The sequence below is a fragment of the Crinia signifera genome, unplaced genomic scaffold, assembly GCF_055691185.1.
Source record: "Crinia signifera unplaced genomic scaffold, ASM5569118v1 HAP2_SCAFFOLD_97, whole genome shotgun sequence".
In the NCBI taxonomy this organism is placed as follows: domain Eukaryota; kingdom Metazoa; phylum Chordata; class Amphibia; order Anura; family Myobatrachidae; genus Crinia; species Crinia signifera.
The window spans coordinates 68,197-613,519 of record NW_028142851.1 but is presented as its reverse complement, the minus strand read 5'-3'; the positions used below and the strand labels follow the sequence as shown (position 1 = coordinate 613,519).

At 45.2% G+C, this 545,323-nt stretch overlaps 4 protein-coding genes, 3 long non-coding RNA genes and 1 pseudogene across 12 annotated transcripts; 4 read left to right on the top strand and 4 right to left on the bottom strand.

Moving 5' to 3' along the window:
- Positions 1–30,068: 30,068 nt before the first annotated feature.
- LOC146056837 (uncharacterized) lies at positions 30,069–47,106 on the bottom strand. Its single transcript, XR_014469443.1, has 3 exons — positions 46,981–47,106; positions 32,208–32,276; positions 30,069–31,675 (listed from the first exon to the last, which is right to left on the bottom strand). It is a non-coding gene; the product is annotated as an uncharacterized LOC146056837 (long non-coding RNA).
- Positions 47,107–47,605: 499 nt separating this feature from the next.
- Positions 47,606–62,573, top strand: LOC146056834 (calcineurin-binding protein cabin-1-like). Its single transcript, XM_083168457.1, has 9 exons — positions 47,606–47,763; positions 48,092–48,197; positions 50,522–50,568; positions 50,656–50,748; positions 54,322–54,456; positions 59,083–59,263; positions 60,236–60,365; positions 61,984–62,133; positions 62,224–62,573. Exons 2-9 carry the CDS (start codon positions 48,179–48,181, stop codon positions 62,438–62,440), a joined length of 972 nt encoding a protein of 323 aa, XP_083024583.1. The 5' UTR covers positions 47,606–47,763; positions 48,092–48,178; the 3' UTR covers positions 62,441–62,573.
- A 5,834-nt stretch (positions 62,574–68,407) lies between these two features.
- Positions 68,408–69,643, bottom strand: LOC146056842 (thiamine transporter 2-like). The gene has a single exon (XM_083168464.1). It carries the CDS (start codon positions 69,641–69,643, stop codon positions 68,408–68,410), a length of 1,236 nt encoding a protein of 411 aa, XP_083024590.1.
- Positions 69,644–152,395: 82,752 nt separating this feature from the next.
- Positions 152,396–197,446, bottom strand: LOC146056836 (uncharacterized). Its single transcript, XR_014469442.1, has 3 exons — positions 197,351–197,446; positions 153,969–154,037; positions 152,396–153,438 (listed from the first exon to the last, which is right to left on the bottom strand). It is a non-coding gene; the product is annotated as an uncharacterized LOC146056836 (long non-coding RNA).
- An 87-nt stretch (positions 197,447–197,533) lies between these two features.
- Positions 197,534–219,032, top strand: LOC146056841 (calcineurin-binding protein cabin-1-like). Its single transcript, XM_083168463.1, has 7 exons — positions 197,534–197,875; positions 200,616–200,662; positions 201,352–201,444; positions 215,079–215,213; positions 216,469–216,649; positions 217,622–217,810; positions 219,025–219,032. The coding sequence occupies exons 2-7, from the start codon at positions 200,660–200,662 to the stop codon at positions 219,030–219,032; spliced, it is 609 nt and encodes a 202-aa protein (XP_083024589.1). The 5' UTR covers positions 197,534–197,875; positions 200,616–200,659.
- Positions 219,033–219,136: 104 nt separating this feature from the next.
- On the top strand, positions 219,137–221,199 carry LOC146056835 (uncharacterized). Its single transcript, XR_014469441.1, has 2 exons — positions 219,137–220,748; positions 220,839–221,199. It is a non-coding gene; the product is annotated as an uncharacterized LOC146056835 (long non-coding RNA).
- Positions 221,200–228,328: 7,129 nt separating this feature from the next.
- Positions 228,329–230,299, bottom strand: LOC146056840 (thiamine transporter 2 pseudogene; annotated as a pseudogene).
- Positions 230,300–250,567: 20,268 nt separating this feature from the next.
- CABIN1 (calcineurin binding protein 1) lies at positions 250,568–496,564 on the top strand. Of its 6 annotated transcripts, none has more exons than XM_083168467.1 (37): positions 250,568–250,766; positions 253,721–253,767; positions 253,855–253,947; positions 254,041–254,154; positions 263,665–263,799; positions 265,693–265,873; positions 266,410–266,539; positions 269,719–269,868; positions 269,959–270,248; positions 270,535–270,703; positions 287,146–287,279; positions 289,925–290,142; positions 290,944–291,022; positions 291,163–291,350; positions 292,188–292,340; positions 294,709–294,903; positions 313,330–313,566; positions 332,526–332,670; positions 353,798–353,913; positions 357,190–357,351; positions 357,974–358,180; positions 358,369–358,514; positions 360,088–360,349; positions 362,793–363,053; positions 363,580–363,731; positions 364,207–364,385; positions 371,296–371,472; positions 373,101–373,429; positions 394,377–394,490; positions 450,740–450,903; positions 459,547–459,643; positions 460,471–461,079; positions 478,993–479,067; positions 489,400–489,628; positions 491,680–491,832; positions 493,085–493,299; positions 495,974–496,564. In XM_083168467.1, the coding sequence occupies exons 2-37, from the start codon at positions 253,765–253,767 to the stop codon at positions 496,115–496,117; spliced, it is 6,405 nt and encodes a 2,134-aa protein (XP_083024593.1). In that variant the 5' UTR covers positions 250,568–250,766; positions 253,721–253,764; the 3' UTR covers positions 496,118–496,564. The 6 variants fall into 6 exon arrangements, with proteins under 6 accessions (XP_083024593.1, XP_083024596.1, XP_083024592.1 ...); XM_083168470.1 differs by having other exon boundaries at positions 250,568–250,869; positions 364,207–364,298; XM_083168466.1 differs by having other exon boundaries at positions 250,568–250,869.
- Positions 496,565–545,323: the final 48,759 nt, after the last annotated feature.

Sequence of the window (545,323 nt, the reverse complement as noted above, 5' to 3'; positions counted from 1 at the left end):
CCGATTTTCAGATGAAAATCGCCAAGTGTGTATGGGCCACCGATGGGAGTCTGGCGATGATGCGCGCTTCCGCATCATTGCTAGCAAAGTCTCCCATCTGCTGGTTTTACAAGCATGCCAGAGATGATGGCTGGTTTATGAGCCATCATCGCTGTGTGTGTACACCCCGCCGGGCTGAAAGATTATACACTTTCAGCCCGCGCACCACCCCAAGGCCACACCTGACCGGCTGCCCGTCCTTCCCCGACCTCCCGACCGTCCATAGCCAGCCGCAGCTGGAATTCTAGGACACAGATCGCCCCCCCCCCCCCGCCCGCAGCAGCAAGCCCATCCTTCCCCGACCTCCCACCCCAGTCCGCCAGACTCACCCGCCGCAGCAGCAGTCAGCTCCCGGCCGAGGCTGTCATCCCGGTACGCGGATCGCCCGCAGCAGCAAAGTCACCTCCCTCCCATACGCAGCTGTCCGCCGTCTGTGGCTCGCCTGCCCTCGTCCGCAGAAGCAAGTGACATTTCTTCCTCCCGCATGTCCATACCCGCCCACTGCCACCAATGTAAAAATAAATGACAAAATAAATAAAACTCACTTTGTTAAGTGAGTAGCCACTGCCACCAATGTGTATAGTATAAAATGGTATCCTATACAGAATATACACAAAACTGCATATTATATGGCGGCAACACATACAATGTATGTGTTACCGCCGCCACTGCCCGCCAATGTATATTATGTTATGGATGCCTGCCAATGTATATTGTGTTATGGCGGTAACGCATACATTGCTGCCGTAGGCCTGCAATGTATGCGTTACAACTGCCACTGTTCGCCAATGTATATTATGGTGGTAATGCATACATTGTTGCTGGAGGCCAGCAATGTATGCGTTACCATCACCACTGCCCGCCAATATATATTATGTCATGGCGGTAATGCATACATTGCTGGCGCAGGCCAACAATGTATGCATTACTGCCGCCACTGCCAGCCAATGTAAATTATGGCGGTAACACATACATTGCTGGTGCAGGTGAATAGATTTCTCCTTACATGGGTGGGATTTTTGCCCGGACGGGTCAGCATGGGGTGGTGTTTACCTGATCGCTGGGCTCTGAATATATGCAGCACAGCGATCAGTTCTGAATCAGGACCCAAGCTCATAAATGCACTGAATAATATGGTCCCTGCTCCCACACCTTGGTATTTAAACACCACCCATTATGTAAATAGCCTTTTATAATAAAAGATTTTCGTCACCTGAAAATCTCTTGCTCTTTGGGGAAAATAGCTCAGTGTGTACAAACTACTTTGGTTTGGCAAAGTCTTTTGAAATGAAAATCTTCTGGTGTGTATGGGCCTACAGTGAAAGTCATTAGCAAGACTACAGGTCTGACCCTGAAATCAAAACTGAGATTGCAAATGCACTATATATGAATTGTATCTAAGATGAGACCGAGGAATACAAATTCAGCATTCAAATAGTAAGCAACAGCAATTCTAAAAATAAAGGGTTTGAACCTTTTGGAAACATATAGTATGTTGAGCTCTATATAATGTGATATGGCTCGCTTGATTGTGAGCAAACTCTGCATTGCACCTACTCTCAGAAACATGCCTAACACAAGGTAAAAGCGGCTTTCTGAAAACTAGGTGCGGTATATCAGGTTGACAAAATAAAATATGAAAAACTAAGAACCCCCCCCCTCCAAAAACAAACAAACAAACCAAAAAAAACTCATGTCGATCTTTCCATGTGTTGACTATAGTCATGTTAGCTTTTTTTGCTTTTGTCTACCTTTACACCATATTGTGTTGACAAACTGACCCTTAGGGGGAAATTTACTAAGAATACGAATACAAATAATTGTATTCGTATTCTAGCTACGAATGAATACGACTGCATACCTCGTATGCAAAGTCGTGTTCCGGAGGGGGATTTACCTACTCACCTGGTCCTATTTCGAAGATCTCTTCTCTTGATCCGCCGTAGTCCAGGTATTCTTCAGCATGTCGGCGCTCCCCACACTCTCCGCATCGGACTGAGGAGACACGCAGAGATGTTTCATCTTCCGCGCCTCTCCTCAGAATGATTTCTATTGGCTGCCTAGCGGCCAAACAGGAGCCGACTTTCTTGGGTCCTGATTGGCCGCTAGGCGGCCAATAGAAATCATTCTGAGAAGAGGCGCAGAAGATGAAACATCTCTGCGTGTCTCCTCAGTCCGATGCGGGGAGCGGCGACATGCTGAAGAATACCTGGACTACGGCGGATCAAGAGAAGAGATCTTCGCCATAGGACCAGGTGAGTAGGATTTCCTTCCACAGCTCCACCATGGATTACTTCGGACCCCGGACACCGACATGGACCTGGAGGACGACACGGACCACCGACAAGGACCTGGAGGACGACACGGATGCCGACACAGGACCAGGACACCAGGACCGAGGGCTACCTACAGGCTCAAGATAGGTAAGTATCAGTATGTATGGGCTTTGGGTGAATTAAAGTTTTATTTTCATTGTGTCAGTGTGTATTTAATTTACTATATTTATTACTGTGGAACTACAAGTGCCAGCGGGTCCTTTAATGCCCCGCAGGCTGGGACTTGTGGTTCTCCAAGTCCCAGCTTGCAGGGGAGGCTTGTTGGGACTCATAGTTCCACAGTTTTAAACAATAGTTTTTCATCTATTTTTTTACCCTGAAATCAGCCCGGTGGCCACCGCACAGGGCCACCGGGGACAGCATCAGGCTTCGGCCTGGTCAAGTAAGTCCTGGAGGGGGGGACCCCTTTATTGGGGGGGTCCCCGCTCCCCCTGGGCCCCTGGCCAGGCTGACTGGTCAGTAGGGATGAATGTTTTGGCCGCGGGACCTTATATAATAAGTGTCCCCCGGCTGTGACATTACCCTGCTGGCTGGTTTGGCCTGGGGCTGGTTGTTAAAAATTGGGGAACCCCTATTTGTCCGATTCCCTGATTTTTAATTACCGGCCCCGCCTCTGTCAGCCTGGTGCTGGCTACAGCCGTGGGGGGGACCCCACGCTGATTTTATTTTCATTTATTTATTTATGTTTATTTTTTTTTTACACTAAAGCCTGCACGATCTGACTGATCCGTGCAGGCTAAAGTCAAATATGACAGGAAAATAAGGTGTATTTTCCTGCCGTATATTCGTGGCTGTTTCACGGCAATTAGCAGCCGTATTTTCAATATGGCTGCTTAGTAAATCAAGAACCACCATTCTTTTGAATGGTGATTCCTGTTGTATTCTAACGATTGTGTAGACATTCGTATTTGTAAATATGTCCCATCAATATGAATACGAATATTTGTATTTTTGCCAAAAATACGAATACACCCAAAAAAATCGTATTTTCCTAGGAAGATACGATTTTTTCCCACAAATTCATATTAGTAAATTTCCCCATAACCTAGATACTGCCTAATAGCCAACCGGATACCATTTATTTTCTTGTTCCTATACTGCAGAATAATTCCCTTCAGCCTTTGCATGTTCGCCCAGGGATGCTCTTTGTGGAACTGCTAGACTGCAAAAGAAATATAGGTGCCAGCTTATTAGGTTATCTGTTCCCAAAATGAAATCCTACTATTACAGATGGCCTGAAAGAAGCACTGATTGCCAGCCTAGGAATGGAACCATTGGTATAAACAACAAACATGGACTGGAAGCTAAAAGGACTGATCTGCATTCCCAGCTTTCTGCTATTACCTTCCACCGTCGCCCATGCATGCAGGACGATGGCGGATATCACTGCAGAATGCAGCATGGCCCCCTCTCATGTACCTGCCATTAAGGGGAGGAACTACCGCCGGTGAAGACGGTGCAGTGCACCGGGGCCAAGGGGTTAAAAGGGCCCGGTGCTGCCGCCTGCCCGGCATGACAGAGTTCCATATTTTTTTTATATTGTGCATGGCCGCGCGCGGGTGGCGGGGGGTACATGGCAGGGCAGCAGGTGCGCGTATGTGTGGGGCAGACATGGATGCAGAAGCAAAGGCAGCAGCACCCTGCATCCATTCTGTCCGGCGGTGAACGTTCTCCTTCCAACAGGCAGCCAATCGCAAGGCTGCCTGTTGCTGCTCTCAGTATTGGAGCCTGACAGGAAGTGAATTCCTGTCTGCTCTGAGGCTGAGCACGGAGGGCTCCAGGAGGAGTGGCGGAGCGTCACACACAGCAGCAATGACCGCTGCCGTGCCAGGGGTAAGTTACTTGGAGGGGGGGGCATTATACATTGCTGAAACATTGGGAATTATAAGGGGGGGGGGGGGTGCTGCATAAAACTTGTTAAAATAAAATGGAAGCTGGAGGCAAAAAAAATATGTTATCATATTAAATGGGGGGGCGCAAATAAATTAACTAAAAATGTAATAGGGGCACAATCCCTAACCCTCCCACCCCAGGTTATACACACCCCAGTAACCTAGCCCTAACTATACATACCCCATAGACTTAACCCTATATATACACCCCCTCCACAGCCCAATCATTCACCACCCACATGCAGCCTAACCCCACCCATCCCGCTCCCCACAGCCTAAACCTACCCATACTTTCCCGCCCGTAGCAGTCTATAGCACTAACCACGCAGGCACACACCCTGCAGCCTATAACCCTAACCACACACCCTGCAGCCTATAACCCTAACCACACACCCTGCAGCCTATATCCCTAAGCATACACAAACACCCTGTAGCCTATAACCCTAACCATACACACACACACCCCACAGCCTATAACCCTAACCACACATACACACCACGCAGCCTATAACCCTAACCACACATACACAACCCACAGCCTATAACCCTAACCATACACACATACACACACACCCTGAAGCCTATAACCCTACCCATACACACTGCAGCCTATAACCCTAACCCATACTCTCCCACCCGTAGCAGTCTATAGCACTAACCATGCAGGCACACAACCTGCAGCCTATAACCCTAACCACACACCCTGCAGCCTATAACCCTAACCACACACCCTGCAGCCTATAACCCTAACCATACACACTGCAGGCTATAACCATAACCATACACACACACACACACACACACCCTGTAGCCTATAACCCTAACCATACACACACACCCCACAGCCTATAACCCTAACGACACATACACACCTGGCAGCCTATAACCCTAACCACACATACACACCCGGCAGCCTATAACCCTAACCACACATACACAACCCACAGCCTATAACCCTAACCATACACACATACACACACACACACACACACACACACTGCAGCCTATAACCCTAACCATACACACACACACACACACCTTGAAGCCTATAACCCTACCCATACACACTGCAGCCTATAACCCTAACCATACACACACCCCACAGCCTATAACCCTAACCACACACCCTGCAGCCTATAACCCTAACCATACACACTGCAGGCTATAACCATAACCATACACACACACACACACCCTGTAGCCTATAACCCTAACCATACACACACACACCCCACAGCCTATAACCCTAACCACACATACACACCACGCAGTCTATAACCCTAACCACACATACACACCCCGCAGCCTATAACCCTAACCACACATACACAACCCACAGCCTATAACCCTAACCATACACACACACACACACACACACACACACACTGCAGCCTATAACCCTAACCATACACACATCACACACCCTGAAGCCTATAACCCTACCCATACACACTGCAGCCTATAACCCTAACCATACACACACACACACACACACACACACACACTGCAGCCTATAACGCTAACCATACACACACACACCGCAGCCTATATCCCTAACCATACGCACTCACCCCACAGCCTATAACCCTAACCATACACACACACCCCACAGCCTATAACCCTAACCATACACACACACACCCCGCAGCCTATAACCCTAACCATACACACACACACACCTCACAGCCTATAACCCTAACCATACACACACACACACACACACACACACCTCACAGCCTATAACGCTAACCTTACACACACACACCGCAGCCTATAACCATAACCTTACACACACACCCCACAGCCTATAACCCTAACCATACACACACCCCACAGCCTATAACCCTAACCATACAAACACATCCCACAGCCTATAACCCTAACCATACACACACATCCCACAGCCAATAACCCTAACCATACACACACACACCCCACAGCCTATAACCCTAACCATACTCACACACACACACACACACACACACACACACACACACACACACACCCTGAAGCCTATAACCCTAACCACACATACACACCCTGTAGCCTATAACCCTAACCATACACCCTGCAGCCTATAACTCTAACCATAGACACACCCCACAGCCTATAACCCTAAACACACATAAACACACCCCACAGCCTATAACCCTAACCATACACACTGCAGCCTATAACACTAACCATACACACTGCAGCCTATAACCCTAACCATACACACTGCAGCCTATAACCATAACCATACACACACACACACACACACTGTAGCCTATAACCCTAACCATACACACACACACCCGACAGCCTATAACCCTAACCACACATACACACCACGCAGCCCATAACCCTAACCACAGATACACACCCGCACCCTATAACCCTAACCACACATACACAACCCACAGCCTATAACCCTAACCATACACACACACTCACACACACACACACACACACACACCCTGAAGCCTATAACCCTAACCACACATACACACCCCACAGCCTATAACCCTAACCATACACACTGCAGCCTATAACCCTAACCATACACACACACACACCCTGCAGCCTATAACCCTAACCATACACACTGCAGCCTATTACCCTAACCATACACACACCCCACAGCTTATAACCCTAACCATACACACCCCACAGCCTTTAACCCTAACCATACATAAACATTCCACAGCCTATAACCCTAACCATACATACACATCTTACAGCCTATAACGCTAACCATACACACCCACAGCCTATAACCCTAACCTTACACACACCCCACAGCCTAAAACCCTAACTATACACACACCCCACAGCCTATAACCCTAACCATACACACACGCCCCGCAGCCTATATCCCTAACCACACACACCCCACAGCCTATATCCCTAACCACAAACACCCCACAGCCTATAACCCTAACCATACACACACACCTCGCAGCCTATATCCCTAACCACACACACCCCACAGCCTATATCCCTAACCACACACACCCCACAGCCTATAACCCTAACCTTACACACACCCCACAGCCTATAACCCTAACCATACACACACACACCCCGCAGCCTATAACCCTAACCATACACACACACACCTCACAGCCTATAACCCTAACCTTACACACACACCCCACAGCCTATAACCCTAACCATACACACACCCCACAGCCTATAACCCTAACCATACACACACATTCCACAGCCTATAACCCTAACCATACACACACATCCCACAGCCAATAACCCTAACCATACACACACACCCCACAGCCTATAACCCTAACCATACACACACAAACACACACACACACACACACACACACACACCCTGCAGCCTATAACCCTAACCACACATACACACCCTGTAGCCTATAACCCTAACCATACACCCTGCAGCCTATAACTCTAACCATAGACACACCCCACAGCCTATAACCCTAACCACACATACACACACCCCACAGCCTATAACCCTAACCATACACACTGCAGCCTATAACACTAACCATACACACTGCAGCCTATAACCCTAACCATACACACTGCAGCCTATAACCATAACCATACACACACACACACACACACACACACACACTGTAGCCTATAACCCTAACCATACACCAGGCTCGGACTGGCCTGGCAGGGGACCGGGAGATTCCCCGGTGGGCCCCATTGGTTCAGAACTCCTCCCACTTTTAAAGGGGGGTGGAGCCTGCGCCTGCCGCCAGCCCGGGAAGTCGCCGTCAGCAGTGTTCCCCACCGCCGAACCCGCGCACAAACCATCAGCAGCCCGCCGCCTACTCGCCTGTCAGTGTCAGCGCTGCAGCTGGCTCCAGGCATGTGGCTGTGCACGGTCTCGCAGGGCGCCGCCATATTGGAGCCAGCCAGCGTGTGCTCTGTGCGGCGGCGGAGTGTGACGTCAGATGGAGACGTCCGCACCGCACAGCACACTGAGAGCTACTAGCTCGCCTGCCTAACTGCCTACCCAGCAGAGGCGTAGCGAGCCTGGAGCCGGCGGAGCACACACTCCAGGCGCAGGAACATAGCATGGCGCCGGAGCTGTGCCGCCAGCTCGCTCGCTCGCCTGCTCCCCTGCCCGCTGTGTGCGGGAGAGATGTCCGTGCTGCTATGTAAAATTCATTCATAGCTCCCGCTGCACCGCTAGCCAATAGGCGCTCGCGGTCCAGCAGCCACCAGTTGATTGGCTGCTGGACCGCAAGCGCCCATTGGCTAGCGGTCCAGCGGGAGATATGAATGAATTTACATAGAAGCAGCACGTCTCTCTCCCGGGGGGAGCGGGGGCACAGAAGGCATTACAGCAGCACAGGGGGGAGGGGGGTGGATGGAGCAGGACGCAGCACAGGCAGGGGGGTGAGTAAGGTCAGGTGTACTCCCACCCTGCTGCACCCCATCCTCGCACCCACCCTGCTGCACACTAGTGCAAATCCACCCTGCTGCACATTACTGCAACCCACCCTGCTACACCCACCCTGCTGCAAACTACTGCACCCACCCTGCCTGCTGCACACTACTGCACTTACCTTCCCACACCCACCCTACTGCACCCACCCACCCTGCTGCACCCTACTGCACCCACCCACCCTGCTGCACACTACTGCACCCACCCACCCTGCTGCACACCAACCCTCCCACCCTCCCTCCCTGCTGCACACCACCGCTCCCACCCTCCCTCCCTGCTGCACACCACCGGCGGTGCATTGAATTGAAAATAGCATCCGGGAGCAGGCCGCTGCACAGTTCTGTCCCCCTTGGCAACGAACAAATTCAGTCCCCCTTGGCATTGAGCATGAAGCCCCTTGACATCGAGCATGAAGCCCTTTGGCATCGAGCATGAAGCCCCTGGCATTGAGCATGTAGGTAAGTGGCACTTACAGTATGTGTCAAATGTGTAATGGGCATTATGGTGTGTTATATAGTATGCAATGGGCATTGCGGAGTGTTATATGGTATGTCATGGGCATTGCGGAGTGTTATATAGTATGTCGTGGGCATTGCGGAGTGTTATATAGTATGTCGTGGGCATTGCGGAGTGTTATATAGTATGTCGTGGGCATTGCGGAGTGTTATATAGTGTGTCGTGGGCATTGCGGAGTGTTATATAGTGTGTCGTCGGCATTGCGGAGTGTTATATAGTGTGTCGTGGGCATTGCGGAGTGTTATATAGTGTGTCGTGGGCATTGCTGAGTGTTATATAGTATGTCATGGGCATTGCGGAGTATTATATAGTATGTTGTGGGCATCATGTGTGAGCTTATGTGTAATTGGAATTACAAAGTTCACTAATGTGCAATGGGCATTACGGTGTGTGGTATAATGTTGGTCCGTGCCCACTTTTCACTGCGCAGGAGCCTCACCTACTACAAATTGGGGGGGGAGGGGGCGCGAAACATGCCCTTGCTCCGGGCGCCATGGCACCTAGCTACACCACTGCTACCCAGTGCACTGCCCACCTGCCTGGCCCACTTAAGGCACAGACAGAGCCCACGCGCCTTCAGACGGTATGTACATAAATAAACTCGGTCCCTGTCAGATAATGTTACTCACTGACCCTAACTTAGGGTCCCTAAAGGAATTTTGGTTCTGATCTGTTCCAACTGAGGTGCTCTGTTATACCCATAGTGCACTTTTAATTGAAGCATATCTGTGTGTGCATATATATATATATATATATATATATATATATATATATATATATACACATACACACACACACAGATATGCTTCAATTAAAAGTGCACTATGGGTATAACAGAGCACATTACTTATTAATGCAAGGAGTGCCAGGATCAAGCTGCATATACAGTATGTATGTGTATATATATATATATATATATATATATATATATATATATATATATATATATATATATATATATATAGGCATTATGTGTAATGGACATTACATTATGTTTAATGTGCATTATGGTGTGTGGCATTATGTGTAATGGGCATTACAGTATGTGGCATTATGTGTAATGTGCATTACGGTGTGTGGCATTATATTTAATGGGCATTATGGTGTGTGGCATTATGTTAAAGGGCATTACGGTGTGTGGAATTATGTGTAATGGGCATTACAGTGTGTGGCATTACGATGTGTGGCATTATGTGTAACGGGCATTACGGTGTGTGCCATTATGTGTAATGGGCATTATGGTGTGTGGAATTATGTGTAATGGGCATTACGGTATGTGGCATTATGTGTAATGGGCATTACGGTATGTGGCATTATGTGTAATGGGCATTACGGTGTGTGGCATTATGTTAAAGGACATTACATATTTGTAATTGGCATTATAGTGTAAATTTTTGCAGCGAGCAGGGTTCGCAAATACTCGCCATATTTGATATTTCCCCTGTCAGGAAATATTGGCACAGATCGAATACCCCCCTATATGAGACAGCTATGAAGTGGACAGTAAGGGAGATATGCGCGATGGGCTGGTAGAAAATCCATGGGCCACTTCGTATCATTTGTCCCCCAGACTGAAAGTTGCCAGCCAGCCCCTGCATAACCTCACGCACATAATTATTACAAGCAGTGGGTAGAGAAGCGAGCAGGGCTGGTAATAATTATGTTATATTATGCTCAGTCTCAGTCCTGAAGCCTGGCGCAGTGTAGCCCATGCAGTCTGTGCGGCAATCTGGCTGGTATGCAACCGCAGAAAGGGTAGCAGTGCACGGCCGGAGCCAACTGCTGCAGCCACAGTATGTGTGCAGCCAATTATCATAGCAGGGCCTGCAGTCACCCTCCTCTGTCAGCAGCATAATAGAAACATGGGAATACGAAACAAGGCTCAAGAGACTGTGCAGCCCGAAGAGGAAGAGGACCCTAGGATACAGGAAAGGCATGGGCAGGCGCACCTCTCAGGTCAGAAGGCCACACCCCTTCAGTCAGGAGGCCACACCCCTTAAAGCAAATGACCCCGCCCCTAGGTGGGCCCCTATGAGTGCATTTCCCTGGTGGGCCCTTTATACCCCAGTCCGACACTGCCATACACACACACACCCCACAGCCTATAACCCTAACCACACATACACACCACGCAGCCCATAACCCTAACCACAGATACACACCCCGCACCCTATAACCCTAACCACACATACACAACCCACAGCCTATAACCCTAACCATACACACACACACTGCAGCCTATAACCCTAACTATACACACACACACACACACCCTGAAGCCTATAACCCTAACCACACATACACACCCCACAGCCTATAACCCTAACCATACACACTGCAGCCTATAACCCTAACCATACACACACACCCTGCAGCCTATAACCCTAACCATACACACTGCAGCCTATTACCCTAACCATACACACACCCCACAGCTTATAACCCTAACCACACATACACAACCCACAGCCTATAACCCTAACCATACACACACACACACACTGCAGCCTATAACCCTAACTATACACACACACACACACACACACACACACACACACCCTGAAGCCTATAACCCTAACCACACATACACACCCCACAGCCTATAACCCTAACCATACACACTGCAGCCTATAACCCTAACCATACACACACACCCTGCAGCCTATAACCCTAACCATACACACTGCAGCCTATTACCCTAACCATACACACACCCAACAGCTTATAACCCTAACCATACACACCCCACAGCCTATAACCCTAACCATACATAAACATTCCACAGCCTATAACCCTAACCATACATACACATCCCACAGCCTATAACGCTAACCATACACACCCACAGCCTATAACCCTAACCTTACACACACCCCACAGCCTAAAACCCTAACTATACACACACCCCACAGCCTATAACCCTAACCATACACACACGCCCCGCAGCCTATATCCCTAACCACACACACCCCACAGCCTATATCCGTAACCACACACACCCCACAGCCTATAACCCTAACCATACACACACACCCCGCAGCCTATATCCCTAACCACACACACCCCACAGCCTATATCCCTAACCACACACACCCCACAGCCTATAACCCTAACCTTACACACACCCCACAGCCTATAACCCTAACCACACACACACACACCCTGCAGCCTATAACCCTAACCATACACACCCCACAGCCTATAACCCTAACCTTACACACACCCCACAGCCTATAACCCTAACCATACACACACACCCCACAGCCTATAACCCTAACCTTACACACACCCCACAGCCTATAACCCTAACCATACACACACCCCATAGCCTATAACCCTAACCATACACACACACCCCGCAGCCTATATCCCAAACCACACACACACCCCACAGCCTATATCCCTAACCTTACACACACCCCACAGCCTATAACCCTAACCACACACACACACCCCACAGCCTATAACCCTAACCACACATACACACCCCACAGCCTATAAACCTAACCATACACACACACACTCCACAGCCTATAACCCTAACCATACACACACCCCACAGCCTATAACCCTAACCATAAACACACCCCAAAGCCTATAACCCTAACCACACCCACACACACCACACAGCCTATATCCCTAACCACACACACCCCGCAGCCTATAACCATAGCCATACACACACACCCCGCAGCCTATATCCCTAACCACACACACAACGCAGCATATATCTCTAACCATACACACATACACACACACCGCAGCCTATAACCCTAACCATACACACACATCCCACAGCCTATAACCCTAACCATACACACACACACCCCACAGCCTATAACCCTAACCATACACACACACACACCCTGCAGCCTATAACCCTAACCACACATACACACCCTGTAGCCTATAACCCTAACCATACACCCTACCGCCTATAACTCTAACCATACACACACCCCACAGCCTATAACCCTAACCACACATACAAACACCCCACAGCCTATAACCCTAACCATACACACTGCAGCCTATAACACTATCCATACACACTGCAGCCTATAACACTAACGGTACTTGTTTCCTAGAACGGCCACAACGATTTAGATCGTTGTGGTCGTAAGATAAAAAATCGGATCGATCGCATCGCATGCGATTTGGTCGCATACGATGCGACCGATCCGATCGACCGATTTTTCACCCGATTTTTTTTTTTTTTCACCTGATTATTTTCAATTGCCCCCACAAATGTTACTAAGTGGGCTAGACCCCACGATAGACGTCAACCCGAAGCGTGGCGAGCGCAGCGAGCCCGCGAGGGGCGGCGGTGCGCGTCCTCCGACCTTTTCATTCCCCTACTATCCACTAGGGCGTGGAGTGAGAATAGAATAGTGTGGCGAGCGCAGCGAGCCACCGAGCCCGAAGCGTGGCGAGCGCAGCGAGCCCCGCGAGGGGACGCGTCTAACTTCACAGGTATACGCGTCCCCTCGCGGGGCTCGCTGCGCTCGCCACGCTTCGGGCTCGGTGGCTCGCTGCGCTCGCCACACTATTCTATTCTCACTCCACGCCCTAGTGGATAGTAGGGGAATGAAAAGGTCGGAGGACGCGCACCGCCGCCCCTCGCGGGCTCGCTGCGCTCGCCACGCTTCGGGTTGACGTCTATCGTGGGGTCATGGCGGGCACATAAAAAATGTGAAATGGGTCATATTGGCCCATTTCACCTTTTTTAACATTTTTCCCTATGTGAGATGGACTTAATCAAGTCCATCTCATCTTGTGCCATTATAATGGCACAAGACCGACAAGATCCTCCCGATTTCAATGTTAAAAGATTTTTTAACATTGAAGTCTATGGAAAAATCGGGTCAATCGGTCGGTCGCATCGCGGCCGATTTTAATTGGTCGCGACCGACCGATTGACCCGATTTCTGTCAATCAAAGTGAAAAAAGTGTAAAAAATCGGCCACGATCACTCACGATTGTGGCCGTTCTAGGAAACAAGTACCACACTAACCATACACACTGCAGCCTATAACCATACACACACACACACACACACACACACACACCCTGTAGCCTATAACCCTAACCATACACACACACACCCCACAGCCTATAACCCTAACCACACATACACACCACGCAGCCTATAACCCTAACCATACATACACATCCCACAGCCTATAACCCTAACCATACATACCCCACAGCCTATAACCCTAACCTTACACACACCCCACAGCCTATAACCCTAACCATACACATACATCCCACAGCCTATAACCCTAACCACACACACCCACAGCCTATAACCCTAACCTTACACACACCCCACAGCCTATAACCCTAACCATAAACACACCCCACAGCCTATAACCCTAACCATACACACACACCCCGCAGCCTATATCCCTAACCACACACACCCCACAGCCTATAACCCTAAACACACACACACACCGTGCAGCCCATAACCCTAACCATACACACCCCACAGCCTATAACCCTAACCTTACACACACCCCACAGCCTATAACCCTAACCCTACACACACCCCATAGCCTATAACCCTAACCATACACACACACCCCCCGCAGCCTTTATCCCTAACCAAACCATACACACACCTCACAGCCTATATCCCTAACCACACACACCCCACAGCCTATAACCCTAACCACACACACACACACACACACACACCCCACAGCCTATAACCCTAACCACATATACACACCCCACAGCCTATAAACCTAACCATACACACACCCCCCACAGCCTATAACCCTAACCATACACACACCCCACAGCCTATAACCCTAACCATACACACACCCATAGCCTATAACCCTAACCATACACACACACACCCCACAGCCTATATCCCTAACCACACACACACACACACACACCACACAGCCTATATCCCTAACCACACACACCCCGCAGCCTATAACCCTAACCATACACACACACACAACGCAGCCTATAACCCTAACCATACACACATACACACACACACCCCAGCCTATAACCCTAACCATACACACACATACACTGCAGCCTATAACCCTAACCATACACACCCCGCAGCCTATAACCCTAACTATACACACACCGCAGCCTATAACCCTAACCATACACACACCCCGCAACCTATAACCCTAACCATACACACCCCCCGCAGGCTATACCCCTACCCATACACACCCCACAGGCTATAACCCTAACCATACACACTGCAGCCTATAACCGTAACCATACACACACACTGCAGCCTATAACCCTAACCATACACACTGCAGCCTATAACCCTAACCATACACACACACCCCGCAGCCTATAACCCTAACCATACACACACACACCCCGCAGCCTATAACCCTAACCACACACACTGCAGCCTATAACCCTAACCATACACACACACACCCCGCGGCCTATAACCCTAACCATACACACACACCCCACAGCCTATAACCCTAACCACACACACTGCAGCCTATAACCCTAACCATACACACACACACACCCCACAGCCTATAACCCTAACCACACATACACACCCTGCAGCCTATAACCCTAACCAGACACACACCCTGCAGCCTATAACCCTAACCATACACACACACACCCCGCAGCCTATATTCCTAACCATACACACTGCAGCCTATAACCCTAACCATACACACACACACACACCCCACAGCCTATAACCCTAACCATACATACACACCACGCAGCCTATAACCCTAACCATACACACACCCCACAGCCAGTGGTGCAAGTACCCCGTACCGCCATAACAAATGCCCCCAAAAATGCTCAATGCGCATGCGCGCATATGGAAGTGGCGGGGGGCGTGGCCTGCGCCGCCCCGCCACATCTGATAGCGTTCGGAGGGGAGCGCATCGCGCGTATCTCCCTTTCCCTCCCTGTGTCACTGTGACACAGGCACCTGCTCTCCAATCAGAACTCGCGGGCTGGCAGCCAATCAGGAGCCAGCCCGCGAGAGAGACTGCAGGGCTGGAGAGTGGAGACACGGAAGATGCGCTCCCCTCCAGTCCCCAGGGAAGAAGCAGACAGCGGCCCCAGGGAAGATGCAGGCAGCGGCGGCGGAGAACTAGAGGAGGGGGAGAACACCTGACGGTGAGTTGCTGCTGAATACTGTGGGGGCATTCATGTGTGGCACTGTGGGGGCAGATCTGGCACTGGGGGCATATGTGTGGCCCTGTGGGGGCAGATCTGGCACTGGGGGCATATGTGTGGCACTGTGGGGCATATGATATCTGGCACTGGGGGCATGTGTGGCACTGTGGGGGCAGATCTGGCACTGGGGGCATATGTGTGGCACTGTGGGGGCATATCTGGCACTGCTGGGGCATAAGTGGCACTTTGCGGGCACATGTATGGCACTGTGGGGGTGTATGTGTGGCACTGGGGGCATACTTAGCACTGTGTGGGCATATCTAGCACTGTGGGGGCATATGTGTGGCACTGTGGGGAATATGATATTTGGCACTAGGGGCATATGTGTGACACTGTGGGGGCATTTATGTGCGGCACTGTGGGCATACCTAGCACTGTGAGGGCATATGTGTGGCACTGTGGGGGCATACTTAGCACTGTGGGGGCATATCTGGGACTAGCGGCATATGTGTGGCACTGTGGGGGCATGTGTGGTACTGGGGGCATACTAAGCACTGTGGGGGAATATCTGGCACTAGGGGCATATCTGGCACTGCTGGTTCATATCTGGCACTTTGGGGGCATATGTATGGCACTGTGGGGGCGTATGTGTGGCACTGGAGGGGCATATGTGTGGCACTGTGGGGGCATATGTGTGGCACTGGGGGCATACTTGGCACTGTGGGGGCATATATGTCTGGCACTGTGGGGGCATATATGTGCACAAGCCCAAACAGAAATGTCATTGTGTTTTAAAGTTTTGTCATGTAGCCACTCCCCCTCGTGTCATATGACCACGCCCATTTTTGGCGCGCGCCTAAGGCGCGCAACACAGTACCACTAAGAAGTTTTTTCTACTTGCACCACTGCCCACAGCCTATAACCCTAACCACACATACACACCCTACAGCCTATAACCCTAACCACACACACTGCAGCCCATAACCCTAACCATACACACACACACACACACACATACACACCCTGCAGCCTATAACCCTAACCACACATACACACCCTGCAGCCTATAACCCTAACCATACACACTGCAGCCTATAACCCTAACCATACACACACCCCACAGCCTATAACCCTAACCACACATACACACCACGCAGCCTATAACCCTAACCACAAATACACACCCCGCAGCCTATAACCCTAGCCACACATACACACCACGCAGCCTATAACCTTAACCACACATACACACCCCGCAGCCTATAACCCTAACCACACATACACACCCCACAGCCACTAGTACCATCTCTGGCTAAGCACCGCTCTCCCAGAAAAGTACCCATCACCAAGAAGCACAGTTCACATCAGCAGCCAGCAACACCCCCTCACCCATAGCAATCTTAATTTTGGTACCCTATGCCAGCAAGAGCAATGGTGCCCCCATATATTAAAAGGGACAGTGCACACTGAACTCTCATAGGCCAAAAAGGGGTGTGTCCTTGCTGGGAAGGCAGGTGGCCACACAATAGTACCCCCGATTTAAGATACACCACACACTACTGCAACATTATTCACATTCCCTCTATGAAAGTGTCTCCTATTCATGTTATGTCACACGTTGGTATCCCTTATTCACAATTCTTCTCATAGATAGTGCCCCTTATTTACGTTACACCACACCGCTCGCTTGTTGACATTACCTTCACTGTATCGCTCCTTGTCAGCAATACAAAACACTGGTATTGTTCCTTGATGACAGTACAAAACACTGTATTGATTATTATTCACAGTACACAATTCACAACTCAGTAGCAATCTTTATGCAAGCTACATAAGACAGTAATAGCACTTCTTATGCACATAATGCCACAATGTAATGTACAGATGGAGCCGGCGTTGTCTTTGCAGGGGATGGCGGCAGAATCGCCAGCCGCCATCCCCCGCCAGCCGCCATATGCTCTGCGAAAGGCGACGCGCGCACACGAGATGCGCGCGCGTCCACTTCCGATGGCGATTCCCCAGGGTCCCCGCTGGCTTGTCCCCAACGCCTCCCCGCACCCCCACACCGCCTCCCCTAACCCTGTCCGTCTCCCTGAAGCGGAGACGGACAGGGTTCCCGTCGCCCCGCCGCCCGGAAACTAAGACGCGCGTCAGATGGACGCCGGGCTGCTGGCGGATCGCCAGCGGAGACAGTCTGGCGATTCGCCAGCAAGAGGGAGCCCGTCTCCATCTGTATCTTACACATACAGGTATGCCCCACATTATTTGCTAGCAGTTGTTGTTATATACAGTGTATGTATATATAGTGATCTCCCTGAACCTGTGACTATGCTTTCACCGTTTTGTGAGGTGAGGGTGGGAGGTTGGGCAGAGGAGGAGCTGTTGCTGGTCATGCTCACTGTAAAATAAGCACACGCTTTGAAATACACACCCACCTCTATCACGTATTACGCACTCGCACCTCCATCACTTAATACACACACACCTCTATTACATAATACGCACACACACATCTATCACATTACACGCACTCACACGCACATCTATCACAATATACGCACACACACGCACATCTATCACATTATACGTACATACACATCTATCACATTATAGGCACACACACACCTCTATCACATTATACGCACACACGCACATCTATCACATTATACGCACACATACACACGCACATCTATCACATTACACGCACTCACACGCACATCTATCACAATATACGCACACACGCACATCTATCACATTATACGCACATAGACATCTATCACATTATAGGCACACACATCTATCACATTATACGCACATACACATCTATCACATTATATGCACACACACATCTATCACATTATACGCACATACACATCTATCACATTATACGCACACATACACACGCACATCTATCACATTATACGCACACATACACACGCACATCTATCATATTATACGCATACACAAATCTATCACATTATACGCACACATACACACATCTATCACATTATACGCACACACACACACATCTATCACATTACACGCACTCACACGAACATCTATCACAATATATGAACACACACGCACATCTATCACATTATACGCACATACACATCTATCACATTATACGCACACATACACACACACATCTATCACATTACACGCACTCACACGCACATCTATCACAATATATGCACACACACACACATCTATCACATTATACGCACATACACATCTATCACATTATAGGCACACACACCTCTATCACATTTTACGCACACATACACACGCACATCTATCACATTATACGCACACACACATCTATCACATTATACACACACACATCTATTACTTTATACACACACACACGCACATCTATCACATTATATGCACACACACATCTATCACATTATACGCACACACACATCTATCACATTATACGCAGACATACACACGCACATCTATCACATTATACGCACACATACACACGCACATCTATCATATTATACGCATACACACATCTATCACATTATACGCACACATACACACATCTATCACATTATACGCACACACACGCACATCTATCACATTATACGCACACACATACACACATCTATCACATTATACGCACATACCCATCTATCACATTATACGCACACACATACACACATCTATCATATTATACGCACACACACACACACACACACATCTATTACATTATACGCACATACACATCTATCACATTATACGCACACACATACACACATCTATCACATTATACGCACACATACACACGCACATCTATCACATTATACGCACTCACACGCACATCTATCACATTATACGCACATATACACACATCTATCACATTATACGCACACACATACACACATCTATCACATTATACGCACACACATACACACATCTATCACATTATACGCACACATACACACATCTATCACATTATACGCACATACACACATCTATCACATTATACGCACACACACGCACATCTATCACATTATACGCACATACGCACATCTATCACATTATACGCACATACACACATCTATCACATTATACGCACACACATACACACATCTATCACATTATACGCACACACATACGCACATCTATCACATTATACGCACACACACACATCTATCACATGATACGCACACACATACACACATCTATCACATTATACGCACACACATCTATCACATTATACGCACACATACACACATCTATCACATTATACGCACACACATACACACATCTATCACATTATACGCACACACATACACACATCTATCACATTATACGCACACATACACATGCACATCTATCACATTATACGCACACACACATCTATCACATACGCACACACATACACACATCTATCACATTATACGCACAAACATACGCACATCTATCATATTATACGCACACACATACACACATCTATCACATTATACGCACACACATACGCACATCTATCATATTATACGCACACACATCTATAACATACGCATTTGCACACACATCTATCACATTATACGCGCACATACACACACCTCTATCACATTATACGCACACATACACACGCACATCTATCACATTATACACATACAAATCTATCACATTATACGCACACACATCTATCACATTATACACACACACACACGCATATCTATCACATTATACGCACACACACACACCTATCATATTATACACACGCACACAGCTATCACTTAGCACTATATATGTGCACACACACTTCTTTCCCCTCAATCACATTAGCATAGTAGCAGCAGTCATAGGTGCCGATTTATGTTTTTGCTGGTGGGTGCTCATGCCAAAAATATAGAGGAGTGGCTTCATGGGGAAGGGGTGTGGCCACAAAATGGAGCACAGTTGTCTCCAATAGAGTTGGGCAAAACGGGTCACTAAGACGAGTCGGGTCCCAACGGATCACTCTGTGAAAAGATCCAGCTCTTTTAGACAGAACCTCTGCTCACTTTGAAAAAAGGGGTAATCTGATAATAATGAAGCATAATTTGTTTTACAATCATTTATTGCCATTTTTTTTTTTTGGCCATCCCTAGCAGCAGCAGCCTTGTTATTCTTTCATTAACTTGGTCGCAGCACTGTACTCAGTCTCCTGAGTTAGTACAGCTCAGCTGCCACAGGTTCACCTTTTTGGGATCGGCAGCCACTCACTCTCTTTTGTGATTCATCCAAAAGATTCGCTTCGTTCGCGAACGAGCCATCTCTAGTCTCCAATATTCAAATTACGGCAAGAGTTCCACATACATAAATGCCCCTACAATGCAGGTACTCCGCGGACAGAATACACTCTTCGTGGAATACTGTTTCCCAGGTGGCGGGTCCGGCAATGTGGGTGCTGCAGCCGCAAATTAGCAAGTTAATATGGCGGCCCAGCAGAGGGACTAGGGCCCGTGGGTGCTCATCAAGTTCCATGGGTGCTCGGGCCCTTGAACACCCACAGAATCGGCACCTATGGCAGCAGTGCAGCAATCCACATACCCAAGCCCTTAGGAGTACCTCACCTCACCTGCAGACAGTCCACAGCCTCGCCAGATGCTCCGTGAGTTCCTCCTCCCCTCGCTCCCACTGGGGAATTACAAAGGCGGCAGCTCTTCCTCTTTCTCTCCTCCGCCCCCCCTTTAATTAATGCGTTGCAGACTCGCAGCGGAGCGTATCTCCCGGCAAGCGGCAAAGTGCCCAGGGGACTGCTGCTTGTGGCCCTGCTAGCTGCCAGTGGTTCCTGGGTGTTTATGAGCAGACAGGCCAGCCGCCGACTCACTCCCCCCACACCGCTTCTGCCGGCTCCTGGGTGAGTTGCCTAATCCAACCTTGACAGCCAGCCCCAGCTACTAAACAGGCCCTAGGCATTTGCACACGGCACGCTGCCGAGGGAGGGGGAGGGGCGGAGGAGAAGGGACAGCCAGGGAGAAGCTGTCACTTCTCCCTGGTTGGCAGTGGCTGTCTGGTCACAGCCTGCCGCCCATGATAGGTGCCTTAGAAATCCGGCCCTGGCGGGGAGCGGGCAGGGGAGAGAGCAGGGAGCAGGCTGCACGGCTCTGGCCATTTGCAGTCTCCACCCTCCCTACGCCTTTGCAGTGGGGACAATGATAAGAAGATTGCTAAGAGTATAGGAAACAGCAAGGGTGAGTCAGAGAGAATGTGCAGTGATTAGCCTCAGACATGGGGTATATGACATTGGAGTGTATGGTATGTATAAAAACATAGAGGTACATTTACTAAAATGGGTCTATTGATAGGATGTTGCCCATAGCAACCAATCAGATTCCATATATTATCTTCTAGAAGGAGCTACATATAAAAGTAGAATCTGATTGGTTGCTATGGGCAACATCCCGGGGGAAATTTACCAATATGAAAAACCTAGTTTTTCGTATTGGTATTTTCCCTACGGTTGCATACGACTGAAACCATACTCACCTGTCCCAGCGCGACGTAGTCCAGGTAAGGGTCTTTGCAAAAAAACAAACCGACACCCGAATCCAGCCGGACAGAGAGCCGCACGGTGTTTACATCGTGCGGCTCCGCCTCCCGAATGCCGCTATTGGTCGCCTAGCGGCCAATCAGGAGCCGCTAGGCCGCAAGGCGGCCAATAGCGGCATTCGGGAGGCGGAGCCGCACGATGTAAACAAACACCGTGCGTCTCCGTGTCCGCTTAGTTTCGGGCTGTCGGTTTGTTTTTTTGCAAAGACCCTTACCTGGACTACGTCGCGCTGGGACAGGTGAGTATGGTTTCCTTCCACAGCTTCCTCCATGGATTTCGTCGGACCCGGACACCGGACGCCATCGCCGACAGGGACGTCGACTTCAAGAAGGACGTCGACATGAAGAGGAACGCCGACACAGGACCAGAGGACATGAGGACTAGGGCTACCTACGGGAAAAAGATAGGTAAGTATTAGTATGTGTGTAATGGGTGTATTAAAGTTTTATTTTAAAAGTGTGTCAGTGTGTTTTGTGCACTATTTTTTTAACTGTGGAACTACAAGTGCCAGCGGGCCCTTTAATGCCCAGCAGGCTGGGACTTGTGGTTCTCCAAGTCCCAGCTTGCTGGGGAGGCTTGCTGGCACTTGTAGTGCCACAGTAAAAAACAATAGTTTTATCTATTTTTTACACCATTTATCAGCTCGATGCCCACCGCCCAGGGGCATCGAGGACAGCACCAGGCTTCAGCCTGGTCAGGTAAGTCCTGGAGGGGGGGGAACCCTTCATTGGGGGGGTCCCCACTCCCCCAGGGCCCCTGGCCAGGCTGACTGGTCGGTAGGGTTAATGTTTTGGCCGCGGGACCTTATATTATAAGTGTCCCCCGGCTGTGACATTACCCTGCTGGCTGGTTTTGCCTGGGGCTGGTTCTTAAAATACGGGGGACCCCTAGTCATTTTGTCCCCCGTATTTTGGGAACCAGCCCCGGACCTGGGGCTGGTTGTTAAAAATCGGGGAACCCCTATTTGTCGGGTTCCCTGATTTTTAATTACCGGCCCCGGCTCCTTCAGCCTGGTGCTGGTTTCGGCTGTGGGGGGGACCCCACGCCGTTTTTTTTTTTAATATTTAATTTTTTTTCTATTTTTTTACACTGCAGCCTGCACGGATGTGACTGATCCGTGCAGGCTAAAACGCAAATAGAACAGGAAAATGGTGTTCTATTTTCCTGTCGTATTTGCGTGGGTGTTTTACACCACTAAGCAGCCGTATTATCAGTACGGCTGCTTAGTAAATCAGAAACCACCATTCTTTTGAATGGTGATTTCTGTCGTATCCTATCGATGGTGTAGGGCATTCGTATTTGTAACTACAAATACGAATGTTCCATCTTTAGGACTACGAATTGTTGTATTTTTGGGATTGTAAACAAACTAAAATGCAAATTCGTAAAAAAAAGGTGTATTTCTCCCTACGAATACACCTTTTTTCTACGAATCCATTTTGGTAAATGTCCCCCCCCCATGTCCAATAGAACTCCCATCTTAGTAAATTTACCCCATAGAATTTTCCATCTATTCTGCCCATTTTTCTTTTACCGTTTTGGTAACATCAGCCAGATTTGTTTCTGATATCTTGTAAGGATATTCCTAGCCCTATCCCAAGTGTGTTTTATTTGTTCTACTGTCTCTACTACAGGGCTGAGCAATAAGTGGCCCTCCAGCTGTTGATGAACTACACATCCCAGCATGCCTTTCATCAGTTTAAGTATGGCCAAAAAGCATGCTTAAATGTGTAGTTCATCAACAGCTGGAGGGCCGCTTATTGCCCAGCCCTGCTCTACTAGCTCTGATGGGAGGCTCAACCTCATTTGATCCCGAACGGAACCCACAGCTGGACGACTCCGCTATGGGAGACGATGCCCCTTTGACGGTGGGTCTGATGAAACAACTTCTTGCCTCCTTTAAGACAGATATCATGGCGGAATTTAAAACAGCTCTGCAAACGTGTCAGCAGTCAATTGATGAGATCGGGCAAAGAACGGATCATCTGGAAAATAAATGTAAGGAAATAGTCTCCTCTCATAATGCCCTCCTCACCTCACATGATGAGCTGCTTGCTGAGGTTGAACTCCTACGGAATAAAATAGGGGAACTTGAGGACCGATCAAGAAGGAACAATGTCAAAATCAGAGGGATACCGGAATCGGTGACCAATTCAGAATTAGAAGAATATGTTACGGAAATATTCAAGGGGTTACTACCAGATGCGAGTAGTCAAGACTTACTATTGGATCGTATCCATAGACTTCCTAAACCAAGAACAGCACCACAGGATGCAACTAGGGACACTATAATGGGATTCCACTTCTACCATATCAAAGAAAGAGTACTACAAGCTACGAGATCCAAAGACCGGGCAGCACCAATTCTAGGTCATCTCCAAATCTTTGGCGACCATTCGGCTGCCACCATAGCCTGATGACGTACCTTCTTGCCAGTAACTAGAGCACTCCAAAAAGCTGAAATCCAGTATAGGTGGGGTTTCCCCACCAAGTTAATCATTCTGCAAAATGGCTCTACAGATGTAGTGATGACGCCAGAGGATGGCATCAAATTCCTCGTCAAATGGAACCTGGACGGTATTTTAGCAGCTACTTCAAAACATCCCAAGCTGTCTAATGAATGGTCCATGGCGAATTGAACTGGGCTTCTCTTTACACAGAGTATATCCTTTTGAGTATTGCCATATATAAATGGTGGCTGTTTATAGTTTATGCTTTGGAGATCAGGCCCGCTCCTGGTATAGATGTGGGAGTATGCCTTTGCTACCCCACTTTGTGGCTCGGTCAGCTATGGGGAGGAGCGGGCCGGTGGGACGGATGCTGTTTTTCTTGTTACGTTTATAACTCATTATATTACCTAGAAATGTACACTGTAGTGTCATAGTTGTGATGTTATGCCAAAATTGTCTTAGTCTTAGCTATTGATAATATAAGCTTGAACTAATTCATTCAATATAACCTAACAGACCAAAAAATGACAGAAGCATATATTTCTTCCACGCCTCCTATATGTACCGCCTCCCATGGTGGTCTTATTTAGTAGTACCTACTGGGTACTCAAACCCCCTCTTTTTGCCCCTGTTCTTTTTCCCCGTCTAACCAAACGGTATGGCCTTTACTAATCTTTATTGAATGGCCCACCCCTCTGACTATATACAGTGACGACCCTGTTCCTGACCACATGCTAGGTTTGGTGTTGGGAACAGACCAACAAAGGAATAACAAGCTGGTTGACAGCAATCATTATCTCCAACTACATAATGGTTAATGTTTTATCATTAAATGTTAAAGGTCTTAATACACCGAATAAAAGGAGACTAGCATTGCACCATTTTGCTAAATTAAAAGCACATGTGGTGGCAGTCCAGGAGACTCATTTTATGGCCTCTTCTGCACCTAAATTCACTAACATTAAATTTTCATACGTCCTACACCTCCAACAGCCCCAAGAAAAAGGCAGGAGTAGCGCTCTTAATTTAATTTCGTCAACATGCAAATTCGTGTTGGAAAAACAAATAACGGACACAGAGAGTTGCTACTTGATTCTTAACGGCAAATTGGAGGATAAACAAGTCACGATAGCAAATGCTTATGTACCTAATTCTAAACAGATCCCCTTTATTCAAAAATTCTGTACGGTACTACAAGCTAACTGCTCGGGCTCTCTATTACTACTAGGTGACTTCAACCAGGTATTAGACTCCCATATGGACAAATCCTCCCCTCTTTGAACACTAACCAGACCCAATCCTAAAGATCAATCTCACCAATTTAGAAGGATACTTAATGAATTTGCCCTTTACGATGTTTGGAGGGCAAGGAATCCCTCGTGCAGAGATTATCCTTTCTACTCCCCGGTGCACAACTTGTTTTCCAGAATTGACTTAGCTCTCTCAGATAAATGGGTACTCCAACAGATTAAAAAGGCTAGTATAGTCCCCATATCTTGGTCCGACCATTCTGCTCTAACTCTAAGATGGGACTTGACCTATTATCATCCATTTTCGAGACAGTGGCGCCTCTGCGACTATCTTTTAGATGATCCAGACATAAGGGAATCTATACTAAAAAAGCCTGAAATTGTTTCTAGACACCAATGATCCAGCTGACCCATGCACTTTTAATTATTGGTGTACTTTAAAAGCGGTGATCAGAGGTTCAATTATACAAGCCGCAGCTAGGCGTCGTGTGAAACAAAATAAAGGATGTAGAGACCCGCCTGGTCGAATTAGAATCTAAACTTAAACTCTCCCCCACTGACAAATGAATATATAAAGATTTACTTAAAAATAGGGAGGAATGGAATGTGCTATCCCTTCAAGAGGTGCACAAGAACCTTTTCAAATTGAAGCAAAAATTTTACACTCAAGGTGATAAAGCCGGTAGACTCTTAGCACGAAAACTCAGGGGCAAAACAGCACAGGAAAGAGTAAAAGATATTGTAAATTTGAAAGGTGCGAAAGTGATGGACCCATCCAAAATAGCGAATGCATTCGCTGAGTATTACTCCTCACCATATAATTTAAAAGATGAGCCTGTGACACCCCAACCTACTATGGAAGGTATTGCAGCCTTTTTGGAAAAAAACTCTCTACCCTCCCTAGACACGGCCACCCTCACTTTACTAGAGATTCCCTGGACAATAGATGAGATTAGTAAGGTTATATTGGATCTTCTGTCAGAAAAAGCACCAGGCCCTGACGGTTACTCCAATAAATTTTACAAAGTGTTCAGAGATACACTAACCCAACCACTGCAACAAGTGTATGAGGAGGCAACCACGAAAGGGACCTTTCCAATAGAAATTTTGGAAGCGCGAATTGTTGCGTTCCCGAAACCCGGGAAAGAATCCCTCCATGTTAGCCAACTTTCATCCCATTGCGCTTCTAAACACAGATGTGAAAATATATGCAAAGCTTATTGCCAATAGACTTGCGCCGCTGATTCCGACCCTCATCTGTCATGACCAGGTGGGGTTTGTGAGTGGCCGCCAGGCATCGGATAATAGTAGAAGGGTGATTGATGTCCTAGATGCCTTCTCCGTGTGCCCCGAGCCGTTGCTGTTGCTTTCATTGGACGCGGAGAAGGCATTTGACCGACTGCACTGTGGCTATCTACAAGCAGTACTAACGAAGTTTGGCATCACAGATAGGGCCCTATCATCTATATTAGCCCTGTACTCAAACCCATCAGCTAGAGTTTTCATAAATGGAATGCTCTCAACTCCCTTTGCTATATCCAACGGCACGCGCCAGGGCTGCCCCCTATCCCCCCTGGTGTTTGCCTTGGCAATCGAACCATTGGCTGAAATCACCAGGGCCACACCTTCAATAACAGGCCCCTCCCTGTTTGGTCACTCGCATAAAATATACAAAGAGTGCCTATTATATGCCTATTAAAGAGTGTTCTACTGTCTCTCACGAACCGTCCCCCCCTTGTCGGGATTTCGGCGGTCGGGATTCTGAATGCCGGGATCCCGACTGCCGGGATTTAATACTGAATCCAGTTAAATACCCATATGCATAGAAGGAAACTAGCATTAAATATCTGGGCATACACGTCCCGGCAAGGGCTCAAGACATATTCTACTGTAACTACCTCCCTCTACTAACTAATTTCAAAAAATTAACACAGGAGTGGATGATGCAGCACGTTTCTTGGATGGGCCGAATAGCGGCTCTGAAAATGGATCTGCTCCCAAAATTGCTATATTTATTTAGAACAATACCCATATTGCTACCCGAACCCATACTTGCAAAATTGAATAGCTTATTCACTTCATACATATGGAAAGTAAAAAACCAAGGCTAGCACGTAAGGTCTTGGTTCAATCTAAATCTCATGGGGGTCTAGCGTACCCAGACCTTAAAACATCCCAACTGGCTTCTATACTCTCCTTATTAGAGGCATGGATGACAACCGATAAACCAAACCCTGGGTTATAGTAGAAAAAGGTCTGGTATCTCGGTTCCCTCTCATGGACCTATTGTGGTTGCCCCCATCAGAAGTACGTCACATCATTCAACCCTCCACAGTGGTCCAGGCGGTATGTAAATCATGGAATATGCTGAGATCCCGCTTGTTAGAAGGGTCACAACTAACGTTAGAATTGTCATTGAGGGGGACTGGCACGCCTGATCCCAAATTTTTCCCTTGATTTGTGGACATCTAACAACATTAAATCGTTGAAGGACATGATTGACTCAGGAACATTGCTCTCCTTCACCCAAATTCAAGAAAAATACTCTATACCTTGGAAAAAGTTCTACAAATACTTACAAGTGAGACACTGGCTGCGAACCACTTCTTCATCCCTTCAGGCCTTAAAGCCATTTCCCAATGCGATATGGGCGTTACTGCAAAAGACAAATAGCAGAGGCGCAATATCTAGGTGGTATGTATCCCTAGTCACACCCCAATACTTCTCAAAAACTTCCTCTCAAGTTAAATGGGAAGTAGATATGGGCCTGAATCTATCAGAGGAGGAATGGCAACTTGTGTTCCAGATGAGCATTAAATTATCTAAGTGTATTTCCCATGTTGAACAATATTTCCAACTCCTACACAGGTTGTATGTGACTCCCACCCTCCTTCATAAAATAAGCTACACAAACCCTTGTTCCTGTTTGCGTAAATGTGGAGGAGTGGGATCAATATACCACATATTCTGGTCTTGCCCTTTGCTGACTCATTTATGGAGTCAAATTTTCCGACTCATCTCCACTATATTACATGAGACTATCGCCCCACAATCGAAAATTGCATTGTTCCATATTCTCCCAGACACCACCCCATCTTCGGATAAATACGTAATTGGCCATATATTGTCCTCTACCAAACGCCTACTAGCTCGTAACTGGAGGACTGTTAATATTACTAGTCTTACAGAGATTGAGGCAGCGGTGCAATCTCACTTTGAATTCAAAACAGCTGGCTTGTCTTAGAGTACACCGCCATCACCTTCCGCATCTAAGATATTTCTATCTTGGGTGGAATTCAGCAACATAGGGTATGAATATTGTATTTATTCTCTGATTATGGTAATTATATTGCATTGTATTTTTGTATTGTATTACAGCATTGTCTCCGTACCCCCCCTTCCCCCTATCTTTATTCTGTATCCTTTCCCCCCAAAAAAAGAACAAACCAAACAGTCATAACAAATGCTTACATTTTTTATTGTGTGTTTTGATATGTGACAATAAATAAAAATCTAAATAAAAAAAATAAAAAAAATTAGGCTACAAACTGATTGTAGATCCCCAGATTGAGACCAGTTTTTAGGAGAGTCACAAGTTCATTCAGCAGAGTGGATATTAAGTTGTTCATCCCAAATATAAAAGCGTATCTGCTCCTAGTGACCGTCACAGCGATGTTCAGCATTATTATTGTGTTGCTGATCATATAGGATATCTTAAATACAATGTAGCCAGCAAAGGCCACCCAGATAGATGTTGTCATGGCCATGGCAAATGTGGCAAAACCGTCCACTGCGCATAGGACAGACACAGCCAGCTCTCCCCAGAAGCTCCAATCTGCTGTCATGCGATCCATTATGCAGAATCCAACTAGTCCTAGCACAGCTGCTACAAATTCCACTTCTCCGTTAAGCAGAAGTACACTGCCAGAGTTTTCCAAGAGATGTTCCCAGGGTGTCTGGGAAGCGTCTGTCACTTTGTGGGGGTCAACTGTCACAAGTAACCACCATATTGACCAGTATCTGGTGTTGGAAGTACAGCAGTCACAGATGTCCTAACATTGCTGCTTGATGAACCTGACCACCACCTTGCAGCAGCAGTGCACAGCCTTTGGGCTTCTTCTCGCCCCCCGCCAATCCCCTCTCTCCTGCTCCCTTGGGCTTACCTTCTTGCAGGTCCTCCTGGACCCTGGAAGGTAAGCCCTTTCTCCCCCTAGCAACGCAGCCGGACATCCTTCCGGCTGCAGGGGGGAGGAGGAGGAGCCGAAGGCAACAGGAGGCGGCAGAGAGGAGACCCCCCGCACACCACAGTACAGGTATCGCGGGGGGTCTCAGTTACCGCACCGCAATGCCAGCCATATATGTTAGTACATATGTGCTGACATCGCGGTGGGCAGGCGGCAATGTATTTGAATACATCCCAACTGCAAATGGTCTCAGTTTGGGCACTAATGCAGTAATATTGGGTCCTAAGGGCCCGAGTAATGTCTCCAGGGCGAGTGTCGATACTGCCTGCCATTCTTTTTTTAGCCACAAAACCCAATGTCAGATACGTAGAAAGAATTACAGTGAAAAGGAATATTATAGATAAATATACCAAGCGTACTCATCAACTGTAATTGCGATACCCGCCCCCCCTCTCCTCCTCCCTTGGGCTTACCTTCTTGCAGGTCCTCCTGGACCCTGGAAGGTAAGCCCTTTCTCCCCCTAGAAACGCAGCCGGACGTCCTTCCGGCTGCAGGGGGAGGAGGAGGCGCCAGGGACAGCCTGTTAGCTGTCCCCGGCGTGAAGGCAGCAGGAGGCGGCAGAGAGGAGACCCCCCCACACACCACAGTACAGACATCGCAAGGAATGCAAGGATCTGGCCAGCTCATCTGTAGTAGGGGTTGCAGGGCCTGTAGGGGCAGTAGAGTAAGGGCCTGGAAGTGGGGAATGGTGTACATGGTGGGTACTTCTTTGCCTTGCTGTGCTGGCTGGCTCAGTAGGGATATCCTCTGCCTCGTAACTCCAGCATTGGTGGGTCAGGATGTGTAACCTCTTCCTGATGTACCAGTTCTTGAGATGTTCCTGTGAATATTTGCAAATTGGTAAATGCTGCAATACTGCTGTGGAGTTTTATGGTGTAGTGAAATGTTGATCAATGTTTACCAATGTTCTTTGACAACACTCCTTGTGGGTTTTTTTTTTTTAAAAATGGTCCATATACTGTATGTGATGGATAGTTATAGTGATGTACTGTATGTACTTGATTAACAATTATTGTGTTGTTCTGGTGTGTGGTTTCTCCTATGAGTATTGCTCATCATGTTACCAAAAAATGTTTCATGCATCTGGCCCATCATGTATAATGTGCATGTTTACCCCTAAATTTTTTTTTTACTTCTACCATTTTTCAAGGGACATAATTAGTGGCCAATAGCAGGCCCGCAGCATGTATAGGGATTTTTCCTTCACCGTGTGTTTTGTATGGTGTACAGATTTAGATGATTGGTTTGTTATTCACAGGCGTCAGGTCTGCTGGATTTGGTTTTGTGTCTGGCAGACAAATGTTTTTATGGGTTAGAATAGTGCGTTTGTGTGTATTTGTAAATATGCTCACTAGCTCGCTCTGGTGGCACGTGTCCACGAGGGGGGTTGTTGCCAGCTGGATGACATCGTGTAGTTTGATCTGCAAATAAATTAGCAAACAGTGTTAAAATTGCATTGTATTTTGCTGTAAATTAATTGCGGCAATCAACTGGCATGACAAAAAAAAATTTCATGTTTTTTGTTTTACTATTTTGTTTGATCAATTTTTGGTGGATGCTTTTTGCATTTATTTTTATAACAAAAAAGGGATTCATCCAAAATAGTTGGACTGCACAAGATTCAGAATATTGTTGAACAACAATACATCAGCACAATACTATGTAATAATTATAAGCAGACCTGCAGTTCTGGATGCATACTGATCAGCAGTGAATCATAAGGTACACAATTGTTTGGGACTGATTTCATTAACATGTGCACACCTTGCTGGGATCTGTAGTTCCACAACAACACTTTTTTATTTATTTAATTCAATATTTCTTATTGAAGCTTGTAATGCTTACATAAACAAAAAAAACAATTAGAGTCAAGGACTAATAATGCATATAACAAATTTGCTTGTGTTTCAAACAATCATTTCCATTAGACAGAGGTATATATGTAAAAAAACATTGTGATTATAAACTTATGCATATATGGATTAAATAAGGGGATTTTTGTAAGAACTTACCGTTCAAACCCCTTTCTCTGAGTCCAGTCCGGTGACACAGCTAACCTTGGGATGTAGGAGGGTCCGCCAGGAGCCAGGCACCTATGCTTCTAATTCTTTGGGAGCAGGCTCCTCCCTACTGCATCCCAACAGCACACTAGGATACATAACTCAGTACAATGCCTGAACATCATATATGCAACTTATAAAAAATAACATGGCAACCATGAACGGTACAACTTACTGAGCGTTAGGGAGGGTCGCTGTGTCACCAGACTGGACTCAGAGAAAGGGGTTCAAATGGTAAGTTCTTACAAAAATCCCCTTTTCTCTTTCGTCCAGTCCGGTGACAAAGCTTACGATGGGACGTTCACGAGACGGTCCTTTGGGAGGGTACGCTCAGACTGCCAGTTCTCATCACTGCCCGTCCAAATGAAGCGTCCTCCGACGCAAACTCATGAAACCTGTAGAATTTTGTAAAGGTGTGAACAGAGGACCAGGTGGCTGCCCTGCACAGCTGCTCCGCTGTGGCCCCATGCCTCACCGCCCACGAAGAAGCCACTGACCTTGTAGTATGGGCGTTTATATGAGATGGCACAGGTCTACCTGCCTTACAGTAGGCAAATGCAATAGTTGATCTCAACCAGCGGGCTATAGTCTGCTTTGAAGCAGGCCACCCAAGCTTATGTACATCGTACAAAACCAACAGCAAATCTGATTTGCGAACATCCTTTACTGATATAGATTCGCAATGCGTGAACCACATCCAACTTTTTCAAACGGTCCCTATTCCTCGTTCCCTCAGGCGGGGAAAAAACTGGGAGCACAATGTCCTGATTCAAATGAAAAGAGGAAACCACTTTAGGTAAGAATTTTGGTACTTTCCTAAGTACAGCCCTGTCATCATGAAAAATCAAAAATGGTGACTTGCAAGACAAGGAACCCAATTCTGACACACGCCTAGCCGAGGCAATGGCCAATAAAAAAGTAAGCTTCCAGGTAAGGTACTTGAGATCAGCCGATCTCAGTGGCTCAAAAGGAGGTTTCTGCAGCATGGACAAAACAAGAGATAAGTCCCATGGTGCAACTGGCTGCCTGTAAGGAGGCTTAATCCTGGCCACACCCTGTAAAAAGGTTTGTACCTCCGGCAACAGAACCACTCTCTTTTGAAAGAAAATGGAAAGCGTTCCAGGGACTTCTTAGACTCACTATCAGCTTCCCAAGCTTTGAGCCAAAGAGCCCTTCTAGCAGACACTGAGATTTCAGACACTCCGGACGCCATTTTAGCTCCTTCCTCACCAGCCTCACAGACATACTCTGCGGCAGATCTCAATTTCTCTGCCAGAATAAAAGCCTCTGAGTTTTGGTGGAGCAGCCCAGCAAGCTCCTCCGCCCACTTGATCATGGCTTTTGTGACCCAGGCAGATGCAATAATGGGTCTCAAGGTATAACCCACGCCTTCAAAAATAGCCTTCAAACAGCCTTCCACTTTTTTGTTCACTGGGTCCTTAAAGGCAGCACCCCCTTGGACCTTTTTCCCATAATTTGGTATGCTCCTCTGGCACAGGGTACATATTAGCATACCTTTTTGCTATCAACAATTTCTTATCAGGAGTCTTTCCTGCCTCATTTAAAAGAGATGACATTCCCTCATCTGAGGGGAAACATACAGGGTCCCTGCGACTCTTTTTAAACACACAAGAGACAGGAGTATTTTCCTCCTGTAAGATTCAAAGTCTGCTTAACAGCCACAATCAAATCCTCAATACCTGAAGTTAACGCCTCAGCTTCCTCACTGATGTCCCAACTCCAGTTCTCATCACACCCATAATTGGTGGTGTAGACACAGGGTGCCTAAGCACACTCTCATCAGAGGATTTAGTAAACTGCTCCATCAGGGCAGTCATTTTATGAACCCCCTGGGAAGTATCCTGCATAGCCTGCAGCAAAATGGGGTCCCCCTGAGCCAGGGTAAGTGACCCCCCAGACACCTGAGACGATGTAAAATGGCCAGGAGACCCTATCAAAGAATCCTTCTGCCTATTCAAAGCCTCAGTAAGAGCATTCATAGACCTGCCCAGAGCCAATGCCCACGCAGGTTCAGCTATCTCTGGTCTGGGGGCGCGTGACCCACAGGGAACAGCCTCACAGGACGGGTATAAATCCCCCTGATCCTCATGTTCACATGTAAATTTAGCATCACACTTTTTACAGTAAATAAACATGTCCAGCGCTCCCTCCTCCACAGCAGCAGAAGTAAAACCCTCAGCCATGTATCTAAACACAATGCAAAATGAACAGGCACCGCACAGAGCAATGTATCAGAGTACTTATCTGAGCTGGTAATCCTGTCAGCGATCAGCAAGGGAAGCGCTTCTGAGAAGAGACTGTAGTCTGTGTAAAATCACCCTGTTAGCTCCGCAGCACGGTGAAAAAGGCGCCAAACACAGTGCAGGAAGAGACCAAGTCTCTGCCTCAGCAGGGAGACCAGCCCATCTGGTGCTTTTCTCCCCCCTCGGCCGCTCCCGCATTGTCTCTCTCTCACCTCCTTGTACCTCCCTCAATGGGACCACAATAGAGTTGTCCAGCAGCGCTGGACTCCTGTAAGGGACTTCACTTCCCTGGCGGGATTTCCGTCCCTAAACCCTTCAAGATGGCGGGCGCCATCGCGGGGGGTCCGTCCCCCACGATCCCCTTCTGCAAGGAGCCGGTTAGGACACCCCCGGGGCCCAGGAAAGCCTCTATCCTAAAGAGACTAAGCGCTGAGCAGAGGGAATAAAAAGGTGTCCCTCTGCACACAGAGAGCTGACAGGACGCGCTTCTGTCAGCCTCTGCTGCGCTCTCAGTGTGTATGCACTTCTGTGACAAGCGACACACTGGCAAACCTGCTCTAGCTAGTGCATTAATAAAATAATAAAAAGCCTAACTAATCTGAAAAAAAAAAATTAAAAACCAAAGAAAAAAACGCAGCTGCAGCGCAGCTGCAAAGCATAGCACCCACTCCTGTGGGCACCTAAAACTAACTGAAGCATTATGGGATGCAGTAGGGAGGAGCCTGCTCCCAAAGAATTAGAAGCATAGGTGCCTGGCTCCTGGCGGACCCTCCTACATCCCATCGTAAGCTGTGTCACCAGACTGGAGGAAAGAGAAAAACATGTTGTGATACATCGCATTAAGGTTGTTGTGTAGCTCTTTCGCAGCCCGATCAAGGCACTTCTCGCTTAATGAGTAGGCTCTGCACGAGGTGGGGAAACGGCAGGGATGCATACATGCCAACAGACATGCATTTATATAGGTTTAATATGGAAACCCAGAACTCTCTAACACAGCAAGGGCATGCATGCCCCAGGATAGCAATGAGGGGAGACCCAGGTTGTCCACCGGGGAGTTAACCCTGGTGCACGAAGGGGGAGTCTAGTCATTTGTTCCATATGGCATGATATTTTTTCTCAGAACCTCTAGAGAGATAGAGAATTTTTTAATTTAGTGCCACCTCATTGGACAATGATATCCATTCTCTCCATGTAGGGCCGCTTGAGGCCAACCATGACCTGGCAATGCAAACTTTTATCAAGGTACCATAACTGAGTAACATAACTTTGGGTGGGTTCTTCTAGTACAGGGGTAGCCAACCAGTCAGAGGTAAAGAGCCGAAAAATATCGGTAGTCAAGCTAAAGAGCCGACATCATGCGTGCGCCGAAGGCGCATGCGCCAAAAAAAGGGGCGTAGTCTATTTTGACCCCTTGGGTGGGTGTGATACAAATATGCCTCCAATAGTGCAGTGCCATATATACATATGCCCGCAATAGTGTCAGATACACATATGCCCCCCACGGTGCCAGGTATGCACCACACGGTGCCGTGTATGCCCCCACAGTGCCAAAAATCTGGTATGCCCCCACAGTGCCACAAACTGCTATGCCCCCACAGTGCCACAAACTGCTATGTCCCCACAGTGCCACAAACTGCTATGCCCCCACAGTGCCACAAACTGCTATGCCCCCACAGTGCAAATTTCCCAGCAGCAGCACTCACCATTGTTGTTGCTGCTGCCAGGCAGGGAGAGGACAGTCTGGTGTCCCCCTGCAGTCCTCCTGTCATGTCACTGATGGGAGGAGAGCACAGCACACCGCGCGTCTCCTTCCCCCTCACTTCCCTGTGACTGGGCCGCCCACCAATCAAAGCTCGCTGGCCCACGAGCTCTGATTGGCGGACGGCCCAGTCACAAGGATGCACAGTAAGGGGTAGGAGAGATACGCTATGTGCACTCTCCTCCCCTCAGAAGGAGAAGGGATTCAGGGAACCGGCGGCAGGGGGGACTGGGACAGACGGTGGGCAGCGGGCAGCAGGAGCCGCACTTTACAAGGGGGAGAGCCGCATGAGGCTCAAGAGCCACAGGTTGGCCACCACTGTTCTAGTATGTCTTCTGCCCATATTGACAAAGTACATAGCCTTGGAGTAAACACATCCCTTGGGATGACCGTGGCTACCATTGTGTCTATTGCTTCCTGCCAGAATGCCGAAATTACAGGACAATCCCACAGTAGGTGCAAAAAGGTGCCACTCGGTGCGCTGCACTTAGGACAATTTGAATCCACCCTACCTCCCATCTTAAAAAGCCTAACAGGGGTTAAGTATACTCTATGTAGTAGGTATAACTGTATCTGCTGGAATCTAGAGGTTGTAGTTGATAGAAGCGGGCTGCCCAAACCCATCTCCCAGTCCTCCTCAGAGAGGGGACCAACCCAGGGCCGTCTTAACGTATGGGCTTGAAGGACAGTTGCCCAGGGGCCCCAAAATGGTAGGGGCCCAAAGCACCTATAAAATGTCCGGAAATGTTCTAGCGCTGCCTTGCAGCCCCAACATCCGCCCACCCGGCCTGATTGACTGACACCCCTCCACAGCGCATGCTGGATGGAGGGATGTGTGCAATGGTCGCAGTGTGAGTGTCCCACTGACTCACTGAGACAGCGGCTGAGCTACAACGAGCGGTGAAGGGCTCATGGAGCTGGACTGCTGGGGTGACTGTCCCGCTGTGCAGGTCTGTGTTTTATTGTCAGGGCTGGGTGCTGGCAGGGTCATTGTCCTGCCGTGTAGGTATAGGGGTGTGTTGTATGTCGGTGGTGTAGGTGTGAGAGTGGGGTTGGGTCAGGGTCGTCAGAACAGGGGGCAGCTTGCAGCCCCCCCTCCGCATCCCCCAATTATTTGAGATCGACGCCAGACACAAGCATATTACAGACGCCGGGATAGTGCTTTGGGAAGTGGCACTGGCAGGCAGGGCCAGCATGATGAATTCATTAACGAATTGATGTTGCCTGATACACAGTACAGCCCAACTGGCTGCTCACTCCAAACTCACAAACTGACACCCGTTGAACTGCTGAGCAGTGATGGACTGTGGCTGCACTGGCAGTGGCTTCCAAGCGACGGATCAGCCGTCCAATCAGGCAGGGATGCAAATAGGGTGATCACTGCCGCAGACTGGTCAGCCCAGACTGCACCCTCCTCCTGTCACTGATTGCCGGCTTACGCGCAGTGCCAGTAGAGCCAGCCCGGGCAGAGCTCCAAGACACAGCATCTGCACGTCTGCCAGCAGCAGCACTTGTGCAGAGGGGGAGAGAGCTCTCACGAGTACTGACCAATCAGTACTGGCTTTCCCCACTGCTCCTTATTTCTTCTCTTACTGGCTTTGCCCCGCCCCCATTCTCCAGGCTGTGTGTGAGTAAAGGCGATATGGGAACGATTTCACCCGATTCGGATGAATCGGGCAGTGAAATCGGCCCAAATCGCACTTGTAGACATCCCCTCCGATCCGCGGTCCCGTGCGCATCGGATCGGGGAGTCGGACGGGCTGCACATAAGATTTGCCAAATCTTATGTGCAGCCCAGCCCCGGAGCCGTGCGAGGGACAGCAGCGGGCGGGGGATGCCGGCTATAGAGAGCCAAGCAGGGGGAGGCTGCATATGGCGCCGGGCTGGAGGAAGCTGTTGCGGTGGGATGACAGCAAGAGACAAGCAGGGAGAACTTGATGACATGACGCTGGCTGCCGGGCAGCGCCGCAGCAGCGGGAGCCGGGAGAAACAGATAACTTAAAAAAAAAACGCCCATAGAGATGACTAGCAAGCCATTGATTGGCTGAGACCTCTCTCAGCCAATCAGCGATTGGCTGAGAGAGGTCTCAGCCAATCAATGGCTTGCTAGTCATCTCTATGGGCGTTTTTTTCCCCCAAGTTATCTGCTCCTCCCGGCAAATGCCGCTGCGGCGCTGCCCGGCATGTCATCAAGTTCTCCCTGCTCGCCTCCCGCTGTCACCCCACCGCAACAGCTTCCTCCTGCCCGGGTCCCTATGTAGCCTCTCCCTGCTGGGCTCTCAATTAGCCGGCATCCCGCTGCCGTCCCCCGCACAACTCCCTCCTCCTGCAGCTCCCCGGGGACTGCATATGATAAATCCATGAGATTTATCATATGCAAACCTTGGCACATCAAGTGCCTAATCGTGCTTCCCCCTCCCGGGGAGCTGCAGGGGAAATCAGGTCCGACTTGTCCCTAGGACAAGTCGGACTAATGTATGGGGGCCTTTAGCCTCCTATGCAAAGCACTACTGGGAGTCTGTCTAACTCATGTATTGAATTGTTGTGTCACCTCAGCTTCAGGATTAGCATCCATAAATGAAGCAGTGGGGTAAGCAGGGCTTAAAGTGATACTGGAGAGGTGGTGGAACTCCTTTCCCATAACACCGAACCCTGCTCCTCATTAGGCAGAGCCTAGACCAGTGCCAGGGAATTTTGCCCCACCTCCAATAAAGGGATAATGGTCTCACAAGGAAGGAGTGTGGTCACACAATAGTAACTTCGGGGGAAATTTACCAATATGAAAAACCTAGTTTTTCGTATTGGTATTTCCCCTCCGACTGCATACGACTGTTTTAGTCGTATGCAAAGTCGTGTTCCGGAGGGGAAATTACAAAGCAGTCAGATACGACTGCTTTGTAACCCTCCGATGGTGTAACAATTCGTATTAGCGCCCGTATATACGGCTGCTAATACAAATTATTTCTAGCAGTCTGCACGGATCAGTCAGATCCGTGCAGACTGCAGAGTGTAAAAAAAAATAGAAAAATAAATAAATAAAAAAAAAAAACGGCGTGGGGTCCCCCCCACAGCCATAACCAGCACCAGGCTGACGGAGTCGGGGCCGGTAATTAAAAATCAGGGAACCCGACAAATAGGGGTTCCCCGATTTTTAACAACCAGCCCCAGGCTCCAGGGCTGGTTTCCAAAATACGGGGGACAAAATGACTAGGGGTCCCCCGTATTTCAAGAACCAGTCCCAGGCACAACCAGCCAGCAGGGTAATGTCACAGCCGGGGGGAGACTTTTTATACAAGTCCCCCCGGCCAAAACATTAACCCCCTGACCGGTCAGCCTGGCCAGGGGCCCTGGGGGAGTGGGGACCCCCCCAATGAAGGGGTCCCCCCCTCCAGGACTTACCTGACCAGGCTGAAGCCTGTTACTGTCCCCGATGCCCCTGGGCGGTGATTATGGTGTAAAAAAAAGAATAATCTATTGTTTTTTACTGTGGCACTACAAGTGCCAGCAAGCCTCCCCAGCAAGCTGGGACTTGGAGAACCACAAGTCCCAGCCTGCTGGGCATTAAAGGGCCCGCTGGCACTTGTAGTTCCACAGTTAAAAAAATAGTACACAAAACACACTGACACACTTTTAAAATAAAATTTTAATACATACAAAGCCCACACATACTAATACTTACCTATCTTCTTTCCGTAGGTAGCCCTGGTCCTGTGTCGTCTTCTGGTCCTCCTGTGTCGTCTTCTGGTCCTTGTCGTCCTCGCTGTCGGTGGTCCGGAGTCCGACGAAATCCATGGAGGAAGCTGTGGAAGGAAACCATACTCACCTGTCCCAGCGCGACGTAGTCCAGGTAAGTGTCTTGGCAAAAAAACAAACCGACACCCGAATCCAGCCGGAAAGCAGGGAGCCGCACGGTGTTTGTTTACATCGTGCGGCTCCGCCTCCCGAATGCCGCTATTGGCCGCCTTGAGATATCACGCAACCAGGGTTTGCAAATATGCGCTATAGCGCGTATTTTACCCTAAATCAAAGACCAGGGACTCACTTTTATAAAAGGGGTGGGTCCCCCAGGACGCGCTTTGTCTGGATTGACCGCCTGGTGCCGGAGATCAGCAGCAGCAGTGTGAGAGGCAGGGTCTGAGCAGTGGGTCTCAGCCACCCCGCCACTGCTGCAATTGGAGCCGAGGGGAGCGCATCGCGCATCTCTCCTTCCCCTCCCTGTGTCACTGGGCTCTCAGCCAATCATAGCTTGCGGGCTGGCAGCCAATCAGGAGCCAGCCCGCGAGGTATGATTGGCTGGCGGCCCGGACACAGTGAAGCTGGGGAAGGAGAGACGCGCGATGCGCTCCCCTGTCCCCGGAAGAAGCAGCAGCGGCGGGGAAGGAGAGGAGAGGAAACACCAGAAGGGTGAGTTACTTCTGCTGCTGCTGGCTTCTGGCACTGTGGGGGCATATGTGTGGCACTGTGGGGGCATGTGTGGCATTGTGGGGGTATATCTGGCACTGGGGGCTTAACTAGCACTGTGGGGGGGGCATATCTGGCACTGGGGGCATAAATAGTACTGTGGGAGGCATATCTGGCACTGGGGGCTTAACTAGCACTGTGGGGGCATATGTGTGGCATTGTGGGGCATATCTGGCACTGGGGGCATAACTAGCACTGTGGGGGGCATATGTGTGGCATTGTGGGGGCATATCTGGCACTGGGGGCATAACTGGCACTGGGGGGGGCATATCTGTCACTGGGGGCATAACTAGCACTCGGGGCATAACTAGCACTGGGGGGCATATATGTTTTGGCACTGGGGGCATACCTAGCACTGTGGCATAAAGTTTTTGTCATGTAGCCACTCCCCCTTGTCATATGACCACGCCCTTCGGCGCACAGCACAGTACCACTGAGCCTTTTTTTCTACTTGCACCACTGCCTCCAAGTGAGTGAAGAAGAGCCTGGAGTAATGACACAGAGGAGAACCGGCTGGCCAGACTGGATAAGTGAGTCTGCACACCTGTCTGCTGTAGTATATGCAGCACTAAGGGTCCCAGGGGAAGGCTGGGTGCCCACTTTCAGAGATGGTGCAATATATATTACAGAATGTATAAGAGTACTGGGGCATTATGGTGTGCGGCACAATATGTACTGGGCATTATGTTGTGTGGCATGTTTTGGAATGTGTATAATGGTGTGGCATAATGCGCAATGTGCATAACTTTGTAGCGTAATGGGCATAACAGTGTGTGGCATAATGCGTAATGGGCATAATGGTGTGTGGCATAATGGGCATAACGGGGGGAGGAGAGAGGAGGCTTTATTCCGCTGGGACCCAGAAAAGGTCAGGTAGGACCCCCGATTTTTGTAAGTGAGGGGTCCCAGGGACCCACATTTTTTTTTTCGCGATCACTGGCAACAATGCCTTTATAGTAAGCTACTTAAGAATCCAGCACCCACTGTGAGCGGCATATAGACTGCGGCATATTGCTGAGGTATCAGTCCGTTTAGGACTCAAATGTAAAACCCACTCACAGGGGGAAATTTACCAATATGAAAAACCTAGTTTTTCGTATTGGTATTTTCCCTACGGTTGCATACGACTGTTTAAGTCGTATGCAAACTCGTGTTCCGGAGGGTCAGTTACAAAGCAGTCAGATACGACTGCTTTGTAACCCTCCGATGGTGTAACAATTCGTATTAGCGGCCGTATATACGGCTGCTAATACGGATTATTTCTAGCAGTCTGCACGGATCAGTCAGATCCGTGCAGGCTGCATGGTGTAAAAAAAAATAGAAAAATAAATAAATAAAATAAAAGGCGTGGGGTCCCCCATACAGCTGTAACCAGCACCAGGCTGAAGGAGCCGGGCCGGTAATTAAAAATCAGGGAACCCGACAAATAGGGGCTCCCCGATTTTTGACAACCAGCCCCAGGCTCCAGGTCCGGGGCTGGTTCCCAAAATACGGGGGACAAAATGACTAGGGGTCCCCCGTATTTCAAGAACCAGTCCCAGGCACAACCAGCCAGCAGGGTAATGCCACAGCCGTGGGGAGACTTTTTATGCAAGTCCCCCCAGCCAAAGCATTAACCCTACCGACCAGTCAGCCTGGCCAGGGGCCCTGGGGGAGTGGGGACCCCCCCAATGAAGGGGTCCCCCCCCTCCAGGACTTACCTGACCAGGCTGAAGCCTTGTACTATCCCCGATGCCCCTGGGCGGTGGGCATCGGGCTGATAAATGGTGTAAAAATAAGGATAAACTATTGTTTTTTACTGTGGCACTACAAGTGCCAGCAAGCCTCCCCAGCAAGCTGGGACTTGGAGAACCACAAGTCCCAGCCTGCTGGGCATTTAAGGGCCCGCTGGCACTTGTAGTTCCACAGTTAAAAAAATAGGGCACAAAACACACTGACACACGTTTAAAATAAAACTTTAATACACACAAAGCCCTTACATACTGATACTTACCTATCTTCTTTCCGTAGGTAGCCCTGGTCCTGTGTCGTCGTCTTCTGGTCCTGTGTCGTCTTCTGCCTCCATGTCGACCGTCGCTGTCGCCGTCCGGATCCGACGAAATCCATTTGGGAAGCTGTGGAAGGAAACCATACTCACCTGTCCCAGCGCGACGTAGTCCAGGTAAGTGTCTTGGCAAAACAACAAACCGACAGCCCGAATCCAGCCGGACACGGAGACGCACGGTGTTTGTTTACATCGTGCGGCTCCGCCTCCCGAATGCCGCTATTGGCCGCCTTGCGGCCTAGCGCCCAATCAGGAGCCGCTAGGCCGCAGGCGGCCAATAGCGGCATTCGGGAGGCGGAGCCGCACGATGTACATACAGTACCGTGCGTCTCCGTGTCCGGCTGGTTTCGGGGTGTTCGGTTTGTTTTTTTGCCAAGACACTTACCTGGACTACGTCGCGCTGGGACAGGTGAGTATGGTTTCCTTCCACAGCTTCCCAAATGGATTTCATCGGATCCGGACGGCGACAGCGACGGTCGACATGGAGGCAGAAGACGACACAGGACCAGAAGACGACGACACAGGACCAGGGATACCTACGGAAGAAAAGGTAAGTATCAGTATGTAAGGGCTTTGTGTGTATTAAAGTTTTAATTACCGGCCCCGGCTCCTTCAGCCTGGTGCTGGTTACAGCTGTGGGGGGGACCCCACGCCGTTTTTTTTTTTTTTATTTATTTATTTTTCTATTTTTTTTTCACTGAAGCCTGCACGGATCTGACTGATCCGTGCAGGCTAAAACGCAAATAGAACAGGAAAATGGTGTTCTATTTTCCTGTCGTATTTGCGTGGGTGTTTCACACCACTTAGCAGCCGTATTGTCATTACGGCTGCTTAGTAAATCAGGAATCACCATTCTTTTGAATTGTGATTTCTGTCGTATCCTATCGATGGTGTAGGACATTCGTATTGTAATACGAATGTTCCATCTTTAGGACTACGAATTGTTGTATTTTTGGGATTGTAAATCCCGAAAATACAAATTCGTAAAAAAAAGGTGTATTTCTGCCTACGAATACACCTTTTTTCTACGAATCCATTTTGGTAAATGTCCCCCACAGCGTCTAAACAATAATTTGATTTGATACTGTTCTGCACTAACACACAACAGTGCAAGCACCATTAGCCCGAAGTGGTAATCCATAGAGATATTGAAGGGATATTGATCCCCCCACTCGGAGCAAAGTGTGTATACAGCTGCTTCAATTGCTAAATTGCACCAATTTTGTGTAGTGCCAATCTTGGATAGTGCACACACTGTGGCTCTATCACACTGTGACTCAAGAATTGCAGATGACTGAATTAGTATACTGAAAGAAACTGACTAAGAGCATTAGATGCACAGGCCCCCGCACCAATTCAAGTCTATATATAAACAAGTTGAATATGGTACTCACACATCTCTGCCTCCTGCTATAATATTGGCTGTACAACACCGGCCCTCCAGATGTTAATGAACTACACATCCCAGGATGCTTTGCATTAGTTTTGCTATGTGGCCATGCTGAAACTGATGCAAGGCATGCTGGGATGTGTAGTTCATCAACATCTGGAGGGCCGGGGTTGCCCAGCCCTGGGTCAGAGCCATCAATTTGGTAACTAATAGAGTGATTACATTGTGAGTAACAAAGGACCATCAGCATTATTTAGGAGTCAACGTACACAGGGAGACTCTGTATGTGTCCTTCTTTTAAAGCACATTCTTCACCTTTGTCTATGTCACATGTTTTATGTAGTATGTCCTATTTCGCAATTTTAATGTATCTCCAATAAAAGCTATATTTTATGTATCGTATCAATTCCTCTTAAGGTGCACCACACCGTGACAAACTTACCCCTTTCCCACCACAAATGTTCCCATGCACAGGCTGCCAATAGATGCTTAACAAACATCCATTCGCATGCTGCGGGGGAACACCCACATTATTCGATGGTCGGCGACCATCGAATGATGTGGAATGTGCACGCATATGTAAGGTTGCTCTGTGAAACCTTACATATGCGTGCACGCTGGGGAGGAAATGGGCGGGCAGCTGACATCCAGTGATGTCAGATGGCTGCCCCCCCCACCCCCAGCCTCTAACATAGGTCCCCGTGCGAACGAAGCGCCGCACCAAACAGCATGATCTGCTGCCACCAATATTTTACTCTCACTGCTTTCTGCAATCACATGCTAAATTTTGGTGTGCTAAAGCAACACAGCATACATGGGAATAAAGCAGCACATGTATATTTAAGCACAACATTTTTGTTCTTTTGGGATAAGCAGAACCAAAGGAATACTTTCACACATGAAAAGAACAATTATGGAAATGTTCATTAAAATGGTGACTGGTGACAATGACATTGTAAACAGTGAGTGGAGCAGACAACACTGCGATCTAATGAAGGACAAGTTGTCCCTCTCTACACCCAGTGATCATATACACTAGCTCAGTGGTTCCCAAACTGTGTGCCTAGGCACCCTGGGGTGCCTTGGGTTGGTGGACCAAGATCAATTCATTTTATTTATGGTCAATGTACCAGGCAAAACCAGTGCTTGTGGCTGCCAATCATAATATATGTGGACAAATAGAAGCAAATCCTGTCCCTCACAAGATAACTGTGACATACAGATGGAGCCATCCTCATCTAGCCATCTCTGGATAGCCATGGTTCACCAAGGCCTATTTGTTCTCAGCTGCAACACAATACATAGAACAATACAGTGCGGGATAAGCAGAGTAATCCCATTACTTACTTAATCCTATTAAAGGGCTAGATGAGGATGGCTACATCTGTATAAACACAATGCACTTCATTCCATTTTTTTTCTGAATTTCTCGATAAGAAGCATTTGGCCTAGGGGTGCCTTGAAAATATTTTGATGCTCTAGGGTGCCGTGATTCAAAAAAGTTTGGGAACCACTACAGTAGCTCCTTCCCCCCAAGTAACATACAGCACCAGCCCTAACCCCTCCACAGCGAAATACACTAACCCCTTGCTGTTGTGAAACTACAATTCCCATCATGGCTTGCCACAGTTTGCTAATAGGGAATGCTAAAACTATTGCAAGGCATGCTGGGATGTGTAGTTTCACAACAGCTGAAGGGCCATAGTTTGGACATGCCTAAGGTAGTGCATGTCACTGGGGTGGGGAAGCAGGGTGGGTGCTGTATGTCACTGGGGGAGGGGGGGGGGTTGTACATTTGATCATGGGGGGTAGAAAGGGCTATCCCTTCTACCCCAGTGATCATATCTACTCCCCCCCCCCCCCCCCCCCGTGAGACACAGCATGACCCACTCCTCAGCCCTCCCCCTGAGCGACCTACAGTCAGTAACCAACTTGGGCTACCCTGCCCCCCCCCTCCCCATCTATGTAATCCCACACCCAACCAGCATTAATAAACATATGACAAAGACAATTGGACAAATGGCCCATTTTAAACCAGTCCCCCAGGCACCAATGATACTACATTATACATACTGCTGCTCCCAGGCCCCACATCACTGAAATAACTTCTCTGTCCTCTGCAGCATACTACTAGGATACTAACTCACCAACAAAATAGATGCACCAGGCTGAGGCAGCAGTGTGCAGCACACAGCAGCAGGTTAGGTAGGTAATGGTCAGAGCCTGAAGCAGGAGATGGAGGAGCAGCAGTCTATTACTGCGTAGTGAGGAAACCCAACCGCGCAACCTCTCTCTCCCCTCCCCCCTCCTCCCCCCTACTCTGTCCCTCCGGAAGCAGTGAGTGAGTTGGTCAGTGAGTGACAGCCTACGCATAAACCCGGATCCCTCCTCCATCCCCTGGGTGACCAATCCTCATAGCAGGAGGGGGAGGCACTACAGTACTACCTGTCAGTCACACAGTGCTGCTGCGCTAGTGCGCTCCGTCCACCGCCGGGTCCACTCTTGGTCTCCAAGGCTCCCTCTATGGTACCTGGGAATATCCAGGCGCTTCGATAGTAGCTGTATTTCTAAAAAACGCAGCTGCTCAAATTCCTCTATGCTCCGCCTCCACCCATCAGCCAGGTCTCTCGGTAAAAAGGAATCCTGTGATTGGCAGCTGGAGGTGAGGTTAGCCTACGGGTGGCAATGATACTGCTGGGTGCAGGAGGTCCTGCACGGGGGGATGAGTGCGGGACCTGGAGGAGGCGGTTGCCTTGGTGACCATAGGTGAGTGCCACGGTCTCCTCCCGGTAATCGTCCATGCTGGTAGTGGGGTTGTACTCTGCATCCCCGGGTGACCCCACTGTGATGTGCTGCAGAGAGGATATGCGCCCAGGCTCAGCAGTGTGATCTTCACAGGCGGACAATCCCTTATGGAAGGACACTTATCTGTGAGGGCCAGCATCTCTAGCTATTTGCATCTGCAGTGTCTGCCTCATTCATTGTGTGTTACTGCACAACTTGCAATGTGGGCTGCAGACTAAGGTTTTACAACCACGTTTACAGAGTAACTTGCATCAGCATTGCATTTATTTATATTATTGTGACATTATATAGTGGCAGTATACCATGCAGCACTTTAACGTTCTTTATGTTTAAAGAGTATATATATGGTATATTAGTTGCTGTTACTTTCTGTATGTGGTTTTTCTCATTAGCCATTATTATTTTTATAATATTATTATTATTCATATTTTTGTTGTTGTTGCAAAGATACAGGTAGCAGTGTAATAACTAAGTATGATAATGAAGCAAGGGTCCCCTGAGAAAGACTAATTGCAAGAAACCTAGTGACACTGGTGGGGGATGGCAGCATTTGGCACAGGTTTTGCCGTCAAACAGATTCCCCCTTATTGTCTTTTATTGTTCATTAAACAATTGTTGGGCTGAATACTGTCAAAAGTGGTGATCAAAATATAATGAAGTATTGTGTAATTCTGATTAAACTGACATTGTTTATATAGCCTTGTTTAGATGATCCTACTACACATCTAAGGGAGGTATTCAGTTAACCTCAATAACAGGCACTTATCGGGGATTATGCTTCAGGTGCCTCAGGCATGCAAAGTATAATCCCTGATAGCAACAACCGCCGGGAAAACACACAGGTCTGGGAATTTATCCCTGATCTTATGTGCTAACACATGATAGTGAGTCCTTTTTCAGACGATACAAATGGTCTGTAAATGGATAAGCAGATAATGGCCATTGGTCAAAAATCTCGCTATCAGACGAAAAATGATCGGAGCTGATTGGATACACCTCAATAAATTTCCATTTAAAAATTCCCAATACATCTGCGCCAGTTTACCATGATTCCCAGTCTGTTTTGCTGGTGAAAAAAGATGATTGAGGCTCCAGTGTTAAATTGTGGATATTCTGAATGACAAAATTTGCTGATCCCAATAATTTTTTGGTCGGTATCGGTATATCAGGGAAATTCAAAAGGATATCAGAGGTAGTTTATAGTTATTATAACTAAAAGAGAATGCAGAAGAGTAAAAATACTTATTCAATCCTTGTACATAAAAAATCAGATATCTGATTATAATCTATTTTTAGACAACATTTTTATTTGAATTTATATAACAAATGTGAGCTATGCTGCCATTTTTAGCAGATATTTTGCATCTCTCACAGAGACGTTGCCACTTAAAGGTTTATCTCAATTATATATTGGTATACATTTTTTTTACTAGAAAAACTCATGTCAACCTTTTGACAATCGACCAATAGTTGTCATTCTTTTGACTGTTGTCCTAGACACTAGATCTAATTGGATAATGACCTTTTAGATTTCCTGTAGCTGTATCAATATTTATAATAATTTAAAAAGCAAAAAAGACAAACAATATAATTTGTTTGTGACAGGATGGACCTAGGGCCTGATTTACAGTCTGTTGTAGTTTAGCTGCGGGGAGGTGGGGTTTGCCCAGCACAAAGCCAGGCCAACCCGCTCGCCGTGTGCACATTGGAAAAGTGCGAGAACTTCGCTACATAGCGACATGCTTGCACATCACTGGTTGCCCCCTAGCTGCAAAGCCGATGAAGGCTGACCATGTTTTGGTCCGCATCGGCTGTGTATGATGTCACGCAGCTGCCGCGGCTCTCCATCCGAGCGGTCCGGACAATCTTGCATTGCCCGGATCACTCCCACAGAACGTCCTGCCACTGGCTATGAAACTGTTATGGGCCATGATCGCAGTTCCAGGTCCTCCACATGCGTGCTCCAGCTAGTGTCCATCGCAGAAATGCAGGAAATGCTAAATAGCGAGGCAAGTTTCAATCGGCCCTTAACGCAGTATCCAATTATCCCCAATGCTTTCTCTCCTGAAAAAATGGGTTGATAGCATGATGTATGGCCAATGGTCACTAACGTGTTGTCCAATTTGCCCCTTTTTTGGACAAAATAGGTCCCATTTTATGGTGATAGCACATGAGATCCAGTATAACTACCGGACCCATATGTTATTGCGGATCTGCTGGCTGGGATTATGCTTTGTAGCACCCAAAACATAATCCAGGATACATGCCTTGTTATCGGGATTAACTGATATCCCCAATCATATCCAATTACTGCCATAATTTAGCACAGCTAATTGGATATTGCACATAGGGGGTTAGGGGCAGATGTATTAAGCCGGGCGAAGAGATAAACTGGAGATAAAGTGGAAGGAGATAACGCACCAGCCAATCAACTCCCAACTGTCAGATTTTGAACACAGCTGATTGTCTGGTGGGTTACCTCCTTCCACTTTATCTCCAGTTTATCTCTTCGCCTGGCTTAATACATCTGCCCCTTATTCTTAATGATTCGCTTGGGGGAAGGGGGCGGGCAGCTGACATCCGGTGATTAAGGGCAAACACACTAAATTGTTCAATGACATCATCTGGCCCTCGCTGAACATGCAGTTGTTGGTGATATAGTCATAATTTGACTGCAGGTTCAGACTACCGGGGGTAGGGTCAATAGCAACCTGCAGGAGCTCGTAACAATAGGAGAACTAGGCTACAAAGCTGTTCTACTTTATGCAAAATATACAGTCACTTTAACAACATGTATGAAAAAATATATATAAGGTAGCATGAATATTTAGTTGCTTCCACATAATAACTAATAACATATCCTCTTCTCTTAATTCTTTTTAGAATGGATACCCTTCTGCTGCTGTATTAACACTAAATTACCCAGAATGGTAAACTTCTAAACATTTCAAATGTAACAATGCTTTTAAATAAATGTTTGTAGCTATAGATAACTTGCTGGTGTTCTTTTCCTCTAGATCCGCATAGCAGCCTTAAATGCAGCTTCTGCTGTAGAGGGAGACCATGAAGACACTTTCAAAAGTCACAAAACGCAGACAAAAGAGGCTCAGGTGAGATGAGCTTCATCATTAATTAATATGTTGAGATTGAAGTCTATGGCATGTTAATACGCATAAGACTGCAACATTTACCACAAGGCCTTGGACCTGCAGAAGCTTGACCACTACGATGAGTCCTCCCAGGCTTATCACCAGCTACTGGACACCCGTCTTCTGCAGGAGGTACAGTGATGCAAGTGTCTAAAGATCAGCTACTCTTGGAGTGTTTATATTTACCTCACATTTATTCGTTATTTATTCATGATAACACTGACTATTTTCATAGGACCAATAGTGTACAGTGGACATTGTATTTCATTTGATGAATCTTGGTTAATTGGCTCTCTGGTGTTTTCTAAGTTTAGGATAATTCTAACCAAAATTTTATAAAATAAGTAAAACCTGATCACCAAAGATTACTCTAATGGTCCCACTGATGTCCTCTGTGTACTTGTTACTGCTTAGCTCACTGACAACACAGCGCCTGTCTGAACAAAGGACAGGTAGCTAGTGGCATAGAAAGTGCTTAGACACCAAGGAACTCTCCTCACTCCTGATAAGCTGGATGTTTCCCAGGATTTATGGTTATCACAAAAACCCTACTGCTTGGAGTGAGCTGAGAAATAACAGTATTGTATCATTTCCTAACCTAACCCAGGTAAGTAAAGCTGGCCATACATTAGAACTACCTGCATGGGACCTGTTCGTATGCAGGTCGTACAAGCGATCGAGCGAGCGATCGGATGTGCTTTAAAAGCACATCCGATCTGCTTACGATCGCAAGCAAAAGCCAATGGCTCATAATTGCAGCAGGTATGGTCTGAGGATCGACCTCTCGAACTGTGGGACCGCACATTGTACTGATGTACCTCACAATGGCCCTTATTCTGATCGGTGCGGCCGGATCCGGATATGCGGCCAGGACCGTGCGTCCGAAACCCCGCCTTCCATACGGCTCGCCAACTCCGTCCGTACACGGTAAGAAGCTGTCCGAACGGACCGCACGTGTATTTCTCATGGGATATGCCTCCTCCATCTCAGGGAACTTCCCCCATCATTCGATGGTCGCAGACCATCGAATGCAGAACCGAGTGGTCCACCAGCTCCCGCAACCTCAGACCCCACGGGCATTTCTCCGTGCAAAAGCAGGGATCTGGGCGGGCAGCTGACATCCGGCGATGTCATATGTCCGCCCCCTACACGTGCGTCACGACTGCATTACCATACGTACGCCCAGCGTTTGCATGGGAACGCCCATGAAACGCGGGGCGTATGCATATGGTAATGAGCCCAAATAGCCCTTCACGCCCCTCTCCACCCCCTGTTCGGAGTGTTCACATTTCATGCGGAATTTGGCCGTACGCCCCGCTCGCACATGCGCAGAGACGCCTCAGACACAAAACATCGGCGGCACGAATGCACGCTGATATTACCACATCAACCAGAATAAGGGCCAATGTGCACACAATCTATTACACGACCAATCAAAATTGTTCGTTGGGGCCTGATATTGTTCTGATGTACTGTATGGCCTGTTATTACCTCAGATTCAAGTTTTAGCTATATTTTTCACTCATCCTCTGCTGAACACTACAATTAGTTATACAGTACAGTAGCACTAGCATACAAACGTTCCTACCGGCTGGGATCTTTAGTAGTGTTACATACCAGTAATGGCAGCCTTTATCTTGGCAATTTATTTTTTATTTTATTTGGTTTTAAAATGAAAAGCTATGTAGGATTTGGTTTGTATGATTTTTGCATGATATTCATTATGGCATATTGAGTATACATGAAAGGTAATTCTTTTATAAACCACTGGTGTTAAGCTATCACTTTCTGGGTCCTTCCTGGGTGATAAATAAGCCTAACATGAAAGCACTGATAGTGAATGGAAGAAAATAGTAATATATACATGATTCATCTTACACTTATTAGAGATGCTACAATGTCTCGTGGGTAGATATTGGTGTACTATGTGCTGCATTCTTGCTACAGCATTGAAAGCCTAAATGCACCTGCGTGTAGTGGGGATATTCTCCATAAGGGAGAATCGCACAGCATCCCTCATCTGTGATCTGTCCAATAGAAATGCTTATGTGTAAGCAGAGCAAGATTAAGGGCCTCATGGGCCTGGAGCTGGAAATGTCCAAGGGCCTATTTTTAAAAGTGGAGCAGGTGAGGCTAGTGGCATGTAGAACCCTAAATATATAAAAGTATAAAAATTGCATAACTTTGTGTGGAAATTAGAAATGTGATTTTAAGATACTTGTTTCCTAGCACGGCGCCCACGTTTTTGGTCGGATTGATCGGGGCTTGAAAAATCGGGTCGGTCGCGTCGCGTGCATACCAAATCACATGCGATGCGACCGACCCGATTTTTACATTGGATCCAATGTAAAATGGTCCCTGGGACCCGATTTTACATTGGATTCAATGTTAAATTGGCCCCAGACCCCAATTTCAGCCCCCCTGATGGGTCAAATGCCCCCCATTGTTAACGCCACCCCACGATTGAGATTAGTGCCTGAAGCGTGGCGAGTGCAGCGCATAACTTCACAGGTATATGCGTCCGCTCGCCACGCTTCGGGCTTGGTGGCTCGCTGCGCTCGCCACACTAATCTATTCTCAACTCCACGCCGACGTGGATAGTGGGGGTATGAAAAGGTCGGAGGACGCGTACTGCCGCCCCACGCGGGCTTGCTGCGCTCGCCACGCTTCGGGTTGACGTCAATAGCGTGGTGGCGTTAACAATGGGGGGGGCATTAATTAATACCCATGACAGGGGCATACACAATGAGAAATTGGCCATATTGGCCCATTTCCCATTGTTTCCTATGTAAAATCGGGTTAATCGCGTTAATCATTATAATGGCACACAACGGACGCAATGAACACAATTTTAACATTGAAAGCTCATTTAACATTGAGACCTATGGAAAAATCACGTTGGTCGCGTCGTGTGCCATGTTAACGGCACACGACGGACCCGATCAACGCGATTTAGCCTTTGCCGGCTAAATGGACCCGATTTCAAAGGAAATCGGGTACATTGCATTGGTCGTGTACCTTAACTTAAGGTACACGACCTCTAACGTCGGGCGCCGTGCTAGGAAACAAGTACCGATTTTAATACATATGATTTATGGCTAACCATGTGGCCAGCTGGTGATCATCATGCTGTCATGGTAATGGGCCTATTTTTATGTGGCGGCCTGCAGCTGCAGCTCCTTACACCCCATTGTTTAGCTGGCTCTGTGTGTATAGCTGGGTTGGTTATAAGATCCCAGCAGGCATAATCCTGACAGTCAGAAGACTTCCCATCGGATCCTGCTGTTGGTCTTCGACTGTTGGGAACACGGTATGTTTACCTCGTCACGTTTAGATGGTTTCTGTTGTAATGGTGCATTATATGTTGATGATTTGTTATTCATTAGTTCCAAAGCTCATGGAATGGAATAAATTGCTAGCTTATACTTTTTCCTGCTATTGTAAGGATACATTCAAACATAATTTCTCTATACCGGTATATATTTGTAGTGATTTGTGGAATATATTTCATAAAATATTCTTCTGGAATTTCAGGCTGTTCCTTTGAGTGATGAAAAGGAAGGCTTAAAGCACCCTGGGTTAATGCTGAAATATTCAACGTATAAGAACTTGGCACAACTTGCAGCCCAGCGAGATGATCTGGAGACTGCAATGGAATACAACCTTGAGGTAAGGTGGCCTTTACTGTTTTTGACATATTTATTGAAATTTAGCCTTTATTTTAATAAAAATAATTGACAATAGTGAAGCATTTACTTCCCACTCATTAGTTTCAGTCCCTACTTGGACAGTTCCAGAACACAACCATCATTTTGGGGGTGATTCTGAGTTTGAAGCAATGGGGGAAATTTACCAAAATGGATTCGTAGAAAAAAGGTGTATTCGTAGGGAGAAATACACCTTTTTTTTACGAATTTGTATTTTCGGGATTTACAATCCCAAAAATACAACAATTCGTAGTCCTAAAGATGGAACATTCGTATTTGTATTTACAAATACGAATGTCTACACCATCGATAGAATACGACAGAAATCACCATTCAAAAGAATGGTGGTTTCTGATTTACTAAGCAGCCGTACTGACAATACGGCTGCTTAGTGGTGTGAAACACCCACGCAAATACGACAGGAAAATAGAACACCATTTTCCTGTTCTATTTGCGTTTTAGCCTGCACGGATCAGTCAGATCCGTGCAGGCTACAGTGTAAAAAAAATAGAAAAATAAATAAATAAAAAAAAAAACGGCGTGGGGTCCCCCCCACAGCCGAAACCAGCACCAGGCTGCAGGAGCCGGGGCCGGTAATTAAAAATCAGGGAGCCCGACAAATAGGGGCTCCCCGATTTTTAACAACCAGCCCCAGGCTCCAGGTCCGGGGCTGGTTCCCAAAATACGGGGGACAAAATGACTAGGGGTCCCCCGTATTTCAAGAACCAGCCCCAGGCACAACCAGCCGGCAGGCTAATGCCACAGCCGGGGGGAGACTTTTTATGCAAGTCCCCCCGGCCAAAGCATTAACCCTACCGACCAGTCAGCCTGGCCAGGGGCCCTGGGGGAGTGGGGACCCCCCCAATAAAGGGGTCCCCCCCCTCCAGGACTTACCTGACCAGGCTGAAGCCTGGTGCTGTCCCCGATGCCCCTGGGCGGTGGGCATCGGGCTGATTATGTTGTAAAAAATAGATAAACCATTGTTTTTTACTGTGGCACTACAAGTGCCAGCAAGCCTCCCCAGCAAGCTGGGACTTGGAGAACCACAAGTCCCAGCCTGCTGGGCATTAAAGGGCCCGCTGGCACTTGTAGTTTCACAGTTAAAAAAATAGTGCACAAAACACACTGACACACTTTTAAAATAAAACTTTATTACACACAAAGCCCACACATACTAATACTTACCTATCTTCTCTCCGTAGGTAGCCCTGGTCCTGTGTCGTCTTCTGGATCCATGTCGACGTCCTTCTTCATGTCGACGTCGCTGTCGGCGATGGCGTCCCCGTCCGGATCCGACGAAATCCATGTGGAGCTGTGGAAGGAAACCATACTCACCTGTCCCAGCGCGACGTAGTCCAGGTAAGGGTCTTTGCAAAAAAACAAAACGAACACCCCGAAACCAGCCGGACAAGCAGGGAGCCGCACGGTGTTTACATCGTGCGGCTCCGCCTCCCGAATGCCGCTATTGGCCGCCTTGCGGCCTAGCGGCTCCTGATTGGCCGCTAGGCCGCAAGGCGGCCAATAGCGGCATTTGGGAGGCGGAGCCGCACGATGTAAACAAACACACGTGCGGCTCCCTGCTTGTCCGGCTGGATTCGGGGTGTTCGGTTTATTTTTTTGCAAAGACCCTTACCTGGACTACGTCGCGCTGGGACAGGTGAGTATGGTTTCCTTCCACAGCTTCCCAAATGGATTTCGTCGGATCCGGACGCCATCGCCGACAGGGACGTCGACTTGAAGAAGGACGTCGACATGGATCCAGAAGACGACACAGGACATCAGGGCTACCTACGGAGAGAAGATAGGTAAGTATTAGTATGTGTGGGCTTTGTGTGTAATAAAGTTTTATTTTAAAAGTGTATCAGTGTGTTTTGTGCACTATTTTTTTAACTGTGGAACTACAAGTGCCAGCGGGCCCTTTAATGCCCAGCAGGCTGGGACTTGTGGTTCTCCAAGTCCCAGCTTGCTGGGGAGGCTTGCTGGCACTTGTAGTGCCACAGTAAAAAACAATGGTTTACACCAGGCTTCAGCCTGGTCAGGTAAGTCCTGGAGGGGGGGGACCCCTTCATTAGGGGGGTCCCCACTCCCCCAGGGCCCCTGGCCAGGCTGACTGGTCGGTAGGGTTAATGTTTTGGCCGGGGGGACTTGCATAAAAAGTCTCCCCCCGGCTGTGGCATTAGCCTGCCGGCTGGTTGTGCCTGGGGCTGGTTCTTGAAATACGGGGGACCCCTAGTCATTTTGTCCCCCGTATTTTGGGAACCAGCCCCGGACCTGGAGCCTGGGGCTGGTTGTTAAAAATCGGGGAGCCCCTATTTGTCGGGCTCCCTGATTTTTAATTACCGGCCCCGGCTCCTTCAGCCTGGTGCTGGTTATGGCTGTGGGGGGGACCCCACGCCGTTTTTTTTTTTTTATTTATTTATTTTTCTATTTTTTTTACACACCGCAGCCTGCACGGATCTGACTTGATCCGTGCAGACTGCTAGAAATAATTCGTATTAGCAGCCGTATATACGGCCGCTAATACGAATTGTTACACCATCGGAGGGTTACAAAGCAGTCGTATATGACTGCTTTGTAAATCCCCCTCCGGAACACGACTTTGCATACGACTTAAACAGTCGTATGCAGTCGTAGGGAAACTACCAATACGAAAAACTAGGTTTTTCATATTGGTAAATTTCCCCCAATAAGTTGCATTTTGCAATGCAAGGAGTACAAAGGCATGTATGGCTATTTTTGAATGTAGGGCCCAATTCAAAGATGGACGCTATTTGCATCTGAGAACAAAAGATGCTCCCTGCCGACCTTGCAAATCCGAGTGCTGCATCTCTGCATTGGTGAGATAATGACTGCTTAGAATGGCCATCTCTGCTCCATAAGCTGGGCCAGTAAATCTACATTGGTAGACACAGACATTAGCCTTGCCACTTGCATTTTTGGGAATTCTAGTTATCGTTGAACATTCCATGTTCACAAAAGGATGTAGCCTGTTAATCATGCTGTGGCTTAGGGGTCACCTCCTGCAAGAATCAGCACCCGATTTGCACATGTGCGAACCAGTCTCCTGCATCCGGCATAGTAAACATTGGAGTATTACATAAACCATTAGTTTTCACACATCTCTGAATCAGACCCATAGCCCACAAATGCAGGACAGCTTTATTTTTTCAGTGCAATTTAGGTTTGAGTTTGGAGAATGTTTGGGACTTTTTAAAGCAACATGGTTTTTCCAAAATGTGTTTTTTTTGCAATACTCCCAACTCGCCATGCTCAGGATCTTTGGGAAATTAAGTTTTCCAGATAAGGGACTAATCATAGAGTTCTTTCAAGTGTGCACTCAGTGGCTGTCAGATCAAACTGAACCCCAGCATTCAATTGTTTGGTCTGAGTGCCAAGATACTGAATCCGTCCAGTTTGTTTGCCCACATATTTTGACAAATTGCTCATATATATTTATATGAAATTGAAATGAAATGGTTTGATATTTGTGTTTATTGGCACCATAAACTTCCTAACCAAATGCTATAACAGTCTAGTCTTTGATTCAAGGAGTTCAAATGGTACTCTTTACTTAGAAGGGCGCCCACGATTTTGATCGTGGGCATCGTTAGTAAAAAATCTCAGGCATCTCGGGCATTGAATGCACTAAAAAATCGGGTGCGATCAACCGACGAAATGCCCGAGATTTCCCATAGGGAACAATGTTAAATGTCTCAATTGACCCAATTTTCCTGTTCAATGCCTCAATTGACCCGATTTTTCCATAGGAAACAATGTTAAATGGGCCACAGAGGCCAAATAGGCACCCTGAAGTGTATAATGGCCACCCGAATTGTTAACGCCACCCCACGATCAACGTCAACCCGATGCGTGGCGAGCACAGCGAGCCCGCGAGGGGCGGCGGTACGCGTCCTACGACCTTTTCATACCCCCACTATCCACGTCGGCGTGGAGTTAAGAATAGAAAGTGTGGCGAGCGCAGCGAGACACCGAGCCCGAAGCGTGGCGAGCGCAGCGAGCCCCGCGAGGGTACGCGGACAGCTGTGAAGCCCGCGAGGGGACGCGGATACCTGTGAAGGTATCCGCGGCCCCTCGCGGGGCTCGCTGCGCTCGCCACGCTTCGGGCTCGGTGGCTCGCTGCGCTCGCCACACTTTATATTCTCAACTCCACACCGACGTGGATAGTGGGGGTATGAAAAGGTCGTAGGACGCGTATCGCCGCCCCTCGCGGGCTCGCTGCGCTCGCCACGCTTCAGGTTGACGTTGATCGTGGGGTGGCGTTAACAATTCGGGTGGCCATTATTCACTTCAGGGTGCCTATTTGGCCTCTGTGGACCATTTAACATTGTTTCCTATGGAAAAATTGGGTCAATTGAGGCATTGAACAGGAAAATCGGGTCAATTGAGACATTTAACATTGTTCCCTATGGGAAATCTCGGGCATCTCGTCTGTCGCATCGCACCTGATTTTTTAGTGCATTCAATGCCCGAGATGGGCGCCCTTCTAAGTAAAGAGTACCGTTCAAATAAATAAAGTGCACATTCACAAAAGGAATAATTCGTTGTTACTTTGCTTGTATCTGTACAGGCCGTCATGTTGGACTCTACTGATGTTAATCTATGGTACAAGATTGGTCGGCTGGCTCTTCGTCTAGTGCGCATTCCACTGGCACGGCATGCATTTGAAGAAGGACTACAATGTAACCCTGATCACTGGCCATGTCTGGATAACCTGATCACTGTCCTGTATACAATCAGTGATTATGGCAGTAAGTAATTACAACACATGGGGTCAATTATATTCAGAATGATGTGAATAGGGCCGGGATGGAGCTCCCGGAGCTATTAAAATCGGTGTTCTGCTAGGTCGTAGAGGGACAGTACTTGCAGGTGTTTATGCTAGTACCCGCATTTTCCAGCTTTCAGTGCGTTAAGTTCCCATGATGCTGTTTGTGCCATGCTAGGGCACAAAACAGCTTTGCCACGCTAGGTTTGTCAGACCCTCCTGGGGAGCGAGCAGATATCCACTAGTCTGCGTTAGTCGTTCTCTGATTAGAATAGCGTCGGCAGCTCCCTCCCAGCGCTATTCACATTGTTCTAAATAGAATTGACCCAATACAGGTTGAGTATCCCGTATCCGAATATCCGTTATCCGAATTATTCCAAAAACCATACATTCCAGAAAGTGAAGAAAAATTTTTTTTTGCTAAAATCTCACTAGGGACAATTGTAACAGCACTACTGAGGGAATGATATGTAACTGGCACTATATATGTACAAGAAAATGATTGCTTGGCATTCAAATTCAGTATCTGAGATAGTACACAAATTTTGTTTCATGTTTTGAAACCTTGTTTTTTTTTAACAAATAACATTTATTTGTGTGCATTTCATGTGTTTGATGTGTTTATACAGCATAAATGCAAGGTACTTCAAAATACATCATTGAAATATAAAAATATTCCGAAATACAGAATAATCCGTTATCCAAAATTCTCCTGATCCCGAGCATTTTGGATACGGGATAGTCAACCTGTAGTAAAATAGGGGAGTGTTTGAAGAGAGGGTAAGCAGTACATAGTAGTGCAGTTAACAAATTGTTTGGCAGTACATGTATCTGATGTTTATTTTATTCTAGCTAATGGTACAGTATACCAAGTAGCACTCTGGAGGAAAAAGAATAACAATGCATGAGAATAGATTTTGTATTCCAAGCAATAAAGTTTCTGCTTTGTTCCCAGACTGCCTGTACTTCATTTGCAAGGCTTTAGAAAGAGACTGTCGCTATAGCAAAGGTTTGATATTGAAAGAGAAGATCTTCGAAAAGCAGCCCTGCCTTAGGAAGGACTCTTTCCATATGTTCCTTAAATGGTGAGTTTAAACCTATATGTGTGTGTGTGTGTGTGTGTGTGTGTGTGTGTGTTTAGTGAATTGAACAACTCAATGGCACTAGTCAGAATGGGGTATATTGGGCAGCAAGTGAACAGTCAGTTCCTGAAGTTGCTGGCAGCCGGAATAATGAGCAAGCATAAGGATCTTAAGGGATTTGAAAAGGGCCAGTGAGCTCGCAGACCTCAATTCATGATAAACAAATAGCCTGTGTATACAATCTGCGTGATACCTGGTGGTAAGGGGTGCAGAGCAATACTCATGTGTTTGAGTCAGTGCAGAGACTGGAGTTGGCCAGTGTGATATATCATGGTAATAATTTGGAACATACATACCCTGTATTTAGAAGAAGTAGAGGTTGGAGTATAAGGGGTTATTCAGACCTGATCGCAGCTCTATGATTTTGCAAGATGGACGATTATCAACCGACTGCGCTAGGCCACCTAGCGAAAAAATCCAGGGTCTTTATGATCGATAGCTGTCAGCAAATTGATTGACAGGAAGCTGTTGTTTGTGGGTGTCACCCTGCAGTTTTTTGGGACTAGGTCCTGGGTTATGCACAGACTTGGAAACTTATCAGATAGTGAGTTGCGAGTGGATTTGCAGCTATTTGCTGTTCAGTGCGATATTTCCAGGCCATTCGCAGTCTGCACAGGGCGCGGCGGCGATTACCTGATCGCAGGGCTTTTTCATTCCGCAGAGCAGTGATCAGGTCTGAATAATAAGGTGAGTTTAGAACATGTATGAATAAATATAATAAGCTGTGTATTTTATTCATGTGAGTACCACTTCCTCAGGGTATTTGTGCAGAATCAGACTGCAGTAATGGGCTTAGTGCCTTGGAGTATTAAGGCTTCTTCCTGTTGATCTTTATTTTGCTGTATACACATTTATTGATATATATACTTGTCATGGCAGCACAGCGAAGGTTACATCAGACCAAATTACACTTTGTAAGCCCAATGTCACTAACACAGAGTCCATCAGTTTATTAAGAATGGTAACTGAATAAGTAACTGGTTGTTCTCTGTAATATGCCAGTGATCCACTTTGTAGCACCGTTTTCAAGAGACTTAAATAAGTTTGTAATGTTACTAATACTCCTTTTACACCGACCTGAATATCCAGAGAGCACGTCAAAAAAACCCCGGGTTTGCAGGTAGTGTAAATGCACCAATTTAAAAGATGCCAGGTCAAGAGACCGGACATTTCAACCTGGTAGGCGAGCAGGGTAGAACACGGGTTCAGTCCGGATCGTGGTGCAGTATAGACAGGTAACCAAGGTCGATGCGATCTGGGACCTGTTTACTGCAATGGAACAGCCAGCACTGGGAGATGCTCTCATCTATTACCTGTTAATAATACAGCGCACTCATTCTTTAAATCAACCTAAACCCTTATTACAGCTATTCTCCATGAGGTGTCCAGCTCTTTCCATATGTTTTGTAATTCTCCTCTACACAACAGATATACAAAGATATAAATACAGAACGTGCAAATAGACCATTCGTATAGGTCAGGGACAGTAATGTGGAATATGTTATTATCAGATCGTTTCTAATGGTCACAATCATTTTCCTTCTATTCCTGTGTTGCTCAGTGACATGTCCATTCATGAAGTACATGTAAGTGAGGAGGAGGCAAACAGAATTTTGGAGGAAGCATTAGATTTGCGGAAGAAGAGACAAGCTTTGACTGTAAAAAAGCAGGAGCCTGATTTAAAGCTGGTCCATCCCCTCCCATTTTTAACGTGAGAATGATGTTTTAATAAAGTGAATTATATAAGAACAATAATTGTTGTATGCAGTGTATTAGTATCTGGCCTATGTTTTGTTCCCAGATGGAAGTGTCTTGGGGAAAGTTTGCTGACTACTTACCGACACCTTACAACATGTGAACCGCCGCACCCTAGTTTGGGGAAAAGGATTGACCTCACAGAATACAAAGCTCCGGAGCATCTTCTTCATGTTTCCCAGACCTCCTCCTCTCCTACAAACAAAAGCTTCAGACACACCCAGCAGTTCAACCCCACCAACACCGTCTGTGTCTGTACCTGAGCCGTTCCCTACCCTCTCCTCTACTGGCAATGCTATATCTTCCCAAAACATTATAGATGCCGCAACTCTACAAGGTTAGAGCGAATGAAACACTGTGAACTATCTGGCAATAAATAGGGTGCAATGTAGAGTAGTATTTTGTATGTTTCTTGTGTAGAAAATAATAATAATAATACTTGATACAAGGAAAGACATGCATGGCAAACTTTCAATGTTTACTTATATCTTATTATTATTATTATTATTATTTTCTGTGCATTATGTGAATGTGTTTCTTGTTTCTCTGTAAATTCCTATGTCTTTTAATGTGTTTGTCCTCGTGGTCACCTTACTGGCCATTGCATTTTGGTTTACCAAGAAGGGTGTTAAGAGGAGGAGGATATGTGAGGATGCAGGGGAGACAGCCAAGAGACGCTCTGCCCGTGTACGCAACACCAAATGCAAGAAGGAGGAGAGAATTGATTTTCAAGAATTGCTGCTGAAATTCTTGCCATCCAGGTACAAATTGACTGTTTTTATGTGGTATTACCCTGCCTTGTACAAGGTTGCCACAGGTATACTTTGGTTGGTGCTTTACTGTCTTGTCTCCTAATAGAAACCTAGTCTGCCCATCTACAGTATTCCTGCAAACCATGGGCACCATTTGTGCTTTGGATTTGTTCAGATTTCTTTATAGCAGTATGTTTGTTCCCCTGCTGTGTTGGCTTTTGCTGTAACGCCACCCAGTCACTAAGTGACTGCGTTTCAGCTGCACAGGATCAGCATTCCCCTGATGTAGGAGAATAGTTCCTGCTACTACTAGGCTTATATACTGTCATGTACAAAGACCTGTTCTGAGGGGGACAAGTGGTATCGGCGCACTTTATGTGCACTGTGGGTGAAAACCTGGGATCCAGTGACCATCGAGCAGTATGGTTCAAAATAAAGACAGAGACCGACTCATCGCACACAAAAACAAAGGTGTTAGATTTTAGGAAGGCTGATTTTGTAGAGATGGGAAACTCTGTAAGGGATTCTTTGGCAGAGTGGAGGAATATGGAAGGAGTGCAGGAGAAGTGGGAAAAATTTAAAAGTGCAATACTGAAAGCAGCAGAATTTTGTGTCAAAAGAGTTAGGAAAAACACAAGGAAAAGGAAGCCATTGTGGTTTGTGAAAGAAGTATTGTGAAAGCAAAAGAGTTGGCTAAGAAGGTAATCAGATGTGCAAAAGCACAGGCTGAAGAGAAAATGGCACAGTTAGTGGGTAAAGGGGGGGAAACTTTTTTGGGGTATATAAGTGAAAGGAGAAAAACAAAAAGTGGAACAATAAGACTAAAGACAGAGGGCAGTATTCAATGACAATACTCGACATGTGCAGCGAATCCTGTTTAGGATTCGCTGCACAATCGCCGTGTTCCGGAGGGCTGGGGCCTTCGCTGCCAGCCCTCGCTGTCACAGTATTCAATGCCGCAGGGCTCGCTGCCCCTGACGGCGATTCCTAACCCTTGCGGCGAGCTGGGGGATGGCAGCAGGCAGGGAGATGGAAGTCTCCCTGCCTGACCCAGAATGTATGTGGGGGGAGGTGGGCTCCCCAGGACCCAGACAGCAAAAGCTGCCCCCCGGGAGAGCTAGCAGGGGACCGGGTAGAGAGCCGCTTGCACTGCTCCTAATCATGCATATGTAATGATCGGGAGCAGTGAATATATGAATATCTAATGAGCGGCTCTCGGCCCCCTGCTGGCTGTTATGTGTAAAAAAATATATATATTTTTTAATTAAATATATATTCATGTGCTGTAAGCACATGAATTAAAATAGCATGCTCCTTCACATAATAAAATTCCTGATTTTTTTTTACACCAAATTTAAAAAAATAAAAACCTTTATTTTAAAAGTTCACATTCCAGTTCACCATAAAAAGATGGCGATTGCTACATGGTGACACATGGCGAAAATCACTTAGGAAGCAATTCGCCATCTGATCATTGAATACACTCACGGTGAATCACATTGAAAAACCACAGCGAATTGTGGAGAGTATCAGCCGGTGAATTGTCCATCATTCACTGTTCGCTGTCGGCGAATATTGCACGTTGAATAGGGTTATTCACTTTTTCAGTAAATAGATTAACCTTAGAGCATGAAAATAGCACACATTTGCCATAGAACATGGCGAATCAGCCTCATTGAATACCCAGAGAGTGGAAGTCAATGTAATAGCAGATCATATTAATAATTATTTCTGCTCAGTATTCACTGCTGAAAGAGAGGGAAGGGACCACAGTTAAGTTACAAGTATAGTCAGAAAACTAAGGGAGAAACAAGTACATTTACAGAGGAGAAAGTCTTTACAGAACTCTCAAAACTAAAAGTGGATAAATCAATGGGGCCAGATGGGATACATCCAAGGATACTAAAAGAGACTAAAGGGGAGTAGGCAAAACCAATAATAGAATGATTCAACCAGTCAATAGCTACTGGAGTAATCCCAGAGGACTGGAAGAAGGCAAATGTAGTCCCACTGCAAAAAAGTGGAAGAGAGGAAGAGGTAAGCAACTATCGACCAGTGAGCCTTACATCCGTAGTAGGTAAATTGATGTAAACACTCTTAAAACAAAGAGAGGGATCTGTACTTGGACCACTGCTTTTTAATATCTTTATTGGTGATATTGCAAATGGTATTGAGGGTAAAATGTGCCTTTTTGCAGATGACACAAAGGTATGCAACAGGGTAGACACACCAGGAGGGGTAAAAAAAATGATTGATGATCTAGGTAGATTAGAGGAATGGTCAAGAGCATGGCAACTACAGTTTAATGCAAAATTATGCACTTGGGTCTCAAAAATCCAAAAACTAAATACTGTATAGTATAAATGGCACTATAATGGAAACTACTGAGGAAGAGAGGGATCTAGGTGTCACTAATTCAGGGGACTTAAAGGCAGGTAGGCAATGTAACAAAGCAATGAAGAAGGCAAGCCAGATGCCTGGTTGCATAGGGAGAGGTATCAGCAGTAGAAAGAAAGAAGTAATAATGCCACTGTATAGGTCATTGGTACGACCTCATCTAGAGCACTGTGTTCAGTTCTGGAGGCCATATCTCCAGAAGGATATAAATACATTAGAGATTGTACAAAGAAGGGCAACTAAAATGGTGCATGGCCTACATCACAAAACGTACCAGGAAAGACAAAAAGATCTTAATATGTATACTTTGGAGCAGAGAAGGGAAAGGGGGGACATGATAGAAACTTTCAAATATATCAAGGGTTTTAATAAGGTACAAGTGGGAGACATTTTTCACAGGAAGAGGAGCAGCAGAACAAGAGGACATGCACTGAAACTAGAGGGAGGAAGAATTACTTCACAGAAAGAGTAGTAGGTAAGTGGAATAGCCTCCCATTAGAGATGGTAGATGCAAATACAGTAGTACAATTTAAACATGCTTGGGAGAGGCTTATTGATATCCTTACAAAAAATAAGGATCAAATATGGTTTGAGGTAACATGTTTAAAAAAGGGGCAGACTGGTTCTTATCTGCCTTCAAATTCTATGTTTCTATGTTATAGACTGGCTGGTGGGAATCTACAGCTGAATAAAGTAACCAAATGAAAAATAAACCTATAATAAACATCTTCTTTGGCTTAATCTCTCAGTCTACTGCACATATACTGTACTTTATGGGCCTACACACGTAGCCATTTTGGCCTATTTTCTAAGCGATCTGAGTAGATCTGACTAGATCACTTAGACTTTAAGCACACATCGCTTTATGTGTAGCACCAATAGCAATACGCGGCCTCACACATCGCTATCGTCGGGAGATGTAGAGATTGCATGCAGTATAAATCTAGTCAGAGACTGCACATCGCCCGTGTTTCCTGAAACGAGCGATAGCATTCTAAGTTTTCCCCTTGCTTAACTCAAATCACCTATGCTTAAACATTTGTATTCATCATAATGACTGTAATGTTTACCTTTAAGCAGGTAACACATAAAGGATAAACTAACAATTGGCAACACTATATGAAGATACAGCTGTATCTAAATACAGCCACATATCATATGAATATTAGGCATTGTGGCAACATTCATGTTAATGTTTTACCAGTCGAAGACTTGAAGAACAATGTTATGATCTGTACAAACCCTGTATTATTTGCTGACTGAAATCCTCACAGCAATTACTTTAAAATATAACCTAATATTTACACCAGAGCATACATCATTTACATCCACCTAGATTACTGGGAGTTGGAGGTGTGGCCACGGCAGCGGGGACGTAGGAAGCAAACCTCATAGCTCCCTGGTCCTCTATCCTGAAATATATCCCTGCACTGCTGCCTGCCCGCAGAGCCCCCTCACCTGCTGCTGTCCTGCCACGCCGGGACCCCCGGGACCGCTGCTGTGAGATCTGCCTGTAGTGATCCTGCGCTGGGGAGCTGTTGGAAGCGGCGCGGCCTACATCCGGAGTATCCTGCTTAGACCCTGGCCTCCACTTCCACTCCCGTACATCCTCCCTCCACGTAGTGGAGTGGTGATCTCAGCCCAGATCCCCTGTGTGCAGCCTGTTGCTTGCTGCAGGCCTGCATATACTATATACCACACTCTCTGCCCATTTCCTCTGCTCCCCGGCGCATCATGGGGAAGGCACAGCAGGCTGCTGCCAAGCTGGAGAAGCTTGCTTGCGGCTCTACCACACAGACCACCACAACATCCCACTACCTCCGATGTTGCCCCAGGGGCTTCACCGTCTCCTCCTGTTTCATTACAACAAATACTGGAGGCCCTTGCTGGCACCGAAATGCGGCTTACAGACAGGATCGGCCAGGTGCAAAGTGATTTATCATTACTAAGACATGACTTACAGCGTATCTGGGAGAGAGTAGGGGAAGTCGAAACCCGTGATTACGAGGAGTTTATTACATTTAATATACACGTTAAATAAAAAGAACATATCTCTGCTGTGATATAGACAGAGAAATGTACATGCCAGATAGAAATGGGCATGAGTTAGGGTTGCTGTATATAACACACACCTTTGCAATATAAGGCATATAAATGTGATCGTACAGAGCAAATAAATTATGGGAAGTTTCACGTTACTGTCAGAAACCATGAGATTGAGATCACTTGAAATGATCTAATGGGCTGTCCAATCTACCCTGACATAGCAATATATTAATAAATGATTTAATTAAAATCATACATACAAATGTAACTAGTAGTGGAAGTACTTTATTATGAATTACAAATAATCACCTTGTAAAGAGGATACCTAGGACAGAGTGGAATTACACAGAACTCAAACATAGTGCACAAATTTTATATCTTTTCACTTGTTTTTTCTACACTTTATTCACTTTCGTATCTTTGTTAAATCAATGTTTATATCTCGCTAACTTCAAATTATTTTTATATTAGTATCAATAAAAGATACATTTTAACCGTGTCAGTCTGCAATTAATTCCTAAAGTCCATAAAGAATTTACAAGACGATTATTAGCCCTACGATTTTTCGTAGCCCAATAATTTTTCCCTTGTCTTGCTTTTTACCAGTATTTAATATTCCTGGGAACACCTCCAAGAATTTTGGTGAATGTCATTTTATTCACTATAACAGTTTAACAATAGGAAATGACTAATAACCAAATAAGAAATATAGTGGTCTATGCGGACATCCCAAAATCCAATTACTTATATAGCAAATATAATCTTTTTTTACACATCCTTTCTTATTTGAATTTATATAACAAATATGAGTGACGTTAGAATTTTTCTTATGTCAATTTGTGTTTATTTATCAATAACACATAAAGGATCTTGATCTAGTGCCTGACTGAGCACCTACACTTGTGTTGTTGGGGGACTGCTGCTTCTCCTCCTCGTACATCCTACACTTGTGTTGTTGGGGGACTGCTGCTTCTCCTCCTTGTACATCCTACACTTGTGTTGTTGGGGGACTGCTGCTTCTCCTCCTTGTACATCCTACACTTGTGTTATTGGGAGACTGCTGCTTCTCCTCAAATTGGCAATCAGTGACCAGACCTTGATGCTGATGAAAGTCACTGTCAGTATATTAAAATAGCAGTTGTAGGCGACAAACTGATCGTAGATCCCCAGATTGAGACCAGTTATTAGGAGAGTCACAAGTTCTTTCAGCAGAGTGGATGCTAAGTGGTTCATCCCAAATACAAAAGCGTATCTGCTCCTAGTGACCGTCACAGCGATGTTTATCGTTATTATTGTGTTGCTGATCATGTAGGATATCTTAATTGCAATATAGCCAGCATAGGCCACCCAGATAGATGATGTTGTCATGGCCATGGCTAATGTGGCCAAACCATCCACTGCGCATAGGACAGACACAGCCAGCTCTCCCCAGAAGCTCCAATCTGCTGTCATACGATCCATTATGTAGAATGCAACTAGTCCTAGCACAGCTGCTACAAATTCCACTTCTCCATTAAGCATAAGGGTGCTGTCGGTGTTTTCTAAGAGATGTTCCCAGAGTGTCTGGGAAGCCTCTGTTGCTTGGTGGGAGCCAACTGTCACAAGTAACCACCATAATGACCAGTATCTGGTGTTGGAAGTACAGCAGTCACAGATGTCCTGCCGTTGCTGCTTGAGGAACCTGACCACCGCCTTGCAGCAGCAGTGCACAGCATTCCTGGCTTTATGCTTGATCTGGTCATTTAAACATTCTGAACTTGGCTCATTCATGCTGGGCGTGGGCAAGAAAATGGAAATGATAAAAGCCACTGACGCACTTCCCAAGGAAATAATGTTCAGGTGGTAGTAGGAGAAGTGGCCATACGTCACCATGAGCTGACCACTCAGAGCTCCTATGGTGTATCCCAGCAAGTTATATGTTCTACAACAGATAAAGGCCTTGTCATACTGGTCAGCTGTCACCACACTATATACATAAGAAAAGATGGCAATGTCACATGCAGTGACCATAGCTGAGGTAACCTGAAGGCACTGCATGGCCTGGAAACTGGACGCAAAGCACAGTAGTCCGTAGGTGATGACTTGGCACAGGCCCTGATACATGATGACTGGTTTGTATCTGCAGAGGTCAATAAAGAGGAGAGCTGGCAGCTGGAAAAGCAGCAGGCTGTATGTCCATATTTGGGGGAGCTGATCCTTGACCTCTTTCATACTGAAGTTCTTGACAGGCCCAGTCATGTACTCTGTGTAGAATGGTTCTATGGGTCTCATGTAGAAAAAGAACCCATATATATATAATAAGAACACTGGGTGCTCTTGCAGGATGTTTTTTATGGTCTTCTGAACATCCATGGCTATTAGCCACAAAATTCGACGTCAAATACGTAGAAAGAATTACAGTGAAAAGGAACAGTATCCAGATAGATACCAAGCGTTCTCATGAACTGTAAGAAATGAGTGTCCCTATACCAAGCACTGACTTTTCTAGCAGGCATCTTTTGTGACATCACAAAGGTTGCGTGTCACAATCAGCTTCAGGTTGCCTGCATGTTGCAGGCATCCTTTGTGACATCACAGGCTGCGTGTACCAATCAGCTTCACATTGCCTGCAGGTTACTGTGTAATGGAACACTGCCTGCATGCTACCATGTAATCACAAACTTTCTAATATAGCATGTAAATCCTAATCTAAAAGAAGGATTTTTTTCGCTTCCTTTTCTTTTAGTTTTTATAAAATGTACGGTTAACGACAGTTGACAGATTAATATAATACTACAAACAACTGTTTTGTGGTTTTAAACTCTTATATTTCACTGTTTTTCGAATTTAAATTCCCACACTCTAATTAGGGAATTACTAATTATGGCTTTTAAAAAAAGTTAAGTTATATAATTAATATACACAGTGCGCATGACAGTCCCTTTTTCTTTTTTGCCGAATACTACAAATAATACAAGAAAAATACATCACAGGGGAAAAAAAACACACACCACATACAATAAAACCAATTATAGAGGACAGTGAGGCGCCCCTACCATAGATTTTGCAAACAATATAACTTAATAATTAATTAATTTTACTGCAAAAATTATAACATTGAAACAAAAGGAGTTAAAAATCTATATGGGTGACATTCGGGCACCCTATGTAATCATATGTATACACTGATTGTCCATCCTAGTCAGATTTTTTAAATAACAAGAGTTTGAACCTTGCTCCTAACAGAGGGATAATATTGCAACGCCACATAGTAAAATTATACTTATTACATCAGATCACTTGTCACATTGGGAAGGGTTATAAATCACCTTCAAATACTGGGCTAATACCCATTATTCATTATTCGTACTACATATTTCTTAGCCATTACCCCTGGAACATTGGCCCTTATTCAGATCTGATCACAGCACAAATTTGATCTCAAAATGGGAAAAACCATGTGCACTGTAGGTGGGGCAGATGTAACATGTGCAGAGAGAGTTAGATTTGTGTGAATTATTTTGTTTCTGTGCAGGGTAAATACTGGCTGCATTATTTTTACACTGCAATTTAGATTTCAGTTTCAACACACCCCACCCAAATGTAACTCTCTCAACATGTTACATCAGCCCCACCTGCAGTGCACATGGTTTTGCCCATTTTGAGAACAAATTTGTGCTGCGATCAGATCTGAATTAGGGCCCTTGTATGGAGTTATCCTCCTGATGATAGTCGCCAGTACTAACTGCTTGTTATCAGCTGACATAAGAACCTCAGGGGCAGATGTACAGTATAAAGCAATGATAAGGGAGGAGAAGTGATAAAGTGCCTAGTATTTTATCACTAGCCAATCAGCTCCTAGCTGCCCCTTTTTAAACTCAGCTTGTAACTTACCAGTCAGGAGCTGATTGGCCGGTGATAAAGTACCAGGCACTTTATCACTTCTACTTCCTTATCACTGTTTCATACATCTACCTCTTGTCTCTAGGCTTCCATATTCTGATTCCATATCAATACTATGCTGGTGGGCAAATATTCACTATTCACTCAGTAAAAATATATTTGACACACTAACATAACAAAATCGGGGAAATTTACTAATATGAAAAACCGAGTTTTTTGTATTAGTATTTTCCCTACGACTGCATACGACTGTTTCAGTCGTATGCAAAGTCGTGTTCCGGAGGGTCATTTACAAAGCAGTCAGATACGACTGCTTTGTAACCCACCGATGTCGTAGGAATTCGTATTAGCGGCCGTATATACGGCTGCTAATACGAATTATTTGTAGCAGTCTGCACGGATCAGTCAGATCCGTGCAGGCTGCAAGGTGTAAAAAAAATTTAAAAAAAACGGCGTGGGGTCCCCCCCACAGCCAAAACCAGCACCAGGCTGACGGAGCCTGGAGCCGGTAATTAAAAATCAGGGAACCCGAGAAATAGGGGTTCCCCGATTTTTAACAACCAGCCCCAGGCTCCAGGTCCGGGGCTGGTTCCCAAAATACGGGGGACAAAATGACTAGGGGTCCCCCGTATTTAAAGAACCAGTCCCAGGCACAACTAGCCAGCAGGGTAATGTCACAGCCGGGGACACTTATAATATAAGGTCCCGCGGCCAAAACATTAACCCCCTGACCGGTCAGCCTGGCCAGGGGCCCTGGGGGAGTGGGGACCCCCCCAATGAAGGGGTCCCCCCCCTCCAGGACTTACCTGACCAGGCTGAAGCCTGGTACTGTCCCCGATGCCCCTGGGCGGTGGGCATCGGGCTGATTATGGTGTAAAAAAAAGACTAATCTATTGTTTTTTACTGTGGCACTACAAGTGCCAGCAAGCCTCCCCAGCAAGCTGGGACTTGGAGAACCACAAGTCCCAGCCTGCTGGGCATTAAAGGGCCCGCTGGCACTTGTAGTTCCACAGTTAAAAAAATAGTACACAAAACACACTGACACACTTTTAAAATAAAACTTTAATACATACAAAGCCCACACATACTAATACTTACCTATCTTCTTTCCGTAGGTAGCCCTGGTCCTGTGTCGTCGTCTTCTGGTCCTGTGTCGTCTTCTGCCTCCATGTCGACCGTCGCTGTCGCCGTCCGGATCCGCTCATCCCACCCTGTTCATACCCCCACTATCCAAGTGGGCATGGAGTTGATTTCATATAGTGTGGCGAGCCACCGAGCCCGAATCGTGGCGAGGGGACGCGGAATACATGTTAAGTAATCCGCGTGCGCTCGCCACGCTTCGGGCTCGGTGGCTTGCTGCGCTCGTCACACTATATAAAATCAACTCCATGCCCACTTGGATAGTTGGGGTATGAACAGGGTCGGTATACAATAAAAAATGGGGTCTGGGGGGCATTTAACATTGGACCCAATGTAAAATCGGGTCTCAGGGTCCATTTAACATTGAATCCAAAGTAAAAATCGCGTCCATCGCATCGCATGCAATGCGATCGACCCAATTTTTCCGAAAAAAAATCGGGTCCATCGCAATCTGATTGTATGCCTTAAGTTAAGGCATACAATCAAAAAATTGGTCACCTAGATATTAAATAAGTACCGACATTTTAAATGATTTGTCGTTCCGATCTGTCTGAATAATGCAAATTGATCAAAATGTTGTCTAATGTGTACCCACAACAAGGGTTTGACAAATTTTGCCACTGGTGAGCCTAATATAACATAATTTTTTCCTTCCAGTATTAAGATATTTATAAAAAATAATTTTGTTCAGAGCATCTCTAATTTGGGATGTAACATGAATAAGGTTTTCAGAATTTATGCTGACTCACAAACATTTAAAAAAGGTATATTCCTCCAAAAAAGAATAACTTTAATGGTTTAAAATGATAAAAACTTTGGGTGAAATTTAATAGGATGAGAGATTCAAAAAGTGCAAGATTTTGGAAGAATCATTTACACTGCAAAACCAGTTTGATTTAGCAGTGTAAATGATTGCTGCTTTAAAAAAAAACTGGAGGTTTCTTCCCAAATCTGGCACTTTCTGAATCTCTCATTCTATTAAATTTCACCTCTTATGTTTATTCCTTGATGCGATATATAAATTAGTTGTTCACAAACTTTCTTAACTCACGGCGGCCTAGAGTATCAGTGGTTTTTTTTCACAGCAACCCTAAGTTAAAATTTGGTAAGTTTGCAAAAAAAATAAAAATAAGTAAATTTTACTTATATGTCACCCTCAGGGCCAGTTATGGGGTGATAGACAGTTATGCTTCAGATTGTCTACATATTACATGATTTGCAGCCACCAGCCCTAGTTTTGCCTACCACTTTGACTATAAGACCCTTGACTTGGTCCTGGACCACCAACCAAGGCACCCCTACAAAAGCCTGGCAGTTTGGGAACCACTGGGCTATGTGTTGTATTGGTAAAAAAATATATATATCCGTTTTAGAGGTGAGTTTGGGACCTGGGTTCCCCTGATTTGGTGTGGACAGGCCTCATTGGAATGACACATTACATAATTTATTTTTTTTACTAATACATCACTTTTAGTATTTTAACCCCTTCCCGACAATTGACGTACATTTACGTCATGGTCGGGAAGTACTTCCCGACACATGGCGTAAATGTACGTCATGGCTTGTAACTGTCACCGCGTCTATAGACGCGGTGACAGTTTCAACATGTCTGCTGTCCCTGACAGCAGACATGTCCGTGCATGCCCAGGGGGGGCTGCGATGCCGCCCCCCCGTCGGCGATCGCTGTGATTGGCTGTTCAGTGTGAACAGCCATTCACAGCGTTTTACGTGTCACCGGCGAATAACGTTCGCCGGTGACACGGGATCGGAGGTGATTGGTGCTGTAAAGTACAGCACCAATCACCGCGGGGTGTAAGGGTGACACTGGTGTCACCCCACCTCACCCCGCCCGCCCCCAAAGGCCGTGATTGGTTCGTCGGACCGACGGACCAATCACAGCCATGGAGGGGGGTTTAAACTAACGGTGACTGCACTGCAGACGCCATTCCGGTCTGGAATAGCGTGCAGTGCGGTCACCGTGCCCACCTGCCGCCATATACTGACCTGAACTGAGCAAAATACTTACCTGATCACTGCTTCATCACTGCTTCATCACTGCTTGTAGTGTGCTTGTAGTGTGCTGGATGCTTCCTGGATCCTGTTGCTACTTGTGACTTCCTGTGCTGAGAACTTGTGCTGCTGCAGTGTAATAGCGTTAGATAGAGAGAGAGAGATAGAGAGAGATAGTGTCAGAGAGTGCTATATTTTGTGCTGCTGCAGTGTGATATAGTTATAGATAGAGAGATAGAGAGAGAGAGATAGAGAGAGAGAGATAGAGAGAGATAGAGAGAGAGAGATAGATAGAGAGGCCTAGTGACAGAGTGCTATATTTTGTGCTGCTGCAGTGTGATAGTTATAGAGAGATAGAGAGAGAGAGATAGAGAGATAGTGACAGATTATATATTTTTTATATAACTGACTGCTGCCCCCCCTTTTGTGCTGATCAGTATAAATTAACTGATCAGCAACTTTTTGGGGGCGCAGGTTTTTTTTTATATATATATATATACCTGTCACTGCTGCTGCTGCAGTGTCATAGAGTGATAGATAGTGAGAGATAGAGAGATAGAGAGAGATAGTGACAGAGAGTGATAGAGAGTGCTAAATTTTGTGTCTGCTGCCCCCGCCTTTTGTGCTGATCACTATATCTGAGGTGATCTGCAATTTTTAGGGGGTACAGAGGTTTTTTTTTTTTATATATACCTGTCAGTTGCTGCCAGTTGCACTGTCAGTTGCACCAAAGGTTGTGCACCTGCTGCCCCTCACTGGTAATCAGTGTCGCATCACTGATCACCTTTTTTTATTTTTTGTGAGTGCTGTGGGGTCTTTTTTAAATTTTTTTTTTACACACACTGTGATTTTGTGGGTGTCCTGTGGCCACTGTGCGCTGATCAGTGACGTACATCACTGATCAGCTTTTTCGGCACAGGGTTGATCTATTTTTTTTTTTTTTGATCAAATTCCTGTTGCCTTTGAGCGCTGTTCAGTGACGGACGTTACTGACCAACATCTGTGCTCAATTTTTGGCGCAGGACCTTTTTTTTTTTTTTTTTTTTTAACCCCTTCCATTTTTTTTTTTTAAACCCCTTCAATTTTTTTTTTTAACCCCTTCAATTATTTTTTTTTAACCCCTTCAATTTTTTATTTTTTTTGTATAAAGTATTTTTTTTTTCTGCACTACATACACACTACACACTACATACCCCCCGGGTTGAAATAAAGTTTGTACCCCCCCCCTACACTATACACGTGTTGAAACATTTCACTACCAGTAACACAAAAATAAAAATGGCATCCCAAATGTCATCCCAAATGTCATCCCAGTCATCCAGGAGAATGTATTCAGCGGAGGAGGCATATGCCATGCTTGCCTCTGACTCTGACACAGCCAGTGAGGCAAGCGGGGAATTTGAAGGATTCATCTTAAGCTCCTCTTCCTCCTCTGATGATGAGGGACCCCCTCAAAGACGCCCCCGTAGAGCAGCTGAGACCCCCCCCCCAATAATTGATCTCGTATGGACCCCACCACCAGACAATTTTGAGCCCCAGGTTCCTGAGTTTTTGGCCATGCCAGGAATCCAATTTGATTCCGCAGGTCTCAGAGAAATTGACTTTTTCAAATTATTTTTCTCTGATGATTTTATAAATTTAATGGTGGACCAAACTAATTTATATGCCCAGCAGTTTAGTGCTCAAAACCCCACGTCATCATTTGCTAGGTGGACCCCTGTTGATGCAGTAGAGATGATGACGTTTTGGGGTCTGGTGTTTCATATGGGCATAGTAAAAAAGCCAGAAATTAGGCAATATTGGAGTACAGATGTTCTGTACAGCACCCCATTTTACCGTATGGCCATGCCCCGGGCTCGATTTGAGACGATCCTTAAATTTTTGCATTACACCGATAATGCACAGTGCCCACCCAGAGATGATCCCACCTTTGACCGGCTATTCAAAGTCAGGCCGGTCATTGATCATTTCAGTGCCAAATTTGAAGACATGTACATCCCAGATAAATTCATTTGCATAGACGAGTCCCTTATACATTTTAAAGGAAGGGTTAAATTCCGCCAGTACCTTCCCAGTAAGAGGGCAAGGTATGGCATAAAAATGTATAAGCTGTGTGAAAGCACCTCAGGGTACACCCACAGGTTTAGGGTATATGAAGGGAAGGATTCAAGAATTGAACCGCAAGAATGTCCCCCCTCCCTCGTAGGTGTTAGTGGGAAAATTGTCTGGGATTTAGTGCACCCCTTCCTGGATAAAGGTTATCACCTCTATGTGGATAACTTTTACACCAGCATCCCCCTGTTTAAGGCCCTTGGTTCAAGAGGTACAGCAGCTTGCGGTACTGTGCGCAAGAACCAAAGAGGCCTCCCAAAAACGCACATTGCCCAAGTAATGAGAAGGGGTGAAAGCAGGGGAATATGCTCCGAAAATATGTTGTTGGTCAAATATAAGGACAAGAGGGATGTCCTTATACTGACAACAATTCACGGAGACAGTACCACCTCCGTCCCTGTACGAGGTACCAGTACCCACACCTCCAAACCTAATTGTATCCTGGATTACAATAGGTACATGGGCGGAGTGGATCTTTCAGATCAGGTACTGAAGCCGTACAGTGCCCTGCGGAAAACAAAAATCTGGTACAAGAAGGTGGCCGTGTATATCATCCAGATGGCACTGTATAACGCTTACGTGCTATTCCGTTCTACCGGCCAGAGGGGGACATTTATGCACTTTCAAGAGGAAGTCATAAAGGGCCTAATATTTGGGAACCAGCAGGCAGAGGGCCCCAGTACTTCTACTACTGGCCCCCGTATTGTACCAGGGCAGCATTTTCCTGATGAAATCCCCTCCACTGGAAAAAAGGGCAGGACACAAAAAAGGTGCAAAGTTTGCTATAAAAAGGGAATAAGAAAGCAAACTATTTTCCAGTGTGACACTTGCCCCGACAAACCCGGCCTATGTATAAAGAGGAGTGTTTTAAAATATACCACACATCTATGGATTATTAGGTTCATAATTTCACCGTGCTTCGGGGGTCTTGCTAATGCCACATAGCACCCACCATTCATTCCACCAGAATCTGAGCCGCAAAATCCAAAAATCACTCCTTCCCTTCTGAGTCCTGCCATGCACCCAACTGGTATTTTTTGGTCACATGTGAGGCATTGCCGTACTCGGGAGAAATTGGGGCACAGATTTTGGGGTGCTTTTTCTCCTTCATTCCTTGTGAAAATGAAAAATTTTGAGCCAGAACTGCATTTTTGTGTAAAAAAATGTAATTTTTCATTTTCACTGCCCACTTGTATCAAAATTGGTGAAACCCCTGGGGGTTTGAAATGTACACTATACCCCTAGATGAATTCCCTGAGGGGTGTAGTTTGCAAAATGGGGTCACTTGTGGGGGGGGTTCCACTGTATTGGTGCTTTGGGGGTCTTGCTAATGCGACATAGCACCCACCATCATTCCACCAGAATTTGTGCTGCAAAATCCAAATATCACTCCTTCCCTTCTGAGTCCTGCCACTTTTTGGTCACACATGAGGCATTGCCGTACTCGGGAGAAATTGGGGCACAGATTTTGGGGTGCTTTGTCTCCTTCATTCCTTGTGAAAATGAAAAATTTTGAGCCAGAACTGCATTTTTGTGTAAAAAAATGTAATTTTTCATTTTCACTGCCCACTTGTATCAAAATTGGTGAAACCCCTGGGGGTTTGAAATGTACACTATACCCCTAGATGAATTCCCTGAGGGGTGTAGTTTGCAAAATGGGGTCACTTGTGGGGGGGTTCCACTGTATTGGTGCTTTGGGGGTCTTGCTAATGCGACATAGCACCCACCATCATTCCACCAGAATTTGTGCTGCAAAATCCAAATATCACTCCTTCCCTTCTGAGTCCTGCCACTTTTTGGTCACACATGAGGCATTGCCGTACTCGGGAGAAATTGGGGCACAGATTTTGGGGTGCTTTGTCTCCTTCATTCCTTGTGAAAATGAAAAATTTTGAGCCAGAACTGCATTTTTGTGTAAAAAAATGTAATTTTTCATTTTCACTGCCCACTTGTATCAAAATTGGTGAAACCCCTGGGGGTTTGAAATGTACACTATACCCCTAGATGAATTCCCTGAGGGGTGTAGTTTGCAAAATGGGGTCACTTGTGGGGGGGTTCCATTGTCTTGGTGCTTGGGGGGTCTTGCTAATGCGACATAGCACCCACCAAAATTCCACCAGAATCTGAGCTGCAAAATCCAAAAATCACTCCTTCCCTTCTGAGTCCTGCCATGCACCCAACTGGTATTTTTTGGTCACATGTGAGGCATTGCCGTACTCGGGAGAAATTGGGGCACAGATTTTGGGGTGCTTTTTCTCCTTCATTCCTTGTGAAAATGAAAAATTTTGAGCCAGAACTGCATTTTTGTGTAAAAAATTGTAATTTTTCATGTTCACTGCCCAATTGTATCAAAATTGGTGAAACCCCTGGGGGTTTGAAATGTACACTATACCCCTAGATGAATTCCCTGAGGGGTGTAGTTTGCAAAATGGGGTCACTTGTGGGGGGGTTCCTAACTTTTAGCATCTTATGGTGCCTAGAAACCTACATGGTGCCTAAAAAATAATCTCATAAAAAGGAGGCTCCAAAATCAAGTAGGTGCTCCTTCTATTATGAAGCCTGTGGTTTGGTCAACGTGCACACTAGGGCCACATATAGGATATTTATGAAAACAAAAGAATTGGGGGAATCAATTTTTAGTCACATTTCTCTAGTAAAATGTACTGTGTTCCTTAGAAAAATGTATTAAAATTGCAAATCTGCAAAAAAAATGAAATTTTGAAATTTCACCTACACTTTGTTTTAATTCCTGTGAAACACCTAAAGGGTTAACAAACTTCCAAAATGCTGTTTTGAATACTGTGAGGGGTGCAGTTTTTGAAATGGTATCATTTATGGGGGTGTCTCACATACAAGTCCCTCAAAGTCACATCAGAACTGAACTGGTCCCTAAAAAAATCAGTGTTTGAAATTTTCTTGAAAATTTGAGAATTTGCTATTCATATTGTAAGCCTCCTAGTGTCCAAAAAAATTAAAAGGAAGTTGAAATAATGATGGAAACATAAAGTAGACATATGGTCTATGTTAGTTATTAACTATTTTGAGTGGTATTATTATTTGTCTCACGAGCAGAAAATTTAACATTTTGCAAATTGCTAAATTTTCCATTTTTTTACGACATTTTGGTATTTTTCACAAAAAAACACAGACTGTATCGACCCAAATTTACCACTAATTTGAAGTACAATGTGTCACGAAAAAACAATCTCAAAATCACTGGGATAAGTAAAAGCAAAAAAAAGTTATCCCCACTTAAGTGAGACATGTCAGATTTGAAAAAAAGGGCTCTGTCAGGAACGCAAAAACTGGCTCTGTCAGGAAGGGGTTAATGAATTCCTTTCACCTACAGATTGTAACACTCATTAACAAATAGATTTTACTTCTTAACACTTACTAACACCCGAGCCTCTCATTAGTGTACTGGCTTGGTGTGTCCCACGCCCCTCACTTAAACATAGTGATCGCTGATTGCTAATCGGCTTGCCCAGGGCTATATAATTAGCGCTAATAATCTAATAAGCCAACTTGTCTTACGGCATACCTCTCAACATGACCCTCTCCAGGAGGAACAAAGAATTTTGTCCCTCCTAGAGTTTGTCATGTTGTTGGGTAACCTTGACTTCCCCTGAGCTCCCTGGGAAAGCTTACTAGATGTGGCACTTGATGTGCCATTATTTTACATGTGATAAATAACATGCAATTTATCACATGTAAGCCCTGGAAGCAGCAGAATTTAAAAATCCTATTCAAAAGACTGGGTGGCCGCTGATTGGCTGAGAGAGCTCTCTCAGCTAATCAGTGGCTGCCCAGTCTGAGAGCTCTCTCAGCTAATCAGTGGCTGCCCAGTCTTTTGAATAGGATTTTTGGTACTTATGTAATATCTGGGCTCCCGTTTTTCTTATGACACCGCGTCCCCTCGCGGGGCTCCCTGCGCTCGCCACACTATATAAAATCAACTCCATGCGTAGTTGGATAGTAGGGGTATGAAAAAATGGGGTGCATTTAACATGGGAGCCCAGATAATACATAAGTACTGGATTTTTCAATTCTCCCTCTGCTCGTTGCACCCAACCCGCTGCACCCCTCTCTGTATCAGATGCAATACATTGCGGGTGCTTAGCACCAACAATGTGCAGCAACTTCGAGCCTATTCGCACGGGACCGCACATTGGATCTGATGTCATACACTTGCAATTTGGCCCAATTTCTCGTCCCAATCTGCCAAAATTGGGTGAAATCTGGCCCAAATTGTGTAGTACAGGTTGAGTATCCCGAATCCGAATATCCGTTATCTGAATTATTCCAAAAACCATACATTCCAGAAATTGAAAATAATTTTTTTTTTCCGCTAAAAACTTATTTGGGACATCTGTAACAGCTACTGAGGACATGATATGTAACTGGCACTATATATGTGCAAGAAAATTATTGCTTAGCATTCAAATTCAGTGCCTGAGATACAACACAAATTTTGTTTCAGATTTTGAAACCTTGATTTTTAAACAAATAAAATATATTTGTGTGTAATTCATGTGGTTGATGTGTTTATACAGCATAAATGCAAGATACTTCAAAATACAAAATGTTTTTTTGCCCAGAAAGTATGCCAAGCACCCCCAAATGTAGTCTATGTTAGATTGCAGAGTTTATTAGAATTATTCTGATTGGCAGTGCTCAGTACAAAAGAGTTTGCATGGGCATTATGGGGGAAATTTACTAAAGGAAATTTGTAAAAAAAATAGGTGTATTTGTATCCAGAAATACACTTATTTTTGACATTTACTATCCCGAAAATACGGCAATTCGTATTCGTATTAATGTGCTATCAATATGAATACAAATTGCCGTATTTTCGGGATAGTAAATGTCAAAAATAAGTGTATTTCTTTCTGGATACAAATACACCTATTTTTTTTACAAATTTCCTTTAGTAAATTTCCCCCTATATGTTATCTTTCTTTGTGAAACTACAATTCTCAGAATGATAGCACCTCTATATAATATTTGTTAGGGTGTGCAGCCCAAGGTTCCACTCCACAAAATATTCAGTAGTTAAATTCATATTTGAGAATGCGGAGGCTGAGAAAGAGCAGTATTGTATGTACACCTGTATATATTAGTGGAAATCTGCGGTTCTGACACTGTTGTTGGACTTACTGTGATTCTTTGCAAATCAGTATCAATAAGGCTGGGTACACACCTGAATGTCATGTCTACGGAACCAATGTTGCAAGGTCCAAGTAGATGTTCAAGGTAAGTATATTAATAACGATCAGACTATCAACGAGTCAGGATCCCAAGCTTGGTGGGCATTTACCCGGCCAACTGTGATTTCAGCCACCTCCAAGTAAGTGTATGGGAGCTCAGCGGACCAATACTGTATATCAGCTATCAGCTGTGCCAAACAGTGGTGGTCCCATCCCATAATACGCCACCACCGTCGATATCCAGTGACTCTGTCATTCCTCTCTCATGTCCCTATCACATAACTTCACTGTATTAGAATTTTGAGATGTCACTTTTGATATTCCCTTTTTATATATACAAATGTGTCCACATACATATAAGCCCCCTGGCAAGTTAAACCAGTTTGCATGTGCATAGCAACGCAAATAAGATGCATTTTGCAGCATAAAAAGATGCCTGATGCCAGGGGCAGCTCCTATCATAGGAGAGAGGCTCCGGCTGTCCGTGGTGCCTGGTGATCTGGATAGGTGCTGCCACCGGGTCCCAGCAACTGCAGAATGGAGCGGAGAGGCACCGGGAGCAGCGCATATGCAGTCAAGCATTGGCTTCTATATAACTCTTGGCTTCTAGGGACTGCATCAGCTGCAGTCCCTAGAAGCCAGCTAGGGCTGACGATCAGGCAGGGGATGGTTGCCTATAGGAAGCCAGCGCTTTGCTAATCGTAGCATGGTCTAGCAGTACTGGAGTTAGGAAACACATCCCAATGGGATGCTTGTACTGCATGTGACTAGCAGGTATGACTTCTTATTGGAATATACCACTGTATCAAAAAAAAGAAGAAACACAGAAAAAGCAAAGAATGACTAATATACTGTAATATTGTTTTTCATAAAAATAAATGAGAAGCACAAACATAAATGAGTTTAGTTCTTTAGCTTGTTAGAATTAGACCCCCACTACTTGTCATGAGCTGGCTAAGGGTTTGATGTTGTAGCGGTGACTATATCCACGATTTTTTTTTACAGCCCCACGGGAATCAGTAGGACACCAGTATTTTAAGCAGTGTATCCAGTGTTTCATGTGTCCAGTCCGAACAGTGTTCATTTGTAAGAACATGCTGTATTTCTCCATAGTGACCAAGATCCCTATTCCACATGTGCTATATGGACCACCAGCTGGGTGGGTAGGTAGCCTATAGTTCTGAATGCTATACATGTAAGATACTTGAACTGAATACACATTAGTGGAAACCGCTTTCATAAATACTCATGGAAATGATAGTTTTATTTTTACAAAAATTGTGCAACATATATCGTCTTGGAATATTGTTTATCTCAAATGTTATTTTTCATTTACACTTGTGTTTATTTTACAAACATCACATTCTGTAGTTATATAAAAATTAAAATATATGGACCTCAAAAGACAGCTATAAAGCCTGTCAGTCTCAGCAAGTCCACCTAAGACAAAAGTTCTCATCAGCACCAACGGTGGAGAATAACAAGTTCTTCATAATCCAACTCTGCTCCCAAACCAGTAAAGTCGTGGGGAACTGCGTAGAGCACAGGTATACTGTTATACAATGGTTTGGCTACTGGCAGGTTCAAAAACAATCCACATGCCGGGAGCTGGAACATGCAAGCATGGTTTGCTGGGAATCAAATACAAACTTGTCTTTTGGCAGATGGTAAAAAGTAATCACTGTAGTGTCTTTAGATGTCCATGTAGTCATCATCCTCATCTGTGTCACTCTCCAGCGATGATTCTTGGCTGGAGGTGTCCAGTATCTCGAGCGCTGGCTGGCATAGATTCTCTTTCTTTACATTGGCAGCAGACTGAGAAGATAGGATGACAGACTGTGGGAAGTGAGAAGGGAAATAAGATGAGAGATCTGCGCTGAGAGAAGTTCTGTCAGACCACCTCCCCTGCTACACTCCACAAGAGATTTCTAAAGGTGAGTCCACACTACACCATGGATGGCCAACCAATCAGAGGCAAAGAGCTAAAAAATATCTTCTGGTAAGACAAAGAGCCGATACCCACGCCATATATCTCCGTTTCAGAGCTCCAGGCCGGATAGATGAAACTAGCTCCATCTATATAGTTGTATATAGTTATATCTACTGTATTAATCTATTATTAAAAAATAGTGTCAGCAAAAGTCAACAGATTGGCCTAATTTCCATAGGACCATAGAAGACTTACAAAGGATGGTGTGACTTCTGCGCCTTCAGTGTTCAATAAATAAAATTGTGACAATCCTTTTTAGTTTGTTAGAGATGCGTACCATTGTTAAATATTGGTACGCATTTCTATCAAACTAGAAATGATTGTCAACATTTTATTCATGCACTAGATCGTTAACGATGCACACTTCCGTGGGCCATTAACTATGTCCTCTGTCATCTGGATATTGCTAGCGACAGCCAAGCTGTGGAATGCAGCAAGGCCACTGCTCCCCCCCATTGTTTGTTGCACCCTGAAACGGCAAGTGTGTATGCATTTGCCAGCACTGACTACCCAGTCGGGTACTATCTCTTCTGATATCACGCTGCGTACACATTGTCTAATGTGCAGGGGCGTAGCGAGGGCGGAGCATGAGCTCCGGAAGAGCACAGGCCCCCAGAGCCGTGCCTGCATATCCAGCTCCCCGCTGTGTCAGGGTGGCGTGTTGTCCGCTACTATTTTCAGTTCACATCACCCGCTGGACCAATAGGCGCTTGTGGTCCAGCAGCCAATCAGAAGCAGCATTGGTGGCTGCTGGACTGTGAGTGCCTATTGGCTAGTGGTCCATCAGGAGACTTGAATTGAAAATAGTGTCGGGGAGCGGGCTGCTGCAGAATTCAGTCCCCCTTGGCAACGAGCAATTTAGTTCCCCTGGCAATGAGCAATTTAAGTCCCCCTTAGCAACGAGCAATTTCAATCCCACTTGGCAATGAGCAATTTTAGACCCCATTGGCAATGAGCAATTTTAGTCCCCCTTGGCAACGAGCAATTTTAGACCCCTATAGCAACGAGCATGAAGCCCCTGTCATCGAGCATGAAGTTCCTAGCAATGAGCATATAGGTAAGTGGCACTTATATGTCAAATGTGTAATGGGCATTACGGTTTGTTATATAGTATGTAATGGGCATCATGTGTGGCCTTATGTGTAATTGGCATTACGGCATGTGGCTTTATGTGTAATGGGTATTACAAAGTTCACAAAAATGTGTAATGGGCATTACTGTGTGGTATAATTTTAGGCCACGCCCCCTTTTCACTGCTACAAATCGGGGGTGCGAAACATGCCCTTGCTCCGGGCACCATGGCACCTAGCTACACCATTGCTAATGTGTACCTAATTTAAGTAATTGTGCATAAGCCACAGTTTATTTTGCATGTGGAGACTGCTCACCTTCAGCTTCTGTTTGGTTTCCTCAGAGATGCTGCCTTTGGGAGAAAGGAGGGTTGGGGTAGGGGGTGTGACTGTGATCGCTGGTGGAAATTTGGCAACACTGGATGTGGGAAGTAAGAGCTTTGGCACATGTGGGTGCAGGGACAAATGCAGGACTTGTAGAAGGGGGTTTCCAGAGGGGCGGAGCAAAGCACTTAGGTGACCCAGTATATGCCGGGTCAGTTAAAGTATTATAGATGGACCAAATGTATATAAATTATATATATATATATATATATATACATACACACACACACACACACACACATATATATATATGGATCAGTAATTTCCACTAGGGCCTGGATCAGTAATTTCCACTAATTACCCCTTTCTGCACAGATGGTGTGAGATGGGGTGGGAGAAGGGGGTATTGGGCTGAATGAAGGGGCCCTAATACATAACTTCCAGAGTGGTAGAGGAGGTTTAATATGCAGAGGAGGGGTGTATAGTGGAGTGGGCTTATTATTCATAATTTTCTGGTGGGAGGACAGCTTGCTTGACTGCAGATATCTCCAATTCCTGGAAATAGATTTCTTAATGGAATTAAAAACTAGAGAATTCCTCAGAAAAACTAAACTAAATTGGGAAAAGCAATTATAGGCTTGGATGGGGACCACTGCTTTGAAGTCAGATATCTCCGGTTCCCAAGGGCTGATTTTTAAAATTCTAAAATTCTATTTTCAGTTCACATCACCCGCTGGACCAATAGGCGCTTGTGGTCCAGCAGCCAATCAGAAGCAGCATTGGTGGCTGCTGGACTGTGAGTGCCTATTGGCTAGTGGTCCATCAGGAGACTTGAATTGAAAATAGTGTCGGGGAGCGGGCTGCTGCAGAATTCAGTCCCCCTTGGCAACGAGCAATTTAGTTCCCCTGGCAATGAGCAATTTAAGTCCCCCTTGGCAACGAGCAATTTCAATCCCACTTGGCAATGAGCAATTTTAGACCCCATTGGCAATGAGCAATTTTAGTCCCCCTTGGCAACGAGCAATTTTAGACCCCTATAGCAACGAGCATGAAGCCCCTGTCATCGAGCATGAAGTTCCTAGCAATGAGCATATAGGTAAGTGGCACTTATATGTCAAATGTGTAATGGGCATTACGGTTTGTTATATAGTATGTAATGGGCATCATGTGTGGCCTTATGTGTAATTGGCATTACGGCATGTGGCTTTATGTGTAATGGGTATTACAAAGTTCACAAAAATGTGTAATGGGCATTACTGTGTGGTATAATTTTAGGCCACGCCCCCTTTTCACTGCTACAAATCGGGGGTGCGAAACATGCCCTTGCTCCGGGCACCATGGCACCTAGCTACACCATTGCTAATGTGTACCTAATTTAAGTAATTGTGCATAAGCCACAGTTTATTTTGCATGTGGAGACTGCTCACCTTCAGCTTCTGTTTGGTTTCCTCAGAGATGCTGCCTTTGGGAGAAAGGAGGGTTGGGGTAGGGGGTGTGACTGTGATCGCTGGTGGAAATTTGGCAACACTGGATGTGGGAAGTAAGAGCTTTGGCACATGTGGGTGCAGGGACAAATGCAGGACTTGTAGAAGGGGGTTTCCAGAGGGGCGGAGCAAAGCACTTAGGTGACCCAGTATATGCGGGGTCAGTTAAAGTATTATAGATGGACCAAATGTATATAAATTATATATATATATATATATATATATATATATACATACACACACACACACACACACACACACATATATATATATGGATCAGTAATTTCCACTAGGGCCTGGATCAGTAATTTCCACTAATTACCCCTTTCTGCACAGATGGTGTGAGATGGGGTGGGAGAAGGGGGTATTGGGCTGAATGAAGGGGCCCTAATACATAACTTCCAGAGTGGTAGAGGAGGTTTAATATGCAGAGGAGGGGTGTATAGTGGAGTGGGCTTATTATTCATAATTTTCTGGTGGGAGGACAGCTTGCTTGACTGCAGATATCTCCAATTCCTGGAAATAGATTTCTTAATGGAATTAAAAACTAGAGAATTCCTCAGAAAAACTAAACTAAATTGGGAAAAGCAATTATAGGCTTGGATGGGGACCACTGCTTTGAAGTCAGATATCTCCGGTTCCCAAGGGCTGATTTTTAAAATTCTTGTACCCATGGAAAGAGGGGACTCTCAGCTTTCAGCCTAGGGCCCATAGACTCCTGGGGGGGGGGGTTTCTGGCTACTCAGAAACTCCCCCTGTGTGCGCCACTGCCTGGGGCTTGTTTCGAGCACTGCCCCTTTTACTGGGCTGGACACTTAGATCTGACAATGGTCTGGAGCTGCAGAAGACTAAAGGCCCGTACATACTAGACGATTTTCAGCTGTAAATTGGTAATTTTGGCCGATTTTCAGATGAAAATCGCCAAGTGTGTATGGGCCACCGATGGGAGTCTGGCGATGATGCGCGCTTCCGCATCATTGCTAGCAAAGTCTCCCATCTGCTGGTTTTACAAGCATGCCAGCGATGATGGCTGGTTTATGAGCCATCATCGCTGTGTGTGTACACCCCGCCGGGCTGAAAGATTATACACTTTCAGCCCGCGGACCACCCCAAGGCCACACCTGACCGGCTGCCCGTCCTTCCCCGACCTCCCGACCGTCCATAGCCAGCCGCTGCAGGAATTCTAGGACACAGATCGGCCCCCCCCACCCGCAGCAGCAAGCCCATCCTTCCCCGACCTCCCGCCCCAGTCCGCCAGACTCACCCGCCGCAGCAGCAGTCAGCTCCCAGCCAAGGCTGTCATCCCGGTACGCGGATCGCCCGCAGCAGCAAAGTCACCTCCCTCCCATCCACAGCTGTCCGCCGTCTGTGGCTCGCCTGCCCTCGTCCGCAGAAGCAAGTGACATTTCTTCCTCCCGCATGTCCATACCCGCCCACTGCCACCAATGTAAAAATAAATGACAAAATAAATAAAACTCACTTTGTTAAGTGAGTAGCCACTGCCACCAATGTGTATAGTATAAAATGGTATCCTATACAGAATATACACAAAACTGCATATTATATGGCGGCAACACATACAATGTATGTGTTACCGCCGCCACTGCCCGCCAATGTATATTATGTTATGGATGCCTGCCAATGTATATTGTGTTATGGCGGTAACGCATACATTGCTGCCGTAGGCCTGCAATGTATGCGCTACAACTGCCACTGCTCGCCAATGTATATTATGGTGGTAATGCATACATTGTTGCTGGAGGCCAGCAATGTATGCGTTACCATCACCACTGCCCGCCAATATATATTATGTCATGGCGGTAATGCATACATTGCTGGCGCAGGCCAACAATGTATGCATTACTGCCGCCACTGCCAGCCAATGTAAATTATGGCAGTAACTCATACATTGCTGGTGCAGGTGAATAGATTTCTCCTTACATGCACAGCTGCAAATGAAATCCTAGCCGAGCACATGGGTGGGATTTTTGCCCGGACGGGTCAGCATGTCAGGTGTTTACCTGATCGCTGGGCTCTGAATATATGCAGCACAGCGATCAGTTCTGAATCAGGACCCAAGCTCATAAATGCACTGAATAATATGGTCCCTGCTCCCACACCTTGGTATTTAAACACCACCCATTATGTAAATAGCCTTTTATAATAAAAGATTTTCGTCACCTGAAAATCTCTTGCTCTTTGGGGAAAATAGCTTAGTGTGTACAAACTATTTTGGTTTGGCAAAGTCTTTTGAAATGAAAATCTTCTGGTGTGTATGGGCCTACAGTGAAAGTCATTAGCAAGACTACAGGTCTGACCCTGAAATCAAAACTGAGATTGCAAATGCACTATATATGAATTGTATCTAAGATGAGACCAAGGAATACAAATTCAGCATTCAAATAGTAAGCAACAGCAATTCTAAAAATAAAGGGTTTGAACCTTTTGGAAACATATAGTATGTTGAGCTCTATATAATGTGATATGGCTCGCTTTATTGTGAGCAAACTCTGCATTGCACCTACTCTCAGAAACATGCCTAACACAAGGTAAAAGCGGCTTTCTGAAAACTAGGTGCGGTATATCAGGTTGACAAAATAAAATATGAAAAACTAAGAACCCCCCCCCCCTCCAACAACAAACAAACAAACCAAAAAAAACTCATGTCGATCTTTCCATGTGTTGACTATAGTCATGTTAGCTTTTTTTGCTTTTGTCTACCTTTACACCAAATTGTGTTGACAAACTGACCCTTAGGGGGAAATTTACTAAGAATACGAATACAAATAATTGTATTCGTATTCTAGCTACGAATGAATACGACTGCATACCTCGTATGCAAAGTCGTGTTCCGGAGGGGGATTTACCTACTCACCTGGTCCTATTTCGAAGATCTCTTCTCTTGATTCGCCGTAGTCCAGGTATTCTTCAGCATGTCGGCGCTCCCCACACTCTCCGCATCGGACTGAGGAGACACGCAGTGATGTTTCATCTTCCGCGCCTCTCCTCAGAATGATTTCTATTGGCTGCCTAGCGGCCAATCAGGAGCCGACTTTCTTGGGTCCTGATTGGCCGCTAGGCGGCCAATAGAAATCATTCTGAGAAGAGGCGCAGAAGATGAAACATCTCTGCGTGTCTCCTCAGTCCGATGCGGGGAGCGCCGACATGCTGAAGAATACCTGGACTACGGCGGATCAAGAGAAGAGATCTTCGCCATAGGACCAGGTGAGTAGGATTTCCTTCCACAGCTCCACCATGGATTACTTCGGACCCCGGACACCGACATGGACCTGGAGGACGACACGGACCACCGACAAGGACCTGGAGGACGACACGGATGCCGACACAGGACCAGGACACCAGGACCGAGGGCTACCTACAGGCTCAAGATAGGTAAGTATCAGTATGTATGGGCTTTGGGTGAATTAAAGTTTTATTTTCATTGTGTCAGTGTGTATTTATTTTACTATATTTATTACTGTGGAACTACAAGTGCCAGCGGGTCCTTTAATGCCCCGCAGGCTGGGACTTGTGGTTCTCCAAGTCCCAGCTTGCAGGGGAGGCTTGTTGGGACTCATAGTTCCACAGTTTTAAACAATAGTTTTTCATCTATATTTTTACCCTGAAATCAGCCCGGTGGCCACCGCACAGGGCCACCGGGGACAGCTTTAGGCTTCCCTGATTTTTAATTACCGGCCCCGCCTCTGTCAGCCTGGTGCTGACAGCCGTGGGGGGGACCCCACGCTGATTTTATTTTCATTTATTTATTTATGTTTATTTTTTTTTACACTAAAGCCTGCACGATCTGACTGATCCGTGCAGGCTAAAGTCAAATATGACAGGAAAATAAGGTGTATTTTCCTGCCGTATATTCGTGGCTGTTTCACGGCAATTAGCAGCCGTATTTTCAATATGGCTGCTTAGTAAATCAAGAACCACCAGTCTTTTGAATGGTGATTCCTGTTGTATTCTAACGATTGTGTAGACATTCGTATTTGTAAATACAAATACGAATGTCCCATCAATATGAATACGAATATTTGTATTTTTGGCATAGTAAATGCCAAAAATACGAATACACCCAAAAAAATCGTATTTTCCTAGGAAGATACGATTTTTTCCCACAAATTCATATTAGTAAATTTCCCCATAACCTAGATACTGCCTAATAGCCAACCGGATACCATTTATTTTCTTGTTCCTATACTGCAGAATAATTCCCTTCAGCCTTTGCATGTTCGCCCAGGGATGCTCTTTGTGGAACTGCTAGCCTGCAAAAGAAATATAGGTGCCAGCTTATTAGGTTATCTGTTCCCAAAATGAAATCTCACTATTGCAGATGGCCTGAAAGAAGCACTGATTGCCAGCCTAGGAATGGAACCATTAGTATAAACAACAAACATGGACTGGAAGCTAAAAGGACTGATCTGCATTCCCAGCTTTCTGCTATTACCTTCCACCGTCGCCCATGCATGCAGGACGATGGCGGATATCACTGCAGAATGCAGCATGGCCCCCTCTCATGTACCTGCCATTCAGGGGAGGAACTACCACCGGTGCAGACGGTGCAGTGCACCGGGGCCAAGGGGTTAAAAGGGCCCGGTGCTGCCGCCTGCCCGGCATGACAGAGTTCCATGTTTTTTTATATTGTGCATGGCCGCGCGCGGGTGGCGGGGGGTACATGGCAGGGCAGCAGGTGCGCGTATGTGTGGGGCAGACATGGATGCAGAAGCAAAGGCAGCAGCGCCCTGCATCCATTCTGTCCGGCGGTGAACGTTCTCCTTCCAACAGGCAGCCAATCGCAAGGCTGCCTGTTGCTGCTCTCAGTATTGGAGCCTGACAGGAAGTGAATTCCTGTCTGCTCTGAGGCTGAGCACGGAGGGCTCCAGGAGGAGTGGCGGAGCGTCACACACAGCAGCAATGACCGCTGCCGTGCCAGGGGTAAGTTACTTGGAGGGGGGGGGGGGCATTATACATTGCTGAAACATTGGGAATTATAAGGGGGGGGGGGGGGGCGCTGCATAAAACTTGTTAAAATAAAATGGAAGCTGGAGGCAAAAAAAATATGTTATATTAAATGGGGGGGGGGGGGGGCGCAAATAAATTAACTAAAAATGTAATAGGGGCACAATCCCTAACCCTCCCACCCCAGGTTATACACACCCCAGTAACCTAGCCCTAACTATACATCCCCCATAGACTTAACCCTATATATACACCCCCTCCACAGCCCAATCATTCACCACCCACCTGCAGCCTAACCCCACCCATCCCGCTCCCCACAGCCTAAACCTACCCATACTTTCCCGCCCGTAGCAGTCAATAGCACTAACCACGCAGGCACACACCCTGCAGCCTATAACCCTAACCACACACCCTGCAGCCTATAACCCTAACCACACACCCTGCAGCCTATATCCCTAAGCATACACAAACACCCTGTAGCCTATAACCCTAACCATACACACACACACCCCACAGCCTATAACCCTAACCACACATACACACCACGCAGCCTATAACCCTAACCATACATACACAACCCACAGCCTATAACCCTAACCACACACACACACACACCCTGAAGCCTATAACCCTACCCATACACACTGCAGCCTATAACCCTAACCCATACTCTCCCACCCGTAGCAGTCTATAGCACTAACCATGCAGGCACACACCCTGCAGCCTATAACCCTAACCACACACCCTGCAGCCTATAACCCTAACCATAGACACTGCAGGCTATAACCATAACCATACACACACACACACCCTGTAGCCTATAACCCTAACCATACACACACACACCCCACAGCCTATAACCCTAACCACACATACACACCACGCAGTCTATAACCCTAACCACACAAACACACCCCACAGCCTATAACCCTAACCACACATACACAACCCACAGCCTATAACCCTAACCATACACACATACACACACACACACACACACTGCAGCCTATAACCCTAACCATACACACACACACACCCTGAAGCCTATAACCCTACCCATACACACTGCAGCCTATAACCCTAACCATACAAACACACACACACACACACACACACACTGCAGCCTATAACCCTAACCATACACACACACCGCAGCCTATATCCCTAACCATACGCACTCACCCCACAGCCTATAAAACTAACCATACACACACACCCCACAGCCTATAACCCTAACCATACACACACACCCCGCAGCCTATAACCCTAATCATACACACACACACACACCTCACAGCCTATAACCCTAACCTTACACACACACCCCACAGCCTATAACCCTAACCATACACACACCCCACAGCCTATAACCCTAACCATACACACACATCCCACAGCCTATAACCCTAACCATACACACACATCCCACAGCCAATAACCCTAACCATACACACACACCCCACAGCAGCCTATAACCCTAACCACACATACACACCCTGTAGCCTATAACCCTAACCATACACCCTGCAGCCTATAACTCTAACCATAGACACACCCCACAGCCTATAACCCTAACCACACATACACACACACCACAGCCTATAACCCTAACCATACACACTGCAGCCTATAACACTAACCATACACACTGCAGCCTATAACCCTAACCATACACACACACACCCTGTAGCCTATAACCCTAACCATACACACACACACCCCCTATAACCCTAACCACACATACACACCACGCAGCCCATAACCCTAACCACAGATACACACCCCGCACCCTATAACCCTAACCACACATACACAACCCACAGCCTATAACCCTAACCATACACACACACACACACACTGCAGCCTATAACCCTAACCATACACACACACACTGCTGCTCACTCTCAAGGCCCCCAACTGCCATCGCTACACTGTGCTCATCAGGATCCAACCAGCCGTCTTCACCTCCACATTTGGAGTTATTGCATGTTCGGGACATTTCCACCTGCTTTCCACACCATCGTGATTCCTACACAGGAGAAATATACCATCCACCCTTTTCCCTTCAAACGGAGAACACAGCTTGAAACAGCAGTCCTACACGGATACAAGTCTCCTAAGGGACACTCAGCGGTAATTATACCCATCTCCTATTGTGTTTATTGAATCCAGTGGACAGCCATTTATACCCCCAGTTCAAAGAACTGCATCGTTCCATTTGGGACTTTTCCATCCAGACGGCAATAATAGGAACGGATCCCATCAAATATAGTGGCACATACAGTGGGACCTTGAGAGAGTTTTATTATCCCCCATTTTTTATTATTCATTTGTTTATGTACATGTAATTTTTTATTATTCTATGCATATTAAATGTTTTTTACATTGATTATCACTCATTGGTAAAGCGCTACTTTTCTTTTTATATTTCTCTTTTTTAAGGGACCCACTCAGTCCCTTCAAGTAGCAGCTTTCTTTTGACACACACCCCATTGACAGCGCCCTCGGACTACCTTAGGGCAGTCCCTTTCTTGTCACACACACACACACACCCTGAAGCCTATAACCCTAACCACACATACACACCCCACAGCCTATAACCCTAACCATACACACTGCAGCCTATAACCCTAACCATACACACACACACCCTGCAGCCTATAACCCTAACCATACACACTGCAGCCTATTACCCTAACCATACACACACCCCACAGCTTATAACCCTAACCATACACACCCCACAGCCTATAACCCTAACCATACATAAACATTCCACAGCATATAACCCTAACCATACATACACATCCCACAGCCTATAACGCTAACCATACACACCCACAGCCTATAACCCTAACCTTACACACACCCCACAGCCTAAAACCCTAACTATACACACACTCCACAGCCTATAACCCTAACCATACACACACGCCCGCAGCCTATATCCCTAACCACACACACCCCACAGCCTATAACCCTAACCATACACACACACCCCGCAGCCTATATCCCTAACCACACACACCCCACAGCCTATATCCCTAACCACACACACCCCACAGCCTATAACCCTAACCTTACACACACCCCACAGCCTATAACCCTAACCATACACACACACACACACACCCCGCAGCCTATAACCCTAACCATACACACACACACCTCACAGCCTATAACCCTAACCTTACACACACACCCCACAGCCTATAACCCTAACCATACACACACCCCACAGCCTATAACCCTAACCATACACACACATCCCACAGCCTATAACCCTAACCATACACACATATCCTACAACCAATAACCCTAACCATACACACACACCCCACAGCTTATATATAACCCTAACCATACACACACAAACACACACACCCTGCAGCCTATAACCCTAACCACACATACACACCCTGTAGCCTATAACCCTAACCATACACCCTGCAGCCTATAACTCTAACCATAGACACACCCCACAGCCTATAACCCTAACCACACATACACACACCCCACAGCCTATAACCCTAACCATACACACTGCAGCCTATAACACTAACCATACACACTGCAGCCTATAACCCTAACCATACACACTGCAGCCTATAACCATAACCATACACACACACACACACCCTGTAGCCTATAACCCTAACCATACACCAGGCTCGGACTGGCCTGGCAGGGGACCGGGAGATTCCCCGGTGGGCCCCATTGGTTCAGAACTCCTCCCACTTTTAAAGGGGGGTGGAGCCTGCGCCTGCCGCCAGCCCGGGAAGTCGCCGTCAGCAGTGTTCCCCCCCGCCGAACCCACGCACAAACCATCCGCAGCCCGCTGCCTACTCGCCTGTCAGTGTCAGCGCTGCAGCTGGCTCCAGGCATGTGGCTGTGCACGGTCGCGCAGGGCGCCGCCATATTGGAGCCAGCCAGCGTGTGCTCTGTGCGGCGCCGGCGTGTGACGTCAGATGGAGACGTCCGCACCGCACAGCACACTGAGAGCTACTCGCTCGCCTGCCTAACTGCCTACCCAGCAGAGGCGTATCGAGCCTGGAGCCGGCGGAGCACACACTCCAGGCGCAGGAACATAGCATGGCGCCGGAGCTGTGCCGCCAGCTCGCTCGCTCGCCTGCTCCCCTGCCCGCTGTGTGCGGGAGAGATGTCCGTGCTGCTATGTAAAATTCATTCATAGCTCCCGCTGCACCGCTAGCCAATAGGCGCTCGCGGTCCAGCAGCCACCAGTTGATTGGCTGCTGGACCGCAAGCGCCCATTGGCTAGCGGTCCAGCGGGAGATATGAATGAATTTACATAGCAGCAGCACGTCTCTCTCCCGGGGGGAGCGGGGGCACAGAAGGCATTACAGCAGCACAGGGGGGAGGGGGGTGGATGGAGCAGGACGCAGCACAGGCAGGGGGGTGAGTAAGGTCAGGTGTACTCCCACCCTGCTGCACCCCACCCTCGCACCCACCCTGCTGCACACTAGTGCAAATCCACCCTGCTGCACATTACTGCAACCCACCCTGCTACACCCATACTGCTGCAAACTACTGCACCCACCCTGCCTGCTGCACACTACTGCACTTACCCTCCCACACCCACCCTACTGCACCCACCCACCCTGCTGCACCCTACTGCACCCACCCACCCTGCTGCACACTACTGCACCCACCCACCCTGCTGCACACTACTGCACCCACCCACCCTGCTGCACACCAACCCTCCCACCCTCCCTCCCTGCTGCACACCACCGCTCCCACCCTCCCTCCCTGCTGCACACCACCGGCGGTGCATTGAATTGAAAATAGCGTCCGGGAGCAGGCCGCTGCACAGTTCTGTCCCCCTTGGCAATGAACAAATTCAGTCCCCCTTGGCATTGAGCATGAAGCCCTTTGGCATTGAGCATGAAGCCCCTGGCATTGAGCATGTAGGTAAGTGGCACTTATGTGTCAAATGTGTAATGGGCATTATGGTGTGTTATATAGTATGCAATGGGCATTGCGGAGTGTTATATGGTATGTCATGGGCATTGCGGAGTGTTATATAGTATGTCGTGGGCATTGCGGAGTGTTATATAGTATGTCGTGGGCATTGCGGAGTGTTATATAGTATGTCGTGGGCATTGCGGAGTGTTATATAGTGTGTCGTGGGCATTGCGGAGTGTTATATAGTGTGTCGTGGGCATTGCGGAGTGTTATATAGTGTGTCGTGGGCATTGCGGAGTGTTATATAGTATGTCATGGGCATTGCGGAGTGTTATATAGTATGTCGTGGGCATCATGTGTGAGCTTATGTGTAATTGGAATTACAAAGTTCACTAATGTGCAATGGGCATTACGGTGTGTGGTATAATGTTGGTCCGTGCCCACATTTCACTGCGCAGGAGCCTCACCTACTACAAATTGGGGGGGGAGGGGGCGCGAAACATGCCCTTGCTCCGGGCGCCATGGCACCTAGCTACACCACTGCTACCCAGTGCACTGCCCACCTGCCTGGCCCACTTAAGGCACAGACAGAGCCCACGCGCCTTCAGACGGTATGTTCATAAATAAACTCGGTCCCTGTCAGATAATGTTACTCACTGACCCTAACTTAGGGTCCCTAAAGGAATTTTGGTTCTGATCTGTTCCAACTGAGGTGCTCTGTTATACCCATAGTGCACTTTTAATTGAAGCATATCTGTGTGTGCATATATATATATATATATATATATATATATATACACATACACACACACACACACACAGATATGCTTCAATTAAAAGTGCACTATGGGTATAACAGAGCACCTTACTTATTAATGCAAGGAGTGCCAGGATCAAGCTACATATACAGTATGTATGTGTGTATATATATATATATATATATATATATATATATATATATATATATATCTATAGGCATTATGTGTAATGGGCATTACATTATGTTTAATGCGCATTATGGTGTGTGGCATTATGTGTAATGGGCATTACAGTATATGGCATTATGTGTAATGTGCATTACGGTGTGTGGCATTATATTTAATGGGCATTATGGTGTGTGGCATTATGTTAAAGGGCATTACGGTGTGTGGAATTATGTGTAATGGGCATTACAGTGTGTGGCATTACGATGTGTGGCATTATGTGTAACGGGCATTACGGTGTGTGCCATTATGTGTAATGGGCATTATGGTGTGTGGAATTATGTGTAATGGGCATTACGTGTGATGGGCATTACGGTATGTGGCATTATGTGTAATGGGCATTACGGTGTGTGGCATTATGTTAAAGGACATTACATATGTGTAATTGGCATTATAGTGTAAATTTTTGCAGCGAGCAGGGTTCGCAAATACTCGCCATATTTGATATTTCCCCTGTCAGGAAATATTGGCACAGATCGAATACCCCCCTATATGAGACAGCTATGGAGTGTGCAGTAAGGGAGATATGCGCGATGGGCTGGTAGAAAATCCATGGGCCACTTCGTATCATTTGTCCCCCAGACTGAAAGTTACCAGCCAGCCCCTGCATAACCTCACCCACATAATTATTACAAGCAGTGGGTAGAGAAGCGAGCAGGGCTGGTAATAATTATGTTATATTATGCTCAGTCTCAGTCCTGAAGCCTGGCGCAGTGTAGCCCATGCAGTCTGTGCGGCAATCTGGCTGGTATGCAACCGCAGAAAGGGTAGCAGTGCACGGCCGGAGCCAACTGCTGCAGCCACAGTATGTGTGCAGCCAATTATCATAGCAGGGCCTGCAGTCACCCTCCTCTGTCAGCAGCATAATGGAAACATGGGAATACGAAACAAGGCTCAAGAGACTGTGCAGCCCGAAGAGGAAGAGGACCCTAGGATACAGGAAAGGCATGGGCAGGCGCACCTCTCAGGTCAGAAGGCCACACCCCTTCAGTCAGGAGGCCACACCCCTTAAAGCAAATGACCCCGCCCCTAGGTGGGCCCCTATGAGTGCATTTCCCTGGTGGGCCCTTTATACCCCAGTCCGACACTGCCATACACACACACACCCCACAGCCTATAACCCTAACCACACATACACACCACGCAGCCCATAACCCTAACCACAGATACACACCCGCACCCTATAACCCTAACCACACATACACAACCCACAGCCTATAACCCTAACCATACACACACACACACACTGCAGCCTATAACCCTAACTATACACACACACACACACCCTGAAGCCTATAACCCTAACCACACATACACACCCCACAGCCTATAACCCTAACCATACACACTGCAGCCTATAACCCTAACCATACACACACACACCCACCCTGCAGCCTATAACCCTAACCATACACACTGCAGACTATTACCCTAACCATACACACACCCCACAGCTTATAACCCTAACCATACACACCCCACAGCCTATAACCCTAACCATACATAAACATTCCACAGCCTATAACCCTAACCATACATACACATCCCACAGCCTATAACGCTAACCATACACACCCACAGCCTATAACCCTAACCTTACACACACCCCACAGCCTAAAACCCTAACTATACACACACCCCACAGCCTATAACCCTAACCATACACACACGCCCCGCAGCCTATATCCCTAACCACACACACCCCACAGCCTTAATCCGTAACCACACACACCCCACAGCCTATAACCCTAACCATACACACACACCCCGCAGCCTATATCCCTAACCACACACAGCCCACAGCCTATATCCCTAACCACACACACCCCACAGCCTATAACCCTAACCTTACACACACCCCACAGCCTATAACCCTAACCACACACACACACCCTGCAGCCTATAACCCTAACTATACACACCCCACAGCCTATAACCCTAACCTTACACACACCCCACAGCCTATAACCCTAACCATACACACACACCCCACAGCCTATAACCCTAACCTTACACACACCCCACAGCCTATAACCCTAACCATACACACACCCCATAGCCTATAACTCTAACCATACACACACACCCCGCAGCCTATATCCCAAACCACACACACACCCCACAGCCTATATCCCTAACCACACACACCCCGCAGCCTATAACCCTAGCCATACACACACACTCCGCAGCCTATATCCCTAACCACACACACAACGCAGCCTATAACTCTAACCATACACACATACACACACACCACAGCCTATAACCCTAACCATACACACACATCCCACAGCCTATAACCCTAACCACACACACACACCCCACAGCCTATAACCCTAACCATACACACACACACACACCCTGCACCCTATAACCCTAACCACACATACACACCCTGTAGCCTATAACCCTAACCATACACCCTGCCGCCTATAACTCTAACCATACACACACCCCACAGCCTATAACCCTAACCACACATACACACACCCCACAGCCTATAACCCTAACCATACACACTGCAGCCTATAACACTATCCATACACACTGCAGCCTATAACCCTAACCATACACACTGCAGCCTATAACCATAACCATACACACACACACACACACACCCTGTAGCCTATAACCCTAACCATACACACACACACCCCACAGCCTATAACCCTAACCACACATACACACCACGCAGCCTATAACCCTAACCATACATACACATCCCACAGCCTATAACCCTAACCATACATACCCCACAGCCTATAACCCTAACCTTACACACACCCCACAGCCTATAACCCTAACCATACACATACATCCCACAGCCTATAACCCTAACCACACACACCCACAGCCTATAACCCTAACCTTACACACACCCCACAGCCTATAACCCTAACCATACACACACCCCACAGCCTATAACCCTAACCATACACACACACCCCGCAGCCTATATCCCTAACCACACACACCCCGCAGCCTATATCCCTAACCACACACCCCACAGCCTATATCCCTAACCACACACACCCCACAGCCTATAACCCTAACCACACACACACACACCCTGCAGCCTATAACCCTAACCATACACACCCCACAGCCTATAACCCTAACCTTACACACACCCCACAGCCTATAACCCTAACCATACACACACCCCATAGCCTATAACCCTAACCATACACACACACCCCGCAGCCTATATCCCTAACCAAACCATACACACACCTCACAGCCTATATCCCTAACCACACACACCCCACAGCCTATAACCCTAACCACACACACACACACACACACACCCCACAGCCTATAACCCTAACCATATATACACACCCCACAGCCTATAAACCTAACCATACACACACACCCCCCACAGCCTATAACCCTAACCATACACACACCCCACAGCCTATAACCCTAACCATACACACACCCATAGCCTATAACCCTAACCATACACACACACACCCCACAGCCTATATCCCTAACCACACACACACACACACCACACAGCCTATATCCCTAACCACACACACCCCGCAGCCTATAACCCTAACCATACACACACACACACAACGCAGCCTATAACCCTAACCATACACACACACCGCAGCCTATAACCCTAACCAAACACACACACACACTGCAGCCTATAACCCTAACCATACACACCCCGCAGCCTATAACCCTAACTATACACACACCGCAGCCTATAACCCTAACCATACACACACCCCGCAACCTATAATCCTAACCATACACATCCCCCGCAGGCTATACCCCTACCCATACACACCCCACAGGCTATAACCCTAACCATACACACTGCAGCCTATAACCGTAACCATACACACACACTGCAGCCTATAACCCTAACCATACACACTGCAGCCTATAACCCTAACCATACACACACACCCCGCAGCCTATAACCCTAACCATACACACACACACCCCGCAGCCTATAACCCTAACCACACACACTGCAGCCTATAACCCTAACCATACACACACATCCCGCGGCCTATAACCCTAACCATACACACACACCCCACAGCCTATAACCCTAACCACACACACTGCAGCCTATAACCCTAACCATACACACACACACACACACACCACAGCCTATAACCCTAACCACACATACACACCCTGCAGCCTATAACCCTAACCAGACACACACCCTGCAGCCTATAACCCTAACCATACACACATACACCCCGCAGCCTATATCCCTAACCATACACACTGCAGCCTATAACCCTAACCATACACACACACACACCCCACAGCCTATAACCCTAACCATACATACACACCACGCAGCCTATAACCCTAACCATACACACACCCCACAGCCTATAACCCTAACCACACATACACACCCTACAGCCTATAACCCTAACCACACACACTGCAGCCCATAACCCTAACCATACACACACACATACACACCCTGCAGCCTATAACCCTAACCACACATACACACCCTGCAGCCTATAACCCTAACCATACACACTGCAGCCTATAACCCTAACCAACATTTTTATTGGTAAGCTGCTCAATCAGAGGTCTGTCATTCAGGTGCCAACAGGGAGGGGTAAATCTGGTTAGGAAAGAAAAACAGTTTGTATCCCTATTGCACACTGAATGAGAAATATACATATAATAATCAGACAATACAGAGATCTTGGTTGCATACAGATAGCGCAGGGCTTGTCTTTGCTGGGGATGGCGGAGGACTCGCCACCCGCCATCCCCCGCCCCGCGCCATCTGTATGTCGGAAGGGGACGCGCGTGCACGAGGTGCACGCGCGTCCCGTTCCGACGGAGCTTTTGCCCGGGTCCCCGCCGGCTTCCCCGGGTCCCCGCCGGTCCACACCGCCCCCCCGCAGCCCCCCGCAGCCCTGCCCGTCTCCCTGAAGCTGGAGACGGGCAGGACTGCACCCGCCGCGCCGCCTCGCCGCCCGGCTATTGAGACGCTCGTGCGTGGGAGACGCACGAGCGTCTCATTCAGCCAGAGCGCCAGATTGCTGGCGGATCGCCAGGGACACGGTCCTGGCGCTCCGCCAGCAATAATAACCCCTGCTCCATCTGTATATCTGCAGATATAGGGTTAAGCCCCCAGGCCGTACGTCAAGGCGTCTCTGTCACTGGGGGTCCCTAACACTGGGTATGGGTCTGGGGTGTGGGCCCCCAACATGCCGACACAGGCTGACTACTCCAGGGCAGCACACAAATGAAAATTAGTAAGTGTTAAATAAGAAGCACATAAGTGCTATGTAGGGAGGTGAAGGTGTGATTAAAATAATACATACAATAGGGAAAAAACATAAATGTTAATAAAGTGTTAGGGTGTGCTACCCTGGAGCAGACCAGCCATACCAACAAAGGGGGAATCACACTCCCAAACCCATCCCATGCACAATAACAAATTTATGGGCCTAATAGCCCAGTGTAAGGCCACATGATAATGGCTTACAACATCTGAGAGCCAGCTTACCTGGAGATACCCCTGGCTTCTCCAATGGCACTCAGGTGTCAGCAATCCCTCCTATTGCTGACCCATCTATGCCTCTCAACTGCACAACATTTTTATTGGTAAGCTGCTCAATCAGAGGTCTGTCATTCAGGTGCCAACAGGGAGGGGTAAATCTGGTTAGGAAAGAAAAACAGTTTGTATCCCTATTGCACACTGAATGAGAAATATACATATAATAATCAGACAATACAGAGATCTTGGTTGCATATATCTGCAGATATAGGGTTAAGCCCCCAGGCCGTACGTCAAGGCGTCTCTGTCACTGGGGGTCCCTAACACTGGGTATGGGTCTGGGGTGTGGGCCCCCAACATGCCGACACAGGCTGACTACTCCAGGGCAGCACACAAATGAAAATTAGTAAGTGTTAAATAAGAAGCACATAAGTGCTATGTAGGGAGGTGAAGGTGTGATTAAAATAATACATACAATAGGGAAAAAACATAAATGTTAATAAAGTGTTAGGGTGTGCTACCCTGGAGCAGACCAGCCATACCAACAAAGGGGGAATCACACTCCCAAACCCATCCCATGCACAATAACAAATTTATGGGCCTAATAGCCCAGTGTAAGGCCACATGATAATGGCTTACAACATCTGAGAGCCAGCTTACCTGGAGATACCCCTGGCTTCTCCAATGGCACTCAGGTGTCAGCAATCCCTTCTATTGCTGACCCATCTATGCCTCTCAACTGCACAACATTTTTATTGGTAAGCTGCTCAATCAGAGGTCTGTCATTCAGGTGCCAACAGGGAGGGGTAAATCTGGTTAGGAAAGAAAAACAGTTTGTATCCCTATTGCACACTGAATGAGAAATATACATATAATAATCAGACAATACATAGATCTTGGTTGCATATATCTGCAGATATAGGGTTAAGCCCCCAGGCCGTACGTCAAGGCGTCTCTGTCACTGGGGGTCCCTAACACTGGGTATGGGTCTGGGGTGTGGGCCCCCAACATGCCGACACAGGCTGACTACTCCAGGGCAGCACACAAATGAAAATTAGTAAGTGTTAAATAAGAAGCACATAAGTGCTATGTAGGGAGGTGAAGGTGTGATTAAAATAATACATACAATAGGGAAAAAACATAAATGTTAATAAAGTGTTAGGGTGTGCTACCCTGGAGCAGACCAGCCATACCAACAAAGGGGGAATCACACTCCCAAACCCATCCCATGCACAATAACAAATTTATGGGCCTAATAGCCCAGTGTAAGGCCACATGATAATGGCTTACAACATCTGAGAGCCAGCTTACCTGGAGATACCCCTGGCTTCTCCAATGGCACTCAGGTGTCAGCAATCCCTCCTATTGCTGACCCATCTATGCCTCTCAACTGCACAACATTTTTATTGGTAAGCTGCTCAATCAGAGGTCTGTCATTCAGGTGCCAACAGGGAGGGGTAAATCTGGTTAGGAAAGAAAAACAGTTTGTATCCCTATTGCACACTGAATGAGAAATATACATATAATAATCAGACAATACAGAGATCTTGGTTGCATATATCTGCAGATATAGGGTTAAGCCCCCAGGCCGTACGTCAAGGCGTCTCTGTCACTGGGGGTCCCTAACACTGGGTATGGGTCTGGGGTGTGGGCCCCCAACATGCCGACACAGGCTGACTACTCCAGGGCAGCACACAAATGAAAATTAGTAAGTGTTAAATAAGAAGCACATAAGTGCTATGTAGGGAGGTGAAGGTGTGATTAAAATAATACATACAATAGGGAAAAAACATAAATGTTAATAAAGTGTTAGGGTGTGCTACCCTGGAGCAGACCAGCCATACCAACAAAGGGGGAATCACACTCCCAAACCCATCCCATGCACAATAACAAATTTATGGGCCTAATAGCCCAGTGTAAGGCCACATGATAATGGCTTACAACATCTGAGAGCCAGCTTACCTGGAGATACCCCTGGCTTCTCCAATGGCACTCAGGTGTCAGCAATCCCTCCTATTGCTGACCCATCTATGCCTCTCAACTGCACAACATTTTTATTGGTAAGCTGCTCAATCAGAGGTCTGTCATTCAGGTGCCAACAGGGAGGGGTAAATCTGGTTAGGAAAGAAAAACAGTTTGTATCCCTATTGCACACTGAATGAGAAATATACATATAATAATCAGACAATACAGAGATCTTGGTTGCATATATCTGCAGATATAGGGTTAAGCCCCCAGGCCGTACGTCAAGGCGTCTCTGTCACTAGGGGTCCCTAACACTGGGTATGGGTCTGGGGTGTGGGCCCCCAACATGCCGACACAGGCTGACTACTCCAGGGCAGCACACAAATGAAAATTAGTAAGTGTTAAATAAGAAGCACATAAGTGCTATGTAGGGAGGTGAAGGTGTGATTAAAATAATACATACAATAGGGAAAAAACATAAATGTTAATAAAGTGTTAGGGTGTGCTACCCTGGAGCAGACCAGCCATACCAACAAAGGGGGAATCACACTCCCAAACCCATCCCATGCACAATAACAAATTTATGGGCCTAATAGCCCAGTGTAAGGCCACATGATAATGGCTTACAACATCTGAGAGCCAGCTTACCTGGAGATACCCCTGGCTTCTCCAATGGCACTCAGGTGTCAGCAATCCCTCCTATTGCTGACCCATCTATGCCTCTCAACTGCACAACATTTTTATTGGTAAGCTGCTCAATCAGAGGTCTGTCATTCAGGTGCCAACAGGGAGGGGTAAATCTGGTTAGGAAAGAAAAACAGTTTGTATCCCTATTGCACACTGAATGAGAAATATACATATAATAATCAGACAATACAGAGATCTTGGTTGCATATATCTGCAGATATAGGGTTAAGCCCCCAGGCCGTACGTCAAGGCGTCTCTGTCACTGGGGGTCCCTAACACTGGGTATGGGTCTGGGGTGTGGGCCCCCAACATGCCGACACAGGCTGACTACTCCAGGGCAGCACACAAATGAAAATTAGTAAGTGTTAAATAAGAAGCACATAAGTGCTATGTAGGGAGGTGAAGGTGTGATTAAAATAATACATACAATAGGGAAAAAACATAAATGTTAATAAAGTGTTAGGGTGTGCTACCCTGGAGCAGACCAGCCATACCAACAAAGGGGGAATCACACTCCCAAACCCATCCCATGCACAATAACAAATTTATGGGCCTAATAGCCCAGTGTAAGGCCACATGATAATGGCTTACAACATCTGAGAGCCAGCTTACCTGGAGATACCCCTGGCTTCTCCAATGGCACCCCTGGCTTCTCCAATGGCACTCAGGTGTCAGCAATCCCTCCTATTGCTGACCCATCTATGCCTCTCAACTGCACAACATTTTTATTGGTAAGCTGCTCAATCAGAGGTCTGTCATTCAGGTGCCAACAGGGAGGGGTAAATCTGGTTAGGAAAGAAAAACAGTTTGTATCCCTATTGCACACTGAATGAGAAATATACATATAATAATCAGACAATACAGAGATCTTGGTTGCATATATCTGCAGATATAGGGTTAAGCCCCCAGGCCGTACGTCAAGGCGTCTCTGTCACTGGGGGTCCCTAACACTGGGTATGGGTCTGGGGTGTGGGCCCCCAACATGCCGACACAGGCTGACTACTCCAGGGCAGCACACAAATGAAAATTAGTAAGTGTTAAATAAGAAGCACATAAGTGCTATGTAGGGAGGTGAAGGTGTGATTAAAATAATACATACAATAGGGAAAAAACATAAATGTTAATAAAGTGTTAGGGTGTGCTACCCTGGAGCAGACCAGCCATACCAACAAAGGGGGAATCACACTCCCAAACCCATCCCATGCACAATAACAAATTTATGGGCCTAATAGCCCAGTGTAAGGCCACATGATAATGGCTTACAACATCTGAGAGCCAGCTTACCTGGAGATACCCCTGGCTTCTCCAATGGCACTCAGGTGTCAGCAATCCCTCCTATTGCTGACCCATCTATGCCTCTCAACTGCACAACATTTTTATTGGTAAGCTGCTCAATCAGAGGTCTGTCATTCAGGTGCCAACAGGGAGGGGTAAATCTGGTTAGGAAAGAAAAACAGTTTGTATCCCTATTGCACACTGAATGAGAAATATACATATAATAATCAGACAATACAGAGATCTTGGTTGCATATATCTGCAGATATAGGGTTAAGCCCCCAGGCCGTACGTCAAGGCGTCTCTGTCACTGGGGGTCCCTAACACTGGGTATGGGTCTGGGGTGTGGGCCCCCAACATGCCGACACAGGCTGACTACTCCAGGGCAGCACACAAATAAAAATTAGTAAGTGTTAAATAAGAAGCACATAAGTGCTATGTAGGGAGGTGAAGGTGTGATTAAAATAATACATACAATAGGGAAAAAACATAAATGTTAATAAAGTGTTAGGGTGTGCTACCCTGGAGCAGACCAGCCATACCAACAAAGGGGGAATCACACTCCCAAACCCATCCCATGCACAATAACAAATTTATGGGCCTAATAGCCCAGTGTAAGGCCACATGATAATGGCTTACAACATCTGAGAGCCAGCTTACCTGGAGATACCCCTGGCTTCTCCAATGGCACTCATGTGTCAGCAATCCCTCCTATTGCTGACCCATCTATGCCTCTCAACTGCACAACATTTTTATTGGTAAGCTGCTCAATCAGAGGTCTGTCATTCAGGTGCCAACAGGGAGGGGTAAATCTGGTTAGGAAAGAAAAACAGTTTGTATCCCTATTGCACACTGAATGAGAAATATACATATAATAATCAGACAATACAGAGATCTTGGTTGCATATATCTGCAGATATAGGGTTAAGCCCCCAGGCCGTACGTCAAGGCGTCTCTGTCACTGGGGGTCCCTAACACTGGGTATGGGTCTGGGGTGTGGGCCCCCAACATGCCGACACAGGCTGACTACTCCAGGGCAGCACACAAATGAAAATTAGTAAGTGTTAAATAAGAAGCACATAAGTGCTATGTAGGGAGGTGAAGGTGTGATTAAAATAATACATACAATAGGGAAAAAACATAAATGTTAATAAAGTTGCAGTTGAGAGGCATAGATGGGTCAGCAATAGGAGGGATTGCTGACACCTGAGTGCCATTGGAGAAGCCAGGGGTATCTCCAGGTAAGCTGGCTCTCAGATGTTGTAAGCCATTATCATGTGGCCTTACACTGGGCTATTAGGCCCATAAATTTGTTATTGTGCATGGGATGGGTTTGGGAGTGTGATTCCCCCTTTGTTGGTATGGCTGGTCTGCTCCAGGGTAGCACACCCTAACACTTTATTAACATTTATGTTTTTTCCCTATTGTATGTATTATTTTAATCACACCTTCACCTCCCTACATAGCACTTATGTGCTTCTTATTTAACACTTACTAATTTTCATTTGTGTGCTGCCCTGGAGTAGTCAGCCTGTGTCGGCATGTTGGGGGCCCACACCCCAGACCCATACCCAGTGTTAGGGACCCCCAGTGACAGAGACGCCTTGACGTACGGCCTGGGGGCTTAACCCTATATCTGCAGATATATGCAACCAAGATCTCTGTATTGTCTGATTATTATATGTATATTTCTCATTCAGTGTGCAATAGGGATACAAACTGTTTTTCTTTCCTAACCAGATTTACCCCTCCCTGTTGGCACCTGAATGACAGACCTCTGATTGAGCAGCTTACCAATAAAAATGTTGTGCAGTTGAGAGGCATAGATGGGTCAGCAATAGGAGGGATTGCTGACACCTGAGTGCCATTGGAGAAGCCAGGGGTATCTCCAGGTAAGCTGGCTCTCAGATGTTGTAAGCCATTATCATGTGGCCTTACACTGGGCTATTAGGCCCATAAATTTGTTATTGTGCATGGGATGGGTTTGGGAGTGTGATTCCCCCTTTGTTGGTATGGCTGGTCTGCTCCAGGGTAGCACACCCTAACACTTTATTAACATTTATGTTTTTTCCCTATTGTATGTATTATTTTAATCACACCTTCACCTCCCTACATAGCACTTATGTGCTTCTTATTTAACACTTACTAATTTTCATTTGTGTGCTGCCCTGGAGTAGTCAGCCTGTGTCGGCATGTTGGGGGCCCACACCCCAGACCCATACCCAGTGTTAGGGACCCCCAGTGACAGAGACGCCTTGACGTACGGCCTGGGGGCTTAACCCTATATCTGCAGATATATGCAACCAAGATCTCTGTATTGTCTGATTATTATATGTATATTTCTCATTCAGTGTGCAATAGGGATACAAACTGTTTTTCTTTCCTAACCAGATTTACCCCTCCCTGTTGGCACCTGAATGACAGACCTCTGATTGAGCAGCTTACCAATAAAAATGTTGTGCAGTTGAGAGGCATAGATGGGTCAGCAATAGGAGGGATTGCTGACACCTGAGTGCCATTGGAGAAGCCAGGGGTATCTCCAGGTAAGCTGGCTCTCAGATGTTGTAAGCCATTATCATGTGGCCTTACACTGGGCTATTAGGCCCATAAATTTGTTATTGTGCATGGGATGGGTTTGGGAGTGTGATTCCCCCTTTGTTGGTATGGCTGGTCTGCTCCAGGGTAGCACACCCTAACACTTTATTAACATTTATGTTTTTTCCCTATTGTATGTATTATTTTAATCACACCTTCACCTCCCTACATAGCACTTATGTGCTTCTTATTTAACACTTACTAATTTTCATTTGTGTGCTGCCCTGGAGTAGTCAGCCTGTGTCGGCATGTTGGGGGCCCACACCCCAGACCCATACCCAGTGTTAGGGACCCCCAGTGACAGAGACGCCTTGACGTACGGCCTGGGGGCTTAACCCTATATCTGCAGATATATGCAACCAAGATCTCTGTATTGTCTGATTATTATATGTATATTTCTCATTCAGTGTGCAATAGGGATACAAACTGTTTTTCTTTCCTAACCAGATTTACCCCTCCCTGTTGGCACCTGAATGACAGACCTCTGATTGAGCAGCTTACCAATAAAAATGTTGTGCAGTTGAGAGGCATAGATGGGTCAGCAATAGGAGGGATTGCTGACACCTGAGTGCCATTGGAGAAGCCAGGGGTATCTCCAGGTAAGCTGGCTCTCAGATGTTGTAAGCCATTATCATGTGGCCTTACACTGGGCTATTAGGCCCATAAATTTGTTATTGTGCATGGGATGGGTTTGGGAGTGTGATTCCCCCTTTGTTGGTATGGCTGGTCTGCTCCAGGGTAGCACACCCTAACACTTTATTAACATTTATGTTTTTTCCCTATTGTATGTATTATTTTAATCACACCTTCACCTCCCTACATAGCACTTATGTGCTTCTTATTTAACACTTACTAATTTTCATTTGTGTGCTGCCCTGGAGTAGTCAGCCTGTGTCGGCATGTTGGGGGCCCACACCCCAGACCCATACCCAGTGTTAGGGACCCCCAGTGACAGAGACGCCTTGACGTACGGCCTGGGGGCTTAACCCTATATCTGCAGATATATGCAACCAAGATCTCTGTATTGTCTGATTATTATATGTATATTTCTCATTCAGTGTGCAATAGGGATACAAACTGTTTTTCTTTCCTAACCAGATTTACCCCTCCCTGTTGGCACCTGAATGACAGACCTCTGATTGAGCAGCTTACCAATAAAAATGTTGTGCAGTTGAGAGGCATAGATGGGTCAGCAATAGGAGGGATTGCTGACACCTGAGTGCCATTGGAGAAGCCAGGGGTATCTCCAGGTAAGCTGGCTCTCAGATGTTGTAAGCCATTATCATGTGGCCTTACACTGGGCTATTAGGCCCATAAATTTGTTATTGTGCATGGGATGGGTTTGGGAGTGTGATTCCCCCTTTGTTGGTATGGCTGGTCTGCTCCAGGGTAGCACACCCTAACACTTTATTAACATTTATGTTTTTTCCCTATTGTATGTATTATTTTAATCACACCTTCACCTCCCTACATAGCACTTATGTGCTTCTTATTTAACACTTACTAATTTTCATTTGTGTGCTGCCCTGGAGTAGTCAGCCTGTGTCGGCATGTTGGGGGCCCACACCCCAGACCCATACCCAGTGTTAGGGACCCCCAGTGACAGAGACGCCTTGACGTACGGCCTGGGGGCTTAACCCTATATCTGCAGATATATGCAACCAAGATCTCTGTATTGTCTGATTATTATATGTATATTTCTCATTCAGTGTGCAATAGGGATACAAACTGTTTTTCTTTCCTAACCAGATTTACCCCTCCCTGTTGGCACCTGAATGACAGACCTCTGATTGAGCAGCTTACCAATAAAAATGTTGTGCAGTTGAGAGGCATAGATGGGTCAGCAATAGGAGGGATTGCTGACACCTGAGTGCCATTGGAGAAGCCAGGGGTATCTCCAGGTAAGCTGGCTCTCAGATGTTGTAAGCCATTATCATGTGGCCTTACACTGGGCTATTAGGCCCATAAATTTGTTATTGTGCATGGGATGGGTTTGGGAGTGTGATTCCCCCTTTGTTGGTATGGCTGGTCTGCTCCAGGGTAGCACACCCTAACACTTTATTAACATTTATGTTTTTTCCCTATTGTATGTATTATTTTAATCACACCTTCACCTCCCTACATAGCACTTATGTGCTTCTTATTTAACACTTACTAATTTTCATTTGTGTGCTGCCCTGGAGTAGTCAGCCTGTGTCGGCATGTTGGGGGCCCACACCCCAGACCCATACCCAGTGTTAGGGACCCCCAGTGACAGAGACGCCTTGACGTACGGCCTGGGGGCTTAACCCTATATCTGCAGATATATGCAACCAAGATCTCTGTATTGTCTGATTATTATATGTATATTTCTCATTCAGTGTGCAATAGGGATACAAACTGTTTTTCTTTCCTAACCAGATTTACCCCTCCCTGTTGGCACCTGAATGACAGACCTCTGATTGAGCAGCTTACCAATAAAAATGTTGTGCAGTTGAGAGGCATAGATGGGTCAGCAATAGGAGGGATTGCTGACACCTGAGTGCCATTGGAGAAGCCAGGGGTATCTCCAGGTAAGCTGGCTCTCAGATGTTGTAAGCCATTATCATGTGGCCTTACACTGGGCTATTAGGCCCATAAATTTGTTATTGTGCATGGGATGGGTTTGGGAGTGTGATTCCCCCTTTGTTGGTATGGCTGGTCTGCTCCAGGGTAGCACACCCTAACACTTTATTAACATTTATGTTTTTCCCTATTGTATGTATTATTTTAATCACACCTTCACCTCCCTACATAGCACTTATGTGCTTCTTATTTAACACTTACTAATTTTCATTTGTGTGCTGCCCTGGAGTAGTCAGCCTGTGTCGGCATGTTGGGGGCCCACACCCCAGACCCATACCCAGTGTTAGGGACCCCCAGTGACAGAGACGCCTTGACGTACGGCCTGGGGGCTTAACCCTATATCTGCAGATATATGCAACCAAGATCTCTGTATTGTCTGATTATTATATGTATATTTCTCATTCAGTGTGCAATAGGGATACAAACTGTTTTTCTTTCCTAACCAGATTTACCCCTCCCTGTTGGCACCTGAATGACAGACCTCTGATTGAGCAGCTTACCAATAAAAATGTTGTGCAGTTGAGAGGCATAGATGGGTCAGCAATAGGAGGGATTGCTGACACCTGAGTGCCATTGGAGAAGCCAGGGGTATCTCCAGGTAAGCTGGCTCTCAGATGTTGTAAGCCATTATCATGTGGCCTTACACTGGGCTATTAGGCCCATAAATTTGTTATTGTGCATGGGATGGGTTTGGGAGTGTGATTCCCCCTTTGTTGGTATGGCTGGTCTGCTCCAGGGTAGCACACCCTAACACTTTATTAACATTTATGTTTTTTCCCTATTGTATGTATTATTTTAATCACACCTTCACCTCCCTACATAGCACTTATGTGCTTCTTATTTAACACTTACTAATTTTCATTTGTGTGCTGCCCTGGAGTAGTCAGCCTGTGTCGGCATGTTGGGGGCCCACACCCCAGACCCATACCCAGTGTTAGGGACCCCCAGTGACAGAGACGCCTTGACGTACGGCCTGGGGGCTTAACCCTATATCTGCAGATATATGCAACCAAGATCTCTGTATTGTCTGATTATTATATGTATATTTCTCATTCAGTGTGCAATAGGGATACAAACTGTTTTTCTTTCCTAACCAGATTTACCCCTCCCTGTTGGCACCTGAATGACAGACCTCTGATTGAGCAGCTTACCAATAAAAATGTTGTGCAGTTGAGAGGCATAGATGGGTCAGCAATAGGAGGGATTGCTGACACCTGAGTGCCATTGGAGAAGCCAGGGGTATCTCCAGGTAAGCTGGCTCTCAGATGTTGTAAGCCATTATCATGTGGCCTTACACTGGGCTATTAGGCCCATAAATTTGTTATTGTGCATGGGATGGGTTTGGGAGTGTGATTCCCCCTTTGTTGGTATGGCTGGTCTGCTCCAGGGTAGCACACCCTAACACTTTATTAACATTTATGTTTTTTCCCTATTGTATGTATTATTTTAATCACACCTTCACCTCCCTACATAGCACTTATGTGCTTCTTATTTAACACTTACTAATTTTCATTTGTGTGCTGCCCTGGAGTAGTCAGCCTGTGTCGGCATGTTGGGGGCCCACACCCCAGACCCATACCCAGTGTTAGGGACCCCCAGTGACAGAGACGCCTTGACGTACGGCCTGGGGGCTTAACCCTATATCTGCAGATATATGCAACCAAGATCTCTGTATTGTCTGATTATTATATGTATATTTCTCATTCAGTGTGCAATAGGGATACAAACTGTTTTTCTTTCCTAACCAGATTTACCCCTCCCTGTTGGCACCTGAATGACAGACCTCTGATTGAGCAGCTTACCAATAAAAATGTTGTGCAGTTGAGAGGCATAGATGGGTCAGCAATAGGAGGGATTGCTGACACCTGAGTGCCATTGGAGAAGCCAGGGGTATCTCCAGGTAAGCTGGCTCTCAGATGTTGTAAGCCATTATCATGTGGCCTTACACTGGGCTATTAGGCCCATAAATTTGTTATTGTGCATGGGATGGGTTTGGGAGTGTGATTCCCCCTTTGTTGGTATGGCTGGTCTGCTCCAGGGTAGCACACCCTAACACTTTATTAACATTTATGTTTTTTCCCTATTGTATGTATTATTTTAATCACACCTTCACCTCCCTACATAGCACTTATGTGCTTCTTATTTAACACTTACTAATTTTCATTTGTGTGCTGCCCTGGAGTAGTCAGCCTGTGTCGGCATGTTGGGGGCCCACACCCCAGACCCATACCCAGTGTTAGGGACCCCCAGTGACAGAGACGCCTTGACGTACGGCCTGGGGGCTTAACCCTATATCTGCAGATATATGCAACCAAGATCTCTGTATTGTCTGATTATTATATGTATATTTCTCATTCAGTGTGCAATAGGGATACAAACTGTTTTTCTTTCCTAACCAGATTTACCCCTCCCTGTTGGCACCTGAATGACAGACCTCTGATTGAGCAGCTTACCAATAAAAATGTTGTGCAGTTGAGAGGCATAGATGGGTCAGCAATAGGAGGGATTGCTGACACCTGAGTGCCATTGGAGAAGCCAGGGGTATCTCCAGGTAAGCTGGCTCTCAGATGTTGTAAGCCATTATCATGTGGCCTTACACTGGGCTATTAGGCCCATAAATTTGTTATTGTGCATGGGATGGGTTTGGGAGTGTGATTCCCCCTTTGTTGGTATGGCTGGTCTGCTCCAGGGTAGCACACCCTAACACTTTATTAACATTTATGTTTTTTCCCTATTGTATGTATTATTTTAATCACACCTTCACCTCCCTACATAGCACTTATGTGCTTCTTATTTAACACTTACTAATTTTCATTTGTGTGCTGCCCTGGAGTAGTCAGCCTGTGTCGGCATGTTGGGGGCCCACACCCCAGACCCATACCCAGTGTTAGGGACCCCCAGTGACAGAGACGCCTTGACGTACGGCCTGGGGGCTTAACCCTATATCTGCAGATATATGCAACCAAGATCTCTGTATTGTCTGATTATTATATGTATATTTCTCATTCAGTGTGCAATAGGGATACAAACTGTTTTTCTTTCCTAACCAGATTTACCCCTCCCTGTTGGCACCTGAATGACAGACCTCTGATTGAGCAGCTTACCAATAAAAATGTTGTGCAGTTGAGAGGCATAGATGGGTCAGCAATAGGAGGGATTGCTGACACCTGAGTGCCATTGGAGAAGCCAGGGGTATCTCCAGGTAAGCTGGCTCTCAGATGTTGTAAGCCATTATCATGTGGCCGTACACTGGGCTATTAGGCCCATAAATTTGTTATTGTGCATGGGATGGGTTTGGGAGTGTGATTCCCCCTTTGTTGGTATGGCTGGTCTGCTCCAGGGTAGCACACCCTAACACTTTATTAACATTTATGTTTTTTCCCTATTGTATGTATTATTTTAATCACACCTTCACCTCCCTACATAGCACTTATGTGCTTCTTATTTAACACTTACTAATTTTCATTTGTGTGCTGCCCTGGAGTAGTCAGCCTGTGTCGGCATGTTGGGGGCCCACACCCCAGACCCATACCCAGTGTTAGGGACCCCCAGTGACAGAGACGCCTTGACGTACGGCCTGGGGGCTTAACCCTATATCTGCAGATATATGCAACCAAGATCTCTGTATTGTCTGATTATTATATGTATATTTCTCATTCAGTGTGCAATAGGGATACAAACTGTTTTTCTTTCCTAACCAGATTTACCCCTCCCTGTTGGCACCTGAATGACAGACCTCTGATTGAGCAGCTTACCAATAAAAATGTTGTGCAGTTGAGAGGCATAGATGGGTCAGCAATAGGAGGGATTGCTGACACCTGAGTGCCATTGGAGAAGCCAGGGGTATCTCCAGGTAAGCTGGCTCTCAGATGTTGTAAGCCATTATCATGTGGCCTTACACTGGGCTATTAGGCCCATAAATTTGTTATTGTGCATGGGATGGGTTTGGGAGTGTGATTCCCCCTTTGTTGGTATGGCTGGTCTGCTCCAGGGTAGCACACCCTAACACTTTATTAACATTTATGTTTTTTCCCTATTGTATGTATTATTTTAATCACACCTTCACCTCCCTACATAGCACTTATGTGCTTCTTATTTAACACTTACTAATTTTCATTTGTGTGCTGCCCTGGAGTAGTCAGCCTGTGTCGGCATGTTGGGGGCCCACACCCCAGACCCATACCCAGTGTTAGGGACCCCCAGTGACAGAGACGCCTTGACGTACGGCCTGGGGGCTTAACCCTATATCTGCAGATATATGCAACCAAGATCTCTGTATTGTCTGATTATTATATGTATATTTCTCATTCAGTGTGCAATAGGGATACAAACTGTTTTTCTTTCCTAACCAGATTTACCCCTCCCTGTTGGCACCTGAATGACAGACCTCTGATTGAGCAGCTTACCAATAAAAATGTTGTGCAGTTGAGAGGCATAGATGGGTCAGCAATAGGAGGGATTGCTGACACCTGAGTGCCATTGGAGAAGCCAGGGGTATCTCCAGGTAAGCTGGCTCTCAGATGTTGTAAGCCATTATCATGTGGCCTTACACTGGGCTATTAGGCCCATAAATTTGTTATTGTGCATGGGATGGGTTTGGGAGTGTGATTCCCCCTTTGTTGGTATGGCTGGTCTGCTCCAGGGTAGCACACCCTAACACTTTATTAACATTTATGTTTTTTCCCTATTGTATGTATTATTTTAATCACACCTTCACCTCCCTACATAGCACTTATGTGCTTCTTATTTAACACTTACTAATTTTCATTTGTGTGCTGCCCTGGAGTAGTCAGCCTGTGTCGGCATGTTGGGGGCCCACACCCCAGACCCATACCCAGTGTTAGGGACCCCCAGTGACAGAGACGCCTTGACGTACGGCCTGGGGGCTTAACCCTATATCTGCAGATATATGCAACCAAGATCTCTGTATTGTCTGATTATTATATGTATATTTCTCATTCAGTGTGCAATAGGGATACAAACTGTTTTTCTTTCCTAACCAGATTTACCCCTCCCTGTTGGCACCTGAATGACAGACCTCTGATTGAGCAGCTTACCAATAAAAATGTTGTGCAGTTGAGAGGCATAGATGGGTCAGCAATAGGAGGGATTGCTGACACCTGAGTGCCATTGGAGAAGCCAGGGGTATCTCCAGGTAAGCTGGCTCTCAGATGTTGTAAGCCATTATCATGTGGCCTTACACTGGGCTATTAGGCCCATAAATTTGTTATTGTGCATGGGATGGGTTTGGGAGTGTGATTCCCCCTTTGTTGGTATGGCTGGTCTGCTCCAGGGTAGCACACCCTAACACTTTATTAACATTTATGTTTTTTCCCTATTGTATGTATTATTTTAATCACACCTTCACCTCCCTACATAGCACTTATGTGCTTCTTATTTAACACTTACTAATTTTCATTTGTGTGCTGCCCTGGAGTAGTCAGCCTGTGTCGGCATGTTGGGGGCCCACACCCCAGACCCATACCCAGTGTTAGGGACCCCCAGTGACAGAGACGCCTTGACGTACGGCCTGGGGGCTTAACCCTATATCTGCAGATATATGCAACCAAGATCTCTGTATTGTCTGATTATTATATGTATATTTCTCATTCAGTGTGCAATAGGGATACAAACTGTTTTTCTTTCCTAACCAGATTTACCCCTCCCTGTTGGCACCTGAATGACAGACCTCTGATTGAGCAGCTTACCAATAAAAATGTTGTGCAGTTGAGAGGCATAGATGGGTCAGCAATAGGAGGGATTGCTGACACCTGAGTGCCATTGGAGAAGCCAGGGGTATCTCCAGGTAAGCTGGCTCTCAGATGTTGTAAGCCATTATCATGTGGCCTTACACTGGGCTATTAGGCCCATAAATTTGTTATTGTGCATGGGATGGGTTTGGGAGTGTGATTCCCCCTTTGTTGGTATGGCTGGTCTGCTCCAGGGTAGCACACCCTAACACTTTATTAACATTTATGTTTTTTCCCTATTGTATGTATTATTTTAATCACACCTTCACCTCCCTACATAGCACTTATGTGCTTCTTATTTAACACTTACTAATTTTCATTTGTGTGCTGCCCTGGAGTAGTCAGCCTGTGTCGGCATGTTGGGGGCCCACACCCCAGACCCATACCCAGTGTTAGGGACCCCCAGTGACAGAGACGCCTTGACGTACGGCCTGGGGGCTTAACCCTATATCTGCAGATATATGCAACCAAGATCTCTGTATTGTCTGATTATTATATGTATATTTCTCATTCAGTGTGCAATAGGGATACAAACTGTTTTTCTTTCCTAACCAGATTTACCCCTCCCTGTTGGCACCTGAATGACAGACCTCTGATTGAGCAGCTTACCAATAAAAATGTTGTGCAGTTGAGAGGCATAGATGGGTCAGCAATAGGAGGGATTGCTGACACCTGAGTGCCATTGGAGAAGCCAGGGGTATCTCCAGGTAAGCTGGCTCTCAGATGTTGTAAGCCATTATCATGTGGCCTTACACTGGGCTATTAGGCCCATAAATTTGTTATTGTGCATGGGATGGGTTTGGGAGTGTGATTCCCCCTTTGTTGGTATGGCTGGTCTGCTCCAGGGTAGCACACCCTAACACTTTATTAACATTTATGTTTTTTTCCCTATTGTATGTATTATTTTAATCACACCTTCACCTCCCTACATAGCACTTATGTGCTTCTTATTTAACACTTACTAATTTTCATTTGTGTGCTGCCCTGGAGTAGTCAGCCTGTGTCGGCATGTTGGGGGCCCACACCCCAGACCCATACCCAGTGTTAGGGACCCCCAGTGACAGAGACGCCTTGACGTACGGCCTGGGGGCTTAACCCTATATCTGCAGATATATGCAACCAAGATCTCTGTATTGTCTGATTATTATATGTATATTTCTCATTCAGTGTGCAATAGGGATACAAACTGTTTTTCTTTCCTAACCAGATTTACCCCTCCCTGTTGGCACCTGAATGACAGACCTCTGATTGAGCAGCTTACCAATAAAAATGTTGTGCAGTTGAGAGGCATAGATGGGTCAGCAATAGGAGGGATTGCTGACACCTGAGTGCCATTGGAGAAGCCAGGGGTATCTCCAGGTAAGCTGGCTCTCAGATGTTGTAAGCCATTATCATGTGGCCTTACACTGGGCTATTAGGCCCATAAATTTGTTATTGTGCATGGGATGGGTTTGGGAGTGTGATTCCCCCTTTGTTGGTATGGCTGGTCTGCTCCAGGGTAGCACACCCTAACACTTTATTAACATTTATGTTTTTTCCCTATTGTATGTATTATTTTAATCACACCTTCACCTCCCTACATAGCACTTATGTGCTTCTTATTTAACACTTACTAATTTTCATTTGTGTGCTGCCCTGGAGTAGTCAGCCTGTGTCGGCATGTTGGGGGCCCACACCCCAGACCCATACCCAGTGTTAGGGACCCCCAGTGACAGAGACGCCTTGACGTACGGCCTGGGGGCTTAACCCTATATCTGCAGATATATGCAACCAAGATCTCTGTATTGTCTGATTATTATATGTATATTTCTCATTCAGTGTGCAATAGGGATACAAACTGTTTTTCTTTCCTAACCAGATTTACCCCTCCCTGTTGGCACCTGAATGACAGACCTCTGATTGAGCAGCTTACCAATAAAAATGTTGTGCAGTTGAGAGGCATAGATGGGTCAGCAATAGGAGGGATTGCTGACACCTGAGTGCCATTGGAGAAGCCAGGGGTATCTCCAGGTAAGCTGGCTCTCAGATGTTGTAAGCCATTATCATGTGGCCTTACACTGGGCTATTAGGCCCATAAATTTGTTATTGTGCATGGGATGGGTTTGGGAGTGTGATTCCCCCTTTGTTGGTATGGCTGGTCTGCTCCAGGGTAGCACACCCTAACACTTTATTAACATTTATGTTTTTTCCCTATTGTATGTATTATTTTAATCACACCTTCACCTCCCTACATAGCACTTATGTGCTTCTTATTTAACACTTACTAATTTTCATTTGTGTGCTGCCCTGGAGTAGTCAGCCTGTGTCGGCATGTTGGGGGCCCACACCCCAGACCCATACCCAGTGTTAGGGACCCCCAGTGACAGAGACGCCTTGACGTACGGCCTGGGGGCTTAACCCTATATCTGCAGATATATGCAACCAAGATCTCTGTATTGTCTGATTATTATATGTATATTTCTCATTCAGTGTGCAATAGGGATACAAACTGTTTTTCTTTCCTAACCAGATTTACCCCTCCCTGTTGGCACCTGAATGACAGACCTCTGATTGAGCAGCTTACCAATAAAAATGTTGTGCAGTTGAGAGGCATAGATGGGTCAGCAATAGGAGGGATTGCTGACACCTGAGTGCCATTGGAGAAGCCAGGGGTATCTCCAGGTAAGCTGGCTCTCAGATGTTGTAAGCCATTATCATGTGGCCTTACACTGGGCTATTAGGCCCATAAATTTGTTATTGTGCATGGGATGGGTTTGGGAGTGTGATTCCCCCTTTGTTGGTATGGCTGGTCTGCTCCAGGGTAGCACACCCTAACACTTTATTAACATTTATGTTTTTTCCCTATTGTATGTATTATTTTAATCACACCTTCACCTCCCTACATAGCACTTATGTGCTTCTTATTTAACACTTACTAATTTTCATTTGTGTGCTGCCCTGGAGTAGTCAGCCTGTGTCGGCATGTTGGGGGCCCACACCCCAGACCCATACCCAGTGTTAGGGACCCCCAGTGACAGAGACGCCTTGACGTACGGCCTGGGGGCTTAACCCTATATCTGCAGATATATGCAACCAAGATCTCTGTATTGTCTGATTATTATATGTATATTTCTCATTCAGTGTGCAATAGGGATACAAACTGTTTTTCTTTCCTAACCAGATTTACCCCTCCCTGTTGGCACCTGAATGACAGACCTCTGATTGAGCAGCTTACCAATAAAAATGTTGTGCAGTTGAGAGGCATAGATGGGTCAGCAATAGGAGGGATTGCTGACACCTGAGTGCCATTGGAGAAGCCAGGGGTATCTCCAGGTAAGCTGGCTCTCAGATGTTGTAAGCCATTATCATGTGGCCTTACACTGGGCTATTAGGCCCATAAATTTGTTATTGTGCATGGGATGGGTTTGGGAGTGTGATTCCCCCTTTGTTGGTATGGCTGGTCTGCTCCAGGGTAGCACACCCTAACACTTTATTAACATTTATGTTTTTTCCCTATTGTATGTATTATTTTAATCACACCTTCACCTCCCTACATAGCACTTATGTGCTTCTTATTTAACACTTACTAATTTTCATTTGTGTGCTGCCCTGGAGTAGTCAGCCTGTGTCGGCATGTTGGGGGCCCACACCCCAGACCCATACCCAGTGTTAGGGACCCCCAGTGACAGAGACGCCTTGACGTACGGCCTGGGGGCTTAACCCTATATCTGCAGATATATGCAACCAAGATCTCTGTATTGTCTGATTATTATATGTATATTTCTCATTCAGTGTGCAATAGGGATACAAACTGTTTTTCTTTCCTAACCAGATTTACCCCTCCCTGTTGGCACCTGAATGACAGACCTCTGATTGAGCAGCTTACCAATAAAAATGTTGTGCAGTTGAGAGGCATAGATGGGTCAGCAATAGGAGGGATTGCTGACACCTGAGTGCCATTGGAGAAGCCAGGGGTATCTCCAGGTAAGCTGGCTCTCAGATGTTGTAAGCCATTATCATGTGGCCTTACACTGGGCTATTAGGCCCATAAATTTGTTATTGTGCATGGGATGGGTTTGGGAGTGTGATTCCCCCTTTGTTGGTATGGCTGGTCTGCTCCAGGGTAGCACACCCTAACACTTTATTAACATTTATGTTTTTTCCCTATTGTATGTATTATTTTAATCACACCTTCACCTCCCTACATAGCACTTATGTGCTTCTTATTTAACACTTACTAATTTTCATTTGTGTGCTGCCCTGGAGTAGTCAGCCTGTGTCGGCATGTTGGGGGCCCACACCCCAGACCCATACCCAGTGTTAGGGACCCCCAGTGACAGAGACGCCTTGACGTACGGCCTGGGGGCTTAACCCTATATCTGCAGATATATGCAACCAAGATCTCTGTATTGTCTGATTATTATATGTATATTTCTCATTCAGTGTGCAATAGGGATACAAACTGTTTTTCTTTCCTAACCAGATTTACCCCTCCCTGTTGGCACCTGAATGACAGACCTCTGATTGAGCAGCTTACCAATAAAAATGTTGTGCAGTTGAGAGGCATAGATGGGTCAGCAATAGGAGGGATTGCTGACACCTGAGTGCCATTGGAGAAGCCAGGGGTATCTCCAGGTAAGCTGGCTCTCAGATGTTGTAAGCCATTATCATGTGGCCTTACACTGGGCTATTAGGCCCATAAATTTGTTATTGTGCATGGGATGGGTTTGGGAGTGTGATTCCCCCTTTGTTGGTATGGCTGGTCTGCTCCAGGGTAGCACACCCTAACACTTTATTAACATTTATGTTTTTTCCCTATTGTATGTATTATTTTAATCACACCTTCACCTCCCTACATAGCACTTATGTGCTTCTTATTTAACACTTACTAATTTTCATTTGTGTGCTGCCCTGGAGTAGTCAGCCTGTGTCGGCATGTTGGGGGCCCACACCCCAGACCCATACCCAGTGTTAGGGACCCCCAGTGACAGAGACGCCTTGACGTACGGCCTGGGGGCTTAACCCTATATCTGCAGATATATGCAACCAAGATCTCTGTATTGTCTGATTATTATATGTATATTTCTCATTCAGTGTGCAATAGGGATACAAACTGTTTTTCTTTCCTAACCAGATTTACCCCTCCCTGTTGGCACCTGAATGACAGACCTCTGATTGAGCAGCTTACCAATAAAAATGTTGTGCAGTTGAGAGGCATAGATGGGTCAGCAATAGGAGGGATTGCTGACACCTGAGTGCCATTGGAGAAGCCAGGGGTATCTCCAGGTAAGCTGGCTCTCAGATGTTGTAAGCCATTATCATGTGGCCTTACACTGGGCTATTAGGCCCATAAATTTGTTATTGTGCATGGGATGGGTTTGGGAGTGTGATTCCCCCTTTGTTGGTATGGCTGGTCTGCTCCAGGGTAGCACACCCTAACACTTTATTAACATTTATGTTTTTTCCCTATTGTATGTATTATTTTAATCACACCTTCACCTCCCTACATAGCACTTATGTGCTTCTTATTTAACACTTACTAATTTTCATTTGTGTGCTGCCCTGGAGTAGTCAGCCTGTGTCGGCATGTTGGGGGCCCACACCCCAGACCCATACCCAGTGTTAGGGACCCCCAGTGACAGAGACGCCTTGACGTACGGCCTGGGGGCTTAACCCTATATCTGCAGATATATGCAACCAAGATCTCTGTATTGTCTGATTATTATATGTATATTTCTCATTCAGTGTGCAATAGGGATACAAACTGTTTTTCTTTCCTAACCAGATTTACCCCTCCCTGTTGGCACCTGAATGACAGACCTCTGATTGAGCAGCTTACCAATAAAAATGTTGTGCAGTTGAGAGGCATAGATGGGTCAGCAATAGGAGGGATTGCTGACACCTGAGTGCCATTGGAGAAGCCAGGGGTATCTCCAGGTAAGCTGGCTCTCAGATGTTGTAAGCCATTATCATGTGGCCTTACACTGGGCTATTAGGCCCATAAATTTGTTATTGTGCATGGGATGGGTTTGGGAGTGTGATTCCCCCTTTGTTGGTATGGCTGGTCTGCTCCAGGGTAGCACACCCTAACACTTTATTAACATTTATGTTTTTTCCCTATTGTATGTATTATTTTAATCACACCTTCACCTCCCTACATAGCACTTATGTGCTTCTTATTTAACACTTACTAATTTTCATTTGTGTGCTGCCCTGGAGTAGTCAGCCTGTGTCGGCATGTTGGGGGCCCACACCCCAGACCCATACCCAGTGTTAGGGACCCCCAGTGACAGAGACGCCTTGACGTACGGCCTGGGGGCTTAACCCTATATCTGCAGATATATGCAACCAAGATCTCTGTATTGTCTGATTATTATATGTATATTTCTCATTCAGTGTGCAATAGGGATACAAACTGTTTTTCTTTCCTAACCAGATTTACCCCTCCCTGTTGGCACCTGAATGACAGACCTCTGATTGAGCAGCTTACCAATAAAAATGTTGTGCAGTTGAGAGGCATAGATGGGTCAGCAATAGGAGGGATTGCTGACACCTGAGTGCCATTGGAGAAGCCAGGGGTATCTCCAGGTAAGCTGGCTCTCAGATGTTGTAAGCCATTATCATGTGGCCTTACACTGGGCTATTAGGCCCATACATTTGTTATTGTGCATGGGATGGGTTTGGGAGTGTGATTCCCCCTTTGTTGGTATGGCTGGTCTGCTCCAGGGTAGCACACCCTAACACTTTATTAACATTTATGTTTTTTCCCTATTGTATGTATTATTTTAATCACACCTTCACCTCCCTACATAGCACTTATGTGCTTCTTATTTAACACTTACTAATTTTCATTTGTGTGCTGCCCTGGAGTAGTCAGCCTGTGTCGGCATGTTGGGGGCCCACACCCCAGACCCATACCCAGTGTTAGGGACCCCCAGTGACAGAGACGCCTTGACGTACGGCCTGGGGGCTTAACCCTATATCTGCAGATATATGCAACCAAGATCTCTGTATTGTCTGATTATTATATGTATATTTCTCATTCAGTGTGCAATAGGGATACAAACTGTTTTTCTTTCCTAACCAGATTTACCCCTCCCTGTTGGCACCTGAATGACAGACCTCTGATTGAGCAGCTTACCAATAAAAATGTTGTGCAGTTGAGAGGCATAGATGGGTCAGCAATAGGAGGGATTGCTGACACCTGAGTGCCATTGGAGAAGCCAGGGGTATCTCCAGGTAAGCTGGCTCTCAGATGTTGTAAGCCATTATCATGTGGCCTTACACTGGGCTATTAGGCCCATACATTTGTTATTGTGCATGGGATGGGTTTGGGAGTGTGATTCCCCCTTTGTTGGTATGGCTGGTCTGCTCCAGGGTAGCACACCCTAACACTTTATTAACATTTATGTTTTTTCCCTATTGTATGTATTATTTTAATCACACCTTCACCTCCCTACATAGCACTTATGTGCTTCTTATTTAACACTTACTAATTTTCATTTGTGTGCTGCCCTGGAGTAGTCAGCCTGTGTCGGCATGTTGGGGGCCCACACCCCAGACCCATACCCAGTGTTAGGGACCCCCAGTGACAGAGACGCCTTGACGTACGGCCTGGGGGCTTAACCCTATATCTGCAGATATATGCAACCAAGATCTCTGTATTGTCTGATTATTATATGTATATTTCTCATTCAGTGTGCAATAGGGATACAAACTGTTTTTCTTTCCTAACCAGATTTACCCCTCCCTGTTGGCACCTGAATGACAGACCTCTGATTGAGCAGCTTACCAATAAAAATGTTGTGCAGTTGAGAGGCATAGATGGGTCAGCAATAGGAGGGATTGCTGACACCTGAGTGCCATTGGAGAAGCCAGGGGTATCTCCAGGTAAGCTGGCTCTCAGATGTTGTAAGCCATTATCATGTGGCCTTACACTGGGCTATTAGGCCCATAAATTTGTTATTGTGCATGGGATGGGTTTGGGAGTGTGATTCCCCCTTTGTTGGTATGGCTGGTCTGCTCCAGGGTAGCACACCCTAACACTTTATTAACATTTATGTTTTTTCCCTATTGTATGTATTATTTTAATCACACCTTCACCTCCCTACATAGCACTTATGTGCTTCTTATTTAACACTTACTAATTTTCATTTGTGTGCTGCCCTGGAGTAGTCAGCCTGTGTCGGCATGTTGGGGGCCCACACCCCAGACCCATACCCAGTGTTAGGGACCCCCAGTGACAGAGACGCCTTGACGTACGGCCTGGGGGCTTAACCCTATATCTGCAGATATATGCAACCAAGATCTCTGTATTGTCTGATTATTATATGTATATTTCTCATTCAGTGTGCAATAGGGATACAAACTGTTTTTCTTTCCTAACCAGATTTACCCCTCCCTGTTGGCACCTGAATGACAGACCTCTGATTGAGCAGCTTACCAATAAAAATGTTGTGCAGTTGAGAGGCATAGATGGGTCAGCAATAGGAGGGATTGCTGACACCTGAGTGCCATTGGAGAAGCCAGGGGTATCTCCAGGTAAGCTGGCTCTCAGATGTTGTAAGCCATTATCATGTGGCCTTACACTGGGCTATTAGGCCCATAAATTTGTTATTGTGCATGGGATGGGTTTGGGAGTGTGATTCCCCCTTTGTTGGTATGGCTGGTCTGCTCCAGGGTAGCACACCCTAACACTTTATTAACATTTATGTTTTTTCCCTATTGTATGTATTATTTTAATCACACCTTCACCTCCCTACATAGCACTTATGTGCTTCTTATTTAACACTTACTAATTTTCATTTGTGTGCTGCCCTGGAGTAGTCAGCCTGTGTCGGCATGTTGGGGGCCCACACCCCAGACCCATACCCAGTGTTAGGGACCCCCAGTGACAGAGACGCCTTGACGTACGGCCTGGGGGCTTAACCCTATATCTGCAGATATATGCAACCAAGATCTCTGTATTGTCTGATTATTATATGTATATTTCTCATTCAGTGTGCAATAGGGATACAAACTGTTTTTCTTTCCTAACCAGATTTACCCCTCCCTGTTGGCACCTGAATGACAGACCTCTGATTGAGCAGCTTACCAATAAAAATGTTGTGCAGTTGAGAGGCATAGATGGGTCAGCAATAGGAGGGATTGCTGACACCTGAGTGCCATTGGAGAAGCCAGGGGTATCTCCAGGTAAGCTGGCTCTCAGATGTTGTAAGCCATTATCATGTGGCCTTACACTGGGCTATTAGGCCCATAAATTTGTTATTGTGCATGGGATGGGTTTGGGAGTGTGATTCCCCCTTTGTTGGTATGGCTGGTCTGCTCCAGGGTAGCACACCCTAACACTTTATTAACATTTATGTTTTTTCCCTATTGTATGTATTATTTTAATCACACCTTCACCTCCCTACATAGCACTTATGTGCTTCTTATTTAACACTTACTAATTTTCATTTGTGTGCTGCCCTGGAGTAGTCAGCCTGTGTCGGCATGTTGGGGGCCCACACCCCAGACCCATACCCAGTGTTAGGGACCCCCAGTGACAGAGACGCCTTGACGTACGGCCTGGGGGCTTAACCCTATATCTGCAGATATATGCAACCAAGATCTCTGTATTGTCTGATTATTATATGTATATTTCTCATTCAGTGTGCAATAGGGATACAAACTGTTTTTCTTTCCTAACCAGATTTACCCCTCCCTGTTGGCACCTGAATGACAGACCTCTGATTGAGCAGCTTACCAATAAAAATGTTGTGCAGTTGAGAGGCATAGATGGGTCAGCAATAGGAGGGATTGCTGACACCTGAGTGCCATTGGAGAAGCCAGGGGTATCTCCAGGTAAGCTGGCTCTCAGATGTTGTAAGCCATTATCATGTGGCCTTACACTGGGCTATTAGGCCCATAAATTTGTTATTGTGCATGGGATGGGTTTGGGAGTGTGATTCCCCCTTTGTTGGTATGGCTGGTCTGCTCCAGGGTAGCACACCCTAACACTTTATTAACATTTATGTTTTTTCCCTATTGTATGTATTATTTTAATCACACCTTCACCTCCCTACATAGCACTTATGTGCTTCTTATTTAACACTTACTAATTTTCATTTGTGTGCTGCCCTGGAGTAGTCAGCCTGTGTCGGCATGTTGGGGGCCCACACCCCAGACCCATACCCAGTGTTAGGGACCCCCAGTGACAGAGACGCCTTGACGTACGGCCTGGGGGCTTAACCCTATATCTGCAGATATATGCAACCAAGATCTCTGTATTGTCTGATTATTATATGTATATTTCTCATTCAGTGTGCAATAGGGATACAAACTGTTTTTCTTTCCTAACCAGATTTACCCCTCCCTGTTGGCACCTGAATGACAGACCTCTGATTGAGCAGCTTACCAATAAAAATGTTGTGCAGTTGAGAGGCATAGATGGGTCAGCAATAGGAGGGATTGCTGACACCTGAGTGCCATTGGAGAAGCCAGGGGTATCTCCAGGTAAGCTGGCTCTCAGATGTTGTAAGCCATTATCATGTGGCCTTACACTGGGCTATTAGGCCCATAAATTTGTTATTGTGCATGGGATGGGTTTGGGAGTGTGATTCCCCCTTTGTTGGTATGGCTGGTCTGCTCCAGGGTAGCACACCCTAACACTTTATTAACATTTATGTTTTTTCCCTATTGTATGTATTATTTTAATCACACCTTCACCTCCCTACATAGCACTTATGTGCTTCTTATTTAACACTTACTAATTTTCATTTGTGTGCTGCCCTGGAGTAGTCAGCCTGTGTCGGCATGTTGGGGGCCCACACCCCAGACCCATACCCAGTGTTAGGGACCCCCAGTGACAGAGACGCCTTGACGTACGGCCTGGGGGCTTAACCCTATATCTGCAGATATATGCAACCAAGATCTCTGTATTGTCTGATTATTATATGTATATTTCTCATTCAGTGTGCAATAGGGATACAAACTGTTTTTCTTTCCTAACCAGATTTACCCCTCCCTGTTGGCACCTGAATGACAGACCTCTGATTGAGCAGCTTACCAATAAAAATGTTGTGCAGTTGAGAGGCATAGATGGGTCAGCAATAGGAGGGATTGCTGACACCTGAGTGCCATTGGAGAAGCCAGGGGTATCTCCAGGTAAGCTGGCTCTCAGATGTTGTAAGCCATTATCATGTGGCCTTACACTGGGCTATTAGGCCCATAAATTTGTTATTGTGCATGGGATGGGTTTGGGAGTGTGATTCCCCCTTTGTTGGTATGGCTGGTCTGCTCCAGGGTAGCACACCCTAACACTTTATTAACATTTATGTTTTTTCCCTATTGTATGTATTATTTTAATCACACCTTCACCTCCCTACATAGCACTTATGTGCTTCTTATTTAACACTTACTAATTTTCATTTGTGTGCTGCCCTGGAGTAGTCAGCCTGTGTCGGCATGTTGGGGGCCCACACCCCAGACCCATACCCAGTGTTAGGGACCCCCAGTGACAGAGACGCCTTGACGTACGGCCTGGGGGCTTAACCCTATATCTGCAGATATATGCAACCAAGATCTCTGTATTGTCTGATTATTATATGTATATTTCTCATTCAGTGTGCAATAGGGATACAAACTGTTTTTCTTTCCTAACCAGATTTACCCCTCCCTGTTGGCACCTGAATGACAGACCTCTGATTGAGCAGCTTACCAATAAAAATGTTGTGCAGTTGAGAGGCATAGATGGGTCAGCAATAGGAGGGATTGCTGACACCTGAGTGCCATTGGAGAAGCCAGGGGTATCTCCAGGTAAGCTGGCTCTCAGATGTTGTAAGCCATTATCATGTGGCCTTACACTGGGCTATTAGGCCCATAAATTTGTTATTGTGCATGGGATGGGTTTGGGAGTGTGATTCCCCCTTTGTTGGTATGGCTGGTCTGCTCCAGGGTAGCACACCCTAACACTTTATTAACATTTATGTTTTTTCCCTATTGTATGTATTATTTTAATCACACCTTCACCTCCCTACATAGCACTTATGTGCTTCTTATTTAACACTTACTAATTTTCATTTGTGTGCTGCCCTGGAGTAGTCAGCCTGTGTCGGCATGTTGGGGGCCCACACCCCAGACCCATACCCAGTGTTAGGGACCCCCAGTGACAGAGACGCCTTGACGTACGGCCTGGGGGCTTAACCCTATATCTGCAGATATATGCAACCAAGATCTCTGTATTGTCTGATTATTATATGTATATTTCTCATTCAGTGTGCAATAGGGATACAAACTGTTTTTCTTTCCTAACCAGATTTACCCCTCCCTGTTGGCACCTGAATGACAGACCTCTGATTGAGCAGCTTACCAATAAAAATGTTGTGCAGTTGAGAGGCATAGATGGGTCAGCAATAGGAGGGATTGCTGACACCTGAGTGCCATTGGAGAAGCCAGGGGTATCTCCAGGTAAGCTGGCTCTCAGATGTTGTAAGCCATTATCATGTGGCCTTACACTGGGCTATTAGGCCCATAAATTTGTTATTGTGCATGGGATGGGTTTGGGAGTGTGATTCCCCCTTTGTTGGTATGGCTGGTCTGCTCCAGGGTAGCACACCCTAACACTTTATTAACATTTATGTTTTTTCCCTATTGTATGTATTATTTTAATCACACCTTCACCTCCCTACATAGCACTTATGTGCTTCTTATTTAACACTTACTAATTTTCATTTGTGTGCTGCCCTGGAGTAGTCAGCCTGTGTCGGCATGTTGGGGGCCCACACCCCAGACCCATACCCAGTGTTAGGGACCCCCAGTGACAGAGACGCCTTGACGTACGGCCTGGGGGCTTAACCCTATATCTGCAGATATATGCAACCAAGATCTCTGTATTGTCTGATTATTATATGTATATTTCTCATTCAGTGTGCAATAGGGATACAAACTGTTTTTCTTTCCTAACCAGATTTACCCCTCCCTGTTGGCACCTGAATGACAGACCTCTGATTGAGCAGCTTACCAATAAAAATGTTGTGCAGTTGAGAGGCATAGATGGGTCAGCAATAGGAGGGATTGCTGACACCTGAGTGCCATTGGAGAAGCCAGGGGTATCTCCAGGTAAGCTGGCTCTCAGATGTTGTAAGCCATTATCATGTGGCCTTACACTGGGCTATTAGGCCCATAAATTTGTTATTGTGCATGGGATGGGTTTGGGAGTGTGATTCCCCCTTTGTTGGTATGGCTGGTCTGCTCCAGGGTAGCACACCCTAACACTTTATTAACATTTATGTTTTTTCCCTATTGTATGTATTATTTTAATCACACCTTCACCTCCCTACATAGCACTTATGTGCTTCTTATTTAACACTTACTAATTTTCATTTGTGTGCTGCCCTGGAGTAGTCAGCCTGTGTCGGCATGTTGGGGGCCCACACCCCAGACCCATACCCAGTGTTAGGGACCCCCAGTGACAGAGACGCCTTGACGTACGGCCTGGGGGCTTAACCCTATATCTGCAGATATATGCAACCAAGATCTCTGTATTGTCTGATTATTATATGTATATTTCTCATTCAGTGTGCAATAGGGATACAAACTGTTTTTCTTTCCTAACCAGATTTACCCCTCCCTGTTGGCACCTGAATGACAGACCTCTGATTGAGCAGCTTACCAATAAAAATGTTGTGCAGTTGAGAGGCATAGATGGGTCAGCAATAGGAGGGATTGCTGACACCTGAGTGCCATTGGAGAAGCCAGGGGTATCTCCAGGTAAGCTGGCTCTCAGATGTTGTAAGCCATTATCATGTGGCCTTACACTGGGCTATTAGGCCCATAAATTTGTTATTGTGCATGGGATGGGTTTGGGAGTGTGATTCCCCCTTTGTTGGTATGGCTGGTCTGCTCCAGGGTAGCACACCCTAACACTTTATTAACATTTATGTTTTTTCCCTATTGTATGTATTATTTTAATCACACCTTCACCTCCCTACATAGCACTTATGTGCTTCTTATTTAACACTTACTAATTTTCATTTGTGTGCTGCCCTGGAGTAGTCAGCCTGTGTCGGCATGTTGGGGGCCCACACCCCAGACCCATACCCAGTGTTAGGGACCCCCAGTGACAGAGACGCCTTGACGTACGGCCTGGGGGCTTAACCCTATATCTGCAGATATATGCAACCAAGATCTCTGTATTGTCTGATTATTATATGTATATTTCTCATTCAGTGTGCAATAGGGATACAAACTGTTTTTCTTTCCTAACCAGATTTACCCCTCCCTGTTGGCACCTGAATGACAGACCTCTGATTGAGCAGCTTACCAATAAAAATGTTGTGCAGTTGAGAGGCATAGATGGGTCAGCAATAGGAGGGATTGCTGACACCTGAGTGCCATTGGAGAAGCCAGGGGTATCTCCAGGTAAGCTGGCTCTCAGATGTTGTAAGCCATTATCATGTGGCCTTACACTGGGCTATTAGGCCCATAAATTTGTTATTGTGCATGGGATGGGTTTGGGAGTGTGATTCCCCCTTTGTTGGTATGGCTGGTCTGCTCCAGGGTAGCACACCCTAACACTTTATTAACATTTATGTTTTTTCCCTATTGTATGTATTATTTTAATCACACCTTCACCTCCCTACATAGCACTTATGTGCTTCTTATTTAACACTTACTAATTTTCATTTGTGTGCTGCCCTGGAGTAGTCAGCCTGTGTCGGCATGTTGGGGGCCCACACCCCAGACCCATACCCAGTGTTAGGGACCCCCAGTGACAGAGACGCCTTGACGTACGGCCTGGGGGCTTAACCCTATATCTGCAGATATATGCAACCAAGATCTCTGTATTGTCTGATTATTATATGTATATTTCTCATTCAGTGTGCAATAGGGATACAAACTGTTTTTCTTTCCTAACCAGATTTACCCCTCCCTGTTGGCACCTGAATGACAGACCTCTGATTGAGCAGCTTACCAATAAAAATGTTGTGCAGTTGAGAGGCATAGATGGGTCAGCAATAGGAGGGATTGCTGACACCTGAGTGCCATTGGAGAAGCCAGGGGTATCTCCAGGTAAGCTGGCTCTCAGATGTTGTAAGCCATTATCATGTGGCCTTACACTGGGCTATTAGGCCCATAAATTTGTTATTGTGCATGGGATGGGTTTGGGAGTGTGATTCCCCCTTTGTTGGTATGGCTGGTCTGCTCCAGGGTAGCACACCCTAACACTTTATTAACATTTATGTTTTTTCCCTATTGTATGTATTATTTTAATCACACCTTCACCTCCCTACATAGCACTTATGTGCTTCTTATTTAACACTTACTAATTTTCATTTGTGTGCTGCCCTGGAGTAGTCAGCCTGTGTCGGCATGTTGGGGGCCCACACCCCAGACCCATACCCAGTGTTAGGGACCCCCAGTGACAGAGACGCCTTGACGTACGGCCTGGGGGCTTAACCCTATATCTGCAGATATATGCAACCAAGATCTCTGTATTGTCTGATTATTATATGTATATTTCTCATTCAGTGTGCAATAGGGATACAAACTGTTTTTCTTTCCTAACCAGATTTACCCCTCCCTGTTGGCACCTGAATGACAGACCTCTGATTGAGCAGCTTACCAATAAAAATGTTGTGCAGTTGAGAGGCATAGATGGGTCAGCAATAGGAGGGATTGCTGACACCTGAGTGCCATTGGAGAAGCCAGGGGTATCTCCAGGTAAGCTGGCTCTCAGATGTTGTAAGCCATTATCATGTGGCCTTACACTGGGCTATTAGGCCCATACATTTGTTATTGTGCATGGGATGGGTTTGGGAGTGTGATTCCCCCTTTGTTGGTATGGCTGGTCTGCTCCAGGGTAGCACACCCTAACACTTTATTAACATTTATGTTTTTTCCCTATTGTATGTATTATTTTAATCACACCTTCACCTCCCTACATAGCACTTATGTGCTTCTTATTTAACACTTACTAATTTTCATTTGTGTGCTGCCCTGGAGTAGTCAGCCTGTGTCGGCATGTTGGGGGCCCACACCCCAGACCCATACCCAGTGTTAGGGACCCCCAGTGACAGAGACGCCTTGACGTACGGCCTGGGGGCTTAACCCTATATCTGCAGATATATGCAACCAAGATCTCTGTATTGTCTGATTATTATATGTATATTTCTCATTCAGTGTGCAATAGGGATACAAACTGTTTTTCTTTCCTAACCAGATTTACCCCTCCCTGTTGGCACCTGAATGACAGACCTCTGATTGAGCAGCTTACCAATAAAAATGTTGTGCAGTTGAGAGGCATAGATGGGTCAGCAATAGGAGGGATTGCTGACACCTGAGTGCCATTGGAGAAGCCAGGGGTATCTCCAGGTAAGCTGGCTCTCAGATGTTGTAAGCCATTATCATGTGGCCTTACACTGGGCTATTAGGCCCATAAATTTGTTATTGTGCATGGGATGGGTTTGGGAGTGTGATTCCCCCTTTGTTGGTATGGCTGGTCTGCTCCAGGGTAGCACACCCTAACACTTTATTAACATTTATGTTTTTTCCCTATTGTATGTATTATTTTAATCACACCTTCACCTCCCTACATAGCACTTATGTGCTTCTTATTTAACACTTACTAATTTTCATTTGTGTGCTGCCCTGGAGTAGTCAGCCTGTGTCGGCATGTTGGGGGCCCACACCCCAGACCCATACCCAGTGTTAGGGACCCCCAGTGACAGAGACGCCTTGACGTACGGCCTGGGGGCTTAACCCTATATCTGCAGATATATGCAACCAAGATCTCTGTATTGTCTGATTATTATATGTATATTTCTCATTCAGTGTGCAATAGGGATACAAACTGTTTTTCTTTCCTAACCAGATTTACCCCTCCCTGTTGGCACCTGAATGACAGACCTCTGATTGAGCAGCTTACCAATAAAAATGTTGTGCAGTTGAGAGGCATAGATGGGTCAGCAATAGGAGGGATTGCTGACACCTGAGTGCCATTGGAGAAGCCAGGGGTATCTCCAGGTAAGCTGGCTCTCAGATGTTGTAAGCCATTATCATGTGGCCTTACACTGGGCTATTAGGCCCATAAATTTGTTATTGTGCATGGGATGGGTTTGGGAGTGTGATTCCCCCTTTGTTGGTATGGCTGGTCTGCTCCAGGGTAGCACACCCTAACACTTTATTAACATTTATGTTTTTTCCCTATTGTATGTATTATTTTAATCACACCTTCACCTCCCTACATAGCACTTATGTGCTTCTTATTTAACACTTACTAATTTTCATTTGTGTGCTGCCCTGGAGTAGTCAGCCTGTGTCGGCATGTTGGGGGCCCACACCCCAGACCCATACCCAGTGTTAGGGACCCCCAGTGACAGAGACGCCTTGACGTACGGCCTGGGGGCTTAACCCTATATCTGCAGATATATGCAACCAAGATCTCTGTATTGTCTGATTATTATATGTATATTTCTCATTCAGTGTGCAATAGGGATACAAACTGTTTTTCTTTTATAACCCTAACCATACACACACCCCACAGCTTATAACCCTAACCACACATACACACCACGCAGCCTATAACCCTAACCACAAATACACACCCCGCAGCCTATAACCCTAGCCACACATACACACCACGCAGCCTATAACCTTAACCACACATACACACCCCGCAGCCTATAACCCTAACCACACATACACACCCCACAGCCACTAGTAGCATCTCTGGCTAAGCACCGCTCTCCCAGCAAAGTACCCATCACCAAGAAGCACAGTTCACATCAGCAGCCAGCAACACCCCCTCACCCATAGCAATCTTAATTTTGGTACCCTATGCCAGCAAGAGCAATGGTGCCCCCATATATTAAAAGGGACAGTGCACACTGAACTCTCATAGGCCAAAAAGGGGTGTGTCCTTGCTGGGAAGGCAGGTGGCCACACAATAGTACCCCCGATTTAAGATACACCACACACTACTGCAACATTATTCACATTCCCTCTATGAAAGTGTCTCCTATTCATGTTATGTCACACGTTGGTATCCCTTATTCACAATTCTTCTCATAGATAGTGCCCCTTATTTACGTTACACCACACCGCTCGCTTGTTGACATTACCTTCACCGTATCGCTCCTTATCAGCAATACAAAACACTGGTATTGTTCCTTGATGACAGTACAAAACACTGTATTGATTATTATTCACAGTACACAATTCACAACTCATTAGCAATCTTTATGCAAGCTACATAAGACAGTAATAGCACTTCTTATGCACATAATGCCACAATGTAATGTACAGATGGAGCCGGCGTTGTCTTTGCAGGGGATGGCGGCAGAATCGCCAGCCGCCATCCCCTGCCAGCCGCCATCCCCCGCCAGCCGCCATATGCTCTGCGAAAGGGGACGCGCGCACACGAGATGCGCGCGCGTCCACTTCTGATGGCGATTCCCCAGGGTCCCCGCTGGCTTGCCCCCGGGTCCTCGCTGGCTTGTCCCCAACGCCTCCCCGCACCCCCACACTGCCTCCCCTAACCCTGTCCGTCTCCCTGAAGCGGAGATGGACAGGGTTCCCGTCGCCCCGCCGCCCGGAAACTGAGACGCGCGTGCGCGTGAGACGCACGCGCGTCTCAGTCAGATGGACGCCGGGCTGCTGGCGGATCGCCAGCGGAGACAGTCTGGCGATTCGCCAGCAAGAGGGAGCCCGTCTCCATCTGTATCTTACACATACAGGTATGCCCCATGTGAGGTTATCAGACTCACTGTAAATCTGTAATTATTATATTTTATTAGGTGTAGTAATTAGTGTACTATTTTAGTCCGTCTGTACCCTCTTATTCTCCATAGATGTTTCTATCCCCCAAATCTGTGTGTATTTCCAGATCATATAGTATTAGGCTGTAGAACTCCACAGTAATTAATGTACATTTTAGGTCTCTTGTTCACTGCAGATGTTTATATCCCCCATATCTGTGTGTACCATAGTATTAGATGCTGTTAAGCAAATATGGTCGGACAGGAAATACCCAGGAAATAATTCACCAAAATGTTATGTCCAATTACCATACTTTTGTTCCTGCTATCACAGGAGGGTGGTAGCTGAGGGACAATCTTCACAGGGGGTGATCCAATTCCCCTGCTACCAACAGGAAATGTTCACAGGGGGTAATCAGGACATAATGTAATCAGACTGTGTTTTGTATCTTGTATTGATACTCCCTTGCATATCTCTGGTCACTAGCAGACTTACTGGAACCGACCCCAGCAGGGGGGGGGGGGGGGCAGCAGCAGTAGCTGGGAGGGGATGATACCTGACTCTTGAATCCACCAATCAAGATCCACTGCAAGCCCACTTTTGGTTTGTGAACCGTGGGAATTTGGAAGTTTTTAAAATTACTTGTACACCTGCCAGCTCAGTATGTTAGTCGCAATCCGGTCTCAGGGGTCCTACCCTTCACTGGATCTTGTGGAACACATCGTTTGCCCGGGAAGGGGGCATCCTACCAAGCTCTGGTGTGGAGCGTCTGTGTTGTGTGGATTTACACAGGTTTCGGCTATCACTGCTGTGTGGATTAAGTGATAGTTTTGCCATTTTGGAACTGCTGCTACAAGGTATCGTGTGGACTTATCTGCTATCACTTCTGTGTGGAGGAGTGATAGTTTTGTGCTTTGGAACGGCTGCTACAAGGACTGCCATTGGACTGCTACCCAATAACATTTATATGCTACATTTGCCTCTTGTTCCTGTCTTTAGCTACATGTGTGTGCTGTGATAAAAATAAACCATATTTTGGTTTCATCTGCTCGGTGTCTGAGTGATTGAAGAACCCGTATCTTCACATTTGGCGGCAGCGACAGTGGGATCATTCAGACACCAACCATCGAGCACAGAAAGCACAGAGAACAGAGGATCAGACCATATGTAAGGAAACGGAAAATGCAATAAGGTGATGTTCAGCAAGTGAGCAGGTGTCAGTCCTGTGAAAGGGAAAATGTTTCCAAGGAAAGAAAATCGATGCCTCAAGACCCCTGGAGCAGAGGAGCTCAAGGATGGAGGTTCTTCAGTGTATCGGCAGGCTGGGAAGCCGGATCTGTTATTTATTGTCAGAAAAATGCAGTATATCTGGGAGTACTGGGAAGAAGCTCAGCAGATGATCAGCGGGTGGAGAGTATCCAGCATTCAGGACAAGTTGTGTTACCTGGGGGATGCATTCCTGCACTGTAAAGGTGAGGCCACTTCTTGGAATCTGCTGGGGGAGCCAGAGTTTGTAGAATTTACAGAGGAAGTGATTGCTACAGTTACCCAGATGCTACAAAGAGGACAATATTCTGAGGCTGAAGGACAAGTCCAGAATAAATTGATGCCCCAGATAGAACCAGAGGAAAGGTCTAGAAGGGGGCTACTGCAATCTGGGCAGACAACCGAGGGGTCTGCCACAGAATTAATTGTTACCGCAAGAGAAGGGTCGTTGTCAGGGGGGCCCCTAACTGCCCTTGAAGAAATGAGTACGGAGGAGCTGATAGCAGAATGTCAGCTGCGAGGTATACCAGTTCAATCCTGCACGCGCAGGGAAATCCTTCAGCAGATCCTTCACGATCAGGGAGATCCTACAAAAGCATGTACCGATTATCGGGCATGTATCCTCCATTTCGGTGCACAGTTGAGTGTGTGGGAACAATTGCAGTGTCTGGAGGAGTGCTTCGTGGTGGCAGAGGAAGAGGCGATTGATCGGGGGCTCCTGGATACCCCAGCATGGCAAGATCAGTGTCACAGGGGGCGTGATGAAAGGCACCGTTTGCAACTGCTTCTCCCCCATCCGAGGGAGGAAGCTGCTCAGTGTTCTCTGCAGGGGGAGGTTATCCCCAAAGTGAAGGAAGTGAGGCCTCTGAGCCAGGCACCCCGGGAGGAGCTGCACTACAGCTTCCCTTTTGCTGAGGTGGGAGATGCAGAATTATTAACCTGCTGCCAGGGGATCTATGAGGACTGCGTCCAGGAGATCACCGTGGTTAGAGGAGTATCCGACAACATCCAGGCCACAAGCATACCAGTCGCAGATGACGTCTTGTTTCAGGCTGCCCAGCATATTCAGCTGGGGAAGGTGGTTATCCTGGAGACTGCGCAGAGGAAGCGGCAGGTGAGACCCAGGCTTTTGAGGGGGTAGGACTGGCCTTGGACCAGCCTGCCCTGCAGCCACCAGCGGAATTGTTCCTGATGGAGGGTCCCTTCTCAGCCCTGGGCATTGAGACCAAATGCTGTACTGAAATTTGCCATGCCCCTAGTTTGGGTTTGAGGGAGGAAGGACTTGACAGAGTGGCGGAAGTGCCAGGGCTCCGATATTGGGCTGCCGTTTGGCAGATGTTCCTTGGGCAAGAGGGGGAGGTGGAAACTGCTCCCTGCCCCATTGTGCCAGAGGCAAAAGTATTAGCACACCCTATAGGTGTGCCCGGTGTGAACGTTTACGATGTTGCAGAGGGGGGGTACCCAACATTTGAAGACGGGGGATTGCTAACTCACTTGTTAGTTAACATGCATAACTTATATTGTGATATTGCCCTTGCTGATTCTGCAAACCAGCCGCCTCTTCCAAGATGGGTTTGGTATGATGTCACTCTGTGGGACTCAGGTGGTGCGCCTCTAGCCCAGATTCTCTGCTCTGAATCACACTGCTCCAGGTTGCCGGAACAACTTGTACAGGAACTAAAATAGTAGGGGAAGGAATGTGAGGTTATCAGACTCACTGTAAATCTGTAATTATTATATTTTATTAGGTGTAGTAATTAGTGTACTATTTTAGTCCGTCTGTACCCTCTTATTCTCCATAGATGTTTCTATCCCCCAAATCTGTGTGTATTTCCAGATCATATAGTATTAGGCTGTAGAACTCCACAGTAATTAATGTACATTTTAGGTCTCTTGTTCACTTCAGATGTTTATATCCCCCATATCTGTGTGTACCATAGTATTAGATGCTGTTAAGCAAATATGGTCGGACAGGAAATACCCAGGAAATAATTCACCAAAATGTTATGTCCAATTACCATACTTTTGTTCCTGCTATCACAGGAGGGTGGTAGCTGAGGGACAATCTTCACAGGGGGTGATCCAATTCCCCTGCTACCAACAGGAAATGTTCACAGGGGGTAATCAGGACATAATGTAATCAGACTGTGTTTTGTATCTTGTATTGATACTCCCTTGCATATCTCTGGTCACTAGCAGACTTACTGGAACCGACCCCAGCAGGGGGGGGGGGGGGGGGGCAGCAGCAGTAGCTGGGAGGGGATGATACCTGACTCTTGAATCCACCAATCAAGATCCACTGCAAGCCCACTTTTGGTTTGTGAACCGTGGGAATTTGGAAGTTTTTAAAATGACTTGTACACCTGCCAGCTCAGTATGTTAGTCGCAATCTGGTCTCAGGGGTCCTACCCTTCACTGGATCTTGTGGAACACATCGTTTGCCCGGGAAGGGGGCATCCTACCAAGCTCTGGTGTGGAGCGTCTGTGTTGTGTGGATTTACACAGGTTTCGGCTATCACTGATGTGTGGATTAAGTGATAGTTTTGCCATTTTGGAACTGCTGCTACAAGGTATCGTGTGGACTTATCTGCTATCACTTCTGTGTGGAGGAGTGATAGTTTTGTGCTTTGGAACGGCTGCTACAAGGACTGCCATTGGACTGCTACCCGATAACATTTATATGCTACATTTGCCTCTTGTTCCTGTCTTTAGCTACATGTGTGTGCTGTGATAAAAATAAACCATATTTTGGTTTCATCTGCTCGGTGTCTGAGTGATTGAAGAACCCGTATCTTCACACCCCACATTATTTGCTAGCAGTTGTTGTTATATACAGTTTATGTATATATAGTGATCTCCCTGAACCTGTGACTATGCTTTCACCGTTTTGTGAGGTGAGGGTGGGAGGTTGGGCAGAGGAGGAGCTGTTGCTGGTCATGCTCACTGTAAAATAAGCACACGCTTTGAAATACACACCCACCTCTATTACATATTACGCACACACACATCTATCACATTACACGCACTCACACACACATCTATCACATTATACGCACATACACATCTATCACATTATATGCACACACACACATCTATCACATTATACGCACACACGCACATCTATCACATTATACGCACACATACACACGCACATCTATCACATTATACGCACACATACACACGCACATCTATCACATTATATGCACACACACATCTATCACATTATACGCACATAGACATCTATCACATTATAGGCACATACACGCACATCTATCACATTATACGCACACACACATCTATCACATTATACGCACATACACATCTATCACATTATATGCACACACACACATCTATCACATTATACGCACACACGCACATCTATCACATTATACGCACACATACACACGCACATCTATCACATTATACGCACACATACACACGCACATCTATCACATTATATGCACACACACATCTATCACATTATACGCACACACACACACATCTATCACATTATACGCACACATACACACGCACATCTATCATATTATACGCACATACACATCTATCACATTATACGCACACATACACACGCACATCTATCACATTATACGCACACATACACACGCACATCTATCATATTATACGCATACACCAATCTATCACATTATACGCACACATACACACATCTATCACATTATACGCACACACACGCACATCTATCACATTATACGCACATACACATCTATCACATTATACGCACACATACACACACACATCTATCACATTACACGCACATCTATCACAATATATGCACACACACACACATCTATCACATTATACGCACATACACATCTATCACATTATAGGCACACACACACACCTCTATCACATTATACGCACACACACATCTATCACATTATACACACACACATCTATTACATTATACACACACACACGCACATCTATCACATTATATGCACACACACATCTATCACATTATACGCACACACACATCTATCACATTATACGCAGACATACACACGCACATCTATCACATTATACGCATACATACACACGCACATCTATCATATTATACGCATACACACATCTATCACATTATACGCACACATACACACATCTATCACATTATACGCACACACATACACACATCTATCACTTTATACGCACATACACATCTATCACATTATACGCACACACATACACACATCTATCACATTATACGCACACACACGCACATCTATCACATTATACACACATCTATCACATTATACGCACACACATACACACATCTATCACATTATACGTACACACACACACACACACGCACATCTATCACATTATACGCACATATACACACATCTATCACATTATACGCACACACATACACACATCTATCACATTATACGCACACACATACACACATCTATCACATTATACGCACACATACACACATCTATCACATTATACGCACATACACACATCTATCACATTATACGCACACACATACACACATCTATCACATTATACGCACACACATACGCACATCTATCACATTATACGCACACACACATCTATCACATGATACGCACACACATACACACATCTATCACATGATACGCACACACATACACACATCTATCACATTATACGCACACATACACACATCTATCACATTATACGCACACACATACACACATCTATCACATTATACGCACACACATACACACATCTATCACATTATACGCACACATACACATGCACATCTATCATATTATACGCACACACACATCTATCACATTATACGCACACACATACACACATCTATCACATTATACGCACACACATACGCACATCTATCATATTATACGCACACACATACACACATCTATCACATTATACGCACACACATACACACATCTATCACATTATACGCACACATACACATGCACATATATCACATTATACGCACACACATCTGTCACATTATACGCACACACATACGCACATCTATCATATTATACACACACACATCTATAACATACGCATTTGCACACACATCTATCACATTATACGCGCACATACACACACCTCTATCACATTATACGCACACATACACACGCACATCTATCACATTATACACATACAAATCTATCACATTATGCGCACACACATCTATCACATTATATACACACACACACATGCATATCTATCACATTATACGCACACACACACACATCTATCATATTATACGCACACACACATCTATCACATGATACGCACACACATACACACATCTATCACATTATACGCACACACATACACACATCTATCACATTATACGCACACACACATCTATCACATTATACGCACACACATACACACATCTATCACATTATACGCACACATACACACATCTATCACATTATACGCACACATACACATCTATCATATTATACGCACACACACATCTATCACATTATACGCACACACATACACACATCTATCACATTATACGCACACACATACGCACATCTATCATATTATACGCACACACATACACACATCTATCACATTATACGCACACACATACACACATCTATCACATTATACGCACACATACACATGCACATATATCACATTATACGCACACACACATCTATCACATTATACGCACACACATACACACATCTGTCACATTATACGCACACACATACGCACATCTATCATATTATACGCACACACATCTATAACATACGCATTTGCACACACATCTATCACATTATACGCGCACATACACACACCTATATCACATTATACGCACACATACACACGCACATCTATTACATTATACACATACAAATCTATCACATTATACGCACACACATCTATCACATTATACACACACACACACGCATATCTATCACATTATACACACACACACACGCATATCTATCACATTATACGCACACACACACACATCTATCATATTATACACACGCACACAGCTATCACTTAGCACTATATATGTGCACACACACTTCTTTCCCCTCAATCACATTAGCATAGTAGCAGCAGTCATAGGTGCCGATTTATGTTTTTGCTGGTGGGTGCTCATGCCAAAAATATAGAGGAGTGGCTTCATGGGGAAGGGGTGTGACCACAAAATGGAGCACAGTTGTCTCCAATAGAGTTGGGCAAAACGGGTCACTAAGACGAGTCGGGCCCAACGGATCACTCTGTGAAAAGATCCAGCTCTTTTAGACAGAAACTCTGCTCACTTTGAAAAAAGGGGTAATCTGATAATAATGAAGCATAATTTGTTTTACAATCATTTATTGCCATTTTTTTTTTTACTTTTTAATTTTTTTAAAAGAGTGAGCTGAACAAATAGGAATATACATGACCGAGTAAAACACTGATCGATGGCTGGGTGCAGAATCGCCATCGATGGCATCTGCACCGATGGCCATCCCTAGCAGCAGCAGCCTTGTTATTCTTTCATTAACTTGGTCGCAGCACTGTACTCAGTCTCCTGAGTTAGTACAGCTCAGCTGCCACAGGTTCACCTTTTTGGGATCGGCAGCCATCTCTAGTCTCCAATATTCAAATTACGGCAAGAGTTCCACATACATAAATGCCCCTACAATGCAGGTACTCCGCGGACAGAATACACTCTTCGTGGCATACTGTTTCCCAGGTGGCGGGTCCGGCAATGTGGGTGCTGCAGCCACAAATTAGCAAGTTAATATGGCGGCCCAGCAGCGGGACTAGGGCCCGTGGGTGCTCATCAAGTTCCATGGGTGCTCGGGCCCTTGAACACCCACAGAATCGGCACCTATGGCAGCAGTGCAGCAATCCACATACCCAAGCCCTTAGGAGTACCTCACCTCACCTGCAGACAGTCCACAGCCTCGCCAGATGCTCCGTGAGTTCCTCCTCCCCTCGCTCCCACTGGGGAATTACAAAGGCGGCAGCTCTTCCTCTTTCTCTCCTCCGCCCCCCCTTTAATTAATGCGTTGCAGACTCGCAGCGGAGCGTATCTCCCGGCAAGCGGCAAAGTGCCCAGGGGACTGCTGCTTGTGGCCCTGCTAGCTGCCAGTGGTTCCTGGGTGTTTATGAGCAGACAGGCCAGCCGCCGACTCACTCCCCCCACACCGCTTCTGCCGGCTCCTGGGTGAGTTGCCTGATCCAACCTCGACAGCCAGCCCCAGCTACTGAACAGGCCCTAGGCATTTGCACGCGGCACGCTGCCGAGGGGGGGGGGGGGGGGGGCGGAGGAGAAGGGACAGCCAGGGAGAAGCTGTCACTTCTCCCTGGTTGGCAGCGGCTGTCTGGTCACAGCCTGCCGCCCATGATAGGTGCCTTAGAAATCCGGCCCTGGCGGGGAGCGGGCAGGGGAGAGAGCAGGGAGCAGGCTGCACGGCTCCGGTGCCATTTGCAGTCTCCACCCTCCCTACGCCTTTGCAGTGGGGACAATGATAAGAAGATTGCTAAGAGTATAGGAAACAGCAAGGGTGAGTCAGAGAGAATGTGCAGTGATTAGCCTCAGACATGGGGTATATGACATTGGAGTGTATGGTATGTATAAAAACATAGAGGTACATTTACTAAAATGGGTCTATTGATGGGATGTTGCCTATAGCAACCAATCAGATTCCATATATTATCTTCTAGAAGGAGCTACATATAAAAGTAGAATCTGATTGGTTGCTATGGGCAACATCCCATGTCCAATAGAACTCCCATCTTAGTAAATTTACCCCATAGAATTTTCCATCTATTCTGCCCATTTTTCTTTTACCGTTTTGGTAACATCAGCCAGATTTGCTTCTGATATCTTGTAAGGATATTCCTAGCCCTATCCCAAGTGTGTTTTATTTGTTCTACTGTCTCTACTACAGGGCTGAGCAATAAGTGGCCCTCCAGCTGTTGATGAACTACACATCCCAGCATGCCTTTCATCAGTTTAAGCATGGCCAAAAAGCATGCTTAAATGTGTAGTTCATCAACAGCTGGAGGGCCGCTTATTGCCCAGCCCTGCTCTACTAGCTCTGATGGGAGGCTCAACCTCATTTGATCCCAAACGGAACCCACAGCCGGACGACTCAGCTATGGGAGACGATGCCCCTTTGACGGTGGGTCTGATGAAACAACTTCTTGCCTCCTTTAAGACAGATATCATGGCGGAATTTAAAACAGCTCTGCAAACGTGTTAGCAGTCAATTGATGAGATCGGGCAAAGAACGGATCATCTGGAAAATAAATGTAAGGAAATAGTCTCCTCTCATAATGCCCTCCTCACCTCACATGAGCTGCTTGCTGAGGTTGAACTCCTACGGAATAAAATAGGGGAACTTGAGGACCGATCAAGAAGGAACAATGTCAAAATCAGAGGGATACCGGAATCGGTGACCAATTCAGAATTAGAAGAATATGTTACGGAAATATTCAAGGGGTTACTACCAGATGCGAGTAGTCAAGACTTACTATTGGATCGTATCCATAGACTTCCTAAACCAAGAACAGCACCACAAGATGCAACTAGGGACACTATAATGGGATTCCACTTCTACCATATCAAAGAAAGAGTACTACAAGCTACGAGATCCATAGACCGGGCAGCACCAATTCTAGGTCATCTCCAAATCTTTGGCGACCTTTCGGCTGCCACCATAGCCTGATGACGTACCTTCTTGCCAGTAACTAGAGCACTCCAAAAAGCCGAAATCAGTATAGGTGGGGTTTCCCCACCAAGTTAATCATTCTGCAAAATGGCTCTACAGATGTAGTGATGACGCCAGAGGATGGCATCAAACTCCTCGTCAAATGGAACCTGGACGGTATTTCAGCAGCTACTTCAAAACATCCCAAGCTGTCTAATGAATGGTCCATGGCGAATTGAACTGGGCTTCTCTTTACACAGAGTATATCCTTTTGAGTATTGCCATATATAAATGGTGGCTGTTTATAGTTTATGCTTTGGAGATCAGGCCCGCTCCTGGTATAGATGTGGGAGTATGCCTTTGCTACCCCACTTTGTGGCTCGGTCAGCTATGGGGAGGAGCGGGCCGGTAGGACGGATGCTGTTTTTCTTGTTACGTTTATAACTCATTATATTACCTAGAAATGTACACTGTAGTGTCATAGTTGTGATGTTATGCCAAAATTGTCTTAGTCTTAGCTATTGATAATATAAGCTTGAACTAATTCATTCAATATAACCTAACAGACCAAAAAATGACAGAAGCATATATTTCTTCCACGCCTCCTATATGTACCGCCTCCCATGGTGGTCTTATTTAGTAGTAGGTACTGGGTACTCAAACCCCCTCTTTTTGCCCCTGTTCTTTTTCCCCGTCTAACCAAACGGTATGGCCTTTACTAATCTTTATTGAATGGCCCACCCCTCTGACTATATACAGTGACGACCCTGTTCCTGACCACATGCTAGGTTTGGTGTTGGGAACAGACCAACAAAGGAATAACAAGCTGGTTGACAGCAATCATTATCTCCAACTACATAATGGTTAATGTTTTATCATTAAATGTTAAAGGTCTTAATACACCGAATAAAAGGAGACTAGCATTGCACCATTTTGCTAAATTAAAAGCACATGTGGTGGCAGTCCAGGAGACTCATTTTATGGCCTCTTCTGCACCTAAATTCACTAACATTAAATTTCCTACGTCCTACACCTCCAACAGCCCCAAGAAAAAGGCAGGAGTAGCGCTCTTAATTTCGTCAACATGCAAATTCGTGTTGGAAAAACAAATAACGGACACAGAGAGTCGCTACTTGGAGCAAATTGGAGGATAAACAAGTCACGATAGCAAATGCTTATGTACCTAATTCTAAACAGATCCCCTTTATTCAAAAATTCTGTAGGGTACTACAAGCTAACTGCTCGGGCTTTCTATTACTACTAGGTGACTTCAACCAGGTATTAGACTCCCATATGGACAAATCCTCCCCTCTTTGAACACTAACCAGACCCAATCCTAAAGATCAATCTCACCAATTTAGAAGGATACTTAATGAATTTGCCCTTTACGATGTTTGGAGGGCAAGGAATCCCTCGTGCAGAGATTATCCTTTCTACTCCCCGGTGCACAACTTGTTTTCCAGAATTGACTTAGCTCTCTCAGATAAATGGGTACTCCAACAGATTAAAAAGGCTAGTATAGTCCCCATATCTTGGTCCGACCATTCTGCTCTAACTCTAAGATGGGACTTGACCTATTATCATCCATTTTCGCCTCGGCGACTATCTTTTAGATGATCCAGACATAAGGGAATCTATACTAAAAAAGCCTGAAATTGTTTCTAGACACCAATGATCCAGCTGACCCATGCACTTTTAATTATTGGTGTACTTTAAAAGCGGTGATCAGAGGTTCAATTATACAAGCCGCAGCTAGGCGTCGTGTGAAACAGAATAAAGGATGTAGAGACCCGCCTGGTCGAATTAGAATCTAAACTTAAACTCTCCCCCACTGACAAATGAATATATAAAGATTTACTTAAAAATAGGGAGGAATGGAATGTGCTATCCCTTCAAGAGGTGCACAAGAACCTTTTCAAATTGAAGCAAAAATTTTACACTCAAGGTGATAAAGCCGGTAGACTCTTAGCAAGAAAACTCAGGGGCAAAACAGCACAGGAAAGAGTAAAAGATATTGTAAATTTGAAAGGTACGAAAGTGATGGACCCATCCAAAATAGCGAATGCATTCGCTGAGTATTACTCCTCACCATATAATTTAAAAGATGAGCCTGTGACACCCCAACCTACTATGGAAGGTATTGCAGCCTTTTTGGAAAAAAACTCTCTACCCTCCCTAGACACGGCCACCCTCACTTTACTAGAGAGTCCCTGGACAATAGATGAGATTAGTAAGGTTATATTGGATCTTCCGTCAGAAAAAGCACCAGGCCCTTACGGTTACTCCAATAAATTTTACAAAGTGTTCAGAGATACACTAACCCAACCACTGCAACAAGTGTATGAGGAGGCAACCACGAAAGGGACCTTTCCAATAGAAATTTTGGAAGCGCGAATTGTTGCGTTCCCGAAACCCGGGAAAGAATCCCTCCATGTTAGCCAACTTTCGTCCCATTGCGCTTCTAAACACAGATGTGAAAATATATGACAAGCTTATTGCCAATAGACTTGCGCCGCTGATTCCGACCCTCAACTGTCATGACCGGGTGGGGTTTGTGAGTGGCCGCCAGGCATCGGATAATAGTAGAAGGGTGATTGATGTCCTAGATGCCTTCTCCGTGTGCCCCGAGCCGTTGCTTTCATTGGACGCGGAGAAGGCATTTGACCGACTGCACTGTGGCTATCTACAAGCAGTACTAACGAAGTTTGGCATCACAGATAGGGCCCTATCATCTATATTAGCCCTGTACTCAAACCCATCAGCTAGAGTTTTCATAAATGGAATGCTCTCAACTCCCTTTGCTATATCCAACGGCACGCGCCAGGGCTGCCCCCTATCCCCCCTGGTGTTTGCCTTGGCAATCGAACCATTGGCTGAAACCACCAGGGCCACACCTTCAATAACAGGCCCCTCCCTGTTTGGTCACCCGCATAAAATATACAAAGAGTGCCTATTATATGCCTATTAAAGAGTGTTCTGCTGACTCTCACGAACCCAAGCACCTCTTTAAGAGACTTACACAAAGTCCTACAGGACTACTCATCAGTATCCTATTGCTCTAAAACTGAGGCACTTCCGATCCATTTCCCCACTTTCTTACTAAGCCAGCTAAAAGTTAAATGGGATGCAGTGTAAATCCCGGCGGTCGGGATCCCGGCGTTCAGAATCCCGACGCTGGAATCCCGACCGCCGAAATCCCGACACTTTCTCCCTCCGTGGGTGTCCACGACACCCCTGGAGGGAGAATAAATTAGTGTGCCGAGCGTAGCGAGGCACCGGGCCCGCTGCGTGGCAAGCGCAGCGAGCCCCCAAGGGGGGGCGTCCCCCCCTTGTCGGGATTTCGGCGGTCGGGATTCTGAATGCCGGGATCCCGACTGCCGGGATTTAATACTGAATCCAGTTAAATACCCATATGCATAGCAGGAAACTAGCATTAAATATCTGGGCATACACGTCCCGGCAAGGGCTCAAGACATATTCTACTGTAACTACCTCCCTCTACTAACTAATTTCAAAAAATTAACACAGGAGTGGATGATGCAGCACGTTTCTTGGATGGGCCGAATAGTGGCTCTGAAAATGGATCTGCTCCCAAATTGCTATTTTTATTTAGAACAATACCCATATTGCTACCCGAACCCATACTTGCAAAATTGAATAGCTTATTCACTTCATACATATGGAAAGTAAAAAACCAAGGCTAGCACGTAAGGTCTTGGTTCAACCTAAATCTCATGGGGGTCTAGCGTACCCAGACCTAAAACATACCAACTGGCTTCTATACTCTCCTCATTAGAGGCATGGATGACAACCGATAAACCAAACCCTGGGTTATAGTAGAAAAAGTCAATGGAGAAATGAAGTAGCGCTTACCAATGAGAAATAATCAAAGTAAAAAACATTGAGGGGGAAATTTACTAAAGGGAATTTGTAAAAAAATAGGTGTATTTGTATCCAGAAATACACTTATTTTTGACATTTACTATCCCGAAAATACGGCAATTTGTATTCGTATTGATGTGTTATCAATACGAATACAAATTGCCGTATTTTCGGGATAGTAAGGGGGGAATTTACTAAAGGAAATTTGTAAAAAATAGGTGTATTTGTATTCAGAAATACACTTATTTTTGACATTTACTATCCCGAAAATACGGCAATTCGTATTCGTATTTATAGCACATCAATACAAATACGAATTGCCGTATTTTCGGGATAGTAAATGTCAAAAATAAGTGTATTTCTGGATACAAATACACCTATTCTTTTACAAATTTCCTTTAGTAAATTTCCCCCTAAATGTCAGAAATAACGGTATTTCTGGATACAAATACACCTATTTTTTACAAATTTCCTTTAGTAAATTGCCCCCTTAATTGCATATATAATAAACATAATTCATATACACATTAGAACAATAAAATGGTACCATAAAATATGGTATTTTTTGAGAGGTTTTATTCCCCCCATATTTTATGGTACCATTTTATTGTTCTAATGTGTATATGAATTATGTTTATTATATATGCAATTAAATGTTTTTTACTTTGATTATTTCTCATTGGTAAGCGCTACTTCATTTCTCCATTGCCTCTCTTCTTTTTTAGGGACCTACTCAGTCCCTTTAAGTAGCAGCTTTTTTGACACTCACCCCATATACAGCGCCCTCGGACTACCCTAGGGCAGTCCTTTTTGTTTCTTCTTATAGTAGAAAAAAGGTCTGGTATCTCGGTTCCCTCTCATGGACCTATTGTGGTTGCCCCCATCAGAAGTACGTCACATCATTCAACCCTCCACAGTGGTCCAGGCGGTATGTAAATCATGGAATATGCTGAGATCCCGCTTGTTAGAAGGGTCACAACTAACGTTAGAATTGTCATTGAGGGGGACTGGCACGCCTGATCCCAAATTTGTCCCTTGATTTGTGGACATCTAATAACATTAAATCGTTGAAGGACATGATTGACTCAGGAACATTGCTCTCCTTCACCCAAATTCAAGAAAAATACTCTATACCTTGGAAAAAGTTCTACAAATACTTACAAGTGAGACACTGGCTGCGAACCACTTCTCCATCCCTTCAGGCCTTAAAGCCATTACCCAATGCGATATGGGCGTTACTGCAAAAGACAAATAGCAGAGGCGCAATATCTAGGTGGTATGTATCCCTAGTCACACCCCAATACTTCTCAAAAACTTCCTCTCAAGTTAAATGGGAAGTAGATATGGGCCTGAATCTATTAGAGGAGGAATGGCAAACTGTGTTCCAGATGAGCATTAAATTATCTAAGTGTATTTCCCATGTTGAACAATATTTCCAACTCCTACACAGGTTGTATGTGACTCCCACCCTCCTTCATAAAATAAGCTACACAAACACTTGTTCCTGTTGGCGTAAATGTGGAGGAGTGGGATCAATATACCACATATTCTGGTCTTGCCCTTTACTGACTAATTTATGGAGTCAAATTTTCCGACTCATCTCCACTATATTACATGAGACTATCGCCCCACAATCGAAAATTGCATTGTTCCATATTCTCCCAGACACCACCCCATCTTCGGATAAATACGTAATTGGCCATATATTGTCCTCTACCAAACGCCTACTAGCTCGTAACTGGAGGACTGTTAATATTCCTAGTCTTACAGAGATTGAGGCAGCGGTGCAATCTCACTTTGAATTCAAAACAGCTGGCTTGTCTTAGAGTACACCGCCATCACCTTCCGCATCTAAGATATGGCTATCTTGGGTGGAATTCAGCAACATAGGGTATGAATATTGTATTTATTCTCTGATTATGGTTATTATATTGCATTGTATTTTTGTATTGTATTACAGCATTGTCTCCGTACCCCCCCTTCCCCCTATCTTTATTCTGTATCCTTTTCCCCCCCAAAAAAAACAAACCATACAAACAGTCATAACAAATGCTTACAGCCTTTGGGCTTCTTTTCGCCCCCCGCCGCCCCCCTCTCTCCCCCTCCCTTGGGCTTACCTTCTTGCAGGTCCTCCTGGACCCTGGAAGGTAAGCCCTTCCTCCCCCTAGCAACGCAGCCGGACGTCCTTCCGGCTGCAGGGGGGAGGAGGAGGCGCCGAAGGCAACAGGAGGCGGCAGAGAGGAGACCCCCCGCACACCACAGTACAGGTATCGCGGGGGGTCTCAGTTACCGCACCGCAATGCCAGCCATATATGTTAGTACATATGTGCTGACATCGCGGTGGGCAGGCGGCAATGTATTTGAATACATCCCAACTGCAAATGGTCTCAGTTTGGGCCCTAATGCAGTAATATTGGGTCCTAAGGGCCCGAGTAATGTCTCCAGGGCGAGTGTCGATACTGCCTGCCATTCGTTTTTTTAGCCACAAAACCCAATGTCAGATACGTAGAAAGAATTAGTGAAAAGGAATATTATAGATAAATATACAAAGCGTACTCATCAACTGTAATTGCGATACCCGCCCCCCCCTCTCCTCCTCCCTTGGGCTTACCTTCTTGCAGGTCCTCCTGGACCCTGGAAGGTAAGCCCTTTCTCCCCCTAGAAACGCAGCCGGACGTCCTTCCGGCTGCAGGGGGGAGGAGGAGGCGCCGGGGACAGCCTGCTTAGCTGTCCCCGGCGTGAAGGCAGCAGGAGGCGGCAGAGAGGAGACCCCCCACACACCAAAGTACAGATATCGCAAGGAATGCAAGGATCTGGCCAGCTCATCTGTAGTAGGGGTTGCAGGGCCTGTAGGGTAAGGGTCTTGAAGTGGGGAGTGGTGTACATGGTGGGTACTTCTTTGCCTTGCTGTGCTGGCTGGCTCAGTAGGGATATCCTCTGCCTCGTAGGGGTCCACTGTGTGGAGCATTATTTCCCCATCAAACTCCAGCATTGGTGGGTCAGGATGTGGGTCCTCTTCCTGATGTACCAGTTCTTGAGATGTTCCTGTGAATATTTGCAAATTGGTAAATGCTGCAATACTGCTGTGGAGTTTTATGGTGTAGTGAAATGTTGCTCAATGTTTACAAATGTTCTTTGACAACACTCCTTGTGGGTTTTTTAAAAAAATGGTCCATATACTGTATGTGATGGATAGTTATAGTGATGTATGTACTTGATTAACAATTATTGTGTTGTTCTGTTCTGGTGTGTGGTTTCTCCTATGAGTATTGCTCATCATGTTACCAAAAAATGTTTCATGCATCTGGCCCATCATGTATAATGTGCATGTTTACCCCTAAAAATATTTTTTTACTTCTGCCATTTTTCAACGGACATAATTAGTGTCCAATAGCAGGCCCTCAGCATGTATAGGGATTTTCCTTCACCATGTGTTTTGTATGGTGTACAGATTTAGATGATTGGTTTGTTATTCACAGGCGTCAGGTCTGGTGGATTTGTTTTTGTGTCTAGCAGACAAATGTTTTTTTATGGGTTAGAATAGTGCGTTTGTGTGCATTTATAAATATACTCACTAGCTCGCTCTGGTGGCACGTGTCCACGAGGTGGGTTGTGGCCAGCTGGACGACATTGTGTAGTTTGATCTGCAAAAAAATTAGCAAACAGTGTTAAAATTGCATTGTATTGGGGGCGTGGCTTGGCAGCCATTCAGAGCGGCCGCACCTGTATCGAGCTCCCGCTCCTGTGCCAGCTTAGAGACCTCTCTCGCCGGACACTGCACCCCACAACCAGCCCCAGGCTCTCCCCTGATCCCCCCTAGTGCTCCGGTCGCCCGCTGCCCCGTCCGCGGAGCCGGGAAGCGCTTCTAAGCGCTTCTGCGGGTTGCGGCCTAGGCGCGAGGCCGGAGCCGGGGCCTCGATTTCGGCCCGGGCGCCGACGCGGACTCCCGAAGCGCCCGCAGCGACCAAAGAGACGCACCGGAACACAGAGGACCGCACGCCCCAGCCCACGGACAGCCCTGGGGAGACCCTGGGCCCCCGGTCGGACCCCCTTCCAGCCCACAACTAGCTGCAGCCTGTTCAAGGCCGGAGGCGCCGCCATCTTACCCGGCGCAGCACAGTAAAGTCCCTCAGCACCAGACCCAGCTGCATCCCCCACCGCAACCAAAGTGAGTACCCGCTGGGCACACCCCAGCAGCCCAGATCTCCCAGACATCCAGGGGTGGCCCCACAGTACAGCCACTCACTTCCCTTGGGGGAATCTGCTGCATCTTTCAGGCCAGGGTGAAACCTCCTCAACCTCTTGCTCTTAAGCTGTGCCTCCTCCCCAGCACCAACCTGATCTGCAACCCTCCAGAACCCCCTTTCTGCTGCATAAGCTTGCAGTCTCTCGGCTGGGAGACCCACCCTTTTGCAGCCCACACTACCTAGCACTCCTGATCCTAGACAAGCCTCTTGATTGTATCCCAACCCTCTAACTACAGGCCCAGATGTGAAACCACTATATACTGGCTGCCACTCACCAGCTACTCCGGCCATGAGGATACCATGACCCAGTAACCAGCTTTAGCTTCCCCCCCCTCCGGTACCAGAACCATCTCTCCAGAGCTAACTATTACCCCTACAAGTGCTCTCAGCCATCGCCATGCCCCCTAAAAGGATCAAACAAGTCGTCCTCTCCAAAATCCCACTTCCCCCCAAAAAAGCCTCCCCACCCTCCTCAGCCCAGGGAAACCCTCCCACTTTGTCCCCCCACACCAGGGGTGCACCAAAAGAGACAACCTCAACACCTGGGCTAGATGAAGTAGACTTTAACTCAGATGCTCCAGTGACAATGAAATCCCTCTGTCAAGTCTTCTCGGCATTTCAAGCAGAGCTGACCAAAGATCTGAAGTCCGCTATCCGAGAGGTTAAGACAGAGCTTGTAGCTATAGGGGAGAGAACCGACCAACTGGAACGCAGACTAGATGAGTTGGTTGAGTCACATAATGACCTGATCACCTCCTATGATTCTCAACAGAGGGACCTTGAACAATTCAAGTCCAAGCTGGCGGATTTGGAGGACAGGTCCCGCCGCAATAACATAAAAATCAGAGGCATTCCCGACTCAGTAGCCAACTCAGAACTCGAGGACTTCGCCACTACCCTGTTCCGCAAACTTCTCCCCTCTGCAGACCCTAAAGATCTGCTAATCGACCGTATACACCGCCTTCCACGCCCCAAAACGGTCCCCTCAGATCTCCCAAGAGACACACTCCTCCGAGTGCACTTCTTCACCATGAAAGAGCAAATCCTGAGGGCAGCCAGAGAGTCTAAGAACACAGACACCCTGGGCGGCCTGCAGATCTTCCAGGACCTCTCTCCCGCAACAATGGCCAACAGGAGAGCACTTGCCCCCATCACAACAGCACTTCGAAACCACGACATACGGTACCGGTGGGGATTCCCGGTCAAGCTGCTAGTCTACCACGAAGATACCACCTACTCGATCTCATCCCTAGACGCCGGGGTTAGACTCCTGATGGACTGGGATATTTCGGTCACCAGCCCCAAAGAACCAAGACGCCAGAAACCACCGCAACAAGACTGGACCACCACCTGAACCCCACTGATTTGTGTATCCAGCCTACTACGACGGTGAACCGGTTGCCTTCATTCCTGTGGTCCCCGCCACCGGGTCGGGACTTGACTGTTAAGTATCATATTATGTTGGTTCTTTCTTTTCTTCGTTCACAGGATGTATAACAACCCGGCTGCTCGGTTAGAATGCTAGAACTAGGTTCCTACTTGTTGGACACTCTGTTTATGTTTAAACCGTAGGTTTAGTTGGTTCATCAGGTTACATTGTTATATCACCTCTTTATTGTTCACACTTTGTTTGCATGTGAGTGGCGGCCATCCGCCATGTGACCCAAGCCACCACCCCGAAGTTACCCACACTACTGCAACTCCCCCTGTTCTCCCCCCTCTCCTCTGCAGTAGTCATGCAGGTCCAATATACCGGACCTTTTTCCCATTCCCTCTCCCCCGCTCCCCAAGCCCCTACCGCCTTTCCCCCACACATTCACATTTTTCAAACTCCTGCTCTCTCCCCCCGACCCCCAACGGACGGTCTAGACTTTCCCCTTAGGAGCGAACGCCCCCAACCGCCTACCAACAGTCCCCATCGTAAACCCCCTTAAGCTGATATGCCTAACTTTATGTCTCTGAATGTGAAGGGGTTGAATTCCCCTAATAAAAGACGTCTGGCCCTATCTTTTTTCCATAAACAAGAGGCAGATGTGGTTGCTGTCCAGGAAACCCACTTTAACTCCTCGAACCCCCCATTACTTAGAGACGCAAACTACCCCACAGCATATTACGCTAACGGCCCAACTAAGCGAAACGGAGTGGCCATCCTGTTCAGCAAACATATTTCTTTCACCCTACAGACCAAGGTACAAGACAAAAGTGGCAGATATATTATTCTAACCGGCCTACTGGAAGACAAGCAGGTCACCATTGTCTGCCTATACGCCCCCAATTCCAACCAAACTTCATTCCTGCGTAAACTTCTCCTCCTGACACAGAGAATCAGGAAAGGCCCTCTGATTCTGCTGGGCGACTTCAACCTAGCTCTCGACCCAAAACTAGACAAATCCCGCCCCCCCCCTCCTACTTCCACACGCGAATCTGGCCCATCTCTTGCTTTCCGTAATCTCCTCCTGGAGTTTGACCTATACGATACATGGAGATCCAAATACCCCTCTGGCCGCGAATATACTTTCTTCTCGCCAGTCCACAATTCATACTCTAGGTTAGATTATATAATTTGTGATAAGTGGACCCTACAGCACACAAAAGATGTAGACATTTTACCCATTACTTGGTCAGACCACGCACCGGTTACTTGGCAATGGAATGTCCGCTCCTCTAAAAACCCCCCGAGACCATGGAGACTCTTCCCCCATCTCCTCAAAGACCCCTCCTCCAAACTCTCTATACTAACCTCCATTAACAACTACCTCTCCACCAACTCCCCCCAGGACACCTCCACCATAAACCACTGGTGTGCCTTAAAAGCAGTCACCAGGGGAGCTGCAATCCAAGCGGGAGCTTCCCTGAAACGACGCTCAGTTAAGACCCAGCAGGAGCTGGAGACCAAACTGAAGGATCTGGAAGCTCAAAATAAAACATCCCCATCCAGAGATCTCAAAAAGGAGATCTCAAGCATCCGTAGCCAGATCCAAAAACTCCTCCTAGCCCGCACACAAATGGCATTGAACAGATTGCGACATAAATTCTACTTGTTTAGCAACAGATCAGGTAGAATGTTAGCCAGAAAGTTGAGGGCTCAACAAGCTAGGAACAAAATTAAACACCTTATCACTCCTGATAACACCAAAGTTATCAACCCTAAAGACATAGCGAATCAATTTGCCCAATACTATTCCAAGCTTTACAACCTGTCCTCTGATACCTCCACCCCCCAACCCTCTGCTGAATCGATCTCGACATTCCTAGACAGAATCCATATTCCCTCTATCACCCCTGAGCAGCTAGAAGCCCTTAACGCCCCCTGGTCACAAACGGAAATCCAAGCAGCTATAAAATCCCTCCCACGCAATAAAGCCCCCGGCCCAGACGGATTCATTACCGACTTCTACATAACATTCATGGACCTACTGACTCCAACATTAACAAATCTCTTTAACGAACTCTCTTTCCTTGGATCGGCCCCCCCAGAACTTCTAGAAGCACGCATAGTCACGATACCCAAAACTGGGAAAGACGCATCCCTCTGCCAGAACTATAGACCCATAGCCCTACTGAACTGTGACATTAAACTGTTCGCCAAGCTGATGGCCCTACGCATTAACCAAGTCCTGCCGCTCCTGATACACCCTGACCAAACCGGGTTTGTACCAGGAAGACAGGCCTCCGACAACACCAGGCGGGTATTCAACCTAATCGACTCTCTAGCCAACGAACAGGACCTCCTCTTACTATCCTTAGACGCGGAAAAAGCGTTCGATAGATTGAACTGGCACTACATGCAGGAGGTCCTGCGGCGATTTGGCTTTTCAGGCCACATCTTTAAGTCCATACTGACTCTATATAGCTCGCCCTCAGCCCGGGTGCTCAGCAACGGGTTCCTCTCTGACCCTTTCCAAATCACAAACGGTACCAGACAGGGCTGCCCCCTCTCCCCGCTCATATTTGTTCTTTCAATTGAACCCCTGGCCATCACCATACGAAACGACACTAGAATGGAAGGCCTACAGATGGGCTCCGACCGTCACAAATGCAGCCTCTTCGCAGATGACGTCCTGTTGTTCATAACCAACCCCATCTCTACACTACCTCACCTCCATGACATCTTAGATTCATACAGCAGGGCCTCGTACTACAAACTCAACACAACCAAGACTGACGCTCTCCCCATCAACCTTTTCCCTCACATCCACCAACTACAAGCGTCATATCAATATAACTGGCAAAGGGGCTCCATAAAATACCTAGGGATCCAAATCCCCTCCACCACATCCAAAGTCTTCGAAGTTAACCTTACCCCCCTATTAGACACCCTGTCCACCATCTCCAACTCCTGGTCCGCATTCGACATCTCTTGGATGGGTCGTATGGCGGCTTTCAAAATGTCTCTTCTGCCAAAATTAATGTATCTGTTCAGGACCATCCCCTACAATTTTCCAAAGAGGGCCCTCAAGACGTGCACAAACATTATGTCAAAATACATATGGGCGTCTAAGCCCCCAAAGATTGCTCGAGCCAGACTCCACCTCCCAAGGGCATTTGGTGGCCTGGACCTCCCAGATCTGCATCTCTATCAGATGGCGTCCCTCTTGGCCCCAATTAAACACTTCTCAGAACCTAGCACACCGACAAGCTGGGTCTCCATCGAGCAATCTTTCTCCCCCAACATCCCACTGGCTGACCTTTTCAGAATCCCCCGACAACTCAGGCCGCCCCTACCACTCCTCCTCCCGGCCACCAAGGCTTCCCTTTTTCGCCTGGGACCAGCTCCTCTCCACCTTAGACACCGTCACAAACAACCTCCCCTCCGTTCCCATCTCGACCGTAGCCAAATTAATCCCAAACCTTAACCTTAACTCTTGGAAAGCCCGCGGCGTTAACACTCTGGGGGACATACTCGACTCACACGCCCCCCTCTCGTTCGTCTCCCTACAAAACAGCTACCATCTACCCACATCAGAATATTTACATTATATCCAAGTAACACACTGGTGGAACTCCTCCATTGCGAAGCTACCCCGCCCACAACCTACTCTCCAACATATCTTCTCCAGACCTTTCAATCCTTACACCAAACGGGATATATCCTTCTGGTATAAGATTCTTATAACGCCTCACTCCTTCTCGAAAGCCCCAGCGCATAAGAAGTTGGAAGCCGACCTTGGAAGAACCTTCTCCCCAGATGAATGGCGTCTAATCTTCCTCACCTCTTTTGACATGTCCCGTTGCTTGAACCACACAGAAATGCATATTAAGCTTATAAACAGAACCTATATGACTCCAGTGCGCTTACACTCCTTCTGGCCGTCTTGTCCCAATAAATGCTGGAGACTGTGTGGTCAAACAGGGGACATATTTCATATATTCTGGTCTTGCCCCAATATCCTTAAATACTGGTCAGATGTATTTGAGTTAATATCCGCAGTAATCAACACCCCAGTTGTTCCAGATCCCTCCCTAGCCCTACTACACATCTACCCACAAGAGATACCTAAGGAGAAGAGGCTGGTGCTAGGACACATCCTTATAGCTGCGCGTGCCACTCTGGCACAACAATGGAAGCAACCAGACCCTCCATCCCTACTACAGGTGGTCTCGAAGACAAACTACCACTTTATGATGGAGACTGGCCCCTCCCTTAGCATGCCCCCTGCCTCTTCTGTTGCCCCACAGTGGCGATTTTGGCACACATATATAACAGAGGGTGAAGGATCCAGACTCTTCTCCCCCCCATCCGCCTCAGACCCCCGACAGTTCAGCCTCAACGAACCTGACGAGACGTGAAAGAGTCAGGAGGTCCACTTAGGTCCCCCCCTAGGATATATGCCTTCCATTATGGTTTTTCTTGTTCTCATGGCTTTCAATGTTTTCACTGCTGTTTATTGTTACTACTGCTCCTATGGTTACCACCGCTCTCATTGATAATTACCCTATTCTTATGATTGTTTGCTCTAATTAACTCGCTCTGCGTAGCGAGGTGTATGCTCGATCACTAGTCCGTTCCCCCCACCCCCCCCCACCCCCCCTGCTCTCCTAACCCCCCCCCTGACATTGTTTTCCCTCATATTTCATATGTCTATACACTGTAATGTGAAACTTTTTCCAATAAATACTTATTGAAGTTAAAAAAAAAAAAATTGCATTGTATTTTGTTGTAAATTAATTGTGGCAATAAACTGGCATGACAAAAAAAAATTTCATGTTTTTTTTTTACTATTTTGTTTGATCAATTGTTTAATAATGCATATAACAAATTGCTTGTGTTTCAAACAATCATTTCCATTAGACAGAGGTATATATGTAAAAAAACATTGTGATTATAAACTTATGCATATATGGATTAAATAAGGGGATTTTTGTAAGAACTTACCGTTCGAACCCCTTTCTCTGAGTCCAGTCCGGTGACACAGCTAACCTTGGGATGTAGGAGGGTCCGCCAGGAGCCAGGCACCTATGCTTCTAATTCTTTGGGAGCAGGCTCCTCCCTACTGCATCCCATAATGCTTCAGTTAAACTTCAACAGCACACTAGGATACATAACTCAGTACAATGCCTGAACATCATATATGCAACTTATAACACATAACATGGCAACCATGAACGGTACAACTTACTGAGCATTAGGGAGGGATCGCTGTGTCACCAGACTGGACTCAGAGAAAGGGGTTCAAATGGTAAGTTCTTACAAAAATCCCCTTTTCTCTTTCGTCCAGTCCGGTGACAAAGCTTACGATGGGACGTTCACGAGCTGGTCCTTTGGGAGGGTACGCTCAGACTGCCAGTTCTCATCACTGCCCGTCCAAATGAAGCGTCCTCCGACGCGAACTCATGAAACCTGTAGAATTTTGTAAAGGTGTGAACAAAGGACCAGGTGGCTTCCCTGCACAGCTGCTCCGCTGTGGCCCCATGACGCACTGCCCATGAAGACGCAACGGACCTTGTAGTATGGGCATTTATGCGAGATGGCACAGGCCTACCTGCCTTACAGTAGGCAAACGCAATAGTTGATCTCAACCAACAAGCAATCGTCTGCTTTGAAGCAGGCCACCCAAGCTTATGTACATCGTTCAAAACCAACAGCAAATCTGATTTGCGAACATCCTTTACTCTACTGATATAGATTCGCAATGCGTGAACCACATTCAACTTTTTCAAACGGTTCCTATTCCTCGTTCCCTCAGGCGGGGGAAAAACTGGAAGCACAATGTCCTGATTCAAATGAAAAGAGGAAACCACTTTAGGTAAGAATTTTGGTACTTTCCTAAGTACAGCCCTGTCATCATGAAAAATCAAAAATGGTGACTTGCAAGACAAGGAACCCAATTCTGACACACGCCTAGCCGAGGCAATGGCCAATAAAAAAGTAAGCTTCCAGGTAAGGTACTTTAGATCAGCCGATCTCAGTGGCTCAAAAGGAGGTTTCTGCAGCATGGACAAAACAAGAGATAAGTCCCATGGTGCAACTGGCTGCCTGTAAGGAGGCTTAATCCTGGCCACACCCTGTAAAAAGGTTTGTACCTCCGGCAACAGAACCACTCTCTTTTGAAAGAAAATGGAAAGCGCCGAAATTTGCACTTTCAGAGACTGCAAACTTAACCCTGACGACAGTCCATCCTGTAAGAACTCCAGAAGCCTCGCAACCTTAAACTTGGAGGTATGAACCACCTGATGTAGATTCTCCACACCCTGTGGTAATTGGCCGCAGACACCGGTTTTCTGGCCCTTAGCATGGTCTGTATGACCTCTTCTGAAAACCCCTTTTTTCTCAATAAGGAGGATTCATATGCCACGCCGTCAAATTTAGACAAGCTAGGTCCTGGTGCAGGAACGGCCCTTGGCTTAGCAAGTCCGGCTGAAGAGGAAGTCGCCACGATTCCGTCGATAATCTCAGTATGTCTGAGTACCATGACCTCCTGGGCCAATCTGGTGCAACCAGAATGGCCAGTACTCCCTGGTTCTTTATCCTCTTCAACACCCTCGAGATCATTGGGAACGGGGGGAAGATGTAGACCAGATTGAAAGACCAAGGAATTGTCATGGCATCCACTGCCCAAGCCAACGGATCCCTTGACCGAGAGCAAAATCTCGGTACTTGACAATTGGTCCTGGACGCCATAAGATCTATGTCTGGCAGTCCCCATCTGTCTACCATCTTCTGAAACACCTCCCGATAGAGTGACCATTCCCCCTCCATCAGGTCCGCCCTGCTGAGAAAGTCCGCCTCCACATTCCGGATCCCCGGAATGAAAACGGCTGACAGTGCCAGAACCTGAACCTCCGCCCAGGTGAAGATCTTCACAATCTCTGCCATCGCCATCTTGCTCCAAGTACCGCCCTGGTGATTTAAGTATGCCACTGTAGTGGCATTGTCGGATTGTACTCGTACTGGCAAACCCTTCAGGAATTCCTCTGCTTGACACAAGGCATTCCATACTGCTCTCAGTTCCAGTATATTTATGGGAAGACTGGATTCCTCCACTGACCAAAGGCCCTGCAATCTCAGGTGAAGCACCACTGCCCCCCAGCCCCTGAGACTGGCATCCGTCGTGATGACCAACCAGTCCCATGAGCAAAGGGACCACCCTATCTGCAGAGTCTCTTTATCCGTCCACCATTTCAGGGATATTCTTGCTTCCTGAGACAAGGCCAGCCGCTCCTGTTTCATGGTCTTGGCATTGCCGGACCAGCCTGCTAGTATGTTCCATTGGAAGGACCTTGAATGGAATCTGGCAAACTGCAGCGTCTCGAAGGTCGCTACCATTTTGCCCAGCAGCCTTACTCCCTGCCACACCGTCGGTGCAGGGGCCCGGAGAATTGTCAGCACCATCTGCCGAATCTCCACCGCTTTGGGGTGAGGTAAGAACACCCTGTGAAGGTGTGTGTCCAAAATAACCCCGAGGAACTGCAGACTCTGTGTAGGTGTTAGATGTGACTTGGGAAGGTTTAGCACCCAACCCTGTTTCTGCAAGAACTGCGTCGCAACACTCAGGTGTTCCTGAAGTTTTCCCGCCGACTCCGCCTTGAATAAAAGGTCGTCCAAATAAGGAATAATTACTATTCCCCTTAGACGGAGAGCTGCAGCCATGACCGCCATCACTTTCCTGAGGAAAGTGATGGCACTGCCAAACCAAACGGCAGTGCCTGAAACTGCCAATGGTCTTCTCCAATTGCAAACCTTAGGAGAGCCCAGAACGGGGTGTCCCCGCCCCATCATGCAGAGGACTTGTCATCCCCTTTAGCTACATGCTTTTTTGTAAAGGCACCAAAACGGCCTCTGGGAACCTTTCCTCTGCCGGCCTGAAATCTGCCACGGCCAGACTGGCCTCTGTTGGACGCCCCGCCCTGAAATGGCGGCCGAAAGGACGGCTTGAAAACTCCAAACTTGGAGCCTGAACTCTTGGAAGTAGTGGGAAGAAAAGTACTCTTGCCCCCAGTAGCCTGCTTGATAATGGCTTCCAGCTCCGAGCCAAACAATAACTCCCCTTTAAAAGGCAAGCTTTCCAGGGACTTCTTAGACTCACTATCAGCTTCCCAAGCTTTGAGCCAAAGAGCCCTTCTAGCAGACACTGAGATTACAGACACTCCGGATGCCATTTTAGCTCCTTCCTCACCAGCCTCACAGACATACTCTGCGGCAGATCTCAATTTCTCTGCCAGAATAAAAGCCTCTGAGTTTTGGTGGAGCAGCCCAGCAAGCTCCTCCGCCCACTTGATCATGGCTTTTGTGACCCAGGCAGATGCAATAATGGGTCTCAAGGTATAACCCACGCCTTCAAAAATAGCCTTCAAACAGCCTTCCACTTTTTTGTCCACTGGGTCCTTAAAGGCAGCACCCCCTTGGACCGGCAAGGCAGTGGCTTTTGACAGCCTAGCAACTGATGCATCCACTAATGGGGCTTTTTCCCATAATTTGGTATGCTCCTTTGGCATAGGGTACATATTAGCATACCTTTTTGCTATCAACAATTTCTTATCAGGAGTCTTTCCTGCCTCATTTAAAAGAGATGACATTCCCTCATCTGAGGGGAAACATACAGGGTCCCTGCGACTCTTTTTAAACACACAAGAGACAGGAGTCTTTTCCTCCTCTGTAAGATTCAAAGTCTGCTTAACAGCCACAATCAAATCCTCAATGCCTTAAGTTAACGCCTCAGCTTCCTCACTGATGTCCCAACTCCAGTTCTCATCACACCCATAATTGGTGGTGTAGACACAGGGTGCCTAAGCACACTCTCATCAGAGCATTTTGTAAACTGCTCCATCAGTGCAGTCATTTTATGAACCCCCTGGGCAGTATCCTGCATAGCTTGCAGCAAAATGGGGTCCCCCTGAGCCGGGGTAAGTGACCCCCGAGACACCTGAGACGATGTAAAATGGCCAGGAGACCCTATCAAAGAATCCTTCTGCCTATTCAAAGCCTCAGTAAGAGCATTCATAGACCTGCCCAGAGCCAAAGCCCACGCAGGTTCAGCTATCTCTGGTCTGGGGGCGCGTGATCCACAGGGAACAGCCTCACAGGACGGGCATAAATCCCCCTGATCCTCATGTTCACATGTAAATTTAGCATCACACTTTTTACAGTAAATAAACATGTCCAGCCTACAGCAGCATGTCTCCTCCACAGCAGCAGAAGTAAAACCCTCAGCCATGTATCTAAACACAATGCAAAATGAACAGGCACCGCACAGAGCAATGTATCAGAGTACTTATCTGAGCTGGTAATCCTGTCAGCGATCAGCGAGGGAAGCGCTTCTGAGAAGAGACTGTAGTCTGTATAAAATCACCCTGTTAGCTCCGCAGCGCGGTGAAAAAGGCGCCAAACACAGTGCAGGAAGAGACCAAGTCTCTGCCTCAGTAGGGAGACCAGCCCATCTGGTGCTTTTCTCCCCCCTCGGCCGCTCCCGCATTGTCTCTCTCTCACCTCCTTGTACCTCCCTCAATGGGACCACAATGGAGTCGTCCAGCAGCGCTGGACTCCTGTAAGGGACTTCACTTCCCTGGCGGGATTTCCGTCCCTAAACCCTTCAAGATGGCAGGCGCCATCGCGGGGGGTCCGTCCCCCACGATCCCCTTCTGCAAGGAGCCGGTTAGGACACCCCCGGGGCCCAGGAAAGCCTCTATCCTAAAGAGACTAAGCGCTGAGCAGAGGGAATAAAAAGGTGTCCCTCTGCACACAGAGAGCTGACAGGACGCACTTCTGTCAGCCTCTGCTGCGCTCTCAGTGTGTATGCACTTCTGTGACAAGCGACACACTGGCAAACCTGCTCTAGCTAGTGCATTAATAAAATAATAAAAAGCCTAACTAATCTAAAAAAAAAAAAAATACGAAGAAAAAAACGCAGCTGCAGCGCAGCTGCAAAGCATAGCACCCACTCCTGTGGGCACCTAAAACTAACTGAAGCATTATGGGATGCAGTAGGGAGGAGCCTGCTCCCAAAGAATTAGAAGCATAGGTGCCTGGCTCCTGGCGGACCCTCCTACATCCCATCGTAAGCTGTGTCACCAGACTGGACGAAAGAGAAAAACATGTTGTGATACATCGCATTAAGGTTGTTGTGTTGCTCTTTCGCAGCCCGATCAAGGCACTTCTCGCTTAATGAGTAGGCTCTGCACGAGGTGGGGAAACGGTAGGGGCTCACCGCAATTTTGATGGGATGTATGTTAACAGGGATGCATACATGCCAACAGACATGCATTTATATAGGTTTAATATGGAAACCCAGAACTCTCCAACACAGCAAGGGCATGCATGCCCCAGGATAGCAATGAGGGGAGACCCAGGTTGTCCACCGGGGAGTTAACCCTGGTGCATGAAGGGGGAGTCTAGTCATTTGTTCCATATGGCATGATATTTTTTCTCAGAACCTCTAGAGAGATAGAGAATTTTTTAATTTAGTGCCACCTCATTGGACAATGATATCCATTCTCTCCATGTAGGGCCGCTTGAGGCCAACCATGACCTGGCAATGCAAACTTTTATCAAGGTACATAACTGAGTAACATAACTTTGGGTGGGTTCTTCTAGTACAGGGGTAGCCAACCAGTCAGAGGTAAAGAGCCGAAAAATATCGGTAGTCAAGCTAAAGATCCGACATCATGCGTGCGCCGAAGGCACATGCGCCAAAAAAAGGGGCGTAGTCTATTTTGACCCCTTGGGTGGGTGTGATACAAATATGCCTCCAATAGTGCAGTGCCATATATACATATGCCCCCAATAGTGCCAGATACACATATAGAAATGGGTTTGTAATCAGCGCACTGAATCGTGTTCGGCTAGCAGCTGCACTTTAAGGGTGACTAATCCTTTGCTTGTACATAGATATTTGGGTTTTGTAGTGCTGCGCTCTGCCTAAGTATTAAAGTGTGTGTGTGGTCATAATAACAGTCCGTTATTGAAATTGAAAAAAAACACACTTTACTGGTAAATCAAGGTGCGAATTGACATGCACATGCAAAATTTAAAGATAAAATATAGATGAAAGTCAAATCATAAACTTAAATACATACATAGTCTGCAAGTATTGTTGCAGCACAAGTGGATAATAGTTTAAATAAGCAACAGTTGCCGATATGTGCACAAACTCCCAAGGAGTCAGATTGGTGATCTGTCCTGGTTGGGCAGTGTGTACACTCTTGCGGAGATGTTGCTTTGAAAAGTAGGTACTTGTTTCCTATCTGGGCGCCCGCTAAGTTAATTGCGCACCATGCTATTCTCCGTATAAAAATCGGATCTCATCGCATCGGATACCACAAATGCACATACACGATATTGAACGATGCGATGCGACCCGATTCGATTTCCCATAGGAAACAATGTTAAATGGATCAATTTACCCAAATCAGCATAGGGAAGAATGGTAAATGGGCCAGAAACCCCCCAAAAAAACACAGAGCAGTGGAATGTCCCCCCAAAAGTAGTTGACGCCACCCCGCCATCAACGTGAACCCGAAGCGTGGCGAGCGCAGCGAGCCCGCGAGGAGCGGCGGTACGCGTCTTCCGACCTTTTCATGCCCTACTATCCACTAGGGCGTGGAGTGAGAATAGAATAGTGTGGCGAGCGCAGCGAGCCACCGAGCCCGAAGCGTGGCGAGCGCAGCGAGCCCCGCGGATACCTTCACAGTTATACGCGTCCCCTCGCGGGCTTCCCAGGTGTCCATGGCGACGCGGACACCTGGGAAGCCCGCAAAGGGATGCGTTTACCTGTGAAGGTATCCGCGTCCCCTCGCGGGGCTCGCTGCGCTCGCCACGCTTCGGGCTCGGTGGCTCGCTGCGCTCGCCACACTATTCTATTCTCACTCCACGCCCTAGTGGATAGTAGGGCATGAAAAGGTCGGAGGACGCGTACCGCTGCGCTCGCCACGCTTCGGGTTCACGTTGATGGCGGGGTGGCGTCAACTACTTTTGGGGGGACATTCCACTGCTCTGTGGGTTTTTTTGGGGTTTCTGGCCCATTTACCATTCTTCCCTATGCTGATTTGGGTAAATTGATCCATTTAACATTGTTTCCTATGGGAAATCGAATCGGATCGCATCGTTCAATATCGTGTATGTGCATTTGTGGTATCCGATGCGATCCGATTTCATTGGGAAATCGAATCGGATCGCATCGTTCAATATCGTGTATGTGCATTTGTGGTATCCGATGCAATGCGATCCGATTTCATTACGGTGCCGTACGTAGAAATCCTGGGCGCCCAGATAGGAAACAAGTACCGAAAAGTAAATTTCACGTCAGAGATGAGACACAACCTTAGGTTGTTCCCCCGTTGCTATTAACAACCTAAGGTTGTGTCTCATCTCTGACGTGAAATTTACTTTTCAAAGCAACAGCACCGCAAGAGCGTACACACTGCCCAACCAGGACAGATCACCAATCTGACTCCTTGGGAGTTTGTGCACATATCGGCAACTGTTGCTTATTTAAACTATTATCCACTTGTGCTGCAACAATACTTGCAGACTATGTATGTATTTAAGTTTATGATTTGACTTTCATCTATATTTTATCTTTAAATTTTGCATGTGCATGTCAATTCGCACCTTGATTTACCAGTAAAGTGTGTTTTTTTTCAATTTCAATAACGGACTGTTATTATGACCACACACACACTTTAATACTTAGGCAGAGCGCAGCACTACAAAACCCAAATATCCAGATACACATATGCCCCCCACGGTGCCAGGTATGCACCACACGGTGCCGTGTATGCCCCACAGTGCCAAAAATCTGGTATGCCCCCACAGTGCCACAAACTGCTATGCCCCCACAGTGCCACAAACTATGCCCCCACAGTGCCACAAACTGCTATGCCCCCACAGTGTAAATTTCCCAGCAGCAGCACTCACCATTGTTGTTTCTGCTGCCAGGCAGGGAGAGGACAGTCTGGTGTCCCCCTGCAGTCCTCCTGTCATGTCACAGATGGGAGGAGAGCACAGCACACCGCACGTCTCCTTCCCCCTCACTTCCCTGTGACTGGGCCGCCCACCAATCAAAGCTCGCTGGCCCACGAGCTCTGATTGGCGGACGGCCCAGTCACAAGGATGCACAGTAAGGGGTAGGAGAGATACGCTATGTGCACTCTCCTCCCCTCAGAAGGAGAAGGGATTCAGGGAACCGGCGGCAGGGGGGACTGGGACAGACGGTGGGCAGCGGGCAGCAGGAGCCGCACTTTACAAGGGGGAGAGCCGCATGAGGCTCAAGAGCCACAGGTTGGCCACCAGTGTTCTAGTATGTCTTCTGCCCATATTGCCAAAGTACATAGCCTTGGAGTAAACACATCCCTTGGGATGACCGTGGCTACCATTGTGTGTATTGCTTCCTGCCAGAATGCCGAAATTACAGGGCAATTCCACAGTAGGTGCCAAAAGGTGCCACTCGGTGCGCTGCACTTAGGACAATTTGAATCCACCCTACCTCCCATCTTAAAAAGCCTAACAGGGGTTAAGTATACTCTATGTAGTAGGTATAACTGTATCTGCTGGAATCTAGAGGTTGTAGTTGATAGGAGCGGGCTGCCCAAACCCATCTCCCAGTCCTCCTCAGAGAGGGGACCAACCCAGGGCCATCTTAACGTATGGGCTTGAATGAAGGGCAGTTGCCCAGGGGCCCCAAAATGGTAGGGGCCCAAAGCACCTATAAAATGTCCGGAAATGTTCTAGCGCTGCCTTGCAGCCCCAACAACCGCCCACCCGGCCTGATTGACTGACACCCCTCCGCAGCGCATGCTGGATGGAGGGATGTGTGCAATGGTCGCAGTGTGAGTGTCCCACTGACTCACTGAGACAGCGGCTGAGCTACAACGAGCGGTGAAGGGCTCATGGAGCTGGACTGCTGGGGTGACTGTCCCGCTGTGCAGGTCTGTGTTTTATTGTCAGGGCTGGGTGCTGGCAGGGTCATTGTCCTGCCGTGTAGGTATAGGGGTGTGTTGTATGTCGGTGGTGTAGGTGTGAGAGTGGGGTTGGGTCAGGGGCGTCAGAACAGGGGGCAGCTTGCAGCCCCCCCTCCGCATCCCCCAATTATTTGAGATCGACGCCAGACACAAGCCGGGATAGTGCTTTGGGAAGTGGCGCTGGCAGGCAGGGCCAGCATGATGAATTCATTAACGAATTGATGTTGCCTGATCCACAGTACAGCCCAACTGGCTGCCCACTCCAAACTCACAAACTGACACCCGTGGAACTGCTGAGCAGTGATGGACTGTGGCTGCACTGGCAGTGGCTTCCAAGCGACGGATCAGCCGTCCAATCAGGCAGGGATGCAAATAGGGTGATCACTGCCGCAGACTGGTCAGTCCAGACTGCACCCTCCTCCTGTCACTGATTGCCGGCTTACGCGCAGTGCCAGTAGAGCCGGCCCGGGCAGAGCTCCAAGACACAGCATCTGCACGTCTGCCAGCAGCAGCACTTGTGCAGAGGGGGAGAGAGCTCTCACGAGTACTGACCAATCAGTACTGGCTTTCCCCACTGCTCCTCCTTTCTTCTCTTACTGGCTTTGCCCCGCCCCCATTCTCCAGGCTGTGTGTGAGTAAAGGCCCCCCATCTGTTCCGGGAGGAACAGATAACTTGGGGGGAAAAAACGCCCATAGAGATGACTAGCAAGCCATTGATTGGCTGAGACCTCTCTCAGCCAATCGCTGATTGGCTGAGAGAGGTCTCAGCCAATCAATGGCTTGCAAGTCATCTCTATGGGCGTTTTTTTTTTTTAAGTTATCTGTTTCTCCCGGCTCCCGCTGCTGCGGCGCTGCCCGGCAGCCAGCGTCATGTCATCAAGTTCTCCCTGCTCGCCTCCCGCTGTCACCCCACCGCAACAGCTTCCTCCAGCCCGGCGCCATATGCAGCCTCCCCCTGCTTGGCTCTCTATAGCCGGCATCCCCCGCAACAGCTTCCTCCTGCCCGGGTCCCTATGTAGCCTCTCCCTGCTCGGCTCTCAATTAGCCGGCATCCCGCTGCCATCCCCCGCACGACTCCCTCCTCCTGCAGCTCCCCGGGGACTGCATATGATAAATCCATGAGATTTATCATATGCAAACCTTGGCACATCAAGTGCCTAATCGTGCTTCCCCCTCCCGGGGAGCTGCAGGGGACTAAGTCGGACTAATGTATGGGGGCCTTTAGCCTCCTATGCAAAGCACTACTGGGAGTCTGTCTAACTCATGTACTGAATTGTTGAGTCACCTCAGCTTCAGGATTAGCATCCATAAATGAAGCAGTGGGGTAAGTACCATGGGGAAAGTGGTGCCGTGGTTGCTGGGGGTGGATTAGCCTTGTACAATTCTAAACCTTAGGGCTCATGGCTTGTGTCTACATACTGTAGCTGCCAGATCCATCCTTGCAGCAGAGAAAGCAGATCTCTCTCCTTCTGACCCGTGTTTATCTCTCCCTTGATTTCTATGTCTCTCCTCCCACTCCTTAGGAAAATCATAAATGCTATTTAAATATGCTGGAAAACCAAAGTGGATTTATATAAATACTGTATAAAAAGTAGCATGGAATAAAGTTTTAAACAATATTCCATTTTATGTGTGTCTTACACAGTACAGTAAGCCTGTACAGCCAGCTGGATTTAACATACAGTGACTCCTATGTATTATTTTAGGGACCCTAGTACTACTGACAACCGTCACACTGCCAAGCAGAACAATACCAGGTTGCCGGAGGACGCACAATGGGATGCACGACTGCTCCAGGTGTGGTGACTTGGATTTTGGGATGCATTCTGTGCTGAGGTGAGGAGGAGTGGCTTCCCCTCTCATCTCTCTCCACAGCTTCCATTCTGTGACCGCATAAAGATGGGGACATGCTGAGACTGTACTAGCCGTGGTTCCCAGTCAGTGCGGCTTATACTGCACACTAGGGCATAAGAGGGGTGCAGGTATCATAATCAGGAGGAGGCTGCTGTGACTGGTTACAGGATGTGTACAGAGTACACATGCAGGTACTATAGACACGCATTACATGCAGAGTGTAATGTCCGAGGAGGTGAGTACTGTCAGTGGGAATGACACGCCAGCGGGCAGCAGCAGAGGAACAGAGACGTTCTAGTGTTTATATTATATGTGTGTACTGTACAGTTTGAGGGGGTAGTATAGAACTCTGAATGTCCCCATTCTGTTACTGGTACTATGTGTGTGTATAATATATATATATATCGGCGGCACCTGGAGTTAGAAATAAAGAGTCTCAAGCAGTTTGGTGATCAAACGTTTTCGATGTTATTCAAACATCTTCATCAGGATATATATATATATATATATACACACACACACACACACACATACATACATACATACATACACACACAGTGCTCGAAGTGGAAATTTAAAAGTGGGGGTATAGAAAATTAAAGTAGTTATGCGCGATCTGGAAAATGGGGCGTGGTCACTCAAAAGGGTGTGTGTCTACGTGTAGTGTACCACACCACATCCCCCTTATAAGTAGGAGGATACCATATACTGTACTATCTAGTACTAGTGCCCCTTACACATTATAAAATAAGGCACGAGCTGGAGACAGGATGGGGCATAAATGGAGTACAGGATGAGGCACAGGATGGGGAACAAGCTGGTGGATAGGTAAGATGAGGGACAGGATGGAGTGCAGACTGGGGCACAGGTAGGGTGAGACACAGAATGGGTCACAGGTAGGAGGCACAGGATGGGTCACAGGTAGGAGGAGGCACAGAATTGGTCACAGGAAGTTACGTTAAGAGTCCCTTAACTGTTACCCAGCACATGCCATTATACAGAATATCTCTATGTCCCCAGCAACTGCACAGGCTTGCAGCAGAGCTGTCATCCACAGTCTGTTACTTACTACACACGTGGGAGACACTTAGCAGCAGTGAGCGTGCTGTGGTGTCCCAGCCCTGGCAGTCAGCCTCCCTCTGTCACTCTCAGCTCTCTGTCAGCAGCGTTCTTCTACCCATTGTCTGAGTCTGTGTCTTGTCTTGTCTGTCTGACACTTCCTCAATCCTGGAGGGGGACAGCACTGGTGCTCATGCTGCTGACACTCCCTATCCTGCCCCTGCTGCCGAATCTACACTTTCTCTTTATGGCCCCCCACAGTCCAGCGGTGGCCGGCATTTGGTTTGCGCATGCGCAGTCAGTTTTTTATTTATTTAAGGCAACGGCACAGAAAACGAGGAGGAACGGAGGGGCTTGCAGGGGAGCTGGAGGAAGGATTGAGAAAATGTGGGAAGGTAGGCAACACTGCCTCGTGTCCCATAGCAGCTGCTGGGTTCTATCCCCAGCCTCTTACCACCTCCTGCAGCCGTTGCCTTCCTCCCGGTCCCCACTCCCCTGCTGTGTGTGTGTGTGGCTGGGAGCGGCTGGGCTATAGCGCAGCAGCCTCCTCCAGCCCCAGACACCGAGTCCTGCTGCCTGCACAGGGAGGGGGCGATGCCAGGGGGTGGGCAGCGCTTTGAGACAGTGCGCTGCCGGGTGACCCATCGGCTACTGCTAGTAGGGGGGGGGGGGGCAGAGCTGAGTAGACAGCTGTGAGCAGGGGAGCCAGGTTCTGCGCGCTGAAGATTAAAAAAAAAATTCAGTGCTCGAAGAAAGTGCCGGTACCATACCGCTGTATACCAGCCCACTTCGAGCACTATATATATACCAATATTTTACCAAATTGGTGAGTGCCCTTTTCCTCCAATATATATATATATATATATATATATATATATATAGTCAGTGTGAGACCCAGCAGCACTCATGACAGATTCCACAGATATGGATCAAGCATTGGAACTAATCAGTCTGGATGCAAGCGACCGATTTAGCTACTCGGATGTTGAGGCACATAAGATCCTAATAACACAGAAAATGGATGATGATGCCGTTCAACCCACAAGTGACAGCCTATTCCGTCAGTGGTTAAAACTCAAACAGAAAGAATGTGATTATCTGTACCAAGGGATAAGTCTGTCAGACTATTACTGCAGCAACCAAATCCCCAGAGGATTCCGCATCCACAATATGCCCACCATCGGCAGGTATAATGTCAACTTCTGCCGACGGTGGGTAGCCATATTGAATAAATGTTCAATGGACTTGTTGTTATTGGTAATAGATGAATCTACAAGGGAGTTGAACAACACTAAAGAACAGCTGACGACCTTTGAAGTGGCCCACAAACATGATACCACTGAACCATGGTACAGAAATTAGAAACCCAGATGGCGAAATATAAAAGAGAGTTAGTGGCCTTCAAAAAAGAAAAACTTAAGAAGGTGCAGCAGGACTATGAACAGAGGCGAGTATACTCCTGGCTTACGAGCGGCCAACCCAGGCAAGAAAGGAGATACCCCCAAAAAAGCTACCGCCAAAGACAACAGCAGTCCCGCAAAGATGATTCCAGCACCTCCTATAGTGAGTCGGACAGCCAAGCATCTACCTCACGCCAAGGTATCCCCCCTTTAGGGGTGACCGCCCGCGCAGCAAACCCAATACTGCCAAGAGGACGCGGCGGGCGAAGCAGTGGCAGAGACAAGAGAGAAAGAATGTTGCCAAAATAAATACAGAGGAATTAGTATTTAACCTCTCAAATGCCAGCTTGACCAAAGAGGAATTACAAGTTTTATCTCATGGCTTATCGTTCGTACCAACGACTCCAGCTGATCCTTTCCAGCATAAAATTGAAGTATTCAAACTCAACAGAACATTAAGATTAAAGGAACACTTCGGCAAACAACAAAAAACGATTACCACAAGTGAAGAGGAAATTCCACCTCAATTAAAGAAAATATTGCCACGTTCAAAATTTGACCCAATCAGCACAAACCCTACCATCAGGTCATTCACTAGGCTTTTAGAAGATCAACCTGTGATAAATGCATCAGGAAACGTACCGAACCATCGATCCAACCTTTCGAAGGGTGAACATCAGGCCTTGGAAAAATTATCGAAAAGGACTGACATAGTCATTCGGGGAGCTGACAAGGGGGGGGGGTCAGTGGTGGTGCAGGACATCAAGGACTATGATCAGGAATGTAGGAGGCACCTATCAGACACCGCCACTTACTGCCCCTTAGCAAACGATCCCACTAAAGTGTACAAGCAAGAACTAGAAGCGACTATAACAAGAGCCTGCAAAGATGGAGACCTATCGATGGAACTAGGTAATGCACTCAGGGTGGACAACCCCAGGGTGCCATTATTTTATACGGTCCCTAAGGTTCACAAGACATTAATAGCGCCACCAAGGAGACCCATAGTGTCATCTGTGGGATCATTATACCAACCCACGTCCATATATTTGGACGCCATTTTGAATCCCTGTATTCAAAAAATTCCGTCCTATATTAAGGACACTACGGCCCTATTACAAACTCTTGACAACTTGGGACCATTACCTACAGGTTTATTAATGTGCAGTGCAGATGTGACCAGCCTCTACACCTGCATCCCTAATGGAGCAGGTGTAGAGGCAGTAAGGTGCCTCATAACCAACAACAATGACTATGAGGGTCCACCAATACATGTATTTTTTGGAATTGCTCATGTTGGTGTTGACACGTAATTATTTTACATATAATGGTCGGTTTTATTTGCAGGTGGCGGGGTGTGCAGTGGGGTCCTCAGTGGCCCCATCGTACGCCAACGCCTTCATGTATGCCACAGAGCAAGACATGTTGTACAATAGTGGTGTCATGATCTCGGAGGTATACCTCTTTAAGAGGTTTATTGATGACCTTATAATATTCTGGTCAGGAACAAAGGAACAGCTCACCACATTGTTGGAAACACACAATAATACAACTAGTGAGGTGAAACTCACCTTTGAAATAAGTGATACCAACATTCCTTTTTTAGATGTGGACATAATCATTAAAGAAGGGTCCATATCCACAGCCATTTACGTAAAACCCACGGATAGGAATACGTTATTAAAATCTAACAGTTTCCATCCTGAACCCCTTAAAAAGGGTCTGCCCCATTCCCAGCTTCTAAGAGTCCGCCGTATAACATCAGACTCTACACAGGTGGAAGAAGCCATGGACAAAATGGTTAATAAATTTGTACAAAGGGGATATAACAAAGCAGAGTTAAATACCATCAAACGTAACGTGCTATCTATTCCGAGATCTGAAACCATGGTGGCCCGTCCAAAAAAAGTTAACAAAGATGTGGTACCTTGGGTCAATAAGTACACCACACAAACCAACGCAGCAGTTAGGTGTGCTAAACTATGGTGGCCAATGGTCACCACCGATAAAGACCTACCATTACTTAAAAATAATAATGTCAGCACCGGGGTTCCTTGTGTTCCCGGCTGTGACCGTGGTGGACCAGTGGAGGGCGCTGGGTAGCAGGACGAAGGAGGTCAGAGGTAGCTGGAGCTCATGCACGGAGGAGAGAGGATGAACTGCCGGGGACACAGAGGATTGGCTGAGACCTAGAGCAGAGGCGCGGGGTCTAAGCCGACAGTGGTATTCACCAGGGACCCCCGCAAGGGGATATGGACTTCGCTGCAACTGCCGACCAGGTCGCGGCCCTCTGCCCAGGTTCCCCTGTGGCTTTGGCAGGGTTTGAAATACAAGAGTCTTTAGAGGGGTACTTAAACCATCGATGGTGATCGATGGCACTGAATGCTATACAGCAACACGGAGGGTACTTGAGAATAGTGAGATGCGGCCTGGAAGCCGGGGATGACACGAAGGTATCACAGGGAGACGCTGGAGACAATGAGAAACACTGGAGCGGCTAGGGAGCCAATACTTGAGATCACTGGGGATCGCTGGAGCGGCTAGGGAGCCGATACTGGAGATCACTGGGGATCGCTGGAGCGGCTTGGGAGCCGGTACTGGGGATCACTGGGGATCGCTGAAGCGGCTAGGGAGCCGATACTGGAGATCACTGGGGATCGCTGGAGCGGCTTGGGAGCCGGTACTGGGGATCACTGGGGATCGCTGAAGCGGCCTGAGAGCCGAGGGGAGACGGGCACGGAACCCACGGATAACCGGACACTGAGTAAGTAACCTGGGCTGCACGAGAAGACAGGATCACACGGCAGATGGAAACACGTGGAGACTTCTGGCAGGAGTGGAATGACCAGGATGCTGAGAGTAACACAGGTGACAGCGGACTCAGGAAACCGGACCTCTGGAGCACATGGGGAGTCTTGACAGGAGCTTAACGCTGGAGAACTCACAGGTAAACTGACGAGTTGTTCAAGACAAGGAGGAGACTGTGAGCTGGGCTTTTATCCTGCAGGTGATTGCTTGATTGTCTGCAGCTTGCAGCAGCAGACAGAACCAGGAAGTATGCCTTGAGTTACCTGGGATCATGTGACTGGTGCTGAACTCAGGGAGCTTCACAGGAGTTCTAATCACTGAAAATGCAGAGCAGCTGCAACAGCAGCAGCTAGGAAACAAACAGGCATAGAAACCTCAGGAAATAAATGTCAAATAAGTCAGGTTCATGACAGTACCTCCCCCTTTAGGGGTGGACTCCGAACACCCCAATGAACTTGGCAGGGACGGGAGGATCGGGCCCTTGAGGCTAGGACTCCACTATAGCTTAAGTTGCATCTAGTAAGATAGCCAGGGGCTTTTGGATAGCAACTTGTAGAATTCAATTTAATTTTTTCCTGAGGCAAAACATGGTTTTCATCTTCGGAACAGGTGGACCATCCATCATTGACAAAAACTGATTTTACTGGAATATCTTCCTGGAGAAAAACATGGTCGGGAGGGATAGAACCTCCCGGGAAGGGAGTTTCATCATGAACTGGGTCATAATCGGAATCTGAGTCCAATTCTAATGGACGTATATGATCCTTTCTCTTGGAAGTATCAGTTAGAAAGTCCTGTAAATAATGTAAAGCAGAAGAACCAATACAGATTGCAGACTCTGAATGATCAGTATACTTCTCTTTAGGGACAGAAGTGATGTTAGCTGGTACATCCATGGGACTAGAATTTCTTAAAGGACCTGCAGAAGGACAGAGTGAAATTACACCCATCTTTAAGTCAAGGGACCGGGGTTTAGAAATATCTTTATTTCTGGAGATATGTTGACTCTTAATATATGGATCCTGGAGAGCCTGGTCTTGTTCAAGTTTAGATACTCCAGAAAATTGAGAACGCTGATATACACTGGGACAGGCAGAGTCCGGGCTGGAACCGGAACGGACTGAATCCGGACATTCAGATGGTCCATCTTGGACCTGGACTTCACAGGGTGTAGACATAATGGCACAGGAAGAAGGCTGACCTGGAGTAAATGGCTTGGGTGCCATTTCTGGAACTGGAGAAACAGATACAGATGTTTTAGAAGTATTATGCATAAGAGCACTGCGGCATTGAGGCTTGTCACCCTTCCTGGATGTACAGAGGTTACAGTCTCTAATAAGGTGACTAGCACTACCACAATAGAAGCATAGGTGGAGCTGTCTGCGACGCTGGCGTTCAGCTTCCGAGCATTTGGAATGCGAGAATCTAATGACTTTGTCTTCACACTGCATGGAAGAGCATGGATTATTTCTAAGGGAGTTTATAACAGGAGATTGTTTCCTTGCAGTGGGTCGAGCAGAACTTCTTGCAGTAACTTGTGTACTCTGGAGGATTTCTGGTATTAGCAGAATAATAGTGGACAGAAGACTTTGCAGCTGTTCCAACAATCTATGAAAAACACTCAGAGGCTCAGAATCCCTTTGGCAAGGGAACTGGGAAATCCGTGGACAATTTATGGGTGACAGGGGACAGGAAACTGGAACAACCGGAGTTGAATTGGAACATGGACTAGAAGTACGCAGGAATTGCTGGAGATCGTCCAAACAGGAAGTGACAGCAGGTGATGCAAAAAATTTTTGGGCAGTCGACGCAGGAGGTGTCAACGACTGCTGTATAGTGTCCAATCGAGTGGATACTCCCTGGAGACTCTTCGTTATCCACTGCTGAGTGGCTTCTTGGATCTTCATACGAGCGGAGACATCTGGAAGAGCCGCTGGTCCCACACTTGGGTCGTGAGCCGAGTCCATCGGTCTTGAACAATCTGTCAGCACCGGGGTTCCTTGTGTTCCCGGCTGTGACCGTGGTGGACCAGTGGAGGGCGCTGAGTAGCAGGACGAAGGAGGTCAGAGGTAGCTGGAGCTCATGCACGGAGGAGAGAGGATGAACTGCCGGGGACACAGAGGATTGGCTGAGACCTAGAGCAGAGGCGCGGGGTCTAAGCCGACAGTGGTATTCACCAGGGACCCCCGCAAGGGGATATGGACTTCGCTGCAACTGCCGACCAGGTCGCGGCCCTCTGCCCAGGTTCCCCTGTGGCTTTGGCAGGGTTTGAAATACAAGAGTCTTTAGAGGGGTACTTAAACCATCGATGGTGATCGATGGCACTGAATGCTATACAGCAACACGGAGGGTACTTGAGAATAGTGAGATGCGGCCTGGAAGCCGGGGATGACACGAAGGTATCACAGGGAGACGCTGGAGACAATGAGAAACACTGGAGCGGCTAGGGAGCCAATACTTGAGATCACTGGGGATCGCTGGAGCGGCTAGGGAGCCGATACTGGAGATCACTGGGGATCGCTGGAGCGGCTTGGGAGCCGGTACTGGGGATCACTGGGGATCGCTGAAGCGGCTAGGGAGCCGATACTGGAGATCACTGGGGATCGCTGGAGCGGCTTGGGAGCCGGTACTGGGGATCACTGGGGATCGCTGAAGCGGCCTGAGAGCCGAGGGGAGACGGGCACGGAACCCACGGATAACCGGACACTGAGTAAGTAACCTGGGCTGCACGAGAAGACAGGATCACACGGCAGATGGAAACACGTGGAGACTTCTGGCAGGAGTGGAATGACCAGGATGCTGAGAGTAACACAGGTGACAGCGGACTCAGGAAACCGGACCTCTGGAGCACGTGGGGAGTCTTGACAGGAGCTTAACGCTGGAGAACTCACAGGTAAACTGACGAGTTGTTCAAGACAAGGAGGAGACTGTGAGCTGGGCTTTTATCCTGCAGGTGATTGCTTGATTGTCTGCAGCTTGCAGCAGCAGACAGAACCAGGAAGTATGCCTTGAGTTACCTGGGATCATGTGACTGGTGCTGAACTCAGGGAGCTTCACAGGAGTTCTAATCACTGAAAATGCAGAGCAGCTGCAACAGCAGCAGCTAGGAAACAAACAGGCATAGAAACCTCAGGAAATAAATGTCAAATAAGTCAGGTTCATGACAAATAAACTCTTACCCAGTTACACTAGAGGGCGAAATATAAGAGATAAAGTGGTAAAACTAGATATCACCCCTCTCATGAAGAAACAGCAGTCCCATTTCTTAACACAAAAATCGGGATGCTACAGGTGTCTGGGGTGCACCACCTGTAATTCACTGACCCCAGGCAAATCATTCAACCATCCCCATACAGGGAAACGTATCAACATCACCCAAGCAGTAACCTGCACTACCACCTACATAATATACATGTTGACCTGTCCATGCAGTTTATCCTATGTGGGTAAAACCCAAAGACAATTCCGGGAACGCATGGCCCAACATCGAAGTGCGATAAAACACGCACTGATCAGTGGTACTAGTGAACAGCCTGTTGCCCGGCATTGTGCTATCATGAAACATAATATTCCCAGCATAAGAGCAATAATCATAGACCATGTACCACCCTCATTGAGAGGGGGAGACAGAGGCAGAATCCTCCTGCAGAGGGAAAGCAGGTGGATTCATAACCTCAACACCTTGGCCCCCAAGGGCCTAAATGAATCGCTGGGTTTACAGTGTTTCTTATAAACATCAATAAATGTTAGTGGCAACCCCTTTTTAATCTTATATTATCTGTTTATTAATATGAAATTCATCAATCATTTTCTATCCATATTTACTCCATGACCTAAGTTAGATCATGTTATGCAGCAAAGTTAGTTATCTTGTCTATGTGTTAGGTCTGCTCGGGAAGCACAGACATCTGCTTTATTATTGATAATATGTTTGTAATCATCTTATAAATACTTATACCTGTATGATAGTTATGGCAGTATTTTGGACAGTAGGCTCCGCTTTTTGTAAATATGTTTTTATTGTATATATCCATGTTTTTTAATCAGCAACAGCCCTGCCGAGGTCCGCGTCAGTAATATCTTACTCTTGTTTACAGCGGTTACCTGGCAACTAACTGAGGGCATTGCGGTGATGTCACTGGCCGTGCCTCCGTCTCATGCAAAATACGTATGACACGTGGAATTCAGCGTGTGGAGATCCCAGCAGAGCGGCGGCGCCGGACAGGTGAGCACCACGTTATTTAAATTATTTTAATTACATGCATTGTTCCACCTGTATAAATGTTGTTTGTAGAATATGTCAGTTTGTATCCTGTGCGCATGAAAACGGGGGGAACTCTTCCCCGAAACGCCGTCGGGCGACAATAAAGGAATTTGACATTGAAGCAAGTCTGTGGAGTGCCTCTAATTCACGCATCTACATGGATCCCCTAACCAGGGAAATCGAGATGGCACCCCAGCAAGTTAAACTCTGGTAACGGAGTGCCGGACACCAACTGCTATATATATATATATATACATATATATATATATATATATTTATTAGGATGGAGATGGCAGCTCTCAGACTTTTGTAAAAATCATCAATTTTTATGAATAAAAGAGCATCAAAAACCGACATTTCAGGGTACCAACACCCCGTTTTCAAGGTGCATTCTGCACCTTGAAAATGGGGTGTTACCTCCAAAAACTTCAGTTTTTGACCTCAGTCCGGTTCTGTGACGTCACTCCTCAGCGACGCGCAGCCTCCGCCGCATTAGTCGCCGGGCGCGTTGTCAGGGCAACCAGTAAACAAAAAGTGCATCTTAAACCTATATACAAAAAAGTGCATCTTAAACCTATATACAATAACAGGACTTACAGGACAACTAGCGGTGAAGATATTTATATATAGCAGTTAAATAAGCAGCGCCATAAACCCAAGCATATACAGTTCAAAACAACCAATATCTTGCTATGCTTGGGTTTATAGCGCTGCTTATTTAACTGCTATATATGAATATCTTTACTGCTAGTTGTCCTGTAAGTCCTGTTATTGTATATAGGTCGCGTCGCTGAGGAGTGACGTCACAGCCCTTTATTGCCCCACATGCTGGGACTTGTGGTTCTCCAAGTCCCTGCATGTGGTGAAGGCTTGCTGGGACTCATAGTTCCACAGCAATACACAATAGGATTTTCTCTATTTTTTTACACAATTAATCAGCTCGATGCCCACAGCCCAGGGGCATCGAGGACAGCCCCGGGCTTCAGCATGGGCTGGTAAGTTCTGGAGGGGGGGGACCCCTTCTTTGGGGGGGTCCCCACTCCCCCAGGACCCCTGCCCATGCTGACCGGTCAGAGGGCTGAATGCTTTGGCCAATGGGAACTTGTATGAAAAGTCTCCCCCCGGCTGTGGCATTACCCTGCTGGCTGGTTGGGCCCGGTGCTGGTTCTTGAAATACGGGGGACCCCTAGTCCTTTTGTCACCCGTATTTTGGGAACCAGGACCGGCCCTTGAGCCTGGAGCTGGTTTTATAAAATGCACGGAACCCCAACTTGTTTGTTCCTGTGATTTTATGAAACCAGGACCGGCTCTTTCAGCCCGGGGCTGGTTATGCTCTGGAGGGGGGACCGCACGCCGTTTTTTTTTTTACTTTAACTTTTAGCCTTTTTTTGGACAGAACCATGCACAGATCACACAGATTTGTGCATGGTTCTGTAAAAATCGCCAGCAAGAAGCTGGTCTATTTTTTTTGCGTTTTTTGGTCAGGTCCCATATGCGACTTTAGAACTCGCATCCTATTACATATGCGAGTTCTATAGTTTACAATGGAAAAACATCTGGATGCGATTTTCAGTGTGACTGAAAATAGCATCTTTAAAATGTGCGATTTCGCAGTAAAATGTGCGATTTCGGCCGTTTTTGACCAAAAATCGCACATGTCCAAAAATCACACCCTATTACATTTCGCCCCAGGTGACAGAAAGTGACACCATCACCTCCTATCATCTCTCTCATCATACAAAAACATTATGTAATCATAATAGATCGTTTCATGGAGTACATATGTCATAAAGTGTAATAGGCTCCTTCTATGTGGCCCAAATAGCAGCACAGACGCTACCTGAAACTAGCACAAATGTGAACAGAAAGCAAGCGCAGCCGGACCGGAAGTCCAATTTGCATTCCAGCTCAAAAGCCGGAAGTGACGCTTGCGTTCCACCCGGCAATACACTGGGCTATAATACAATAGTACTATTCAGTCACATCACATGGTGTGTCACCTGGACAGTGGCCGCTGGGCATGGAAGTCCAGTGTGCGCTCCAACTACATAGAGCCTGCGTTCCACCTGGGATCCCGCCATCATTGTATTGTGCTGATGCCTAATATCACAGTATACAACAAAGTAAATGTCTAGAAAAGCAGAGTGCGGTCTCTGTGGAGAGATTATATATATATATCTATATACACTGGTGGCCAAAATTGCGGACACTTTTTGAAATATTAATGTTTTTCAACTTTGAATGCTTATAAAAACTGTTACACTTCACGCACAGCAATGCTTCATATATCAAATTAAAGAGGTCAAATATGTGCATTAGAAGAGAAGTTATGCTACTTTCAAGTCAGACAAAGAAGCACAGATTAGTGAGATTCAAGAAGCAGATTGTAGTAACAGCTACTACTAGCCAATCGGAATCGTCGTTCTGAGGACCAATGATCAGCTGTTGTATTTGAGCAGGTGCAAGGTCATGTTCAAAGGTGGGAAAGGTCAGTTTGGCTGTTTCATTTTGTAGAATAAAGTTGGTTACTGAAGTGCATTTATGGTTGGATGTTTGTGTGTATTGTTTAGTGCTATTAACAGTGTAAAAAATAAATAAAACAATGTCATCCAGGGAAAGTGGTGACGTGTCACCCAGGAAGAGATCTAGGATTTTTGTTTTATGTGAAGATACTCTTTCGTATGCAGCAATTGTGAGAGAGGTTGGTGGAATGTGACAACATCAGTACAATGTACGGATATACAAACAGTGGTTCACAGAGAATGACATAAACGTGCTGGGATAGCCAGGAAACAGCCCAGACCTGAACCCCATAGAACATTTGTGGTTCTGTTTGAAAAAAACTGGTACATCTGAGGCGTCCATCCAATAAAAGAGAATTGTGGTTATAATTGTGTCATGGCACCACATAATAAAGAAGGAAGAGCTCCAGACATTGGTTGGCTCAATGCCACGTTGCTGTGCTGCTGTCTTGAAAAATAAAAGATACCCAATGAAAGACTGATATGACAGTGACACCATAAGTACACAGGGATTTTCACCCTAAGGGTAGTTTTTACTGCATAACTACTCTTGTAATGGAAATATTTGACCTCTGTTTATTGTTTTGAATTTAGCATTAAATTCTCTTTCATTTGATATATGAATCACTGCACTGCATGAATTGTAACATTTTTTATAAGCATTCAAAGTTATAAAAACACCTCTCTTGGAGGAATGAGTATACCAAATTATTCTACCTTTGTATGTACAAGGAGCTATGGCTCAGATGGTAAGGCGCCGGCTTCTTGATTTCACAGGGCATTTGTCATGTCAAATACCCATAAGGGTGGGTATACAATGAAAAATCGGGTCCATTGGCCTATTTAACATTGTTCCCTATGTAAAATCGCATCGGTCGCATCGCATGCCTTAACTAAAGGCATGCGATGGACGAGATTATTTAATTGTCATAGAAAAGGCTAAAAATAGCCCTGAAATTGCGTCGGTCGCGTCCATCGCATACCTTAAGTTAAGGTATGCGATCACATTCGACGGGCGCCGTGCTAGGAAACAAGTACGGTAATTACTATGTCAGCGTCAACCCGAAGCGTGGCGAGCGCAGCGAGCCTGCGAGGGGTGGCGGTACACGTCCTCCGACCTTTTCATGCCCCCACTATGCACGTCGGCGTGGAGTTGATTTTATATAGTGTGGTGAGCGCAGCGAGCCACCAAGCCCGAAGCGTGACGTGCATTACTTCACATGTATTCCGTGTCCCCTCACGGGGCTTGCTGCGCTTGGCACGCTTCGGGCTTGGTGGCTCACTGCGCTCGCCACACTATATAGAATCAACTCCACGCCGACGTGAATAGTGGGGGTATGAAAAGGTCAGAGGACGCGTACCGCTGCGCTCGCCACGCTTTGGGTTGGTGTTGATCGTGGCGATAACAATGGGGGGGGCATGTCACATACAAATTACCCATCAGGGTGGGTATACAATCAAAAATCGGGTATTGGGGGGGCATTTAACATTGGGTACTATGCAAAATCGGATCCATCGCATCGGTCGCATCGCATGCCATTATAATGGCATGCGATGCAACCGATTTTAAAATTGTAAGGAAACCTCTTTAAAAGCCCAAAATCGGGTCGGTCGGGTCCCATCGCATACCTTAAGTTAGGGTATGCGATGGGACCCGACAGGCGCCGTGCAGGGAAACTAGTACCATACAAAATAATAACATGAATGGAACTATGGTATAAGGGACAACTTCAGCCAGTCACATGTTCAATCTGTCACTGAACCTTTCAATATGACGAGCAACAACAACTATGGAAACAACAGAGCCTCATGCATTAAGGAGGGGCACAAATACGGTAGTCATGCACTGTGAGAGGATAATGGAGCTTAGCTCTGTTTCTAGACTATTTGTTGTCCAGGGCGAAGTTCAAAATTGCGCCCCCACCGAAAGGGGTGTGGACTTTGGAAGGGGGTGTGGCTTTGCTGAAAAAGACTACTTTACACCCCAGCTTTGCCCAGATATTGGTCACCAAATGAAAAAAAATAAGTTCTGTTACAGCCGCATCCCATCCTGTCCCCCCCGCTCTCAGCAGCGGAATTAACTTACATGGCGGGGGGCGGCCGAAGGACGCACAGTGACTCTGACACGGTAACCTGCTCTCATGCAGGGCGCGCGGCTTAAGGGTGCGCAGCAGCAGCAACCCGCAAAACCTACAGTGATTGGCTGCCGGGCGGCCACTGTTCACTGGTCCCGGTGGCTGCTGCTGTGATTGGCTCACAGCGGCTCACAGGTTTAGTACAGCGCGTCCTCGGGGACCCCTTTAGTTTTAAAATCTGAGTCCCCGGGGACGGTTTTAGGGCAAAATACGCGATATAGCGCGTTTTTGCGAACCCTGATGTATAAGAGTACTGGGGCATTATGGTGTGCGGCACAATATGTACTGGGCATTCCATGTTTTGGAATGTGTATAATGGTGTGGCATAATGCGCAATGTGCATAACTTTGTGGCGTAATGGGCATAACAGTGTGTGGCATAATGCGTAATGGGCATAATGGTGTGTGGCATAATGGGCATAACAGGGGGAGGAGAGAGGAGGCTTTATTCCGCTGGGACCCAGAAAAGGTCAGGTAGGACCCCCGATTTTTGTAAGTGAGGGGTCCCAGGGACCCACATTTTTTTTTTCGCGATCACTGGCAACAATGCCTTTATAGTAAGCTACTTAAGAATCCAGCACCCACTGTGAGCGGCATATAGACTGCGGCATATTGCTGAGGTATCAGTCCGTTTAGGACTCAAATGTGAAACCCACTCACAGCGTCTAAACAATAATTGGTACTCTTTACCTAGAACGGCGCCCGCGATTTGAATCGCGGGCGTCGGGGGTAAAAAATCGCGGTCATCTCGGGTAAATCGCGGGTACATCAAAATCGGGTGCCCGCGATGACCGTGATTTTCCCATAGGGAACAATGTTAAAAAGGCAGATTGACCGCGATTTTAATGTAAAATGCCTCAATGCCCGCGATTTGGACATAGGAATCAATGTTAAATGGGCAAATAGGCACAATTAACCCTTAAATGTCCCCCCAAATTTTTAACGCCACCCCACGATCCACGCCAACCCGAAGCGTGGCGAGCGCAGCGAGCCCGCGAGGGGCGGCGGTACGCGTCCTCCGACCTTTTCATGCCCTACTATCCACGTCGGCGTGGAGTTGAGAATAGAATAGTGTGGCGAGCTGTCACGGCTAAAGGGCTGGATGGAGTCGTGTGGTGCACAGGAACTGGAGACGGACCAGGAGGAGTAGGATTGAAACGTGCCGGTTTAATAACGGATTTCATAAATGATAAACTTCACTCAAATACTTCTTTAAGTGACAGTTGGATAACTTAAATAGAGTCCAGCACAATACTAATAACGGGCAGGTAAATCTGGAAACGTATACTTGATGAGCCAGAGTACATAGAGGAAGATCCGGAAAGAGGTTGATTTGATGATAGAAGAAATGGATCCGGATGACTGAAAGATGATGGAATGAATGAGTTGAATGAAGAAGGACAGCGGAAAGCTGAGCAGGGTAATTCTGGGACACAAGCAGGAACAAGCACTAGGTAGGACTTGCAGCATTGGTGTCAGGAGAAAACTTCCTTGTAGAAAGATGCAGGGAGCAAGGCACCAGAGTCAGGAGAGAAAGAGCCAGGATCCAGGAAACAGCTAGGAGTTGTGAATGACTCCAAAGACTCATTGCACTGACACTGAACAGCCTAGGCAGATCCCCTATATCCCCAGGGGGTGGCTGCCATTGGCTGTCAGCGCAGGAAGAGGAGGGAACCTCCACTCTGGGCCAATCTGTCTCCTGCCCTCAACCAAGATGGCGACGCCGGCCTCCCCTGCTGCCATCCCTACCTGGAGCTGCCCCTACTCGCACGCCGCAGCCTGGGACCTGCACACGCTAGCCGGCGGCGGGCGCGGACGGGTGAGTACTGTACCCGCCGCGCTCCGTCGCGGCTACGTGTGACAGTACCCCCCCTTTTCAGGGTGACCCCAGGGCGCCTATGGGCCTTGTGAGGATTTCTCTGAAGAAATTGCTTTATCAGCTTCGGAGCGTGAAGATCAATGGAATCCACCCAAGAGTTCTCTTCGGGACCAAACCCAACCCATTCCACCAGATACTGGGTACGAGATTTGCGGCAGCGAGAGTCTATAATGCGTCTTACCTCGAATTCAGCCCCACTCTCGGAGTTAATCTTGGGCGGTTTGGGAATCCTATTTTGATAAGAGTTCAACCTTAAAGGCTTGAGGAGGGACACATGGAAGGAATTCGAAATCCTTAGGGAAGGAGGAAGTTGAAGTCTATAAGCGACCGGATTAATGACTTGGATGATAGGGTATGGCCCAATGAACCGAGGAGCCAGCTTCATAGAGGGCAGACGGAGGCGTATATGGCGGGTAGACAGCCATACCCGGTCTCCGACTTTCAATCGGGGCGCTGCCCTTCTTTTTCTGTCTGCCATCCTCTTGTATCGGGCGGAAGATTTAAGAAGAGCGGTGTGGACTTCTGACCAGATTTTAGCAAAGCGTTGTAATGAAGTGGTTGCTGCAGGAACTTCGGAAGAGGATAATTCTGAGAAATCCGGAGACCGTGGATGTTTGCCGAATACTGTAAAGAAGGGAGTGGTTCCGGAGGAAGAGTGATAGGAGTTGTTATGCATATATTCTGCCCACGGGAGAAGATCCACCCAGTCATCTTGGGAAGACGAGACAAACAGTCGGATAAAGGCCTCCAAGTCTTGATTCACCCGTTCTGTCTGGCCGTTGGTCTGGGGGTGAAAGGCAGTGGAAAACTTGAGTTTGACCTGTACCGCGGCACAGAGAGCTCTCCAGAACTTTGCAACGAACTGTACTCCGCGGTCGGATACAATCTCTTTGGGCAGTCCGTGGAGTTTAAAAATGGTTGAGATAAACAGCTGGGCCAGTACTGGAGCAGAGGGGAGACCTTTTAGTGGGAAAAAATGGACCATTTTAGAGAATCGGTCAACCACTACCCAGATTGCAGTATGACCTTTTGAGGGAGGTAGTTCACAAATGAAGTCCATTGACAGATGGGTCCATGGTTCTGTGGGAATGGTTAGAGGGCGGAGAGGACCAGCGGGAGTTGTTCTGGGCACCTTATGCTGAGCACATCTCACACAAGAGGCGACGAAGTTGGTTACGTCGTGGCGGATGGTTGGCCACCAATAAGAACGTGACAGGAACATCAAGGTCTTTTGTGCTCCTGCGTGCCCTGCAAAGCGGGAAGAATGTGCCCATGTCAATATTTTCTTGCGGAGTTCGGGGGGAACAAACGTTTTACCTGGAGGAGGAGATGGCTGTATGGTTACTTGGGCGAAGACCACCGGATCGAGGATTGGACGAGGAGGTGTCTCTAGGTCAGAAGTCGTCTCAAAGGAGCGGGATAGAGCGTCCGCCTTAGTATTCGTGGTTCCAGGTCGGAATTTAATTTGGAAATCAAAGCGTTCAAAAAACATCGCCCAACGGGCTTGGCGGGCAGTAAGGCACTGAGCCTGTTTAAGAAAGGACAGATTTTTGTGGTCTGAATACACGGTGATCTTATGCCGTGCCCCCTCCAGAAGGTATCGCCACTCCTCTAACGCAGCCTTGACTGCAAGCAACTCCTGTTCCCCGATGGGGTAATTCCTCTCTGCCGGAAGGAATTTTTTGGAGAGGAAGGCACAAGGGTGTAATTCTTGATCCTCACCTTTTTGTGACAAGATGGCCCCGATCCCTTCCGAGGATGCGTCCACCTCGAGAATGAAGGGCCTGTCGAGGTCTGGTTGGAGGAGGATTGGTGCCGTCACGAATGCTCTTTTTAACTGCTGGAAGGCAGAGGATGCTTCGGGCGACCATCGGCTTGGATCAGCTCCTTTGCAAGTGAGAGCAGTGAGGGGAGCAGCGATAGTAGAGAAGTTCCGGATAAATCGCCGGTAATAGTTTGAGAACCCTAGGAATCTCTGAATTCCTTTGAGCGTTGTGGGGGCTGCCCAGTCTTGGATGGCTCTCACCTTCTCTGGGTCCATCTCTATCCCAGTGGCGGAGAGAATGTGACCCAAGAATGGAATGGACGTGACCTCAAAAACGCACTTCTCCAACTTACAGAACAGTTGATTTTGGCGAAGACGTCGTAGGACTTCGGACACTGTCTGTCTGTGAAGTTGAAGATTTGGAGAGAAGATGAGTATATCGTCTAGATAGACTACGATGGAGTGGTACAGCAAGTCCCGAAAGATATCATTTACAAACTGTTGGAAGACGGCGGGGGCGTTGCAAAGGCCGAAGGGCATCACCAGGTATTCATAGTGACCGTCGCGCGTATTAAAAGCCGTCTTCCACTCGTCACCTGGACGGATCCGGATCAAATTGTAGGCCCCTCGCAGGTCCAATTTAGTAAAGATTGCCGCCCCTCTGATCTTGTCGAATAGTTCTGCGATAAGGGGTAAGGGATAGCGGTTTTTAATGGTGATGTCGTTCAGACCCCTATAGTCGATACATGGCCGAAGACCGCCATCCTTCTTTTTCACAAAGAAAAACCCGGCCCCGGCCGGAGAAGTAGATGGTCGAATGAAACCTTTGTTTAAGTTCTCTTGAATGTATGAGGACATGGCCTCAGTCTCGGGTAGCGACAGAGGATAGATGCGGCCACGAGGAGGGAATTTCCCGGCCACCAGTTCTATCGGGCAGTCCCAAGGACGGTGAGGAGGCAGGGTGTCTGCACCTCCTTTACTGAAGACATCTGTAAATGAACGGTATGGTGCGGGTATAGGCAAGGGTGGAGCTGAAGAGGATGAAGGACAGTTATCCTCATGTTGTGGATGGGTCTGGTAGACCGGAAGGATCTGAGGAATGCAGGTAGACTGGCAATCTGTTCCCCAGGCCTTGACCTCCATATTGGTCCAATCGATGTGTGGGTTATGTTTAGAGAGCCAGGGAAGGCCCAGGACCATTGGATGTGAGGACTGTGGAAGAATGAAGAATTCGAGGGTCTCTTGATGTAGAGCTCCTATGAGCAGTGTCACCGGGGTGGTCTGATGGGTGATTTGTCCACTACGAATTCGACTCCCATCCACTGCAGTGAGGACCAGCGAATGATCCAGGGGTTGCACCGGCAGGGCATGTTGGGTGACAAAAGAAGACGAAAGGAAATTTCCCGCTGCCCCAGAGTCCAATAGGGCCTGAACTCTTTTTCTCCCTTGGGGACACACAAGGGTAACCGGAATGGTGGAATCAGAAGAAGAGGGAGATGGAAGCAAGACTCCTAATCGGACCTCCCTCGTGGAGATTAGGAGCGGTCGTTTCCCGGCCGCAGCGGGCAGGAAGCCAACAGGTGAGCTGAGGAGCCACAGTACATGCACAGATTCTCTCGCCGTCTTCGGGACTTCTCTTCGAGAGAAAGACGAGAGCGGTTGATTTGCATGGGCTCATCTGTTGACACCGCAGGAGGCGGGGTTGGTCTGGAAGCGGGTGCGACATTGGAAGGGAATCGAGGGCGAAGGCGATCAGAGCGATTCCTCTCAAGTTGGCGTTCTTGGAGTCGCAGATCGACCTTGTTACATAATGAAATGAGTTCAGCCAGGGTGGAAGGAGAATCGCGAGTTGCTAACTCGTCCTTGATGCGGCCGGCTAGGCCGTTCCAGAAGGCAGAGACGAGAGCCTCTTCGTTCCATCTGAGTTCGGAAGCCAGGGTTTGAAATTGCACAACATATTGTCCCACTGGGCGACTGCCCTGACGAATTCTTAGGATCTCCGTGGCTGCGGAGGACACTCTGCCAGGCTCGTCGAATATGCGACGGAAGGAAGCCACAAATTCTTCATAGTTGTTGAGGATGGGATCCGCACGCTCCCAGAGGGGGGACACCCACTCCAGGGCTGGGCCCGCCAGTAGGGACACGATGTAAGCCACTCGAGTCTTGGGAGAGGGGAAATTGGAAGGCTGGAGGGTAAAATGGACGTCACATTGATTCAGGAATCCTCGACACCCCCTTGGGGACCCGTCATATTTACTGGGGGTTGACAGCTGCAGATGGTGAGGAGCAGCTGGCCCCGGAGAAGCAGCAGAGGCCGAAGCTCCGGATGTAGGTGCTGCCGAAACTGAGGGAGCCGCCTGAGGTGGTGACAAGGTCTGGAGGAATTGAGCCACTTGACGCTGGGTAGCCTCTACTTGTTCCAAGCGAGCCATGATGCCTTGAAGAACATCCGTCATGGAGGCCTGTGCTTCACCCGATTCCATCGGGTCAGTGCAAACTGTCACGGCTAAAGGGCTGGATGGAGTCGTGTGGTGCACAGGAACTGGAGACGGACCAGGAGGAGTAGGATTGAAACGTGCCGGTTTAATAACGGATTTCATAAATGATAAACTTCACTCAAATACTTCTTTAAGTGACAGTTGGATAACTTAAATAGAGTCCAGCACAATACTAATAACGGGCAGGTAAATCTGGAAACGTATACTTGATGAGCCAGAGTACATAGAGGAAGATCCGGAAAGAGGTTGATTTGATGATAGAAGAAATGGATCCGGATGACTGAAAGATGATGGAATGAATGAGTTGAATGAAGAAGGACAGCGGAAAGCTGAGCAGGGTAATTCTGGGACACAAGCAGGAACAAGCACTAGGTAGGACTTGCAGCATTGGTGTCAGGAGAAAACTTCCTTGTAGAAAGATGCAGGGAGCAAGGCACCAGAGTCAGGAGAGAAAGAGCCAGGATCCAGGAAACAGCTAGGAGTTGTGAATGACTCCAAAGACTCATTGCACTGACACTGAACAGCCTAGGCAGATCCCCTATATCCCCAGGGGGTGGCTGCCATTGGCTGTCAGCGCAGGAAGAGGAGGGAACCTCCACTCTGGGCCAATCTGTCTCCTGCCCTCAACCAAGATGGCGACGCCGGCCTCCCCTGCTGCCATCCCTACCTGGAGCTGCCCCTACTCGCACGCCGCAGCCTGGGACCTGCACACGCTAGCCGGCGGCGGGCGCGGACGGGTGAGTACTGTACCCGCCGCGCTCCGTCGCGGCTACGTGTGACACGAGCGCAGCGAGCCACCGAGACCCGAAGCGTGGCGAGCGCAGCGAGCCCCGCGAGGGGACGCGGATACCTTCACAGGTAAACGCATCCCTTCGCGGACTTCACAGGTGTCCGCGTCGCCACGGACACCTGTGAAGCCCGCGAGGGGACGCGTATAACTCTGAAGGTATCCGCGTCCGCTCGCCACGCTTCGGGCCTCGGTGGCTCGCTGCGCTCGCCACACTATTCTATTCTCCACGCCGACGTGGATAGTAGGGCATGAAAAGGTCGGAGGACGCGTACCGCCGCCCCTCGCGGGCTCGCTGCGCTCGCCACGCTTCGGGTTGGCGTGGATCGTGGGGTGGCGTTAAAAATTTGGGGGGACATTTAAGGGTTAATTGTGCCTATTTGGGCTCTGTAGCCCATTTAACTTTGATTCCTATGTCCAAATCGCGGGCATTGAAGCATTGAATGTAAAATCGCGATCACCAATAAATTTAACATTGAACCCTATGGGAAATCGCGGTGATCGCGGGTGCCGTTAATGTACTACCCGCGATGCCCGCGATCACCGCGATGGGCGCCCTTCTAGGTAAAGAGTACCCAATAATTTGATTTGATACTGTTCTGCACCAACACACAACAGTGCAAGCACCATTAGCCTGAAGTGGCAATCCATAGAGATATTGAAGGGATACTGATCCCCCCACTCGGAGCAAAGTGTGTATACAGCTGCTTCAATTGCTAAATTGCACCAATTTTGTGTAGTGCCAATCTTGGATAGTGCACACACTGTGGCTCTATCACACTGTGACTCAAGAATTGCAGATGACTGAATTAGTATACTGAAAGTAACTGACTGAGAGCATTAGATGCACAGGCCCCCGGGTGCCGGACGGGGTCCCGACAGTCATTAACCCGACGTCAGGATCCCGACTGTTAAAACAACGACAGGCGGCCGGCGGCTATTTTCCCTCGTGGGGGTCCACGACCCCCATAAAGGGAGAATAGAATAGGTGGCGAGCGTAGCTCGCCACCGTGCCCGCAGCGTGGCGAGCCCGCAAGGGGCTTTGTTGCACTGGCCACGCTGTCTGAGACCAGGCAGTCGGGATCCCGACGTCAGTATAATGACTGTCGGAATCCCGACTGTCGGTGTCATACCACACCCCAGGCCCCCGCACCAATTCAAGTCTATATATAAACAAGTTGAATATGGTACTCACACGTCTCTACCTCCTGCTATAATATTGGCTGTACAACACCGGCCCTCCAGATGTTAATGAACTACACATCCCAGGATGCTTTGCATTAGTTTTGCTATGTGGCCACGCTGAAACTGATGCAAGGCATGCTGGGATGTGTAGTTCATCAACATCTGGAGGGCCGGGGTTGCCCAGCCCTGGGTCAGAGCCATCAATTTGGTAACTAATAGAGTGATTACATTCTAGAAAGGGTGATGATCTTGTGTTTCCTGCGCACCCCCTTGCTGCCTGGGTCAAAGAACTTCCTGGTGTCTTCCCACAAGGCACCGAAAAACTGAAATAGGAGGGTAGATGGAAGTGACCTTTGGCGCACTGGGTATAGGGATTTCTTCCAATTAATGGTGGAGTAGGTTGGTTGGAATCCAAAATATGTTTTATTGAGACACAAATACTCACTATATTTGATGTTTACTCTGTGCCTAATACTACCCAGTTTAAAGCCTGTGGAGCCTACAGGGTGCACCCTTAGGAGCACTCTGTCTTTGCCATCCTTGGCTCCACCTCTCTAGCTGGGTGAGGAAGGATATTTTGATGTTATTGTTATTGTTTTTTATCAATTTTGTGTCTCAATAAAACATATTTTGGATTCCAACCAACCTACTCCACCATTAATTGGAAGAAATCCCTATACCCAGTGCGCCAAAGGTCACTTCCATCTACCCTCCTATTAGAGTGATTACATTGTGAGTAACAAAGGACCATCAGCATTATTTAGGAGTCAACGTACACAGGGAGACTCTGTATGTGTCCTTTTAAAGCACATTCTTCACCTTTGTCTATGTTACATGTTTTATGTAGTATGTCCTATTTCGCAATTTTAATGTATCTCCAATAAAAGCTATATTTTATGTATCGTATCAATTCCTCTTAAGGTGCACCACACCGTGACAAACTTACCCCTTTCCCACCACAAATGTTCCCATGCACAGGCTGCCAATAGATGCTTAACAAACATCCATTCGCATGCTGCGGGGGAACATCCACATTATTCGATGGTCGGCGACCATCGAATGATGTGGAATGTGCACGCATATGTAAGGTTGCTCTGTGAAACCTTACATATGCGTGCACGCTGGGGAGGAAATGGGCGGGCAGCTGACATCCAGTGATGTCAGATGGCTGCCCCCCCCTCCCCCAGCCTCTAACATAGGTCCCCGTGCGAACGAAGCGCCGCACCAAACAGCATGATCTGCTGCCACCAATATTTTACTCTCACTGCTTTCTGCAATCACATGCTAAATTTTGGTGTGCTAAAGCAACACAGCATACATGGGAATAAAGCAGCACATGTATATTTAAGCACAACATTTTTTGTTCTTTTGGGATAAGCAGAACCAAAGGAATACTTTCACACATGAAAAGAACAATTATGGAAATGTTCATTAAAATGGTGACTGGTGACAATGACATTGTAAACAGTGAGTGGAGCAGACAACACTGCAATCTAATGAAGGACAAGTTGTCCCTCTCTACACCCAGTGATCATATACACTAGCTCAGTGGTTCCCAAACTGTGTGCCTAGGCACCCTGGGGTGCCTTGGGTTGGTGGACCAAGATCAATTAATTGTATTTATGGTCAATGTACCAGGCAAAACCAGTGCTTGTGGCTGCCAATCATAATATATGTGGACAAATAGAAGCAAATCCTGTCCCTCACAAGATAACTGTGACATACAGATGGAGCCATCCTCATCTAGCCATCTCTGGATAGCCATGGTTCACCAAGGCCTATTTGTTCTCAGCTGCAACACAATACATAGAACAATACAGTGCGGGATAAGCAGAGTAATCCCATTACTTACTTAATCCTATTACAGGGCTAGATGAGGATGGCTACATCTGTATAAACACAATGCACTTCATTCAATTTTTTTTCTGAATTTCTCGATAAGAAGCATTTGGCCTAGGGGTGCCTTGAAAATACATAGGGGAAGGGGCCCTAAACTGCACACCCTGGACATATGAGGTGCTACCTGCTGAGACTTGTAGTGCAGCAAGCAGGAGGAGGAGTTTGCAGGTGCACACTAAATATATATGCTAGACCTTTTAATATCTTGCTATATTGCATTTGAGGTTATTAGCATAGTAATGGGCATTAGTATGGGCTTGTCCACCGCATCCAGGTTACCTCAATAGGGACTTGTCCTATTGAGGTACCCTGGATGCGGTGGACAAGCCCATACTAATGGCCATTACTATGCTAATAACCTCAAGTGCCTTGAAAATATTTTGATGCTCTAGGGTGCCGTGATTCAAAAAAGTTTGGGAACCACTACAGTAGCTCCTTCCCCCCAAGTAACATACCGCACCAGCCCTAACCCCTCCACAGCGAAATACACTAACCCCTTGCTGTTGTGAAACTACAATTCCCATCATGGCTTGCCACAGTTTGCTAATAGGGAATGCTAAAACTATTGCAAGGCATGCTGGGATGTGTAGTTTCACAACAGCTGAAGGGCCATAGTGTGGACATGCCTGAGGTAGTGCATGTCACTGGGGTGGGGTAGCAGGGTGGGTGCTGTATGTCACTGGGGGAGGGGGGGGGGGGTTGTACATATGATCATGGGGGGTAGAAAGGGCTACCCCTTCTACCCCAGTGATCATATCTACTCCCCCCCCCCCCACCCGTGAGACACAGCATGACCCACTCCTCAGCCCTCCCCCTGAGCGACCTACAGTCAGTAACCAACTTGGGCTACTCCGCCCCCCCCCCCCCCCCCTCCCCATCTATGTAATCCCACACCCAACCAGCATTAATAAACATATGACAAAGACAATTGGACAAATGACCCATTTTAAACCAGTCCCCCAGGCACCAATGATACTACATTATACATACTGCTGCTCCCAGGCCCCACATCACTGAAATAACTTCTCTGTTCTCTGCAGCATACTACTAGGATACTAACTCACCAACAAAATAGATCAGATGCACCAGGCTGAGGCAGTAGTGTGCAGCACACAGCAGCAGGTTAGGTAGGTAATGGTCAGAGCCTGAAGCAGGAGATGGAGGAGCAGCAGTCTATTACTGCGTAGTAAGGAAACCCAACCGCGCAAGAATATGTCCCCCCCCCCCCCCAGGCCGTTGAATCACACACACAGCACTCACATCACATAGTCCTGGCTGGGCTCCCGGCTACTAGAGTAAGCGACGGTCCTCTGCTCTAACCTACCTACTCTGTCCCTCCGGAAGCAGTGAGTGAGTTGGTCAGTGAGTGACAGCCTACGCATAAACCCGGATCCCTCCTCCAATCCCCTGGGTGACCAATCCTCATAGCAGGAGGGGGAGGCACTACAGTACTACCTGTCAGTCACACAGTGCTGCTGCGCTAGTGCGCTCCGTCCACCGCCGGGTCCACTCCTGGTCTCCAAGGCTCCCTCTATGGTCCCTGGGAATATCCAGGCGCTCCGATAGTAGCTGTATTTCTAAAAAACGCAGCTGCTCAAATTCCTCTATGCTCCGCCTCCACCCATCAGTCAGGTCTCTCTCTCGGTAAAAAGGAATCCTGTGATTGGCAGCTGGAGGTGAGGTTAGCCTACGGGTGGCACTGGCAATGATACTGCTGGGTGCAGGAGGTCCTGCACGGGGGATGAGTGCGGGACCTGGAGGAGGCGGTTGCCTTGGTGACCATAGGTGAGTGCCACGGTCTCCTCCCGGTAATCGTCCATGCTGGTAGTGGGGTTGTACTCTGCATACCCGGGTGACCCAACTGTGATGTGCTGCAGAGAGGATATGCGCCCAGGCTCAGCAGTGTGATCTTCACAGGCGGACAATCCCTTATGGAAGGACACTTATCTGTGAGGGCCAGCATCTCTAGCTACATCTGCAGTGTCTGCCTCATTCATTGTGTGTAACTGCACAACTTGCAATGTGGGCTGCAGACTAAGGTTTTACAACCACGTTTACAGAGTAACTTGCATCAGCATTGCATTTATTTATATTATTGTGACATTATATAGTGGCAGTATACCATGCAGCACTTTAACGTTCTTTATGTTTAAAGAGTATATATATGGTATATTAGTTGCTGTTACTTTCTGTATTTGGTTTTTCTCATTAGCCATTATTATTTTTATAATATTATTATTATTATTCATATTTTTGTTGTTGTTGCAAAGATACAGGTAGCAGTGTAATAACTAAGTATGATAATGAAGCAAGGGTCCCCTGAGAAAGACTAATTGCAAGAAACCTAGTGACACTGGTGGGGGATGGCAGCATTTGGCACAGGTTTTGCCGTCAAACAGATTCCCCCTTATTGTCTTTTATTGTTCATTAAACAATTGTTGGGCTGAATACTGTCAAAAGTGGTGATCAAAATATAATGAAGTATTGTGTAATTCTGATTAAACTGACATTGTTTATATAGCCTTGTTTAGATGGTCCTACTACACATCTAAGGGAGGTATTCAGTTAACCTCAATAACAGGCACTTATCGGGGATTATGCTTCAGGTGCCTCAGGCATGCAAAGTATAATCCCTGATAGCAACAACCGCCGGGAAAACACACAGGTCTGGGAATTTATCCCTGATCTTATGTGCTAACACATGATAGTGAGTCCTTTTTCAGACGATACAAATGGTCTGTAAATGGATAAGCAGATAATGGCCATTGGTCAAAAATCTCGCTATCAGACGAAAAATGATCGCAGCTGATTGGATACACCTCAATAAATTTCCATTTAAAAATTCCCGATACATCTGCGCCAGTTTACCATGATTCCCAGTCTGTTTTGCTGGTGAAAAAAGATGATTGGGGCTCCAGTGTTAAATTGTGGATATTCTGAATGACAAAATTTGCTGATCCCAATAATTTTTGGGTCGGTATCGGTATATCAGGGAAATTCAAAAGGATATCAGAGGTAGTTTATAGTTATTATAACTAAAAGAGAATGCAGAAGAGTAAAAAGATTTAGTCAATCCTTGTACATAAAAAATCAGATATCTGATTATAATCTATTTTTAGACAACATTTTTATTTGAATTATATAACAAATGTGAGCTATGCTGCCATTTTTAGCAGATATTTTGCATCTCTCACAGAGACGTTGCCACTTAAAGGTTTATCTCAATTATATATTGGTATACATTTTTTTTACTAGAAAAACTCATGTCAACCTTTTGACAATCGACCAATAGTTGTCATTCTTTTGACTGTTGTCCTAGACACTAGATCTAATTGGATAATGACCTTTTAGATTTCCTGTAGCTGTATCAATATTTATAATAATTTAAAAAGCAAAAAAGACAAACAATATAATTTGTTTGTGACAGGATGGACCTAGGGCCTGATTTACAGTCTGTTGTAGTTTAGCTGCGGGGAGGTGGGGTTTGCCCAGCACAAAGCCAGGCCAACCCGCTCGCCGTGTGCACATTGGAAAAGTGCGAGAACTTCGCTACATAGCGACATGCTTGCACATCACTGGTTGCCCCCTAGCTGCAAAATCGATGAAGGCTGACCATGTTTTGGTCCGCATCGGCTGTGTATGATGTCACGCAGCTGCCGCGGCTCTCCATCCGAGCGGTCCGGACAATCTTGCATTGCCCGGATCACTCCCACAGAAAGTCCTGCCACTGGCTATGAAACTGTTATGGGCCATGATCGCAGTTCCAGGTCCTCCACATGCGTGCTCCAGCTAGTGTCCATCGCAGAAATGCAGGAATTGCTAAATAGCGAGGCAAGTTTCAATCGGCCCTTAACGCAGTATCCAATTATCCCCAATGCTTTCTCTCCTGAAAAAATGGGTTGATAGCATGATGTATGGCCAATGGCCACTAACGTGTTGTCCAATTTGCCCCTTTTTTGGACAAAATAGGTCCCATTTTATGGTGATAGCACATGAGATCCAGTATAACTACCGGACCCATATGTTATTGCGGATCTGCTGGCTGGGATTATGCTTTGTAGCACCCAAAACATAATCCAGGATACATGCCTTGTTATCGGGATTAACTGATATCCCCAATCATATCCAATTACTGCCATAATTTAGCACAGCTAATTGGATATTGCACATGGGGGGTTATTCTTAATGATTCGCTTGGGGGAAGGGGGCGGGCAGCTGACATCCGGTGATGAAGGGCAAACACACTAAATTGTTCAATGACATCATCTGGCCCTCGCTGAACATGCAGTTGTTGGTGATATAGTCATAATTTGACTGCAGGTTCAGACTACCGGGGGTAGGGTCAATAGCAACCTGCAGGAGCTCGTAACAATAGGAGAACTAGGCTACAAAGCTGTTCTACTTTATGCAAAATATACAGTCACTTTCACAACATGTATGAAAAAATATATATAAGGTAGCATGAATATTTAGTTGCTTCCACATAATAACTAATAACATATCCTCTTCTCTTAATTCTTTTTAGAATAGATACCCTTCTGCTGCTGTATTAACACTAAATTATCCAGAATGGTAAACTTCTAGGTACATGTGAGTTATCCGGACGCCCGATTTCAAAATCGGGTCGGATCGGGCACATCGCATCGCATGCGACCATCGGATGCGATGCGATGCGATGCGATGACCCGATTTTTCCATAGGAATCAATGTTAAAATGGACTGAGTCCATTTTAACATGGAATTCAATGGGAAAAAGGGGTCCTTTTCATACCCCTACTATCCAAGTGGGCATGGAGTTGGATATAAACCTGTGGCGAGCGTAGCGAGCCACCGAGCCCGAAGCGTGGCGAGCGTAGCGAGCCCCGCGAGGGGACACGGAATACCGTCCCCTCGCGGGGCTCGCTTCGCTCGCCACGCTTCGGGCTCGGTGGCTCGCTACGCTCGCCACAGGTTTATATCCAACTCCATGCCCACTTGGATAGTAGGGGTATGAAAAGGACCCCTTTTTCCATAGGAATCATTTTAACATTGATTCCTATGGAAAAATCGGGTCATCGCATCCGATGGTCGCATGCGATGCGATGCGATGCGATATCGCATCGCATCGCATCTGATTGTATGCCTTAACTTAAGGCATACAATCAAAAAATCGGGCGTCCAGATAACTCACAAGTACCAACTTCTAAACATTTCAAATGTAACAATGCTTTTAAATAAATGTTTGTAGCTATAGATAACTTGCTGGTGTTCTTTTCCTCTAGATCCGCATAGCAGCCTTAAATGCAACTTCTGCTGTAGAGGGAGACCATGAAGACACTTTCAAAAGTCACAAAACGCAGACAAAAGAGGCTCAGGTGAGATGAGCTTCATCATTAATTAATATGTTGAGATTGAAGTCTATGGCATGTTAATACGCATAAGACTGCAACATTTACCACAAGGCCTTGGACCTGCAGAAGCTTGACCACTATGATGAGTCCTCCCAGGCTTATCACCAGCTACTGGACACCCGTCTTCTGCAGGAGGTACAGTGATGCAAGTGTCTAAAGATCAGCTACTCTTGGAGTGTTTATATTTACCTCACATTTATTCGTTAATTATTCATGATAACACTGACTATTTTCATAGGACCAATAGTGTACAGTGGACATTGTATTTCATTTGATGAATCTTGGTTAATTGGCTCTCTGGTGTTTTCTAAGTTTAGGATAATTCTAACCAAAATTTTATAAAATAAGTAAAACCTGATCACCAAAGATTACTCTAATGGTCCCACTGATGTCCTCTGTGTACTTGTTACTGCTTAGCTCACTGACAACACAGCGCCTGTCTGAACAAAGGACAGGTAGCTAGTGGCATAGAAAGTGCTTAGACACCAAGGAACTCTCCTCACTCCTGATAAGCTGGATGTTTCCCAGGATTTATGGTTATCACAAAAACCCTACTGCTTGGAGTGAGCTGAGAAATAACAGTATTGTATCATTTCCTAACCTAACCCAGGTAAGTAAAGCTGGCCATACATTAGAACGACCTGCATGTGACCTGTTCGTATGCAGGTCGTACAAGCAATCGAGCGAGCGATCGGATGTGCTTTATCCCCTTCCTGACAGAGCTAGTTTTGGCGTTCCTGACAGAGCCATTTTTTTCAAATCTGACATGTCTCACTTAAGTGGGGATAACTTTTTTTTGCTTTTACTTATCCCAGTGATTTTGAGATTGTTTTTTCGTGACACATTGTACTTCAAATTAGTGGTAAATTTGGGTCGATACAGTCTGTGTTTTTTTGTGAAAAATACCAAAATGTCGTGAAAAAATGGAAAATTTAGCGATTTGCAAAATGTTAAATTTTCTGCTTGTGAGACAAATAATCATACCACTCAAAATAGTTAATAACTAACATAGACCATATGTCTACTTTATGTTGCCATCATTATTTCAACTTCCTTTTCATTTTTTTGGACACTAGGAGGCGTAAAATATGAATAGCAAATTCTCAAATTTTCAAGAAAATTTCAAACACTGATTTTTTTAGGGACCAGTTCAGTTCTGATGTGACTTTGAGGGACTTGTATGTGAGACACCCCCATAAATGATGCCATTTCAAAAACTGCACCCCTCACAGTATTCAAAACAGCATTTTGGAAGTTTGTTAACCCTTTAGGTGTTTCACAGGAATTAAAACAAAGTGTAGGTGAAATTTCAAAATTTCATTTTTTTTGCAGAGTTTCAATTTTAATACATTTTTCTAACGAATACAGTAGATTTTACTAGAGAAATGTGACTAAAAATTGATTCCCCCAATTCTTTTGTTTTCATAAATATCCTATATGTGGCCCTAGTGTGCACGGTGACCAAACCACAGGCTTCATAATAGAAGGAGCACCTACTTGATTTTGGAGCCCCTTTTTTATGAGATTATTTTTTAGGCACCATGTAGGTTTCTAGGCACCATAAGATGCTAAAAGTTAGGAACCCCCCCACAAGTGACCCCATTTTGCAAACTACACCCTTCAGGGAATTCATCTAGGGGTATAGTGTACATTTCAAACCCCCAGGGGTTTCACCAATTGTGGTACAACTGGGCAGTGAAAATAAAAAAAAAATAATTTTTCATTTTCACAGCTCAGTTGTATCAAAATTGGTGAAACCCCTGGGGGTTTGAAATGTACACTATACCCCTTGATGAATTCCCTGAAGGGTGTAGTTTGCAAAATGGGGTGACTTGTGGGGGGGTTCCACTGTATTGGTGCAACATAGCACCCACCATTCATTCCACCAAAATCTGTGCTGCAAAATCCAAAAATCACTCCTTCCCTTCTGAGTCCTGCCATGCACCCAACTGGTATTTTTTGGTCACATGTGAGGCATTGCCGTACTCGGGAGAAATTGGGGCACAGATTTTGGGGTGCTTTGTCTCCTTCATTCCTTGTGAAAATTAAAAATTTTGAGCCAGATCTGCATTTTTGTGTAAAAAAATGTAATTTTTTACAGAAAAATGCAGTTTTGGCTCAAAATTTTTCATTTTCACAAGGAATGAAGGATACAAAGCACCCCAAAATCTGTGCCCCAATTTCTCCCGAGTACGGCAATGCCTCACATGTGACCAAAAAATACCAGTTGGGTGCATGGCAGGACTCAGAAGGGAAGGAGTGATTTTTGGATTTTGCAGCACAGATTTTGGTGGAATGAATGGTGGGTGCTATGTTGCACCAATACAGTGGAACCCCCCCACAAGTCACCCCATTTTGCAAACTACACCCTTCAGGGAATTCATCTAGGGGTATAGTGTACATTTCAAACCCCCAGGGGTTTCACCAATTGTGGTACAACTTGGCAGTGAAAATAAAAAAAAAAATTTTTTCATTTTCACAGCTCAGTTGTATCAAAATTGGTGAAACCCCTGTGGGTTTGAAATGTACACTATACCCCTTGATGAATTCCCTGAAGGGTGTAGTTTGCAAAATGGGGTGACTTGTGGGGGGGTTCCACTGTATTGGTGCAACATAGCACCCACCATTCATTCCATCAAAATCTGTGCTGCAAAATCCAAAAATCACTCCTTCCCTTCTGAGTCCTGCCATGCACCCAACTGGTATTTTTTGGTCACATGTGAGGCATTGCCGTACTCGGGAGAAATTGGGGCACAGATTTTGGGGTGCTTTTTCTCCTTCATACCTTGTGAAAATTAAAAATTTTGAGCCAGAACTGCATTTTTCTGTAAAAAAATGTAATTTTTTACAGAAAAATGCAGTTCTGGCTCAAAATTTTTAATTTTCACAAGGAATGAAGGAGACAAAGCACCCCAAAATCTGTGCCCCAATTTCTCCCGAGTACGGCAATGCCTCACATGTGACCAAAAAATACCAGTTGGGTGCATGGCAGGACTCAGAAGGGAAGGAGTGATTTTTGGTGGTGGAATGAATGGTGGGTGCTATGTCGCATTAGCAAGACCCCCGAAGCACCAATACAGTGGAACCCCCCCACAAGTGACCCCATTTTGGTCACCAGCTTTGGGATGGGGGCTGGCGCTGCGGCTGGCGGGGGGGTGGGAGCGGTGCTGGCGCTGCGGCAGCCGGGTGGGTGGGAGGGAGGGGGGCTGCCGGGTGGGAGGGGGGGGGGGGGCTGGCGATCGGTGGTGATCGGTGCTGTACAGCACCGATCACTGTGTTACCGAGCGGCTTAGCCGCCGGTAACACAGAAAACGCTGCAATTGGCTGTTCACATTTGAACAGCCAATCGCAGCGATCGCCGCGAGGGGGGATGTCTGCTGTCAGGGACAGCAGACATCTCCAAACTGTCACCGCGTCTATAGACGCGGTGACAGTAAAACCATGACGTATATATACGTCTTCGGTCGGGAAGTACCTCCCGACCATGACGTATATATACGTCGGGAATATCTATGTATATATATGTGTGTGTGTGTGTGTGTATGTATATGTATATATGTGTATATATGTGTGTATATATATGTATATATATATATATATATATATATATATATATATATATGTGTGTGTGTGTGTGTGTATGTATATATATATATATATATATATGTATATATATATATATATATATATATATATATATATGTATATACACACACACATATACACATGTGTATATATATATATAATATATATATATATATATATATATATATATATATAAAATTGAGCTGATTTGATTTCTTTTTATTTTTAGCAGCTCATGCTGCTGCTGCTGCTGTTGCTGTGGGTACGGGGGTGGGCGGGGGGAGCGCACGCTGCGTGCGCTCCGGCTGCGACTGCCGGGTGCTGCTGGCCTGCTGCCCTGGACGGTGAGCTGCCGGGGGGGTGGGAGGGGGTGTCTGCGGATCGGTGGTGATCGGTGCTGCACCGATCACCACCGATTTCTGTGTTACCGAGCGGCATAGCCGCCGGTAACACAGAAATAGCTGTGATTGGCTGTTCAGATTTGAACAGCCAATCACAGCGATCGCCGACCGGGGGGGGCACCCCTGCCCCCCCTGGGCGGCGAGGGGGGATGTCTGCTGTCAGGGACAGCAGACATCTCCTAACTGTCACAGCGTCTATAGACGCAGTGACAGTTACAAGCCATGACGTACATGTACGTCCAATGTCGGGAAGTCCTTCCCGACCATGACGTACATGTACGTCAAATGTCGGGAAGGGGTTAAAAGCACATCCGATCTGCTTACGATCGCAAGCAAAAGCCAATGGCTCATAATTGCAGCAGGTATGGTCTGAGGATCGACCTCTCGAACTGTGGGACCGCACATTGTACTGATGTACCTCACAATGGGGCAGATGTATTAAGCCTTAACAAGAGATAAATGCAAGGGTGATAAGGAGAGATAAACGTCCAGCCAATCAGCGCCTTACTGACTTTTTTCAAACACAGGCTGTAACATGGCAGTTAGCAGGTGATTGGCTGGACATTTATCTCTCCTTATCACCATTGCATTTATCTCTTGTTAAAGCTTAATACATCTGCCCCAATGGCCCTTATTCTGATCGGTGCGGCCGGATCCGGATATGCGGCCAGGACCGTGCGTCCGAAACCCCGCCTTCCATACGGCTCGCCAACTCCGTCCGTACATGGTGAGAAGCTGTCCGAACGGACCGCACGTGTATTTCTCATGGAATACGCCTCCTCCATCTCAGGGAACTTCCCCCATCATTCGATGGTCGCAGACCATCGAATGCAGGACCGAGTGGTCCACCAGCTCCCGCAACCTCAGACCCCACGGGCATTTCTCCGTGCAAAAGCAGGGATCTGGGCGGGCAGCTGACATCCGGCGATGTCATATGTCCGCCCCCTACACGTGCGTCACGACTGCATTACCATACGTACGCCCAGCGTTTGCATGGGAACGCCCATGAAACGCAGGGCGTATGCATATGGTAATGAGCCCAAATAGCCCTTCACGCCCCTCTCCACCCCCTGTTCGGAGTGTTCACATTTCATGCGGAATTTGGCCGTACGCCCCGCTCGCACATGCGCAGAGACGCCTCTGCACATGCGCAGACACAAAACATCGGCGGCACGAATGCACGCTGATATTACCGCATCAACCAGAATAAGGGCCAATGTGCACACAATCTATTACACGACCAATCAAAATTGTTCGTTGGGGCCTGATATTGTTCTGATGTACTGTATGGCCTGTTATTACCTCAGATTCAAGTTTTAGCTATATTTTTCACTCATCCTCTGCTGAACACTGCAATTAGTTATACAGTACAGTAGCACTAGCATACAAACGTTCCTACCGGCTGGGATCTTTAGTAGTGTTACATACCAGTAATGGCAGCCTTTATCTTGGCAATTTATTTTTTATTTTATTTGGTTTTAAAATGAAAAGCTATGTAGGATTTGGTTTGTATGATTTTTGCATGATATTCATTATGGCATATTGAGTATACATGAAAGGTAATTCTTTCATAAACCACTGGTGTTAAGCTATCACTTTCTGGGTCCTTCCTGGGTGATAAACAAGCCTAACATGAAAGCACTGATAGTGAATGGGAGAAAATAGTAATACAGTATATACATGATCCATCTTACACTTATTAGAGATGCTACAGTGTCTCGTGGGTAGATATTAGTGTACTATGTGCTGCATTCTTGCTACAGCATTGGAGGCCTAAATGCACCTGCATGTAGTGGGGATATTCTCCATAAGGGAGAATCGCACAGCATCCCTCATCTGTGATCTGTCCAATAGAAATGCTTATGTGTAAGCAGAGCAAGATTAAGGGCCTCATGGGCCTGGAGCTGGAATTGTCCAAGGGCCTATTTTTAAAAGTGGAGCAGGTGAGGCTAGTGGCATGTAGAACCCTAAATATATAAAAGTATAAAAATTGCATAACTTTGTGTGGAAATTAGAAATTTGATTTTAAGATACTTGTTTCCTAGCACGGCGCCCACGTTTTTGGTCGGATTGATCGGGGCTTGAAAAATCGGGTCGGTCGCGTTGCGTGCATACCAAATCGCATGCAATGCGACCGACCCGATTTTTACATTGGATCCAATGTAAAATGGTCCCTGGGACCCGATTTTACATTGGATTCAATGTTAAATTGGCCCCAGACCCCAATTTCAGCCACCCTGATGGGTCAAATGCCCCCCCATTGTTAACGCCACCCCACGATTGCCGCCAACCCGAAGCGTGGCGAGAGGCGGCGGTACGCGTACTCCGACCTTTTCATACCCCCACTATCCATGTCGGCGTGGAGTTGAGAATAGATTAGTGCCCGAAGCGTGGCGAGTGCAGCGCATAACTTCACAGGTATATGCGTCCGCTCGCCACGCTTCGGGCTTGGTGGCTCGCTGCGCTCGCCACACTAATCTATTCTCAACTCCACGCCGACGTGGATAGTGGGGGTATGAAAAGGTCAGAGGACGCGTACCGCCGCCCCACGCGGGCTTGCTGCGCTCGCCACGCTTCGGGTTGACGTCAATAGCGTGGTGGCGTTAACAATGGGGGGGGCATTAATTAATACCCATGACAGGGGCATACACAATGAGAAATTGGCCATATTGGCCCATTTCCCATTGTTTCCTATGTAAAATCGGGTTAATCGCGTTAATCATTATAATGGCACACAACGGACGCGATGAACACAATTTTAACATTGAAAGCTCATTTAACATTGAGACCTATGGAAAAATCGCGTTGATCGCGTCGTGTGCCATGTTAACGGCACACGACGGACCCGATCAACGCGATTTAGCCTTTGCCAGCTAAATGGACCCGATTTCAAAGGAAATCGGGTCCATTGCGTTGGTCGTGTACCTTAACTTAAGGTTGTCAGGTCCTGGTGCGGCCGCGCTGCCTGCAGGGGATCGCGCCGCGTCGCCTGCAGAGTATTGCGCTGTGTACCTTATGCACGCAGGAGTGCCTTCCTGTCCTGGCATCAGCGCTCTGGCTCCCCGTCGGTCCCCGCCGCCTCAGCTACCTCCAGGGTTGGGGGCGATTCCCCCGGGGGTCCGGCTAGGTCCGTGGCCGGCTCTCGGGATGGGCGCCGCCATCTTGGTTGTGGCAAAGCTAGTTAGGGGCAGGGTCTGATATAACCTCCTATGGAGGTTGGGCTCATGACATCACAGGCTAGGGGAATAAAAGGCAGGGCTGCCTAACCCTCAGTGCTGCTGCTACTTCTGACTCTGGTCAGTCCTTGCCTGACAGCCAGTGTGCTCTGTTGGTTCGCTGTGTATCCTGTGGGATTCCTGTCCTCTCCTGAGTGCATCTTCAAGTCCTGTTATTCCTGCCAAAGTGAGCATCCTAAGTTTTGTTTACCACCGAGTGTGTTCCTGAGTTTCGTTATTCCTGCCAAGTGAGCATCCTGAGTTTCGTTATACCACCAAGGGTGTTCCTGAGTTCCGTTATTCCTGCCAAGTGAGCATCCTGAGTTTCGTTATACCACCAAGTGTGTTCCTGAGTTCCGTTATTCCTGCCAAGTGAGCATCCTGAGTTTTCGTTATACCACCAAGTGTGCTCCTAAGTTACGTTATCATCTGTCCTGTTCCAGAGACATACGCAAAGCCCTTGGAAGCTTCCATAAGAGGGCCGCGACCTGCTGGGTGGACGCCGCGAAGTCCAAATCTCCTTGCGGGGGTCCCTGGCGAAAACCGCCACCCAGTTAGACTCCGCGCCTCTGCCTGGAAGTCACGCCAAATTCCAAAAGGACTTCTTGCATGAGACGTCAGTATATCAAACCTGCCATCCTCTCGCCTCCCCTCTCTTCCGTGCCGAGGCCTTCCACCGCCGTGGATCCACAACAACCCGGCGTAACAGTTAGCAGCAGCCAAATGGATTCCACAGCGGGGGCTGACTTCAACACGGAGTTACTACAAAGGATTGTGGCCCGTCTAGAGGGCCTAGAGGTTTCGCAAGGACACCTTACCCAAGGTCTTCAAGATATTGCCCACCGTCAGGAGGTAATGCAAGCTTCTGTCTCCCGTGAGGTTCCTGTTCCGCCTACTCCAGACCCGGTTCGACTGGTGAGCTTGCCAACACCTTCTCCCGGACATTTACATCTGTCTGCGCCCAGTAAATTTGATGGGACCCCTAAATTGTGTAGAGGGTTTCTCAACCAATGTGACGTACAGTTCTCTCTGCTGGCCTCCAGTTTTCCCACCAATAAATCCAGGGTAGCCTACATCGTATCCCTCTTGTCGGGTGCAGCTCTGGATTGGGTGTCTCCCCTTTGGGAGAGGAACGACCCACTCCTGTCAAATTATGAGGACTTCATAATTCAATTTCGAAGGATTTTCGACGAGCCTGAAATCATGCGCCTGAGGCAGGGAAATCGCTCAGTTGCACAGTACGTCGTCCAATTTCAGACTTTAGCTTCAGAAGTTGCCTGGAACGAAGAAGCATTGGTGTCCGCTTTCTGGAGCGGTCTTTCCGATAGATTGAAAGATGACCTGGTATCTCGGGACCTGCCGGCCACACTGGAGGACCTTATCTCCCTCTGTAATAAGATCGACATGAGGTACAGGGAACGTCAGGCAGAGAAAGCTAGAGGAGATCGCTATAGAGGTCCCATTCCTCCACTACTCCAAGCATCAACCTCACCTCCATCGGACGAACCCATGCAAATAAACCGAGCCCGGCTCACACCCCAAGAGCGTCAGCGCCGCTTCCAGGAAAGACTATGTCTGTATTGTGGAGATTCCGGGCATCAAGTCGCCCAGTGCTCTCTCCGTCCCAATCCGGTAGTCCAAGGCAAGAATAGAGAGGTAAGATTGGGACAACTCTCTACCCCCTCTGTATCATCTGATTCCGTTATTCAAATCCAACTTTGTTTCACAGGTCAGACGTTGACGACCCAGGCTCTCCTAGACTCCGGAGCTGCGGGGAATTTTATTTCATCTTCTTTTGTTGAGTTGCATTCTGTGCCCATTAAAGATATTGCAAACCCAGTGCGTCTGACTGCTGTCGATGGGAGTTACATTCCTTGTGGTCTAATTCTATCCTGCACGACACCCTTATCCCTGAGCATTGGGGCCTTACACCGGGAAGAAATAGAATTTTTGGTGATCCCTCGAGCCACGTCTCCAGTGGTCCTAGGTCTTCCCTGGCTGCAGAGACATAATCCTCAAATCGATTGGCCCACGATGCAGATAATGGCCTGGGGGTCGGCATGCGTTAGTAACTGCCTGGCTAAAGTGACTCCTCTGAGATCCTCGGAAACCGATAAGAAGTTTCGGATACCGCATGCATATTTGTCCTTTGCTGATGTCTTTAGCAAACAAGCAGCGGATGTTCTCCCACCACAACGGGAATGGGATTGTCCCATTGAATTACTCCCAGGCAAGATGCCTCCACGGGGTCGAATCTACCCTCTATCAATTCCCGAGACACAAGCTATGAGTGATTACATTTCCGAGAACTTACAGAAAGGGTTCATTCGATCTTCTTCCTCTCCGGCTGGTGCAGGGTTTTTTTTTGTTAAGAAGAAAGATGGGACTTTAAGACCCTGCATCGATTATCGAGGCCTAAATGAAGTGACGATCAAAAACAAGTATCCGTTACCGTTGATCCCGGAATTATTTGATCGGATTAAAGGAGCGGTTATCTTCTCCAAGCTGGACTTAAGAGGGGCCTATAACCTCATTCGTATACGTAAAGGGGACGAATGGAAAACAGCCTTTAATACCAGGGATGGCCACTACGAGTACTTGGTCATGCCATTTGGCCTAAGCAACGCCCCTGCAGTTTTCCAAAACTTTGTCAATGAAATCTTCCGAGATCTGCTATATCAGTCAGTCGTGGTCTACCTGGACGATATTCTTATTTTTTCAAAAGACTTAGCGTCTCATCGGATGCAAGTAAAGGAGGTCCTTCAACGTCTCCGTAAAAATCACCTATACTGTAAACTCGAGAAGTGCATCTTTGAACAAACATCGGTCCCCTTTTTAGGTTATATCATTTCAGGGCAAGGTTTGCAGATGGACCCGGAAAAGGTTCAAGCCATTCGGCATTGGTCCCAACCTACTACACTTCGGGCGGTTTAACGTTTTGTAGGGTTCGCCAATTATTATCGGAAGTTCATTCGAGGGTTCTCCACCATCGTGGCACCCATCACGGCTCTGACGAAGAAGTCCGCCAATCCTGCAGTATGGTCTCCTGAAGCATTGTCCGCCTTTCAGCAACTGAAACAAGCCTTCACTACCGCCCCTGTTCTCCATCAGCCAGATCTCTCTAGACCATTCATATTGGAGGTAGACGCTTCCTCCGAGGCCGTTGGGGCGATCCTGTCCCAAGTATATGAAGATGGTGTAACTCATCCCTGTGGATTTTTCTCTCGGAAATTCTCACCAGCCGAGAGAAATTACGCTATAGGGGAGCAGGAACTCTTGGCCATCAAGCTGGCGCTTGAAGAATGGCGGTATCTCCTAGAGGGGGCACAATTTCCAATCCAAATTTTTACAGACCATAAAAATTTGCTATATCTCAGGAATGCCCAATGTCTAAACCCCCGACTGGCAAGATGGGCAATGTTCTTCACTCGCTTTGATTTCAAGTTATGCTTCCGTCCCGGATCTCAGAACGTCAAGGCCGACGCATTGTCCCGTTCTTGCTCTTCTGACTCAGATGAGGAACAGCCCTATCCTATCTTGGACCCTTCAGTTTTTGCTGCCACCAGGATAATCAGTATTCCCCGAGGCAAGACCTATGTGAATCCAAAAATTCGCAAGAGATTATTACAGTGGGCCCACTCTTCTAAGTTTTCTGGACATCCAGGGGCAAGAAAGATGTTAGAATTTCTACAAAGAAAATATTGGTGGTCCTCTATGAGGTCGGACGTCCACAGTTTCGTTTCCTCCTGTTCAGTATGTGCCCAACATAAATCCCCTCGCCAGTCTCCAGCAGGGAAACTCCAGCCGCTTCCTATACCATCAAGGCCTTGGTCCCACATATCGATGGATTTCATCACAGACCTTCCTTCCGCTAATGGGTACAACACAATATGGGTCGTGGTCGACCGATTTTCGAAGATGGCCCATTTTATTCCGTTAAAGGGTCTCCCAAGTGCTCCAACATTGGCTCGTCTCTTCATCGCCCAAGTATTCCGGTTACATGGATTGCCATCAGAAATCATTTCAGATCGGGGTGTACAGTTCGTGGCCCGTTTCTGGAGATCTCTGTGTTCAGCCTTCCAAATTACCCTGAACTTTTCAACGGCATATCACCCTCAGACAAACGGGCAAACTGAGAGGGTAAACCAGGACTTGGAAAAATTTATCCGACTCTACCTGTCCTCATCCCAAGATAACTGGCTAGAGCTATTACCCTGGGCAGAGTTTGCCCATAATAACACTTACCATTCTTCCAGTCAAACCACACCTTTCTTCACGGTGTATGGGCGTCACCCTCGTGTACCAGACTTTTCCAAGCTCCCTGGTACTGAACTACCAGCAGTCCAGTCTTCAGTTAAGTTTTTTTCAAATATCTGGAGGAATGTCCAGAAGGCGTTACAGCAAGCCTCCAGTAGGTACAAAATCATCGCTGACCGGAGGAGAAGTGCTGCCCCACTCTATAAAGTAGGTGACCGAGTGTGGCTCTCAACCCGGCACATGCGGTTCAAAGTACCTTCCATGAAATTGGCCCCACGGTACATCGGCCCATATGCAATTCTGAAGGTGATCAACCCAGTGGCTGTTCGTCTAAAACTCCCGTCTTCCCTACGGATCTCAGATACATTCCATGTCTCTCTCTTAAAACCTTTAGTCCTCAACCAGTTTCAGAGAAAACCACCGAGGAATTCTACGGTAAGAGTCAAGCGTGATGTCGAATTTGAAGTGAAACAGATCCTTGAAGCCAGACGACGTCAAGGAAAACTACAATTCCTGGTGGACTGGAAAGGATACGGTCCAGAAGAAAGGGCCTGGATCGATTCCTCTAATGTCCATGCTCCACGACTAGTTGAAAAATTCTGGAAGAACAATCCCGATAAGTGTCCAGGGTCCACTCTTAAAGGAGGGGGTACTGTCAGGTCCTGGCGCGGCCGCGCTGCCTGCAGGGGATCGCGCCGCGTCGCCTGCAGAGTATTGCGCTGTGTACCTTATGCACGCAGGAGTGCCTTCCTGTCCTGGCATCAGCGCTCTGGCTCCCCGTCGGTCCCCGCCGCCTCAGCTACCTCCAGGGTTGGGGGCGATTCCCCCGGGGGTCCGGCTAGGTCCGTGGCCGGCTCTCGGGATGGGCGCCGCCATCTTGGTTGTGGCAAAGCTAGTTAGGGGCAGGGTCTGATATAACCTCCTATGGAGGTTGGGCTCATGACATCACAGGCTAGGGGAATAAAAGGCAGGGCTGCCTAACCCTCAGTGCTGCTGCTACTTCTGACTCTGGTCAGTCCTTGCCTGACAGCCAGTGTGCTCTGTTGGTTCGCTGTGTATCCTGTGGGATTCCTGTCCTCTCCTGAGTGCATCTTCAAGTCCTGTTATTCCTGCCAAAGTGAGCATCCTAAGTTTTGTTTACCACCGAGTGTGTTCCTGAGTTTCGTTATTCCTGCCAAGTGAGCATCCTGAGTTTCGTTATACCACCAAGGGTGTTCCTGAGTTCCGTTATTCCTGCCAAGTGAGCATCCTGAGTTTCGTTATACCACCAAGTGTGTTCCTGAGTTCCGTTATTCCTGCCAAGTGAGCATCCTGAGTTTTCGTTATACCACCAAGTGTGCTCCTAAGTTACGTTATCATCTGTCCTGTTCCAGAGACATACGCAAAGCCCTTGGAAGCTTCCATAAGAGGGCCGCGACCTGCTGGGTGGACGCCGCGAAGTCCAAATCTCCTTGCGGGGGTCCCTGGCGAAAACCGCCACCCAGTTAGACTCCGCGCCTCTGCCTGGAAGTCACGCCAAATTCCAAAAGGACTTCTTGCATGAGACGTCAGTATATCAAACCTGCCATCCTCTCGCCTCCCCTCTCTTCCGTGCCGAGGCCTTCCACCGCCGTGGATCCACAACAACCCGGCGTAACAAAGGTACACGACCTCTAACGTCGGGCGCCGTGCTAGGAAACAAGTACCGATTTTAATACATATGATTTATGGCCAACCATGTGGCCAGCTCGTGATCATCATGCTGTCATGGTAATGGGCCTATTTTTATGTGGCGGCCGGCAGCTGCAGCTCCTTACACCCCATTGTTTAGCTGGCTCTGTGTGTCTAGTTGGGTTGGTTATAAGATCCCAGCAGGCATAATCCTGACAGTCAGAAGACTTCCCATCGGATCCTGCTGTTGGTCTTCGACTGTTGGGAACACGGTATGTTTACCTCGTCACGTTTAGATGGTTTCTGTTGTGCATTATATGTTGATGATTTGTTATTCATTAGTTCCAAAGCTCATGGAATGGAATAAATTGCTAGCTTATACTTTTTCCTGCTATTGTAAGGATACATTTAAACATAATTTCTATATACCGGTATATATTTGTAGTGATTTGTGGAATATATTTCATAAAATATTCTTCTGGAATTTCAGGCTGTTCCTTTGAGTGATGAAAAGGAAGGCTTAAAGCACCCTGGGTTAATGCTGAAATATTCAACGTATAAGAACTTGGCACAACTTGCAGCCCAGCGAGATGATCTGGAGACTGCAATGGAATACAACCTTGATGTAAGGTGGCCTTTACTGTTTTTGACATATTTATTGAAATTTAGCCTTTATTTTAATAAAAATAATTGACAATAGTGAAGCATTTACTTCCCACTCATTAGTTTCAGTCCCTACTTGGACAGTTCCAGAACACAACCATCATTTTGGGGGTGATTCTGAGTTTGAAGCAATAAGTTGCATTTTGCAATGCAAGGAGTACAAAGGCATGTATGGCTATTTTTGAATGTAGGGCCCAATTCAAAGATGGACGCTATTTGCATCTGAGAACAAAAGATGCTCCCTGCCGACCTTGCAAATCCGAGTGCTGCATCTCTGGGCCAGTAAATCTACATTGGTAGACACAGACATTAGCCTTGCCACTTGCATTTTTGGGAATTCTAGTTATCGTTGAACATTCCATGTTCACAAAAGGATGTAGCCTGTTAATCATGCTGTGGCTTAGGGGTCACCTCCTGCAAGAATCAGCACCCGATTTGCACATGTGCGAACCAGTCTCCTGCACAGCACAGTAAACATTGGAGTATTACATAAACCAGTGGTAGCCAACCCTAGCCCTCGAGAGCTACCAACAGTTCACAGTTTCCAGACAACCTAGCTGCTGCACTCATTAATCACTGACACATTTTAAAAGATACACAGATGGAGCTAATTAGCTAACTTGTAATTCTGTGAGGAGACCTGCAAAACATGCACTGTTGGTAGCTCTCGAGGACTAGGGTTGGCTACCCCAGACATAAACCATTAGTTTTCACACATCTCTGAATCAGACCCATAGCCCACAAATGCAGGACAGCTTTATTTTTTCAGTGCAATTTAGGTTTGAGTTTGGAGAATGTTTGGGACTTTTTAAAGCAACATGGTTTTTCCAAAATGTGTTTTTTTTGCAATACTCCCAACTCGCCATGCTCAGGATCTTTGGGAAATTAAGTTTTCCAGATAAGGGACTAATCATAGAGTTCTTTCAAGTGTGCACTCAGTGGCTGTCAGATCAAACTGAACCCCAGCATTAAATTGTTTGGTCTGAGTGCCAAGATACTGAATCCGTCCAGTTTGTTTGCCCACATATTTTGACAAATTGCTCATATATATTTATATGAAATTGAAATGAAATGGTTTGATATTTGTGTTTATTGGCACCATAAACTTCCTAACCAAATGCTATAACAGTCTAGTCTTTGATTCAAGGAGTTCAAATAAATAAAGTGCACATTCACAAAAGGAATAATTCGTTGTTACTTTGCTTGTATCTGTACAGGCCGTCATGTTGGACTCTACTGATGTTAATCTATGGTACAAGATTGGTCGGTTGGCTCTTCGTCTAGTGCGCATTCCACTGGCACGGCATGCATTTGAAGAAGGACTACAATGTAACCCTGATCACTGGCCATGTCTGGATAACCTGATCACTGTCCTGTATACAATCAGTGATTATGGCAGTAAGTAATTACAACACATGGGGTCAATTATATTCAGAATGATGTGAATAGGGCCGGGATGGAGCTCCCGGAGCTATTAAAATCGGTGTTCTGCTAGGTCGTAGAGGGACAGTACTTGCAGGTGTTTATGCTAGTACCCGCATTTTCCAGCTTTCAGTGCGTTAAGTTCCCATGATGCTGTTTGTGCCATGCTAGGGCACAAAACAGCTTTGCCATGCTAGGTTTGTCAGACCCTCCTGGGGAGCGAGCAGATACCCACTAGTCTGCGTTAGTCGTTCTCTGATTAGAATAGCGTCGGCAGCTCCCTCCCAGCGCTATTCACATTGTTCTAAATAGAATTGACCCAATACAGGTTCAGTATCCCGTATCCGAATATCCGTTATCCGAATTATTCCAAAAACCATACATTCCAGAAAGTGAAGAAAATTTTTTTTTTTGCTAAAATCTCACTAGGGACAATTGTAACAGCACTACTGAGGGAATGATATGTAACTGGCACTATATATGTACAAGAAAATGATTGCTTGGCATTCAAATTCAGTATCTGAGATAGTACACAAATTTTGTTTCATGTTTTGAAACCTTGTTTTTTTGAACAAATAACATTTATTTGTGTGCATTTCATGTGTTTGATGTGTTTATACAGCATAAATGCAAGGTACTTCAAAATACATCATTGAAATATAAAAATATTCCGAAATACGGAATAATCCGTTATCCAAAATTCTCCTGATCCCGAGCATTTTGGATACGGGATACTCAACCTGTAGTAAAATAGGGGAGTGTTTGAAGAGAGGGTAAGCAGTACATAGTAGTGCAGTTAACAAATTGTTTGGCAGTACATGTATCTGATGTTTATTGTATTCTAGCTAATGGTACAGTATACCAAGTAGCACTCTGGAGGAAAAAGAATAACAATGCATGAGAATAGATTTTGTATTCCAAGCAATAAAGTTTCTGCTCTGTTCCCAGACTGCCTGTACTTCATTTGCAAGGCTTTAGAAAGAGACTGTCGCTATAGCAAAGGTTTGGTATTGAAAGAGAAGATCTTCGAAGAGCAGCCCTGCCTTAGGAAGGACTCTTTCCATATGTTCCTTAACCCCTTCCTGACGCAGCCAGTTTTTGCCTTCCTGACAGAGCCATTTTTTTCAAATCTGACATGTATCACTTAAGTGGGTATAACTTTTTTTTGCTTTTACTTATCCCAGTGATTTTGAGATTGTTTTCCCGTGACACATTGTACTTTAAATTAGTGGTGAAATTTGGTAGATACAGTTTTTTTTGGGGGGGGGGGAAATACCAAAGTGTCGTGAAAAAATTGAACATTTTGCTATTTGCAAAATGTTCCATTTTCTGCTTGTGAGACAAATAATCATATCACTCAAAATAGTTAATAACTAACAAAGACCATATCTATTCTTTATTTTTAAATCATTATTTAAACCGCCTTTATTTTTTTTGGACGCTAGGGGGCAGCAGAGTCTAAATTTTACACTACATGCATTTCAACGCTAGTTTTGGCTATTCACTTTTTAACAGCCAATAGCAGCGATCGCCCAAGACGGGAGGCATCGCTGCCCCCCCTGGGCAATGAGGGAGGATGTCTGCTGTCAGGGACAGCAGACATTGTCCCTCTGCCACCTCGTCTCGAGACGGGGTGGCAATTTGAAGTCATGACGTATATATACGTCATGTGTCGGGAAGTACTTCCCGACCATGGCCCTTATTCTGAATCGTGCGGCCGGAGCCGCACACGGTGCTCCGGCCGCACAAACCAATCCCCGCCCACACTACGGATCGCCACGGCCGTCCGTACACGGACGGCTGGCGATCCGCATGAAAATGGTGGGGCGTACGCCTCCACCATGGTGGGAGCTGCCCCCTGCATTCGATGGTCGTCGACCATCGAAGGCAGGGCCGCACGCCCCAGCAGCTCCCGCAAGCTGAGACCACACGGACAATCGTCCGTGTGATAGCTTGTATGGGGCCGGAGAACTGACATCCGGCGACCTCAGCTTTCCGCCCCCATCACTGGCGTCATACCCTCATTACCATGCATACGCCCCGCGTTTGCATGGGAACGCCCATGAAACGCGGGGCGTATGCATAGGGAAATGAGGGTATGAAGCCCCTCACGCCCCTTTACGCCCCCTTTGCGGCGGACGAAATACGTCTGCGGCGAATTCGGCTGCACATGCGCAGATTGACCTCTGCGCATGTGCAGACTGAAAACATCGGCGGTACGGCCGCACGCGGCCCGTACCGCACGATTCAGAATAAGGGCCCATGACGTATATATACGTCAAATGTCGGGAAGGGGTTAAATGGTGAGTTTAAACCTATATGTGTGTGTGTGTGTGTGTGTGTGTGTTTAGTGAATTGAACAACTTTTATCTCATTACAATGGCACTAGTCAGAGTGGGGTATATTGAGCAGCAAGTGACCAGTCAGTTCCTGAAGTTGCTGGCAGCCGGAATAATAAGCAAGCATAAGGATCTTAAGGGATTTGAAAAGGGCCAGTGAGCTCGCAGACCTCAATTCATGATAAACAAATAGCCTGTGTATACAATCTGCGTGATACCTGGTGGTAAGGGGTGCAGAGCAATACTCATGTGTTTGAGTCAGTGCAGAGACTGGAGTTGGCCAGTGTGATATATCATGGTAATAATTTGGAACATACATACCCTGTATTTAGAAGAAGTAGAGGTTGGAGTATAAGGGGTTATTCAGACCTGATCGCAGCTCTATGATTTTGCAAGATGGACGATTATCAACCGACTGCGCTAGGCCACCTAGCGAAAAAATCCAGGGTCTTTATGATCGATAGCTGTCAGCAAATTGATTGACAGGAAGCTGTTGTTTGTGGGTGTCACCCTGCAGTTTTTTGGGACTAGGTCCTGGGTTATGCACAGACTTGGAAACTTATCAGATAGTGAGTTGAGAGTGGATTTGCAGCTATTTGCTGTTCAGCGCGATATTTGCAGGCCATTCGCAGTCTGCACAGGGCGCGGCGGCGATTACCTGATCGCAGGGCTTTTTCATTCCGCAGAGCAGTGATAAGGTCTGAATAATAAGGTGAGTTTAGAACATGTATGAATAAATATAATAAGCTGTGTATTTTATTCATGTGAGTACCACTTCCTCAGGGTATTTGTGCAGAATCAGACTGCAGTAATGGGCTTAGTGCCTTGGAGTATTAAGGCTTCTTCCTGTTGATCTTTATTTTGCTGTATACACATTTATTGATATATATACTTGTCATGGCAGCACAGCGAAGGTTACATCAGACCAAATTACACTTTGTAAGCCCAATGTCACTAACACAGAGTCTATCAGTTTATTAAGAATGGTAACTGAATAAGTAACTGGTTGTTCTCTGTAATATGCCAGTGATCCACTTTGTAGCACCGTTTTCAAGAGACTTAAATAAGTTTGTAATGTTACTAATACTCCTTTTACACCGACCTGAATATCCAGAGAGCACGTCAAAAAAACCCCGGGTTTGCAGGTAGTGTAAATGCACCAATTTAAAAGATGCCAGGTCAAGAGACCGGACATTTCAACCTGGTAGGCGAGCAGGGTAGAACACGGGTTCAGTCCGGATCGTGGTGCAGTATAGACAGGTAACCAAGGTCGATGCGATCTGGGACCTGTTTACTGCAATGGAACAGCCAGCACTGGGAGATGCTCTCATCTATTACCTGTTAATAATACAGCACACTCATTCTTTAAATCAACCCAAACCCTTATTACAGCTATTCTCCATGAGGTGTCCAGCTCTTTCCATATGTTTTGTAATTCTCCTTTACACAACAGATATACAAAGATATAAATACAGAACGTGCAAATAGACCATTCGTATAGGTCAGGGACAGTAATGTGGAATATGTTATTATCAGATCGTTTCTAATGGTCACAATCATTTTCCTTCTATTCCTGTGTTGCTCAGTGACATGTCCATTCATGAAGTACATGTAAGTGAGGAGGAGGCAAACGGAATTTTGGAGGAAGCATTAGATTTGCGGAAGAAGAGACAAGCTTTGACTGTAAAAAAGCAGGAGCCTGATTTAAAGCTGGTCCATCCCCTCCCATTTTTAACGTGAGAATGATGTTTTAATAAAGTGAATTATATAAGAACAATAATTGTTGTATGCAGTGTATTAGTATCTGGCCTATGTTTTGTTCCCAGATGGAAGTGTCTTGGGGAAAGTTTGCTGACTACTTACCGACACCTTACAACATGTGAACCGCCGCGCCCTAGTTTGGGGAAAAGGATTGACCTCACAGAATACAAAGCTCCGGGGCATCTTCTTCATGTTTCCCAGACCTCCTCCTCTCCTACAAACAAAGCTTCAGACACACCCAGCAGTTCAACCCCACCAACACCATCTGTGTCTGTACCTGAGCCGTTCCCTACCCTCTCCTCTACTGGCAATGCTATATCTTCCCAAAACATTATAGATGCCGCAACTCTACAAGGTTAGAGCGAATGAAACACTGTGAACTATCTGGCAATAAATAGGGTGCAAGTTGACCTCTCCGGGCCAATGTAGATTAGTATTTTGTATGTTTCTTGTGTAGAAAATAATAATAATAATACTTGATACAAGGAAAGACATGCATGGCAAACTTTCAATGTTTACTTATATCTTATTATTATTATTTTATGTGCATTATGTGAATGTGTTTCTTGTTTCTCTGTAAATTCCTATGTCTTTTGATGTGTTTGTCCTCGTGGTCACCTTACTGGCCATTGCATTTTGGTTTACCAAGAAGGGTGTTAAGAGGAGGAAGATATGTGAGGATGCAGGGGAGACAGCCAAGAGACGCTCTGCCCATGTACGCAACACCAAATGCAAGAAGGAGGAGAGAATTGATTTTCAAGAATTGCTGCTGAAATTCTTGCCATCCAGGTACAAATTGACTGTTTTTATGTGGTATTACCCTGCCTTGTACAAGGTTGCCACAGGTATACTTTGGTTGGTGCTTTACTGTCTTGTCTCCTAATAGAAACCTAGTCTGCCCATCTACAGTATTCCTGCAAACCATGGGCACCATTTGTGCTTTGGATTTGTTCAGATTTCTTTATAGCGGTATGTTTGTTCCCCTGCTGTGTTGGCTTTTGCTGTAACGCCACCCAGTCACTAAGTGACTGCGTTTCAGCTGCACAGGATCAGCATTCCCTTGATGTAGGAAAATAGTTCCTGCCACTACTAGGCTTATATACTGTCATGTACAAAGACCTGTTCTGAGGGGGACAAGTGGTATCGGCGCACTTTATGTGCACTGTGGGTGAAAACCTGGGATCCAGTGACCATCGAGCAGTATGGTTCAAAATAAAGACAGAGACCGACTCATCGCACACAAAAACAAAGGTGTTAGATTTTAGGAAGGCTGATTTTGTAGAGATGGGAAACTCTGTAAGGGATTCTTTGGCAGAGTGGAGGAATATGGAAGGAGTGCAGGAGAAGTGGGAAAAATTTAAAAGTGCAATACTGAAAGCAGCAGAATTTTGTGTCAAAAGAGTTAGGAAAAACACAAGGAAAAGGAAGCCATTGTGGTTTGTGAAAGAAGTATTGTGAAAGCAAAAGAGTTGGCTAAGAAGGTAATCAGATGTGCAAAAGCACAGGCTGAAGAGAAAATGGCACAGTTAGTGGGTAAAGGGGGGGAAACCTTTTTGGGGTATATAAGTGAAAGGAGAAAAACAAAAAGTGGAACAATAAGACTAAAGACAGAGGGCAGTATTCAATGACAATACTCGGCATGTGCAGCGAATCCTGTTTAGGATTCGCTGCACAATCGCCGTGTTCCGGAGGGCTGGGGCCTTCGCTGCCAGCCCTCGCTGTCACAGTATTCAATGCCGCAGGGCTCGCTGCCCCTGACGGCGATTCCTAACCCCTGCGGCAAGCTGGGGGATGGCGGCAGGCAGGGAGATGGAAGTCTCCCTGCCTGACCCAGAATGTATGTGGGGGGAGGTGGGCTCCCCAGGACCCAGACAGCAAAAGCTGCCCCCCGGGAGAGCTAGCAGGGGACCGAGTAGAGAGCCGCTTGCACTGCTCCTAATCATGCATATGTAATGATCGGGAGCAGTGAATATATGAATATCTAATGATTGGCTCTCGGCCCCCTGCTGGCTGTTATGTGTAAAAAAAAAATATATTTTTTAATTAAATATATATTCATGTGCTGTAAGCACATGACTAAAAATAGCATGCTCCTTGACATAATAAAATTCATGATTTTTTTACACCAAATTTAAAAAAATAAAAACCGGTACTTGTTTCCTAGAACGGCCACAACGATTTAGATCGTTGTGGTCGTAAGATAAAAAATCGGATCGATCGCATCGCATGCGATTTGGTCGCATACGATGCGACCGATCCGATCGACCGATTTTTCACCCGATTTTTTTTTTTTTTCACCTGATTATTTTAAATTGCCCCCCCAAATGTTACTAAGTGGGCTAGACCCCACGATAGACGTCAACCCGAAGCGTGGCGAGCGCAGCGAGCCCGCGAGGGGCGGCGGTGCGCGTCCTCCGACCTTTTCATTCCCCTACTATCCACTAGGGCGTGGAGTGAGAATAGAATAGTGTGGCGAGCGCAGCGAGCCACCGAGCCCGAAGCGTGGCGAGCGCAGCGAGCCCCGCGAGGGGACGCGTTTAACTTCACAGGTATACGCGTCCCCTCGCGGGGCTCGCTGCGCTCGCCACGCTTCGGGCTCGGTGGCTCGCTGCGCTCGCCACACTATTCTATTCTCACTCCACGCCCTAGTGGATAGTAGGGGAATGAAAAGGTCGGAGGACGCGTACCGCCGCCCCTCGCGGGCTCGCTGCGCTCGCCACGCTTCGGGTTGACGTCTATCGTGGGGTCATGGCGGGCACATAAAAAATGTGAAATGGGTCATATTTGGCCATTTCACCTTTTTTATCATTTTACCCTATGTGAGATGGACTTAATCAAGTCCATCTCATCTTGTGCCATTATAATGGCACAAGACCGACGCGATCCTCCCGATTTCAATGTTAAAATTTTTTTTAACATTGAAGTCTATGGAAAAATCGGGTCAATCGGTCGGTCGCATCGCGGCCGATTTTAATTGGTCGCGACCGACCGATCGACCCGATTTCTGTCAATCAAAGTGAAAAATTTTTAAAAAATCGGCCAAATCGTGAGGATCGTGTCCCTTAATTAAGAGCCACGATCACTCACGATTGTGGCCGTTCTAGGAAACAAGTACCTAAAAACCTTTATTTTAAAAGTTCACATTCCAGTTCACCATAAAAAGATGGCGATTGCTACATGGTGACACATGGCGAAAATCACTTAGAAAGCAATTCGCCATCTGATCATTGAATACACTCACGGTGAATCACATTGAAAAACCACAGCGAATTGTGGAGAGTATCAGCCGGTGAATTGTCGGCGAATATTGCACGCTTAATAGGGTTATTCACTTTTTCAGTAAATAGATTAACCTTAGAGCATGAAAATAGCACACATTTGCCGTAGAACATGGCGAATCAGCCTCATTGAATACCCAGAGAGTGGAAGTCTTCTTGAGTGGGACAATGTAATAGCAGATCATATTAATAATTATTTCTGCTCAGTATTCACTGCTGAAAGAGAGGGAAGGGACCACAGTTAAGTTACAAGTATAGTCAGAAAACTAAGGGAGAAACAAGTACATTTACAGAGGAGAAAGTCCTCACAGAACTCTCAAAACTAAAAGTGGATAAATCAATGGGGCCAGATGGGATACATCCAAGGATACTAAAAGAGACTAAAGGGGAGTAGGCAAAACCAATAATAGAATGATTCAACCAGTCAATAGCTACTGGAGTAATCCCAGAGGACTGGAAGAAGGCGAATGTAGTCCCACTGCAAAAAAGTGGAAGAGAGGAAGAGGTAAGCAACTATCGACCAGTGAGCCTTACATCCGTAGTAGGTAAATTGATGTAAACACTCTTAAAACAAAGAGAGGGATCTGTACTTGGACCACTGCTTTTTAATATCTTTATTGGTGATATTGCAAATGGAATTGAGGGTAAAATGTGCCTTTTTGCAGATGACACAAAGGTATGCAACAGGGTAGACACACCAGGAGGGGTAAAAAAATGATTGATGATCTAGGTAGATTAGAGGAATGGTCAAGAGCATGGCAACTACAGTTTAATGCAAAATCATGCACTTGGGTCTCAAAAATCCAAAGACTAAGGGCCTTATTTTGGTTCATTCTTTCTGACAAAATCCTTCTTAGATGGGCAAAACCATGTGCACTGCAGGTGGGGCAGATGTAACATGTGCAGAGAGAATTAGATTTGGGTGGGATTTTACTTCAAAGTGAGATCTATATTGCAGTGTAAAAATAAAGCAGTCAGTATTTTCCCTGCACAGAAACAAAATTACTCACCCAAATCTAATTCTCTCTGCACATGTTACATCTGACCCCCCTGCAGTGCACATGGTTTTGTCCATCTAAGAAGGATTTTGTCAGAAAGAATGAACCAAAATAAGGCCCTAAATACTGTATAGTATAAATGGCACTATAATGGAAACTACTGAGGAAGAGAGGGATCTAGGTGTCACTAATTCAGGGGACTTAAAGGCAGGTAGGCAATGTGACAAAGCAATGAAGAAGGCAAGCCAGATGCCTGGTTGCATAGGGAGAGGTATCAGCAGTAGAAAGAAAGAAGTAATAATGGCACTGTATAGGTCATTGGTACGACCTCATCTAGAGCACTGTGTTCAGTTCTGGAGGCCATATCTCCAGAAGGATATAAATACATTAGAGACTGTACAAAGAAGGGAAACAAAAATGGTGCATGGCCTACATCACAAAACGTACCAGGAAAGACAAAAAGATCTTAATATGTATACTTTGGAGCAGAGAAGGGAAAGGGGGGACATGATAGAAACTTTCAAATATATCAAGGGTTTTAACAAGGTACAGGTGGGAGACATTTTTCACAGGAAGAGGAGCAGCAGAACAAGAGGACATGCACTGAAACTAGAGGGAGGAAGAATTACTTCACAGAAAGAGTAGTAGGTAAGTGCAATAGCCTCCCATTAGAGGTGGTAGATGCAAATACAGTAGTACAATTTAAACATGCTTGGGAGAGGCTTATTGATATCCTTACAAAAAATAAGGATCAAATATGGTTTGAGGTAACATGTTTAAAAAAGGGGCAGACTGGTTCTTATCTGCCTTCAAATTCTATGTTTCTATGTAATAGACTGGCTGGTGGGAATCTACAGCTGAATAAAGTAACCAAATGATAAACCTATAATAAACATCTTCTTTGGCTTAATCTCTCAGTCTACTGCACATATACTGTACTTTATGGGCCTACACACGTAGCCATTTTGGCCTATTTTCTAAGCGATCTGAGTAGATCTGACTAGATCACTTAGAAATTAAGCACACATCGCTTTATGTGTAGCACCAATAGCAATACGCGGCCTCACGCATCGCTATCGTCGGGAGATGTAGAGATTGCATGCAGTATAAATCTAGTCAGAGACTGCACATCGCCCGTGTTTCCTGAAACGAGCGATAGCATTCTAAGTTTTCCCCTTGCTTAACTCAAATCACCTATGCTTAAACATTTGTATTCATCATAATGACTGTAATGTTTACTTTTAAGCAGATAACACATAAGGATAAACTAACAATTGGCAACACTATATGAAGATACAGCTGTATCTAAATACAGCCACATATCATATGAATATTAGGCATTGTGGCAACATTCATGTTAATGTTTTACCAGTCGAAGACTTGAAGAACAATGGGGTTTATTCTAGTTCATTCTTTTTGACAAAATCCTTCTTAGATGGACAAAACCATGTGCACTGCAGGGGGGCAGATGTAACATGTGCAGAGAGAATTAGATTTGGGTGAGTTATTTTGTTTCTGTGCAGGGAAAATACTGACTGCATGATTTTACACTTCAATATAGATCTCACTTTGAAGAAAAACCCCACCCAAATCTAATTCTCTCTGCACAAGTTACATCTGCCCCACCCGCAGTGCACATGGTTTTGTCCATCTAAGAAGGATTTTGTCAAAAAGAATGGACTAGAATAACCCCCAATGTTATGATCTGTACAAACCCTGTATTATTTGCTGACTGAAATCCTCACAGCAATTACTTTAAAATATAACCTAATACAGGTCGAGTATCCCGTATCCGAATATCCGTTATCCGAATTATTCCGAAATACGGACATTCCAGAAAGTGAAAATTTTTTATTTTTTTTTTGCTAAAAACTCACTGGGGACATTTGTAACAGCATCACTGGGGACATATGTACCTGGCACTATATATGTGCAAGACAATGATTGCTTGGCATTTAAATTCAGTGCTGAGATAGTACACACATTTTGTTTCACGTTTTGAAACCTTGTTTTTTGAACAATTAAAATATATTTGTGTGTATTTTATGTGGTAATAAAATATATTTGTGTGTATATTATGTGTTTATACAGCATAAATGCAAGATACTTCACAATACATAATTGAAATATTAAAATATTCCGAAATACGGAATAATCCGTTATCCAAAATTCTCCTGGTCCCGAGCATTTTGGATAAGGGATACTCAACCTGTATTTACACCAGAGCATACATCATTTACATCCACCTAGATTACTGGGAGTTGGAGGCGTGGCCACGGCAGCGGGGACGTAGGAAGCAAACCTCATAGCTCCCTGGTCCTCTATCCTGAAATATATCCCTGCACTGCTGCCTGCCCGCAGAGCCCCCTCACCTGCTGCTGTCCTGCCACGCCGGGACCCCCGGGACCGCTGCTGTGAGATCTGCCTGTAGTGATCCTGCGCTGGGGAGCTGTTGGAAGCGGCGCGGCCTACATCCGGAGTATCCTGCTTAGACCCTGGCCTCCACTTCCACTCCCGTACATCCTCCCTCCACGTAGTGGAGTGGTGATCTCAGCCCAGATCCCCTGTGTGCAGCCTGTTGCTTGCTGCAGGCCTGCATATACTATATACCACACTCTCTGCCCATTTCCTCTGCTCCCCGGCGCATCATGGGGAAGGCACAGCAGGCTGCTGCCAAGCTGGAGAAGTTTGCTTGCGGCTCTACCACACAGACCACCACAACATCCCACCACAACATCCCACTACCTCCGATGTTGCCCCAGGGGCTTCACCGTCTCCTCCTGTTTCATTACAACAAATACTGGAGGCCCTTGCTGGCACCGAAATGCGGCTTACAGACAGGATCGGCCAGGTGCAAAGTGATTTATCATTACTAAGACATGACTTACAGCGTATCTGGGAGAGAGTAGGGGAAGTCGAAACCCGTGATTACTAGGAGTTAATTACATTTAATATACACGTTAAATAAAAAGAACATATCTCTGCTGTGATATAGACAGAGAAATGTACATGCCAGATAGAAATGGGCATGAGTTAGGATTGCTGTATATAACACACACCTTTGCAATATAAGGCATATAAATGTGATCATACAGAGCAAATAAATTAGGGGACGTTTTACGTTACTGTCAGAAACCAGGAGATTGAGATCACTTGAAATGATCTAATGGGCTGTCCAATCTACCCTGACATAGCAATATATTAATAAATGATTTAATTAAAATCAGTAAATAATACATACAAATGTAACTAGTAGTGGAAGCACTTTATTATGAATTACTAATAATCACCTTGTAAAGAGGATACCTAGGACAGAGTGGAATTACACAGAACTCAAACATAGTGCACAAATTTTATATCTTTTCACTTGTTTTTTCTACACTTTATTCACTTTCGTATCTTTGTTAAATCAATGTTTATATCTCGCTAACTTCAAATTATTTTTATATTAGTATCAATAAAAGATACATTTTAACCGTGTCAGTCTGCAATTCATTCCTAAAGTCCATAAAGAATTTACAAGACGATTATTAGCCCTACGAGTGCCCCAATAATTGTTCCCTTCTATTGCTTTTTACCAGTATTTAATATTCCTGGGAACACCTCCAAGAATTTTGGTGAATGTCATTTTCACTAGAACAGTATAACAATAGGAAAGGACTAATAACCAAATTAGAAATATAGTGGTCTATGCGGACATCCCAAATTCCAATTACTTATATAGCAAATATAATCTTTTTTTACACATCCTTTCTTATTTGAATTTATATAACAAATGTGAGTGACGTTAGAATTTTTCTTATGTCAATTTGTGTTTATTTATCAAGAACACATGAAGGATCTTGATCTAGTGCCTGACTGAGCACGTACATCCTACACTTGTGTTGTTGGGGGACTGCTGCTTCTCCTCCTCGTACATCCTACACTTGTGTTGTTGGGGGACTGCTGCTTCTCCTCCTTGTACATCCTACACTTGTGTTGTTGGGAGACTGCTGCTTCTCCTCCTCGTACATCCTACACTTGTGTTGTTGGGGGACTGCTGCTTCTCCTCAAATTGGCAATCAGTGACCAGACCTTGATGCTGATGAAAGTCACTGTCAGTATATTAAAATAGCAGTTGTAAGCAACAAACTGATCGTAGATCCCCAGATTGAGACCAGTTATTAGGAGAGTCACAAGTTCATTTAGCAGAGTGGATGCTAAGTCGTTCATCCCAAATACAAAAGCGTATCTGCTCCTAGTGACCGTCACAGCGATGTTCATCGTTATTATTGTGTTGCTGATCATGTAGGATATCTTAATTGCAATATAGCCAGCATAGGCCACCCAGATAGATGATGTTGTCATGGCCATGGCTAATGTGGCCAAACCGTCCACTGCGCATAGGACAGACACAGCCAGCTCTCCCCAGAAGCTCCAATCTGCTGTCATACGATCCATTATGTAGAATGCAACTAGTCCTAGCACAGCTGCTACAAATTCCACTTCTCCATTAAGCATAAGGACGCTGTCGGTGTTTTCTAAGAGATGTTCCCAGAGTGTCTGGGAAGCCTCTGTTGCTTGGTGGGAGCCAACTGTCACAAGTAACCACCATAATGACCAGTATCTGGTGTTGGAAGTACAGCAGTCACAGATGTCCTGCCGTTGCTGCTTGAGGAACCTGACCACCGCCTTGCAGCAGCAGTGCACAGCATTCCTGGCTTTATGCTTGATCTGGTCATTTAAACATTCTGAACTTGGCTCATTCATGCTGGGCGTGGGCAAGAAAATGGAAATAATAAAAGCCACTGACGCACTTCCCAAGGAAATAATGTTCAGGTGGTAGTAAGAGAAGTGGCCATACGTCACCATGAGCTGACCACTCAGAGCTCCTATGGTGTATCCCAGCAAGTTATATGTTCTACAACAGATAAAGGCCTTGTCATACTGGTCAGCTGTCACCACACTATATACATAAGAAAAGATGGCAACGTCACATGCAGTGACCATAGCTGAGGTAACCTGAAGGCACTGCATGGCCTGGAAACTGGACGCAAAGCACAGTAGTCCGTAGGTGATGACTTGGCACAGGCCCTGATACATGATGACTGGTTTGTATCTGCAGAGGTCAATAAAGAGGAGAGCTGGCAGCTGGAAAAGCAGCAGGCTGTATGTCCATATTTGGGGGAGCTGATCCTTGACCTCTTTCATACTGAAGTTCTTGACAGGCCCAGTCATGTACTCTGTGTAGAATGGTTCTATGGGTCTCATGTAGAAAAAGAACCCATATATATATAATAAGAACACTGGGTGCTCTTGCAGGATGTTTTTTATGGTCTTCTGAACATCCATGGCTATTAGCCACAAAATTCGACGTCAAATACGTAGAAAGAATTACAGTGAAAAGGAACAGTATCCAGATAGATACCAAGCGTTCTCATGAACTGTAAGAAATGAGTGTCCCTATACCAAGCACTGACTTTTCTAGCAGGCATCTTTTGTGACATCACAAAGGTTGCGTGTCATAATCAGCTTCAGGTTGCCTGCATGTTGCAGGAATCCTTTGTGACATCACAGGCTGCGTGTACCAATCAGCTTCACATTGCCTGCAGGTTACTGTGTAATGGAACATTGCCTGCATGCTATCATGTAATCACAAACTTTCTAATATAGCATGTAAATCCTAATCTAAAGGAAGGATTTTTTTCTCTTCCTTTTCTTTTAGTTTTTATAAAATGTACGGTTAACGACAGTTGACAGATTAATATAATACTACAAACAACTGTTTTGTGGTTTTAAACTCTTATATTTCACTGTTTTTCGAATTTAAATTCCCACACTCTAATTAGGGAATTACTAATTATGGTTTTTAAAAAAGTTAAGTTATATAATTAATATACACAGTGCGCATGACAGTCCCTTTTTCTTTTTTGCCGAATACTACAAATAATACAAGAAAAATACATCACAGGGGGAAAAAAAACACACACCACATACAATAAAACCAATTATAGAGGACAGTGAGGCGCCCCTACCATAGAATTTGCAAACAATATAACTTAATAATTAATTAATTTTACTGCAAAAATTATAACATTGAAACAAAAGGAGTTAAAAATCTATATGGGTGACATTCGGGCACCTATGTAGTCATATGTATACACTGATCGTCCATCCTAGTCAGATTTTTTAAACAACAAGAGTTTGAACCTTGCTCCTAACAGAGGGATAATATTGCAACGCCACATAGTAAAATTATACTTATTACATCAGATCACTTGTCACATTGGGAAGGGTTATAAATCACCTTCAAATACTGGGCTAATACCCATTATTCATTATTCGTACTACATATTTCTTAGCCATTACCCCTGGAACATTGGCCCTTATTCAGATCTGATCACAGCACAAATTTGATCTCAAAATGGACAAAACCATGTGCACTGTAGGTGGGGCAGATGTAACATGTGCAGAGAGAGTTAGATCTGTGTGAATTATTTTGTTTCTGTGCAGGGTAAATACTGGCTGCATTATTTTTACACTGCAATTTAGATTTCAGTTTCAACACACCCCACCCAAATGTAACTCTCTCAACATGTTACATCAGCCCCACCTGCAGTGCACATGGTTTTGCCCATTTTGAGAACAAATTTGTGCTGCGATCAGATCTGAATTAGGGCCCTTGTATGGAGTTATCCTCCTGATGATAGTCGCCAGTACTAACTGCTTGTTATCAGCTGACATAAGAACCTCAGGGGAAGATGTACAGTATAAAGCAGGGGTGGGGAACCTTTTTTGTGCCAAGGGCCGTTTGTATGGGGAAAAAATCCTTCAGGGGCCATATTTAAAAATGTCTCTTACAAATTGTCCTGTTGCAGCCGTCCCACGCTTCGGTGGCTGCTGCTGAATAGGACTGTCAGTCTCCAGTTGCTGTTGATTAAGAGGAATCTTGTGACAACTACCGACCTCTCGCAAGAATTCCCCTTTACTTGACTCCCGGCAAAGCCGCCTGGTGGGTGGGAGGGCCACTCAGATGGCTACGGGGGCCGCATACGGCCCCAGGGCCTGAGGTTCCCCACCCCTGATATAAAGCAATGATAAGGGAGGAGAAGTGATAAAGTGCCTAGTATTTTATCACTAGCCAATCAGCTCCTAGCTGCCCCTTTTTAAACTCAGCTTGTAACTTACCAGTCAGGAGCTGATTGGCCGGTGATAAAGTACCAGGCACTTTATCACTTCTACTTCCTTATCACTGTTTCATACATCTACCTCTTGTCTCTAGGCTTCCATATTCTGATTCCATATCAATACTATGCTGGTGGGCAAATATTCACTCAGTAAAAATATATTTGGCACACTAACATAACAAAATGAGTCAATCTGCTGTATGAGTTTTACTGGTTAGACCAGTATGTGTAATGTACAGTAGCAGCAATACTTTAGCATGTACTGTATTGTAGTTAAATGTTATTCTATCTGAATTAGTAAACGAGTTTTGGGCCCTGCATGGCAGGACATCTAACAGAAGATTTCAAGGATTACCATCTTTCTGGTCGGTTTGCTGCTGCATAGGGAGCACAGGTGCCGGTATGGCGCCGACGCGGCATAAGGGGGAGGGGTAGGCTGCGCTACTGGTGACCCGGCACAACAAGGGGGGGGGGGAAACACCACTGTAACTTTTTCAAAAGTATTGCCAGTCAGCAGCGGATTGGGAATTAAAAGCAGCCCGGGAAATAATTGGAAGCAGCCCTAGGGGGGGGTGCGGTACCTTTTGCGCGCCGGAGGTACGCACAAATTTTTAGGGGTGTGGCCTAGTTATATGGGGGCATGGCCTATTTCAATGAGGTCACGCCCCATTTTCGCCGCTGTGGGGGCATGGCTAGTAGCTCACCCACACCCCACCCATTGACCCGCCCCTTGAACCGCCTTATTTATTTATTTTTACATACACAGTAATACCACATACACGTTACGTCACACACTGTAATGCCCATTACACGTTATGCCACACACTGATGCCCATTATACATTATGGCACACACTGTGATGCCCATTACATGTTACGCCGAAGGCGCGCACCAAAAATTTGCCCCATAATGCCTATTACACGTCACACATCCATATTATACCACATGCCATAGTGCCTATTACAGATTATGCCAGGGCTCAACAATTTTTCATAAAAGAAGGACAACAGTGACAGTGCGCACCAGAGGCCGTGATGCCCATTACGAGTTATGCCAGGGCTCAACAATTTTTTAAAACTAAGGACAACAGGGATAGTGCGCGCCGAATTACACCGTAATGCTTGCTACACGTCACACACCCATTACATATTATACTACGCAGTGGTGTAAGCTCATCCCAGTTGCCCGGAGGCAAGATAAATATTGGTGCCCCCCCAAACACACTCACACCATCTTATATAAATATGTGTATGTATGTTATGGATATTATGTTTAGAATAAAGAGAGTGTGATATCAGTGGCCCTGCTAGGAGGAGGAGACAGCCACAGAAGCGATATCAATGGCTTTCAATTAACTGATTCAAACTCACAGGGGAGGAGAAGTGCCCCCTTGGGAGCAGGAGCCCGGCGGCAGATGACTCCATTGCCTCCCAGAGTTCTGCCTCTGATACCACGTGCCATAATACCCATTACATGTTATGCAACACACCGTAATTCACAAGCAACACGCTATAATGCCCATTACACGTTATACCAAACACTGTAATTCCCATTACACATTATGCCACACACCGTGATGCCCATTACACATTATGGCCCGCACCATGAGGTTCCATTATACATATGCCCCACACCTTGATGCTCATTATACATATGCCACACACATGATGCCCATTATACATATTCCCCACAGGTTGGAGTCAAAGGCAAATTGAACTACTGCGCACTTCACAAAGCAGCTGCGCACTGCACAAATAGCCAGCACACACGGTTTTAAAAAAAAGAAAGTTTACCAGATACAGGAGGCCCAATTGGACCAGCGGCGGTGGTGGCGACAAATGAGCACAGCATGAGGCAACGGAGAAGGCGCAAAATCTCGCGCTGGGGAAGTCACCTCACTCAGCAAGAGAGTGACCTCCTGCCGCCAAGCGAAGAAACACTAATCAACGGCAGGAGGTCACTGCCACCAAGTGAGGACCCGCAATGCGTCGGAGCTCAGCCAAGCTACTGCTGAACACCCGGCGAACCGGACGGGTGGTAAGCCTACACACACATTGTATAATGACATGGGGCACACTGACACACACATTGTATAATGACATGGGGCACGCTGTCGCCACGGCCGGGGGTGGGGGTGGGGGGGCGGCACGGGGTACGGACATTACTCACCGCCGTGCTTCCGTCGGCAACATCCAGCGTCCCCAGACAGTGCAGCATTGCCCAAAACAAATATGGCCACCGAATATGTGCATTTAATATATGCATATATGTGGCGGCCATATTTGTTTTGGGCAATGCTGCCGTTTGTGACCAGGCTGGGCTGCGGCCGCTTCTAACAAAGGTAAGCGGCCCAGCCAGAGTGAAATCTGGTCCGGCCCACCGGGAAACGGCCCGGTTTCCCGGTGGGCCAATCCGCCTCTGGATGCGGGAGTGTGTCTATGGGTAGCGTTAGGCTGTGACTGTGTGCGTGTATGGGTAGAATAAGGCTGTGTGTGTGTGGGGGGGGTGTATGGTTAGGGTTAGGCTGCCTGGGTGGGGTGTGTGTTAGTGTTAGCCTGCCTGCGGGGTGTATGGTTAGGGTTAGGCTGTGGGGTATATGGTTTGGGCTGTCAGGGGCGATGTAGTGTAGTGTAGTGTACTAACCTTGCCCTTTGCACCTGCTTGAGTTTCATCATGTGGCAGGGAGTCCCTTACAGCAGATGCGCTAATCTGTCCCGGATATCCATGTAAGCACACACTTCTCCCAGTAACATCCCTGGTGGACAGCACGGGAGACATGGAGATGGCGGCGGAAGTCCAGGAAGCCTGGAGACACAGCACAGCAAAAATAGTGAGCTGGGCACTTCTGCTTAGCATTCCCCACACGCAGACATACTGTATATACACCAACCCCCCCCCATCCAACACACACATACTATATACTCACACACACGCACATCCCTCCCACATACATACTGTACATGCACACATCCCCCACACACATACTATATACACACATATATACTGTATATGAACACCCATACACACACACATATATATACTGTATATGAACACCCATACACACACTGTATACGCACACATCCCCCACACACACACACATACTATATACACACATATATACTGTATATAAACACACACACACTGTATACGCACACATCCCCCCCACACACACATACTGTAAATGCACACATCACCACACACACATACTATATACACACATATATACTGTATATGAACACACACACACACACACACACACACTGTATATGCACACATCCCCCCCCACACACATTCTGTAAATGCACACATCCCCACACACACATATACTATATACACACACATATATACTGTATATGAACACACACACACTGTATATGCACACATCCCCCTGCACACACACTGCATATGAACACCCCACACGCGCACATATACTGTATAATGCAGACATATACCCCCCCACACACATATACCGTATATGAACCCCCCCCTACACACACACACACACACTGTATAAATATGTACACCCACCCCCCCCACACACACACACATATACTGTATATGCACACATATACCCCCCCCCCCACACACACATATACTGTATACGAACCCCCCCCTACACACACACATCCCCCCCCCCAACACACACACATACACACTGCATATTTTTCTCCTCCCTCCCCCTGAAAAATACTACCAGCACATGTCTCACATTCTGTTCGCCTCCAAGATATGGCTCGGCGGCTCCCTGCTGTGATCTCTTGGGGGCGGCAGGGCCAGGCTGTGGACATAGTGTGTGGCGTCACTGGCGTGGGTAATGAAGCCACGGCCACAGTCCTATCCCGTGGCGGCTCTCTATTAACGCTGCGCCTTCTCCTGTCAGACTGTCTGCACGTGACGGCACAGCAGAATCCAGCTGTGCCTGTGAAAGGAGCGCAGTGCTGGCAGCTTAGTGAGCTGGCCGGAAGCACTGCTGCCGGCCGGACTGACGACCTCTCCGTAACTAGGCCGGCCGGCAGTCATGACCAGCCGGCCCGACAGAGGGTGGATTGGGCCGGCCCAGCGGGATGTCTCCCGGTATCCCGGTGGCCCAATCCGCCCCTGTTGCCAGTACACCAAGAAGAAGATAGAGCTCAGAGAATCACAAACAATGTTTGGTTACGGAATTGGTGCAATGAGGAGAGATTTGGATATTTAGGTCAAAGTCAAGCTATCTGGCAAGACACAGAGCCTTATATAAAAGTGATGGCCTGCACCCATCTTCAAGGGGAACGAGAATACTAAGTGAGAAGTTTGGAAGCTTCATCAGCAACTATTTAAACTAGCAGAGGGGGGCAGTGAACCAAATAAGAATGAAGAAATCTGCTCCCCCAACTTAGAGGTATTGTCTTTGCAGGAAAATGGAACGGGAAGCCTATCCACTGCAACAGAAGATAATGCAGACCAAATCCCAATAGATATAGGCAGAAAGATGAACATAGCTTGCACCAGGAGAACCACAAACAAAACTTTAAGAGCTATGTGTGCAAATGCTAGGAGCTTAGGAAATAAAATCCCAGAACTAATTACAATAATGGGATGAACTGGATATTGTGGCTATTACAGAGTCCTGGTGCAATGAAAAATCATGACTGGGACATACCAGGATATACTTTATGTAGGATGGACAGAATGGGAAGATTCGGAGGAGGGGTTGCAATATATGTGAAAAAAAGCATAAAGACTACCTTAATACAAAGTATTGAAGAAAAAACTGAGGCCCTTTGGGTGACCATAGAAACAGGGGAGAAGGCGTTTCTTCGTATAGGGGTGATCTACAGACCACCAGGTCAGGAAGAGAAACTTGACAAGAGCCTATTGCAGGACATCAATAAAATGGCATTAAAAGGAGAGGTGATAACCATGGGAGACTTTAATCTACCTGATGTAAACTGGGAGCTGCCTGTTGCAAGTTCCACCAGAAGTAGGGACATTCTGAATTCCTTGCAATGAGCATCCCTCCAGCAATTGGTGAGGGAGCCCACTTGTAAGGACGCAATATTAGACTTAATACTTACAAATGGTGACAGAATAGCTGATGTAAATGTGGGTGAAAACCTGGGATTCAGTGACCATCAAGAAGTATGGTTCAGAATAAAGACAGAGACCGACTCATCACACACAAAAACTAAGGGGTTAGATTTTAGGAAGGCTGATTTTGTAGAGATGGGATACTCTGTAAAGGATTCTTTGGCAGAGTGGAGGAACTTGAAAGGAGTGCAGGAGAAGTGGGAATGATTTAAAAGTGCAATACTAAAAGCAACAGAACTTTGTGTCAATAGAGTTAAGAAAAACACAAGGAAAAGGAAACCATTTTGGTTTGCTTAAGAAGTAGCAAGTATTGTGAAAGCAAAAGTTGTCCTTTAAGAAATGTAAGCAGACGCAGAAGGATGAGGACAAAGTGGTGTATCTTGTTAGGAGGCTAAGAAGGTAATCAGATGTGCAAAAGCACAGGCTGAGGAGAAAATGGTCCAGTCAGTTGGTAAAGGGGGGGCGGGGGGGGGGTACTTTTTTTAGGTATATAAGTGAAAGGAGAAAAACAAAAAGTGGAATAATAAGACTAAAGGGTACTTGTTTCCTAGCACGGCCACACCGATTCTAGTCTTGGGCATCGCAGGTAAAAAAAATCGGATCGATCGCATCGCATGCGTGCTAAAAAATCGCATGCGATGGTCCCGACGCGATGCCCCCGATTTCCCATAGGGACCAATGTTAAATGCCTCAATTTACCCAAATCAACAGGGAACAATGTTAAATGGTCCAGAAACCCCCCAAAACACCCCTGAACAGTGAAATGGCTCCCCAAAAGTAGTTAACGCCACCCCACGATCAACGTGAACCCGAAGCGTGGCGAGCGCAGCGAGCCCGCGAGGGTCGGCGGTACACGTCCTACGATCTTTTCATACCCCCACTATCCACGTCGGCGTGGAGTTGAGAATAGAATAGTGTGGCGAGCGCAGCGAGCCACCGAGCCCGAAGCGTGGCGAGCCCCGCGAGGGGACGCGGATACCTTCACAGTTATACACGTCCCCTCGCGGGCTTCCCAGGTGTCCATGGCGACGCGGACACCTGTGAAGCCCGCGAAGGGACGCGTTTACCTGTGAAGGTATCCGCGTCCGCTCGCCACACTATTCTATTCTCAACTCCATGCCGACGTGGATAGTGGGGGTATGAAAAGGTCGTAGGACACGTACCGCTGCGCTCGCCACGCTTCGGGTTCACGTTAATCGTGGGGTGGCGTTAACTAATTTTGGGGGGGGCCATTTCACTGATCAGGGGTGTTTTTGGGCCTTTCTGGACCATTTAACATTGTTCCTTGTTGATTTGGGTAAATTGAGGCATTTAACATTGTTCCCTTTGGGAAATCGGGGGCATCGCGTCGGGACCATTTAATGCTTATTTAGCCGCATGCAACGCGACCGACACGATTTTTTAACTTTTCAATGGGAAATCGGGTCCATCGCATACCACTATTAAGGGCACAAGATCAATGCGATTGTGGCCGTGCTAGGAAACAAGTACCGACTAAAGACATAGAGTGGAAGTCTTCTTGAGGGGGACAATGTAATAGCAGAGAATATTAATAATTATTAATAATAATAATAATTAACACAGTTAAGTTGCAAGTATAGTCAGAAAACTGAGGGAGAAACAAGTACATTTAGTTCCTCACAGAACTCTCAAAACTGAAAGTGGATAAATCAATGGGGCCAGATGGGATACGAAAAGAGCTTAAAGGGGAGCTTGTAAAACCAATAACAGAATTATTCAACCAGTCACTAGCTACTGGAGTAATCCCAGAGGACTGGAAAACAGTGAACGTAGTCCCACTGCACAAAAGTGGATGCAAGGAAGAGGTAAACAACTATCGACCAGTGAGCCTTACATCAGTAGTAGGTAAATTGATGGAAACAAAGAGTTGTAGAATATCTCAAAACCAGCAATTTACAGGATCCGAAACAGCATGGGTTTACTGGGGGAAGATCATGTCAAACAAATCTTATTGACTTTTTTGACTGGTGACTAAAGTAATAGATCAAGGTGGGGCTGTAGATGTAGCTTATCTAGACTTTAGTAAGGCTTTTGACACTGTCCTACATCGCAGACTGTTAAATAAACTTGAAAGCTTGGGATTGGATTCTAAGATAGATGAATGGATACGATCTTGGTTGCAGGACAGAAAACAGAGAGTTGTAGTAAACAGAGTACAGACAAAGGAAGGAAAGGTTACAAGTGGAGTATCCCAGGGATCTGTACTTGGACCAGTGCTTTTTAATATATTTATTGGTGATATTGCAAATGGAATTGAGGGTAAAATGTGCCTTTTTGCAAATGACACAAAGGTATGCAACAGGGTAGACACACCAGGAGGGGTAACACAAATGATTGGTGATCTAGGTAGAGTAGAGGAATGGTCAAGAGCATGGCAACTACAGTTTATTGCCAAAAAATGCAAAATCATGCACTTGGGTCTCAAAAATCCAAAGACTAAATATAGTATAAATGGCACTATAATGGAAACTGCTGAGGAAGAGAGGGATCTAGGTGTCACTATTTCAGGGGACTTGAAGGCAGGTAGGCAATGTAACAAAGCAATGAAGAAGGCAAGTTAGATGCTTGGTTGCATAGGGAGAGGTATCAACAGTAGAAAGAATGAAGTAATAATGCCACTGTATAGGTCATTGGTACGACCTCATCTAAAGTACTGTGATCAGTTCTGGAGGCCATATCTCCAGAAGGATATAAATATATTAGAGACTGTGCAAAGAAGGGCAACTAAAATGGTGCATGGCCTACATCACAAAACGTACCAGGAAAGACTAAAATATCTTAATATGTATACTTCAGAGCAGAAAAGGGAAAGGGGGGACATGATAGAAACTTTCAAATATAATCAAGGGTTTTAACAAGGTACAGGTGGGAGACATTTTTCACAGGAAGAGGAGCAACAGAACAGGAGGACATGCACTGAAACTAGAGGGAGGAAGATTCACGGGAAATTTGAGGAAGATTTACTTCACAGAAAGAGTAGTAGATAAGTGGAATAGCCTCCCATCAGAGGTGGTAGAGGCAAATACAGTAAGGTAGTACAATTTAAACATGCTTGGGATAGGCATATTGATATCCTTACAAAAAAAATAAGGATCAAATATGGTTTGAGGTAACATGTTTAAAAAAGGGGCAGACTAGATGGGCCAAGTGGTTCTTATCTGTCGTCAAATTCTGTGTTTCTATAAAACTCACATGAGGCACACAGGGATTATGTAAGAGAACTAGAAGGACTATATATATCAAGAAGATGCTGTAACATACCAAGCACTGCACAATTATAGCAGTGATTTTCAACCTTTTATACCTTGCGGAACACTAAATAAGATTTTAAAATTGCCAAGGCACACCATGAGATCCCCATAGGTCAAAACACATTGGCCCTCACAGGAAAAAAACAAACCTATTCGCCCCGATATAAAAACCAATCACACTGGTCCCCACAGGTAACAAAAATAAAATACATTGGCCCTTTGCATGAAAAGAAAAAAGACCAGTAAATAACAGTTGAACTGGTGGTGGCTGTAACTGGTTTGGGCATCTCTAGATCTGGGGGCACATTTGAGAACAGCTCATGGCACACTAGTGTGCCACGGCACAGTGGTTGAAAAACACTGGATTTATAGTGTACAATGTAATTTATTCATTAGACATTGTACTGTATTATTTTTCTCCTTAATGCACAGGACTGGATACTATGGGGGAGAATGGGGTTTTTTGGTTGGTTCAGTCGCACAAGATTTTCACATTAAAGCTATATAAGTCTTTACTATAGGCCCTCTGCAGGTATTAGTGTTTGTTTACGTAACATTTGGGGTTGCAGAGGTGTGCCACCACAGACAATTTGTAGGCAGAGTAATTGAAAGACAGGGTAGGGATTGTCAAAGGTGTGGTGCACCAAGAGAGAAAAAATAATTTTTACACATAAAAAATACCTTTTATTGGTTACTTTTAAAACTGCGAAATATACAGACTAACATATAACATGAAACAGTGAGTACAGTGATTTTAAAAACTACACGTGCGGTGTCAACATGCAATGCCCTCTACTGTGAAGATACACTCTTATATTAGTTTTCACTTTTTACACATATGTCCCTTACGGTATCTGATGACTGTTTTAGTCTTATTGCAGATATCCACGGGCGGGTGTATTTATACACAGAAAAGTTGAGTGATCTATCTGGGTGTCACTGGTGTCTCTTATTTAAATGAATTGATATCCCTGGATCCGTGTATAATCATAGGTGTTACTAGATTGAGCCAATCCCCAAATCTCTTGGTATGTATGTTATCCCCAATATGGGCGGCATTTACTGTACACTCAATTGAAAGATCTGGTGTTGGTCTTAGATAGGTATTATAGACCGGTGTTATTAAGGGGAAACAAATCCCTGTTGGGTCACCTTTATTATTTTACCACAAATTAAGGATTTTTGCACTATCTCAATTCGCCGATATTAGTGCTATACACCATTCATGTGGATATTTTATATTTTAGGTGTTTATTAAGTTTTGAGCCAGTACTCAAAATCTCCTGGTGTGTGCAGTATTCCCAATTCCTACGATGTTTAGTGCATACTTAGATTGGATGTCCAATACTGATCTTTATTAGATACTATGGGGGACATTTACTAAGCTAAATAATAATAGGTGTATTTGTATAGAAAAATACACCTATTATTTATGAATTCGTATTTTCGAGATTTACTATCCCAAAAATACGTAAATTCATATTCATGGCACATTCGTATTTGTATTTACAAATATGAATGTACAGTATACGCCATCGACAGAATAGGATTAGGAATCACCATTCAAAAGAATGCTAATTCCTAATTTACTAAGCGACCGTATTGAAAAAAAGGCTGCTTATTGCCAGCCAAATATGCCAGGAGTATACACTTCAGTTTCCTGGCATATTTGCATGGATCAGTTAGTAAAAGAAGAAAGAAAAATAAATAATTAAAAATAACAGCGTGGGACATCATGCCCCCCCCCCCCCACACACGGGGGCCACTGGGCTGGCTTCCGGGTACGATTGCACCATGGTGGCGGTGACGTCATCATGCTGCGATCGTACCCGCAAGCCAGCCCAGCGGTCCCCATGCGTGAGCACAGACTGCAGGAGGGGGTAAGTACCTGAGTCTTTATAATGTACCTCACTGTACCACTTTTGTATTACCACTGTATTTGTCCTGACGACGGGGGGAGACCCCGAAACGTTGACGATCTGACTGAATAAACCAGTCCACCTTTCACCCTGCAAAGAGTCCCTGAGTGACCATTCTTTTATCTATCTATCTATCTATCTATCTATCTATCTATATACAGATTGAGCCGGCCGGGTCTTTGCAGGGGATGGCGGAAGAATCGCCAGCCGCCATCCCCCGCCAGCCGCCATCTGATATGCGAAAGGGGACGCGCGCGCATCTCTTCCGACGGCGATTCCCTCGGGTCCCCGCCGGCTTGTCGGCGGTCACCCGGGGTCCCCACCGCCTCCACGCACCCCCCCCCCTAACCCTGTCCGTCTCCCTGAAGCGGAGACGGACAGGGTTCCTGTCGCCCGTCTCAGTCAGATGGAGCGCCTCGCCGCCGGCGGATCGCCAGCGGAGACAGTCTGGCAATTTGCCAGCAAGAGGGAGCCCGGCTCCATCTGTATGTATATAGATATAGATCTCTATCTCCTGGACTTTCTGTTACTGGTGCTGGTAGTTCTGTTTCCCCAGTGGACAAAAAGCAGTGGACATTTGGGGTCACATTCCCACTCACATTACAACTGCCCCCACCCCGCTAGGCTACCCTTAATCACAGTGCCCATCAAGTCCTCTTTTTCTGGGTCTACCCCTGTAGCAAATGCTTCATCCACTCCATGCACTTGTCCTGGATGGAGAGTGGGAGCTCTAGTGCTGTACCCGCATAAGCAGCATCTGCTGGGATAGGCTCCTGGCCACTGTACATAGGCTGCCTGATCTAACCCCTGGAAATAAGCATGTAACTACATGTGGTTATGGTATATTAGATCTACAATCATATGGTCGACAGTTAAAAAGTACACAGGGTCCAAAGGTAGATAATGAACAGGTCGGCAGGGTCAAAAGTATGACAGTCAAAAGGTCGACAGGGTCCAAAGGTCAGCAGGCAAAAGGTCGACATGGTCAAAAGGTCAACATGAAAAAGGTCGACATGCGTTTCCATGTTTTTTGTGTCTGTCGACATAGGTCGATATGGACACTGTCTAAGTGTACAGGTGTCCCCTCGCTACGCTCGCCATGATTCAAGCTCACTGCGCTCGGCACACTATTAAATTCTACCTCCATGCTGTAGTGGATGGTAGGGTATGAAATACTGCCTGTCAGCACGAATTTTTGTCAAAATATGCATGTCGAGCTTTTGACCACATCAATCTTTGGACTCTGTCGACCTTTGGACTCTGTCAACCATTCATGACCATTAACAGGAAGGAACATAATATAACTTTGATAATTCGGTACTTATATGTTAGTTGGGTGCCCGTTACGTAGTTTGCGGAGTGGTGTATTGAGAATACCAATACACCACTATGCTGGCTACGTAAACTACGTAACTTACACAAATTACGTAACTGGAGCCCAGCTAATACATAATGGATCATATTGCCACTATCCACGTCATACTTCCAGTGTCCACATGGGCGTGGAGTTAATTTTAGAATGTGTGGTGAGCGCAGCGAGCCACCGAGCCCGAAGCGTGGCGAGCGGACGAAGATACGCGTCCGCTCGCCACGCTTCGGGCTCGTTGGCTCGCCACACTTCCTAAAATTAACTCCCCGCCCACGTTGACACTGGGGGTATGACGTGGATAGTGGCCATATGATTGTGTTAGTGGGTGTTGTGTGTGTGTGTATATGACTGTGTTAGTGGGTGTTGTGTGTGTAGTGTGCATTATACTTACCTTCCACAATGTCCCCGGCACCTCTGGCACTCTTCTCCCCGCATCGCGGCCGCCATGACAGTTCTCCCCGGGTACACTATTAGCATAGTCACCGCAGGTGGAGCAGGGAAACCATCTGATGCTCCCCCAGAGGGGACTACGCTAATAGCGTACCCAGGTATAACTGTCATGGCGGTCGCGATGCGGGGAGACGAGTGCCGGAGGGGATGTCGTGGATGGTAAGTATAATGCTCCCCCTCTGCCCCCTGCTCAAAGCCTGCTGCCCGCCCGCTGAATCCTATGTGTAAGTCAGGCACCCGGCAATGGCTACGGTGAGAATGTAGCCAAGCTACGTTCTCAGGGTAGCGTAGCCGGGCGCCCGACAAATATATAAGTACCGATAATTCTATACGGTGTATGTCCAATAATCCTGAAAGTGTACATTATACAAAATAATAACATGAATGGAACTATGGTATGAGGGACAACTACACCCAGTCACATATTCAATCTGTCACTGAACCTTTCAATATGACGAGCAACAATTATACATCACCCAGTGTGGAAACAACAAAGCCTCATGCATTAAGGAGGGCCACAAATACGGTAGTCATGCACTGTGAGCGGATAATGGAGGCCGTTTCTAGACTATTTGGTGCCCGGGGTCCAAAATTGCGCCCCCACCGAAAGGGGTGTGGACTTTGGAAGGGGGTGTGGCTTTGCTGAAAAAGACTACTTTACACCCCAGTTTTGCCCAGATATTGGTCACTAAATGAAAAAAATAAGTTCTGATTCATGCCCCTTAAATTATTTTTTTTTCCTCAAAAATACCACTAATACTTTATGGCACATACCATAATGCCCATGATACACGGTATGATATTGATGCCATCATATACAATGGGTGAAAATTAATAGGATGAGAGATTCAGAAAGTGAGAGATTTCAACAAAGAGATCACACACTCACATATTCACAATCACTTTTATTTGCACACAAATGGCGAAATTTCCGACGCGATATGCAGTGAACCAGAGCACTTAATTCAGGTATAATCATCCTGGGAATGACTGTCCTTTTGATCTGAAATCATAATATACATAATACATTATAGTAATTCAAGAGAAACGGAGACACACGAAACATCGTGTGACACTCCCAGCACCATATCAACAACGGCTAATATTATGTATCAGGAGCATGTAATATATTAATAATTTGCCAACAGCCATCTCTAATTACCATTAACTAACAGTATAGAACATGTACGGCAAGACATGTCAATCAGTGATAGGAGGAGGCGGAGCCATGTGAACTGAAGTGAAGCCCATTGGTCAACTCAAAAATACTCCTAGCCATTTAAACCTGCCCGGGGAACCTTACCCACCGATCTTCCGGTCGGATGCCTCCTGAGTAGTAATACACACAGCAATACACATTGTATCCAAATGATAACTCTGTTTCAGTGTTTTAAAAAAAGTCTATTTAATTAAATGTTATTATGTTAGGAGTCCCAATGGACTGCACGACAAGGAGCAATGATACTGGCTGGAGGAACAGACAAACGGAGGCAGGATGGATGAAACTCACTGCTTTACCAGGTTAAATGAATCAAGGTACAGGAATCAAGGTACAGGACAATGCTCCAAAAAACTCCATAACTGGCCCTGAGCTCAGGGCAATTGCAGTTTTTAAACCAGAGCCAACCAATAGCTGCAGCACACAGAGACAGGCCCCTTAATGATCAGAATGTGCTGCAGCTGGGAATGGCACTCCGAGAGCAGCCCAGTCCAGCTAATTACACCAGCTGGAACTGCTCTCAGAGACCACTGTTCTGCAGGGAGAACCCACTAGCAGCACCCCTGGTCACCCACAGGTACTGCCGACAAATAAATTACATCAGCACCCCTGGCCACACAGAGGCACTGCAAGGTGAACATAACAGCAGCACCTCTGTGTAACCAGAGGCACCGCTGACCAAACAAAGATAATAGTAGCCCTGGCCACACACAGGCACTGCAAGCTGGATATAACAGCAGCAGCACCTCTGTGTAACCAGAGGTACCACAGACCATACAAGATATACATGGCAGTCCTGACATTAATGTATCCATTAATGGCCATTATATGACATGACCTGTAGTAGAAGCAATCACTAATGTGGGGATATAAACAGATTCCCATATCCTAATGACAATACCGATAATGCCGTAGAGGAGATTGACAATTCAAGGCAAGACATGTCAATCAGTGATAGGAGGAGGCAGAGCCATGTGAACTGAAGTGAAGCCCATTGGTCAACTCAAAAATACTCCTAGCCATTTAAACCTGCCCGGGGAACTGGCACTGGTTGCCCTGAAAAAGATTTGTGAAATGTACGTCGGCGTTACCGACCGTACAGAGACTCTCCCTGTGTATCTCTCCTATACTTGAATTGTACTATGTATTAGTCCTTTGGTAGCCAACCCTAGTCCTCGAGAGCTACCAACAGTGCATGTTTTGCAGGTCTCCTCACAGAATCACAAGTGAGCTAATTAGCTCCATCTGTGTATCTTTTAAAATGTATCAGTGATTAATGAGTGCAGCTGTGCAGCAGCTAGGTTGTCTGGAAAATGTGAACTGTTGGTAGCTCTCGAGGGCTAGGGTTGGCTACCACTGTATTAGTCCTTTTTCAGGACTCTAATGTTATAAGTGTTATGTGTCTGTGCTAGCGGGGTATACGGGACAGCGCTCTCCGGCATCATTGGGCTGCGCACTCCACACCTCCACGTGGGCGATAATTAGGTATACACGCTACCTAGCATTCCGAGAGGACACCTGTCAATAATACACGCTACTTACCAGTCCAAGAGGACTTTAATGTGGTACCTGCCTACAGCGTGTTGGATGCAGAATATGCTGTGACACTATCCTGTACCTACACACTTTGGGCCTTATTCTAGTTCACTCTTAAGGTGCGTACACACAGGGGCGATTTTGTGCAAAATCGCAGGAAATATGGTCGCTGAGCGACCATATTGCCCGCAATGGGAGTGTGCACCGGCGATATATCGCCGGTTGCGCGCTCCCGTTTTTGCCCCTGTGGTGATCGCTGGTCGCAGGAACATGCTCCTGCGACCAGCTGATTACCACTGCCGGGATCCTCCCGGCAGTTTCTTTTCCATCAGCGACCATCTCTGGTCGCTGATGTAAAGTAGAAACTGAGCAATATATTGCTCAGCCATATATGGCTGAGCAATATATGGCTGAGCAATATATCTCACCCGTGTGTACACAGCATTAGAGGCAAATTCCTTCTGAGCTGGACAAAACCATGTGCACTGCAGGGGGGCAGATGTAACGTGAGATATTTTGTTTCTGTGCAGGGAAAATACTGACTGCTTTATTTTTACACTGCAATATAGATCTCACTTTGAAGAAAAACCCCACCCAAATCTAATTCTCTCTGCACATGTTACATCTGCCCCACCTGCAGTGCACATGGTTTTGTTGCTAAAGTATATCAACTTTCCCACATGAGATATCACACAACAATGCCTTTATAGTAAGCTACTTAAGAATTCAGCACCCACTGTGAGTGTCATATAGACTGCGGCATATTGCTGAAGTATCAGTCTGTTTAGGACTCAAATGTGAAACCCACTCACAGCGTATCTAAACAATAATTTGATGTGATACTGTTCTGCACCAACACACAACACTGCAAGCACCATTAGCCCGAAGTGGTAATCCATAGAGATATTGAAGGGATATTAATCCCCCCACTCGGAGCAAAGACAGTGTGTATACAGCTGCTTAAATTGCTAAATTGCACCAATTTTGTGTAGTGCCAATCTTGGATAGTGCACACACTGTGGCTCTATCACACTGTGGCTCAAGAATTGCAGATGACTGAATTAGTACAATTAGGGTGGCCAATCCCGGGATCGGGATCCGCGGGATCCCGGGATTTGGCCCCCAAAACACCGGGATTTCAATCCCGGGATTGGAGTTTCCAATCCCGGGATTTCGGGATTAGACTGCGCATGCGCAGTCTAATGCCGGGCAGCGTCTGAGCGGGTGCTCAGCAGCTGCCCGGCTTCTCCCGTCCCGGGCAGCGCGGCTCTGCGCAGCGTGACGACGTCAGAGGTCACGCTGCGCAGGCCGCACAGGCTGTCTGCCTCGATACTGTTCCAGCCTGCCCAGCCGCCCTGTCCCCGGACCAGCCCGCCCAGCCGTCCTGTCACCGGACCAGCCCGTCCACCCAGCAGCGGACCTGCCGGCATGCCACCAGTGGACCAGCCCGGTCTCCATCACCCCGGCTCGCCCACCCACCCGGCCGCACCACGCATCTGTAAGTAAATATGCGGGGCGGCCGAGGTGGGTTTTTAATAGTAGGGAAGCCAATCCCGGGATCCCGGGGATCCCGGGATTGGGCATTTTTCAATCCCGAATTCCGGGATTGAAAAAATGCCCCGGGATTGGCTTCCCTAAGTACAATGAAAGTAACTGACTGAGAGCATTAGATGCACAGGCCCCCGCACCAATTCAAGTCTATATATAAACAAGTTGAAAATGGTACTCACACATCTCTGCCTCCTGCTATAATATTGGTCAGAGCCATCAATTTGGTAACTAATAGAGTGATTACATTGTGAGTAACAAAGGACCATCAGCATTATTTAGGAGTCAACGTACACAGGGAGACTCTGTATGTGTCCTTTTAAAGCACATTCTTCACCTTTGTCTATGTTACATGTTTTATGTAGTATGTCCTATTTCGCAATTTTAATGTATCTCCAATAAAAGCTATATTTTATGTATCGTATCAATTCCTCTTAAGGTGCACCACACCGTGACAAACTTACCCCTTTCCCACCACAAATGTTCCCATGCACAGGCTGCCAATAGATGCTTAACAAACATCCATTCGCATGCTGCGGGGGAACACCCACATTATTCGATGGTCGGCGACCATCGAATGATGTTGAATGTGCACGCATATGTAAGGTTGCTCTGTGAAACCTTACATATGCGTGCACGCTGGAGAGGAAATGGGCGGGCAGCTGACATCCGGTGATGTTAGATGGCTGCCCCCCCAGCGTCACAGCCTCTAACATAGGTCCCCGTAAAAAACGAAGCGCCGCACCAAACACCAATATTTTACTCTCACTGCTTTCTGCAATCACATGCTAAATTTTGGTGTGCTAAAGCAACACAGCATACATGGGAATAAAGCAGTACATGTATGTTTAAGCACATTTTCTGTTCTTTTGGGATAAGCAGAACTTTTTTATAGAGAAGTATTTTTATTTTTGGAGTATCTTCTATTAAAATTTGTCCTTCTAGTTTTTCTTTTATTGTGTGAAACTAGAGGACATAAGGACGCTTAAGCAGCCCATACACGCTGCTATAAGGGCTGACCCGATGTGTGCTTTGAGGTGCGCGCACATACTTTTTGTACCTAGTTCTCATCAAATCGCATCGCATTGCATGCACAACGTGTGCACATGCAATGCAATGCGATTTGATCCGTGCTAGTACAGCACGGAAAGCACGCTCACAAAGCAGTGTGTATGGGCAGCTTAAGACAATGTGAAATAAAGAGGTTAAAAAATGACATACAATTTACAACATGAATGACCATATAGCAGTGGTTCCTGCATTGTATGGCATTGGTTAGCATCGCATGCCAAATGTTATACGATGCGATGGGCGCCGTGATACTACACAAGTACCTTCCTCTATGCTCCGCCTCCACCAGCCAGGAAAACCCCGCCCTGTGCGGCGATCGGCGCTCACAGTCACAGCCGCCGGCGGTCACTCAATATAGACTCTAGTGCATGGGTCTTCAAACCACGGCCCTCCAGATGTTGTGAAACTACAAATCCTAGCATGCCTTGCCACAGTTTTAACACTCCCTTATAGCAAAACTGTGGCAAGGCATGCTGCGATTTGTAGTTTCATAACATCTGGAGGGCCGCAGTTTGAAGACCCATGCGTCTAGTGTGAAGCGGCTGTGACTGTGAGCGCTGAGCTTCACACAGAAACTCAGGGGTGAATTTATGAAGCTTGGAGAAGTGTTATCTATCCCCATAAAGAACGTTATGAGCAAGGTGATAATGGTTCAGCCAATCAGCTACAATATGTAAATTGACAGGTAAGAGCTGATTGGCTGAACCATTATCACCTTGCTCATAACGTTCTTTATGGGGATAGATAACACTTCTCCAAGCTTCATAAATTCACCCCTCAGTCACTGACAGCCAGGCTCGTCAGCAGCACCAGTCCAGCAGCAGGAGGCACTGAGTCAGCATTGAGAAAACGACACACACACACACACACACACACACACACGCCCGCCCGCCCGCCCGCCCGCACGCCCGCACCGCCCGCACCGCCACTTCCTGTAGCTGAGGACATTGACAGTCACCGCGCTCACATCTCGCCCACACACTACAGAGACTGAGGGCAGCACATCTGCCGCTTCCGGGAGTACCAATGTGGCGGCTTCCTTCCCGCATGTCTCTCTTGGGTTGGCTGGTAAAAAGGAATCCTGTGATTGGCAGCTGGAGGTGAGGTTAGCCTACGGGTGGCAATGATACTGCTGGGTGCAGGAGGTCCTGCACGGGGGATGAGTGCGGGACCTGGAGGAGGCGGTTGCCTTGGTGACCATAGGTGAGTGCCACGGTCTCCTCCCGGTAATCGTCCATGCTGGTAGTGGGGTTGTACTCTGCATCCCCGGGTGACCCCACTGTGATGTGCTGCAGAGAGGATATGCGCCCAGGCTCAGCAGTGTGATCTTCACAGGCGGACAATCCCTTATGGAAGGACACTTATCTGTGAGGGCCAGCATCTCTAGCTATTTGCATCTGCAGTGTCTGCCTCATTCATTGTGTGTAACTGCACAACTTGCAATGTGGGCTGCAGACTAAGGTTTTACAACCACGTTTACAGAGTAACTTGCATCAGCATTGCATTTATTTACATTATTGTGACATTATATAGTGGCAGTATACCATGCAGCACTTTAACGTTCTTTATGTTTAAAGAGTGTATATATATATATATATATATATATATATATATATATATATATATATATATATATATATATATATATATATATATATATATATATATATGGTATATATATATATATATATATATATATATATATATATATATATATATATATGGTATATTAGTTGCTGTTACTTCCTGTATGTGTTTTTTGTCACTAGCCATTATTATTATTAATATTGTTGTTATTGCAAAGATACAGGTAGCAGTGTAATAACTAAGTATGATAATGAAGCAAGGGTCCCATGAGAAAGACTAATTGCAAGAAACCGAGTGACACTTGGGGGATGGCAGCATTTGGCACAGGTTTTGCCGTCAAACAGATTCCCCCTTATTGTCTTTTATTGTTCATTAAACAATTGTTGGGCTGAATACTGTCAAAAGTGGTGATCAAAATATAATGAAGTATTGTGTAATTCTGATTAAACTGACATTGTTTATATAGCCTTGTTTAGATGATCCTACTACACATCTAAGGGAGGTATTCAGTTAACCTCAATAACAGGCACTTATCGGGGATTATGCTTCAGGTGCCTCAGGCATGCAAAGTATAATCCCTGATAGCAACAACCGCCGGGAAAACACACAGGTCTGGGAATTTATCCCTGATCTTATGTGCTAACACATGATAGTGAGTCCTTTTTCAGACGATACAAATGGTCTGTAAATGGATAAGCAGATAATGGCCATTGGTCAAAAATCTCGCTATCAGACGAAAAATGATCGCAGCTGATTGGATACACCTCAATAAATTTCCATTTAAAAATTCCCAATACATCTGCGCCATTTTACCATGATTCCCAATCTGTTTTGCTGGTGAAAAAAGATGATTGGGGATCCAGTGTTAAATTGTGGATATTCTGAATGACAAAATTTGCTGATCCCAATAATTTTTTGGTCAGTATCGGTATATCAGGGAAATTCAAAAGGATATCAGAGGTAGTTTATAGTTATTATAACTAAAAGAGAATGCAGAAGAGTAAAAAGATTTATTCAATCCTTGTACATAAAAAATTAGATATCTGATTATAATCTATTTTTAGACAACATTTTTATTTGAATTATATAACAAATGTGAGCTATGCTGTCATTTTTAGCTGATATTTTGCATCTCTCACAGAGACGTTGCCACTCAAAGGGTTAAACTCAATAATATATATTAGTATACATTTTTTTTACTAGAAAAGCTCATGTCAACCTTTTGACTATCGGCCAATAGTTGTCATCCTTTTGACTGTTGTCCTAGACACTAGATCTAATGACTGGATAATGACCTTTTGGATTTCCTGTAGCTGTATCTATATTTATAATAATTTAAAAAGCAAAAATACAAACAATATAATTTGTTTGTGACAGGATGGACCTAGGGCCTGATTCAAAGTCTGTTGTAGTTAAGCTGCGGGGAGGTGGGGTTTGCCCAGCACAAAGTCCAGGCCAACCCGCTCGCCGTGTGCACATTGGAAAAGTGCGAGAACTTCGCTACATAGAGACATGCTTGCACATCACTGGTTGCCCCCTAGCTGCAAAGCCGATGAAGGCTTACCATGTTTTGGTCCGCATCGGCTGTGTATGATGTCACGCAGCCGCCGCGGCTCTCCATCCGAGCGGTCTGGACAATCTTGAATTGCCCGGATCACTCCCACAGAACGTCCTGCCACTGGCTATGAAACTGTTATGGGCCATGATCGCAGTTCCAGGTCCTCCACATGCGTGCTCCAGCTAGTGTCCATCGCAGAAATGCGGAAAATGCTAAATTTGAATCGGCCCTTAACGCAGTATCCAATTATCCCCAATGCTTTCTCTCCTGATAAAATGGGTTGATAGCATGATGTATGGCCAATGGCCACTAACGTGTTGTCCAATTTGCCCCTTTTTTGGACAAAATAGGTCCCATTTTATGGTGATAGCACATGAGATCCAGTATAACTACCGGACCCATATGTTATTGCGGATCTGCTGGCTGGGATTATGCTTCGTAGCACCCAAAACATAATCCAGGATACATGCCTTGTTATCGGGATTAACTGATATCCCCAATCATATCCAATTACTGCCATAATTTAGCACAGCTAATTGGATATTGCACATAGGGGGTTATTCTGAATGATTTGCTTGGGGGAAGGGGGCGGGCAGCTGACATCCGGTGATGAAGGGCAAACACACTAAATTGTTCAATGACATCATCTGGCCCTCGCTGAACATGCAGTTGTTGGTGATATAGTCATAATTTGACTGCAGGTTCAGACTACCGGGGGTAGGGTCAATAGCAAACTGCAGGAGCTCGTAACAATAGGAGAACTAGGCTACGAAGCTGTTCTACTTTATGCAAAATATACAGTCACTTTCACAACATGTATGAAAAAATATATATAAGGTAGCATGAATATTTTGTTGCTTCCACATAATAACTAATAACATATCCTCTTCTCTTAATTCTTCTTTTTAGAATGGATATTCTTCTGCTGCTGTATTAACACTAAATTATCCAGAATGGTAAACTTCTAAACATTTCAAATGTAACAATGCTTTTAAATAAATGTTCGTAGCTATAGATAACTTGCTGGTGTTCTTTTCCTCTAGATCCGCATAGCAGCCTTAAACGCAGCTTCTGCTGTAGAGGGAGACCATGAAGACACTTTCAAAAGTCACAAAACGCAGACAAAAGAGGCTCAGGTGAGATGAGCTTCATCATTAATTAATATGTTGAGATTGAAGTCTATGGCATGTTAATATGCATAAGACTGCAACATTTCCATATGTTTGTAGGAAGCTGAGGCGTTTGCCCTTTACCACAAGGCCTTGGACCTGCAGAAGCTTGACCACTACGATGAGTCCTCCCAGGCTTATCACCAGCTACTGGACACCCGTCTTCTGCAGGAGGTACAGTGATGCAAGTGTCTAAAGATCAGCTACTCTTGGAGTGTTTATATTTACCTCACATTTATTTGTTATTTATTCATGATAACACTGACTATTTTCATAGGACAAATAGTGTACAGTGGACATTGTATTTCATTTGATGAATCTTGGTTAATTGGCTCTCTGGTGTTTTCTAAGGTTAGGATAATTCTAACCAAAATTTTATTGATCGAACAAGCAATCGGATATGCATTAAAAGCACATCCGATCTGCTTATGATCGCAAGCAAATGCCAATGGCTCATACGTGCAGCAGGTATGGTCTGAGGATCGACCTCTTGACTCCGCACATTGTACTGATATACCTCACAATCGATTACACGACCCATCAAAATTGTTCGTTGGGGCCTGATATTGTTCTGATGTACTGTATGGCCTGTTATTACCTCAGATTCAAGTTTTAGCTATATTTTTCACTCATCCTCTGCTGAACACTGCAATTAGTTATACAGTACAGTAGCACTTGCTTACAAACGTTCCTACCGGCTGGGATCTTTAGTAGTGTTACATACCAGTAATGGCAGCCTTTATCTTGGCAAATTATTTTTTATTTTATTTGGTTTTAAAATGAAAAGCTATGTAGGATTTGGTTTGTAATTTTGCATGATATTCATTATGGCATATTGAGTATACATGAACGGTTATTTTTATATAAACCACTGGTCTTAAGCTATCACTTTCTGGGTCCTTCCTGGGTGATAAATAAGCCTAACATGAAAGCACTGATAGTGGATGGAAGAAAATAGTGATATATACATGATCCATCTTACACTTATTAGAGATGCTACAGTGTCTCGTGGGTAGATATTGGTGTACTGTATGCTCAGGGCCTGTGCTAGGGTGTTCGGCACCCCCCTGCAAACTAAAAATTTGCGCCCTCAACGCTTGCCCCACTTCCCCCTCTCCCCCCCACACCCATATCAAAACCAGTGATACTGCGCGCTTTATGCGTGCAGCAAAATGTACACCGTAAAGCCTTTTCTACATTATGCCACACACCGTAGTGCCCATAACACATTTTCTCTTTCAATGGTCCTGGTGACACAGCTCAACACTGGGGATGTAGGAGGGTCCGAAGGAGCCAGGCACCTATCCTAAAGCTTTTAGAGGGTAGGCTTCTCCCCTACTGCATCCCGGACTCTCCAGTTCGTGTTAGGTGCCCACTGGAGTGGGTGCTATTCTAAAGGGCTGCGGGAGCAGCCGAAGAATTAGAGTAGTTAGGGTATTTTTTTTATTTTATTAACTATTCACTCTAGCTAGGTAGGCACAGTGTGAGGATTCTCATTAGTGAATCCTCACACTGCTAGCGCAGCAGGAGCTGACAGAAGCACGTCCTGTCAGCTCACTGTGCACAAGGGAGACGCTGTCTGGCCTCCCTGTGCAGCGCTTACAGCTTCTTTTAAGAAGCTGCCTGGGCTCCGGAGCGTACTAAAACTGGATTCACGCTAGGTGGGGATCATGGGGGACAGGCGCTCCGTGATGGCGGCGGCCATTTTCTGCGGAGCTTACACACTGAGCTCCTGTTATGAGAGGACAGCAGTGTTACAGGCATGTTCCAAGTGGTCCCCAGCCGAGGGGGAGATACTGGAACAAGAAGATCCTACTAAGGGAGCGGCTGTCTGGGGGTGGTTGGCGCCAAAAGTCACGGACCCCGCAGCAGCAGGGACTTGGTCTCTTCCCTCACTCTGTTTTTGGCGCCATTCGGAACGCTTGCAGAGTGTTTGGATTTCCTGGGCATCGTTTCCCCGCATCTGAAAACAACAGACAGATAAGTGGCTGTGTGCATTGACTCTGTATAAGCGCTGTTGTACATTGTATGCACTGTGGGTTACTTTACATCATGTCTGAGCAACAAGCTGTGGTTTTGGGGGAGGGAGCCCTTACTACACTGAGCGCTTGTAATGTGTGTACACAAAAATTTGTACCTGAGCAGATGGCCAAGGGGGGTTTGTGTATTGCTTGTGCTACTGTGAGACCCATGGGGAGTGAACCCCAGAGGGCAGAGCAGATTGAACCCGCGTGGGCTAGTGCCCTGGGCAGGTCAGTTAACGCTTTAGTGCAATTGCTGGACAGACAGGGTGATGCCTTGGTAGAATCTCAGAGACCTATGTCATCATCCCAGCAGTCCTCTGGCTCCTTGCCTCTTACCCAGGCAGATCCTGCATTCATACAGGGGATGCAGGATACTGCAAAGGGGATCAACAGGTTTATTGACTTGCTAGACAAAATTGATGTTGATGCTGTAGGGACCCCTAAAAGGTCTTACTCGGTGCCTTTTATTGGTAGATGAAGAGGAGGGAGCATATGCAGACATTCCCTGGGAGCAGGGTGATGATTCTGAAGATTCCTCAGCCGCAGGGGTGGAGGATTTGATTACAGCTGTTAAACAGGCTTTAAAACTTTCAGTGGAGGACAAAACTCCTGCTAAAGGTGTATTTAAACGGCAGCGTAAGGAGGCTGTTACATTTCCTTCGGATGAAGGTTTACAAGAATTGTTGGAAGGAGCTTGGAAAACCCCTGATAAGAGGCTGCAGATGCCTAAGAGATTCCTTAGTCTGTACCCCATGCCGGAGTCTCATGCAGAGCTCTGGGAAAAAGTGCCAGTAGTGGATGCTTCTGTGGCACGTTTGTCAAAAGCTACTGTATTACCAGTGCAAGGGGGTGCAGCTTTTAAGGACCCTGTGGACAAAAAGCTAGAGGGTAATCTCAAAGCTATATTTGAAGTGGTGGGATTCACCCTACGTCCCCTTATTGCTTCAGCCTGGGTCTCTAAGGCCATTATTGAGTGTGCCAATGATTTATGCACCATTTTACATGCTGATCCTTGTGTGTTGTTGCTAGCGGAGAAGCTTAAGGCTGCTGCAGAGTATGTGTTGGAAGCCAAAGAGGAAGCTCTCAAAATGGCGACCAGAGTTTCCACAGTGTCTATTAATGCCAGGAGAGTACTTTGGCTTAAGGCCTGGGAAGCAGACAATGAGTCTAAGAAGGCCTTAGAAACATTAGCTTTCAAAGGAAAGTTATTATTTGGATCTGAATTAGAAGAGATTATTAAGCAGGCCACGGGTGGCAAGAGTACCTTCCTGCCTGCCCCCGCGGCCAAGAAGACATCAAGATTCTCTGCTTTTAGGCCATCCTTTCGGCCCTCCCCTAGAGGTGGTGCGTCCTTTCGAGGACAGTCTTTTAGGGGAAAGTTTCAGTCCTCCAGGGGTAAAGCCCCAAAGTCAAAATTTGGTTCTTTCCATAAGAAACCTGTCACCAAAGGAGAGGACAAACCCTCCGCATGACTGTCAGGGGATTTGCCCGGCAGTGGTAAAGGTGGGGGGTGTCTATCACAGTTCAGGGACGCATGGGCTTCACTAGACCAGGATTCCTGGGTGTTAGACATTATAGCCCAGGGATACAAAATTCTTTTCAAAGGTCTTCCTCCGAGAAGATTCTTTCCCACAGCTTTACCAAAGGAAGCCCGGCTTCGTACAGCTCTCTTAAGAGCAGCTCACTCTCTGTTAGAGAAGGGAGTGGTAATCCCGGTTCCCAGGGCAGAGTGGAAGAAAGGCTTTTATTCCACTCTGTTTCTGGTACCCAAACCAGACGGGTCTTTCAGACCAATACTAAATTTAAAGTCTCTGAATGTCCATTTGTGGGTAGACCATTTCAAAATGGAATCTCTACGGTCAGTGCTGCTAAGCCTGGACCAGGGAGAATTTTTGGCGTCCATGGATGTCCAGGACGCGTATCTTCATGTCCCCATACACCCAGAACATCAGGCCCTGTTGAGGTTTGGGATAGGAGACCTGCACCTACAGTTCCAGGCGTTGCCCTTTGGTCTGGCCACAGCACCAAGGGTTTTCACCAAAATAATGTCTGTAATGGCGGCTGTGCTCAGGCTGAGGGGAATCACAGTGATACCTTATTTGGACGACCTGCTGTTCAAAGCAGAGTCAGCAGACAGGTTGCAGAGTCACTTGGCAGAGGCCATCAGTTTTTTGCAGGCTCACGGCTGGCTTTTAAACTTACAAAAGTCTCAGTTGGTGCCGTCGCAGAGACTCCAATTCTTGGGAGTCATTCTGGATACCCATCTACACCGGGTATTTTTACCGGAGGTAAAGGCCAGGGATCTGGTTGCCTTAGTGCAGGAGATTCTCAGCTCTCGGAGCACATCAGTGTGGAGGTGCCTCAAGCTGCTGGGGAAGATGGTGGCGTCTTTCGAGATGCTGCAGTTTGCCAGGTTCCACTCTCGGGTGTTCCAGTGGAACATTTTGACGGCTTGGTCAGGAAACACACAGACCATGAAGTCAGAACAGATAGTGCTGTCTTCGGAAACTCGAGCCTCCCTGAAATGGTGGACAGACGTGGATTCCCTTCAGTGGGGTCGGTCACTGCAGTCCTGGAGCTGGCTGGTAGTCACTACCGACGCCAGTCTCAGGGGCTGGGGGGGCAGTAGTCTTGGACCTGCGTCTGCAGGGATTGTGGACTCCAGAGGAGTCTGCTCTACCGATCAACATCTTGGAACTGAGAGCAGTCTGGAAGGTGATTTCTCTGGCGGGAGACAGGTTACAGAGACTCCGTTTAAGGATTCAGACCGACAAGGCCACAGTTGTGGCGTATCTGACTCACCAGGGAGGCACACGCAGCAAACTAGCCATGTGGAAGGTGTCCAGAATCCTCCTTTGGGCGGAGCAGAATGTGCCAGCAGTATCAGCTATATTCATGGAAAAGATTGTGTGGTGCGCAAATCAACAGCGGCTGGCACAGGGCGGTCAAGCCCTAGATTACAGAATAAGAATAAAAAAGAAATTGTGCCTGCGCTGGCTGCTTCCAAATAATTGTATCAGACGTTTCTCAAAAATATATAAACAATTTATTAAAACATACACATGAATAAAATCACACTATATATATATATATATATCTTTTAAACTGAGAGTCCTTTTGTTGAAGGTATTGTCTCACTGAGAGCGAAATAGCAGGTGCTAGCTGAGAAGAATAATAATAAAGTGCTGTAATTTTTATATTACCATCCTGGTCGGTCTGGAAGATTTTTGTATGCCAGAATCGGGATCACAGTTCTGAATTAGGCCCTATGACGGGCGGGGGTATGTCACTCCCCTCAGATGGTGATGTCCTTTAGGAGGCTGGGATTAGGGATCATGCAGATATCCCAAGAGCTGGAACTCCAGTTTTCTCCAAGAAGGACTTGTAAAGATGGTAGGTGGCTGTGTCCCTTTAAGCAGCAGTGGATTTTTTCAAACGACCAAATTTTGGATGTGTCCCATTTAGAGGAATATGGGGTATCAAGTCAAATCTCAGCAGCACAATGGGGGTGTCTTTTGGCAAGGCTCTCTCTCTGAGCCTTGCCAAAAGACACCCCCATTGTGCTGCTGAGATTTGACTTGATACCCCATATTCCTCTAAATGGGACACATCCAAAATTTGGTCGTTTGAAAAAATCCACTGCTGCTTAAAGGGACACAGCCACCTACCATCTTTACAAGTCCTTCTTGGAGAAAACTGGAGTTCCAGCTCTTGGGATATCTGCATGATCCCTAATCCCAGCCTCCTAAAGGACATCACCATCTGAGGGGAGTGACATACCCCCGCCCGTCATAGGGCCTAATTCAGAACTGTGATCCCGATTCTGGCATACAAAAATCTTCCAGACCGACCAGGATGGTAATATAAAAATTACAGCACTTTATTATTATTCTTCTCAGCTAGCACCTGCTATTTCGCTCTCAGTGAGACAATACCTTCAACAAAAGGACTCTCAGTTTAAAAGATATATATATATATAGTGTGATTTTATTCATGTGTATGTTTTAATAAATTGTTTATATATTTTTGAGAAACGTCTGATACAATTATTTGGAAGCAGCCAGCGCAGGCACAATTTCTTTTTTTTTCTTTTTCAGCTATATTCATACCAGGAGTGGAGAATATAGAGGCCGACTTCCTGAGCAGGGAGGAGCTGAAGGAAGGGGAATGGAGCCTAAATCCTCAGATATTTCATCAGATTACTTTGAAGTGGGGAACTCCGGATGTGGACCTGATGGCATCCAGGTTCAACCACCAGGTGCCCAGGTTCTATGCCAGAACAAGGGATCCACTGGCAGAAGCAGTGGATGCCATGACTATCCCCTGGGAGGGGAATCTTCTTTGTTTTTCTGCCAGTTCCAATGCTGGCGAGAGTGCTGAAAAGGATACAGGCCCAGGCAATCCCAGTGATCTTAGTGGCCCCAGATTGGCCAAGGAGGTCCTGGTACTCGAGGCTTCAGAGATTGTCTGTGGACTCGTGGCGTCTACCTCTGAGGTCAGACCTTCTAAGACAAGGACCATTCAATCACCTGGATTCAGCTTGATTAATTTTGACGGCCTGGCTGTTGAGACCGCCATTCTAAGAAATAAAGGATTCTCAGAGGCAGTGGTTAATACCATGATAAAAGCCAGAAAGTCAGTGTCTTCAGCAAATTATTATAGAGTCTGGAAGACCTATATTCAATGGTGTGAGCGACGGAAGTCACATACATCACGTTTTAAGTTGACAAAAATGATGGAATTTTTACAGGATGGTTTTTCCTCTGGGTTAAGCCTTCAATCTCTAAAAGTGCAGATCTCGGCCTTGTCCATTTACTTCCAGAAAAGGATTGCATTATTGCCGGAAGTACAGACCTTCCTACAGGGGGTGTCTCGGTTGAAACCTCCCTACAAACAACCAGTAGCACCTTGGGACTTGTCGCTGGTTTTGGAATGCCTTCAGAAGGCACCTTTTGAACCATTAAGGTCGGCTGACCTTAAGTTCCTTACATGGAAATTGGTATTTTTGTTGGCAGTGGCATCAGCAAAGAGGGTGTCAGAGTTGGGAGCATTGTCATGCAAGTCTCCCTTCCTAATATTTCATGATGATAGGGCGGTTCTTCGGACGGTACCCCAGTTTTTACCAAAAGTATTCTCTGCTTTCCATTTAAATCAGGAGATAGTTCTGCCTGTGTTTCAACCCCCAGAGGGTTTGAGAAAAAGGGACAAATTGAGGAATTTGGATGTTGTGCGTGCATTACGCATTTATGTGGACAGAGTAAAGAGTGTCAGAAAGACTGACACCTTGTTAGTGTTGTATGACATACACAAAATTGGTTGGCCTGCATCGAAGCAGACCATTGCTAGGTGGTTGCGCTCTGTTATAGCGTTTGCATACACTAAAGTTGGTAGGCCTGTTCCGGCCAGGATTAATGCGCATACCACCAGGTCGGTTGCCACCTCTTGGGCGGTTCGACATGGGGCAACAGCTGAGCAGGTTTGCAGGGCTGCCACTTGGTCATCTGTTCATACATTTGCCAAATTCTATAGGTTCCATGAGTTCGCGTCGGAGGACGCATCATTCGGGCGAGCAGTGATGAGAGCTGCAGACCTGAGCGTACCCACCCAAAGGACCGGCTCTGGAACGTCCCAGTGTTGAGCTGTCACCAGGACCATTGAAAGCGAAAAAGGAATTTTTGTAAGAACTTACCATTCGAATCCCTTTCTCTGATATGGTCCTGGTGACACAGCGATCCCTCCCTTACGCTCAGTAAGTATGCCAGGTTCATGATGTTCATGTTATTTGGTTAAAAGTTATTGTTGAAAAATGTGCATATAATATGTGCAGGCGTTTGTACTGAGTTAATGGCTTTGAAAGATTGAAGTGGCTTTGAAAGATTGAACTGAAGAGTCCGGGCTCAGTGGCTTTGAAAGATTGAACTGAAGAGTCCGGGATGCAGTAGGGGAGGAGCCTACCCTCTAAAAGCTTTAGAGGTGCCTGGCTCCTTCAGACCCTCCTACATCCCCAGTGTTGAGCTGTGTCACCAGGACCATATCAGAGAAAGGGATTCGAACGGTAAGTTCTTACAAAAATCCCTTTGTCATACACCATAATTCCTACTACATGTTATAACCCACTGTAATGCCTACTACATTTTATACCACACACAGTAATGTCTATTACATATTACCTACATGGTTATTGCCAGGAGTTACATGCTCATTGCCAGGGATTTCTTGCTCCTTGCCATGGAGTTCCCATTAAATGCTTATAAGGAAAAGGTAGGTAGCAGTTTTGGCAGTACTGAGGCAAGGAGGGGGTTAGGGTAAGGTAATAATATATATATATATATATATATATATATATATATATATATATATATATATATATATATATATATATATATATATATATATATATATATATATATATATATATATATTGTGTGCTTTTAGATAAGCATATTAATATTAAAATAATTAAAATATTGCTTTTAAAATAAGCAGTTTATCTATTATAACTTTGCTTTCCCTGGTGGTCTAGGGTGAAAGGACTCAGCAAGTGTTAATTACTACACAACCTACCCCTCCCCCTTTCCCAGCAGTTTTGGGGTTGGTGGCAGCCAGATCAGTACACCTACCCCAGGCAGTGAAGAGAAAGCAGGGCTGGTCCGTGCTGTAGCTGCAGCTCCAGGCATGTGCTGCAAATTTCACTCAGGCAGCGCAAAGCACTGCAACAATGCAGCTGCCCCAGCGGTGTCCTGGCTATTGCTAACAATCCTGGAACCTGGGCGGACTCGCGATGGGGAACAATTAAGAGATAGCTGATGCGGTAGAGTCAGCTCAGCGTTGTTGTTGTGCTTCTGGCAGAAGCAGAGTGGTAGTGCAGGGAGAGGCTGAGCACCTCTTCAATCCGGCGCTGAGTGGGTAGAGCCAGCCCTGTGTATGCTGCATTCCTGCTACAGCATTGGAGGCCTAAATGCACCTGCATGTAGTGGGGATATTCTCCATAAGGGAGAATCGCACAGCATCCCTCATCTGTGATCTGTCCAATAGAAATGCTTATGTGTAAGCCAGGCCAGATTAAGGGCCTCATGGGCCTGGAGCTGGAAATGTCCAAGGGCCTATTTTTAAAAGTGGAGCAGGTGAGGCTAGTGGCATGTAGAACCCTAAATATATAAAAGTATAAAAATTGCATAACTTTGTGTGGAAAATAGAAATGCGATTTTAATACATATGATTTATGGCTAACCATGTGGCCAGCTGGTGATCATGCTGTCATGGTAATGGGCCTATTTTTATGTGGCGGCCTGCAGCTGCAGCTCCTTACACCTCATTGTTTAGCTGGCTCTGTGTGTATAGCTGGGTTGGTTATAAGATCCCAGCAGGCATAATCCTGACAGTCAGAAGACTTCCCATCGGATCCTTCTGTTGGTCTTCTGACTGTTGGGAACACGGTATGTTTACCTCGTCACGTTTAGATGGTTTCTGTTGTAATGGTGCATTATATGTTGATGATTTGTTATTCATTAGTTCCAAAGCTCATGGAATGGAATAAATTGCTAGCTTATACTTTTTCCTGCTATTGTAAGGATACATTCAAACATAATTTCTCTATACCGGTATATATTTGTAGTGATTTGTGGAATATATTTCATAAAATATTCTTCTGGAATTTCAGGCTGTTCCTTTGAGTGATGAAAAGGAAGGCTTAAAGCACCCTGGGTTAATGCTGAAATATTCAACGTATAAGAACTTGGCACAACTTGCAGCCCAGCGAGATGATCTGGAGACTGCAATGGAATACAACCTTGAGGTAAGGTGGCCTTTACTTGTTTTGACATATTTATTGAAATTTAGCCTTTTTTTTATTATGCTTTCACATTACAATACATTTGTCAAAAGCAGCATTATATGTACAATGTAAATGTGACGTTGCAATGAACACAGAGTTGCTGATATACATATTAGCTTGAATCACAATAAAGAGTAATAGAAAAAAAATAAAATAAAAAATAAAATAAAAAATACAAACAGCATTGACAATTAACTTGTGTCCACATTGTGTCAGTCATTGTTTGACAATTGTTCTCTGTGTTGTTCTTTTTATACCAAGTTCGACTAAGTTATTATAGATCATCAGCGGAGAGGCCGCGTCCCCAGGAAACCCCCCATACCCCCATTCCAGACCCTGTTCTTTTGTCAACTGCTCAGGGAAATTGGTGGATCTCCCTGTACCACTCTTGTTTCAAAATTTTCTGTGTTCTGGAGGGTTTGTTTGGTCCTGCCCTGGAAATCTCTTGGTAATAAATTAATAATTAATATAACTCTCCCAGATACTAAAGTAAGTTTTTGTGAGTTTTTCTTTGTGTAGTGTGGTCTCCAACCAATCCATCATGAACAGATGGTGGAGTTTTCCCTTGAATAACTCTAAGGGAGGGGGGGAAGGGGCAATCCAATTCTGTAAAATAGCCTTGCGAGCTGCTACTAGTAGTTTTTTTACAGCTTCTTGCTACCCTCTGTTGTTCAGGAAGGATGCCAAAAATCGCCCATTCTGCAGTAAATGGTATGTAGTTCAATAGGTGGTCTTGGGCAAAGGATTTTACCTGTAGCCAGAATTTGCGGATAAAAGGGGAAATTTAGCCTTTATTTTAATAATAGTAATTGACAATAGTGAAGCATTTACTTCCCACTCATTAGTTTCAGTCCCTACTTGGACAGTTCAAGAACACAACCATCATTTTGGGGGTGATTCTGAGTTTGAAGCAATAAGTTGTATTTTGCAATGCAAGGAGTGCAAAGGCATGTATGGCTATTTTTGAATGTAGGGCCCAATTCAAAGATAGACGCTATTTGCATCTGAGAACAAAAGATGCTCCCTGCCGACATTGCAAATCCGAGTGCTGCATCTCTGCATTGGTGAGATAATGACTGCTTAGAATGGCCATCTCTGCTCCATAAGCTGGGCCAGTAAATCTACATTGGTAGACACAGACATTAGCCTTGCCACTTGCATTTTTGGGAATTCTAGTTATCGTTGAACATTCCATGTTCACAAAAGGATGTAGCCTGTTAATCATGCTGTGGCTTAGGGGTCACCTCCTGCAAGAATCAGCACCCGATTTGCACATGTGCGAACCAGTCTCCTGCATCCGGCACAGTAAACATTGGAGTATTACATAAACCATTAGTTTTCACACATCTCTGAATCAGACCCATAGCCCACAAATGCAGGACAGCTTTATTTTTTCAGTGCAAATTAGGTTTGAGTTTGGAGAATGTTTGGGACTTTTTAAAGCAACATGGTTTTTCCAAAATGTGTCTTTTTTTTTTTTTTGCAATACTCCCAACTCAGAATCCGCGCCATGCTCAGGATCTTTGGGAAATTAAGTTTTCCAGATAAAGGACTAATCATAGAGTTCTTTCAAGTGTGCACTCAGTGGCTGTCAGATCAAACTGAACCCCAGCATTCAATTGTTTGGTCTGAGTGCCAAGATACTGAATCCGTCCAGTTTGTTTGCCCACATATTTTGACAAATTGGTCATATATATTTATATGAAATTGAAATAAAATGGTTTGATATTTGTGTTTATTGGCACCATAAACTTCCTAACCAAATGGTATAACAGTCTAGTCTTTGATTCAAATAAATAAAGTGCACATTCACAAAAGGAATACTTCATTGTTACTTTGCTTGTATCTGTACAGGCCGTCATGTTGGACTCTACTGATGTTAATCTATGGTACAAGATTGGTCGGTTGGCTCTTCGTCTAGTGCGCATTCCACTGGCACGGCATGCATTTGAAGAAGGACTACAATGTAACCCTGATCACTGGCCATGTCTGGATAACCTGATCACTGTCCTGTATACAATCAGTGATTATGGCAGTAAGTAATTACAACACATGGGGTCAATTCTATTCAGAACGATGTGAATAGCGCCGGGATGGAGCTCCCAGAGCTATTAAAATCGGTGTTCTGCTAGGTCGTAGAGGGACAGTACTTGCAGGTGTTTATGCGAGTACCCGCATTTTCCAGCTTTCAGTGCGTTAAGTTCCCATGATGCTGTTTGTGCCATGCTAGGGCACAAAACAGCTTTGCCACGCTAGGTTTGTCAGACCCTCCTGGGGAGCGAGCAGATACCCACTAGTCTGCGTTAGTCGTTCTCTGATTAGAATAGCGTCGGCAGCTCCCTCCCAGCGCTATTCACATTGTTCTAAATAGAATTGACCCAATACAGGTAGTAAAATAGGGGAGTGTTTGAAGAGAGGGTAAGCAGTACATAGTAGTGCAGTTAACGAATTGTTTGGCAGTACATGTATCTGATGTTTATTGTATTCTAGCTAATGGTACAGTATACCAAGTAGCACTCTGGAAGAAAAAGAATAACATTCCAAGCAATAAAGTTTCTGCTTTGTTCCCAGACTGCCTGTACTTCATTTGCAAGGCTTTAGAAAGAGACTGTCGCTATAGCAAAGGTTTGGTATTGAAAGAGAAGATCTTCGAAGAGCAGCCCTGCCTTAGGAAGGACTCTTTCCGTATGTTCCTTAAATGGTGAGTTTACACCTATATGTGTGTGTGTGTGCAGTGGTGTAGCTAGGTGCCATGGTGCCCGGAGGAAGGTCATATTTCGTGCCCCCCCCCCACCCGGTAATGAATTGGGGGCGTGGCTAATGGAATCTGCTGCTTTATACAAGAACCTGTAACGGAATCTGCTGCGCTATATAAGACACTGTAACGGAATCTGCTGCTCTATATAGGACACCGTGATGCTCCATTATACAAATGCCCCACACCGTGTTGCTCCATTACACATATGCCCCACACCGTGTTGCTCCATTACACATATGCCCCACACCGTGTTGCTCCATTACACATATACCACACACAGTGATGCTCCATTACACATATGCCACACACATGATGCCCATTATACATATGCCACACACCGTGATGCTCCATTACACATATGCCACACCCAGTGATGCTCCATTACACATATGCCACACACATGATACCCATTATACATATGCCCCACACGTGATGCTCCATTATACATATGTCCCACACCGTGTTTCTCCATTACACATATGCCACACACAGTGATGCTCCATTACACATATGCCACACACATAATGCCCATTATACATATGCCACACACCGTGATGCTCCATTATACATATGCCCCATAACGTGAAGCTCCATTCTACAAATGCCCCTCAGAATGATGCTCCATTAATAATGACACACACCGTGATGCCCATTATACCTATGACCCACAACGTGAAGCTCCATTATACATATGCCCCACACCTTGATGCTCATTAAACATATGCCACATACATGATGCCCATTATACATATGCCCCACAGCGTGATGCTCCATTATACAAATGCCCCACAGCGTGATGCTCCATTATACATATGCCCCACACATGATGCCCATTATACATATGCCCCACACATGATGCCCATTATATATCAGTGAAAAGGGTATGCAGGCTAGAGTCACAGGCCACGAAGTTACCTACTGTGCACACAGTTTAAAAAAAAAAGGCCATTGTGGGCATGGCCCCTGCCCAGTGCCATATCATGGAGATGTGCTGCTCCTGGGATCTAGCAGCCATGGTTCCCACCTGTTACCTGCCCCCGAAGTTCTCCAGCACCAAGCTCTTCCCCGCACTCTGCCCGCCCACCACGGCTATCTGTGGCAGCTCCAGGCGTCCTGCAGCTGGTTCACCAGCGGGATGAGCTGCTCCATATCCCGGTTCCCTGTCATTACTGCTGTGGCAGGAAATGCGCCCGCCGCTGCTGCTGAGGGTCGGAGTGCCGGGCTGCTGGTGCTGGGGGGGAGGGTGGGGCTCCCGGGTCCTGGGTATGAAATCCGGCGGCCGCGGTCATAACTAATAGGTCAGGCCGCCGCCCGGCCCCACTGTCCGTGACGCTTGGCGGCAGGGACCGGGCACGCAGGGCAGGAGTCAGGCGCCGGGCAGGACAGCCGCCGGCGCTGCACATGCTGCCCATTAGCAGACTGCAGTGGGATCATTTGCAGAGTGGGGGGCGGGCCGGCGGCGCCATTCAACCAATCGCCGCCCGGAACATGAGCTCCGGTGGCTCCGCCCTCCCTACTCCTCTGTGTGTGTGTGTGTGTGTGTGTTTAGTGAATTGAACAACTTTTATCTCATTACAATGGCACTAGTCAGAATGGGGTATATTGGGCAGCAAGTGAACAGTCAGTTCCTGAAGTTGCTGGCAGCCGGAATAATGAGCAAGCATAAGAATCTTAAGGGATTTGAAAAGGGCCAGTGAGCTCGCAGACCTCAATTCATGATAAACAAATAGCCTGTGTATACAATCTGCGTGATACCTGGTGGTAAGGGGTGCAGAGCAATACTCATGTGTTTGAGTCAGTGCAGAGACTGGAGTTGGCCAGTGTGACATATCATGGTAATATTTTGGAACATACATACCCTGTATTTAGAAGAAGTAGAGGTTGGAGTATAAGGGGTTATTCAGACCTGATCGCAGCTCTATGATTTTGGAAGATGGACGATTATCAACTGACTGCGCTAGGCCACTTAGCAAAAAAATCCAGGGTCTTTATGATCGATAGCTGTCAGCAAATTGATTGACAGGAAGCTATTTGTGGGTGTCACCCTGCAGTTTTTTGGGGCTAGGTCCTGGGTTAAGCACAGACTTGGAAACTTATCAGATAGTGAGTTGCGAGTGGATTTGCAGCTATTTGCTGTTCAGTGCGATATTTCCAGGCCATTCGCAGTCTGCACAGGGCGCGGCGGCGATTACCTGATCGCAGGGCTTTTTCATTCCGCAGAGCAGTGATCAGGTCTGAATAATAAGGTGAGTTTAGAACATGTATGAATAAATATAATAAGCTGTGTATTTTATTCATGTGAGTACCACTTCCTCAGGGTATTTGTGCAGAATCAGACTGCAGTAATGGGCTTAGTGTCTTGGAGTATTAAGGCTTCTTCCTGTTGATCTTTATTTTGCTGTATACGCATTTATTGATATATATACTTGTCATGGCAGCACAGCGAAGGTTACATCAGACCAAATTACACTTTGTAAGCCCAATGTCACTAACACAGAGTCTATCAGTTTATTAAGAATGGTAACTGAATAAGTAACTGGTTGTTCTCTGTAATATGCCAGTGATGCACTTTGTAGCACCGTTTTCAAGAGACTTAAATAAGTTTGTAATTTTGTTACTAATACTCCTTTTACACCGACCTGAATATCCAGAGAGCACGTAACAAAAACCCGGGTTTGCAGGTGGTGTAAATGCACCAATTTAAAAGATGCCAGGTCAAGAGACCGGACATTTCAACCTGGTAGGCGAGCAGGGTAGAACACGGGTTCAGTCCGGATCGTGGTGCAGTATAGACAGGTAACCAAGGTCGATGCGATCTGGGACCTGTTTACTGCAATGGAACAGCCAGCACTGGGAGATGCTCTCATCTATTACCTGTTAATAATACAGCGCACTCATTCTTTAAATCAACCCAAACCCTTATTACAGCTATTCTCCATGAGGTGTCCAGCTCTTTCCATATGTTTTGTAATTCTCCTTTACACAACAGATATACAAAGATATAAATACAGAACGTGCAAATAGACCATTCGTATAGGTCAGGGACAGTAATGTGGAATATGTTATTATCAGATCGTTTCTAATGGTCACAATCATTTTCCTTCTATTCCTGTGTTGCTCAGTGACATGTCCATTCATGAAGTACATGTAAGTGAGGAGGAGGCAAACGGAATTTTGGAGGAAGCATTAGATTTGCGGAAGAAGAGACAAGCTTTGACTGTAAAAAAGCAGGAGCCTGATTTAAAGCTGGTCCATCCCCTCCCATTTTTAACGTGAGAATGATGTTTTAATAAAGTGAATTATATAAGAACAATAATTGTTGTATGCAGTGTAATAGTATCTGGCCTATGTTTTGTTCCCAGATGGAAGTGTCTTGGGGAAAGTTTGCTGACTACTTACCGACACCTTACAACATGTGAACCGCCGCGCCCTAGTTTGGGGAAAAGGATTGACCTCACAGAATACAAAGCTCCGGAGCATCTTCTTCATGTTTCCCAGACCTCCTCCTCTCCTACAAACAAAGCTTCAGACACACCCAGCAGTTCAACCCCACCAACACCGTCTGTGTCTGTACCTGAGCCGTTCCCTACCCTCTCCTCTACTGGCAATGCTATATCTTCCCAAAACATTATAGATGCCGCAACTCTACAAGGTTAGAGCGAATGAAACACTGTGAACTATCTGGCAATAAATAGGGTGCAAGTTGACCTCTCCGGGCCAATGTAGAGTAGTATTTTGTATGTTTCTTGTGTAGAAAATAATAATAATAATAATACTTGATACAAGGAATGACATGCATGGCAAACTTTCAATGTTTACTTATATCTTATTATTATTTTCTGTGCATTATGTGAATGTGTTTCTCTGTAAATTCCTATGTCTTTTGATGTGTTTGTCCTCATGGTAACCTTACTGGCCATTGCATTTTGGTTTACTAGCAGACCAACCCACTGGTGACAAGACCAAGAAGGGTGTTAAGAGGAGGAGGATATGTGAGGATGCAGGGGAGACAGCCAAGAGACGCTCTGCCCGTGTACGCAACACCAAATGCAAGAAGGAGGAGAGAATTGATTTTCAAGAATTGCTGCTGAAATTCTTGCCATCCAGGTACAAATTGACTGTTTTTATGTGGTATTACCCTGTCTTGTACAAGGTTGCCACAGGTATACTTTGGTTGGTGCTTTACTGTCTTGTCTCCTAATAGAAACCTTGTCTGCCCATCTACAGTATTCCTGCAAACCACGGGCGCTATTTGTGCTTTTGGATTTGTTCAGATTTCTTTATAGCGGTATGTTTGTTCCCCTGCTGTGTTGGCTTTTGCTGTAACGCCACCCAGTCACTAAGTGACTGCGTTTCAGCTGCACAGGATCAGCATTCCCCTGATGTAGGAGAATAGTTCCTGCCACTACTAGGCTTATATACTGTCATGTACAAAGACCTGTTCTGAGGGGGATAAGTGGTATCGGCGCACTTTATGTGCACTGTGGGTGAAAACCTGGGATCCAGTGACCATCGAGCAGTATGGTTCAAAATAAAGACAGAGACCGACTCATCGCACACAAAAACAAAGGTGTTAGATTTTAGGAAGGCTGATTTTGTAGAGATGGGAAACTCTGTAAGGGATTCTTTGGCAGAGTGGATGAACTTGGAAAGAGTGCAGGAGAAGTGGGAAAATTTAAAAAGTGCAATACTGAAAGCAGCAGAATTTTGTGTCAAGAGTTAGGATAAACACAAGGAAACGGAAGCCATTGTGGTTGGCTAAGAAGGTAATCAGATGTGCAAAAGCACAGGCTGAAGAGAAAATGGCCCACTCAGTGGGTAAAGGGGGGGAAAACTTATTTTAGGTATATAACTGAAAGGAGAAAAACAAAAAGTGGAATAATAAGACTAAAGACAGAGGGCAGTATTCAATGACCATACTCGGCATGTGCAGCGAATCCTGTTTAGGATTCACTGCACAGTCGCCGTGTTCCGGAGGGCTGGGGCCTTCGCTGCCAGCCCTCGCTGTCACAGTATTCAATGCCGCAGGGGCTCGCTGCCCCTGATGGCGATTCTTACCGCAGGGAGCCGGGGGGGCGGGGGCAGGCAGGGAGATGGAAGTCTCCCTGCCTGACCCAGAATGTATGTGGGGAGGAGGTGGGCTCCCCAGGACCCAGGCAGCACAAGCTGCTCCCCGGGAGAGCTAGCAGGGGACCGGGTACGGAGCCGCTTGCACTGCTCCTGATCATACATCCTGATTGGGAGCAGTGACTATATGAATATCTAATGAACGGCTCTCGGGCCCCCTGCTGGCTGTTATGTGCAAAAAAAATATATATATATTCATGTGCTGTACGTACATGAATAAAACTAGCATGCCCCTTCACATAATAAAATTCCTGATTTTTTTTTTTGACACCGAAAAAAAAAAAAAAAAAAAAACCCTTTATTTTAAAAGTTCACATTCCAGTTCACCATAAAAAGATGGCGATTGCTACATGGTGACACATGTCAAAAATCACTTAGAAAGCAATTCGCCATCTGATCATTGAATACACTCACGTCGAATCACATTGAAAAACCACAGCGAATTGTGGAGAGTATCAGCCGGTGAATTGTCCGTCATTCACTGTTCGCCGTCAGCGACTATTGCACGTTGAGTAGGGTGATTCACTTTTTCAGTAAAAAGATTCACCTTAGAGCGTGAAAATCGCACACATTCGCCGTAGATCATGGCGAATCAGCCTCATTGAATACTCAGAGAGTGGAAGTCTTCTTGAGGGGGACAATGTAATAGCAGATCATATTAATAATTATTTCTGCTCAGTATTCACTGCTGAAAGAGAGGGAAGGGGACACAGTTAAGTTGCAAGTATAGTCTGAAAACTGAGGGAGAAACAAGTACATTTAGTTCCTCCCTCTCAAAACTGAAAGTGGATAAATCAATGGGTTCAGATGGGATACATCCAAGGATACTAAAAGAGCCTAAAGGGGAGCTGGTAAAACAAATAACAGAATTATTCAACCAGTCAATAGCTACTGGAGTAATCCCAGAGGACTGGAAAACGGGGAATGTAGTCCCACTGCACAAAAGTGGAAGAAAGGAAGAGGTAAGCAACAAATGACCAGTGAGCCTTACATCCGTAGTAGGTAAATTGATGAAAACAATCTTAAAACAAAGAGTTGTAGAATATCTCATAACCAACAATTTACAGGATCCGAAACAGCATGGGTTTACTGGGGGAAGATCATGTCAAACAAATCTTTTTGACTGGGTGACTAAAGTAATAGATCAAGGTGGGGCTGTAGATGTAGCTTATCTAGACTTTAGTAAGGCTTTTTACACTGTCCCACATCGCAGACTGTTAAATAAACTTGAAAGCTTGGGACGGGATTTTTAGTTGAATGGATAAGAGCGTGGTTGCAGGACAGAAAACAGAATGTTGTAGTTAACGGAGTACAGTCAAAGGAAGGAAAGGTTACAAGTGGGGTACCCCAGGGATCTGTACTTGGACCAGTGCTTTTTATTATCTTTATTGGTGATATTGCAAAATGGAATTGAGGGTAAAATGTGCCTTTTTGCAGATGACATAAAGGTATGCAACAGGGTAGACACACCAGGAGGGGTAAAACAAATGATTGATGATCTAGGTCATGGGTCCTCAAACTGCGGCCCTCCAGATGTGTTGAAACTACAAATCCCAGCATGTCTTGCCACAGTTTTAACACTCCCTTATAGCAAAACTGTGGCAAGGCATGCTAGGATTGTAGTTTCAACACATCTGGAGGGCCGCAGTTTGAGGACCCATGATCTAGGTAGATTAGAGGAATGGTCAAGAGCATGGCAACTACAGTTTAATGCCAAAAAATGCAAAATCATGCACTTGGGTCTCAAAAATCCAAAGACTAAATATAGTATAAATGGCACTATAATGGAAACTGAGGAAGAGAGGGATCTAGGTGTCACTATTTCAGGGGACTTAAAGGCAGGTAGGCAATGTAACAAAGCAATGAAGAAGGCAAGTCAGATGCTTGGTTGAATAGGGAGGTATCAGCAGTAGAAAGAAAGAAGTAATAATGCTACTGTATAGGTCATTGGTACGACCTCATCTAGAGCACTGTGTTCAGTTCTGGAGGCCATATCTCCAGAAGGATATAAATACATTAGAGACTGTACAAAGAAGGGCAACTAAAATGGTGCATGGCCTACATCTCAAAATGTACCAGGAAAGACTAAAAGACCTTAATATGTATACTTTAGAGCAGAGAAGGGAAAGGGGGGGACATGATAGAAACTTTCAAATATATCAATGGCTATAACAAGGTACAGGTGGGAGACATTCTTCACAGGAAGAGGAGCAGCAGAACAAGAGGACATGCACTGAAACTAGAGGGAGGAAGATTTAGGTGAAATTTGAGGAAGAATTACTTCAAAGAAAGGGTAGTAGATAAGTGGAATAGCCTCCCATCAGAGGTGGTAGAGGCAACTACAGTAGAACAATTTAAACATGCTTGGGATAGGCATATAGATATCCTTCCAAAACAATAAGGATCAAATATGGTTTGAGGTAACATGTTTAAAAAAGGGGCAGACTAGATGGGCCAAGTGGTTCTTATCTCCCGTCAAATTCTATGTTTCTATGATGCTGCTTCTCTCCCATGTTATAAAGCTATGATTACCAGCAAAAGGCACGGGCGCTATGCACCCTGTACAGAAGATTTAGGTGGTTTACGAACCAATATATAATGCGCTAATTAAGCAGCCTAAGGTCCCACTAACAAAAAATTGAGACACCATTCCAATCTAAGACAAACAATACCAAACAGAGATATGGAAGTGTTCCTCTGGCGCTTATAAATAAATATCTCTTTTTCTTTCCAAACAGGTAAGTGCTCAAAAAGGAATAGAAAATATACAAATAGTGTAACACTGTGTGATGTCACTGTTAGATCATAGACACAGATATTTAAGGGATCCGTACTAAAGATTATGGTCTACTTGGAAGGTAGACAATAACGTTAAATGGGGGGACAAACTTCTGTCTCCTGCGGCTTTGGGATTCCTCCACATCCAAGATCAGTCACTCAGATAGAAAATATAAAGTAAAACACCATCATAGTGAAGTACAATTTAATAACATTTTTTAAAACAGGGTGGTTCAGGGGGTACAATAAAAATGGACTCACCCAACTTTTTTGTCCACAAGTAAATGTAGACAAAGCAAGCATAAGTATGTTTCTCCACACAGGCGTCCCTGGAAATGCTGCACGGGAGGTTAGAATCCAAAAGAAAGCCCCTCTGTGATCCACAGTCACCGACCGGTTTCGACACTATGGGCGGTATTCAATGACTTTTATCACCAGTTACGGCGATACTGTTTTTAGATTCGCCATCAATTCGCCGGCTTTTTTGCTGTGATTCGCCATGCATGGAGATTCGTCGGGACTCGCCGAGTCACCCTATTCAACGTGGCTGAGATTCGCCGCCCCTAACGGCGAATCTCAGCCAATCCGGCGTATCCCTAAACAGCTTCATTACTGTAGTCAGTGTTTAAGAAATTGCAGTGAAATGCAAAAAAAATGCAAATTACCCTGAAAAAACGATTCCAATACAGCAGACTGCAAAAGGCCAAACGAAGGAGTGAGGTGGGGAGGAGATTCATGGGTAATTGAGGTGAATCATGGGTAATAACAATGCATTGTGGGAGAAAAAAAAAATACCAGAAAAAATTAAAAATATATTCATATAGCACTTCTACAACCATAAAATTACACAAGGGCAGCAAATAATATTAGATTACACTTGCAGAGTTAAATTGAACACTTAAAACCAATTATTTCAGAAGTTCATATAAAAGTTCACCATAAAAAGATGACGAGGGAAACTCGGTGAAGAGCGGCGATAAGAATCAAGAAATAGATTCGCCAACTTCTCATTGAATACACTATTGGTGAATCCCGGCGAATCCCAATGAAAAATCCTATTGACAAAGCCCGGCGATTTGCAGCGAATAACATATGGTGAATTGTCCTTCATTCGCCGGTCGCCATCGGCGAATATAGCTCATTGAATAGGGTGATTTGCTTTTGGAGCTCCAAAAATCGCAGATACACATGAAAAAATCACAGATTCGCCATAAAACTTGGCGAATCTGCCTCATTGAATACCGCCCTCTGCAGTGTGTTTTTCAATGTGTATGGGTAGGTTAAACCCATAGTTATTTATATCTAACTGAATGTGTGTGTTCCACATTAGCATATTAAAAGGTCGGGAAATCTCATTACCAACCTATGCTGTGGTGCAGGGACCGGATGTGACATTGGCTTTCCACTTGCGCTCCAGTCCTATTCCGGAAATCACCCTCACCCCGTCAGAGGTGTGCACGGGGTGAGGGTGATTTCCGGAATAGGACTGGAGCGCAAGTGGAATGCCTATGTCACCGGTCCCCGCACCTCAGCATAGGTTGGTAATGAGATTTCCCAACCTCTTGATATGCTAATGTGGAACACACACATTCAGTTAGATATAAATAACTATGGGTGTAACCTACCCATACACCTTGAAAAAGACACTGCATAGTGTCAAAACCGGTCGGTGACTGTGGATCACAGAGGGGCTTTCTTTTGGATCTCCCGTGCAGCATTTCCAGGGACGCCTGTGTGGAGAAACATACTTATGCTTGCTTTGTCTACATTTACTTGTGGACGAAAACGTTGGGTGCGAGTCCATTTGTACCCCCTGTACCACCTTGGTTTAAATTTTTTTATTAAATTGTACTTCACTATGATGGTGTTTTACTCTATATTTTCTATCTGAGTGACTGATCTTGGATGTGGAGGAATCTCAAAGCCGCAGGTGACAGAGGTTTGCCCCCATTTAACGTGATTGTCTACCTTCCAAGTAGACCATAATCTTTGGTACGGATCCCTTAAATATCTGTGTCTATGATCTAACAGTGATGTCATACAGTGTTACACTATTTGTATATTTTCTATTCCTTTTTGGAAAGAAAAAGAGAGGTTTATTTATAAGTGCCAGAGGAACACTTCCATATCTCTGTTTGGTATGCTATGCACCCTGTCACTATCAGCGCTGCTATCTACAAGATAGCATGCCAATATGACTGGCAATGTATGAATGGTCAGAGTTTGTCAGCTGCAGGTGTCATTGACCAGCGTCGGGCTGCATGTGCAATCTTGCAAGAGCTTGCACATACCCAGTCAGCTGGCCGGGGATGAGACACAGTACTTCAGCAATGGGCTGTAGTGCTGTTGGGGCCTGGCAGAGAATCGCTGGAGGGTAAGTTCTCTTAAATCGAAAAAACTTAACTGAGTTTCTTCTGCTTCTGTGCACAACCTGGAGCTGGTATGGCGCACAGCCTGGATTTAATGGTGTAGATTGCTGAGAATGGTGTAGCTTGTTCTGTTATGGGCACAACCTGGAGCTGATGGCGAGCTTTCTGTGTGTGGTGCACAGCCATGGGCAGATTGTGAAGCTTGCGCTTTATAGCGCACATCCTGGAGTTGATAGCAAGACAGCAGGTGATAATGTGCACATATGGACTAGAATTGGAGCAGATGTGCAGACATCTTGCCAGGAGCCAGGAAGAAGAACTCTGGAGAGTAGTAGTTCTGGTAGTCCGCTCACTACCAGAGTTGGTTTAATTAGCTTGCCCTTATTCCAGATAGGCTGAGCAGAACATATTTGGAGGCAATAGATTCATGTTGGGAGTTAGTCACGTGAGCTTGGCTAAAATGGTGGCACATGTATTCTGAGAACCCAGGAGATTACTCGTGAATGAATGCACTATGCGGTAATGGGGCCTGGAACCCCAATGTATGACAAACTCTTCTTTATATGGCAATTGCTTGTTTGTCCTATACTATCCTCAGCTGTTTTCCTGTCCTCCTGTGCACCCTTAGCTCTAAGATCATCAATAAAGATCTGGGTGAAATATGCAGGGTCAGTATGGATGTGCAGCACATTTGAACTCATCAAGTCAATACCAGAGAGGCAAAGGATTCTTTCTAGCTTTCAACTTGGAAAGAGCTCAGTGGGTAGGAGGTCTCTCTCTGCCCATATTTGGGCATTATAAATACAGACATGTTAATAGGGATGCCTGTAGTTCCCACTCACTGGCTAGCTCTGATAAAATGACATCTCGGCAGGTGTGGGTTGTGGGTTTACGATGCTGAGAATGCCAGCGGTCAGAAGACGGACCCCAGCATTTGCTGGTCATGAACGTGACCGTTCTAGGGTAAGTATATTTTAACATTCTCCCTCCCTCCCACTAAACCACCTTTCCCGTAGCCTAACCCTAGCCTACCCCCTCTTTAGCCTAACCCTAGCCTACCCCCTCTTTAGCCTAACCCTCCCTCCGCGTAGGCAAGCACTAACCTATTCCTGATACTTATGTTCTGGATGTAGGCTGTCTGGATTTCCGCGCCTTTCTTCTGTCTTCCGGCACCCTGAGCTCCAGGATGCTAGCTACATCCCCTCAGCAGAGCATGTAGAGAAAGACTGCATTGGTTAGAGTAATGAAGCCTACGTCCTGCCAGCATCCAATGAGACCTGTATATACTTTCCAGCAATAGAGCAATATCTGTAGGTGACAGATGCTTCAGCTTGTTACACTTTGAACAGATGAACTCCCCAAGACAGCTCTAGTGTTCTCTGTAGGCTGTGTTTTGCCCTGTCCAATTTTGAAGGGCAAAATGCAAAAACAGCCAGGACCGTCTGTCCCCATTGCCGCTGTCAAGAGTAATTGGGGGAAGCCCAGAACCTACATAGGTGCTAGGGCCTGGCACACCCTCAACAGAGATGTTGGTGGGTGGGGGTCGGCCTGCAGATGTCACCCACATTAGTGACATTAGCAGGTGGGCCCGCACACACTAGTGGCATCGGGGGGCCCAGGCCTCCTCATTTACAGTGCCTCCTTTCCCGCCGCACCCCTCCCTGCCATGATCTTAGAGGGATCACTAAGCTTAGCAGTGACTCTGCTGGCTGACTTGCAGACTTTAGGCACAGGTTTCTTAGCAAAGGTATCTTCTGTGGCCTGTGTGAAGGTTGAGAAATCAACACAGGCTATAGAATCATAATAAGGTGGTTTGCCCAATAAAGTGCATAAAGTTCCAGGATAGCAGGTGCAATGGGCTTCACTTGATGAGTCTTTATAAGGCAGACTGATCTTTTGGCAGCATGGGATTTGAAACAATTCAACATTCTGTGGAACCTGTAAACAAAACTGTCGTCAGATTTGTGCTGTGATCCGTGTTGGCTCTGAGTAGGGAGGCCAATAATTCTGGGGAATTTTTTTCAATCCTGGGATATGGGATTGAAAAATGCTAAATCCCAGGATACCCAAGATCGAGCCATCCTAGTATCTGGGCAGTATCTCCCCACCCTCCCTCCACAGGTCAACCCGTAGTATTACTTACATGTGGCTGGCTGGTGGTGACAGGCGGCAGCAGCAGGACATGGCAGGCGGGAAGAGATCATTGCGGTGGGAGGGAAGCGAGTGGGACTGGTGGGGCGGGCTGCACAGCGTGATCTCTGACTATGTCACACTGTGCAGAGCCGCACAACCGGAGACAGGAGCTGCCTGGCATTAGATTGTGCTGGCCAGTCCTGGAATCCCAGGATTCAAAGTTCCAATCCCGAGATTCAAATCCTGCCAATTTTATGGCTAAGGGCAGTATTCAATGAGAAAAATTCTCCGTGTTTTATGGAGAATTTTTGCTTTTTTCGCCTTGGACGGAGCATTTTGCTCTCCAAAAGTGAACCACCCTATTCAATGTGAAATATTCGCCGTCTTTCTAAGTGATTTTCGCCGTCTCTCTCCGTGTAGAAATTCTCCATCTTTTGATGGAGAGCTGGAATGTGAACTTTTAAACTAAAAGGTTTTTTTTTTTTTTATTTTGGTGTCAAAAAATCAGGGTTTTTTTTCTGTGAAGGGGCATGTTATTTTTATTCATGTGCTTATAGCACATGAATATATATTTAATAAAAAAATATATATTTTTTTAAAATTATTATTATTTTTTTTTTTTTTTTACAGTGCAGCCAGCAGGGGGCCGGAGCGTTCGAGCCGCTCATTAGATATTCATATATTCACTGCACCCGATCGTTAATATGCACGATCGGGTGCAGTGAATACTGGGTCCCCCGCTGGCTATAGGGGGGGGGGGCAGCCTGTGCTGCCTGGGTCCTGGGGAGCCCCCTCCCCTCCACATATGTTCTGGTGCATCCAGGGAGACTTTAATCTCCCTGGATGCCACCGTCCCACGGCTCCCTGTCAGCTCCCTGCCGCGGACGCTCGTCCGCTGCAGGGGTTAAGACTCGCCGCGAGTGGCGGCGAGTCTTAAATACATTGAATAGTGGGAGCAGGAGGCTCCGGAACACGGAGAGTGCATGGCGAGAGAAAAAATCTCTCGCCATGGACAGAGAATTTTTTTCATTGAATACTGCCCTAAATCCTGTGATTCCGCCGATGCCAGGATTGGCCACCCTAGCTCTGACTGCTGAAAGCAATTAGCTAGGCAATGTCAGGCAACATAGATTTGCGTAACATCCCTTACTGGTTGTGCTGCTCACTCTGGCTTCCATGGTCTGTGCTTCAGCTTCCGCCCTGGACCGCAATGCAGTTACTTTGTCACCTCAATGCTCCCCGTGGACTTTCTTGCCATCTCCGCCTGGGAGCCGCCATTTTGCAGTCACCTGATCTCCCCTCCTCCAATTGCAGGCCCCAGTCCAGTCAGATGACTCCCCTCACCAATTGCTACACAGCAAGGGAGATAAAAGGGCACCTATGAGCTCCAGCAGTCGCCCAGAACATTACTGCTTCATCTTAGTCTAGGTTCCGGATTCCTGTGTTCATTCTCACTTTTCCTGGAAGCTCTGTCTTCTTTCCAGCAATTCACAGGATCCAACTTGTTCTTGCTATCTGCGCTGCATACTTTACTGGTTATCCTAGGTATCAGTAGTCTGTATTTTCCCTGGCTTGTTGCTTCCTATTCCAGTTCCGGTCTGGCTGGCGCAAGTCATTTCAAGTCTGACTCCAGTCTTCTTTCCAGTCTGGCCGGTGCCAACCCAGCACAAGTCAGTACAAGTCTAATTGCTTTTCCGTTTTTACTGATTCCAGTTTGGTCATTACCAAACCAGCTTCCGTTCTTCTCCTGATTCAGCTTCCAATAAATTCCACCTCCATTAAGCTTGAATCCTCACTACAGACAGCTATCTTCTGTACACTCTTATTCTTAATAAACAGTTACTCTTCCTAGTTATACCCATTATAGCAGTATCGATTCTCAACCAGCTACCTTCTTGCCTTGTATACCTTGTGTGCAAAAGTTACATTTGCCCAACTAAGTTGGGCAAATGCCAATGCCAGAATCAAAGTAGAGTTTACAATAAACCATAGATGAGAACGTATGAATCTGTACATTTGTAGACTAGGCAGCAACTAAGTATAGCGCATTGTATTCAGAGGTTTTTCCTGTCTACAAAGATATTTTGAATAATCTGAGACCTAACTAGTTGAAAATAAAACAAATGCAAGAAACAATGGGCCTGATTCAGACCTTTTTGCTAGGCTGCATATGTTCGCAGCCTAGCGAACCGGTAAACTCGTGTGATACTCGCCGAAGGCATTCACACAGGGGGTCTGCACATGTGCATTTTCACGCATGCGCATACCCACACAATTGGAAACGGGGCCAAATTCGTCCCTGACCAGTTGGGTCTGAATCAGGCCCAATGTTTTCTTTAGCACTGGATCCATACTGTTTCTCCAACTCTTGTTTCAAGATTTTTTTTTTTTTTAAATGCGATAACCGCTGATACATTCATGTCTGAAGATAAATTGAGAAAATGTCTGGTTGTTGGATATTTAGTAATAACGTAACAGATATTCAAGTAGTTCTGACTGATATTGGACATTTGGTGTATGTTTAGAAACAATATGACTAACTTATTACAGTATCTTAATAAATTTTGTGCCTATTCTATTTGTCATTTTTCACTACACTTGTAAAGCGCAACGGAATCTGCTGCACTATATAAGAAACTGTGGTATTATCACGGCGCCCAATTAGCATATGTACGGCACGTTGTCAAATCGCATGCGTACGATGCGATGCGAATTTCCTATGTAATTTATTCACTGTTCTTTTTTTGCTCCAGGCGGTGCAGCGGATCGCATTGCATGGCACCGCAAAACCGAAGCGTGGCGAGCAGACGCGTATTACGTAACATGTATTCCGCGGGGCTCGCCACGCTTCGGGCTCAGTGGCTCGCCACACTATATTAAATCAACTCCACGCCGACGTGGATAGTGGGGGTATGAAAAAGTCGGGAGGACGCGTTCCGCCGCCCCCTCGTGGGGCTCGCTGCGCTCGCCACGCTTTGGGGTGGCATGTGTAGTGGGGGGTTGCCTCAATCTCATTGCATCTCATATAAGTGTAAAGTAAATGACATCGCACCCTATAAAATCGCATGTGATTTTGCGGTGCGATACAATCACATGCGATGCGATCGCACCGCCCGGGGGCAAAAAAGAGCAATGAATAAATTACATGGGAAAATCGCATCGCACGCAAAAAACGCATTTTCTTACGCAGAATCGCCCGCTAAGCATTTTGCTTAGTGGGCGCCATGATAATACACAAGTACCGAAACTGTAAATACATTTTTCTTAAAAATACCCTGTGGTGCCTTGGGTTGGTGGCCCAGGACCAATTCAAATTAATTATGATCTATAGACTCTATGTCAGTGGTTCCCAAACTGTGTGCCGTGGCTCCCTGGGGTGCCTCGGGACATTTGCAGGGGTGCCCTGGGTTGGTGGTCCAGGACCAACTCAAATTATTAATGGTTCGTTATTTATGAGCAAAACCAGTGCTGGTGGCTGCTAATCATAAAATGTGTACAAACAGAAGCAAATCCTGCCCTTTAACACATAACTGACCCTAAAGGCCCCCATACACTATGCGATTTTCGTCCGATTTCATCCGATTTCGGCCCTTTGGGCCGATAAATCGGATGAAATCGGACGAAAATCGCATGTGTTTGACATCTGATCTGATGCGCGGTCCCGTGCGCATCAGATCGGATCAGGGCGTCGGACCTGCTGAAGACTAGATATATCGGAATCTGGGCACATCTTGGGTGCTTTTTAGCACCCACGATGTTTCAGATCCGATATATCTCCGGGTACCTCCCTCGGGCGCTGTGGACCTTCTCCAGCCCCCAGTGTAGAAGCAGCAGCAGCTGTAACATGTCACAGGAAGTGACAGGCACCACGGAAAGAAGAGGTCAGAGGGCGGCAGGGAGAATCTTCCGTGCTGCTGCTGCTGCTGCTAGATGTCAACTCAGCACACGCAGCAGAGCCCTCAGCCCGGACTTCCCCCCCCTGCTCTGCTGATATATAACAGCACTCCCCCCTCTCCTCTGCTGCTGGATGAAGGCTCGGTTAGCAGAGCCCGGACTCCCACTAGAGTGTGAGGGTCCAGTGATGAGCAGGTTAGACGTTTTTGTTTTTTATCTGTGACTCATTTACTTGTTTGCTCTGTGTGTGTATGTATAATATATATATATATATATATATATATATATATATATATATATATATATATATATATAATCACAGAGCAAACAAGTAAATGAGTTACAGATTAAAAAAAAGTCTCATCACTAGACCCTCACCACACTCTCTGTACCCTATAACTGTGCCCATACATGAATGGGGGGGGAAGAGATAGTGTACCACACTATATGTTCCCTATAACCCGTCACTGGGCCCTAATTCCCATGTACCAAGCCGTATGCCCCCTATACTACATCGCTGAGCTTTTACCCCATGTAGCACACTCTATGCCCCCTATACCCTGTCACTGGGCCCTTATCCCCATGTACCACACTTTATGCCCTTTATTCCCTGTCACTGGGTCCTTACCCCCATGTCCTACACTCTATGCCCCCCATACCCGGTCACTAGGTCCTTAACCCCATATCAGGGCCGGCGCTACCCGCTCAGCACAGTCTGCAAAGCAGGTAGGCGCTGGCCCTTAAAGGCGCTTCCTCCCCTCCTCCAAGTCTGTACACTCAGTAGTGTAACTGCGGGCTGTGGGCTACTCAGTAGTGTAACTGGGCTGCTGGCTGCCGCAGCCTGCGCCTGTCAAAATATATGACAGGCAGCGGCAGGGCAGACACAGGGCGCTGCACAGGGGGAGTGGGGGCATTTAATTAAATTTAAATTGCCCGGCTCCAGTCCTGCCCGACATCATTATGCTGTGACGGCACGCATGGAACTGGCCCCTCCCACCTCCAACATGGCGGCGCTGGGGAAGGTAGGTAGAGCGATGGAAGCCATTAGGGTTGCAGCTTTCTGATTGGTTATTTCTTCTTTCACTGTGGACACAGTGGTCTGAAAGCTACGTTTCGGTCTATTTAATGACCGTTTTCAAGCTCATATAAACAGTAAATGGTACATACCTAAATAATCTCCACCAACGCCGCGCCCAGGTCGTCAGCTCCCCGCTGCGTGTCCGAGTCCAATGACGTCACCGTCCAGCGATGTATACCTGCCAGTTTGGACAGTGACGTCATTGGACTCGGACATGCAGCGGGGAGCTGACGACCTGTGCTGGTGGAGATTATTTAGGTATGTACTATTTACTGTTTGTATGAGCTTGAAAACGGTAATTAAATAGACCAAAATTTAGCTTTCAAACCCCTGTGTCTTTTGTGTGATAATGAGCAGAACAGTAATACCTGCAAGGTATAGCACCGTTTAGGCCACTCCCTAGGGCCATCCCATCAGATAAATCTCATGGCACATCCAATTTGCGTCAGATAAATCATGTGATTTATCTGACGCAAATTGGATGAAAAAAATGGCACATCAAGTGTCAAATTGTATGTAGGCCTCCTGGGAAGCTGCTGGGGAAGTTCAGGGGAAATCAGATGCAATTTTACAGGTCAGATAAATCTCATAGTGTATGGGGGCCTTAAGAATCACATATAAACCCAATCTAAGTAAACACAAATTGGCCTAGGGGTGCCGTGAAAAATATTCTGATACTCTAGGGTGCCGTGATTCAAAATAGATTGGGAACGCCTGCTCTATGTAATAGGAAAAACTAGTGCTTGGTGCTGCCAATCAAAAATGTGTGGACAAACAGAAGAAACTGATACCCCTTTCCCACTGCAGGCTTTACACGTGTAAATGCCGTTTTTTTAGCCTTTTTAAACGGCTAGAGCTGCAGTGTGAAAGCTCCAGGTTGCTTTACACGGGTAACAAATACCGGTTTTTGTTACCCGTGTAAAAAGCAGTGTTTTTACCGTGTAATAGCCGTTTTTTCGGCAGTGGGAAAGGGGTAGCCCTTTACCCGTTAAAAAAAAAACCGGCATGGGGTCCCCCCCCACTGCCGAAACCAGCACCAGGCTGAAGGAGCCGGGGCTGGTAATAAAAAATCAGGAAACCCGACAAATAGGGGTTCCCTGATTTTTTACAACCAGCCCCAGGCTCCAGGTCCGGGGCTGGTTCCCAAAATACGGGGGACAAAATGACTAGGGGTCCCCCGTATTTTAAGAACCAGCCCCAGGCACAACCAGCCAGCAGGGTAATGCCACAGCCGGGGGACACTTATGATATAAGTTCCCGCGGCCAAAGCATTAACCCTACCGACCAGTCAGCCTGGCCAGGGGCCCTGGGGGAGTGGGGACCCCCCCAATAAAGGGGTCCCCCCCCTCCAGGACTTACCTGACCAGGCTGAAGCCTGGTGCTGTCCCCGGTGACCCTGGAGCGGTGGTCACCGGGCTGATGGTATTGTGTAAAAAATAGAATAAAAACCATTGTCTTTTACTGGTGAACTATGAGTCCCAGCAAGCCTCCCCCGCAAGCTGGGACTTGGAGAACCACAAGTCCCAGCCTGCGGGGCATTAAAGGGCCCGCTGGGTCTTGTAGTTCCACAGTAAAAGAAAGAGTTAAATAAACACACTGACACACGTGAAAAATAAAAGTTTAATACATACATAACACATACATACTGATACTTACCTATCTTGAGCCCGTAGGTAGCCCTGGTCCTGATGTCCTGGTCCGTGTCGGCGTCTGTATCCAGTCGGCATCCCTGTCGGCGACGGCGTCGGCGGTCCGGAGTCCGAAGAAATCCATTTGGGAAGCTGTGGAAGGAAATCCTACTCACCTGTCCCAGCGCGACGTAGTCCAGGTAAGGTCTTTGCAAAAAAAACAAACCGACACCCGAACCAGACCGGACTGACGGAGACGCACGTGTGTTTGTTTACATCGTGCGGCTCCGCCTCCCGAATGCCGCTATTGGCCGCCTTGCGGCCTAGCGGCTCCTGATTGGCCGCTAGGCCGCAAGGCGGCCAATAGCGGCATTCGGGGGCGGAGCCGCACGATGTAAACACACCGTGTGGCTCTCTGCCTGTTCGCTTGGTTCGGGTGTCGGTTTGTTTTTTTTGCAAAGACCTTACCTGGACTACGTCGCGCTGGGACAGGTGAGTAGGATTTCCTTCCACAGCTTCCCAAATGGATTTCTTCGGACTCCGGACCGCCGACGCCGTCGCCGACAGGGATGCCGACTGGATACAGACGCCGACACGGACCAGGACATCAGGACCAGGGCTACCTACGGGCTCAAGATAGGTAAGTATCAGTATGTATGTGTTATGTATGTATTAAACTTTTATTTTTCACGTGTGTCAGTGTGTTTATTTAACTCTTTCTTTTACTGTGGAACTACAAGACCCAGCGGGCCCTTTAATGCCCCGCAGGCTGGGACTTGTGGTTCTCCAAGTCCCAGCTTGCGGGGGAGGCTTGCTGGGACTCATAGTTCACCAGTAAAAGACAATGGTTTTTATTCTATTTTTTACACAATACCATCAGCCCGGTGACCACCGCTCCAGGGTCACCGGGGACAGCACCAGGCTTCAGCCTGGTCAGGTAAGTCCTGGAGGGGGGGGACCCCTTTATTGGGGGGGTCCCCACTCCCCCAGGGCCCCTGGCCAGGCTGACTGGTCGGTAGGGTTAATGCTTTGGCCGCGGGAACTTATATCATAAGTGTCCCCCGGCTGTGGCATTACCCTGCTGGCTGGTTGTGCCTGGGGCTGGTTCTTAAAATACGGGGGACCCCTAGTCATTTTGTCCCCCGTATTTTGGGAACCAGCCCCGGACCTGGAGCCTGGGGCTGGTTGTAAAAAATCAGGGAACCCCTATTTGTCGGGTTTCCTGATTTTTTATTACCAGCCCCGGCTCCTTCAGCCTGGTGCTGGTTTCGGCAGTGGGGGGGACCCCACGCCGTTTTTTTTTTTTTTATTCTCCCCCCCCCCCTATCTTTACACTGCTTAAACGGGTTTTTAAACGGGTAAGTGTGAATGTGACAAAAACAGCTTTTAAACGGTAATTTACCGTTTAAAAGCTGCAGTGGGAAAGAGTCTTTATGGCTCTTACCCGTTTAAAGACCCGTTTAAAAAAAACGGGTCTTTACCCGTGTAGGCAGTGGGAAAGCAGCATCAGAGAAAACTTTATATTGCTCGTGTGTCCTCCAGGCTCCGCAAATCTGACTCCGAGGAAGATGAGGATTCCTTTGGCAACTATGAGATGCAGACTGACTTAAAACAGGACCAATTCCCCGATGGTGATCTTGTAATGTCTTTCGATTCCACTACATTCACGGAATCAGGTTAGTGCAAAAAAAAGTAACATTTTCCTTTTAAAATAGAGCATGTTCTTATAAAGGAATGCTGGTGATAATGAAGGTGAATACTTTTTAATGATGTGACCATTGCCATTTCTAAATGGGTTCCTATAGCGAAGTCCTTAGTATTTCTGTGCTGTAGAAATACATCCCACACTCACTAAACTGGGCCTACAAGCTTAAAAATTAGAAGTAGAGTGCTCAGGTGCCTTTCTGAAGACAGACCGTTTGCTGCTCAGATATAGGGGGGTATGCAATCTGGGATCACAGCTGTCGATCCCCGCTGGTTTCAATGTCCCGCCTGCCAATGGGCGCAAAGGGGGAAAAACAAGTGGTGTGTGTTGCGCAATTACTAGCAGCTGGCACAGGGCTTTGTCAAGAACCCCAAAAGTTAGTGTTATAGAAAATGGAGGTGTGCCAGCGCTTGCTGTCTTAATAATTAATAACACGGTTCTCTTTAAGATTTTTTATATATAAAAAGCATATGAAAAATATACATACATTTATACAAATATAGAAAATAAAAAATAATAATAAAATATTAAAATTATCTCGTAATAGTGTGAATCAATTAGCAGATCTTATTGCTTAGAGGTATTATTACCAATAGTCCCGATATAAAGGGGAAGGGTGATATGCTGATGTTTATATTACCATCCTTTCTTTCTGGTTCTTTTTCTGTTAGCCAGACGGATTGTGACAACTGCGGTTCTTGGTTTGCCTTATATTTTCAAAGGCTCAAGGGTCCCAATGAAAACGTCCTCCTTATCTTGGAAATTAGGGATGATGCTGTAACCCATAAAACGATATGTCCAAGTGGTGGTGGGGGATTTCAAGGGATGAAAAACGAACCCGGTCACTTTTCTGTAGCAGGATGTAGTCAGCAATAGTGTTTAAGCTCAACGCGTTTCCCTGGAACTTCCAGCTTCCTCAGGAGCAAATGTGGTTGTGGGAGGTATAAATACCTGTTTTGCTAATTGATTATTCGATTCACATGTGAGGTAATACCATGAATAAACATAAAATAACAAGAGAACCGTGTTTATTTAAAGGGGGCATGGCCGCGGATTGTCGAACTGCAGCTCGGATAACGCTAATCCACGGCCATTATCGTCAGAACGGGCCCGACCGCTTCTGAAGCCCTCCAGGACTTACCTGACCAGGCTGAAGCCTGGTGCTGTCCCCGATGCACCTGTGCGGTGGTCATCGAGCTGATGGAATGGTGTAAAAAAAATAGAATAAAAACTATTGTCTTTTACTGTGGAACTATGAGTCCCAGCAAGCCTCCCCCGCAAGCTGGGACTTGGAGAACCAAAAGTCCCAGCCTGCGGGGCATTAAAGGGCCCACTGTAACTTGTAGTTCCACAGTAAAAGAAATAGTACAATAAACACACTGACACATGTGAAAAATAAAAGTTTAATACATCCACAGCCCACACATACTGATACTTACCTATCTTGAGCCCGTAGGTAGCCCTGGTCCTGATGACCTGGTCTGTGTTCGTATCTGGATCCATGTCGGCATCCCTGTCGGCGATGGCGTCCGGAGCCTGACGAAATCCATGTGGGAACCTATGGAAGGAAACCATACTCACCTGTCACAGGGCGACGTTGTCCAGGGAATGGGTCTTTGCAAAATAACAAACCGACACGCGAACCAAGCGAACAGCTGAGAGCCGCACGGTGTTTGTTTACATCGTGCAGCTCCGCCTCCCGAATGCCGCTATTGGCCGCCTTGCGGCCTAGCGGCCAATCAGGAGCTGCTAGCATGGAAATCGTATTATTTTGTTTATTCATTTTATTTTATTGAAGCAATGAGTATAACCTTGCCACTATACAACTAGAAGACATACAGATGGAGCATCTCTCATGTGAGCTGCTCCTGGCGATTCTATCACCAACCGCCGTCCCCCGCCAGCCGCCGACCTCGGGATAACATGCCTATGCAACCTAGAAGAGAATCTTCTGGGACACTGAAAGAAAACTATTCCACACAGGATTAGCATAATTTTTTTTTTTTTGAGAAGCCGATGTCCTACAAGGCGGTTTTATTATATACCCCATCATACAGTACCTGACACGTGGAGAAAAATAGGTTGTGCTTAACTATACCCACTAAGTGTCACAAGTTAATTGGCTGATTAGATTCTCTCTAAATGTATTTATTTAATTGTGTGTGTGTGTGTGTATATTACAAAGGAATCTTTTTTGTTCTACTGTAGGTGTATTTTTGTGAGCTCTCTATATCAAAGTATTCACAATAAATGAAATGTTCTTCAGTCATCTGCTTGTATTTTGATTTGAAAAATATAGGGAAGTTTTGAAATTAGAGGTTATTTGCATATTCTAATTGTGCTGTTTTTATTTAAAAAAAAAAGAAACCTAAGAAAAGTAAAATGTTGGAGTTAGAACAATAGGTATTGAGAAAAAAAAAAGTGGGACAAAAGAGAAAGTGGCTACACAGGTAACTTATGACGTGTACACCAGAAAACAATATAAATCGCTTAACTAATCGTTTCAATGTGATGCTTAAACCAAGATGATTGTATAGTAAGCACCATGATTGCAACTTTCTGACTCTTTTCTGTGTATTCATCTCTGTCCTCATCCCTTGTATGTTTCCATTATAGAGAAGCAAGATGTGCATCAGTTCTTACTGGATAATTTAACTAATGGGGGAATCTTGGAACTTATGATGAGGTATCTGAAAGTAATTGCCCAGAAGTTCATGGTGAAGTGGCCCTCAGGTCTGGTGGAGGTAGTGCTTAATATACATGCTAGCTGGAGGAAACACAGCAACGGGCTGCCGAATCCACTGCTGAGGGACTGCAAGGACCAGCACATTCAGGTAAGAAGCGAAATAAGGTATCTTTTTATCAGTCCATGTTTAGTTTCACTTATATTTGTCTTAACGCTGTATTTAATTACTTTTAATGTGGATGTTTTTGTGAAATAGAGGAGTTATGAGTAGGTTGTCCTGTCGTAAGTATACTCTGTTCTACATAGAATGATGTCCATAGTCAAGTAAGGAATAATAATTGCTTAATAACTGGACGATTTTAAAATAATGCATGTTTTTTATTCTGAAATAACATTGATGAGAGAGAGAGACGTTATGTATCTTATTTAGGCATTGCCAGAGCTTGCATGCTATTCTCCCTGGCTTCCATACTCTACTTCAGGTGCTCTCAAGCTATTTTGCTCAGACAATAAAACACCAAGTTTGAGTGGCTTTCAGCAATGAGCGGCAAGTGGTGATGCGCGCTCCTGCATCATCGTCGGGAAAGCCGCTCATCTGCTTTACAAAAAAAATTTGAAAAACTCTTGTCGACCTTTTGACAGTCGACCTAATGCTTGTGGCAACCTTCCAACCCTGTCAACATTAGCCATGTTGACCTTCGGTGGCCAACTTAATGTATATCGACTTTCATTGAGTCAACCCTATACCCATACCCGCTCCTACTACTGCTCCCTGTACCCAATAGCCCCATAGAATCTAGTGTCCAGACATGGAATGGTGGAGAAGGATTTAACCAAATACATTTTTCATTCTATACTATATAAATAGTTTGCGATTTTGTTTTTGATGCCGTTTACTTTCTTGGTATTTAAATATTTTTTTGTTTAAATATGTACTGTATTTTAATAGGACATGATGGTTATGAGTCTGACATGCATGGAGCTACAGCTGGACCAATGGCTTCTGGCAAAAGTGAAGAATGGTACAGGTATTACAACATCATGTTTTGAAATATCGGTTTCCTTTGGCATGTTTATTCCTCTGATAACTTTGTTTATTCATCTGATGAATATTCCATGTCCCATTAGCTTATTTAACTGAACGTTAACAGTAGTTTCTTGTCTGTAGTTTCTCCTAGAAAGTGTCCTCCTGGACTCCCTGTGGAGTGCTTTGGACCAGACTTTCCTGGCCCTCACTTTTTGGAGGATCAGATGATGATGGGCTTTGCAGGTTCTCAACATGACCTATTTCCAAATGGCTGGCTGTATTATGTAGTGAGGGTATACTGGCTGAAGGCTCGCTTCTTGGCTCTGCAGGTCAGTTGCCTGACTACAGTGAGCTGTGATTACTCACCTGGTATTGTTAGGAGGCTGATTACACTGCGGTTGTTTCCATGTCTGCATAGCACAATGGCAATTTTCTACATAAAGTAACTTGTCAATGATCCATTTATGTAACATAGAACTGATTCTTTTTTTTTATATGTGACTATAATGAAAAGAAACATTAGAGCATAGACCGGTATAATTTAGACTTGGCATTTCATAATGGTACTAATTATAATTATGTTATACAATATAACTACTGCTGTTTTTTTTTTCTTTCTTTTCTTTTCTCTATCTCTCTCTAGAAATATATATGACATACATAGACAGGTATATGTATGTGTATATATGTTTGTATATACATTTATTATCTTTAGCATTTATTTTGACCTATTTCAAATAAAATGAAATCTTGGATCATGGGCGGTAGTCAACCCCAGGCGCTATTTCCGTCAGGGGAAATAGTGCCTGCCGCCTATTCAGTGATGCCATTGCTGACAGCGTTGAAGGTGGATTTTGACAAAACAGATCTGACTTTAATACAAGATCTGTTTTGTCGGAAATGGCCGTGGATTGTCAAATTCACAGCCATTTTTCGACAATCCAGCCATTTTGGCCTGTCGAGTTTCTATCGAGCTGGGCAAAAACTGGCCAGTATTCCGACTGTTTTAATGTTCTGACAGTCAGAATCCAAGATTAAATACCCCCCATACTGGAACTTGCAAAGTTTACTGCTACCTGAAATGATCTGACTAACATACAGTAAGAGGCTGTCTTAGATTCCAGGACTGTACTTAAATCAAACGTGATTGTTTTCTTTCTGTTCAGGGGGACATGGAGCAGGCTGTAGAAAACTTTGACATTTGCACTGACCTTCTTCAAAGCCCACAGGCTACAGAACATAGACTGAAAGAAAATATAGATGTCACTGTGATCCGACTACCCAATCTGCAGTTGGATTCTACAGTGTCTGTGGAGGAGGTTAGCGCTCTCTCTCTATCTCATCTTCATCAGGTGTAACCAGCTTCGTACAGTGGTTATAGTCCATAAATACAATCAGTAAAACGCAGTAATTCAATGTACAGTAGGTGACAGTTTCTACTAAAGTATTCTGATAACCCAGATAAAGGTAAAAGCTAAAACCCTACCAATGCAACTGCCAGTTTAATATAGATGTGTCCTCATAAATCATTGCTGCAGTAGCGGCAAATAACAACTCAGTCCTGTGAGACTCTGCTAGCAATGAGCATCGTTTACTTCAACAGAAAATGCGTCATAGTTGCAATGTCTTGCAGCTAGGATGCACCAGGAGACTAATATTGAGTAATATTGCATAATTTAAAAGTTAATAATCTTTAATAGATCATTAAGTTTGGGTGATTGAATTAATTTCTTTATCTTAACCATATTAAAAACAAAACTGTAATTTTGATGGATGTAATGGGGTCTACACACGTAGCGATTGCGTCAACCATTTAGCATGGGCTATTTGAGCTGCCAGGAATCTAGCTCGCTCAGAAAGGGTCAATGATGTGCGCCAGTGATTGTGCGAAGCAATTTATTATATAATTCGGTACTTGTTTCCTAGCAAGGCGCCCACGATTTTCAATTGTATGGCATCTTATGCATTGTATGGCATCGCATGCCATATAGCCGCATGCGATGTGATACGATTTTAAAGTGTATAAGCACCCTAATGGGTGCTTACAATGTTAAATGCACCCCCACGCCACCCCCACTATCAACGGCGAGCGTAGCGAGCCCGCGAGGGGCGGCGGTACGCGTCCTCCGACCTTTTCATATCCACACTATCCACGTCGGCGTGGAGTTGATTCTATATAGTGTGGCGAGCCAGCGAGCCTGAAGCATTGCTCGGACGAGGGGACGCGGAATACATATGAAGTAATAAGCGTCCCTTCGCTGGGCGCGCTGCGCTCGCCACGCTTTGGGCTCGCTGTGCTCGCCACACTATATAAAATCAACTCCATGCCGATGTGGATAGTGGGGTATGAAAAGGTCGGAGTACGCGTACCTCGCGGGATCGCTGCGCTCGCCACGCTTCGGGTTGGCGTTGATGGTGGGGTGGCATTAACAATGGGGCATTTGACCTAATAATTAACCATCAGGGTGGGTATACAATGAAAAATCGGGCTTGCGGGGCATTCAACATTGGATCCAATGGGAAAGTCGGGTCCGTCGCATTTAAATTTTTAAATTGTACGGGAAGCTCTTAAAAACCCCGAAAATTGGGTCGAGCCACTGAGCCCAAAGCGTGACGAGCGTAGCGAGCCCCGCGTATTTTGTTACATGTATTCCGCGTCCCCTCGCGGGGCGCGCTGCGCTCGCCACGCTTCTGGCTCGGTGGCTCGCTGCGCTCGCCAACGTGGATTGTTGGGGTATGAAAAGGTCGGAGGACGCGTACCGCTGCGCTCGCCACGCTTCGGGTTGGCGTTCATAGTGGGGGTGGCGTGGGGGTGCTTTTAACATTGTAAAACCCATTACGGTGCTTATACAATTAATAATCTTATAGGGGAGCCATTTAACATTGAAAACACCCATAATGCACAGGAAATCTCTTGCGTACATTGTGTATCAGTGACAGAAATGGAAGCAGAACCGAGGTTGTAAATTCTGTGAAAACTAAGCTGATATTGCATTTATTCTCAGAAACTGTATACAAAGGATAATGTATTTGCCATAGTGTTCCCTCGAAGTTTTTTTTTTTTTGCAGGGTGCTGCACCCTGCCTGTTTTTAAAACCTCAAAATGCTCCCTGCTCTTTGTGTGTGGCATTGTGCGCCCTTGCACTGCCCTCCTTTGCGCTGACATGCCGCTGAGAACTTTCGGTATATGCCAACATGTGTAATTGGTATTACGGTGTATGCCATCATGTGTAATGGCCAATATGGTGTGTGGTATAATGTGCAAGAGGCATTACAGTGTTGTGTGTCATAATGTGTAATTGTCATTACAACAGAATATGTAATGGGCATAGCAGAGTATGAATATGTTTAATCTGCGTATTTCTAGTGTAGTGTGCTATTTTTTTATATATGTTTTTTTTAGTTTCTAATGTAAATTTCTAATATAAAATGTGCCTGGGGGTCCGTATTGTGCACTAAAAAATCCTAGAGTGAACACTATGCCATATATAGTGTCCCTAAGCGATACCATAATGAATGGAAAGATTATTGCCTATAAAGTATCAGTCAGAAATAGCTTTAATTTTTTTTAGAACACTCCATAATGATTGCCATGTTATCCCTTCTGTGGACTTGTGTGTTATTTTCTGTTTGGCTTTGTAAAACACGTTTTAGTATATAGTTGCTGACGTATATTACTGCTCATAGGTTGACAACAGCCTGAAGTCCTTGGAGAGATGCCAGTCCCTAGAAGAGATTCAGAGGTTGCATGAAATCGGGGACTATTCCTCAGTGGTTCGTTTGGTGTGCCCTACATTGTGTATGAGTGGTTACAGCCGGACTAAGCACCTTGACTTCATAACGTCTCCCCCTGAGAGACCTGCCCAGCTACTTCTTATGCAGGTGAGGACCATTCAGAAGTGTAGAGAAAGTAATCTTCTTACTCAAGAGCCATACAATTCAATGCTGACTTTTAGAGTAAATGAAACAGAATGTGCTTTAATATCCAAATCTATTTGGCAATTTTGCCTGTGGAAATCTGTTCTATTCAACCTGAAATTATACTGCTTGATGCAAACAAAAGAAAACCAGAACCATCAGGGGACTTCCCTGTACAGGGAATGATACACTTGTTATACATGGGTGATTGGGAATTGTTTTTTAAGCCAACACCTGTTCTACAAAGTAGGATCTATAGGGTCTATGTAGTAAGCAATGGAGAGCGATACAGTGAAAGGAGATAAAGATAGTACACTGATATGTGCACACACCATGTAAGAGGTTATTCACACCTGATAGCTGGACTGGGAATGATTATTGAATGACTGTGCATGCGTATGGATAGTAGCGTGCATTCACATAACCATCCAGTGGTAAAATATTTTCTAATTGCAAGCTGTTTGCAAGTTTATTGACAGGTAGCAGGATTCTGTGGATGTCACCAACCGTTTACTGGGAGTGCCCAAGTGGTTTTAAGGATGGTCTGTGACGTCCGCTCCGGGCTCAATCAGCCTGTTTCTATCGCCCCAGCCGAGTATGTCCTGGGTTACGCACAGACTACTTGCACCGGAAAATCATATTCTCACCGGCCATATGCAGCCTTGCACTCTGGCGGGGTGGTGGCTATGTGATCGCAGGGCTTTGCAAATTAGCAGAGAAGCGATGATGTTTGAGTAACCCAAAGACCAATGGACTGAGCGCTGGTTCACGGTTAATTCCAATGTGCAGCTGCTGACAGGGTTACTCAGCGCCAACAATGAAAATATAATAACATTCAGAAAAGCAACAGGGACTTCTGTTACCTAATGGAACTCACTAGATTTACTAACCGACTGCTTAAACCTTTATTATAAGGACATCCACCCCACTTATTGCAAAATTACCCTGGACTTTTTAATGAACCAAATTGAAATGCTTATAACATGTGCAGGTCAATAACCTTTGCTTATGCTTTTTAATATTAATTTAATATTTTATTTTGTAATATTTCATATTGTTTTAATATAATATCTTATTTTTATTAAAATAAATTTTCTGTTTTAGTGCAGTGTCCACATCACACTGCAGCTGAAATGGAACTATTGTGTAAACACTTCAATCACTTTACACTGGGGACCTTTTGAGCGCACAGCTACTATTTGCTTTTTTTTACTAATCCAAAACTAACCAGCAATATTAAGTCCGACTTGCCAGGTGCCATTGTGGTGACACCCACCAGTGTACTGGTGGGTGAGAGGAGGATGCTACTTTTGGAGGAAAGGTGCCGTACACTGTAAATTCTGGGTCTAGTGACCTATAAGCCAGCTTTGGAAACTTCCCAGCATCCATGTCACACCCTTTTTATTTTTTACTTATGTGGAATGTCTTTCTCTGAACCATGTGGCGGACACTGTTGGCCTGATTCTGATTTGGGAGTAAAGTAAGAAGAGCAACTAACTGCACCTGGACAAAGCATGTTGCAATGCAATGCAAGGGGTTCACATATGTACATACACATACATAAAATTCTTTTTAAATGCAAGGTAAATAATAATAATAATAATAATATTTTTATACAGCAATTTGCGATCAGGTATATGCCGCCCAGTCCTGTGCAGGCCTGCAATAAGCCTGCAAACATTTGTCAGCCGCTTCTTCTAGCCCTGCTGTGGTTTTCCCCAATAGATGCAATCAGAACAATGTAACATTGATACAAAAATCTTTTTTTTTTTTCTTTTATAAATTACACGTTTAAACTTTTAAGCAAAGTTATCAAGCATAATTCACATTAATTCATAAACCACATGATTGGTGTTGACAACCAACTTAATATGATTCATGTGAATTACTGGCAGAAAGTCACTGAATTATTCCATTTTAATTAAATGGTGACTCAAACAGTAATTACTGGGCATACATTTTATAAAGAGAATGAATTTCCTTAAACTATGCCTTGTGCTAATGACCATGGATTCATGTGAAGCAAATAAGCAAGTGTCCTGTGCATAAATCACTGAGATTGTCTTTACAAAAAATTCATAAATGTAAAAGAAATATCAATTGCTCCTCATATTCACATTTTAAGAGGTATTTGATAAAATATAGTAACACATTCCATACATTGGAAGAATTGCCCACATATTGGAGGGGTAAATCAAATGACTGATAATCTAGGTAAACTTGAGAATTGGTCAAGAGCATGGCAACTACAGTGTAATGCTAAACAATACAAAATGATGCACTTGGGACTCAAAAACCCAAAGGCTCAATATAGTATCAAGGGTACTATAATGGAAACTGCTGAGGAGGAGAGGGATCTAGGTGTCACTATTTCAAGTGACTTAAAGGCAGGAAAGCAATGTAGCAAAGCAATGAGGAAGGCTAGTCAGATGCTTGGTTGCATAGGGAGAGGAATCAGTAGCAGAAAGAAAAGACGTAATAATGCTACTGTATAGGTCATTGGTACGGCCTCATCTGGAATGCTGTGTCCAGTTCTGGAGACTTTATCTTCAGAAGGATATAAATACATTGGAGAGTGTACAAAGAAGGGCAACTAAAATGGTGCATGGCCTACATCACAAAACATACCAGGAAAGACTAAAAGATCTTAACATGTATAGTTTGGAGCATAGAAGGGAAAGGAGGGACATGATAGAAATATTCAAATATATCAAGGGTTTTAACTTAGTACAGGAGGGAAATTTTCTTCAAAGAAAAAGAAGTAATAAAACACGAGGACATGCACTGAAACTGGAGGGAGGTAGGTTCAGGGGAAATGTTAGAAATAATTACTTCACAGAAAGGGCAGTAGTAAGTGGAATAGCCTCCCATCAGAGGTGGTAGAGGCTAAGACAGTAGAACAATTTAAACATGCTTGGAATAGGCATATGAATATCCTTACAAAGAAATAAGGATTACAAAGGTTTGAGATTATATGAAGGATAAAAAAGGGGCAGACTAGATGGGCTAAATGTTTTTTATCTGCCGCCAAATTCTATGTTTCTATATTGAATATTGCTGTAAGTCGAGCTGATATATAAATGTTTATAATCATGTACTTGCTATCTAAATTTGTGTCAATGGGCATATTACGAAGTCCCAAATATGTCATGACACTTCGAACACACCAACTAAGCCCAAGCACAAAACAGACCTGATTGCTGGGTTGCGATTTCACAAGCCAACCGATTATCGATTGACCTCGATTGCATACGGAATGTAGCACGCATTTGGGAAGTAATCCAGCGTAGTTTTTTTTTAAATTGCAACCCGTTTGCCAGGAAGCTGGCATTTGTGGGCGGTAATCGGCAGTTTACTGGGAGTGTCAGGGAAAACGCAGGCGTGCCCAGACGTGTTCAGGGAAGATGTGTTACGTCATCTTCGGCCTCGATCAGCCTATTTCTATCGCACTGGCCGAGTAGGTTCTGGGATACACACAGATTGCACATGCTGGAAAAATCAGTAGATGAGTGAGTTGAAAATACAATTACAGCTAATTGCTGATCTGTGATATTTTAGCAAGCCTTTTGCAGCCTTACACAGGGCAGAATTTCACTCTGACAGGGCAGCAGCCAGCAGCTATCAGATCACAGGGCTCTGCAAAGTAGCAGAGAAGTGTTTCAAGTACTCCAGTACTGATACATCTACAAACACTGTCTCCTGCAATAAGTAATCAAAAATGTAACTGGTGGGTATGGCCTCCATAGGCAGCTGAGTGGTTTCATACCGTACATTTCCCCAGGAATATACTACTACCGGTCCTGCACTTATCATACCTTACTGCTGCTGCAGCTATATGAGGTCACTTCACCCTCACGGTGACCTGGCTAGCCTACAGGCCGATCTGTTTCCTCCTGGTTTAACCGTTTGAGTGCCAAGTGAATTTATCATTCAATGTAGAAATTGTAAAGCAAACATTTTTATTCATCATAATCATCTGTAATGTTTGTTTTGTATCGGAAGTATATTATTTTTTTACACAACATTCTTTATTTGAATTTATATAACAAATGTGGGCGACGCTGGCATTTTTAGCAGATATTTTGTACATCTCTCACAGATGTTGGCAATCAAAGGGTTAAATGCATTTTAATGTATCTGCCATCACCACCTCCATCACCAGTTTAAGTGGATGCCCTCTTGTCATGGACACTAACCTTCGGTTAAAGAGGGTGCTTGATAGTTCTTTATATTGTCCCTTAATATATTTATATATGTTACGCATGTCTCCTCTTAAACATATTTGTAAAGTGTAAACATTCCTAGTTTGGCTAATCTGACTTTGTAACCCATGATTTCCATCCCTTTAATTAGCTTCTTTGCTCTACGCTGAACCTTCTCCAGTTCAATAATGTCTTTTTGCTATAGTGTGGGGCCCAGAAGCCAGAACTGTATTTCAAACTCAAAATGAGGCCTAAAAAGTGCCTTAAAAAGTGGTAAAATAAAAGTGTCATCCCCTGATTCTATTTGTATCCTATTGAACTTATTTGCTGCTTGGCATTGAGTACTGCTCTCAAGTTTATAATCAAGTTGTACTCCTAGGTAATTTTCCATTTATGATGATCCTAGCTCTACCGCATTAAGATTATAGCTAGCACACTGATTATTTCTCCAAAGAAGCAGAATCTTACATTTAGCAACATTTAATTGCATTTTCCATTTAACTGCCCATTCCAGTTTGTTTAGCATGGATACATCCTGTCCTGTTTTAATCACTCTGCACAATTTAGTATCATCTGCGAAGATGGACACTTTGCTTAACATCCCCCATCCTCTATGTCGTTGATAAAAAAGTGAAATGGAATTGGCTCTAACACCGAATCCTGAGGTAACCCACCCAGTACTGGTATCCAGTATAGCCACTCTCTGTTCCCTGTAAAGCAGACCATTTTTCCCCATATACACATTTTTTCCCCTTGTCCCAATATCTCTATTTTGTGCATCAGCCTATTGTGAAGCACAGTCGAAGGCCTTCACAAAGTCCAGGTGTACCACGTCCACTGTGTTTCCATTGACGAGGTTCATACTAACTTTCTCAGAGAATCTCATCAGGTTAGTTTGACACGAGCAATCCCTTACAGGGGCAAACGCAGGATTTGCAAAGGGGGATTTCCAGAAATGGGCGGAGCCGAGCATGGGGGTGGAGACTGACATCACAAATGCACGTCCAACTCAGTCTCGGGCTTTCAGATTAAACCCGGGTCGGTCATTTTAAGGAGGGCGACCCGGGTTTAACCCTTCTTATAACCTTGAAATGCGTGGTTGGTCGACCCGGGTTATTTGGTGTGCCATGTTCACACTGCACCTCGGCCCAACATGTCACTGACCTGGGTGTTACTTGTGCAATATGGAAGGGGTATTAGATGTCCCTGTGTATTCTGGGTCTATTAAACTAGTGTGTAATATTTATATTCCAGAGCACAAGCAAGCATCACAGTACGGACACGTTTAGGGGGCACGCTGGCGCTTTTATCAAGGTCACCGACCATCGAATGATCTCTCCTGACTTTTATTGTGAGTGCTATGCTGAAAACAGGGTGGGGGCGGCTGACGTCCTGTGACGGCAGGCATTGGGCCGCCTGCGAATGGTGGAATGCCCAGTGTGTATCTCGCAGAAGTCGTTGATTGCTGGGGTCTGCACAGGCGCAAATACACACTTGTGCATGCGCAGACCCGCCACCATCTGAACGGGGCCCAATTACAATATATTGTGTATGTGTTTATTTTAATCCCCTACAAGTGCCACCAGGTAGACAGCAGGCTGCAGATGCTGGATGACAGCTGAAACAATCATTAATAATCTACATCTCTGCAAGCAGTTGGTAGTCTTGGTTGGTGGCGAGACAGCTGAGGGAATAGAGCAGGAAGGCATGCAGGACAACCAGTGATTCGCTGGACTTCAAAATGGGAGGAGCCTAATGACGAGGGACAGAAGTTCAATTGCGGTACTCAAACCCCTTTGTGCGCCACTGCCTTACAAACCTATGTTGGTTCTTGCTGATAATATTGTTTGGCACTAAATATTCCTGGATACCATCTCTTCGTATTCCCTAAAATATTTTTCCTATGACCAGGCTCACGGGTTTGTAATTCGCTGGGTCTTTCCTTTTAATTGTTTTAAATATTGGCACCATTTCTGCTGATCTGCAAACCTGATGAGAATGATTTATTGAATATGGAGTACAAGGAGTTTTTGGGTATGGATCATTGCATAGACATGAACTAGGTCGACAAGCATGAAGGTCGACATGCAGGAAGTTCAAAATGGGTTAAGTCAATACAAGCATTAGGTCGACATCGTGAAGGTCGATATGGCCCTTTTCACTTTTTTGTCCCGAATGTTGACACAGTCGACATGGACACTGAAATGTAGCACCATGTCATGTGCTACATTTGCTCGCTACGCTTGGCACACCATTTTATTCTCCTACCACGCTCTAGAGCATGGGTCCTCAAACTGCGGCCCTCCAGATGTTGTGAAACTACAAATCCCAGCATGCCTTGCCACAGTTTTTTTTTTTTTTAACACTCCCTTATAGCAAAACTGTGGCAAGGCATGCTGGGATTTGTAGTTTCACAACATCTGGAGGGCCGCAGTTTGAGGACCCATGCTCGAGTGCACATGTCTGCTCAAAAAGAAAGTGAAAAACCCAATGTCGACCTTCCCCATGTCGACCTAATGACCCTGTTGACCTAACCTGTGTCGACCTTCGGTCATATCCACCTTCATGCATGTCGACCTAGTGGTGTTGACCTAATGCTTGTAGACCTAGTGACCGAATCCTGAGTTCACGAACTCCTGCCTTAGTTCCATCAGAACCTCGGGTGAATTCCATCTGGTCCGGGTGATTTATTCGTTTTTATTTTGCAGAGTTGTTTAAGGACCTCTTCTGCATTTAATTCTATATTTAATTCTCCCATGCCCACTTAATTTGTGTTGCCTGTGGTTTCCCACGTCTGATTCTCTCTAGTAAAAACTGAATAAAAGAAATGTTTTGGTATCTCTGCCTTATCTTTATCCTCAGTAATGCTTTCACCATCCACATCAATTTATGGGGTGTATGTTATCCTTTTTTTTATTTTTTTTTTAATCTTTTACTCCTGATGTATTTATAAAAAAAAAGGTACTTGTTTATTATCACAGCGCCCATTAACCCCTTCCCGACATATGACGTACATTTACGTCATATGTCGGTTGCGGGGGAATCAAGCCAGCTCACGGAGTGAGCTGGCTTGAAAGAGAGCAGGTAATGGCTGTATATTACAGCCAGGCACCTGCTCTCACGGCCACGAGCGGCGAGTTCGCCGATCGTGGCCGTTTAACCCTTTAAGCACCGCGGGCAAAGCGCCCGCAGTGCTTAAATAGCTGATCGGAGGGGGGGCGCCCCCCTCCGGCGCCGATCGCGGCCCCCCGCGGCGAGATCGGAGGGTGCCGATCGGTTGCCATGGTAGCCAGGGGTCTAATGTAGACCCCTGTGCTGGCCGTGTCAGCATTCCTATTACATCCTGCCTGAGGCAGGATGTAATAGGAAGTGCTGAAAATCACTATGTTCAGCCATAGAGCTCTATGGCTGAACCTAGTACAGGCGATCGCGCCCCCTAGTGGTCAAGTACACTAGGGGGCCTTGTAGTAAAAGTAAAAAAAAAAAAAAAAAAAAGTTTAAAAATAAAAAAATATTAAAAGTTCAAATCACCCCCCTTTCCCCATTTCACAAATAAAAATAAATAAAAAAAATAAACATATTTGGTATCGCCGCGTTCCTAAAAGTCCGATCTATTAAATTATAACATTAGTTATCCCGCACGGTTAAAGGCGTAAACGGGAAAAAGTTCCCAACGCCAAAACTACCCATAATTTTAAACGAACTATGAACTCCCAAAAAACCGTAACCAGCGCAAAATTGTGGAATTGCGTTTTTTTTTCTTTTTACCCCACATTGAATTATTTCCTGATTCCCCAGAATATTATACGGTATAGTAAATGGTACCATTAAAAAGTACAACTTGTCCCGCAAAAAAAAAGCCCTCGTGTCTATATAGCCGGAAAATTAAAAAAGTTACGCTTATTTGAACGCAAGGAGGAAAAAAAATAAAAAAGTTAACAAAAAAGGCAATGTCGGGAAGGGGTTAAGCAATTAACGTAGTGTCCTATTCAGTGTAGTGAGATCGCATCGCATGCAATTTGCGTGCGATGGTACTTTTCACTGCACCCCTGCCTGCGGATTGCATCGCACGCGATCGCATGTGATTTTATCGCGTGCGATGCAATGTGATTTAGCACACCCCCACTATCCACATCACCCCAAATCTTGGCAAGCGGACGCAGTACGTGTCCTCCCAACCTGTTCATACCACCACTATCCACGTCGTTGTGGAGTTGATTTTATAAAGTGTGGCGAGCGGACACGGATTACTTGACGTGTATTCCACGTCCACTCGCCACGTTTTGGGCTAGTTTTCTGCGGCCCCTCGCGGTGCTTGCTGCGCTAGCCATGCTTCGGGCTCGGTTGCTTGCTGTGCTCACCACACTACACTACACCACACTAAAATCAACTCCACGCCGACGTGGTTAATGGGGGTATAAACAGGTTGTGAGGATGCATACCGCGTCGCCTCGCTGCGCTCGCCACGCTTCGGGGTGACGTGGATAGTGGGGGTGTGCTAATCACATTGCACATGATAAAATTTGTATGCGATGCGATTCGTGGGCAGGGGTGCAGTGAAACTGAACAACTACCCATCGCATCACACGCAAATTGCATGCGATGCGATCCCTGCACCAACGTACGTAAATTATTTGGGCGCCGTGATAATACACAAGTACATAAAAAAAAATTGTGTGTGTGTGTATATATATACACACACACATACACATATACAGGCAATGTTGAAAAAATGGCGAACTTCTATTCTGTGTTCAACTTGTTTCGGGGTATACCCGTCGTCAGGGATAAAGTGCACAAATCACATACATACATATATACCCAGTACAAGACCCACCCTATAATTGAAAAGACTCGCCACAGCCGTATCACTCTGCTAGTAGTGGTCTGTTCAGTCTGCTACGGCGTTCCTGGCTGCACCTGCTGATGACGTGACTAGCTAGCGTCGGGCCGGGTAGCGTCTCCGATACCATGGTATATCCCGAAACATGTTGGACACAGAATAAAAGTTCGCTATTTTTTCAACATTGAAAAAGCCTGTGGAGTGCCGCTTATTTCATGCTGCTATATTTGAATGTACGTACGGCCTGAGAGGGCACCGCAGTATTTAACCCCAGGATTGGAGGGAGTGCCGGGCAATTCTGCTGGTTATATATAGGATTGACTTTGCTCTCTAATACTATATTCTTTTCATTTTCCCTTTTGGCTGTTTTGATTTCCCTTATGCAAACTTTGTTGACCGCCTTATTTTTTTTAATGCCTCCTCATCCTCACAGGCCTTATATAGTTATAACGCTCCATTTCTTTTTATTTTCTGTTGCTCCCTTTATTTTCCTGCTTAATCATAATGGTTTTGACGTATTGATTTGCCCCTTCATTTTCTTTCAGGATAAATTTGGTCTATCTAACACATTTTTAAAAGCTTCCCACATTTCCTCAGCGTTTTCCCCTTCAAATACAGCATCCTACAAAATCCATAATACAAAATCCACATTGTTTGTCAGTATTAAGTCTAGTAAGGTCCTGCCTCAAGTAGGCTCCTCTACAGTTTGTGTAAGAAACTGATCAACCAGAAGTGGTGGATTTCTGAGCATTCTGAAGGATGTGCTTGTCACATTAGTCCAGTCAAAGGGAGGAATTTTCTAAGAGGTGTATTCTACTTCACATGTGATGTTGCTATGGGCAACCAATCAAAAGCTGCTACTTATTTATTTAGCACTCTCTAGAAGATAGTAGACATGATCTGATTGGTTGCCCATAGCAACATCACATGTGAAGTAGTAAACACATCTTAGTAAATTTCCACCAAAGTCTGGATAGTTGAAGTCCCCCTATAATTATTACCTTCCCTCTTTCTGCTGATTTAATGATTTGTTCAAGAAGCAATGCCTCATCTGAGTCTTAATGTCTGGTGGTTTATAGCATACCCCTATAAGCAATTTGCTTGAACTTTAGCTCTATCCTGTTATTTCTGCCTAAAAAGCCTCAGTATTGTTCCCAGAAGCAATATCTTTTAAGATTGGTTTTAGATTTGTCCTTATGTAAAGGCATACTCCACCTCCCCTTCTTTTCTCCCGATGTTTTCTGAAAAAGCGTGTATCCCTCAATGTTTATATCATAATGTTCCCTATTGGCCAGAAATTCCAGTTCTCCCATTTTGCCTGAGATGTACTGGCTGGCAAGCAACTCTTTCTCTTAGGCATATTTTATTTTTGTCTCTTACGATCCCCTTTCTCACTTATAGCCCATAATTCAGGCATGTCCAAACTATGGCGCTCCAGCTGTTGTGAAACTACAAGTCCCATCATGTATTGCCACAGTTTTGCAATTATGGAATGCTAAAACTATGGAGGGCCATAGTTTGAACAAGCCTACCATAATTGCTTACTGTTTCCCTCCCCCTGTCTCCTAGCATAACTTCATACCATCCTATCCGCCAGCATGGCCGCCCCCCTACTCATTCAGGTGCAGTCCATCTCTGCGGTAAATATAGCCCTTGCCCAAGAAGTCTGACCAGTGCTCCTCCTTCCTTCACCACTCCCTTAGCCACGCATTTATCTCCCCAGGTCCCTCTGTCTAGCATGTGGTACCGGTAATAATTCAGAGAAAATTACCCGGCATGTACTTGACTTTAATCTATGGCCTAGTTCTCTGAAATCATTTTTAAGGACACCCCACCTGCCTCTAACTCAGTAATTTGTGCCCACACACCATGACTGCTGGGTCTTTCCCAGCTACACTCAGTAATCTGTCTACTACTGAGCGCCCGGAAGACAACAGTCTGTACAGCGGTACTTAACTATGTGGTGGAGCAATGTCCTCCAGAGTTCAAGTGTTCCTGAGCGGCTTTCTTCTGCATTCTTGGGAGCTGTTCTGTCTGTCCAACCACGAGTACCGCATCGATCAGTTGACTTTGTCCTCCAATCCCCACAAAATGAGAGGGATTAAAGGGAAGCTCTTGCAAAACGCTTACAGAGATAAGGCCCTCATTCTGATCCATTCAGGCCCCCACAGATATGCATGAGGACCGATGGTTGTGCCCTCCGCATAATTAGTTATGCACATGTGCAGGGCTTCTGTGCGAGCGCCCTCGCCGACCTGCACTGTCAGTGTGGCGTTAGCACATGGCGGGGGCAGGACGGGGGGCGGTGGTGGCACTCTGACTTGGGAATACCCAGCGTTTCATGGGCGTTCTCTTACAAACGCTAGGCGTTCCCATTTGAATGGTGGCGAGTGCCGAGGCAGACAGCTGCTGTCACATGACGTCAGCCCCCCCCCCCCCCCCCCTTTCTTCGGCCGGAAGCCCGCAAATATAAATCAGTCTCCAATGACCTTATATTTGTGAGCCCAGGAGAAATAATTCGATAGTCAGCGACCATCAAATGATTTCTCGAGCAGTGGACACATGCAATAGGATGGGAGAGAGGGGGGGTGCAACAACTTCTCGCTTGCAGCTTACCGTGCAGATCAGAATGAGGGCCTAAGTCTCTTGCCTCCAGACCTCTTGTATACAATATCGCATCTCATCGCTTAGGTTTTGCAATGCAATGAGATGAGATCTAGTACAAAAAGGATGTGCAACATATACTTTTTGAGCTATGCAATGGAACTGCGCATCTCATCACACCCAGCAATTGTACCATGCATGGGCACCTTTACATTACACCTGCTCCAGAGTGCATTCAGGTGCCCATACACGATGCGACAGGGCAGTGTGATGAGATGCGCGCTCCATGCACATCCCATCGCACAGCACTTAAAGACTGTGCAGCCCATGCTTTTAGTACTAGATTGCATCGTATCTACAACAAAAAGCACGGTGCTGTAGCACATTGTATGTTTTTTGTACTAGATGCTATGCAATCTAGTACTTACAGCACGGAGTTCATCGCACAGTGTTTGGCCTTTCCACCTGCACTTAACATTTCCTGGTTTCTGACCATTTAAGCCAGTTGCCATATACTCACTGCACTGACTCACACAGTTTGCTGGTCCTGCTCCAATCATTGTGTTTCCCTACCTAGGACGATACTATAAACCATAGGTTACCGGGTCGAAACGTCAAACCGTAGTTTCCAGAGCCCGACACCCCAAACTGTAGATTCCCCGGCCGACACTCCGACAAGCCATTGGTTCCCGGGCAGATATTCCAAGCCATCAGTTCTCAGTCAGATATCGCAAGTCATCGGTTCCCAGATTAATATTTCAAGCCAGAGTGTTACTTTTAAACTGATACCTCACCCAGCTGCTTATGAGATCCTGTACCATGTGTTGCAAACAAGAGACCTAGATGTGGAAAGCACAACCAACATCCTGTTTATGTAAGGGTGTACCAATGAGCAAGGGTCTTCTTCAGAAGAGTTGGCACCTCAATTTCCTAATTAATGTGGAAAGTAGAGACTACCTGTTTGATTTATGATTAAGTGGTTTTATTTGTATACATCAGTATGCTAATGCACAGATGGAAAACATCGCTACCCGTGCAAACGCGCGGCGGAATGATTAATTCAGAATGACCCCCAGTGTCCAGATAAGTTTTATATGTAGACATTTGTGGTGAGATTTAATAGGATGAGAGATTCAGAAAGTGAGAGATTTGGTAAGAAATCTCCATATTTTTTTTTAAAGCGGCAATCATTTACACTGCAATACCAGTTTGATTTTGCAGTGTAAATGATTGCCGCTTTAAAAAAACTGGAGATTTCTTACCAAATCTCTCATTTTCTGAATCTCTCATCCTATTAAATCTCACCCTTGGTCTCTTCAGTCATATTAATGCCACATGCTGATGTGTAATAATTTACACTTCTTATTAAAGGACATTAGTTTCTACTCATTTAGGACTAGGAAATTGTGTTTCCGGTGCGTAATCTCACGAAGGGATACAATGCAATACTTCCTCATCTTTGTCCTATTAGATAATGTGCTTATGTATATTACGGTTATTTAGGCATGCATTTATCTGGGGTGGGTACAAATGAAGGGTACTATTTTAGCATGCTAATATACTGTGCTTTTTGATATTCATAACATAAATTATGAATATGTAAACATCTGTTCAAATACTGTACTGCTTTTCCATGATTTTTTTTCCACCTGTTCTAAACAATTTTCTCACAAGTATGCCATGTAGAATTCATGGAAATGAAGTATTGTTTTCTTTCACAATCGTATACCAGGGTTGCCGACTTTAATATTCCCGGAGAGGAGAGTTTCAGCAGCTGCTCGGGGGGGCCGAGCTTGAGCGTGACATCACTAAGCCCCGTCCCCATGATGTTAAACAGTTGAATTTGCATATCTCCGTGGAGGGGCGGGGCTAAAATGACGCGATTTTGACATTTTAGCTCCGCCCCCTCCTCTGAGACCCGCGGATTGCGGCATTTAAATGCGGGGGTCTCCCCTTAATCTGGGAGGGTTGCCCACCCTTCTGGGGGGCCGGGAGGGGGACCTGATTTTCGAGAGACTCCAGGCCATTCCGAGAGGGTAGGCAACCCTGTTGTATACACCAGGGGTTCCCAATCTTTTTCAAATCACGGCACCCTAGAGTATCAGAATTTTTCCACGACACCCCTAGGCCCCCCAAAAAGTACATACATTTTATTAGATTGTATTTATATGTGCTTCTTAGGTTCAGTTATGTGTTAAAGGGTAGGATTTGCTTATGATTGTACACATATTTTATGATTGGCAGCCATCTGCACTGGTTTTGTTTACAAATAATTGATCATAAAACGTTTAAATGGGTCCTGGACCACCAACCCGTGGCACCCCTGGAAGTGTCCCGAGGCACCCCAGGGAGCCACGGCACACGGTTCGGGAACCACTGGTATACACCGTTAAAACAACCTTTTACTGCTTACAGTTATTTCATGGTCAACAGCTGGGTCACATTTGCTAGTGATAACTCTTGGCTTTCCTTAAAATTGCAACAAAATAAGATGAATTGTAGGGATTTCACCCTTTCTAGTTTCTTATGCTGGTTCCACACTATACAAGGTGTGTACCCAGCTGATGCAGAGGGTAATGGAGCAAAGCAGGAAGCCATGATGCATTTTAAAGCATGGCAAAGCTAGAGATGTCTACTGAGGGCGCTAATGACAGTGGGGGCATATATATTGGGCATACACACTGCCCAATGTAAACTATATGTCAGTACAATCCACTGGATCAATACCTTATTGTCGGGTGTGTTCCCAGATTTTTGGCGGTATCCGGTACAGTGCTATACAATTAGCCCCAATATGGTGGTGCGAGCTGAAAACATACAGGTTTCACCGAATTTCTCTTTCGTCCATCCTGGTGACACGGCTAACATTGGGATGTAGGATGGTCCGCAGGAGTCAAGGCACCTATGCTGAAAGTCTTTGGGAGCAGGCTCCTCCCTTCTGCATCCCACAATTCTCCAGTTCCTTTTAGGTGCCCACAGGACTGGGTGCTATGCTATGCTGAGCAGCTGCTGCTGCAGCTGCCTTTTTTTCTTTGGATTTTTATTAGACTAGTTTAGGTTTTTATTGTTTTATTAATTTACTAGTTAGAGCAGGTTTTTGACCAGTGTGTTACTACTTATGAAGTTCACACACACTGAGAGCGCAGTAGAGGCTGACAGAATCGCGTGCTGTCAGCTGTCTCTGTGCAGAGGGAAGCTGCCTGCTCTCTCTGCACAGCACTTAACCTCTAGCTAGAAGAGGTTTTTCCTGGGCTCTGGGGGTGTCCTAACCGGCTCCTGGCTTAGAAGGGGATCTTGGGGGACGGACCCCCCGCGATGGCGGCCACCATCTTGGTATGGGCTTAAAGACCGAAATCCTGCCAGGGAGTTGATGTCTTTTACAGGAGTCCAGCACTGCTGGACAACTCCAAGTGATCCCACAGTGAAGGGAAGACACTGGAGGTAAGTAGAGGCACTTGTGGGAGCGGCTAAAGGGAGAAAGGGCACCGAAAAGGCTACCTCCCCCCGCTGAAGCAGAGACTTGGTCTCTTCCTGCTCTGTGCACTGGCGCCATTTCTCTCCATGCTGCGGAGCTGAAACAGGGTGGATTTGTGAACACAGAGTGCAGTCTCTCTTCCCAAGTCTCATTTGACACCCATGCAGAGTCTGCAGTTTTTAGGGGTGATTTTGGACAGGTGGCAGAGATTCGTCAGATGGTGTTGACAATTTTACAAGTGCCTGCACCAATGGTGTGGCAGGGAGTACAGTTGCTTGGGAAAATGGTTGCAACTTTCGAGACACTTCAGTTTGCCAGATTCCACTCGAGGATATTTCAGTGGAACATCCTGTCGTGTTGGTCGGGGACCGCAAAGACTATGAAGCAGGAACGGTTTGTTCTGTCTCAGGTGTCGAGGAAATCCCTGAACTGGTGGACAGATGTGGAGACTCTGCAGCTGGGACGTTCCCTTTGCTCCTGGGATTGGCTGGTCATTACGACCAATGCCAGTCTCAGGGGTTGGGGGCGGTAGATTTTTCACCTACAGTTACAGGGTCTCTGGTCCAAGAAAGAATCCAGTCTCCCGATCAATTATCTTGTAACTTCGGGCGGTTTGGAATTCTTTGCTACAAGCGGAAGTTTTTCTGAAAGGATTACCGCTACGAGTGCAGTCCGACAATGCCACAACAGTGGCTTATCTGAACCATCAGGGCGGAGCTCGCAGCAAGATGGCAATGAAGGAAGTATTGCGGATTTTCACCTGGGCAGATGTCAATATTCCAGTGTTGTCGGCTGTGTTCATTGCGGGGATCCGGAATGTGGAAGCGGATTTCCTCAGCAGGGCGGATCTGCTGGAAGGAGAATGGGTACTTCATCAGGAAGTTTTGCAGGAGATTGTGGGCCGCTGGGGTTTACCAGAGGTAGACCTAATGGCGTCCAGGAGCAACTGTCAGGTGCCGAGGTTTTGTTCTCGAACAAGGGACCCGACAGCTTGGGCAGTGGATGCCATGACAATTCCTTGGCGTTTCAACCTGGTTTACGTATTTCCCCCGTTTCCAATGATCCCGAGGGTACTGAAGAGAGTGAAGGGCCAGGGGGTGCAGGCTATTCTGATTGCACCAGATTGGCCCAGGAGGTCGTGGTACTCTGACATACTGAGATTGTCGATGGAATCTTGGCGTCTTCCTCTTCGACCGGATTTGCTAAAGCATGGACCGTTTCTTCACCTGGACCTAGCTCGTCTCAATTTGACGGCGTGGCTTTTGAAACCTCCTTATTAAAGAAGAAGGGGTTTTCTGATGCAGTTATCCAGACCATGCTCAGGGCTCGTAAGCCTGTGTCAGCGGCCAATTACCATCGGGTCTGGAAGATCTACATCTGGTGGTCCGAACGTCAGAGAGTTCACACTTCTTCTAGGTTCAAGGTTTTGAGACTTTTGGAATTCCTGCAGGATGGATTCTCTGCCAGACTTGGTCTACAGTCTTGAAAGGTGCAGATATCTGCATTGTCTATTTTCTTTCAGAAGAGGGTAGCTCTGTTACCCGAGGTCCAGACTTTTTTTCACTGGTGTTTTCTCCCCCTGAGGGAGTGAGGAATAGGGACAAATTAAGGAAATTGGACGTGGTTCGCGCCTTGTGAATTTACGTGGATAGGGTAAAGGACATTCACAAATCTGATTTGCTTCTGGTACTGTATGATGTGCATAAGATTGGGTGGCCTGCTTCTAAGCAGACCATTGCTTGTTGGTTAAGGTCAGTGATTGCCTTTGCGTACTGTAAGGTAGGTATACCTGTTCCTTCACGGATCAATGCCCATACCACCAGGTCAGTTGCTTCCTCGTGGGCTGTGCGCCATGGGGCTACGGTGGAGCAGTTGTGTAGGGCTGACACTTAGTCCTCAGTTCACACCTTTACCAAAATGTACAGGTTCATGAGTTCACATCGGAGGACGCTTCATTCGGACGGGCAGTGATGAGAACTCCCAAAGTAGCAGCTCGTGAACGTCCCAATGTTAGCCGTGTGAACAGGATGGACAAAAGAGAAAAGGGAATTTTTGTAAGAACTTACCATTCGAACCCCTTTCTCTGAGTCCATCCTGGTGACACTGCGATCCCTCCCTTACGCTCAGTAAGTTATACCGTTCATGTGTTGTCATGTTATGGTTCTATGAGTTTGCATATAAGATGTTCAGTGCTATTGAAGTTGAACTGAAGCATTGTGTGATGCAGAAGGGAGGAGCCTTCTCCCAAAGACTTTCAGCATAGGTGCCTTGGCTCCTGCGGACCCTCCTACATCCCAATGTTAGACGTGTCCCCAGGATGGACTCAGAGAAAGGGGTTTAAATGGTATGTTCTTACAAAAATCCCCTTATGTGTGATTTCGGGAGAAAATAGATTTTTTTTCCTCAGGTGACCAAGTTGGATAGCCCCCCAAAAATATCGTAGAAAATCATCCATTTTTCACTCACAATGTTTCTTCTGAGCTAATTGGATAACCCCTTAGGGCAGGGGTCCTCAAACTATTTTGTTCTGGGACCCCATCAAACAATAAAAATAATGACAGGACCCCAGCAAGTTACTGCAGAAGGGCATCACATTTGTAGTCGGTAGACGGCCCATGCATAACAGCATTGTGGAGGCACAAAATGATGGGAGGAGTCAAAATAACAGACAATTAAACAGACTTTTCAGGCTCCTTGAATCACTGATTGAGATTAGAAAGTCATCAGCAACATGGAGTTGGGACCCACTTTGGGGTCAGGACCCACAGTTTGAGAACCGCTGCCTTAGGGGGATAGTCAATGTTTGATTTCCTACAGTCAGAATCACGGGCAATCTGTCGTCAATTCATCATCTGTATTTAATTGTCTGACTGTCGGAAACGTCCTGACATTCGGAATACACGTGGATTGTCGAAATCCTTGTGTATTTGGTCAACCATGCAGATTTGACTTTTTAAAAAGTTGAATCTGATAGACTTCAGTGCAGTCAGAAAAGGCCGCATTGAAGAGATGTGCCGATGTTTCCGACACATTGAATAACCCCCATAGACTCGGATATCAGGTCATATTTACATTTGGTATAATCCTAGTTTTGTTTTGTAAATATTATACTCGTTAATATGTTAGTGCTCGATAAGTAACTTTATTACATAAATGTCATCCATGGGCTCCAGTGCAAATTAAACTTTTTGCTTTCTTTTTGTCATAGAACTTACAAAAGGATGTCATCGTATAATTACACAATGCTTTTTTTCTGCCTTTCGTAGGATTCCCTTTTGAAGCTTTCAGAATTCAAACAGTGCTTTGAGTGTTCAGAGGTGGCCCTGAATGAAGCCATTCAGCAAATGATGAGCTCGTCTTCAAGCACAGCTAAGGAGGAATGGGTTACCACAGCAACACAGTTACTTACAGGAATAGATCTGTCTCTATCATCTGACAGTAGTATCTTGCAGGGGCCAACTCTAGCACCACGACTCATCCGTCTCAGCAATAACCTCATCCAGGTAACATGTACCACATGTAGTGTGAATAGTACTTTGCCAAAAAATGTCCTACAGTGTTAATGCCAGCTTTAGTTGATGTTGTCATAAAAAACAAGCTAGGGGCCAATAATGGTCATTAATTAAAAAATATCCTATGGGTTTAAATTGATGACTTCTGACTGTGGCGGCTTAAACTGGCTAGTACAGAAGAGGCCTATATACACAATGAAGAGTGCCACCTGGAGATTTATGCTACCTAGACTTGCTTTTGTCAGCAGAGGTGTCCTTTGGGTGTATAATTTGAGGGTCCGAAAGCTCTGATATTTAAAAGTAAATCTACAGCAGTAGTTTGTTTACCGATAAACATGACATTCCACAATAGCACCGAATATGAAAAAAGGCAAGGCACCAGTTTTAAAAGTACATTCTATAAAATATACGGTACTTATGTAATATCTGGGCTCCCGTTTTTCTTATGAGACAGCGTCCCCTTGCGGGGCTCGCTGCGCTCGCCACGCTTCGGGCACGGTGGCTCGCTGCGCTCGTCACACTATATAAAATCAACTCCATGCGTAGTTGGATAGTAGGGGTATGAAAAAATGGGGTGCATTTAACATGGGAGCCCAGATAATACATAAGTACCAAATATACATTACTTATTAGGCTTTGGGCACAGTTTCTTGGCTGTTCCTTTTTAAATCTTTGATATCTCTGGCCCTTGCTTCTGACTCCCTCTTAATTAATGGAAGTTAGAGTGATTCTATTGTGACTTGTGTTACATGTCAGGGATGTCCCCTTTGACCCTGTTTTACAGGTGTTTTTTTTTTTTTTTATATCAACTAGTGGACCTTTATAAGGGGGGGGGGGGGGTGTTTCCCTCTGGCATGCGAATGGTTGTTTATTTAAAACATCCATTCACGTGCCGGACGAACGAACCCGGCGTGCAAATGGGGGTGGACGTACCACCATTCGCCAGGCATGTTCTGGATGACTTGCAAGGGTGCAAATTCTTTCTATTTTTGCTACTGACTTAATTTATATAGATGTTTACTTCTGTACATTTACGCTTTAATAAAGCAAAAACAGTTGTTTAAAAAATATATTTCCATCTTGCAACAGAAACATGCTGGTATTTGTAGTTCTAGTGGTATGCCCAAGCAACCAGTAGTTTCTGGGACTTCTAGTTCCACTGCAGTATTTAATCTATTTAACATCATTCCTTACAGCTACAAAACACCATCCAAGAACTGTCAGTTAGATGCCTATTGCTAATTCACTTTGGGCCCAATTTACTTGGATGGAACCACACATTTTTTGCAGCTCTGATTTTAGCAGAGAATTCCTTCCCATGTGACCAGCACAGCCTGGCATACTGTAGCATGGACATTGTTTGAACTGGAGTGGGAGGGTTATTACAAGTGTATTGTGAATCTGGTTTGCTAGGCAATCTCATGTCATTGTTCTCAGTGGACAGGGGCTGGTCACTAAAATTGGGGTTAACATCACACTGTATGCTCCTATTTCATAGAAATCCTGGCTAAACTGTACATAAGAGCACATTCAGAGCATCTCATGCTATGGCAGCATATTTACAATGCATTTTGAGTTGCACATAATTTAAGTAACTGTGCAACTAACATATGGCTGGAATTTTTGTAATGTTTCTATCCCTAAACCAGTGGTGGCTAGCCTTGACACTCCAGATGTTATTGATCTACACATCCCAGCATGCCCTGCTAGAGTTTTGCTCTTTGGCAATGCTAAAACTGATTCAGGCATGCTGGGATGTGTAGTTCAACAACAGCTGGAGTGTCAAGGTTAGCCATCACTGACCTATACTGTGACCTACTATAAACTGGGACCATAGGGGGAAATTTACAAAGAATCTGAATATGATTTTTCTTTGTATTTTCCTATGGCGTATGAATTTGGATTTAGCGGCTGTATATACGGCTGCTAAATACGAATTTGTATATGCAGCTTGCACGGATTAGTCAGATCCGTGCAGGCTGCAGTGTAAAAACCCCCCCAAAAAAACGGCATGGGGTTCCCATCAGCCTAGACTCAAAGAGCTGGTCCTGGTTTAAAAAAATCAGAGAAACAATCATTTTGGGGTTCCCTGTATTTCTTAAAACTAGCACTGTGCTGTGGAGACTTGGAGAACCAGAAGTCCCAGCATGTGGGGTGTTAAACGGCCTTCTGGAACTTGTAGTTCCACAGCAATACAAATAGTTAAATAAACACACTGACACACCAGAAAAATAAAACTTTATTCCATACATATCCCACACATACTGATACTTACCTGTCTTGAGCACGTAGGTAGCTCTGTGTCAGCTGCTGGTCCTGAAGAAATCCTTTGGGTACCTGTGAAAGGAAATTATACTTACAAGGGTCCTCCGGCATAGATTGCATCATCTTTATTCCATGTAGGCATCCTGGGGTCTTGGCTAAACAAAAAACCGCTAAACCCGACACCATAATGGGCTTTGGACAAGACGCAGGATGTGTGTTTATATCCTGCGGCTCCTCCGCCCGAATGCTGCTATTGACCGTCTAGCCGCCAATCAGGAGTCACTAGGCGGCCAATAGCGGCATTCGGGAGGAGGTGCTGCAGAATTTAAACGCATCCCTGGCTTCTCCTCAGTCCGGTTTGGTGTCGGGTTTAGCGTGTTTTTTTTTTTTGCCAAGTCCCGGGATTCTACTTTGGAATGAAGAGGACTTGATCTATGCCGGTGGACCTGGCGAGCATGGTTTCCTTCCACATGTACCCAAAGGATTTCTTCAGGATGTGCGGGCGGATGCAGACCTAGCTAAGGGCTCAACATAGGTAAGTATCTGTAAAAAAGGGCTATGTATGGAATAAAGTTGTATTTTTCTGGTGTGTCAGTGTGTTTATTTAGCTATTTGTATTGCTGTGGAACAACAAGTTCCAGCAGGCCTTTTAATGCCCCGCATGCTGGGACTTGTTGTCCTCCAAGTCCCTGCATGTGAGGGAGGCTTGCTGGGACTCATAGTTCCACAGCAATATACAATGGTTTATTCTATTTTTTTACACAACAATCAGCCCGATACACACCGCTCAGAAGCATTGGGGACAGCCCCAGGCTGAAGCCTGGCTAGGTAAATTGTGGAGGAGGGACCCTTCATTGGGGGGTCTCCACTCCCCCAGGACCCCTGCCTAGACTGAGCGGTCAGGGAGTGAATGCTTTGGCAGAGGGGACTTGTATAAAAACTCTCTCCCCGGCTGTGGCATTACCCTGCTGGCTGGTTGAGCCTGGTGCTGGCTCTTAAAATACGGGGGGACACCTACTCATTTTGTCCCCCGTATTTTGGGAACCAGGACCGGCCCTTTGAGCCTGGGGCTGGTTATGGCCATGGGGGTGGGGGTGGGGGGGGGGGGCATGATGTCCCACGCTGTTATCTTAAATTATTTATTTTTGTTTCTTTTTTTACGAACTGATCCATGCAAATATGCCAGGAAAATTAAGTGTATACTCCTGGCATATTTGGCTGGCAATTGGCGGCCTTTTTTTCAATACGGTCTCTTAGTAAATTAGGAATCACCATTCTTTTGAATGGTGATTCCTTTTCCTATTCTGTCAATGGCGTATACATTCATATTTGTAAATACAAATACGAATGTGCCATGAATATGAATTTACGTATTTTTGGGATAGTAAATACCGAAAATACGAATTCATAAATAATAGGTGTATTTTTGTATACAAATACACCTATTATTATTTAGCTTAGTAAATTTCCCCCATAGTATCCAGTCCTGTGCATTAAGGAGAAACATAATACAGTACAATGTCCAATGAATAAATTACATTGTACACTATAAATTGGGTACTTGTTTCCTAGCACGGCGCCCGTTGTATGTGATCGCATACCTTAACTTAAGGTATGCAATGGACGCGACCGATGCGATTTCACGGCTATTTTTAGCCTTTTAAAAAATCACGTCCATCGCATGCCTTAAGTTAAGGCATGCAATGCGACCGATGCGATGGACGCGGTTTTACATAGGGAACAATGTCAAATGGGCCAATGGACCCGATATTTCATTTGAATAACCACCCTTATGGGTATTTGACATGACAAATGCCCCCCCCCCCCCATTGTTAACGTCACCCCACGATGAACGCCAACCCAAAGCGTGGCGAGCGGCGGCGGTACGCGTCCTCCGACCATTTCATACCCCCACTATCCATGTCGGCGTGGAGTTGACTTTATATAGTGTGGCGAGCGCAGCTTTGTGCTCGGTGGCTCACTGCGCTCACCACACTATATAAAATCAACTCCACGCCGACGTGGATAGTGGGGGTATGAAAAGGTAGGAGGAAGCGTACTGCCGCCCCCTCGCGGGCTCACTGCACTCCCCATGCTTCGGGTTGGCATTGATCATGAGGGGGGGGGGGGGGGTATTTGACCCATCAGAGTTGGGAAACAATAAAAATTGGAGTCTGGGGGCCATTTAACATTAGGGCCAATGTAAAATCGGGTCTCAGGGTCCATTTCACATTGATTCCAATGTAAAAATCGCGTCCATCGCATGCGATTTGGTTGCATGCGATGCGATCGACATGATTTTTTAGCACCCGATGGATACAATCTTGATCACAGGCGCCGTGCTAGGAAACAAGTACCTAATTGTGCAGTGCTTGGTATGTTACAGCATCTTCTTGATATATAGTCCTTCTAGTTCTCTTACATAATCCCTGTGTCCCTCATGTGAGTTTTTTATAGAAACACAGAATTTGACGGCAGATAAGAACCACTTGGCCCATCTAGTCTGCCCCTTTTTTAAACATGTTACCTTAAACCAGGGGTGGCCAAAGCGTCGATCGCGATCGACTGGTGGACCGCAGGCCTGTCCCCAGTCGATCGCGATGCCGAGCAGGCAGCTGTCGGGAGGCTGAAGCGCAGGTGTCCTTCCCCATGTCATGTAGGAGGATCCATACTATAATAAATACACTGACACTGGCAGGATCGAGTGCCAAATCATCACAGAACTACTGAATACTATCTATTTTAACCTGTTCATGTTGGTGCTCGTCCTCCCGGTGAGTGTGACTGGTGCTCTCTGCTCTCACAGGCTCTCTGCAGCACGTACGGAGAGATGAAGCCGGCACAGGAGACACACTGCACCGGAGCTGAAGCGCAGGTGTCAGACCCCTGTGTCAGATGCTGCGGCTTGCTGCAAATACAGAGGGACGAGGCACAGGAGACACACTGCACCGGGGACACACAGCCAAAAGGGGTCTGACACACTGCACCGGAGCTGAAGCGCAGGTGTCAGACCCCTGTGTCAGATGCTGCGGCTTGCTGCAAATACAGAGGGACGAGGCACAGGAGACACACTGCACCGGGGACACACAGCCAAAAGGGGTCTGACACACTGCACCGGAGCTGAAGCGCAGGTGTCAGACCCCTGTGTCAGATGCTGCGGCTTGCTGCACGTACGGAGAGATGAAGCCGGCACAGGAGACACACTGCACCGGGTACACACAGCCAAAAGGGGTCTGACACCTGCGCTTCAGCTCCGGTGCAGTGTGTCTCCTGTGCCGGCTTCATCTCTCCGTACGTGCTGCAGAGAGCCTGTGAGAGCAGAGAGCACCAGTCACACTCACCGGGAGGACGAGCACCAACATGAACAGGTGAAAATAGATAGTATTCAGTAGTTCTGTGATGATTTGGCACTCGATCCTGCCAGTGTTAGTGTATTTATTATAGTATGGATCCTCCTACATGTGCGGTTTCAGTGCTTCAGCGGCGCTTAGCTCATCACTAACAGGGGAAGGACACCTGCGCCCCAACCCAAAATTGCCTACTCTCCCAAAAAAATAAAGTACCTTTTAATAGTGGAGGGGTCAGCTATGTTGGCGACAGGATTAGGATTAAAGGGGTTAACTGTGTCTTTGACAGCACTGGCAGGAGAGGGGTTAACAGTGTCGGGATACAAGAACCAATCAGACGCTGTGGTCTCTCCTGCCCTGTAAAAGCTTTGTTCTGGGGAAATGGGGAGGGGCCATTCAGTTCCACTCTGCACTAAACGGGCTGTGATTGGTTCACAGCCTGCCTGTAAGGGAGGGAGACATTCTATTGGTTGGGCTAGGAAGCAACTGTACCTCCGTCACCCTTACTGCCCGCCATTTGCGGTGAACACTGACACACAGCAGTCGTGTTAAGTGAGCTCTCTGTGCAGTGTAGGAATATATCTAAAATAGTGAGAAAATCTGGGCGTCCTAAGTATTCTGAGCCTGTTCGCTTTCATTATCTGAAAAATCCATCCAGGGATCTGGGTGTGTCCTAAGTATTCTGAGCCTGTTCGCTTTCATTATCTGAAAAATCCATCCAGGGATCTGGGTGCGTCCTAAGTATTCTGAGCCTGTTCGCTTTCATTATCTGAAAAATCCATCCAGGGATCTGGGTGCGTCCTAATTATTCTGGGCCTGTTAGCTGGCGTTATCTGAAAAATCCATCCAGGGATCTGGGTGCGTCCTAAGTATTCTGAGCCTGTTAGCTGGCGTTATCTGAAAAATCCATCCAGGGATCTGGGTGCGTCCTAAGTATTCTGAGCCTGTTAGCTGGCGTTATCTGAAAAATCCATCCAGGGATCTGGGTGCGTCCTAAGTATTCTGAGCCTGTTAGCTGGCGTTATCTGAAAAATCCATCCAGGGATCTGGGTGCGTCCCAATTATTCTGAGCCTGCTAGCTTGCATTATCTGAAAAATCCATCCAGGGATCTGGGTGTGTCCTAAGTATTCTGGGCCTGTTAGCTGGCGTTATCTGAAAAATTCATCCAGGGATCTGGGTGCGTCCTAAGTATTCTGAGCCTGTTAGCTGGCGTTATCTGAAAAATCCATCCAGGGATCTGGGTGCGTCCCAATTATTCTGAGCCTGCTAGCTTGCATTATCTGAAAAATCCATCCAGGGATCTGGGTGCGTCCTAAGTATTCTGGGCCTGTTAGCTGGCGTTATCTGAAAAATCCATCCAGGGATCTGGGTGCGTCCCAATTATTCTGAGCCTGCTAGCTTGCATTATCTGAAAAATCCATCCAGGGATCTGGGTGCGTCCTAAGTATTCTGGGCCTGTTAGCTGGCGTTATCTGAAAAATCCATCCAGGGATCTGGATGCGTCCTAAGTATTCTGAGCCTGTTAGCTGGCGTTATCTGAAAAATCCATCCAGGGATCTGGGTGCGTCCCAATTATTCTGAGCCTGCTAGCTTGCATTATCTGAAAAATCCATCCAGGGATCTGGGTGCGTCCTAAGTATTCTGGGCCTGTTCGCTTTCATTATCTGAAAAATCCATCCAGGGATCTGGGTGCGTCCTAAGTATTCTGAGCCTGTTCGCTTTCATTATCTGAAAAATCCATCCAGGGATCTGGGTGCGTCCTAAGTATTCTGGGCCTGTTAGCTGGCGTTATCTGAAAAATCCATCCAGGGATCTGGGTGCGTCCTAAGTATTCTGAGCCTGTTAGCTGGCGTTATCTGAAAAATCCATCCAGGGATCTGGGTGCGTCCTAAGTATTCTGGGCCTGCTAGCTGGCGTTATCTGAAAAATCCATCCAGGGATCTGGGTGCATCCTAAGTATTCTGGGCCTGTTAGCTGGCGTTATCTGAAAAATCCATCCAGGGATCTGGGTGCATCCTAATTTCTCTGAGCCTCCTGGCTAGTATTATCTAAAAAATCCAGGGATCTGGATGCTCTAAAATCGTTCTGGTCCTGCTGGCTTTTATTTCTCTAAAAACACAGGTGTACCCTGTTGGGTTCATTCTAAAATACATTTTTATATTTAATTTGTGTTTTAGCATACTTGCTGAGCATGAGTGTTTCTAAAAGGCCCAAAACGTACCATTTTCATGAAGAATGGGAACATGATTTTTTTTTTACAATGTTTAAAGACAAATGCATATGTTTAATATGCCATGCTAAGGTTGCTTTGGCGAAGAAGGGGAATTTACAGAGACATTACTCAAGTCTGCATCAAAAATATGATGAAGACTTTCTGCCTAACAGTGAACTAAGGAAGATTAAAGTGAAATCCCTGAAAACTCATTTAGGAGCGCAACAGCTCACATTCACAAAACCTATTGTGCAGTCCCAGGCTGCAGCTGAAGCATCTTTCCGTATAACAAATATTTTAGTGAAACACAAGAAACCTTTTCAGGACAGTGAAATGTTGAAGGAAGCTTTCCTTAGTGCTGGAAGTGTTTTATTTGAAACATTTAAAAATAAAGATGACATCTTGAAAGCAATTAGAGATATGCCACTATCTCGTCAAACTACAGTGAGACGAGTAGAGGGAATTGGCAATGACTTACAGAGGCAAGTGAGAAAACACATCAGTAACTGTTGTTACTTTTCCTTGCAGTTTGATGAATCCACGGATATAGTGGATACTTCACAATTAATTGTGTTTATAAGAATGGTTTTTCCTGATATGAGTAGTATGGAGGAGTTTTTAACTCTCATCCCTATGAAGGGAAAAACTAGAGGTGAAGACATTTACCAAGGCTTTCTGAATTTTGCCAAGGAAAATAATCTTCCTCTTAGCAAACTAGTGTGCATTGCCACAGATGGAGCCCCAGCCATGGTTGGCAAGAATAATGGGTTTCTTGGACTATGTAAAAAAAATGAGGATTTTCCTGATTTTACAAGAATCCATTGTGTTATACATCAGAATGCACTGTGTGCTAAAGTTTTAAACATGGATGATGTTATGGACATTGCAATGAAAATCGTAAACTCAGTTCGGGCAAGGAGTTTACGAAGACGACTTTTCCGTACTCTACTGGAGGAAAGTGAGGCTGAATATGAAGACCTGCTGTTGTATAATGATGTAAGATGGCTTAGTCGGGGGCAGTTCTTAGAACGATTCCAGTCCTTGTTGCCTGAAATAACGGAGTTCTTGGAATCACTTAGAGAAAGTCCATCTCAGCTGCATGATTCATCATGGTTGCTACAGCTAGCTTTTCTAACCGATTTAACCAGTCACTGCAATGCATTTAACCTTGAACTTCAGGGCAAGGATAAAAATATTATCCAATTAATAAGTTCAATAAATGCTTTTAAATCAAAATTGCAGTTTTTAAAGTCACAGCTTTCAAAGGGAATTTTGAGGAATTTTCCCAGTTTTGAGAAAATGATAGACAAGAATCCCAAGAGCAGCAGCACATATGATACATTCTGTGCTGAGATCCAAAATCTTTGGGAAGAACTAGAGAGGCGATTTCAGGACATTAAGCAGCTTGAACCTATCCTAGCCTTCATGTCATTTCCATTTGCTGATGTTGACATTGCTGACATTTCTGGTAATATCTCCTCTATGTTCAATCTGAATACATCAAATGTAGAGGAAGAAATATTAAAACTGCAATCTGATATCCCTTTGAAAGCAAGAGCTTCTGATAATAATTTTTGGAAACTACTCAGTGCAGAACTGTATCCATGCTTGAGATCAGTAGCTCTTCATTTGACGGCATTTTTTGGGTCAACCTACCTTTGTGAATCTGCTTTTTCACAAATGAAAATAATTAAATCAAGATATAGAAGTCGTATGACTGATGAGCATTTAAAATACTGCCTTCATATGTGCCTAACTAGCTTGGAACCGTCGTTTAGGGAGTTAACACAAGACATGCAGCCTCATGCAACAACTTCACATTGCCAATAATTTTATGTGTAAAACACCCTTTCATTAGAGCCTAAAATGAATGTTTTGTTTGTTTATGTATCGCATTATGATTGTTTACTATGGTAGATCCCAAAAGATTTTTTACATTTACAGTAGATCCCCAAGTCCGAAAGTGTGGCCACCCCTGCCTTAAACCATATTTTGATCCTTATTTTTTTGTAAGGATATCAATATGCCTATCCCAAGCATGTTTAAATTGTACTACCTTACTGTATTTGCCTCTACCACATCTGATGGGAGGCTATTCCTCTTATCTACTACTCTTTCTGTGAAGTAAATCTTCCTCACATTTCTCCTGAATCTTCCTCCCTCTAGTTTCAGTGCATGTTCTTGTGTTCTGTTGCTCCTCTTATGTGAAGAATGTCTCCCACCTGTACCTTGTTAAAACCCTTGATCTATTTTAAAGTTTCTCTCATGTCCCCCCTTTCCCTTTTCTGTTTTAAAGTATACATATTAAGATCTTTTAGTCTTTCCTGGTATGTTTTGTGATGTAGGCCATGCACCATTTTAGTTGTCCTTCTTTGTACAGTCTCTAATGTATTTATATCCTTCTGGAGATATGGCCTCCAGAACTGAACACAGTACTTCAGATGAGGTCGTACCAATGACCTATACAGTGGCATTATTACTTCTTTCTTTCTACAGTTGATACCTCTCCCTATGCAACCAAGCATCTAACTTGCCTTCTTCATTGCTTTGTTACATTGCCCACCTGCCTTTAAGTCCCCTGAAATAGTGACACCTACTGTAGATCCCTCTCTTCCTCAGCAGTTTCCATTATAGTGCCATTTATACTATATTTAGTCTTTGGATTTTTGAGACCCAAGTGCATGATTTTGCATTTTCTTGGCAATAAACTGTAGTTGCCATGCTCTTGACCATTCCTTTACTCTACCTAGATCACCAATCATTTGTTTTACCTCTCCTGGTGTGTCTACCCTGTTGCATACCTTTGTGTCATTTGCAAAAAGACACATTTTACCCTCAATTCCATTTGCAATATCACCAATAAAGATTTTAAAAAGCACTGGTCCAAGTACAGATTCCTGGGGTACTCCACTTGTAACCTTTCCTTCCTTTGTCTGTACTCCGTTTACTACAACTCTCTGTTTTCTGTCCTGCAACCAAGATCTTATCCATTCATCTATCTTAGAATCCAATCCCAAGCTTTCAAGTTTATTTAACAGTCTGCGATGTGGGACAGTGTCAAAAGCCTTACTAACGTTTAGATAAGCTACATCTACAGCCCCACCTTGATCTATTGCTTTAGTCACCCAGTCAAAAAAGTCAATAAGATTTGTTTGACATGATCTTCCCCCAGTAAACCCATGTTTTAAGAGTGTTTCCATCAATTTACCTACTACTGATGTAAGGCTCACTGGTCGATAGTTGTTTACCTCTTCCTTGCTTCCACTTTTGTGCAGTGGGACTACGTTCACTGTTTTCCAGTCCTCTGAGATTACTCCAGTAGCTAGTGACTGGTTGAATAATTCTGTTACTGGTTTATCCAGCTCCCCTTTAAGCTATTTTAGTATCCTTGAATGCATCCCATCTGGCCCCATTGATTTATCCACTTTCAGTTTTGAGAGTTCTGTGGGAAACTAAATGTACTTGTTTCTCCCTCAGTTTTCTGACTATACTTATTATGATCTGCTATTACATTGTCCCCCTCAAGAAGACTTCCACTCTCTGTCTTTAGTCTTATTATTCCACTTTTTGTTTTTCTCCTTTCACTTATATACCTAAAAAAAGTTTTCCCCCTTTTACCCACTGACTGGATCATTTTCTCCTCAGCCTGTGCTTTTGCCTCCTTCTGTCTAACAAGATACACCACATTGTCCTCATTCTTCTGCGTCTGCTTAAATTTCTTAAAGGACAACTTTTTTGTTTTCACAATACTTGCTACTTCTTTCGCAAACCAAAATGGCTTCCTTTTCCTTGTGTTTTTCCTAACTCTTTTGACACAAAGTTCTGTTGCTTTCAGTATTGCACTTTTTATTTTTTCCCACTTCTCCTGCACTCCTTCCAAGTTCCTCCACTCTGCCAAAGAATCCTTTACAGAGTATCCCATCTCTACAAAATCAGCCTTCCTAAAATCTAACACCTTTGTTTGTGTGTGTGATGAGTCGGTCTCTGTCTTTATTCTGAACCATACAGATGTAGCGGGATTCATCTTTGCAGGGGATGGCGATGGCGTCGCCATCCCCTGCCCCGCCGCCATCTGTATGCCGGAAGGGGACGCGCCGCACGAGGTGCGCGCGCGTCCCCTTCCGACGGTGCTGCCCTCGGTCGCCCGGTGCCCACACCGGGCAACCGCACCCCCTCCGACGGTGCTGCCCTCGGTCGCCCGGTGCCCACACCGGGCGACCGCACCCCCCCCACAGTGGCCAGAGGTCCCCCCCAGCCCTGTCGAGCGGGAGGCGGACAGTATTGCGTCCGCCTCGCCGCCGCCCGGATACTGAGACGCGCGTGCGTGGGGGACGCACGCGCGTCTCAGTCAGATAGAGGCGCCGTGTTGCTGGCGATCCGCCAGCAGCATGCTGCTGGCGGATCGCCAGCAAGGATAAGGCCTGCTACATCTGTACTTCTTGATGGTCACTGAATCCCAGGTTTTCACCCACATTTACATCAGATATTCTGTCACCATTTGTATGTATTAAGTCTAATATTGCGTCCTTACGAGTGGGCTCCCTCACCAATTGCTGGAGGGATGCTCCTTGCCAGGAATTCAGAATGTCCCTACTTCTGGTGGAACATGCAGCTCCCAGTTTACATCAGGTAGATTAAAGTCTCCCATGGTTATCACCTCTCCTTTTAATGACATTTTATTGATGTCCTGCAATAGGCTCTTGTCAAGTTCCTCTTCCTGACCTGGGGGTCTGTAGATCACCCCTATACGAAGAAATGCCTTCTCCCCTGTTTCTATGGTCACCCAAAGGGCCTCAGGTTTTTCTTCAATACTTTGTATTAAGGTAGTCATTATGCTTTTTTTCACATATATTGCAACCCCTCCTCCGATTCTTCCCAATCTGTCCTTCATAAATAAAGTATATCCTGCTATGTCCCAGTCATGATTTTCATTGCACCAGGACTCTGTAATAGCCACAATATCCAGGTCATCCCTTATTGCAATTAGTTCTGTGATTTTAATTCCTAAGCTCCTAACATTTGCACACATAGCTCTTAAAGTTTTGTTTGTGCTTCTCCTGGTGCTAGCTATGTTCATCTTTCTGCCTATAGCTATTGGGTTTTGGTCTGCATTATCTTCCGTTGCAGTGGATATGCTTCCTGTTCCATTTGCCTGCAAAGACAATACCTCTAAGTTGGGGGAGCAGATTTCTTAATTATTATTTGGTTCACTGCCCCCCTCTGCTAGTGTAAATAGTTGCTGATGAAGCTTCCAAACTTCTCACTTAGTATTCTCGTTCCACTTGAAGATGGGTGCAGGCCATCACTTTTATATAAGGCTCTGTGCCTTGCCAGATAGCTTGACTTTGACCTAAATATACAAATCTCTCCTCATTGCACCAATTCCGTAGCCAAACATTGTTTGTGATTCTCTGAGCTCTATCTTCGCCTTGGTGTACTGGCAATACTTCTGAAAAAGTTAGTGGTTGCCACCTGTTTTAAAGTGGTTCCTAGCTTCCTAAATTTATCTTTTACAGCCATGACTTCAGCATTAACCAGATTATTTGGGCCTAGATGGACGATGACATCCACCTCCCCATCTTTTCTTGCTGCCTTTACAATTCTAAGCATGCGTTCTTTATCTCTTGGAGCTCTGGCTCCATGTAAGCACCTTACTTGTTTCTCTACTTTAGTCGCATTTCCCAGATTTACTCCTCTAATGATGGAATCTCCCAAGAGAAGTGCAGTCCTTTTTGGAGGTGAAATTTTCCTGGTCCTACATTTAGTAGAAGTAGAAGTCCCCATATCTTCCTGTTCTTTATTGCCTATGTTGGTCGTACATTCCAGCCCTGCAAGAGCAGGATATGAGTTCTGTGGGAAAAAAAGGTGGAGCGCTAAATGGATCAATTGGATATCACAATTTTAATGTATATACATTTTTTAAAAAAATAAACAAAATATATAAAGACAATAACATTAATGTCAATGACAAAAAAACAATAAAAAATATATATAAAGGGAAAGCTTCCAGGATAGTACCAGGTAGGGGGGGGGGGGGGGGGGCAGTAGGCAGAGTCAGAGTTTCTTCCCAAAGGTACATACCTTTGATAAAGTTGTGACATCACGACAAAACATGTTAGGCAGCACTTGCTTTTATTAAACAAGGACTGGGAAGAAACTCTGACTCTGCCTACTGCCCCCCCCCCCCCCCCCCACCTGGTACTATCCTGGAAGCTTTCCCTTTCATTGCCACCCTCCGGATCCCAGCTCTATCTTTAATCCCAAACTGGGAGTCACCAACTTGCATTCTGTGGATATCCTATATCGCACCATCGTGAGGACCCTTCATCCAGAAGGTAACCAGATCTTCCTCCAGCGAGAAAATTGACCACAGCACTTATTTCTGGGATCAGCGCAACATAGTGAGGACCCCAATCTTGGGAACCAGATCATCCTCCAGCGTCTCTTAATACCATCCAGGACGGCAACTTGCCAACCACCATTTCGGTAGTGCACTACCCAGAGAGAAAAAAGCCCCCCCTTATTCCAAGGGACACAAAGGCAGCTACGCAGAGACATAAGTATTGTCTTCCTTGTCCTATTTATATCTATTATATATTTTTTATTGTTTTTTTGTCATTGACATTAATGTTATTGTCTTTATATATTTTGTTTATTTTTTAAAAAATTTTATATACATTAAAATTGTGATATCCAATTGATCCATTTAGCGCTCCACCTTTTTTTTCCCCACTTTTGCATCCACAAGAGGGTTTTACACCCCTCAAGTAGGAGCAGCTTAGCGGCACACCCCACAGGGCGCCTATTTCTACTCTGAGTTTCCAATCTCGAGTATACCCCCCATTCTCTAGCATATGAGTTCTGCAGTGTGAACACTTGGGGGATGTGGCTGAGGCCCTCTGTAAGTCTCTGCCTTTCAGAGCCCACAGCAGTCCAGGCAGAATGTCTTCTGAGGGCTCTGAGGCAGTGGTGGTCTGAAGGACACAGACATCCTACGTAGCTCAGCATACAGTTTAGTTATCTCCTCCTGCAGCAAAGAAAATTGTTTGCAGGTTGGACAGTAGCCGAGTCTCCACAATGTCTCCAACAAATGCATTACATCCACTGCACTGCACCAGGCCAAACATTGCATTAGTTGTATGGTAATGACAATAATATGTGTTTAGGCTTTTGTGTTCAAACTCACCTTTTTCTGTATTCTAACTAACCTGCTTCTGTTTCAAACTCACAAGTCACTTAAGTATTCAAGCTTTTCTCCCGGGGCTAGATTCTCTGATGCTGCTTTCCCACTGAATACATGGGTAAAGACCATTTTTTTTTAAACGGGTCTTTAAACGGGTAAGAGCCATAAAGACCCTTTCCCACTGCAGCTTTTAAACAGTAAATGACTGTTTAAAAGCCGTTTTTGTCCCATTCCCACTTACCCGTTTGAAGACCCGTTTAAAATAATAAAGATGGAGCGGGGGGGGGGGGGGGGGGGGGGGGTGTTAAAAAAAAAAAAAAAAAAATTACGTGGGGTCCACCCCACTGCCGTAACCAGCACCAGGCTGAAAGAGCCGGGGCTGGTATTAAAAATTTTTTTTTTTTTTTAAACCAGGTTCGGGGCTGGTTCCCAAAATACGGGGGACAAAATGACTAGGGAGCCCCAGGCCAAACCAGCCAGCAGGGTAATGCCACAGCCGGGGGGAGACTTTTTGGCCGGGCCAAAGCATTCAGCCCTCTGACCGGTCAGCCTGGCCAGGGGCCCTGGGGGAGTGGGGACCGCCCCAATTAAGGGGTCCCCCCCCTCCAGGACTTACTTGACCAGGCTGAAGCCTGGTGCTTTCCCCGATGACCCTGTGCGGTGGTCCCTGGACTGATTGAAGTGTAAAAAAATTGAATAAAAACTATTGTCTTTTACTGTGGAACTATGAGTCCCAGCAAGCCTCTCCCGCATGCTGGGACTTGGAGAACCACAAGTCCCAGCATGTGGGGCATTAAAGGGCCCGCTGGCACTTGTAGTTCCACAGTAATAAAAATAGTCAAATAAACACACTGACACACAATAAAAATAAAACTTTAATACATCCAAAGCCCATACATACTGTACTGATACTTACCTATCTTGAGCCCGTCGGTAGGTCCCTGGGTCCTGCCCATACCAGTAGCGCACTCAGGGGGTGTTTCTGAGTACCCAGAAACCCCCCATGAGCTCTAGGCTGAAAGCTGAGGGTCTCCTCTTTCCATGGGTACAAGAATTTTAAAAATCGGCCCTTGGGAACCGGAGATATCTGACTTCAAAGCAGTGGTCCCCATCCAAGCCTGTTAATTGCTCTTCCCGGTCAGATATTTCAGGTTCTGTCTGACTTAGAGTTTTTCTGAGGATATATTCCAAAAGCTGAGACTCTCCCCCTTTGATGGACACTAGAAGCTTGTCTCTACTGTTCCCAGAACCAGAGATATCAGCCTTTCAGCAGCTGGTTACTGCTCCAGCTCCACACACCTGGTATGTAGTTTTACATACTTGTCGGCAGATTGTTTTGCCTCCTGAACTCTGATCCCCTAGTCCCCAACACCATTTGGTAGGTGGGATTCTCTAGTTTTTAATTCCATCAAAATCTAAGAAATCTATTTCTGGGAACTGGAGATATCTTCAGTCAAGCAAGCTGTCCTCCCACCAGAAAATTATGAATAGTAAGCCCACTCCACTATACACCCCTCCTCTGCGTATTAAACATCCTCTACCACCCTGGAAGTAATGTATTAGGGCCCCTTCATTCAGCCCAATGCCCCCTTCTCCCACCCCATCTCCCACCATCTGTGCAGTAATGGGGCAATTAGTGGAAATTACTGATCCAGGCCCTACATGCTGAGCGGTTAATATAATACCCCCTACCAGTCGCGAGACATCAAAACTTCCCCCACCCCTACTGCTGGAGGATCGGTAGGGGCCCCAATACATTGCTATGCCCAGGGGTCTACACTGCTGTTATGTATGTATGTGTGTGTATATGTGTGTGTGTATATATATATATATATATAATCCAAAGAAAAGCCGGCACTCAGGTCTTAGAGGTAGATGCCCGTGGGTACTTGCTCCGGTGCCCTCTAAGCCAGAGGGGAAGGGTCCTCAGGGTATGTATAGAGTGAAAAAATCAGCCGCACTCGGAGACTGAAGAATCAGGTGAATGAATCTGGAATATTTATTCCATGTGCAGCATAAACTAGATTCTACTGCACATGGAATAAATATTCCAGATTCATTCACCTGATTCTTCAGTCTCCGAGTGCCGCTGATTTTTTCACTATATATATATATATATATATATATATATATATATATATATATATATATATATATATATATGTATGTATATATGTGTATATGTGTGTATATATGTGTGTGTGTGTATATTATTATTATTATTTATATACATTTGGTCTATCTATAATACTTTAACTGACCCGGCATATACTGGGTCACCTAAGTGTCCATCTCCGTGCTTTGCTCCGCCCCTCTGGAAACCCCCTTCTGAAAATCCTGCGTTTGCCACTGCATACACGGTGTGATGATCGCACCCGTTATGGGCTGCATCTCAACGCATGCGTTTTGCATGAAATCTGCCTGCGATGCGATTCGAAGGCAGTACAAAAAGTATGTGCAGCACATACTTTTTGTACTGTGCGAGGAGATGCCCCCGGGACCACGCATCGCACGGTGCAAACGCACCGTGTATGGGCTCCTTAAGGTAATGAAATGAAAACATCACTGAGTTATGCGCACAGCTCCGAACTGCCTGTGTGCGTCCCCCAGGACAGAAGGCAGGCAGATATGTAAGGGTTGTGTCTAGATCCACTTCTGTTTTGGGAGTAGGATGTGAGATGCTTCACAGTGTTTGATTTATTTTATTGCAGCTGGATTGTACCCTCGCAGACTTTCTTCGATTGCCATGCTTTAGGCATATTTATATTCCCCCTCCAGGTATTAGTGGCCCCATTGCATGATGGGAAAACTCACAAGACAGAAGTGGTTCTAGCCATTAATCATGTGGTTAGGGCAGGGCTTCCCAAACTTTTTTGAATCACGGCACCCTAGCGTATCAGAATTTTTTCGCGGCACCCCTAGGCCCAAAAACAATTAATTAGATTGGGTTTATATGCGATTCTTAGGGTCAGTTATGTGCTAATGTGCAGGATTTACTTCTGTATGTACACATTTTATGATTGGCAGCCTCCAGCACTGGTTTTGCCAATAAATAATTAACCATAAATAAATTAAATTGGTCCTCGACCACCAACCTGGGGCACCCCTGCATGTGTCCCAAGGCACCCCAGGGAGCCACGGCACACAGTTTGGGAACCACTGGGTTAGGGGATATGCAGTGGACTCTGGTCCCCTATCCCACGCTGAGGACGCTGTGCAGGCAGATCCGTCTGTGTGATTCTGTTGGTGGAAGACGGGTGGATGTGGAGCGGAACAGTGTATTCCGGTCCCTTGTCCCGCTCTGAGGCTGCAGTCGATGTGCAGGAGGCACTTCAAGGTGGAAGGAGACTTGCAGTCAAGTGCACTTTCCTGCCCCACTATGAAGCTGCATCCGTTCCCCACTTGCAGTGTGTGTGTGTGTGTGTGTGTGTGTGACTGTGCGTGCCCCTGCCAGGCCAATCACTGGCACCTGTGTCAGTCCCCCATGGGCTTTGGTGGGAGATGCTAAACCACCTCAGACCTGCATTATGTGGGGAGGTTAGAGGCCTTACAGGAGGTTAGCTGTGGGGAACCTGAATGCAGGCATAACATACTGTGTAATGGAGCTAGAAGTTACACAGTGTGCTCGCCACAGCAACATGTTGTTCCCTGCATTTAAAATACTCATTTGCTGGGCATCCATAGGGGTTAGGGCAATAGTAATTAAAGATAAACCTTCTGGGGAAACTGCAGCAGATATGTGGAAAACGTAACAACAATTTGGACAGCGGTTTGCCAGATTACTGCATCCAAACAGACAGACAGACGTGACTTTGTTTTATACTATGTAATTATGCAGTATGGAGATATCATTACATGGTGGGCTGTATTCTCCTCTGTGCCTCTTTGCATTTTTGAATTTCTCAAAGAGCTTTATGGAGATGACAACTTTTCTTTCTATAGCTGATAGACTGCAGTATGGCTGTTCAAGAGGAAGCCAAAGAGCCATCCGTGTCCTCTGTCCTGCCCTGGATCATTTTGCATCAAATCATTCAGTATGAGGAGGAGACCTTCAGCTCTATGCAGCAGCAAACCGACCAGAAAGATGGTAATCCTTGAAATCTTCTGTTAGATGTCCTGCCATGCAGGGCCCAAAACTCGTTTACTAATTCAGATAGAATAACATTTAACTACAATACAGTACATGCTAAAGTATTGCTGCTACTGTACATTACACATACTGGTCTAACCAGTAAAACTCATACAGCAGATTGACTCATTTTGTTATGTTAGTGTGTCAATTATATTTTTACTGAGTGAATAGTGAATATTTGCCCACCAGCATAGTATTGATATGGAATCAGAATATGGAAGCCTAGAGACAAGAGGTAGATGTATGAAACAGTGATAAGGAAGTAGAAGTGATAAAGTGCCTGGTACTTTATCACCGGCCAATCAGCTCCTGACTGGTAAGTTACAAGCTGAGTTTAACCCCTTCCTGACAGAGCTAGTTTTTGCGTTCCTGACAGAGCCATTTTTTTCAAATCTGACATGTCTCACTTAAGTGGGGATAACTTTTTTTTGCTTTTACTTATCCCAGTGATTTTGAGATTGTTTTTTCGTGACACATTGTACTTCAAATTAGTGGTAAATTTGGGTCGATACAGTCTGTGTTTTTTTGTGAAAAATACCAAAATGTCGTGAAAAAATGGAAAATTTAGCGATTTGCAAAATGTTAAATTTTCTGCTTGTGAGACAAATAATCATACCACTCAAAATAGTTAATAACTAACATAGACCATATGTCTACTTTATGTTGCCATCATTATTTCAACTTCCTTTTAATTTTTTTGGACACTAGGAGGCTTCAAATATGAATAGCAAATTCTCAAATTTTCAAGAAAATTTCAAACACTGATTTTTTTAGGGACCAGTTCAGTTCTGATGTGACTTTGAGGGACTTGTATGTGAGACACCCCCATAAATGATGCCATTTCAAAAACTGCACCCCTCACAGTATTCAAAACAGCATTTTGGAAGTTTGTTAACCCTTTAGGTGTTTCACAGGAATTAAAACAAAGTGTAGGTGAAATTTCAAAATTTCATTTTTTTTGCAGATTTGCAAATTTAATACATTTTTCTAAGGAACACAGTACATTTTACTAGAGAAATGTGACTAAAAATTGATTCCCCCAATTCTTTGGTTTTCATAAATATCCTATATGTGGCCCTAGTGTGCACGGTGACCAAACCACAGGCTTCATAATAGAAGGAGCACCTACTTGATTTTGGAGCCTCCTTTTTATGAGATTATTTTTTAGGAACCATGTAGGTTTCTAGGCACCATAAGATGCTAAAAGTTAGGTACCCCCCCACAAGTGACCCCATTTTGCAAACTACACCCTTCAGGGAATTCATCTAGGGGTATAGTGTACATTTCAAACCCCCAGGGGTTTCACCAATTGTGGTACAACTGGGCAGTGAAAATGAAAAAAAAAAAAATTTCATTTTCACAGCTCAGTTGTATCAAAATTGGTGAAACCCCTGGGGGTTTGAAATGTACACTATACCCCTTGATGAATTCCCTGAAGGGTGTAGTTTGCAAAATGGGGTCACTTGTGGGGGGGTTCCACTGTATGGGTGTTTCGGGGGTCATTCAACCAGAATCTGTGCTGCAAAATCCAAAAATCACTCCTTCCCTTCTGAGTCCTGCCATGCACCCAACTGGTATTTTTTGGTCACACATGAGGCATTGCCGTACTCGGGAGAAATTGGGGCACAGATTTTGGGGTGCTTTGTCTCCTTCATTCCTTGTGAAAATGAAAAATTTTGAGCCAGATCTGCATTTTTGTGTAAAAAAATGTAATTTTTTACACAAAAATGCAGTTCTGGCTCAAAATTTTTTATTTTCACAAGGAATGAAGGAGACAAAGCACCCCAAAATCTGTGCCCCAATTTCTCCCGAGTACGGCAATGCCTCACGTGTGACCAAAAAATACCAGTTGGGTGCATGGCAGGACTCAGAAGGGAAGGAGTGATTTTTGGTGGCGGAATGAATGGTGGGTGCTATGTCGCATTAGCAAGACCCCCGAAGCACCAATACAGTGGAACCCCCCCACAAGTGACCCCATTTTGCAAACTACACCCTTCAGGGAATTCATCTAGGGGTATAGTGTACATTTCAAACCCCCAGGGGTTTCACCAATTTTGATACAACTGGGCAGTGAAAATGAAAAAAATAAATTTTTCATTTTCACAGCTCAGTTGTATCAAAATTGGTGAAACCCCGGGGGGTTTGAAATGTACACTATACCCCTTGATGAATTCCCTGAAGGGTGTAGTTTGCAAAATGGGGTCACTTGTGGGGGGGTTCCACTGTATGGGTGTTTCGGGGGTCATTCAACCAGAATCTGTGCTGCAAAATCCAAAAATCACTCCTTCCCTTCTGAGTCCTGCCATGCACCCAACTGGTATTTTTTGGTCACACATGAGGCATTGCCGTACTCGGGAGAAATTGGGGCACAGATTTTGGGTGCTTTGTCTCCTTCATTCCTTGTGAAAATGAAAAATTTTGAGCCAGATCTGCATTTTTGTGTAAAAAAATGTAATTTTTTACACAAAAATGCAGTTCTGGCTCAAAATTTTTTATTTTCACAAGGAATGAAGGAGACAAAGCACCCCAAAATCTGTGCCCCAATTTCTCCCGAGTACGGCAATGCCTCACGTGTGACCAAAAAATACCAGTTGGGTGCATGGCAGGACTCAGAAGGGAAGGAGTGATTTTTGGTGGCGGAATGAATGGTGGGTGCTATGTCGCATTAGCAAGACCCCCGAAGCACCAATACAGTGGAACCCCCCCACAAGTGACCCCATTTTGGTCACCAGCTTTGGGAGGGGGGCTGGCGCTGCGGCTGGCGGGGGGGTGGGAGGGGTGCTGGCGCTGCGGCAGCCGGGTGGGTGGGAGGGAGGGGGGCTGCCGGGTGGGAGGGGGGGGGGCTGGCGATCGTTGGTGATCGGTGCGGTATACGCACACACACACACACACACACACACACACACACACACACACACACACACACACACACACACATATATATATGTGTATATATATATATATATATATACATATATATACATATATATACACACACATATATATATATATATATATATATATATATATATATATATATATATGTGTGTGTATATATATATATATATATATATATATATATATATATACACACATTTGCACATTTTTTTATTTTATTTTATTTTTAACTTTTCCAGCAGCAGCATGATGCTGCTGCTGCTGCTGCGGGGGGGAGGGGGGAGGAGGGGAGCGCAGCGTGCGCTCCGGACGTAGCGGTTGAGCCGCTGGAGCTGCTGCTGCTGCCGGGTGAGTGCCCGGCGGGTGGGAGGGGGGTGCTGCCGCTCGGTGGTGATCGGTGCTGCACCGATCACCACCGTTTTCTGTGTTACCGAGCGGCTTAGCCGCCGGTAACACAGGAAACGCTGTGATTGACTGTTCAGATTTGAACAGCCAATCACAGCGATCGCCGACCGGGGGGGGCACCCCTGCCCCCCCTGGGCGACGAGGGGGGATGTCTGCTGTCAGGGACAGCAGACATCACCTAACTGTCACTGCGTCTCTAGACGCAGTGACAGTTAGAAACCATGACGTACATTTATGCCATGTGTCGGGAAGTACTTCCCGACCATGACGTAAATGTACGTCAAATGTCGGGAAGGGGTTAAAAAGGGGCAGCTAGGAGCTGATTGGCTAGTGATAAAATACTAGGCACTTTATCACTTCTCCTCCCTTATCATTGCTTTATACTGTACATCTACCCCTGAGGTTCTTATGTCAGCTGATAACAAGCAGTTAGTACTGGCGACTACCATCAGGAGGATAACTCCATACAAGGGCCCTAATTCAGATCTGAAAATTTGTTCTCAAAATGGGCAAAACCATGTGCACTGCAGGTGGGGCTGATGTACCATGTTGAGATAGTTAAATTTGGGTGGGCTGTGTTGTGTCTAAATTGCAGTGTCAAATAATGCAGCCAGTATTTACCCTGCACAGAAACAAAATAACTCACACAAATCTAACTCTCTGCACATGTTACATCTGCCCCACCTGCAGTGCACATGGCTTTGCCCATTTTGAGAACAAATTTGTGCTGTTATCAGATCTGAATAAGGGCCAATGTTCCAGGGGTAATGGCTAAGAAATATGTAGTACGAATAATGGGTATTAGCCCAGTATTTGAAGGTGATTTATAACCCTTCCCAATGTGACAAGTGATCTGATGTAATAAGTATAATTTTACTATGTGGCGTTGCAATAATATCCCTCTGTTAGGAGCAAGGTTCAAACTCTTGTTATTTAAAAAATCTGACTAGGATGGACGATCAGTGTATACATATGATTACATAGGTGCCCGAATGTCACCCATATAGATTTTTAACTCCTTTTGTTTCAATGTTATAATTTTTGCAGTAAAATTAATTAATTATTAAGTTATATTGTTTGCAAAATCTATGGTAGGGGCGCCTCACTGTCCTCTATAATTGGCTTTATTGTATGTGGTGTGTGTTTTTTTTTTTTCCTGTGATGTATTTTTCTTGTATTATTTGTAGTATTCGGCAAAAAAGAAAAAGGGACTGTCATGCAAGGGCACACTGTGTGTATTAATTATATAACTTAACTTTTTTATTTAAAGGTATAATTAGTAATTCCCTAATTAGAGTGTGGGAATTTAAATTAGAAAAACAGTGAAATATAAGAGTTTAAAACCACAAAACAGTTGTTTGTAGTATTATGTTAATCTGTCAACTGTCGTTAACCGTACATTTTATAAAAACTAAAAGAAAAGGAAGCGAAAAAAATCCTTCCTTTAGATTAGGATTTACATGCTATATTAGAAAGTTTGTGATTACATGGTAGCATGCAGGCAGTGTTCCATTACACAGTAACCTGCAGGCAATGTGAAGCTGATTGGTACACGCAGCCTGTGATGTCACAAAGGATGCCTGCAACATGCAGGCAACCTGAAGCTGATTGTGACACGCAACCTTTGTGATGTCACAAAAGATGCCTACTAGAAAAGTCAGTGCTTGGTATAGGGACACTCATTTCTTACAGTTCATGAGAACGCTTGGTATCTATCTGGATACTGTTCCTTTTCACTGTAATTCTTTCTACGTATTTGACGTCGAATTTTGTGGCTAATAGCCATGGATGTTCAGAAGACCATAAAAAACATCCTGCAAGAGCACCCAGTGTTCTTATTATATATATATGGGTTCTTTTTCTACATGAGACCCATAGAACCATTCTACACAGAGTACATGACTGGGCCTGTCAAGAACTTCAGTATGAAAGAGGTCAAGGATCAGCTCCCCCAAATATGGACATACAGCCTGCTGCTTTTCCAGCTGCCAGCTCTCCTCTTTATTGACCTCTGCAGATACAAACCAGTCATCATGTATCAGGGCCTGTGCCAAGTCATCACCTACGGACTACTGTGCTTTGCGTCCAGTTTCCAGGCCATGCAGTGCCTTCAGGTTACCTCAGCTATGGTCACTGCATGTGACATTGCCATCTTTTCTTATGTATATAGTGTGGTGACAGCTGACCAGTATGACAAGGCCTTTATCTGTTGTAGAACATATAACTTGCTGGGATACACCATAGGAGCTCTGAGTGGTCAGCTCATGGTGACGTATGGCCACTTCTCCTACTACCACCTGAACATTATTTCCTTGGGAAGTGCGTCAGTGGCTTTTATCATTTCCATTTTCTTGCCCACGCCCAGCATGAATGAGCCAAGTTCAGAATGTTTAAATGACCAGATCAAGCATAAAGCCAGGAATGCTGTGCACTGCTGCTGCAAGGCGGTGGTCAGGTTCCTCAAGCAGCAACGGCAGGACATCTGTGACTGCTGTACTTCCAACACCAGATACTGGTCATTATGGTGGTTACTTGTGACAGTTGGCTCCCACCAAGCGACAGAGGCTTCCCAGACACTCTGGGAACATCTCTTAGAAACCACCGACAGCGTCCTTATGCTTAATGGAGAAGTGGAATTTATAGCAGCTGTGCTAGGACTAGTTGCATTCTACATAATGGATCGTATGACAGCAGATTGGAGCTTCTGGGGAGAGCTGGCTGTGTCTGTCCTATGCGCAGTGGACGGTTTGGCCACATTAGCCATGGCCATGACAACATCATCTATCTGGGTGGCCTATGCTGGCTATATTGCAATTAAGATATCCTACATGATCAGCAACACAATAATAACGATAAACATTGCTGTGACAGTCACTAGGAGCAGATACGCTTTTGTATTTGGGATGAACCACTTAGCATCCACTCTGCTGAAAGAACTTGTGACTCTCCTAATAACTGGTCTCAATCTGGGGATCTACGATCAGTTTGTCGCCTACAACTGCTATTTTAATATACTGACAGTGACTTTCATCAGCATCAAGGTCTGGTCACTGATTGCCAATTTGAGGAGAAGCAGCAGTCTCCCAACAACACAAGTGTAGGATGTACAAGGAGGAGAAGCAGCAGTCTCCCAACAACACAAGTGTAGGATGTACAAGGAGGAGAAGCAGCAGTCTCCCAACAACACAAGTGTAGGATGTACGAGGAGGAGAAGCAGCAGTCCCCCAACAACACAAGTGTAGGATGTATGTGCTCAGTCAGGCACTAGATCAAGATCCTTTATGTGTTATTGATAAATAAACACAAATTGACATAAGAAAAATTCTAACGTCACTCACATTTGTTATATAAATTCAAATAAGAAATGATGTGTAAAAAAAGATTATATTTGCTATATAAGTAATTGGATTTTGGAATGTCCGCATAGACCACTATATTTCTTATTTGGTTATTAGTCCTTTCCTATTGTTATACTGTTCTAGTGAAAATGACATTCACCAAAATTCTTGGAGGTGTTCCCAGGAATATTAAATACTGGTAAAAAGCAAGAGAAGGGAAAAATTATTGGGGCACTCGTAGGGCTAATAATCGTCTTGTAAATTCTTTATGGACTTTAGGAATTAATTGCAGACTGACACGGTTAAAATGTATCTTTTATTGATACTAATATAAAAATGATTTGAAGTTAGCGAGATATAAACATTGATTTAACAAAGATACGAAAGTGAATAAAGTGTAGAAAAAACAAGTGAAAAGATATAAAATTTGTGCACTATGCTTGAGTTCTGTGTAATTCCACTCTGTCCTAGGTATCCTCTTTACAAGGTGATTATTTGTAATTCATAATAAAGTGCTTCCACTACTAGTTACATTTGTATGTATGATTTACTGATTTTAATTAAATCATTAATATATTGCTATGTCAGGGTAGATTGGACAGCCCATTAGATCATTTCAAGTTATCTCAATCTCATGGTTTCTGACAGTAACGTGAAACTTCCCATAATTTATTTGCGCTGTACGATCACATTTATATGCCTTTATATTGCAAAGGTGTGTGTTACATACAGCAACCCTAACTCATGCCCATTTCTATCTGGCATGTACATTTCTCTGTCTATATCACAGCAGAGATATGTTCTTTTTATTTAACGTGTATATTAAATGTAATAAACTCCTAGTAATCACGGGTTTCAACTTCCCCTACTCTCTCCCAGATACGCTGTAAGTCATGTTTTAGTAATGATAAATCACTTTGCACCTGGCCGATCCTGTCTGTAAGCGGCATTTTGGTGCCAGCAAGGGCCTCCAGTATTTGTTGTAATGAAACAGGAGGAGACGGTGAAGCCCCTGGGGCAACATCGGAGGTAGTGGGATGTTGTGGTGGTCTGTGTGGTAGAAACCCGCAAGCAAACTTCTCCAGCTTGGCAGGAACTTGCTGTGCCTTCCCCATGATGCGCCGGGGAGCATAGGAAACGGGCAGAGAGTGTCGTATATATATAGTATATGCAGGCCTGCAGCAAGCAACAGGCTGCACACAGGGGATCTGGGCTGAGATCACCACTACATGGAGTGGTGCACAGGGCCTCAAATATAGAGGAAGGCTCCCCAGCTACCAGCTCACAGGACAACCAGGTCTTCAAATATGGAGGAAGGCTTCCCTGCCACTAGCTCCCAGGTCTTATTGAGGGATGATGGAATGGGGAGGCCAGGGGAGCAGCAGACACGCTGGGGGTAACTCAGGGCTGACAGGCAGGGAGAGACCACTCACCGTTCCAGACTCCGGCAGGTCACAGCAGGGCGGCAGCGGTCAACAATGGGAGCAGGGACCGGCACCCGCAGCATCAGTGAGCAGCAGGCGTGTAGGCACTGGATGGAGGTGCTGACAGGAGTCCGCCCGTCACGGGGTCCGCTGAGAGCCGCAAAGCAGCACACAGGCGGCGGAGGGAGGATGTACGGGAGTGGAAGTGGAGGCCAGGGTCTAAGCAGGATACTCCGGAGGTAGGCCGCGCCGCTTCCAACAGCTCCCCAGCGCAGGATCACTACAGGCAGATCTCACAGCAGCAGTCCCGGGGGTCCCGGCGTGGCAGGACAGCAACAGGTGAGGGGGCTCTGCGGGCAGGCAGCAGTGCAGGGATATATTTCAGGATAGAGGACCAGGGAGCTATGAGGTTTGCTTCCTACGTCCCCACTGCCGTGGCCACGCCTCCAACTCACAGTAATCTAGGTGGATGTAAATGATGTATGCTCTGGTGTAAATATTAGGTTTTATTTTAAAGTAATTGCTGTGAGGATTTCAGTCAGCAAATAATACAGGGTTTGTACAGATCATAACATTGTTCTTCAAGTCTTCGACTGGTAAAACATTAACATGAATGTTGCCACAATGCCTAATATTCATATGATATGTGGCTGTATTTAGATACAGCTGTATCTTCATATAGTGTTGCCAATTGTTAGTTTATCCTTTATGGGCAGTATTCAATGAGAAAAGTTCTCCGTGTTTTGGGGAGAACTTGTGCTTTGTTCGCCTTGGACGGAGCATTTTGCTCTCCAAAAGCGAGCAACCCTATTCAATGTGAAATGTTCTCCGTCTTTCTAAGTGACTTTCTCCTTGTCTCTCCGTGTAGCAATTCTCCATCTTTTGATGGAGAGCTGGAATGTGAACTTTTAAACTAAAAGGTTTGGTACTCTTTACCTAGAAGGGCGCCCATCGCGGCCATCGCGACCATCGAATGCACTAAAAATCGGGTGCGACGCGATGCCCGCGATTTCCCATAGGGACCAATGTTAAAAATCAGATTGACCGCGATTTTAGTGTATACCCGCGATTTTTACATAGGAAACAATGTTAAATGGGCCACAGAGCCCTAATAGTCACCGTGAACTGTGAAATGGCCCCCACAATTGTTAACGCCACCCCACGATAAACGTGAACCCGAAGCGTGGCGAGCGGCGGCGGTACGCGTCCTCCGACCTTTTCATGCCCTACTATCCACGTCAGCGTGGAGTTGAGAATAGAATAGTGTGGCGAGCGCAGCGAGCCACCGAGCCCGAAGCGTGGCGAGCGGACGCGGATACCTTCACAGTTATCCGCGTCCCCTCGCGGGCTTCACAGGTATCCGTGGCGAAAAGCGGACACCTGTGAAGCCCGCGAGGGGACGCGTTTACCTGTGAAGGTATCCGCGTCGCCACGCTTCGGGCTCGGTGGCTCGCTACGCTCGCCACACTATTCTATTCTCAACTCCACGCCGACATGGATAGTAGGGCATGAAAAGGTCGGAGGACGCGTACCGCCGCCCCTCGCGGGCTCGCTGCGCTCGCCACGCTTCGGGTTGACGTTGATCGTGGGGTGGCGTTAACAATTGTGGGGGCCATTTCAGAGTTCACGGTGACTATTAGGGTTCTGTGGGCCATTTAACATTGATTCCTATGGCCAAATCGCGGGCATTGAGGCATTTAACATTAAAATCGCGCTCAATCACCGTTTTTAACATTGATCCCTATGGGAAAATCGCGGTCATCGCGGGCACCCGATTTTGATGTACCCGCGATGCCCGCGATGGCCGCGATTTTTTACCCCCGACGCCCGCGATTCCAATCGCGGGCGCCGTTCTAGGTAAAGAGTACCAAAGGTTTTTTTAAGAAATTTTAGTGTCAAAAAATCAGTTTTTTTTTTCTGTGAAGGGGCATGTTATTTTTATTCATGTGCTTATAGCACATGAATATATATTTAATTAAAAAAAAATATATTTTTTTAAATTTTTTTTTTTTAACACAGTGCAGCCAGCAGGGGGCGCCGGAGCCGCTCATTAGATATTCATATATTCACTGCACCCGAACGTAACTATGCACAAACGGGTGCAGTGAATACTGGGTCCCCCGCTGGCTATAGGGGGGTGCAGCCTGGGTCCTGTAGAGCCCCCCTCCCCTCCACAGTCCTCTGGAGCAGCCAGGGAGACTTTAATCTCTCTGGCTGCTTCCGGCTCCCTGAAAGCTCCCTGCTCCCTGCAGGGGTTAAGACTCTCCGCGAGTGGCGGAGAGCATCAGCCACATTGAATAGAGGGAGTAGGAGTGGCAGAGAGCCCTCCGGAACACGGAGAGTGCATGGAGAGCGAAATAAAACGCTCTCCATGCACGGAGAACTTTATCGTTGAATACTGCCCTATGTGTTATCTGCTTAAAGGTAAACATTACAGTCATTATGATGAATAAAAATGTTTAAGCATAGGCAATTTGAGTTAAGCAAGGGGAAAACTTAGAATGCTATCGCTCGTTTCAGGAAACACGTGTGCAGTCTCTGACTAGATTTATACTGCATGCAATCTCTACATTTCTACATCTCCCGACGATAGCGATGCGTTCGGCCGCGTATTGCTATTGGTGCTACACATAAAGTGATGTGTGCTTTAATTTCTAAGTGATCTAGTCAGATCTACTCAGATCGCTTTGAAAATAGCCCCACCTTGATCTATTACTTTAGTCACCCAGTCAAAAAAGTCAATAAGATTTGTTTGACATGTTCTTCCCCCAGTAAACCCATGTGTAACATTATGGAGAGACAGCCGACTTGCATTGTGGGATCGGCAAGCCTCTGCATTTCTTAGACACTGCAGGCATCTTGTTGTGCTGAACCTACAAAGAAAATGAGAAGAAAATAATTTGATGGCCAGCGACCATCGATTGATTTCGGGCACCCATGCAAGGCTGCGAATGAATGTTTAATGAAAACATCCATCCTCAGCGATGCGGGAAAATCGGAGAATAGTTGGGCTGGTGTTCAGCCACATTGCGGGTGGCGCTACAAGGTTTGCGAAGCAGCGAACGAACGCTGCTTTGGAAGCCAACTAGAATGAGGGACTTTGAGTACTTAAGATCATGTGCAGATGCATACTGTACATGTGCACAAATAGAATTAAGATTACATCTACTTCAGGCATGTCCAAACTGTGGCCCTCTGGCTAGTGTAAAACTACACATCCCAGCATGCCTTGCCATAGTTTTAGCATTTTCTAATTACAATCTGTGGCAAGGCATGATGGGACTTGTAGTTTCGCAACAGCTGGAGGGCCATAGTTTGGACATGCCTGATCTACTTGTAGGTAAGAATAGGATTTTTTTTCTACTGGTCTTTCTTGAAGGCAAAAAAAATTGAAAATTGGATATTTTTACCACTTAACTGGCTAATATTTTGGGATCTCCATTTAAAAGTTGTGAAAATGATATGCTAGCTCAGCAATAAAACAAATCTACCATTTTAAACGTGGGGACACCTGCTTATTTAACACCATGGATTGGATTTTGAGTATTCTTTTTTTATTAAACATTAAGTTTTTATTGCAATTTTTTCAGCAAAATAATAGGGGGGTACAGAAGGGAAAAATGGGGAGGGGATGCAAAGTATGAAAACATCAATTGGCAAAAAAAAGAAATAATAAACATCTCACAAATTACATCAGACCGGGAGTTCTGTTAATATTAAAATCTGAGTCTGCAGAAGACCATGCAAACAGAGATCAATAAAGTCACATAGTCACTGAGAACATAATAACTAGAGACCGGATTATATGCATTTGCATATTTGCATGTGCATTTGCATATTTGTCCGATTTTTCTGTAGTAATTGCATATATTACCTAAATGTCCTGATTGTGCATATTTTGACAGGTTTGCCGGTGGAACGCTGAGCGTCGGCTCCATTCCCCTAGCATTTACCCTAGCTTCCTGCCCGTTTTTCTGCTATCTGTAAGCCGAGTCCTCTGATAGGCTGACAGAAGCGCCCATCAGAGGAAAGGATTGAGCGATCGGCATGTCAGCGCGGCGGGTGGTGGGATGTGGGTGGAAGAGCTGATACGCTGCTAAACAGTGCAGTGTGTAAGCTCTTCCAGCTACATCCCACACCCGCCACGCTGACAGGCTGCCAGCCTCTGCTGACACGTGGGAAAGCATTGCGCGCCGTGCGGGTGCTGGAAGCCGGGTGCTGGAAGCCGGAGCCGTGTACACTAGTGTTCTCAGTGTTCTCAACCACACAAGAGTGAGAGTGGGCCAACGGTGAGTGTTACTGGCACTTACAGTGCAGTAGAGTATTTGTGTCACTGCTGGGGGCATTATATAAATTTATCTGCTGGGGCATTACTGTATATCAATTTATCTGCTGGGGCATTATATCAATTTATCTGCTGGGGGCATTATATCAATTTATCTGCTGGGGCATTATATCAATTTATCTGCTGGGGGTATTATATCAATTTATCTGCTGGGGGTATTATATCAATTTATCTGCTGGGGGCATTATATCAATTTATCTGCTGGGGGCATTATATCAATTTATCTGCTGGGGGCATTATATCCCTTTATCTGCTGGGGGCATTATATCCCTTTATCTGCTGGGGGCATTATATCAATTTATCTGCTGGGGGCATTATATCAATTTATCTGCTGGGGGCATTATATCCGTTTATCTGCTGGGGGCATTATATCAATTTATCTGCTGAGGGCATGATATCAATTTATCTGCTGGGGGCATTATATCAATTTATCTGCTGGGGGCATTATATCCTTTTATCTGCTGGGGGCATTATATCCATTTTACTGCTGGGGGCATTATACTGTATCAATTTATCTGCTGGGGGCATTATATCCATTTTACTGCTGGGGGCATTATATCCATTTTTCTGCTGGGGGCATTATATCCATTTTACTGCTGGGGGTATTATATCCATTTTACTGCTGGGGGCATTATAAATATATATTTTACTGCTGGTCATATACTGCTTACTAATTGTATGCTGATTTAAATAAAAAAACATAAATTACTATATATTTTGTATTTTTTATTTTGCATATTTTGAAGATTTTCATGCATATTTTAAGTATTTTTCATGCATATTTCGAGCTTTTTTTGTTGCATATAATCCTGTCTCTAATAATAACAGTGAAGTCTGGGGGGGGGGGGGGAAGGTTTGCTGTAAATGGTCGAGTAACCCATTTTATCAATAAAGAGAGACCAGCCAAAACACTTCATGACAACAATCGAGGTTGGGGAAGGTGAAAGTTTGGCACCAGTGGTCTCCTATATAAAATCAACCAAGAGATTCTGTGGAATTTGAAGGGGTTTGGTAATCCAATGGCAATAAGAACATGTCCTAAGACGTACCTATCAGCCATTGGGGCAGATGTAATAAGCCTTAATGAGATAAATGCAAGGGTGATAAAGAGAGATAAACGTCCAGCCAATCACCTCCTAACTGCCATGTTACTGCCATGTTACAGGCTGTGTTTGAAAAAGTCAGCAAGTAGCTGATTGGCTGGACGATTATCTCTCGTGATCACCCTTGCATTTATCTCTTGTTAAGGCTTAATGCATCTGCCCCATTGTGAGATGTGTCGGGAAGATATGGAGCAGTACCAGGGCTGGGTCAGGGAGAATGGTTTGGTTTACTATGATGCCCATCATCTGGAACACTTCCCTCCAGAGAGGATGCAGTCAAAATCCCGACAGGATCAAAATCCCGAATGGGTCATAATACCGACAAGACAAAATCCCGACATTTAAAATCCCGACAAGGACAAAATCCCGACATTTAAAATCCCGACAGGGTCAAAATACCGACATATAGAATGTACAGCTTAAACAGCCAACATGACTTTCTGTCGACAGGTCGCAAGGTCGACATGGCTTTTTTCACTGTTTTTTGACCCTACATGTGCCGACAGGTGGTATTTCATGCTCTACCATCAACTAGGGCGTGGTGGGAGAATAAAATAGTGTGCCGAGCGCAGTGAGGCACCGGGCCCGAAGCATTGCGAGTGGCTGCGGTTCACTTCCAACTGTGTCCATGTCGACTATGTCGACATTCGGGACAAAAAACAGTGAAAAAATCCACGTCGACGGTAAGTCATGTTGACTGTTTCACCTGTACATTCTATATGTCGGTATTTTGACCCGGTCGGGATTTTAAATGTCGGGATTTTGTCCTTGTCAGTATTATGACCCATTCGGGATTTTGACCCTGTCGGGATTTCATACCGAATCCCCTCCAGAGAGGACGCAGATATGGGCATGTCCAAAATATGTGGTAAACATCCCCGATGTCTCCACAATTTCTCCACAGGTTGGATGCCAATGGCCAAATCCTATGCATCCTGTCCAGGGTGAAGTAGGCCCTATGGATGAGTTTAAAAAACATTTCGGAATGATTACACAGCGAGAGATCCCAAAACATGACCTAAATACACTATTCCAGTCTTCATCCTCTATGGTCCTGTTCAAATCTCTTTCCCACAAAACTTGGGAGTACAATTTTGGTCTACCATTGGCAGAGAGTAAATGTGTATACCACCAGGATATTCCCCCTTTATGGTAAGGGGCGATAGCCTTAGCTGTAAGGAAGGCAGAGAAAGCTGGTTTTGTAGTGGGCATAGGGAGGTTTGAGTGGAGCCAGCTCCTAATCTGTAAATAAATGAAAAAGTCCTGCTTTGGGATATCATAGCTGTTTTGTAGATGAGTGAAGGGAACAAAGATACCTCTATCATATTAATCCCCCACTGACAATATTCCTTGTTTAATCCATCTATCCAATGGTAAATTAGGGATTAAAGACTTCAAGGCTTTTAGTGATAACATGGGTACTGCTTTCCTAGCACGGCGCCCGTCTCATTGATTGTATGCCTTAAGTGTAAGGTACTTAAGGCATACAATCAACGCGATGGACCCGATTTTTTAATCTCATGGATTTTATGCATCCATGAGATCCATGAGATAAAAAATCGTGAGCCCCCCAATAACCATTGTTAACGCCACCAGCACTATCAACGCCAACCCGAAGCGTAGCGAGCCCGCGTCCTCCGACCTTTTCATACCCCCACTATCAACGTGGAGTGGATTTTATATAGTGTGGCGAGCGCAGCGAGGGGACGTGGACTACTTTACATGTATTCCGCGTCCCCTCGCGGGGCTTGCTGCACTCGCCAGGCTTCAGGCTCGGTGGCTCGCTGCGCTCGCCACACTATATAAAATCAACTCCACGCCGATGTGGATAGTGGGGGTATGAAAAGGTCGGAGGACGCGTACCGCCGCCGCTCGCCACGCTTCGGGTTGGCATCAATAGTGGGGTGGCGTTAACAATGGGGGGGGGGGGGGGCATTTCACCCATGAGGGGGGTTAGCAATTAAAATTGCAGTTTTGGGGGCTTTTTACATTGATTCCAATGTAAAAATCTCGTCGATCGCGTCGATTGAATCATCTCATGCATCTTATGCCGCACAAACACATAAGATGCTTGAGATATCAGCCCCACACATACAATCTAGATTGTGGGCGCCGTGCTAGGAAAGCAGTACATAATGTGTGAGCGGTAAAGCGGCAGCGATAGGGGCTGATATAGCTGGGAATATGGTCGCTGGCGACCATATTGCCAGTGATGGGAGTGTCCCCCGGAGATAAATCGCCGGGTGCGCGCTCCCGTTTTCATCCCCATTCTAATCGCTGGTGGCAGGAGCTTGCTCCTGCCACCAGCTGATTACCTCTACGGCTCCCCCGGCAGAGGTTCCTTTTCATCAGCGACCATCTCTGGTCACCGATGAAAAGGGGGCATTGAGCCACATATCGCTCGGTGATATATATCGCCCGACGATAAATCGCCCCATGTGTACGCACCTTTAGACTGCACCTTCTACGGACGCTAACATTTTGTGCCAGATGTCTAGTGTTAATTTGATAGACTTGCAGGGGTCTGACCAGATCTGTGCTTCAGATGGCGAGAGCCACAATAGGTCTGCAATAGTGATAGGGTGGGAATATGTGCTTTCTAGAACCACCCATGGTTTTGGGTCTTTAGTAGTGAACTAAAATACACAATAGGACATCATCGGCAAAGATCAACGGGGAAAGTGGGCACCCTTGTCTGGTGCCATTGGATATTTTGAAGCCTGAAGAATTATATCCGTTGGTGAAGACCTTAGCAGAGGGGAGAGAGTAGAGCCAGAATATAATCAAGTATCTGACCTTTGAAACCAAATTTTTCTAATGTCCAGTGCATAAACCCCCAGTGAAGCCTATCAAAGGTCTTCTCGGCAGGCTACGCTACGTTTTCAGCGTAGGCTAAGCTACGTTGTCAGCGTAGCCCAACGGCTGCCTAGCATAGTCCGCATAGTGTCCCTGTCAGGCAGCGTAGTCGTTGTACTGTCCCTGTGAGCTGCAGCTCTGTCCCCGGCATCCCTGGCAAGCCTAGTGACTGCCGGTAAAAACCAGATCCCCTGCGCTGGCAGGCGCCAGCAGTGAGGCGAAAATGCAGGCGCCGGCGGAGAGGCACTCCATCTGCCTAAGACGCATGGGCATCTCAGACGCTTGTGCGTCTCAGTAATTTTTGTGGAAGGGTACGTCAGGGTTAGTGGTTCTGTAGCGCATGTCTCCTACACAAAGGGGGTGCGGTGCACAAGTGCGTCTCATGCACAAAAGAGGACGCATTTTCCAGTGCTCCATGTTGCATACTGGCAAATGCCTCCATTTCAAACCCCCACTATTCACGCCAGCCCGAAGCGTGGCAAGCGGACGCGGTATGCTTCCTCCCGACCTGTTCATACCCCCACTATCCACGTCGACGTGGAGTTGATTTTATAAAGTGTGGCGAGCGCCCGTGGATTACTTGACGTGTATTCTGCGTCCCCTTATGGGGGCTTGCAACACTTTGTAAAATCAACTCCACACCGATGTGGATAGTGGGGGTATGAACAGGTCAGGAGGACGCGTACCGCATCCCCTCACAGGGCTCTCTACACTCGCCACGCTTCGGCCAGACGTGGATAGTGGGAATGTTGCAGGAACACATTCACACCTGTCATGTCAAGCAGATGAAAAATTGTCAATAGTTCCCACACAATGTAATAAGTGCTGACTGACTACGCTAACTACGTAAGCTCCGGTTAGCCGTGAACGGGAGGAAACACTACGCTGATACTGACAGAGACGCTACACTGACTACGTAACTGCCGCCATGAAACTATTCATTATACTTTAGTAATGGTTAAAAAGAATATTTGGTACTTATGTAAAGTATTAGCATTCATATAAACACATTACTCAGGGAGCTCAGCACTGTCAGACAGTAGGTTTCCCTTGAATGCAACTTTTTGAGGTGTCCTAGGGCTTGGGGATTGAGGGCCTTATTCAGAGTTCATCATTGATGTTCGATTTTGCAGATTAATAAATGACTCCTTAACAAATGACTAGGCAGGTCAATGATACTGTCGCTCTTTATGCAGGTGACCTGTTAATTTTTCTCTCCAATTATGTAAAGTTTGTTTCAATAGTACTAAATATAATAGAAGTATTTGATAGGTATTCGGGGTTTAGTGTGAATTTGAATAAATCTAATATTTCTCTTAACTATAAAAAAAACTATATCCGGGACCTCTTCTTTAATGGCATTTCCAGTGAAGTGACCTGAGTCATTCAAATATCAGGGGATCTGGATCTCAAGTGATCCATTCAAATTTATTCAGCTGAATATGCAGCAATGGATGGGATATTTGGGGGGAAAATATTTTAAAACGTGGGGTAAATTGCCACTTGTAGTAACTGGCCATGTCCATTTGTTAAAAATTATAGTATTGCCAAAATTCCTATACATCTTCACACTTCCCAATTTAAGATTGTATTATTTGTCTGGCCAGCTAATGCTTATAAGGGACTGGGTGACAGAAGATCTAGGTCAGGCATGTCCAAAGTCAGGCCCGGGGGCCAATTGCAGCCCGTGCTCTCATTTCAAGCGGCCCGCAGTCTCCAGCTGGAAGCGTGCAGAGCATCAGATGTGGGAAGCACAGCACAGGACACTAAAGGTGGGGCCCCGGCGAGTGCGCCTGCTGCAGTGAGGAGGTGCCGGTCACCACAGTCAGATGTGTTTGGCATCCTACCCCTGCTGCTGCAATCATATATCACCCTACTCCACAATCACAGTGACAGCAATGTTTGGGGAGGGGAGCAGCAAGGGGGAAGCTTACTCCCCTAACATGCAGAGCGGAGGAGGTCAGAAGTGGGAGCCCAAGCATCTCCTGTCCTTGCAGTGCCTGCTTTGCCTCTCCTTCCTCTGGCTCACACAAGGGGCTGGTAAACATACAGAGAAGGGAGGGGGCAGAGTGGGGGACATACGGTGAAGGAGGGTCAGGCTGGGAGACATACAGTGAATGGAGGCAGTGATGGCCATTCAGAGAAGGGGGAGCAGGGGCAGGCTGGGGGACATACAGTGAATGGGGGCAGAGTGGGGTACATAGTGAATGTGGGTCATACAGTGAATGGGAGTCATACAGTGAAGGAGGGTCAGGCTTGGGAACATACAATTAATGGAGGCACTGATGGACATTAAGAGAAGGGGGGCAGGCTGGGGGACAGAGGGAATGGGTGCAGAGTGGGGAACATACAGTGAATGGGGGACATACAGTGAAGGAGGGGCAGGCTGGGGGACAGAGGGAATGGGTGCAGAGTGGGGAACATACAGTGAATGGGGGACATACAGTGAAGGAGGGGCAGGCTGGGGGACATAGAGTGAATGGGGGCAGAGTGGGGGACCATTCTGATGTGATTGATTCAAAGAATGTCAGGCTGAATGGTCGGCCCCCACACATTTACACTTCACCAAATCTGGCCCTCGTCGCAAAAAGTTTGGGCACCCCTGATCTAGGTAGTGACCTACAGATGGAGCCGGCCTGGTCTTTGCAGGGGATGGCGGCAGAATCGCCAGCTGCCATCCCCCGCCAGCCGCCATCTGTTATGCGAAAGGGGATGCACGAGATGCGCGCGTGTCCCCTTCCGACGGCGCTTCCCCTGGGTCCCCACCGCTATATATAAGCCATAGAAAGAACATAAATAAACAGCAGAGGGAAAAAGGAGTAGCAAGTCACAGGGAGGGGGGGGGGGGGATGTAAAAGGATTAGGATGTCATGACATCAAGTATCCCTGGACTTGGTGTGTCTATCGTCCACTGAGGACAGTATATCTTCCATATCCATATAGAAGTCTATAGTCTAACCAGTTCTTAATCATTGGAGGAGAAGAGGAGCGCCATCTCACTGGTATGACTGACTTAGTGGCATTATTTAAGTGGCATAGCAGGGATTTTTGTATCTTTAGAGGGGAGAGGTGAAACATCCAGAACAGTGGGTCTGTGGGCACCGGGTCTCCCAGTATAATCCTAGAGAGTTTGAAAATCTCAGACCAGAAGGGAAGTATGAGGGGACATTGCCACCATATGTGGAATGGTTTGCCAGGAGCCCCAGAACATCGCCAGCAGACATTGGAACCCCGATGCCCATCTTGGAGAGTGCACCTGGGCACCTGTACCAACGGGACAGTAGTTTATATTGAGTTTCACGTACCCCCACCCGCATGTGCCAGGCAGAATTTTTTTTCCCAATTGGTTTCACCAACCTCCTCACCCTATACAAGAGATAAAAATAATGGTGGTGGAGCGCTTAGATATACTGCAATTGCAGTGTAAATATACATTTTATCAATTGGGTATCACATATATAAAATTATTTATTTTAATCTAACATGTAATAGACATATAGTAATTGCAAATATTAGAACATGATAAGAAATTAAAAAAATATAACAAAGATAAAAATGCACTCAATTGTACAATACTGTTGGAAGGACAGTGGAAATTATACTTATTGTGAGTCCTGCTTGTTCCTAGTAATGCTCCCCTCTGATGGTTATACGTGATCTCCCAAGTAAAAGTGTATGAACTGGTGTGGTGGGTGTCCATAGAACTTACTGGATGCCTTGTACAGTATCTTGCTTCTGGCCATGTGATATACAGATGGTCCTGACTCAGTCGGTATAGGCTCCAAAAATAAGCAGGTGGTAGTGTCCCAGAATGAAATTTCCAGTTGAGATGGTATACAACAAAGGTGGGGATCCAAGATGGAAGTGGGTGAGGGGGAGCTGGTCCAAGTGGGGTAACAATTAGGAATCCAATGTCCAACAGGAGAGTGTGGCCTCCCCACCTATCCCCACTTACAAAAATTGGGGTCCTACCTTACCTTTTTCTGGGCCCCAATGGAATAAAGCCTCCTCTCCCCTTCCCTCCAGCATGGCACATGCAGAAGACTCCTCTCCCCCACATGGCATATACCCTGAGCCGAGGGCCGGCCCGAGCCTATTTGTTTCTTTTTTGTTAAGGTCTTTCTCTTGTCGGCAGTGGCTGGTCTCCTGCACTTACCCGCTTCGGGAGTTAGAGCACTGACTATTCGGGGGAATGATGCAGGGAAGCACATGCTGATCCGGGCGGAGCGCATCCCAGACAAGTCCCTGGTGCTCAAAAGAGAGTAAAATACTCGGTATAGCGAGTATTTGCGATACCTGCACTAGACAATGTACCCAATGGGGGAAATTTACTAAAGGAAATTTGTAAAATAAATAGGTGTATTTGTATCCAGAAATACACTTATTTTTGACATTTACTATCCCGAAAATACAGCAATTCGTAGTCGTATTGATGTGCTATCAATACGAATACGAATTGCCGTATTTTCGGGATAGTAAATGTCAAAAGTAAGTGTATTTCTGGATACAAATACACCTATTTTTTACAAATTTCCTTTAGTAAATTTCCCCCAATATGTCACTACGATCCTCAGGATTGGGTGATATGGGGGGAAATTTACTAATAAGGTTTAACCTTCTCGCTTAATGCAGTTCCCCACTCTGATTGTGATTACATCTACTTGCCTGATTTTGCCTATATTAATACATCTTTCTTGTTGTTTCTTCTTTTAGGAAATTCGTCCGCTCCAATGCTTCCGTCATCACTTATGCTGCTGAATACAGCCCATGAGTACTTGGGCAGAAGGTCATGGTGTTGTAACTCAGATGGAGCCCTTCTCAAATTTTATGTGAGTTTTATAAATGCTATAATATGCTTTTATTCATAAATTAGTGACCTGTTACACTATGCCGTGCATTGAGATTGTCGGGAACAACATACAATGGCATGAGAAAGGTAAAAATTGCCTTTCCTATTGCAGGATACTGCATAGATTTAACTACTATTCAAGATGAGTTTCTGTTTTGTTGCTTGGAATTCATATCTAAAAATAATCCTTTGTAAAGGGAGGAAAGTTCTATAGGTGTACACCAACAGTGCAATGAAAGCCATGTAAAATGGAGTCTAGCTTCAAATCATTTCAGTCTTCTTGCCTGTAGTTATACCCAGTCAAGGTGTATTCTTCACAATCTTTCCTCCACAACCATTGAATACATCAGGCTCCTCCTTATATATCACCAGTTTCTGTACCACTGTTATTGGTCATACTACTAACACAGGCTGACAATTCTGATGGACATTAACCATCGGAAGCCATTAACCACTTTCTACGCCATATTTGTCCACGAGTTTAGCGCAAGGCATGTCTAGTTTAATGGGGTTTTTTTCAGTATAGCAAAATGCTTTGCCCCGGCTTTCGGCAAGATGTACAAAGCTTGAAAAGTGATAAAGTAGAAAGTAATACAGTACCATCCAATCAGCTTATAGCTGTCATCATGTTACAGACTGTGAAAAAATAACAGTTACTACTGTTTGTGAAAAAAAAATACAGTCCCCCAGGTATGGCAAGGGACAGATCCCAATCTAACCATCCACTGCTTCCCATTTGCTCGCATTCTTTCTCTCTCCATAGACACAGTACAAAATTTGAGCGTATTCCAAGTGTGAGACCTATGTAATCGAAGAACAATATGACAGGAATTGGCAGCTTGAACACAACAGATTTCACTCTGCCTCTTAGTTTTCCCCACCCATCATTCTTTATGATTTACTGATAGAGAGACCTGGTTAATTGATACATTAATTAGACTTGAATCTGAAACAAGACAGTAAAAGTAATTTTCAGACTATTTAAACCCATATTAGATCATTGAAAAATAGAATTTGACAACAGATAAGAACCACTTGGCCCATCTTGTTGGCCTCTTTTTTAATCTTATGGTAACCTCTTATGTTGGCTCCCATAATGATCTTTCAAAAAGTACAACTCTGTGGTTTATACCAGTTGGATGTGTTCCTGTAGTCTGATCTACCTCCAGTATACAGGCTTTATATGTAAAGGTCTTACTGGGCCTTGCAATTTGGTTAAAAGGTGTGATGGTGGTCCTTTAAGCAGAGCAATCTATGTACCTATGGGGTTTACATGTCTAGCAATGAAAAGAATGGGGACTTCACATGGCTGAAACTAGGGTTTCTGGTCCCTGGGGCAAGGCAGTCAATTGCCCCCCCCCCCCCCCCCCCCAGTGTGTAGTGTACCCCTTGGTGCACCCTGAAACCAGCGCCCGGGTCCCATGACCCCCAAGCTCACCCCTAGTTACGAATAAATATGTTACGAATGATTATGTCCTCAAATCCTGGATTTGAGACATGATGGTAGATGGTGATTGGTCTCTATGGGCAACTTTCTCCACTGTTTTCTCTACTCGATACATCACCCTCTATGTGAGAAGACCAAATATTTCTTACAAAGTACAAAATTTAAGATTGTTTTTACATATATAAATTAAATTGTAAATAAAAAGCATTTACATTATGGTGTAATGTTTTTATTGTTTGTTTTTTTGTCTTTGCTTATTGTTTTGATGAGTGGTGTATGCCTTTGTAATAGAGGTCATGTTTTTATTATATGCCCATAAAACTGGAGGACCAGAAGTTGGTATCTTTTGTATACTGTGCCCACTAAATGTGCTTAGGTCAGGGGTTCCCAATCTTTTTCTAATCACGGCACCCTAGAGTATCAACATTTTTCCACGGCACCCCTAGGCCCCAAAAAATATATATCAAATGAAGTAGATTGTGTTTATATGTGCTTCTTAGGATCAGTTATGTGGTAAAGGGCAGGATTTGGTTCTGAATGTACACATTTTATGATTGGCAGCCACCAGCACTGGTTTTGTCCAGAAATAATTGGATGACCAACCCGAGGCACCCCTGCAAGTGTCCCGAGGCACCCCAGGGAGTCTAGGCGCACAGTTTGGGAACCACTGGCTTAGGTGCAAGAATAATATTGCTTGTGTATATATAACATACATAACATGAGAGAGGTTACATAGTTGAATCAGTCCTACACCAAGACCACATTAATCTCTCTGTATTACATGTAGCGGCTCCTGTATCCATGCGTACTGTAGTTTGGACTGCCAATGAGGATATTTTGGAATTAAGGCCTCCATACATCTATGAAGCGGTTCTCTGACCCTTCAGCAATTCCTCATGGAATCAGTGAAATTATCTATGTTAAAAATGCCCAATTTGTCAATCCCTACCATTTCCTATCGGGATTTTTTTTTAAATGTTTTTATTAAAGGTGTTTTAATAAAAACATTTTAAAAAAATCACGATAGGAAATGGTACAGAAAAAAATCTGAAATACATCTCAGAAATGTCAGACCGTAAACCACAAATGCATACAGAATTATTGGTTATGAGAATTAGTGAAATACATGGAATCAATAAAGATACATTATATAGCTAATCCAGCATGCTTCTGTTTATTCTCCTCAAGATATGTCTCACATGGCAGCAGAGTGCATAAATAACCACATCCAGTTCCCAAGGTCTAGATATTCTTATCAGGATTTTTAAACACGTTGGGGGAAATAAGATGTGTGTTTCACGTCACATGTGATGTTGCTATGGGCAACCAATCAGATCCTGTCTACTATCTTCTAGAGCAGTGATGGCTAACCTTGACACGCCAGATGTTGTTGAACTACACATCCCAGCATGCCCTGCTACAGTTTTGCTATTTGGCCATACTAAAACTGATGCAGGGCTTGCTGGGATGTGTAGTTCAACAACAACTGGAGTGTCAAGGTTAGCCATCACTGTTCTAGAGGGTGCTAAATAAATAAGAAGTAGATTCTGATTGGTTGCCCATAGCAACATCACTTGTGAGGTCGAATACACATCTTCGTAAATTTCCCGTTATACTCCCCAACCCGCCGCCTGGGCATCGGGCATTGCCCTAATCTATCTCAGATGTATAGAGCCTTAAGTTGCCCTCAATTCACAGTGTGTGTAGACCCAAGCATGCAGCTTATCTTGATCTACATCTATTTGCATTTAAACCTTTTTATTTGTTTAGATTATTTTGAAGACAATTTTTTTTCGTGAAATTATATAGGTACGTGTCCTGCAGAAAGAACTAGCCATGTCCTCCAAAGAAGATACACATCCCTTCAAGGAGGAACTAGAGACGGCTTTGGAGCAGTGCTTCTACTGTCTGTATGGTCACCCAAGCAAGAAAAGCAAGGCTCGCTATTTAGAAGAGCATTCTGTACAGCAGGTATCCTCCAACACTGCTATGTTAAAATGGCACCATTTTCTTTATATGGGGTGGATTTACTGTAGTAAAGCTTTTATAAAAATGTATTGTCCTATATAATACTGGGATATCTCTAGCTCAGGGCTGGGCAACACCGGCCCTCCAGATGTTGATGAACTACACATCCCAGCATGCCTTGCATCAGTTTCAGCATGGCCACATAGCAAAACTAATGCAAAGCATCCTGGGATGTGTAGTTCATTAACATCTGGAGGGCCGGTGTTGCCCAGCCTTGCTCTAGCTGATAAGTGTTGCCAAGATGGAAGCCATAGAACCTGGTCTACACGACTATGTAGTGGGTTTCCCACGTGCATGACAGTGCTTTTTTTAATGTCATTATGACTTCTTCTTTTTTTTTTAACTGGTGAGGGGACGGGGGCAGTGGTCAGTAAATTGTGGTGGAGGAGGATGGGTGCTGCAGTCGATAGGATCCAACATGAAGGGGCAGTTATATGATGGTGGAACTGATAATTCTGTGCCTGGGGTGGTCTGACCCATACATTTACCCCTGGACATATGGTATAGTATGTGGCATTTGTAGTGGGTATGGACCATATCTGGATAACTATCTGATACTTTGCAGGTAAAGCTTCTCTGGGAAGATGCGCTGATTTTGTTTGAGTACTTCAAGCCAAAGACCCTTCCAGAATTCGATAGCTACAAAACCAGCACAGTCTCTGCAGACCTGGCTAATTTACTGAAGAAGATTTCCTCAGTGCTACCCCCATCAGATAAACCTAAACTGAGCATGGAGAGTGTCTCTGCTTACATAGAGGGCACAAGCACAAAGGTACGTATATATACTTTATAATGTGCGTATGTATAATATGTACACATATATAAAATCTATATGTGTAAGCTATTAAGTAGCTGTAGGTAGCATAATGTTTGGAGAATCTGTGACAAACATACAAGTACTGTAAATGAACAAAATAAAAAAATTCAATTGAACTATTGATATTCTGTACTTTGTTTCAGGTGCCATTACTTCCAGAGGGAGCAGCGAATTCCCCTGCAGTGCTGAGCGAGTTATTTTATCTTCTTGCAGACTATCACTTTAAAAACAAGGAACAGACCAAGGCCATTAAGTTCTATATGCATGACATCTGCATCTGTCCCAATAGGTGTGTCTGCATTAATTTAACCTATTTATGTTTTGCTAACTTTGAGGACAATTCTCTGTGTTTTGTTGGACGATGTTGTTTTACATGGTTACTAGAGCAGTGATTCTTAAGATTAGGAGAATATTTATGAAAACTTGTAGAGAGATAACTTGGAGAGAAATAAAGCACCAACTAATCAGTTCCTAATTGACATTTCTTCACCTTTTCTTAGGGAAAACAGGCTTTAGTGAGTGAATATAGGAAGTGAGGAGGTGCCAGACACCAAACAGTTAATATTTTCTTCTCTGCAGCAGCCTTTGCTCCTTCTCCCTTATACCCCACCCCAAGCCCCAAGGTTAGCGAGCCCAAGCCAGGAGCAAAAAAAAAACAAAAACGGAGAAAGAAGACCAGCATATGTCTAGGTCCAATATTGCAGGAACTGCCAACAGAACCGTAATCAGAGTGAAACCATACAACCCAGATGCTGCAGGGTGCGCACCCTGTATCCTATTTGGATTTTGGAAAAAAAAAAAGATTTAACAAGTTAAGAGCATAAATCTAATTTTATCTGTCTATAGGTGACACAGGCTCCATATAGTTCTGCAAGTTTTCTTCCTGCTGACCAACTACGGGACTTCTAGGCCAAGATTCACTTATCTACCTCACTGCTGAGCTTTCTATGCACTTTTACAGTATGTGTAGAACCCGGCCTCTCTAGTCTCCACCATTAACAAGGTGGACTATGCTCACTGTCACTCCCGTTCTCTCCATTGTGGGATTTTGTCTCTGTGGAGCAATTTCCTCAATGTATCTCAGGTCACAGGTGATCATCTACTTTCAGAAGGTCTATCGCTCCTTTTTCTGTTGTTCCTTCAGTCCCACCTGCTGTGACTTGTTAATAGACATTTCAAAGTCAATGAACAGCTCGGGGGGAACCTGTGTCAGATCGATTTGCTGGAGATGTCAGCGGGTTTGGTCCTTTCTTCGGCATTGTCTGGTCCATGTGCTTCCTATCATTGCGACAGCCTTCGTGTACAAAGGGAGACACTCGTGTTTGAGTTGCCACATCCTCTCTTAGGCTGGGTGTCCTCTTCTTGATATTATAGTTGACCTACATTCCTGGGGTTCCTGATTGGAAAAGGGTTTTACAAAGTCACCAAATTGTCCATTTAAGCTAGATATCTTTCCGCTTCTGGATCTCAACTGAGACTTGCTAGCTATCATCAGGATGGTATCTTAGCACACTTGGAGCCATCAAAGGACTACTTGGTACAACACGTGGTTCTCCATCTAATGTACAGTATAGCCACTCCTCTGCAAGTTGTAGTTGGGGGATGGCATTTTGATCCTAATAGCTTCCAGGCTATGTTCATGGATACCTTTGCTTTTCCATCGATTGTCATAGGGAAACCTAAAAAGAGTAGTTAAAGGATAGAAGCAGAGTAAAAAAAATGTTTTTTTTTTCTAATTCTCTTTATATATGTATGCATATATATGTGTATGCATATTTAAACATGTAGATGTATGTTTATTTTACTTTTCTCTTACGAAAGCTTTTGCTGTACGTCTTATCTATGCTTTCTCTGCTCTTCAGGTTTGACTCCTGGGCTGGCATGGCCCTGGCAAGAGCAAGCCGTATACAAGATAAGCTGAACTCTAATGAACTGAAGAGTGATGGCCCCATATGGAAACACTCCACTCCTGTTCTAAACTGCTTTAAGCGAGCACTGGAGATTGATGCCTCCAACCTGTCCTTGTGGATTGAGTATGGTGCAATGTCTTACACTCTCCACTCTTTTGCCTCCCGTCAGCTCAAGCAAAGGTTTAAGGAGCTATCACCAGAGGTTGTGGGGCAGGTAAGGAACTGCATTATATAAAGAGAAAATATTGGCTATAATGATTCCTTTAATAATATTAAATCCAAACAGGGACCTTGATTTTCACATGGGTATATGGTAATATGGGTCCTACATCAAAAATGATTCAAATACATGTCCTTTCCTAACTTGCAAGGTCGTTGAGATACTCTTTTTGTAGTAGAGTTTATTTAATTGAAAATGTATTTCCTATGGTTAAAGGAACTTTCTTCAGTGAGTGTACCCACATCTATTGTGAACACTGCATGAAGTCACTGGCTGGTGGGCCTGGGTTTGTATACATGCTTCTAAACCAGTGGTTCATAAGCTTGGTCCTCAAGGTCACATTTTCCAGGTTATCCGGCAGGACCACTCTGTATCAACAACTGTCACATTTTAAAATCAACAGGTGATCTGGAAAACATGAACTGCTAGTGCTCCCTGAGGACCCAGGTTGAGAACAACTGCTCTAAACTATACCCTTCCGAAGAGTGATGTGCTTATAAATCCAGTATACTGCACACGTGCCATTGTAATACATACTGCAGAGGGTATATGTAACGAAGTATGCAGAATTTAATAGGGATTTATTTTTCTATTACCATTTATTTGAATATGGACCTTTCCTTTCAGATGCCGAATTTGTTTGAAGCAGTAGCGTTGTTTGCATCCTTGATGAGTTACAGTGCAGGCAGTATGCAATACGTACAAAACAAGATATTATAACTTCATATAATAAGATATAGAACTTCTTAGATTATTGTGTGTGTTACATTATGTAGCAAACACTAGTATTAATGGATTGGTTATGGTATAGAAGATCTACAATGTCTAGGTCTGCAGTCACTGGGTTGACACCTAAGAATGGTCAACAGACCCAAGGACGATAGTGACAGAAGGTCGACACATCTTTAGGTAGACATGGTCATCTTCGACACTCAAAAGGCAGACGCAAGTTGTTCACAGTTTATGTGTGTCTGTCAATATATGTTGACATTGACACCGTATAAGTGTCCTGCGTCTCCTCGCATGGCTCATGCAGGCACAGTGCCTCACTGTGCTCGGCACACTATTATATTCTCCTCTATGTCCACATGGATAGCAAAGTATGAACCAAGTCGGTTTGTACCAAAAATTTTTTGAAAAACTTGTGTTGACCTTTTGCTAGTCGACCATGTCAAATTAAAGCTTTCGGTGAATGTCGATTTGAGTCTGTCGACCATTCTTAGGTGTCGACCAATAAGCGGTTGACCTAATGACTGTCAACCTAGACATTGTCGACTCAGGGACCAGATACCTAATGGTTTAGGTTTGGGTGGCAGATATTACTTTTTGTAAGGAAAAATATAACATTTGTATATAAATTTTAGTAGCCTTAGACCAGATTGGCGTGGCATTCCTTAGCTAAATAATTTTCTTCACTGTAACGGTTACAAAACCAGTGTTATTTGAACTGATCAGCCAGCAAAATGTATTTATTGAATTATTACTTAATAATTGGGATTCTGGTGATTTGACCAGTAACCAACCACAGCTGACTAAAATGTCAGCATCCCAGGTTAGAGCCCATTACTAATGCTTGCTACACATCATAAAAACCTGGTACTGGATAAGAGCATATGTAATTAAGTCATTCTTTCCCCAAATCTGAAAATGGACAACAACTGTCACTCAGACAATGTACTCTAGTTGGACATATTTGATTTAAACAATTTCACTGTATGTTTTTGTCTATTTACCTGACTTTGTGAGCAAATTGCTTATTGGCATTTGCCCCCATACAGTACTAGATTTTCAGACCAACCAACCAACTAGTTGGATGGTTGGAGAAAAGTTGGTCTGATGTGTGGCCAGCATTACATGTTGTTATGTTGGGTTGGATATGTCTCTATGCACTTTGTTATTGTCTACCTTACGATTATCGGTACTACATTGCAATCCCTTCTCAAAGCACAAAGAGATTTTTGTAAGTAAACATTGTAGGTTTTTCCTGAATATAATTTAATAAATATGTCCTACTATGGTTATAGTCTTACACACTCTGGGGGGTATTCAATCCCCCGCCGCTATTCCCGACAGGGGAAATAGCGGCGGGGCCCTATTAAATGCTGTCTTCCCCAACGACATTGAACAGGGATCTCGGCAGAACGGGCCCGACTTCACAAGCAGTCGGTCCGTTCTTCCGAGAATGGGCAAAAATTTACGAGCTCCCGGCCGCAGCTCAGCGATTTACATCCATATCTCGCGGCCACTCCCCTTTTTGGACATTGAATCCCGCCTGCCGAGCTGATGTTGAGCCAGCCGTGAACGGGACCGGGTCACGGATATGGGACCAGCCCGACAGTTGTGACACCGGATTGAATATCCCCTATGTCAGTATTATGAATGTGGACAATGGTATTGTAATAACCAGCAGGGATATTGTGTTTTTTTTTTTTTACAGCTGAAGGAGCGCCGGGATAGCATGCTGGAGACAGCGCGGCAGTGCTTCACCTCTGCATCCCGCTGTGAGGGAGATGGGGATGAAGAGGAATGGTTGATTCACTATATGTTGGGAAAAATCTGTGAAAAACAAAAGGTGGCTCCAGAGTTGTATCTGCAGCACTACAAGCAGGCAGCACACTACCTACACGAAGAGGCTGCTCGTTATCCGAAGAAGATCCATTATCATAATCCTCCAGAGCTGGCCATGGAGGCTTTAGAGGTAACAAACACAGCTATGCCTGTTTAATAAACTAGCAATCATTTCTTGTGCAAGTATCACAAGTCGATGCTTTGGGTTTTAAAGCTTATGCGTGTGCACATGAATACAGTGATCATATAGGGAGTTACTTCAGAAGATCAGTGTGATAATCCATAATGAGATCAATTGCATGTTATATAGACCTGCTGACTTATCTTTACCTCTTGTAAGTCAGTAAATATGCTGTGTTTGCAATGATAGGGTATAAATGTTTTAGATGGAAAAAATGTGCACGAAATTTGGAATGAGAGATATTTCAGATTCCACAACATGCAGATGCTCAAAAAACTGGGGGTGGCTGATGGTGCAGGTTATAGTACTGAAAACAGACTGATGAATTAGAACTAAAACGGATAGGCTGACTGGTGAATAAACCAATCTTGGGAGAAAAGGAATGGGCCAATGAGAAGCTGTGATACCTCTCTTTCTGTGACAGTGAAGTTAAACAGTGGACACAGTTACATGTTCTTATATATTTTCTCAATAGGTATATTTCCGTCTTCATGCTTCTGTCCTGAAGCTGCTGGAAAAAAATGAACAGGAACTTGATAGGAAAATGTTGTTCAACGTCATGAAGGAAGCTTCAGAAGGACCATTTGCCAAGGGAGAGGAGAAGAATGCTCCCAAATCTACTGAGAAGTATGTTTTATAACAGTGTACCCATTACATCTAAATGTACTGTGTGCCAGTGCTTGGCATATACTGTATGTATATAAACTACTGTCTATGGTATACTATAGATCGCCTATCTTTGTTTCTTAAGGCCTGTACCCACAGGGCGATTCAAGGCTATTTCTAAACGATCGTACTAGATAGCTTAGAAATTAAGCACACATCGCCCACACCCCAGCGACGGTGCGCATCGCAATTGCCTGACTAGGTCTTGACTGCATGTAGTCAATATCTAGTCAGATTGCCAGTGTTCTCACCACATAACACTGGTCCACACAGATTAGTGTTTAAGCACATCGCTCAGCACAGGACACCCATCGCCCATGTGTATGGCCCTTTACAATTATAATATTTTTTATTATGATAAGGATACCGGCTAGCATTGATTTCTGTTTATTATGACGGTGTCTGATATGCTTGTGTCATTTAATTTGTAAAATAGGGAGAAGCAGAACACATTGGATGAGGACTCTCGTTCTTCAGCTGGGATGATGCCGGGCCCCGGGAACTTCATTCCTTCCTCCTCTGGTCCAGGTCTGACATCTCCACCTTACACAGCCACTCCGATTGACCACGATTACATCAAATGTAAACCCCCCCGTCATCAGGCCACACCGGACGGTACTGTCCCCCCTTCTCAATACCACCAGCGCCGGGCAAAGCTCTGATTGCTGGGGAGGTGTGCTCAGGGGAACATCTGTCCATCATCCACAGCTCTGGCTGGCACATTGGGTGACAGTCAACTATTGCCGCTCACTAACCTACTCCCTATCCCCCTCTGCTGGTAGCATTTGTGTGATGCACAAGGTCTATTGCTGCACAAGCCAAACCCAAACGGGACTTCTATATTGATATAGAATCAGTAGGTTTCATAAGGAAGTGCAAAGACTTTATAGCTAAGACTATGGAAAGAGGGGGGCCCTAGACTGCACACCCTGTAATGAGAGGTGCTACCTTGCTGAGATTTTTAGCTATAAGCAAAACAGAGTGGGGTTGCAGGTGCACTATGCAATCATTACTGCTAACATGTATTCCTTTTAGAATTCATTTATGAGGATGTTAGCATACATTTGGCCAAATATATCTACCTGCTCACCACGTTAAGGTCTCCTCATTAGTTTAGAAAAAAGAGCACATATATTCCTTATTTACCAAATGATTTACTATGACCATAGACATTCATATATGTGGACAGGGTAGATAGCGGGTGGTTTGGATTTCTGCTAATGAAACATTAGTCAAAGTGGCATGCCTACAAAACTAAACAACTTACACCCAATATATTTATTTAATTGATCCACATTTTCCTCATATTAGTGACTGGTATAGTTTCATACATTTCATATTCTGTGTTTCTTAAGGTGGACTCTGTCCCGTTTGGAGGAGGCTCTCATTCTCCTGAATGCCCCTTTTCCTTCTGGCTGGTGGGGGGAGATGCATGCTGACGGATTGGATTGTCCTCTTGCTTGGCCTAGTTCAATCAGTGCTCTTCATCATCTGACAATGATCAGATCTTAGAGATTAAGAACATCCGTAAAGTGCCCATGTGACACCTTTTACTCAGACACTGTGAAATTCCCAAATCAGATGCATTCCTTATCTGAGCCAGCATGTTCTGCATATCTTTCCACTTACGTCATTGATTTCCTAACACCTCAATCTCTTAAATGTTATTTTATTGAAAAGTTTAGGACATCTATGTAATAGATTTTTATCCGCCATGCTGGCAGGTTTCTGTGCTTAATGAACCTAGCACTGATGGGTTTTCCCAGAGTGCAGGTGGTGATTCATGGAAAAGCAGCGCCACAGCTGGAAATACTGCAAGGCTGGGCAATACAATTCTGTACGCATGGAGTTTGTGCACCTGCAGACTTGGCCTCTTTTATTCCACTATGCCTGAGTGTATTCAATGCATTTGATACAGAGGATCCACTGCTGTTCTTTACCTGGTCTTTGGCTCCATGCTTATCCCTGCTGCTTCTAAGCTTCAACTTGTTTTTACAACAAACAAAAAAATCACATTTAAATGTAACATCAGTTTGGTTGTGCATCAAACGGCTTATAGACTGTATACGTAAAAGTCTTTTTGTGTTTCTTGTCCGCCATGTTATCACAATATATGTTCTTTATGTAGTAGTTGTTGACCAAAACTGTATCTAAAGTTGATTTTAGGTTTCTAATGGAAGCAGGTCATTTACTAAACAATCTATACAACTAATCTCTATAATGTGTACATACAGCTGGATTGTGTTCTATTCCTGTGTAATCTGCACTATAGAAATATTTCAAAGATTAGTCAGTTGTAGTCTGGTGTTCACTTACATCCTTTGCAATGTACACACACTGTGCAATAGTCATGCTGATCGGACGATTAGCTGCTCTTGTCTGATGATCCTAGCATCTGTATGCAACACCTAGGGCTGATTATCATTCCAAAAAAGCGGTTTGACTGGATTATTCATTCTGACTTGGTGCATGACATATGTCCAAAACAATCAGCTGGTATCAGAATTGTATGAATTGCTCCTGTATCCTAACAACTGAATGCAGGAGATTTCATATAAGTCTTATTAGCTACTAGACAATAGTCCCTATATTTACCCATGGGGACCCTGATCTAACCCCTATATACTGATCGCCGAAAACTAGCTTTCCAGAGCATGGCCCCATCGGCCTTCGCCATCTGATCGAGAACCACTTTATGCTGTCCAGTTCCGGAATCTGAAGTTTTGTTAGATTGAAAGTCCATTTCGATATGAACTGTTAATAATCGCAGTATTAAAGCTATTATTAAAACATCGGCCCCTAAATCAGTAAAAAGAATGACAGCCTTTAAATGCTCATTTGTTTATCTTAAGCTGGGTACACATATATACAATTGTCGGGCCGTTCTTCCGTTCTGGGTCGGACAGCCGTTCAATTGTATATGTGTGTACGCTGTCCCGTACGAGCGATAAACGGCAAAAAACTGTCTTGTCCGTCCATACTCGGTCGGTCGATGGTTCTTTGCAGTTTAATTTTCATCCGACAGGACGGCCTCATATCGGAACAAAAGTGCAGTGTGTACGCACGTCCGACCGATATGCTGCCGTCCTTGCGATTATACTGCCAAAGCTGGAACGCCCATGTGGGCGTTCCATAGCTGCATAATCTCTCCTACAGATATAGTTACAATATAATAAGTACATTGCATTCAGAAAGCACACATGAATAAATCATGTGTGGAGGTGACAGGGTTAATGTAATTCACGGAGCCGCGGCTCCGCTGCTCATGATATATCAGGCTGTCACAACATAAAGGAATTTGAGAGGCACAAGCAGACCGACAATAGCCCTTAAAATGAAGGATAATACAAGGCACAGTTGCTAATATTTCAATATGCATTACATAATGTGACACACACGGAGCACCAAACTTCTATAAAGCCGGGTATGCGACTAGTCAGTTTGCGGTAGTCACTCTGCCAAACTTCTATAAAGCCGGGTATGCGAGTATAGTCAGTTTGCGGTAGTCACCCTGTAGTCGCATACCCGGCTTTATAGCAGTTTGGCAGGGTGACTACCGCAAACTGACAAGTTGCATACCCGGCTTTATAGAAATAATGAACTACAATAGTTACACTATAATAAGTACATAGATTGCATTCATGAAGTTGTAATGGCTGGACGAACATGCATATTAGATGGAGCATCAAACTGCTATAAAGCCGGGTATGCGACTACAGGGTGACTACCGCAAACTGACTATACTCGCATACCCGGCTTTATAGAAGTTTGGTGCTCCGTGTGTGTCACATTATGTAATGCATATTGTTTTGTAATAGCCACATTAACATTCACCATTTTCAGACATTATATGTGCACATACCCTTTTATCTAACATTGTTACATGTGTTGCTTCCAATTGTTACCATCTAGACTTGTTTTGACAACATTGTAACATTGCACTATTACTGATTAAATAAACTGTGTTCAGTATATTCACCTCATAAATCTCCCCTTTTTATTTCTGATATCATTTGCTGCTACACATTTACATCTAATATGCATGTTCGTCCAGCCATTACAACTTCATGAATGGAATCTATGTACTTATTATAGTGTAACTATTGTAGTTCATTATTTCTATAAAGCCGGGTATGCGACTTGTCAGTTTGCGGTAGTCACCCTGCCAAACTGCTATAAAGCCGGGTATGCGACTACAGGGTGACTACCGCAAACTGACTATACTCGCATACCCAGCTTTATAGCAGTTTGCGACTACAGGGTGACTACCGCAAACTGACTATACTCGCATACCCGGCTTTATAGCAGTTTGCGACTACAGGGTGACTACCGCAAACTGACTATACTCGCATACCCGGCTTTATAGCAGTTTGCGACTACAGGGTGACTACCGTAAACTAACTATACTCGCATACCCGGCTTCATAGAAGTTTGGCAGGGTGACTACCGCAAACTAACTAGTCGCATACCCGGCTTTATAGAAGTTTGGTGATCCGTGTGTGTCACATTATGTAATGCATATTGAAATATTAGCAACTGTGCCTTGTATTATCCTTAGCCATTTTAAGGGCTATTGTCTGTCTGCTTGTGCCTCTCAAATTTAACTGCGGGACCAGACCGGCATTTCTATACTGAAGTTTAGTAGACGCGTACCCTGTCACTTTTGTTTAGGTTCTGTACTCACGCCTCTTTGTTTTGGTATGCCCTTAACCCAGCCCATTATGATAATTTTGTTCATTTATATCGTGTCAAAAGCCCAAATCGAGAGAGTGTGTACGGTGGTACAATCTTTTTCTTGCGACTGTTTGGACGGGAGTACATCGGACGTCGCAAGGAAAATTGTACAGGTGTGTACGCGCGTGATCGGCTGTTGTTTGCGGACGGTCCGACGGGAGTACAGTCGGCCAAACGGTTGGATTGTATATATGTGTACCCAGCTTTAGTGTAACGGTAGGAAGTCTGATAGGACAGTATGCTTCCCTCACAAAACATTCCTCTCAAAAATGTTTTAAAAGCCTTAACGGTTTCGCATTTTTAGTTGTGATATGTGCTAGTAGATATTTAATAAGAAATGCAATAATAGGTTTCTTCTACCACTTTTCAGTTGTGCATATAATAAAAAAAAAATCACTATAACAAAACTTGTTATTTTAAAAGTTTATTCTCCTGTGCAGTCAATATTAAACTACTAGATAATCAACATGGACTTGACTGTCACACTACCCTTATTTTCAGCAATGGAAGAGTAAAGCCCATACACACGTGGCGACTCTAGCCTATATCGCCAGGGATATGGTAGCTAAGGGACCTTATACCCATGTGTACGGGGCGACTGTTGCCGGGAGCATGCTCCCATGACCAGTCCTGGGATGGTCGCTGGTTGGAGGAGCATGCTTCTGCGATCAGCTGTTTCCCCCGGCAGAGAGTCTCCTTTTTATCAGTGACCATCTCTGGTCGCTGGTGAAAACGGGACACTGAGCAATATATTGCTCCATGTGTACTGGGCTTAAAAGAAATGTCAGAATTAATCTTGTTCTTATTACACAATGTAGGAATCCCAGGTTACGTTACAGGATTTCTGGGAACGGGGAATCTTACTCTAGAGAGACACAATGAAAAGTCATCCGTTTGGGAACCCAAACAGCACTTTTCACGTCTCGCCCATCACCTTGGTCTGGTTAAGTCATTTTATGCAGCTAAACTCACTTTGGGCAGTATTCAATGAGAAAATTTTGCCGTGTTTTATGGCGAATTTGTGCTTTTTTCGCGTTGGACGGAGAATTTTGGTCTCAAAAAGAGAACCACCCCATTCAATGTGATATTTTCGCAGTCTTTCTAAGTGATTTTCGCTGTGTTCTCCATGTAGCAATTCTCCATCTTTTCATGGAGAAGTGGAATGTGAACTTTTAAAATAAATTTTTTTTTTTACATATAACAGCCAGGAGGGGGCCGGAGCCGAGAGCCGCTCATTAGATATTCATATATTCACTGCGCCCGATCATTACATATGCACGATCGGGAGCAGTGAATATACCCGGTCCCCTGCTGGCTCTGGTGGGGGGGGGGGGGCAGCTTGTGCTGCCTGGGTCCCGGGGAGCCCTCCTCCACATACATTCTGGGGCAGGCAGGGAGACTTCAATCTCCCTGCCTGCCACCGTCCCACGGCTCCCTGCAACGGACGCTCGTCTGCTGCAGGGGTTAAGATTCGCCGCAAGGGGCAACGAGCCACTGCGACATTGAATAGTGTCTAAAGACCCGTGACGGAGAATCTCCAAACATGGAGAATCTCCGTAAAAAGACGGCGAGTGCATGGCGAGAGGATAAAACCTCTCGCCATGCAAGGAGAAAATTCTCATTGAATACTGCCCTTTGTCTGGGTGCTATCAGCATGATAAGACTCGTCACTTTAGACTGGACATTGGACTTATAAAAACTATTGAATCGCCCCCACTAAATTTACTGCATTACTGTATCAATTCAATAATCCGTGAAGGGTGTGAGTTGCAGTTGCCGTGTCATTAAAACTGCAACAGCATTGCATCTCGTTGCGGCCCACTCTCACCCTGAATTCACACATTGTAGGGGTGTGAGCAGTTTTGTGCGAATGCAGGCTGCTATAAAGTGCGACTGTTGCCCGGTAACTCACACCCGTGAATACAATGCAGGTAAATAATATAATTGCAAGGTTATGTAGCATGTTCTAGGTTTATATCACTGTGTGCTATTTCACTTTATCTAAATTGTGGGTCCGATTTTGAGTTGCACGAAATGCTGGTGCTATTCCATTCACTTCCCAAGATCAGAAGTCCCATGTGACTATCTGACAGTAGCCAAGTTCTATGAATCTGAGAGGGCTCTGCCCCAAGGTGTCTGTTTATGAGAGCAGCTGTTGTTACTATCACCAGTATCTGCACCACCCCAATCCTGTGTATAGATGACACTACACACAGATCTCGGCATGCACTCAACTCAGGATAGGATGGAACTCTATACAGACCAATGTGCCATGGCACATTTATTCTACCTGCAAAATGTCCCATCACTGAGCCATTGCTACCAATTCACACCCATCCAGCCACAAATGAGAAGTAACAACTGGGCATCGCCTATAAGTGCTTAAGCTGTGTATGCAGCCTACTATGCTAGCTCAATTTACTAACAATCGCTCAATGTGTCCACATTTGGTATTGCATGCAACTCAGAAACAGGCCCTGTGTGCTTATCGCCTGTGGCATAGTATGTTAGAAAACAATAAGGGTTCTCTGCAGAGTGCTGCATAGTCATCTAACACTCTATCCCATGTCTGTCTAGGTCTACTAATAATACTGGATCTTATAATTCTCTGTACCTACTGTAAGTGAAAAATGGTTAATTTTGTGCTTCTGGAGGACGGCAGGTGATGTTGAAAGCTGTTTGACTTGTTCCTTCCCTGTACTTTGCATTTGTGGCTTAGTGTTGAATGCTTGCTGGTGGAGGGCATCTGTTAGTCTGGCGATTCCACTCACTGCCTTTTTTCCCCCCTTAGAACGCAGCCAGGACAGTATGCCAGTTGTCCTGTCAGACTCTAGCTCAACACAGGACACCTTCACGGAGCCAGCCAGCTCCCAGGACAGCACCAAGAGACTGTACTTGGAGAAGAGATCCAATTACTCTCACACAACAGCACATTACAGAGATGTCCCAACAACAGCGGAGGAAAGGGGTAAGCATATGGCGACGGACAAGCATTCATTAGATGTGATTTGCACCCTAATTGATTTTGTTCCTAGGAAAAGCTGTGCAAGATTGTTATTCAACAAAATGCAGACAATAAATCAAAAATAAACAGAATAGAACTAAGATAGATACTAACATTCATTTTGTGCGGGTTCCCGGACTCAGGTGCCTCACAGTCAGGTCGCTTGCACCGGGAGCCATGTAGATGATACTCCCTGTGCTGCGTTCTCCGTCCTGTGTGGCTCCGTGTCTCTGTGGGTTAACAGCGCACAGCAACTGATACCGTTGGATACCGCCGCCGTGCCTGGTCACCCTCTTACAGGTTCCCTGCACTAGCTCTGTGTTCTCCTCCCCGTACTCACCTAAGAAGATTTCGGTCCCACGCTGGATCTGGCGTCTTCCGTCTGGTGCGTGCACGCACTGTCTGTGACACATCTCCCTAGAAGAAGGCTACAAGTAGCTGAAACACGTTGGAGGACATACCCTTTATGAAGGAACCACATTACAGCGTACTCTTCCTCATACGAGAGGCCACCGCAGGAAAAGCACACGCAGCTTCTGACAGACAGTGCGTGCACGCACCAGACGGGAGACGCCAGATCCAGCATAGGACCAAAATCGTCTTAGGTGAGTACGGGTAGGAGAACACAGAGCTAGTGCAGGGAACCTGTAAGAGGGTGACCAAGCGGTATCCAACGGTATCAGTCGCTGTGCGCTGCTAACCCACAGAGCCATGGTGCCAAACAGGACGGAGAACGAAGCACAGGGAGTAGTGTCATCTACATGCCTCCCGGTGCAAGCATCCTGACTGTGAGGCATCCGCACAAAACGAATGTTAGTACCTTCCCCTGAAATGAAGAACCCGCTGAACCACCAATGAAAGAGGTACCTGAAGATGAAATACCAGTTAAATTCTGAACATAGAGACAGTAAGCATTAATTGTCAATTAACGGGATGCCGTTATTGACACAGGATACAAACGGAGTCATCTTTTGCCTACATTATTCTTTCCACCAGGCCAGCTCTGATCCATCATCCCAGCCTGGAAAGAGACTAACTTGAGATAGTAAACCGTTTTTAGTTTCTATTCTGCTTTATTTTTGATTTTTCTTTATGATTTCTTGTCTGTATTTTTGTTGAGTAACAATCTTGTACAGCTTTTCCTAGGAACAAAATCGATTTGTGTGCAAATCACATCTGTAAAGTTTATTACACCTGAAAATACATCGCACTATAAATGCTTAAAATGTACATTGATGGTCATTACTATATATGAAACAACATTAGAGTGCACAACCATAAAAGGCAGAGCGCAGCACTAGAAAACATACAATGATATCTAACTTCACGGATTAGTCAACCGTTAGTGCGGCAGCTAGCCTGTGAGACTCAGTGCGCGTGTACAACAAACTAATACTAAGCATTCATTAGAACCCACAATTAAATACAAATTAAATAATATTGTAGTCACTCTGTTGGCCAAGTGCATTTTTATATGTATACTTCATTACATATACATACAGAGTAAATTGATAATCAGGGAATATTGTGGGCTGCTTTTATTTTGAAATTTAGATGGTGGTAAATATTTCATGTGTGCTCAACATTTGCAGGGAAAATGGAAGAGCATTTGGACCAGCCCGACACCCCTGGCACAACGGAGATGAGAATGGCACCTGAGGTTCAGAGCCCTCCTACCTATACCACGCCCATTAGGACATTTTCACATCCACTACCTCTGGGAGACCAAAGAAGGAAATCTGAAACCACTGTGGAAGTATTAGAGTACCCCCAAAGTCTACCTGAGGGATCTGAGGAACAGCGCAAAGTCTTAATAGAGCAATGCATCACTTCCTTCACATTGTGTCTAAGCCGCTTTCCCCAGCACTACAAGAGCTTGTACCGACTGGCTTCCCTATATACGCACAGCCATACTCATCAGGTAAGTTAGATTTGTGTGTTCTGTACTTTCTCCATCTTCTGAACTTATAGTAAATTGCCTTTCTCTGTGTGTAACTCATATGCCACTGTGGCCCTAATGTAACAGCATGTCACTTTGGTTTTGCCTTAAAACAAATTACCACTTTACACCTATTCATTATATTACCAATGTGACTTTTGCTTAAAACAAAATGTTTATTTAAATCTAGCAACTATCTGACAGAAATCACACAAATTACAGGCTATGAAATTCAGGCCTATATTGTTCTGCATCCTAACTGTAACTAACAAAGAAAGTCTACTGTTTTTTTGTTTTTTTAGTCCAATATACTTTATTTATCACTAGAATAATGGGCAAAATATAGTTATGTAGATTTACAGATGTGTCCTCCATACAGTATTGCTGCTTTCCACGACTTAGTTGCTGTATGACTAGGATGCACCAGCAGACTGTGCTGATTAATTTTATATGTGACAATTGTATATCAGTATGCAGTGGGGTCTGAATCTGCATACTTAGGGTGTGTACACACGGTGAGATTTCACTTTCTATTTCAATCTGGGTCTGTGTCTGGATCTGGGTTGGTTACAGTGTTCGCATTTGCATTTGACTATGTAGTACAGATCTGTACTATATAGTCTTACCTGACAAGACTATTTTTCTATTTGATTTACACGACACGGGAGAGCGCATTGGAATTGATTCTGCATCGACTGTAGGAAAAGCATTCGATGCTCATTCTATTTTCTATTCAATTATAAGCAAAATCAAATACAAAAATAGTGCATAGCTCAACGTGTTTACCCTCTATTAGTGCTACGGTGTATCAGCTTTTTCCAGGCCAAGATCCGTTGTGCTACGTATACGGACTGTCGCACATACTGTAGATCTAAAACTTTCAAATAAAAAAAAATTATTCAGCACTTGCTTTGTCCAAACCACTTCACCTGAAATGTATTTACAGGCAAAAAAGGCACCCAACAGTCCTACGAGACATGGCAGTTTTGTCGTAAGAGACATGTCGCACTGCACAGTGTATTGAGGCTGGGTGTGTGAGAACACATTTGTATTACTTGTAATACATGTTAAACATGTTGGGAACATGTTCCAGTCATACATAGTAACATAGTAGTTGAGGTTGAAAAAGACATACTTCCATCAAGTTCAAACTTTTGGTACTTCTTTACTTTCACGGCGCCAGCATGGCGCCGCGCGTCAGAGTCCCCTTGCGGGGCTCGCTTCGCTCGCCCACGCTGCGGGCTCGGTGGCTCGCTACGCTCGCCACGCTAATTAAAATCAACTCCATGCCAACATGGATAGTGGGGGTATGAACTATCCATGTTGGCATGGCGTTAACCCCGTTTATTTAACTTAATTAGTGGCGAGCGTAACCCGGAAGTACGCGCGGCGCCATGCTGGCGCCGTGAAAGTAAAGAAGTACCAAACTTTTTTGCAGATCTAACTAAGGTGTGTGTCCTAGCTGTGATACCCCCTGTAATATAATCTACCTATTATAGCTTTGGGCTATATTCTGATTATGGGTTGTACCCCTGGATATTACATGGGGTAGTCATCTGTATTTAATCTTGTTTATGTGAAATCTCATAAAAGAGATACTAAATTTTAACTTCAGTGTTAAAGTTTTGCTGCATAGTTTAATTCCAGTCTGAAAAATAAAGATTTTTCAATTTTTGGGAAATACATAGGGAAAATTCAATTAAGCATGATGGTCGGTAGGAGCCCTGCATGACATAGAATGGAAAGAGACAAAAGTGGTAGAGGTATTTCTGCGCTAAAACCAACTGCAGCAACGTGTCACACCCGGGGATACCAACCCCCAAAAGCAAAACCACAACACACACAAAAGGTGGACACAGTTTGCGCTGTCTTTCTAATGAAGGAATCCTCTGTAGTTGGACGTTTAGTTCCTTCACAGGTACTAGCGCATGAACCGATAAGAAAATGAGAAAACGTTGGTAAGTAATTGGTGCCGTGACAAATCAACAGGCTCACAATGAACTCTTCCTTACTGACCTGTATTACAGGCCCTATGTGCCCATAAAGTGAGAAATATACCTTTATGGGCACATAGGGCCTGTAATACAGGTCAGTAAGGAAGAGTTCATTGTGAGCCGGTTGATTCGTCACGGCACCAATTACTTACCAACATTTTCTCATTTTCTTATTTTATTATCGGTTCATGAGCTGGTACCTGTCAAGGAACTAAACGTCCAACTACAGAGGATTCCTGCATGACATAGTTATGCACACACTTCTGGTACAGAAAAATATGATCCTTTGTATGGGTATGAACCATATCCAAATCATTTGCTTTTTCTCTTTAATTGTTGTCCACCTGTGGTTAGACCTGGCAATTTCACGGATATTTGTCAAGTTAAGCATCTACATTGTGGCCACATATGTGGAGGTATTGTCCTATTTAAAGTGTTTTTGAATTCATTCTATTTTTTTTTTTAAATTCAATCTTTATTTTGCATTTTATCCATAGAACAAAAGATTTTTCCTTATCCCCCCCCCCCCCCATATAAAGAGCAAGAGGATATCGTAATACATACAGTTTAAAAAAAAACCTGTACGCAGACAGGCATAACGTTGCATATAGCTATATACTTCAGTTGATTTGTTTCCTATTAACCTTTATTTTGTGGGTCCGTGTCCAACACCCCTGCGTCCCTCATACGTGTGTAAACTTGTGTTACGTCCCTTATCTGTGAGTTCTTACAATATATATCTATTCATCTTGTCTTAATTTAGGTGCTTATCTTCCAATTACATATATAGTCGTGCTATTTGTCCTTTATAGATTACTATCAGTGTTTAAATTGTATGAAAAACAATAATTTTCATGTACGAGTGATTATATATCTATCGTGCACAGTGAAAAAACAAAAAACAAAAAAAAAAAAAAACAATTTCATTCCCCATAGTTATCTCTGTACAGACGCTTGGGGTTGGACACCAAACCACCTTTCCTAATACATTTGCAACAAGTATTTACATCACCTACTCGCTCTATTTATTAATATCCCGCCCTCCCCCCCCCCCTACCTCCTCCCCTCCCCTCCCACCCTCCCCCTGGCGTTGGGATAATTTCGTGCTACTATATATAGTTCTTTAAACCGGTTTTTAACTATTGGCTTCCTTTCTTCTCCCCCATCTCCTTCCTGGGCTTCCTTTCTAACCTCCGCTCCATCTCCCTCCTCCCTGCCTTACGCTCGGGGGTTGGCCTCCTCGTAAGCGGACCATCTATCCCAGGTGTTATGGAATTTCTGGATCGAGCCCCTAACCTTGTGGACATATTTCTCATGGCCCTTTGTTGCATGGACCAGTGCCAGCCATGCTTCCAAGCTAGGACTTTCCTTAGCCATCCACCTTCTCGCTATGCATATCTTAGCCAGGGTGCAGAGTTGTATCAGCAGTAGCTTATCAGCCCTTCCCAATGGTACATTCCCCATTATAGCCAAAATACACACTCGAGGGGTGCATATAGAACTGGGGAACCCCACGGACGACAGAGTTACTATCACCTTCCTCCAAAACTCTGCCACCCTGGGACACTCCCATATGAGGTGCCAGAATGAACCTATATTGGCCAAACACTTTGGGCACCTAATGTTACTTGTCCCCCTGAATTTATTCATTTGATCTGGTGTTATATAAACCCTGTGGAATATGAACAGTTGGACTTGCTGGAATCTAACTTGGTTTGTAGCTTTACTAATGTTACCCAGTGCCTCCTCCCATTCTTCCCCCTCTATTTCCCCTAAGTCCTTCTCCCACTTTTCCCTCAATTGGACCAAGTCCTCATCTTGTGCTTGTAATAGGGCTTTATAGAAAAAGGAGACCCCGTGTCTATGGGGGGATCTTTTAATCAGTTTTTTTGTGGGGGATTCCCTTATGTCCGGTCCGCCATTACGGAACTGAGTTTCCAAAGCGTGTCTAACTTGCAGATATCTGAAAAGGTAATTATTTGGTAAAGCATATTCATTTTTCAGGGACTGAAAGGTTCTCATATTCTCCTCCGCATATACCTGACCTATGTTCCTTACCCCCTTTTGCGCCCAGGTCTCCCGCATCTGAAGGTCCCTCAGCTCCGCAAGGCAACCGGCCCCATACAAGGGAGTTTCAGGATCCAACCCGCTACTCCCCATTAGTGTTTCCACTGCTCTCCAGGCCTTAACGGCCTGTTTTACTAATGGGGGCCATCTATTTCTCATATTGCCAGACAGCAATAATTGTAGAGGGGTATATCCTGGGGTAACACATCCCACCATTGCCTCAATTCTTTCGCTCTCGTCCCCCCTTTTAACCCACATCTTAATGTATGTCATTTGCGACGAGAGGTAATATAGCCTGAAATCTGGTAGGGCCAGGCCCCCATTTACCTTTTCTCTGGTAAGAGTTTTTTGTTTAAGCCTAACCCTCTTGTTGCACCAAAGAATAGAAGTGATCAGACCCTCAATCTTTTTAAATATATGCCGCGGGAGATATTGGGGAGAATGCTGTAATATGTACAAAATTTTAGGTTGGACTATCATTTTGACCAGGTTGACTCTGCCCGTCAGGGACAGTGGCAACCTGGCCCAGGTTTTTATTTTAGTTTTCATATATTCCATTAGGGGATTTAAATTCAGGGGTATGAATTTAGATATGTCCCTGGAGACCCATATACCCAGGTACTTTAACTCGTCTGCCCACTGCAGTGGTGTAGCCTCGTCCTGACATAGGGAGCAACTACTATGTAAAGGGAGAATATAAGACTTACTCCAGTTTATTTTTAGTCCGGAGTTGATGCCATAGTCTTCTATTATCCCCATGACCCGGGGTAATGCCAAACGGTGGTCGTGGAGGAACAATAGAATATCATCGGCATAGAGGGCAATACGGTCCTCTGTAGTGCCAATTTTCAAGCCCTGGATCAGTGGATCTTCTCTGATCATGCATGCCAGTGGCTCCAGCGCTATGGCAAATAGTGCCGGTGATAGTGGGCACCCTTGGCGAGTGCCACGTTCTACTTTAAACTTAGAGGAGATAAATTTGTTGACTGATACCCTAGCTGTTGGAGAAGTGTATAACAACTTCACCCAGGTTATAAAAACAGGGCCAATACCGGCCCATCGCATCGCTGCCCACAGGAAATCCCATTCAATTGTATCGAATGCCTTTGCGGCATCGAGTGAGGCCACCACTGCGTTATCCTCTTTGTTTTGGGAGAACTGGAGTTGGCCATATAATCTCCTCAAATTAGTTGTGGTTGACCTCCCAGGCATGAAGCCTGTTTGATCCCCATGAATGGCTTCTCCTATAACCCTATTTAATCTAGTCGATAAGATTTTAGCTAATATTTTTATATCATTGGTGAGCAGAGATATGGGCCGGTACGAGTCCATATTTTTGGGGTCCTTATCCTTCTTTAATATAATTATGATTAAGGCTTCTGCCATGCTAGCTGGTAGTGTATTACTATCGTATAGCATATTAAATAAGTCTATAAACTTTTGTGAAAAAAATTTACTGTATTTTTTATATAGTTGTGGTATACCGTCGATGCCCGGTGCCTTACCTCCGGGGATCGACGATATAGCCGTTTCCACCTCCTGGAGGGTCAGTGGACCGTCCAACATCTCCCTGGCTTCGCTTGAGAGTGTGGTTGTTTTCTTTACCCCGGACAGAAACCTTTCTATGTCCTCGGGGAACCGGCATTGCCGAGAGGCGTATAGATCCCGGTAATACAACCTAAATTTCTCTGCTATCTCAGGGGTTTGATACACCACCTCCCCCTCAGGGCTATGAATCTCCACCACTGTATTCCCCGGCTGGTCCGTTCGTGAGAGGTAGGCTAGAAAACTGCCAGGCCTGTCCCCGTTAGCATATATGTTATGTCCAGCAAAGAGCTCTTTATATGTTGTCTTATCTACAAGGCATTTCTGCCAGGCTTCCTGGGCCTTACTCCACTCCTTCTTGCTTTCAGTTGTCCCATCCCTCAGATATTTCTGCTCTGAAGTATTACACCTTAATTCCAAATTCTGTTCCTCTTTCTTATATGAGGCTTTTAAGCCTGAGATTTCTTTTATCAGAGTCCCTCTAAGGTAGGCTTTAAATGCCCCCCAAATATTTTCAATCGACCCTGAGCCCCTATTTTTATCCATAAACTCCTGCCAGGAAGCTTCTAGTTTGTCTCCTGGTTCTAGGAGTGTTGTCCAGAAGGCATTCATTTTCCAATATGTAAACCCCTTAGTTTCCCCTATGTCCACTACTATTTCTAATGGCGAATGATCTGATATTCCACGAGTCCTGTAACTTGTTTCCTGAATGCGGGGGAGCCAGTCCTCTGATACCAATGCCAGATCAATTCTGGAAAAGGCATCATAGGAGCTGGAAAAGCACGAAAATTCCTGCACACCAGGGTGTCGCTCCCGCCATGCATCCCTTAAGCCCATTTCGCTGATTAAAGATGGAAAACACATTCTCTGCGGGCCCAGGGGAGTGTTAGTGCGACTTTTCCTATCAAGTAAGGGATCTAGCGTATTGTTAAAATCTCCTAGGATCATGACTGGAATATTAGGGAAAGTTGCCATAAACTCTGCCGCCTTTTTCAATATCTCATATTTGAATGGCGGGGGTATATATACTGATAACAGCAGAAAAACCAACGTGCCCATTTTACATTTCATAAAAACATACCTGCCTGCCGTATCAACCTGTACTGTATCTATGGAAAAAGGAATGCCTTTGCGGATCAGAATAGAGACCCCCCGGGAGGAAGATGTAAAGGAGGAGTGGTATGCCCAGCCTATCCAGGCTTTCTTAAGAGATAGGAGCTTGTTACCCACAAGATGCGTCTCCTGTAGGCAGATAATATCTACAGCATATTGCCTAAGTTGGCGTATTACCAGCGCTCTTTTTATTCTATTATTCAAGCCCCGTACGTTCCATGACAAAAAAGAGTATTTTGCTAATACCATACTATCGGGGGTAGAAAATGGGCCCAATGTGGCATACCTCTCTTAATAGGGCTTAACTACATTTAACTACTGCTTATTATTGATTTCTTCAGTTTTCAAGTGGTTGGCGATAAAATGGGCAGAAGGGCAGTCAGCTCATTGAATGATTAAAGTAGGATTAGCCATATACTTACTCATCTGATTATGTTAGTGATGATGGAGAAGGGGAGGAAAAGGGCTAAGCTATACCAGAAGCACACCACCTAACTTTGGAAGATGACAATCCAGGACTATCCATGCCTAAAAGGGGGTGGGATAGAGGGCGGAGAATCAGACAGCAGTCCCCAGGCAATCATAATCCCCCAAAATCATAATTTTGGGGGATGCCCAGCACTTCCTGAGCGGCTGGACACCTGCCAGGCTCAATTCCCGCTCTGTTAGATGCTGTTAGAAACGTTCCTCCAACTGCCCCCCAGCCACCGACCCACCACACACACACCGTGAGTGACCTTGGCCTGCCTGTGGAACTTCAGAACAGCATCCAAATAGTTGGGAGGTATCCCAGAAGCAACGGTGTTCCATAGAGCACTCCTATGATACCAGTACAGAAGGATTGTAGATTTAAACTGTCACCTATGGAACACAGGGTCTAATTCATAATTGTGCGCTACCCATCAGTTGTAGGTTTGTGCATGGACAGAACAGATCTTGCAATATCACTTGCAGTTCTACTGGAGAGCATACCAAAACCCTGCCAAAGATTTTATATTTCGATTCATCAGTCCTTCAGTCAATCTTCAGTTTTCCACTGGCGGTGTTTCATCGCCCAGACCATTGCCGCAGAACTGTAAATTCTTAAACCACTTTTTGTTCCCTGAAAAATGGCAAATAATATAGTTCTGAAAGGTACATTAAGTTTAAAAATTGGCCATATATTAGAACTATTTCAAGCCTAACACATGATTTTGACAGGTCGTGCGATGCATTGTTTGTATTTCAAGTGCAAATCGTGAGGTGTTTCGGGAAGATGCGCGGGCCCGCGGGTTGTGAGGTCGATCCTCAGATCTTATGGGCTGCACATATGATTTGAAGATGCTGCTAAAGACCAGTATGCTGCCAGTTGCAGATCTTACAATAGTTCTTATGTGAAATTACACACAATATCTATCATGGGTCTCGGAAGCTGCCAGGAAAATCGTTAGATGAGATTTGGTGTTTGGATACAAAGTGTCGGGAGAGATATTGGAAGAATAGAATCCTGCCCAAAAGATACCTTTATGTGCAAATAGGGCCTTTTTATCAGGTCAGTATTATTCATGCTGAGTGTGGAAAAGGCAAGAAATCACAGAAGAAGTGGAAGGGAGACCATCTCTGTACACACATAAAGATACCTTTATGTGCATATAGGGACCCCCACGGAGGTCAGTAGGAGACCCCATTTTAGTCTTAAAGATTAAAGAGGACAACAATCCACCTCATTTCCTTACCAGCAAGTAGTTTTTGCTGGATGGTTAGGGGACAGCGCTGAAGTGTATTTTCAATTGTTTTTGTAGAGATCTGATACTGATTGTCCTGTTGTATGGCCAGCTTAAGTTTTTGCTAGAAAACGGATGGTGTAATGGTTAGCATTACTGCCTCACAGCACTGAGGTCATGGGTTTGATTCCCACCATGACTCTAACTGTGCGGAGTTTGTATATTCTCCCCATACTTGCGTGGGTTTCCTCTGGGTACTCCGGTTTCCTCCCACAATCCAAAAATATACTGGTAGGCTAATTGGCTCCCAACAAAAAAATTAACCCTAGAATGTCTGTGTGCATGTGTACATGTGGTAGGGAATAGTAAGCTCCACTGGGGCAGGGACTGATGTGAATGTTCAAATATTCTCTGTACAGCGATGCGGAATATGTATGCGCTATATAAGAAACTGTTAATAAATAAATAAACAATATCTAGTAGTGTACCGCTTACCTTTTGTATCATTATGTGGAGGTGTTCTAAAACTTTTGACCAGTAATGTAAAGCCCAGGAGCCCAGAGTGGGGATCTGCCTACCTCCCATTTATTTTTATATTTTTTTAAAGACGTTTTTTATTTTTCAATTTATAAAACAACATTGTAAACAGACAAGAATAAAGGTAATTTCACATTTACATCATGGCTCTTGATTCACATTCATTTTGAAATAAATAACACACGTCAGGGGAATCATACAATTTGGTTCTCCCAGGTGAGAGGGCATCATGTGACTTTACAATACACTCGCGGTGACTAGTATGTGTATCAGCAGGTAGTAATGCGGCCAGTGTATCAGAAATACAAAGACATAACTTTTCCCGATGTATCGCATGAAACATGAATACATAGCCAAGACATCTCTTATATATTTGGCTACATCTGTCACTCAAAGTGTGTCTGGAGCTGTAACGCTGGGTTGTGGACTTCCATCTTAATTTATGATTGTCATCACCTGTTTTAAACAGGGTAATTGATAAGAAAGGTGTTTAAGCACAGGTGATGGTAATCCATAAATTAAGAAGAAAGTCCAGAAACAGAGCAATGTGTCCCTCCTGGAGAGGGTCATGTTGGGAGGTATGCACCTCCCTCCCTCCTCCCCCCCCCCCCATTCACGGCATCCCCACGATTAAATGGCACATGCAAAACACTGACATGGCTATGGTCGACAATGAAAAAGGTTGACAAGATTTATTTTTCACTTTTTCAATGTTTTCATATTCATTCTCATGTGTCGACATGGACACCAATGAAGTGCCACACTTCTGTCAACATTTACATGTGTTGACCTTTCTGTGTTGATTTTTTCTTGTGGCGATTCGCGGCACCCCCCGCGACCCCCCTCCCGCGAATTGCAGCACACCCCCCGCAATTCGCGGCACCCCCGGTGACTCCCGCAATTCGCGGCCCCACCCCGTGACACCCCCCCTCCTGCGATTCGCGGCACCCCGCGACCCCCCCTCCCACAATTCGCGCCAACCCCCCGGGCCCCCCCTCCCGCGGTTCACGGTGCCCCCCACGACCCCCCCTACCGCGATTCCCCACCCCTGACCCCCCCCTCCTGTCATTGCGGCAACCCCCCGCCCCCGCGACCCACCCTCCCGCGATTCACTGCAACCCCCCGCGCCCCCCCCTCCCACAATTCGCGGCACCCACACCCCCCCCCGCGACCCCCCCTCCCGCAATTCACGACATCCACCCACGACCCCTCCTCCCGTGATTCGCGGACACCCCTCACCTCCTCCCTCCCCCCCCCCCCCACCCCCACGCGCGATTCACGGCAACCCCAGGATTAAATGGCACATGCAAAACACTGGCACGGCTATGGTCGACAATGAAAAAGGTTGACATGAGTTTTTGAAGATTTATTTTTCTTTTTTTGAATGTTTTCATATTCATTTTCATGTGTCGACATGGACACTGATGAAGTGCCACACTTATGTCAACATTTACATGTGTTGAACTTTCTGTGTTGATTTTTTCTTGTGGCGATTCACGGCACCCCCGCGACCCCCGCGACCCCCCTCCCGCGATTTGCAGCACACCCCCCGCAATTCGCGGCACCCCCCGGTGACTCCCACGATTCGCGGCCCCACCCCGTGACACCCCCCCCTCCTACGATTGCGGCACCCCGCGACCCCCCCTTCCACGATTCGCGCCAACCCCCCGGGCCCCCCCTCCCGCGGTTCACGGTGCCCCCCACGACCCCCCTACCGCGATTCCCCACCCCTGACCCCCCCTCCTGTCATTGCGGCAACCCCCCGCCCCCGCGACCCACCCTCCCACGATTAACTGCAACCCCCCCGCGCCCCCCCTCCCACAATTCGCGGCCCCCCCCCGCGCAACCCCCCCCTCCCGCAATTCACGGCATCCGCCCACGGCAGTACCCCTAAGCGCCTCTTTAGTCCCCCGTATACTCACACACCCCTATCACTACACAGCTTCCTGCTCTCCTGAACCGTAACTTCCACCACTGGGGAGTCGCTGACGCTGTTTTGCCCACATGCCCCTATCATGCCTCATAGCCCAGCCTCCTGCTCTCATGCACCCGAACTCCCACCCAGTAGGAGGAGACACTGACTAAGGGCCACCATCCTGTACTGCCACGCTGGACCATCACCCACTGGCAGAAGCTGCACAGTATCTCCCACCCTCCTCTTTAGTCCCCCTTATGCCCACACACCCCTATCACTACCCAGCCTCCTGTTTTCCTGTGTCGTGACCTCCGCCAGTGGGGAGCCGCTGACTCAGAAACACCCTACTATACTATTGCACACACACACCTCAACAACATGCACACACAGCCCCCCCCACACCCACAAATGTCACTGTACCATCCACACTATCAATGTACATCTTACTCTGTAACCGCTTTTTAATTAAACAAAACAATACACAACCCCTTCCGAATCATATGCTCTCTATTTAACACATTTCACCTATAACTCAAGTTGCAATACAGGCATCTTTCATACAATTCTAACCATATTTCTCATATGCAAATGTTCACAAATTAAGGGGGCGCAGCCCCTTACGACGGTGTGAAGAGCGCCCGTAGGGCGCGATGAATCACCTAGTATAGTATTGATATTTATACAGAAAACAGTAATTCTACTTATAGTAATGTGAAACCCATATAGAAAGAGGGGGTGGGAGACAGATGGGTAAGGGAAGAAGGGGAATGGGTGATGGTGGGGGACAAGACAAACATTCTAGGGCTAAAAACTCTAACAACCAATGACATATCCAGTTGTGGTATGGTAGTTGTACCTGACTGATAAATTCAGCCATATTGGGGGGATGTCAATAGCTTAAAGGAGTCTAGGGGGCATATCAGTCTTAATTAAGCTATACAGATGCATGTGGGAGGGCCACCTGGCGGATCAAGTACCAGTTAGTGTTTTCGTATGGTCGTTTGCACTGTAGGGTCTAAACTCTAAAGTTAAGATATAGGTTTCCCATTTCACATAAAAGTGAACCACCCCTTTCTCAATGTCGCATAAGGCAGCCTTGCATTCAAAAAATAGAATTTTGAGGAGAGAATTTTTTAATTCTGCTACGGAGGGGCCTACCTCCCAGTTTTAATGAAAACAAGCAAATCGTGCTAGTGCTATGGTACAGAAATGGAGCAGCTCTGGTACAAACTGTTTCACTGTGCAGTTCCCAGGGCTCCGCCAAGTGGAAGAAGCAGGTCAGTGGAAATGTGACTAGTAACTGTGAACGCTGCTGTGCTCTGACTGTTTGAATGCTCGCATGTAGGCTGCTGCATGTTTGTAGTGATTCATCTTATACATGGGATGGCAGACCCCTGGGAACAGAGCTATCCTCCCACAGTCTGTCAAACTCTGACACTGGAGTTAATACATTCACTGCCCACACATTCTAGTTACTAGCAGCTCCAGGGAGAAATGGACAAATTCATTACTCCTCTTGTCCTTTAACCTCTCTGCATAATCTTAAGTGAGTCGCTTTATCTGTTCTGTGCTAATTGCCAGGGTTAGTAATTTGGAATGGTGTGTGTGTGTGTGTGTGTGTGTGTGTGTGTATATACCAGGGCTGATTTATTACAGTTCAGATGTTGCCCTCTGTTTAGAGCTCTGTAGATAGAGAAACCATCTAGCTTCTTCATCAGCGAATACATCCTAGTTACAATTTACAAGAAGTGCTAACTGTTCTTTAGACATTAGTTTGAATGTTTAATAAGCCAGCAGATGGTCCTATTACCTGACTACTATTTGACTGTGCACAGCAGCTTTCTTGCAACTTGTGAATTAATTGCTTTTTAGAAATGAGATTTTCTTGTATTAAGATTATATTTTAATAGTCTTTTGCTTTAATCCCGAGGCTTGTTAATGACTAGTCTATTTTAGAATTAGAGTCAAGTCAGGCACACTGAATGAATAAAAAGTATGGGTGACTCCAAAAAAGATAGGAGACCCCTCATATAAAAGATGGGGTTCCCTCAGTGTGATCATCAGACATTAACCCCATTAAGTCCAGGTATGGGGGAATAGCTCCTCTAACCTGGAATCCAATAAGTAATACCTATTTTAGACAGTAGACAGTTTTTCAAAGAATGTAGTCCCCCTAGTACAGGGGTGGCGAACCTTTTTTGTGCCAAGGGCCGTTTGTATGGGGAAAAAATCCTTTGGGGGCCATATGAAGAGGTTAGCAAAAAACCTCGATAATGGAAATGCTGTAGATGTGATTTTCCTAGATTTCGCTAAAGCATTTGATACTGTCCCACACAAGAGATTGATTAATAAAATGGAGAACCTAGGATTGGGTTAAAATATCTGCAGATGGGTAGGGAATTGGCTATGTAATAGAGAACAAAGAGTGGTTGTGAATGGTGCCGTATCAGATATGATACCGGTACTAAGTGGAGTGCCCCAGGGTTCGGTTTTGGGGCCCATTCTGTTTAACATTTTTATTAATGATATTGGGATAGGGTTACTCAGCAATGTATCCATCTTTGCGGACGATACAAAACTTAGCAAAGTCATCAAATCATCAGAAGATGTCACCATGCTTCAAAATGATCTTGCGATTCTAGATGAGTGGGCAATAAAATGGAAGATGAGGTTCAATGTAGATAAATGTAAGGTTATGCACCTTGGGAGACACAACCAGGGTGCAAGTTACAACCTTAGCGGGGAGGAACTGGGTAATTCCATACTTGAAAAGGATCTAGGAGTCCAAATAGATAGCAAACTGGGATGTAGTGCCCATTGTAATGTAGCTACAAAAAAGGCCCACAAAATTCTGGCATGTATTAAGAGGGGAATGGAAACTAGGGACTCAAGGGTATTTATGCCACTGTATAAAGCATTGGTGAGACCTCACCTCGAGTACGGAGTGCAGTTCTGGGCCCCACACTATAAAAAGGACATCATAGAATTAGAAAAAGTCCAAAGGCGAGCAACAAAGCTTATTAGGGGAATGGAGAATTTAAGCTATGGGGAGAGATTAAGCAATTTGGGACTATTTACATTGGAAAAGAGACGTTTAAGGGGGGACATGCTCAACATGTACAAGTATATCAAGGGCCAATATAAGGAACTGTCACACACCCTCTTTTCTACTAGAAAAGAATCTAGGACACGAGGGCATGAGTATAGATTAGAAGAAAAAAGATTTCATTCAGCTAGTAGAAAGAATTTCTTGACGGTCAGAACAGTCAAACTCTGGAACACTCTTCCCAGAGAGGTGGTAACGGCTGGCTCAATAAAAGCATTCAAGGCAAAGTTGGACAAACATTTACTGGATAAAAACATCCATGGGTACAAATAAGAAATATAATTTGTCTGTAAAATATCAGAACCTACCAAAGCAGCAATGGATATCTATACCAGGTTGATACCAGGTTGAACTAGATGGGCGCAAGTCTTTTTTCAGCCTTACCTACTATGTAACTATGTATGTAACATATGTAAACATTTCTCTTACAAATTGTCCTGCTGCAGCCGTCCCACGCTCCGGCGGCTACCGCTGAATAGGACTGACAGTCTCCGGCTGCTGTTGATTAAGAGGAATTCTGGAGAATTACCGACCACTCGCGAGAACTCGAGGGCCTGAGGTTCCCCACCCATTCCCTAGTACCTATTTTCTGGTGATCACCAGGCAAAAATACCCTTTTGAATGGAAAGCATTCATTCTCCGTAATAATGAGGGTACTGCATAACCTCTTATGCACATGTTTACATCCATACACATGTGGCAACAATATTTTGAAAGAGGGTAGTTCCCCCTTTTGTATAATGTGGTCCATTAGCAGCTACAGTATTTTCTGGTGATCACCAGGTAATATCTCCCAGCGCTAGGGACTCTCTATACTGGCCTGCACATACATGGCGGCACCCTTGTTTGAAAGAGGGGAATCTTCTCTTTCAGATGATTTTCCACCTTGGTTATCATCATCTAGTCATCAAGCAACCTATGTCCCTTTCGATTGTAAGCTTGCAGCACTATCTACAATTGTAAAGTGCAACGGAATCTGCTGCGCTATATAAGAAACTATAAATAAATAACTTTAACATCACAGGAAAACAAATCCACACATGGGTGGTGATCTACAGGACAGATGTTCTCTATATTTACTGAGGTGGATTTTAAAGAATAAAACATAGTAGGCATTGGGGAAGGGGTAGGCAACAGGCAGCCCGCGAGATGCTCACGTCTGGCCCGCCGCACTGACCTATAGCACAATGACAAGTGGCCTGACTAGCTGAGCCGCTTGTCATTTACCTGCAGGGCCATATTGAATTGCACTGTATCTTGAAAAGGTCCCAGAGGCGGACCGAAACGTCGATGCCCACTACCATTGCCATGCTGCCTGAATAAACCCATCTTGATTTGCCTGAAAGACTGGTGAGTGACTCCATTCATTGTTATTATACAAAGTAGTGACCTTCTAGCAAGCTCCCTACTCTGGATTGTCACCCCAGCAAGTTATCTATGTCGATGTGAGTGCCAGTACCATGGACTATGTGTGTATATATATATGTATATCTATGTGTGTGTGTGTGTGTATGTATGTGTATATGTGTATATATATAATCAGAATCACTTTCTTGGCCATGTATACTCTCGTATACTAAGAATTTTTTGTGGATACAGTGCAGCTTCAAGCATGGTACAAGAGGGATAACAGGACATACATACATTGCATCAGTTGCGCATACAAAAGACAATTCACATGTTAGGATTTGCAAGGTTAGATAGAGCAGTTAGGTGTTTAGTTTAGCAGTATCTTAGAGTACATTGCATAGCTATCGGGAAGAAGCTTTTTGCGGTTCTTGACGACTTGGCAGGAATGGACCTGAAGCATCTACCTGATGGGAGAATATCAAACAAGTTATGGCCAGGGTGGAGTTTGTCCGCCACGATCTTCCCAGCTCGCTTCTTGACCCTACTTAACTAGTATTGTTCCCTTACAGGGGGGAGGTCCGTCCCAATAATCTTCTCTGCTGTCCTCACCACTCTTTGCAGTCTTCGTTTGTCAGATTCATTGGCCCCTCCATACCAGATTGTAATAGAGGAACATAGAACGGACTCCACGATAGCAGTGTAAAAGAGTTGCAGCAGCTCCTGCGGAATATTGAATTTTTTCAGTTGCCTCAGGAAGAACAGCCGCTGTTGGGCATTTTTAACAATGGAAGTTATGTAGGGCTCCCATCTGAGGTTGCAATAAATTTTTGTCCCAAGGAATTTGAAGGTCTCTACCCATGACACCACTCTGTTGGAAATTACTAGCGGGACCTTGACATTTGGTTTTCTCCTGAAGTCTACTATCATCTCGACTGTTTTGATGGGGTTTAGGTCCAGGTTTGCAGTATGCAGACTCATCTGCCTCCTTGATTAGGCCGATGATGGTGGTGTCATCAGCAAATTTTATGATTTTTACTGACTGGTCACTCGAGATGCAGTCGTTAGTGTAGAGGGAGAAGAGCAGGGAGGAAAGGACATATCCCTGGGGAGCACCAATGCTGATCGTACGAATGGCGGATGTGAAGGCTCCTGCTTTCACCAGCTGTTTCCGTGCCATCAGGAAGTCCACAATCCAGGAGCAGGTAGATTCTGGAACTCCTAGGGAGAGAAGTTTGGGCTTTAGGATAGTGGGGGCAATTGTGTTAAATTCAGAGCTGAAGTCAATGAATAGGACCCTCGCGTAGGTGCCTGGATGATCCAGGTGTTCCAGGATATAATGCAGCCCTAGGTTAACTGCATCCTCAACGCTTCTGTTTGCTCGGTAGGCAAACTGCAGGGGGTCGGGGTGGATGTTTGTCACCTCCCTCAGATGGTTCAATACCAGTCTTTCAAATGCCTTCATGACCACTGATGTTAGCGCGACTGGCCTGTAGTCATTTAGATCCTTCACAACCAACTTCTTGGGAACCGGAATAATAATTGAGCATTTGAAGCAGTCGGGGACCCTACTCGTGTCCTGTGAGGTGTTAAATATGACAGTGAAGATGGGATGCAGTTTAAATCCCGGCGGTCGGGATCCCGGCATTCAAAATCCCGACGCCGGAATCCCGAACGGCGAAATCCCGACACTTTCTCCCCCCGTGGGTGTCCACGACACCCTCGGAGGGAGAATAAATTAGTGTGCCGAGGGTAGCGAGGCACTGGGCCCGCTGCGTGGATCCACGTCCCCCCCTTGTCGGGATTTCGGCATTCGGGATTCCGGCATCGGGATCCTGACCGCCGTCTTTTCATGCCGAATCCGTGAAGATGGGTGCAAGCTGCATTGCACAGATCTTAAGGGTAGATGGCGACACTCCATCAGGACCTGCAGCCTTACTAAGTCTGACCCTTTTGAACAAAGCTTCTACCTCCCCCTGGTCCACCTGCAAGTCCTCAGAGTCTTGGAGGTGTGGCGGTGGAGCCGCCTTACTATGGTCTAGAGGAGGGGGGGTATGAGGCACTGGGTTTCTTTTTAAAATCTGCAGTAAAACTCGTTCAGCTCCTCAGCCAGTTCCTGGAGCATTGGAGTTGGGCTTTGGGCTTTCTTGTAGCTGGTAATAGCTTGCATACTTTTCCAGACTGCTGCAGGGTCATTGGCTGAGAGGTTGTTTGTCAGCTTGCTGGAGTATCGCTTCTTTGCCAGCCTGATTTCACGTGTCAGGGTGTTCCTGGCCTCTTTGTACTGTGCCCTATCCCCACCGCTGTAGGCCTCCTCCTTGGCCCGGCGGAGCTTCCTTAGCTGACTGCCGAACCACTGCTTATTGTTATTAAAGGATCAAACTGTTTTGGAGATATATATATATATATATATATATATATATATATATATATATATACACATAATTTTCTGGAGAAACTTGCAGGTGCTGGAACATACACAATAATATGTCCAAGGGATCCACTCCAATAAAAGTATAGGACACAAGAACCAGCACACCACCATTTGAAATGGAAAAAGTAACTTTTTAGTAATTCATCTTTAGAGCCTTCGACATTTTTTCAGGTTCACAAAAGTAAAGGTACTTATCGATTCCTAGTGGGGCTGTAAGATGCCAGCAGCTTAACCCCCGGGGCCCTTAGTGCCCGACAGCTGTTTCTGAGGTCCTCCTCCTTTATCAAGCCCTATGGCAGCGAGGATTTCCCCGGCACGCTGAATAGGGTGAGCGGCTGGCACAGGGTTAAACAGCAAGGATTGCTTGTTTTCAGTGATCCCCGCCGTTTAACCCCCTTGATGGCCACATTGAATACACCCCATTGTTGGGCTTATTTAGTATTTCAAACAGTTTCCATGGTACTTATATGTTAGTTGGGCGCCCACTAAGCTATTTGCTTAGTTTTCGCCGGCCCCTTGCGGGCCACGCTACGCTCGCCACGCTTCGGGCTCAGTGGCTCGCTGCGTTCGCCACACTATATAATGTCAACTCCGCGCCAACATGGATAGTGGGGGTATGACCATAGTAACTATAGTGGGTGCCCATCTAACATATAAGAACCGTTTCCATTAGCTAAAATCTATCATTATATGATTTGTTTCAAAATTTGATGTTGGTTAACAGAAATAATAAAAATGATTTATTTGTACTTTAATTCATGGGTATTGTCTACAATGGTAACTGATGCACTTTTGTTTTTATTGCGTAGCAGCAATGAAAAAAGACAAGCATAATGTTTATATGCTGTTTTGACATTTTATGTGTGAATTTAATTGAATGAAGTACTTTACTTTTTCTCATAAAGAAGTGGCAGAAAATGATAATAGAGGTCTTCAATGTGTAAAGTAAGCAAATTGACTGGGCCCCTTACTATTGTGGTCCTCGCACCCCCAAGATGTCTCCTGACTACTATCCATAATATGTTGACCCAGGAGCCATGATTCAGTTAAATACTTTGCCGGTTTAGCTAAAAGCTAGTATGTGTTTTTTTTGTTTGTTTTTTCATTTAGAACATGCAGTGTAATTTCTGTGTGTGGGCTTTCTGTAGTTTGTCTGGATTTTTGCTACACAAATGTTTTGGCCGACATACTGTATACAGTTTATTATTTGACGCTGCTTTGTTTTGGTAACTGAGAACGATCACTAAGCAAGCCGTGTGCCTTGTGCACAGCTCCTCATTTGGGTTCGATGGGAGGATATGGGAATAGGCTCCAATGCTAAATAGAGAGACCTGCAGGCAGCACATGGGGCTGAGTCCAGTAGTTGGGAAATTATTTTATTCACACTGTAACACACTACAGAGAATTCAAATGACCATTGCATGTATCATCAACACTAGGGCCTCTTTGGGGGAAAAAAAAAACATGACTTCCATGTGCATTTGTAGAGAGGAGAAATATGTATGTTTAGACAGGGTTTTTTCCAACTTTTATTACTTGTTTGTTTTTTAACCACACTTGTAGAATTTGTAGAATTGTAACATGTAACATATGTAGAATTTAGTTTGCTTGTCTTTTATGCATCCATAAAGGTTGGTGACTCTGGTCCCTATAATCCATTTCCAGCAAAATAGAAAGAGGTGCACCCTTAGAGACTGGTCAAGCACTGGTCTTTAGCCACCCCAATGCCTACTGTGGGTCTATACTTTAGAGCAGGAATTCTCCCAACTTCAGCTCTCACACATGAACACTAACAGGTTTTACTGATATCCAGGCTTCATAACAGATGGTTAAATCAAAACATTACTTAAAGCACATGCTCAAACCTGGACCATTAGTGTGTCTTGAGGAGTGAGGTTAGGAATCCCTACTTCAGAGAGCCTCCAACCCTATAGACATATATCCAATGTGCATGTAGGCGGTGTACTGTGGCTGTATAACAAGCTGTTTTACCAATTGCTCCAGCTCTTTGTGGTGTGCGATTTGGCATTAATCCCAACCCCATGGCTGAATACTCCCTGTGTCAATGATGCCCCTTCATCTGATGCTGTACAACAGGCATGTCCAAACTGTGGCCCTCCAGCTGTTGTGAAACCTATACATCCCAGCATGCCTTGCCATAGTTTGCCATGCCTTCCCTTATCGCAAAACTGTGGCAAGGCATGATGGGACTTGTAGTTTCACAACAGCTGGAGGGCCATAGTTTGGATATGCCTGCTGTACAATCTCTCAGATGTAGACGAAAAACTTTTTTAAAATGTTTCTGACCACAGCTTCAACTAGATGCCTGTCTTTGGCTGGCATTTTAGCTAGACCTATCCTAAAGATGCATATACATGGTGACATTTTGGAAATGTACAATTTGGACTAAGCCGTTTACCAATAAACTCCTTGGGGCCCAGAACCATACAATATTGACTATATTTACTTGAGATTTTGACACTGGCTGATTTGGGATATACTAATGATAACTAAACTAATATACAGTGTTTTGTGGCTGATTTTGGGGGTGGGTCCCCTTTATCTTGTGGGCCCCTGGGCATTTGTCAGCCTGTAGTTACAATACTGCTTATAATCACTTCTACGTCCCAGTCTCTCTCAAGTAACTGATAAATCTGTCTCTGTATCACGGTTGATTATGAATCATCTTGATATTGATTTGTCCAGTAGGACGCTCCACACAATCGCCCCATATTTGGACTTAACACTGGAACATTCAGTCAGGCAATTCACTAGCTGCTAGTGCCCAAAATAGTGTAAACGTGTGTATCATGATACAAACACTTTCTGCCAGCTGTTTCCTGTGCGCCTATTTCCTGCAACGTTCACAAGCATTCACAGTCTGTATGTAATACACTACTGCAGGAAGGATTTCAGAACACACACACACTGCACGTATTTTATCTGCTGTTGTCAACACCTATGTGCCCAGGTCCTCAGATGTTTACTAGGTACCCTGGACTTATCTTGGTCATTCAAATTTTCTGTAACTCACAAAAATGTGTAAACACCTGAATATATATATATATATATTTAATGTTAGATCTATGTGTAATATGATACTGGAATAGGAAATCTGTATGCATGCACAGCAGCATCCCTTCTTCATCCTGCCTGTTGTCTCCTCAGAACTTGCAGTGGGCCAGAGACGTGTTGCTAGGCAGCAGTATCCCGTGGCAGCAGCTGAAGCACATGCCAGCACAGGGACTCTTCTTCGAGAGGAACAAGACTAATTTCTTCAATGTAAGTTGAGCTGTGTTACAGGCTGGCCGGGATGATAATACTGTAGGTAGACAAAAGACTCTAACAATTGTGCTTTACTGTATGTTTAAGAGTTGATATGATGTGATACCTCTTACTACCAGAGTTGTGCTGAATTGCGATTGGTTTAGATGACTTTATAAAAGATATTGTGTACTGTACATTGTAAGGTATTACAAGTCCAAGGCTAGGTGCTTTTGTTCGTGAGATAGGACTCTTATGTGACTTGTAGTATCTTTACCAAATGTATAAATATATGCAACTATTTAAGTGACGGATCGGGCCCAGAAATCGGGTAAAATGTGACCAAATCGCATGTGCTCGACATTTGATCCAATGCACGGTAATGGAGCTGTTATGTAGACAGGGGATGAGCATACACAATCCATTTAATTGGCTAGTTTTTACATTAATAATCATATTTTTTTTATTGACATATGAGCGTTCGGCCTCTCAAGTGTGTGCACAGCAACCATTTTGAAAATTGACATCTGTTCTGGATCTCTAGACTTAAAATACAAATTTGCTTAAGGGCCCTACATACGCAGAGATGTGTGCCAGAGATACATAACGGGAGATTCAGCACAAGAGATTTCACTCTTGTGGCTCATTTCAGACAATGAGCCACATACAGAGAGATTTGTGTCAGAGATTCAAATTGGGAGATTCAGCACGGGAGATTTCAAATCTGTCACAGAAAGTGAAGTAAAACACTGCACTTCATCACAAAAATGTTATTATTACTGAACACATCTAGCACATAACTAATGTCTTCATTAATAAGTATTCTTTCACCTCCCCCTAATATTGCCCCCCCCCCCCCCCCCAAAAAAAAGTAAATCATTGGTGGTGGCTAGTGGACACCCCCCCCCCCCCCAAAATGTAATCATGGTGGCTAGTGGTTCCCCCCATATGCAAACTTTTAAACATTGGTGGTACAGTGGGAACGGACATAAAAAAAAATACTTACCAAGTCCGGGGTCCAGCGTCTCGTCCTGTCATACAGACAATCATTTTGTAAAATAAAAAAATGGCATGCCCCCCCCCCCCCCCCCCAGGCATGACCAGCCCTGGGCTTTTTGAGTGGTCCTGGTTCCCAAATTCCAGAGGACAAAGTGCGTGGGGTCCCCTGGATTTTGGGGACCAGCACCAGGCTCATGAGCTGGCCCTGGTTTCCAAAATACGGGGGACAAAATGAATAGGGGTCCCCCGTATTTTGGAGACCAGCACCAGGCTCCACTAGCAGGGGGTGTAATGCCATAGCCAGGGGACACGCTTGATGGTGTCCCGTGGCCAAAGCATTACCGACCCTAACTAGTCAGCCCAGGCCGGGAGTTTTTGGGGAGGTGGGGACCCCCCAAATAAGGGGGTCCCCCCTCTCCAGGGCACCCCAGGCCTGGGCTGCAGCCCGGGGCTATCCCCTGCACCCCTGGGCGGTGGGTGCAGGGTTGATAGCTTGTTTAACAGTAATATTGTCTTTTACAGTAGGACTTCAGGTCCCAGCAAACCTGCCCCACATGCTGGCACTTGGGAGAACCACAGGTACCAGCATGTGGGGAATTAAAGGCCCGTCGGTACCTATAGCCTCCCTGTAAAGGAAATATTAAAATAAAACACAGATGTTTTAGTATTTTTTTAACTGCATCTGGTGTTCACCCAGGGGGGCTCCTGCCCCCCCAGGGCTTCTGCGGTGTCTTCACCTGGGGGCAGCGGCCCCCTAAGCTCTTTTGCATGGCCGCGCCTCCCAGGACTTCAGGAGCTCTTCTCTCCTCCTCCGCCGTCGGACTGACTGCCCCTACCCTGTCTCGAGCTGGCTAATATAGCCAGGTCTAGGGGGCGGGGCAATGACGCGGCAAGCCGTGATTGGCTGGCCGCGGCCATTTTGAAATTTGAAAAAAAAAATTTAAACATTTCCGGCCCGATGCCGCCACCGAGAGGTGAGGTGGGGGTGGCGATGGGTGCTACTGCTGGTGGGGGAGGGGGGGCAGGGATGGCGGCGGGTTCTGCGGCGCGGTCTGCGGCGTCTGCAGTCTCTCGCCCTGCACATCTGCCTGCAGCCACACATGCGGGAGATGAGCAGGAGCTTTCTGAGCAACTGCTCTGAATTGTACAGCCCGTCCGTTCTGAATCTTGGACAGATTCAGAACGGCGGGGGCGCGCATGTAAATCGCTGTGTGGGCTATATACACAGCGATTTACATGCATTTTCTGGCATTATCTGAGCGATTTGTTAGAATCGCTCAGAAAATGCCTGATTATCGTGCTGTGTGTGGGGCCCATTACAGTAGTGCCAGACAAGTTCATTCTACCCAATTCACACATAGATGTGAACAGAGAATGTTCTTCTTCTGTGGGAGAACATGAGAGCTGCTAAGGAGATTCTACTAAAGGAATTGTTCCCACCAAATCTGATCATTTGTGTACTTGTGATTGTACTGTACATGCACCCAGTTATTGTTTCCAGCAAATATGGATGTAGTTTGAAAATCATGAACTAACGATTTAATCTTGGTATATTGACATTTGATTCAATGTGTTTAAGTTTTATTTTCAACAAATACAGCCATCACAAAGCTCTTCTTAACCATGCTGGGTACGCCTGCAGGTGTCACTGCTGGCTCTGGCCTATGTCAATTTTAAGTTGATGAAAGCAACCACGTTACAGTCAGGTTATGGCAACGTCAACATTTAGATGTTTATTTAGATTTGGGTGGGGGAACAAATGGTGTGGGGTTCCCTCGAAAAACGTACTTCCAGGTTTATGCTGTGTCCAGCTGGTATGTAACCCTGCAATAGGGAATCCTGGAGCATGGTGTCCCCCTGTTATAACGTGACAGCATGAGGTGGTATTTCCTAGAATGAAACTTACAATAGAAGACAATGTAGGACAAGTACAGTCAGGTCTATAAAGATTTGGGACATCAACACAATTCTCATATTTTGGGCTCCATACACCACCACCACCACAATGGATTTGAGATGAACCAAACAAGATGTGCTTTAACTGCAGACTTTCAGCTTTAATTTGAGGTTATTTACATCCAAATCAGGTGAACGGTTGTAAGCTTGCAGGGCCATCTTACCTCCAAGTCTGTCTGTTGTTACCCAGTTTGTTTTATCACGGTCTACAATTGTAAAGCGCAACAAAATCTGCGCTATATAAGAAACTGTAAATAAATAATTACAGTTTCTATATGTGCCTCCCAATTTTTAAGGGACCAAAAGTAATGGGACAATCGACTCAAAAGCTGGTGTGGGTTATTCCCTCGTTATTTCATAATCAATTAAGCAGGTAAGAGGTCTGGAGTTGATTTCAGGTGTGACACTTGCATTTGGAATCTGTTGCTGTCGACTCTCAATATGAGATCCAAAGTGCTGTCACTATCAGTAAAACAAGCCATCATTAGGCTGAAAAATCAAGAGAAACATATCAGAGAGATAGCAGAAATATTAGGTGTGGAGAGCTCAGCAACACCAAAAGCCGGAAGACCACGGAAAACAACTGTGGTGAATGACAAAAGAATTACTTCACTGGTGAACAAAAACCCCTTTCACAACAGTTGGCTAGATCAAGTACACTCTCTAGGGACGTACAGTATGTGTATATGTGTCAAAGTCAACAATCAAGAGAAGACTTCACAAGAGTAGTGTCATGGCGTGGGCAGGTATGGCTGCCAATGGATTTCCCTTGTATTTATTAATAATGTGACAGTGGAGGCCGGGGATGGTCGCACGCTTGTGGTGCTCCCGGCTTCCATTCCCCGGAGTCCCCATCCCCGGCCCCCAAGAGAACCGGAGAAGGGACACAGAGAGAGCGGCAGGAGGGGAGGTCAGAGGAGGCTCCCGGTGCAAGACCCGGAGGAGGCCCCCAGCGAGGATGCAGCCGTGGCCCCCGGTACAGGAAAGCACATGAGGGGAGAGGGCCCTGCTCGTGAGAGCTTACATTTTAACATGCTTCCTTATATTGATGGGAGGGCACTACATGTCCGGTCACCCCATAACAACATATGCAAATCTGCGGGCTCCCACATTTGAAAGAAGGGAGTCCCCACTTTGAAAGGATGCAACTTCTAATAGCTATTGTCTGGTGATTATTGGACGATATACTGCACTGTAGAAAACATACATTTTCTATGTGTAGGAGGGAACTGAATGTGCCTGATCTCTCCCATTCTGGCCAGAACACACATGGGGCTTCACATCGCTATCCCACACAGAGGAAACGCATTCCGATTTTGGCTATCTTGCTAGAAAATTTTAACTATATAGTAAAAATTGCCTGCGAAATCGCACCATGTATACACGGCTTTAGTCATTGTCTGATGATCCGTCAATCAATCCTGCAATACCCAGATTTTCTTCATCTTGCATCAATTAAGAACATCCTTCCACTTATTTAGGGCTTTCTTCAGAGCTGCAGAGATTTGTATTGAGACACCCACTGTATGTGTACAATGATGCAACCAACCATCAGATGCACATAAATCGATTGTCGACCTTCTGAGAACGTTCTCTCATCATGGCCATTGGAAGCAAGAATTTTAAATGACATACAGGACTGGAGTCGCACTGTTTGGCACTTGCCTGTGTTCAAGTCAACACCAATCTGTTACTGGCCACAAATGACACATTACTGTCACTTATTTTGCTGATAAATCCTCACTACGACCGCCATAACAAGACCATTGCGGCAGTTGTAAACATGTACAGTGGCAAAAAGTCACTCCGCTTCATCTGATATCAACATTGCAACCATCTTTGACTCCATGAGATTTTCTTGATGAGTAAAATGTTATGCCATGTTGGGCTACTTTATTATTTGTTATTTTTGTAGGTATTTAACTCAAGACAATACTGCAGGTTTTGTCATGGAAATGTAATTGTAGCATCCTACTTTTAGATTTTTCATTCTTGTCACAAATCTTTTTAGAGACCTCTTTAAGGCCCCATACACTACGCGATTTGGGCCTGATTTCACCCGGTTCTGGAGGATCGGGCCGAGAAATCGAGTGAAATTGTCCAAATTGCGTAGGGTATGACATCCAATCTGATCTGATGTGCGGTCCTGTGCGCATCAAATCAGATCCGGAGGTTGGACGGTCTGTGCATAAGATAAATCTTATGCACAGCCATCAGTGAGGCAGGGAGCAGGTCTGGAGGAGCGGGGACAGAGAGCAGGGTCCGGGGGGGAGCTGCAGGAGAGGTAGCGGCAGGGTCCATGGCGGGGAGCGGAGAGCAGAGTTCGGTCCCCGCAGCGAGTGGCCGGAGAATAGAAAAAAATCCTATTGAAAAAACTGGGCACTTCCGGTGGGCGGACCTAGCAGGTGGCCGCATTGTAGGGAGCTCTCCAGCCCTGGGATCGCCATCAAGCAGCCAGGGACGCGAAAATCGGCGCAGGAGGCCTGGGAATCCCCCGTAGCCCCTGCTGAGGAGATAGGGGTGGGTAAGAGGCGTAAGCCCAGCTCCCCACCACAGATATTGCCCCGGAATCGGCGCTAGGAGAAGCCGCCGTACAAGTGCGGGCAACATCTTGGATGCGCACCGCTCAGCACACCCGCCGCGAGCCGCGACCCCACCAGCCCAGCACATACTTTACAGCCGGCGGAGGGGACCGCAAAGCAAGGGGAGACCCTGCCAGCACTCCCTGGGGAAGCGAGGAGCCGTGAGGCGGCAGAACCGGGGAACGTCCGGAACGCGGGCGCCATCTTGGTTGTGGCGCGGCCCGCAACACAGCAGATTCGCAACAGGCAAGTGCTCTGCGGGGGTGACGGGACGCCTCAGCGGGCTGGACGCCCCATGCACAACCCCTGCATCACAGCTCCCCCTGAAGCCACGAGAGGGAAATAGTACCCCCCCTGGGATCACTGCAGCTCAGCGGGCGCCATCTTTGTTTCTGACAACCACATAGGACTGCATTCACAGCACAGGGAATAGTATACCCAGGCTCCCCTGTTGCAGTGTCAGCCTGTCTGCAGCAGGCAGCTGAGTGCCAGGGGTGGCGGGCTTGGACTGTTACATTGAGGTGCCTGCAACTCTCCAAATACCTCAATTCCCTACCCACTGTTGCCTTAGTCATTAAATGCAGCATTTATAAAATTCAGCCCGCACTGCCCCCTGGTGGAGAAAGGCAATATACCAGCATAATAATACATCATAAATTCTCCAGATTGTCTCATTGTACCAATATTGGGGGCACTTACAACTGCAACTCTCCCAAATCCCAGACCTGAAAAGCTATTATACCACAATCTGTTTTAATAAACGGGCCTAGACTAGCCGTGTGGAACAACGATGGATAAATATGTGGGAAAATCGAACAAGGGCGGCCGGAGCGGAGCAGCTACTAAAAACAAGGAAGCAAAATCCACATCAGCTCACGCGACCACCCCCCCAACATCACCTACAGATAAGCGAGCATCACACGGAACAGAACTCCCTACTGAAAGCGCCCCAGCAATAACTCACGTGCAAGAAATTGCGGCAGTGCTCTCGCCTCTACTTGATGAAAAACTTTCAGGCATAAGGGAGGCCATAGAATCAGTGGTCGCGCAATTAGGAGAATATGGCCCAAGATTTGAAGAAGCCGAACAACGCATTTCTAGCGTGGAAGATGACCTCGTTGCTGCTAAAAACACAATTGCGTCACAAGAGGCCACCATAACGGCAATTCAAGCCAAGCTGGAAGATCTGGAAAACAGGGACCGGAGGAATAACTTGCGCCTGATTGGCCTGCCGGAATCGGTCAAACATCGTGATCTGCTACAGATGGCTGCCGGAAGAACTCCAGTGTCTGCCAGCTTCAGGCACAATGCAAATTGAAAGAGCCCATCGCATTGGCCCGGATATTCAGGATAAACGGCGAAGGCCTAGACCGGTCATTTTCAAGTTTCTCAACTACTTGGACAAGACAGCGGTGCTGGAGGCTTACCGCAAAAGAGGAGGTCTACAGTATCAAGGTGAAAGGCTGTTACTGTTTCAAGACTTTTCTTATCAGGTGGCAATGAAACGAAAAGAATTCGCACCCGTGTGCAAGTCACTTTTTGAAGCAGGCATACGGTTCGCACTACTCTACCCAGCGAAGCTACGTGTTCAGCATGATGGTAAACAGCACTTCTTCGACACGGTGGCAACTGCGCAGAACTTCCTGGATTCAGTTAATGATCATCCACCTTCACAGGATGCTGACTGACAGTTACAACAAAAGACTTGCAAGTATACATCTATTAGCATAATGTAAAATGCTGGTTATGTTGTTATTTTGTTGGGCACGCTACATGTTGTTAATTACCATAGCCCCTCAGGGGACCATTGCTCAGAGGGTGACAAGAAGGTACGGAATCTTCCCCCCTCCCTCCCCCCCTCATCCCCTCTCTACCTGTACATCACATTGGAAATATTGTCAGGCAAGGTTGGCCTGATAACTGGGTTCAAAAATACACAAAAATTGATAGAACTGTTTGGTACTTTTACATGATGTTGAATGGGTCACAAGAAAGAATAAGATACAAAGCTAACATAGTGGGAAGGCCCCCGCTAGCTGGGACGAGGGCCTCCACAATACAGGAACTTGGTGTATGTCACATGTTTCCACAAACAGGCATAGGCTAGAATAGGCACACAGGCCACTGATACGATAATCTCGCGCACACACTTACGTTTCTTGTCATGGAACGTCGAGGGCTTGAACTCACCACTCAAGAGGAAGAAGGTTATACAACATCTAACACGGTTGAAACCGGACATAGCAGTATTGCAAGAAACACACTGGAAGAAGGGCGATCCAAACACTCTTAGGGGTAGTTGGTTCTCAGAATTCTATGCAGCCTCATACACGGGTAAACAACGGGGAGTCCTCATTATCATTAATAAAACTCTAAGGTATGAGGTGCTAGACACCTTGGAAGACCCTGGGGGACGATATCTGTTTTTGAAAATAAAATTAGAGGGTGAACTGTTTACTCTTGCTACACTTTATGCACCCAATGGTCCGAACACGGTGTTCTTCACGGACCTGTTCGTCGAACTACAGGGCTGGGCGGAGGGACAGATAGTGATAGGTGGGGATTTTAATGCCACACTAAAGCAATCTTTAGATAAAAGTAAAAATGCAGGCAGAGACACACCGCCCCCGGCCCTAGAATTATTGATGCGCTCGTTAGACCTCTCAGACCCCTGGCGCCATATGCATCCCGTCGAGCGGGACTACACCTTCTATTCCCACCCCCACAATACCTCTTCAAGGATAGACTTTTGGCTAATCCCAACGCAAATGCTAAATAGGATTATAGGATCAAAAATCGAGTCCATTTTAATTTCCGACCATGCTCCCACATGGTTTGAGCTGGAACTACCCACTCCCCTACAGCACTCGCACAATTGGAGATTTCCCACGTACCTGGCAGACTCCCCTGACTTTCAATTAGAATTGAAACAACACTTCCTAAATTATGTTGATGATAATATCCAACATATAGATAATATTAACTTGTTCTGGGCTGCATCCAAACCTGTGGTGCGGGGCCACATAATTGCACATGTTGCGACCAAAAAGAAAAAGCTGAACTCCCGCTTCCCAGAACTGAGCAAGGCTGTTTCAGACTCTTATGCAGCCATGCTTAGCAACGACACCCCGGTCAATAGGCAATGCTATCAAGACGCTAAAGCATTATACGACACTCTATGCACAGAAAAAGCGCAAAGCTCGCTAGATTTTCAAAAACAGCGTTATTTTAGATGGGGGAATAAACCTGGTAAGCTGCTTGCCTCCATTGCTCGTGGACAGCGGCCCAGAACCCACATAAACAAAATAATGGTAGGCCAGGAACTCCGCACTAGTACCACAGAAATTGCAGACTCCTTTTTAAATTATTACAAAGACCTGTACTCCCCACCTACTGACCACCCAGCACTGGGCATGGACTTTCTTAGGAGAGCGGCACTACCCACCCTAACCCAGTCAGAAAGAGACGCCCTGACAACCCCTATCATGGAATTAGAGTTGGAATCGACAATAAAAAGCCTCCCAAAAGGGAAGTCACCGGGCCCGGACGGTCTGGGGGCAGACTACTACAAAATAGTTTTACCACACCTCAAGACACACCTACTGTCACTCTATAACTCCATATTAGCTGGTAATGCTCCCCCCCCTGACTTTAACCAGGCCCGGATCATCCTACTACCTAAGCCAGGCAAAGACCCCGAACTAGTCGGCTCTTATCGGCCAATTTCTTTGTTAAACCAGGACCTAAAAATATTGACCACCATAATAGCCCATAGGCTACAGGGGATACTGCCAAAACTGCTCCACCCATCTCAAACAGGATTTATAAGGGGTAGATCCTCGGTGCATAATATTAGACAAGTAATAGCTGCCATTACTAAATTTCAGATGGTAAAGAATGGGAACTCCTTATTAGTCAGTTGCGACGCCGACAAGGCTTTCGATAGGGTGTCCTGGCCCCATCTTTTGCGGGTGCTACACACCCAACAATTCGGGGTTGGTTTCATCTCCTTCTTTCGTAGACTTTACAATAACCCTACAGCAGTCCTTACCATAAATGGCCTGAATACTGCCAGTTTCAAGTTAGCCCGTGGCACTAGGCAAGGGTGCCCGCTCTCTCCGTTGCTATTTGACTTAGCCATTGACTCATTGATTAGGCTATTCCATCTCCAAGGGGACTGGCACGGAATAAAATGCGGGGGGGTGGAGCTGAAAGTCTCGGCATACGCTGATGACCTGCTACTCTATTTTGACAATCCACAGGAAGCATTCCCCAGCTTTCTAAAGACATTACAAGAATTCGAAGACATATCTGGTTTCGTTATCAACAAACTAAAAACCAAAGCCTTAGCACTACATAGAGGAGCTAAATTAGGATGGTATAACAATTTCCCTTTTCTATGGGCAGATAGCTCTTTAACATATCTAGGTCTTACAATAACGGCGGATCCGAACCAATTGTATGCAGCAAACTACCCGTCTCTAATAAATAAACTGCTGGCAGATCTTAGATCCTGGCGGTCCTTGCCCCTGTCCTATCTGGGGAGGTGCCACATGGTCAAAATGATCTCTTTCCCAAGATTACTGTATGCTATACAAATGCTCCCCCTTTTAATATCTGACACAGACCTACGTACCATTAACACAGCACTTAGCAAGTTCATATGGGATGGGAAAAAACCAAGGATTTCCATGTTTAAATTGTCACAACATGTCACACTGGGAGGTGTTAACTTACCATGCATTAAGAGCTACATGTTGGCAGCTAATTTCAGATATGCAATTGATTGGATTCATTTCACTAATTATTACGCTGATACAGCGCTTGAGCAAGCCATGAGCACAGAAATCCCATTACAGAGCCTCCTCCATATGAGGCCAACAGACTATCCCCCTGAAGTCACAAGAAACTTATTATTAACCACAACGTGTAAAGCATGGCGGATGACACGCTCTAGGCTTAAGTTATCCACACATGACACCATATTTAACTCAATCCACTACAATACAAACACCAAGAGGCACATAATACAAAATGCTGGCTTGATCGGGCGCTGTGAGGCAAAAGGGTTTAGGTCACTATACCATTTCATGAGCGGTGAAGAAAACCCTATTATGTCATACCAGCAGCTCTGTGACAAATACCCGGAAGTGAATTTACCCATATATGTATATTATCAATTGAAAAGTCATGCGTCCAGCCAGATTAGAAGGATTCCGGTATCTGACATATCTGCGGGACTGGATGTCATGATTAAGCACGCCCATTCTAGACCATGTAACACTTCTCTGTTATATCTGCACATTAAAAGACGTGTTGAGGTAGATAATTTGGACTCAGGTATGGCAAAATGGACTGTAGATTTACCCACCATATCGCTGCCTTCTCTCCTGTCAGCATTTGTAAGATTAAATAAAACAATGATATCTGCCTCCTATATGGAGATGCAGTACAAACTGCTACATAGAGCATACTACACCCCAAAGAGAATGGCATTAATGGGTACGGCGGAGGATTCTCGCTGCTTTAAGTGCAAGGCGCCTGACGCGGACATGCTACATTGCATGTGGAGCTGCCCGGAGGTGAGAACCTTCTGGGACACAGTATGTGCCTATGTCAAATCACAGTACAATATTACGATCAATGCCACACCTGAGTGGGCACTATGGGATACTGTATATACCCGGCCCCCGTCACGATCCGCCAATCAGCAGGGCAAAGAATATTCTTGTCCAAGATTGCTGCTGCAACGCGTAAGACCATTTTGTCACAGTGGATACAATCTAACACACTGTCTATGTCCTTACTGATACCTCGGATAACGCATCTTTTTCAGATGGACTGGCTTGAAATGTCCCTGAATAAAGATGCGAGAGCAAAAAAGTTTTTTGCTATCTGGTTACCGCATGTAAAATCCCTGCCAGAATCTACAAAAACTAATCTTAGAAAGGCAGTACAGCTAACGTCCTGGTATAACCTAATGCAGCTGCAATATGACACCCCCCCCTTCTAAAGAAGCCCTCAACCAGATATTGTAAACATTGTTATGTGTGCACACAATGTTACTCTGATACATACATGTCCAATGTGATGTGACCCAATACGTTGGAAAATTTTCTGTATGAGACTAATACTTCAAAATGTGTAATGCTTCAATGTTATCTCTCCCAATGATTGTTAGTTTACATGTAAAATTCGCAGAATTCTATTTCAAACGCATTTTGACTCTGTTTCTCCACTGTATATTCTTTGTACTGTACAGTTCTTCAATAAAAATTATTTAAAAAAAAAAAAAAAAAAAAAAAAAAACTGGGCAGCTGCTGATTGGCTGAGAGCTCAGCCAATCAGCGACTGCCCAGTTTTTTCAATAGGATTTTTTTTTATTCTCTTGCCGCGGGGACCGGACTCTGCTCTCCATTGCCAGCTCCCCGCCACGGACCCGGACCCTACCGCTACCTCTCCTGCAGCTCCCCCGGGTTTACATGTGATAAATTGTGTAAACATGTGATAAATTGAGCCGATTTATCACATGTAAGAAATCCCACATCAAGTGCCAAATCTTATCAAGCTCTCTCGGGGAGCAGCTCAGGTAAAGTCTGGGCCGACTCGTCCTTAGGACAAGTCGCGGCCTAATGGATGGGGGCCCTTAGAGAGCACAGCCATATAGAGGAATAGGCATTCCCCTTCCCCTAAGCCTATCCAATATACACATAGATATCTATTTCTTCATCATCCACAGTACATGTTTTTGACCAATTGCATGTAAAACAAATATCATCTTTTATGTATTTATTTGTTACAGTTTCTTATATAGCGTTGGGAATTCTGTTCTTTACAATAGGAAACAGTGATAAAATAAACTGGGTAGTAACAAAATGACATGGAGGTAGGAGGGCCCTGCTCGCAAGCTTACAATCTATAGGGATAATAGGAAGGATACATAAGAATAGGATTTCATAGTATGGCAGTCCCCCCAGATTGCAAGACAGTCCTGATGGGATACAATTAGATATGACTGTTAATGGAGGTTATGTGGGAGCTCTGGAATATGATAAGCTGGCCTGAATAGATGAAATTTCAGGAAACGCTTGAAAGTTTGGAGGCTAGAGAAGAGACTTAATGTGCGTGGAAGGGCATTCCATAAGATGGGTGCTGCCCGAAGAAATTCCTGCAATTGTGAATGGAATCTAGCAATGATGGGATGAGAGATGCAGAGGTTGGGTGGAGGTATATTTTGAGATAAGCAAAGAGATATATGTTAGTGTAGTCAGGTTACTGGCCTTGACTGAGCAGAGGTATTTTATATTGACTATGGTAAAATACAGGCAATGGAGGGACTGAGAACGGATTAGCAGACATTGAACATCTACTATAATTTCTTATATGTCTTTACTATCATTTTAGTTTTACAATGTGATGCCATGGGGTGGTTCTGCTGTCCTGGCCAGGGGTGTCCCGCACCCTGGACTTGTCTCAGAGTAGTATTAGGGACTTGTCCGATAGAGGTTACCTGGACGCGGTGGACAAGTCGATAATAATGGCCATCATTATGCTAAGAACCTCTGAAATGCAATACAGCAATGATATTTAGTGTTCATTCTAGCACCAACTATCTTTGAAAACCCATGAAGTTCCTCTTTCCACCTTTGATAAAGCTGCAGGACGCAGTGAAATGCGTTAGGTGACAGTACCCAGCCTTGGTTAGAGTGTGTGGATCTCCCCTGTGGTGTGGACATTGCTACTACCAACTTCCAATACTCAGTTTCTTTACTATTGGCGGACACCGTGCACAACTCAATACAGGTGAACACATTTGGATTCTATCTTCCACCTATTCATATGAGGACCATTGTGCACGGAAGCCTTCTCATCACCATCATCCAGTGGCAACTTTTGGGGTACATCATTCCCAGGACTACTCCGGTGATATAAATTACCATCCACTCACCCCTATTGGAGGAATGAATACTCTGGTGAGCATAAATTACCCTTGACCCTCCATCGGTTATCCATCTAACCATAACCATCGTGAGGACATTAACCTGGATATCCTTGAGAGAATTGAACCCATCACTCAGTAACGTGCACTTACCTCTTTTCCACCAGTGATAACATCACAATATCAATACCACACCCATCCATCAAGGCTTGGCTATTTGATTTTAATATTCACTCCAGTTTACTTTTTATTCCCTCCCTTTTACCCAATTATGTATTATTTATTGTAATATTGTATCTAATGTCATATGATATTTTATTGAGTAAAATTGTGATACATTTTCAAATATTTGTTATCATCATTCATTTGTAGCGCTGCTCGACTCGCCTTTGGCTTGTCACCCCCTTTTTTGTTCCTCTTCCCTGCCTGGCGTTTCACTGTCTGCTGTAGTGCTTCTAGCACAGTGTGGTCTGTATATCAGCACTGATAAGCAAACCAGACCTGTGCTAGAAACAGTACAGCAGACAGCGACACCCCAGGCAAAGAAGAGGGACTGCATATATATATATATATATATATATATATATATATATATATATATATATATACACACAGTAAATATAAATATATATATATATATAAAATGGAAGAAAAGGGCGCCCAATAGTGCAGTATCCTTTGGTTTTATTAAATGAATTTTAAAAGTACTTCAATGTACATAATGCGTACCAATTATTCATCAGCGGCGGAATAAATTAACCACCTGGCATGGCATATAATCCACACTGACAAGCAGCTAACAGTAGCGGGTATGTGAACCCTTGTTGTGCACTCACGGTTCCCCACGCCGCACAGACCTCCGGGTACACTCTCTGCCCTCCTCTGCTCCAAACGTTTGCATCACTGTAAATGTAAAAAAGGATGAGAAGGGCGCCTCCTAGTGTAATATTAAAGGTTCTAGTTTCCCTTCACCAAAGGTAAAGAAAAGTAGGCACCCCCAAAGTCAAAAGGTGTACCGTATTCAGTGTCCTTTCACCACTTTTTATGAGCGTAATTTCAAATGTTCCCACAGGGTACTCTCTGGCTTCCTCCAATAACAATTCTTCTCTAGTCTTCTTCTCCTCTGGTGATTCTCACCGTCACCCCAATATATAGTAGGAAGGAGAAGGAATAGAGAGGCAGACTAGTGTAATATAGTTTAACACTTTTAATACACACTGCAAACAATAAAAACTCGTACAATAAAAAGAGAAAAGTGAGGCTTATCTGATGTTACTTTGCATGGTCTGGAACTATGTCCCCTCAATGCGTTTCATCCCTCTAGGACTTCCTCAGGAGTGGGTTCAGGTTAGCTCCATACCCTCTATTTATAGCAGGATAACTGATTCAATAATCAGCCTAATTTCCCGCTTTTTCTTGATTAACTTCCTGTTCCTGTATTTGGAACGCATATAACGTCAATTGGAACGCATACTTCCTATACCTCTAGGCCTATCTATTCCTGTTCTATATTTAGCCTCAAAAGTGACTTAAAATCTCTAACTTCCTTCCCCAAAAGGTACCCATGTGTATTTCCCTCTGGGGTGGATTTATTAATAGCATTATTTCCCCTTTAGCGGAGTTCTCCGCGCTCATAGCGTGGCATCCGGTTATTGGAACGCAGCACTAACAGCCGGTGGAGCGCAAGCTCCTTCCGGCTCTCTCAGAAGGACATCGTCAAGCCGCACTAATGACGCGGCTTCCGGTAAAATGAACGCAGAGTAACCAGCGGTGGAGCGCAAGCTGCTTCAAACTGACAGCGTCTCACTTACACCGTGGCTCTCCGTCGGTGAAGCGCAGCGCCGTCCGTCCGTGGAACGCACGCCCCCTCCAACTTCCTGCTCTCTCGCGTTGCGTTGTCATAGTGACGGAACAACAACTCGATTTCCTTAAGCTATTTCTATGCGGCACAGAAAAGATCCGTACAGCCAGAAGGGCTGAGGATTGTGTTGTCCTGACAGCATGATAGTTTCTGGCCGGCCATATCAAGGTTTTTTATATATATGGCATGAGTTTATTTTAAGGGGCTGTTCTTACTAATTCTCACGGAATTTACAATAGATTATGGTCTACAATGGCAGTATTTTTGGTCCTGCACTACGTTAGGATTCCTCACTCCCAACGTTGGAGGTACCAAACCTCAAATATTTCTGGTCCAGGATAGAGGGGCCCATGCGTCCCAGATTCACTGATCACAGTACTAATCCAAAGCGCATCCCCCTCCATCCCTTCCCTCCACACACAATTTATTCTCCCTCATATTGCACTATGCTCAATATAAATATGGGGAAATGACCTATACACAATACATTTTCAGAGATTAATAAAAAACATATAAAAAGTTGATAAAAATTATTTTGGAGGTAAAAAACAGTTTCAAAAGTGGATTATGTCGTTTTCAGGAACAGTAGATAAAGAATTTTTCTAAAAAAAAATTTTTCTAAAAAAATGTGAGTTTTTTAAAGGAAAGGGGCCAATTCATAGTTGTCATTAAGTCCATACGGTGTGAGGGTGCCAAGTTCATGAATCCAGAACATCTCCCTTCTGGATAGGAGATTCTCTCTATCTCCACCTCTCGGTCCCAGGGTCACATGTTCCAGGACTTTGAACTTCAGGCCTTCTTCACACCCCCCATGGTGTTGTCCAAAATGTCTCGGAATCGTATGGCTTTCCACCTTGTTTCTAATGCCCCTTACATGCTCTTGAATCCTAAGTTTCAAAACACGTTTGGTCTTGCCCACATACTTGAGGCCACATGGACACTCAAGCATGTAGATCACCCATGATGTGTTGCAGTTCACCAGGCTTTTTAACTTAAAATCTTTAGTTCCATTCAAATTGTTAAAACCCCTAAATTCAGGATGTGCAAATTTGCAAATATTGCATTTATTGCATTTAAAAAAGCCTTTTGTTCTATCCCATGGATTCTTCGTCTGTTTTTTCTTTTTTTGTGGGAGCATGCTCGGTGCTAAAGTGTCTTTCAAATTCTTTGCCTTCTTAAAAACTAGGTCTGGTTTCTCCGGTAAAATCTTATTAAGAACAGGATCAGTATGTAAAATGCACCAGTGTTTGTTTAAAATCTTCTTGATGTCTTGTTCCTGTGCATTGTATGTCGTAATGAAATTAATACGTTCCTCTGTACTGCTTTTTTGTTTATATTGTAAAAGTGTACCTCTATCCCTGCTCTTAGTTTCATTGATTGCTTCCTCGAGAATTTCCTCCGGATATTCTCTCTCAAGAAATCGACCCTTATAAATCTCCACTTGTTCCTCAAAATCCTTTGTCTCTGTGCAATTCCTCTTTATTCTTGAGAATTGCGATAATGGAGTGTTATTTTTCCACTGTTTCTTGTGATTGCTCCGGTAATGTACATATGAGTTTGTCCACTGATTTCACGAAATTTCTTGTAGTGACCCTCCCTTCTTTGCTGGATAAAATAAGATCTAGATATTCCACCTCTTCACTGCTAATTTTATATGTGAAGGAAAGGTTATAATCATTTCTTCCCAAAGTGTCCATAAAAAGTTTAAAATCCTCCTCTGTGCCATCCCAGATCATTAAAATGTCATCTATATATCTATTAAAAAGTACCACATGACTTAAAAAGGGGTTGTTCTCGTAAATTACTTTCTGTTCCCAGCTCCCCATGTGCAAATTGGCGAAGCTGGGCGCGAAGACAGTCCCTATAGCAGTTCCACATACTTGTAAATAAAACGACTCTTGAAATTTAAAATAATTATGGGTTAAAATGAATTTGATAAGTGTGCAAATAAAATCTCTGTGCCCTGTTTCTAAAGTATGATCTGCATTCAGAAATTCCATACATGATTCAATGCCCTTATTGTGATCGATTGATGTGTAAAGGGCTTGCACATCTATTGTAACCCATTTAAAATTCTCTTTCCAACTAAAACCTTCAAGTTTCTGTAGGATAGCCGTTGTGTCTTTTGTATATGAAACCAAATTTGGCACATATTTTTTGAGGAAGATCTCCACATACTCTGACAAACCTGATGTTAACGAGTCTATCCCCGAGACTATAGGCCGTCCCGGGGGGTTTGTCAGAGTTTTGTGGATCTTTGGAAGAAAGTAAAAAATTGGGACCACAGGTGAGTTTCTTATTAAATATTGATACTCCTCTTTCTTGATGATCCCTTTATGCAGAGCATTTACTAAAATGGGTCTCAGGTCTTCTAGAAATTCTAGTGTTGGATCTGATGTTAAACGGCGGTATGACTTCTCGTCCCCTAGAAGTCTCATTGCTTCAAACTCATAATCAGTTCTATTCATCAGGACTAGGCCTCCGCCTTTTGTCTGCACTCTTCAATACTATATCTGTATTGTTTTTTAAGGCTTTCATGGCTTGTTTTTCGAAGTTCGTCAGATTGCATCTATCCCTCCGTTTTTTTGTACCTAAAATCTCGAGGTCCTTCTTTACTAGCTGATAAAAAGTCTCAATTTGTGTACTCCTCGATTCCAGGGGATAGTACTTCGACGTAGGCTTCAGCCCAGATTTGGAGTTCTGGATTTCTCCTTCTGTGTACTCTTTCTTCGAAAAATGCCTTTTGAGTGTAAGTTTCCTCACAAATTTATTTAAATCTGTGAAGATTTCGAACTGGTCCATTTCCGAAGTCGGGGCAAAAGATAGGCCCTTGTTCAGTAGCTTCATTTCCATTTTTGACAACTCGTAATTTGAAAGATTAAAAATACCTCCTTCCCCCAGTTTATTTTCTTTCTTGTCCTTTTCTAACTCTTCAAATTTCTTCTTTTTTTGTATTCGCTTAGACTGTCCCCCTCTGTTTCCTCGTTTTCGGCCAGTCTTCTTTTTAAGGGGGATGCCCTGTTCACTACTTCTTTTACCTCTAATAACCTCCTCGATGGTGCTTCTGAGGCTTGTCTGGATAAAAAATTCTCTGAACCTTTTGCACCTCCCTGATCGTTCAGTGCCATGAATCTATTCTTCGTTTCAAAATTCGTTCTCTTCGGTGTGTATTGATTTGTTCTGTTTGTTTTGTGTGGAACTGTTTTCCATTCCCTATACTGCCTATGTTTAGAAATGTCCCTCTGATCCGTTCTTCCGCTGCTTCTGTTGTTCCAATTCTTGACTTGATTAGAGTCATAGTCTGATTTGTCTCTTTTGTGTTTCTTCTCTTTTATTGTTATAACCTCCTGTTCAATTCTCTCTAGTTTCTTTACCAGGACTACTTCATTTGCTTTGTATGCTTCACAATTCTTATGTTCCTCTAAGTCTGCTTCCTTTAACTTCAAATCTTTCTCAATTTCTATCAGATCCCGGTTTTTCTCTTCTATTATTAACCTCATTAGCCTCATGGAGCAATCGTGAAGAACCAAATCCCATTGTTTAGTGAAATTTTCGTTGGTACTTGTGAAAGTTGGTTCCTTATGGACTCTAAGGCCCCTTGGTATTCTTTCTTGTTTAATATACTGCTCCAGGCTGGCAATGTCCCACCAGGTTCTGATTTCCCTTGCCAGGGTCTTTTCTATGTCCCAAAACTTGTCATCAAGACTTTTATCCACTTCATGTGCTACCTCCATAGTTGTATTGCTAAAGATTTTCTGACAGATGTCCATTCTCTTGGACATCCCTGGTCTCACTCGAAAAGCGCTCATTGTTGACTTCTGATGTCCTTGGGGAAACAACTGCTGCTACGCGTACCCAAAAGAAACGTGTATAAAAATAGATAGTAGTGGTACTAGCGCTGTTTTATCTCCCCACTTTCTGGATTCAGAATGTCCTTAAATGTACACTGTCCCGTGTTTTTCCAACGTAAATACACTCCCCCTCTCTTATCCCGGGGTGGCAGCTCCTTCTCCTATGTGTTCCTGTTTCTTGGAACCCCGTGAGCAAGATCTGTAAAAAAGGATGAGAAGGGCGCCTCCTAGTGTAGTATTAAAGGTTCTAGTTTCCCTTCACCAAAGGTAAAGAAAAGTAGGCACCCCCAAAGTCAAAAGGTGTACCGTATTCAGTGGCCTTTCACCACTTTTTATGAGCGTAATTTCAAATGTTCCCACAGGGTACTCTCTGGCTTCCTCCAATAACAATTCTTCTCTAGTCTTCTTCTCCTCTGGTGATTCTCACCGTCACCCCAATATATAGTAGGAAGGAGAAGGAATAGAGAGGCAGACTAGTGTAATATAGTTTAACACTTTTAATACACACTGCAAACAATAAAAACTCGTACAATAAAAAGAGAAAAGTGAGGCTTATCTGATGTTACTTTGCATGGTCTGGAACTATGTCCCCTCAACGCGTTTCATCCCTCTAGGGCTTCCATCTGGGCTGAAGCCTACGTCGAAGTACTATCCCCTGGAATCGAGGAGTACACAAATTGAGACTTTTTATCAGCTAGTAAAGAAGGACCTCGAGATTTTAGGTACAAAAAAACGGAGGGATAGATGCAATCTGACGAACTTCGAAAAACAAGCCATGAAAGCCTTAAAAAACAATACAGATATAGTATTGAAGAGTGCAGACAAAGGCGGAGGCCTAGTCCTGATGAATAGAACTGATTATGAGTTTGAAGCAATGAGACTTCTAGGGGACGAGAAGTCATACCGCCGTTTAACATCAGATCCAACACTAGAATTTCTAGAAGACCTGAGACCCATTTTAGTAAATGCTCTGCATAAAGGGATCATCAAGAAAGAGGAGTATCAATATTTAATAAGAAACTCACCTGTGGTCCCAATTTTTTACTTTCTTCCAAAGATCCACAAAACTCTGACAAACCCCCCGGGACGGCCTATAGTCTCGGGGATAGACTCGTTAACATCAGGTTTGTCAGAGTATGTGGAGATCTTCCTCAAAAAATATGTGCCAAATTTGGTTTCATATACAAAAGACACAACGGCTATCCTACAGAAACTTGAAGGTTTTAGTTGGAAAGAGAATTTTAAATGGGTTACAATAGATGTGCAAGCCCTTTACACATCAATCGATCACAATAAGGGCATTGAATCATGTATGGAATTTCTGAATGCAGATCATACTTTAGAAACAGGGCACAGAGATTTTATTTGCACACTTATCAAATTCATTTTAACCCATAATTATTTTAAATTTCAAGAGTCGTTTTATTTACAAGTATGTGGAACTGCTATGGGGACTGTCTTCGCGCCCAGCTTCGCCAATTTGCACATGGGGAGCTGGGAACAGAAAGTAATTTACGAGAACAACCCCTTTTTAAGTCATTTGGTACTTTTTAATAGATATATAGATGACATTTTAATGATCTGGGATGGCACAGAGGAGGATTTTAAACTTTTTATGGACACTTTGGGAAGAAATGATTATAACCTTTCCTTCACATATAAAATTAGCAGTGAAGAGGTGGAATATCTAGATCTTATTTTATCCAGCAAAGAAGGGAGGGTCACTACAAGAAATTTCGTGAAATCAGTGGACTCAAACTCATATGTACATTACCGGAGCAATCACAAGAAACAGTGGAAAAATAACACTCCATTATCGCAATTCTCAAGAATAAAGAGGAATTGCACAGAGACAAAGGATTTTGAGGAACAAGTGGAGATTTATAAGGGTCGATTTCTTGAGAGAGAATATCCGGAGGAAATTCTCGAGGAAGCAATCAATGAAACTAAGAGCAGGGATAGAGGTACACTTTTACAATATAAACAAAAAAGCAGTACAGAGGAACGTATTAATTTCATTACGACATACAATGCACAGGAACAAGACATCAAGAAGATTTTAAACAAACACTGGTGCATTTTACATACTGATCCTGTTCTTAATAAGATTTTACCGGAGAGACCAGACCTAGTTTTTAAGAAGGCAAAGAATTTGAAAGACACTTTAGCACCGAGCATGCTCCCACAAAAAAAGAAAAAACAGACGAAGAATCCATGGGATAGAACAAAAGGCTTTTTTAAATGCAATAAATGCAATATTTGCAAATTTGCACATCCTGAATTTAGGGGTTTTAACAATTTTAATGGAACTAAAGATTTTAAGTTAAAAAGCATGGTGAACTGCAACACATCATGGGTGATCTACATGCTTGAGTGTCCATGTGGCCTCAAGTATGTGGGCAAGACCAAACGTGTTTTGAAACTTAGGATTCAAGAGCATGTAAGGGGCATTAGAAACAAGGTGGAAAGCCATACGATTCCGAGACATTTTGGACAACACCATGGGGGGTGTGAAGAAGGCCTGAGGTTCAAAGTCCTGGAACATGTGACCCTGGGACCGAGAGGTGGAGATAGAGAGAATCTCCTATCCAGAAGGGAGATGTTCTGGATTCATGAACTTGGCACCCTCACACCGTATGGACTTAATGACAACTATGAATTGGCCCCTTTCCTTTAAAAAACTCAAATTTTTTTAGAAAAAATTTTTTTTAGAAAAATTCTTTATCTACTGTTCCTGAAAACGACATAATCCACGTTTGAAACTGTTTTTTACCTCCAAAATAATTTTTATCAACTTTTTATATGTTTTTTATTAATCTCTGAAAATGTATTGTGTATAGGTCATTTCCCCATATTTATATTGAGCATAGTGCAATATGAGGGAGAATAAATTGTGTGTGGAGGGAAGGGATGGAGGGGGATGCGCTTTGGATTAGTACTGTGATCAGTGAATCTGGGACGCATGGGCCCCTCTATCCTGGACCAGAAATATTTGAGGTTTGGTACCTCCAACGTTGGGAGTGAGGAATCCTAACGTAGTGCAGGACCAAAAATACTGCCATTGTAGACCATAATCTATTGTAAATTCCGTGAGAATTAGTAAGAACAGCCCCTTAAAATAAACTCATGCCATATATATAAAAAACCTTGATATGGCCGGCCAGAAACTATCATGCTGTCAGGACAACACAATCCTCAGCCCTTCTGGCTGTACGGATCTTTTCTGTGCCGCATAGAAATAGCTTAAGGAAATCGAGTTGTTGTTCCGTCACTATGACAACGCAACGCGAGAGAGCAGGAAGTTGGAGGGGGCGTGCGTTCCACGGACGGACGGCGCTGCGCTTCACCGACGGAGAGCCACGGTGTAAGTGAGACGCTGTCAGTTTGAAGCAGCTTGCGCTCCACCGCTGGTTACTCTGCGTTCCTTTTACCGGAAGCCGCGTCATTAGCGCGGCTTGACGATGTCCTTCTGAGAGAGCCAGAAGGAGCTTGCGCTCCACCGGCTGTTAGTGCTGCGTTCCAATAACCGGATGCCACGCTATGAGCGCGGAGAACTCCGCTAAAGGGGAAATAATGCTATTAATAAATCCACCCCAGAGGGAAATACACATGGGTACCTTTTGGGGATGGAAGTTAGAGATTTTAAGTCACTTTTGAGGCTAAATATAGAACAGGAATAGATAGGCCTAGAGGTATAGGAAGTATGCGTTCCAATTGACGTTATATGCGTTCCAAATACAGGAACAGGAAGTTAATCAAGAAAAAGCGGGAAATTAGGCTGATTATTGAATCAGTTATCCTGCTATAAATAGAGGGTATGGAGCTAACCTGAACCCACTCCTGAGGAAGTCCTAGAGGGATGAAACGCGTTGAGGGGACATAGTTCCAGACCATGCAAAGTAACATCAGATAAGCCTCACTTTTCTCTTTTTATTGTACGAGTTTTTATTGTTTGCAGTGTGTATTAAAAGTGTTAAACTATATTACACTAGTCTGCCTCTCTATTCCTTCTCCTTCCTACTATATATTGGGGTGACGGTGAGAATCACCAGAGGAGAAGAAGACTAGAGAAGAATTGTTATTGGAGGAAGCCAGAGAGTACCCTGTGGGAACATTTGAAATTACGCTCATAAAAAGTGGTGAAAGGCCACTGAATACGGTACACCTTTTGACTTTGGGGGTGCCTACTTTTCTTTACCTTTGGTGAAGGGAAACTAGAACCTTTAATACTACACTAGGAGGCGCCCTTCTCATCCTTTTTTACAGATCTTGCTCACAGGGTTCCAAGAAACAGGAACACATAGGAGAAGGAGCTGCCACCCCGGGATAAGAGAGGGGGAGTGTATTTACGTTGGAAAAACACGGGACAGTGTACATTTAAGGACATTCTGAATCCAGAAAGTGGGGAGATAAAACAGCGCTAGTACCACTACTATCTATCTATATATATATATATATATATATATATATATATATATATATATATATATAATCTAATATATATATAATCATAAGCAGATGAATAAATCAGTGCCCTCCAGCATGGGACAGAATCCAGCTGTCTGTACTATATAAGACATGGGGGGTTTGGGGCAGCACTCGAAAAACAATACAGCAGAAGGTGCTTTGTCACCAACGTTTCAAAGCCACGAGGCTCCTTTATCAAAGTGTGTGGTAGAGACCACACACCTTGATAAAGGAGCCTCACGTCTTTGGCGGGGACAATGGTCTCTTCCTGCACTCGTGTTGGCGCCTTTGGAAGCAGGGAGCTGTGGAGCTGAAGGCTGTTTCTCACAGAGTGCATCACTTCGCCTGGGCCACGCTATTCCCCGCTGACCGGAGGGTCCTTCCAGCAGACAGAATAAGTACACAGCATACTTCGCTCCGTATTGTACGCCTGACATTTTGCACTGTGTTGTGTAGTTTAAACATGACAGAAAGGCTTTCTGCTGGGTCGGGGGAGGGGGCGCTGGCTTTATCTTGCTGCAAAATTTGTGAGCTTGATTTAACACCAGAGCAGATGACCAAAGGGGATATATGCCCTGTTTGCGAGGCTGGACCCAGTGCAGCATTTGCTAAAAGAAGGGAGCAACCAGAACCAGCAGGGGCATCGGCCCTGGGCAGGTCTGTAACTGCTTTAGGGCAGGTACTTAACAGACAGAGGGATGAGTTGGTGTTATCTACCAGACTCTCATCTTCCTCGCAGCATTCCCTTGGTTCCATTCCCTTAACACAAGGGGATCCAGCTTTGGTGCAGGTCATGCAGGACACTGCACAGAGCATTCAAAAGTTTAATACACTTATTGAACAGTTCTCTGGTCATGAGACTACTTCAAAACTATCTGCGGATTTTCTCCCCAGCCAAAATGTTGATACTGAGGAGGAGGGAGAATGTGAACAGGAGCAATATGGCGTTCAGTCAGAGGACGTGGATAATTCAGCTCCTGGTATTGAGGATTTATTGGCAGTTAAACAAGCATTACATTTGTCTGTTGAGGATAAATCACCTGCTCAAGGTGTTTTCAAAAGGCAACGCAGAGAAGCAGTTACTTTTCCTTCTGATGAAGGAATGCAGGATTTATTAAAAGGAGCTTGGAAGACTCCTGATAAAAAAACTTCTGATGCCCAAAAGGTTTTTGGGCTTATACCCCATGCCAGAGGACCACGTTGAGTTGTGGGAAAAAGTTCCCTTAGTGGATGCATCCGTAGCTAGACTTTCAAAAGCCACGCTTTTACATGTTTAGGGTGGGGCAGCTTTTAAGGATCCAGTTGATTAAAAGCTGTAGGGCTGTTTAAAATCAGCCTTTGAGGTGTAGGTTATGCTCTCAGGCCGGTCATTGCTTCCGCATGGGTGTCCAAGGCTATGATTGTGTGGGCTAGTTCACTTTGTGGCGGTTTACAAAATGACACTGAGACTTTGGCCTTGGCTAAGAAGCTAAAAGCAGCTGTGGAGAACACCTGTGAGGCTGGTGAGGAAGCTGTTAAGATGCTTTCAAATATTTCAGCTGTGTATGCCAGAAGAGTTTCATGGCTAAAATCATGGGAGGCAGACGGTGAGTCCAAGAAATCCTTGGAGGTTCTAGCCTTTAAGGGAGAATTATTGTTTGGCTCAGAATTGGAGGCCATTATTAAACAGGCCACAGGTGGCAAAAGCACTTTTCTCCCTACATCAGGGACAAAGCATACCGCTTCCAGTTTGCGGCCTTTCGCCATTCCTTTCGGCCGTCATCTAGAGGAGGTTCGTCCTCCAGAGGTGGTTCTTCCAGAGGCTGTTTTAATGCAGGAAGAGGAAAATCTACAACGTCCCGCTTTGGCGCCTTTTCAAAGAAACAGGCGTCTAAGGGGGAGGAGAAGCCAATACAATGACGGGGCGGAGACTCTTCACTCTGCAATCAGAGTGGGGGGTCGCCTTTTGCAATACTGGGACGTTTGGGCCCTGTTGGACGAGGATGCTTGGGTATTAAACATAGTGTCCCAGGGCTATAGGATCAATTTGAAGGGTCCCCCTCCAAGAAGATTTTTAACCACTCCACTACCCAGGGAAGCTCGCCTCAAAACGGCCCTTTTGGGGGCGGCAAACTCACTTTTGGAAAAGGACGTAGTGGTTCCGGTACTTCAGGAGGAGAGAAAGTTGGGGTTCTACTCCATACTTTTCTTAGTACCCAAGCCAGACAATTAGAATCAGAGAAGCGAACACTGAAAATGCGATTAGATAGGTAGGATGAGAACCAAAAAGGTTCTATTCTGAAAACCTAGGGACGGTAGTGTTTCTATGAGAAGAGAGTGCTCAATCGTGTCGAAGGCCAGCCGAAAGATCTAGAAGAATAAGAAGTAAGAAAGTGGGAGTAATAAGTGCATGCTTGAACAGAGAAAAAAAGATACTAATGTAGAGAGAGAGAGAGAGAGTTACAGATTTTGGTTATTCCTAAGTACTTCCTAAGGTCAGCCTCAACCCCCAGGTGTGAGAGTTTGTTTAACAGTGTCCAGAACATTACGATAGGAGTGGTAGGTAGTCCTGAATGTGAGGAAGTCACTTGGATTCTGAGGTTTATGACTCAGTACAGGCAAGTGTAGAAATTTGGTGAGAGCAGTTGTTGCAGAGAGGTACAAAGTTGTTGAAAATTAATAGCGTTAGTATTCCTTATTATTCCTAGAGTAATGTTCCAAACAGCAGATAAACCATCATGGACAGCTTGCGTTTTTCTGTGGAACCCAAGTGACTTTCAGTATTATCCTCTCTTTCAGTTTGTACTAGACTTGTCAAGAGATAAAAAAAAAATCATACTTCCAATAGTCTACCATATGCACCTATAACCTAAATCTAATCTAATCTAAACTGCAATACCTTAGCAGACTCCATTAGGTACTTCAAAGGACCTCCATACCAACAGAAAGTCATGTGTGTGTCCCAGCATGATCCTACTTGCAGAACTACAATGCCTGCTCCACTGGACATTACGGGCCTGCTGGTGCCTATAAAGAAAACACGATGCACACTGTGACAGTAAAACTATTGAAAAAAAAAAAACACTCCCCCACATATCTCTCATTCCCCACTTTAATGCCTCTAGTGGTCTGCGGACCACTTTAATGCAGTGTGTATGCATTTACCACATGCCAGGTCCCAACGGCAGCGTTGTCAGGATGGGTACACATTATTAAGTGTGTACCCAGCTTTAGCAGGAGCTGGAGGGTAAGCCTCCTTGTGGCTAGCTTGAGGTATGGAACATAGGGGGAGACCATGGTTGTTGTTATTGTTTATATGGCACCACAAGGTTTCCTTAGCATCTAACAGAAAGCATAAATGAGCAAAAACCAGAAACAAGGACTTCTAGTACAAGTCAGATTAGGACAAGTACATGGCAGATAAAGATTATTGCATCAGGACTAGAGTACAGCAGTCCAATCTGGAGATGACCAGTGAGTGGATGAGGGTGTTGGGAGCATCCTGAATGAGAAAGGGTCTGATCCTCGTAATAACTTTTATTATGGAACAGCCGGACTGTGAGAGGAGCATAATGTGTGGTTTAAAGGAGAGGGAGGAATTAAGAATGACTCCATGGCAGCGCACCTGAAGGCTAGAGGATATAGTTGTGCCAACAATAGATAGTGAATTTGTGGGAGATGAGGGTACCTGGGAGGGTTGGAAGATGATCAGCTCAGTCTTTGACATGTTAAGTTTAAGAAAGCGCTGAAACAGCCAAGACGAAATAGCAAAGAGATGAAGTGCGAGGGAGGAGTCATGAGAGGAGACCGTTGTCAGTGAGGTAGGATGTTAGCTAGGAGAGAGCTGTATCACGCAGAAAGGGAAGCTTTTGTAGAAGGAGAGGGCGGTTCACCGTGCTTATTTTTCTTGACCTTTTGACAGAGGATTAACCCTTAAGTTTGGCAGCATGGAGGTCTTTGCAGACTTTCATGGGGGCAGTTTTTATGGATTGGAGAGGACAGGAGGCAGACTGGAACAGGTCAATCAGGGAGTGGGAGGAAAGAAAGTAAGGCGGTTGTAAAAAATGCATTTGGAGGCAAAGGAAGGAGAGAGCTGGGTCGGTAAACATCAAAAGTGATAGAGGAGAGAGAGAATGCTCCAGCCAATCAGCTCCTAGCTGCTGTCACATGCTGTTTGAAAAGTGGCAGTTAGGAGATGGTTGGTAATTTATCACTCCCCACTTTATTACTTTTCAAGGCTTATTACATGGCAATATAATGAGAGACAGTGTGGTAACAATGAAGGAAGGTAGATAGTTTGAGAGGGAAATGTAATTATTTGTATTTGTTTTGGCTACATGATTGTGCAAAAAGGCCTGGAGCAAAATAATTTAATTACCCGTCATCTAAGTGAAATACAACGAAATAAGCTATTTTTTGGTCAGCGCAATTCATCTGGGAAATCACTGGCTCTTAGTAAATTAATATGGCTGGCCCCTTGGCAAGTATTTATGATCCGGAATAGCTAAAGAATAAGAACATGAATTGAAAATCTATTTACACAGGTGAGAAACATTAAAAAAAAGACCTGACGGCATGATGTGTTGCATTGTAAGATATTGTGCTAGCTCAATAACCACACGGTCTTGTGTATTTCATCAGCTCTGGAAATTCTCCTGATTCCTAGATGTTGGCTGTAGAGTAAGCCTTCTGTTGTAGATTTCGTTGAGAGTAAATACATTTTGTCTGGGCTTTTGGAGCATATGTTTGTATTGAGAGTTTCAATATTATGTGAAATCTAAATATATGACAATGTCAAAATGTAAGGAAACATACTACTAAAAAATAACTCTTAAGGGGCATACACACATTGAGATTTGTGCTAGCAGTGTGTGCTAAGCTATATAGGGTAGGCCATTTCCCTTGAACTTCCTGGTGTCTAGATCACCCATACACACGCAGCGATGTGTGCTAAGCAAAAATACACATGTGGTGATTGGAACTCACTTGCTTAGCGATCTAACTAGATTTTGACTGCATGCACACAAGATCTGAGCCAGCAATATATTGCTATGGGTTGTAAGCAAGGAGTGATTTATACTTCGTTTCTAGGCACTTAGAAAAAGGCTAAAATCATAACGTGGGTATGCCCCTTTAGTGCTGTGAAGTTATCCACTGGTGTAAAATACAGTGTCACGTCACCATGACATGTTGCTTGTTACATATGTGTTTAAAAAGTAAAATTGAATTAAGCTGTTACCTTAGCATAGTTATATCACTGACTTTCCCCCTGTATAGGAATCTAAACACTGCACATACAAACCATTGGAAGAACATTACAAAATGTCCTGGATTTGCACTTGAGTGAGGGTATGTCATATGGTCGACACAAGAAAAATATTGTCATACCTTAGGTTGACAGGGTGGAAAGGTCAACACAAGCAATAGGTTGACATTAAAATGGTTGACACAAGTTTTTTTGTGGTTTTATTGTTTGTAATAGTCATGGGCACCGTAGAATGTGCCGCTTCCGCTCGCCATGCTTCAGGCACGGTGCCTCCACTTGGATAGTAGTATGAAAACCACCTGTTTTGGAAAAAAAATTGTAAAAAAACACATGTTGTTGTTATTTATAAGGCGCCAGAAGTGTTTTGCTGTGCCGTACAAAGGAACAGTACAGGGAAACAAAACTTGGCATTACATTGAATAAATAAAAAAAATAGAGTACAGGTAAAGCGTGCCACATTTCAATACACATTACAGCTTAAATAGAAGAAGTGAGGACTCACATGTCTGTGTGTGCGTGTACATGTGGTAGGGAATATACACTGTAAGCTCCACTGGGGCAGGGACTGATGTGATTGTTCAAATATTCTCTGTAAAGCACTGCAGAAACTGTTAATAAATAAATTATAAACCGTTATAATGTTGACATGACACTGTGAACAAGTTGACAGCCACAGTCAACATGTTCCAACATGTGAGATGTTGCATAGAGTGATGCTGGGTACACACCAAAACGATTTGGATTGGATGCAAATCGTATGCAAATCGGATCGTACGATTTGCATACGATTTGCATACAATTTGCATACGATCTGATCCCCTCTGTATTCAGATGAATGGATCTTTTACAGATCCTACCTGCAGCAGGTAGGATCGGATTCGGATCCAATTCAGATCCAACCAAACGATTTTGACTAAATCTGCATCCAATCTGCATCCAATCAGTCTGAATTGGATCCAGATTGATGGGATTGTGCCAAAATCGTTTTGGTGTGTACCCAGCATTAGACTTGGGCATTACTAGGAGGATTAGGTTTTTTTTTCTCTTGCACAAATAATCTGTGCACTTTAATGGTAATTCAGTCGCACTTGCACAATCAAGGCTCACAATGGGACTACAGAATCGCCAACCGAAGCCTGAATCCAACTCCTCAAAACATGGCAACTTGCATGATGCCGGCACAAAATAGACAAAAATTCTATTTTTTTTTAGTTAATAAACAGTCCCTAGAAGTATATGGGAGAAATTTACTAAGAATCCAAATAAGAATCAGTCGTATTTGTATTCTTAATACGAATTAAAATACGTATTTACTGATTCGTATTTGGCCGATGGTGTAGGCGGGCGTATTCGGACAGATTTTTATTCCTAAAATAAAAATATGAGTCGGCATGCAGTTTGCAGTGTAAAAAACAAACAAAAAAGATAAAATAAATAATTTTCAGAAATGGCTGGGTATTATGTAGTTGTGTAGTTCCATAACAGTTCAAATGGTTAAATAAAGACACACACCAGTAAGTATAACTTTATTACATACATCACATACATACTGCTCTTGGGGTAGCTGAGGCCATTGGGGTTGGGCAGACGCCCTTGATGACAGCCTTATTTCTGGTATGCATAGAAACCAGTTACTGTCGGGATACACAGAGTGGTTTCCCAAGGCTTTGCTCTAGTCTATTTGAATGTCCAGTTGTTGTTTTTTTTTTTCAGAGACCAGGATAAGCAAAAGCCCTGTGGAAGTCCATTCACACCCTACTAGTCTTCAAGGTCATTTTTCCAGTACCCTTAGCTCAGAGGGACACAGGCTTTTATGCCAACCTCTTCCTTGTTCAGAAGCCAAAATGATCCTTTCAGCCAATCCTCAACCTGAAGACCCTCAATGGGTATTTGGAGGTTCCTAGTTTCTGCATGGAATCTCTGTGGTTCATCATTCTGAGGCTGGGGGATTTCATTGTCGCATTGGACATCCAGGATGCATATCTCATCTGGCTCAGTCACCAGGGATTCCTCCAATGTGCGATCTGGGAGGAACATTAACACTTTTGGCCTTTGCCATTTGGGCTTTCCATGGCTTCATGTCATCACAAATATCATGGCACTCATGGAAGCCCGCTTGTGCCACAGGGGTCAGATTTCTACCTTACAGTACCTAGACAACCTGCTTATATTGGCCAAATCTCTGGATGTCCTCCAGGAACATCTTCAACTCACCATAGATCTTCTCGAGTCCAATGGATGGATCATCAAGTTACAGAAATCCTCCTTGACTCCCTCTCAGTAGATGCCTCATGTAGAGGCCTTGCTGGACTCCAGGTTCCAGTGAGTATTTCTCCCTGCAGTCAAACTTCTGGACCATCAGGACAGGAATTGCAGGTTCTTACATCACCACCGTGTCCATACACTCCTGCATGCATATCCTGGGCTTTCTTGTCTCAACATGCTGAAGTATGCCCAGTTTCACTCCCAGCCCCCTTAAATGGCAATAGCACAAATCCCATTAGTAAATCAGCGCCCAGGTGATCCTCCTATCTCAAGAAGTCCAGCCCTCCATCTTGTGGTGGCTCCAGACATCCCACTGGGACAAGAGTCTCCCCTTTTAGATTCAGAATTGGGTGCTTCTCATCACCAATGCAAGTCTTTTTAGTTGAGGGGAGCGTTAACCTGTCAGTAATCTTTTCAGGGTCTAAATTGCTACAGATCATAAAACAGCCTTCCATTCAACATCCTGGAACTCTTTGCAGTTTTCAGAGCTCTCTGCTGCTCTTTCAGGATCGTTCATAAATCAAACACCAAGGCAGTACTTACAGCCGCTGCGCCATGCAGAAGGTGAGTTGCATTTTCATCTGCCGACCCGTTGTCAGAGTCTAGGAGTCTAAAATTGGGAAGCAGACTTACTTAGCTGCCAGAATGTTCACTCCAGCGTGTAGGTTCTTCATCCAGACTCTTGTGTAATGCCTGGGGCCTGCTAAACATCCATTTGATGAGGTCTGCAGAGGTAATGTTGCCACAGAGGAGATCAGGGTGCTTTTCTGATGGATGCCTTAGTGGTTCGGTAGACCTTCCCCTTCAAGTATATCTGTCCCCCAATCTCACTGATTCTTCAGGTCCTCTGCAAGTTCAAGTTGAAAGGGGGCACCATGGTAGCCTCCCGATTGGCCAGGACTAGCTTGGTACCCAGATCCTCTTGGTCTCTCAATCAATGCTCCACTGCATCTTCACCCTGACCTTCGGTTTCAGGGCCTAGGCTTCCACCTGCATCTCGCTTTGACGGGGTGGCTCTTGAGACATATGTCCTGAGAGCCAAAGAGTTGCTCCATACTCATAAGCATTCTTCTGCTAGGATTTATTGCATTAGGCATACTTACTTCTCCTGTGTTCAGCTAGAGGTTGTTACCCCTCATCATTTTACTTTAGTGTGTCACCTTCTTACGCCAGGCGCATCTAGATTTAGACATCTGCCTATCCTCTTTGAAGGTGCAAGTTTCCATCCTTTTGTTCCTCTTCCAGGGGCAGATTGTGCTCTTCCCTGATATTTTGAAGTTCATTCAGGGTGTCCTCCATGTGCAGTCTCAGTTTGTTCCTCCGGTGGCTCCACAACTTATCCTTTGTTCTTCAAATTTCTTTAATTGTCCCCTTTTGAGCCTTTGGACACTGTGGACTTTCTCCCTCATATGCTTTATGCTTGCCATAGTATTGGCCTGAGGGGTGTAACACATAATCTTGTCATTCTCCGTTTTGGTTTTCCACTCCGGCTGGTATATACTTCAGACTAGACTTGGTTTCTCGTTTTCATATCAACCAAATTATCATGATTTCTGTCTTTGCGGCCCCTGATTCTTTGCTGGACTAGGTCACCTTGGAAGTGGTGGGGGCCTTCTGGATTTATGTTGACAGGACAAAGGGATGCCATAAATAGGAGTCCCTCTTTGTCCTGTATGACTTTTAGAAATAGGGCTGGCTACTAAACATTTGACCATACTTCATGCTTACTTAGCGGTGGACCTTCCTGCCCCAGCCATGGTGACCACTCATTCCACCCGGGTACTTATTTCAGATCAGGAGAGTCCACTACCTTAGGACAAGTCTCATTGTCAGCCTCCATCCACTGTGGATTGAAGGAGAAAAGTTATGTGCCTTACCTTAGATATGTCCAACCTTACGTACTTTTTCTGCGCATAATGGGGCTAATCGGTATGATATACTGTCCTTAGCGTACTCCTATAAGGAGGAGGTAACGAGAACTAGTGCTTCCTCTTGCAGGGGTGAATATATTGACTTGCAAATGGCCCGAGTGGCTTTGGCTGGTAAAATGTCCCCATCCAAATTATACACTGGGCCCTGAGTGAATGCTCTCTGGTTTCTAATTTTGCCCAATTAGCATTTCGGACAGCCCTTATTAAGGATGATGAGATGGTTCTCCGAAATCGCAGTGGCATTCCCGAAATCTCTGCACTATTCGCACCAGAGACTAACTCTGCTCTCTCTGCACTAGTGGGGGGGAAAGCCCAGACAGATTCCACTGACAAGTTATTAAGTAAAATTTCCATTTAAGATAGCAGACATGGCCGGTCTGTTATAATTTGAAGGGGTCTCAGTGTGCTCCCTAGCCTCCAAAATGAACCTCTTGAAAGCCATTAGCAGAGCTAATCTGAGGCTTGGTCAAACCTTTGATTTTATTTCCAGTGCAGGGCCATATTTCCCACTGGGCTGGGTGGGCTACTGTCCAGGGGCCCCACAAGCATAGGGGCCCCTGAGTAGCCTAAGTCAAATAAGAAATAAAATGTTACAGTAATCCCATTAGCGCTGGCCAGCATCCCTCCTCCCTCGTCCTCCTCCTCCAGTGGTCGCACTGAATGTCAGGCATGACGTCAACTGGCCCGATATTATTAGTGAGGAGCACTGAATGCAGGCCTCACTAATCTAGCTCCCAAACCAGTAGATGTCCCAAACCTGGTAGATTCTGACCTTTTCGGTCATAGATTAGGTCAAACTCTGTAATAAGGCCCAAAAATCCATTGCAGACCTTAAAGGCCCCCTACCTTTCAAGCAGCCCTTTCGTCAAGAGATAGTCATTCTGCTGGAGCCAGCAGTTTGACCCAAGAGCAATGCTTCACCTCCAGAGTTCCTGTTTTGAACGTGAAGTCCCTAAACCGATATATAAAACTATTCATATAGTGGGTTTAGTAGATGTACCCTTTATGCTGACCTGAAACAACCATTGCATCAAAGTGGACCTGAAGGAGGCCTTTTTAACACGATAAAATGGAAAAAAATGATTCTGAGGTTCCTGTAGAAAGGTGTTCTCTACCAATGGACCATTATGGTCTTTGGGTTGTCCATTGCCATTTACACATACAAACACCTCATGAAGGCAGTAGTAACACACCTCAGACAGGGTTTTACTATATTATCTATCTAGACCAAGGGGAACGCCAGTCCTCAAGCGCTACCAACAGCTAACGTTTTCCATGTCTTCTCACAGAATCACAAGTTAGGTATTTAGCTCCACCTTTGGATCTTTTAAAATGTGTCAGTAATGAGTGCATCTGTGTACCTGCGAGGTGAGCTGGGAAACGTGAACTGTTGATAGCTCTCGAGGACTGGAGTTGGCTACCCCTGATCTAGACAATATCCTGGTAGTACCAGGATGCCGTTTTAGCCAAGACAGAGCTCATCCTGTCCTGCCTCCAAGATCCAGGTTTCACCATTAAGCTGTAGAAATCAGTTTTAGTACCTTTCCAATTGATCGTCTTTCTAGGATGTCAGCTACCCGCCTGCTTCCTGTACAGAGTGCCCGCAAACCTAGGTATCTTAGGTCTGTTAGCACTTGCTAAATTTTGTCCCCGCACGCAAGCCTGCAAATGGATGTATATGCAAAACATTCATTCGCGTGCATGGGGCGCCGCGTTTATAAAGCTTTCTTTTTTTTACAACTCACTAATGTTGAAGATGACTTTGAAAAATACATAGGGGGTATTCAATCATTGCCGTTTTTTAATCACAAGTGTTTTTCCCCATGCCTTTTCACCTTTTTTTTTAATTGGTATGGGCGAAAATAGACCCAAAATTGGGCCAAAACACCGGCAAATTCGACAAAACATGTGGATCAGCCGCAAATTTTTCAGGTTATTGCTGGATTGCTGCCTGGTCGACCCTGGTCAAAGTGTGCTGTGAAAGCACCAAACCTATTAACCTGGGTCAACCAACCCGGCAATTTGACCATGTTTTAAATGAAGGTGTTAAACCCGGGTCACCCTGTGTAGAATCGGCATGCCGGGTTCAGAGTTTTAAGTGCAGGACCCGGGTTGGTGCACGACACAGCATAGCAATGTGAAAGCGGTAATGGACATGCTGTAACTTCTGAAGGTGGCTATAATTCTTATGAAGCATGCACTGCTGATCTCTGTTAAAATGTTACTTAAAAATCCATTCTTCAGTAGGATATCACTGAAGGGCAGATTCTCCATGCAGATCTTTATATGGCGTTCTTAATAAACTAAACTGTATTGCTTTTATTTCCAGATTTCTCAGCTTAGAGTGAACATTAATATACATGGTGATGCCATCACTTATTTTTAGAGATAAGTGATGTCATGTCTATCTCCTGGGGAATTTGTTTTATAGAGTAATGAATGTGGAGACAGAACACCTAGATCACAGAATGGCCTCCTACTAGCAGCTTGTTTTGTATGATATAGAAACTTGTATAATATAAGGAATAATGAGCTTCCTGCTGTAAAATAACAAGGATATTAGAAGATGGCACTGTGGTATTCCACGTCCTGTATAACCGCATTCAGCCTGAATCCTGGTGCTTCCATTCTGTCATTGCTCATCCTTTACTCTTCTCTATCGAATGGGTTCCTAGCAAATTTACAAATATATGAAACCTATTCAAATAGTATTTATATTCTTACACACTGATTGAAAAATATTAAGGTGGTTTGTAAGAATTATCATGTTGATGATTGCAGATCTTTCTAGATACTGGTCATGTCTGGCTTATTCTCACTGTTCTCATATATTAATTGTAACTCCTTCCAAACACTGCACTTTTCCAAAGCTAGTTGGTACAATTTTTTGTTATACAGATGATAGAAGAATGTATTGGGAACTAGTGAATCGTGGGGGGTCCGCGAATTGGGGGAGGGGGGGCACTGGGGGTGCCATGAATCATGGGAGGGGGGGGCCCGTGAATCGCGGAAAGGGGGTCCGCCAATAGTGGGAGGGGGCAGGGCAGCAAATCGCAGTGGGGGCGCAAATCACAGGAGGGGGGCCGCGGGGGGTGCCGCGAATTGCGGGAGGAAGGGGGGCTCGAAACGCGGGAGGGGGTGGCGTGAATTGCGGGAGGAGGGAGGGTCGCGGGAGGGTGCCGCGAATTGCGGGAGGGGGGGTCGTGGGGGGGTGCCACGAATTGCGGGAAGGGGGTGGCGTGGGTTGGGGGGTGTCCGTGAATCACGGGAGGGGGGGTCGCCGCGAATCGGGGGGGGGGGGCGCTCACCTGGTGGCTGTGGAGTAGCAGTGTCTTTTCCGGGCAGCATGGGGAGGCAGAGGGTGTCTGGCACTGTGGGCTCACTGGGCTGATTCTCTGTCACTATGTGAGTGTGTGTGGGCGGAGTCAGAGGCTCCACCCAGCGTTATAGACACACTCATACATTTTGAGTGACAGGTGTAGCCAAATATATAAGAGATTATGTTACACAAAAGCTTTGTAGTTTTTTTTTCAGTTATTTATCATCCTACCCAATAATGTTTTTCGTTTGTTTAACACATCATGATAGCAGCTGTAATTTACCACTACTAATAATGGGATTCAGTCAAAATCCTGGCGGTCGGAATCTCGACGCCGGAATCCCGCCACTCTGTCCCTCTATGGGTGTCTACAACACCCATAGTTGGAGAATAAAATAGTGTGCCGAGCGTAGCGAGGCACCAGTCCCACTGAGTGGCGAAGTGCAGCAAGTGGGGGCGATCCCTAGCCCCCCCCCTTGTCGGCATTGCGGCGGTCGGAATTCCGGCGTCGGGATTCCGACTGCCGGGATTTCATACTGATCCCCTAATAACTTAGCCCGGGTCTATCTATCCAATGCAGCATAACCTCCCCAAGATGGCGGCATTTATCGGGCACCTGAAGTATAATCCTCAAAAAACTGATTTGTGGAGCCTGCGATATAACACATGGGATCGAAAGCTCATACCAGATCCTATATGTGATTGTGGGTACTCTTTTAGTTGATAAAACCTCCTCTAATTGGATACCGTGATATTAACCAGCAGTCATAAATCTAAATATCAGCACGTTTTAAACGTACAAAAACCGATTACATCTAATTGGATAACACGTTTCGCTAGCCTTCTACTGCTGCAAGAAAGATCTGCAGCCACAAGCAACACTCACTGCGGAGGGAATGTTTGAACTCATGCTGCATACTCCTTCTCCCAAACCTCCGGCAGTCAAGTCAGGAGGTATGTGCTTACCTCCATTCATGTAAAAGTGTTCCGGGTCTTATGACCGGTTACCTATTTACACTGTCCCCGAACATGGGTCTCCCCCTTGTTTAACCCACAACATTTTGGATTTCCAGGTCTTTGGATGTGGGTTTTTTAATGGGCCACTTTACACTGAGATCTGACGTGAGTTGACCTGTCCATAACCCGGGAAATGAGCTTGATGTAAAAGGGGTATAACAAAGCAAACCTACAGAGACTGTCAGCTTGGAAGGACTGCTCTATGGAAATGCCCTGTGAGGATAGGTCAGCTTTATCAATTATATCATTTTCCATTAGGCCAATATGGAACAGGATTCAAAGAGCATCTGAAAATATCATTTTGGAGATTAATGGATCTTTATTAAAAATATGTATTTAATGTAAGTGCACTTTTACAGACCATCTAGTTCTCTGAATATTAAAAGATGGACAAAGAGCGGTAAGAGGACCCTGCTCGCATGCATACAATCCCTGAACTATACTGTGAGCAGGACATAATTTAACAGCTTATTGTGCAAAGTCCCTAGCAAAACAGATCATTAAAAGCTACAATTAGGATTGTACCTACAGGCCCTGACGAACAAAAGAGTCCCAGACATGCTTGCAAGCACCCTGTCAGAACACAAATGACACATTAAATATAGCTTAGTATATGAGGAAAAATACATCTTTGCAGCCACAATTAGCACTGTGTGGGGGATCTGATTATTAAAGGGAGCCAATAAAAGGGTCTAGTCATGTGGAACCTATAAAGAGGACTCGTGAGTAAAATTACAATAAATAAGAACTTTATGTTTTGTCTCATTCCCATGGCCCACTAGTTACAGTGTGTTTAGCCCCGAAGGATAATTTCCTTAGTTCTTTCTGCTGCATTTGACACCGTCAATCACTCTCTTCTCTTACAAACACTACACTCCTTAGGTCCTAATGATACAGCCCTTTCCTGGTTCACATCTTACCTATCTGATCGCTCTTTCAGTGTTCGCTTCTCTGACTCTACTTCCTCTTCATTACCTCTGTCAGTCGGAGTTCCGCAAGGTTCAGTCTTGGGTCCTCTGCTTTTCTCAATCTATACCTCCTCTCTTGGCAAACTAATCAGCTCTTTCGGATTTCAGTATCACTTGTATGCTGATGATACTCAAATCTATCTATCAACCCCAGAGTTGTCACCAGTGGTTTTGGGTCGAGTCTCTGAATGTCTCTCTGCCATCTCATCTTGGATGTCTTGTCGTCAACTGAAACTCAATATTTCCAAAATGGAATTACTTATATTCCTGCCAACTAAGAACAGTTACCATCCTGATATCTCCATCGCTGTTGATAACTCGACAATCTACCCTATCCCACAAGCTTGTTGCTTAGGGGTCATCTTCGACTCTGAACTGTCCTTTCTTCCGCACATTCACTCCATGTCTCCAAATCATGTTACATGCATCTAAAAAACATATCCAAAATATGGCCCTATCTCACACAAGACACTACTAAATCTCTTATCCGTGCACTCATTATATCCCGCATTGATTATTGCAATAGCCTCCTAACTGGTCTTCCCAACAACAGACTCTCTCCACTGCAATCAATTTTAAATGCTGCTGCTAGGCTGATCTTCCTTGCAAGACGCTCATCGTCTGCTGATCCGCTCTGCCAGTCCCTCCATTGGTTGCCTGTATATTACCGTATTCAATATAAAACACTTCTCCTTGCATATAAAGCTATTAACCATACTGCACCAGCATATATCTCTGCACTTATCACAAAATATCTCCCATCTCGACCACTACGCTCTACACAAGATCTGCATCTCTCTTCTGCACGGATCACTAGCTCGCATTCACTATTACAGGACTTTCATCAGGCTGCTCCCATCCTATGGAATGCCCTTCCACGTACATTAAGACTCTCCACCAGTCTCCAAACTTTCAAGCATTCCCTGAAAACTCACCTCTTCAGGCAAGCCTATCATATTTAAGTTCTACATGCATAACCCTGCGAGGCACTTATGTATTATATAGCTTCCCTTCTGGACTTGTAACTGCTATGCTATTACTGGTGCCTGTCCTTGTGTTTCCCCCCTATATCCCTATAGATTGTAAGCTTGCAGCAGGGCCCTCTAACCTCCAAGTCTGTCTGTTGTTACCCAGTTTGTTTTATCACTGTTTACTATTGTAAAGCGCAACGGAATCTGCTGCAGTATATAAGAAACTGTAAATAAATAAAATAGTCGGGCTAGATATATTTGTTCATTGCCATCTAAAGTAGCATAAATCTATCTATCTTATGCCTCCTGATATAGGTGAGCAATTTACAATCTTACAGCATGTGTTTGTATCCTTTTTGTGTATTAACCACACATGTCCTCCTTTTATACAAATTCGTACACAAACAAGTTGCCCAAGATAGTTCCAACATAAGACTGCAGTATGCTGAGGTTGTAGCACAGGGTTGAACTGGGCATTAATAAAGGTTGGCATAATGTGTAAGGGGGCATTATGGTTATAAGGACATTAATAATGTGTCATGTGTAAGGGGCATTACTGTGTGGTATTATCAGGGGTGCCGAGAGAAAGAGGTAGGGGGTACAAATTACCCAGGCCAAAGTCTGATGGAAGGGCCCCGGGCCCCCTCCCCTTAAGTGACAGCAGCAGCTGTAGCTCTTCTCCTCTGCCCAGCACACACTGCTTTGTGCTGGGTTGCAGTGTGGCCATGGAGGTGCTTAAAATACAATATTTTTTCAGGATTTTTTTCTAAAGGTATAATGTGAATAATGTGAGGAGTAATGTATATAAGGTAAAGTGGTACTACTGTGTGATGTAACGTGAATAAGGGACACCATCGCATGATATAATGTGAATAAAGTTGCACTACTGTGTGGCATAATTTGAATTGGGGGTACTATTGTGTGGCCATGCCCCTTCCCTGCAAGAACACACCCCTGTTTGGGCTGCGCACCGAATGTGTGCACTGTTTCTATTTAAAATATTGCGGGTAGGAGCAACAAAATGATGACTGCTATGATGAGGGTTGATGGTGCTGGGAAAGGGGAGCAGGGTCAGAGGCGGAACTAGTGGCGGTGCTAGGGGGCACCAGCCAAAATCTTGCCTAGGGCGTCATTTAGACTAGGGCCGGCTCTGGTTCCACACAGAATTTAATGGGATAGCGCTGTTCGATGTGTTAAAACTGACTCTCCCTTCCATCGAACCCGCCTGGAGCATGCACGCTACGACGTACAGTTGCGTCAGAGAAAAATAGGTCTCATTACTTTTTATACAAACCCTGCATATATATCCTGTACTAATATCTTGCTTTGTTTTTTTAAATCTGAAATAAGATGCTGTATTGAGTTTTTCTGCTTCAAATTCAAATTCTATGTCTCTATGTTGCTAAGTCACAATCTTTTATCATCCAAATATGATCCATTAAGCCTCATAGCAGTATCTGGTGACAATGGGTTTTGAGTGTCCTTTTGTTTTTATGGAGTGAACACTCGAAACACGTATAGCAGGGGTGTCAAACTCAAATTCATCGCGGGCCGCATCAGCAGTTTGGTCACCCTCAAAGGGCCGCTGTATAATAATAATGCAATGACACCACAGGCTGCTCCTGCTGTATAATAATAATGCAATGACACCACAGGCTGCTCCCGCTGTATAATAATAATGCAATGACAGCACAGGCTGCTCCCGCTGTATAATATAACAATAGTAATGCCATGACACAAATTATTATACAGGGGGAGCAGCCTGTGGTGTCATGGCATTATTATTATACAGGGGGAGCAGCCTGTAGTGTCATGGCATAATGCCATGACACCACAGGCTGCTCCCCCTGTACAATTATAATGACACCACAGGCTGCTCCCCCTGTATAATATAAAAGTAATGCCATGACACCACCACCAGATATATTGTTTTTTTATGTAACTTACTGTATTTTATCCCTCAGGCTCCTTTACTGCTGGTGCTGCAGTAATTTCAATTCCACTCTCTGCGCCGCAGCCTGTCCTGCTGTGGCCCCCCGACTCGGCCTGCCTTCCTTCCTCTCTGCAGACGCGTGGGTGGGAGGTGTCATCGTCATGACGTCCCCACCCAGCGTCTGCCACTGCCTCGATAAGAGGGAACAGGCTGCCGGGCCCTCCTCCACGTAGCCATGGAGGCCAGCGGCCATGTTCCTGTGGCCGCAGACATCTTAAAAGACCACAGGAACATGGCCGCCGGCAGTGCAAAAAAAACTCTCAAAAAAGAGAATAAAAGGTGAAGGCTGGCGGCGGCTGCGCGGGCCACATGACGAGGTCTGTCGGGCCGGATTTGGCCCGCGGGCCTTATGTTTGACACCCGTGACCTATAGCATTGAAGAAAATTGCCTTCCATTATTTCTATAGTATATAGGAGATCTATGTTCAGTAGTTTTTGGATCGAAATTATAATGTTTTCAGCATTTAGAAATATTGTACAGAGAGCTTTTTCATCTGTATGCCCCAAATGGCACCATGGACTTGTACTGTACCAAGTCTCCCCTGAAGTAGAATCAGCAATTTTTTATAAATATCACTAGGCCCATACATAACTTGAATGAGGTGACTGCCCGATGGTTTGTCAATGGATAAATATTTCACCTAAAATTATATAAAGGAGACAACCCCCTTTCCCAAACAATGGGATTGATGCCAAAACGGGTGTATCCACAGAAAAAGATCATAGTGCAGTATTTAGGTATTAACAACGGTTTAATATGTGCAAAAAACTCACAATGGTATATAAAATAAAGCATCTCAGTTTACACTGTGACACTGTGCCTTATGTGATCCCGGACCCCGGTGGCTGCGTCACTTTTGGCAGAAGTGGGGCAACCTGGAAGTTCCGATTACTGCACGGGACGTCCGGTGATTACACACGTGGCTGGCACATGAGTGGGAGTAAACTATGTTTAAGGGCAAATGAATTAACCAATGAACTTTGAGGACAGGGGACCCATTGGGGGATAAAAGGAGTTTTGTATTCAGTACACACCACACTTCTGAAGAAGAACATCCAGTCCGAAATGCATTAAGTGTGGTGTGCATGACCTGTCCAGGCTGGACGATCACCCCCTTACTTTCCCTGGACCCAGGACTTCAAAGACTGATTCCTGGAGCCTCATTTTCCAACAAGGTCTGGGATTGTTCAGATGCTGTGGTAGCAGTCCTTGCCATGGATATGTGATTATATGCTTGATTTTATATACCATTGTGAATTTTTTTGCACATATTAAACCATTGTTAATACCTAAATACTGCACAATGAACTTTTTCTGTTGATACACCCCTTTGCCATCAATCTCATTGTTTGGGAAAGGGGGTTGTCTCCTTTATATCATTTTAGGGATTCCGTATGAAATCCTGGCGGTCGGCATCCCGGCGTTCAAAATCCCGACGCCGGAATCCCGACCGCCGAAATCCCGACAAGGGGGGGACGTGGATCGCCCCCCTTGCGGGTTCGCTGCGCTCGCCACGCAGCGGGCCCGGTGCCTCGCTACGCTCGGCACACTAATTTACTCTCTCTCCAGGGGTGTCGTGGACACCCCTGGAGGGAGAAAGTGTCGGGATTTCGGCAGTCAGGATTTCAGCGTCGGGATTCTGAACGCCGGGATTTTAACTGCATCCCGATTTTAGGGGAAATATTTTTCTGTTGACAAACCATCAGGAAGTCACCTCATTCAAGTTATGTATGACCTTATTTATTTGTAAACATGCGAGGGTAGCGAGGTGTGGTTTCACAAACTCTTTATATTCCTTCACTTTCACATTTGAGTGTTGATTTGACACAGCACTTGGTGATTCCTATTAGCTGCTGAACCTTGTTGTGCGCTTTATTTGTCAACACCCATTTCTATTATAAATATCACTAGTTAACAGCCTGTCAAACTGAGGGCTTAGTCCCTATCTGCTCCTACCTCCATTCCTTCTCTGTCCATATCCAGGTAGGGATGGCCATCTACCATCAATGATTTGAAATCATCAATGGTTTATGGCTGATGTCGAATACTTTTGCAATCGATGTGGGAGAACCAGATGGTTTCCCTACATCGATGGCAAAGGAGAACCGATGTTTCCCTTTTTTTTCCCAAGGTGCCAGGACAATGAGCATAGCTCTGCCCCCGACACCCGGAAGTCTTGCCCTGAGTTCTGATTGGCCCACAGGCCATTCAGTCATATATAATGGATGACCATCGATAGCTAAAACTATCGATGGTTATCCATCAAATAGTTTAAATGCGTGTGTGTGTGTGTGTGTGTGTGTGTGTGTGTGTGTGTGTGTGTGAAAAGTAGCCTCCTTTTCTCATGCGGATATGAATCATAGGGTTGACACAACTAAGGTTGAAATGGGCAAGGTCAACAGTCAAAAGGTCGACATGGGTTTTTCACGTTTTTTTGTCGGCATGGACACTGTATCGGTGCACTGCATCCCCTCGCATGGCTCTTGCGCTCGCCATGCTTCTGGCATGGTACCTCGCTACACTCAGCACACTATTTTATTCTCCCTCCATGCCCTTGTGGATGGTAGGGCATGAAATACCGCCTTTCGGCACATATTGGCTCCAAAAAAATATGATAAACCCATGTCGACCTTTTGACCTTGCCCATGTGGACCTTTGACCATGTCAACCTTCTGAGGTGTCGACCTAAGCCCATGTTGACCTTCAGTGGTTGACCCAATGCATGTGGACCTTAGGTATAGACCTAAAGACTATATACCTCTCATGCAGTGATACAGAACTGCTTTATAGCTAAAGGTCCTATACTTGAGCCAGAGCTACTCCTAACCAGTTGCCCTTGCTAAGATTTTGACTAATTCCCCTAGCACCTCCTCCTAGTTCCGCCTCTCACCCAGCACCCTTCCCACAAGAGCATTGGTGCCACCACCCCTATATTTGAAACACGGACCGTGTGTGCTGAAAACACGCAGGCTTAAAAGGGGCATGTTCTTGCTGGGAAGCAGCATGACCACAAAACAGTACCCCCATTTCAGCTTATGCCACACATTAATGCAAATTTATTCACATTTTATCACAAGATAGTGTCCCTTATTCACTTTACACCTCACAGTAGTGCCCATTATTCACATTAGACCACACCATATTGTTTTGTTGACATTACACTACACTGCATCGCTCCTTGTTGACATTATGCTACAATATATTACACTGCACCATATTGCTCCTTTTTGACATTATACCAGACTGTATTGCTCCTAGTTGACATTACTGTACACCACACGGAAACGCTACTTGTAGATATTCACCACACCCTATTGCTCCTTATTCGCATTCCACCACACCGTATCGCTACTAGTTGATATACAGCACACTGTATCGCTCCTTATTCACTTTAGACTACACAGTAGTGCCCTTTATACATGTTATGCCACACAGTAATAGTGCACCTTTTATAAATTGTGACACACATTAATGCTCCTTACACATATGCCCCACGTTAGCTAGGGATGCCAATACTGAGCCATGTTTTTTTTTTCTCAGATTGCAGCAGCAGAACTGCATTCTCCTCATCTCTCTCCCCCTCACCCCTAAGTTTTTCTCTCTTACGCTCACCCCCGTCAGTCTATATTGATCCCCCAATGTGCCAGTCCTTCTCTATCTCTCTCCTGTTACAGCCCCCTGTCTGAGTACTAGCCTCCACTTGTGAATCCTCAGCAAATGTGTGAGATGGCTCCTTTATTGCGATACAAACTCCATGCACTGCTCTGCTGGAAACTCGTGCAATCGTTTGTGGGTAGGTTTTGCTGAAGACTGTGGGCGGGTGGTAGGGCTACGCAGTTTAACCTTGAATGTCATGCAGCACACTGCTGAGAGTCAGGTGTAGCTGGGCAACCCTTGAGCCACCTGCCCGACCTTTCAAAAACCAACTGCGGATTCCTGAAATCCCAGGATTGTAAACTTTAATCCTGGGATTGAAATCCCAGGATTCTGCTGATCCCAGGATTAGCCACCCTACTCCCAGTGCTGCTAGATCCAAGCTGACTGCTTCCATCATGGTAGCCAGCCCAAAGCAGGATATCTGCCGGTCCATTTGCCTGATGTGGGCATTGGAGCCAACTTTTTCAAATAATTGAGGGTTGTCCTGTCCTTCACATGACTGACATGCCATGCACAGACATGGATAGAGGTAACATAAATATTGAGGCACAAGCAGCACACCTTCACTTAGCTTCACTTTCCCTTGGGTGTACATGTAATTACAAAAAGTTTTGAAAAATACAAATTATGGAGTATTGTGCAGTTCTGATGTATGAGCAAAAGTGGTTACTGTTAGATTGTACAGGCTTTGTTTTGTGCTGTCCTGTGTAAGGAAGTAATAGTGGGTGTTGGGGGGGGGGGGGGGTGCTGCAGGTAATACATAGGTGCAGTGTGGTCCAGCAGTGAGGTAAACACGTAGGGTGTAATATTAGTAGTATCAGTATTGGTGATGCACAGCTGCATTATGGGCTGCTCTGTATTACCTGCCGAGCAGCATTTGCAATGGCTCGGCTGCATCTGCCCGTCCTCACGGTGTGCTAGTGATTTCTCTTGCCCACGTATTTGTTTACATTTTTCCAGCGGGAAGTGGGTGTTCTGGCCACTAGCAGGCGGCTCAGCCTGTATCATTTTATGTCATTGGTACGTAATTTACAGATCCTATTCACTGCATGTTTTCTGCATAGTCACTGAGTTAATGCATTTAGCAAGCTGTGCTCAGACATGAAGTAGATGGAAAGCACTAGTTCTATTTGTACATACACACTGTATGCGTGCAGCATGCCAAGGGTGCATATGTATAGCCGGAAGCGAGTGCAGTGCATATGCAGAGTTGTTTGTATACACAGTATGTATATATACACAGCTTGCTAGGTGCATTAGCTCTGTGGCTGTGTGCGTGGGTGTACATGTGGGAGGATACACTGACTGTGAGGGATTGGTTGCCCCAGGCAGTGGGCGGCGCTAAGGAAGCTCACATACACACAGATACACACACACTAACAAGCAAGCTGGACTAGTGCAGGGTCAGGAGGGAAGAGGGGAGTGCGTGGGTGTGAAGCGGAAGGCTGTGCAAGATACAGACAGCCTGTCACTGCTTCCTATTCTGTGCCAGGCCTGAGCTGCACACACACACATACTGTCACACACCCTGCCAGCTGCACCCCACTCTGGAGTAGCTTGAAGTCATTGTGAGGGATGTGCAACTGGAGGGGCCTTTCTTTACTGTGATGGTGAGTTGTTCGGGTTTTTGTTTTTGTTCACCCCTTTCTGTCACTGCAGATGTTAAGGCTGCCTGAATGTCACTGTCTATGAATGATCACAACAGAGAATGACAGACAATGTTGGTCTATTCATAAGTGTTCTAGCCTTTTGCATAGGATTACATATCTTGTAAAAGTGTGTAGTAGTGCTTACATTGGCTGTTCCTCAGTGTATGTATGCTAAATAGATTGATGGGTGGCTTGCACACTGTGAGGATGTGTGGTCTTCCTCAACTTACAATTTGGATCTGGATCAGAAAGAATCAGAACTGACACGTTGGGGAGAAATAATCTGTTACAATGATGAATCCATCTATGTGTTGCTCACTGTTGCATTGTACCTTGTTGCATTCCAGGCAGTGTCCATGTGTTGCAGCATCTGAGTGTGTATATGGATCTGTGTGTAGGAGTGGAGACCTCTTCTCATTAGGCTCAATGACTTTTCCTGCAGATCTATAAATAGGTCTTGTTAGACTTTGCAAAGTTGTGTAATGACAAGCTCAGCCTTCACCCTTTATAACTGCAGGAAGTGAGAATGGGGGAGGAATCCGTGTTACAGGGGCAGACTATAATGTGTACATTCCCTTTTGTCATACACATCTCTCTTATAATAATCTTTGTCTCATCCTCCTTTGCATCTGTGTTGTCTCTCTCCACATTGCTTCTTTCTCCCATTTCTTGTCTTCATGTCTTCTTGCTGTAACTCTGTTTATCTCTCCCACTTCCCCTCCCTTGCCTGCCTTAGCAGGGCTGGCTGTGTTCCTGTGTTTGCTGTTTGGTTTTCTCTGCGGGTGCACACACAGGAAAAGAATGAATTATTCAGCAGCATTGGACTCTCTTACTCCCTAAAGTCTGGAACTGATGCCTTTCAAGTCTGAGAGAAGGCAAAAGGCAAACCTATTCCAAAACCTGGGCTTCTTCTCACCCCACCCCCACCACACACGCCTGCTCTTCTCCAATCATATTCATTCTTAGTGTAACATTCTGCAGCAGGTAGCAGAACACCATGCCTCTGCCAGAAAGCTGCTGTTACTGTTCAGCAATATAGCACTGTAGGAATATGGTGTATTGTAGTTAATTGAAGTATGGACATGAAGAGCTATATACATGTAAATCACAATTCTAGCTGGATATGTGGGCTGTGTATGAAGAAGAGGTTACAAACTTGGGAACAATGGGATTAGATAACTGAGAAGCAGCGACTTGGGCAGACATGTCAATATTTGCTCATGGGAAATGAAGTTTGATTCAGTTGGATATATATGAAACCTATGCCTACTGGGGGCAGACTCTGCCTAGCTGGTTAAGTAAGCTATCCCTATATTGGGATATATATATATATATTACCACTGGTCTCCATTTAGGTGACTCCCTGATAAGGTTTTTCATAATTTTTTCTCGTACCCCCCTCCTCTCAATTTGAAATATCCACAGTTCTATAGGAGTGGCGTGAAAGTGAGCGGTATGCATGTCCTTATATTAAGGAGTAGTGCGCACTCAGCAAACGGGTCCCTCTGTTTCTGGCTGTGTACTGTTTCCGGGTTCCCGGTAATGCCTGCAGGATTAATGCGGATGCTTCCTCCACCTGTGCCAGCGCGGGGTAGATGATCACTGATGTCTAATGCTGTGTACACATGGTGAGATTTGACATTAGATTTTGACCATATAGTCAAAATTGTATGTAGATTGCACAGATTTTTTACCTTGCGATCTCAATGCACGCTCCCGTGACAGCACAAATCAAAACCCATATAGACTATATAGTGCAAATCTAGTACATATAGTACAGTTAGCAAAGATTGCATAGCACTCGAATCTAAGTCGAATAGCAAGGGAATCTCACCGTGTGTACACACATTAGGGCAGCACGGGTAGCTCTCAGTGGATTGCTGGTCAGGCTAAAGCACAAAGACACTGATAACACTGCATGTGGAACCGGAAGTGGACCAACATGGTTCATCTCCACGGCAATGGTAGACTTCTTCTGCCATCGGGAGATTTATTGCACCATTATCAATATTATTTTCAAGTACCCCCAACCAGTCTGCAGAGTACACCATGTTGGGAACCACTGTTCTAGGCTATAAATAGGTGTACTAGATTTCCAAAATGACAGTAAAAGCAGTTTAGTGTAAACTCTCTTCCTGTAAAGCTATTTTTTAATCCCTAACCCTATGTCATGTTGAAGCCATGCGAAACGCGTCAAAGCTCCCCAAGATGCATTACACCTGTTGTGTCTTGCCATGACCCTGTCGGTGTCCGTACTCCCTTATGCATACACTTGTAGAAATTTGTGTGCTTCAAAAACAATTTGCTTTAGCAACATTTCACACTGCAATGGATGTGGATTTCTACAGTATAATCCTCCATTTAGTATTTTAGTATATGGTATACAAATAAAAAACAAAAAACATCAAATTCTCCAGTTTATTCCTACTTACTGGTGAGCACTCTTTGTTTTGTGTCACTTTATGTAACTTAGATGACATCATAATTATGTATAGTAATATCTTTAGAATATTGTTAGTATATTATAATTTTAGGGACACTATAGACCAGTGGTTCCCAAACTGTGTGCCTAGGCACCCTGGGGTGCCTTGGGTTGGTGGACACTTGCAGGGGTGCCTTGGGTTGGTGGACCAAGATCAATTCATATTATTTATGGTCAATGTACCAGGCAAAACCAGTGCTTGTGGCTGACAATCATAATATATGTGGAAAAACAGAAGCAAATCCTGTCCCTCAGCACATAACTGTGACATAAACACAATGCACTTCATTTAATATTGTTTTTCTGAATTTCTCGATAAGAAGCATTTGGCCTAGGGGTGCCTTGAAAATATTTTGATGCTCTAGGGTGCCGTGATTCAAAAAAGTTTGGGAACCACTGCTATAGACCATTAATGCATAATATTAATTTGTATCTATTGTCACAATTTATATTTCTAGAAGGCACATTGTGTTAAACTGCAGACCATGTCTTTTTCCGCCTCTGATTTCTGTTTTGCTATTTAGACATAGCACCCTTGCATCTGGTACTGCATAAATATAGAGTGAGAATTAGAAGTAAACGCTAGTCTGTTATCCTCCATTGTCTCCTTCTGCCTTCTCCCACACCTCTTCCTCCCACACCAACTCGATCAAGATGTTTGGGTGGCTTACTAATTAGGCTCAATCTAACTAACCTACAAACGAGGACGAGAGCCAGCCAGATAATGGCCCTTATTCTGATCGGTGCGGAAATTCCCGCATGCGGACGGACCGCCGATGTTGATCGTCTGCGCATGTGCAGAGGTCACTCTGCGCATGTGCAGGCGATTTCGCCGCACGGATTCTTTATACGCCGCACAGGGGGCGTAGAGGGGCGTGAGGGGCTACTTAGCCTCATTACCCTATGCATACGCCCCCCGTTTCATGGGCGTTCCCATGCAAACGCGGGGCGTATGCATGGTAATGAGGCCGTGACGCGTGGGTACGGGGCGGGCATCTGACATCGCCGGATGTCAGCTGCCCGCCCCTATACATGATTTCACACGGACAAGTGTCCGTGTGGTCTTGTGTTGCGGGACCTGGTGGAGCGTGCGGCCCTGCATTCGATGTTCGGCGACCATCGAATGCAGGGGCTGCTCCCACCATGGAGGAGGCGTATCCCCGTCCAATTTCATGCGGATCGCCACATATCCGCATACGGACGGCAGGTGGCGATCCGTATGGAAGGCGGGGATTCGCCTGCACGGTTGCGGCCGCATATTCTGATCGGGCCGCACCGATCAGAATAAGGGCCAATGTGTAATAAATGGGGCCCAGTGTATAGAGACAGTGGAGAGTTTCAGGATCGAGCGAGATCAGATCAGTTGAAAATGCCTGTGCACTTCAAGCTTTTTCCAATGTTGCACCAAAAAAAGGTAATTGTATTCATCTAAAGGGACACTGTAATGTAATGTTTCAGTCACTCACATGGGGACTTAAAAAAAAAAAAAAAAAGGTGGCTGCTGCGACTGGTCCTTTAATGAGTGGGATGACCGATCCATGAAACTGATGATTCTTTATGCATCTTGTTTGTGTCTTGCTGTTTGTGCTCATGTATGTGCTGTATCCCATTCATCTTATTTGTTATTTAATTTGCATCCCCTAAAGCAGGGGTGCGGAACCTTTTTTATGCCAAGGGCCGTTTGTATGGGGAAAAAATCCTTCGGTGGCCATATATACAAATCTCTCTTACAAATTGTCCTGCTTCAGCCGCCCCACACTCCGGCAGCTGCCGCTGAATAGGACTGACAGTCTCCGGCTGCTGTTGCTTAAGAGGAATCTTGCGAGAACTACCAACCTCTCACGAGAATTCCCCTGTACTTGACTCCCGGCAAAGCCGCCGGGCGGGTGGGAGGGCCACTCAGACCAGCTACGGGGGCCACATATGGCCCCCATGCCTGAGGTTCCCCACCCCTGCCCTAAAGGTTAATCATATCTCTGCGTATTGCTTGGGTGTGGTATGACTCCCCGGCAGTCGGGATCCCGACAGTCATTATCCCGACGTCGGGATCCCGACTGCCTGGCCTCAGACAGCGTGGCCAGCGCAACAAAGCCCCTTGTGGGCTCGCTGCGCTCGCCACCTTTTCTATTCTCCCTCTATGGGGGTCGTGGACCCCCACGAGGGAAAATAGCCGCCGTCCGTCGGTGTTTTAACAGTTGGGTTAATGACTGTCGGGATCCCGACTGTCGGGACCCCGTCCGGCACCCGTATTGCTTGCCTTGCCAGTTGTTACATGTAGTGCACCTAGAACGGCTGCCTTGCTGGGTACTTTTTATAGGTAGAATGAAGAATCTGTGGAACTGCTAATTCTGTGGCAATCCTGCTACCCATATTTTATACCTTGTATTGTCTGTATTGTACCCTGAAAAGTGTGCCCAAGATGGCTGCCTCTCTGGTACAGTCATTGGTGGTATGAACACTCTCTGTAGCTGATTACTAGATATTTTGTACATTGTATTTAATTTTTATTTGTATTCAACCACTGTAACTATCTATGAAATATGGTTTAATTTGTATTTGTGTTTTTTTTTTTTTTATATGGCCAGGCTATCAATAGCATCTGATGAGGATTGGATAGAGATATGCGACAAGGCTGCATGTAGCTCCATTTTTGTCAAAATAAAATATGTATAAGTTATTTTACAGCTGGTGCTGCGTCCCCACTAGGCTGGGCACGATATATCTTGGTGTCTTTGATAGATGTTGGACAGGCGGTGATACTGAAAGTTTCCGTTTTTCATATTTGGTGGTTAACAGACCTCTAGAAATAAGTTATAGTATTTGCATCAAGTTTGCTAAAAACTCCCATTCCGCATAACTCCAAATACATGTTGCTTACTCTAAACCTTCCTTCGTTATCCATTCACCAAAATAAATTACTGCGACATGTGATTCAGCCACCACTTGCCAAATAGCTGTGGACTGAATAACCCCCAATCGCTGCTCTATAATATGCCATATATTGCTTTTGGAATTTATGACTAGTATCATCAAGAAAATCCTCCAAATCCTTTCATAAAGTTTGGGACCCATGGTTGACTTCCCAACAACTTTTGTCTCTTTTTCATATATAACAGGTCACTAAAATGTACTAGGCCCTTCTGTGTATCTTATTTTAATTTTTTTTTTCTTTACTGTTTCTACGAACTTTGGACGCAGATGGGAACGTCTACCGAGGATCCGATTTCACACACACACACACCATTCTTTTTTTATTACTTTTTTTTTCCTTTTCTCTGTTCTCTTTTTTTCTTTTTCTTCACTTTCTCTTATTCTGATGAGAAGGTAGTGGAAGGAACGCCTGATGGTGAACAGCTGGCGTGTGCTGAGGAGGAGGCAGGAGCACCTGATGGTGAATGGCTGGCGTGTGATGAGGAGGAGGCAGTGGCAGGAACACTTGATGATGAATGGCTGGTGTGTGATGAGGAGGAGGCAGAGGCAGGAGCACCTGATGGTGAATGGCTATCGTATAATGAGGAGGCAGTGGCAGGAACGGCTGGTGTGTGATGAGGAGAAGGCAGTGGCAGGAACACTTGATTATGAATGGCTGGTGTGTGATGAGGCAGAGGCAGGAGCACCTGATGGTGAATGGCTGGCATGTGATGAGGAGGTAGTGGAAGGAACGCCTGATGGTGAACGGCTGGAGTGTGATTAGGAGGAGGCAGTGGCAAGGACATCTGATGGTGAACGGCTGGTGTGTGATGAGGAGGAGACAGTGGCAGGAACACTTGAGGATGAATGGCTGGTGTGTGATGAGGCAGAGGCAGGAGCACCTGATGGTGAACGGCTGGTGTGTGATCAGGAGGTAGTGGAAGGAACACCTGATGGTGAACGGATGGCATTTGCTGAGGAGGAGGCAGAGGCAGGAGCACCTGATGATGAATGGCTGGCGTGTGTGAGGAGGAGGCAGTGGCAGGAACACTTGATGATGAATGGCTGGCGTGTGATGAGGAGGTAGTGGAAGGAGCGCCTGATAGTGAACGGCTGGCGTGTGATGAGGAGGAGGCAGAGGCAGGAGCACCTGATGATGATGGATGGCTGGCTGGCTGGCGTATGACTAGGAGGAGGCAGAGGCAGGAGCACCTGTTGGTGAATGGCTGGAGTGTGATGAGGAGGCAGTGTCAGGAACACCTGCGTTTTAACACTGGTAACCGCATCCCAATTCACCCCCTTTGGGTGCTGAAATCGGCCCTACTTGGCAGCGAACACAGTTGAGCGAATCTCAGCCGACGTTAAATAGTGGCTGTTGCCACAATGTCTCATACCCGTGAGCACACCACACTGAATAGGCTTGACGCCTAAGCATTAAAAGCTTGATATTTAAAATACTGTAATAAAATATTTTGATCTGGTTTTTTTTTTTCTGTTTTTTTTTTTTTTTTTAAATAAGAGTATTATGACCATAATGCCTCTGTCAGGGATGTGTTTATTTTCCCACTTTTTCAACCCAGGATCTTTTTCATTTTCTTAATGTTTGTTGTAAACATCACTTGTAAATCAGCTGGCACATACCAAGAACTGCTCTACAATGTAATACACAGATCTGATATCTGTCCTAATAGACAATTCATAATTGGACTAATCCTTTCAGATAGATGTCCCAAATGCCAAAATAGGATGAGTTGATTTATACCACTCTTTGTGGAATTGACCAATAATCAGGGTTTTTAGGATAAGGGTCAAATGTGATTCAGAGACCTTGCTAATTATCAAGTCCCTTTTATCACCAGAATGGGCCATATCTGGATTTCCCAAAAAAGCTCAACGTGTCGTCAAGAAGCTTTTACTTGATGGAAGGTCTGCATCTGAAAAAAAAAACACAAAACATTTTTTTCTCCTCTACCAACAGTGCTCCATCATTTTCCTTATAAAGGTCAGGTCTCCCTTATCCATGTGTTCCAAAACCCAACATATTCCGAAAACCATGGTATTTTAGAATATTTTGTTTTGTTCTCCCCCCCCCCCCTTTTTTTTCATACTTTCCTCAACCCCCGATGTCCACGGTGGCCTCCAGGATCCTCTTCAGTGGCGTCTCTAGTCCCAGGGGTGCATTGCACGAGTGCTCGGGCACGCCGGTGATGTCACCGGCACACCTGATCACTCATGCAATGCACCCCTGGGACCGGAGATGCCGCTGAAGAGGATACTGAAAGCCGCCATGGATGTCAGGGGACCATCGGAGCACCACCAGGGAACCTGGTAAGCATGGAACAAGACTATATATTCTAAAATCCGAAAAAATCCCTTATCCAAAATGCTCGAGGTCCTGAGCATTTTGGATAAGGGATTCTCATCCCGTATAAGGAAAAAAGTGTCTTTTTTTGTGTATTTGTTTTTTACATCTGGAAGTTATATCACAAAAAGTTACCTCCTTCAGTATATAAGACAAGTCCCAATGGCTTACACTTGGCTGTTTGGTATGGTCTGAGAATACTGGAAGGTGATTAGCTCCCCCCCCCCAATTACCCTGGTGTCACCTTAACTTTATGGACATTGCCACAGTGTCACACACTCTATTTCAATAGCTTGCTTGTATAATGAAACTCAATGTTTATCTACTTCTGCTATTAATGGTTGCAATCAAACAAGATTGTCTCTTATTGTATTGGGTAATTATTCAGACTTTATTCAGAAATTAAAACAACATCAATAAAAAAAATTATTGTATCTATATACTCCTTGATATAATTATGTCATATTGTACAGTATTTTACAACCTACTATTCGTCACTTGTTCTTCACTGACATTTCAATAATCTTTTCATTCATACTGTAAATTAGAAGATGTTATGATTCAAAAAAGAAATGGGTAGATAGATGGGCCAAGTGGTTCTTATCTGCCTTCACATGATGTGTTTCTATGGTGTATTCCTTACGAATGAGTCCTCTTGGATAAAGGTGCTATATAAATAAACCTTATTACAGTAGTAATTATGAACAGAAAGGACAGATGAGGTTATGTGTCTGCCAGTGTAAACAGCCTTTGTTTCTTCTCATATTTTCTCTTGGGCTTTTGGCAGATGCCAATGTGTCTGATGGGACTTACTGAGACTTGAGAACCCCTGGGTTCACTATTGGATGTACATAGCTTGCCATTAGAGACCTGTTAGCAACAGCAATGTTTTGGCATGTGAAAGAAACAGTATGTAATGTACTGGGTAGGGAAGCCAATCCCGGAGCATTTTTTCAATCCCGGATTTCGGGATTGAAAAATGCCCAATCCCGGGATTCCCGGGATCCCGGGATTGGCTTCCTTAATTTAAAAAACGCACCCCAGCCGCCCCGCATATTTACTTACATGTGGGCTGGGGTGCGGTGCGGCCAGGTGTGTGAGTGGGCAGCCGGCCAGGTGTCTGTGGAGCAAGGTGGGTTGGCGGGCATCAGGGGAGCCGGCGGGTGGATTGGCGGGGAGCCGGCCGGATGGATGGGCGGGGAGCCGGCCGGATGGATGGGCGGGGAGCCGGCCGGATGGATGGGTGGATGGGCGGGTAGTGGCTAGCGGGCGGGCGGGCAGCGAGCTGGGGGTGGGGGCGGGCTTCAGGGGAGCCAGCCGGGTTGGTGGGCAGGGGCAAACGCATGCTGCACAGAGCCACACGGGCTCTGTGCAGCTGCTTGGCCTGCGCAGCGTGACCTCTGTACTCGTCACGCTGCGCAGGGATGTACTGCCGGGGAAGGGAGAAGCCGGGCAATGTCTGAGCACACGCTCAGACGCTGGCCGGCATTAGATTGCGCATGCGCAGTCTAATCCCGAAATCCCGGGATTGGAAACTCCAATCCCGGGATTGAAATCCCGGCGTTTTAGGAGCCAAATCCCGGGATCCCGCCGATCCCGATCCCGGGATTGGCCACCCTAGTACTGGGCCAGATTGTTTGCTACCTTTTATTTTCATTATTTATTATATGTATTCTTTTTTATTCATAAAGGTGTGTGTGTGTGTGTGTGTATGTATGTATATGTATATATATTTTATTTCATGAATTGATCAATGCATTTACGCTTTATTTTCAATATTTATTATATGTTGGTGACGCATACAAAGAGAGACCAATGCATTTCCTTTGCTCTGGCTTTTAGGGAATCTGGCGGATACCTGTGGATGAGATAGATCGCCCTGGCAGTTTTGCTTCTCATATGAACCGTTCCATTGTGCTCCTTCTGAACGTTCTGGCTGAACTCAAAGACTCCAATACGCTGCTGAAAATCTCGTGCATGCTACAGAGGACCCCCGATCAGGGGAAGTAAGTATGAGGCTCACTCTTTTTGTATATGCACACAACCTACCCTCAAAGTTAGAGTTTTAAATGACACGTATAACATATGCAGGATGCATTGTATTCATGCATGTGTCTTTCATATGCGGGGATTGTAGTTAGTCTAGGAAAGTTAAAAACGTCACTCATACAGAGACAGAGGAGATGTAAAACACCTTCAAGAACGATACAGTACAGTTGCCGATATCAGCCAGTTGTCAGCCATTGTTTTAGACTGCTAGATAAATCTGAGCTTGAAACTGGTTGCTATGGGCAACGTCTTCACTTTATCACTCATGAAGGGTTGATACATCTCCCTTATAATATTGTACATTCCTTACTGATCTGGTTTTATTTAGAAATTATTACAATTCAAACCATTCTCAGTGGCCAGATAGATATCTATTACTAGTATTTATTTATTGTTTCTTATATAGTGCAGCAAATTCCGTTGTGCTTTACAATAGGAAGCAGTGATAAAACAAACTGGGTAGTAACAAACTGACATAGAGGTAGGAGGGCCCTGCTTGCAAGCTTACAATCTCCTATGAAAAGCCACACCCATCCCCATGAACATCATTGGGCTGGGTGAAAATCACTCCATGTGTATGCACTGAGCAATCTTCAGGCCAATTTTTATATAGTCGCTCTGCATCCCATTTCACCCCCTTTGGGTGCTGAAATCGGCCCTACTTGACAGCGAACACAGTTGAGCGAATCTCAGCCGACGTTAAATAGTGGCTGCTGCCACAATGTCTCACACCCGTGAGCACACTACGCTAAATAGGCTTGACGCCTAAGCATTAAATGCTTGATACTTAAAATACTGTAATATAATATTTGTATCTGTTTTTTTTTTCTTTTTCTTTTGTAATACACAGATCTGATATCTGTCCTAATAGACAATTCATAATGGTACTAATCCTTTCAGATAGATGTCCCAAATGCCAATAATCAGGGGTTTTAGAATAACGGTCAAATGTGATTGAGACCTCGCTAATTATCAAGTCCCTTTTATCACTAGAATGGGCCATATCTGAATTTCCCAAAAAAGCTCAACGTGTCATCAAGAAGCTTTTACTTGATGGAAGGTCTGCATCTGAAAAAAAAAAAATCACAAAACATTTTTCACATCTAGCAACAATGCTCCATCATTTTCCTTATATAGGTCGGGTCTCCCTTATCCATGTATTCCAAAACCCGAAATATTCAGAAAACCGTGGTTTTTCAGAATATTTTGTTTGTGTGTCCCCCCATTTTATACCTTCCACAACCCCCGATGTCCACGGGTGGCCTCCGGGATCCTCTTCAGTGGCGTCTCCGGTCCCAGGGGTGATTGCGTGAGTGCTCGGGCACGTCAGTGATGTCACAAAAATATCCACCAAAAATTCCAGTGTCGCTCACAATCTCTTATATATTTGGCTACATCTGTCACTCAAAGTGTGTCTGGAGCTGTAACGCTGGGTTGTGGACTTCCATCTTAATTTATGATTGTCATCACCTGTTTTAAACAGGGTAATTGATAAGAAAGGTGTTTAAGCACAGGTGATGGTAATCCATCTTAATTTATGATTGTCATCACCTGTTTTAAACAGGGTAATTGATAAGAAAGGTGTTTAAGCACAGGTGATGGTAATCCATAAATTAAGAAGAAAGTCCAGAAACAGAGCAATGTGTCCCTCCTGGAGAGGGTCATGTTGGGAGGTATGCACCTCCCTCCCTCCTCCCCCCCCCCCCATTCACGGCATCCCCACGATTAAATGGCACATGCAAAACACTGACATGGCTATGGTCGACAATGAAAAAGGTTGACAAGATTTATTTTTCACTTTTTCAATGTTTTCATATTCATTCTCATGTGTCGACATGGACACCAATGAAGTGCCACACTTCTGTCAACATTTACATGTGTTGACCTTTCTGTGTTGATTTTTTCTTGTGGCGATTCGCGGCACCCCCCGCGACCCCCCTCCCGCAATTCGCGGCACCCCCGGTGACTCCCGCAATTCGCGGCCCCACCCCGTGACACCCCCCCTCCTGCGATTCGCGGCACCCCGCGACCCCCCCTCCCACAATTCGCGCCAACCCCCCGGGCCCTCCCTCCCGCGGTTCACGGTGCCCCCCACGACCCCCCCTACCGCGATTCCCCACCCCTGACCCCCCCCTCCTGTCATTGCGGCAACCCCCCGCCCCCGCGACCCACCCTCCCGCGATTCACTGCAACCCCCCGCGCCCCCCCCCCTCCCACAATTCGCGGCACCCACCCCCCCCCCCCGCGACCCCCCCTCCCGCAATTCACGACATCCACCCACGACCCCTCCTCCCGTGATTCGCGGACACCCCTCACCTCCTCCCTCCCCCCACCCCCACGCGCGATTCACGGCAACCCCAGGATTAAATGGCACATGCAAAACACTGGCACGGCTATGGTCGACAATGAAAAAGGTTGACATGAGTTTTTGAAGATTTATTTTTCTTTTTTTGAATGTTTTCATATTCATTTTCATGTGTCGACATGGACACTGATGAAGTGCCACACTTATGTCAACATTTACATGTGTTGAACTTTCTGTGTTGATTTTTTCTTGTGGCGATTCACGGCACCCCCGCGACCCCCCTCCCGCGATTTGCAGCACACCCCCCGCAATTCGCGGCACCCCCCGGTGACTCCCACGATTCGCGGCCCCACCCCGTGACACCCCCCCCTCCTACGATTGCGGCACCCCGCGACCCCCCCTTCCACGATTCGCGCCAACCCCCCGGGCCCCCCCTCCCGCGGTTCACGGTGCCCCCCACGATCCCCCTACCGCGATTCCCCACCCCTGACCCCCCCTCCTGTCATTGCGGCAACCCCCCGCCCCCGCGACCCACCCTCCCACGATTCACTGCAACCCCCCCGCGCCCCCCCTCCCACAATTCGCGGCACCCCCCCCCACCCCCGCAACCCCCCCCTCCCGCAATTCACGGCATCCGCCCACGGCAGTACCCCTAAGCGCCTCTTTAGTCCCCCGTATACTCACACACCCCTATCACTACACAGCTTCCTGCTCTCCTGAACCGTAACTTCCACCACTGGGGAGTCGCTGACGCTGTTTTGCCCACATGCCCCTATCATGCCTCATAGCCCAGCCTCCTGCTCTCATGCACCCGAACTCCCACCCAGTAGGAGGAGACACTGACTAAGGGCCACCATCCTGTACTGCCACGCTGGACCATCACCCACTGGCAGAAGCTGCACAGTATCTCCCACCCTCCTCTTTAGTCCCCCTTATGCCCACACACCCCTATCACTACCCAGCCTCCTGTTTTCCTGTGTCGTGACCTCCGCCAGTGGGGAGCCGCTGACTCAGAAACACCCTACTATACTATTGCGCACACACACACCTCAACAACATGCACACACAGCCCCCCCCCCACACCCACAAATGTCACTGTACCATCCACACTATCAATGTACATCTTACTCTGTAACCGCTTTTTAATTAAACAAAACAATACACAACCCCTTCCGAATCATATGCTCTCTATTTAACACATTTCACCTATAACTCAAGTTGCAATACAGGCATCTTTCATACAATTCTAACCATATTTCTCATATGCAAATGTTCACAAATTAAGGGGGCGCAGCCCCTTACGACGGTGTGAAGAGCGCCCGTAGGGCGCGATGAATCACCTAGTTGTTATATAAATTCAAATAAATAATGCTGTATTAAAAAAAGATTATATTTCCTATATAAGGTAAACACTTCAGGTTTTTATGATGAATATAAATGTTTGCTTGCCAATTTTCACACCTATTTTGCTAATTCAATTGGCACTCAGTGGGTTAAGGTGTGTACACACGATGCAATATGATTGCTAGCAATATATCGCCAGCAATCATATTGCTCAGTGTCTCCTTTTCATCATGAAAAGGAGACACTGCTGAAGGGGGACACAGCCAGCAGCCAGCCGCTCATGGAAAAGAGCAAAACATTTACCAGTGGCTGCTGTCTGTGCTGTGAGGGGCCGGGGGATACTTGCACAGCAGGAAGGTGTGACAGTGTGGTCATGTAGTGGGCTGGCTCATCGTCTCCTGCTGCTGCTGTCACGGGGGGGGGGGGGGAGCAGTGTCAGCAGAAGCAGCTTCGTTCACAGGGACTCTGTCTGCCGCTGACCTCTGAGGGGGATAGGTGTTCGCCGCTGAACTCCTGCACAGCGCCAGGGGAAGCCGCTGGTCGCAGTGACCTTTAGGATCTACACACGGGAGGGAGCAGCCCGCGATTTATCGCCCACAGCACTACAGATCACTGGCAATATGGTCGCTCGGTGACCATATTGCCATCGATTTTAGCCAATATCGCCACCGTGTGTACACACCTTTTAAGTCTGTTCTGAAATCTTTGCCTGGGAAAGACCTTGCTGCAGCAGTATAACTATCTTAAGTATAAGCATCCTCACCTGTGTAGCAGAGTTTGTCAGTTCCTCATCCAGTTTTAAGCCTTCTACACAGCTGTTTATGTTTCAGTTAATGGCCAGTATTCAATGCTCCCGATTCACCATTTTTTTTGTCGAATCGGGCTGTTTTCACTCATTGCAGTGAATCTTTTTCACTGAAAATGTGATTCACCCTATTCAGTGTTCAATGTTCGCCGAAAGCGGCCAGTTCTCCGTTTCATGCTCGCTGCAATTCGCTGGTGTATTTCAATGGGGTTATTACTGGGATTCGCCGAGAGTGTATTCAATGCTAGGATGTCGAATTGCTTTCTCCCTGATTTTTGCCATGATTCACCGTTTTGCATTCAACATCTTTTTAAGGTGAACTGGAAAGTAATCTTTTAAAATAAAGGTGGGGGTGGGGTTTTGGGTGTAAAAAAAATCAGAATTTTTTTTATGTGAAGGGGCATGTTATTTTTATTCATGCGCTTGAAGCACATTATTATATATATATATACCTTGTGTGTGTGTGTGTGTGTGTGTGTGTATATATGTGTGTGTGTGTATATATATATATATATATATATATATATATATATATATATATACACTCAGTACATCCCTGTCGCAACAGAGAACACCAGCACCAGTCCATGTAAAGATTTTTAAAGCAGGTTTATTAGTCCTAGCCAGGACATCTCAATGCTCAAATGTGTAACATAGTGACATGACACCCAAACAGGCGAATACTCATCATTTTAAGCAGACATCACAACGATCCTCGACGGCCGTTTCGGTGCCCAAAGCACCTTTTTCAAGAGGGGTCATCAACCTAATGGCAGCTCAGAGATGCCTTACATAGGGTCCCACCACGCCAACTCACCTGTTGCGTTCATCACTGATTGCAGCAACCGCGCTGTACACTCAAACGCCCATCTCCATTCACTCCCCGCCTGGTGACGTCATACCGGAAGTCAACTTCCGGTATGACGTCACCAGACGGGGAGTGAATGGAGATGGGCGTTTGAGTGTACAGCGCGGTTGCTGCAATCAGTGATGTGAACGCAACAGGTGAGTTGGCGTGGTGGGACCCTATGTAAGGCATCTCTGAGCTGCCATTAGGTTGATGACCCCTCTTGAAAAAGGTGCTTTGGGCACCGAAACGGCCGTCGAGGATCGTTGTGATGTCTGCTTAAAATGATGAGTATTCGCCTGTTTGGGTGTCATGTCACTATGTTACACATTTGAGCATTGAGATGTCCTGGCTAGGACTAATAAACCTGCTTTAAAAATCTTTACATGGACTGGTGCTGGTGTTCTCTGTTGCGACAGGGATGTACTGAGTATTGATTTTTGACCGGGCACAGTCAACCAATTATACACAGCAAGCGTTGTGCGATCTCTTCTGTGGTTTATATATATATATATATATATATTTTGGTTTTTTTACACATTCGCCAGCAGGGAGCCACTCATTAGATATTAATTAATATATTCACTGCTTCCGATCATTACATATGCACGATCGGGAGCAGTGCAAGCATCCCATGCTAGCTGTCCCCGGGAGCCCTGCTTCTGCCCCACAGTGTCCGGCGCAGGCACTGAGGCTTCCATCTCCCTGCCTGCCGCCATCCCCCGGCTCCCTGCGTCGTTTCTCGCAGGGGTTAAGAATCGCCGTATGGGGCAGCGAGCCCCTGTGGCATTGAATACGGTGACAGGGAGGGCTGGCAGCGAATGCTAAACAGGCGACTGTGCAGCAAATCCTAGACAGGATTCGCTGCACATGCCAAGTATTCTCATTGAATATGAAATGACTCATGACATATGAAAATGATGATCGTTATGTCATGTCTTTGGTATGATTGGTTAATCATACACCTGATTATTATCCTACAGAATCCCTGACTTTTTACAAATGTACCTAGAAGAATTGATGCTGTTTTGAAGTCAAAAGGTGGTCACATAAAATAGTTACTTAATTTAGATTTCTCATCTGCTCATTAACTTTGCATTAACTCTTCCATTTTTTAAAGTATTCTTACTTTGAAGTCTAGTTCTTACTTTGAATCGTTTTGCATATAGGTGGTTGTGTGTATACCAGGACCTGGGTAGAAATCCTGGAATGCTCATCCCGGAATTTACTTTCAAGACCGTTTCACACTGAGCTAAATCCCGGGTTGGTGCACGTTCATGTGCAAAAACCCGGAATAAGATTTTCAGTGTGAAAGGGGTATAAAGTACATTGCAGAAGGTGTCATTTGACTGGCATGTAGCTAGTGTGTATATATGTGACGCCCATGGACCATGGACGCCCATGACGCACATGGACCCCCAATTCATGTTGTAACCTTGCATGGCTCACAGCTCTCCATTCTTTGGGCCAGGTGCTTTGCTGCACTTGGCACACTTTACTATTCCCGGTCCATTAAATGAAAAACATTGTTAAAAACTCATGTCGGCGTTTACATGTGACAACCATTGCCAGGTCTACCTATTGCATGTGTTGACTTTTTAACCATGGGAACAAAATGTTGCCAACCTATTCTGGGTACCCATAAAGCTCTGCTAATCAGGTTAACCGATAACAATATGTCATCCTATAACCTGCATAGAAACCACTGGGCAGCAATTGTATTGATGCAATCAGAGCGATTGAGAAAGAGAGAGAAGAAATGTTTGATCCAATATACATTTCTGATTGACCAAAGTCTTTTTTCCTATAAAAGCTCCAGCATAAAATAATGTGTAAACATTATTGGAGAAGAGAGGGAATAAACATGTAACACAGTGTGCTTTGGGGGAAATCGTACTTTTTTTTTTTTCTAAATCAAGTATTTTGTTATTAAGGCAGTGACCGTGTAATCCTCCAACACTGGTCTATAGAACAGTAGTTGCAGTGATGATGGCAGGCAGAGAGTGTGAAGTGGTGCTGTTGCTGGTAAATCCAAAGCTGCATGTGCCGGGTCACATGAGCACAGCACAGGATCCAAAAATAAAGCTTTCCAGGTTACGCACATTTCAAATAGATCTTGTTCGGGCCTAGTATGTATTTGTTTAAGGATATATACTATACAATTTATCTTTGTGATTTTTGTGTAGTTGAGGGGAATTTGCCTCAGACCAAAACAAAAAAAATGTGTTGTTTGGTGTCATATTACTGTATATTATTTTAACTTATGTAATAAAAGTTCATTTTTAATAATTATAATTGAAAAAGAGTGCAATCCGATAGGGAATTGTCTTCAGTTGGACCCACACTGAGGTCCTTCACATTGTATTACATGTTTCCTCCTATGCATCAAACAGCATGCTGGTAGGTTAACTGGCTTCATACAGGAAAATAAACCATAGTGTGTACTGTGTCTTTCTGTCCATGTTGTAAGGAATACAGGCCCTTATTCTGGTCGATGTTTTTGTACTGCACATGTGCATACGCAGGGTACATGCGCCCAGGACAGCGGGCGTTCTCATGATTATGAGCCCATCATGTGGGGGCAGGCAGCTCACCTCACTGGATGTCAGCTGCCTGCCAATTTCCTTTCCAGTGTGTACGCATATGTAAGGTTGCTCACAGCAACCTTACATATGTGTGCACATTCCACATCATTCGATGGTCAGCGACCATCGAAAGATGTGGGAGGTTCTCCCTGGCATGTAAATGGTTGTTACTGTGTAACATCCATTTGCATTCCCAAGGCTGCAAATTCACCAAAATTAGCCCCATAGATTGTAAGCAACACTGACCGGGACTGATGAGAATGACTATTCTCTATCTGCTCATGATGCAGTGTTCAAATAGTGTTTTGTTCATTTAGTGCAGGCATGTCCAGCCTGCGCCCCTCCAGCTGTTGTGAAACTACACATCCCAGCATGCCTTGCCATAGTTTTAGCATTCCCTAATATCAAAACTGTGGCAAGGCCTTCTGGGATGTGTAGTTTCACAACATCTGGAGGGTTGCAGCTTTGGACATGCCTGATTTAGTGGAACTCTGCATAAGTATAGTTCATATGGACAGCATACACCTGTAAGGTAAAAATATCACACTGCACAAGCAGTGGTATTTCTTTGTTTGATGACTTTATGAGCATAGTTACTACCATTATGGCTTTATGATTTTCAATATGAAGTGACACTATTTACATGCATAGTGTCCTGTATTGCTTCCAGGAAGCACACACTGGTTAACAACCAAACTTTCCCCCTGTTTACAGGAAGTATTTGCGGGATGTGGATCGTCAGGTTCTGGCACAGAGAGCTTTCATTCTCACCGTAAAAGTGTTGGAGGACACACTGAGTGACCTGTCTGGGGTAAGAAAGTAAACAGCCTCCTGTTCCATAGCATTTTCTGCATCTGTTGTGTGTGGTGATGATGATGATGTTGTCATCATCATCATCCACACAAGCTCTGACGTGTAACTGGTATATAAATAACGTGACGTGTAATTGGTATATATGGGTTACCAATTTCAATTGTACCCCACATCAGATTTTGTTGACCTATTTACATTATTTTGGTTGTAACTGGAATTTGCCCTACAAAGAGCAGCTCTTATAAGTGGGGCAAGTTAGAAATATGTAAAAAGAGCGCCAAATGAATGTTAATAATATTTGAGACTGTTTACTAAGAGTGATGCCTGTAAAAAAGATTAATGGTGAAGATAAATGTTTACACCCTTTTGGGGAAAGATTTATAGTGATAAAGAGTTCCAGTACTTTCCCCAAAAGGGTGTAAACATTTATCTTCACCATTAATCCTTTTTACAGGCATCACTCTTAGTAAATAGTCTCAAATATTATTAACATTCATTTAGCGCTCTTTTTACATATTTCTAACTATTTACGTAATTTGTTCAATCTAGAAGCTCTTTTTGCACCAGGTAAGCCTATGAGGATACAGTGTGAATATGCTAAAAATAGCAGTAATTAATTGTTAGCAGTGCAGAATGGGAAATCACTGGACACATTTTTTCTTAAGGAGTTATAGAAATATGTATTTATTTTGGCAAAATATACTTATTACATTGTGACCATTTTCTAAAAAGTATATATGGGGCTTTATTTGTAATTAAAATGGTGCACCATTTTCATGGGAAATTGTAATAAGACATGGCTAATCTATCAGTGTCTTCCATCAGGATCCCAAGAGTTCGGACCCCAGCTTGCTCTTTACGGCTTCCATGACAACAGACGTATCGGGCCGGCCCACACCAGAGGACCGGAAAGATGTACCACCCAGAAAGAATTTGGTTCTGGTTGAAGGGGCAGCTCCAGGTACTGAGAATGTTGGCAAAGAGACAGCCCAAGTGTCTATCTCCCAGGCCATGGAAACTGGAGAATCCAGGACTGTGAAAGAGGCATTTAAGCCTCAGTCATCTGAACCCATGGACTATGATGGGCAATCCTGCAATCCTGATAAACGTGTGGACCAGTTCCGGAAGGATTCAGCTAGGGTTCTTAAGGACAAGGGGCTTGAGGGTCCAGAGTTATCATTGGAAGAACTGAGCATTAGTTCTAAGCATCAGCTGCCCATAGGGATCAGAGAAGCAGTGCAGCACACACCACAGCAAATGGAGGACGCTCCACACAGAGTCAGCCGAAAGCGCAAGCTATTGGATGATACGGAGAGCAGCAAAAGCCTGCTACTTGAGGCATATCGTGTTTGGCAACAGGGTCAAAAAGTCACAACGTACGACATGGCCAAGATTGAAAAAATTATGTGTAAAACATACATGTTGATAAAACAGGTGAGTGAGGTCCATTTCTGCTTACAGCTGTAAGGAAACTCTCTTGCTCAGGTATTAGGTGAGCCTGTCTACTGTTTGTGCTTCATGTAAATTACAATTAGTAGTTAGTCATTTCTGACTTTATAATAATGTGCAGTTGTCCATACATATGGCCGGAAACTGATACTGAGCATTGCACCATCATCCTACACTCACATTGCCATTATCAGCCACATGCTGCAGAACACACTACGGGTGAAATTTAATAGGATGAGAGATTCAGAAAGTGAGAGAATTGGTAAGAAATCTCCTTTTTTTTTTTTTTAAAGCGGCAATCATTTACACTGCAAAATCAAACTGGTTTTATAAAGAAAAGGAGATTTCTTACCAAATCAATGGTTTGCAGAACTTCCCCTTTGTGATGCAGCTTGGTAATCAGAGCAGTGGTCATCTTTGATCCGCTTTGGTTTGATATCCAGTGACTGAATGTCTGTAGAATGCATGGCTTTTCTGTGTGGAACATTGGTGCTCCTAATCCAGGCATGTCCAAACTATGGCCCTCCATCTGTTGTGAAACTACAAGTCCCATCATGCCTTGCCACAGTTTTGCTATTAAGGAATGCTACAACTGTGGCAGGGCATGCTGGGATGTGTAGTTTCACAACATCTGGAGGACCACAGTTTGGACATGCCTGTCCTAGTCTGTGTAAGGTCATTTGTAAAATGTATCTGTCAAATGTATTAAGCCTTAACAGGTAATAGAGTACCAGCCAATCAACTGTTACTGTCATTTCTCAAACACAGCCTGTAACATGGCAGTTAGCTGATTGGCTGGTACTTTATCCCTCTCCTCTTTATCAATTGTTAAGGCTTAAGGCCCCCATACACTAGCCGATTTTGGTCAGATTTCGGCCAGATCAGTCGGATCTGGCCGAAATCGGACCAAAATCGGCTAGTTTTGATGTCCCCTCAGATCCGATGCGCGGTCCCGTGCGCATCGGATCTGCGTCGGGTGGTCGGACCTGCTGCACGTCCGACCACCCGACTTGGGACCTAGTGGGGCGGTGCGGCGGTGGAGGGAGCAGGGGGGGCTGGGGACGCTGCGGGGGACACAGGCGGCATAGAGCCGGGCAGGGGGAGCCGGGAGCTGTCAGGACTGAATAAAAAAAAAAAGCCCATACAATGAATGGGCGGCCTGTGATTGGCTGAGTGCTCTCTCAGCCAGTCAGCAATTGGCTGAGAGAGCGCTCAGCCAATCACAGGCTGTCCATTCATTGTATAGGCTTTTTTTTCTAGCACTGACAGCTCCCGGCTCCCTCTGCCCGGCTCTATGCCGCCTGTGTCCCCCGCAGCCCCCCCTGCTCCCACCAGCAGCCCTGCTCTGTAGCCCCCCACCCCCCCCTGCTCCCCGGGTTTTTTACATGTGATAAATCGAGACGATTTATCACATGTAAAAAATGGCACATCAAGTGCCAATCTAATCAAGCTCCCCCGGGGAGCAGCCGGGGAAGCTCAGGGGGAAGTCGGGGGCGACTTGTCCTAAGTACAAGTCGCCCTAGTGTATGGGGGCCTTTAGACTTTGGTAGACTTTGGGGACTGTTTTGGTATCAGAATTTAGAATGCTTTGTTGATTATGCCTAGATAAATCATTGTGCCACAGTATGTCTGCTGTATATCCCAGTCCACACATGACTATGAGCTGACATAATGAAGCAGTGCTCAGCCTTTGGACATGGACTGTAAGTGAATCCCAAGGTATCCTTATTGCATTTTAACAGTCTAACATAAAATCTATCTTTACTATTGGTGGAATTTCCTTTATCTTGAATTGTCATTCTTTGGATACTGGGGTAAAGAAAAAGGATCGTAGCTAAAGATACCGGTCTGTTACGGTTTACTTATAAGTTAGTGGACTGTGCCTTCCTTATGTGTAATAGCAAGAGGAGCCTGTTACACGATTATATAGTGTGTGGCCTCCTTGTGTATCAGCAGAAGTAGCACCATGTATGCATTTGTGTCAGTTGTGGCCTACCTCTGTGTGACTAGAAGAAACAGCTTGTACATGTATGAGGCGGGTGTACTACCTTGCACCTATGCATGTGCCAGGAGTTGGTGGCCTTACAGAGCATGACTGTAATTAGCACCCTTGTATAGGTGCCTAGATGTCAGCAGTGTGTGACTGCATGTGTGTAGCTTAGTGGCCTGTCTGTGACTGTAAGTAGCCATTTATATATGTACACATTGCATGTATGTTTGTAACACTTGAGCTGCCTGTGTGTGACTACATATATATATATCTATATAGATATATATATATATATATATATATATATATATATATATATATATAGAGATACTAGGTGATTCATCGCGCCCTACGGGCGCTCTTCACACCGTCGTAAGGGGCTGCGCCCCCTTAATTTGTGAACATTTGCATATGAGAAATATGGTTAGAATTGTATGAAAGATGCCTGTATTGCAACTTGAGTTATAGGTGAAATGTGTTAAATAGAGAGCATATGATTCGGAAGGGGTTGTGTATTGTTTTGTTTAATTAAAAAGCGGTTACAGAGTAAGATGTACATTGATAGTGTGGATGGTACAGTGACATTTGTGGGTGTGGGGGGGGCTGTGTGTGCATGTTGTTGAGGTGTGTGTGTGTGCAATAGTATAGTAGGGTGTTTCTGAGTCAGCGGCTCCCCACTGGCGGAGGTCACGACACAGGAAAACAGGAGGCTGGGTAGTGATAGGGGTGTGTGGGCATAAGGGGGACTAAAGAGGAGGGTGGGAGATACTGTGCAGCTTCTGCCAGTGGGTGATGGTCCAGCGTGGCAGTACAGGATGGTGGCCCTTAGTCAGTGTCTCCTCCTACTGGGTGGGAGTTCGGGTGCATGAGAGCAGGAGGCTGGGCTATGAGGCATGATAGGGGCATGTGGGCAAAACAGCGTCAGCGACTCCCCAGTGGTGGAAGTTACGGTTCAGGAGAGCAGGAAGCTGTGTAGTGATAGGGGTGTGTGAGTATACGGGGGACTAAAGAGGCGCTTAGGGGTACTGCCGTGGGCGGATGCCGTGAATTGCGGGAGGGGGGGGTTGCGGGGGTGGGGGGGGGGGGTGCCGCGAATTGTGGGAGGGGGGGCGCGGGGGGTTGCAGTGAATCGTGGGAGGGTGGGTCGCGGGGGCGGGGGGTTGACGCAATGACAGGAGGGGGGGTCAGGGGTGGGGAATCGCGGTAGGGGGGTCGTGGGGGGCACCGTGAACCGCGGGAGGGGGGGCCCGGGGGGTTGGCGCGAATCGTGGAAGGGGGGGTCGCGGGGTGCCGCAATCGTAGGAGGGGGGGTGTGTCACGGGGTGGGGCCGCGAATCGTGGGAGTCACCGGGGGTGCCGCGAATTGCGGGGGGTGTGCTGCAAATCGCGGGAGGGGGGTCGCGGGGGTGCCGTGAATCGCCACAAGAAAAAATCAACACAGAAAGTTCAACACATGTAAATGTTGACATAAGTGTGGCACTTCATCAGTGTCCATGTCGACACATGAGAATGAATATGAAAACATTGAAAAAGTGAAAAATAAATCTTGTCAACCTTTTTTATTGTCGACCATAGCCATGTCAGTGTTTTGCATGTGCCATTTAATCGTGGGGATGCCGTGAATGGGGGGGGGGGGGGAGGAGGGAGGGAGGTGCATACCTCCCAACATGACCCTCTCCAGGAGGGACACATTGCTCTGTTTCTGGACTTTCTTCTTAATTTATGGATTACCATCACCTGTGCTTAAACACCTTTCTTATCAATTACCCTGTTTAAAACAGGTGATGACAATCATAAATTAAGATGGATTACCATCACCTGTGCTTAAACACCTTTCTTATCAATTACCCTGTTTAAAACAGGTGATGACAATCATAAATTAAGATGGAAGTCCACAACCCAGCGTTACAGCTCCAGACACACTTTGAGTGACAGATGTAGCCAAATATATAAGAGATATATATATATATAGATATAGATCCACAAAGCCTGCACTCACACCTTCAACCTGTGCAATTTGGTGGGGTGCCTTATTTGGAACACAGGTAAAAACCTGTTTCCAAAAAATTCAAACAATATCCTAATGTCAAAAATTAGGAAAAAGCACTCTCCACAAGAAAAACATTTTTTTAAAAAAATGAATAAATGAAAGAAAAACCTGTTGCAGGTTCAATCTCCAATCTCCAACGTTTCGGTCACAGCAGTGACCGTTGTCAAGGAGTGAGATCAGCCAATCAAAGATTCAGTATATGCAGCTTAAAGCTGGGTACACATATGTACAATCGTCGGGCCGTTCTTCCGATCTGCGGACGAACGGCCGTTCGATTGTATATATGTGTACGCTGTCCCGATCCCTTCGTTGCGATCGATAAACGGCCAAAAACGTTCTTGGCCGTCCACGGTCGGTCGGTCGCAGGTTCTTTGCTGCTTAATATTCTTCCGACAGGACGGCTCCATATCGAAAAAAAGTGACATGTGTACGCACGTTCGATCGATATGCAGCCCGTTCCTGCGATCATTCCTCCCAAAAGCAGCACGCCCATGTGGGTGTTGACTAGCTGCGTCATCCCTCCATCAGCGCAGCATGTAAACAACAGGAAGTCTTCTCCCCTGTACTTTCCGCGCCATGCTGTTAAAGAATATTCGTTGTGTGTGCATTCCTTTTTGAAATAAATAATTGTTGTGTGTGCATTCCTGACAGATATAGTTATAGAAGATAGATAGATAGATAGATAGATAGATATGTGATGTTCATTGTTCTGCATAAACACTTAACATTTATTAAGAAATACTGACAAAAAATACTGTGAACACTTTGTTTATTTGAGGTAAAACGGTGGTCGGACCTGAACAGAGTGTCACATACAGGTGCTTGCCATGACATAAGTGCCACGTGAAGGTGTAGCAGGAACGCCCGCCCACCCACCCAAAAAACATCAAAGACATTGGAACATGGTGGTGTATGTAGTGGAAAGCGGTCCCACGGCAGCAACGCATCACATGGGAACATCCCGGCCTGCTCACATGGGATGCGTTGCTGCCGTGAGACTGCTTGCCATGACATAGGTGCCACGAGAAGTTGTAGCAGGAACGCCCACCCACCCAAAAAACATCAAAGACATTGGAACATGGTGGTGTATGTAGTGGAAAGCGGTCCCACGGCAGCAACGCATCACATGGGAACATCCCGGCCTGCTCACATGGGATGCGTTGCTGCCGTGAGACTGCTTTCCATGACATAGGTGCCACGAGAAGTTGTAGCAGGAACGCCCACCCACCCAAAAAACATCAAAGACATTGGAACATGGTGGTGTATGTAGTGGAAAGCGGTCCCACGGCAGCAACGCATCACATGGGAACATCCCGGCCTGCTCACATGGGATGCGTTGCTGCCGTGAGACTGCTTGCCATGACATAGGTGCCACGAGAAGTTGTAGCAGGAACGCCCACCCACCCAAAAAACATCAAAGACATTGGAACATGGTGGTGTATGTAGTGGAAAGCGGTCCCACGGCAGCAACGCATCACATGGGAACATCCCGGCCTGCTCACATGGGATGCGTTGCTGCCGTGAGACTGCTTGCCATGACATAGGTGCCACGAGAAGTTGTAGCAGGAACGCCCACCCACCCAAAAAACATCAAAGACATTGGAACATGGTGGTGTATGTAGTGGAAAGCGGTCCCACGGCAGCAACGCATCACATGGGAACATCCCGGCCTGCTCACATGGGATACATTGCTGCCGTGAGACTGCTTGCCATGACATAGGTGCCACGTGAAGGTGTAGCAGGAACGCCCACCCACCCAAAAAACATCAAAGACATTGGAACATGGTGGTGTATGTAGTGGAAAGCGGTCCCACGGCAGCAACGCATCACATGGGAACATCCCGGCCTGCTCACATGGGATGCGTTGCTGCCGTGAGACTGCTTGCCACGACATGCACCATTTTAAGGTGCATGCTGCTGGCCTCCAAATAAACAAGAAGGAGAAAAAAAGTTAAATAAAGTACACAAACTATTTTTTGACTTTATAATGCAAACCGTTATAAATTTTCTCATATAAAGAGTGTACTACTGCTACGCCTTTTTGGATTTTTGAAATTTTTTGGGCTACGGCATGGACTTTTCCGCTTAGTTCTTGTAGACATTTATGGACTTGTGTCATGTTTTCTTGCATTGTGCTTTCGTCGCTGGACGTGTCAGGTGATGTTGTGTTCTTCTCCCCCTCTGCACTGACATCTGAAATCTCGATGATATCTATAATAAGTACAGATAAAGAAATGTTTACCTTTCCACAAATGATACGTCACTATCCCATAAAGATGATTTGCAGTATACACTCACCATCTACACTGCTTGTGATCGCAATCACTTGGTGGCCCTCTGTGGTCCCTTCCATCGGCTGCGCAGCCTGGATATCATCTACAGTGACAAGGTAAAGTGACGTATTACTACACCTTGTTTTGTGTATAAAACATGTGTTGTTGTGTTGGTGTGCTGGTACAAAACCTTACCTGTTGTACTCTCCTTTATTTTCAGGTTGGAGGCCCTGTTTCTGCCTTCCTCATGTCTTCTCCTGGATTGGATTTCCTCTGAGTAAAAACAAGCAACATGTCAGCAAAACACACAAAATGTAATGGATCAAGACAGTATATTAATAAAGCCACCTAGGGCATTGTACTCACTTCTTTTAATAATTCCACGAATTTAGCTTGGCCTGCTCCTTGTGCTTCAGGTCCGACCACCGTTTCTGTAGCTGGTATTTGGACCTTCTTTTCCCAAACTTCTCCTTTATCTCCTTGCATACACGCTGCATAATAATTTCTTTTCTATAATTCGTCTTGGGGTATGTTTTTCGCGAACAATCGTAGTCCCTTCTATCCAGCATTTTTACCATCAGTTCCACCTCTGCAGATGACATGGCGGAGGCGCGCGTCACTTTTTTCTCCTTGTTGTCCTGTCTCTCAGCGATTTCTTTATCTGTTGTTATCAGTGCTGAATTGGAAAACAAAGGTGCTGTACTGGCCTCCCCCATATGCGGTGGCGCCTGACCCTCCGACATGGCTCCTCGATGTCCCGTGTCTGTGTGACGTCAAGCACGTGAGTGGGGCGGAGATTCCTGCGCTCATCCAATCACTGTGTTTCAAGCCACGTTCAGCACGAAAGAATATTCCGTCGTTGCTGTTCGAGTGATCGGAGCTGCGCTGCGAATTTTCCGGACTGTATATCGACATTTCTTTCGGTGAGTATTAAAACAAAATGTGTAGTTTTCTATGACAAGGGACTTCAATCTGGGGGCCATAGGTATGCTGGGGCTTGTAGTGACCGTGTATCCTATGTCCCACAGAGTTTCAACTCCTGTACTATAGCTACAGTATATCTAGTGGCCCACAGACTGAACACCTGTACATTAAATGGTTTATGGTGTGCTTTGTGTATCAAGAAAATAATATGCCTTTTTATTGTATTTTTTGGAACAGAAATTCAACCATGGCAGAAAAAAATGTCGAATTTATGAAGGATTTCATTGAGGCCTACAGGCATCAGAATTGTTTATGGAACACCAAATCCAGAGACCATTCGAATAGGCAGAAGAGGCTATCTGCTCTGGAGGAGCTGGTGAGGGTGAGCCAGACATACTACCCCATAGCAAATGTAGAGTGGGTCCGGACTCGCATTGCTAATATGAGGACCGTATTTAAAAAGGAACTAAATAAGGTGGAGTCCTCAAAGCGGTCTGGGGCAGGGGCAGACCAAGTCTATGTGCCCAGGCTGTGGTACTATGACCTGCTGGCCTTCACGGTGGACCAGGAGCTGCCCAGGGAATCGGTCAGCAACACTGCAAGGAACCAGCCTGCCCCCTCCACCTCCTCGTGCAACCAAGAGGTTTCTGATTACACCATTTGCGGCACAGTAAGTAGACGGATTTTATTTTAAATTTTTTTTTTTAAACCAGATAAATATAACAGCAAGTACAGTATAAAAATTGTGAACATGTAAAATTAAAAGGGGGGGGTATCGCCCCCTGCAACTGACCTCTCTGTTGGGCACAACAGAGAGGTCAGTTGCAGGGGGCGATACCCCCCCTTTTGGTTATACATCGTCAATTTGACCTTCTCTGTGGCCCTAATTCTGGCTCTTCTCAGTGGTGGAGGTATACTCTTATCCGCCTGAGAACACAGTGATCAATATTCAGACATCGCAAGTGCATTTACCACATTTTTTGTATTTGGAACTTTTGGTTGGGATTGGTAATCCCTGGTATCTACACTGTTGAAGTCTTTCTGGCGCGGATTATTGTAATATTTTTTTGTGGTGTAAAATTAACTAAATAATATCATTCTGCCAATCCACAGCGCCAACACCAATAAAATACTGCATGTATTCATCCCTGGTTAATTTAGCACGCATAGATGCATTTCTGGTATTTAAATTAGTATTTGGTATGTCTGGTATCTAAATAATTAGTTTCCAGAGATGCCAGTCATAACGCCTCTTCAACTAGCTCACTTTCATCCATGGCAGCAACATGGTGGTGTGTGGGCTGCGTTCTTCTGCGTAGATATAAAAATATATGGAAGTCTTAAAAATCGATAGTGATACATCATTGTTACATCTTGTTTTGTTACAGCCATCGCTATTTGCCGAGGAGGAATCTTCGGCATCGCTTGAGGTGGCATCACAGCTGCCTTCACCGGCCCTCTGCTCAGGGCCGAAACTAGGGTTTCCGGTGCCCGGGGCAAGGCAGTCTTTTGGTCCCCCCCCCCCCCTAGTGATGCTGCGCGCCGGAGGCGCGCCGAAATTTTCGGGGGTGTGGCCTAATTCGGGGGCGTGGCCTATAATCGCTGCTCCCCCCGCGAGGCCACGCCCCCATTTTGCCGCTATGGGGGCATGACCCAGAGGCTCTGTGAGCCTCTAGCCATGCCCCCAGCCCCCATGCCCCCAGCCACACCGTAATGCCCATTACATACTATACAACACTGCAATGCCCATTACATACTATATAACACTACGCAATGCCCATGACATACTATATAACACCGCAATGCCCATTACAAATAAATACTCCGTAATGCCCATGTCATACTTTATAACACTAAGCAATGCCCATGTAATACTATATAACACGACGCAATGCCCATGACATACTGTATAACACACCATACACATTTGACACATAAGTGCCACTTACCTATATGCTCAATGCCAGGGGCTTCATGCCGATGCCAAGGTGGACTGAATTTGCTTGTTGCCGAGGGGGATAGATCTGTGCCTCTGTGCTCGTTGCCGAGGGGGATAGATCTGTGCCTCTGCTCGTTGCCAAGGGGGATAGATCTGTGCCTCTGCTCGTTGCCAAGGGGGATAGATATGTGCCAGTGTGCTCGTTGCCGAGGGGGATTGATCTGTGCCAGTGTGCTCGTTGCCGAGGGGGATTGATCTGTGCCTCTGTGCTCGTTGCCGAGGGGGATTGATCTGTGCCTCTGTGCTCGTTGCCGAGGGGGATTGATCTGTGCCTCTGTGCTCGTTGCCGAGGGGGATAGATCTGTGCCTCTGTGCTCGTTGCCGAGGGGGATTGATCTGTGCCAGTGTGCTCGTTGCCGAGGGGGATTGATCTGTGCCAGTGTGCTCGTTGCCAAGGGGGATAGAATGCCAGTGTGCTCGTTGCCAAGGGGGATAGAACCCCCCCCTCCCCCGCCTGCGGGAGGCAGACAGGCAGGCAGGCTTGTCAGTGTGCCTGTGCCTGCCTGCCCGTCCCCTCACGTCTCCCCCGCTGTATTCGCGGGAGAGACGTGCTGCTGCTGTGCTGTATGATTTTAACATTTCTAACTCCCGCTGCTGGACCGCTAGCCAATGGCCGTTCGCGGTCCAGCAGCCAATCAACTGGTGGCTGCTGGACCGCGAGCGGCCATTGGCTAGCGGTCCAGCAGCATATGCAGCACCGCAGCAGCACGTCTCTCCCGTATACACAGCGGGGGAGACGTGAGGGGACGGGAGCAGGGCAGCCAGCGGGGGAGCGGGGAGACTAGGGGGCGGCGGCGGGCGGCCATCTTTGATGTGGCAGCGGCTGCGGCGCTAGCTCCCCGCTGCTGCCGCTGGTCACACCAGCGTCCCCCTGCCTCCAGCGCCCCCTGCCTCCAGCGCCCGGTGCGCGTGCCCCCCCAGCCCCCCCCTAGTTACGGCCCTGCTCTGCTCCACCCCCACACCAACCGCCACGACCAGCGCTGAACCTCAAACAAGCACTCAACCTCCAGCAGAAGCACCATCAAGAAGAGGGCGCAAAAGGCCGAGGCAGACTCCAGATGCTGCGGACGTGGCAACCACCAAGATCCTGGAGTCTGCCAACAGATTTATGACCATGGAGGAGGATGATGCGGACCGGGTGGGGAGTGTATTGGCTGACAATTTGCGAAAGTTAGACCCGGCTACAAGGGTGGAGGTAGAGCGCATATTTTATGAAACGCTGTACCGGGCCCGTGTGGGGACTCTGTCCCGGCACACACGGTTCACCGATGAGACCCCTCTGCCTAGGGTTGAATTTCAACCCATCAGCCCAGCTCCTATACCCCAACAAGCGGTATTTCACCCGGTGCAATATCCGCAGTACCAACATTTCCAGCCACCAACTGGGCAAAGGCAGCACCAACCGGCAACGTCGGCTAATACACTCCCACCAGGTCCACCTGGTGGCCCCTTCCAGAGTTTAGTGGAAAGTCCATCTCCCTCCCAACCACCGATGGATACAGGGGATTATGGGGTGGGACAAGTTTACCACCAGATGTAAATATTTGATATAGTTGATTTAATTGCATTATTGTTTTAATAATATAGTTTAAATATTTTTATGTTTAAGTATTTCTTTATTATTTCTTTCCTTGTTATTTATGTTATATTTGTTATAAGTTTATAAGTTAATAATTTATATAAAAATTAAAAATTCTCTAATCTAGTTGGTGTCCGTGTGAAAATATCATTTACCATGCAGGGTGACTATAGGGCACAGATATACATATGGGGTACATGCATGTTGTTTCAATATTTACCTTCATGTATTGCTCCTGGAGACTGTACAAAAGTACCAGGAGAAATTGGCATAGAAATAGGTGTGGTGGAGCCACTACTTGCTAGTACATAAACACCAGTACTGGGTACAGTCTGCACTCCAGGTGTCGTGGCATTGTGACCTCCAGGAATGCCTGGCACCTGAGTACTACCACTCACTTGCCGTGATTCGGCCTCCCCCTCACCCTTCTTGCTGCAAGAAGACGCAGAGGACAACTTGTGCGGAACTGTGAGTATACAAATTTTATTGGCAAAATATTGATTTGTACACACCAAAAAACAATATATTTACAATGACAAAAAGGTACATTTTTAAGCAATCATGTCATTCTGCCACTCCACAGCCCCAACACCATTGAAATAATTCAAGTACTCGTCTCTGACAACTTTGCTTGCGTTGATGCATTTCTGGTGTTTAAATTATTTGCCAAAGCTGTCGGACCAATAGGCTCGTCAACAACTTGGCTCTCGTCCACTGTAGCCCCCAGTTGTTGTGTGTGCACCGCTTTTCTGCGCATGTAGTTGTGCAGCACACAACAGGCCAGCACCACTTTGTCAATCTTATCTAGGCGCAGATTGATGGCACTGTGAAAAATTCTGAATTGATTACTCAGAATCCCAAACGCATTTTCAACCACTCGCCTGGCACGTGACAGGCGATAGTTAAAAATGCGTCGTTCCCTGTTCAGTGCCCTTTGTGGGTAGGGTTTAAGGACATTAGGGTGCAATGCAAAGGCCTCATCCGCCACAAAAACAAAGTTCAAACCGTGCTCATTTTCAGTCCGCTCTGGCAGATTCAGTTCATTTTTTTTCAGTTTGTCATGGAAAAAGGTATTCTCCAGGGCTCCTCCATCTGAAACTCTACCATTTTTCCCAATGTCCACAAATACAAACTCGTATCGGGCATTAGCGATGGCCATTAGAACAATGCTGAAGAACCCCTTATAGTTATAATAAAAAGAGCCACTCTTTGCAGGGGGCATGATTCTGACGTGTTTGCCATCGATAGCTCCACCACAATTAGGGAAATTCCAAAGATCACGGAAATCACGTGCAATATTTTGCCACTCCTCCTTGGTCGATGGAAACTGCAATATAAAAGTATATGCGTATTAATAATCTGGGTTGATTTTAGACCCATCAGCCCTCCCCATTGCAGCCTCAAAGCTATTACACGCCTTATCAAAATGACCCCCCACCCACTGGTGTAAAAGATTAAATTAACAGGCATTGTAAAGATATACATATAGGGTACAGGTATGTGCACAGCTATACATATGGGGGACATGTATGTAATTTCCATATTTACCTTCATGTATTTGTCCTGTAGAACTTGGACGATGGCATCACAGGTGTCTGGTATTATCAACCCCAGCGCTTGAGATGATATTGCGGTGGTGAATCTCAGGTCGGCAAGGGTCCTGCCTGTTGCCAGGTAACGCAGCGTTGCCACCAGTCTCTGCTCTGCAGAAATAGGCCTCCTGAAATAGGTGTCCTCTCTTTCTATTAAAGGGGTAACCAGTGTCAGCAGCTCCATGAAGGTAGCGTCATCCATACGGAGATAATTCCTGAAGTCATCAGGATTGTTCTCCCGTATCACCTGTAGCAATGGCATGTGGGAGAAGGTGTCTCTCCTCAGAAGCCAGTCTCTGGTCCAGCAGCTCCGATTCTTGGTCCTTTTTCTTTTTTTAATAGCCTGCAATCTAATGGCCATAGCAGCCAAAATGCACGCACGAGCCTTCCTTCTCCTTAAGCTCATAATTAAAAAGGCCCAAATGCACCGATAGACGAACGTACGTACGTATATCCTGTACAGCTAGCAATGATCTGAATAGTCACGGCTCTATTCACTGTACTACACGAACGATTCTTTGTTCCGTGATCACGCCTCGTTTTGGTATGCTCTTTTAATCCAGCCCATTATGATAATGTTGTGTGCATTTTTATCGTGCGAATAGCCAGAACGGGAGAGTGTGTACAGTGGTACAATCTTTTTCTTGCGATTGTTTGGACGGGAGTACATCGGACGTCGCAAGTAAAATTGTACATATGTGTACGCGCAGATCGGTCGTATGTTTCGGACGGACGAACGTGAATTCGGTCGATCGAACGGTCGCAAGAAAAATGAAATTGTACATATGTGTACCCAGCTTAAGTCAACGGAACAATCTCCAGAACAATCTCCTGGCTCCCATCCCCTGGAGATTGTTCCGTTGACTTAAGCTGCATATACTGAATCTTTGATTGGCTGATCTCACTCCTTGACAACGGTCACTGCTGTGACCGAAACGTTGGAGATTGAACCTGCAACAGGTTTTTCTTTCATTTATTAATTTAAAAAAAAAAAATGTTTTTCTTGTGGAGAGTGCTTTTTCCTAATTTTTGACATTAGGACAGTGGTTCCCAAACTGTGTGCCGTGGCTCCCTGGGGTGCCATGGGACACTTGCAGGGGTGCCACGGGTTGGTGGTCCTGGACCAATTCAAATATTTATGGTCAATTATTTATGGACAAAACCAGTGCTGGTGGCTGCCAATCATAGAATATGTGTACACACAGAAGAAAATAGTCCCCTTTACTACATAAATTAACCTAAGGATCACATATAAACACAATCTACTTCATTGTGTAATTTTTTTTTTGGGCCTCGGGGTGCCATGAAAAACTTCTGATACTCTAGGGTGCCGTGATTCAAAAAAGTTTGGGAACCCCTGCATTAGGATATTGTTTGTATTTTTTGGACCTGCAACAGGTTTTTCTTAAATGTATTCATTTAAAAAAAAAAAAAAAAGGATGTGTGTGATATATAGATATATATATATATATATATATATATATATATATATATATATATATATACATACAGGTCGAGTATCCCGTATCCGAATATCCGTTATCCAAATTATTCCGAAATACGGACATTCCAGAAAGTGGAAAAAAATTTTTTTTTTGCTAAAAACTCACTGGGGACATTTGTAACAGCATCACTGGGGACATGATATGTAACTGGCACTATATATGTGCAAGACAATGATTGCTTGGCATTTAAATTCAGTGCTGAGATAGTACACACATTTTGTTTCATGTTTTGAAACCTTGTTTTTTGAACAATTAAAATATATTTGTGTGTATTTTATGTGGTAATAAAATATATTTGTGTGTATATTATGTGTTTATACAGCATAAATGCAAGATACTTCAAAATACATCATTGATATATTAAAATATTCCAAAATACGGAATAATCCGTTATCCAAAATTCTCCTGGTCCCGAGCATTTTGGATAAGGGATACTCAACCTGTATATATGTATATATATATATATATATATATATATATATATATATATATATATATATATATATATAGACGGCGGGGGGCTGCGGCACTCACTCGGACTTCTTCAATAAGAAAGCTCACACAGACAAGCAGGTGGCCGACGTTTCGGATTTAATTCCGTTTTCAAGGCAGGGACAACGGAATTAACTCCGAAACGTCGGCCACCTGCTTGTCTGTGTGAGCTTTCTTATTGAAGAAGTCCGAGTGAGTGCTGCAGCCCCCCGCCGTCTACCCATTCCACGTGCGCTGCACCCCGGCTACAGCTGTCTTGGATGCGAGGAGTGCCCGCCCCTGTCTTCTATCTATCTATATATATATATATATATATATATATATATATAGTGTATGTATGTGTGTATATATATATATATATATATGTGTATATATATATATATATATATATATGTGTGTGTGTATGTATATTCTGAATAATTTTTAGTAGGTGGACCTGCACTCCATGCTGTACCATGAATAGCTTCTCCTGGTGCCTTCTCAGCTTATTTCAAAGCTGAAATGCAGGAGATAGGGAGCGGCACTCAGGTCACAGATAGCTTCAAAAATGACAGTACAGTGACTTGTTTGTCAACATTTCAGTGCTCATCAGGATACAACCAAATAAGTGCAGACATAGACCTTCAATAACACCACAGGTGCCTGAGGGAGGGAGCTTCCGGCCACCCCCACCTGCCAATCAGGGGGTAGTGACATCATCGGTTAACCCCATTCCTCATAGTGCACTAATCACCATGAATACAATATATGCGTACAAACAAACAGTATGCATAAAATTAAAAATAAACATGCAAAAAGTATTCAGAAATAACGCAAGACAGTTGTCAAACAGCGCAATGTATATTTAAAATTTGTCTTAAAAAGAGGCAAAAGACAAATATTAATTTAAGCCTCTAGGCGAGATAACATCAAGACGCTATATCCACTCAGCCTCTCGTTTCAATAATGCGACCTGGTCGATCATATCGATATCATAAGCTTGTCAGGGGATGATTCATTTTAAAAAAGTGCCGCGCTACTGGCTGATCACTGCTCCTATTTTTTCAAAGCAGCTTTAAAAGAAGAGCGGTGGCTAGCCATTCTTTTTTTAAATTTTACCTTTGTGCGTGAGACCGCACGGACATAGGATTTGGTAAATGACAAACAGGTCTTACAGGTAAGATGCTGGTGAATAAGTAATTTCTTGCCAGAATGAGGATGATTAAAACTATTGGCAGCTATCATGAACTGACACATTAAACAACCACACTTAAAGCAACCTGGACACTTAGAAAGAAAATGACCTTCAGCTTGTTGTACAGAAATGTCAACCTACAAGTCTGGGCTTTTGGTTTGTTATTTCACAAGACCGAGTGCCGCAGCCTTCACTTACAAGTATATATTGGCCAGCTGCATCTGGCTTATGCTTATGCTGAAGGCACAGGGCTATATATCAGCAATGCAGCCGAGTGCCAGCATCCATCTACTGAGTGTGTGTGTGTATATGAATTTAGTACTACTATTGCATTTATATGCAGAATTGGGACATTGTGGATGTGAAGTTTTTTATGTTGCAGAATTATTATATTTTATATGTTATAATTATTTTTATGATTCTACCACTAATAGTGCATTCATGAATAAAATATCCTGATTAATATCTAATACTTGACTTTGCTCTCTCTTAACCCCTTGAGTGGAGGGTTTGCTGGTGCAGGACAAACCTTTCAGGGCAGGTTTGTCCTGCACAAAGAAGAAAAAGAATTTGTGTTGGATGCACTCCTCAGATTCAATAAAGAAATTTATGGACTTATTCCTTTTCTTGTATTTTTTTAAAATGAGTGGGAGCTCCTTTTATCTTTATTATTCACCAAAGTAGGATAAGGAGACAGCCACTAGTAGCGAAATTAAGGGGTTAAAATTGACAATGACATACGTACATATAGTGACAATAAAGATAAGGTTTGTCCTGCCCCAGCAAAACTCACCACAAAACAGTAATGGATGGTCTTCTTGTATGTGACTGTAAGTAGCCTTGTAGATATACCAGTAATGCATGGCCTGCCTGTGTGTGACTGTAAGTAGCCTTGTAGATATACCAGTATTGGATGGCCTGCCTGTGTGTGACTGTAAGTAGCCTTGTAGATCTACCAGTAATGGATAGCCTGCCTGTGTGTGACTGTAAGTAGCCTTGTAGATATGCCAGTAATGGATGGCCTGCCTATGTGTTACTGTAATTAGCCTTGTAGATATGCCAGTAATGGATGGCCTGCCTGTGTGTGACTGTAAGTAGCCTTGTAGATATACCAGTAATGGATGGCCTGCCTGTGTGTGACTAAGTAGCCTGGTAGATATGCCAGTAATGGATGGCCTGCCTGTGTGTGACTGTAAGTAGCCTTGTAGATATACCAGTAATGGATGGCCTGCCTGTGTGTTACTGTAATTAGCCTTGTAGATATGCCAGTAATGGATGGCCTGCCTGTGTGTGACTGTAAGTAGCCTGGTAGATATGCCAGTAGTGGATGGCCTGCCTGTGTGTGACTAAGTAGCCTGGTAGATATGCCAGTAATGGATGGCCTGCCTGTGTGTGACTGTAAGTAGCCTTGTAGATATATCAGTAATGGATGGCCTGCCTGTGTGTGACTGTGTAAGTAGCCTGGTAGATATACCAGTAATGCATGGTCTGCCTGTGTGTGACTGTGTAAGTAGCCTTGAAGATATACCAGTAATGCATGGCCTGCCTGTGTGTGACTGTAAGTTGCTTTGTAGATATACCATAATGGATTGGCCTGCCTGTGTGTGACTGTAAGAAGCCTGGTAGATATACTAGTAATGGATGGCCTGCCTGTGTGTGACTGTAAGTAGCCTTGTAGATATGCCAGTTATGGATGGCCTGCCTGTGTGTCACTGTAAGTAGCCTTGTAGATATGCCAGTAATGGATGGCCTGCCTGTGTGTGTACCCGTTTCAGACCCGTTTTTTGGGTGTCTGAACGGGTGTGAAACGGTATTTAGGGGGGGGGGGGGGGGGGGATGATTTAGAGTGCTCACCTTTCCCGGTTAGTCAAGCTTACAGTGGGGAGCATGATAGTCCACAGGCTGGTGTGAAAGAGGTTTTACCTGGCAGACCCGTTTTTGGAAACGTTTTCAAATACAGGGTCAAAGCCAGTTATGCGGTCTGAAAGAAGCATAAGTAGCCTGGTAGATATACCAGCAATGCCTGTCCTGCTTGTGTGTGACTGTAATTAGCAGCTTGTAGATATGCCAGTAATAGATGGCCTGCCTGTGTGTGACTGTACGTAGCCTTGTACATATGCCAGTAATGGGTGCCTGCCTTTGTGTAGCATCTACGCAGGCTGTGGTAAACCGCTTAATGATTTTGTTTACTCCTATCTGAAGCCAAATTGCAGCCTGTTTGGACACAAACTACACACCAATCTGCATAACACTATGTCAGGCGACTGACTGTACTGTGCCCTATAGGATAGTGCTATGATAACATTTATTTGTCTCTTAGGTGGATGAAGGTGCTGCTCTAGAGCAAGCTATTAAGTTCTGCCAACTTCAAATGGGAGCTGCTGCCCAAAAACAGGTGGGTAACCAGAATTGAGAATGAATGGTGGTAAGGCTGGATCTATATCTACATTAAGGAGCCCATAGACGCTCTGTTTTTGCCGGCTCCGTTCTGTACTATGCGATGCGCGCTCCCGCGCATCACATAGTACGGTACAAAAAGTATGTGGGGGTCTTCATCCTATGGCCCTCCAGATGTTGTGAAACTACATGTTCCAGCATGCATTGCCACATTTTTTTTCCTATAAAGAGCATGCCAAAACTGTCAGGGCATGCTGGGAAATGTAGTTCCACAACATCTGGAGGGCCACAGGTTGAAGACCTGTGCGTTAAACGGACCGTGTATGGGCAGCTTTATACATACTTTACCTTGTATGTCAGTAAGGAGTTTTCTTGCTGAATGTAATAATAATGTGATTGGTCAATGATAAACAAACACATAAGTAGATTGGTTGTTTATCAAACAAGACATGAGAATGTATAAAGGGCCATACTCACAGGGTGGTTTCAGCCCCATGCTAAGCGATGTAGGTTAGCACAGATGGCTCAGCACACATCACTGAGACACATGTACACTGTACCATGTGTGCTGAGCAGTGCTACGAATGGCTGTGTATGGGTACACATCCGTCCACAGCGCCTGCACAGAGGAGAAATCATTTGATGAGTACTTAGCATCGCATGATTTATTCTCCCGTCCCTGCTGCTTGCAGCCACCATCGCATAACTTAGGAATCACTCGGTGGCTGCAAGGATTTCTGGGGCTTCTGGCGGGGGCTGACGCTGAGAAATGCCTGCTTTTTGCCGGGGCACTCCCAACGTTTTTATGGGCTTGCCCACCTTTGAAATGCCAGGGCTCCTGCCCAACATGACCCCACCGGTCAATCAAGCTGCAAACCGCCTGCAAACACAGATGTTTGTCGAAGATCGCTTAGAAATAGGGCTGAAATCGCCCTGTGTCTATGGGCCTTAAGTCATTTATCTATTTGTGAAGCTTGTGATCTTCTCTTCTAAAAATATTAAACATGACCTGGCTGTATACCGTAATATAATGAAATAATGAATAAGTCATGAAGCTTCAATTTTTGCATTAAAGTTTTTAACTGGTCCAGAATATCCATATGAAATGTTGCTTTCTCAGAATTGGGACCCAGCAACAGGCTAAAATGTGCTGCTGTTGAATCTTTAAAAAACATTAGCCATTTATACCAGATATTAATATATTGAGGGTTTCACAAAAGCATATTTTAACCTATCCTCTTGCTGATTTTGGATATCATGGAACCCTGAACATCCTCTCCACTGACCTAAATGACTTTAATAATCGACCAATGTTTCACAGCACTTAAAATCAACTCTGGCAGCTGCTTCCGGGGTCTGTCACATCTGCCCACATTAACCCTTTTGGTGCCAAGCGAATGTGTCAAATAGGTGTGAAGATTGGCAAGCAACCTTTGTATTCATCGTAATGACCTGTATTGTGTACTTTATATAGGAAATATAATCTCTTTTTTACACAATTTTTTTTATTTAAATGCATATAAGAAATGTGAACTCCAAGGGTTAAAAACGTCCTTCCTAAACTGGCCATTTTGGGAGGGATATTTTTAATGGGAGGCAAACACAACAGAGCCCAGCAACGGAGTAATCCCCTGAAAATGATGAATGTCCTGTTTATAGTAGGTTTTATTAACAACTATTGTTTAGCCCAGTGGGTCCCAAACTTTTTAAATCACGGCACCCTAGAGCATCAGAATTGTTTTATCATGGCACCCTGGGCCAAAAGTTTCTTATTCAGAAATTAAGTAAATTGTTTCATATGTCATACATAGGTTTAATTATGGGTGAGGCAGAGGATTAGCTTCTGTTTGTCCACCTATTTTATTATTGGCAACCCACCAGCAAGGTTTTAGCCTTTTACATTGACCATAAATGATTTGAATTGATCCTGGACCACCAATCCAAGGCACCCCTGCAAGTGTCTCAAGGCACCCCAGGGAGCCACGTCACACAGTTTGAAAACCATTGGTTTAGCCATATTAAAAACAAAGGATGTAATGGGGCATACACACATAGTGATTGCGTCAGCCATTTAGCATGGGCAATTTCCCTTGAGCTTCCAGGAATCTAGATCGCTCAGAAAGGGTCAGCGATGTGCGCCAGTGATTGTGCAAAGCGATTTAACCCTTTGAGTGCCAACATCTGTGAGAGATGTGCAAAATATCCACTAAAAATGGCAGTATCTTGGAGAGACGGACCACGGCTAAGCAGGATTAGGGAGCTTGAGGCAGGAGCTCCCTGGCGAGACATCCAGGGGAGCTGATTGGCGTGGCTGGCTGGATCCTGGATTAGGCGTGTGGCAGTGGCGGTCAGAGGGGGAGGCGGTGCAGGGCAGAGTACAGTTCGGTGGGAGCTCCTGTTCGTGACCGGTACATCTGTATCTATCAACGGCAGTGAGCAGCAGACAGGGTGAGCTTAAGCAAGACAGACTGGGAGCAGCGCTGACAACAGGTATCACAAACTTGTACTGCCAACTTGTCTACTTTACTAGCCAGTTTAGTATTGGAGTCTTCCAACATAGAAATCCAGCTTTCGGCCTCCTTTATCCTTTCTTTTACAGCTTTAACAACATGTTTGATCAGGGTAATATCTGTCTGTACACCATTTAATTTTTCAGTCAGACACTGTTACCAATTGACGATGGCCTCCAGATTCTGCTGCAGTGTAATTTCAGGGGTGGCAGTGGGGTTATTGCCTTTAGAAGGAGTGTTTTGGGGAGTCATAAGTCCTGATTGTGAGGTATTACCCATTTGAGATCTGGCGTATTTCTCTAAATGCGTGGCTGCGGCTATATTACCAGTTTTGTCGCTGGTCAAATGAGCAAAATATACAAGGAAGTTGATACGGATATTTAGTTAGTTCTAACAACTTATGTTGTCTCTGTGACCACTAAGATGTATTAGTTATGTATATTTGTGTATATTTTTTGTTTTTTTATTATTATATTTACATTATATAGATAAAGAGATCACTCATTTATGATTGTTTGATATTGAAGATCGAGATAATAGGTGAAATTTACTAAGATGTGAAATATACCCCTTTTCCACTAGCAACCTGGGTCAGACCCGGTAATTTGTACCCGGATCGATACTGGGTTGGACCTGGGTTTAAGAAACATTTCCACTACAGTGCTACCCGGTAAATTGCTGGATCAGCCCCGTTTACACTTAACCTGATTAAGGACTATTTTTCCTATAGATTTCATAGGAAAATGCCTACAGTCTTTAAAGGGCTTAAAGGGGAGTTCACAAAACAGGGCCACCATTACCCAAAAGGGCCACCATTAAAAAAAATATTTCCTGATTAATGAAGAGACCACAAATATCTATTTGAAAAAGTGTGCTGGTTTTGACACCAAATATTCATTATGAAACCGTTACAAAAGTATCTTCATATAAGTCATGTAATACTTTTGTGAAAACTGTTTGCAGTATACCGGAGCCATTGGTCTACCTAGACATGTAAAAACTGCACATAAATATGTACAAAATGCACATGAACATACTCCAGAAGCTCCAGTCAGCTCTGTATCTAAAATATTCCGGATTGGGAGCATTTCCGCTATCCCTGGACCAGGTATCGTCCTGGGTTTAACCCTGATCATTACCTGGGTTGGATTGCCAGGGTATCCAAACTGGGTTATTTGACATGGGAGCATTTCCACTACCAGAAAACCCAGGTAGATGCCCCCCCCCCCCCTCTGAAATTTCTGGGTTATTTCTGCTAGTGGAACAGGGGTATTATGATACTGATGATAGTGAATTATCAAAAATGTAATATAGAGGGGTCGCTAGTTCCTCCCTTAATTCCATTAGTACCCTAGGATGCATCCCATCTGGCCCTGGTGATTTGTTTGGTTTGATTTTGCTGAGCCTCAATATTATTTCCTCGGTTGTGAAATTTATATTGAGATCCGGCTTGATTTTGCTGAGCCTCAATATTATTTCCTCGGTTGTGAAATTTATATTGAGATCCGGCTTATTCGTCCCATTTGTGTTACATGTGCGTTCCACTGTCTGCCCTCCCCTACTAAACACTGATGAGAAGAACCCATTTAACAGTTCAGCTTTTCCCTTATCTTCCGTAAACCTTTTACCATTGATATCGGTTAATGGGCCTATGTTCTCTTTAATTATTCGCTTACTATTGATGTACTTGGAAAAACTTCTTGGGGTTGGTTTTGCTTTCAGTGGCTATGCGCTCTTCATTTTCCCTTTTAGCTACTTTGATTACCCCTTTACAAGTTTTGTTTGATTCTTTGTACTTGTTGAACGCCTCCTCATTTACATTATTTTTATAGAATTGGAATGCTCTTGTTTTATTGTTGATTGCTGTCCTTACTTTTTTGTCCAACCATGATGGCTTTTTTAATGAATTTACTTTTGGTATGTATATGATAGTTAGTGATTCAAGCACATTTTTTTAGTGTATCCCACATTTCCTCTGCATTTTTCCCCTCAAATTCCGCTTACCACACAATTTCTTTTAGGGCTTCCCTGAATAAATCAAAGTTAGCTTTTCTGAAGTTTAGTATTTTTGCCGGTCCTTGATGTTGTAGTTTACAGAAGTTGATTTCCCGTAAAACCATGTTGTGGTCACTGTTCCCTAAATGTTCTATTACTTTGGTGTTTGAAACTAAATTTGTTATTTTTTTTTTTAATGCTAAATCCAATAGTGCCTCATTACGAGTTGGAGCTTCTACCGTTTGTGTGATAAACTGATCTTTGAGTAAGCTTAGGAACCCACTGCTTTTAGCTGTTTTAAATGTTTCGTTTTTCCAATCAATGTCCGGTAAGTTAAAATCCCCCATACTTAATACCTGCCCCATATCTGACGATTTTTTGATTTTGGTTTAAAAGTAGACACAAAGTAGAGAAAATTGTATTATTAGTTTTTTTTATTATCAGTTATCTCTGCCCACATGGCCTCTGTGTTATCTTCCTCTGTACCTGTGTTCATTTCTTTCTCACACGATGTTAAGTTATTTTTTACATAAAGGCACACATGCCCGTCCCTTCTATTTTCCCTGTCTTTTCTGTAGAGTGTATATCCCTCCATGTTGAATGCCCAGTTGTGCGACTCGTTACACCATGTTTCTGTAATACCAATAATGTCATAATCATCCCTAGTGACCACAGTTTCTAGTTCTCCGATTTTTCCTGCTAAGCTTCTTGCATTAGCCAGTAAGTATCTTAGTTTGTTTATTTTTAGTTGCGTCTCTAACATTATTTAATTTCTCCCCTAGACTTATTTGTATTCCTTACTAACTTCATCGTACCCACCTCCCCCTCAATAGACTCTCTACAGCCCTCCCCACCATGTCCACTGCCCGACCTATTTACAGTTTTGAAACCTCTTCCTATGTCATTGACGCCTAAGATCATCTGTACCTAAGAGCTGTAATGATATGCCATAGGAGCTCTGAGTGGTCCGCTCATGGTGACGTACTACCACCTGAACATTATTTCCTTAGGAAGTGCGTCAGTGGCTTTTATCATCTCCATTTTCTTGCCCACGCCCAGCATGAATGAGCCAAGTTCGGAATGTTTAAATGACCAGATCAAGCATACAGACAGGAATGCTGTGCACTGCTGCTGCAAGGTGGTGGTCATGTTCCTCAAGCAGCAACGGCAGGAGATCTGTGAGTGCTGTACTTCCAACACCAGATGCTAATGAATATGGTGGGTACTTGTGACAGTTGGCTCCCACCAAGCGACAGATGCTTCCCAGCCCTCTGGGAACATCTCTTAGAAAACACAGACAGTGTCTTTATGCTTAATGGAGAAGTGGAAACTGTAGCAGCTTTGCTAGGACTAGTTGCATAATGGATCGCATGACAGCAGATTGGAGGAGAGCTGGCTGTGTCTGTCCTATGCGCAGTGGACGGTTTTGCCACAGCCATGGCCATGACAACCACTATCTGAGTGGCCTATGCTATATTGTATTTAAGATATACTACATCAGGACAGGGCAACCTGTGGCTCTCTAGATGTTGTGAAACTACAAATACCAGCATACCTTGCCACATTTTTAACACTCCCTTATAGCAAACTGTGGTAAGGCATGATGGGATTTGTAGTTTGACAACATCTGGAGAGCCACAGGTTTGCCAGGCCTGTCCTACATGATCAGCAATACAATAATAATAATAATGATGAACATTGCTGTGACGGTCACTAGGAGCAGATACGCTTTTGTATTTGGGATGAACAACTTCACATCCACTCTGCTGAAAGAACTTGTGACTCTCCTAATAACTCTTGTTAATCCAAGGATTGGAGACTCCCAGGATTTCGGGATTAGACTGAGCACACACTCAGACGCTGCCCAGCTGTTCCCATCCCTGCTGTGCAGCTTGACGCGGTCTCGGTCACAGTTGACCGGTAGGGTCAGAATTGCTCACATTTGCACAGACTGGAAAAACCATTTGATGGCTTGTGAATTGCGTATGGGTTTGTGATTGCATAGTGATCTGCAGTATTCTTGCAATTCATTCGCAGACATGCACAAGGTGGGTTTTCTTTCAGTCTGGGCAGTGGCTATATACTTGCAGTGATCTGCAACTTTGCAGATGAGAGATCAGGTCTAAATCAGACCCAGAGTGCTTCAATACAAAGACGCACCATTGGTCTCACATAGTTTCTGAGTAACCCTGTAGCTGCTCACAATGTGCGTAGGAACTAAGCCGCATATTTATTTATTAAGTTTCTTATATAGCGCATACAAATTCTGCAGCGCTTTTGAATACGCAGTCGCTGGCTGTGAATTACCTGCATTTGACTAGAATTTCCTATTAAGTCCCATAAACACATATTGCCAATCATTGTGTACCCAGATTCTCACAATAGCAACTCATACTGGTATAGTGTCTGCTCTGAATACATTGGGGGGCATTCAGTTGTTTTGTTTCCTTTTTCACGCCTATTCTCACTTTTTTTCACAACTGATATATATTGTGATATTAGTGTAGTATTCAATTCTTCCCTGTCTTTTAAAAGTTGACAGGTTTTTTTAACATCTTTTATATCAGTCATTTTCAATGGGCTTTGTATTCAAATGTTTGGTGATAATTTTCACACTTTTTAATAGTCGTCTAAATTATTTTAGAAATAAATGTTTTATTGAATGAGATTTCATTTTTTTTTATGAGGTAGTAAGGATAAAGTAATCAAAAGGGGTTATTTTCATCTTGTTGTGGTCTTTCTTTATAGTGCATAGCAGTACATCTATTCTGGTCTTTTCTGACTGTCTTTGCATTCTCTCCAGTTTTCTCCGCAATCAGCCTACAGTGCACCGTAGCACTGGGTAGAGCCCAGGGTACTTAAAACAGGGGAGGGGGAGGGGGGGGGGGGGGGGGGGGCAAGGTCTAATATGTAAAATCATAGCACAAAAATATATGTTTTACCAGGGGTGGATCCAGAAGTAAATGATACGGGGGCACCATGATGGGAGGGGGGTGTTAGTAGGGCCAATGTACATGCTCAGAGAGAGGAGAGCAGAGAGAGAGTGGGAATGGGATTTAAAATAGGCCTTGGCATTTACAGTACACAGGCCCACCTTGGCGACAAAAGTGAAGGATGTAGTTTTGAGTGCGCCGGAGGCGCGCTCCGGAAAAGGGGGTGTGGTCACTCAAAAGGGGGCGTGTCCTTGAGTGTAGTGTACCACACCATATACAACTTCTACACATTATGCAACAAAATACTAGACCCCATTATACTTGCCCCTTACACGTGATCCCAAATGGAGAATGAGCCAAAACTCACATAATGCCTCATGGATAGAGCCAAAATTCACAATATGCTTCACAAACAGGGACATTGCGCGCATTAAAAATTTACAACATAATGTCCATTACGTATTATGCCAAACACCTTAATGCCTATTAAAAATTATGCTACATAAGTGCTGCTTAACTCCATGCTCATTGCCAGGGGTTCCATGCTCATTGCCAAGGGGAAATACATGCTCGTGTAACAGGGGGACAGCCACCGGGCAGAAGTGACAGCCAGGCAGAGAGAGGGAGGCTGTCCGGCTGTATTCAGAGCACAGCAGGTCCCAGCTATTTTAAATAATACCCCTTTCACACCAGAAAATGCAGGAACCTACCCAGGAATATGGTCCCAGGATCATGCATGGACATTCCCGGGTTGGCCCCTTTTACACCAGCCTAGTCCCTGCATTTTCTGGTGTGAGGGGGAGAGGAACCCCCCCCTCTTAACCTGCTATATTGTTAAACCAGCTATATCTTCGGAAACAACTGACCCATTCACATGAGACCAGTATCTATCCATATTGAAGAACTTTTGAATGGGCTTCAAATGATTTTGGTTCTGTGAAACTGGACATTTTGGTTCCAGAGAAACATGAACAGCCATGAAATTACATTTCAGACATAAAAAAAAAATCGGTTTACCCAATTGACCCATATGGACCAGCCTGATATCAGATTGAAGGCCCAGCGATTTGGGTTCGAATGAGAACCACGAGCTTCTGTGTTTCTGTGGTGTACTCCACCAAATCCCCCTGACACCTTTGCACATCTCTATCCCCACCGCATATCTCCATCCCCCTTGCACATCTGTTTGCCCCCCCCCACACACCATATCTCTGTGACCCCTGCACCTCTACATTCCCCATCCACACTTCTCCCTTCCCCCCTTTACTTCTCAGTCACCCCTTTCAACCTTGCACTAAAAAAAGTGCACCAAAACTCTGTGGAGTAAGGCGGAGGTAAAAACTGAGGCTCAAAATAGTGTGTGGGGTGGGGGTAAAAATGGTGCGAAAATCCTCTGCATGATATGAATAGCAGGGATATTATGGGCGTGATATTTCAGCCCACCAATACCACATGAGATGACCAAAGGAAAAAAAATGAAAAGTAAGGTGTGAAAAACTGACACCTAAAACTGAGTTCCCCCCAATATATGAAATCTGTCATATTAAAAAGGGATGAAATGGGCGTGGGCTTAAAAAAGGTGAATAAATGGGCGTAATAATTAAGACCAACTACAACAGATTAGACGTCTAATGAACAAAACATTTGAATAGCACACCTGACCATCACTTCAAAATACGTCCGATTAAAGGATGACCTTGAAAAAAAATATATCCTGCATTAAACCTGATGGTACTTGTTTATTATCACGGTGCCCAAGTTTCCTATGTACGGCACCGTAGGAAAATCGCATCGCATGGGCCATTGTAACGGCCAATGAGATGCGATCCATTTTCCTATGTAAATTTATTCACTGCTTTCTTAGTCCCGGGGGAACGCATCGCACCTGCCGCATATATAGTGTGTACGATGGCATTACATTACCTATACAATTATATCATTGTATCAATGAGGTTTTAGGCACCCCCCCCCCCCCCCCACTATCCACGCCACCCCGAAGCGCCGAAGTGGATAGTAGGGGTATGAAAAGGTCGGAGGACGCGTTCCTCCGCCCCACGCGATTTATAGGGCTAAAAACGCGAGCACGCACCTGGCGATTTATCGCCGGTGCACACCCCAATCGCTGGCAATATGGTTGCTCAGCGACCATATTGGCAGCAATAAATGCCTGTGTGTACGCATCTTAACACCCTCTTCTAAGTGCCTAACCCTTCTCTTCCCACAGCCTTAACCCTAATGCCCCTTGCCGCAGCCTAACCCTAACAGCCCACTTCCCAGACCAAAAGCTAGCCAGCCCCGGTCACTTACCAATCGGGATGCCTGCTGTCGGTATTCCGGTGACAGCATCCTGACCCTTTAGAAGATCTGGAGCCAGTATTCTGAAGCCAGTCGAGATGCTGGTGCCTGTATACTGACTGCTGGCATCCTGACCACTGGGGTGTGGACTGCAACCAGTCTGCAGTGCCTTATTGAATAACTGTTGTTTTAATGGATGCAGGGTTCACGGCTTTTATTGTAAAATGTGTGTGAACACTGAAGGAGAATGATGTAGGTTTAATAGTAATCAGGGAGAAAAACTAGTGGGTATATGTAGAAGGTAGATATTATGCTACTGTCTATATGAGAGCACAATATATGGGACACGCACACTCTGAGGCAAATTTATTGCATCTTTTAAAAATAAAGAGATGATGTTCCCCATAGCAACAAATCAGATTCTATCATTGTTTGGATGCAATAGAGCAATGAAAAGCAGAATCGGATTGGTTGATATAGGCAACATCACCTGTTTTAATTTTTAGAAGCTTTAGTTAATGTATCCTTTATTGTATCTTTTTATATAAAAGGTCCATTCTTTTAATGTAAGTAATGTTATACACGCTTTGCCTACAGCAACCTTCGGATACACCCAGCACCCCAAAGAGTACAAAGGACCCCCGTGAGATTGCGTTCTCTCTGCCTGCAGTGTCAGTGCAGCTTACACCCCTCAAGCTGTCTACATTCAGCTCAGAGAAACTGCTCCAACTGAAAGTAAAGTCTCCACCAGCCACCTTATCACAGCCTGATACTGTCCGGGGGCCAGGGGCCAGAACCTGCTCAACAATTGCACAAGTCACCCGTGGTGAGTCGTCTTTCCACCAGGAACTGTTCAACTATTATCTGAGCCCACTTGCATCTTTACATATTTTCAGCCTCAAATAATTATTTCTACTTTACTATGTACTTCATGTTTTATTCTAGGTGTTTTTTCTTACATTGCAGTGTTTCTATAGTGTCTACTGTATCTCTCTATTCTTTACTTTGTGTGTTCTTATGAAGGCACAAGCTAGAACTGTAATGCTTAGGAGTTGATGCTAAGGGCTCAATCAAATGAAGAGCTGATGCGATCAATGTTTGGTGCTGCAGTATTTCAACATTGGCAACGGCACCCGAACTTGCACCCCTTGCAGCATGAGTTTTATCCAAATTCTCACAAACTGCTTAGAGTCCTATGGGGCAACCAGCCAGTTCAGGCAGTCGCAATGATTCGAGGGTGCCAGTTCATCGCACCTGATTGGGTTGAGCCTGGTGACAGATGAATGGATAAGATCTTGGTTGCAGAATTGGAACCGGAGACTTGGACCAGGGAAGGGAAAGTATGCTTTTATGCAGATGACACAAGAATGCAACAGGGTGTAAACCAATGACTGAAGTTCAAGGTAGACTAGATGAATGGGTGTGAATGTGTCAACTACAGTTTAACCACTTACCATTTTTTCCTGCAAAACTGCTCAGAAATTGTTGGAGGTTTTTTATTGCTTGTATTTGTAATAAAATATTTTAATTTTCATGAAAACTATATCTAGGGTGTGTTTTGCACTTCCCAACCGACTATTTCAAAGTCTCCAGACACTATTTTCTTTTGATTCTTCCACCCCCATGTTATATACAGAGTGGATCTTGTGTCAGGGGTGATGAACTGATTATCAGGCCACCCTGCTGCACACGTTTCCCTGGTGCATACACTCCAGAATTCTGGTTACATGGTATTCTGGGGTGAGGTTCCAGAAGTGAGGTCATTCCAGGGGAATGCCGGGAGCCAGTGGAGATCTGTTCTCCATATCTGCAGCATGAGGACACCACTGGGCAGCGAGGTCGCATTGTTGTGTCCTTGCCATGTAACGTACTCCTGGCTGTGATTACATCATATACAACAGTGCTAGGAAAGGGGCTCATGTAATAAAAACAGTAAAATCCAAAGGCTAAATAGAGTATCAAGGGTACTATAATGGAAACTACTGAGGAGGAGAGAGATAGAGGAACCAGCATTTCAGATGACTTGAAGGCAGGGAAACAATGAGGAAGACAAGTCTGAGGATTAGCTGCAGAAAGAAGTAATAGAGACACCGTATAGGCCATAGGTACAGCCTCATCTAGAATACATTGTCCAGCTCTGGAAGCCGTATCTCCAGAAGGATAGAACTGAAAGGAGGTAGGTTCAAAGGAAATATGAGGAAAAATGACTTCACAGACAAGGATAGTGGTTTAGTGGAACAGCCTCCCATCAGAGCTAGTAGAGCAGGGCTGGGCAATAAGCGGCCCTCCAGCTGTTGATGAACTACACATTTCAGCATGCTTTGCCTTAGTTTTGCTATTTGGCCATGCTTAAACTGATGAAAGGCATGCTGGGATGTGTAGTCCGTCAACAGCTGGAGGGCCGCTTATTGCCCAGCCCTGTAGTAGAGGCTGAGACAGTAGAACAAATGAAACACACTTGGGATAGGGCTAGGAATATCCTTACAAGATATCAGAAACAAATCTGGCTGATGTTACCAAAACGGTAAATGAGAAATGGGCAGAATAGATGGAAAATTCTATGGGGTAAATTTACTAAGATGGGAGTTCTATTGGACATGGGATGTTGCCCATAGCAACCAATCAGATTCTACTTTTATATGTAGCTCCTTCTAGAAGATAATATATGGAATCTGATTGGTTGCTATGGGCAACATCCCATCAATAGAACTCCCATCTTAGTAAATGTACCTCTATGTTTTTATACATACCATACACTCCAATGTCATATACCCCATGTCTGAGGCTAATCACTGCACATTCTCTCTGACTCACCCTTGCTGTTTCCTATACTCTTAGCAATCTTCTGATCATTGTCCCTACTGTGATTCTGTCCAGCAGATGAGCATGTAGAAGACGTGTCCTTTCCCTGTCAGGAGTCCCATTTATCACAACCAGCAAAAGCTACAACTGTCACTACAGCCGCTGATACCCCTCACTGGCAGCCAGAAGCCGTCATCAGTTTTGCCAGCTCCAGTCACACAGAAACTGGTAAGAATGATAGGATATATGGCAGGTTACAGAGGGGAACACTATACACCATGTATTACAATATGATGACACATTGTGAATGGTGTATTAATGATGTGATGCACAGTAACAGGAAACGGTGGCTCACACAACAACTGATATTGTGACTGTCAGCACACACTTGCCAATGCCGGCAGCAATGAGCAATGGCAGGTACGTGAGAGGGGGCCATGCTGCATTCTGCAGTGATATCCGCCATCGTCCTGCATGTATGGGCGAAGGAGGAAGGTAATAGCAGAAAGCTGGGAATGCAGATCAGTGCTTTTAGCTTCCAGTCCATGTTTGTGGTTTATACCAATGGTTCCATTCCTAGGCTGGCAATCAGTGCTTCTCTCAGGCCATCTGCAATAGTGGGATTTAAGTGATCATATAGAGCATCCCTGGGCGAACATGCAAAGGCTGAAGGGAATTATTCTGCAGTATAGGAACAAGAAAATAAATGGTATCCGGTTGGCTATTAGGGAGTATCTAGGTTAAGGGTCAGTTTGTCAACACAATATGGTGTAAAGGTAGACTAAAGCAAAAAAAGCTAACATGACTATAGTCAACACATGAAAAGGTCGACATGAGGGATTTGTTTGTTTGTTTTCGGAGGAGGGGGTTCTTAGTTTTTCAGGTGCTTGTGTATTATCAAGGCACCTGCAAAATTGCATGCTATTCCATCCTAGCACACACCCACTATCCAACCGAGCCCAAAGCGTGGTGAGTGCAGGGGAATACACATCAAGTAATCGGTGTCCCCTCGCAGGGCTCGACATGCTTTGGGATTGTTTTCCACATCAATTCGGCCGCAAAATCGCATGCGATTTAGATGAAATCGGGCGCCGTGATAATACACAAGTACCATTTTTCATATTTTGTTTTGTCAACCTGATAAACCGCACCTAGTTTTCAGAAAGGACGCCACTTTCACCTTGTTTTAGGCATGTTTCTGAGAGGAGATGCAATGCAGAGTTTGCTCACAAGGGGGCACTTGTGTTCCATATGCACCAGCTCATTTAATCAAGCCATATCACATTATATAGAGTTTAACATACTGTATACTTCCAAAAGGTTAAAATCCTTTATTTTTAGATTTGCTGTTGCTTACTATTTGATTGCTGTATTCCTCGGTCTCATCTTAGATACAATTCATATATAGTGCATTTGCAAACTTAGTTTTGATTTCAGGGCCTGTAGTTTTGCTAATGACTTTCACTATGTCTTCCTTTAGCCTGCAGCTCCAGGCCACTGTCAGATCTAAGTATCCAGCCCAGTAAAATGGACAGTGCTCGAAACAAGCCCCGGGTCCACCCACATGTGCCAAAGCTCTTCATTCCCTCATCCAGTGTTGGCAAATTTCCACCAGAAATCACAGTCACACCCCCTACCCCAACCCTCCTGTCTCCCAAAGGCAGCATCTCTGAGGAAACCAAACAGAAGCTGAAGGTGAGCAGTCTTCACATGCAAAAGGAACTGTGGCTTATGCACAATTATTTAAATTGGGTACACATTAGCAGTGGTGTAGCTAGGTGCCATGGTGCCCGGAGCAAGGGCATGTTTCGCACCCCCCGATTTGTAGTAGGCGGGGCTCTTCTGCGGTGAAAAGGGGGCACGGCCTAAAATTATACCACACACAGTAATGCCTATTGCTTATTTTAGTGAAACTTTGTAATACCCATTTCACATAAAGCCACATGCAGTAATACCAATTACACATAAGGCCACACATGATGCCCATTACATACTATACAACAAACTGTAATGCCCATTACACATTTGACACATGAGTGCCACTTACCTATATACTCATTGCTAGAAACTTCATGCTCGATGCCAGGGGCTTCATGCTTGATGCCAAGGGGCTTCATGCTCATTGCTAAAGGGGTCTGAAATTGCTCGTTGCCAAGGGGGACTGAAATTGCTCGTTGCCAAGGGGGACTGAAATTGCTCGTTGCCAAGGGGGACTAAAATTGCTCGTTGCCAAGGGGAACTAAAATTGCTCGTTGCCAAGGGAGACTGAATTCTGCAGCAGCCTGCTCCCCGCGTTGCCGGGCTCCCCGCAGAAATTTTCAATTCAAGTCTACTGCTGGACCGCTAGCCAACCAATGCTGCTTCTGATTGCCTGCTGGAACGCAAGTACCTATTGGCTAGTGGTCCAGCGGGAGATGTGAATTTAAAATAGCACCCGGACACAGCGGTGAGCTGGCGGTGCAGACAACAAGCAATGGGGGAGAGCAGTGGCCATGCTGCATTCCACAGCTTGGCTGTCGCTAGCAATATCCAGATGACAGAGGACATAGTTAATGGCCCACGGAAGTGTGCTTCTGTAACGATCTAGTGCGTGAATAAAATTTTGACAATCATTTCTAGTTTAATAGAAATGCGTACAAATATTTAAAAATGGTACGCATCTCTAACAAACTAAAAAGGATTGTCACAATTTTATTTATTGAACACTGAAGGCGCAGAAGTCATACCATCCTTTGTACGTCTCCTATGGAAATTAGGCCAATCTGATGACTTTTGCTGACACTATTTTTTTATAATAGATTAATACAGTAGATATAACTATATTTCTCTTTCGTCCATCCCGGTGACACAGCTAACCTTGGGAAGGAGGAGGGTCCGCAGGAGCCAAGGCACCTATGCTAGAAAGCTTTCCTCTGGACGCAGGCTCCTCCCTCTCTGCATTCCATCATGCTCCAGTTCGTTTTAAGGTGCCCACAGAGTGAGTGGGTGCTATGCTGATCGGCTGCTGCTGAAGCTGGCTTTTTTGGGGGAGATTTTTGACTGGGCAAAAACCTGCACTAAATCACTAAGTTAATAAAATAATAAAAAACCTAGCTAATCTAGTCAAAAATCCCCCCCCAAAAAAGCCAGCTGCAGCAGCAGCCGATCAGCATAGCACCCACTCACTCTGTGGGCACCTAAAACGAACTGGAGCATGATGGGATGCAGAGAGGGAGGAGCCTGCGTCCAGAGGAAAGCTTTCCAGCATAGGTGCCTTGGCTCCTGCGGACCCTCCTCCTTCCCAAGGTTAGCTGTGTCACCAGGATGGACTCCTCTATATAACTATAGATGGACATAGTTTCATCTATCCGGCCTGGAGCTCCGAGACGGAGAGATATGGCATAGGTATCGGCTCTTTGTCTTTTTTTTGAGTCTTTCTTTATATTATTATTATTTTTTTGTTGAACATAGAAATACAAAATACACATTACACAAACAACTTATAGAACATCAATACAAACATGTTATATCGAAGACACTATTCATCGTCGGAGGGGGGCAATATTCAATATATCAACAGAACTGGATGCTGTTGCATCTTGTAAGAGGGAGGGGGGAGGAAGGTATAGCAGATAACTTGTTACGTTACTTTGCGTGTAAGTCACTCATATATGGGTTTTGGCATAAAATTTTATTCAACACACAGTTTAGGGAATTGAATCGTCTTTGGTTATTTATCCTAGCCAACGGTGATTGCTGCACTCGTCTTCCATATTTATGTGGCCGTGATTGAAGGGAGATATTAACATTTCTTTGCCTTGCTATTAGGCTGGATTATGTCATAGCATTTATAATGGATTAAATACTCTCTATTGAGTTTAATTTACCAATCTAATTAAATAAGTGAGTGTGGCTATTTCTAGCTCTTAAGTATGTTAGATCCTAACTGATCTTGCTTAAATGTGTAATTATAAAATGGAAAAAGAATAAAGTATCTATGTGCTTTACTGTTAATTAGTGATCTGTCCTGTGAATATATACCATGCTGATTGGTGCCATGGGTGCCAAATTGAATAAAATTTAGTGCTAGCGCCTCGAGAGGCATATATAAAATTTCCATGCTCATATGTAGTTACAAGGTTGATCCATTCCACAAATACAGGGCTTTTTTGTGCCATCCAATAATGTGCAACAATCACCTTGGCTAAATCGTCTCTTTGTCTTACCAGAAGATATTTTTTTAGCTCTTTGCCTCTGATTGGTTGGCCATCCATGGTGTAGTGTGGACTCACCTTTAGAAATCTCTTCTGGAGTGTAGCAGGGGAGGTGGTCTGACAGAACTTCTCTCAGCGCAGTATTCTCATCTTATTTCCCTTCTCACTTCCCACAGTCTGTCATCCTATCTTCTCAGTCTGCTGCCAATGTAAAGAAAGAGACTCTATGCCAGCCAGCGCTCGAGATACTGGACACCTCCAGCCAAGAATCATCACTGGAGAGTGACACAGATGAGGATGATGACTACATGGACATCTAAAGACACTACAGTGATTACTTTTTACCATCTGCCAAAAGACAAGTTTGTATTTGATTCCCAGCAAATCATGCTTGCATGTTCCAGCTCCCGGCATGTGGATTGTTTTTGCAGCTGCCAGTAGCCAAACCATTGTATAACAGTATGCCTGTGCTCTACGCAGTTCCCCATGACTGTACTGGTTTGGGAGCAGAGTTGGATTATGAAGAACTTGTTATTCTCCACCGTTGGTGCTGACGAGAACTTTTGTCTTAGGTGGACTTGCTGAGACTGACAGGCTTTATAGCTGTCTTTGAGGTCCATATATTTTTCTTTTTATATAAATACAGAATGTGATGTTTGTAAAATAAACACAAGTGTAAATGAAAAAGAAATTTGGGATAAACAAAATTCCAAGACGATATATGTTGCACAATTTTTGTAAAAATAAAACTATCATTTTCATGAGAATTTATGAAAGCGGTTTCCACTAATGTGTATTCAGTTCAAGTATCTTACATGTATAGCATTCAGAACTATAGACTACCTACCCACCCAGCTGGTGGTCCATATAGCACATGTGGAATAGGGATCTTGGTCGATATGGAGAAATACAGCATGTTCGGTACTTGTTTCCTAGCACGGCGCCCGTCGGGTCCCATCGCATACCATAACTTAAGGTATGCGATGGGACCCGACCGACCCGATTTTAGGGCTTTAACTCCTTCCCGCCGCAGCCTGTTTTTGCCTTCCTGACAGAGCCCTTTTTTTCAAATCTGACATGTATCACTTAAGTGGGGATAACTTTTTTTTGCTTTTACTTATCCCAGTGATTTTGAGATTGTTTTTTCGTGACACATTGTACTTCAAATTAGTGGTAAATTTGGGTCGATACAGTCTGTGTTTTTTTGTGAAAAATACCAAAATGTCGTAAAAAAATGGAAAATTTAGCAATTTGCAAAATGTTAAATTTTCTGCTTGTGAGACAAATAATCATACCACTCAAAATAGTTAATAACTAACATAGACCATATGTCTACTTTATGTTTCCATCATTATTTCAACTTCCTTTTAATTTTTTTGGACACTAGGAGGCTTACAATATGAATAGCAAATTCTCAAATTTTCAAGAAAATTTCAAACACTGATTTTTTTAGGGACCAGTTCAGTTCTGATGTGACTTTGAGGGACTTGTATGTGAGACACCCCCATAAATGATACCATTTCAAAAACTGCACCCCTCACAGTATTCAAAACAGCATTTTGGAAGTTTGTTAACCCTTTAGGTGTTTCACAGGAATTAAAACAAAGTGTAGGTGAAATTTCGAAATTTCATTTTTTTTGCAGATTTGCAATTTTAATACATTTTTCTAAGGAACACAGTACATTTTACTAGAGAAATGTGACTAAAAATTGATTCCCCCAATTCTTTTGTTTTCATAAATATCCTATATGTGGCCCTAGTGTGCACGTTGACCAAACCACAGGCTTCATAATAGAAGGAGCACCTACTTGATTTTGGAGCCTCCTTTTTATGAGATTATTTTTTAGGCACCATGTAGGTTTCTAGGCACCATAAGATGCTAAAATTTAGGAACCCCCCCACAAGTGACCCCATTTTGCAAACTACACCCCTCAGGGAATTCATCTAGGGGTATAGTGTACATTTCAAACCCCCAGGGGTTTCACCAATTGTGGTACAACTGGGCAGTGAAAATGAAAAATTAAATTTTTTACCCAAAAATGCAGTTCTGGCTCAAAATTTTTCATTTTCACAAGGAATGAAGGAGACAAAGCACCCCAAAATCTGTGCCCCAATTTCTCCCGAGTACGGCAATGCCTCACATGTGACCAAAAAATACCATTTGGGTGCATGGCAGGACTCAGAAGGGAAGGAGTGATTTTTGGATTTTGCAGCTCAGATTCTGGTGGAATGTTGGTGGGTGCTATGTCGCATTAGCAAGACCCCCCAAGCACCAATACAGTGGAACCCCCCCACAAGTGACCCCATTTTGCAAACTACACCCCTCAGGGAATTCATCTAGGGGTATAGTGTACATTTCAAACCCCCAGGGGTTTCACCAATTTTGATACAACTGGGCTGTGCAAATGAAAAATTACATTTTTTACACAAAAATGCAGTTCTGGCTCAAAATTTTTCATTTTCACAAGGAATGAAGGAGACAAAGCACCCCAAAATCTGTGCCCCAATTTCTCCCCAGTACGGCAATGCCTCACATGTGACCAAAAAATACCATTTGGGTGCATGGCAGGACTCAGAAGGGAAGGAGTGATTTTTGGATTTTGCAGCTCAGATTCTGGTGGAATGTTGGTGGGTGCTATGTCGCATTAGCAAGACCCCCCAAGCACCAATACAGTGGAACCCCCCCCCCACAAGTGACCCCATTTTGCAAACTACACCCCTAAGGGAATTCATCTAGGGGTATAGTGTACATTTCAAGCCCCCAGGGGTTTCACCAATTTTGATACAACTGGGCTGTGCAAATGAAAAATTACATTTTTTACACAAAAATGCAGTTCTGGCTCAAAATTTTTCATTTTCACAAGGAATGAAGGAGACAAAGCACCCCAAAATCTGTGCCCCAATTTCTCCCCAGTACGGCAATGCCTCACATGTGACCAAAAAATACCATTTGGGTGCATGGCAGGACTCAGAAGGGAAGGAGTGATTTTTGGATTTTGCAGCTCAGATTCTGGTGGAATGTTGGTGGGTGCTATGTCGCATTAGCAAGACCCCCCAAGCACCAATACAGTGGAACCCCCCCACAAGTGACCCCATTTTGCAAACTACACCCCTCAGGGAATTCATCTAGGGGTATAGTGTACATTTCAAACCCCCAGGGGTTTCACCAATTTTGATACAACTGGGCTGTGCAAATGAAAAATTACATTTTTTACACAAAAATGCAGTACTGGCTCAAAATGTTTCATTTTCACAAGGAATGAAGGAGACAAAGCACCCCAAAATCTGTGCCCCAATTTCTCCCCAGTACGGCAATGCCTCACGTGACCAAAAAATACCATTTGGGTGCATGGCAGGACTCAGAAGGGAAGGAGTGATTTTTGGATTTTGCAGCTCAGATTCTGGTGGAATGTTGGTGGGTGCTATGTCGCATTAGCAAGACCCCCCAAGCACCAATACAGTGGAACCCCCCCCCCACAAGTGACCCCATTTTGCAAACTACACCCCTCAGGGAATTCATCTAGGGGTATAGTGTACATTTCAAACCCCCAGGGGTTTCACCAATTTTGATACAACTGGGCTGTGCAAATGAAAAATTACATTTTTTACACAAAAATGCAGTTCTGGCTCAAAATTTTTCATTTTCACAAGGAATGAAGGAGACAAAGCACCCCAAAATCTGTGCCCCAATTTCTCCCCAGTACGGCAATGCCTCACATGTGACCAAAAAATACCATTTGGGTGCATGGCAGGACTCAGAAGGGAAGGAGTGATTTTTGGATTTTGCAGCTCAGATTCTGGTGGAATGTTGGTGGGTGCTATGTCGCATTAGCAAGACCCCCCAAGCACCAATACAGTGGAACCCCCCCCACAAGTGACCCCATTTTGCAAACTACACCCCTCAGGGAATTCATCTAGGGGTATAGTGTACATTTCAAACCCCCAGGGGTTTCACCAATTTTGATACAACTGGGCAGTGCAAATGAAAAATTACATTTTTTTACACAAAAATGCAGTTCTGGCTCAAAATTTTTCATTTTCAGAAGGTATGAAGGAGAAAAAGCACCCCAAAATCTGTGCCCCAATTTCTCCCGAGTACGGCAATGCCTCATGTGTGACCAAAAAGTGGCAGGACTCAGAAGGGAAGGAGTGATATTTGGATTTTGCAGCACAAATTCTGGTGGAATGTTGGTGGGTGCTATGTCGCATTAGCAAGACCCCCAAAGCACCAATACAGTGGAACCCCCCCACAAATGACCCCATTTTGCAAACTACACCCCTCAGGGAATTCATCTAGGGGTATAGTGTACATTTCAAACCCCCAGGGGTTTCACCAATTTTGATACAACTGGGCAGTGAAAATGAAAAATTACATTTTTTTACACAAAAATGCAGTTCTGGCTCAAAATTTTTCATTTTCAGAAGGTATGAAGGAGAAAAAGCACCCCAAAATCTGTGCCCCAATTTCTCCCGAGTATGGCAATGCCTCATATGTGACCAAAAAATACCAGTTGGGTGCATGGCAGGACTCAGAAGGGAAGGAGTGATTTTTGGATTTTGCAGCTCAGATTCTGGTGGAATGTTGGTGGGTGCTATGTGGCATTAGCAAGACCCCCGAAGCACGGTGAAATGATGAACCTAATAATCCATAGATGTGTGGTATATTTTAAAACACTCCTTTATACATAGGCCGGGTTTGTCGGGGCAAGTTTCACAGTGGAAAATAGTTTCCTTTCTTATTCCCTTTTTATAGCAAACTTTGCACCTTTTTTGTGTCCTGCCCTTTCTTGCAGTGGAGGGGATTTCGTTCGGAAAATGCTGCCCTGGTACAATACGGGGGCCAGTACTAGAAGTACTGGGGCCCTCTGCCTGCTGGTTCCCAAATATTAGGCCCTTTATGACTTCCTCTTGAAAGTGCATAAATGTCCCCCTCTGGCTGGTAGAACGGAATAGCACGTAAGCGTTATACAGTGCCATCTGGATGATATACACGGCCAGCTTCTTGTACCAGATTTTTGTTTTCCGCAGGGCACTGTACGGCTTCAGTACCTGATCTGAAAGATCCACTCCGCCCATGTACCTATTGTAATCCAGGATACAATTAGGTTTTGAGGTGTGGGTACTGGTACCTCGTACAGGGACGGAGGTGGTACTGTCTCCATGAATTGTTGTCAGTATAAGGACATCCCTCTTGTCCTTATATTTGACCAACAACATATTTTCGGTGCATATTCCCCTGCTTTCACCCCTTCTCATTACTTGGGCAATGTGCGTTTTTGGGAGGCCTCTTTGGTTCTTACGCACAGTACCGCAAGCTGCTGTACCTCTTGAACCAAGGGCCTTAAACAGGGGGATGCTAGTGTAAAAGTTATCCACATAGAGGTGATAACCTTTATCCAGGAAGGGGTGCACTAAATCCCAGACAATTTTTCCACTAACACCTACGAGGGAGGGGGGGCATTCTGGCGGTTCAATTCTTGAATCCTTCCCTTCATATATCCTAAACCTGTGAGTGTACCCTGAGGTGCTTTCACACAGCTTATACATTTTTATGCCATACCTTGCCCTCTTACTGGGAAGGTACTGGCGGAATTTAACCCTTCCTTTAAAATGTATAAGGGACTCGTCGATAAAAATACATTTTTCAGGGATGTACATCTCTTCAAATTTGGCACTGAAATGATCAATGACCGGCCTGACTTTGAATAGCCGGTCAAAGGTGGGATCATCTCTGGGTGGGCACTGTGCATTATCGTTGTAATGCAAAAATTTAAGGATCGTCTCAAATCGAGCCCGGGGCATGGCCATACGGTAAAATGGGGTGCTGTACAGAACATCTGTACTCCAATATTGCCTAATTTCTGGCTTTTTTACTATGCCCATATGAAACACCAGACCCCAAAACGTCATCATCTCTACTGCAGCTACAGGGGTCCACCTAGCAAATGATGACGTGGGGTTTTGAGCAATGAACTGCTGGGCATATAAATTAGTTTGGTCCACCATTAAATTTATAAAATCATCAGAGAAAAATAATTTGAAAAAGTCAATTTCTCTGAGACCTGTGGAATCAAATTGGATTCCTGGCATGGCCAAAAACTCAGGAACCTGGGGCTCAAAATTGTCTGGTGGTGGGGTCCATACGAGATCAATTATTGGGGGGGGGGGTCTCAGCTGCTCTACGGGGGTGTCTTTGAGGGGGTCCCTCATCACCAGAGGAGGAAGAGGAGCTTAAGACGAATCCTTCAAATTCCCCGCTTGCCTCACTGGCTGTGTCAGAGTCAGAGGCAAGCATGGCATATGCCTCCTCCGCTGAATACATTCTTCTGGAGGACTGGGATGACATTTGGGATGCCATTTTTATTTTTGTGTTTCTGGTAGTGAAATGTTTCAACACGTGTATAGTGTAGGGGGGGGTACAAACTTTATTTCAACCCGGGGGGTATGTAGTGTGTAGTGTGTATGTAGTGCAGAAAAAAAAAATACTTTATACAGGAATTTGATCCCAATAAAAAAAAAAAAAAATTGAAGGGGTTAAAAAAAAAAAAAAAAAAAAAAGGTCCTGCGCAAAAAATTGAGCACAGATGTTGGTCAGTAACGTCCGTCACTGAACAGCGCTCAAAGGCAACAGGAATTTGATCAAAAAAAAAAAAAAAAATAGATCAACCCTGTGCCGAAAAAGCTGATCAGTGATGTACGTCACTGATCAGCGCACAGTGGCCACAGGACACCCACAAAATCACAGTGTGTGTTAAAAAAAATTAAAAAAAGACCCCACAGCACCTTCAAAAAAAAAAAAAGGTGATCAGTGATGCGACACTGATTACCAGTGAGGGGCAGCAGGTGCACAACCTTTGGTGCAACTGGCAGCAACTGACAGGTATATATAAAAAAAAAAACCTCTGCACCCCCAAAAAGTTGCTGATCACCTCAGATATAGTGATCAGCACAAAAGGCGGGGGCAGCAGACACAAAATTTAGCTCTCTCTATCACTCTCTGTCACTATCTCTCTCTATCTCTCACTATCTATCACTCTATGACACTGCAGCAGCAGCACTGACAGTTATATATATGAAAAATAACCCCTGCACCCCCAAAAAGTTGCTGGGGGTGCACAAAAGGGGGGCAGCAGACACAAAATATAGCAGTCTCTATCACTCTCTCACTATCTCTCTCTATCTCTCTATCTCTCACTATCTATCACTCTATGACACTGCAGCAGCAGCACTGACAGGTATATATATATATATATATAATAAAAAACCTGCGCCCCCAAAAAGTTGCTGATCAGTTAATTTATACTGATCAGCACAAAAGGGGGGGCAGCAGTCAGTTATATAAAAAATATATAGCACAATCTGTCACTATCTCTCTATCTCTCTCTATCTCTCTCTATCTCTCTATCTATAACTCTATTACACTGCAGCAGCACAAAATATAGCACTCTCTGTCACTAGGCCTCTCTATCTCTCTCTATCTCTCTCTCTATCTCTCTATCTAATAACTCGCAGCAGCACAACACAGCACAGGATGTCACAAGAAGAAGCAAGATCCAGGCAGTGATCAGGTAAGTATTTAGCAAGGTTCTGGTCAGTATATGGCGGCAGCTGGGCACGGTGACCGCACTGCACGCAATTCCAGACCGGAATGGCGTCTGCAGTGCAGTCACCGTTAGTTTAAACCCCCCTCCATGGCTGTGATTGGTCCGTCGGTCCGACGAACCAATCACGGCCTTTGGGGGCGGGCGGGGTGAGGTGGGGTGACACCAGTGTCACCCTTACACCCCGTGGTGATTGGTGCTGTACTTTACAGCACCAATCACCTCCGATCCCTGTGTCACCGGCGACACAGAAAACGCTGTGAATGGCTGTTCACACTGAACAGCCAATCACAGCGATCGCCGACGGGGGGGCGGCATCGCAGCCCCCCCTGGGCATGCAGGGACATGTCTGCTGTCAGGGACAGCAGACATCGTCCCTCTGTCACTGCGTCTCTAGACGCAGTGACAGTTTGAAGTCATGACGTATATATACGTCATGTGTCGGGAAGTACTTCCCGGCCATGACGTATATATACGTCAAATGTCGGGAAGGGGTTAAAGACGTTACCCGTACAATTAAAAAATTGGTCGCATCGCATGCCATTATAATTTTTACATTGGACCCAATGTTAAATGGTCCCTGAGACCCGATTTTACATTGGACCCAATGTTAAATGCCTCCCAGACCCGATTTTTAATTGTATACCCACCCTGATGGTTAAATATTAGGTCAAATGCGCCCCCCCCCCCATTGTTAACGCAACGCCACGATCAATGTGAACCCGAAGCGTTGCGAACGCAGCGAGCCTGCGAGGGGCGGCGGTACGCATCCTTCGACCTTTTCATACCCCCACTATCCACGTCGGCGTGGAGTTGATTTTATAAAGTGTGGCGAGCGCAGCGAGAGACCGAGCCCGAAACGTGGCGAGCGGACGCGTAATACGTGTGAAGTAATGCGCTGCGCTCACCACACTATATAATAACAACTCCACGCCCGACGTGGATAGTGGGGGTATGAAAAGGTCGGAGGACGCGAATCCGCGGTGGGTATACATGGGGTCTGGGGGGCATTTAACATTGGGTCCAATGTAAAATTGGGTCTCAGGGACCATTTAACATTGGGTCCAATGTAAAAATCTGGTCAAATCGGTCAAATCGCATGCGACCGATTTTTCCGACCCGATGTCATACAATTCAAATCGTGGCACTGTGCCAGGAAACAAGAAATGTTGGACATACCATCACCACAAGATGAACACTGTTCGGACTAGACACATGCAAAACACTGCTTAAAATACTGGTGTCCTACTGATTCCCGTGGGGCTGTAAAAAAAAAAACGTAATCATGGATATAGTCACCGCTAGAACATCAACTCCTTAGCCAGCTCATAACAAGTACTGGGGGTCTACTTCTAACCAAGCTAAAGAACTAAACTCATTTATGTTTCAGCTTTCATTTATTTTTGCGAAAAGCTATATTACAGTATATTAGTCATTCTTTTTTTTTTGTTTTCTTATTTTCGATACAGTGGTATATTCCAATAGGAAGTCATACCTGCTCGTCACCTGCAGTACAAGCATCCCATTGGGATGTGTTTCCTCCGTCCAGGACTGCCAGACCAGGATTCCATTGGCAAAGAGCTGGGTTCCTGTAGGCAACCATCCCCTGCCTGATAGTCAGCCCTAGCTGGCTTCTATGGACTGCAGCTGATGCAGTCTCTCGAAGCCAAGAGTTTCATAGAAGCCAATGCTTGACTGTGTATGCCAGTGGGGTGCGGTTTGAATTTATAAAGTACTGTATGTCAAAAATACAAATAATATATAAAATTAATCTTATTTTTAATATGCTAATAATTTTTATAGTCAAAACTTTGGAGTAAAAAGTCTATGGCAGGTGAGGCTATCTTTTCTGCACATCTCTTATCAAAACTCAGCGAATCTCCAGCAGTGTATACTGCTGCACATGTGTACAATGCTGGAATGTACTCCATAGCTCATATAGTGTGTGCAAATCTGTCTCTGGTACTTGCCAGGGACTCTTTTTTTTTTTTTTTTAAATTGAGTATTTTTTATTGAGTTTTCAAATATAAACATATCATATTGGCATGGAAGTCCCGACAGAGGCACAATAGACGCATATCCATAAGCACAAACAATAATGTGTACATATATAGAACATTGAGATTACAGCAGAGACATGAAAAAGACAAAATCTTGGCTCCCTTTGGTCATATAATGGCAGCATAATTGCCTGGAGGCGCCATCCAGACAACCAATAGAACAGGATATAAAGGAGCATATTTGTGCATAGATAAGTGTAAAAATGTACTGCAGCGTCATGGTTCAAAATGGACTAGCAATAAATTACCTCCTGCCTGATCCCTTGTAAACCTATCCAGTTCTACTAAAATAAAATCCCCAAAAGAACCCCAAAGCAACCCTCCCCATAACCCCCCACCCTGTATAACCTATCCCCAACTCAGGCATACCTGGAGCCCATCCCACTAACTACCCTAACTAAACCAACTACCTATCTAATTCCCTACCCCCCCCCCCCCCCCTTACATAAAAGGAGAGTAGCCGGATAATAGTGGGGGCAAATATGTCAGGATATCCAATTGCTTAATCTAGGTTAAATCTTAATAAAACACTCTATTGCCCACCCGCCACATCCAAATCCAAAAGGATAATAGCCACATGGACTATCAGGGGTGACTACCTGTACAGTCATTACTAGACTTTATCAAGACATAGGAGCAGCACTAGATTAAAGAGATCAAACCGCAGGGAAAAAAAACTGAGAAATAAAACATAGTGTGCAGTCACATAACAATAAGAAATTATAACGAGGATCGAAGGGAAACAGAAACCTAAATTAAATGAGTCATTAATCCGGCCAGTGTTCAGATCCCCTAAAAAGAATGGGCAACATAGTACACTTATTTACAGTTACTCGAGGACAGACAGACATACATCCAGGATATTTGGAAAGCCAAGGCCAGGACATTATCCGCTTCAAAGATGAAAACAGGGTCTTCCGGCCAACCCCATCGTAAATAAGGTGTTCAGGATTAGGATATAGCAGGTATAGGCATGTCCTCCCTCACGACCTCAACAACCCTTGTAGGGGCACTGGTAGAAGACGAGATATCTCCCTGTAGATCATCCAGTTTTTTAATAAGCCTGGTAGTAGAAGCGAAAAGAGCTTGCAATATTTGTGTGGACCAGAGTTCCATTTTCCTATGTACACTGGAGAGGATTTGTAAAGGTTACCAATGAAGTGAGCTCTCCGCTGTAAAGTGGCCACGTATAGAGCAGGTGGCGGCTAGCACACCACCTATTGCACAGAGAAGTACAACAGCACAGGGAGAGTCTAGCAATGGTAAGTCATAGGTAATCGGCGCCATAGATCCAAATGTAGGTGGCAGCAGTCAATCACATTTACCTCAGCCGAGGCGATCAGCCGACAAGATGGCGCCGGCTCCTCCGTGCGGTCTTAACGGCGCGCCTCAAATGAGGCAGACTCCCGCTCCCACCGCTAATCCCTCCGGAGGGTCATCAATCAACCCTGCCCGCCGACCACTCGGCAATAAGGCACAGGATAATTTAGGAGCAGGGCACCCCGCTGAGCACACCAAGGACTCTGTAGGGAAAATGGCGGCGGGTCGGGAGATTGCCAAGAGCACACCCGCTCACAGCATGGCACAGCAAAGCCCAAGGGTATTGACACAGTCCCGGCACCGCATTCAACCAGCAGTCGTATCCCAGTAGTTGCCACGTGTATACAAAAGATCAGGGCAGCTGCTGCGTACTCACACAGGGGGAGATTCTCTAAGCTAAAAATGCGGTAAAAACTCCGTTATCGGGTTTTTACCGCATTTTGGGATGCTGTAAACATCCCCCGCCGGGTTACCGCGGCGGGGGGCATCGCCAGAAAAATCTGGCGATGCCCCATGGGCTTCTATCGCAACCCTCCGCCGCCCCGCGCCGACCCCCCGCATCGCCCCCTCACCTGTGTCCGGGCAGCACAGCGCAGTGCTGCCCGGACCTGTGACCTCCACCCTGCACTGATCCTCTTCCAGATGCAGGGAGGAGAAGAGCCCGGCGCAGCAGCAGCAGCGCCGGGTGTGGGAGGGAGGTGAGAGCCGCCGGGACCTGCTGGGACCCGGCGACTCTCACCGCAAAGGACAGCTCTTAACGCAAGAGCTGTCCTTTGCCTTAATTAAATATGCGATGGGGGGCGGAGATTCTTAGAGAATCTCCCCCACAGAGCAGGATGAGAGCAGTGGTGAGTCACGTGGTGCGACCCGGACCAGCTCCGTGCTCCACTCCAAGAACGCTGAAATAAGCACCCTGCAGGCAGCCAATTCTGTCAGATAGCTCACCAGTGTGTGCACACAAGTCTCCTCAAGCGGTAGATACCAGGTCCAGTCCCCAGGTAACGAATTAGCAGGATAAAAACCAGGATTTTGTGGAGGAGCTCAGGACAGCGTGTGCTACGCCCGGATAGTGATTAATTTAGTTATAAGATCGGCTTCATTCATACCCCTCTACTCACAGAGTCAGCCCCCCCCAGCTGGGTCCGTGAAGCTCCGCCTCTTGGATCGAGTTAAGCTCCGCCCCCTTCTTCAGCACTGATCACACATCCACATACACCCGGGGCTCAGCTGAAGTTCTATACCTGGATAGTGATTAGTGTGATACAGTCGGCTTCTTACCCCTCTACTCACACACTGAATCAGCCCCCCCCCCCCCCCCCCAAAAAAAAGCTGGGTCCGTGAAGCTCCGCCCCCTGGCCAATCAGAAGCTGTGTCCTCTGACCTTTCTGAAGTCCTGTTGATTAAACTGCTGCCAGTGCTGCCCTTCCAGAGATTTAAATATGCAGCTGCCAACTCTCATTGGCTGCACATGTCTAAAGAGAGAGGGGTACCAATTGGCACAGCTACCAAGCACTGCTAGAGGGGAGCAGAACATTATGACAAGTAAGATCTGCCTTTAATGTGCCACACTTATGGAATGCCATGCCATCTTGGCACCTTGCCCACTTAAAACTCTGGGCCTCTGTGGCAAAACAGTAGCCCCCATCACCTGGCCTGCTCCTGAATCCCGCAGCAGTGTTTTGTGTCACCAGCAGAGCATATATGAGGGTGTTTTGTTTTTGCTGTTTGGTGTTGTTATTGCACATGGGCAGAATGGGCAATTTTCCCTTTATACTAATATACAGTGGGCACACACACTAGGCATCATCCTATAACCGGTTACGATATACATGATAGACAATGTCTAGGTCGCCAGCCACTAGGTCGACCACTTAGGAATGGTCGACATACCCTAGGTCGACTTTGACAGAAGGTAGACACAAGCTTTAAGTCTACATAAACAAGCTCACTTCTATCCCTGCTGTGTCACCGCAGTTTGTCTGCCCCTTCCCTTTAGAATGTAAGCTCTAACGAACAGGACCCGTTCTCCTCATGTTCTTTTCTAAGAATATATCTCTGCCACTGTTATAATTGCGTCAGTGTCTGCTGTCTGCTGCCTCTTATTTACCATGTACTTGTCCTAATTTGCATTTGTACTGTAAATCACAATCTTTCTTGTATTGTTCTTTGCTCATCTATGTATTGTCAGGCGCTGCGGAACCCTTGTGGCGCCATATAAATAACCCATAATAATATATACACATACATATACACCATAGTATTCACTTCATCTATGTATTGTCAGGCGCTGCAGAACCCTTGTGGCGCCATATAAATAACCCATAACAATATATACACTGTAGTATTCCCCTCATCTATGTATTGTCAGGTGCTGCAGAACCCTTGTGGCGCCATATAAATAACCCATAATAATATACACATACATATACACTGTAGTATTCGGTACTTATGTAGTATCTGGGCTGCCGATTTTGTGATTGTATGCCTTACCTTAAGGCATACAATCAGATGCGATTCGATGCGATGCGATTCGATGCGATTTTGCATAGGATTCAATGTTAAGAAGGTCCTGTTCATTTCCCCACTATCCAAGTGGGCATAGAGTTGATTTTATATAGCGTGGCGAGCGCAGCGAGCCACCGAGCCCGAAGCTTGGCGAGCGAACGCATATTTCTTAAAAAGTATTCTGTGTCCCCTCGCGGGGCTCGCTACGCTCGCCACGCTTCGGGCTCGGTGGCTCGCTACGCTCGCCACAGGTTTATATCCAACTCCATGCCCACTTGGATAGTGGGGAAAGGAAAAGGACCCCTTTTTCCCATTGAATTCTATGTTAAAATGGACTCAGACCATTTTAACATTGAATCCTATGGAAAAATCTTGACCATCGCATCGCATACGATTTGGTCGCATGCGATGCGATACGATGCGATGCGATCCGATCCGATTTCTAAATCGGAAGCCCAGATACTACATAAGTACCTAGTATTCCCCTCATCTATGTATTGTCAGGCGCTGCAGAACCCTTGTTGTGCCATATAAATAACCCATAATAATATATACACACATACATATACACCGTAGTATTCCCCTCATCTATGTATTGTCAGGTGCTGCAGAACCCATGTTGTGCCATATAAATAACCCATAATAATATATACACATACATATACACTGTAGTATTCCCCTCATCTATGTATTGTCAGGCGCTGGGGAACCCTTGTGGCGCCATATAAATAACCCATAATAATATATACACATACATATACACTGTAGTATTCCCCTCATCTATGTATTGTCAGGCGCTGCAAAACCCTTGTGGTACCATATAAATAACCCATAATAATATACACATACATATACACCGTAGTATTCCCCTCATCTATGTACTGTCAGGCGCTGCAGAACCCTTGTGGTGCCATATAAAATAACCCATAATAATATACACATACAAATACACCGTAGTATTCCCCTCATCTATGTATTGTCAGGCGCTGCAGAACCCTTGTGGCGCCATATAAATAACCCATAATAATATACACATACATATACACCGTAGTATTCACCTCATCTATGTATTGTCAGGTGCTGCGGAACCCTTGTGGCGCCATTTAAATAACCCATAATAATATATACACATACATATACACCATAGTATTCACCTCATCTATGTATTGTCAGGCACTGCAGAACCCTTGTGGCGCCATATAAATAACCCATAATAATATATACACTGTAGTATTCCCCTCATCTGTGTATTGTCAGGTGCTGCAGAACCCTTGTGGCGCCATATAAATAACCCATAATAATATACACATACATATACACCGTAGTATTCCCCTCATCTATGTATTGTCAGGCGCTGCAGAACCCTTGTGGCGCCATATAAATAACCCATAATAATATATACACCGTAGTATTCCCTTCATCTATGTATTGTCAGGCGCTGCAGAACCCTTGTGGCGCCATATAAATAACCCATAATAATATACACATACATATACACCGTAGTATTCACCTCATCTATGTATTGTCAGGCGCTGCAGAACCCTTGTTGTGCCATATAAATAACCCATAATAATATATACACATACATATACACCGTAGTATTCACCTCATCTATGTATTGTCAGGCGCTGCAGAACCCTTGTTGTGCCATATAAATAACCCATAATAATATATACACATACATATACACCGTAGTATTCCCCTTATCTATGTATTGTCAGGTGCTGTGGAACCCTTGTAGCGCCATATAAATAACCCATAATATTATATACACAGTAGTATTCCCCTCATCTATGTATTGTCAGGCGCTGCAAAACCCTTGTGGTACCATATAAATAACCCATAATAATATACACAAACATATACACCATAGTATTCCCCTCATCTATGTACTGTCAGGCGCTGCAGAACCCTTGTGGTGCCATATAAAATAACCCATAATAATATACACATACATATACACCGTATTATTCCCCTCATCTATGTATTGTCAGGCGCTGCAGAACCCTTGTGGTGCCATATAAAATAACCCAAAATAATATACACATACATATACACCGTAGTATTCCCCTCATCTATGTATTGTCAGGCGCTGCAGAACCCTTGTGGCGCCATATAAATAACCCATAATAATATATACACCGTAGTATTCCCCTCATCTATGTATTGTCAGGTGCTGCAGAACCCTTGTTGTGCCATATAAATAACCCATAATAATATACACATACATATACACCGTTGTTTTCCCCTCATCTATGTATTGTCAGGCGCTACAGAACCCTTGTGGCGCCAAATAAATAACCCATAATAATATATACACCGTAGTATTCCCCTCATCTATGTATTGTCAGGTGCTGCAGAACCCTTGTTGTGCCATATAAATAACCCATAATAATATACACATACATATACACCGTTGTTTTCCCCTCATCTATGTATTGTCAGGCGCTACAGAACCCTTGTGGCGCCAAATAAATAACCCATAATAATATATACACCGTAGTATTCCCCTCATCTATGTATTGTCAGGCACTGCAGAACCCTTGTGGTGCCATATAAAATAACCCATAAGAATATACACATACATATACACCGTTGTTTTCCCCTCATCTATGTATTGTCAGGCGCTACAGAACCCTTGTGGCGCCAAATAAATAACCCATAATAATATATACACCGTAGTATTCCCCTCATCTATGTATTGTCAGGTGCTGCAGAACCCTTGTTGTGCCATATAAATAACCCATAATAATATATACACATACATATACACCGTAGTATTCCCCTTATCTATGTATTGTCATGCGCTGCAAAACCCTTGTGGTACCATATAAATAACCCATAATAATATACACATACACTGTAGTATTCCCCTCATCTATGTACTGTCAGGCGCTGCAGAACCCTTGTGGTGCCATATAAATAATCCATAATAATATACACATACATATACACCGTAGTATTCACCTCATTTATGTATTGTCAGGTGCTGCAGAACCCTTGTTGTGCCATATAAATAACCCATAATAATATATACACATACATATACACCGTAGTATTCCCCTTATCTATGTATTGTCATGCGCTGCAAAACCCTTGTGGTACCATATAAATAACCCATAATAATATACACATACATATACACCGTAGTATTCCCCTCATCTATGTATTGTCAGGCGCTGCAGAACCCTTGTGGCGCCATATAAATAATCCATAATAATATACACATACATATACACCGTAGTATTCACCTCATCTATGTATTGTCAGGTGCTGCGGAACCCTTGTGGCGCCATTTAAATAACCCATAATAATATATACACATACATATACACTGTAGTATTCACCTCATCTATGTATTGTCAGGCACTGCAGAACCCTTGTGGCGCCATATAAATAACCCATAATAATATATACACTGTAGTATTTCCCTCATCTGTGTATTGTCAGGTGCTGCAGAACCCTTGTTGTGCCATATAAATAACCCATAATAATATACACATACATATACACCGTAGTATTCCCCTCATCTATGTATTGTCAGGCGCTGCAGAACCCTTGTGGCGCCATATAAATAACCCATAATAATATATACACCGTAGTATTCCCCTCATCTGTGTATTGTCAGCTGCTGCAGAACCCTTGTTGTGCCATATAAATAACCCATAATAATATATACACATACATATACACCGTAGTATTCACCTCATCTATGTATTGTCAGGCGCTGCAGAACCCTTGTTGTGCCATATAAATAACCCATAATAATATATACACATAAATATACACCGTAGTATTCACCTCATCTATGTATTGTCAGGCGCTGCAGAACCCTTGTTGTGCCATATAAATAACCCATAATAATATATACACATACATATACACCGTAGTATTCCCCTTATCTATGTATTGTCAGGTGCTGTGGAACCCTTGTAGCGCCATATAAATAACCCATAATAATATATACACAGTAGTATTCCCCTCATCTTTGTATTGTCAGGCGCTGCAAAACCCTTGTGGTACCATATAAATAACCCATAATAATATACACAAACATATACACCATAGTATTCCCCTCATCTATGTACTGTCAGGCGCTGCAGAACCCTTGTGGTGCCATATAAAATAACCCATAATAATATATACACATACATATACACCGTAGTATTCCCCTTATCTATGTATTGTCATGCGCTGCAAAACCCTTGTGGTACCATATAAATAACCCATAATAATATACACATACACTGTAGTATTCCCCTCATCTATGTACTGTCAGGCGCTGCAGAACCCTTGTGGTGCCATATAAATAATCCATAATAATATACACATACATATACACCGTAGTATTCACCTCATTTATGTATTGTCAGGTGCTGCAGAACCCTTGTTGTGCCATATAAATAACCCATAATAATATATACACATACATATACACCGTAGTATTCCCCTTATCTATGTATTGTCATGCGCTGCAAAACCCTTGTGGTACCATATAAATAACCCATAATAATATACACATACATATACACCGTAGTATTCCCCTCATCTATGTATTGTCAGGCGCTGCAGAACCCTTGTGGCGCCATATAAATAATCCATAATAATATACACATACATATACACCGTAGTATTCACCTCATCTATGTATTGTCAGGTGCTGCGGAACCCTTGTGGCGCCATTTAAATAACCCATAATAATATATACACATACATATACACTGTAGTATTCACCTCATCTATGTATTGTCAGGCACTGCAGAACCCTTGTGGCGCCATATAAATAACCCATAATAATATATACACTGTAGTATTTCCCTCATCTGTGTATTGTCAGGTGCTGCAGAACCCTTGTTGTGCCATATAAATAACCCATAATAATATACACATACATATACACCGTAGTATTCCCCTCATCTATGTATTGTCAGGCGCTGCAGAACCCTTGTGGCGCCATATAAATAACCCATAATAATATATACACCGTAGTATTCCCCTCATCTGTGTATTGTCAGCTGCTGCAGAACCCTTGTTGTGCCATATAAATAACCCATAATAATATATACACATACATATACACCGTAGTATTCACCTCATCTATGTATTGTCAGGCGCTGCAGAACCCTTGTTGTGCCATATAAATAACCCATAATAATATATACACATAAATATACACCGTAGTATTCACCTCATCTATGTATTGTCAGGCGCTGCAGAACCCTTGTTGTGCCATATAAATAACCCATAATAATATATACACATACATATACACCGTAGTATTCCCCTTATCTATGTATTGTCAGGTGCTGTGGAACCCTTGTAGCGCCATATAAATAACCCATAATAATATATACACAGTAGTATTCCCCTCATCTTTGTATTGTCAGGCGCTGCAAAACCCTTGTGGTACCATATAAATAACCCATAATAATATACACAAACATATACACCATAGTATTCCCCTCATCTATGTACTGTCAGGCGCTGCAGAACCCTTGTGGTGCCATATAAAATAACCCATAATAATATACACATACATATACACCGTAGTATTCCCCTCATCTATGTATTGTCAGGCGCTGCAGAACCCTTGTGGTGCCATATAAAATAACCCAAAATAATATACACATACATATACACCGTAGTATTCCCCTCATCTATGTATTGTCAGGCGCTGCAGAACCCTTGTGGCGCCATATAAATAACCCATAATAATATATACACCAACATATACACCGTAGTATTCACCTCATCCATGTATTGTCAGGTGCTGCAGAACCCTTGTTGTGCCATATAAATAACCCATAATAATATATACACATACATATACACCGTAGTATTCCCCTTATCTATGTAGTGTCAGGTGCTGTGGAACCCTTGTAGCGCCATATAAATAACCCATAATAATATATACACAGTAGTATTCCCCTCATCTATGTATTGTAAGGCGCTGCAAAACCCTTGTGGTACCATATATATAACCCATAATAATATACACAAACATATACACCATAGTATTCCCCTCATCTATGTACTGTCAGGCGCTGCAGAACCCTTTTGGTGCCATATAAAATAACCCATAATAATATACACATACATATACACCGTAGTATTCCCCTCATCTATGTATTGTCAGGCGCTGCAGAACCCTTGTGGCGCCATATAAATAACCCATAATAATATACACCGTAGTATTAACCTCATCTATGTATTGTCAGGCGCTGCAGAACCCTTGTGGTGCCATATAAAATAACCCATAATAATATACACATACATATACACCGTAGTATTCCCCTCATCTATGTATTGTCAGGCGCTGCAGAACCCTTGTCAGGCGCTGCAGAACCCTTGTGGCGCCATATAAATAACCCATAATAATATACACATACATATACACCGTAGTATTCACCTCATCTATGTATTGTCAGGCGCTGCAGAACCCTTGTGGTGCCATATAAAATAACCCATAATAATATACACATACATATACACCGTTGTTTTCCCCTCATCTATGTATTGTCAGGCGCTGCAGAACCCTTGTGGCGCCAAATAAATAACCCATAATAATATATACACCATAGTATTCCCCTCATCTATGTATTGTCAGGTGCTGCAGAACCCTTGTTGTGCCATATAAATAACCCATAATAATATATACACATACTGTACATATACATCGTAGTATTCCCCTTATCTATGTTTTGTCAGGCGCTGCAAAACCCTTGTGGTACCATATAAATAACCCATAATAATATACACATACATATACACTGTAGTATTCCCCCATCTATGTACTGTCAGGCGCTGCAGAACCCTTGTGGTGCCATATAAAATAACCCATAATAATATACACATACATATACACCGTAGTATTCACCTCATCTATGTATTGTCAGGCGCTGCAGAACCCTTGTGGTGCCATATAAAATAACCCATAATAATATACACATACATATACACCGTTGTTTTCCCCTCATCTATGTATTGTCAGGCGCTACAGAACCCTTGTGGCGCCAAATAAATAACCCATAATAATATATACACCGTAGTATTCCCCTCATCTATGTATTGTCAGGTGCTGCAGAACCCTTGTTGTGCCATATAAATAACCCATAATAATATATACACATACATATACACCGTAGTATTCCCCTTATCTATGTATTGTCATGCGCTGCAAAACCTTTGTGGTACCATATAAATAACCCATAATAATATACACATACACTGTAGTATTCCCCTCATCTATGTACTGTCAGGCGCTGCAGAACCCTTGTGGTGCCATATAAATAATCCATAATAATATACACATACATATACACCGTAGTATTCACCTCATCTATGTATTGTCAGGTGCTGCAGAACCCTTGTTGTGCCATATAAATAACCCATAATAATATATACACATACATATACACCGTAGTATTCCCCTTATCTATGTATTGTCATGCGCTGCAAAACCCTTGTGGTACCATATAAATAACCCATAATAATATACACATACATATACACCGTAGTATTCCCCTCATCTATGTATTGTCAGGCGCTGCAGAACCCTTGTGGCGCCATATAAATAATCCATAATAATATACACATACATATACACCGTAGTATTCACCTCATCTATGTATTGTCAGGTGCTGCGGAACCCTTGTGGCGCCATTTAAATAACCCATAATAATATATACACATACATATACACTGTAGTATTCACCTCATCTATGTATTGTCAGGCACTGCAGAACCCTTGTGGCGCCATATAAATAACCCATAATAATATATACACTGTAGTATTCCCCTCATCTGTGTATTGTCAGGTGCTGCAGAACCCTTGTTGTGCCATATAAATAACCCATAATAATATACAAATACATATACACCGTAGTATTCCCCTCATCTATGTATTGTCAGGCGCTGCAGAACCCTTGTGGCGCCATATAAATAACCCATAATAATATATACACCGTAGTATTCCCCTCATCTGTGTATTGTCAGGTGCTGCAGAACCCTTGTTGTGCCATATAAATAACCCATAATAATATATACACATACATATACACCGTAGTATTCACCTCATCTATGTATTGTCAGGCGCTGCAGAACCCTTGTTGTGCCATATAAATAACCCATAATAATATATACACATACATATACACCGTAGTATTCACCTCATCTATGTATTGTCAGGCGCTGCAGAACCCTTGTTGTGCCATATAAATAACCCATAATAATATATACACATACATATACACCGTAGTATTCCCCTTATCTATGTATTGTCAGGTGCTGTGGAACCCTTGTAGTGCCATATAAATAACCCATAATAATATATACACAGTAGTATTCCCCTCATCTATGTATTGTCAGGCGCTGCAAAACCCTTGTGGTACCATATAAATAACCCATAATAATATACACAAACATATACACCATAGTATTCCCCTCATCTATGTACTGTCAGGCGCTGCAGAACCCTTGTGGTGCCATATAAAATAACCCATAATAATATACACATACATATACACCGTAGTATTCCCCTCATCTATGTATTGTCAGGCGCTGCAGAACCCTTGTGGCGCCATATAAATAACCCATAATAATATACACCGTAGTATTCACCTCATCTATGTATTGTCAGGCGCTGCAGAACCCTTGTGGTGCCATATAAAATAACCCATAATAATATACACATACATATACACCGTAGTATTCCCCTCATCTATGTATTGTCAGGCGCTGCAGAACCCTTGTCAGGCGCTGCAGAACCCTTGTGGCGCCATATAAATAACCCATAATAATATACACATACATATACACCATAGTATTCCCCTCATCTATGTATTGTCAGGCGCTGCAAAACCCTTGTGGTACCATATAAATAACCCATAATAATATACACAAACATATACACCATAGTATTCCCCTCATCTATGTACTGTCAGGCGCTGCAGAACCCTTGTGGTGCCATATAAAATAACCCATAATAATATACACATACATATACACCGTAGTATTCCCCTCATCTATGTATTGTCAGGCGCTGCAGAACCCTTGTGGCGCCATATAAATAACCCATAATAATATACAATGTAGTATTCACCTCATCTATGTATTGTCAGGCGCTGCAGAACCCTTGTGGTGACATATAAAATAACCCATAATAATATACACATACATATACACCGTAGTATTCCCCTCATCTATGTATTGTCAGGCGCTGCAGAACCCTTGTCAGGCGCTGCAGAACCCTTGTGGCGCCATATAAATAACCCATAATAATATACACATACATATACACCATAGTGTTCCCCTCAGCTATGTATTGTCAGGCGCTGCAGAACCCTTGTGGCATCATATAAATAATCCATAATAATATACACATACATATACACCGTAGTATTCACCTCATCTATGTATTGTCAGGCGCTGCAGAACCCTTGTGGTGCCATATAAAATAACCCATAATAATATACACATACATATACACCGTTGTTTTCCCCTCATCTATGTATTGTCAGGCACTGCAGAACCCTTGTGGCGCCATATAAATAACCCATAATAATATATACACCGTAGTATTCCCCTCATCTATGTATTGTCAGGCGCTGCAAAACCCTTGTGGTACCATATAAATAACCCATAATAATATACACATACATATACACCGTAGTATTCCCCTCATCTATGTACTGTCAGGCGCTGCAGAACCCTTGTGGTGCCATATAAAATAACCCATAATAATATACACATACATATACACCGTAGTATTCCCTTCATCTATGTATTGTCAGGCGCTGCAGAACCCTTGTGGCGCCATATAAATAACCCATAATAATATACACATACATATACACCGTATTATTCACCTCATCTATGTATTGTCAGGCGCTGCAGAACCCTTGTGGTGCCATATAAAATAACCCAAAATAATATACACATACATATACACCGTAGTATTCCCCTCATCTATGTATTGTCAGGCGCTGCAGAACCCTTGTGGCGCCATATAAATAACCCATAATAATATATACACCAACATATACACCGTAGTATTCCCCTCATCTATGTATTGTCAGGTGCTGCGGAAACCCTTGTGGCGCCATTTAAATAACGCATAATAATATATACACATACATATACACCGTAGTATTCACCTCATCCATGTATTGTTAGGCGTTGCAGAACCCTTGTGGCGCCATATAAATAACCCATAATAATATATACACCGTAGTATTCCCCTCATCTATGTATTGTCAGGTGCTGCAGAACCCTTGTTGTGCCATATAAATAACCCATAATAATATATACACATACATATACACCGTAGTATTCCCCTTATCTATGTATTGTCAGGTGCTGTGGAACCCTTGTAGCGCCATATAAATAACCCATAATAATATATACACAGTAGTATTCCCCTCATCTATGTATTGTAAGGCGCTGCAAAACCCTTGTGGTACCATATATATAACCCATAATAATATACACAAACATATACACCATAGTATTCCCCTCATCTATGTACTGTCAGGCGCTGCAGAACCCTTGTGGTGCCATATAAAATAACCCATAATAATATACACATACATATACACCGTAGTATTCCCCTCATCTATGTATTGTCAGGCGCTGCAGAACCCTTGTGGCGCCATATAAATAACCCATAATAATATACACCGTAGTATTAACCTCATCTATGTATTGTCAGGCGCTGCAGATCCCTTGTGGTGCCATATAAAATAACCCATAATAATATACACATACATATACACCGTAGTAGAAAAAGAAAATACCAACTTTAATCCTGGGCGCTGACTGTAGCAGTCCCCACAATTTTTCCCCTCATTCAAGGTATTAACCGGAAATAAAGACAGAGAAAAAGGGACATACAATAGTGTAATACTGTTTTTTTCAAAATGCAACAAGTTATATGGTGCTTTTTTAGATATTCAGACTCGTACCCTCTTGAGTGGTCTGCTGTAATAGGCAGACAATTGCGCTCATATGGGGGCGGTAACGTCACCGAGTCGTCATCCAATGCATCCAGATAAAATCACGTGTACATGCAAAAGAAGGTTTAAAAGCCGGTATAGTGTAATACCGCTTTCTTTATTCGACACATACAGATAAAAAACAATGGTGTAAATCATCAGCCTCTCACCGAATGGAATGGTCTACAAGATATTGCAGACAAACAGGCACAGATAGAATTTCCCAGGCGTCCCCGGAGCCCTCTATTCGATCCAGTAAAAGTCCAGTGATTGTCCACCTCTCCACGGCCAACGCGTTTCTGAACCTCAGTGGTTCCTTTATCAAGGCATGTGGAGGTACATAACCTAATCCTATATTTATACCCCTAATCGGTAAGGCCTATTTCCAGACATGGGTCATCTGCCATCTAAATCCCCCTATGTTCTAAACACATACATTGCTGAAATCCATTTCAGATTATACAGACAGCTCCCGCCGTCATTAGCTGCACTTGCGGCGTTTGCCGTTCTCCTTATACTTCCGCATTTCATCTCTCGGCGGAAGCGGAAGTGACGTCTGTGTTTCATCTCGGGACGCTCACTTCCTCTCTTTGCGTTCCACGGTGCAAGTTGTTTGGGCTCCCGTGGTCATAGTTTTAGTGTTCCGCCTCATTAGTGCATACTCTCCGTCCGTCCGCCATTTTGTTTGATATTAAAGATACAGAAGCAGAATAGAAACGGATTAACACTTTAAAACTTTATAGCAGCGTTAAGGAATTAATAGCAGCATAAACAATAAGGCCTTATCTAATAGCAGCATAATAATGTTAAAAAATGATGATATATAAAAAATGATACATTAAAAAGTGGTATAAAAACATATAGAAAATTATATAAAAACATTAAATAAACCACTTGAGCTCAAAGTCTTTGTTAAGACCCCCCGGAATTAATGTCTGATAATTAAAAATCATAGTCATTTCATTTTTGGCCAATATAGCGGCAATATTACCTCCTCTACAATTGCCAGTGACTTTTTTAAGGATATAAAAATTTTTAATAAAATCGGGGTTACACTGATGCTCATTTTTAAAATGCATAGATAAGGCATGATTCTCTAAGCCTTTACGGACATTTCTGATGTGTTCGCTTATACGTATTTTAAAAGGTCTACTGGTCCTTCCTATATAAAATTTATTGCATGTACACTCAATTGCATAAATTACATTAAAAGAATGACAAGTTAAAAATTCCTTGATGACATGTTTCTTTTCATTAATAGAAACCTCTATTGCTTTTTGTCCAATATTGTTCTTTACAGTCTTACACCCCATACACGTACCACATCTATAGAAACCTATAGATGTTATTGTTGATTTCTTGGGTGACGTGGGGCACATACTTTTGACTAGCTTATTTTTCAAGTTAGGAGCCCGTCGAAATATACATACGGGTTTTTCAGGAATTTCGGCACCTATTATGGGGTCCTTCCTGAGAAGGCTCCAATGTTTTTGGATTATCTTCCTTATGTCCTGGTGATGTGAAGAGTAGTTAGTGGTGAAGGACCATTTAAACTTCTCATTATCATTGGTCCTTTTCTCTTTTGGTCTGAATAGAGAATCTCTATCCATACTCTGTATTTGGACCAATGATTCCTCCACTTTTTCGGTATTGTAACCACTCTGTAGGAACCGTTCCTTCATTTCTATGGCCTGCTCACAGAAGACATCTTGGTCGGTACAATTCCTTTTGAGGCGTTTAAATTGCCCCATTGGAATCGTATCCAGCCATCGGTCCTGGTGGCAGCTGTTTCTATTTATATAGGCCTGCGAATCGGTAGGCTTGATGTAGTTCTTTGTTTTGAGGATTCCATCTTCCACATAAATGACAATGTCAAGAAAGTTTACTTGGCTCGAACTTATGTTATAGGTAAACTTAATACCTTTATCATTATCATTTAAGTATTTACAAAACAAATCCAGACTCTCCATATCTCCACTCCAGATAAAGAGGACGTCGTCTATATAGCGCCGCCAGGACACCAGGCCTGCCCCGTATGGGTGGTGGGACCAGATGGTATCGGTCTCCCACTCACCCATAAAGATGTTAGCATAACTAGGGGCAAACCTGGTGCCCATGGCGGTGCCTCTCTTCTGGACAAAGAACTCCTCCTTGAATATAAAGTAATTGTTATAAAGGATGAGCTCAATCCCTTCCAGTAGGAAGTTTTGAAGTTTTGTATTTACCTCCGACCTGGAAAGTGACCGTTTGACAGCTGCTATACCCTGGTTGTGATTAATAATTGTATATAATGATGTTACGTCAGCAGTAACAAGGAACAGATTTTCTTTCCACTCAAAGGTTTTAATGAAATTCAAAACATCTGACGTATCCTTTAAATGTGATTGATTTTTCACAACCAGGGGTTGCAAATGCACATCGATAAACATCGAAAGATTAGAAGTTATTGAATCTACCCCGGAAATTATAGGTCTTCCGGGGGGATGTATAGGGTCTTTGTGAACCTTTGGTAGGACGTAGATTGTCGGCACTATTGGACAATCTACGTTCAAAAATTTGCTTTCATCATCGGTTATTGTCCCTAATTTGTTGTACTTATTTGTTAATTCCTTTAGTAGGGTGACAATTTTCAAAAGTTTTTAAGAAAATTAACTTTGAAAAAATTTTTTCATGACAAAGAACCAGATGAAAGTTATGATTTTAGTGCACCAGTCTTTAAACAGAAATCAACATTTAATCCAGTTCACCTTAAAGGTTGTTTTTTAGACACCTTCAACACTTTAGTGATGGACGATGTTAGAAAATTAGGGTCCAAAAAAGTAGAACAAAATATTACCTTTAAAGAAAGAAAAGGTCTTAAATCATTGATGGACGATAAAAACCTTGTAATTAAACCTACAGACAAGGGGGGGGGGATTGTCCTCCTCAATAAAAAAGATTATGAGGAGGAAATTTACAAACAGCTCGCTGACATCACAACTTATAAAAAAATGCGAGGAGACCCCACCCAGAAAATTGTCACCCTACTAAAGGAATTAACAAATAAGTACAACAAATTAGGGACAATAACCGATGATGAAAGCAAATTTTTGAACGTAGATTGTCCAATAGTGCCGACAATCTACGTCCTACCAAAGGTTCACAAAGACCCTATACATCCCCCCGGAAGACCTATAATTTCCGGGGTAGATTCAATAACTTCTAATCTTTCGATGTTTATCGATGTGCATTTGCAACCCCTGGTTGTGAAAAATCAATCACATTTAAAGGATACGTCAGATGTTTTGAATTTCATTAAAACCTTTGAGTGGAAAGAAAATCTGTTCCTTGTTACTGCTGACGTAACATCATTATATACAATTATTAATCACAACCAGGGTATAGCAGCTGTCAAACGGTCACTTTCCAGGTCGGAGGTAAATACAAAACTTCAAAACTTCCTACTGGAAGGGATTGAGCTCATCCTTTATAACAATTACTTTATATTCAAGGAGGAGTTCTTTGTCCAGAAGAGAGGCACCGCCATGGGCACCAGGTTTGCCCCTAGTTATGCTAACATCTTTATGGGTGAGTGGGAGACCGATACCATCTGGTCCCACCACCCATACGGGGCAGGCCTGGTGTCCTGGCGGCGCTATATAGACGACGTCCTCTTTATCTGGAGTGGAGATATGGAGAGTCTGGATTTGTTTTGTAAATACTTAAATGATAATGATAAAGGTATTAAGTTTACCTATAACATAAGTTCGAGCCAAGTAAACTTTCTTGACATTGTCATTTATGTGGAAGATGGAATCCTCAAAACAAAGAACTACATCAAGCCTACCGATTCGCAGGCCTATATAAATAGAAACAGCTGCCACCAGGACCGATGGCTGGATACGATTCCAATGGGGCAATTTAAACGCCTCAAAAGGAATTGTACCGACCAAGATGTCTTCTGTGAGCAGGCCATAGAAATGAAGGAACGGTTCCTACAGAGTGGTTACAATACCGAAAAAGTGGAGGAATCATTGGTCCAAATACAGAGTATGGATAGAGATTCTCTATTCAGACCAAAAGAGAAAAGGACCAATGATAATGAGAAGTTTAAATGGTCCTTCACCACTAACTACTCTTCACATCACCAGGACATAAGGAAGATAATCCAAAAACATTGGAGCCTTCTCAGGAAGGACCCCATAATAGGTGCCGAAATTCCTGAAAAACCCGTATGTATATTTCGACGGGCTCCTAACTTGAAAAATAAGCTAGTCAAAAGTATGTGCCCCACGTCACCCAAGAAATCAACAATAACATCTATAGGTTTCTATAGATGTGGTACGTGTATGGGGTGTAAGACTGTAAAGAACAATATTGGACAAAAAGCAATAGAGGTTTCTATTAATGAAAAGAAACATGTCATCAAGGAATTTTTAACTTGTCATTCTTTTAATGTAATTTATGCAATTGAGTGTACATGCAATAAATTTTATATAGGAAGGACCAGTAGACCTTTTAAAATACGTATAAGCGAACACATCAGAAATGTCCGTAAAGGCTTAGAGAATCATGCCTTATCTATGCATTTTAAAAATGAGCATCAGTGTAACCCCGATTTTATTAAAAATTTTTATATCCTTAAAAAAGTCACTGGCAATTGTAGAGGAGGTAATATTGCCGCTATATTGGCCAAAAATGAAATGACTATGATTTTTAATTATCAGACATTAATTCCGGGGGGTCTTAACAAAGACTTTGAGCTCAAGTGGTTTATTTAATGTTTTTATATAATTTTCTATATGTTTTTATACCACTTTTTAATGTATCATTTTTTATATATCATCATTTTTTAACATTATTATGCTGCTATTAGATAAGGCCTTATTGTTTATGCTGCTATTAATTCCTTAACGCTGCTATAAAGTTTTAAAGTGTTAATCCGTTTCTATTCTGCTTCTGTATCTTTAATATCAAACAAAATGGCGGACGGACGGAGAGTATGCACTAATGAGGCGGAACACTAAAACTATGACCACGGGAGCCCAAACAACTTGCACCGTGGAACGCAAAGAGAGGAAGTGAGCGTCCCGAGATGAAACACAGACGTCACTTCCGCTTCCGCCGAGAGATGAAATGCGGAAGTATAAGGAGAACGGCAAACGCCGCAAGTGCAGCTAATGACGGCGGGAGCTGTCTGTATAATCTGAAATGGATTTCAGCAATGTATGTGTTTAGAACATAGGGGGATTTAGATGGCAGATGACCCATGTCTGGAAATAGGCCTTACCGATTAGGGGTATAAATATAGGATTAGGTTATGTACCTCCACATGCCTTGATAAAGGAACCACTGAGGTTCAGAAACGCGTTGGCCGTGGAGAGGTGGACAATCACTGGACTTTTACTGGATCGAATAGAGGGCTCCGGGGACGCCTGGGAAATTCTATCTGTGCCTGTTTGTCTGCAATATCTTGTAGACCATTCCATTCGGTGAGAGGCTGATGATTTACACCATTGTTTTTTATCTGTATGTGTCGAATAAAGAAAGCGGTATTACACTATACCGGCTTTTAAACCTTCTTTTGCATGTACACGTGATTTTATCTGGATGCATTGGATGACGACTCGGTGACGTTACCGCCCCCATATGAGCGCAATTGTCTGCCTATTACAGCAGACCACTCAAGAGGGTACGAGTCTGAATATCTAAAAAAGCACCATATAACTTGTTGCATTTTGAAAAAAACAGTATTACACTATTGTATGTCCCTTTTTCTCTGTCTTTATTTCCGGTTAATACCTTGAATGAGGGGAAAAATTGTGGGGACTGCTACAGTCAGCGCCCAGGATTAAAGTTGGTATTTTCTTTTTCTACTGTACGTTAATTGTGTATGAAAGGTGATTCATACGTTACCAACCGAATCCCAGGCTGCAGATAGCGCGAGATTCAAATCTCAGAGAATCCATTTGTTTAAAATATACACCGTAGTATTCCCCTCATCTATGTATTGTCAGGCGCTGCAGAACCCTTGTCAGGCGCTGCAGAACCCTTGTGGCGCCATATAAATAACCCATAATAATATACACATACATATACACCGTAGTATTCACCTCATCTATGTATTGTCAGGCGCTGCAGAACCCTTGTGGTGCCATATAAAATAACCCATAATAATATACACATACATATACACCGTTGTTTTCCCCTCATCTATGTATTGTCAGGCGCTGCAGAACCCTTGTGGCGCCAAATAAATAACCCATAATAATATATACACCATAGTATTCCCCTCATCTATGTATTGTCAGGTGCTGCAGAACCCTTGTTGTGCCATATAAATAACCCATAATAATATATACACATACATATACATCGTAGTATTCCCCTTATCTATGTTTTGTCAGGCGCTGCAAAACCCTTGTGGTACCATATAAATAACCCATAATAATATACACATACATATACACTGTAGTATTCCCCCATCTATGTACTGTCAGGCGCTGCAGAACTCTTGTGGTGCCATATAAAATAACCCATAATAATATACACATACATATACACCGTAGTATTCCCCTCATCTATGTATTGTCAGGCGCTGCAGAACCCTTGTGGCGCCATATAAATAATCCATAATAATATACACATACATATACACCATAGTATTCACCTCATCTATGTATTGTCAGGCGCTGCAGAACCCTTGTGGTGCCATATAAAATAACCCATAATAATATACACATACATATACACCGTTGTTTTCCCCTCATCTATGTATTGTCAGGCGCTGCAGAACCCTTGTGGCGCCATATAAATAACCCATAATAATATATACACCGTAGTATTCCCCTCATCTATGTATTGTCAGGAGCTGCAGAACCCTTGTTGTGCCATATAAATAACCCATAATAATATATACACATACATATACACTGTAGTATTCCCCTTATCTATGTATTGTCAGGCGCTGCAAAACCCTTGTGGTACCATATAAATAACCCATAATAATATACACATACATATACACCATAGTATTCCCCTCATCTATGTACTGTCAGGAGCTGCAGAACCCTTGTGGTGCCATATAAAATAACCCATAATAATATACACATACATATACACCGTAGTATTCACCTCATCTATGTATTGTCAGGTGCTGCGGAACCCTTGTGGCGCCATTTAAATAATCCATAATAATATACACATACATATACACCATAGTATTCACCTCATCTATGTATTGTCAGGCGCTGCAGAACCCTTGTGGTGCCATATAAAATAACCCATAATAATATACACATACATATACACCGTTGTTTTCCCCTCATCTATGTATTGTCAGGCGCTGCAGAACCCTTGTGGCGCCATATAAATAACCCATAATAATATATACACCGTAGTATTCCCCTCATCTATGTATTGTCAGGAGCTGCAGAACCCTTGTTGTGCCATATAAATAACCCATAATAATATATACACATACATATACACTGTAGTATTCCCCTTATCTATGTATTGTCAGGCGCTGCAAAACCCTTGTGGTACCATATAAATAACCCATAATAATATACACATACATATACACCATAGTATTCCCCTCATCTATGTACTGTCAGGAGCTGCAGAACCCTTGTGGTGCCATATAAAATAACCCATAATAATATACACATACATATACACCGTAGTATTCACCTCATCTATGTATTGTCAGGTGCTGCGGAACCCTTGTGGCGCCATTTAAATAACCCATAATAATATATACACATACATATACACCGTAGTATTCACCTCATCTATGTATTGTCAGGCACTGCAGAACCCTTGTGGCGCCATATAAATAACCCATAATAATATATACACCGTAGTATTCCCCTCATCTATTTATTGTCAGGTGCTGCAGAACCCTTGTGGTGCCATATAAAATAACCCATAATAATATACACATACATATACACCGTAGTATTCCCCTCATCTATGTATTGTCAGGCGCTGCAGAACCCTTGTCAGGCGCTGCAGAACCCTTGTGGCGCCATATAAATAACCCATAATAATATACACATACATATACACCGTAGTATTCACCTCATCTATGTATTGTCAGGCGCTGCAGAACCCTTGTGGTGCCATATAAAATAAACCATAATAATATACACATACATATACACCGTTGTTTTCCCCTCATCTATGTATTGTCAGGCGCTGCAGAACCCTTGTGGCTCCAAATAAATAACCAATAATAATATATACACCGTAGTATTCCCCTCATCTATGTATTGTCAGGTGCTGCAGAACCCTTGTTCTGCCATATAAATAACCCATAATAATATATACACATACATATACACCGTAGTATTCCCCTTATCTATGTATTGTCAGGCGCTGCAAAACCCTTGTGGTACCATATAAATAACCCATAATAATATACACATACACTGTAGTATTCCCCTCATCTATGTACTGTCAGGCGCTGCAGAACCCTTGTTGTGCCATATAAAATAACCCATAATAATATACACATACATATACACCGTAGTATTCCCCTCATCTATGTATTGTCAGGCGCTGCAGAACCCTTGTGGCGCCATATAAATAATCCATAATAATATACACATACATATACACCGTAGTATTCACCTCATCTATGTATTGTCAGGTGCTGCGGAACCCTTGTGGCGCCATTTAAATAACCCATAATAATATATACACTGTAGTATTCCCCTCATCTATATATTGTCAGGTGCTGCAGAACCCTTGTTGTGCCATATAAATAACCCATAATAATATATACACATACATATACACCATAGTATTCCCCTTATCTATGTATTGTCAGGTGCTGTGGAACCCTTGTGGCGCCATTTAAATAACCCATAATAATATATACACATACATATACACCGTAGTATTCCCCTCATCTATGTACTGTCAGGCGCTGCAGAACCCTTGTGGTGCCATATAAAATAACCCATAATAATATACACATACAAATACACCGTAGTATTCCCCTCATCTATGTATTGTCAGGCGCTGCAGAACCCTTGTGGCGCCATATAAATAACCCATAATAATATACACATACATATACACCGTAGTATTCACCTCATCTATGTATTGTCAGGCGCTGCAGAACCCTTGTGGTGCCATATAAAATAACCCATAATAATATACACATACATATACACCGTAGTATTCCCCTCATCTATGTATTGTCAGGCGCTGCAGAACCCTTGTGGCGCCATATAAATATCCCATAATAATATATACACCGTAGTATTCCCCTCATCTATGTATTGTCAGGCGCTGCAGAACCCTTGTTGTGCCATATAATTAACCCATAATAATATATACACATACATATACACCGTAGTATTCCCCTCATCTATGTATTGTCAGGCGCTGCAGAACCCTTGTGGTACCATATAAATAACCCATAATAATATATACACACATACATATACACCGTAGTATTCCCCTCATCTATGTACTGTCAGGCGCTGGGGAATCCTTGTGGCGCCATATAAATAACCCATAATAATAATAAGTCCAACATGAGTTTTTCACTTTTTTGGTGTCCATTTACCTCTTTTATTTATTTATTGACTGTGTAAAACTGTTTTTTTTTCAACTAGATATATATTTTTTTGTAAAGACGTTTTAAGATTTCTATTATTATCGTTAATATGTTTTAGTTCAAATATATGTATTTTTAATTAAAAAGTAAAACACCCACAAAACATGCCAAACCCTCTAGGTAGACCACACACCCACAGTACTGTTCCCAAACTCCACATCAGTCATTACACCAAAGCAATTGTCACACCCCCTGCAGTGGCTCACAATAGGCACTTACTAAATTTCAGCTCCAGGCCCATGTGGATCTTAATCTGGCACTGCTCCTTCCCTCTGCGCTGCGCTGCCCTGCCTCTGTCAGATCAGGCAGCGTCACTCCCTCCCCTCAGTGTGTCCCCTCAATGTCATCATTAGTTTCAGTTATGTGGTAGTGGACAGGGTTGTGCTTCTTTGGGTGCCCATATTTTTTATTGTTGGAACCCACAAGCACTGGTTTGTTTGTTCTATCACTTTGACCATAAATAATTTGACCCACCAACTCAGGTCACCACCCCCTGAGTATAATATGTGGCATCCTCTAAATATAGCTTAGAGGCGGATGTGGGGCATTAGGTAAATTAGTGTCTATGGGTATTTACCTGTCAATGTCAGAATAATTTGTCACACTTCATTTATCTTATTGGTGATGTAGTAATCCCGCCTTCTGTTATGTTGACTCCGCCCATTTTTAAAATTTGGTACAGCCCACATGAGGCCACTTCCGAAAATTTTCCAGGGCCACTTTTAGTCCCCAATCCGCCCCTGTACTCCACCACTGCCGTAACCATCACTTTCCAGGGACTCTTGAGCCATTTACCTCATCGCACGTCCCTGGTGTATGGGCTGCTCCAGAGCCGGCCTTAGGCATAGGCCAACTAGGCAATTGCCTAGGGCATTTGGAATGCCTAGGGGCAGCAGCAGCTTCTGCTGATTAAAATGATATGCAGCATGCCTATATTCTGTGTGTGAGTGAGGCTGTATCTGCATATGAAATAGTGTATTCATGGAAATCACTGTAACATAGCATTCCGTATGCAGGTACAGCCACAGTCGCTCACAGAATATAGGCATGCCGCATATTATTTTAATCATTGGAAACTCCTTGTGTGTGCTGGTCATAACAATGCAAATAAGACGAATTTTCAGCAAAAAAGGCACCCAACGTTAGCAGAACTGGCCAGGAGCTGCATGGCCTATTGAGTCAAGATGTATGAGGAAACATCTGTATCCAAGCAGAGGCAGAGGTCACAGTGTTAGCGGCTGTGCGAGTGCTGTCTGCGGGTGGGTTGGCTGTGCAATAGTGTTCGGCATATGTGTAAGGGGCATTATTTGTGTCAAGTATAAACGCATTATTAATGTGCGACATACAGTATGTGTAACAGGCATTATGTGTGTCATGTGTATAAGGGCATTAATAATGTGCAACATATGTGTAAGGGGCATTATGTGTGTCATTATGTGTATGAAGGGCATTAACCCCTTCCCGACGCAGCATGTTTTTGCCTTCCTGACAGAGGCCTTTCTTTCAAATCTGACATGTATCACTTAAGTGGGGATAACTTTTTTTTGCTTTTACTTATCCGAGTGATTTTGAGATTGTTTTCCCGTGACACATTGTACTTTAAATTAGTGGTGAATTTTGGTCGATACTATTTTTTTTTTTTTGTGAAAAATACCAAAATGTCGTAAAAAAATGGAACATTTTTCTATTTGCAAAATGTTACATTTTCTGCTTGTGAGACAAATAATCATACCACTCAAAATAGTTAATAACTAACATATACCATATCTATACTTTATTTTTAAATCATTATTACAACCGCCTTTAATTTTTTTGGACACTAGGGGGCAGCAGAATCTAAATTTTACACTACACGCAGTTTAACGCTGGTTTTGGCTGTTCACTTTTGGACAGCCAATCGCAGCGATCGCCCAACCCTGCCCCCCCTGGGCAATGAGGGAGGATGTCTGCTGTCAGGGACAGCAGACATCGTCCCTCTGTCACCGCGTCTGTAGACGCGGTGGCACTTTTAAGTCATGACGTATATATACGTCATGTGTCGAGAAGTACATCCCGGCCATGACGTATATATACGTCAAATGTCGGGAAGGGGTTAATAAAGGTTGGCATAATGTGTAAGGGGCATTATGGTTATAAGGACATTAATAATGTGTGTTATGTGTAAGCGGCATTACTGTGTGGTATTATCAGGGATGCTGAGAGAAAGGGGTAGGGGGTACAAATTACCCAGGCCAAAGTCTGATGGAAGGGCCCAGTGGGGGCCCCGGGCCCCCTCCCCTTAAGTCAGCAGCAGCTGAAGCTCTTCTCCTCTGCCCAGCACACACTGCTTTGTGCTGGGTTGCAGTGTGGCCATGGAGGTGCTTAAAATACAATATTTTCTCAGGATTTTTTTCTAAGGGTATAATGTGAATAATGTGAGGAAAAATGTATATAAGGTAAAGTGGTACTACTGTGTAATGTAACGTGAATAAGGGACACCATCGCATGATATTATGTGAATAAAGTTGCACTACTGTGTGACACAATGTGAATTGGGGGTACTATTGTGTGGCCATGCCCCTTTCCAGCAAAAACACACCCCTGTTTGGGCTGTGCACCAAATGTGTGCACTGTTTCTATTTAAAATATTGCGGGTAGGAGCACCAAAATGATGACTGCTATGATGATTGTTGATGGTACTGGGAAAGGGGAGCAGGGTCAGAGGCGGAACTAGTGGCGGTGGTAGGGGGCACCAACCAAAATCTTGCCTAGGGCGTCATTTAGGCTAGGGCCGGCTCTGGGCTGCTCTCGGTGACTCTCCGCTTCATTCTGCAGTTGCTGGGACCTGGTGGCAGCATCTCTCCTCCAGATTACACAACACTTTTGTTGGTAAGCTGCTCAATCAGAGGTGTGTCATTCAGGTGCCAAAAGGGAGGGGTAATTCTGTCTAGGAAAAAAAACATTTTGTATCCCAATTGCACACTGAGTGAGAAAATAACTACATATTAATCAGATAATACAGAGATCTTGGTTGCATATATCTGCAGATATAGGGCTAAGCCCCCAGGCTGTACGTCAAGGCCTCTCTGTCACTGGGGGTCCCTAATACTGGGTATGGGTCTGGGGTGTGGGCCCCCAACATGCCTACACAGGCTGAGTACCCCAGGGCAGCCAGAGGCGTAGCTACGGTGGAGCACACGCTCCAGGCGCGGTGATGTCACCTGGCGCCGGAGCTGTGTACTCTGCTGCCGGCTCCCCCGACCTGCTCTACCCCCAGGAAGTTAGCTGCAGCAGAAGCCGACTGCCAGCGGCTGACTATAGCATGGGCGGCAGTGACAGGGACCCCACCCGGCAGCAGCGCAGTCAGTGCATACCGCCAAAGGAGGAAGTGATGGAGACACAACCCCCCCGCACCCACCCAGCAGCAGCGCACTGCCTGCTAGGAGCACCATAGTGCCAGCGGCAGGTACAGGGTCAAGTTCCAGCAGCAGCACAGTGCATACCAGAAGATGTGACAGGAGTCGTACAACCCCCACACACATCAGCAGCGCGCTGCCCGCTAATAGGAGCACTATAGCGTTGGCGATAGTGACAGGGTCCCCGCCCGGCAGCAGCGCCAACCACCAGGCCAGCAACATTGTGAGCCCGGAGCTGGCAGCAGCATAAGCACCTCCAGGCCAGCACTAATGCTGCTTTCAGACCGCATAACTGGCTTTGACCCTGTATTTGGAAACGTTTCCAAAAACGGGTCTGCCAGATAAAACCCCTTTCACACCGCAGCACTTAAACGGTATATTACCGTTTAAGTGCCGATTTTTTGACACTGGCAGACCCGTTTTTGGAAACTTTCCAAATACAGGGTCAAAGCCAGTGCAGCCTTCAGCCCTCCCCTCCGTGCAGCTCCCCCCCCCCCCTCGCGTGTCGACCGAGAGCATGTCGACGCCCCCCGCGCATGTCGACGCCCCCCGCGCGTGTCGACGCCCCCGCGCGTGTCGACGCCCCCCCACCCCACCCCGCGTGTCGGCGCCCCCCCCCCCCGTGTCGACTTACCCCGTGCCGGTACCTCCGTTGTGGACTGCAGCTCAGTATGCTCGGAAAGCACTTATGAAAAAAGTGTCTTCCAGAAAATGGCTGCCCCATAGGAAACCCTGTTTAAAAAAACTGTCTTCCGTATAGGGGGCAGCCATTTTCTGAAAGACACTTTTTTCATAAGTGCTTTCCGAGCATACTGAGCTGCAGTGCCGGGAACCACAACGGAGATACCTGCACGGGGTAAGTCGACAGGGGGGGGGGCGCCGACACGCGCGGGGGGGTCGACACGCGGGGGGGGGGCCGTCGACACGCGCGGGGGGGCGACGACACGCGCGCGGGGGGTGTCGACACGCGCGGGGGGGGGCTCCAGTGCTGTGAATACTTAATGAGCGCTCATTAAGTATTCACTGTGCTGAATTTAGGACCCAGCTCATTGGCTGGGTCCTAAATACCGTTTCTGAGCCGATTTTTGCGCTAAAATACCGGTTCAGAAACGGGTAGGACCCTGCATTTTAACCGGTTAGAAAAAACGGCATTTTCTAACCGGTTAAGTGGGACTGGACCTTTCAGACCGCACACATTACCGTTTTAAAACGGTAAAAAAACGGCAATTTACCGTTTTAAAAGTGCGGTCTGAAAGGGGCATAAGACAGCTAGCGGTAAGCTGACCTTTGTTGTTTGTTTTTTATGGTTCTGTGACCAGTGGTTCCCTGAAGTAACTCCCCAAAGATTGCCTGGCACTAAGGGGTGGCAGTGGGGGGACTGGTACTCTTTACCTAGAACGGCGCCCATCGCGGTGATCGCGGCATCGCGGGCAGTACATAAACGGCCGCGACGCGATGCCCGCGATCACCGCGATTTTCCCATAGGGAACAATGTTAAAAAGCCTGATTGACCGCGATTTTGCATTCAATGCCTCAATGCCCGCGATTTTCACATAGGAATCAATGTTAAATGGGCTACAGAGCCCAAATAGGCAGAATTAACCCTTAAATGTCACCCCAATTTTTGTACGCCACCCCACGATCCACGCCAACCCGAAGCGTGGCGAGCGCAGCGAGCCCGCGAGGGGCGGCGGTACGCGTCCTCCGACCTTTTCATGCCCTACTATCCACGTCGGCGTGGAGTTGAGAATAGAATAGTGTGGCGAGCGTAGCGAGCCACCGAGCCCGAAGCGTGGCGAGCGCAGCGAGCCCCGCGAGGGGACGCGGATACCTTCACAGGTAAACGCGTCCCCTCGCGGGCTTCACAGGTGTCCGCTTTTCGCCACGGATACCTGTGAAGCCCGCGAGGGGACGCGTATAACTGTGAAGGTATCCGCGTCCCCTCGCGGGGCTCGCTGCGCTCGCCACGCTTCGGGCTCGGTGGCTCGCTGCGCTCGCCACACTATTCTATTCTCAACTCCACGCCGACGTGGATAGTAGGGCATGAAAAGGTCGGAGGACGCGTACCGCCGCCCCTCGCGGGCTCGCTGCGCTCGCCACACTTCGGGTTGGCGTGGATCGTGGGGTGGCGTACAAAAATTGGGGTGACATTTAAGGGTTAATTCTGCCTATTTGGGCTCTGTAGCCCATTTAACATTGATTCCTATGTGAAAATCGCGGGCATTGAGGCATTTTAAAGTAAAATCGCGGTCAATCAGGCTTTTTAACATTGTTCCCTATGGGAAAATCGCGGTCATCGCGGGTACACGATTTTTATGTACCCGCGATTTACCCGCGATGCCCGCGATGACCGCGATTTTTTACCCCCGACGCCCGCGATTCTAATTGCGGGCGCCATTCTAGGTAAAGAGTACCGGGGGACTTTGGGGTATACAGTATATGTATGGAGTCAGTATATTTATGTATATATGGATTGATGGATGTGGGAATCAGTGTATGTATGGATGTATATACAGGATGTATGTACTGTTTTTCTGTATGTATGTGGGAGGCACTGTATGGATGTATGAGGTAGGCAGTGTATGTACTGTATGTTGAAGGCAGTGCAGTGTATGTATGTGGGAGGCAGTGTATGGATGTATGAGGTAGGCAGTGTATGGATGTTGAAGGCAGTGCAGTGTATGTATGTTGTATGTATAAGGAAGGCAGTGTATGTGGGTGGCATATGTACATTATGTATGTATGTATGCATGCATGTATGTATGTATGTATGTATGTATGTATGAGGAAGGCAGTGTATGTATGAGGAAGGCAGTGTATGACGGGATACCTATGATATCCTGGCTTTTAGAATGCTGGCGGTCAAAAGACTGACCCCACCATCTTGAAACTGAGAATCATGACAAGGGTTCTGTAGCACCCTTACCATCTTCCCCTACCCCTCCTAACCCTCCCTTGCATCAGCCTAATGCTGCTTTCCCACTGCAGACCCGTTTTAAGTACTGGTATTTTTAAACGGTATTTAAAACGGTATTAGCATTCCCACTGCAGCAGATTACCGTTTTAAATACCGTTTAAGTACCATTCCTATTGCAGTGAACCGTTTAAAATACATTCCAGTCCAGCACCCAGAAGGACACGGACACTTGCCTGTCTTCTCAACATCCAGTGTGCTGCGCTGTGCAATCCCAGTCAGTGACACTGACCAGCCGACCCCCTGTAACATCGGGCAACCCACAGGCTTCAGCACCGCTTGCATAGCAACCGGAGCTCCATAGCGCTGTTCGCTCCCGGTGACGTCATCACTTAGTGCCCCGGGAGTTCGTGCACGCTGTGTCTGAGCTCCGGCGCCCTGCAGCACTGCTTACAGCCGCCTTTCAGCACCTTCAGCCCGGCTGTAAGGGAGCACACACCAGGCACCACCCTGTACCATTGAAGGAAAGCACTGTGCACTGCGGGAGAGTCCGGGACGCCAGCTCCCTGCACCACAGCACTCCTCATCATCCTCCCTCCTACTGAGCACCTCAGAGACCATGAGCGCAGAGCATAATAATGAGCCGCTCATTACATATGCGCATATGTAATGAGCGGCTTATTATTATGCACGGCGCTCATGACACATGCCAAGTGGGAACTTACTAGTTCTCATAGGCTCAGGGACTGGCTGGAGTTTAAATACCGTTTAAAAGGCATTCCCACTGCCTTAAAAACGGTATTTAACCGTGTAGGACTCTGCTTTTAAAACGGGTTGAAATACCGGTTATCTTTAACCGGTATTTCAACTCTGGCACTTTCCCACTGCAGCCTTAAACGGTAATTTGCGCTGAAAAATCGGCAAATTACCGTTTTATACCTGCAGTGGGAAAGGGGCATAACCCTTCCCATCCCCACTAGTGCATAAACCTAACCCACGCACCACACTTTCTAAACCTACCCCCCCCCCTTTGAAGTGTCTTAACCTAGTCCCACAGCCTAACCCTGGCCTTCACCTACACCCGCAGCCTATCCATAATGTTCCCCTGCAGCCTAAGTTGCCCCACTAGTAGCTAAACTAGTCCCCCTTTTCCCAGCCTTCCGCTTTCCGTATACTACCATTCAGGATGCTGTCTGTCAGTATGCAGTTCCATCTGAATGCAGTCCTGATGCCAACGTTGGCATCAGGACCACTAGGATGCTGACTGTATGTATGTATTTATGTATGTTTGTATGTATGTGGGAGGCAGTGTATAGATATATACAGTAGATGGATGTACTGTACATATAAGAAAGAAGGTGGATGAATGTACAGTATGTATGTATGTATGTATGTATGTATGTATGTATGTATGTATGTATGTATGTATGTATGTGAGAAGCAGTGTATGTATGACTGTATGTATGAGAGCGTTTTAATCACACTTCTTGTGCAACAATAGACATGCTGACTTTAGTTGAGACCTGAGTTGGGGGCCCCTTTCAAAAATTTGCTATGGGGCCCTCAAAGTTCTAGTTACACCCCTGCCGCTGCAGCAGGAGCTGCGGCGCAAGCAGATTGCCGCGAGTACAGTCTCCGGCAGAAGACACTCTCGAATCCCCGCTGTCAATCTCCAGGACTGGAGAACGGACACGCGGCTGAAGGTAACTTAGCCGCATAGCAGGGAAAGTTAGGGGACGGACACTCCACCACTCCAGAGGAGTGTAAACATTGCAAACTAACTTTTAGTTTCTCAGGTCACATTCTTTTGTATACTGGTATTTTTCTTTTATTATTTATAACAATATTATTTTTATTTGTTCATTTTATTTTTATTTATATATTTTTTATTTGTTATATTTATTTTTTATTTATTTACTTTTTATTATTTACTTTTATTTAGATTTGTTCTCTATCACCTAGCGCTCCTAGCACCGAAAACCCTGCTAGCGCTGCCGCCCGCACTGCTATAGATGCCGGGACGTGAGTAACCCAGCCTCAGGAACTCTCCAGAGCGGTAAGCGCACACCCCGCTGAGAGCCTGCTGCTAATCTGACGATTTTACATCACTCACAGACCACCTCACAGCACTCCCACCTTCACTGTTCACCTCTCAACACTCCCTCCTCCCTTCAATGTCCAACTCACAGCACGTCACACTTCAAAGTCCATTGCAAAGCACTCTCTGCTTCTTTACTGTCCTCATGGCACCGTTCGGTTCTTTTAATAACCATCTCTGGCTCAGTGTTTACTAGCAGCCAGTACAATCATTTAATTTAATAATACTCGGCCAGCACCACAGAATTCGCTGGCATACAGCAGGTAATTAACCACCATCCACAGATCATAAGTCCTGCCAATACCGGAAGGTGGTCACAATGGTTACCAGAGGTGTCAGGCCTATATAAAAGGGATAGTGCATTTGTTACTCTTCATCCTCCCCTAGTAACTGAGTTAATAACTTTTAATCATCCCTCACATGGATAACCCCATACCTCCCAACTGTCACGATTTTAGAGGGACAGTCCCGATTTTCGGGTCCTGTCCCGCTGTCCCACCCGCGGCAGGCATTGTCCCGCTGCGGGGGGTGGCAGTTGGGAGACCCACCAATCTAGTAGAATAGACGCTGTGCGCATGCGCACAGCGTCTATTCTCGTATGAAAATGAGGTTGCGGCTAATTAGCATAAGCCGCGCCCTCATTTGTCCCTATTTCTTCAGGCCAAAAGTTGGGAGGTATGTAACCCTATTGATGCTAAATTGATGCATGTGGCTTTATGTGTAATGGGTATTACAAAGTTTGCCAAAATGTGCAATGGGCATTACGGTGTGTGGTATAATGTTAGGCCACACCCCCTTTCTCAGTGCAAGAGCATACTACAAATTGGGGAGGGGGGGGCGCGAAACATGCCCTTGCTCCGGGCACTGTGGCACCTAGCTACACCACTGAGGGCAGCACACAAATGAAAATTAGTAAGGGTTAATAAGAAGCACAAGGTGCTATGTAGGGAAGTAAAGGTGGGATTAAAATACAAAATATATACAATGTGATAGGAAAAATAAGAGTTAATAAAGTGTTATGCTGCTTTCCCACTGCAGACCAGTTTAAAGTACTGGTAATCTTAAATGGTATTTAAAACGGTATTAGCATTCCCACTGCAGCAGATTACCGTTTTAAATACCATTTAAGTACCATTCCCATTTCAGTGAACCGTGTATAATGTATAATGTAGAGTGCCTAACCCCCCCTTCCCCCAGTGTAAAGAGTGCCTAATCCCCCCCCCCAGTGTAAATAGTGCCTAACCCCCCCCCCCGTACCTGCCCTGTGCCCCCACCTCCCCTCCCCTTGTACTTACCTGTGGGAAGTGGGGAGGCAGCGGGGGTCATTGCAGGGTCCATGCAGGATACAGGCAGTCCCAGTGCTTGATGAGACCTAGTAGTTCTCACTTTGCGCATATGTAATGAGTGCACGTGCATACTAATGAGCCGCTCATTACATATGCGCATATGTAATTAGCGGCTCATTAGTATGCACGTTCACACATTACACATGCGCAAAGTGCGAACTACTAGGTTTCATCAGGCACTGGGACTGCCTGGAGGCTAAATAACGTTTAAGAGGCATTCCCACTGCCTCTTAAACGTTATTTAGCCGTGTAGGACTCTGCTTTGAAAACGGGTTGAAATACTGTTTAACTTTAAACGGTATTTCAACTCTGGCGCTTTCCCACTGCAGCCTTAAACGGTATTTTGCCCTAAAAAATCGGCGATATACCGTTTTAAGGCTGCAGTGGGAAAGGGGCATTAGGGTGTGCTAACCTGGAGCAAACCAGCCATACCAACACAGGGGGCACCACATTCCGAAACCCATCCCATAAGCAATAACATATATGTCTGGGCTTAATAGCCCAGTGTAAGGCCACATGATAATGGCGTATAACGTCTGAGAGCCAGCTTACCTGGAGATACCCCTGGCTTCTCCAATGGCACTCAGGTGTCAGCAAACCCTCCTAATGCTGACCCATCTATACCTCTCTAAACTGCACAACACTTTTGTTGGTAAGCTGCTCAATCAGGGGTGTGTCATTCAGGTGCCAAAAGGGAGGGGTAATTCTGTCTAGGAAAAAAAAAAATTGTATCCCAATTGCACACTGAGTGAGAAAATAACTACATATTAATCAGATAATACAGAGATCTTGGTTGCATATATCTGCAGATATAGGGCTAAGCCCCCAGGCCGTACGTCAAGGCCTCTTTGTCACTGGGGGTCCCTAATACTGGGTATGGGTCTGGGGTGTGGGCCCCCAACATGCCGACACAGGCTGAGTACCCCAGGGCAGCACACAAATGAAAATTAGTAACGGGTTAATAAGAAGCACAAAGTGCTATGTAGGGAAGTAAAGGTGGGATTTAAATACAAAATACCAAGATCTCTGTATTATCTGATTAATATGTAGTTATTTTCTCACTCTGTGCAATTGGGATACAAAATGTTTTTTTTCTCCTCCAGATTACCAGGCACCACGAACAGCTGCAGCCTCTCTCTTCAAAGATAGGAGCTGCCCCTGGCATCAGGCATCTTTTTATGCGGCAAAATGTGTCTTATTTGCATCGCTATGCACATGCAGACTCTGCTGCTGGTTTAACTTGCCAGGGGGCTTAGATGTATTTAAAAGGATGTATGGAACTCGGCGATCTGTGTTTTTGGTAAAAGTGAAATGGACCAAAATGAAAATTTAAAAGGAAATGTATTTTTATAAAACGAAGGTTATTACAGTATACAGTAAAATAGGAGTACTGGAGATGTGCATAGTAAGGAAGATAAGTTATTAACACTAAAAAAAGTTTTTTTTTTTAAATATAAATATAAGAGAATGCAAAACAGGTTGATAAAAAATCACACCAAAATGGGAGTATTTCAAATAGAATCAAATCGCTTAGTTGAGTATGGAGACAGGGTTAAAAGCTGCCCGACATGTTTCATCTCACAGGACTTCCTCAGGGGGTGGGGACAAACTGGTTGGAGCTGGTATATATTGCTAAGGCAGACCTACATCACTTCCTGTCATTTACTTAATCAATTACACAGCGAGTGGGTACAAATATAACATATTGGTGACATATAGGCAATTACAGGTATTCCTTACAAGCTAGATAGTGCACACAATGGCATAAACCTAAACATACAGGCTGTTATAATATAGATGATAGCCTTTTAAATAGTATTCGGGGTATAGGACAGTGGGGCGGGACGTCCTTTCCGCCCCACATCCATTGTCATCTGCGCATGTGTCTGCATTCTGTTTTCACCAGTGAGCCGCGTCTGTGTTATTACTTGTTTCAGCTTCTCCGGGGAGGCGGGTGTTATTAGTGGTAACGTGTCTCTTTATGTTTCCCCGGCATAGTGCTTGTATTAGATGCTGTAGTGGCGACATCTTGTGGCTTAAAAAGGTTTTGGCAGCTGAGTCCATAAGTATGTTTTTCTGTGCACAGAGCATATGCGTTCTCTTAGGAATAATGCGCACATTTTAAGATGAGCAACCATACAAATAGAAGGAAGAGAGGAAATGGTTTTAGTACAATGCTTATTAAACATATTGCAGTTACAGACATAGGTGTATTTACTTGAAATAGAGGATAGTGTTGAGTCTCATTATAGGAGCAATAGGATAAGATCCTATCTAATAAAACAGCCATACAGGAGTCCTAATATGAATTCTTATAGGGAGATTAAACACGGTAACAAGTCTTAAATAACAGGTGCATGAGTACATATAACAGGCGACTTAGTATTAATGATAGACAGACTAACATGTATGGCATGCTAGAGTGCAAACTCCAAAAAAAGCTGAAAGTATTAGTTTTATGGGCTTAGATGTATGTTGACAATTTGCATACATAAAGGGGTTTTCAAAAGTGACAGTTCAAGATTCTAATACAGTGATGTTATGTGATAGGGACATGAGAGAGGCATGACAGTCACTGGGTGAATTGACGGTGGTGGCGTCAAGGCCGGCGCTACCCGCTCAGCACAGCCTGCAAAGCAGGTAGGTGCCGGCCCTTGAAGGCGCTTCCTCCTCTCCTCTGAGCCGAGACAGACTGTAGCTGCGCGCTGTCGGCTACCGCAGCCTGTGCCTGTCAAAGTGTATGACAGGCAGCGGTTCCGGCAGCAGCGCAGACCTGGGCGCTGGACATGGGGCACATTCAAATACATTTTGGCACTGGCCACAGCACACTTGGCAGCCCGCTGGCTGCCGATCGCCTCACGCTCTCCCACACTGCTGAATATCGCTTCTCCTGCCACGTGTGTAATGAGTGCGTAGAGGGGAACTAAATCTGAGCTGGCGGGTGGTCAGGTGTTTTTTTTTTTTTGCTGGAGCAGGTTGACGGTGCAGTGCAGAACACACTGCGGGGGCCAGGGCACAGTCACGAGGCCACGCTGGCAGGAAACAAAGGTTAGTGCTACAGGGGAAATTATCGATGGGGCAGAATAGTGGGCCACTATAATAGATACTGCATTAACAGAGAGGTGGCATTGGCACTCGCAGAATTGATTAGAATTAGTTGAGATCAGAAGTGTCTCTGAGCGTGTATTCATATGCTTCATTCTGTGAGTGCCACTGCAACCTCTGGGCAGTATTCAATGAGAAAATTCTCTGTGTTTTAGGGAGAATTTTTGCTTTTTTCGCCTTGGACGGAGCATTTTGCTCTCCAAAAGCGAGCAACCCTATTCAATGTGAAATATTTTCAGTCTTTCTAAGTGATTTTCTCCGTGTCTCTCCGTGTAGTAATTCTCCATCTTTTGATGGGGAGCTGGAATGTGAACTTTTAAACTAAAAGGTTTTTTTTTTTTAAATTTTGGTGTAAAAAAATCAGTTTTTTTTTTCTGTGAAGGGGCATGTTATTTTTATTCATGTGCTTATAGCACATGAATATATATTTAATTTAAAAAAATATATATATATTATTTTTTTTTCTTACACAGTGCAGCCAGCAGGGGGCCGGAGCGCTCGAGCCGCTCATTACATATTCATATATTCACTGCACCCGATCGTTAATATGCACGATCGGGTGCAGTGAATACTGGGTCCCCAACTGGCTATAGGGGGAGGGCAGCTTGTGCTGCCTGGGTCCCGGAGAGCCCCCCTCCCCTCCACATTCCTCTGGAGCAGCCAGGGAGACTATAATCTCTCTGGCTGCTTCCGTCCCCCGGCTCCCTGAAAGCTCCCTGCCGCGGATGCTCGTCCGCTGCAGGGGTTAAGACTCGCCGCGAGTGGCGGCGAGCATCAGCCACATTGAATAGTGGATAAAGTGCCGTGACGGAGAATCTCCAAACATGGAGAATCTCCGCAAAAACACGGAGAGTGCATGGAGAGCGAAATAAAACGCTCTCCATGTACGGAGAACATTCTCATTGAATACTGCCCTCTGTGTTAATACAGTACATTACATTTTTAGGGCCAATAACAAGCTGTACCAATAGAGGAAAGTGCTTTCTGAGTGTATGTGTGTATAATATATATATATATACATACTCACACTGCCGCGGCAGCGAAGTGAGCACTCAGTGATAATGAAGTAAATCCAACAGGAATCTTTTGCAACGTTTCGACTTATTTACAAATCGTCATCAGGCATAAAGAAAAATAAAACAATGCTCACCTTATATCCCCTACACCGAAGTGCACGACGTCACACGTTTCCCGCGGCCTGCCACTCACATCATCAGCGTGCGTCACAGTGCCGCCCATTGCCATCGTCACGCATCCACACTGCGTCTCCCACACCATGGCAACTGACGTCTCTTGATGACACCGCAGCCAGACAATTAATACTTAATACTGCAATGATGCATGAAAGCAACAGTAAAAAATAAGGGTATTGCTTGTGGACATAATAAATAAAAAAAACTATGTAATGCAGGATATATCTAGCCCTATTGCCCAAAGGCGCCATCTGGGTTCTAGGTACTACCGAGTATATCACACGGTACTTGTGTAATAACTATAAAAATAAGATCGGGTCGGAAAAAACGCATCGCATCGCGACCAAATCGCATTCGAGGGACGCGGAATACATTTTAAGTAATCCTCGTCCGCTCGCAACGCTTCGGGCTAGGTGGCTCGCTGCGCTTGCCACGCTATATAAAATCAACTCTATGCCCACTTGGATAATGGGGAAATGAACAGGACCCTTTTAACATTGAATCCTATGGAAAATCGCGTCGATCGCATCGATTGCGATTTGGTCGGGATGCGATTTTGCCGAAAATCGTGTCGCATCGCATCTGATTGTATGCCTTAAGTTAAGGCATACAATCATAAAATCGGGCGCCTAGATATTACACAAGTACCTATGACACATATACATACAGAGTGAAATACCATACCACACCACAATATAATAAAAAAGTATGACAATATGGATAAAAAAGTCTGATAAAACAGTATATTTCCCAGCTAAACAAAATTACTAGAATAAGAGAAATTATTATTGCAGAGTCGAAAGTCTGGTCAGACAAAAGGAATAAAAATATAAAATAAGTAACCCACTATCTTGAATATAATACATAACCTACCCAAAGCAACCCCCCCCCAAAAAAAAAAACACCCTGTATAACCTAACCCCAACCTAGGTATACCTGGATCCCAGACAACCTACCCTCCTCTTGCCAACTGTCTATACCAGGGCTGGGCAACACCGGCCCTCCAGATGTTAATGAACTAAACTACACATCCCAGGATGCCTTGCATCAGTTTCAGCATGGCCACATAGCAAAACTAATGCAAAGCATCCTGGGATGTGTAGTTCATTAACATCTGGAGGGCCGGTGTTGCCCAGCCCTGGTCTATACCATGGGTCTTCAAACTGTGGCCCTCCAGATGTTGTGAAACTACATGTCCCAACATGCATTGCCACATTTTTTCCTATAAGAGCATGCCAAAACTGTCAGGGCATGCTGGGACATGTAGTTCCACAACATCTGGAGGGCCGCAGTTTGAAGACCCATGGTCTATACTACTATATAGCAGGATAAATTATTGGCTTTCATCTTATATTAACTAATCCAGCCTAAAATCCTAATTCACCTCT

Excerpts from the sequence above, each read along its gene's own strand:
- LOC146056834 (XM_083168457.1), top strand. Across the intron at positions 54,457-59,082 it reads CAATGGAATACAACCTTGAG|GCCGTCATGTTGGACTCTAC; the intron begins GTAAGGTGGCCT and ends GTATCTGTACAG. Across the intron at positions 60,366-61,983 it reads TTCCATATGTTCCTTAAATG|TGACATGTCCATTCATGAAG; the intron begins GTGAGTTTAAAC and ends TGTGTTGCTCAG.
- LOC146056842 (XM_083168464.1), bottom strand. The coding sequence starts at position 69,643 with ATGAGACCCATAGAACCATTCTACACAGAGTACATGACTGGGCCTGTC.
- LOC146056841 (XM_083168463.1), top strand. Across the intron at positions 201,445-215,078 it reads CGCAGACAAAAGAGGCTCAG|GCTGTTCCTTTGAGTGATGA; the intron begins GTGAGATGAGCT and ends CTGGAATTTCAG. Across the intron at positions 216,650-217,621 it reads TACAATCAGTGATTATGGCA|ACTGCCTGTACTTCATTTGC; the intron begins GTAAGTAATTAC and ends CTCTGTTCCCAG.
- CABIN1 (XM_083168467.1), top strand. Across the intron at positions 270,249-270,534 it reads AGATGCCGCAACTCTACAAG|CAGACCAACCCACTGGTGAC; the intron begins GTTAGAGCGAAT and ends TTGGTTTACTAG. Across the intron at positions 493,300-495,973 it reads AAACCAAACAGAAGCTGAAG|TCTGTCATCCTATCTTCTCA; the intron begins GTGAGCAGTCTT and ends CACTTCCCACAG.